General features: G+C 44.8%; 1 protein-coding gene across 1 annotated transcript; it reads left to right on the plus strand.

Annotated features, from left to right (window-relative positions):
- The first annotated feature begins 79,489 nt into the window (after positions 1 to 79,489).
- ZNRF1 (zinc and ring finger 1) lies at positions 79,490 to 359,303 on the plus strand. The gene is made up of 5 exons (XM_069217645.1): positions 79,490 to 80,671; positions 307,275 to 307,370; positions 324,388 to 324,493; positions 337,469 to 337,559; positions 357,194 to 359,303. The coding sequence occupies exons 1-4, from the start codon at positions 80,326 to 80,328 to the stop codon at positions 337,524 to 337,526; spliced, it is 606 nt and encodes a 201-aa protein (XP_069073746.1). The 5' UTR covers positions 79,490 to 80,325; the 3' UTR covers positions 337,527 to 337,559; positions 357,194 to 359,303.
- The last annotated feature ends 217,413 nt before the right edge of the window (positions 359,304 to 576,716 follow it).

Here is a 576,716-nt window from a genome sequence, read left to right on the forward strand (position 1 = left end):
TCCCGCGGTCCTCCGCCCTGGCGGTCAAAGACCGCCAGGGTCAGAATGAGGGCCTAAGTGCCGGCCCTCAAAAATAAGTGCCGGTGCTCAGCACAGGAGACAACCAGCACAAATTAAGCACTGCTGGGGGTCCATGGTAGAGCCCCCAGGATGCATGGGATTGCCCCCCCATACCAGTTTTGGAATGGGGGGACAATTCCATGGTCTTAGACACCTTACATGGCCATATTTGGAGTTACCGTTGTGAAGCTACATATAGGTATTGACCTATATGTAGTGCACGCGTGTAATAGTGTCCCCACACTCACGAAGTCCGGGGAATTGGCCCTGGACAGCGTGGGGGCACCTTTGCTAGTGCAAGGGTGCCCTCACACTTAGTAACTTTGCACCTAGCCTTCAGTAAATGAAGGTTAGACATATAGGTGACTTATAAGTTACTTAAGTGCAGTGAAAATGGCTGTGAAATAGTGTGTGCACTATTTCACGCAGGCTGCAGTGCCAGTCCTGTAAAAGGGTTTGTCTGAGCTCCTTATGGGTGGCAAAAGAAATGCTGCAGCCCATAAGGATCTCCTTGAACCCCAGTGCCCTGGGTACCTAGGTACCATATACTAGGAACTTATAAGGGGGGTCCAGTGTGCCAATTGGAATTGGTAAATGAAGTCACTAAACTACAGTGACTAATTTGGAAGCAGAGAGAGCATAAGCACTGAAGTTCTGGTTAGCAGAACTTCAGTGACACAGTTAAGCACTACTGGCAACACACATGTTATGCCACAAACTATGAGCACTGGGGTCCTGGCTAGCAGGATCCCAGTGAAACAGTACAAACACACTGACACACACTCATAAACAGGCCAAAAGTGGGGGTAACCATGGTAGAAAGAGGCTATTTTCTCACAACATGTGTTTCTGTCTCACAAGCGCAATAAAGGTCGCACACTGGCTGTGTTTGGGAGCTGCCTGTACTGGTGCTGTTTCTGCTGGGAGAGCTTGGCACATGTTATCCCACAATCGCCCAGGCTGTCCACTGTGCATTCCCACTGGCAAGCATTGAACATGTGGGCTTTAGGGGCAGGCTGGATGCCACCGCTGCTGCAGTCTGGGGCACACGGTGCTATATATGCATGAAAGCCAGTTTCACATTCGTGAAGCACATGCTTTCACAAGCACTTTTCACACGCACTAAATTAAGCGCTGTGCAAGAGAAACCTAAAAAGAAGTGCAGCGGCTATGTGCATTTCTATTATCAACATGGTGCCTGTGAAAGAAGTGTGGCAGCCGTGCGCCTTCCTAATATCAACACAGCGCCCGCCTCACGGCCACCGCGCATCATTTTCCATCGGGGCACAGTCAGTGACACAGTGTTCATAAAGTGTAAAAGACAATTTATTTAGAACAGGTTTGTCTCATATATATAACATTGTACATACTAAACTTTGAACCTACTTAAAAAAAAAAATCCCGCCCCTTTGAAACCTCTCCCCAGTCCTCCTTTCACTGACCCCCTCCATTTGCCTCCGCTCACTCATCTTCCATTTCAATTCACCCACAGATCCCCCTTTTCTTTTCATCCCCTCCCTGCCTCGGGCATCCCCCACGCACCTTTTCCGGAGACAAAGGAACCCCCATCTCCCTGGCCAGTCCTTCAAACCCCACCAAGGCCATGCTAGAAAACTGTGACCCAGCGGGTCCCACAAAAAGGAAATCTGTCGCGCCGCGCCACGCGGCGCAAGCCGAGCATTCGGCTCGCGCCGCACAGCGCGTTCTCAGGACGCGGCGCGCCCCGAGCCTTCTCTGCACAGCGCGAGGCCCCAGATTTTACTTGGGGCCTCGCTCTGCCTTTTGTTGCGTCCCCGTTTTTCCTTGACCTCTCCTTACCTGTTTCTTTTTCTTCTTCTTTTCTTCTTTCCTTCCTGAGGCATTTTCTGTCCTTTCTTTATGTCTTTCCCCCTTCCCATGTTACCTTTTTTCTTCCCAGCATTCCTTGTTCCCTATTTTCTATGGTTCCTGTTCTATTCTATCCTATGTACTTTTTCCCTATCTAAGATGGTGTCTTTTTACTTCCTGTTGGTCACTTCCTGTTTCTTGGTATATAAGGGCTCTGTTTTCTCTCCTTCCTTGCGCTGCAACACTGTCTGCTCTGATTGTGTCTTCGCTCCTGATTCTAGCCTTCGGTTCTGGATCTTGTCAATTTGTTTCTACCAGCATTTTTGTATCTTTTTTATTCCTGTTTTTGTTCTTGTTTCAGGAATCCACTGTTTGGAGGTTTTTTCCCCTTTTGGTTTTTTTTCCCTCTGGCACTATTTCTAAAGGGCACGGTCTGTTCTTGGCGGTTCCATTGCCGACAGCACCGTGGCTACTAGAAAGAGTCGCCCCTTTCTGGGCCAAAGCCGAACCTTCAAGACCCACGCCACTAGATCTGCGGTTTCCTGGCGCAAGCAACACGTAAGTCGTGACAAAATCATCTATGTAATATGTCACCTCTCTATGCCCGCACACTTTTACAAAAACCCACTGAAGGAATGTACTGAAAGCCTCAAAAAGTGCACAGGAAATGGCACAGCCCATTGGAAGAACCCTGTCCGCATAATTGCCCCATCAAGCTGCATTCCTAGTAACGAAAAATCCTCAGGATGGATGGGCAATAGCCGAAAGGCTGCCTTAATGTCACATTTTGCCAGCTCAGCTCTCCTGCTGCACCCACGAACAAGCCAAATGGCATCGTCCACAGAAGCGTACACCACCTTTGTGTCTTTATGCGCAATTAAATCATTCACCGACTCCCGCTCCAGCCAGGATATATGATGGATAAGGTGAAACTCACCCTTATTTTTCTTAGGCACCACACCGAGAGGTGAAATCATCAATGTGTCAAGAGGCCAGTCAAAGAATGGATTCGCAATTCTGCCCTCTGCGACTTCTTTCACCAATTAGTCCGCTACCACCCGTGGCATTTCCTTAGCAGACTGCAAGTTATCTGCCCACCTCATCTGTCTCGGCCCTTGATAACCTATCCGAAACCCTTCTTTGAAACCCCACTTCAATTTGCATGCTATGTCACTGTCCGGGTACATAAGCAACCATGGCAACAAGAACTCAAGCTTAATTGTCGTAGGTGCCCTTTGGTGCACGAGCGCCCTGCATCCCTCTACCCCTGGCTGACCTCCACTGTTTTGCTGGACTGGTGAGGGAAAAACACTGCATGACCGGGTGCAGTCCCCCACATTTGGAACACTCAAGTTAGAACTTACAATGATGTCTCGAGCAGAACCCCTTGTTAAGGTTCCAGCATGCCCCAGAAGTATAGAACTGTGATCGCTGTAGAGTGCCTGCCCCCCCATGGGCGGGACGAGCCTGAAAGAGCTTGTACACCACTGGTAGGCCACTGGCGGTATGTGTGAATGAGGCAGAATGTGATGAAGCCATCCACTGCATCCACAATTGTGAATCTACATCCCCCCAGGGTTTCTACGGATTCACGCTGACGCATGCACGAAATTCTTCATCATAGTTCAACCATGCGAGACCCACAAAATGCATTTGTGCCTTGCATATAATATCCATGTATTTAAAAAGCGCAATGGCCCTGTCAGGAAATTTTTCACAATAGATACTGGCATATATCAAAAAGGGAGACGTTCAATTGTCCATTGTAATTGGCACCTTGGGCATACGTGCTAGCTCCCATTCCTCTTCCTTGGAGCCCTCCTTAGCCTCTATGTTCCTGTGGAGCAATTTAATCACATCTACGTATTTGTGTCACCAAATCCTGGATTTCGTCTTTTCTGCCACATGAGAACCCAAAGGCATTGCGAAACCCATATATGGGAGCCACTTCCTAAGCCCCTCTCCGACCTTGTCATCACCATCCTTTCCTTCACCCTTCAAGGTGTCCTATTTTTCACTCACAGGAGGCGTAACCTGTACTGCCTGCTTACCGTCCCCTACCTGGCCCGCGCTAACTCCAGGTATGTCATGTATAGAATGATCGCCCACACCTACAGACTTGTATGTTTTGGTCACAACCTTCCCCTGACCTTCACCCCAAACTGACCATTCTGCCTTACCTTGAACCCAGGGAACCTTCTCGTTGGCCATTGTCAAAACTTGGCGAGCCGAGCCAGTTCCTCCTCACGTATTGTCGTCTTCTGCCTTCCTCTGACCGCCTACTCATGTAATACAGAAATCGAAGAGGGGGTTAAGCCGCTCTTGCACCCGTCCCCCCTCCCACCTTCGCTTCTCACCTCGCTCTCACGTATCTCCCCCCTTCCTCCGACTCATCCTCATAATCCAGATCCACCTCCACCTTGTCGTCCATCTCACACTCGTCGTCCACCCCCTCCAAGCCATCGTCTCACTCCACTCATCACGAGCATGTCCCTCATGGCGTCTGCCATACTTGCGCCCCGTATGTTTTTGAGGTGTAAAGAAGGCCGCCGAAGACCCCTCTAGCACTTCAGACCAACGTCCTGGGCCGTGTTGCGCCCCGTTGGCACCACCTTCTTTCCGCCAGTCTCTTCCACTGACATTCACTCTTTGCGCCATCCATGGCCATATGCGCCACTCATGCCTGTCGCACAGCCGGACCCCTCGGCCGCACAAGCCTCCTGACTAGTTTCCCGTGGACCCCACACCCAACTGCCCAAACTAGACCCAGGGCCCTTCGATCCCCCCACCTCCTCCTTGCCAGCCTTCCTTTTTGGGCATTGTTCTCTTTCTAGGGCCTCCTTCCTGTCCCTACATAGCTGGGCCCATCTCTTCTCCATCTCCATGTCCACCTTCCTCTGTTCCCTGATCCTGGCCTCAATGTCCACCGTGGACCAGTCCTCTGCCGCAGGCTGCCCGGTTGGGCTGCCAAAAAATGTCTCCCTGTATTGGCTTGAGGGCCCTCAAAGTCACCAGCAGCTCCTCACAAGCTCCCCTTACCCCAGGCTCCTGGGTGCTGTCCCTTGGCCCCCCGTGCCCAGCCTGCCTGCACTCTTGGCCCTTTGCTTAGCAGGGGCCCCTTTGGTCCCAACCTTCTTGGCCTCCACCTTGCCTGCCTGCACCACTGGGGGTGGACTGGCCTGGCTACAGTGCCCAGCCACCTGGCCTGCCATACTGACTGTGGGGCCTTCCTCCCTTGGCATCCTGCCTCCTTTTGTGGGGCATATCCCTGGCGCCTCTCCAGAGGGGCCCAAACCCCTCCCCAACGAAGAAGCATCACTGGGGAGCCCCGCCCTCCCCACCCCCCACCGAAAAAGCATCACTGGGTAGCCCAGCCCCCCCTGCCCCCACCACCTGTTGCGCTTGCCCTGACTCCCGGGGGCCCCTTTTGAGACCGGGGGAGAGGACGCGCTGCGTCCCCGCCCCTCCAGACTTCCTCCTTTTTGGCCTTTCCGGCAAACTGCACACAGCCACCGCGCCTGCTACGCTGCTGGAGGCCACGTGCGCTGGTCGCATCTTTCCAACCCAGGCCTGGTCCAATACGTCAGGCCTGAGGAGGTCGGATCAGCCAGCTTGGCCGAGAAGGCGAAGCGCAGCCCTGACAGCAGCAGCGTTGTGGCTCTGAGCCATGGTGCTGCCTAAATATAGCTACAAGAACCCGTCCTACCTACCTCTTGGGACCGGCCAAACTTCCAACTGCGCAATGGGCTGGCGCAGAAGAGGCCGGTCCCACCCCCTTTACCCTTATATATTCCCCTCCCATATCCCACCCCCACGCACTCTCCCACCAATCCTGCCCTCCCTACATCACTTCCCTCCCGAAAACTCCAATGGAGAGACTAGAGTATGTCTGCTCTCCACGGGCCCTCCATGAAGCTCAGGGGCTGTAAATAGGGCACTGTGTTGATAAAAGGCACGTACCTAAAGTGGGAGCCACATTGAAATAAACAGAGCCAATGCAGCAAGCAGAAGGGCACCATGATGATAAAAGAAATGTGCACGGCTGCCATGCTGAAAGAAGAAGTGCGGCGGCCATGTGCCTTTCTCTTATCAACACGGCGCAGTGAAAGAACAAGCATTTGTAATGCAATGGGTCTCGCGTTTGCTCGAGTTAGAGCTATTAGCGTTGTAAATTCCTAACTGGATTTTTCTTGCCACATAAATTGAAAATGAAAAGTAAAACAGTTGCCATAAGCAAGGCGATTCAAAGCACAATGGCTGCCATGAGCAGGCAGGTGCCATGCTGATAAAAGAAAGGCGCACGGCCTGAAGCTGGCGCCTCATTGTAAAGAATGGAGCCGCTGCACCAACAAAGAACAGACGGAGGCTTGGTGAAACAAACAGGGATGCGAGGATAGGAGAATGAAATAAAGACAATAGTTTCAAAAACATACACTTAAACAGAATGGTGTTAACTTACCAGTAGTTAGGCCCTACTCTCTGCGCGTTACCAACCAACAAAAAGGAGGGACTAAAAATACAGATTATCCACCAGAAAGGAAGCCTTTTTTGGATGACAATCCAAGTTACCAATAAAAAGCCACAGTGAATACAGCATGGCGAGGGACAGCGCATGCACGCTGCCTATCCTTGACCTAAAAACAGAATGTGGAACCACAAGCTAGCACACTCACCCAGCCTGGTATTAAGCCATATTTAGATCTGGTTTACAACACACACCATTGTTTTTTGTTGACAACATTTCATTTGAATACTGTCCACTTGCTCTTTTCTTTAACGTATCATGCCAATGACCTTTTCCATTTCCCAAATGTTCATGTGGTGATTTTTCCAAACAATAAACTTTACATTTGGTATTCTAGAGTACTTAGTCCCCAGTGTCCAAACCTTAATGCCCATGCACAGATTTCGAGGATCTGCGAATTCGCAGAGTTGTGCTGGCAGAGGAGGTGTGATTATTAACCGGGTTGTGGATTGCAGCAGTTTGTATTTAGTTTGCTGTGATTGTGAGATTGGGTGGTGTCTTGCGAAGATTTTTCGTACGTTCTGTGAGTGTGGTCATTTATTAAAAAAAAGTTGAAGTGGTTATCGGGTCCGACGTGACCTAAGATCCCGGGATAGCATTCAAAGGTGCAGAAGACACCATATTAAATTGTCTGCTGGTTGTTTTTCATTGTGAGATGTTGTCAATGTCACAGTAAAGATAGAGACTTACTTTGTATGAATGTGAGGTGGTTGGTATAGTGTATCATAAAGCGCAGAGTACAGCTGTACTGATCTGGATGACACCCCGGATGTTTAGGTTTCATTTGAGGCGTTTGAAAACTTTGTTGTGTGTTTGACAACTATTCATTCTTTAGTGGAGCAGACAAAAGTTATTATATTGCATTTTTTATACGTATGTGATATTGCAGAGAGAGTGTGTGTGCACAGTGTACAGGAGGGGAGATGCTGCGAGGAGTAAGATCTACACCACGTGTGCCGCGCTGGCATAGGTTGGCTGGTGCTGCACTGTTATTGGTTGACAATGTCATAAGGAGTCACGCTGAAATTGGTGGTTGTTTTGGAAAAAGGAATTGTGGAGGCAGCATTGCTTTGAACTAAAACAAAGCTTTCTGATAATTGTTGATATTGATTGAGAAAAATGAAATTTTTAAAGTTACGTAAGATTTGTATAGAGATGATGTTCATTTTCCCTGCAGGGAGGGCAAAGAAGTGCCTCTCGAAGATGCCCCAAGTCATTATATGGTGATTAATGTAGGGCTCCACACATGTTTTGCTTGGTCAGTGGCACAAGATCACAGAAAAGGAAAGTCCATTGAGATTCCCACGATATGGCACATTTAATTAGTGGATTATTGAAAATTTGAGGAGGGTGCTGTACGAGATGAAGCCACCTTCTAGACCTGCACAATATGAAGCACTCAGTGTCTGGGAATGTGCTGCTCATGCAAGAGAAAACAGAAATACCAGGGTAGGGCAAGGAAAGCTATATGTACCTATACACATGCTAGGTGGGACGCTGAACAGAAAAGATGGCGACTGGATATGATAGAGGGAGTTCGGCTGTATCCAACCTTAACCACAGAAAATGTTGAGGCAGAAGAGGACCAGAGGAAGACTACGAAATCGAAATTGAACAAATCAAAAGAAATGGACGATAAAGGTGAGGCTAGAGACAGTGAGTTGGGGATAGTTTTCTGGATGGATTATCAGAATGTCGTCCCCTATATAATGAAGCCAGAAATGAGTGGAAACAATTGTACTGGTGGCAACGGCCTGATTACCTTTGCCACTGCCCCAGCCAAGATTACTTCTAGTCCTGTGGGAGCCATACCAGCTAGCGTACCGGAAGAATCAAGAATTGAGGGCTTGAGAGAATGTGTCCCAGTTGACCCTACCGTGACCACTGTTGATGCTCTTACAGTCCCAGTTACTATTGGCCCAGTAGTTCCTATGTATAAATCAGAAGGTTCCAGGAAAAATACGTACAATCTGACTGTACCAAATACTGCTGTTCCAGATATTAAGGAGTTTGTCCCTTTGATTCCAACACATGCTGGCACCCCATGTGGAGCAAGTGCAGATACAACTTTGAATATGTTGCGATGTACATCAATATGTACTTATCAGAAAGTGCCTACCCATGCTACTCCTGTGTGAGAACCACCTTTAAATTATGGCAATCGTGTTCAAGGAAGTGGCACTATACCTAAAGTTCCTGTTATGAATCAACCCCTTAGTGCAAAGAAAATAGATGATTGGGTGAAAGCTTTTAATTAAAGTACCTCACCTAGAGAAAGCGTGAGTACAAAGGTGAGTGAAGAAATAATTCAATCATCTCTGAAGGAAAGAATTGTGGAAGTGATGAAGACTAAAATAGATTTGGATGAAACGATTGTTGGACATCTTGGATTGGAACAACTAGAGACCTATCATAAGGATGAACTCACATTTATGTGTAAGGATATCACCAAATAAGCTGGGCAAGTTCACAATAAATTAGCAGAATTGGCTCAAAAATAAGAAGTAGATTTAAAGAAAATTACAGCTTCATGGAGGAACTATCAATTGTGTGTTCAGTGAAAGGATTATTAATAACGTTTGTATGATGGACCAACAAATGCAATTACCACAATTGCCTTTACAATGTGGCAATTACAGTGCGTCGGTCATTACAATGAATGCACTTACAACTAAAGATTTTTACTACAAAAATGACTTTACCACACATACCTTTACCACGAAAATGTTGTTGTAAAGGCATGGTTGGTAAAGGTGAAAAAATATAACCCCTATATGAAAAAGAAATAAGTATAACCCCTACACATACATATATATATATATATATATATATATATATATATGTATATATATATACATATATATATATATATTTACTGAAAAAATGACAGTGGCAATAGTTCTGTTAATTGGATGTAAGGTTTTTTAGAGATTGAAGATTCAAAAGGAAAGAAAGGGGAAGAGAGCAGAGTTTGAGATGGAAGACAATTAGTATGAATATTACGATGATATGAAATGTCTGGAGGAGTCCAAACGAAAGCTGATGAAGACGACAGAGTTTTAGAGTCTCATTTGTGAAGGAAGTACATATGTGATGATTTAATACATCATCAGCATAAAGATGGTGCAATGAAATGCATACTAGTAAAGTGCAAGCATGAGTAAAATCCAGTGAATGTTTTTGTGAACAGCATTAATCAATCATTTTGGAAGTATGTTTATGCTATAGTATTCTAGAAATGTTACTTTCATGACCATTTTATATTCATTGTGTTTATGAGAAATGTACTGAAAGTCATTTAAATCAAGTATGCTTTTATGTCTAAGCTAGCTTGGCCCGAGTGAAGGCCCGAATTTCTTTCTATGTTTTAATCTTCAGCATGAAGCTTGTTTTATTGCATAGTTTCCTAAGCTGCAAGTGCGATGGTACCAATGAAGAAGTCCAGTGTCGGTGTTAGAAAAGGGGGCCTGAGAAGATGTATTACCAAGGTCCGAAGGAGTAACATGAAGCTGATAGCTGATTCCCCTCCACATTACTAAGCATGTGAGTGATCCAAGGTCTAACTGATGCAGCTTGAAAGGATTAAATTATCAATTAGATGTGTGATTTATAACATTGTTGTTTCAACAGAGAGTTTTGGCTGTGATGTCAGCCGCTGGAAGATTCAAGATTTAAGTGTTGTTTAGTCAGTTGCAGATTCAGATTCACTTTGCCCCCTGATTAGAGCGAACCTCAGAGAGGTAAAGACCTCTCCTCCTTTACTAGACTTAGGTGGTCATTATGTAAGTCGGGCAGTTACCTGCGTGACAGGGCACTGCACGGGAGCCACTGCACTGCCCATGCCAAGTTCATGGGCAGTGCAGGAGCACCCCTTCCGCCAGCTTTTCCATTGCAGGGGAACCCGCCAGGGAAAGGCTGGGGGAAACAGGGTACATTATCGGGAGGGCAGCACTGCTTGCAGCGCTGCCCCGTCGGATAATGTAATCCGCCATCGTCAGGCTGCCTGTTGGGGGCGGAGGACCTATTTATTTATACAATAAAATAATAATTATTATAGTACTACTTGTCAGATTACTCAATTTCAACTCACATTTAAAGTACCTGTTTTTAAATGTACATTGTGCAACATCTGAAAGTATTTCACCTTCCATTTTTGAAGGACAAGCTTTCCATTATTTTTAATCCACACTTTGAGAGTTCAAGAGATTAACTACAGCTGAAACTTGTTTTCACTTTAAGTCACTGTTTTCCCAGGGTAGAAAACGATAAATGAATCTGTAACCACAAGATATTTGTTTATTTTATATATTTATTTGCGGATTGTGTATAGCACTGAAAGTAGAGGAAGCCTCAGAGTGCAATATATCAGATAACATTGGTGCAGGCATACATTGTAATTGTATTTATATAGCACTGACATGGCGTTGAAGCGCTTTGTGGCGAGTAGCACACTTCTCCGGAACCCAAAACGATTTGTGATGAATTAGTAAAGGGAGATATGGATGCAGTATTAGTATAGGGAAACATGAGTTAATTTGAGCGGTGGACATGTGAGTCTGTTAGTTGGATTAAATAGAATAATGGTGGGATAGAAGAGGGAAGAATCCAGAAGTGTTAAATGGGAGATCATAGTACCAAGATGATGTTTGGGGTGAGTAAAAGAGAGATGGAAGAGTCTGTAGATAGGTATTAGGGAGATCATAGTAGTAAAATGAGGTTTGGGATGAATCAAAGGAGGGATACATGAGGGAGAATTTAGTAGGGTTGTTTGGGAGATCAAAGTAGTAAACGGAGGTTTGGGGTGCACCAGGAAGGGTTGAGAAAGAAAGCGTGTAGGAAGGGTTATTTTGGAGTTCACAGTAGTAGAATGAGTTAGGGATGAGTCAGAGAGTGGGACAGAGGATAGATTGATAGAGGTACAGGGTGAGACAGAGTAATGTCTTTGAGAGAGTGATTTTTGCACCTCTTTTTTTATTTTCTTGTATAGTGGGATTAAAGTAATACATATGTAGACACATTATTACAAAGGAAGACAAAATATGTGTAAGGAAAGATGATGTATTGAGATTTCATGGTGTATTGTATAAACACAGACTTTCAATTACTGCAGTATTTAAAGTTAACTTATTTGTATACTTTTTATAATATTTGTATTTTTTCCTCAATAGCTCAATAGTGAAATGCCTGTAGATAGTTAACATAGTATTTACCTATTGTAATAGATAAAAACAGACACTCATAAGCAGCTAATCAGACAACTTATATAGAAACTTTACAATGAACTAGGAACATGTTAAGCGTAAAATAATGTAAAGAGTATGTATATATTTGAAGAGGAAAAACATAGGCCCTCATTATGACATTGGCGCTAAGTACTGCTTATCGCCATGCTGGCTGCTGCCAACATACCACCACTGCGGCAGATCACCGCTACCCATATTATGACACACACATAGAAATCTGTCACTATACAGCCACACACACTAGTCCACCAGCCCACAGGTCAGTGATAAACTGGAGGTAGCAAAACCCACACCATTACGCCAACAGAACTACGCCCACAACATTATGACCCACGAATCACCACAGTGGACATTGAATGGCGGTAAACCATTTGCGGCACATACTGCTGCGCTCAAAATACACACACACATACAAACCAACACCACATTGGACAATTCAAACTACACACACATGACACCCATTCACACACCAAACCCACACCACTATAAAACACACACACACATTACCCACAACCCTTTATGAATACAAACAAGTGTCACAAGAGAGATAGCAAGACCACAGACAAGACCACAGCCACACTCCACCATCACCTATACACCATCCACGCACCTTACATCACACACCCCAACACATCACCCTATACACCCTCACACACACCACTCACACTACACCCATGGCACCACAACAACACCCCAGTTTCTCAGAGGAGGAGCTAAGGGTCACGGTGGAGGAAATCATCTGGGTGGAGTCACAGCTATTCGGATCACAGGTGTAGCAGACATCCATAGCAAGGAAGATGGAGCTATGGCGGAGAATCGTGGACAGGGTCAACGCCGTGGGACAGCACCCCAGAACAAGGGATGACATCAGGACGAGGTGGAACAACCTATGGGGGAAGGTACGTTCCGTGGCAGCAAGACACCATCTAGCTGTACAGAGGACTGACTGTGGACCCCCACCTCCTCCCCCACAACTAACAACATCAGAGGAGCAAGTCTTGGCAATCATGCATCCTGAGGGCCTGGCAGGAGTAGGAGGAGGACTGGACTCTGGTAAGTCAAATCTCTATTACTATTACCCCCCTAACTGCACGCCATCACATACCCCTACCCTTACACTCACTCCCATCACTCCACAACCTCCCACACAACCCACCATCACAACCCACCCATCCCAATACCAAGCCCTGCATACAACACTAATGCATGGACACCCAACACAGACCTGCATGGACACCTATCACTAAAGCATGCACACTAGAGGGAAACAACTAGCCCACCAAATAACAACTCTCACAAGGCAAAGCTGCCAGGGCAAAAACAACCTTAGAGGGCAACACACCCATGCACAAGATGTCACAGGCAGAAACAATAACACTGCATTTACATCCCCATAGGTCCCCCAGCCAACATTTCCGGAGAGGAGGTGCCAGCAACATCCCCCCACTGAAGAGGCCCACAGTGATGACAGCAGCTCTAGATGTCTGGATCTGGATGACCAACCTGGCCCATCGGGGATCTCCGGACAGTCAATTACCCAGGCACAGTCCCATACCACCACAGAGCCTCCCTCCTCAGGAAACACCAGCACAGTACCTACCCAGCGGGCCCATACCTTTGTCCCCAGGACACGTCAATCAGCAGTGTGTCCACCACTACAGGGACCCCAGGCCACCCCACAAACACAGGACGATCAGGGACCTGGGGTCAGTGGCAGTGGGCAAATGGTTCAGGGGACAGAGGCACAGGACAACAGGGAAGCTGGGAGGATGCTGTGCAACAGGGGGAGGACAGGCCCAGTGAACCGACTCGCCAGGAGGCACTCACCAAGATCCTGGGAGCATACCACTATTCCCAGGAGACGATGGGCCAGATACTGGACAAAATGCAGGAGAACCAGAGGCTGCAGGAGGGACAGTACCTGGGGATCAGGGAGGACTTGAAGGACATAAACACCACCCTGGTCACCATTGCAGGGGTGCTGGCAGACATGGCCAACACTATGAGGGAGGTAGTGGCACACCACCGGGCCCCTACCACTAGCTAAACCGATGGACAGCTCTGCACCTCCGCTGCCGCTAGTGGACAGGAGGCCCCGCCACAGGACCAACAGGCCACAAGCACCCCTCCCCATGCAGAAGGAGAACCACCCCACAAACGTTCCCTATGAACCAGGCAGAAGCCAGAGACTATTGCCAAGCCCCCGCCAGCAAATAAGGCTCTCCTGAATGTCACTCTTGTATCCCACCCTGTCCACCTTGAACTGCCATTGCTCCTCTTCCTATGCCCCCTTGGACAATGCACCTGTGATCCACATAGACTGGACTCTATCCTGGACTTTCCTCCACCATCAACCCAGCCCATTGTACATCCCCCTCTACTTATTAGCACTTAAATAAACACCCTTTGAATAAAATACAAGTATGGAGTATGTCAAACGATTTAACTATGTATTAGTTTAACAAGGTATAAACACTGCAATACAACTGTACAGTAATGTATACATAGGAATGACCTGTAGTTGGCTGCAGTCAACACCAGGAGCGATAGTGGGGCAGAAATATCTGCATATAGAGATGCCAAAGGGTACAGTGAGTGGCCATAGAAGTGGGAAAATCAGCCTGCCAGTGACAGGGTCAAACACAAAACTGTCAATCAAAAGTGAAGTTACACTGTCTTACCTGTGTGTCATTGGAAGTGTTGACAAATTATTGCACTTCTGTTGTCCTCATCCTCATCCTCCTCATCTTCACTGTCCACAGGGTCCACTGCTTCCACATGCCCATCTCCAGCCTCATCCTCCTGCAGAAAAGGCACCTGGAGACGTAAGGCAAGGTTGTGCAACATCCAGCATGCCACGATGATCTGGCAGACCTTCTTGGGTGAGCAGCAACTTGTGAGATGGAGGCAACGAAACCTGGCCTTCAGGAGGCCGAATGTCCTCTCTATAATTCTTCTTGTTCGCCCATGTGCATCATTGGAACAATGTTCCTCTGCCCCTGCCCTGCCATTCCTCACTGGGGTCAGTAGCCATAGGAGGTTGGGGTAACCAGAGTCACCTGCAAATATCGAGGGACACCTGTTAGACACACACTAACCCTTAGGGCCCACACCATACCCATACATCAACAACCACTGGCTGGGAACCAGGGCTCACCTATTAGCCACACCCAGTGCCTCTGGAGTTGAGCCATCACATATGGAATGCTGCTATTCCTCAGGATAAAGGCATCATGCACAGACCCAGGATATTTTGCATTGACATGGAAGATGTACTGGTAGGCCAGGCACACTATCTGCACATTCATTGAGGGAAAGCACTTTTGATTTCTGAACACCTGTTCATATCTCCGGTGGGGTGGGGGGGGCGGACAAATGCAATATGTGTACCATCAATTGCCCCAATAATGTTGGTGATATGTCCTATTGCATAGAAATCAGCTTTCACTGTGGTCAAATCCTCCACCTGGGGTAAAATGATATAGCTGTGCATGTGTTTAGCGCAGACAACACTCTGGTCAGCACTATTGAGAACATTGGCTGTGACATTCCTGCTTCCAAGCCCACTGTCACTTGGAAGGAGCAAGTTGCCAGGAAATGGAGCACCTGATAGGATTTGCACAAGAGGGACGATCCCGGTGGGATGACGGATAGCAGATATCAGGTCAGGCTCCAATTGGGCACACAGCTCTGTGATTATGGCCCTGTCCAGTCTATAGGTGAGGATAATGTGCCTGTCCTCCATTGCTGCCAAGTCCACCAGGGGTCTGTACACGGGGATGTCTCCATCTCCTACTCATCTGCAGCGGTTGCAATCTATGGGGCAAAATGGTAAGCAGCTGCTCAGTATCTCATATTTCCAAACACTACACTTCATTGCATGTTGTGATTGTAACAGTATATTGTTGGATAGGTCCAAATGGTGCTCATGTGTACTGTGACTCAGTTAGCTGCCATGGCCTGCCTCCCCCCCCGCAAAATGGCATCCACCTGTCCTGTATGGAAGGACATGTGGAAATGAGGTAATTCCGCTGACGTTATGAACCGTTGCAGGAGGCGGTCGAGAACCGCTGTGCAACTCCTTATTGGTTATCATTGGTCCCTATGGGTTACAGTGGCCAATAGTGATGTACGCCGGCAGTGACGTTATGCACCACTGCGGACGTGATCCCCATTTTCTATCTGTTCACTCACTTGCTACCTGACCTTCAACAGGGGAGGACCTACACTGCATGTGCTGCTGTGAACTGTGTCTAGAATCGACCATGGCTCATGTCACTGGGGAAAGGGCCCTTGCCTTCACCGCGGCGGAGTTGGAGAGACTGGTGGATGGGGTCCTACCCCAATACCGAATGCTGTGCACTGTGAGCACGATGCATGGGACATGAATGCATGGAGTGCTGTGTGTGAGGGCCTCATGTTAGGGGTGGGGGTTGGTGAAAGGGCCCTGGGCAGCGTGCTGCATGTATGTGTAGCCATTTCTTTGTGTAAGGGGATGTGAAGGGCTATGGTGGGCCTTAAGTGTAACAGGCAGGACGGTCGGACTAATATCTTTCTCTGTTTCCATTTCCCTGCAGGTCAGCACCCATCAGAAAAAGGACCCTGGGGGTCTACGGCAGGCAGAGCTCCCACTGTCGGAAACGGTGGGAAGACCTGAGACGCTGGGCACGGAAGACAGCGGAGGCCCAGCTGGGGATGGCCTCCCAACGAGGAAGGGGTGCCTGTCGAACCCTGATCCCCCTGATGGCCTGCATACTGGCGGTGGCCAATCCGGAGCTGGATGGGTGCTTGGGGGCATCACAGCAGCCACAAGGGGGCAAGTACAGTGCCCCAATATAATACTTGTGCATGGTGGGGTGGTATCCGGGTGGGGGATGTAGGCCTGTGGGTGCCCCTAGGCCAGGCTGGACATTGCAGGGTAGGTCCCATGTTGGGCAGGGTCTGATGTAAACTTCCTCCAACCGAGTTAGTAGGCATCCACTACTGGGCAGGGGTCTGTGGGTTTCAGGTATGCTGCAATTGATGTTAGGTGTCCATGGGCTGGTGACTAGCATTGTGACTGGTAGTGCATTGCATGGTGCATAGGGCTGGTCCCTGTGTGTGTGTAGTGTACGCCAACGGTGGTGTTGTTGGTTCCATAGACCAAGGTTACCCTATGTCTCTTCCCCCTCTTTTTGTTTTGTCACCCTGTCCTTATGCTGCATCCCACAGGGCCCAGGAGGCCAAATCCGCTGACAGTGAGGGCACCAGTGTGATGGAGGGCGAGGGGAGCACCATGGCGGAGACTGGAGTTGACAGTTCGGCCAGTGATACCTCCTCCAATGGAAGCTCCCTGGTTGTGGCAGACACCTCTGTGCCCACCCCAACTACAGGTACAGCCGCCACCCCCGTACCAGCACCGCCCTCCCAGCAGCCCCTCAGCGAGTTTCCCGTGCCTGCTCACCCAGGAGGGTGGGCATCTCCTTCACCCCAGGCACCTCAGGCCCTGCCCCAGTTAGCCCTGCTGGCCTTAGTGAGGAGGCTATTGACCTCCTGCGATCCATCTCTGTTGGGCAGTCAACCATTGCGAATGTCATCCAGGGGCTGGTAGCCCAAATGCAACAGACCAATGCATTCCTGGAGGGCATTCACACTGGCATGGTGGCCCAACAGAGATCAATACAGGCTCTGGCCTCCCGTCTGATGGCAGCCATTGTCCCTGTTTCTAGCCTTCCCCTCCAATTTCCTCTACCCAATCCCATTCCCCTAATCCCCAACCTACCCCAAGCACACAGGCAGACCAGCATGCCCACAAGACAACACACAGGAGTGGTAAGGAGCAATCCCTGGCTGCTGACAGGAAGGGCAAGGGGCCTGCACCAGCAGGCAGGAAGGACAGGAGTCCTGGTGCTGGGACTCATTCTTAACCCCCACCACCAACCATAGTGGTTCAGCCGTCCAAGGCTGCTGGGGAAGGGCTAGATTCTCCCCCCACCACCAGCAGCACCGCCACAAGCACCACTGCCAGCAGCAGCAGCCCCAGTGGGCAGACGTCCGAAGCTGCTGGGGAAGGCCTGGAGCCTCCCCCCACCACTGCCAGCGCTGCCACCAGCACCACTGCCAGCAGCATCAGCCCCAGTGGGCAGCTGTCCGAGGCTGCAGGGGAAGGGCTGGAAACCTCCCCTCTCCACTGCCAGCACCGCCACCAGCACCACTGCCACCACTGAGCAGCCGTCACCGCCGGTGGACAGTGTGTAGTCCTGCATCCATGGGCTGTTGTGCGGCCTGGCCCCTGCAAATCCTGCGGGTCTGACACCCAGGCGAGAGACTGTGACCTTGCACTCCCCAAGATCTGCATCATAGGGCACAGTGCCCCATCCAGAACCAGTGGAAGAAGCCATCCACTCACCCATCCTCCACAGGATGTAGCTCACTGGGCACAATGCCCCTGCCAGAACCAGTGGAGAAGCCATCCACTCACCCCATCCTCCACAGGATGAAGCTCACTGGGCCAGTGGAAGTAGCCATCCACTAGAGAGACTGTGGCCTTGCACTCCCCAGGACCAAGCAGTGGGCAAACCACCCATTTGAGAGACTGTGGCCTTGCACTACCCAGGACAGCGCACAGGGCAAGTTGCCCCCTCCAGGACCAGTGGTATTGTACCATCTTCCGGCTGAGGTGCCCCCACATTCCCTGTCCCCCTGTGGTGCCAGTGTATTTTCGACCCGATGCCCCTGAAGTGTTCTCTCTGTGTTGTTGCAGGAGTGAGGTGGGGCCTTGGCCTATGTGTTGTGGTCTTGTGGCCCACAGACATTGAGGACTGGGCAGTGTCCCTACATTTGTAATAATGTATATACGTTTGGATTTTGATGCACTTATTCATAGTATTTTACCGTATTACACTCACTTTCTTCAAATCATTTTGTCCTTGCATTATTCCTGAGGGGTATGAGGTAGATATGTTATGTTGCTGCTTCTGGTTGTGTGTATGGTGTTGGGGGTGGGGTGTGTGTGTGTGTCACTCTCTTTTTCCTCCCCCCTCCTTTGTGTGCTAGGCGGAAGTACTCACCGTGTTCGTCTTCGCCCACGTTGGTGTTCATAATGTAGCAGAAGGTAGACGAGAATGGGGAAAATTTGAAACTTGAGCTCCATGGCGTCGTGGTTGTTCCCTTAGTCTCCACAGGTGAGTCCTTTGACTTCTGAGTTCTGTTTCCGCCAGGCTTTTGATGTTGTTACTACCGCCCCAGAAAAGGTGGCGGATAGACCGGTCACAATAGAGTGGGTGGTACATTGTCTTCTGCCTGGCTGTTGGCGGTTACTGCCATGGTGCTTGTTGATTCCGTCCTGGCGGTCGGTGTGTTAAAGTGGCTGTCTGTCTGAGCGGTTTCCGCCGTGGTCATGATTCCATTTTTGTTACCGCCCACCTGTTGGCGGTATTACCACTGCTTTATCACCGACCACAAGGGTTGTAATGAGGGCCATAGTTATTATACATATTTTTTCTAAGAAATACATATAATCAAATTATAATTTTTTACATACACAAGAAAATGCAGTCCATTGCTGTTTGAGTATGATGGTTATGTAGGAAAGAGCTAAATCTTTTGTAGTCTTATCTGTGGATCTTATATTTGGGGGTGAAGTTTTCCGTAGTTTGCCCGCTTGAACCTACTGTGTTTTTCTTGTATAGTGGGGTTTTGAGGCAAGGTGCCAATCTTGAGCAGAGGTTCCTTTGTTGAATGTTTCTGGTGATTTTATTTGTGATGAAAAATAGTCCTGTTTCGAGTATTGCTTTGTGGGTAGTATGAAGCAGCTTGAAGGTGGATCTTCTAGTAACTGGTAATCAATGCAGGGTCCTCAAGGCAAGAGAGATGTGGGCTTGTGGCTTTACATGTAGGAGTAGTCTGTTGCAGTCTTTCCATAGTTGATAGATGTTCACTTAGGCATTCATTGTTAACTTGGAGTCCATAGTAATTCCAATGTTTCTTTCTTCGTTAGATACTTTACGAAGTGGTCCCAGATCGTTAGGACAGGCGCAGAGTGTGTCTTTTGGGTTTGTGTTTTTCTTGTCACAATTGATGTAAGTTCAATTATAGAGGTCTTTGTTAGGCAAAGTCCTCTGACAGATTGCTGCTTTCTTAATATATAGAGATTGGTGTTTCCTTTTCCTTTCACTGATTGAAAAGTAACGTAATTTCTAATGTGAACCAACTCACAATTTGCTGGGGTACAGTGTGAAAGGAATGGCTGTTGCTTGAATGCGGATTTACCTTAAAGGAATGAAAGACAAGAGGCGTTTGGCAAAACGGAAACAGTAGGTTTGATTAAATGCAGCGGCCAGGAGAGCAGTACAGAGTTGGGGTCTGATGGCTGACCCTCAAAATTACAGAGTTCTGAGCGCCATTGTATACAATTCTCAAAAAGGTCATAGAACAATTCTATGTATTCTTAGGAGAATGGATTCCGGGCCTATTCACGGTCATAAATCCAACCATCTGATAAAGTGCACAGGTAGGTCTCGACCTTGCATGAACATATTTTGGGCCAGTAGGTAACATGTCCAGATGTCAAGGATGGTGAGTGCGTGAGCACTGTGTGTTGTGTGTGTTGTGTTCTGATTGACTGAGTGTTCCTAACTTCAGGTGACATCTAAATTTATGGTGTTTTGGGAACATGGACCCCTCCAGCCAAATGTGGTGGTTTGGGGGCCAATCTCCTTCTGATGCCTATCTGAGGGATAAATCTGGGTTTTTCCTGTTCACATGTTAGTCTGCGGGCTAAGTGTCACCCCACATGTGATCTGTCAATCAATTGCTTCAGGCCTAGGTTGCAGGACTTGCCTGACCACGTATTTCTGACTCAGGGTTGATGAGGTCCCATTGGGTGAAATCGACAACAGTTTGTTGTTATACGCACACATATCATGGCATTCATTTACATTGTTTTAGCAATAGCAACAAGGCTATAGCATATCAAATATTTTCTAACATGCAAAATTTTAAATACTTGTATGTGAACGTTACAACTATTTCACAATGTATCACAAGCAAAGGAAAGTACAAATAAGGCACAATGTTTCTTTGTAATTTTGAAGTGTAAAGGAACCAAAGATGAAATCAAAGACGCTTTTAGCCTTGCACCAATGATAGCTATGCACCGAAATATGACATCCATATATCAACTTTTCTGCACCATACAGGAAAACTGCATGTGTGATGTAAATTTAGTAGCCATTTCATGAAGCCATTTCCTTGGGAAACTGTGCTTTCGGTAAACAGCAGTTTGCCATTGCTTTCGTCATATATTTGGGTCAATGTGGTACAACATGTACCACTAGACACACACTGCTTTTCCACTATTTTCCTGCTGAATGTGGATGTTTCATTTGCTACACTTGCTGTTTATGTAATGCTTAGATTTTTCACAGACTCAATTACTTCAATGATGTAACATTGATGGCAGCACCCTCACCCTGAAAGCTGTTCCAGCACCACTTGCACTGAGATCAGTGCCTAAACTACATCTAGCACCCTCTTTATTTCTCACCCCTACACCGACCATGGCGGTCTTGCTGTTAACATCTACTTCAGCAAATGGTACTTCCTATTGTCTCCACTGCGGCCAGACCTGTACCATTGGAACAAGGCAAACTTTCCTCAAGTCTAAGATACCTCCTCTCAACCACAGTCCTATGAGAACCTGTATCTCTCTGGGCAGGAACCTTCCTCAAATTGAGACCCGCTTCCAACACAAACCCATGATATTTGGATAGTTGTGCTTCAGGGCATCTTGGTCCCTTTCCCAGATGTCCACATCAACTAGGTTAAGTGCAACAGGATACATCGGGTCCCTTTACCTACAGTAAACATACTGCCTGCCTATGGCGGGTGTGGCAACAACAGGATCTTTATTCCGAAAATACTTTTGCAATGTCCTTCACTGTGGCATTTATAGCAAGTCACCACTTTAGGCATGCAGAAAACGTCCTTCCCTTTCCTGTACTTTTGCTCCTGACTAGGAACCCAATTTAAGTTCTGGACCCTTGAGATGTCTGAACATAACCTAGAAATATTTCCCTATGTGTGTTCCTAGAAGTCTTCCACTCTCCAAACACATATCCTTTAAGTGGCCTAAAGATATGGTGTCAAGGTCTAATGCTACCACCATTATATCTATCATTTCTGGTTGCAGGTAATGATGTATTCAGGCTAAACTAATTTGTCTGTTCAAAACAGGTGCAACATATTGTATCTGTGCAAAATGAGTCAAGTACACCCTTTCTGCTGTTGTCTCACAGGGTAGCAAGGGCGAGAAGTCAATGAGTTATCTGGGAGGTAAGTGGGAGTGAAAACTGGAAGCTCAAGCAGTTAAACAACATACACAGCAATTAATTGTTCAGCCCACAGTTTTTCGTTTAGTAAAAAGAGAAGCACTTCTATCACATCAAAACAAGATAGTACACAAATACAATGTTATTCACCACACATTTGTGTACTACAGAGGCTTCTAGTTGGGGATCAATAGTCTAGTTTCAAGGCCAGGAGTAGACTCCCTTGTGTAGCTTCTTCCCCAGCCTGGTACCCACTGAATAACTAGGCCACAAATGGAACTGTAAATAACACGTCCTTATTCTTCTGCGTGTATCTGTGAATTCCAACATTCTAAGCCAAGTTCATACATTCTATTCTAACGATTCAATCACACACTGATACAGAGTCCTTGGGAAGCCGGAAAGGTTCAGTTTTAAATCATGCAAGATACTACATCTACCACTCTGTTAAATGAAAAATTGAACATTTTTAGAAAATCAGGCATAAATATCTACTTATATAGAGAAACATGTACAACAATATGTCTTTAATTAATCTTCTTGCCGCTTTGATCTGTCGAACCGATCTAGTTATTGGAAGCTGTAAACGACAGTCTTCTGTGTTGGAGACTGCCAATGATGGTAAAGAATCAGAGTGATTGAGTTTTCAGAACCAGCCTTTCTTTCACCAGTCTTTCTTTCATCATCTCTTGAAGACCAATGAAACACAAGCCTGAAGTAAGAAGAGTCTCGGGTAAGTCACCATGCGTCCTTTGGTAGACACTACTTGAACAGGTTCAGCATTGTATGGAGCATCAGATTTTCTTTTCCCCAACTGTTCAGCGATCACCAGGTCTTCTTTTCAGAATGAGAGGTCTTTTGCATGGTGTAGGAGGCTGGCCTGGCTTGTAGTGGGTACCAGAGGTACTTACACCTTGTGCCAGGTCCAGTTATCCCTTATTAGCATAGAAGAGGTGTTTCTAGCAGCTTAGGCTGATAGAAGGTAGCTATGGCAAAGCAGCTTAGGCTGAACTAGGAGACATGTAAAGCTCCTACTATACCACTGGTGTCATATGCACAATATCATAAAAAAACACAATACACAGAATTACTCAAAATAAAGGTACTTTATTTCTATGACAATATGGCAAAAGTATATCAGTGAGTACCCTCAGTATGAGGATAAGTTATATACACAAGATATATGTACACAAACCAAACTTAGGTAAGTAATAGCAAGAAAAGTAATGCAAACAGTGTAGAATTACAGTAGATTGCAATAGGAGCACATAGGTATAGGGGCAACACAAACCATATACTCCAAAAGTGGAATGCGAACCACGAATGGACCCCAAACCTATGTGAGCTTGTAGAGGGTCGCTGGGACTGTAAGAAAACAGTGAGGGTTAGAACAATAGCCCACCCCAAGACCCTGAAAGGTAGGTGTAAAGTGCACCTACTACCCCCAGAGAGCACAGAAGTCGTGATAGGGGGATTCTGCAGGAAGAACAAACACCAGCAATGCAACAACAGTGGATTTCCGGACCTGAGTACCTGTAAGACAAGGGGACCAAGTCCAATAGTCGCCACAGTGTCGAGAGTGGGCAGGAGCCCAGGAAATGCCAGCTGAGGGTGCAAGGAAGCTGCCACTGGATGGAAGAAGCTTGAAGTTCTGCAAGAAAGAAGAGAGCTAGGGACTTCTCCTTTGGAAGACGGATGTCCCACGTCACGATGAAGCTTGCAGAGGTATTCCAACTCAGAAAGACCACAAACAAGCCTTGCTAGCTGCAAGGGTCGTGGTAGAGGTTTTTGGGTGCTGCTGTGGCCCAGGAGGGACCAGGATGTCGCCACTTGGAGGAGGAGACAGAGGGGGTGCCCAGCAACTCAGGGAGCCCTCACAGAAGCAGGCAGCACCCGCAAAAGTACCTGAACAGGCACTTGGAAGGAGAGTAAACCGGAGTCCACACGAAGTCACAAAAGGGAGTCCCACGACACCGGAGGACAACTCATAAGGTTGTGCACTGCAGGTTAGAGTGTCGGGGACCAAGGCTTGGCTGTGCACGAAGGAAATCCTGGAAGAGTGCACAGGAGCCAGAGCAGCTGCAAATCACGCGGTACCCAGCAATGCAGTCTAGCGTGGGGAGGCAAGGACTTACCTCCACCAAACTTGGACTGAAGAGTCACTGGACTGTGGGAGTCACTTGGACAGAGTTGTTGAGTTCCAGGGACCACGCTCGTCAGGATGAGAGGGGACCCAGAGGACCAGTGTTGCAGTCTTTTGCTGCCTGCGTTAGCAGGGGGAAGATTCTGTTGAGCCACTGGAGATTTCTTCAGAGTTCCTGGTGCAGGGAGGAGGCAGGCTACCCCCAGAGCATGCACCACCTGGAAACAGTTGAGAAAGCCGGCAGGATGAGGCGATACAAGGTTGCTAGTAGTCGTCTTGCTACTTTGTTGCGGTTTTGCAGGCGTCCTGAGCAGTCAGCAGTCGATCCTTTGGTAGAAGGTGAAGAGGGAGATGCAGAGGAACTCTGGTGAGCTCTTGCATTCTTTATCTAAAGAATTCCCCAAAGCACAGAACCTAAATAGCCAGAAAAGGAGGTTTGGCTACCAACAAAGGAGGATTGGCTACCAAGACAGGTAAGAGCCTATCAGAAGGAGTCTCTGATGTCACCTGCTGGCACTGGCCACTCAGAGCCGTCCAGTGTGCCCCCATCACCTCTAAATCCAAGATGGCAGAGGTCTGGGACACACTGGAGGAGCTCCGGGCACCTCCACTGGGAGGTGCAGGTCAGGGGAGAGGTCACTCCCCTTTCCTTTGTCCAGTTTCGCGCCAGAGCAGGGCTGGGGGATCCCTGAACCGGTGTAGACTGGCTTATGCAGAGATGGGCACCATCTGTGCCCATCAAAGCATTTCCAGAGGCTGGGGGGGGCTACTCCTCCCCAGCCTTCACACCTATTTCCAAAGGGAGACGGTGTTACACCCTCTTTCAGAGGAAATCCTTTGTTCTGCCTTCCTGGGCCAGGGCTGCCTGGACCCCAGGAGGGCAGAAACCTGTCTGAGGGGTTGGCAGCAGCTGCAGTGGAGACCCCAGAAAGGCAGTTTGGCAGTACCCGGGTACTACGCTAGAGACCCGGGGGATCATGGCATTGTCCCCCCAATGCCAGAATGGCATTGGGGGGACAATTTCATGATCTTAGACATGTTACATGGCCATGTTTGGAGTTACCATTGTGACGCTATAAATTGGTAGTGACCTATGTATAGTGCACGCGTGTAATGGTGTCCCCGCACTTACAAAGTCCGGGGAATTTGCCTTGAACGATGTGGAGACACCTTGGCTAGTGCCAGGGTGCCCACACACTAAGTAGCTTTGCACCCAACCTTCCCCAGGTGAAGGTTAGACATATAGGTGACTTATAAGTTACTTAAGTGTAGTGGTAAATGGCTGTGAAATAACGTGGTCGTTATTTCACTCAGGCTGCAGTGGCAGGCCTGTGTAAGAATTGTCAGAGCTCCCTATGGGTGGCAAAATAAATGCTGCAGCCCATAGGGATCTCCTGGAACCCCAATACCCTGGGTACCTCAGTACCATATACTAGGGAATTATATGGGTGTACCAGTATGCCAATGTGAATTGGTAAATTTAGTCACTAGCCTGTTAGTGACAAATTTGGAAAGCAGAGAGAGCATAACCACTGAGGTTCTGGTTAGCAGAGCCTCAGTGAGACAGTTAGGCATCAGACAGGGAACCCTGGCAGGGTCCCAGTGACACATAGACTAAAACAACATATATACAGTGAAATATGGGGGGTAACATGCCAGGCAAGACGGTACTTTCCTACACATGGCATCTCTGGTCTGCATATACTTTAATTTTCTATTTTTGAACCAAGTTCCTCGTACGAATTGGGTTTTCATTACTATTTCTTTCTGTGATCCATATCTTGGTTGTCATTGATCTCCCAAACTTCAAAGTTGCAGGACTTCCACCTGTGGTCGAGTGGTGTGTTGAATGCTAAGCTCTTAGAGTTCAGTACAGTTTTTAGACAGAGCTTCTCAAGAGTTGCATGCAGCACTGCTTTCTTTTGCGTACTCATAACCCACTCAACAAACCCAAGTGGCCTGTGGTCATAAAGGTGTGATCTTTTGATGTTTTATGTTTAGATGCTACACAATTCTTTAAATTATTTGCTTTTAAAGGGGGGGGGCATTGTCAGACTTCACAATGGCTAGTAACCCCCTTGTTGCAAAGATGCAATCACTGACTTATGTTTTATGGATGAGAGATCTTCTACTATAGGAAAATGTGAATATTCTTCTATGATCACCATTAATTGATATCCATTGTCAAGGAACCAAAGAAAGTGGTGGGGATTCTCTCCCAGGCAGGTTTAGGGAGTTCCGACATGTTCAGAGTATCTTGAGAGGCAGTTGCATGAGTGGCAAGCTTTTCAACTCTTTCATCTGGGTATGGAAATCAAACTTGATCTCTGAGAGTGCTCTTTATAGCAACAATATCACAATGTCCTTTGTGAGCTACTTCTATCACCTTTTGTCGTAGACTCTCCGGAATCAGGATCTTCGTAATATAACTCCCTCCTGAGTTATGGACAATTCATCTTTGACATTCTTGTACTTTTGATATTCACCATCATTATTGAGAGGTTGAATGTGTTTGTTCAACGTCTTATATGTAATTATGGTGGTCATTACAACATTGGCGGTAAAAGCCGCATACCGCCGTGCAGAAGACCACCAACACACCACCGCGGCCACGGAATTCCACCACAGCTATTATGACCCACAGCTCAGAATCCGCCAAAATTCAGACACCCACACAAGTCTGCCACACCAAAGGTCAGTGATAAACTGGCAAAAACAAATCCTCCACCGCCACGCCAACAGAAATACGCCCACACTATCACGACCCACGAATCCACACAGCGGTCTTTCAACCGCGGTATTCCATTGGTGGTACACACCGCTGCGCTCAAAATACACACACATATACAAAACACCACCACATTAGACAAATCGAAATACACACACCTGATACACATACACACACCACTCCCACACACTCAATACAATATAAAACACACACCCACATCACCCACAAACCCTTACGACCACAAATCACGAACGAAAGCCAGAGAGATACACCACCATCAACAACACTACCATCCACAGGCACACAACACCATCACCCACATAACTTCCACGCACTGCACACTACACACCACTACATATCAGCACACTTATCACCACACACACCACCCCACACATCACTTAACCCACCCCATGGCACCGCAAAGACACCCCAGGTTCTCGGAGGAGGAGCTCAGGGTCATGGTGGAGGAAATCGTCTGGGTAGAGCCACAGCTATTCGGAGCACAGGTGCAGCACACCTCAATTGCAAGGAAGATGGAGCTATGGAGAAGAATAGTGGACAGGGTCAACGCAGTGGGACAGCACCCAAGAAATCAGGAGGACATCAGGAAGAGGTGGAACGACCTACGGGGGAAAGTGCGTTCCGTGGTCTCCAGACACCACCTGGCGGTTCAGCCCCACCTCCTCCCCCACAACTAACAACATGGGAGGAGCAGGTCTTGGCGATTCTTCATCCTGAGGGCCTTGCAGGAGTAGGTGGAGGAATGGACTCTGGTAAATCAAATCTTAACTATTACATCCCCCACCCTACCTGCATGCCACCACATACCCCCACCCTCACCCTCACCCCCATCACTCTAACTCCTCACAAATGTCCCAACATCACAAACCACACATCCTAACACCAAGCCCTGCATGCAACAACAAAGCATGGACACCCATCACCAATGCATGGCCACTGCACATACCCATACACCCCCCTAAACCATCATCACACAAGGTCCCACACAGGAATGTTAGCACTGGGGTATACGTTCACCCACCCATTGCACACAATGACACACACAGATGTAATAAACATCCTTTTATACCCCTACAGGACCCCTACCCAACGTCACCGGACAGGAGGGTCCACACATGTCCACATCACCAAAAAAAGAGGCCCACAGTGATGACAGCACCTCTGTCCAACTGGATCTAGATGATCAGCCCGGCCCATCGGGGACCTCGGGACAGGCGGTTCCCCACACCTAGTCACAGGCCACTACAGAGCTTCCCCCCTCTGGAAACACCAGCACAGCACCCACCCAGCGGGCCCATACCTCCGTCCCCAGGACACGTCAATCAGCTGTGTGTCCACCACTACAGGGAACCCAGGCTAACCCACCACCTCCACAACAACAGGGACCTGTGGGCACACGGTCCAGGGGACGGAGGCCCAGGAACACAGGGGAACTGGGAGGGCTGCTGTGCGACAGGGGGTGGACAGGCCCAGGGAACCCACTCCCCACGAGGCCCTCTCCTCCATCATGGGAGCCTACCACCACTCCCAGGAGACAATGGCAAGTTTCAGGAGACCCAGCGCCTGCAGGAGGAACAGTATATGGGCTTCAGGGAGGAACTCAGAACCATCAATTCCACCCTGGGCACCATCGTAGAGGGTGCTGAAGGAAGTACTCAACACCAGGAGGGACACTGTGGCACTACAAGGAGCCCCTGACACTAGCCTGGACGATGAACTGCCCACCACCTCCGCCGGCGCTAGTGGACAGGAGGCACCGCCACAGGACCACCACACCAGCACCCCACCCCCTGCAGAGGGAGAATCACCTCGCAAACGGTCCCTGAGATCCAGGACAAAGACAGAGAACGATGCCAAGACCCCCGCCAAGAAATGAGACCACCCTGATTGTCATCCTACTGTCCCACTTTGTCACCCTGTCCATCCTTAAACTGCCCCAGCTCCACTTCCTATGCCCATTTGGGCAATGCACCTGTGAGACTAATAGACTGGACTCTGCCATGGACATTCCTCCACCATCACCCCTCACCATTTTACAACCCACTCCAATATTGAGCACTGAAATAAACACCCTTAAAGCACAAAACAATCTGGAGTCTGTCTGTGATTTCGGAATACTGTATTAGCAATAACTGTGGCAAAAAGCTTTTTCATTGGTAATGTCAACATACCTATGTCACACAGCTCTAGTCCATGAGGAATCAAAGCAGATGTCACACAGTGGGGCCCACACCTGTGAAATCGTAAGGGAAAGTGACAACTCAGTGACCATACACTGGGTGAAAACGACAGACAGTAGTAGTGTTAAAGTACATGTAGTAGGCAGGTTTGTATTCTTACCTGTGTCTCACTGGAAATATTGCTGGATCACTGAGTCCCTGTTGTCCATGTCTTCTTCCTCTTCTTCCTCGTCTTCACTGTCCACAGGATCCACAGCTGCAACAACACCGCCATCTGGACCATCCTCCTGCAGAAAAGGCACCTGTCGTCGCAAAGCCAAGTTGTGAAGCATACAGCAGGCCGCGATGATCTGGCACACCTACTTTGGTGAGTAGAATAGGGATCCACCTGTCATATGGAGGCACCTGAACCTGGCCTTCAGGAGGCCAGATGTCGCTCGATCACCCTCCTAGTTCACCCATGGGCCTCATTGTAGCGTTCCTCTGCCCTTGTCCTGGGATTCCTCACTGGGATCAGTAGCCATGACAAGTTGGGGTAACCAGAGTCACCTGCAAATGGCGAGGGACAACTGTGAGACACACACTAACCTGGAGGGATATCCTCAGACCCAGACAACCATTCCCACTGACTAGCTTCCAGGTGCTCACCTAATAGCCACACACGGTGCCTCTGGAGTTGACCCATCACATAAGGGATGCTGCTATTCCGCAGGATGTAGGCGTCATGCACTGAGCCAGGGAACATGGCATTCACATGGGAGATGTACTGGTCGGCCAAACATACCATCTGTACATTCATCGAATGATAACTCTTCTGGTTTCTGTCCACCTGTTCACTTCTGTGGGGGGGTTCCAAAACCACATGTGTCCCATCAATGGCACCTATGATGTTGGGGATATGTCTCAGGGCATAGAAATCACCTTTCACTGTAGGCAAATCCTCCACCTGAGGGAAAACGATGTAGCTCTGCATGTGTTTCAGCAGGGCAGACAACACTCTGGACAACACGTTGGAGAACATAGGCTGGGACATCCCTGATGCTATGGCCACTGTTGTTTGAAAATGACCCACTTGCAAGGAAATGGAGCACTGACAGGACCTGCACTTGAGGGGGGATTCCTGTGGGATGGCAGATAGCTGACATCAGGTCTGGCTCCAACTGGGTACACAGTTCCTGGATTGTGGCACGGTCAAGCCTGTATGTGATTATCACATGTCTTTCCTCCATTGTCGACAGGTCCACCAACGGTCGGTACACCGGAGGATACCGCCATCTCCTCACATGGACGATGCCTATGAAGGACAACAGTGAGCACAGAGTCAAACAACTCAGAGGTACGTACCCACAGCTTACACAGAACACCATTCATAATCAAAAAAGTGGCCTGTATGTGTGTTGAGTCTAGGCCTAGGTATGTGTGACGCAGTTGAAAATGAAGCCATGTGGGCCCCTGAAATGGCAGCTGCCTGACCTCTAAAGTGGGACAATGGGTTGTGAGGTAACTGCGCTGGCGTTGTACACCGTCGTGGTAGGCGGTCGAAGACCGCAGCGCAATGCTGCATTGGTTAACATTGGACCCTATGGGTCCCCTGAGCCAATGACGATTTACGCTGGTGGTGACGGTACGCACCGCTGCGGACGTGACCGCCATTTTCTATCTGTACAATCACTCGATACCTGATCTTCGACAAGAGAGGACCTACACTGCAAGTGCTGCTGTGACCTCGGTCTGGAAGAGACAATGGCTCGAGTGTCTGGGGAAAGGGCCCCTGCCTTCACATCGGAGGAGTTGGAGAAACTCGCGGACGGGGTCCTCCCCCAGTACACGCTACTCTACGGTCCTCCAGACAAACAGGTAAGTAGACCGGGAGCATGCTGTATGGGCTATGCCTGTGTGGAGAGGGGTGGATGTAAGAAGGAAGGGGGGAGAGTGCGGCGCACATGAAACGACGGTGAGCGCATGTGCCACATGGCAAGGGTAGGGATGGGGGCCAATCACTTTGACGGTGCAGTTGGTAATAACTTTCTCTTCCCCCTGTACAAATCATGTAGGTCAGCGCCCACCATAAAAAACACATTTGGCGTGCCATCGCCAAGGACATCCGGACCCTGGGGGTCTACCACAGACGGAGCACCAACTGCCGGAAAAGATGGGAGGACATTCGCCGCTGGAGCAAGAAAGACAGCGGAGGCTCAGCTGGGGATGGCCTCCCAACGTGGGAGGGGTGCCCGTCGCACCATGACCCCCCTGATGTTCAGGATCCTGGCGGTGGCGTACCCGGAGTTGGATGGGTGCTTGAGGGCATCACAGCAGCCACAAGGGGGTGAGTAGACTCTCATCCTGCTGATTTTGCGTGCAGTGGAGGGGTCTGGGTGGGGGAGTGGGCTGTGGGTTTCCCTAGGCCAGGGCGAGTTCCGTAGGCAAGGTCCCTCCGTAAGGCTGGCCATGTGGCACCCCAGCGCACCTCTGTAGAGTGACAAGTACACCTAGTCATGCCCTGTGTCATCCATGTGTTGAGATGTCGTCCATAGCCTAGTAGGCCATTTCCCAGGAATTGAACAGTGGAGCCAAAGAGCGCGGCGTAGTGCAGGGGGCTTCTGTGCCTGTCGTGTCCGCCAACGGTAGCGGTAATGCATGCACTCAACATGTCTTTCTTCTGTCGCCCCCCCCCCCTTTTTGTGATCTCCCTGTTCTTGTGTGCATTAGCATCTTCAGGCGGAGGAGCAGAGGCACCGAAGCACGAGGGGCTGCATCACAAATGGCCTTGGAGGACCACACTACGGAATCAGACTTCACCAGTGGGACGGAGGGCGAGGGGAGCTCCACGGCGGGGACAGGAGCTGAGACCAGTGACACAGACTCGTCCTCTGATGGGAGCTCCCTTGTGTTGGCGGAAAAATCTGTGCCCCCCCATCTACAGGTACAGCTGCCACCCCCCTTCCAGCACCGCCCTCCCAGCAGCCCCTCAGCCTTCACCCCGTGCCCGCTCACCCGGGAGGGTGGGCATCACCTTTGCCCCAGGCACCTCAGCCCCTGCCCCAGTCACCCCTGTTGCCCTCAGTGAGGAGGCCATTAACCTCCTCAGGTCCCTCACTGTTGGGCAGTCTACCATTTTGAATGCCATCCAGGGTGTAGAAAGGCAGTTGCAACAAACAAATGCATTCCTGGAGGGTATTCATTCTGGTCAGGCGGCCCTTCAGCGAGCTTTTCAGACTCTGGCCTCAGCACTGATGGCAGCCATTGTCCCTGTGTCTAGCCTCCCCCTCCAACTTCCTCCACCCCGACCCAATCCCCAGTACCTCAGCCTATCCCAAGCACACCTACAGACCAGCATGGACACACGTCAACACACAAGGGAAGCTCAGGCAAACAGAAGCACCACACATCCCACAGGCACTCACACAAGCATCACACACATGCAGACATAGCAACATCCACTGCCTCCACTGTGTCCCCCTCCTCCTCGTCCCCCTCCTCCCTCCCTGTCTCGTCTACACTCACACCTGCATGCACTACCTCTACAGCCACTACGTCCCTCTCCAGCACACCCACCACAACACCCCGCTCACGTGCAGTCACCACCCCACTACCATTGACATATCCCCTATGTCCTCTCCCAGTGTGTCTGTGACACCCCCTCCCAAGATACACAAATGCAGGCACACACCCACCCAACAGCCATCCACCTCACGACAGCCTCCAGCGCAAGCACCTTCACCCAAAGTCAGCAAACTAACACTTCCTACAACCACAACCTCTTCCTCCACTCCCAAACCCCCTCCAGCTACCTGTCCCAGTGTGTCCAAAAAACATTTCCTGTCCAACCTTGACCTCTTTCCCACACCTCCCCCACCTGGTCCTTCTCATAGGTCCCGAACTAGCACCTCAGCAATAACATCTCCGGGACCAGTGGTACCTGTAGTCACCGGAATCTGGAGTGCACCGACCACCAGGGCAGCCAGTGTGGCACGGAGCCACAGCACAGACAGTCCCCCACCTGTGAAGCATCAGAAGTTGGCCAGTGCCCGGCAGGAGAGGGGGAAGACTCCAGCCACCAAAGCCACTCCCAGGGGTACAGGTGGGAGTGTGGAGTCAGCTGCGACACCTTCCATAGGTGAGGAAGGGGCACAAGAAAGTCAGCAAGTCCCTGTGTGATGACTAACTGTCTCACTGAGGCTCTGCTAACCAGAACCTCAGTGGTTATGCTCTCTCTGCTTTCCAAATTGTCACTAACAGGCTAGTGACTAATTCCACCAATTCACATTGGCATACTGGAACACCCATATAATTCCCTAGTATATGGTACTGAGGTACCCAGGGTATTGGGGTTCCAGGAGATCCCTATGGGCTGCAGCATTTCTTTTGCCAACCATAGGGAGATCTGACAATTCTTACACAGGCCTGCCAGTGCAGCCTGAGTGAAATAACGTCCACGTTATTTCACAGCCATTTGCCACTACACTTAAGTAACTTATAAGTCACCTATATGTCTAACCTTCACCTGGTGAAGGTTGGGTGCAAAGTTACTTAGTGTGTGGGCACCTTGGCACTAGCTAAGGTGCCCCCACATCGTTCAGGGCAAATTCCCCGGACTTTGTGAGTGCGGGGACACCATTACACGTGTGCACTATACATAGGTCACTACCTATGTATAGCGTCACAATGGTAACTCCGAACATGGCCAAGTAACATGTCTAAGACCATGGAATTGTCACCCCAATGCCATTCTGGCATTGGGGAGACAATTCCATGATCCCCAGGGTCTCTAGCACAGAACCCGGGTACTGCCAAACTACCTTTCCGGGGTCTCCACTGCAGCTGCTGCTGCTGCCAACCCCTCAGACAGGTTTCTGCCCTCCTGGGGTCCAGGCAGCCCTGGCCCAGGACAAAGGATTTCCTCTGAGAGAGGGTGTGACACCCTCTCCCTTTGGAAATAGGTGTAATGGCTGGGGAGGAGTAGCCTCCCCCAGCCTCTGGAAATGCTTTGATGGGCACAGATGCTGCCCATCTCTGCATAAGCCAGTCTACACCGGTTTAGGGATCCCCCAGCCCTGCTCTGGCGCGAAACTGGACAAAGAAAAGGGGAGTGACCACTCCCCTCACCTGCACCTCCCAGGGAAGGTGCCCAGAGCTCCTCCAGTGTGCCCCAGACCTCTGCCATCTTGAAAAAAGAGGTGTTGCTGGCACACTGGACTGCCATGAGTGGCCAGTGCCAGCAGAGACTCCTTCTGATAGGCTCTTACCTCTCTTAGTAGCCAATCCTCCTTCCTAGGTAGCCAAACCTCCTTTTCTGGCTATTTAGGGTCTCTGCTTTGGGGAATTCTTCAGATACGGAATGCAAGAGCTCACCAGAGTTCCTCTGCATCTCCCTCTTCACCTTCTGCCAAAGGATCGGCCGCTGACTGCTCAGGACGCCTGCAAAACCGCAACATAGTAGCAAAGACGACTACTGGCAACCTTGTATCGCTCATCCTGCCGGCTTTCTCGACTGTTTCCAGGTGGTGCATGCTCTGGAGTAGACTGCCTCCTTTCTGCACCAGGAGCTCTGAAGAAATCTCCCGTGGGTTGACGGAATCTTCCCCCTGCAACCGCAGGCAACAAAAGACTGCATCACCGGTCCTCTGGGTCCCCTCTCAGCACGACGAGCATGGTCCCTGGAACTCAGCAACTCTGTCCAAGTGACTCCCACAGTCCAGTGACTCTTCAGTCCAGGTTTGGTGGAGGTAAGTCCTTGCCTCCCCACGCTAGACTGCATTGCTGGGTACCACATGATTTGCAGCTGCTCCGGCTCCTGTGCACTCTTCCAGGATTTCCTTTGTGCACAGCCAAGCCTGGGTCCCCGACACTCTAACCTGCAGTGCACAACCTTCTGAGTTGTCCTCCGGCGTCGTGGGACTCCCTTTTGTGACTTCGCATGGACTCTGGTTCACTCCTCTTCTAAGTGCCTGTTCCGGTACTTCTGCGGGTGCTGCCTGCTTCTGTGAGGGCTCCCTGACTTGCTGGGCACCCCCTCTGTCTCCTCATCCAAGTGGCGACATCCTGGTCCCTCCTGGGCTACAGCAGCATCCAAAAACCCTAACCGCGACCCTTGCAGCTAGCAAGGCTTGTTTGCGGTCTTTCTGCGTGGGAACACCTCTGCAAGCTTCTTCATGACGTGGGACATCCATCCTCCAAAGGGGAAGTTCCTAGTCCTCTTCGTTCTTGCAAAGCACCAAGCTTCTTCCATCCGGTGACAGCTTCCTTGCACCCTCAGCTGGCATTTCCTGGGCTCCTGCCCACTCTCGACACTGTCCCGACTCTTGGACTTGGTCCCCTTGTCTTACAGGTACTCAGGTCCGGAAATCCACTGTTGTTGCATTGCTGGTGTTGGTTTTCCTTGCAGAATCCCCCTATCACGACTTCTGTCCTCTCTGGGGGTTGTAGGTGCACTTTACACCTACCTTACAGGGTCTTGGGGTGGGCTATTTTTCTAACCCTCACTGTTTTCTTACAGTCCCAGCGACCCTCTACAAGCTCACATAGGTTTGGGGTCCATTCGTGGTTCGCATTCCACTTTTGGAGTATATGGTTTGTGTTGCCCCTATACCTAAGTGCTCCTATTGCAATCTACTGTAACTTTACAGTGCTTGCATTACTTCCTTTTGCTATTACTGCATAATTTTGGTATTGTGTACATATATCTTGTGTATATTTGGCATTCTCATACTGAGGGTACTCACTGAGATACTTTTGGCATATTGTCATAAAAATAAAGTACCTTTATTTTTAGTATATCTGTGTATTGTGTTTTCTTATGATATTGTGCATATGACACCAGTGGTATAGTAGGAGCTTTACATGTCTCCTAGTTCAGCCTAAGCTGCTTTGCCATAGCTACCTTCTAGCTGCTAGAAACACCTCTTCTACACTAATCAACTGGACCTGGCACAAGGTGTAAGTACCTCTGATAGCCACTACAAGCCAGGCCAGCCTCCTACAGGTATATATTTTGTAAATAGTGTATATATATATATATATATATATATATATATTTGCCTACTTGATTTTAATATATTACAATGGTTACACTCATTTTCTATTGTCTTTGCATTCTTCCGGGGGGTTTGGGGGTGTAACTGTGATGTATCAATATGCATTAGTGTGTGTGTTGTAGTGGGTGAGGGTGGGGGTGTTGCATGTGTGTGTCCCTGTTTTTTCCCTCCCCCCTCCCCAGTGTCGTAGGTGCAGGACTCATCGTGGTCTTCTCCGCCGGCGTTCGTGCTCCTGGTAGAGAAGCAGGAAGACTATCACAGGTAGAATTTGGAGTTCAGGGTCCATGGTGCCTTCGTTCCTTGTTGGGTGTGTAGAGGTGAGCGTTTCCCTTCGGAATTCCTGTTTCCGCCGTGTTTTTATCCGCAGTGTATCCGTCCCGGAAAAGGTGGCAGATTGGTGGGTTGTAATAGTGTGGGCGGTACATTCTCTCCCGCCTCTCTGTTGGCGGTGACCGCTGCGCTGTTTGTTTGTACCGCCGTGGCGGTCGGAGTGTTAAAGTGGCTGTCTTTGTTGGCGGTTTCCGCCACGGTCGTAATTGCAAAATTTTTACTGCCGGCCTGTTGGCGGTCTTACCGCTGCTTTAACACCGACCGCCAGAGTTGTAATGACCACCTATGTCTTTTACCTTTAGTAGGTTATTATCATGATTCGTAGCAATGGCCGTCTAGGCTAACGATACAGCAACTGGTGTACTTGACTCAACAATGAAACTGATGTAGGCTTCAGTGGTTTTGGATGGAGTACCATGACCTTGAATAGGAACTCTTGAAAAGTAGTCCGCAGGATTTCAATCCTTTCCTGGTTGATGCACAATTGTATAATTGTGTCCTTGCAATTGTAGTCCCAATCATTCAATTCAAGGAGGCATATTGGCTTTTGGATTGCCAAAGATGGTCAGCAAAGCTATATGATCAATCACCAGTGTAAAAGGCTTTCTGTACATGAATACATGAAAATGTTCACAAGCCCATTCTACAGCCAAACTTTCCTTTTCAGTCTGTGAGTAAACACGATCTGTTTGAGATAAACTTCTACTAGCAAAGGTCACAATATATCATCTTGCATTTAGGCGTTGCATTGCTCTCACTTAAACTATGAAGACACAATGCCAAAAGAATGCAGCACTCTTATTCTAAATAATGTATTTATTAAGGCACTTCCCAAATACCAAACAAAAGTCAAATAAATATATGAGAATAAGCATATAACTCAAATGCAGCAAAACATGTCTATACAAAGATAAATGCATATATCAAGTGGTCAAGACTTAAAAAGAGATGTGCAATGCATCAATGGAGCTAAATAATAAAGATTTAGAATACTTCACCAATTGGGTTGACAACATCCACGCCAGCACGACTGGAGAACCCATTATTCAGTCAGAGAGGAGACCCAATTGGGATCACAAATCAGGTCCTGGGCAGCGCGCCTACTCCACAAACAAGCTCGAACCCCAGCACCAAGTCTCCCTGTCTTTTCTACTTTAAAACACTCAAGAAGGAGGTTCTAGCAACCCCATCCCCTATGTTATGAAATTAAACGCTGGCTGTACTATATTGGTGTCAAAAACACCCAGAGAAGCTGGCAAGGCTCCCAATGTTTGTTCTGAGACCGATTCAGACATTCCTCTTGTAAAAACTGTCTCAGCCTTGTGAACTCTTATCAAGTCCGCATCCAACATAATATGTTCCAGCATTGTCCGACTCTTCGCTGGCGAAGAGAAAAACAAGTTTTGTACGGAAAAATACCTGCGCTGCCCTGCAGCTGCAAAATGGCACACAGTGGCATCACGCGCTCAAAATGGAGTGAATGGTCAAATGATAGTCAAATCTAAATAGCATCACAGGCTTCCACTGTGCTGTGCAAGTATAGTGCCTAACCCAAAGGGGCTAGCGTAAACAACAACCTCTCTGTGCAGCTTTGCTTTGAAGTACGCCATTTCTGTAGCATTTTTGTTGGCATGTATGATGCTTTGGAAACTCTTTTCACATTCTCTTGATCATTTAAAAGAAACTTTTCTTTGGTAATTCTCATAAAGAAGCACTGATAGTGGCAAAGTTCTTTATGTATCATGAGATGGAGCTGGCCAGTCCAAGAAAAGAACATACTGTTGAAATATCTTGTTGGGGTTCAGCATTAGTGACGGCTTGGACGTTTGCAGGATCAAGTGTCATGCCCCTCTTAGAAGAGATATGGCCAAAGAATTTCAGTTTTGTCTTATGGAACTCACACTTGTCTGCCTTTAAAGTCGAACCTGCATCATTGAGCAATTGACAAACCTATGTGAAGGCTCTATTGTGCTCCTTCTGTGTAGTTCCAAAAAACAGTATATCATAGCTATAGTTAAATATATTCACAATAGGTTGTATGATGCATCATATAACGTCTTGGAAAAGTTCTGCGGTTGATGACACACCAAAATTAAGTCTCTCGTATCTAAACTAACCAACATCCGTAGCTAAGGTTGTAATATATCTGCAGCTTTCTTCTAGTTCTAACTGATGATAAACTTTATTCAAATCAAGCCGTGAGAAGATTTTGGCACCATTCAATTGCATGATCATGTCAGCAATGTGTCGCTCTCGTTCAATCAATTTGTTCACCTGGCGCATGCCAACGCATATGCACACACCTCCTTCATGGTCCTTTTTAGTCACTACTACTATGGGAGAAACCCATGGCGTTGGACAAGAGCAATGTTCAATAATGGCATGCTTAAGTTCCCTAAAGGGGGTTAGACAGGTATGTGTGCTGGCCCCTTTTTTTCCCTCTTCTATATAAACGGTCTGGAAGTCTTATGTAAGATGGGGAAGGATTTGCTTCTTAGTAACTCTCAGCCAATCCCAGTAATACTTTATGCAGACGATGCTGTCCCGACGTCAGGGACAGCAAACAGCCTTCAATCTTTACTGGACGCTTTTAATACTTTTATGGAAAACCTTAGTCTTAAAATTAAGAGAACAAAATTCTTTGTGATGAGATTGGCCCAAAGTTATCAAAAAGTAAAAGATTTGTTCTGGAAGGAGCGGAAATTCTTAAAGTTCCTAACTTCACCTATTTGGGGGTTCCAATTGATGTTGATTTTAATTTGAAATTTAAAATTTGTGTTCACATTCTGCAGTTTCAAAGAACCATTGAAGCAGTTTTTAGATTTTCAAAGAAACTGGGTGTAGGAGGCTGGACTGGCTTGTAGTGAGTACCAAGGGGTACTTGCACCTTGCACCAGGCCCAGTTATCCCTTATTAGTGTATAGGGTGTCTAGCAGCTTAGGCTGATAGATAATGGTAGCTTAGCAGAGCAGCTTAGGCTGAACTAGGAGACGTGTGAAGCTACTACAGTACCACTTAGTGTCATATGCACAATATCACAAGAAAACACAATACACAGTTATACTAAAAATAAAGGTACTTTATTTTTTATGACAATATGCCAAAGTATCTTAGAGTGTACCCTCAGTGAGAGGATAGAAAATATACACAAGATATATATACACAATAGCAAAAATATGCAGTATAGTCTTAGAAAACAGTGCAAACAATGTATAGTTACAATAGGATGCAATGGGGAAACATAGGGATAGGGGCAACACAAACCATACACTCCAAAAGTGGAATGCGAACCACGAATGGACCCCAAACCTATGTGACCTTGTAGAGGGTCGCTGGGACTATTAGAAAATAGTGAGAGTTAGAAAAATAACCCTCCCCAAGACCCTGAAAAGTGAGTGCAAAGTGCACTAAAGTTCCCCTAAGGACAAAGAAGTCGTGTTAGAGGAATAATGCAGGAAAGACACAAACCAACAATGCAACAACTGTGGATTTCCAATCTAGGGTACCTGTGGAACAAGGGGACCAAGTCCAAAAGTCACAAGCAAGTCGGAGATGGGCAAATGCCCAGGAAATGCCAGCTGCGGGTGCAAAGAAGCTTCTACTGGACAGAAGAAGCTGAGGTTTCTGCAGGAACGAAAAGGGCTAGAGACTTCCCCTTTGGTGGACGGATCCCTCTCGCCGTGGAGAGTTGTGCAGAATTGTTTTTCCGACGAAAGAACGCCAACAAGCCTTGCTAGCTGCAAATCGTGCGGTTAGTGTTTTTGGACGCTGCTGTGGCCCTGGAGGGACCAGGAGGTCGCAAATTGGACCAGGAGAGAGAGGGGACGTCGAGCAAGACAAGGAGCCCTCTCAGCAGCAGGTAGCACCCGGAGAAGTGCCAGAAACAGACACTACGAGGATGCGTGAAATGGTGCTCACCCGAAGTCGCACAAAGGAGTCCCACGTCGCCGGAGACCAACTTAGAAAGTCGTGCAATGCAGGTTAGAGTGCCGTGGACCCAGGCTTGGCTGTGCACAAAGGATTTCCGCTGGAAGTGCACAGGGGCCGGAGTAGCTGCAAAAGTCGCGGTTCCCAGCAATGCAGCCCAGCGAGGTGAGGCAAGGACTTACCTCCACCAAACTTGGACTGAAGAGTCACTGGACTGTGGGGGTCACTTGGACAGAGTCGCTGGATTCGAGGGACCTCGCTCGTCGTGCTGAGAGGAGACCCAAGGGACCGGTAATGCAGCTTTTTGGTGCCTGCGGTTGCAGGGGGAAGATTCCGTCGACCCACGGGAGATTTCTTCGGAGCTTCTGGTGCAGAGAGGAGGCAGACTACCCCCACAGCATGCACAAGCAGGAAAACAGCCGAGAAGGCGGCAGGATCAGCATTACAGAGTTGCAGTAGTCGTCTTTGCTACTATGTTGCAGGTTTGCAGGCTTCCAGCGCGGTCAGCAGTCGATTCCTTGGCAGAAGGTGAAGAGAGAGATGCAGAGGAACTCGGATGAGCTCTTGCATTCGTTATCTAAAGTTTCCCCAGAGACAGAGACCCTAAATAGCCAGAAAAGAGGGTTTGGCTACCTAGGAGAGAGGATAGGCTAGCAACACCTGAAGGAGCCTATCACAAGGAGTCTCTGACATCACCTGGTGGCACTGGCCACTCAGAGCAGTCCAGTGTGCCAGCAGCACCTCTGTTTCCAAGATGGCAGAGGTCTGGAGCACACTGGAGGAGCTCTGGACACCTCCCAGGGGAGGTGCAGGTCAGGGGAGTGGTCACTCCCCTTTCCTTTGTCCAGTTTCGCGCCAGAGCAGGGCTAAGGGGTCCCATGAACCGGTGTAGACTGGCTTATGCAGAATTGGGCACATCTGTGCCCAACAAAGCATTTCCAGAGGCTGGGGGAGGCTACTCCTCCCCTGCCTTCACACCATTTTCCAAAGGGAGAGGGTGTCACACCCTCTCTCAGAGGAAGTTCTTTGTTCTGCCATCCTGGGCCAGGCCTGGCTGGACCCCAGGAGGGCAGATGCCTGTCTGAGGGGTTGGCAGCAGCAGCAGCTGCAGTGAAACCCCAGGAAGGGCAGTTTGGCAGTACCAGGGTCTGTGCTACAGACCACTGGGATCATGGGATTGTGCCAACTATGCCAGGATGGCATAGAGGGGGCAATTCCATGATCATAGACATGTTACATGGCCATATTCGGAGTTACCATTGTGAAGCTACATATAGGTAGTGACCTATATGTAGTGCACGCGTGTAATGGTGTCCCCGCACTCACAAAGTTCAGGGAATTGGCTCTGAACAATGTGGGGGCACCTTGGCTAGTGCCAGGGTGCCCTCACACTAAGTAACTTTGCACCTAACCTTTACCAGGTAAAGGTTAGACATATAGGTGACTTATAAGTTACTTAAGTGCAGTGTAAAATGGCTGTGAAATAACGTGGACGTTATTTCACTCAGGCTGCAGTGGCAGGCCTGTGTAAGAATTGTCAGAGCTCCCTATGGGTGGCAAAAGAAATGCTGCAGCCCATAGGGATCTCCTGGAACCCCAATACCCTGGGTACCTCAGTACCATATACTAGGGAATTATAAGGGTGTTCCAGTAAGCCAATGTAAATTGGTAAAAATGGTCACTAGCCTGTTAGTGACAATTTGGAAAGAAATGAGAGAGCATAACCACTGAGGTTCTGATTAGCAGAGCCTCAGTGAGACAGTTAGTCACTACACAGGTAACACATTCAGGCACACTTATGAGCACTGGGGCCCTGGGTTACCAGGGTCCCAGTGACACATACAACTAAAACAACATATATACAGTGAAAAATGGGGGTAACATGCCAGGCAAGATGGTACTTTCCTACACTGGGACATAAACCATTGAAGGAAATGCTGATTGTCTTTAAAAGTAAATGCCTTTTAATTGCTTCATTTGGAGCTGGGGTGTGGAGTTATACTGAATGCACGAGCCTACAGGTTGTGGAAAACAAGGTTCTGAGAAGGCTGTTAGCAGTCCCCTAATCTACTCTGGCTGCCTTTTTGCCACGACAAAGTAGGTTTGAGAGGTATAGCCAACCTTATCAGATTGCAACCTTTATTGCTCTGATTAAGAGTCTGGCTAAATCCCAAAGCAGCGATTATGGATTGTTTGTCACTGACTCCATCTATGGACATTTCCTGTCTCAGATATGTTAACTTTATGCTCTCATGTCTTGGGGTAGGGGATTACTTCCAGGCCCCCAATTCTTTAATAGGGGGGAGGGCTAAAGAGTGGATTGAGGACCTATATTGGCATTCTATTTTTGACTTGAATTTAACCAGTGACACACTTGGGGACCTGGAGAGTCCGCTGCCACAGCCACTACATCCCAAGCTATATCTTAATATTATCACTTCTGAGCGGCATATGTTCTTACTTACTAGACTTTGTTTGACGTTCACACATTATTTATTAGCATTTCCCATTCAAGGCACTTGGTTCAAGAAACTTCCGCCATGCGGTTGTGATGGAAGATCGCGCCAAAGCACTTTTCACTTTATTCTTTTCTGCAATTTATATACTGTACCTAGGAGAAGGTTTTTACGCCCTGTTCCCCTCCCTACGGGTATTAGGTCCAGTCACCTTGGCTTTTCTTATTTACAGGACCTGGGAAGCGAGGGGACAATACAGGCGGTGCTAAATTTGATAAATGCTGCTATTCAAATTCATAAATGTTATTAATCTTTTTATTATGTTTTTATATTGATATTGTTATTTATTTTTATCTTTGATCATGATGTATGCAATTGATTTTGTCTTTTACAGCTCTTTTGAGCCGAATACAGTATTTGAAACAAAGCATGCTTAAGTTATGGTTTAATGGTTCAAATTCATTTTCAACAGCATCTTGTAAATGAAAACAACTTGTCTATGCCTCTGCGCAACAGGATGCACATCCTCTTTAATATGCAGTTTTCCTTTCCTAGTCTTTAACTTTCCTGAACCATGAAACAATTAAATGAATTGACTTACTATCTTGTGATGAGCATTCATGTTATAATTCACTGAAATCAGACCCATGACAGCAGCCATGCTGAAACTGAGCAAGCAGGCAGTTTCCACTGTACCTTGAAGCACATGGATCGGTGCTTGTATCTTTGTTTTATTATGTTTCATTGTCGCCATAAACAAACCTTTACTTTTTATGGGTATTGATGCAGCCCATGTGTACATTTTGTTCTTTGACAGCATACGCTGCAGTAATGAAGACAGTTCATTGTACTACTCTTCAGGCATTATATTTAATGAAGCACCACTATCAATAATCAAAGGTATTGAACAACCTTTTATTTTCAATGTAATCTTTAGACAGTGGTTGTATGATTTTGTTATTTTGACACGTTGACTTTTCTTTTCACAACCAATCAGTCTAACAGGTGCACTTTTTCTGAGGTAAGCATTGGCATGGCACAATCACTATCTTCACTTTCACTTTTTATTAATGCTGAAGAACTGTTTGACAATGATTTAGATGACAATCAACTTTGTTTAACATCTATTTGCCTCAATTGATGTTGCCGCTTAGCCTTGTGGGCGTGTCGAACATTGCTTCTGGAATGTTCTGATGGCCATTTTGTTTGCTTACCATGACGTATTTACTTTTTCCTTCGCTCTGCACATCGTCGCAAAAACATTCTCTTTACCACAGCCTTTGCATAGCTGACCAATGGCAGGACACTTTCCTTTGTTTGGAAGCACAAATCCATACCTGAAGCACAACTTCTTTTTTTTGTGTAGACATCACTTTGTGGCTTTCAGTATTTTGTTTTAAATTACTTTTCACATGCATGACTGACTCGCTTTTGTCTCCTCTGGCCTTCATGACTGTAGCTTGTTTCTCAGCATGTTCCTAAGCTCTGGCAGCCATCAACACTCACAAAGACAAAGGAACTCATTTACAGGCTCCTTGCTTCACCGCTGCATCATTTTCTTTTTGATGCAGCGGAGGAGGTAGCAGTGCACTATACTGCTCCATATTTACAAACTGGTGTATTGGGCCCAATGTATCAGTTTGTAAAGTCCTGCATCATATTATACCTGTACCAGATATACTTTATGCAGGGTAGGCACTCCACGGAAAAAGCCATGTAGAACTGACGCAGTGAAATTTACAACTTTTCACTGCGTCACTCTACGACTTCACTGTGCTAAAACTTTACCACCTGCTCAGACCAGGTGTAAAATTGACACAGGAATTTTTCCAACTGAACTCTTCTCACATTTCTGGAGTTGCAACAGTTTAAGAATGCAACTCCAGCAACGTATCACTTTTTCACCAGCAGATGCAGCAGAATTTCTGACGCATCTGTGAAAACATGCGTCATGGAGCTTTGCATTGTAAATACAGACCATCCATGCTGTCGTTAGGGGATGTGCAGCAGGTGCAAGAAATCTGACGCATCGATGATGATGTATCAATTTCTTGTAAATTAGGCCAAAAGATTTTCTCTCAGCATTCGTCATCTGAATGAATCAGATAAGCATCCATCGATCACTCTAAGCCTCATGGCATCTTCATCAATAAATTCAATGACAGTGTTGGATGAGTGTGTCGAGTCTTTCCACAAATTAATTGATTGTTTCGCCAACTCTTTGATGTTCTTGACTGAAAACATATTGTTCATAGTAGATGTTTGGTACTGTATTAAACTTCAAATTCAACACCTTCTTAATCTGATAGTATGTGACTTCTTTATCAGTTCTTGCCATTGTCTTTACATCTTTTTTCACACCGTCATGAACAAGATTTTAGAGAGTCTACATACTCTTCCTGTTATCAGTCTCTTTAAATGCATCCATGAAAACTTCAAATGCCTCTATCCGTGCAATCCATCTGTCACTAATATTTTGCTTTTTGGCAGAGTTGAATAGCAGTCAGTAGTTTGAGGAAGGCAGCAGCATTGTAACTGTTCATGGGAGTGGCTGAGGTTAAGGGTGGAGCTCTGTCAAATGCTGTTGACTGTCCCTGGGAATCTGCATCATCATTGAGGCCTGATGATGTTTCAGCCTCTGGGTTATCCAAAAGTCTTTTAAGTTTTTTCTTCTTCTGGGTCTCCATCAGAGCCCCATCAGTCAATGAGATGTGTGAAATTCTTCTGAGCTGCCACCTTGCAGCATTGATGGTAAGCTGCTTCAGGTATAGGACAGCTTCGTAAGCAAACCCCAGTGCCTCTTCTTGGGTCTCCCTTCCCGGTGCTGCAGTCATAATGCTCCACTTATCAAAACTCAAGTAAGAGTAATAACAGTATGATTCTAATTTACTCTTTCTGTTACCCAGCACTATTTGGTATCTAATAATTGTCTTTAACTGCTCTTTGTAAACCTGGTTGACTCCTCCGTTAGCGTTAACACTTCCTATTTTGTATAACTTTATTTTGCATGGTCAGCGCAGTACCTTTTTGTAAGATCTTGACTATAGTTTTTTGACCAACGAAGCATAGAACTTTCTGTGATGCTCTCTTTCCATTCACATGCTTTATACTCGCTGGAGTTGTGCTTTGACTCCACGTACGCCAGCTGTCGACTCAGCACTTTGACGAAGCCACATGTGGCATGCATGAGGTGTTTGCTTGGACCAAGGCAAACTTTCCAGGAGAGCACTTTCTTCTTAGGGTTACTTATCCTCTATCTTGTGGCCGTTGTAGCTTCTTCCCCAGCCTGGTACCCGCTGAATAACTAGGCCCCATACAGAGGTGTAAATCACGTCTTTTTTCCTCTGTGCGTGTCTGTGAAATCCAACATTCGAAACCAAGTACTCATATATTCTATTTTAACGATTACGTCACACACTGATGTGGAGCCCTTGGGGTGCCAGAGAGGTTCCATTTTAAATCATGCAAGACACTACAACTTGGGGTGCAGATGAGCAGCTTCTATGGTTTCTGTGTCAGTATTTGCTTTGATTTACCTCAGAGTTTCATGACCTCTGGCCTTGTGTCCCTATATCACCACAGAACTCCTCAATGATTTGCAATATCATTATAATGAACAGCAGGGATACTTTATCCCATATACAGTGTTAAGAAAATAAACATATGGCCCTTTTTCTTTTTAGAAATATAGATCAGAAGAAGGAAAAGCCACTTTCCATGTCCCTTGTTTAAACAAGAACTGTAATTACAATCTGTAACATATCTTTGAACCTTGGTTGCTGGCTTTAGCAACAGACAATTTGACAACAGAAGCAATTTGTAATAAGTTATTACAGTTGAGCAGCTATGTCATTTCTTTATTACAAGTGACATGAGATGTCACAAGTTGGCGGTAATAAGGAAATTAGAGAAGGGTTTTTATACAGAGAATACAGTCTCTAATGTACTGCATATAAGTATATATGTAAGTATAAAAGAAACAAAGATAGTGGATCAAAGAGCCAAAAGGGAATTCCTCATGTCACTTGGAATCACTATGTTGGGGCCCGAGATGATGCAATGTGATTCCTTAATCCCTCAAAGGACAGGTGGAATCCTGAGAAACTCTAGGGAGTGGCTTTGGTCTCACTCTAACTTGTCAGGAGCGTGATTCTAAAATGAAAAGGGTGGCCACCAACTTAATGGTAATGAACTGTAAACAGCTTTAGTACATTGGTAATAATTCCACTAATAAAACATCTTTAGTTTTCACAGGATGGGAGTCAACTGTGTGAAAGCTGAAATTAATTACTAATGATTTTCATTAGTTATGGGTTGAGAAGCTGCATAGAATTAAGCTAATATAGGAAATAATGTGCAACCTGGAAAATGTGCCCACTTGAGTGGCCTCCATTAATATGTAATGTTTTTAGTAAATGCATATCGTTATTAGTGGAGTGCAGGTGTGGACAAATTTGTAGTAGTATGTCATATTAATGATTTCATGCTATATATTTGTTTTATTTACTACAGGCCTTAAGTTAGCGAGGTTTGGGCCTAGTCTGCACAGCCTCATATTAAGCTGCCATGTCTAATAAAATAGTGGGAAATGTATGACATGAAAATTAATGCCTTTTTGTTTACACTGTGCTGACCAAACATTTAGCAAATGTTTTAGACGTTCTCATGAGAACTGCTGCTAGAATGTCTTGTATTAGAAATTGCAACTTTGTAAAGTTTGGTGCTCCGAGGAACCAACAATGGATGCACTGACTGGAGTATGGATTGCAATAAGAGGGTTACCTGACGAGTCTGACAATGGGAACAGGAAAAGAAAAGCCAATCATCGACATGTGAAAGACAGTTTAGTTATACATTAGATATTTGTTTCTATTGGACCAACTGTAAACGTACGATTTTCTGACCAATGACGAATGAGAAGTTTCTATAGGAAATTCAAACTTAGCACGACTGCACTGAAGAGACGGAGCTTTCTTCTACTCTGACTTTCCCCTTTAGGGTTTCGTTTGAGGAGCTGAATAAGTTCCTGATGTCTTTATTTCTAACTTTGACTCTATTGCTCAAGTGTCTGGTGCTGAATGCCGATCCCTTAGAGATTGCTTCTTAAATGGTTCACATAGCTTAGAGGCCCTGTGTCTGAGCCATTCCCTTTCACTGCCCGTTGCTGAAGCTAACCAGACGGATGTCCAACTTATGAAGAGAATTGCAGCTTGCTGATCCATATTGAGGAGAGGTATAACAAAATGCTATTGTCCTTGTTTTAGATTGTTTCTAGGCGCCAACCGCTAATTTGATAGAGCCATAGTTAGATGTTTTTCTAAATTACCTTTAACTAAGTTGTTTTTCATGAAACCCAAACATGCTATTCTAATCAGGAGATTAGTTAGGGAGCGCTGGAAATGTTAAGAAATTGCAATTAACCAAGAATTGTTGTTGTTCACCTGTTGAATCAAGATGTATGTTATTTCTATTGTGCTGTTAATTTGTACTGTGACTTTGGAATGCTTAATTGTTAATGCTTTGGTTAAATTGAGATTCTTTAGAAGATTCGGTCAGTTGGTGTTATTCATGTAGGTTTATCATTTGGTATTGAGACTAATTTACGTGACTTCAGCATTGTTAATATAGGGAAATAAACTGTCTAATTTTCATTTAAAGGTGTGGTTATTCATGGCCAAATGGGTCATGGTGCATGAAGATTATTGACTTCAGAAGAAATGTTTCTTTATTGATTATGTTGAAAGGATTGATGTTTAAAGGTGAAGCTCTTAGTGGAATCACTCCAAGCGTAGTCAAAAGATCAGTCGAACCTCTAACGCATCCCCTTATAAATTAAATTATAAAAGACCAAATAAGGTCGGATGCGCTCACAGTTCATGGCAGCAGAGTTGGATGGTTAGTCTCCTCGTGAGGCCACGAGAGATAGTTGGTTAGTCCCACTAGAGTTGGATGGTTAGTCTCCTTAAGAAACCACTATAATTCACACATTTGGTAGAAAAGTTGGATGGTGTATCTCCTTAAGAAACCACTATGATCACCCAAATATAAAGGCTATAATTTTGCAGAGTTGGTAGTGCAAACGAAAGATTGTCTCCCTAAGAACCGACCATGACTTTCCCAAAACCCTGGAGTTTGCCAATGCTTGTTTGAGGATGTTCTCAGCATTTCTAGTGACAATGTGAATGAAATAGGTTTTGCGCTTGCACAGCTTAAGCAAATCGCAGGTGAATTGTGAGGTTTGAGAGAGTTTAATACTCCAGATGAAGTTGTTTAGGGAGTTTGCGAACTCCAAAGCGTGAGAGTAGGGAAGTCGTCGAACTTCACATGTGTGTGGAACTTTGTGCTCAAAAATTGTCTACGTGGTTGTTGGTATACGGACCCTGCGTAGACTCCGGAGAATTGAGTAAGTGTATGAGACACTTGTTTTATGTTGTAATTTGTCTGTTTACTAGGTCAATCGGGTGTGGTTGACAAACTCAAGAGTGCGTGTTGAAGGAGCAATAGTTTTTCAACTGACATTTGGTGAATCCTATGTGCACCAGGAAGACCCAATGAACACTTGAGAGTAAAATTTGCTGGCCGAATTTTGCTTGCGAATCAGGGTAACTGAGATAGAAGGAGTATCTGTTGCAGCGAAATGCCACAGTGAAAAATGAGTAAGGTTTCTTGGGAGAGGCAAGATGGTGCTCATGTAGACGACGGCCATCAGGCCCCACCCACCACAGACGCCAGCAGTTACGGAGCAGCAGCAGCCGGGGGTAGACGTGGAGGAAGCCTCATGCGCGTCTGAATTTCTTTTTTTGGGGGGGTCTTTTTCCCTTCCTGATGTAGCGGAAGGCCCCTGGATCAGTGCCCCCCCTCTGTTCCACTTCCCGAGGATTGTGTCACTACTGCCCGCAAGGATTACAGAGGGCAGGGAAGTAGCGCGAGAGAGTGCAGACTGGCCGGAGCGTTTTGTTTCATCGGGACGAGGTATGGATTTCGGTCAGCAGTGGAGGCTTCGGAGGCGCGCTGTGAGAGACGCTGAAAACAATGGAGTTGCAGCGCGCGACGCAGCCCCCTCTCTTCTGCTTTAATGTGCAGCGCCCTGACCTGGCTATTAAAAGGACACAGGAAGTGAGGAGAAGGTGAGGTGGCGTATCTGCCAAATGTGATATTTTAGTTAACAGTAAGGTGTTTTTCTAACGGATGGTGAATACTTCATGAGTACATACAGGATTTGAACCAGGATAAGTTTAACTGGACATGTATGGCCAGGCCTTCCTGAAGCTAGTGAACTTTCATCTCACAAGTACTTTTCGATTGTTCGCATGGAGTGCAGAATTTTGGTTAACGAGATTTGGTGAATTCTGTGACGTATTTCCCAGCAATTTTAGCACAATTATGGCACCAAAAATAGCCGAAACCTTGGCGAGAAAGGGGAGGGTGCCCGAGCGGCGCGAATTAAGAAACTTAACGGGGAAATGATCCCCAGAAGTAGACATCCAACCTCAACATTAGGGAAATTGAGTGGGAAATTTTCAGCAGGAGCAATTAAGCATGCTAAGAGCAGCATTCCCCCATCATCTTCCCCAGTGGAAGATAGGACACAACCTAGGATTACGGGCTTTTGGAAGGGGGGCCCGCAAGAAAATAATCCCGAGCATATCGTGCCCCATCAAGTCGACACTCAACTGACACTAAACGGGAAACTTGGGGCGGACAGTGGGGAGAAGATGCATTCTGATGGTGCAAGCAAGGGAAAGGACTCTCTCCTAACTTGGTTGCAAGCTCCTGAAGTTCCTGAGGTCGAGCTGCTCGAGGGCGGTAAGGATCATCCGGCACCATTAAAGCATAAGGAAATACATACACCCCTTGGTGAAAATGTGCAACCAGGCTTTGTTGAGCAAGAAACTTATGATCCCCTTCAAGCCAGCCAAGGGAAAGCCACTAGCCCGCTGGCGGGTGATGCGGGAATTCAAGTCATATGGCCAAAACACTTGTGGCAGGAGCCGAAGTAATTGGGACAAAGAAAAAAGGGCCTGATTGGCCTAAAGATGGAGGCAATAAATTGTATTCTTTGACGGAAGATTCAGACTCCACCGACAGTGACCAAAACTCGAGTGAAACTGGAGCTAGCATATCCTCCGAATCAGTGAGTTTTTCATCACTAGCAGAGTCCACAGTGCGACAGCGACGACGAGAAAGCAAGGGAAGGGCTCCCATTAGAGATGGCGTGGAGCTCTCCGTCCAGAGCAGAGAAACACTTAAATGGGACTACTCAAGAACTAATCTGATGAGTACAGCGGAGGCGCATATCCCTGAGGTTCAGGCCAAGGCTGAGAAGAGGGCTGATGCACCAGTTCGTAGCTCGGTTCTTAGTATCGGCACCAGGAGTACAGACTCAGAAATGCTACCATCTATATACGACTCGATTAAGGAGCTGCAAACTGAGACAAGGGCAGAAAGCTGACGGGCAAGGATGGCCACAAAACATCTGCAAGGAACCGTTCGCAAGGTGGCAAAATCATGTATAGAAATTGAAGGGAAATTAAGCACAATGGAGGAGAGGACGATGGCAGTAGAGGCAGATGTTCTGGCTCTAAGAGAACAAACTACAGCACATGATGGACAACTAACTGATATTATGTGGAAACTAGAAGATCAGGAGAATAGGCAGAGGAAGAATAACCTACGTTTTTTAGGCATTGGAGAAGGGGCAATGGCATCAGGGCATACATGATTAAAATGCTGCAAGATGCATTCCCAGAGCTCACCAACTGGGACTGGGAGTCTGAGGTCCAAAGGGTGCATAGATTCCCAGCAGTACGACAAGAGGGTCGCGTAGGGGAGGTTAAACTCCCTAGAGCTATATTGGTTTACTTTGGGAATTACCTCTTGAGACAGGCTATATTTGAAAAAGCCCGCCCGATGCCCCACGTAGTGGGGAGGGTATAACCTTTTTCAGTCAACCGACTATTGCCATGTCACTGTAGAGCGAAGATGGAGGCTGCGACAGCTGATCAAACCTTTTCAGGACAAAGGTGGAGAGGCGTATTTGCTCACACCCGCTTGTTTAAAGACTGTGGTCCATGGGAAAGTTAGACTGTTTAATTCAGAGGTTCAGGCTAAAATATATTTATTGGGGCTCAAAGCAACACAATGTGGGGAGGGGAGGGAAAGGGGTGGAAAAGGAAAAAGTGAAAAAATGTGAGGACTTTGAAGGGAATATTGTCTAACAAAGTTTGGGGCTTCTTGAGGGAGTAAAGTCGGGCAGTCTGGGGTGGGGTGGGGTGGGGTGGCGGTCTGCACCTGGGTGACACCAACATTCAGGCCAATGTTGGTCTGATTGCCTCTAAGGGGGGGATGGAGGGGAGGGTCCATCAAGGTGAGGTAGTGGGGGGTAGGAGGTAGGCTAAGTGGGGGGGAGGGGCGGCAGAGGATCGGAGGGGTAGATGTGGGTCGGGTGGTTGTGGGCAAGGGGAAGGGGGCAAGTCGCCACTGGGGGGAGTAAATAGAAAAACTTTGTACCCAAAGAAACGCAATCCAAAATATGATCAGCAGGCACAAACCGCTTTGTTGTTAGGAGCATGTGCTATGAAAATGGAAACAAAGGGGCGGAGATGTGGAACCCAGTATCTTTGTATAAATTGTAAGCTGAATATTGATAATGGTCATTTAGTCATGCAAAAATCAACTGGAGTTATCTGTATGTCGGCAATTCGGATAGCATCTATAAATATATGTGGACTAAATAATCCCCGCAAGAGGAAGAAAACTGTAGGTGATCTGAGGATGTTAAAAGCGGACATTTATTGTTTGCAAGAAACACACATAGAAAAGACAGATAGAAATTTGTTGGAGACCGTGGGCTTGCGTCTGTTAGGGTGCACTGAGCAAATGTCTAAAACAAAGGGGGTTGCTATCCTGACAAATAATACTAAGGCGGTGATTCTAACCGCGGCGGGAGGCGGTCGCCGCCCGCCATGCGGTTACCACCAAATGACCGCACCGGCCATTCTGGCTTTCCCGCTGTGCTGGCGGGCGACCGCCAAAAGGCCGCCCGCCAGCACAGCGGGAAAGACCCAGCAACGATGAAGCCGGCTCCGAATGGAGCCGGCGGAGTTGCTGGAGGGCGACGGGTGCAGTAGCACCCGTCGCGAATTTCAGTGTCTGCTAGGCAGACACTGAAATTCTTTTTGGGGCCCTCTTACGGGGGCCCCTGCAGTGCCCATGCCATTGGCATGGGCACTGCATGGGCCCCCAGGGGCCCCGCGGCACCCCCTACCGCCATCCTGTTCCTGGCGGGAGACCCGCCAGGAACAGGATGGCGGTAGGGGGTGTCAGAATCCCCATGGCGGCGGAGCGCGCTCCGCCGCCATGGAGGATTCTCAAGGGCAGCGGAAAGTCGGCGGTACACCGCCGACTTTCCGTTTCTGGCCGCGGCTGAACCCCCGCGGTCAGAATGCCCAGCGGTGCACCGCCAGCCTGTTGGTGGTGCTACCGCGGTCATTCGCCCTGGCGGTTTTTACCGCCAGGGTTAGAATGACCACCTAAGTGTGTTGTTACTCGGAAGAAAGCGGATCCGATCAGGAGATGGGTACTGATTGAGTGTCTATTGGGTAAGGTTAGATTCACGTTATGTTCATTATATGGTTCAGTGGATGATGACCCCTCCTTATTTGATTTAATATCTGCAGAATTAGCAGTATGGCCCGCTCCGTACATCGTATGTGGCGATTTGAATATTAATGGGTCATGGGATGGAGTACAGAACTTAAGAGATGTTAGGAAGGATAGATACCTGGGGCGGAAGCCTAGAGTCTTTCAGGCCATCAAGAATATGCAAAGGGAAATCGGATTGGTAGATGTATGGCCAACTTTGGAGAGGTCAAACCCGGGCTATACCTATTTCTCTGCCCCCATAGGAAATTTGCACAACCAAATTATTTTCTTGTTTCACCTATATTTTTAGATGAATTGGAGATTAAGCTATACCCTGGTTTTATGGCAGATCACAATCCATTAGTACTGGAGGTTATGATAAAAGACTGGCAGAGATTTAGGAAGGGCTGGACATTTGGGAGAGCTTTTTTGAATGACCCCCTGTATATACAATATATAAGCTTGCGTTGAAGGAATTTCTGGATTTTAATATGGGAACCACCCGAATAGAGTTAGTGTGGGATACATTAAAGGCAGTTATAAGGGGGGAAACTCTCGGATTCACCGTAAGGCGACAAAAACAAGCACCAGTCAAGTTTCAGGCACTCATGGGAAAATTACAGGTAGCAGAAGAGCAATTGATCAGGCCGATCAAGAATGATGTAGGGGTCGAGGACGCTTTGCATCAGGTATCAATAGCCAAAATGTTACTAGGAAAATATTCAACAGAAAGGACAGCTGAAAAATTTCTAACAAGGCGAATGGAATGCTATGAATTTTGTGAGAAAGCAGGGTATATTTTAGCAATGAGGTCTCACCAAAGGGTTTCCTTAGGCTCAGTCTTAAAAGTACAGAACAAGGCAGGGTTGATAGTTACTGGACCCAATGCCATCAGGGAAGCCTTCCGGGAGCATTACATAGAATTATATAGGGCTGCTAATATTGGTCAGGAGCACATTGATAGTAGCTGGTCGAGGGTGACTCTGGGTGGTCGGATTACAACAGAGGGTCAAATAACATAAGGGCAAGAGGTAGCATCGGAAGAATTGGCAGATGCGCTTGAAGCGCTTCCGAATGGGAAGGCTGTAGGGCCGGATGGTATTCCATTAGAGTTATACAAATGTTTTAAGACTATGCTCTTACCAGTGCTGATGAAACTGGTGATTCATGTACAGCAAGGGGGCAACCCCCCGCCGTCCTGGGGTTCTGCTAATATTGTATTGTTTCTAAAGAAAGGCAGGGACCCGCTTAGGTTAAGCTCGTACCGCCCAATCACCCTTATAAATAGTGATGCAAAAGTCTATTCTAAAATATTTGCGACCCGGTTGTCTGTTTGTATTTGTAAGCTGGTCAGTCATAATCAACATAGGTTTGTCCCCAGTAGAGACCATGGCGATGATTCTGCTGGATGCTGAGAAAGCATTCCACAGAGTCAATTAGGGAGTATTTGTGGGACATTCTGCAGTTATATGGCCTAGGGGGAAGATTCATTACAGCTGTCAAAGCCCTATATAAGAAACCAAGTGCTAGAATACAGATTGGTGGAGACTATTCAGATGCCTTTAGGATTGAGCGGGGTATACGGCAAGGATGTCCATGTTCACCCTATTATTTGCAGTATATTTAGATCCCTTTCTGCGATTCTTGGAAATAAATGTTAATGTTCAGCCAGTTGTCCGCTATGGATGGGGAACAAACATTTTGGCTTACGCTGACGATGTTGCAGTTATTACCGCCAACCCGGATTTAGCCCTCAAGGAAATTGAGGGGACTGCAGAAAGTTTTGGGGCTGTTTCTGGTTATTTTTTTAATAAAGATAAGACTCTGATAGTTTTGAATAAACACTGCTGCTCGTCGGATGCACAGAAGGTAGAACACGCGGTTTATCTAGGGATCGATATCCGGCCTCAGGTGGAGCAGATTGTCCAGATTAACCTTCAGCCTATTATAGATAATGCTAGGTATAATTTTGGTAGATGGAATATCTTACATTTGACAATTATGGGGCGGTGCAATATGAGTTCTTCCCCAAGGTGTTATATTTATTTTGGGCTATTCCATTAGAATTTGAGAAATCTTGGTTTAGAAGGCTGGATCAACTTATAATGTGGTTCGTTTGGTCGTATGGTAAGATACGTAGAGCTAGTAAATATATGACATTATCAAGGGAAAAGGGCAGATGGTCTCTTGCTAATTTTAAATTGTACCAGACGGCTGCTACAATGCAGTATATGCAACCTTTGTTTAAAAACAGATGGTTGGTAAATGACGGGGAGTACGTTCCGAATATTTATGAGGTATTAATCGTCCCTGCCGCAAATGGAGCATTGCTCACACTCCTGGAGCCCAGCTACTTTAAGAAGGTTCGGTTTAAAGTTCTAAATGCTGCTTTTAAAGACTGGGGTACTTGGCGGAAGAAATTCGGGATCGGTAGATATAACTACTATACTTTGATTAAGAATAATACTTTTCTCCCTGGGATTTTTAGAGATAATATCATGGCAAGGTGGAATCAACAGGGGATACAAAGATTAGGTGACTTTATCGAGGGTTCTACAATTACCACATTTGAGAGTCTTCATGGGAAATTTGGTCTAGCCCAAAGGGGCTTTTTTAAATATCTACATTAAGGAACTTTATCTTTCAGAAAACTGGTGGGGCAGCAGGGTTTGTAAAGAACCCTTTGCTAGAGATGATGATCTCCTGTGATAAGATTACGATACGGTCAATATATGCTAGATTGACTGACGATTTACCTGAGGAATTGGCTATGCATAGTAAAAAATGGCGTGATAAATTGAATGTGGAAGAGGAGGATTTTTATGAGTCTCTTGAGTTAGGATGGACCTCCCTGATTTCAGCATCCCTTCAGGCACAACATTATAAAACAATTTTCGATTTGTATATTATGCCTGGGAAATTAGTGCAATGGGGCCAGGTAGAGGGGGTGCACTGCCCAAGATGTCAGTTATATGATGTGGATGTAATCCATATGTTTGCCACCTGTACAAAGCTGGCAAATCTGCGTGATAAAGTTGGGCAGTTTTGTAAGAGGTTGCCAAATTAGAAATTGAATTAACACCTGGGGTTGTGATACTCGGGGTCTCGGAGTTAAGCGAGCCATCTGTTTCTAAGTTTATCTTCGTAGTTATGTCAGTGTATCGATTGTGCATTTCCTCCGCGTGGCTGAATCAACAACCCCCTATATATCAAAATTGGCTAAATCGCCTCCTGGAATATACCAGTTGGAACAAGCACTGTATGATCGAAAAGGGAAGAGAGGGAGACATAGAGGGCAAGACATATGGGGGGCATTGGGTGAATGGTTAGCTAATAGGAAATTATTGTATAGCAGTATTGCAAAGTAAGGTAAATACATTTTTGCATATTGTGAAATATTATGATTGTCCATACTGATGAAATATATTTGTATATTTTTTTTGGGGGGTACTGAGAATGAAATAAATAAAAAAAAATAAAAAAAATCAGTAAGGTTTTGGAAGCAATTGTGTTACTTACCTGTAGTAAACAGACAAGTTTGTGTATTGATTTTACTTGCAATCTTTGCATTTATTTTTGCGCGGATCTGAGTTTAGGAGGGAAACCTAAAGGCTTTGCCAGCCGCTGTACGTGTGAGTGTGACATCACTGGTGCCGTGCTGGGCTAGGTAGGCTAGTGTGGAAAGCCACAAACCGATTTGTGCCCAACCGTGAAGCATAATTGGTTGAGAAGGTAAGCGAAAAAGATTTTGGAATTGACATTCACTTCTTGATTTGATTGAAAGTAGCGTACATTACAGAAATTAAATTATTCAAAGCTTTAAAGAGTGCCCTAAAGAGAGATACGTTCATTCCAACTAGAATAGGAGAAATTACACTGCCAGAAGATACACTCACCAATATTGTATTTGAAGAACAAGGTTCTGCGCCATTTCTTTGGCTGAAATAATGGTGCAAAGAAAGAGAGAGAGAGATCGGAGCTTAGCATTCCCTGCCCAGGGAACATTTAATTTGAGGATTTTAGAGAACTTGAGGTGAGTACTGTATGATATGAAACCTCCTCCAAGACCTGCACAGTTTGGCTATTTGGGAATTAGTAGCTAGACAGCAACAGCAACTGAAATTTGAGAGAAGAATGAGGAAGGCTGAGAAGACTATACCTAAGGCAAGATGGGATAGTGAGCAGAAATTTTGGAGAACTGAGACTTTACAGGGAATTAAGTTGTTTCTGGCAATTACACAAGAGAACGGGAACAAGGCTGCCAAGAGTACCAAGAAGAGGGATTCCTATCCTTCAGATGACAGAGAGCAGAGATCCACAGAGTCTAGGAAGTCTTTGACTTGAGAGGAAGAGTCAGACGATGATGAGTTCATTTTGCAGTTACTGAGAAATCATCCCCCACCATATCCAGCACATGAGAGAGGTTCAAGTACTAGTGTAGACCCTACAGCTCAGATACCAATTGAATCCACGCAGAGCCAAATACAGATTAGCCAAAGTGTTCCAACTACTTCTGCGATTCAAAGGCCTATGCCACTGTTTGATATACCTAGAACAGATGTACCTATTATAGATACTGCAACAAACTTAGTAGTGCCGATAGGACAGGCTGCCCACATGAGACAGGTTTATCAGAAGCTGACACCCATCCAGATAGAGTCTACCCCGAATTCAATGTCCCCAATACATACACAGATGGTCCTGAGAAATACCCCCATAACAGGATCACAGACAGAGATGTCTTGCATTGACCAGTAAGAATACAGGAATAATGTACCCTAGAGATCCAAATGTCCGATCAAGTCCAGATGCTGTGTCAGTACTGATTACTAGAGGTCCAGTTATACCATTGTTTGCCCAGGGAAATAATAAGAACAGTGAACTGAAAATCCTGAACCCAAGCATAGAGAGAGAGGGAGGTTCAATGAAAGTGCAAGAATGATGACTCTCATGGGACCAACATTTGATGGAACAGGTCCGTTAATTGATTTGAGCTACTGTAGGACCCCACTGAATGATTTGGGACAACAGGAATTAGGTCCTAACACATTTACAAGGACACCAGAGATCCTAAGCCTAACATTACAGCAAGTGCCTGTTGTGAGTAATAACATTTAATTGCCAGCTTTGACAGCTCAGCAGTTAAATGAATGGTTGGAGAAGTAAAATAGCACCCAAGGAGATTCCAGTGGAGGATGTGCACTGATTTTGACCAGGCTTAGACTAGACGCAGAAGACCTAATTGAGGGAACGATGGGGTTGGACAGAATTGACTCATACCATGAAGAAGAGTTACATTATTTGCGCAAACTGATTACCAACAAAGCAGGAATAGTACATCAGAAATTAGCAGATCTGAGAGGAAAATGTGATGTAGAAATTGAGAAAACAAAACATTTAAAGAGTAGTTACAGATCAGAGTTCGACTCTAAGCACTTTCAGAACATGAGAATATTGGGAATGAAAATTCATGTTCATGTTCATGTTAGGTAATTAGTTCAGAACATTCAAACATGGAGAGCATGGGTGAAGAAAAAAGAGAAGAAGAAAAGGGATTCTGGTAATCTTACTGCAAATGTGCAGCAGGTTGAGGATCCAGTGAAAATCTTGCCAATAAGAGAGATTCCCTGAGGGAATTTTCTTCATGTCCTTTGGAGCAGAACTGACATTTTGTCATTTACAAATGATTATCCCCCAGTTGAGGGAAAAGCCAGTAGAATGGTACCTGCAAACAGATAGGTTTATGAAGCTTGCAAAATGCCTGTGGGAGGATGTGAACACCCTATTGGAAATAGTAGTTCCAGCAGATTTGTGGGTTGAGTGCAAAATAAGTATAAATTGGCCGACAAGAGAACCTCAGAGAGATCCAGCAACAGGTGCACCATCTCCTGATGTAATGAAATATTACTATAAAGTGGTGAAATATTTTAAAACGAGAATTTCTCCCAAAAATATTTATTGGCAGATAACAGACAGGTCAGCTCAAGAAGGGAAAGAGTCCATACATGCAAACTATGAAAGATTATTGCAGGCATTTAAGCATTACAGTGGGACAGAAACAATTGAGCCAAAAGACAAGATTCATTTTGGGTTCAGATTTGTTGGAGGATTGAGACCTGAAATTAGTCATTTGATTTGTTGGAAAGCAAAGCCGATTGATGAAGTATTGCAGGGTGCAAAGTACTGTAGTGATAAGATTAAGTTGAAACAGAGAACGTTGAACGAAAAGGTAATGGTGATGCAGATTAAAGCGGCACAATCAGGAATGCAGTGAAGTATTCCACAGCAGCAGCAGGGAAACATGTGGTTGCAAGACCAGGCGAAAGGTAGAGGTCGTGGTGAAATTTGAAAAATGAATCGTAGTCCTGATTTGAATCCTGTGGTTATTCAAAATGATGTGCAAGGGATGAAAAGAATGTTACCATGTCATGCTTGGGGAGGCCTCGGATATTGGAAACAGGAGTGTCCGATGTTAGTGCAGGAAGGTGTTGTTCAGCAGACAAACAAAATCAATTCTTTCCCAATTATGAGAGGACTGAGAATGAGAGGACAAAATTCAAATTTTCAGGATAGTGTAAATCACGTGCAAGGTTTCCAGCCTATGCAACAATTGCAAATGCCACATTTGCAGATGCCCCAGTCGCAGCAAATGCAACCCCAAATTCATATGGTACCTAGGCAGCAAATCCAAATACCTCAAGCCCCAATGGAGTAGCAGCAGATGATGCTTCCTCAGCAGGTCACAGGTCAAAGGCTTAACCAGAGTAATAACACAATACACCAATACCCATTACACCGTTAGGATGGAATAAAGGATGATTGGGTGAGTGAGAGTTCAGATGAAGAGGAATATGTGTTAGCAGCTTTATTAGAAGTAGATCAGAAAGGTCCATACATGTAGGGAAAAGTGATGGATCACAAACTCTCATTTTTAGTTGACACAAGAGCTACACGCTCTACAGTGAGAACTGAGAAGTTCCAAACCTCCCCCTGTCAGGGGAAAAAGTACAGATTGTGGGTGTTTCAAATCAGTATTTGCAAACCCCATTACAGAACAAGTTCAGGTTAAAATTGGCAGCTTTAAAGGATTACACAAATTCATAGTTTGTGACTCGAGTCCGGTATCCTTACTGGGAAGGGACTTGCTATGCAAAACAAAAGCCCTCATTACCCTGGCGGTCGGTGTTAAAGCGGCGGTAATACCGCAAACAGGCCAGCGGAAAAAAAAATGGAATCATGACCATGGCAGAAACCGCCAACATAGACAGACACTTTAACACTCCGACCGCCACAGCGGTAGAAACAAACAGTGCGGTGGTAACCGCCAACAGACAGGTGGAAGACAATGTACCGCCCACCCTATCACAAGATGCCTATCTGCCACCTTTTCCGGGGCGGAACCAACGCAAACAAAAACAAGACGGAAACAGTACACAGAAGGGAAAACACCCACCTCTCCACACCCCACGGGGAACCAGGACACCATGGAGCCCGAATTGCAGATACTGCCGATGCTGGTCTTCCTTCTCTTCTATCAGGAGCACCAATGACGGCGGCGACGACCACCGTGAGTACTGCACCTACAACACAGGGGAGGGAAAAGAGAGTGACACACACGTGCAACACCCCCACCCCCACCCCCAACACCATACACACAAATACATGCAGCGACAGTACACATACACCCCCCCCCCCCACCCCCTGGAAGAACGCAAGGACAAAAGGAATTGATTTGAACGAATGTAATCATATGAAATCTCATTATCAAAGTTCAAAATCCATTAAAAGCAATTATGTACACCAACTACACAAGTCCAGATAGCACACCAATCATTGTCCGTGGACCACTGGGCCCAAAATGCATGGGCGAAGCCCACACATGATACCTGACTGGAAACGGAGAGAACACTGGAGGGGCATCAGATCGAAATGAAACAAGCACCTCAGGGGGAGGGGGAGCTCCTCAGTCAGATGAAGGCACGACACCATTGCTGCACGAGGGGGCTCCATGCCCACTGCTTTACCCTGGGGAGTGCAACGCCACAGTCTCTCAAGTCTCTCCAGTGGGTGGTTTGCCCACTGCTTTATCCTGGGGAGTGCAAACCCATAGTCTCTCAAGTCTCTCCAGTGGGTGGTTTGCCCACTGCTTTATCCTGGGGAGTGCAAAGCCACAGTCTCTCAAGTCTCTCCAGTGGGTGGTTTGCCCACTGCATTATCCTGGGGAGTGCAAAGCCAAAGTCTCTCAGGTCTCTCCAGTGGGTGGTTTGCCCACTGCATTATCCTAGGGAGTGAAAAGCTACAGTCTCTCAAGTCTCTCCAGTGGGTGGGCTGCCCACTGCTCTATCCCAGGGAGTGCAAAGCCACAGTCTCTCAAGTCTCTCCAGTGGGTGGTTTGCCCACTGCTCAGTCCTGGGGAGTGCAAAGCCACAGTCTCTCAAGTGGATGTCAATCTCCACTGGTTCTGGAGGGGGCCTGGTGCCCAGAGTGCTCCACGTGCAGTGTGGCCGGTACAATTCTCTCACCTGGGTGTGTGTGCCATGAGATTGCCGAGGTACAGGTAGCATGATACGCCATGGAGTCAGCGACATACCCCACACTGCTACGGCTTCGCATTCCACCTGCAGGTGAAAACAGTGATGACAGTAATGCTTCCTGGAAGCTGCCCAGGGTCCTGGAACTCACCACCAGCCTCGGACGACTGACCACTGGAGATGGTAGGCATGTCAGCAGTGGTGCCTCTACCCGAGGACGTCGCGGGGCCGCTTCCGGTGCTTGAGGCGGTGTCTGTCGTGGCGGTGCTGGTGGAGGGGTCTGTGGCGGCAGGGCACGTGTCAGCACCTGCTGAGGGAGAAAGCAGGATGTCTCCTGCAGCCTCGGACGGCTGTCCACCGGGGAAGGGGCTGGGGACTGTCGCAGCGGCTGAAGACGTGCCGGAGGCGGTGCAGGTGGCGGTTTTCGCCGCCGTACAGGTTGGCGTGGACGTGGACAGAAGGTGTGACACTGGTCTCCCAGTCTGTGCCACCATTCCCTCTCCTGACCTGACCTTCTGTTTCTGGCCCTTCCCCACCTTTGATGGTGGCGCAGTTGTCTTGCCACTATCCCCTTTCGTTTTTGCTGACCCCTTGGTGGATGGTGTTTTCGGCTTCTCCCTCTGGGATGTGGGCACCTTTTTCACCTTGGCAGGTGGTGGAATGTCCTTGCCTTCACTACGTGGCACACTGGCAGCTCTGATGGTTGGTGCACTCCATGACCCTGCAGTTACTGGCACCACTGTGCCTGGGTATGTGGTGGCTGAGGTGCTGGGCTGGGACCTGGAAAGCCTGGCCCTAGGGGAAGGACGGGGGGAGAGGTGTAGGGAAGAGGTCAATGTTAGCCAGGAAAAGTTTTTTTAGACACACTGGGATGGGTAGATGGAGGGGGTTTGGGAGTGGAGGAAGAGGTAGTGATTGTAGGAGGTGTACATCTGCTGAATTTGGGTGAAGGTGCATGGGCTGGAGGCTGTTGTGAGGTGGATGGCTGTTGGGTGGGTGTGTGCCTGCGTTTGTGTACTTTGGGAGGAGGGCTCACAGACACACTGGTAGAGGACACTGGGGATGTGTGAATGGTAGTGGGGGTGGTGAGTGCACGTGAACGGTGTGTGGTGATGGGCGTGCTGGTGATGGAGGTAGTGGCTGAGGATGTAGTGCATGCAGGTGTGAGTGGAGACGAGACTGGGAGGTAGGAGGGAGGCGTGGAGGAGGGGGACACAGTGGAGGAAGTGGATGTTGGTATGTGTGCATGGATATATGGGTATGTTGCTGGTGTGAGTGCCTGTGGGATGTGTGGTGCTTATGTTTGCCTGAGCCACTCATGCTGGTCTGATGGTGTGCTTGGGATAGGCTGAGGTACAGGGGATTGGATAAGGGTGGAGGAGGTTGGAGGGGGAGGCTGGACACAGGGACAATGGCTGCCATCAGTGCAGAGGCCAGAGCCTGAAATGCTCTGTTGGGCTGCCTGGCCAGAATGAATGCCCTCCAGGTATGCATTTGTTTGTTGCAAATGCCTCTCAACACCCTGGATGGCATTCAGAATGGTAGGCTGCCCAACAGTGAAGGATCTCAGGAGGTCAATAGCCTCCTCACTGAGGGCAGCAGGGCTGACTGAGGCATGGCCTGAGATGCCTGGAGCGAAGGAGATGCCCAACCTCCTGGGTGAGCGGGCACGGGACACACGCTGAGGGGCTGCTCGGAGGGCGGTGCTGGTAGGGGGGGTGGCGACTGTACCTGTTGATGCGGTGGGCACAGAGGGGCCCGCCACCGCAAGGGAACTCCCATCAGAGGAGGCGTCTCTGTAGCTGGTCTCTGCTCCTGTCCCCGCCGTGGAGCTCCCCTCTCCCTCCGTCCCACTGGTGGATTCAGACTCCGTAGCTTCACCCTCCAGGGCCAAGTGGGATGCAGCTCCCTCTTGCTCCGGTGCCAATGCTCCTCCACCTGATGATGCTATGGCACACAAGAACAGGGAGACCACAAAACTGGGGGGGGGGGAAGACAGAAGAAAGACATGTTCAGTGCATGCAACACCACTACCGTTGGCGGACACAACAGACACTGAGCAGCCCTCTGCAATACGCCATGCACTTATAGTTCCTAGATTTATCACATGCCCATGGGGTACGAGGCCTAAGCCCAATTGCTGCACACTTGGAAGTCACAGGAGCCTGACTAGGTGTGGATGGCTTTAACCACTAGTGGGGTTGGGGTGCCACATAGCCTGCCTCACAAGGGACCTTGCCTACCAAGATCGCCCTGGCCTAGGGGAACCCACTGCCCACCTCCCCCACCCAGACACCTCAAAATGCGCGCACAGTCAGCTGAATGAGAGTGTACTCACCCCCTTGTGGCTGCTGTGATGCCCTCAAGCGCCCATCCAACTCCAGATACACAACCGCCAGGATCCGGAGCATCAGGGGGGTCATGGTGCGATGGGCACCCCTCCTACGTTGGGAAACCATCCCCAGCTGGGCCTCCACCGTCTTCTTTCTCCAGCGGCGCAGGTCCTCCCATCTTTTACGGCAGTGGGTGCTCCGTCTGTGGTAGACCCCAGGGTCCGGACATCCTTGGCGATGGCACGCCAAATACCCTTCTTCTGGTGGGCGCTGACCTAGAGGAATGGTACAGGGGGAAAGGACATTACTCCCCTGTCTGGACCGTCATACTCATTGCCCACCAGTTCCCACCAATGCCAGGACGCACACAAACTCCCCATCCACACATGTATGCCTCAGCCCCCCCATGTATCTTCCAGCCACACCACTCAAAGCAGGCATTGCCCATTCAGCATGCTTACAGTGTACTCACCTGTTTGTCCGGAGGACCGTACAGTTGTGTGTACTGGGGGAGGACCCCATCCACTAGTTTCTCCAACTCCTCCGAAGTGAAGGCAGGGGCCCTTTCCCCAGACACATGAGCCACTGTCGATTCCAGACACAGGTCACAGCAGCACTTGCAGTGTAGGTCCTCTCCTGTTGAAGGTCAGGTATCAAGTGAGTGAACAGACAGAAAATGGCGGTCACTTCCGCAGCGGTGCGTACCGTCACCACCGTCATACATCGCCATTGGCTCCTCGGACCCATAGGGCCCAATGTTAACCAATGCAGAATTGTGCTGCGGTCTTCGAACACCCACCACGACAGTGTACAACGCCAGCGCAGTTACCTCATATCCCCTTGTCCCACCTTACAGGTCAGGAAGCCACCATTTCAGGGGGCCACATGGCATTAATAATAACTACGTCACATCTATGAAGGCCTGGAATACACACAGTTACAGGCACATTGCGGATTAATAAAATTGTGCAAATGACATTTTGGGATAAGTCAGTGTTGGCTGACTCTCTGCTCGCTGGTCTCCTCCATAGGGCACGTCTGCTGGGGCAGGTGATGAGATGGCGTCATCCTTCGGTGTACATACCGCTGGTGGACAATGGAAGAGAGACACATAATAGTCACATACAGACTTGATCGTGCAACAATCCACGAACTGTGTGCCCAGTTGGAGCCAGACCTGATGTCAGCTATCCGCCATCCCACAGGGATACCCCATCTAGTGGAGGTCCTGTCAGTACTTAATTTCCTGGCAAGTGGTTACTTTCAAACAACAGTGGCCATTGAATCAGAGATGTCCCAGCCAATGTTCTTTAACGTGTTGTCCAGAGTGTTGTCTGCCCTGCTGAAACACATGCGCAGCTACATTGTGTTCCCTCAGGTGGAGGATTTGCCCACAGTGAAAGGTGACTTCTATGCCCTGGGACATATCCCCAATATCATTGGTGCCATTGATGGGACACATGTGGCATTAGTACCTCCACGCAGGAGTGAACAGGTGTACAGAAACCGGAAGAGCTACCATTCGATGAATGTACAGATGGTGTGTTTGGCAGACCAGTACATCTCCCATGTGCATGCCATGTTTTCAGGCTCAGTGCATGACGCTTACATTTTGAGGAATAGCAGCATCCCTTATGTGATGGGGCACCTCCAGAGGCACCTTGTGTGGCTAATAGGTGAGGCCAAGGACCCAATACAGTGTGAATAGGTGTCTGGATATAGGGTTGTCCCTAAGCGTTAGTGTGTGTTTAGCAGTTGTCCCTCGATATTTGCAGGTGACTCTGGTTACTCAAACCTGTCAAGGCTACTGATCCCAGTGAGGAATCCCAGGACAAGGGCAGAGGAACGCTACAAGGAGGCACATGGGCAAACTAGGAGGGTGATTGAACGCACCTTCAGCCTCCTGAAGGCCAGATTCCGGTGCCTCCATATGACAGGTGGTTCACTCTACTACTCACCAAAGAAGGTGTGCCAGATAATCGTGGCCTGCTGTATGCTGCACAAACTGGCTTTGCGATGCCAGGTGCCTTTTCTGCAGGAGGATGGGCCAGCTGGTGGTGTTGTGGCAGCTGTGGAGCCTGTGGACAGTGAAGAAGAGGAGGCAGAAGTAGAGGATATCGACAACTGAAACAACATAATCATACAATACTTCCAGTGAGACACAGGTAAGAAGTCTCCCACATCTCATACAATTTTTGGAGCTAGCATAAGTCTGTCATTTTCACTCAGTGTATGGACCCTGACTTGTCACTTTGACTTTACATTTCACAGATGTGGGTCCCACTTTGTGCCTTCTGCTATATTTCCTCCAGGCCTACAGCTGTGTTACATCGGTATGTGCACAAGTAAATTGACATTGCTATATTCCATGGTTATTGCAATTACACATTTGTGAAAGCATTGACTGACTCCAGATTGTTTTGTGATTGAAGTGTGTATATTTCTGTGCTAATAAGTGGAGGTGTGTGTGAAAGGGGCTGGGGGGATGGTGAAGGAATGTCCATGGCAGAGTCCAGTCTATTTGTTTACAGGTGCATTGTCCAAAGGGGCATAGGAAGTGGAGCAATGGCAGTTGAAGGATGGACAGGGTGAGAAAGTGGGACAGAAGGGTGAAATTCAGGGGCGTCTTATTTCCTGGCAGGGGTCTTGGCAATGTTCTCTGTCTTGTTCCTGGATCTCAGGGACCGTTTGCGGGGTGGTTCTCCATCTGCAGGGGGTGGGGTGCTGGTGTTGTGTTCCTGTGGTGGTGCCTCGTGTCCACTAGCGCCGGCGGAGGTGGAGGGCTGTTCATCGTCCAGGGTAGTGTCAGGGGCCCCTTGTTGTGCCACTGTGTCCCTCCTGGTGTTGACAAGGTCTTGCAGCACCCCTGCAATGGTGACCAGGGTGGTGTTAATGGACTTCAAGTCTTCCCTGATCCCAAGGTAGTGTTCCTCCTGCAGCCGCTGAGTCTCCTTAAACTTGGCCAGTACCGTTGCCATCTTCTCCTGGGAATGATGGTAAGCTCCCATGATGTTGGAGAGTGCCTCTTGGAGAGTGGGTTCCCTGGGCCTGTCCTCCCCCTGTCGCACAGCAGTCCTCCCAGCTTCCCTGTTGTCCTGTGCTTCTGTCCCTTGAACTGTGTGCCCACTGCCACTGCCCCCAGGTCCCTGATCGTCCTGTGTTAGTGGGGTTGCCAGGGTTCCCTGTAGTGGAGGACACACTGCTGATTGATGTGTCCTGGGGACAGAGGGATGGCCCGCTGGGTGGGTGCTGTGGTGGTGTTTCCTGAGGGGGAGGCTCTGTGGTGGCTTGTGACTGTGTCATGGGAACCGACTGTCCTGAGGTCCCCGATGGGCCGGGCTGGTCATCTTGATCCAGTTGTGCAGAGCTGCTGTCATCACTGTGGGTCTCTTCTGTGGGGGGACTGGATATGTCTGGCACCTCCTGTCCGGTGACGTTGGGTAGGGGTCCTGTAGGGGTGTAAAGGCATGATTATTGCATCTGTGTGTGCCATTGTGTGCAATGGGTGAGTGACCCTGTACTCCAGTGCTTGCATTCTTGGCTTGGTCCTTGTGTGATAGTTGGTTTGGGGTCTGTGTGGGTATCTGTAGTGGAAATGCTTTGGTGATAGGTATCCCTGCATTGGTGTTACATGCAGGGCTTGTTTTTGGGATGTGTGGGTTGTGTTGGTGGGGTATCTGTGGGTTGTTGGGGTGATGGGTGTGAGGGTAAGGGTAGGGTATGTGATGGCTTGCAGGTAGGGTGGGGGATAAAGTATTAAAGATTTGCCTTACCAGAGTCCAGTCCTCCTGCTACTCCTGCAAGGCCCTCAGGATGCAGTATTGCCAAGACTTGCTCCTCCCATGTTGTTAGTTGTGGGGGAGGAGGTGGGGGTCCACCGCCAGTCCTCTGTACAGCAATCTGGTGTCTGGAGACCAGGGAACGCACCTTCCCCGGTAGGTCGTTCCACCTCTTCCTGATGTCATCCCGTGTTCTTGGATGCTGTCCCACTGAGTTGACCCTGTCGACAATTCTGCGCCATAGCTCCATCTTCCTTGCAATGGATGTCTGCTGCTCTTGTGATCTGAATAGCTGTGGCTCTACCCGGACGATTTCCTCCACCAAACCCTGAGCTCCTCCTCAGAGAACCTGGGGTGTCGTTGAGGTGCCATGATGTGGTGTGGGTGATGTGTGAGATGGTGTGTATTGTGAGGTGTGAGGGGATGTGTTGTGTGTCGTTTGAGGTGCATGGATGTTGTGTCTGTGGATGCTGGTGTTGTTTTAGGTAGTGTCTCTCTCTAGCGTGCTTTCAAAATTCTGGTAGTAAGGGTTTGTGGGTGATGTGGGTGTGTGCTTTATATTGGATTGGGTGTGTGTATGTGTTTCAGGTGTGTGTATTTTGATTTGTCCAATGTGGTTGTGTTTTGTATATGTGTTTGTATTTTGAGTACAGCGGTGTGTACCGCCAATGGATTACCGCGGTTGAAAGATCGCTGCGCTGATTCGTGGGTCGTATTAGTGTGGGCGTATTCTTGTTGGCGTGACGGTGTCGGTTTTGTTATCGTCAGTTTATCACTGACCTTTGGTGTGGTGGACTTGTGTGGGTGTCTGTATTGTGGCGGATTCCGAGCTGTGGGTCGTAATACCTGTAGCGGAATTCCGCGTCTGCAGCTGTATGTTGGCGGTCTTCTGCACGGCAGTAAACAGGATTTACCGCCAGGGTTGTAATGAGGGCCATAATGTTTGATTGCTTGCTCCAGTGATGAAATTGCCATTCAGACTAACAGTGATGATGAAGATGACTTGTCCACAGGGCCAGATTGTGACACAGTGAATGAGAAGTACCCTTTGATCAGTTTCTTTCCAGTTTTCACAATGAGAGATCTCCCTTCTGACTTACAGGGAACAGTTAAAATAAAAGTGTGAGATTTTGCAGGAAGAAACATTGGTCTAATCAAAGGAGTTGAGCCAGTTAAGGAACCAGTCAAACCAAATGTGATTTTCCCCAGATTCCCTAATATCACATGGCCCAGGAAACAATTAAAGGGATTCCACCTATAATTGCTGAATTTGTAAACCAAGGCATTTAAAAAAAAATATTGAGTAGCCCTTGTACCTCACCAATAATGGGATTTAGGAAGCCATGTGGGAAATTTTGAATTGTTCACGATTTGAGGAAAATAAATGATATTGTGATTAAATGTTGTCCCGTGGTGCCAAATCCAGCAGTGATATTGTTTCAGATCCCATGCGATGCTGAATGGTTCACCGTAGTGGACCTGTCACAAGCATTCTTTTCGGTGCCTCTGCATGAGGATAGGCAATTTATATTCTGTTTTTAATCGAGTTTACTGTTGGTGCAGAATTCCTCAAGGGTTTTCAGAGTCACCGTCCATTTTCAACTAGATCCTGAAAAAGAACCTGGACTCATTGGAAATGCCATTCCAGTCGATGTTTGTCCAGTACATTGATAATTTGTTGGTTGCTTTAAAGACAAGGGAAGCATGCAAGTATGATTCTATTGCCTTGTTGAATCACTTGGGAAAGAATGGACATAAAGTGACCCCAGCAAAATTGCAGTACTGTCAAAAAGAAGGAAAGTATTTCGGACACCTAATTGAGAAGGGAACTAGAAAAATTTCTAGAGAAAGGGTCACAGCCATACTGCAGCCGAGTCCCCCAGCAACACAGAGAGATGTCAGGATGTTTGTGGGAATGGTGAGCTATTGTCGTCAGTGAATTCCCAACTTTTCAATCACTTCAAAGCCATTGCAGAAGCTGACTCACAAAGACATTACCGATCCCATAGTGTTAGACCAAGCCTATATGAAAGCTTTTACTGGACTGAGAGAGAGTTTGTGCATTGCCCCGGCTTTGGGAATGCCTGATTACACAAAACCCTTCATGTTGTTTTGTCATGACCGTGATGTATGTTCTTTGTCTGTTCTGACTCAAGTCCATGGTGGTGTAAACCGCCCAGTAGCATATTTTTCAGCTACTTCTGTACCAGTTGTAGCAGCTTTACCTGGCTGTTTACGCACAGTAGCCACAGGTAGACTTAGCCTCACTTATAGTAAGAGCATTGTGATGGGACATCCTTTAATTGTTTTGGTCCCTCACTCCATTGAAGTTTTACGTACCAGAACCAAGACCCAACATTTGACTAATGCTAGGTTGACCTGCTATGAAACTGTAATTCTGGGGTCGCCCAAATTATTGCTGAAAAGGTGTACAGTGCTTAACCCAGCAACTTTGCTTCCAAAAGAGAATATTGAGATTGACTAATTGAAGGAAGTTGAACATGGCTGTCTAGAGGTTACTGATCTGTGCACAAAACCAAGACCTGATTTCCGAGATACTCGATTGAAGAAAATGACCAAATTACTTTTGTTGATGGTTCCTGTCTAAGAGATAACATGGGAACATTGAGAGCAGGATATGCTGTGTGCACAATTTCTGGTATACTTGAAGTGTCCTGACTTCGAGAAGTGTACTCTGCACAGGTGGCTGAGTTGGTAGCCTTTACTAGAGCATGCCATGTCTCTGCACAGCTTAAAGTTACCATATATACAGACAGCCAAAACGGATTTAGAATAGTTCACAACTTTGGCCAGTTATGGTCACAGAGAGGTTTCCTGACCTCTTCTGGTTCACCAGTTAGAAACGGTGACAGAATTCATGATTTGTTAAACACTTTACAAATGCCCAAAAAGATTGCTGTGGTGGAACGCAGTGCACACCTGAAATCACAAGATTTTGTGTCAATGGGAAATGGATATGCAGATCAAGTTGCAAGGTTTTGCACATTGAACTGTATATCGTTCAAAGACAAATGGGAACTGTTACCTGAAGAAGAAGTGTGCCCAAATTATGCACTACATGTCATAAACACTTGGGAGGAATTGAACGCACTCCAGGAGAATGCTGACAAGGAAGAAAAGAAAACTTGGCTAAAACTGAAATGTGTACGGCGGGAAGACGATATTTGGGTGTCCGGGGATGGACAGATGGTTTTACCAAACAATTTGTTGACTCAAATGGCTAGATATCACCATGGTCAAGCACATGATTCGAACATTTAAGCAGTTTTGGTTCAATCTAAAGTTTAGACAGGTTGCTGAAGCAATTTGCCATTGTTGCATCATCTGTCAGCAGATGAACTTGGGTAAAGGGACTGTGGTCAACATGAGCCACAATGGAAGAGCAGGAGGTCCATTTAGCAGAATGCATATGGATTTCATTGAGATGTCTGTGTGTTGAGGATTGAGATATGTGCTGGTGATTGTATCTTTAGTCACTGGATTGAAGCTTACCCCACACGAAGAAATGACAGCCTTACAGTAGCAAAGTGACTGCTTAGAGAACTGATACCTCGTTTTGGATTTCATATCTCTTTAGAATCAGACAGAGGAAGTCACTTCAACAATGAAGTAATGAAATTGCTATGTTCAGCTTTAAACATTGAGCAGAAATTACATTGTAGCTACCGCCCTGAAGCCTCAGGACTTGTTGAGCGAATTAATGGTATCCCTATCTATAAAAAAGGAGATGTGGGACTGCCCGCTAATTACCGCCCAATTAGTCTTATTGATAACTTACAAAAGATTTTTTCTAAGCAAGTCCTAGATAGGCTTATGGATTGGGTTCAAGCTAACCAGGTTTTGTCCCCCTTCCAGGCCGGTTTTCGCTTAAGAATTAGTACTATGGACCAAGTTTTCAGGCTTTTCCTGTTACTTTGGAAATACGTTACTCTGGCCAAACAAAACTTGTATGTTGCTTTTGTGGACCTAAAGTCTGCCTTTGATCTCGTCCCAAGAGAGAAACTATGGGAAGTTCTAAACAAAATTGGTGTCCCGGGGAATTTGGTGTACCTAATTCAAAGGTTGCATGAGAACACCTATGCACGAGTAAGATGGGGCAGCCAGGGGGAACTCACTGGCCGCATAGACATCAGGTGGGGGTACGCCAGGGCTGTGTCCTTGCACCCACTCTCTTTTCCTTGTTCATTAATGAGGTGGTGCAAGTTGTAACCAACTGCCAAAATGATGCCCCTTCCCTGAACAATTTAAAAATTCCAATTCTTTTATTTGCTGATGACTCCCTTTTGATCTCCAAAACACCCATGGGCCTCCAGGTCCTCTTGAATAGGTTCAGTGTGTTTTGTGCAGATCATGGATTGGAGCTTAACTCTAGCAAAACCAAACTTATGATCTTTGGTCGTGGCCGCACCAAACGGTGCACCATCTTACACAATGAGGTTCCTCTGAGCAAGGTATGCTCCATCGATTACCTAGGGGTGAGAATTAGCGACAACATGAATTGGCTGGCCCAGGTGGAAAAAAGCTCAGCTCTCCTAGCACATAGATCAGGGGCAATTCTGCGCTTTCAAAAGTCTACTACTGTGAAAGTTGTTTCCCCAGCCATTAAAATGTATTTAGCGAAGGCTCCGAGCGCAGCGGTCTATGGCGCAGAGGTTTGGGGCTGTATTAAAACTAGCAAACTATCTGTGGGGGAAAATAACTTTGTAAGATCTCTTTTGACATGCCCTTGCAGTATCCCTTTGGTTCCAGTGTTTCTGGACCTAGGGTTCTCCCATATTTCTGACGTAATAGCTCTAAGGCCTTTAACTTTTTGGGTACGTATCTGGACCACCCTCGAATTAGTTGTATACAAGGAGTCTCTACAAGATCTACTGGATAGACCGAATGCACTTTCTATCCCTTGGCTCAAGTATATTTTGGATTGGTTCCATACTTTGGGACTTAGTGACTTTTGGAGCCAGCCCCACAATTTAAGGAGGGCACATAAGGAACACTTAAAATCAGTTTACTGGTCCCATGTTAGGAACAATTATCTGTTATGTACTTCATATGGTAGGTTGACATCCCAATTTCTGGATTTCAAGTGATACCCTCACTTTGAACCTTTTCTAGACTTAATTTCTGACCAACTAAGCAAAGGTTTGTATGTCCGGTTCAGGTATGGATGCCTACCTCTGAAGTCTCTTACTAGCCCATGGTGTTCTACCTCGCCAACTGGTCAATGCCCAAGCTGTAATGGCCCTGCAGAAACTGTAGTGCACTTTATGTTTATCTGCCCCGCTTCTTTGTTTGCTTGGCGGAAATGGCTCCGCCCCGCCTGCAGGAATATGGGGTTGAGAATTTGTAAAGATGCCCTAAGGCTGATGATGAGAGATTGTTCCTCCTTTTTAACCTGTGCGGTCAGCATGTTCCTTGCGTCCGCATGGCACATACTCACACACCTTTTAAAAAATCATAGTGATTTGCCTTCAATCGAACATTGTTCTTAACTTATTTAACTTAACTATTGTTTTATATAATAGTTTTAAGTTTATTGAGATTATTACCTAATCAATAATGAGGAAGCCAAGATCGATGGCTCTTCCTCACATATAGGAGGGGAGAAACATGTGAGATTTTACATCAATATTTTATTGTACAACTGTTTTTTTTTTATTTTATCGTTGATATTGTATTTATTATGCACAGATCGTGGTTTTATTTGATGGAAAGTTATTGCTTTGATGGTTAAATTCGACCGAATAAAGCTTGTGTGAACTGAACTGAATGGTACTTTGAAGTCAAGAATTACAAAGGTGTGTGCGTCCACGAATCTGAAATGGCCAGACGCACTGCTGTTAGTTCTGATAAGTATGAGAAACACTCCAGACAAAACAACTGGACAGTCGCCTCATAAAATCCTCATGGGCAGAGCAATGAGATTGCCAGCGGTTCCTGCCAATGCTCTTGTGAACATAACAGATGATATGGTGTTTGATAACTGCAAGGATCTGGCTGCTGTGGTTCGCTCTCTCTATCTCATCAGGTGGAAGCCACCACACTGCAACCGCCTCAAGGAAATCAAGATCAAAGCCACAACCTGAGAGCAGGAGATTGGGTTGTGATCAGAAAGCAAGTAAGGAAGACTTGCTTGGAACCCAGGTGGAAAGGGCCGTCCCAAACAGTACTGATTACTACTAAAGCTGTGAAGTGTGCTGGAGTTCCGAAATGGATTCATGCCAGCCATATTCGGAAAGTACCCTGTCCTTTGGACAATGAAGAAGAGCTGTTGAGGGTACCAACAACTTCCGGTCAAACCCCAGGAACAGAGAAGGAAACGGGAGAATCAGAGACTGAATCTGAGCAGACTGAAAACAGTGTAAACACTCCTGTGAGAGACAAGGTGGCAGACATACAGGAAAGTGACAGTGAACCAAACTCAACTGAGGTAGCAGGACAGTCTAATCAGAGGAGGGCTCTCTCAGAAGCAGACGGTCTTGAAGGTCAAACAGAGCAAACTGCAGACCTCGAGGTGGAAGGAGTTGAGGCGGATCAAAGCCAAAACAATCTGACTCCTCCTGAACCGGTCGCAGGTACCTCAAGTGAAAATCCTGCAGAACAAAGAGAAGTTACAAGTCCAGCACTAAAAGAGCATTGGCAAACGGTCCACTGAAAAGAGATAAGTGGCCGAAATCACAAGCCAAGAGGAAAGAGGCCCTTACAGGGACAACAATTAAAAGAAGAACTAGACACAACAAAAAGAGAAGACTTGAGCGATAGAGAGTTAAATGGAGATCGAAGATTGAAAAAAAAGCAAATTGCAAATCGAAGATACGCAGGTTCTGAATGGCAGAGTGAATTTTTGTCTTTTTGTTCTGATTGAGAAATTCCAGGTCAATACTTTGGCATGTGAAGAAGATCAATGAACTGAACTTTGTAAATTGTAAAACTAAGAAAAGTTCAAAAGAGACTACTGAAAGTAACCAGAAGAGACCTTTAAATAATCTGATTTGACAAGCTGCTAAACTGATTTTGACAAATTGACAATTTTTGACAAGCTACCTATTTTTGACAAGGTCCTGGAAGAAAGACTGAAAGGTGTAAATAACTGTTAAAGAAGATTGAAGATGTTTGTTTTGTTCTTGCTGCATAGTTATAAATTTTTCTCATCTACTTTCTGATTCTCTATAGATCATGAGTAACCTCACCAGCAGGTTAGGAACAATAGGTGCTGTAAACACATAGGTATTGGTTTGGCGATTGTGTGCATGAGATTGTGTTTGGTGTTGATTGCGAGTATGACTCTTCATGACAAGATTGTAGCCAACCATACCTCTGCTTTAGAGACAACTACCACACTCACAGAATTACACAAGTTCAGAATAGATGGAAAGTATTTGCACGTAGACCGCTCCCAATGAGAACTTTCTTCCAATGTTTTCTATTGCTTATTGCGTGAGTATGTTGAGACGATGAATGCAAGAGATTGTTATGTTTGTACACTGATTCCCTCATCAGTGGAAAAAGGAATTACTTATCATAGTCTTTCCCTTACTTATGGAATAAGATGTAGTCTTTTACTAACAAGATTCTATAACCAGGAATACATTCAGTATTTCTACTCAGATCACGATGTAGTTTTTTGTTTGTTCCTGAAATGAAGTACCTCAGTAGAGTAGCTAAGGAAAATACCATAGAATTAGTGAGAGGATTCTTTAAACCTACATGAACCGTTGGCACAGCTTACTCTCACAGAAACAATCTCACATGTTTGCTTACACCTATAGAAAAGAGTTTCTTAGATCAGACTGATGGCAGGAGAAAGGCATTAAAGGAGAAATTAGAGAAGGGCTTAGAGAAAAAGATTTTTAGAAATGATCATGCGTTTAGCAAAATAAAGACATAAGGGAAATTAGCTTTAGATGCACAACACGTAGGGAAGCTTTGTGTATATAGGCCTACATCTAGGATTGACGTGTTATTTGTGAGAATGAGTGAATGTAGACGTGTTTTTGTTTCAAAGTAAATTGACGTTCATGTTAAATGGACAAGACCCAGCAATTTCAGGAGTTTATTACATCTGTGGACCAAATGTGTATTACCGTCTTCCAAGAGGATGGTATGGCACTTGTTACTTGAGGATAGACATAAAACCCTATTCTGGCATAGTTGGAGACATATTTGGAGCAATAATTACTTCAGTGGGAGTTATTCTGAATTATTTTACTATTATGGATAACATGCTGACTAATTTTTCAGTAGCCATGATCCTAATGGATACAGAAATTGCTGCGGTAATATCTCTGACTCTTTAGAACCACCTTGCATTAGACATCCTTTCAGCAAAAGAGGGCAGAGATTGTAAAATGCTGAACTCAAAACTTTGTTGCACTTTTATACCTAACAATAGTAAAGAAATTAGAGACCTTATTAACAATTTGATTAATGATAGTGCTGATTTGAAAGAGTTGACCGAACCAGGAGTTTGGGAAAAGGTTGGCAAAGTTTTTGCTTCTATGGGGAATTGGCAGGGCAACCTAGGGAATGGGATAGTTTTGAAATTGATACAGATGATATTGATTACTGTGCCTTGTATAATTGGAGCATGGGGAATTTATAAATTGTATCATGTGATCAAAATGAAGAAGTTGAAAAATGACCAGAGGAGGGAAGAAATTAAAATGGAAAAGTTCTTTAGAGAAAATTCTGAAAGGGAAAGGAGAAATAAAAATTACAGAGAATGCAGATTTTAGGTCAACAAAAATGTGTATGGAATGATGTAAGGTATGATGACATATTTAGTCATCAAAGGAGGGATTGTGAAAGCTGAAATTAATTACTAATGATTTTCATTTGTTATGGGTTAAGAATTTGGATAGAATTAAGCTAATATAGAAAATAATTTGTGACTTGGAAAATGTGCCCACTTGAGTGGATGTCATGAAATATGTAATGCTTTTAGTAAATAAGTAACATTATTAGTGAAGTGCCGGTGTAGAGAAATTTGTAGTAGTATGTAATATTAATGATTCCGTGCTATGTATTTGCTTTATTTACCATAGGCCTCAAATTAGCGAGGTTTAGGCCTAGTCTGCACAGCCTCATATTAAGCTGCAATGTCTAATAAAATAGTGGGAAATGTATGACCTGAGAACTAATGCCTTTTTGTTCACACTGTGCTAACCAAACGTTTAGCAAATGTATTAGACTTTCTCATGAGAACCGCTGCTAGAATATCTTGTATTAGAAACTGTAACTTTGTAAAGTTTGATGTGTGAGACAGCGATGTTCCCAGGAACCAACAATGGATGCACAGAATGGAGAATGGATTGCAACAAAAAGGTTACCTGACGAGTATGACGATGGGGAACAGGAAAGAAGAAGAGGCAATCATTGACAAGTGAAAGACAGTTTAGTTATATCTTAGATTTGGATATTAGGTTCTATTGGACTAACTGTTTTTCCAAATTAACTTTAACTAAATTGTTTTGCATGAAGCCCAAACATGCTATTCTAATCAGAAGGTTAGTTAGGGAGCCCTAGAAACGTTACCACATTGCAATTAACCAAGAATTGTTGTTGTTCACCTGTTGAATCTAGATGTATGTCATTTCTATTGCACAGTTATTTTTGTTGTTAATTTGTACTGAGACTCTGGAATACTTAATTGTTAATGTTTTGGTTAAATTGAGATTCTTTAGAAGATTCGGTCAGCCAGCGTTATTCATGTATGTTTATCATTTGGTATTGAGACTAATTTACGTGACTTTAGCATTGTTAGTATAAGGAAGTAACTTTCTAATTTTCATTTAAAGGTGTGGTTATTCGTGGCAGAATGGGTCATGATGAGTGAAGATTACTGACTTCAAAAGAAATGTTTGTTTATTGATTATGTTGAAACGATTGATGTTTAAAAGTGAAGCTCTTGGTGGAATCACTCCAAGTGTTGCCAAAAGGTCAGTTGAACCTCTAACGCGTCCCCTTATAAATTAAATTATAAAAGTCCAAATAAGTGCACTAACCGCTGACACCTGGATTGCCCGTAAACTAACACAACCTGTGTAATCAATAAATTTGTGGCTTCATTTAGGACAAAATAGTTGTCAGTGTAATTTATGTTGCAGACATGATGTTATGTTTGCTTTTTTCCTCCCACTGTCCAGGGGCTAGGGCTAACAATGCTATGGAATGGAGGCAGCAAAGCACAATTTCAGGAGGTCGCCCAAAAGACAAGAAGAAGTGGGGGCAAATTGTCCTTATACTATCAAATATTTTCCCATTGCCAGTGCAATAGGGAGGTGTGAAGTAGCAGAGGCAACTTGACAAACACCAGATATTCTGGATAATGAGAGAGACAGAGCGAACTACTCTGAAGGTAGAAATGATAGCAAAGACATGCAGGTCAGGAAATGAGAAATGTGTCAGATGGGCTGTTCTGGGAAGATCTGTTCTAGCGTGGAGTCACCTTGGAGCAAACAAAGGAGGAAAAAGAAACAGGGATGGCACCCAGCCATCTGACAGAGAGCAGCTTAGCAGAAAGCTATATACATACCTCGCACTCAGACACTTGAGAGGAGGAAGAGGGTAATAAGCTGGTCATCCGCCACTTCAAACAGAGAGAGGGAATGAAGGGGAGAGAGAAATAGAAGGCACTGGGCACCCGGGATCACGCCTCCCGGGCGCTCACCATAACTGAGAGAGGGCAACTAGAAGTCTGCATTCAGCCGTCTGTGGAAACCTAGAGTCTATAACCTCTGCACTTGGCCCACTCCAATTAATGTTATTTCCACAATACATTTTATGAATAAATTCACAATAGCTGAGTGTGTTTGCATTCTATTGGAGATACTGGGCCACAGTTTTATTAAATTCATAGATTCTTGCGACACAACCTTTGACCTCACCACTTCCTTTGTTCAGTCATAAATCAAAATGCCAAAGTCATGAATCATTACATGTCATAAATCATTTTGAGTGCCACACATTGTTTTCGTTATGATTGCAAATCTAATTTGGAACCAGGTCATAAATCACAGTTGATAGGTCATACATAAATCTTTACTCCCGAATCATAACTTTGCATGACATCACTTCTGCTATAAATCAATCAAGTCTTTGTCATAATTCTGGCATCTACCTGTGGTCCATGGACCCCTGGGGGTCGGCGAAGCCTCCTCAGGGGGTCCAGGACTGCTTAGAAAAGTAAATAATATTAAAATTAGGGCCCCGGCTTTTAGTAATGACTCAGTGGAGGGGGTCCACGGATTCCAATAATGATTCAGTGGGGGGTCCCCGGGTTCCAGTAATGTCCACAGAAGTCAAAAGGTTGGGAACCACTGGTCTAGCGATACCATCCTAGGTCCCTGCCTTGAGGCAGAGAGAGAGGGAGTAGACGTTAGAGACATCTGGACTCCAGCCATCCGAGATGATACTGACAGGCTGAAACAAGCCCGGCACTCAGCCGTCAGACAGAGGGAGTGGAGAGCGAGCGGCCAGAGACAGGGCTGGCCACCAGATATCTGACATATAGTGGCTAGCCGTGGGTTGCCTGTAACAACCTATTGCCCTGTCATGGGGAAAACGCAACGGAGACGCGGAGAGGGAGCTTGACGGAAAAGGTCAGCCCCCAGCCATCCGCACACACACAACTGTTGAGAGACAGCACTCACAGCAGACAGAGGCGGGTCTGGCACCAATTCATTGGAGACGGCAGCTGAGAGACGGCAGCCGGAGAAAGGCCTGGCAGGCAGCCAGAGAGCCGGGCTGTTACCAGGGCAAGCACGGAGGGGATAAACCGAGGTCTAACGTGCAAGGGGGAAGGGAAGTGGGCCAGCGGGCCCAGCGGAGAGGCCACCACCTCGCTTGGCCCGGCGAAGAGCCAGACCAGCCGCAGCTGCTGAGACGCTGCCGCAGGAGGAGCGTATCCACTGCGTGCCCAGGGATTGCCTGGGCGCACGGCACAGCCGGGAATTCCGGCGAGCGGCGCCCCATGTCCGAGGGTGCGGGGAGGCTGGATGGGGACACCCACATGCCCGGAGGGTTGATGACTGTCACCCACGCGCCCTGGGGGCCCGTGCCGGGGCGGCGCCGCTTTGTTCCCGGCTCTTTGTGTCTGCTGAGCCGCTGACGGCAGGGATGCCCGTCCTCCTGCTCGTTTTTGACTCCTAGTCCCCCGCCCCTCGCTGGATTACTTTCATTTCGGGCTCCGCTGCCCGACGAGGCCGGATCTCGGGATCCCCGTCTCCCTGCTGGAGATGGGGGCCAAGCAGAGCTCGGGGGCCCGGCCGCGGGGCCCCTTTCCGGGAGTGTCTTCGGATGATAGCGCTGTGACCCCGGGTCCAGCCCTGGGACAGTACCGGCCGGCGGGGGCCGCCATGGGACTGCGCAGCCGCTCGGCCAGCTCCGTGGCCGGTCTGGGCGTGGAACCTACCGGGCCCTTCGGACTGTACGGCGGGCGAGTGACGGGGGAGCGGTCTGGAGGCGGCCCGGGCGCTCCTGATGGACCTCGCCGGGACGGGCTACTTTACCTGGGGCCCCGAGCTTCGCTGGCCGACGCGTTGCCCTTGCACATCGTGCCACGATGGTTTGGCGCCCACAACGGTAAGTGCTCTTCTGCCTATTATTGAGAGGCCATGCGGCCGAAAGGGTGGGGTGGGCGGTTACCTTGTGTGAGGGTGCCATGATCGGAGCTTATGATTTTCCTTTTCTTTCACAGTAATGTGTCATGGTGTGGATCAGTTTTCTCTCTTCCTCCTTCAGCCTGGCAGTGAGAGGCCTATGGAGTTGTGGCGTTCAAACCTGCCCCAATGCTATGTGCTGGAAGTGATTGTGCCAAGCACAGTGCGACTTGGGTGACTTGAGTCACAGTGAGCAGTGTCAGTGAGGGATAACCTGGGTATCTGCCGCCTTCTTTCATTCGCGACCCGGTGCCTTGGTTATTTGCCTCACCTAGCAGTGCTTTTTGATTGGCATGGAACATGGCGTGGCACAATGTGAGCTGGATATTTTTACCACCCAAGTGACTATATGAAGAGTAACTAGACTCTGGCTGGCTGGTTAGGATGGCTGGCCAGAGCCCACCATGACAGTTGAAGGTTAAGAACAAGGTAACTCCACCTACCCCACTAATTGGGGATGGATCGGGAGGACAAAGTGGCTTTCGTTTAGTCTACCTGTTTGCGAGGTAGAGATTCAATGTAGTGAACACTGACAGTTCTGGCCTTTGGTTTTGTATTGCTGTACACACCGCTCATTAGACTGTGGATGAGTCTTGTCATTTTGTCTGGCAGTCCTCGCAGTGCCTTTATAACTGGCTGAGGCCTGTTTGCTGGTGAGATTCCTAGGACAGCTATGGTGCAGAGGATCAGCATAAACTCTTCCCACATAGGATCAAAACAAATACAACATCCTCTCAACCACACACCCTACACTGTGTAGTGCTACCCATATGGGCAATTACTTCAGCGCCCCACGTAGGAGTAGCACTATATAAATGATACAATACAATCCATATAGAATTACAGATGGGTAATGGTGAATTACGGGGATGTTTTTAACTGGGGGCCAGTGTGTGACAGCAAACAGAACAAAGCTTGAGTTGGCTATGTCACTCGGAAATCTGGGGTGAAAAACATCCCGTAATTTAGTCTTTACCCATCTATAACTTTATGTTATCTGTGGCCTCCCTGAAATCATCCCCCCATGCTTTCAACTACTACACAGCGGCAGAGGAATAATGGGGGAACCATACACATGATGGCCTGTCCTCCCTATCCCAGATTAAAAAAACAAACATAGGGCCAGATGTAGCAAACTGCACTTGGCAATGCACAAAACCCGTTTTGCGATTCGGTAACCTGGTTACCGAATCGCAAAACGGGTTTGCGATCACAATTAGGAAGGGGAGTCCTTTTCCTAATTGCGAGCTGCAGTGCAATGCCAGATTGCTTTGTGACCCCGAACGCGGTCGCAAAGCAATCGCAGTTTGCACCCATTTGAAATTGGTTGTAACCCATTCGCAAAAGGGTTGGGGTCCCCAGCTCCTATGGACCACTACCTGCTCTGAAAAAATGAAACAAAAACGTTTCATTTTTTAGTTTTGTAATGCATCTCGCTTTCCTTTAAGGACAACAGGCTGCATTACAACAAAAAAAACAGCTTTATTTAAAAGCAGTCACAGACATGGTGGTCTGCTGTCTCCAGCAGGCCACCATCCCTGTGATTGCCACGAGTCTCAAGGGGGTCGCAAATTGCGACACCACATTAATATTAATTGCGAGCACAGTAGGCAATTACAAGTAAATAAAAAGGAATAGAAATACCATTTTAATTTAGGGTCAGCGCGATTGTGAGAGCAGAGGGTGGGGCTGAATCCTGCAATTGCAGGATGACTGCTGGGTCTACAGTGCACATGTCAAATTGGCTATCTGTCTTGTAACAGCCAGCTGACATGCGGACTGTAGACCCAGCAATCCCAGAGCTGTGAAACAGCTGGGGGATTGCTGGCACAGGCCCCCAGCCTCAAAATGAGCACTGGGATAGCCTTCTCCAACCAATCATGGAGCTGCTCTCATGCTGAAAAGAGCATGAGAGCAGCTCCAGGATTGGGTAGATTTGCTTTCCAGTGGGCAGGAAGGAAGTCCTTCCCTCTCCTGCTCGTGGACACCAGTATCAGAGGAGAGAAGTGCTTTACCGGGTGGGAGCAGCATTAATTGTGAGTTGTGCGCCATTGCACCCCACCATATCTTTGCATTGCTAGCCTCCACTGTGTGGCCCTTATTTATTTAGGATATAGATGTTTACACTCTTATTATGAATTATTGGGAAATGAAGTGGGCAAAGTGCCCTGAAAAAAACAAAAACCTCACAGAGAAAGACCTAAATCTTGATATACTTTTATTGAGAGAAAAGTAGTGTGAGGCACTGTCAAAGGCAGCCAGACACTGCAAACCTGTTACATAGGAAGTAATGTTGCTGGCGTTAGTCAAGGCCTTTTGCTTTCACTTAACTTATATCAATATGTTTACTTTTAGGGGCTTTTCGTCAGGCCTCTTTATCCATTGTTCTGTTGTCCTGTCATTCACGTTTTTCTTCCAATCTCTACAGCATACAGCTTAGGGCAGCGAGTTTGCAAACTTTGGCCATTGGCTACCTTCACTGTTAGAAACAGCATTCAGCTCTTTCACAATGAAAAACATCCCCACACAAGTTAGTTCTCTTCAGTGTCAAGCACTACTGTGGCAATGGTGCTTTTTCTGAAGTCACCAATGTTTTTCCTTTTAGCAATGTTCTTTTTTTTATTTTTATTGGAGAGGGTAGGTATCTCCTTCGAAAATAAAGTGTTACAAAAACCATGCCAAAACAAAACATGCATTGGTAAAGGCGGCATCCAATCCAAGACCTATTGGCTTTGCCAATGATTGTATGCAGAAAGACTCTTTGTTGGATACACCAACTGAAATTCTTGCATGTTCACCCATTTACATCAGTATGTTGTCTTGTAAGAAGGTGGCTTTCTTCTAGCATGGTTACCCCATTTTTGCTCTGTTTGTCAGTGGGTTCATTACTGTCTTAAAGGGATCCTGCTAGTCAGGACCCTAGTGCTCATAGTTCGTGGCCTTTTGTGTTGTCAGTATGCTTGACTGTGTCACTGGAGTTCTGCTAACCAGAACTCCAGTGCTTATTCTCTCTCTGTTTACCAAATTTGTCACTATAGTTTAGTGACTCCATATTCCAAATCAAAATTGGCACACTGGAACTCCCTTATAAGTCCCTAGTATATGGTACCTAGGTACCCAGGGCATTGGGGTTCCAGGAGATCTTTATGGGCTTCAGCATTTCTTTTGCCATCCATAAGGAGCTCATACAAACACTCCTTCAGGACTGCCACTGCAGCCTGAGTGAAATAGTGACACACTATTTCACAGCCATTTTCACTGCACTGGGTCACTTATAAGTCACCTATATGTCTAATCTTCAGTTACTGAAGGCCAGGTGCAAAGTTACTGTGTGTTTGAGCACCCTTGCTCTAGCAAAGCTGCCCCCACATTGTCCATGACCAATTTCCTGGACTTGATGAGTGCGGGGACACCATTATAAGCATGCACTATATATATGTCAATACATATATGGAGCTTCACAATGGTAACTTAGAATATAGCCATGTGAGGTGTCTAAGATTGTGAAATTGAACCCCCAATCCAAATCTGGTATTGGAGGGCCAATTCCATCCACCATGGGGGCCCCACCATGAACCCCCAGTACTGCCAAACCAGCTCTCTGATGTTTCCACTGCAGCCTTAGCTGTTGCCACCTCACAGACAGGTTTTTGCCCTCCTGGGGATTGAGTAACTCAATCCCAGGAAGGCAGAACAATGCATTTCCTTTAGGAGAGGAGTGTAACAGGCATGGGAGGGGTATCCTCCCAGAGCCTCTGGGAATGCTTTGAAGGGCACAAATGGTGCCCTCCTTGCATAATCCAGTCTACACCGGTTCAGGGGCCCCAGTCCCTGTTCTGGCACAAAACTGGACAAAGGAAATTGGAGTGACCACTCTCCTGTCCATCACCACCCGCCCAGAGCTCCTCCGGGGTGACCCTGGCGTTAGCTATGTTAGATTCCAAGGTGTGGGGACCCTCTGGGAGCATCAGAGTGGCCAGTGCCAGCAGGTGACATCAGAGACTCCTCCTGATAGGTGCATACCTGGGTAGGTAGCCAACCCCCCCCCCTCTCAGGGCTATTTAGGGTCTCTACTCTGGGTGTTTCCTTATATTCGGTTTGCAAGAGTCCACCAGGACTCCTTTGCATCCTCTGCTTCAGCTTCTGACTGTCGGATCAACTGCAGACTGCTCCAGGAACCTCTGTAACTGCAACAAAGTATCCAGGAAGGCTACTTTGACCTGCAACTTCAGCTCCAGCCAGCAACTGCAACAGTTTCCGGTTGTGCATTCTCTGCAGACTGCCTGTCTTCATTCAGCACCAGAAGAACCAAAGGAATCTCTAGTGGAGTGACAGTCACTTCCCTGCTTCAGGTGGCACCTCTCTGCAACGACGACCGGTACTCTGGAACTCCTCTCCTGTCGACAAGCGTGATCCATGGAACACAGCTGGTGGACCGAAGTGATCCTGACTGTCCAAAGGTCCAGCTCTCCAAATTTGGTGGAGGTAAGGGCTTGCCTCCCTTTGCCAGACAGTACCCCTGTGCATTGCGTCGTTTGCGGCTCCTTGGGCTTCTGTGCACTTCTTCCAAAAGTTCTTTGTGCACAGCGTAGCTCAGGTCCCCAGCCCCCTATCCTGTGACGCTCAGCTCTGTGAGTTGTTCTCCAGCGGCGTGGGATCCCTTTGTTTAGTGCTGCAACAACACACTTTGCAACTCCTTTGTCCCCGTGTTCTGGGATTCCTGTGGGTGCTGCCTGGTCTTCCGAGGGCTCTCTGAAGTGCTGAGAGCCCCCTCTGTCTTCTCAGTCCGAGTTGAGACCCCCAGGTCCCTCCTGGGTCTGGGCAGCACCTCTTTGATGCAAAACTCGTTTTTGCGTGAACCAAGGCTTGTTGGCGTAATCCAGCGACGCAAATAGCCTACATCCAAAGACTCGACGTGTGACATCTCTTGCACCAAACAGAAACCCACAGATATCTTCTTTGGTGCATTTCTGTACTTTTCTTCCAACCGGAGAATCCACTTTTGCACCTTTATCCAGGTTGGTAGGGTCTCCTGTTCTTCCTGGGCTCTTCAGTGACTTCTGGACTTGGTCTCCCCTCTCCACACGTCCAGGAATTCATTGTTGGTTTCTTGCAGTCTTGCTTGGTTCTTGCATAATCCTTCACCATGACTTCTACTATGTTCTGAGGAAGCTTGCAGTACCTTACTCCTGTTTTTCCGGGCTCTGGGGTGGGGTACTTTTACTTAGCTTTGGTGTTTTCTTACATTCCCAGTACCCGTCTACACACTACACTTGCCTAGGGGAGAATCCGACTTTCGCATTCCACTATTTTACTATATGGTTTGTGCTGCCCCTAGGCCAATTGCAATCTGTTGTGGTGTTCACTGTTTGCACTATTCTATGACTGTTTACTTACCTGTTTTTGGTTACTAGTGTATATATTGTGTATAATACTTACCTCCAGTAGGAGTATTGCTTCTAAGATATTTTCGGCCTTGTGTCACTAAAATAAAGTACCTTTATTTTTGGTAACACTGAGTATTGACTTTTATTGTGTGTTAGTACTGTGTGACTATAGTGGTATTGCAGGAGCTTTGCATGTCTCCTGGTTCAGCCTTGGCTGCTCTGCTACAGCTACCCCTAGACAGCCTGAGCTGCTGGACACTGCCTACGTTTCACTAAGGTGGTTTACTGGACCTGGTATAGGTGTAAGTACCTCTGGTACCCACTACAAACAAGGCCAGCTTCTCACATGTCTAGGGCCCATGATGCTTATCACAATGTCAGCTTGAGAGTAGCCTACATGTTAAGGGTTAAAAAACATCCCCTGAGTGGTGTTAGGTGTGGTATTAAGAAGTATATGAGTTCTGTAATTTCTAGAAAGTTGCATAACATTCATGCCAAAGGGCCAGTCAGAGAATTAAAAAAAAACATTCCTGTTTTACTGGCCATACGCCAGATCTGCTTCAGACACATTAGATGGAGGACAGAAATGCAGGACCAAACATATGTTTCTGGGTATAGTTGGACAGTAAAAGTGAATGCCCCTGTGCTGTCGTTTCTGCAAAATAACTTGCTTCTGTTGAGTGAGTGGGGGCAGTCCAGAACTGAGTAAAACAGAGTCTGTAGTTTTGACACAACTAATGCTCCTGAGTGTAAGGTGGCAGCATCCCTTTTCAGTGACTGCACAAAGCTTGTGCACATTGTTCACATCCACCTTAATAGTTCCTTTCTCTTCTGTTGCAAACTTCGTTCAAAGTGTGATTTCTTATTTTTATTTTTTTATATTAACATTAGATTCCGGCTATTTTGTTCGATCTCTGTTTTAACATTTATGTTATAAAGTGTATCAGTGACATTGTAACATTGCCACTGTCTGCGATTTGGGTTCTTGATTAGGTGGTAATTTATTCTTATCTTCCCCACAAATAATAATAATAAAATGCAAGGCACAACTAAAGGCCTTGTTGTTAAACAATGTCTAGTAAAACAGTTTCAATGGTGAATGTTTTTTTAAATGTAAGTTTTTGAATTCAAGCATAAAGTGTCCATGTTTCCGTAACAGCGTATTGTCAGTTTTTCATCTTTTTTTTTTTTTTTAGACATATGTTTGCAGTATATAAAAATATATCAATCACACCAACTTGCCAATGCGAGATCTATTGGCTTTACCAATGCCTTTTTAGGTCTAGACTACAGATATCTGTAACTGTCTGCCATATATTTTATGTTGACAAGACACATGGATTCTAAATACATACATTATGGAAGAGTGGCCTATTAGCAGGCCCCTTTCATCCACTGGCTGTTTTCAATATTAATTAAACCAAAAAATGGTAGTTGGACCCTGCAAGCCACTATTCTTATTAACAGCAGAACATAATTGGTACACATTTTTTGACTACTTTGAAATTATTCTAGCTAAAAATCTTTAGTGCACAAGTTTGTATGGTAAGCTCACAATAGGGGATAACTGTTATGTCCTTTCGTGGCGATACTCTAAGCAATTCATACATAGTGTGAAAGCAGTGGTGGCCACACTGTATTAGGCATGAATGAGGACAGTCTTCTGTTTTCCCTTTTTTGGTGGAGAACTAATGCCTAGAGCTTTTCGGGTCCCCTATCTTTTTCCATCAGTGTAATCTTTGGGACAGCTCTGTTGCAGGATGGTGAGTGCCATCCCTGCTCTCTGAGGTTCAGGTCTGTAGCACCTGTGCATCTCAAGGGTCAGCTCTGCTGTGTGAAACATTCTACTTTGCCACATGTGTAACTTGGGGGAATGCTGTGCTGTGTGAGGTATAAAGTTTAACATTGCTGTAACAAAAGGCAGATCTAACCTTTTGCAATGTGAGGCATAGTATTGGTGTCTGAGTCGTACTCTTGTAATGTCGGTGTAATCTATGTGAGCAATGTCTTTACTTTCTAATCTGGTGGCTTCTATCTTTTGTGCACCTTGAGCAATAGCCCTGCTGTCACAAATGCCCTTTGTACCATCTGTGAAATGTGAGGAATAAACTGATGGAATAGCTCTTCTGCCTCAGATCCATGTTTGTGGCCTCAAGGACAGTGCTGCCACCAGAGGTATCTTCCTGTAGCATCTGTGTAACAAGAGGGGCAGCACAAGTATCTGAGGTACATTCCTGTAAATCTAGGTGATGTGAGGGATGGCTCTATTGTCTGAGATGCTGGCCTGTGACATCTTTGTAACAATATGGATAGCTTTGCTATTTCTGCTTCATGTCTGTAAAATCAGTCTAACCCAATAGATAGTTCTGATGTCTTGGTTCAGTTGTGCAACCTTGGTTGCCTGAAGAGCACATCTGTAACATCTGTTTAACCCCTTGGAATCAGACTCCTGTTTGTGGTGTATGTGTGTGGCTTAAAGGAGGTGCATGTTTGCAGCATCTGTGTATCTCAGGTGATAACTGCACCCCTCTGTTTCACTGAGCTAGTTCTAATGTTTGCCAAACACACCTACAACATCTTTTGAAGTCAAGAGTCACTCTGCTGGTCAATGGATGTGCACTATCTCTGTAACACATGGGAGCTCCAGGGGTGCGGAATTCCTATCCCCAGACGCTGGGACATATTGTTTGGGGTGAAGGACAACAAGTTTTCATGTTTATTTTGTCCTTGGGACAAGTAGGCACAACCCCCTGCAGCACTAACCTTTTCGCTGTCAGTTTACAGAAAAGGGAATTGTCTGCACTTTAGGTAATATGTGTGTCCATAAGTTAATGCTGTTCGAACTTGTATTTATGGTTCATTAATGCGATGCCTTCATTATTAGTGTGAGCACTGTGAATAAACGTTTTAAGGTCACACTACACTACCAACAGTGGTTCCAGTAAAAAAAAAAAAGGGTAGACACGTTTTAACAATAGGAGTCTAAGTATAAGGCTCCCAGAATGCTCTTTGATTAAATGCACGTGTTTGCAGAAGCTTGTAAGCAAGAGTGATGATTCTTTGCTTTCAAAATAAAATGTTCAGAAAAAAAATGCAAGTAGGAAAAAAAGTTTCATGACTATGACATTTTAGGTGCTCTTTCTTGTAAGCGTCATTTAGTAGGATGTGTTGATGCCTGCTATTCTGTCCAAAAAATATTCCTAATGGAAAATCAGTGTAACCATTTTCAACATGATTATGGGAAGCATGAAAATAAACACGCACTGGCAAGGCAAACCATCTAACATTTTTTGTGAGTCTTTTGGTATCGTTAATGCGTGTCTTGTTTTGACATGGCGTTTGTAACACTTTATTGTTGTAGAAGATGCCAGGGCCTCACCATTGTAAGTAACACTGGCAAAAGGAAAAAAAACACGTTTTTGGTCTCAAAAAGCACACATTGCCACTAGTGGTGTAACAAAGGCCCAGCAGCCCCCCTCCAGGGGGCCCTCTCACACAGCACCTGCCCTGAGTGAGACTGGAGGGGGCCCCCTCCATGCTCTTTGCGGGGGGGGCTCCAGTTTTGTTACGCCACTGATTGCCGCAGTAGTTCCTGGCACTGAACAAAACTACTTTGTGTGTGAATATGCTCCTTGTGGAAGAGCAGGATGAGATCACTCACAGTAAAGCCAGCCGATAGAGAGAGAAATAGAATTTTAATAAAAACAAAATGTCATTGTTAACGCCAGGCCTAATTTGGGACCCATTTCTTAAAGAAAGTCCCAAAAGTGCTCCCATGGGATATGTCTTCTAATTAGTGGCTTTCATGAATTCACAAGAACTTACAGAAGTAGACCTGGAAATCATAACTCCTAGAAAATATTTGTGAACTGTATTTTAGCACGAGCAAATATGCATGTGTAGATTTGCTCATGTGAAAACGTATTGAGCGGCTACAAGTTCACTTTACCTCCAACCGCTGTTTTCTCAACCATGGAAGAACTTTTTCTTCTGCCATTGTAAGGAGTAAATCTCTGACCTTTCTCATTATGGGAAAAGATTAGAGGAGAGCTGGTGAAACTCCTTAAAACATGCAAGTTAGTTGGTTTGGACATAAAGGCATTCCAGATCTGGAACTATTGCTTATTGCTTCCTACAGCCCCAGTATGTAGATCTGCGGAATGGTGGCAAAATAAGGAAATTGCCATAGTAGGCATTCAAGTTGCAAGTATTTAATCCCTACTATAGTAGTAATCCTGGCATAATCAGAGAGGCTATTATCAGAGCTTTTACAAAATGAGATTACTGCTAAAATTTGTCTTCACACTACATGCAACCAAAGGGACAAGTAGATTTTTTTTTTACAGGGCAAGTAGATTTAAGAAGCAACCTGTCCAATGGACAAGTAGATATTTTATTAAATTCCACACCCCTGTGAGCTTGCTATCCTTTTTATAAAAGCCTAGCTCTGATTTCCTTAATACAGGCAAATTCTGATGTCCCTTATCACTTGTAAGAACTAAATAATATAGCTGCTAAACTGTAATATTTTATTACAGTCAAGCTGTGATGTCGTAAGGCCTACTGATAGTGCCATCAGCCAAGGTGAAAGCCATGTCACACAGCATCATTACAGCTGCAGTTTAAACAAAGCAGTGAAAATGAAAACTGGCTTTTAGTTATTTTGATGTTTTTTTTCTCAAAGGACGAGGAGGAGCAGAAAGGAGATATTTGTGGTAACATTTTTATTTTTTGCACACCAAAGGTCATTGTATGAAAAAGAGAATATCTTTGCATTTATGGACACTTTGTGAGTCAATCCACAAACTGATTCTAACATCTTTTTTTCCAGGAAATTTCTAACTGCTTTTTGATGCATTTAATTTTTCATACTGAGGTTTAAAGCGGTTTGGGGGAAAGGTGATAATATGACCATTTATTAAAAGAAACATAATTCTCTCTTTCATACATTAAAAGAACATTGCAAGTCAGCTGGGAGTTCCATGACCTTATAAATGAACTTGACTTTCGGCCTTGTTCCTCTACATTGTCAGGAAATCATCAGTGCATTGCAGTATCCTTTATCCATTTTTATGTAGGGCATTCTGTATGTAATACGAGAGTTAAATCTACAGTCAAGAGCATGGGTGTCCCATCTATAATCTCTGCCAGCTGATGTTGGCTCTGCTGTTTGAGTGAGAACTAACGAGGACTGATCACGGCTCAGGTGCCTGAGACTTGTGTGAATGTTGGCGTTCTCGCCAACATCCCTTTGATTGTAAAATAAAGTGTACTAAAATGTGCACTTCTAAGGCAGCCAATGCTTGGCCTTTTGTGCTCTGGCAAATGCAAGTCCGAGCCCACAAACGTAATTCCTTGCCGTGGGACCTGAGTTGCTTCCTACGAACCCGAGGGAAGACGGTAGCCGTCCTTGGCCCTCTGTTCTCAACTCTCTGAACCCACCTTTCTTCCACCCGTGAGGAGACCGCCCCAAGGCCATACGTCTGGCCCTCGTAGCGCTCTCAGCACCAGAGCCTTTCGGACTTTACAATGTTTGCATCAGTACAGCAGGCTTAAAGCCCGGACCTCACACTTCCCTCACTGCTCTAGTAATTCCAGCTCCCGAACCTCACACTGCATGTACCTCAGTAGCCCTTCCAGTCCCTGGATCTAATCATTTATACTCACTAGGACCCCTTCCAGTCACCAGACTCAAAGCGCCTTTGTAGTACTTTCAGACCATGGACTTTACAATCTGTATACCTATCTAGTGCTCCTAGTCCCTGGGCCACAAGCGTACTTTGTGCACCTCTGCAGCACTTCCAGCCTCTGGACCTCACACTACATGCACCCATGTAGCGCTGCCAGCCACCGGGCCTCACACTTTATGTCCCTCACACTTTGTCCCTCTTTGTGGCTTCCACCCCTGCACCTCAAACATATTTACACATTTCTGTGGCACTTCTGCTGCTGGACTTCACATGTCATGCGCTCATCTAACGCTTTGCAGCCTTGTGTCTAATCTAGCGCTTATGTTTCTTCTTAGCACTTCGAGTCCCTTATCCTCAAACTTAATGGACTTCTCTAGCGATTCCAGCTCCTGCAGCTCACACTTGTTCAACTTCTCTAGTGCGTTTCGCTGCTGGGCCTCACCATTTGCAAGGTCAGCTGTGCGTTATTTTGAGCTTTAGAGCCCACTCCAAAGAGGTGGCACATCATGCGTGTTCACAAACGCGAAGTCCTCTTTGACAAATTCAACTAGCGGGCCTCCCACAGAAATGCATCTTTTATCATATTTTGTACCCTCAGTTTACTGGTACTCACTATGTTTCTTCAACTAGGCGTGCTATATCGTAGTCCATATACTCTTGGCTTTGCCAGCGCTTGTTTTGTGTGATAATCCACATTTCCAGTGATCGGGGGTACGCAGAAGCGAGGCGCAAACGATGAAGAGGCGCAGGAGTCAGAGGGTGAGTATAAGACCGGGAAAAGAGTGAAGGCTGATTAAGAGATGCAGTAAGGGAAGGCGAGTTACGGGTGGGTGACAGAGGCTGTGGGACAAAGGCACGGCCAGACACGGCACATGACGTGAAAGGAAGACGGAGTGGGAATAATATTGTGAGGGCTGAAAGGGTGATGACGAGGTGCTTCCTGTTGCTGACTAAAACTGAAAGTTAGGCTGGTTGGGGGTCGAGCTGAGAGTAGCACTGCTCACGAGGACTTTCAGAGAACAGCAGGAGGGAACTGACTCACGCTGCTGTGTCTAATTTGGAGACCTTTGCGTGGGGCCTGGCGGGGGCTGTCAGTTATGTGAAGCTTAAAGTTTGTCAGAGGTTATCTGTATAGCGATTCTGCACCCCTGGGCTGCTTCAAAGCACTGGTAGTTACTTTTTAATAGCGAAGGAGCCCTATTGTTAAGCATGGGGCGGTGTGGATGGAATTTCCCACACACCCCTGCTATGGTCACTCGGACAGGGAGAACATACATTCACTCTGTACAACTAAGGTTGTCCGGGTTGCGTACACATCTAGCACTCTTTGTATTTTAATTCAAAAGGACTGTGTATTGGGACAGGGCTGCTCGAGACGAAACCCAATTCCCGGGAGGTATTGTAAGACACATGTATGAGAAATCAATATTGGGAGGTCCCAGGGCAATCGGAACTTACTGACCCTCAACTGGGACCTTTCATCTCTGGTGACCTGGAGCCTCCTCACTGTTGACCCTCAAACTGGGAACCAAGTAACCCTTTAATAGTTGACTCAGGGTTGTGAAGTAGAGCAGTGCAGTACTAACTCAGAGGTGCTGTAGGCTAGAAACTAAATATGGCACTCAATGACTCATTGTCAACTCAGTGTTTTTTTTCTTTAATGGTGAAAAGTATCTCAATACACACACAACTAATACTACACACAATTACAACTATTTACAAAATGGCAGATGGCAATACAAATTGGTACCCCTTCTAAATAGGCCTCACAACATAAACAGGATGCAAATCGCGTACCCCCAAAAAATCACAGTGTACAGGGAATCACTAACTCGGGGTTCGCAGCTCCTTTTGCCTTAGCAGTGGAGCCATTGGCTTTATTTTACGGGGAGCTGGTTCCCTGGGGCATACGGGTGGGCCTTTCTGCTCACATCATCTCTCTTTACCAGGATGATGCGCTCGTGTATCTTCGGTCACTGGGTGAGTTGGTTCCTCTATTATTATGGCTGTTGACAGTGTTCGGGGGTATCTCAGGCTTACGAATACATTTGCATAAGTTGCTTCTGATCCCTCTGGGTACGCTCCGTGGTATACATCTCAATGACTTGCCTGTGGTAGGTCTTCGTTAGGAATTGGAGAGCTTTTGGTACTTGGGCATTTGAGTCACTTACGGCAACAGCACATGAGACTTTTAATGTGGAAAGAGTTGTGTCGGGTCTGGAACACTTGGTTTTGTTTTGGAACAGGTTGCCACTCTCTGTAATGGGTAGGGCGGATGGTGGTCCTCCTGCACTGTCTTTACCTGGTACAAACTCATTGTTCCTGCTGGCCCCTCTGTTATTTGCTATACTGGATAGTTAGCTGATTTCTTTGGTTTGGGCCGGGCGCCGCAGCAGAGTTGCTCTGTCCATACTGCAGAGAGATCTGGAGGATAGACGGTTGACTATCCCCAATATTTGGCAATATTATTATGCTACACACCTGCAGCATGCTGTGAAGTTGTTAGTTGAGTCAGACACATGGAAGATGCAACTTTTTGAGAGTATGCTGGGCACAGATACACCAGGGCGGATTCTGATGGGGGTGATCGCTCCGAGGGAGCAGTCCCTCACCTGGTTTATAATACTACAAGGATCTGGGAACAGGTTGTCAGAAAGTTGCTTCGTCGTGCCCCGTTTGATAGGGAATTTAGGGTATGGGACCTGGTTCCCTTTTCGTGATATTGAAAACCACATGTCTATGGACCACTGGTGAATGGGTGGATGTCTAGTGGCGGGGATTTGTTTTATCATTGGATTGTTTTATAATGAGAGGTTCTTCTCCTTTCATAAGCACAGGATACGTTTGTTCTGGATACTGCAAATTCCTGCAGTGCGCAAAGCTTGAAAGTGTTTTGCGGGAGGTCTGGATTGATTTCCCAGTGGCTCCACTATCATCAAAGGTGTTGGGGGGACTGATAAACTGTGAGGAAGTGAGACATTTAATCACCGTGTTCTGTGGGGCTCTCCAAGAGGATTTGCCTAGTACAGCCGATGCAGCACGCCGGGTGTGAGAGTGGGAGTTGGGGGAACCGATGAGAGACTCCGATTGGGCTTGGGCATTGTCATTAGTGCACACTGTCTCGTGCAATAATAGATTTAAGCTTCTACACTTTCATTTTGTAAATCATACCTATGTGACACCCTATCATTTTAACAAGCTAGGGGAGCCGGGTGTACTCGCTGTGGTGAAAGAGATGTCTCCTTTTTGCATCTGCAGGGGTGTACAGCAATTCTGGAGAAGGTTGTTGCCAAGACTGTGGAAATTAGCACAGCTGGCTCTTATGTTGGTGAAGCGCAGGGTGGCCACAGGCTGGATGAGCACTAGGAGCCCTTTGGATGACTACTGGCTACAGGATCTTCTGGAGTGGGGTGTGGCAGAGCATATGAGGCTGGCATGCACGGTTGATGGTGCATCTGCCGATCTGATGGCGTGGGGACAATTATTGGAGTGGTTCACTGATGTTGGGTAATCAAGTTCTGAGACAAGTATAGACTCTGAAGATTGGTGGATGGGGTCGGCTTATGAGTCAAATTTGTGTGGCGACCAACTGTGTTTATTTTGACATTCTGGTGTGGATGCCGTTTTTGTGACTTGGTTACATTATAGCACTATCAAGCACTGAGAATAATTATGATGCTCCTCATTGACAAGCCAAGGTTGATATGTATTTCAGACTGTGTGGATACCCTTCTTAGAAGGCCACTGTACAGGAGGTCTCACATGTTTTGCACTGGATTGTTTTTCTAGTTTTATTTGAAATAAAAAAATCAATAAAATGAGGGTTTAAAAAAAAAAAGAATCACTAAATCTAGAATAAACTTGTTGCCCATGAGGTACCATAAAGACTTTCTGTGCTTTCAGGCCTTGTCCCTCAAAACAGCAATACTTTTATATGTATTCCTATAACAAAACATACATTTATAAAAGCCATTAAAAAGTCAGGCCTAGTGGGTTTGTCAGGACATTTACAATCACAACAGAATGCTTATAACATTGCCTGATGCATGTTAAATCATTAGGAGAAACATGTTGGCTTGATCAAGTCTGATACACAATTTGTCTTGTACCTTAGCCAAGCCAAACCTATTGGCTCTGATACCTCACTTCACTTATACAACCTTTGACATTATTTTTTTTTGTGCACCAAGCTGCCTAGCAGCTACTTACTACCTCGCAGAAAGGGTTTAGTACCCTTATCATCTTCGTAAGGGATGGGCCAATGAATGTTTTAAGCAGATGCCTTTTTCCTCCTAGTCCTACGCATTCTCCATCCTATGAGATTTAGCGCTGGACACATTTCTCCTTGCTCAAAGGGACTTATGTAGAGTTGCTAAAGCTTCAGACACCTTCTAAAATAATTTCCAGCTCTTTGTAGGTGCTCCTCTCCCTCCCTCTGGTGTCTGTTGTCTCTTTCCGCATTATATTGCCTTAGTTGCTTCACAACTAGAACGCCTTCAGCAGTAGGGTAAAGAAGTGTAACAATTGTGTTCCCTGCAGCCTGGGGCAGCCCTCTTTGACCGGGAAAATTTGTGTAAGCCTGGCAGCACCCCTTGAACAGGGGGTTGTATAAGTTGTGATGTTTCCAGGGTGTAGAGGCAATGGCTTTCCCCACTTCTTGTACAGGGGGAAGTGATGAAAGTGGAGGAATGTGTGATGGTCTTGGCATCAAGACAAACTTGTACTCAGGCTCTCGGATGTTGGCTGGTCCCCCCTCCCCCCAGCTCCTTCTCCTTAGGCAGAGCATCAGCAGCATACAAATAAAGATATCTCAGACCCTACTGCACTTTTTCTTGTTGATCGAAGCATTTTGCTTTTGTGTGCAGGCTTCAGCCACCAGAACTAGGCTTTAGAGACCTTCTGATCCCCATATTAGCTCAAGAATTTCAACAAGGATTTTCCTTTGCCTGCCAGCCTGTGACACTATTGCTTCCTCTGCCTTAGCAGCAGCTCATCCGTAGAGGACTGGGCTTACTTTTTGGTCCAGCTGTGGTGTTCTCTGGAGCGGAAGTCATTTTTTTTAAGCTTTCAAGTAACTCCACAACAGACCAGTCTCCTTGAATGCACTTCGCAGCCGCTCAGGTCTTCTACTACTTGCAGAGTTACTTTGTGCCCATTTCTGGGCCTCCACCACATGACCAACAGAAGTGCAGGGGCCATCTCCTCAGAGGTTTCAAGTAAGCCCACTGCCTACAGGGCCCTCAAAAGTAAGATTGGTATTGCACTCAGCCCTTGGGAAAGTCCAAAGTACCAGAGTATAGCCTGGTCTCCAGACTACTAAAAGGAGTTAATCAACTCAGTCTAGTCCTTCCTCTGCCTTGCAGCCCTCCTTTTTTACTCTCGTGAGATTGTGCAGGGACTTAAAAATGGCATTGGAGTGTCCTATGATTAGTGATAAAATCGCCCAACCTGGTAGTGCCACATTATCTCCTCATCCCCTAGTGTCACAGATAAAAGTCCACTTGTTCCTCTCCAGTACCCTCTTGGAAGGTTTTAGGATGTGTACTCTGTACAAAATGGTGGAACATCTCCCTCTCTGAGCCATGTTGCAGCCACTCTGGTTTAGTCTATCCTCCCAAACTTCAAAGAAACCTTCTATGTTGACTGACCCCAGGATCCTTCCTGCCCTCCCTTTGTCCCATATGGGTACATCCTCCAAGTTAATTGACGGGGAGTTACAGATAATGGGTTTGAAGATTCCAGCCCTCATTGTTCCAGGAGGAGGTGTCTTAATCTCCCTGGAATGGTCCTGTGTGTTCATTGGTATTTGATCTGCCAGTGGGCCAGCAGAGAAATTCACTCTCCAAAACGAGGCAGCTCAAACACAAATCTTATTTTTGCCTGCGTCAGAGTAACAGGCACAGTTAATAAATACGCGAAGGAATCCAGAAAAGTCCAATCACACCTCATATTTGGATTCTAGTCACAATAATGTATATATACACCAGCACCATAACCCTTGTATCATAAGCCAATCTGAGATACATCAGAACACAATTTATACACTAGGACCTCATATACGAAGTCCTTTTACGAATGCAAATGTTGCAGTTGGCAAAATCACAGGTTTTTGATTTTGTGAGAAGGCTTTTCTTTATGGACAAAATCTCTTTTATGAGTTGGATTTCTTTTACTATTGTGATCCTTTCCAAATCACATATAGAAGGGTTAAAGGGAACGGAATGCATAAATGGTTTACTATTGTAGTTGCAGTAGCAAACCATTGAACATTGATGAGTTGCTGACCATTGAGTTGAGGTGGTAACTGATTCTCAAAAGCGTTGGTGTCTTCTTTGCGAATCATGTTGGCAACCTCTGAGGGAGAAGGTCATTGTTCTCGGGGCCACTTCTTCCTGAAGTTTTTCAAAATGGAAAACATTTTTTTAAAGCAGCCCTGGTTCCTTTAAGGAACATAGGCTGCTTTAAAAAAAAAAAAGTTTTTCATTTTGTAATGTAAACACAGTAATGGTGGCCTGTTGTCCCTTGCAGGCCACGATCCCAGTTATTGCAGCCAATAACACTGGGTTGCGAAGGTGTCCTGCTTAATGAATTTTAATTAGGCAGGTCATTGTGCGACCCCCTGTGATTTGGTGTTTTGTGTATGGGCCTATTAGTACATAGGTCAGTTTGCAAAATACTATTACATTTGCAAAATATCAGTGCTTATTTTGAGACCACTTTTTTGAATGGAATAATACTATATAAGGTCCATAGTTTACTGTCAAAAACATTAAGGGCCTCATTACGAGTGTGGTAGTTTTCAGACCACCACATTCGCGGTTGCGGTCAGGACCACAGATGTTGCTGCTGTCCGACCGCCACAATAAAACCCTGGCAGTCAGACCACCAGGGAACCACCAGCAGCGCCAGGATACATGATCCCAGTGGCCTGGTGGTGGCGGAGATCATAATCCGCCAGGGCAGCGCTGCATGCATTACAACCTTGTTCTCCGCCAGCCTTTTCATGGCGGTAATATCTATCTAAAAATATGTACTTTACTTTATATTAAATTTTTTGGATCATGTTTTTAAATTCACTACTATAAAGAGCAAAAATATATATAAATGAAATATAAAAATAAAAAATAAAAAAAAAACAACTACAAAACATTAAATTACCAAATTAATGAAGTATATAAAAATCTATAAAATCCCCCAGTATTCACACTCCAATCTGTGCACCAGTAGGGAAACCGTTAGACATTGAAATCAAATTTACTGTTCCTACTCCAGTCTGCTCTACAGTAGAAAAAGTGTTGGACTTCGGAGGGGTGAAATGTACTATTTCCACTCCAGTGTGTGCAAAAGTAGGGAAAGCAATAGATGTCAGAGGAGTTATATTTATTATGACCACTCTAGTCTGCTCTACAGTAGGGAAAGCGTTGGACTTCGGAGGGATTCAACTTACTGTACCTACTCCAGTCTTTGCAACAATAGGGAAAGCTTTGGAGTTCAGAGGGGTTACGTTTACTAGCTCCATTCTAGTCTGTGTAACATTTACTATTCGCACTCCAGCATGTGACGCAGTAGGGAAAGTACTTCACTTCAAGCACATAACATATTTTAATAACCCTAACAGTTGACCAGAAATATACAACTCTTATTAGGAAAATGTTATATATTTAACAATAAAAGACAGTTAAACAATTTCATGATTATTAAAAAATGTAATAATTATCGGTCAAAAATGTTATTAATTTATTATTTAATTAAGTTCCTACTCTATACTCCCACAAACCTAGCAGCTAATGAAAATACATAAGTATAACACAGTTAACATATTTAATAATCAATTAATTAAATGGATAATTGTTAATTACTTGAATAGTTTGCCACCCTTTGCATCTACAAACACAACAGCCTGCAGCTAATATGTAACTTAAACATATAATTGTAACACCATTTACATAATTAATAATTAACTAAAGAAATATTAAATACTTTTAAATAATTACTTCATTAACTTCCCACCCTATACCCCTCCAGACCAAACATCCCACGCCTAATATTTAACTTAAAAAATATAATAATTACACAATTTACTTAATAAACAATTAAGTAAATAATACATGAATAATTAATCAATTGCTTAATTAACTTCCCACCCTATACCCCTACAAACCTAAAAACTGCACCTCATATATAACTTAAAAATATAATATTTACACAATTGCGTCATCAATTAAATAATGAAGTAATTATTACTTAATTAACTTTCTACGCTATACCTCTACAAACCCATCAACCCACAATTAACATATAACAAAAAATATAAGTGTACAATATACATAATTAATAATCATATAAAAAATAAATTAATAATTAATTGGTGATTAATTATATTTAATTAACTTCCCACCCTGTACCCTTCCAAAACTCACAACCCGCTACATCACTAAAAATTACTATTAGCCATCAACTTAAAAATTTCAGATCACTTAAAGTTACAAACTGTATTTAAAAATATTGTTTACAATTATAAAACGCTGTTTAACATAGAAAATTAATATATAAACTAAAACATATAAGGATAATTTAAAAAAACAATATTCTTTACAGCTATATTATTGAATACGGTATTACCTACACAGATACAGCAGCTGTACCTCAATAGAGGTAGAGGAGTATCACCAACTTCCCCACCACACAGCTGCAGAAAGAGTGACAAATAAAATGGTAATAAAATGTCTTTATTACCATTTTATTTTTTAGTCTCTGCCGAAAAGAGTGTGGGGGCAGGGCCAGTGCATCATTGCTGCTGATTGGCAGGAGTGAGGTATGGTCACTTCAGTTTGAAATGCGTATGTAGGTTTGGCCGGCTATCTTACTACGGCCAGCCTGACATGCGCAATTCAAACCTCTCCAACCCAGCTGTCTTAGATGAGTTGGAAAGCAGGCACAGGCCTTCAGTGCCTTTTGGAGCTCTGAGGCAGCCTGCTCCAGCCAGTCAAAACGCTTAACTCATACTGCTTAACATTGTGAACAGCATGAGAGGAACGTCTGGATTGAATAAGATAGGTGACTGTGTGATGTCACCTCGTGCTCTGAGGAGTCTGGAGCGCATCGAGGGCGTGCTGCAGGATAAGGTAAGTAAAACTTTTATTTTTTCTTTCTCAGGTGTTTATTTTAATGTAATTTTTAATGAATGTATTTTTAATGTATTTAGTGCCCTGCCGTTTATTTTTTATGCCACCAACTGCCACTGCACAAATATTCTTGAAAACAATATTGTTTACCTAAAGAAATCGATATTCTTGTCAGGAGTATTTCTGCATCAGAGTACTTTTGTATAACAATATTTTTTCCCAATATTTCTGTATCCTGATATTTAAAATTCAATATTTTGTCCTAATACCTCAGAACCATTATAAAAAGAGCAATGCAGTGGGTAAGACTCTATTATTTAGTTCAACACCACAGCTAAAAGATCCAAAAACAGAGGTTTAAAAGCAGAAAAACAAGTGTTATTCGCAGGTTAGAAGCCAACTTCCTCCAGAATATTTTGGGAAAACATGGAATACGAAACAGTAACTCTAACCACATAAACTTAGGACCAGTTCTTGAAGTGAAAAATGTAAGTCTTTTTACTAAGCTCCTTTACTACTGCATGTAGCGTTCATTGGTGGAGCAGAATGTGACACATATGGTTATGATAGCAGAGTTCCACTGTTTTTCGGTAATTGAGGTGCCAGCTTCTTTAAAAGGGTTACAGTTAAAGTTTTATTGAGAAGGAGACCAAGTTATGGAAGCATGTTTAAATTTGGACAGCCAAAGAACTTGTTACCAAAAAAGGTGTTGCTTCTGTGAAGTTCACCATAGCCTGTTAAGAGGCAATCCGAGTGTGATGGCAGGAATGTGGCAGGGGTTGCACTGGAGAAACCTAAAAATCCCTTAGTGAACAGCACTCTATCTTAGCTGTCAAGCATACCAGAGGGAAGGTCTTGCCTTTATTATTATTATAGCATTAGCTGTTCATATTGTGGGTACATCCTCTGTTTCTTTTAGGCTTCAACCCCAGTGTGTCTCTCTCCTTATGTGCAGCAGAATAGCAATCTTGGAGAATCTCTTGAAGCTATGTTGAATGAAGATGTCTGTGCCCAGTACACAGTGTCCCAAGTCTTTGTAAAAGTGACAAGAGTCTTCAGTGAAAGGGCTAAGAGATCTGGAAAGGCTGATTGAGAACGGGGGCAAATCAATTTAACTGCCAGGAAAACAGTGGCTTCGTTTTGATACATCATCCCACTGATTCTACTTCATTACCGCCTTTACCCATTGCTCATTCTTTTCCACCAACTCATTCTGTACCTAAAGTCTGTGATCTCCACTTCCCCGCAGCTGACTGTGCCCTTACTTGAGCATACTACTTCTTGTATACTTTACAAATGATATCTTAGAACTCTTTTAGTTGGGTAGGTTCAGTGTGCCAATTTCAGTTTTCTGCTTCCTTACTGGCCATAGAGGAATACGTTCACCTGCTTTATCTCCTTTCAGGAGGGCCATCTAGAGGAAGCCTACTTTACTGGTCCAGAGATGGCATGTTATCATGTCTTCATCCCAAGGCCTGCACACAACCCCTCAAGCTTTCCGCACCCTTCCAGGGGAAAGGCTGTCTAGAGTTCCGTTTTATATAACGGATGCACAATATTGTGAAACCCATTCACGGAGGCCTATGGCGTAGTACTTGAGGTACAAGAATGAGAGCGAAGTCATCCCCGTGTAGGGACCACTTGCATCTGACTGAGCAATTCCTTAATGTTCTTAGTTTAAGTTTCAGCTTCACTCACACAGGCTGTAGTCCAGGTGACCTCTAACACGCTTGTTCTCAGACTGCTGGGCAAATGGGCGTTTTATTTTATTATGTACAAATTAGTGTTATTTTGTAAATGTGTAAATAAATATGAACTATAAATTACAGAACATAAAACAAAAATTGAAATCTCCTTTGCCTTATTTAACTTCGTTTAGCTTTTTAAGAGCTAAATTGAATGGCTCAAACTTGCATCTCCGTTTCACATTGCACCGCTTTCCTTCTGATTTAGAATTTTGCTCTATTAGCACAGGATAACGGGCACAATTAAATTTGTACCTACCTTTTTGTGCCTCATATCTTTTGCAGTGTACTTTTCAAGCCTAGTACATTCTAGTGAGTTTCTCCACACTAAAATTGTCACGCATTTATAGCTCCTCAGCCTTAGTTTAGGTGCTTTACACTTGAGTGCAGCATGTGCACTGCCAGCGCTAATCAGTCCACAATCTTTGAGCCTTCCGGCACTGTAAAGTGTAACTACGGTCGGCATGGAAACTGCCTCTGGACCTGGTTTGTTACAAGTTGCGCATTTCTTACTTTGGATCCTGCTTTGATTGCGGTGTAAGGTATATACAGTGGTCATCAGCATTTGACTCTTTTCTGTCCAAATGGCCTGTCCATGTGTCATATGACCCCGGAAACATGATCATCCCAGTGGTTCACGAGTAGGTTTATGACCAGTATGCAGCACCACTCGAAGAACCCGCTTTGGAGAAGCACCCTGCAAGATCCAGGTTGGCCGGAGCTCAGCTGGGAACCCAGCACCACCAGGCCTGAGAAATTGGAGGTGCTCAGTGATAACTCAGCCTTCTTTCCTCCAAGGTCCTAAAATTGCCCCAGTGCAATACCAATGCAGCCCCCAGAGGTAATCCATGTCAGCAACAGCCCCATTTACTTTTCACGTTTAGCTTCATTTTGCATTCTCCAGTATTTACTTTTTCCAAACCTTGTGAATTTCTGTTGTTTTTTTTATTCTTTGCAGCACATGCTCTTATGTACTGCTTACCTAGGTGTCTCTGTAAGTTCAGGTTGCCATGCAGTGACCTTTAAAATGTGCGCTGAAACCCGGACTGGCGCCCAGCCAAGTAACCCACATCAGTAGTACCTGCTTCATCCTGTTTCATGATTATTTTGATGAGTTCCCTTTTTAAAACTCAGACTTCTCTCACTGTGTATTTTGTATGTCCAAAGTTATAAAACCCAATATTCTGTGCAGTTCTCTTACAAGATAGAGTTTGGCAGTCTGTTGGAAATGGCCCTTTTTGTAGGGTTATCCCCAAACTCTTTCCCTCTTACCTCCTGTTTTTTTTTACTGTGTGCTGAGTTTCATTTTTGATGGCTTTAGGACTCTGAGCCATTTACCACTGCTGACCAGTGCTAAAGTGCAAGTGCTTTCTGTCTAAGTGGTGTTGGTGATTGGTTTATCCATGACTGCCATATTTGATTTACTAGTATGTTCTTAGTATAGTGCACCCTGTGTGCCCAGGGTCTGTAAATCAAATGCTACTAGTAGGCCTGCAGCACTGATTGTGCCACCCATCTTAGTAGCCCTGTAAACATGTCTCAGACCTGCCACTGCTGTGTATGTGTGTGCAGTTTTAAACTGCCATTTCGACCTGGCAAGTGCACCCACTTGTCAGGCCGAAACCTTCCCTTTTACTATGTAAGTCACACTTACAGTAGGCCCAAGGCAGCCGCATGGACAGGGTGCAGTGTACTTAAGAGGTAGGACATGTACTGGTGTGTTGTGCACGTCCTGGTAGTGAAATACTGCAAAATGTGTTATTTCACTCTTGCAAGGTCTATCTCTCCCATAGGGTAACATGGGCATTATCTTGAAATATCTTTTAGGTGTAATTTCCCATGGGTAGCAGATATAGATTTGGAGTTTGGGGGTCCCTGAACTCACAATTTAAAAATACATCTTTTGGTGAAGTTGGTTTTTAAATTGTAAGTTTGAAAATGGCACTTTTAGAAAGTGGGAATTTTTCTACTTAATCATTCTGTGCCTCTGTCTGTCTGTGGAATACACGTCTGGCTCAGGATGACAGTTGGGCTGTTTGTGAATTCACACCAGACAGTCCCACAAAAGGAGCTGAGGTGTGCCCTGCATATCCTGATGGGTCTTCCTGAGCTAGGGTGATGGGAGGAGCTGACACTTGCACCTGAACAGGACTGTGCCTGTTCTCATACAAAGCAGTCTCCAACCCCCTGCAGTGTGTCTGGGGCCAGGGCAGGGAAAGGCAGGTTCTTGTGCACTACAAAGACTTCTCTTTGAAGTTTCTCTACTTCAAAGACAGAAATGGGTATATTTACTGGACCTCTGAAAAATTAGAATCCTTCTGGACTGAGGACATTCTGCCAGGAAGAGCTGGATGCTGTAGGAGGGACTGCCACTCTTCCTGTTGCTTTGCTGTGCTGGCCTGCTGCTTGCTGCCTCTGTCCTGGGAATGAAAGGACTGGATTTCCACATTTTCCCATGAGATGGGAGGTGCCTGTATGACAATAGATGCTGGAGCGCTGTTCCATTGGCATTGTTCACTCCAGGCCGTCCTGCGGTACACACATTTCTCTGTTCAGACTGAGGTATGTGTACCAAGACGCACTAGATGTACAGCACTCTTGCCTACGCAGAACTGTCAAAGGTGGTCGAGCAGTGATCTGTAGGCAAGGTAGAACTCTGCAGCCTATAGGTCACTGCATCCGACAGCCCAGTATCAGTAGTAGTGCTACATAGGGAGGAGCATAGATGATGTGTTGTTCTGCAGTTTGGAGGGAAGCACTGTTCCCTAGGTAGATCAGTGGAGATTTGGCCCCTGTCCTTATCTGTCCCTGCAGAAATTATTATAGAATGATTAAGTTCAAAGGGGGGGGGGGAAGGATTGTGACATGAATAAGAACTTCTGGCGTTTTACTTGACTCGTGATAAAGCGTCACTCAACGTGTCACACATAAGGGAATGACATGTCACATACACACATTGAATACATGGAAAAGACACTCCTAGGCAAACTGAAAGCTTGGAGATTTTACTAAGAATGTAAAGAACTGAGTTTGAGTGCGAGACTTAATAATTCTGCACAGCGCTAGCTTTGCCCCCTTGGAGAAATTAAAACTCAGCCTTGAGCTGTTTTCCGCAAGTATTTCGGGGCTAGTCGTGCTCTAAAGATGTACTTTTCGCTTCCCGCTGCGTTGTAAGTGCTCTGCTAGCGCATTCTGTTGGGTTGCCCGACACCTTGGTTGCCGCTTTCTTCGGTGCCCGTCCCCTTGGGCTACCTGCACTCTGGAATCGCTCGCCCCTCGGGTCTCCTGTCCCCTTGAAAGTTACTCCCTCCTTTGGGTCTTCCGTGCTCTCAGCTGCGCTTGCCTTCAGGCTGCGCTCTTTAAGTGGGCGCGCTTTCGAGCAGGCATTCCGTCATACTGCAGCAGTACTGCTTCGAGTACCCCGTCCATGTGGCTGTGCTAGGCCTCTGGGCACTGGTCTGACCTAGATATGTCGGTAAATCCGTGCTGCTTTGGGTGTGAATGACAGTGGATTGGGGGGTAGAGGGGGATGAGGTAAGGTTGATTCTGCTTACAAGTTGCACCGGTGCTCAGAAAAACAAAACCAGGATACGAGATTCTGAGGAGACAGCACGCCTTGCAAGCCGTCATTTGTTCTTTTTAACTTAGCCTATGTTTTATTTAAAGTATCCATAGGATAGGCGACAAGTAGGAAAACAGAAAATGAACAGGAGCACAGGACGACACATAAAATGACCAGGAAACAAAACCTCCCCGAACAAATGATTAGTACAGATCAGCACTCATACTAGAGGTGACTAAAGGGAACACTGCACTTACTGAAGATCGGATGGAGGTGACCCCCGTGAAATGCCTTACGTTGTTTGTCAGCAGTGGTGCCAAGACACCTGCCTCAGGTACAGCCTGCAGGGTCTGTCACAGTGGAACGTTCCACACTGACCTGCAAGCAAGACTGTCGCAGCCAAGACCAGGGCCTTGCATCAGATGGGTGCATGGAGCTTACCTACTAAATTACTGTTAATCACAATTGCAGACCAATAGCGCCTGTTCGTTGTCTTCTGACCTCTCTATAAATCCTTTTGCTCTCGTACTCTAGTACCTTATTTTCTTCTCTGTTTTCCTCCCCCCCCACCCTTTTTTCTTTCTCATCAACAGCCCCTCACCTCCAGTTTGGTGCAGATGATCAGGAAAGGCGCAAATGTGTTTTTCCCCCGGGCTTCTATTTAAGGAAAGACCGGCCCTGGCTAAGACTTCCTCTCTAAAATTCAAGCATGGCTGTGAGCGCTAAGCTTTCCACCCCAGGGATCATGCACTAGTCTCACCTCCTTTCTTCTTTCACCAATCACAAGGATGACTGTTGAGTCTTCCTCACCAGTGTGCAATGACTGACAGCTGAGCTTTCCTCACCACGGTGCGAGCAGTACTGTGACTGTCTGGCCTCCTGCTGCAGAGCTGAAGCATGCCTGTCAATCCTAGCCATCACCAAAGTGGACTCATGGCTTCCTGCTGAACCTTCCTTACCAATTTTAAACAGCTGAGACTGCCACACAAATGGGCAATCATGGTGGTCAGAATCGACCCTCACTCGCCAACAAGCAGGCATTACTCTTGAACTGCTCCTCCGCTATCTGAATCCACAACTATGGCAGCTGAGAATGCCTCTGGGATCTGCAAGCCTGGTAGTCAGAGGAGAGCCTCTCTTACCAAGGTGAAACTATGCATGCCACACTGAAGCTTTACCACCAATGTGCAGGCATTAGTGTTACAACCAGGACTTCCTCATTCATTTCAAGGACAGTGAAAGACGAACTCTGCTCACCAACATGTAAATAAGATGGCCACATGCTAGCCAGCTTCATCATGGTGCTGGCAAAATAGTTGCAGTCGAACTCTCCTTACCGATGTGCCTGCAGGGCTACCGCTGGAAAGCTCTACTTGTGTAGGAGGCTGGACTGGTTTGTAGTGGGTACCAAAGGTACTTACACCTTATACCAGGTCCAGTTATCCCTTATTAGGGAAATGTAGTCATTGTCCAGAAGCTAGGCTGTCTAGATGTAGCTGTAGGCAGAGTAGCCAAGGCTGAACTAGGAGACATGCAAAGCTCTTGCAATACCACTGTAGTCACACAGTACTTACACACAAGAAAGACAATACTCAGTGTAGAGGGGACCAAGTCCAAGAAGCACTGAAAAGTCCAGGGAGAACAGGAGCCCCGGCTAACCCGGATGAAGGTTCAAAAGAGAAACCACTGGTGAGAAGACAAAGTCAGTATTGCACCAAAGTAGACATATGTGGCTTCCTGGTTGGTGCAGAAGATGTCCCACACCGGATAGATGAATGCAGTCTGGTTTGCTTCACTATATTCTGCCAACAAGCCTTGGCACATGCAAAGCTCGCGGTTAGCGGAAAATGGTGCTGCCTGGGACCAAGAGGGACCTGGTGGCCTCTCTTCAGAAGCGGGAGACAGAGGGGGGCTCTCAGCAACTCAGAGAGCCATCAGAAGACCAGGCAGCGCGCACAGGAGTCCCACAGCATGGGGACAAAGGAGGTGCAAATGGAGGCCCACGAAGCACAACACAAAGGATTCCCACGCTGCAGTAGAACCACTCAGGAAGCTGGATGGAGTGCTGGAGGCCTAAGCTGTGCTGTGCACGAAGAACTTCTTGGAAGGTCAAACAGAAGCCTTGGCAACTGCAAGTCATGCTGTGCACGGGGTACTGTCTTGCATGGGGAGGCAAGCTCTTACCTCCACCAAAGTTGGACAGCTGGACGGTGTGACTGCCAGAGTCACTTTAGTTCACCACCCATGTTGCTGGATCCATGCCTGTTGTCTGAAGAGGGGGTCCAAGCCACTGGTTGTCACTGCAATGAGGTGCCTGCTGAAGCAGGGAAGTGACTGTCACTCCACAGGAGATTCCTTTGATTCTTCCGGTGCAGGCTGAAGACAGGCAGTCCTCGGAGGATGCACGACCTGGAAACTGTTGCAGTTGCTGGCAGGAGCTGAAGTTACAAGGTTGCAGGAGTTGTCTTTGCTTCTGTGTTGCAGTTTTGTAGAGTTCCTGGAGCAGTCAGCGATTGATCCGTCGTTAGAAGATGAAGTAAAGGATGCAGAGAATTCCTGCTGGAGTCTTGCAATCTGAATCTGAAACAACACCCAGAGGAGAGACCCTAAATAGCCCTGAGAGGGAGATTGGTCACCTAACCCGATAAGCAACTATTAGGGAGGGGTCTCTGACGTCACCTGCCGGCACTGGCCACTCAGATGCTCCCAGAGTGCCCTACCACCTTGGAATCCAAGATGGCCAAACTCAGGGACACTCTGGAGGAGCTCCGGGCACCACCCCGAGGGTGGTGATGTACAGGGGAGTGGTCACTCCCCTTTCCTTTGTCCAGTTTCACACCAGAGCAGGGACTGGGGGTCCCGGGACCAGTGTAGACTGGATTATGCAAGGAGGGCACCATCTGGGCCCTTCCAACCATTTCCAGAGGCTCTGAGAGGATAAACGCTCCCATGCCTGTAACACCTATTTCCAAAGGGAGAGGGTGTAATACCCCTCTCCTAAAGGAAATGCATTTGTCTGCCTTCCTGGGATTGAGCTGCTCAAGCCCTAGGAGGGCAGAAGCCTGTCTGTGAGGTGGCAGCAGCTGGGGCTGCAGTGAAAACCTCAGAAGGCTGGTTTGGCAGTACTGGGGGTCCATGGTGAGCCCCCAGAGTGCATGGGATTGTAAAACCAACACTGGAATCAGCATTGGGGTACAATTCTGAGTTGTTAGACACCTTACATGGCCATATTTGGAGTTACCATTGTGAAACTACATATAAGTATTGACCTATATGTACTGGACGTGTAAAACGGTGCCCCGCACTTACGAAGTCCAGGAAAATGGGTCTGGACGATGTGGGGGCACCTCTGCTAGTGCAGAGGTGCCCTCACACACAAGTACTATTGCACCTAGCCTTCAGGGTTTGAAGGTTAGACATATAGGTGACTTATAAGTAACTTGGTTCAGTGAAAATGGCTGTGAAATAGTGCTTACACTATTTCACTCAGGCTGCAATGGCAGTCCTAAAGAAGTGTTTGTATGAGCTCCTTATGGGTGGTAAAAGAAATGCTGCAGCCCATAAGGATCTCCTGGAACCCCAATGCCCTGGGTACCTAGGTACAATTTAATAGGGACTTCTAAGGAGGGTCCAGTATACCAATTTGGAGTGGAATACTGGGTTACCAGTATGTAAGTCCAAATTTGGAACAAGAGAGAGTATAATCGCTGGAGTTCTGATTAGCAGGTCTCCAGTGACAATTTAGAAAACAGTGAAGCATACTGACAAGTAGGCCACAAACTATGAGCACTGGGGTCCTGACTAGCAGGATCCAGTGACACAGTAAAAACACACTGACAAACGGGCACAAATTGGGGGTGACCATGCTAGAAAGAGGGTAATTTCTCACAACTCGTTATTGTGCCAGCTCGAGGGCTGCAGCCCAGTCTGCTACCAATGAGGCAGTAGCCCCACTGCAGCCTAGCACTGCTCACCAGAGACCTTTTAAGGCATGGGCAAAGTGGGCACTTGGCCATGGTCCCCAACTTTTAAGGCCCCCAAGTAAAGGGAACTTTCCCTCGTTCTCTCTCTAGCTCACCTTTGTCTATTTCTATATCCTACTGTCTCTCCTTTCTACCTACCTCTTTTTGTCCAGTGTCATCTTAAGGATTTGGGGTATCCAGAAATATCTACTTCCACTCTTTTTGTATGACCCAGCTCTGAAAGTTTGTTTTAATCATTCTGTCTTCAATTAGCAGAAAAAAGAGAAAATACATCAGACTTGTTACAAACCCATGTATTGTTAGGGTCTTCAGTTGTGCTAAGGCTCTGCAGCAAGCCGAATATATCAAGTTGTTTCTAGTTGTGTCAAGCAGTTAGATGATTTAGTTGTGCTGCCTCTATTTGAAGTACAGGGGATGGGCTGGACCATGACTTGTCTTTTGGGCAGGCCCAGTAGCAATAAGGCTGGTTCAATAGTGGGGTGCTGCCTGACTTGTGAAAGCATGTTCCATGTTGGACATGCTGTCATAGGACACCAATCTGAGTACATTCTAGGAGTTAGGTAGTTTGAGAGTTTTTTCAGCCTGAATGAGGCGGTCATCCCCCAGTATAAAACGCTGGTTTCATTGGCAGCTTTTCATCAGAGGGTAGATCGTCAGGGAATAAGATTTTAATTGGATACTGTGTGATGCTGTTGGTGTTTTTGTGACTTCTGTCTTTGCCAGGATTTTTGTTGTTCATATAATCACACTTTTGACTGGTGATTTTCTAAAGGTGTAGGATTCAGACACTACCTTTTCAGGAATTCTGTGTGAATTATTTTATGTGAGCATGGCAGTGCTCAATTTGTGAAATAAATAATTGCTGGAACCCAGTGTTTTGCTCAGAACCCCACAACTGGTGCTACTGAATGTCAGGGATGCTATATATCAAGGGAGTCTAGTCTTTTTCCTACGCCTTGCCTCTTTTGTCCACCACCATACTTACACCCTCTTCACCCTTATCTCACACTTGCATGTTCCTTTTATCGTTGATTTTTCCCTTTTTTCATTGTTTTTTCATCTTTCTCTTCCTCCTCCTTCTCCCTCTTGTATCTTTCTCGCTGTTATTCTGTGTTAAAGTGTGATGGTGAAAAATAAGTCCTGGTCCCCAGAAATGAGTGCTGATGGGCCACACCTTCTCAAATGAAGCACTGGGGCATGATATCTGATGCTGGCCACTGGTGCTGATCCCCTGGCGTACTTGTTTAGGGAGGCAGGAATTTGGAAAGGTTGAAGATGATAGATCCGGTTCTGTTTTGGGATGCATTCAATTACTATGTGGATAGTGATGTGTGTGAAGAAGGGGGATGGCAACAGTAATTGTTTTTGCACAGAAAAGAAAGGATAGGCCTTTGAGTGGTGTTAAGAGCCACCAGAGTACTCTGCTTGTGTGCCTGGAGGTTAAGCGTGGCTTCCTACTACTTTACTGAGGCTCTAAATCCCCCTGAGAAGTAGCAAGACTTTGCTGTGAACATTACTGGGTACTTACCGTGATTTATTTTCATTGCCAAGTTAGACCTTTTATTGGCGATACTCTAAAATATCTTATATTTTCACTCTGCTAAAATTTGAAATGTGTTACATCTGTGTGAAGCGCTAAAGACTTGTAGCAGAGGAGATACTGCCATCCAGCTTCTTACACCGGAGCTTCTGTCTGGATATTGTTACCCCTTTGGTAGGGCAAATGTTCGATTTATTCAGGTATGTTACCAAAAACCCTGGTTCATGTGTATCGAGGTTTTGCAGGTCTGGGTGTTATTTTACGGGTCCATAGACTACCTAGTACAGTGGCCGTGGTACTCAAGGCCGGCCTTGCTAGTGTTTTTGTGTGCCTCTTGATGTAAGGGTCTAGGTGTTGCAGAGGGATATTAACTTTCACGCTTTCTTAAACAGTAAGGCTAGGGCAGGGGCACAGAAGACCATATTTTGTACTTTGAGGTGCATTATGGCACCCCTTGTCCTTGGTGCCTCAGGAGGGTGCTGTAGTGTCGCACCAGTGATGTAACTGGTTGCTCTGCACTACTATTACAGATACAGTACAAGTGAGGGGGAGCCTGATCATAAACCCCTCATTCCCTTGTTCAAAGGGACTGCGTTGAAGCCCTCGCCGCAAATAGAAAAATTGCCACTTCAGTTACAAGACTATAGATGTCGTTTGGAATACTAGCCGGGGTCTGATAACCCAGCTGACTACTTGTCTCACCATCCACAAGCTGCTACAGAGAGCGAGATCCATGAAGCTCACGAAATAGAGGAATATGTGAGGTACATGTATGACAGGTCCAGACCTCTGCCTGTCTCAACTGAAATCATAACTCAGGCCACGGCACAAGATCACTGCTTTCAGAAGGTTTTGCAAGCTATCTGTTCAAACCAGTGGCATGCTGTGAAGAAGCAACTATCCTCGCTCACACCTGCCTCCACATGTGTAATGGAGAGTATGTATCATGTTCGTGATGAGCTGTCAGTTGATCCCGATGGGTGCCTGCCGAGAGGTTCCAAGCTGGTCATTCCGTCCTCTCTCACTGAACGTGTAGTGCAGCTGGCCCATAATGGACACCAACGTATGGTGAAAACCAAGAGTTGACTACGCACAAAAGTGTGGTTTCCTCTGATGGACGAGAAGGTTGAAAATCTGGTACGGTAAATGGGGAGGTTGAGAGATTCATACGAACCCTAAACAAGGTTGTCCGGATTGCCGCAGCTAGTGGGCAGTCCAGTGAATATGCTATATATTCCTTCCTACTGAATTATCGAGGAACTCCCCACTCCACCACCATCCATGCTCCTGGAAATATCTCTCTGGGGAGACCAGTTGTGGATTCCATCCTGCATCACTGGTGGTGGAAGCCTGGAACCATAGATGTCTCCCAAGCCATCAGCAGCGGGCTAGCGTGAATCAAAAAGCCAGCCGCCGACATCGTGCAAGAGCATCTGACTTGTGTGTAGGAGATGCGGTATCGATCAGAGTCCTCCTCCGTAAGTAGGTTTTGCCTGCCCTTCAACTTGAACCCTTGGACGATCGTGCGCCGGTGTGGGTCCTTGGTTGTGGCCCAGCAAGGGGTTCCCACTGTCTTAAGAAACATTTCTAAGTTCAAGAAGTTTCATCCCTCCCAGCTGCCTGGAGGGGATGAGTCTGACCTGCCTGTGCCTGACATTGACCGGTTGTTACTGACTGACTCCGATGGCTGTATGCCACATTCGCAATCAGCTTCCAGTCCGAACCCTGAACCCGTGGTAACTGGTATGTCACATGTGGATGTTCCAGCGTCTGATCCCGTTACGGACAGATCCATTCGTACCAAGTATATCTTAAGAGGCAATCCTGCCCCATCTAAGCGACTGCAAGATCATCTAGTGTGAACTGATGTCTGACCTAGTTTCTGGCTCCGTCACTGTTGGGTTATGTATTTTTGGGAGGAATGTAGTGTTGCGCCAGTGATGTAACTGGCCACTACTATTACAGATACAGTACAAGCGAGGGGGAGCCTCCCCGACTCCCCTATGTTGATGTCTTAAGTGATCTCTTCCTATTGGTCACGTGTGGGAAGCTAGAAATAAAAAGGGAGCCAGCAGGCGGGGCAGTTACAGTACGGATGGAGCCGTGCCGAGCTGCTGCTAGCAAACCCTTAAAATTAATACCGCGTCCGAGTATTATTTGCATGCGCACTGAGTGGCGCTAGTGTGTAATTAGGTCGTCGACACTACAGGTGCCAGGCCTCATCTTGTGGTTGTACACATCCTGATTTTAACCAATGGCAAAATGCTCGAGCTTCGCAGATCTGCTACTGGCCATAACACACTTAATTGCCCCACTGGAAGCTTAAGCAGATTGTCCCCCACCACAGAACAGTTTTAGGTGCTATTGAAAGAAAACAAGAATATGGCACAGAAAGTGGTCGGGTGGACAGGAGTGACCCAGAACATGGATAATCCCTTACGATTTCCGCAAATTTCTTTTTGTGTCCCTGTTTTCCACCCTCCCCTTTCTTGGAGCGCCAGTGGGGGGCTACGTGACCCCAGAGAGGAGAAAAGAGGCGCGGGAGTCATTCTGTAGGGGTGATCGTCACGTATCCCCTCTCAGAACAACTGTGCAACTCCATTTTGCTCTCACCGCGCCCATACTTCGGCGTGCGTGCAAGTATGACTGTGTGAAACTGCGTGTGTGCATATGTGTGTGCATGAGTGCATATATGTGTTTGTGCTCATGTGAATACCCGTGTGTGCGTGTAAGGAGCCAGCCCATGCGACTGTGGACCTCGCATAGTGATGATTCTTAGCAGTCAACTGGTCTAGGCACAGTGGTGGTATTCTGTGGCAATATTCCAGCCCCTGCACAATGTGATTAATCCCTGGCAGCATGCGGACTCTGACACAGTGGTGGCGGTCCCTGGCAGCATGCGGACTCTGACACAGTGGTGGCAATCCCTGGCAGCATGCGGACTCTGACACAGTGGTGGCAATCCCTGGCAGCATGCGGACTCTGACACAGTGGTGGCAATCCCTGGCAGCATGCGGACTCTGACACAGTGGTGGCAAACCCTGGCAACGTGCAGGCTCTGGCACAATGAACTTGATCGCTGGTAAAGTGCTGGCCCTGGTATGACAGTAACACCCTAGCAATACGGTAGCGCAAGCACAGTGGAGAAAATGTCTGGCAACCCACTTGTCCTGGTGCAATGGTAGTAATCTGTGGCAACATGCGGACGCTGGGAGAAGGGCAGTCGTTCCTTCCCAGCAGCATACTTCCCATGGCACAGTGGTGGTCATCCCTGACTTGTTGTGGGCAGCCATGGTATGACGTTGCTAGTGCTCAAATGTAAATCATTTTGAATACACGAATGTTCGGGCACGCTCAAAGAAGAGAAGAACTAGTGCAAATGAACCTATGTCATGACTATGTTATGGCCCCTGCTAAGCTAACTTCTTCGTATCTCAAGACAAATGTGTTGCAGTTGCCTGGGTTTTAGGGAGAGGGATGGACAAAGCGAAAGCCTAGTGCATTTGTAAATACTTGCTAACGTTCCTGTCGATTTGCAGAAGCAAGCACTATTTCATCATATTACTGAAATACTGTGAATGGTTTCTACTAGCAAAAGACTGGCTTTAAGAAAACGCCCAATACAAATAGAAAAAATGTGTCATATCTTTGCTATAGCTCATTCATGATGATATCTTTGTTATAGCTAATTTCTTCTCATTTCCACTAATACTTCATGGGAATGTGATGACAGCATTACAGTGTTGCTCTAAGTTGAGTGGGACTTTAATGGTCTATCAAGTAGGCAAAGAAGATGGCCACCTAGAAAGAGCAAAGACTAAGCTACCTCCTGGATGTCAGAAACCACTGTTGTGCTGATTTTAATACTTGATCAGAGTCCAGATGAAAGTCTTGCATGCTTCATGAAATGCAGAGTTGTATGAAATTGATTACACAAGTAAGAGAAAAACGCTAAGGGCAGGATTCACGGTTCTGTGATAAACCAGAAATATATATTAGCTCAGTCAGTATGTCTGTCAGGAAACTAGCGGTAACGTCGTTTAGCATTTATATACAGTGCATTTACCACCAGCTTTTTGCTAGGAGTGACGTAAATTATTTCTGTGATTACTTTAGTATTGTCTTACTTCATTACTGTGGTGATAACGCTTTATCGTTGATGTGCTTCATGGCTGGTAATTTGATTTCTGCACATTGTATTGGTGTATTGAGCAAGATGCTGGTGTGACTTTTATAGTAAAGGGAGAGTGCCATATATGAGACGTTGCTGTAAGTTGTGCTGCTTCCTCCTCTTGTAAGTTGGTCCTATACTCTGATTCCCTTGATTAGATATTGACAAAGTTTGCTGGTCAAATTTGTAACTCTTCGAAGCCTGACCCTCGTCAACACATACAGGATCCATCTAGCCAGCATCATCTGTTCTCATGATATCAACGTCCTCTCGTACGCCACCCAACTCATTCTGTTCCATACATGCAAGATGCCCAGTATCTGGATCAAGTTCAATACCTGCATGACTGAAATCGCCCACTGGATGAAGACCAACTGTCTGAAGCTGAACGCCGACAAGACCTAAGTCGTGATCTTCGAGAAGAGCACTTAATCCTGGGACTCCACCTGGTGACCAACAGACCTAGGACCAACATCCACCTCCAACACCCACGCCAAGAACCTTAGGATTGTCATTGACGTCAAACTCAACATGACTGCCCAAGTCAATACAATCACTGCTTCATACTTCCATACTTTGAAGATGCTGAGGCAGATTTTCAAATGGATCCCAATCACCATCTGGAAAACCGTCAGGCACTCCCTTGTCACAAACAAGCTGGACTACCGGAGCACCCTCTGTGCCAGGATCAAGGAAAAACTCACCAGAAGGCTGTAGACAATTCAGAACTCGGCAGACAGATTCACTCTCAACCTTCCAAACTGCACTCGCATCACGTTGAACCAGTAGGCACTCCACTGTTTCCCTATACACAAATGGGCACAATTCAAACTCCTCGCACACACTTTCAAGGCATCAGATAACTTTGGCCAAGCAAACCTCAACAGTCTTGTCTACTTTCACAAGCCTTTTAGGCACTTCCACTTATCAGGACTCCTATTTGTCACATCCCATGCATGCAGAAAACCAGATTGGCTGGTTGAGCCTTCTTTCTATATTGCTCCTAAAGTGTGGCACGGCCTGCTGCTGTTCGTAAGAGCCTTCTTCCCTCTCTCTGAATTCCGCAAGTACCTGAAACTTGGCTATTAAGTAGTCTCGCTAGGCGATACATTTGGCTAGAGTCACTTGTGCTCGGTGCCAGGATACCCTCCCTGGTGATAATGCGCTCTACAAATCTGCATAATGTAACGTAACATAACTTAACATTTTCTGTTAGTTTTTGTAATACAAAAACTATCTGTGGGGTTTGGCCGTGTTCCTAATTGGGCATATTTCAGAGAGAAAGACAAAAAATTTGATATTTTTGAGTGTGTATTTTCGCTGCAAGTGAGGTGTTGATTCATTGCATAACCCACTAAGCAGGGATATTGCTACATTTTGCCAAGGTGACCAGTTGAGTTTTTGTATGCGTGCTCTTGTGTTGATCTAGCTGTCTTGACTTTTGAGTTGTTTATTTGTGGGAGGGCTGGAACATTACTTGTCAACATAGTGTAGTATATTTGGTTTGAAATGCAATGCGTAAAGCACTTAACTAGAGGCCACTGGGCTTGGCATCTTGGCAGACAGCGCAGTCATGTCCGAATTGGATACCAGTCATGTGAGCAACACAATGTAAAAATAGATCCTACATGCCAAATGAGTGACCGTGTGTGTATCCTTGTCTGTGTATCTCTGCTTAAAAGACCAATAGGCAATATATGACAGAAAATTGGTCTGAGGGAGGGACACAGTTGTAAAACTTTGTTTGTGCTAATGTTGTCCCCCAGTTAACATAACAACAAACATGTTTGCTTCAAGCAGTAACGGAATATGAACGTTTCCAAGGAGGCAATAATGTATTGACCTGTGGCAATAAGTGGTGCCTCAAATCTACCAAACACTTTTCAAATAAATTAACTACTTTTTAGCCTGCTAGACAGCGCAATCTAGTCTGTTGAAAAAAATATCTATTGTCAGTTTACAGTGGGCTTAGAACAGCCCTTTGCTTACCATTGGTTGGCTTTGCTGCCACTGTCATTTGCTTGCTTTTTAATAGTCAGCTTGTGTGCTTTACTTCCCCTTCATGTGTTTGTCCATCCTCTTTAGCATTGATGTATTACTTGTGTCCTTTCACTGCTCACCTTTAAAGTGCTACTTTTTTGGTTAAGCACTTTATGAGTGTGTGTGTGTTTTCCCAGCTGTCGCCCTGTGTACTGCTGTTCTCCCCGTCATCACGATCCGTGTTACTGTCACTTGTCATTGTGCTTCTCGCCCACACCCCTCAGTGTTGTGCTTTCCCTCAAATGCCTTCTCACCTTTGTACTTCCCCTTCAACAGCACCACCTTCCTTTCTGTAGACCACATGCTTGTCATTGTTCCACCCTCTCACCCAGGTTGCATCCCTGTTCTCTGTGTTACTTCTGCTCCCTACATTACTTACCCTACACCCACACTGCTTCCTCCTCCCACCTGTGCCCTCCATGTTGCTTCCTCCCAGTGGCCCCCTAGTTGCTTTTATGCTGCTTTTTTGTTTGATATTTACCGCTCCAACTCTTATTGGTAAATAAGAAGAAAAAAAACACCTACATCATGTTGTAGGGTTGCGTGTGTGTTGCACATGCCTGCAAAATGAGTTGAAAATACATCCATGTTCCAAAGCATTCAGTACATTGGCAGAGATTATCAGATTCAAAACCTGCTATGACAACAAATGATTTTAAAGGATTCTTCAATGTAGTCGTTCCACACATTGCACGAATAAGATGACAATTCCAATACATTGAGAGGTGCTACATGTGACAGCGCAGTGCAAGTGAAAATAAGTGAAGAATGTATGAAAAAACATCCAGTGCGCGTTACAAAAAAGTATTGTTACAGGTTGAACAATCGACTTTTACATCTTAATCAAATTTACATTAATTGCCGTACTTTGAGAAATTAATTCAATCTATTTATTTCTCTAAATGGTTTTACCCTAACAAGGACGTTATGCTAGTTACGATACTCCTTTGTTATGCACACTAGATTTTTGTTGCACACTCTTCACTTATTTACACTTACACTGGGCCGTCACATGTAACACATTTCCACGTACTGGAATTGTCACTTGATGCATGCAATGTATGGAATAATTAAATTTAAGAATTCTTTAAAATCATTTATCATTGCAGGCTTTGAATGTGGTAATCCCTGACAGTGTGTTGAATGTTTCTAAATTATTACCTTTTCGAACATTGTTGTATTTTCTGCCTTCATTACCCTAGTTCTACTGAAATAGTGGGTGCCCCCTTTTTTCTGCAAAATGTTTTGAGCTGGACACATTATAGAACCTTTTTTTTGGTTCACTGTTTAGCTGTGCTGCACAGCATCGGGGATGATGTACAACATTACTAAAAACCATTGGCAATGTCAGTAGGTCCCTCAGGTGAGACTAGTTGGTTTTGCCAATGCTTGTTAAAAACTGTGCCCACACCTTGTTGAGTTGACATCTGTTTCCATAATACCCATTCACAGGAAGATGACTGTGGTCAGATAAGCCTCCAAGGATACCTCGTGTGGGTGCAGAGTAGGCACCTCTGAATATCAATGACTCTATATTTTCTTCAAGAGACATATTGGGGGTTGTCTAAGAATTTTGAAACGTATTTATTCCCACTGGTTTTAGTGAACTCGAAGTGCTTGCATTTGTGGTTACATTTATGGAGGGGTTTTCACGAGGACTGGATCTTTGCTATACTTTCTGGTTATTCACTTGGGGTACATTTATTTATGTAACATAATCTAAACAGAATGATAGTCGACGGTTACCATGAAAAGAATGGATCTGGCCATCATGCCCCAGGGTTGCACACCACTTGCTATTCTTTCTGTCTCGGTCCTTTTTTTTTTTGCTTCCAGTGCGTCTATTTTGAGTCTGCTTCCTGTTTTTGCCGTAATCCCCTTCTAATGTCGTGTGTTGGGACATATTAGTTCAAAGAATGATGTCCCAGTGAAAATAGGTTTGCCTGTTGTACTCTTTCTGCATTTCCCTCTAACACTTCGACTATGTTGCTGTTATGTACAGGGAGTGCAGAATTATTAGGCAAATGAGTATTTTGACCACATCATCCTCTTTATGCATGTTGTCTTACTCCAAGCTGTATAGGCTCGAAAGCCTACTACCAATTAAGCATATTAGGTGATGTGCATCTCTGTAATGAGAAGGGGTGTGGTCTAATGACATCAACACCCTATATCAGGTGTGCATAATTATTAGGCAACTTCCTTTCCTTTGGCAAAATGGGTCAAAAGAAGGACTTGACAGGCTCAGAAAAGTCAAAAATAGTGAGATATCTTGCAGAGGGATGCAGCACTCTTAAAATTGCAAAGCTTCTGAAGTGTGATCATCGAACAATCAAGCGTTTCATTCAAAATAGTCAACAGGGTCGCAAGAAGCGTGTGGAAAAACCAAGGCGCAAAATAACTGCCCATGAACTGAGAAAAGTCAAGCGTGCAGCTGCCACGATGCCACTTGCCACCAGTTTGGCCATATTTCAGAGCTGCAACATCACTGGAGTGCCCAAAAGCACAAGGTGTGCAATACTCAGAGACATGGCCAAGGTAAGAAAGGCTGAAAGACGACCACCACTGAACAAGACACACAAGCAGAAACGTCAAGACTGGGCCAAGAAATATCTCAAGACTGATTTTTCTAAGGTTTTATGGACTGATGAAATGAGAGTGAGTCTTGATGGGCCAGATGGATGGGCCCGTGGCTGGATTGGTAAAGGGCAGAGAGCTCCAGTCCGACTCAGACGCCAGCAAGGTGGAGGTGGAGTACTGGTTTGGGCTGGTATCATCAAAGATGAGCTTGTGGGGCCTTTTCGGGTTGAGGATGGAGTCAAGCTCAACTCCCAGTCCTACTGCCAGTTCCTGGAAGACACCTTCTTCAAGCAGTGGTACAGGAAGAAGTCTGCATCCTTCAAGAAAAACATGATTTTCATGCAGGACAATGCTCCGTCACACGCGTCCAAGTACTCCACAGCGTGGCTGGCAAGAAAGGGTATAAAAGAAGGAAATCTAATGACATGGCCTCCTTGTTCACCTGATCTGAACCCCATTGAGAACCTGTGGTCCATCATCAAATGTGAGATTTACAAGGAGGGAAAACAGTACACCTCTCTGAACAGTGTCTGGGAGGCTGTGGTTGCTGCTGCACGCAATGTTGATGGTGAAAAGATCAAAACACTGACAGAATCCATGGATGGCAGGCTTTTGAGTGTCCTTGCAAAGAAAGGTGGCTATATTTGTCACTGATTTGTTTTTGTTTTGTTTTTGAATGTCAGAAATGTATATTTGTGAATGTTGAGATGTTATATTGGTTTCACTGGTAATAATAAATAATTGAAATGGGTATATATATTTTTTTTGTTAAGTTGCCTAATAATTATGCACAGTAATAGTCACCTGCACACACAGATATCCCCCTAACATAGCTAAAACTAAAAACAAACTAAAAACTACTTCCATAAATATTCAGCTTTGATATTAATGAGTTTTTTGGGTTCATTGAGAACATGGTTGTTGTTCAATAATAAAATTAATCCTCAAAAATACAACTTGCCTAATAATTCTGCACTCCCTGTATATCTTCCACCTCTCCTTCCCAGTTGTCTGCATAGATTTGTGTCCGTTTCTTCATATTACTTGTGGTTTATTTTATGGATTGTTTCAGTTGTTCATTTCTGGATTGCCACCAACATGTCTTTATCTTCCTGGGGATGTGGACTCGAGACCTGGCAAAATCAGGCCTCAATAGTAATGCCTTATTTTCATAACAATGCATATCACAATGGTGTGATGCTATGTCCACACAGTTATATGACGGAACAACGAATGCAATTACCACGATTGCCTTTACAACGTGGTAATTACAACGCATCCGTCATTACAACAAATGCTTTTACAACAAAAGTTTTTTACCACGAAAATGTAATTGTAGATGCATGGTTGGTAAATACATATCCGTGGTAGAAAATAAAATGGTAAGTATAAAATATATATATATATTTTTTTTGTGTGGATATGTTTAAAAAAAATAATATATATATATATATATATGAGATATATACATACACACACACACACACACATTGCCACCCACAAACCTCACTCACCCTAAACCCCAATTATTCCCTTTCCACCCCAAAACCAATAGCCACCCTAAAACCTAAAAAATGCCCTTACCACCCCAAAACCCATACCAACCCTATACCCAGAAAAAATCCTTACCACCCCAAACACAAAAGACACCCTAAAACCTAAAAATGCCCTTACCACCCCAAAACCCATACCAACCCTAAACCCAGAAAAAATCCTTACCACCCCAAAACCCAATACCCACCCTAAAACCTAAAATGCCCTTACCACCCCAAAACCCATACCCACCCTAAACCGTAAAAATACCCTTACCACCCTAAATCCCATACCCACCATAAAACGTAAAAATGCCCTTACCACCCCAAAACTCATACCCACCCTAAAACCTAAAAATGCCCTTTCCTTCCCAAAACCCATACCCACCCTAAAACCTAAAAATGCCCTTACCACCCCAAAACCCATACCCACCATTAACCAAGAAATGCCCTTACCACCTCAAAACTGATACCCACCCTAAAACCTAAAAATGCCCTTACCACCCCAAACCCATACCCACACTAAACCAAAATTCCCTTACCGCCCCCAAAACCCACACCCACCCTAAAACCTAAAAATGCCCTTTCCACCTCAAAGCCCATATCCACCCTAAAACCTAAAAATTCCCTTACCACCCCAAAACCCATACCCACCCTAAACATACTCTTACCACCCTATATCCCATATCCACCCTAAAGCAAAAATGACCATACCACCCAAAACCCGTACCCAACCTAAACCCTAAAAATACTCTTACCACCCTAAATCCCATACCCACCCCAAAATCATAAAAATGCCCTTACCACTCCAAAACCCATACTCTCCCAAAAAGCTAAAAATGCCCTTACCACCCCAAAATGTATACCCACCTTAAAACCTAAAAATGCCCTTACCACCCCAAAACCCATATCCACACTAAACCAAGAAATGCACTTGCCACCCCAAAACTGATACCCACCCTAAAACCTAAAAATGCCCTTACCATCCCAAAACCCATACCCAACCTAAACCCTAAAGATACTTTTACCACCCTAAATCCCATACCCATCCTAAACCAAAAATGCCCTTACTACCCCAAAAGCCATATCCAATCTAAACCCTAAAAATACTCTTACCCCCCTAAATCCCATACCCACCCCAAAATCTAAAAATGCCCTTATCACTCCAAAACCCATACCCTCCCTACAAGCTAAAAATGCCCTTACCACCCCAAAACTCACAAATGCCCTTACCACCCTAAACCCCATACCCACCCTAAACCAAAAATGCCCTTACTACCCCAAAACCCATACCCAACCTAAACCCTAAAAATACTTTTACCACCCTAAATCCCATACCCATCCTAAACAAAAAATGCCCTTACTACCCCAAAAGCCATATCCAATCTAAACCCTAAAAATACTCTTACCCCCCTAAATCCCATACCCACCCCAAAATCTAAAAATGCCCTTATCACTCCAAAACCCATACCCTCCCTACAAGCTAAAAATGCCCTTACCACCCTAAATCCCATGTCGACCCTAAAAAATCTCTCTCTCTCTCTCTCTCTCTCTCTCTCTCTCTCTCTCTCTCTCTCTCTCCCCCCTTACCTGCAAAACCTTTACCATTCATGCTTTTACAACGAAATTCGTTGTAAAGGCATGCATGGTTAAGGCATATTCATAGTAATGGCATTGTTTTAAATGCATTTAGAAGTAAATGCATCGTTGTAGATGATGTTTCCGGACTTTACCTAGTTTTTGGCATACTGGCATTGAGAACCACTAGCAAGCCATTAGAAATACTGGCCTGAATGCGAGTAGGCATGCTCTTCGAAACCAATATCATGTCAAATGTTTAACCACGGAACTACCACCAGTAGAAAACAGAACATTGACTCAAACTCGGAAGCCTAACAAGAACGTCTTTTATCTTCCCTTTCTCAACATTCCAGGCATAGTGCTGCGAAGTCAAACCTTTACTTCATTGATGATGAGTCTCAGAGAGCTGAACACTGAACATTTTATAGTGTACGTGTGTGTGCAATTGTTGTCAAACGGGGATTACGGCTGGATGGACTACAAAGCCAACAGCCGCCTTTAACACAGGCATCGCCATATAACAATTCTACAACACGAAAACAAACCACTGACGCATAAACCCTGGACTTGGAACCTTTACCTATAATTTCGCACTACCATATCACCCTTAAAATATGTCCCCAACAGAAGAGAGCAATGCTAGAGTAGAGCTCATGAAATAACAATTTCACCATTAGAGCATAGTAATATTTGCTTTAGAATCATAAAAGTAGGAGCCGTTTGGGGGGAGATCGTGGTTGAGGTGGGCATCAAGAGCAAGAGAACAAGTCCATGGCAACTGCCATCTGATATGCAGTTGACTGTACTTCATTCCTGGGGTGTCAACCTGGAGAAAGCCACCAAAGAAGCAGGCCTGTGCCCTGGCTGGGCGAGAAGCAGAAAAAGTGATAAAGTGACCAACATATTAACAATACGGTTGCTTTCTCCCCCCCTCAAGGCAGGACTCGTCCTCGTTGGAGACTAAGACCTGGGTCCTCTCACCTGCAGAGCTATGGGTCGGTCAGGGCTTGTCAGAAAGAAAACACTCAAAAAGTGCCCTTTAACATCTGAATATAAATCGTCAATCATGAAAAATCACTGCTTCCAAACTGCAATAAGACTTAAGGGGATGATGAAAGCAAATTGCATGGAACTTACTTTTGCATTTGGCAGCGGAGCAATTTAATTGCAACCTCTCCACAGTAATTATATAAACTATGCGTTTCTCACGGGGAACCAGCGTTTCTCACCGCTATTGCTCGGAAACAGCTTCGGGTGACATGTAGTATGTAAAAAAGGCAAGAAGAGCCATCTGTATGATCTCTGAATGATGAGTATTGATGTGTCCTGAAGGGCTAGTCTTTGACGGGTACCCTATAATTCATATGCAAATTCTGTCCTCCAGAAGCACTCTGCTTTAGTGTACCTTTAAGGATGGTTGCTTGGCATGTACAGAGATGTCGCCCACACAGTCTCTATAAACAGCTGCTTGCGCGTGTTGGATCTAAGTGGGGGTACTGCTTCTGAAACATCTTGGAAACCTCCCGTTCTTCTCTTTGGCTCATTTCCTCCTCTATTTTATGTGAGAAGGGGTGAAACTGTTGGAGGATGAGAAGGGTAATTATTCCCATAGATTAACCATTTAATCCCTGTTGCAGTTGGCATAGGCACCTTGCGTGAGGAGCCCGTCTGTGAATGTGTAAAGAAGTATATGACATGGTGTACCTTGGGTCTACTGCTCAACAAAAGAAGACATCCAACCAAATGCCAAAGAGGCTGCTTTTCACCAGTGGCTCTTTGATTTCAAAATTAAGGCAACCAAATGAATGCCCCAGATAATGATACTTGCTTGCGCTTTTTGGGGGAGGGAAAGTCCCCTACAGGGCCCTGGAGAGCAGTTTGCCCTGTCCTGTGTCTCTTTTTTCAGTTGACTCTGTGGTTTTCCCTCATGGAGTCCGACACTCGTGCAAGTTCTCTGAGAGCTCTCGTGTTAACTGACCTGAGATCCCTGAACTGTGCTCCAAGGTCAACAGGGGTCCCAAAGTCTATCCCAGGTTTAGAGAGTGGCTGCTGCTCTCACAATCCAAACCAAGAGATTGACAGTCATGGCAACATAACGGAGGGGAGTGAGAAGTCTGTGTTATCTGTACCCTGCAGAGGGAGATGCCAGCTGTCTCCCCCTAAGTGGGCTATTATACCTCTGTCACGTGGGGCATCATAGAGGATGAACGTACCTACCTGTGTATAGTTGTGGTTAAGTGAGGGACATGTATGTGCATGTCTCACTGAATGCTTAGTAGAGTTAAGTAGGTGTTTTACAGTACATGGTTATAGGATTTTCTCAACATCAAATGCAGCTCCCTAATAGCCGAAGCATTGAAGTTAGTCAAAGAAGAGGATGCTTGTCAGTGAGGCAGTGTGGCCTAGTATTCAGACACTGAATTTATATTGGATAGTAAAATCAGTGATTTTCAGCAGATCATTTTTTTGCAGGATGTTTATTATTCAGCAAGGAATTTATGGTGTTTGAAAGGACATTCTTTGGGAACCTTCGGGGTTAATATCAAGCAAGATGTATTTGATTTACCTTTTCTGCAGACTGTCTTTTTGTCTAACATAAATAATGTACAGATTAGCTTGCAGTGGTTAGCAAGTTAAAGGCAGAAAAGGCTAAAAGAAGGAATAAGATTCCAAAAGAAAATATTAAATGAAGAAAAAGCACCTGAAGGAGTGAGATAAAGAGACAATAATAGTAGGGGTGTGAAAGAATTAGATGCGTTTAACATAATGCATCCTTGGTCTACTGCTCAAGGAAAAAAAGACACCCAACCAAATGCCGTGGAAGCTTCTTCTCACCAGTGGCTCTTCTCATCAAGCTGCTAGATATTACGACTGCGACAAATAAATGAGCTTCCCGGGTAATGGTTTTGGTTTGAGCTTTTGTTCCTGCGGAATTTCCCTGCATGACAGTGGAGAACCTTGTTTCCTTCCTCATTCCAGTTTTTCCATTACTTTGTTTTTCCCTCATAGAGGTGGTGAAAGAAGCAAGAGTGCGTTGCTTCCATTGGACAAGGTTGTAGAATCCAGTGGAATCTGTTCATCAGGGACAGTCTAACAATGAAACACAAATTGTGAAGTAGTTACACTCCTTGCTGAAGTTGTGATACAAGTGAGAATCCCTAATAACAGCACACCTCCCAGTTACTCACATTTTTCAGACACTGCATCAGATAATGTACTAAACTAATGTACTAGCTCAAGCTGCACACATGAAAGTTCAAGTTCAGAACTAAAAATTTTTATCAAAATGAAAACGGTCAGATGTAAAAAGTAATTTCCCTCTTGCGGTTCCACAAGTTAATTAAATACCATTTCAATGGATGTTTCATCCCTCAGATTCTCAGTCTTATGAATGTCCTCCAGACTGGATCGCAAAAACATTTTCCTCAGCAGTAACTCTTCATCACCACCAGTTAGTGGCTAACAACTCCAGTCACAGCTCTGTCTGCCAAAGATGTGTTGACATTGTTCTTGTAGAAGGCATTTTCTTTGCGCCAGTCGCAACTTTTTCCACGCCTTACAGCTGTATGTACGGAGCTCTTCTTTGATGATATAATGAAATTCCTCACAAACTTTTTTTTCTACAGCAGTTGGAACAAGTGTCAACCCCCTAGGTTTCTGATTTTGAACCCAGTCGATGATGCAGTTGACAGATTCCTTTTTCAGATCTTAGCAGCATTTACTGTATATGTGGTGCCTGGGGGGTTTACCATAGTCCTTCAGCCTGTACCGAAAGGTTATCTGGGAGCAGTAAGCCAACCTGTTTTGGCTCAAGGACGTAAGCTCCTTCAGGCTGGGGAGCTATTGGTAGGTAGAAGGTGTTTTGGATCCAGCCTGGCGCCTGTGGATATTCATCAAGTGAGGAAGAGAGAATATGTATGCGCGTTACTAATTCGTTATAAAGCCTGAACAGTTCTTTGATGGAGTTCTCCTTCCACTTTATTGTTGAGACCATTTGTCTTGATTGTTGTGGGTTGCACCAAATTATTCACCAGATTTTTATAATTCCTGACTTCCATATGTTGTTTGTCTGGCGGGCACAGATTAAGTTGAAGACTGCCTTAAATTATTCATCAAATTTTCAAAATTCCGAACTCGCAGAGAGTGGGTGACTAGCAGCCACAGTGATGGGAGGTGTGGTGCTGCACTGCAGTCTTGGGGGTTTCTATGCGGTATATAAGCACTACATTCCCAGAATCAGGACTGTATATGAAGAGAGTCGAACTGCTCTTTTCAGGTTGGCAGGGTCGAAATATGTTGAGAGAAGACGGCAGCAGACCACCTGCCTAATGAGAGGAAATACAGTTTGCCTAAAGTCTAATGTAAAACTCAAATTTAGTTTAATTGCTGTAGAGATTGCAGTCACAAAGGCTTGTGTTTTCAGTTTGTTTAAAAGTGATCAGCGGAATTTATCTGTATTTCTATGCATCCTCGTCTGTAACAATAAGTAGTTTAGGTTTTTGTAGATTAAGCATTAGAAAATGTAAAGACATCCTGTTGGTGAGATTTTGAAGCAAGTGCAATTCGATAAAATGACCTTGGTCAGTGACGGCCTTAGCTGGTGTGACTGGTGCTGCCGCACCGCCCGCCGCATCTTGAAATGTCTTATGGGTTGAAGAGCACCTGCTTCAGACCTTTGGGTGCCCAGCAATTTTTACGCAGTGATAAAACTGACAGGATGACTCTGTTGATTAGTGTACCTGCTAGAGAGATCCGAGTTTTATTTAATAGCAGTTTTGACTCGTGATAAAGTAGTGCAGAGGGGTAAAGTACCTGCTGCAAAGCACGTGCATCATGGAGATCCCATAATTATAATATATGTAGATAGCACAGTGGGCACAGATGGCACAGAGATCCTTTTGTTATTTGCAGTTCTTATATTTACAATCCTTTTAATACGGCATAGCGAACTGTGAACTGACATCAAAGTGCTGCATGCAAACTGCACGGCATAGGTTTAGAACATTGTTTTTCCCCAGTCTTTCGTTATCACAAGATTGCTAAAAAGCATTTGTTAGGGTAGAAATAAACTCTTATTAATAAAGGCAACAACAACCTCTCTGTTGCGTTTTAAATACTGAGTTTGTGTTTCTCCAGACCAAGCACTCTTAAAATATACTGCTCACAAGTATGGATTCTATGTGACTCCTTACTTTTCAGTTCTCATTGTCTTGTCCCCATGCAATGATTTACATACTTGTATGATTCCTTGTCTCTTTATAATGTGTGTGGTGTAAAGTGCTCTGACACTGTACATTCGTATGAGTTGCTCTATAAAAGGAATTTTGTACATGTGAAGGGGGGGGCTATGGAAAGATGAGGGGCACCCTTGGAGTGTGGTACTGAAGCAATTTGTGGAGAAGGGGATCATGGGGGGGCGTCAATAAACATCATCGCACCAGGCGGCACCACCACTGAAGCCAGACCTGTCCTTGATAGTAAAGGTTTCCAAGGAGACTTTGCATGTAATCTGCATATTGAGTTACGGATACGTCTGTCTCTTTTAGGATCGGGCTCAGCGACTTCAAGTGCACATTGTATATGGAGGGGTATCACCGCAAGCCATTTCAACTGTTCCTCAAACAAACGTCCTCAGGTTTATCACTTGATTTTGGATTTTAAGAGCACAGAACCAGTTCAGGACCTGATTGTGGAGGTCTATACAGGTTTCCAGGGTGAGACTAATCCTACCATGACCCACTTTCTTAGGTGACATCACTTTGTTTTGTTTCCTTATTTTAAAGTAAATAAAAGGAACACGTGTCTCTCGTATGCATAAAATGTTCTTTCTTTTAAGTACTAAACCACTTATCTGGATGATTCCAGTTTGTTCACATGCCCATTACTTTGGGTGGGGCCCTCGGTTTTCTTATTTAAATTTAGAGGGCTGATTCACAAAGCACGGGTGTAAAAAGTCAAAAATGTGCCCACTCCCCAGATTTCCTCAAATGTTTGGACTCCATGTTTGCACAAAGAAACTCAGAAGTATTTCTGGAAATTAACAACAGTCACAAATTGACAATATTATTAATTTCAGATGTAACTTACTCATGCATAGTTTCCACTGCTTTAAAAATCTAAAAGAGTAAATGAAGCACTTATACCTTGGAACATTTACGGTTTTTTTCTCCACGTGGTAAATATTTTTTATCTCCTGCTTTCACCAAGAGTATGTGCGTTGTGTCCTTACCATGGAGGTGAAGTACCTGCAAATTCTGTGTGAACACCTATATGTGTATAGGATGCTGAGAACACTGCATTTTGAATGGCTACGCCACACACCCTCTGAAAGATTTATTCACCACGCCTAAAACTAAACCATACAGGTGGATTTCCTGCTTTTGTAAGAGCATTTAGCCCGTCAACAATTTCACTAACATAAGGATGTGAAACTTCGAATCAGAAATTCAAAAGTAGTAGCAAGCTAGCAATGGAGGCAGCCAGAACACTTTTTGGAATGTGGAATGACCTAGCTGCAAATGGCATCTTCCTTGCCCTCTTAAAAAGTAAAATGAATACATTTATTCAAATGATTGCACGGGGTAGGGGAGCTCCAGAGAAATGGGAGAGGGGCATGAAGGGAAAGCAGTGGGGGTGGAGGGGGTATTTGAATGGCCGTAGGCAGCACAAGAGAGTGAGCAAGAAATACATGCACTTTCATAGAGTGCTTGATGAAAAAGAAAAAAGTAGCTGCCTAAATGTGATCAGAGAGAGGATTTGTCAGACAGTCAAATAGATTGTGAAAAGGCAATGGACCAGGAGAAAGACAAACAAAACAAGTGGCAGGCAAGTAAGAATAGTGCTATCTTCTGGGAAACAGTAATTCGTCCTTTTTTGCCCCTGATGATAGAGGTGCCATCAGTTGCCATATTTCCCCTGACAATTGGGTGAAACACTCTGATAAAAATATAATAAGTCCCCTGGGTAGACCACAATAGGTTCTTGAAGGATGTGAATGAAGCAATTGCTCATTTATCTGCGAACAAGGCCCTTGCCCCGGAGAGGATCCCTGCTGAGCTATACAAGTCTGATCCCTCAACATTGGCTAGAAAAGTAATTAATGTTTTAAAAGCTGTGTGTAATGTGAGTACCTCCCCACCCCTCATGGTCTAGATCCATAATTATCCTGATTTTCAAGGGGCAGAAGGAAGATTCGCAATGCTATAGGTCATATCCCACATCGGTTTAGTGGTTAAGTTTATGGGACAGGTCATTCTCTCCAGGCTAGCAACCTGGATTGAAGAAAATTAAATATTATGGGAACTGCAGCATGGATTTAGGCTAGTGCGTGGCACCCTACGTCAGTGCCTGACTCTGCAGATGTTGATAGGGAAATACACAGTAGCTGAGGGCTGTTTTCTTCTTATGCCCGTTATAGACGTTATGCTGGCTTTCAATAGTCCACAGGAGCAAATTATGGATCATCTTGTTTAATTTGGGAGTCAAAAAGTTCACACAAAGTGCAATTATGATCGTAACCGGCAAAAGTGCAATTAACGAAGCGCTCAACTTCTGCCAAGCGAGATCGCGCTCCAAAAACAGAGAAAAAGTAGTCCACAACCCCAGCGAGCCTCGCATGTTTTTTCGTACTTGGTCGCTGTGCTCGAGGAGGGCTAACCACGGAAAAGGCATGACGTATGCGCGCCTTCCACTAATCAAAAGCCATATTGAGAACCGCCGCTAGGCTGACCTGACCAGAGTTAGGTTCATGTTAGACCTAATAAGGTTGACTTTAGACCTATTTCTCTCCCTCTTAGCCAAACCAAAGGGCTGGAACCGAGTTGAATATTTCTGGCCATGTATCTGTGACTCCTTCTCAGACCAGGACATGATGCACTTTGTTATGTTCTGTGAGCGTTACCGGGCTCTCTTACAAATGTATATTTTACCCCTTCTGTGAGGGAATCACTTTACACAGGCCAGCTCAGACTTTTTTTTTTTTTTTTTTACAAATATCACAGAATGAATTTGTATGTTTTAATGTGGCCCGTTTTTTAACTGGTGCTATGAGACTGGGATCCATTGCGCTTCTTCGACACAAATATTTGCCAAACTATGTTTTATTAAAAGTTAATTATTCCGCGTGATTTTAGTAACAGTGATGAAATTACTCTTTTAAACTGTTATTTTTTTATATTTATCAGTTTTATTGTGACTTGATTTTGTTTGTGATTATTTTTGGGTGCCTATTATATTGAATCACGTTGCACAGTATTTTAATCTAGTAGTGATCAAATTAGAGTGACAATAAAGCCAACCATTGGTAAGTTATGGATGGGCCCTAAGCTTACACTCTTAGGGCCAGATGTAGGTAAGTTGGGTTTTACGACTCGCAATTTGTGAGTCGCAAAACCTTATGCACAACTGTGTCCCTGACACTGTTTGTGACTCGCAAGGGGGTCGCAAATGCCCACCTCATGAATATTCATGAGGTGGGTTTCGATTTGCGACCTCCTTGAGACTGGCGGCACTCATAGGGATGGTGGCCTGCTGGAGACAGCAGACCACCATGCCTGTGACTGCTTTTATATAAAGCAGTTTTGTTTTTGTTTTTTTGTAATGCAGTCCGTTTTCCTTAAAGGAAAACGAGATGCGTTACAAAACTAAAAAATGAAACGTTTTTGTTTCATTTTTTCAGAGCAGGCAGTGGTCCACAGGACCACTGCCTGCTCTGGAAAAATGTTTTTAATGACATTCACAAAAGGGAACGGGTCCCATGCGGACCCCTTCCCTTTTGCGAATGGGTTAGCACTCATTTGAAATGGGTGCTAACTGCATCGCGGTAACAAAGCACTCTTGCATTGCACTGCGACTCGCTATTAGGAAGGGGACACCCCTTCCTAATTGCGACTCGCAAACCAGTTTGGGGATTCGGTAACCAGGTTACCGAATTGCAAAACGGGTTTTGTGCATTGCAAAGTGCAGTTTGCACGTCGTAAACAGCGAAATTCGCAATTTGCAATGTGCAAACTGCTTCCTACATCTGGCCCTTAATACGGTCCACAAGTGGTCTTTCGCAAATAGACTGCTAAAAGCTGTCTGTAGGCGAGACCTAGAGGTAGCGCTAGGTATACATTTCTGGTATTCTTCTGTGCACCAAATGCATCCTGGAATTAGAAGGATTCTTCCTTTGCATGGCAAATAGCGTGGGTCTCGCAAAATTGTCATGGGAATAATAGCCTGACTGATTCAAACTAAGCCAATCCATTATTTTGTGAGTGGAACTAGTATTTGAGTTGAGCACGCCAGCAAACGCGCTGTTCAGCTGTTTCGTGGCGTCTTTCCTGTCAGTGTGCTGCTTCGTATGTGCATAGACGACTGACCTCGAACACTTCTCTTCAAGGAGCACTACAAATGACCTGAATTGTACTCCCTTGCCTGCACCTAATGTCCAGCTATTCCGTGCTCAATTGCTTGTCTTCGAGGTTTGCTCTATTTAGGTACCAGCACATGCATAAGTACTTTGAAGCAGTTTGATTTCTCAGTTTACCGTCAAGGCAGATTTAAAAGCAAACCGTTTAAAACTGCCCTCCACAGGACCACATTCTAGTTATGCTAGTACATAGTACAAAATGCTAGTACATTTTAAGCATTTGCAGTAGAGGTCACCAGATGCTAAACACATGTTGAATTCCCTTTCTATAAAAAAACACTATTGAGTTTGCAGTTCCCCGCTTTACAGCCAAATGCATACTGCAGTGCTCAATGAAATTCAAAACTTAATCACCTCCAGTCCCAGCCAAATTGACCCCACCCACTCATCAAAATGAGCAGATGCTGTCTGATCAGCCGTGCAACAGGTTGTGTTTATAGTTACACAATCCCAAGCCCCAGGGGTTAACACAGTAAAACTTCACCGCTGAAGCTAGCAGAGAAATTTAATGAATGGTACAACTCTGCAAAACACAATATATTCCTCATGTCTAAACCTCAAGCACCTAAACCATGAATCACTTGGAAAGCCTGGTGATGTGAGTTTGTGAACGATCGGTTCACACGGGGCTGTTAATTGGCATTGAAGTCCTGTTGTTCATTCTGGGTTCTGAGTGGCTGAATTTTTTGAGGTGGTCTTCTTTTTAAAAAAAATTTTTTTTTAAGAGAGATGTGGTTCTCTTGCGCGTAGCATATGATATTATTGAAATTAGAGGTCTCCTCTAGCGTCTCTCTGCTGATGGAGCTTTGTGATTCTCGTGGGTTTAAACTTTTGTGGCTGAATATATAGGTCTCCCTAATTGTTGGCTTTCCGTTAATTCGGAGAAGGGGCTGGAGTGCCGCCTGTTTCATTTTTCTATTGTTATTGATTGTACGCTTTCTTGTGGCCTTTGCATTATTGTAGTTATGTAGGGTTTGTGGATGAGATTTGGTGCTGTTGTAGTTTTAATTAAACGTTTTGCGTTGGGAGTTAAGTCATTCGGATTTGTGTTCGAAAATCATGGATTTTTGTGTGTACAGGTTCTTATTTGATTTGGTACAACGTCTTTTAAAACTGTACTTTTTATCTTGTATTCAATTTATTATATTCATGTTAACTAGGAATTTATCTTGTTAAATTTCAGTTTGCGTTTACGCACGCAAATTGGAACTGCCTCATATATATATGTTCTCAATGCTGCTGGGTTGATATTCTGTTTTGCTTGAGTCATCTTGTACTGGATGTACAGTTTGACGTTTCTTGTGGTTTAGTTATGTGTTTTTTAGCCTTGGTGGGGACCTGCTGTGTCCAAGATTAGAGGACTCGCGGTTTGAGGTTTCTGGCGATAGAATTTGTTTTTTTTTTTTTAGTTTTCTATTAGTTTCCTTGTGGATTGAGTTTTTATTTGAGCGTTAAATTCTCTTTTGTTGGACTCATGTTATCTCTTCATGGCAAACAGGATTTTGTAATGTAGTGGGTTGGTGTTCTGGACTTGAGTGTGTTTTTTTGTGCATATTTTGGGGTCTGTAAAGGTGTTTGCTTGGGTTTTCATAGGGTCGTTTGTCATTTGGTTTGCATCTCCTTATGCTTGAGTAAACCTATAGATTCGGTTTGGCGTGTTTGGGTTTTCTTAGATGGGGTTTGGATATCTCATGTTAGGTGGGTCCTTATTTCATAGGGTTCACTTATGTCTTTTACAGCACTCTTAACATTATGCATGGAGCAACTTCTTGTTGGGCATTGTTTCACTCATGCTTAGTGTTGTGTTCATTATAATAATTAGCAATAACATTAGTAAATAGCAATAACTTTATAAGACAAACCACAAATTGATGTCCCCTAGATTCTTGACTGCTAAGTGTTAATATCTATGCTACGAGTTCTCACCTCTAAACTATGATCTCATTGTTCGATGACGGTCTCTTACGGTTGGTTTTGGACTCTTTCCTGGCTGGCAACGGGATAGTTGTGGTAGTATTTGAATTACTTAAATCATTGAGTTTGCCATTGCAGTCAAGGTTGCAACTAGATCTATTAGAGTTCTAGCTTCTCCTGACAGGTATTGTGTCTCTGAGAAGTCCATGGACCACTGACAGACAGAAATTATTCAAAAGTTATAATCCTGAACATTGACCCAAATAAAGTCCCAGCCGTCCCAGGCTGCCTGTCCTAAAAGCACGAGGTTACACAAGAAACGAACAACCCTTCCCTGAAGCATTGTGCATTGTGTGTTTTTCACACTCAGCTGAATCATTCAGTGGGTCAGCGTGTACGAAGCTCAGCCATTGTGTGCGAAATACATTGATCCAACCAGCAACAGAAAAAAAAGAGAGAAATGCATGCAGTGTAACATGACGATGTGGGGCAAGTCAGGCTCTTGGCATAGTGAAACAAAAGAGAAGCACCTTCGCTCAATACAGGTTGACCTGCTCAAGAGAATGCTTAATCCATAAAATGGATTACTCGAGTGCATTAAATTAATGGCTGTTGCATGTTCTGTTTGTATCAAATGTGTATTTGCCTATATTTCTTGAAAACACCAATCTGTTTCAAGTAAGTTCTGATTACTTATCACACTCCTAAATCCTGGCTGCTGTTAGCTACGGAGCCATAACCCTCTCCATTCTACTGCGCATGACCTCTACTGAGATGACATCAACAACATGACACCGCTTATCAAACAATTGTTGGCACTGAGTGTGCACTTCCCACATTGAACTGCCTGGAGCTGTTCCTTGAGCACAGTACGCACAGACCATGGCCTGCCACCATATTTAGTATTTACGGCGCAGAGACCATGATGTTAGCAAGACATTTCCAACATAGGTTCTGGAGGCCTGGACCCAGGCCAGATTTTCTGGATAATTACAGACTAAGTGAGTTCCCTTTAGATTTGTTATATGTAAACTTGTTTTATGTGGCTATTCAGAAAACCAGGCTTAAAACAGTCCCTATTGGACCTATGTTAGACACCCTGGTGTAGGCTGCAACATGTGTGGAGTACACTCAGGTCACGGTCTACAGCAAAAACCTGTGCCAAATACACACAATTCCTACTCCATCTCATGCTCATTATGTTCATGGAATGTCTCAACAAGCTGAATGGAATTTCACTATTTCAGAAAAATGCACATCCTGGAACAGCAAAGAATGTATATTTTGAGCCAGGACTAGGTTTCACCTTTCATGCCAAATCCTTTTGCCGACCTAAGTATAAGCACTGTTACCTGTGGCAGGTCGAAGTTTGAGCTTTCCAGTGGGCTTAACAAGAGAGGTTTGCAAGCCTCATATTTCACAAACCTAATTATGTCTGTCTGACAGTCTAATGCAGAATCTGCTATTTGCATTTTTGATGCTGGTAGAAGACCTGTTTACAGCAGGAACCTCTTCTAGCACATCTTTTAGATTCCCACGATCTACATTGTTCTGCCATCTCATCTAGTGAATGGGTCAAGAAGTGTTTTTCTACGTTTATAAAGTTTTTACTTTTAGGCGTTAACATAGCTGGAGTCGTGCTCACTGTGATATTGACTGTAAGCCCACAGTGCCCCAATACATGACCTCCATTTTATATTTTTTTGTTTACTCCTTGTTTCCCGAAGAAGCACCAACTCCTTGTTCACTGGGGAATTGGAATATAGTTCATATGTGAATCTAGTAAAGTTTCAAGTCACAAAAGCTTTGTTACAGGCATTAGAACTCACGTTTCTATATTCCAAACACAACAGTGTAACCAACCCCTAGACCTCATCTGCCACACTGTCAGTATGGTCACACAGACTACAAAACAAAATGGTGGGCAGTGCTTCTTCTTGGCCCACAGAAACGCTTGCACAATGGAGATTTTCTAAACAACATAAAAAGAAGCCTTGAGTTCTATTACAAAGGGCGAGGATTATGCTTCTCTCGACTTTCCTACTCATTAGCAGCAAAGAAAACACTTATGTGCCATTACTGGAACATAACACTATAGCTTTCATGAACGCTGCAATAAACACAAACTGGAAAGGTCCTTTAGTCCTTAATACCCTTGCCAGCGCGCCTGGTCCTTAGTAAGTAAACTTACAAGGGGACGCGTATAGGTCGATGAACCTTTTGATTCGCACGGAGTATCCTAGCAAAGCTAATGGCAGACACACTAATGATTAACATGCAATTCACTATACATTAATCATCAACATTAATGAAACAGAAACTTAACACCCCATGACCCTGCAGTCATGAATAACCACAACTCACTATATGTTTTAGTTGTTTTATTTCCTATTAGTTACAATACGAAAGTCATGAAGTTAATTCAAGCTTTATTCAATCAAAACAAAATTAATTCATTAGTACTAACCAATAGCATAATCTAATCAGAACTTGAGAAAGAATACATTCTAACGCATCAGCATAAGCCAGTATATGAATCAAAGGTGAATACGTCAGCATGAGTAGCAGAGTTTAGCAAATCAGTCCGTCAAACATTTGTCACTGTATATGTCAATGTCCTAGAATAGGAACCTCATCTAACCCAGATTAGCAGTAGCATGTGGGACTTCATGCGAAAAACAATTTATAACATGAATTTGGGAAACATCTAGCTAAGAGGAAAACTATAAAAACAGCGCAGTTGGTACCTACAAAGAAAAAGCACAAATTAATTCATTCACACTGTCAAAGCTACCTATCCACGATATGGATCAGCAACAAAGTCAGTCTTCGTCTTCAGGTCATTAATTGATCAGCATCGCATCAGGCTCTCAAGAGCATGAGCCCAATGATAGAATCTCGAATCTCTTCAATCTCATAGTCTCTCTCTCTGTCTCTGGACATCCGCCTAACATCTGAACTCTCCCTTTCTGTCGTATAATTATATCAAAGTCGCCCAGACTATCCCCCAATTCCTAATTGGTCAATTAATCACACAATTTTTGCATTATCCAATAGTCCTTATTTTTCCAAGGTACAAATTCTAACATTACATAGTTCCTATGTAGTTGATTGGTTCACTTTACGATGTCTTCATCATCCGGCTCATCTGGTATCAAAATTGTTGCATCTTCTTCTTCAGTCAGTGTCTCCATTGTTCAAGCCCTAGGAAAGTACACTCTAAATGCTTTACACAGTCCTTGATACAAAGTTTGATTCCCTCATCTCCTGTCTGTCAGTTCACGCATAGGATTTTAGCTGAGCAGATTTTATTAAACAATGAGCAGTCCATGGTCAGTTCAGCACATAAGCATTTCTACATTGAGCGTTAATATTCGGCTTCTTCACGAGGCCTGGCAAAACTAGACCACAACTTCGGCTAAGTTAAGCTCTACAATATAATGCAAAACATACATTATATATCTCAATATGACATATTACTGCATTATTTCAAACATGTTATTCATGTGAATCTTTTGTGATCGCTGTCCGAGGGCACATTTTCAAACGTGCACATTATTTTATATGTTAATCGATTTCTACAATTTTTCTTTATTCAGAATACATAAACGTTCATTAATGCTTATTAGTCAATATATTTGCTCTAGAACCCTTGAAGAATATTTCCTCTTCTCGTCCTCTTTGTTTGGAGACAGATTCCATCATGGTTATTATTGCTTTATTCTCCATGCCCCTAACTCCTTTTTCTGAACTTTTTCTTGACAGTGTTAATTAGAATTAATCACATTTATCAAATCCAGGAGGGATCGAAAAAACGCGATCGCACAGGTTACCAAAAATGACTAACAAACCTTCAAAGATACTCGTGTTACAAAACATTTATTTCCCAGTATTAACTTTCTCTTATTTCTCCCTCCTTTTTCTGAAGTATGGTATGATATTTGCATCCATGTCTTTAATATAACCCAGGCTTTGTTTTACGTAGTTTAGAAAGTCTCCATTGTATGTCAAGAGAAGGAGGGTCCTATTATTGTATTTTAAACCTTGCTTAAAATATTTGAAGGCATTCCCTCAATAAGTTTGAAATAAAACTCTTTAAATACTTAATCAGTGGACCAGTCTGCTGCTTTTATTATGCCTTTTAGGCGTGTACTGGAAAGCCCTTAAGGCAGTTGCGCCACTAACAGAATATGCTCCAAACAGTGCATTACCCAAACCAGTCTGTTGTATCACTCATTTGACCTATCTTGCCAACGTGGGAAAAGGTACTGCCTGGTGGGGTGGTTTCAGTGTAATCAACAGTTATCTACCTCCCTTAGGTCTCAAGGTCCTCGGGCCTTTGCGCCTTCTGAGGCCAGATGTATGACCTTTTGTTTTGCCACTTGCAATTTATTTGGGAATTGCAAATTGGGAGTCGCAAAACAAAATGTATAAAGTGTTAAGTACACTGCGATTCCCAATGGGGTCGTAAATGACCTACCTCGTCAATATTCATGAGGTAGGTCGCTATTTGCGACCCTATTGGCAAGGGCCACACTCGCAAGGATGGTGGCGTGCTGGGGACAGCAGACCACCATGTCCGTGACTGCTTTTTAAATAAAGCAGCTTTTTTTTAAATGCAGCCCGTTTTCCTTTAAGGAAAACAGGATGAATTTCAAACAAAATAATGAAAAGTGTTCTTTTCTTTTTTTTCTCAGAAGGCAGTGGTCTATGGGACCACTACCTGCTCTGAAAAAAATATTTGCACTTCCATTCACAAAGGGGAAGGTGTCCCTTGGGACTCATTCCTGTTTGTGAATGGGTTAACACCAATTTGAAATTGGTATTAACTGCAATTGTTTTGCAGCTGAATTTATGGTCTCAAAATAATCATGCATACCATTCAGATTCAGTACTAGGCAAGGTTGCCCTGAACATGCCCCGTCCTAATACCGAATCGCAAAACCCATATTGAGGTTCAGTAACAAGTTACAGAATTTCAATTTGGGCTTTGTACATCCCCCCAAAAAAAAATTCTAGTCACAAATGGGCCAGTTCTGCGAATCGGCCCGTTTGTGACTAGAAAAATGCTTTGTTCATGTGGCCTCTAGTTCTTTCTTCATATTCTTTCAGGTATCTCACTACAAAGTTCCTCATTTGCTAAGAACACTTGGAAAAAAAATAATCAACAAATTTGCTTTTAATTCTTCTAGAAATTATAAATTTTACCCCATCTGGGGAAAAAGTCACATTACATCCAATATCCTAGCATCAGACACTCCAAAAAGATTTCTGGCAGAACATTGTCACCAGTTTGCCTTCTGATTCTTTAACCCCTTCGCTGCCAGGCCTTTTCCCCCCTCAGGTGCCAGGCCTTTTTTTGGCTATTTGGGGCCATTCGAGCTTAGACCCTCATAACTTTTTGTCCACATCAGCTACCCATGCCACATTTATATCCTTTTTTTCCAACATCCTAGGGATTCTAGAGGTACCCAGACTTTGTGGGTTCCCCTGAAGGATGCCAAGAAATGAGCCAAATGGGAAAAAAGGGCTGCAGAAGAAAGCTTATGGTTTTTTCCCTGAAAATGGCATCAACAAAGGGTTTGCGGTGCTAAAATCACCATCTTCCCAGCTTTCAGGAACAGGCAGACTTGAATCAGAAACCCTATTTTCCAACACAATTTTGGCATTTTACTGGGACATACCCCATTTTACTATTTTTTGTGCTTTCAGCCTCCTTCCAGTTAGTGCCAGAAATAGGTGTGAAACCAATACTGGATCCCAGAAAGCTAAACATTTCTGAAAAGTAGACAAAATTCTGAATTCAGCAAGGGGTAATTTGTGTAGATACTAAAAGGGTTTCCTACAGAAAATAACAGCTGAAATAAAATAACATTTTGAAATTGAGGTAAAAAAAAAAAACAGCCATTTTTCTCCACGTTTTACTCTGTAACTTTTTCCTGTGATGTTATATTTTTTAAAGCAATATACCATTATGTCTGCTGGACTCTTCTGGTTGCAGGTATATATCAGGCTTGTAGGTTCATCAAGAACCCTAGGTACCCAGAGCCAATAAATGAGCTGCACCTTGCAATGGGTTTTCATTCTATACCGGATATACAACCATTAATTTGCTGAATATAAAGAGTGAAAAATAGGTATCAAGAAAACCTTTGTACTTCCAAAATGGGCACAAGATAAGGTGTTGAGAAGTAGTGGTTATTTGCACATATCTGAATTCCGGGGTGCCCATACTAGCATGTGAATTACAGGGCATTTCTCAAATAGACGTCTTTTTTACACACTGACTTACATTTGGAAGGAAAATATGTAGAGAAAGACAAGGGCCAATATTACTTGTTTTGCTATTCTGTGTTCCCCCAAGTCTCCCGATACAAATGGTACCTCACTTGCATGGGTGGGCCTAATGCTCACAACAGGAAACGCAACATGGACACATCACATTTTTACATTGAAATCTGACGTGTTTTTTGCAAAGTACCTAGCTGTAGATTTTGGCCTCTAGCTCAGCCTGCACCTAGGGAAACCTACTAAATGTACGCATTTTCAAAAACTGGACACCTAGGGGAATCTAAGATGGGGTTACTTGTGGGGCTCTCACCAGGTTCTGTTACCCAGAATCCTTTGCAAACCACAAAATTTGGCCAAAAAAAACACTTTTTCCTCACATTTCGGTGACAGAAAGTTCTGGAATCTGAAAGGAGCCACAAATTTCCTACCACCCAGCACTCTCCCAAGTCTCCCGATAAAAATGGTACCTCACTTGTGTGGGTAGGCCTAGCACCCGTGACAGGAAATGCCCCAAAACACAACGTGGACACACCACCTGCGTTTTTGGTCCTGGGCTCAGCAGCCATCTGTGGAAACCTACCAAACCCAGACATTTCTGAAAAGTAGACTCCCGAGGGAGTCCAGAGAGGTGTGACTTGCGTTGATTTCCCCCAATGTTTTATTACCCAGAATCCTCAGCAAACCTCAAATTTTGCTAAAAAACCACATTTTTCCCACATTTCTGTGTGGGATCACCACACCAGGACAAATTTCCTACCACCCAACATACCCCTCAGTCTCCCGGTAAAAATGATACTTCACTTGTATAGGTGGGCCAATTGCCTATGACAGGGAAGAGCCAAAAACAAATCGAAATTGAGGGGGAACCAAAGCGGGTCCAAAAGGGCAGTTTGATAAAAAAACATTTTTAGGCTGACAAGTGCAGCAGAATTGTTATTGGTATAGATGAGACAATGTTGGGTGGTAGGAATGTTGTGGATTCCTGCAGATTCTGGAAGGTTCCATCACAAAAATTTGGGAAAAATGTGTGATTTCCAGCAAAGTTGGCGGTTTGCAGGGCATTGTGGGTAAGAAAATGGTGTGTGGTGCATGTGAAGCACACCACCCTGGAATCAACCAGATGTTTAGTTTTCAGATGTGTCTAGGTCTTGTGGATTTTTCTACATGGCAGCGTCCCAAAGTCAAAAAAGTTAGCCCTCACCATTCTGAGTGGGATGATTTTGAGAGTTACCAAGCTCTAATGGCCCAAATGTAAAACAAAACCCAAAATAATCAAATGTCCTCTTGCTTGCCATGGGATAAGATGTTTTAGTGTGCGAGGGAAGAGCTGAAAGACTGTTACCCCTTTCAGTTGGGGTGGGGGCTACTGGCATCTAGTAGACTTTCTGCCCCCCCCCCCGGGTGTGGATCGGGGGTAATTGCCCAATCTGCCCACTGGTGGGAGGAAAAACTTTGGCCCCATTATTTTGGGGTTGGAGTATGGCCATACCCCCACTCTCTTATTTTGAAAAAAAAATCTTCCCTGGCCTCTGGTGGGCTTTCTGCCCCCCTTGGGGGCAGATGGGCCGTGCAAAAATAGGCCGCTCCGCCCCCAAGGGGGGCAGATGTGGCCAACAGTAATGTGCCCCCATGGGGAGCGACCCTTGCCCAAGGGGCTGCCCCCCCAAAAAAAAACATACACACACACCAATCCCTGGTGTCCAGTGGCTTCTGCCCCCCTAGGGGCAGATTGGCCTAACAAAAATAGGCTGAAATGGGCTAAATACAATTTGTCCCCCAGGAAAGCGACTATTCCCTAAGGGGTCGCTCCCCATACATAAAAGCATAAAGTAAATAAAAAAAATATATATATCCCTCGTGTCTAGAGGTTTCTTCCACTCCTGGGTGCAGATTGGCCTAATTATATTAGGCTGATCTTCCTCTGGGGGGCAGAGAAGGCCTACAAATAATTTGCCCCCCCAGGGGAGCAACCCTTGCAGAAGGGGTCGCTCCCCACATATAAAAAAATATATATATTCCTGGTATCTAGGGGTTTTGTCTCTCCTGGGGGCAGATCAGCCTAATTATATTAGGCTGATCTGCCCGCCCCGGCAGGGTGCGGGGGGGCAGAAATGGCCTAAAAATTATTCGGCCACTTGGGCAGTGACCCTTGCCTAAGGGGTCGCTCCCCACATATAAAAAAAAAATATATATATATATATATCCCTGGTGTCTAGGGGTTTTCAAATGGCCTAAAAATATTTCTCCCCCCCCCCCAGGGAGCGGCCCTTGCCCAAGGGGCCACTCCCCTTATGCGTAAGTATAAAAAAAATACAAATTCCCTAGTGTCTAGTGGTTCCCCCCCCCGGGGACTGATCGGCCTAATTATATTAGGCTGATCTTCCTCTGGGGGACAGAGAAGGCCTAAAAATAGGTTGGTCCCCCGGGGGAACAACCCACATATTAAAAAAAAAGTATATATCCCTGATATCTAGGGGTTTTCTGTCTCCCCTGGGGGCAGATCAGCCTAATTATATTAGGCTGATCTGCCTGCCCCAGTGGGGTGCTGGGGGGGGTAGAAATGGCTTTAAAATTATTTGGCCACCTGGACAGTGACCCTTGCCTAATGGGTCGCTCCCCACATATAAAAAAAAAATATATATATATCCCTGGTGTCTAGGGGTTTTCAAATGGCCTAAAAATATTTTGCGGCCCTTGCCCAAGGGGCCCCTCCCCTTATGCATAAGTATAAAAAAAAAAAAAAAATCCTTGGTGTCTAGTTATATCAGGCTGATCTGCCCCTAGGGGGGGCAGAAATGGCCTAAAAATAATTTGCCCCCCCACCCACCTGGGAGCGACCCTTGCCTACGGGGTCCCCACATATATACAAAAATGAACAAAAACAAATATATCCCTGGTGTCTAGGGGTTTTCTGCCCCTGGGTGGGGGGCAGAAATGGCCTAAAAATATTGGGAGCGGCCCTTGCCCAAGGGGCCGCTACCCTAATGCATAAGTATGATATGGTGTCTAGTGGTTTCTGCCCCCTGGGGAGCGGCCCTTGCCCAAGGGGCCGCTCACCTTATTGAAATATTTAAAAAAATATTTATATATCTCTGGTGTGTAGTGGACATTTCTGCTGATGCGATAGGCAGGAGAAATGCTGAGAGAGACATGAAAGGAAAGGTCTTTCCTTTCATGCCTCTCCTGCCCCACCTCCAGATCAGAAGGGTAGGGTAATGCTTTTACATTTCCCTTCTGGGATCGCGCTGGAAGCATGGTTTCCAGCGTGTTCAGAGGTGTCCTCTGATGAGGTCAGCGCGCGATTTGCGTGCTGCGTCATCAGACGTCACTGGGGGTTCGGGTGGAAGGGGAAGCGATTCCCCTTCCATCCCCGACTGGGGGTGTGGGCCGGGTGCAGGACGAGCTGGTCTCGTCCCAGGCACACGGGAACCGTGTGCCAAGAGGAGACCAGCTCGCCCCAGGCACCCTGAGGGTTAAAAGATGAGTAGACATTATGCTCCCAAGGTAGAAATAGGTGAAAACCCTTGTCTACCTCCAACAGATACCCCTTGTAACAAACTACACACTAAGGGTCAGATGTAGCAAAGGGTTTTACCCATTCTGTGTCTATGGGAAAATGTGTTCGTACATATGGCCCTAAATCATGTTCACCCTTTGGTACACTGTCCACATAGACATGCCACACAGAAATTGTAGACCTATGTGTTCACTTCCTATATGACTTACCCTAATGTACTTGTTCTAACAAGAGATTCAAAACAAACGACAGGTGGCGAAGCAAGGTATAAACATAATTCCATATACCAGCTAAGCCATTTAGCCCAGGATGTCCTATAGCATTGGTTCTTACCCTCTTGATGTCTGTGGACCCCCTCTTAATCATTACAAAAACCCGGGGGACCCCACGGAGTCATACTGAAAGTCAAGGACCCAGGCTTTAGCATTTTCAATGGTTTTAACTAACAAACAATACAAAACAAAACACACATTCATCAAAAAAATACACAAATGATGACATATTTTATTTAATTCACAAACAAATATAAAAAACACTCATTTTTAATTTATATGGGAAGGTCAGAGGTTTTCTAAACTCAGTTAAGGCCGCTCATCATGCATACCATATTCTGTTTGATACACGTGCACTGCTCCCATGAATCAATCTGAGGATACTAACAATTTTAGTTTCCAATTTCAAATTTACATAAGTTTTAGAATTTTCAATTTTTCTTCTTTATCTACATACGCTTTATTAACCTGTTAATATGATTTAATTGTCTAAACATTCACAAACGCCCCTGGGTCTGCATATCTCCACTGAACCCTGGTTAAGAACCACTATCCTATAGCTTCTGAGTGTATGTGGCGCCCTAGATTATGTAATGAACCTTTCAGCTTACTCCAAAAAGCCAGTTGGTGCCCCATCTTTCCCTGAAACCCTCCAAACCATTAGGATCCGAATGTTCTCTTCTATCAAGGAGTGCGCTTCCCCTTGTAGATTCTTCATTGTGTAACAATCCCATGGCAGAATCACTGATACTTAGACCGACAGCTTCCATGGTGTGCTCGATATTGAGTTTGCTGCTTATTTCTTGACCTACAGCACCATCCTCTGTGTCATCAAGAACGGGGAAATGCATAGTTCACCTTTAAAGGAAATCATCCCTCGCTAAAGCTTCCAGGTCAGGTCTCCAGCCTAAAAAACATTCCCACTGACAGTTCATTGTGGATGCCAACTAGTATGGTATTGAAGAGTTGTCTTTGCTGCTGCTAAGTAGTAAAGTTGAGAGAACCATAATGGGAACATTCATGTTTTGAAACAGAATCCAGTTTTTTTCCTGGAGAGTGATTCGTCACACGGTGCTTGTTGACAAAGGAAGTGGTTAATGTTGGAAAGAGTGGACCGTAGACACCCAACAGGTTCTAGGTAGCACTTAAATCGTGCCTGGGCCTGATTAGGTGCTCCCTCAATTTAGCAGCTGGAATCTCGGACTTGTAGTTTTATTTGCATTGCTTCCACCTTTAAGATATTTGAACTTTTGGTAGTTCTACTTTCTGCCTTCATAGCTTTCACGATTTAACATTAGGAATTTTGTAACTGTACATTTTGACTTCATTGCTGCTTGTGGTGTCACAGTATCAACAGTCTTAAGAAATGCAGTTCTTGTATCTTATGCTTGCCATATGACACCAGCTTCAGATATTAAGTGGTGGAAAGTAATACAATTAACTTTCATGTCTCTTACTGAAAATAACGATGCGTTCTGCGGGCAAAGCAATAGACCCTGACAAGTTGCCAACTTGATAACTGCACAAAAAATTCCCACCCTGCAGTCCTGCCTGAGCCAACCAAGTGGCCCACTTGAATTTAGTGAATCATTATATGCACTCAGTTAGAATTTAAGTAATGTGTACCCGCATAAAACTGTGATTCCATTTACATTTAATCCAGTTTTTCTTTTTTTAAACTTCTTTTATTGGTATTTGTGATATTCGTTTCAATTTTAAATGATAGTTTCACAAACCGAATATGCTGAATAAACTGAGTATGAAGTATGACAGAGGTGTAATGACTCCATTTGTTTGTAGATCAATATCTGACTTACATCCGTACATACATGTATAAATATGTTCTTCCTGTTGATGACTGAAAGTGACCTTAGACCCCCTTCCATCACTGTTCAGGTTTATGGCAGCTCCACACCATGTAATAAAACTCTGTACGGGTTTGTCCAAATCTGGGGCTTAATTAATATATTCTTTAGAAAATTCTGTTGAACCTTCTTTGAGTAAGGATAGATCTAGGGAAGAAATTAATCTGTGTGTATTTTAAGCAAGACATTTCTTGAGACTTTGTGTGTATATCTTAAAACATGTCCACATTCTGTATCGTCAAACTCTTTGCCCTGGTCAGCTTCCCATTTCAAGTCATTAAACTGGGTTTTGTGGTATTTGTAAGAGATCACTTAAACCGTGTCACTGACCGTTTCCCACAACCCATAGTATACAGTAGTTGTACTTAATGAGTAGGCAGTCCTAGGTCAAGTGCCCCCCCCCCCCATTCTTTTTAGAATGTATTTCTCTAAATATTCTAGTGTAAAAACTGTTCATTTGGGGCTATCATTCTCCATTAAATCCTTTAGTGTTCTACAGTTGCCAGGATGGTGGTAATCCTCTGAAGGCTCTAATTTGGCATTTGCTCAAGCAGAGATTTGCACATATTGGCATAGCTGTGAAGTAGACCCTGGCTTTGGAATAACTGATGGGGGAAGAGTAGGGGCTTATACTCGCACTTTGGCTTGGTTAGAAGTCATTTCCAGGACTGCAGGGCAGTTACCAGTAAGATAGGCCAGAGTTTGTCAGGTGGGAGTCTCCCTATGAGCAGGGTCACTGGAATTATGCAATACTGTGGCCGCTGCCTTTTTCACATAGTTATAGGTTTGTAGCATTTGTCATATAATCCATAATCTGCTGCATATTCGGCAGTTTTTTAACAGAAAACCTTATTTTCTAACTCAAATTGATCAAAAGTTACTAAAACTGTGGCAGCTTGTTCATGTGCTTTGAAAAGACCTTCGCAAAGGTTGGTACCTTTTGAAATCCGGTACCCCAGACCACACACTTCTCCCAACTCTCTTAGTACATGGAATGGCACTTGATGTCTGTTCGATCTCAAAAGCAAATCAGACAGTACCACCTCTATGTCCCAGAATTAGGGTTTGGGACCCAAATCGGCAGTGGGCAGAAATGATGTAATAATCGGGGAAGCATGCCCACTTTGACTAGTGCTATGCAGCCCATTACAGAGAATTGTAATGCAGTGGCATGACGACACTTGAGGGCCCCCCCTGCACAGTACATGGAGACCTCTCCTCCGGACTCACACAGGAGCTCTCAGGCTAGAGTACTGTGCTGAAGGAACCCATCTGGAGCTCGCCCCCTCCCCCCACACCGCAGGGGCTGCAGGGACTGCAGGGACCTTTGTTACGCCACTGTTGTAATGTTTTCCAAAAGTCTATGAATTTCTTCAGAGCTGGTAATATTTGCCCCAGATCGCATGCCAGCATCTGCAGTGAAAATTTGCATTCCCAGATACTGAAGTGTATGAGTTTCCCAGGCAATTTCCTTCTCAGTCAGTGACGCATGTTCTGCTTTGTCACTTGACTTGAGCAAAAACATGAGAGTCCTAGCCCCACTTTCCCTGCAGTCCCGATATTCTACCGGATTCTAACTCTGTTTTACACTTTTGGAGCACCAGTAGTAGATCATCCTGTACAAAGATGATATGCATATTCCATCTCTTAAAACAGAATGCTTTCTGTGTGTTACTTCGTTCTCATCACTGCAGCTAGTGTTTCCATCGGTAGAGCAAATAGCATTTGTGGGAAAGGGAATCCTTTATGGGTGCACCTGAACACTTTAAATGCTTTCACTATCAATTGCACCTCCCTCAGTCTAGTTGAATGGGGCAAATATAATAATTTCACTCAGGAGATCATCTGGTTGCCTAGTTCCATTCGTTGTAGTACTGTCAACAGTCATCACCAATTGAATCTGTAAAAATTCTCAATATCAGTTGAAAGCGCTATTGGATGTATTAAGTTGGTGGGAGCCTTGTTCATTGCCCTAACTAACCGCCTGGCAGTTAATGCAGTATTTTGGCCCAGGATAAAACCATCTTGGTAAGGTGTAGTCGATGAAGTGTGTAGGGCCTTACATAGAGTTTGACGGCAGAGATACTCCTTAAAAACATGATAGATTTCCCGTTTGCTGCATTACAAGTGCCGAAGGCTATAATGCTCTTGTAGTTCGACGGACGAGACATGTGCCACGTCTATGACAGAGTATTCTCTGTCAATACCCTACATTAGGCCCCTAGGGCCTCATTTAGAAGGAACTGGCGCATTGGTTCCGATGTGCCAATTTCTTTGCGTCGCCCTGCGCCCCCCCCCCCCCCAGCGACACTATGGCAGCTCTGCTTTTATAATACAGTGCACCATGGCGCTCGTTAGCACAACTGCGTCAATGTTTGATGCAGTTGTGGCCCTTTGGTCGACTATAGTCAAAAAAGTTTACATTAATCCAGCAAAAGCTGAAATCGGGAAGGAACAACCTGTGTTCCTGAAATCGAGGAGGGTACGAGTGGTCCAAGCCCACGTTTAATGCATAGTTAAAGTTCCCACCCAAGAGGATTGGTGTTTGTTGCAATTCAGATGACAATTCTGTGGTAAATTCAGGTTGGCCTTTGTAAGAAGTGTATATATTCCCCAACATCATATCACAACTATCTAGTTGTCTTTTTTGCCATTTGTCTGTGTATGTGTTTCAAAGTTTGAAAGGTATACCATGTTAAACCCAGATTAAAGCCCCACTGGCATATGCTGACAATCACTTTGCGACCATTTGTTTCTCGCCCCCTAAGCTGCAGCTTAATAGCCTCCTGTTTTGTTAGATGAATTTCCCAAAGAAATGCTATTTTTGTCCCTCTGCACTAAAGATTGAATTCCATACATTCTTGCCCATTTCCCTAATATTCCATGTTGATAGCGTGTATTTAGTGGATTGTGCCATGGCTGCAATGTGTCTTAAGAATGTCACCCACTCCACAAACGCCCTCTCCTCTACATTCTGTATGTGTCCCTCTAGTTCCATACCTTTTCAAGGTCTGAAGAACAGTGCTTTAATGGCTATTACATGCTATTATTTCCAGCTAAATTAAAAATTATATTTTATTTTGAACTCTCTTAGATATCCTTTCACTACTACAAAGGATGCTCGATTATGCCATACTGTCACTGCATAATACAGAAATATGTGCATACAGATGTTTTTTGTACCTAGTTCTCAGGCTGTCGGGTGGATGATGTCTCTGTAATGCAAAAAGTGAGCAATTACTGGGTTGGGGCAAGCTGGGTAAGGGTGGGGAGGAATTATGTTTTTGCTGGTGTTTCATATGCGTACTCCAGCGCATAACATTTGGTGAGCATCTGTGGTGCCACCTCTTTTTCAAGCCACTTTTCCATATAACCCAACATGTCTCGATCCACATCCCCCCCCCTTTGGAGGCCCCCCGTCTGGATGTTGTTGCATCAGAAGCAACCCTTAGCACCTTCTGCCCAGGAAGTACATTCCATCCATGAGGTCGTGCACTTTGTTGTTAAGCTGGGCTGTTGTCATCTGGAGCTACAGTAAATTTGAGTTTGCTTGACTCTTTGAAATAATTTTTGAATTATCTCATGCAAAATCGTGTATAACTTGTGTTTATTTTAGTTTCACATGCTTCTGTTGTCTTCGCAATTGTGTCTAGACTGCTGTCTAGTTTATCTACCTTTAGGCTTTTCTGGGTTAGCCCCACAGCAGCTTCTCGAGTGGGGCCTTTGTCTCCAACTCATTCCCTTGCCTAATTTTGGGACTCGCATTTTTGTCCTGTAGGTCTTTTTTATTTATTTGTTTTCCCATCACATACATGGCTAGGGCTTTACACTTGAGTATGCAGGAAGGGTTAGGGCGTCACCACCCACCACCCTCAATGTTAATACCCTTTAGTTCAATTAACAGGGTCGCCTTCTGCTCCCAGCTGTTGTTGTGTCTCCTATCGCCTATTTGTGTATTTTATGTATGCAGTTTCAGTTTTACTGATGGATTCTTGTAAACACTGATTCCTCACCTTAGAAAACTCTGCAGGCTTCAGACGGGATTCGGAAACATTTTCTAGGAATGCTCCTGCGCAGCTCTAGGTGGTGTGTCTGGCTCACTTGCTCCCTCTGGCCCAATACCTTTTCAGAACTGAAAAAGTGAAGTCCCATATAAGCCTCACCACTGTGCGCTGATGTCAGCATCTTTCTTTCTGCGCCTTCCGATCCGGATGTGGAGCTTTGCTCCCAAATTTGTTGGACTGTGATGATCCAATAAAACAGAATTCAGTGTGATAGAGAACAATGTCCACTCTTAAAACTTAAGGTTTCAAACCTTGCTATGACTGTAGAAAACAGATGTCAGTCACAGACCTGCATGAGGAGTGTCTCTGGTGGTTGGGCTCAGGACATGACTTGAAGTTGTGTGATAAGTATCCTTAGACACCTTTGGGGTTGGTGAGGGCAAAGTCGTTGCTATACAAATTCAGGGATTGAATCCCTGCTGTCTTGTCCTCTTACCACTCATCTGTTTCTTCTTTTGTGCCCTATATTGGATCTTTGTTCGGGGGCTGTTAGGTATATTAATTGCTGTAATATAAACCACACTCAATTGTTTTCTAAATGCTAATGGATTCAATAATGAGAGTTGGAATAGTTTTAAAAATGTATTCAGAGGTTTAAGTAATAAGTGTATAAATTGAATGTAATATACAGCACAATTGCATGAAGCATGTCCCGAATCTGTCCTTACACTTAGTCTATTTAGCAGTAATTCGATCACAGCAAGTAATACAGTAGCAGTTTAGTCTTGTTGTATTATTGCAGTCTGAGAACATTTAGTTAAAACATTCAAAAAGTATTCAATTCTCTATCACTAACACAGTTCCCACGGCTGTCGGCACAGGGTGCTTCAGCTATCATCCTACACTGTAACAGTCTCTCCACCTCTCTTTCCCTCTAACAAAAGTCAGTGAAACTCTTCTGCAGCAGAGTAAACAGCAAATATAATGTGCACCGATTGCAGGGAATCTAAGCAGCACCCTCTCATATCTACCCTATACTGCCCTGGGAACCCACACCACCACTGATGCTGACATCCCTCTCTCTTTCCCCAGGACACCTCTTATATAGTAACGAAGTTTTCTTCTTCTATGCATTTTGAAACTTACAAAATAACTGACTATTCATTTCTCAGTGGTTAATGAATACATTACTCCAGCTTCCCATGCATAATTTATTTTGTAAAAGAATAAGGAACATGCATGAATGCAATTGTCATCTCCCTCTCATCACTTTCATACTCCAGATCCATTCATTAGAAAAGCAAATGTGTCATATATATTATGCACGTCAGCACCTTAGAAAGCAGATTAGCAACCAAAAGGATAGAATGAATACTGCTTCTATTTTTGAAGGCGAGAACGTTTTGAAACATGTATAAGTCATGCAGAGGTTATAAGTGAAACATTGGTTAAAGAACTGTGTTAATGTCAGCAAGTTGCAAGTCAGGCAACAGAGGTTATGCAGAGTTCACAATGCATTTTATGACTACAGGAAAAAACAACTGCAGCTATGCCTAGTTTCATTCTCTCAAATTAATAATTGCAGTATCATTTATATTTGTATTGGATGCCTTTGCAGTTCCCCCCCTTTGATGGTTTGGAACCATCACAAACCAACTTCAACAAATTAATTTGTTGCAAAACATCTTTAATCATCATTATTATCAGACTCATGTCTTCTCTTCAAATTTTCTCTTTCTTTTATTTTTTCATGTTCTTCATTCACTCTGTCTCTCAATTCCAAATCTCTTTCCATTCTTCTATTGAGTTCTCTTTCTTATTGATTGCATCTTAATAGTTCTACTTGTGCCTAGTGTGGTTAGAAGACAAACTATCACTATTATGACAGGTAATGATATGGTCTTAAGTATATCTTCCCCTAATCACCTTAGCAAGCTCGCAACTGTTGCAAATCCTTTGAGCTATACTAGGAGATTCCAAAGGTTTAAAATCAATCTCTAAGTCAGTTATTAGCATATGCTGTTATTTTCTTGTTATCAGGAATGTAAGTGCAGCAATTTTCAGTTCTCAGTGACTTGCGAACTCCACCATTGTCAGCTAAAAGAATGTAAAATGCATAACGATTATGTCTAGCCATAGACCTAATAGCTACAGGCTCTGTGTTTTCTAATAATATAGCTCCAGATGAACTTCTTGCCAGTTTATTATCCACTGTTGATAGTCGTCAGATTTGCTCATCATTCAAGATCACTCTCACTGCTGGTATAATAGCTTCAAATATATATCCCACTAATGGCGTTCCCTCACTCACACTTCTTGTATACCTTCTGTGTGCTGGTATCATTGCTAGTCCTGCTAAAGTCTGTATATGATACATTTTAGGAGATAACAATCCCAAATAACATATCTCTTCCCAAGATGCAGGCAACCTAAAATATGCATATCCCCTACATATAAAGCACACTCCTGGTATTGTTGGAACTTCCTCTTGTAAACTCTGCCATTCTCCACCAGATAATTCAAATGTGCGCTCGCAATAACTACTTGCTACTGGCACTTTCTTTCACGTGTTCTTCTCTTGAGCACACATGTTTTTATTCTCATCCTTTCTTCTAATTTTAATTTAGGCATAGTAATATTTTTTCTAAATGTATCTTCTCTCTTACACACATTCTTCTGCCCATCTTCCATTTGATATTCACCCTTTGTAAGTTTCTCATTTCTTTTTTCCAACATTTGAATATTACTAAGACTATTGCTATCCCTCCCAAAACTACTAGTGTGAGTAGAACGCCTAAATTACTTTGTCTCTGCTTCTGTTTACAGTACACGTTTCCTCTGTAACGAAATCTGCTACCAATAGTTCATTAGTACAGCAATATAACTTATTCAGTTGAACAACTTCCCCCAAATTTTTTTTTCATGATTAGTTAATTATCAATGCTTAGTAATACAGTCTTTGTTAGAAAATCCTTAACCCAACTCCGTGTTCTTCTAAAATATCCCTAATTTTTATTCTTCTTAATCTTGGCACTAGGTAATCTGAAGCAAATCTTTGGCTTACACAGTTCATTCAATGTCACAGTTTGTTCTGTGCTTTTTCATGGTCTTTATAAGATTCTTCTGTATGTCTCTTTTGATTCTCTTTTCTTTCAGGGTGGTTCTGGCAATTCTTTATTCCAGTCAAATATGTCAGAGACAGGAACTTTCAGGATCTGGTAAAGATAGTATGTACATTCAGGTGACGAATACCTTCAACAAGACACTTGGGCTTGGGAGTGTATTCAAGTCTCCTTCTGCATCACTGGCACCACTTGATTCTTCTTCCTTGATTGCTTTTAGTAGTCCGAATTCAGGAGTTGTACTCCATATTTGTTTCTTTCTGACGCTTTTCGGCCATTTTTCACCATGTAGATTTCTCCTTGTACTTGTTGCAGAATTTGTACGCTCTCCGAGGCCTTGGATTTGCTGCTCTTGTCCTGTGACTGTTTCAGGGTATTTGTCCGCTATAACTATAGTTAATATGTCTCCATCAACACTCTGCAACATTTCTGGCAATTGGACTACTTAACCTGTTTGAGCGTCTTCACCCCCAACTCCTTCTTGCTGTCCTTGATCATAGTCTTGCGTTTCTTCTCGTACAACGGATGGTGGTACATACACCAGGGCTCTTGACTCTACTGAATCAGGTAGCTCTATTTCTACATGTGGATTCCTTGCTCTTTGGGTGTGTGATGCATGCGTCCAGTTTGGAATCCCCGCACACTTGACTGAAGTGACTTTCTCGCATGTTTCTTAATTAGAATGCAGTTACCATGACTTAGGTTGTGACAGTGGCCCTGATTTGGAATTTCAGTAGTAGCTTCGCCCTTTCGAGACACAGAATCTACCACATCAGACAGTCCTTTGCAATAATCGAGTACCATGTCATCTGTAATATTGACAAATGTATTTGCTGGAGCTGCAGTTAATCTCATTGCTCTCCCCAACAAAACTTCATGTGGAGACAAACCAGTTCTTTGATCAGGGGTATTTCACAAACCCATCAGTACCAGAGGTAAAGCAATAGGCAATTTTAATGACGTCGATGCACAAACGTTTGCCAATCTAGACTTAATAGCATCATTCAATTGCTCCACAATTTCAGAAGCCTCTGGACGATAACTGCAGTGGAGTTTCCAATCAATTTGCAGTGCTGCACATAACATTTCAATAATCGCACTGTTGAAGTGAATATCTCGATCTAATTCTAGAGAGACGGGCATCCTGTACCTAGGGATCAACTCCCTCAAAAGCAATTTTGCCACAGTCAGCCTATCATTTTTTCCTATAGGATATGCCTCCACACATTGGGAAAAGATGCAAACAATCACTAAGATGTATCTCAATCCATTGTAAACAGGCATCTTCACAAAATCCATCTGCATCCTGTTAAAGCGCCCCCCTGATCTTACTACGTGACTCAGTGTGATGTGTTCTTTTACAACGTTCATTTGTTGCCTTGTTAAACACCGACTGCATACTTCTTCTGCTTGTGCTCTGAATTTAGGATTATACCGGTACTGCCTATAGGTTCTGACCATAGCATTCCTGCCTAAGTGTGCCTGACCATGTAGATAATGTGTCACTGGGACAAGTAAACTGTCTGGTAGTATTGATCTCCCATCCAGTGACACCCATATATTGTTTTAATCAAATTCCACAATCTGTTGTGATCCAGCCTGGTTTCTCCTTATCAGGCACATCCTCTTGCATTTATCTCAGTTCATCCCATTTGTCAGTTGTTCTCAAAATCATAGCAAGAAGACTCCCCTTCTTAGCTATTTATCATATATGATCCATTGTAAGTGCATGATATAGTTGCACAGCAGTGTGCCACTTAATCAGCATACCTGTTTACGATTTTGATCTAGCTACAATCGCTCCTATGCAACACACATTTCACAACAACAATTTCTGTTGGTTCCTGCAAGGCTTTCAATAAATCTTTTACCTGATGCCCACTTCTAATGGGTGTACCAGCTAAGGCCATAAACCCTCACTGGGACCACAATTGCCCTTAGTCCTAGACAACACCAAACTCATACTGGCTTTCAGTGAAAATTGTCACTCTCATTTTGATTGTCAGACTGCAAGCTCTAGTAAGGGCAATTAATTCTGCAACCTGTGCTGAGGAAATACCTTGCAGTCATGAAGCTTCTACTGTTTCCTGGATGGTGCATATGGCATATGCTGCTCTTAAACATCCCTCATTTGTTCTTAAACATGAGCCATGCACAAAAAGAACATAATCCGGCTTATTCAAAGGCTCATCTTTTATATCCAGTCAGGGTTTGGTGCATAGGTGTTTGACATCAAGGCAGCCCTGTTCAGATTGATTGTTTTCAGTTTCTCCACGTATGGCCAACAACGTCCTAGGTTTCAGAGCGTGACATTTCCTTAGCACTACATTACTTCCAGCCAAAATGTGTTGCTTATACTTTGTAAGTCTCTAATTTGTGAGGTTCTGGGTTTAGTTCTTGTTACTAACACCTTGACTGAATAAGGGATCATGACAAAAGAAATTCCATCACAATGTTTTCACACTTCTCAGGACTCACACTTACTGCGCTTTCAGACCGCCAGGCAAAGTGGCCGACACATGGGCAAGATTCACAATGAAGTATGCAGTTGGTCTTTTGTAACCTCTATGAATTTAGTTAGCACTGAGAGAGCACAGCCCTGCCTCTTACTGCACAAAAAGATACATTATTTTGTATAATCTGGCATTCCCAATGCTGGGGCTCAACAGAGACTTTCTCTCAGCTCCAGAAAAGACTTCATACATTTGTTGTCACATGGAATCGGATTATTTACATCCTTGTGAGTCATTCTCAGTAGTGGCTTTGCCAGCAGGGAAAAGTTGGGTATCCACTGTTTACAGTAGCCAACCATCCCAAGAAATATCCTGACTGCCTTCTGTGTTTTTGGAGGACTCATTTTCAAAATAATCTCAACTCTTTCTGTGAACACTTTCCTCAAACATTTCTGAATGATATGTCCTAGGTACTACAGTTTGTTGGGTGACACATTGTTTCCATTTTCAGCCAAAGGATATAACAAAGCTATGGAATCCAGTTGACAATTTTCTTTAGTACTCAATGAAATCACTAGATTGTTAATGCACTGAATTAGAACTGAACTTCCAGGTAGTTCTAAAGACTCTAGATTTTTTTCAATATCTAATTACAAAGAGACAGCCTCTCCATGTACCCTTGTTTGACATGACACCACGTTAATACCTTCTCTTTGAGCCAAAGGAAAATAAGAATTAACTGTCCCCATGCAAAGGTTTTGATAGAAAGGCCTGATACAAATTAATCACTGTGAATCAGTCAGCTGTGCAAGGTATCTGAGAAAATATGGTGGCTGGATTCAGTGCCACGGGACAACATGGGATTACGATTTCATTTATTTTCTGGAAATCATGTACGATTCTAAACTTGCCAGTGGACTTGAGTAATTTCCTGATTGGTGAGTTGCATGGACTCCTAATCAACTCTATCAATAAGGCTTTATCTAGCATTTCGTTAATCAAAGGTGTAATCCCTCCAATTTCTTATGGAGTAATTGGGTAAGGAGATGTTCTTGGGAAAACAGATTTTGGTTTTATGTTTATTTGAACTGGCTGTCCTCCCTTGATCAAACCAATGTCCATTCCAGTCACGTCCCATACTTCAGGTTTAGACCTTTCAATCAACTCACTGGTTAAGTTGTTTAGAACTAACATGGGATAGAACTCTGCTGTTTCCTCCAGGTCATATTTCAATTCAACATCATTATCATGTATTTGAAACTCAATTAAATTTGAAACGCAATTGATGGTGCAATTTAACTTGCACAACAAATCTCTCCCTGTCAGTTTATAAGACTCGAATCACATACTACAAGTTGATGTTTTTCTTTAAAAGAGCCTATCTTTACAAGTACCTCTTCTGAAATCAGATTGATAACTTGCTTATTCGCAAATCCCACAACCTGTATTTATTTTCCGAGAGGGGTAGGTCTGGCACTTCCTCTGATCACACAGTGGAACGGGTAGCTCCTGTGTCAATAAGAAATGTCACTTGGTGGTCATTCACGTTTCCATCTAGATATGATCCACTCTGGTCTACTGCTAAGATTGCACTAAGCATGCAATCTGCTTCCCCCTCAGGCACTGCCATTGTGACGTACCAGAGTTCAGCATCTCCCTGTTATCAATCATTGGGAATTGTTGAATTATATTGGGATTTAGATGCTGCACCACATTTTCTATGGCAACTGATTCTCATTGAAGCGCACTTCATTCACACAAGGCTGACCTACAGGAGCTTGTGGCATGTGTATCATCTGGGATTGATTTTGTACTGAGATTTGCCCTGTCCGCATTAGAACATTTGACAATTGCACTTGATTCTCATCTTGCATCTGAATACTTTGAATCCAGACAGAAATCAATCAATCAATCAGAAATTATAAAGTGTGGCTAATTAGCCGATAGAGTATCCAGGCACTTGCAGGTCCTGCAAGCTTATTCAACTAGCCACATACCTACATTCACATTTCCAATGCCCTACCCTATTGCACACCTGACAAGCAGTCACTTTCTTCAACGTCAGAACATCAACACCCGTACCTGAGTCAATAGGAACAACCCTTCCTCCTTCTGGCAAGATCTGTACTCCTGTCTGATTTCTTCACCCAATGAATTTTGGAAACCCTGTTGAGCAAACTTAGTCTGAGCGAACTTGAATTTCTCCTCAATTTTTCACTGTTTCAGTATTGTGCATACTTCAGGATTTCATCTAAAGATTTTGTCTGCCAACAAATCACATTCTGCTGTATATTGTGACAAATCTCAGGCCTCAAAGCAAGCGCACATGTTTTAATGAAAAAACACCATGTCTCCTGGATCCAAATGCATCTGCCCTATATACTGCTGAAAAGCCTTCATCAATTGTTCATAAAATTCATGCACTGTTTCTTTAACTTCCTATTGTATTCTATTCAGCTTCACATAATCCAAATCTTTAGGTGGAGTTCTTCCCTTCAAAAACATTATCGCTTCATTAAATTTGGTTATCACAACAGATGATGGTGTATTAGTACCAGGCTCACCTGGAGGCTCTAAGTTTGGCCATTGAACAGCAACTCACATTCCGACCACAGATCATTTGGAACCACAATATCAAAGAAAGTATCCAAATCAACCCACAATACCTTGGACAATTTTAAAAATCTCTCAACTTGCTTATACAACTGCATTGGACTGTCTCTTAATTTGTGAGGTTGTTCGTAAGTGACAAAAGGTCTCCTCTGCTCCAAGGACCATGTATATACGTTCCACCTGGTGTTTCTCCCAAAGGGTATGCTGTCACAGTATCTTTCTTTCTTGACTTCTTTTTCTGTTTTCTTTTCTCCTCAGCCTCTTCAGCTGATTTCTTTCTCTTGTCTTGTTTTTGTTCCCCTTTAGTTTTATATTTTAACATCTCACTCCATTTGCATACACATTCCACTAATTCAATGAGATGAATTTGCAACCCTGAAGAACACATGTTTTTAATTGACTTGTCATCTAGTTGCACTCCGAAGCTCCTTTGCAATGGCACACTTTTAGAAATGTCCACATTATATTTTGTTTGCCAGTTCTGTTAATTGTCATGTACCCTGGCTGCTTTTCTTTTAGTTTCCCTTCTCAAATAAACCAATTCTTTTTCCTGATATTGTTCAATGGGCTCAAGATTTAGACAGTCTCTCAAGATTTCCTGTAATTCAACCTTTAATTGTGGCACATTTATAGGCCGTTCTACCTGTGTAACCGGGGTAGTTTCTATACCTGTACTAGTACCTGGCCTTTCTGCCTCCTCAACTTTTGCACAATTCCAAATTACCTCTTCAGTTCATTAGGGAACTCATCCTTCTCTTCCATCCCCTCAAGCTGGTGTAGTCTGTGTCGTAAAGTCAAACCAACTACCTTCCCCTAAAGCAGGAAGGATTTGTGGTGGAGTCCATACAACAATTTGTGACATCTGTGAAGTTGGGGCAAATCTAGCTATGGGTGTTTTCCCCTGTTGTTTGCTGAATCACTGCTGTTGATTTAATATGAGCAGGTGCTGTTTGCTGAGTAGCTAATCCTGTCGATCGAGGTACTGTGACCAGGTTAACTGCTACATTAGCTGGGGCTATTGTCTGAGGGGTTCTGATTTGTGCAGGGGCACTATCAACTGCTTGTTGAATTACAGGCTGTGCAACAACAGGCTGTGAAGCAATCGGCTGAGCTGTGACTGACTGTGGTAGAATCACTTGGGTTATTACAGATGGTACATTTACAGGTATTATTAATTGCATTTGGCTAATAATTTGTTAAATCTTGGGATCTTCAGGAGCTGTGGCAGTGGCCACTCTGCCCCGGTACCAACTGTTATAGGTTCTGTATATGGTGATTGACATGTGGACAACATCTCTTCTAAAATATATAATCTCCAGAATCAGAATCTGATTTTTTTTTTGGATCACCCTTTACCTCACTCTCGCCCTTAAACTTCTTTCTAGGTGTCCTTTCACAATCTTTTGCCCTGTTCAGTTCTTTTTTGGTACATAGGGGAAACAACCTAGAACCTTCAGCTATAACTTTCCTCTATACCTGTGCTCTGTTATCTCAAATTGCACCTGCATAGTTCTGTATAGCTCGTTTAGTCCTTCTCTCATATGTCTCCTTGTCATGTTTCAATACCATTCTTTCCCATTCACATAGAAAATTGCGTAGGTCTAGCAGGTGACTTAATTACACATAAAACATCTCTATTTTCTAAGAATCCCTAGATTAAATGATCCCCACGTTGGGAATCTCAATGCGTCCTACTTCTCAGTCACTCTATTCCATTCTTAAAGCCAGTCATATTGTAGACCCCGCTCCATCGTCTTATGATATGCTTGTGCTCCCTGAGTAGGAGTCTCCTCACCTTCTCTAACTGGAATCACTATATCACCTTTCACCGGTCTTTTGATCGCTTTTTAGAATTTTTTGATTTTAGGTATGTTGGACTTTTTGCTTATGCAGGATCATCCTGAATCTTTTTGCCTCCTGCCTCCTATTTTTTTCTGACCTGTCGCTGTTGGCTTTTGAACTCTGAGCACTTTCCCACTGCTAACCAGTGCTAAAGTGCATATGCTCTCCGTGTAAATTGTATGTAATTGGTTTATCCATGATTGGCCTATTTGATTTACTAGTAAGTCCCTAGTAAGGTGCACTAGAGGGGCCAGGGCCTGTAAATCAAATGCTACTAGTGGGCCTGCAGCACTGGTTGTGCCACCCACATAAGTAGCTCTGTAATCATGTCTCAGACCTGCCACTGCAGTATCTGTGTGTGTATTTGTACACTGTAAATACGACTTAGCAAGTGTACCCACTTGCCAGACCTAAACCTTCCCTTTTCTTACATGTAAGGCACCCCTAAGGTAGGCCCTAGGTAGCCCAAGGGCAGGGTGCAGTGTATGGATAAGGTAGGACATATAGTAATGTGATTTATATGTCCTGACAGTGAAATACTGCCAACTTCGTTTTTCACTGTTGCAAGGCCTGTCTCTCTCATAGGATAATATGGGGGCTACCTTTAAATATGATTAAAGTGTAGATTCCCCTAGAGAGTAGATGGACATGTGGAGTTTGGGGTCCCTGAACTCACAATTTAAAAATACATCTTTTAGTAAAGTTGATTTTAAGATTGTGCGTTTGAAAATGCCACTTTTAGAAAGTGAGCATTTTCTTGCTTAAACCATTCTGTGACTCTGCCTTGTTTGTGGATTCCCTGTCTGGGTCAGTTTGACAATTGGGTTGTTTTTCACCTCGCACTAGACAGTGACACAAAGGGAGCTGGGGTGTAACCTGCATTTCCTGATTAGCCATCTCTGCTAGGAGGGAGGGGTGGAGTGGTCACTCTCATCTGAAAGGACTGTGCCTGCCTCTGACAATGCCGGCTCCAACCCCCTGGTGTGTGTCTGAGGCTTTGCCTGGGCAAGACAGGATTTCACAAGTAGGTGTGAGTCCCCTTTGAAGAAAGGTGACTTCAAAGACTAAAATGGGTATAAGAAGGGCACCCAAATCTACAGACTTTAGAAACACTTCTGGAACCAAGAGGAACCTCTGCCTGGAGAAGAGCTGATAGCTGAGGAAGAAGTGCTGCCCTGCCTGTGACTGTGCTTTGTGGAGCTTTCCTGCAGTGCTGCTTCTGCCAGAGTAAGAGGGCAAAGACTGGACTTTGTGTGCCTTCCATCTTGTGAAGAAATCTCCAAGGGCTTGAGTTAGAGCTTGCCTCCTGTTGTTTGAAGTCTCAGGGACAGCAAAGACTTCTCTCTGCCAGCACCTGGAGTCTCTGGAGAGACTCCTACCCCGACATGTGGTGCCCTATCCAGTCCCTGGGCCCTTGAAAGGAAAGCTGGTGGAAATCCAAAGAAATCGACTTCGGACGACTCCGGACCGACGCCGCTGCTGTATCCGGTAATGCCGCCTGCACCTGACGCCGTGACCTTCGCTGGAACGCGACGCTCTTCGCAGGCCCGACGCCGCAGCAGCCCCGCTGAAGTCCGCGACTCTGTGGAAGTCGCCGCACCACGTCGTGACCGACGCCGCTCGAAGTGCGCGGATTCAACGTTTCGCACAGACGCCGCGATCCCCGACTTTGCGCATCGTCTTGTTTTCACTCTTCACCAAAGGTACTGTACTTGGGGGTCTACACGACTCCGTGTTCGGCGCCACTGGTGTCGGCTTGTTGGGAACGACTCCGTCACGGCGCCGTGTTAACATCTCATTGAAGCATTTTTGTTTCTATGCGCTATTTTTGGAGTTTAATCTTTAAAAATTCATAACTTGACTTGTGTATGTTGGATTTTTGTCGTTTTGGTCTTGTTTTGTTTAGATAAATATTTCCTATTTTTCTAAACTGGTGTTGTCATTTTGTAGTGTTTTCATTAAGTTACTGTGTGTGTTGGTACAAATACTTTACACCTAGCGCTCTGAAGTTAAGCCTACTGCTCTGCCAAGCTACCAAGGGGGTAAGCATGGGTTAGCTGAGGGTGATTCTCTTTTACCCTGACTAGAGTGAGGGTCCTTGCTTGAACAGGGGGTAACCTGACTGTCAACCAAAGACCCCATTTCTAACATTGGTGATCAGCGTTTGGGATTTGGACTTGTATTTGTACTTGACATACAGTGATTAAGTGTACACTGCTGTTTTGATCTCAGACCACTACGTGAGCACATACTACTTGTTTGGTGATCTTTTGCTTTTTCTCTTAAGGACTCCTTTTTGTTCTACTTCCATGATTTTGCTGATCCCTTGACGGATTCTTTTTACTTCATTGGGAACTTATTTTCTGCCTTTGGAACTTTGCACTTGTGACCATCATGTCTCAATCTGGAGATGCAACAGCTGGAGCTGTGTTTGAAATAGTGAAACTGAAGGAGTACTCAGTTGCTCAATTGAAACAGTTCCTTAAAGATCTTGACTGTCCCACTGAGAGCTCCACCAGGGAGGGGGAGCTGCAAAAGGCACAGAGGGCCTGGGTGACAATCAAGAAGGCTGGAGGGCACACAGAGGAGGAGAATGTGGGTGGGGAAGTGCAGAGGATACACTGTGGTGTAGTGGAGGTACCTGTTACGCCTGGGGGGAGGGTCCCCAGGAGGGGTAGCAGGGTGCCACCCAAGTGTCTGACTCCTGAAGAGTTACAGGACAGACAGGCAGAGAGGGCTCGCCGGCTCAAGGAGTTGAGGATGCAAAGGGAGAAGGAGTTGGAAGAAAGGAGGAGGGACTTAGAAATCAAAAAGAGGATTTGGGCTTATGAGCTCAAAATGAAGGAGCTGGAAGTCATAAGGGCCGAGTCCAGCTGGAATGGTGGCAGCAACAATTTTATATCCAGTGCTGCTGAAGAAGTGCACATGCCCAGAGATGTGGTGCCCTACTTGAAGGAGGGAGATAACACAGGCCAGGAGGTTCAGGGGTATGAGGTAGCTCCAGTGATGCACAGGGTCCTTGAGGTGGATTGGGGAACTGGCATGGGGAGTCATATTCCTACTGGTGGGAGGGACACTCTACTGACTCTAGGTGAGAGTGACAGGGAGAGGGGTTCCCCCCAGGTAGAAGTCCTGGTTATGGAGTGTGAAGACATCCCAGAAGAGTGTGGGTTGAGTGTCGGGGACAGTCGGGTACTGTCTCACCAGTCTCAGGAGGGTGATGTGGGGTGCTTTTTCAAAGCAGAGTCACTGGATGGTTGGGTGAAGGGTACTTTGGTTAATTCATGTAAGGGGCTGAGTGATGTAATTGCTGGAGAGCATATGTCTAGTCCTTATTTTCCAGAGCTACGCCAACACCAGGTGGAGTGTGAGTTCTCTGACACCAGGGAGCTTACAGACCTCTTGGTGATTACCAGAGAGTCTGAAGAAGCATTTGGGGGGGCTCCTGAGAGGAGTGGTCTAGGTATTTCCCAACCAGGTGAGGTAGGGAAGGATTGTAGTGTCCCAGGTAGGTCCCAGTGTAGTGGGATGGGTGAGGGACCCCATGTCCAGTCTCTGAGGAGAGGGAATGGGGATGGGCTGAGGTCCAAGGTGCCCTAGATCCGGTCCCAGGTCCTGGAGGGTTCCATGAGGGAACACCAGGAGGGGAGCCTAGCCTGTACCATAGGGCCATCTATTGAGGGAGATCCGAGAGTGTCAGGAGAACTTGGGGGGGGGTGGCTGTAGCCAGCGTCCCACCAGTTCTGGTGTCTGGCAGTACCACTCCTAGTGAGGGGGTCAGAAGTCCAGACAGAGGGTTGAGAGGGGGTTGCGGACCCCAGTGGAGAACTTGGAGGGTCAGGGGTCAGCTCTGAGAGCAGAGCCCCCCATGAATGACCTTGGTGAGAACATTTCTGGGTTGGAGGGAATCCACACTCTGTCAGATGGGCAGAGGTCAGGAGACCTGCGCCAGCCAGACTCTTGTGTGGCCCTTCGGGACAGTGTGTCCCTTGAGGGGGGTAAGTGTGCCCCCCTGGAAGTCCTGGTGTGCCAGGCAATGGTTCAACCGCAGGGTGGTGACTCTGGGTTGAATGATCAGGTTCAGGGGGTAAACTCTGACCTGATGGGGGGGTAAGTGTGCTCCCAAGGAAGTCCTGGTGTGCCAGGCAGTGGTTCAACCGCAGGGTGGTGACCCTGGGTTGGATGACCAGGTTCAGAGGGTAAACTCTGACCTGGTGGGGGGTAGGTATGCCCCCCAGGAATTCCTGGGTTGCCAGGCAGTGGTCCAGTCTGTGGGTACAGACCCTGGACTGGAGGATCAGGTGCAGGGGATAAACCCTGACCTGAAGGGGAGCGGTTTGCCCAATCACCCCCCCTGGTGTGATTTCAAGGGGTACTCTCCCGAGGGGTGGGTGCAGAACCCTGAGAGTAGGGGAAGGGGAGAGAAAGACTCACCCCTGACCCCAGGGCAATCTAAGGGTACAGATCCTGGATTGGAAGGCCAGGTTCAGGGTGTCCCCCCTGACCTGGAGGAAGGGGCTACTGCTAACAGTGCCCCTACCATGTTGTCTTCTGGGGGGGGCACTCCTAGTTGGGTGGTTCAGGACCCCAGAAGAGAGGGCAGGGGGAGGGAAACCTCACCCCTGGCCCTGGTCCAACCTGAAGGTACAGACCCCAGGTTGGAGAATCAGTTGCAGGTTAACATCCCTGCACTGGTGGAAGAATTGTGCAGGACTGCTTCTACAAGCACCCTGACAATTTTTTACTCGGGGGTGCCGCTCCTGGAGGGAGGGTACAGAGCCCCAGAGGGGAGGACCAGGGTCAGGTTATCTTCTCTGACCTGGTGGAAGGTAGAGTGGTCAAAGGGTGTCAGGCACCTGGGGCTACCGCCCCCCACTCTCCACAGTCACAGTGGTTGGAGAGGCCTGAGGTCAGGCTCTCATCCCTGACAGTTGTCAGGGGTCACCGTGGCTTGCTGTCCTGGTGGACAGAGCTGCCCCTGGGGGGGGAACGAGAGTCACACCCCAGGGGTGGAGTGGGCAACACCACTGTGTTGGCCCTGGTGGTACTATCTGCCCATTGCAATACATCTGTGAGCAAAGTAAAGTTAGGCGCTGCACAGATGGTGTCTGCAGATGTGGAGAAGGGTTCCCCATGGGTTAGCTTAGTGGGCCCTGAGAGTATGGACAGAGGGATCCAACTGGAGTCAGGAAGGCGTAGAACTGGAACATGCCCCTGCTGTTGTGGGCCTGGGTCCTTGTTCTATCGCCCCAATCAGGGAAGTACATCAAGGTATTGATTGTTCTCCCCTGGCTTTAGGCTGGTAGGGGGTCGTGTTGGACTTTTGCTTATGCAGGGTCATCCTGAATCTTTTTGCCTCCTGCCTCCTATTTTTTTCTGACCTGTCGCTGTTGGCTTTTGAACTCTGTGCCAGGGCCTGTAAATCAAATGCTACTAGTGTGCCTGCAGCACAGGTTGTGCCACCCACATAAGTAGCTCTGTAATCATGTCTCAGACCTGCCACTGCAGTATCTGTGTGTGTATTTTTACACTGTAAATTCGACTTGGCAAGTGTACCCACTTGCCAGGCCTAAACCTTCCCTTTTCTTACATGTAAGGCACCCCTAAGGTAGGCCCTAGGTAGCCCCAAGGGCAGGGTGCAGTGTATGGATAAGGTAGGACATATAGTAATGTGATTTATATGTCCTGACAGTGAAATACTGCCAACTTTGTTTTTCACGGTTGCAAGGCCTGTCTCTCTCATAGGATAATATGGGGGCTACCTTTAAATATGATTAAAGTGTAGATTCCCCTAGAGAGTAGATGGACATGTGGAGTTTGGGGTCCCTGAACTCACAATTTAAAAATACATCTTTTAGTAAAGTTGATTTTAAGATTGTGCGTTTGAAAATGCCACTTTTAGAAAGTGAGCATTTTCTTGCTTAAACCATTCTGTGACTCTGCCTTGTTTGTGGATTCCCTGTCTGGGTCAGTTTGACAGTTGGGTTGTTTTTCACCTCGCACTAGACAGTGACACAAAGGGAGCTGGGGTGTAACCTGCATTTCCTGATTAGCCATCTCTGCTAGGAGGGAGGGGTGGAGTGGTCACTCTCATCTGAAAGGACTGTGCCTGCCTCTGACAATGCTGGCTCCAACCCCCTGGTGTGTGTCTGAGGCCTTGCCTGGCAAGGCAGGATTTCACAAGTAGGTGTGAGTCCCCTTTGAAGAAAGGTGACTTCAGAGACTAAAATGGGTATAAGAAGGGCACCCAAATCTACAGACTTTAGAAACACTTCTGGAACCAAGAGGAACCTCTGCCTGGAGAAGAGCTGATAGCTGAGGAAGAAGTGCTGCCCTGCCTGTGACTGTGCTTTGTAGAGCTTTCCTGTAGTGCTGCTTCTGCCAGAGTAAGAGGGCAAAGACTGGACTTTGTGTGCCTTCCATCTTGTGAAGAAATCTCCAAGGGCTTGAGTTAGAGCTTGCCTCCTGTTGTTTGAAGTTTCAGGGACAGCAAAGACTTTTCTCTGCCAGCACCTGGAGTCTCTGGAGAGACTCCTGCTCTGACAAGTGGTGACTTATCCAGTTCCTGGGCCCTTGAAAGGAAAGCTGGTGGAAATCCAAAGAAATCGACTTCGGGCGACTACGGACCGACGCCGCTGCTGAATCCGGTAACGCCGCCTGCACCCGACGCCGTGACCTTCGCTGGAACGCGACGCACTTCGCAGGCCCGACGCCGCTGCAGCCCCGTTGAAGTCCGCGACTCCGTGGAAGTCGCCGCACCACGTCGTGACCGACGCCGCTCGAAGTGCGCGGATTCAACGTTTCGCACATATGCCGCGATCCCCGACTTCGCGCATCGGCTTGTTTTCACTCTTCACCAAAGGTACTGTACTTGGGGGTCTACACGACTCCGTGTTCGGTGCCGCTGGTGTCGGCTTGTTGGGAACGACTCCGTCACGGCGCTGTGTTAACATCTCATCGAAGCATTTTTGTTTCTAAGCGCTATTTTTGGAGTTTAATCTTTAAAAATTCATAACTTGACTTGTGTATGTTGGATTTTTGTCGTTTTGGTCTTGTTTTGTTTAGATAAATATTTCCTATTTTTCTAAACTGGTGAACAGGGGGTAACCTGACTGTCAACCAAAGACCCCATTTCTAACAAGGTATATATACTCAAATCCTGCCAAATACTCAAATCTCATCAAACTCACAGCGTTTAAGTGTTTAAAATGAGTTCTGTGTGCACTGAAGCCCAGTTCTTCCTTGTCAGATCACAATGCGGCTCAAGAAGTGCAACCAACCAATAACTGCAACTTTTCTGCTGAATTCCAACCAATCACAGTGCGGCCTTGCACTGTCCAACCAATACCAGCTCAACATACACTATTATGTCATAAGTCACGCCTTAGAGCAGTTCCCCCTCCTTTACAATTTCTCTCTGTTTCAATAATAAACTAAGCCACTTTATTTTGCCCTGCACGCGCACATCCTTCCTGGGGAGGCAGGGATCAGTATTTTCTCCTATCCATCAGAATGCTCATTCAAATGTTTTAGCATAGCTATGCTCTATCCTTTGCTTTTACTGTGCCAACATTTCTCCCCACATCGGACCAACTTTCAGAGGAGGACCTCTCCATTCTGTTACTAGAGGTGTGAGTGTTGCTCTCCAGCGGTGCTATCAAGAGGGTTCCAGACTTGGAAAGAGCTGTTACACTCGCTATTTTATTGTGCTCATAAAGGCCGGGTGCCTGTATTGGACCTTCCCCCACTGAATGGCTCCCTGCAGATGGACAAATACAAAATGCTGACACTAGCTCAGATCATGGCTGTTTGGAGTTTGGGGACTGTATGGTGTCCTTGGACCTATTGGACATGTTTTTTCATACCCCCGTCCTGCAGTCCCATAGATAATATCTGCAGTTCATGGTTGGCCAGGAGCATTTGCAGTTTGCAGTGCTCCACTTCAGCCTCACCAGTTCCCCTCAGGTGTTCATAAAGGTGATAATGGTGGTTGTGGCACACCTTCTGCAGTTGGGATATTGTTTTTTCCCCCTGTACTTTAACGGCTGGCTAAAGACCAACTCATCACAGTCAGTTGTAGACATCACCAAACAACAGCAAACCTCTTCACATCACTGGGGCTCACAACAAATGAGCCAAAGTCACACCTGACTCCTGCACAGAAACTGTCATTCATTGGCACTATCCTGGATAGAGTGTAATTCAAAGCATTCCCTTGGCCACACCATGTCCACGACATTCAGGTGGTGATCCTGATGTTTGAGCCTTGGTCCTGAATTTTGGTGGGAGCAGCTCTGAGGTATCTTGACCTCTTAGCCTCTTACATCTTCCTAGTCAACTATGCCAGGTGGCACATGTGGGCTCTGCAATGGAATTTCAAATTACAGTGGGCCTAGCACTGAGGAAATCTATCGTATGACACAGATTTCGGAAGAGACTGCTCAGGATCTGCAGTGGTGGCTACCCAAACTCATCTGCTTCTGTTGCATTCCTCCCTCTCTGTCCCACCCACAGCTGCTGATGGTGATGGATGCATCACAACTGGGTTGAGGAGGTCCTCCTATAGGAGGTGGAGATTAGAAGACGGTTGTTTCTGGTGGAAATCCGGATCCATATCAGTCTGTTCCAGGCCATTCGTCTGGCACAGAAGGCCTTCTGCCATCCTTAAAGGGGGGAGTGGTACAGGTTACCATCGGACAACAACACTGTCATATGGTATTACAACACGCAAGGCAGAATGGGATCCTATACCAGGAGGTTCTGTGCATCTAGAGTTGATTGGAGTGTCGGGCATTTTCCAAATCACAAACCAACGGGGGGATCCTTGAATGCCAAAGCAGAGGATGAGGTGACATCTGGCAGATCATGAATTGCATTTATATCCCAAGGTGGGGCAGGGGATCTTCCAGCAGTGCGAGAACCCTGGATAGATCTGTTTACCAACCTTGAGAACGAGTGGTGACAAAGGCTTTAAATATTGGAGTTTCACAAGAATACTGCTAGGAGATGCATTCCAACTGGAATGAAACATAGGACTCCCGTATACCTTTCCGTCCCTGCCTCCCTTAACTGAGTATGGAAAAAGATCAGGAACAACCAGGCTCAAGTCATCCTAGTTGCTCCAGATTGGTCCAGGAGGGTGTGGCACTTAAAACTGCTGAGCATGAGCAGCTGTCCTCTGATCGAGCTCCCACTTCAAAAGGATCTTCTTTTCCAGCAGCCCTTAAACTCCCAAATGCACCTGGGACTATAACTCACTGTATATGCCTGTAAGTGTGTGTGAACCATTTAATGAAACCACAACGCAAGACATGGAATAAACTAAGATGCAACCATTATCTATTTTTTACAAGTATTTAATAAGAGATCAAATGTATTAATACTAATAGTTCTGCAGTTGTTACTGTACATAACATTTTATTACAAGTGGGCAGCACTCCCTTGAAAGGACTGACCACATCAAGGCCATAGGCCATTTAATGATTTAGGGGCTGATTTATAATTTGGCCGATGGAGGTATGGCAGTAAGGACGACAGAATAATTTACCCCGTTGCCTTGACTGTACCTCCTCTTGCAAAATTATGAAAGGACTGCCAAGCCGACAGTCCTTTCTTAGAGCTTTGTCGGGAACAGTCGTCACAACAGTTCCTATTAATACTTTTTGCAGTTTGACGCACGGCTCCGTCACGCATGATGAAGCAGTCGGCAAGCTGTTTTATTTTTTAATTTCAAAAAGAAAAAACGGAAGTTTGATTTTCTTTTTGAAAATAAAAAAGACAATGTTCACCCTCGCCATGGCGAGCTGCACATTTTGTAATTTTCACTGCTGCTTACCCCCAGGCTTTTCCAGGGGTTGACGTGCAGTGAAAACTGAGCGCTAATTCCACTCATCTAAATTAGGTGGGCCGAATTAGAAGCTAACCTCTGAATGCCCTGTCAGGCAGTCGGAGAGGTTTATTCACCTTTAGAGGCGGAGTAGACTCCGCTATAATTAAAACAAAGGTCCACCCATATTTAAATCGGGTGGGATGGCCACAGTAAAGGCGGTATGGATACTCCATCGACATTGCTGTGGAGTATCCATACCTCCAACATAATAAATCACACCCTTAGTGAGAACTATAGCAGGGCGGGCTTGTTCATATGTTGGTATACTTCAATTCTGTAGTATCTGGATGGACTCTTTCCCCAAACCGTGAATTGGTGTAGTGTCCACTAAGAAACTTATTATCCTTCGCTCCCCACAACTTCGATTAAGCTTAATGTATGCTGTGGAACCACCTTGTCTGAGCCTTCTTCATAAGCCACCCTAGCTGTAGCTAGTGACGACCAGTAAAGTAGTACTGAGCCTTGGTTCCTAAAGGATAGGGTGGGTTATGATTTCAGCCCTCAGCGCAACTGAAAGTGGAATGCCAGCACATGTTTATGATGTATTTGTGAAAGAATAACTGTCTTGTTCAATGCTCTGCTTAGAAACCTGTGGCTGATGATATTAAGTATCGGATACCAAGGCGGCGTTATCTTGAATCCACCTAACGCCTCTTTATTTCATTATTCGACACTTCCTGCTCCTTTGTTTCACTCCTGCGTTCTCCCTTTGGGACGTTTTTTCCATCTTTCTCTTCCTACTTCTTTCCTTGTGCATGTTTTTCCCCTCTATTGCTCTCGATCTATGTCTAGTGAGGGAAAATAAGTGCTGAGGGCCCCACCGGCAACCACCAGCTCAAATTAAGCACTACGCATAGTGTTATCGCACTGATAGAACAACGGCCAGTTGTTCTGTCCTCCCTCCCATTCATCCAGCCCGCAGCCCCCAGGCAAGCGCAGTACTTGTGGGGTACGCCAGTAGTGGCTGGTGGAACTTGAAAGGGGTGGGGTACCTCTTGTATGCTTTTAACATGTGAGAGCCACTATAGTACATCAGTTTATATCTCTATAGTGAGAGACATTTATTAAAACGTTTAATAAATGCCTCTCACTATAGTGATATTAACCTATGTACTGAAGTGCAACGTTCCTGCATGTTAAAAACTTACAAGAGATTAGAGCACCCTTGTGAGGATGCGTGCATCCTGAACTCACATATTTAAAAGTGCTGTCTTGTATGTTTTTAACATGCAGGAGCGTTTCACTTTAGTACTCAGGCTATGCCACTATATTAAGAGCTTTTATTATAACTGTTAATAAATGACTTTCTATATAGTGATATTAATTGATTTACTAAAGTGAAACACTCCTCCATGTTAAAAGCATTCAAGAGACTAGGGCCCTTTTAAATATGTCTCTTCAGGTTGCATGCATCCTAGGCTCACGTATTTAAAAGTGCTCTTCCAACATGCATGTGCGTTTCTCTTTTGTACATCAGTTTATATCACTATATTGAGAAGCATTTAACAGTTTTAATAAATGCCTCTCAATATAGTGATATAAAATAATGTATTAAAGTAAAAAGGCCAGCGTGATACAAGCACACAAAAGGAACACTTTTTAATAAGAGTTCCAGATGTGTGCTATGCTGTGCCAATCTGTGGTTTGTTTTTATTGTTTCTAAAACAGTAAAAACGAAGCACAGACTGGCTAACATGTAGAAGGCCTTCATCCCTCCACCCCTCTTGCCTGGCAAATCCTGCTCTGGAACATGCACAACGGCCCACAACAGGGTTTGATGCTGCTGTTTCAGTCCAGGATGGGAGGCTTGAGGGTGCCAAGCGTGCCCTCTTGGCCTCCGATGCAAAAGCATGCATGTGGCTCTCAGGACTCTGTGACCTCGAGTCACATGCCTGTAGTCTTTCAGAGGCTGCAAGCAACACCCTTTCCCAGCACATCACAGGTTAAGAGTTTGGAAAGGGTGTTTCTTACAGCCTGTGAACGTGATTGTAGGCAGTCTGGGGAATACAGGGCTTATACCCTAGACGCCCAGGGCTGCCTGTAAATATGACGCTGCTGGTGTCATGAATGGAAGGTATCTTCAGACCCCCCAAACATTACAGGCCAGGGCTGGCGCTAGGTCAGCCCTTAGCCTACATAGGCTTTTTTCAAAGGAAAATGCTGAGCTCACTGGAGCATGTGTCCCACTCAAAAGTGCTTGGTTGCCTGACTCTCATGCAGCACGTGTGAGAGGCAGCCATGCACTTAAGCAGCACCCCACCGCCTTAAAGCCCTTATTTAATTAAAAAAATAACTTATGTGGATGGAAATTGCTCTCAGCAATTACTATCCATATAACTTGGAAAAAAGCTAGATCAGAGGAGCCCTGGTGCCCTCTAGTGGCAGCTGTTGCTGGGGTATGCGGGAGGGGGTGGGTGGGTGTCTTATGTTTAGGAATTTTTTACATTTATTTATTTGAAGCCAGAAATGTGTTGAATGGAGAACTCTACAGCTGGGGAATTTGAAATGATTGATTAATTAAAAGTTCAAGAGTGAATCTACGCGAAGGTGTAAAAAAAAAAAAAAAAGAAGTACTGTGAAGTTCCTGTCCATTTAAAAGAGGAAGTGATAAACAGTTTCTTTCCACATGCTGAGGCCAAAACTAGTGCAGTGAGACCTGCTAGCCATATGACCTTCTCGGATGCCCACCACTTAGTTTTGTATTGAGAGAGTCTACTGGAAAAACTGCCCATTCGGCTGCAGTTCCACTCTGAGCCTTTCCCGGAATAGCATTTTCTTTGTCGAGCGCCACAAATACAACGTCGCAGCTCTTTCATTACAGTCCCTCATCAGTAGAACTTGGCTGTCCCATTATTAGTTTAGCGGACTCCTGTGTAGTCTAGGTGTCGTTAGGTATCCTAATGCAAGCAAGGCTCTTGCACCATCCCTTGTTTTTGAGTTAAAGAGGAGCTGTGTTTGGAATCAAGCAGGCCTCTGGACCACAATGCCACAGCTCCTGCAGCATGGGCATAGGAACAGTGGGGGACACGGGGGATATGTCCCCCCAGATTTTGGAGTGGAGGGGACATGCAGGACAAGGTGGGGGACGGGTGGGTGGATGGGTGGGGGAGAGGGAATAAAACAAAATCCAGGGAACCTCCGCCGTTAGCAGAGACTCTCCCTTAATCTTCTCCTATCACCACAAGGACACATGGTGATTGTTTTAAAGTAGTTTTAGAGACTCCACTGCTGTGCTGCAGTGTCTCAGTAAAGCAGTGCAGCAAGACGTAAAGAGGAGCAAATCAGCATCTGACAAGACCGTCAGCTAATGCCCCAGTTCCGAAGATTTCCTTTTAGGTTCAAAACAAACTTCTGAAAAGGAGAGAGGCTATATAATGAAAAACCGATTGCACTGTTTTCATTTAAATTGTAACAACATTGAAAACCTTTGATGCTATATCAAGTTTAAAAAAAAAGGCCATGTATGTTTTCAATTTTGGTTCATGATTGTAAAAAAGGCAGTTTGTTTTATAGATCATTATGCCCCTCTTCACTACTTTCCCATCTGTCTAGTAGGCACATATTTTGCGTATTAAGTCTTGGTTTTATATTTCTCTATCAGGACTTTGCAGCTCTATTTTTACTTTTCTTGAGGCAAAACTACAGGTACCAGAATGCAACCAAATTGAATGTCAAGCTGGGCAAGCTTGAGCCACGCTTGAGCCAGATGCTTGGCTGTGAATCAGCTCGAGGTCCTCTTGGAACCTCAAGCCCAAAATAAGCCGAGCTTTCACATGAGATGATATGACCTCACAGCTACAGCTGACGACCATATAACATGGGAATCCCTTTTTGAATTTTGGCTGCACATCCTGTGAACCCTGGCAAATATCGCTGTGCGGAAAAATAAATGAAACATGTTTCACAGTCTTTCTCTTGTGAAGACATTTTCTGTCCTTGGGCAAGATTTGCACTTTCTAAAACTGACCATAATAAAATATTGAGTCTGTCTTCCACCTGTGCTTTAATCTCATCCTCTAAGAATTACGGACAAAGCATTACCCTTTGAAGTCAGAAAGAGCTATACATCTAGTTTCTGAATTGCTCAATGTAAAACTAGAAAATCTGAGGTCAAACCCAGCTTCACGATCTTAGGCAACTACTTTAGTTCATCAAATCTCCTTTTTGTTCATTGTGCACATTAGTCGATACAAAACTGTAGTACTACTTCTATGTTTGTCAAAGTCCCAGTTTTTGATTTTTAAAATGTGGTCACTTTAACCTATTAGGGCCCTGCTTTTGATTGTCTGACAGGCTCTAGTAATGTGACCAACTGTCATGAAGTTCATTCTAGCCTTTGCCCATTCTTTGTGTGTCTGGTCGCCCACAAATTCAAAATGTCCTGTCCCATTGAGGACAAAAGAGGAGGAAGCTATTTGCTGTCTAGTCTTCACTGCCTGCATCCTGCCAAGGACAAAAACTAGGACCTCCACATACCACCCACTGGCTGGCAGAACCAGACTCTGGCCAGTCGCAGTGGCGGTCGGACCGCCGCCAATGTGGCAGTCTGACCACCACATTACGACCACAGCAGTAACTCCGCGATCGGACCGACAGCACCGCCAGTTTTTCTCCACAGGATGGACTGGCGGTGCTCCCCTGAGGATTATGACTCCTTTCTTCACGGGGTGCCTGCACTGCCCTTGCACAGCAGTGCAGGGGCCACCTGGCCAGCCCCATCCCAATGTTCACTGTCTGCAAGGCAGACAGCTAGTACCCCCTACACACTACAGCATTGCTGTCAGCTCTATAATGAGCCTGAGACAATGCTGTAGGCCGTTTCCCGCTGGGCCAGCTGGTGGAAACTCTGTTTCCGTCCACTGACCCAACGGAACACTTGTAATGGGGCCCGCGGGGAGGTGGTCGCACTGGCAGCTACCTGCCTGTCGGGACTACGGTGGACAGGCTTTTCCGTCTGCTGAAGTAATAATCAACCCCTCTGTGTCATCCAGTGCCGCAGGCCCTCCTCAGAAACAGCCCTACCACGTTTCCTACATGCATGTATTATAAGCTGCTTCAGCCTAGATTTTTTCTTTGAATTCTGGGACTTGTATTCTTGTTTCTTGAATTATACAAGCACACTTCAGGTCCCAGAATTCAAAGAAAAAATGCGTGAATTGAGTAGTCATGCATGCACCTTGGAAACTTGTTAGCTATGCATCACTAACCTGCTTGATGCTTTGACGTCAAGTTTCATGCTGAAAAAGAGGACGATCAGTTTGCCGCCCAGCCCAATGCCTGCATACTATCACTGCCAGGTAAGAGAGTGCTTGAGTGTAACCATGCCCACTCCAACAACTTGTAAGAGACAGCAGTGCAGTCTTGTTTAAACTTCATTTTTCAATGCATAAAAGTATGGGACCTGTGATCCTGACTACGGAGATGGAGGCTTGAGATGTGGAAAAAATAATATCATATTATTTAATCATTTTGCTGGCATTTGACTTAGGATAACTTGTGAATAGTGTTATTTATAAACCGAACTGACTTTTGACCCCATTGTCAAGGTTCTGTTGTTTTCAATTGTATTAAGTACTTACTATATATATATATATATATATATATATATATATATATATATATATATATATATATATATATTGATTTAAAAATGGAGGAATCTAAGCCAGAGAAAACGTTTTCAATCCTTGAATTAATAATTTTTAGTCACGATTTAAATTCACCTTTTCTGTTTTTTAAGGAGCGGCCACCTAAGCCAGATACTTGATATCTGTACTTCTCAACCGCAAGACAATACCACAGCCAGAGGTTGAGTTGCTTCTGTTAATTCATTTGCTCCTTGTAACACAACATGTTTCAGTGACTGGTGATAGATTCTTCAAGGTTTCTGTGTTGAAGCATTACCAATTTGTTACCTTTCATCAATTGTTTTTCCTGTTCTCCATTTTCTTACATTCTCTGTGACTGCATATCACATCAAACTGAGCACAGCCAGTCTTGACAAGTAGTATCATACTGTGCTGAGCTAATCTTTTGTAATGTGTATGAACAAGCTTCTGACTTTTACTAATACCATGTCGAGCAGTGCACAAAGAGCGGGCCATGGGGATAATGCAATTCTGCAGCTGCTGCATTCTCTGCATATTTATGCATTTGCTGCATTTGTAACCATATCTGTCTTCTGCTGCATAACCTTCAGAGTTTAAAAAAAAAAAAAGTTTCTTGCTCAAACGGATTAAAAACTACTAAAATTGCAGCCACACAAATTACACAAATCACTGCGCAGTGGAGCGCCATTGGCAAGGTGATCTGTCTACCTTTCAGTTGCTTATTCCTGTATTTGGCTGTTAAACTGGCACTAAGGATGTGAAACCTTTGTTAAGATTTGTAAAAATGTCAAGATAATGAAGTAATACCATCACCACTTGTGCTGCATTATGCCTCATGATCTGCCATTTATTGCTGCATATTTGAGTCAACCACTCCACAAAATGTGGTCCTCTCCACTACATAATACCAGTGGCTCTGTCCATGGCTGATGGCTGTATCTAAAATATAATGCAAACACCTGGAGTGAAAATTAAATGTAAGACAAATTAATATTTGGGAAATGGAATTGTAGGAAAGCTTAGTTGTATAAAATAAAGACTTCAGATATCTCTGTGTATAACTGGTTGGTGCACTTGGGATTAGTGACGTGTGTACATAGACCTATGAGGTCACAGCCTGGGAGTGAAAGCACTTTGAATATGGAGGTCAGTTAAAAAAACGTATATTACACACGGTGTATAATAGGCTCTACATATTGCCACAAAATGTGCTAAAAGACTTAAGGTAAAATATACTAACACTTTTCACTAGGTTTTCACTAGGTTTGCATCACAAAATATTGCAAATGCAGGCAAAGTGTTGTGTTGTGATTTACTTTCCAATGCAAATTATGATTTGCATGTGAAAATTGCCTATCATAACGCAAAGTGCTACTTTGCGACGGGGGCGTTCCATGGTTGGTAAATTGACTTTTCCATTCGACCACCCAGGTTTTTGATGCAAGGCTGTATTTATTTAAAACAAAGTGGACAGGACTTTGTGCTAAAATTCCCACTCCCTGGAGGGAGTCATATAGCTTGAGAAAAGTGTTTTCTTTTCTTTCATCTTTTAGAACTTTGCGAATATACTGCACTTTACAGCTTACAACCAAAATGTGGTAAAAGTGCTAAAGGGTACCCTTCCACTCCAATACCTATGACGGACATCACATAACCACACTTGCATTATTGCAGAATGTATATTACAACAAAGCATACTTGCAAACTATGACTACATGCCTGCCTTTCAGTTTCACTTCAGAACTTTGTGATTGTATATGTTCATCGGTGCCTGTGGCACCACAGGCACTTTGTTATGGAATGTCCCCAGGCCTGTGCCTGTCCCCCCAGAAATGTAGTGTCTCCTACACCCTTGTCCTGTAGCACCATTCCTAGCTACGGCCCTGCACACTTGTGCCAGTCGGACACTGTGAGAGTGGTGATTCAGAGCTGGCCATTGTGACGAATTCCAGCGTCCCCTGTGCACTAGGCATAGTGATGCTGCACACCCCTCTCTTCAGAGCTGCAGCACGTCATGACTAGAGGTGGGCCTGCCAACAAATTAACAAGGAGAGCTGATCCAGAGCTGAGCCAAGGGTCGGGTTTGGCTCTTAGAGCCCATGCACACGCTGAGTCTTGATACTATTTGGCATCTAGTTCATGCAACAAATGCCATGTAAATAATATGATAAAGTCCCCTCAGAATTCAAAAGGTGTATTTAACAAGCAGAAGCTTTCACTTTAGTACATCAGAGTAGATGTGTGCTTTGAGAAGCATTTATTAAAAGTGAGACTTTTTAAACATGCACTGAGAAACATTCCTGACCGCCCGATGACAATGCTTTTAGTGACAGTTGTTGTGTACCTTAAATGCTTCTTAGATTCTTGCTATAAATGGAGCAACATTATATGATATTAAATCAATTGTAATAGAGGTTTTTGTAAAGTGTACATCCCGAAATCACATATTTGAAGTTGCTCTTACATCTAATAATGAACAAAAAGGAGGCTCTGTGAAATGAAATGGCCTAGCCTCACACAGTGTGGTTAAGGATGGAAGCTGGGATTGAATATAGGTTTTCCAGTTTTACGCTGTGCAATTGAGCCTCTACATGGGTATTTCTTTCTGACATCGAAGGTTAATGCTTTGTCTTTCATTCTTGGAAGATGAGATTAGAGCATGAGTTACAGATAGAATCCACATCTTATTTTTGGCAGCTTTACATAGTGCAAACCTTACCCAAAGGCATTAAAACGCTTGACAACTGACACTATTATGTTACACTTTTTTTATTTTTTATTAGTTGGCCATATGCTGAGAATCACAGGATGCCGAGTCAAGGCTGGGATTCGATCCTGGTTCCCTATGTTCCATGGTTGGCTGCTGTAGCCACTAGTCCACCTCAACTTCTATGAAATCTCAGCTTGTTTTCGGCTCAAGGTTTCAAGCGGACCTCGAGCTGAGCTAGGCCCAGGCTTCTGGCTCAGTCTTCCAGTGGCTCGCTCACTGCTAGTCATGACGTGAGACCCCAAACTCCATCAACTATTCCCAAGTAAGCCTTAAGCTGAGAAAATGATTTCGTTTTCCTACTAAGAGCTTGGGGTGTTACCAGCATGCACCAAGCAGTAGCCAAGCCATCAGACTGATATATAAATGACACAACAAAATAATGCAAGTCACAAACCTTCCTCCTGTGACAATGGGAGGTGACGTCTGAGCTGCACAAATTTGACTTCTGGAAAAATTCAAATTGGTTCCCACTGCATACTGACTGTGCATATTGATATATTTCACCTAAGTTCTTTCGTTAAGGTCGCCTTACAGTGCCTGAACCCACAGAAGTGTATGTGTTACAGCAAACAACCATGGAGAGAAAAGAACCGAGGTACTTTAGCCTATGTGTCACTCCTCTTCTAGGTGAGAGACGGGTTACCCTCTGCCTACTCCCAGGCTTCGGCCATGCTGTAGAGCTTCACCAAGCTCTGATGCTTCCCCTCTTCTACGAAGAGAGCGCAGAGAGAAGGCACAACTCTTTGGACAAAGTACTTTGCCTTCTTTACTGCAGAGATACTGACTGCCTCCGCGAGTGTCGCAGACAAGTTGTCACCGATTTTTTTTTGCATTTCCTGTACTTCAAAGAGCACGTCATTTACGTCCGTCCTGAAAAAAAACCCTTTGTTGTGAGAAAACCCGGTGCGTTGAAAGATTCTTTCCGATGTGGCTTCACTAGCATGAGCTTGTGCAAAGCAGAAATGCTTTTCTGGCCGGATATATGGTGTGAGCGCACAAAATAGCTTCCAGTCTGAGTTCTGTTTGTGGCATCTTGTCAAATGCTCCCAAATACAGCACGTTTGCTTCAAATGCGGTGGCACAGGATGCATGTGGTAGAAGACCTTCGGAGTACCTTTTGAGAACCTTCTTTCATTTAGGCCTCATAGGTACATTTTATGGTTTTGCATACTTTGTTTCTTGGGGCTGTAAAGACCAGTACAATTCTACTACAAGATAGGAGGCTTAATTATGAGCAGACTTGTTTACTGAAAAACCCTTGCAACAAAGATGGAAAACAGTGATGAAAGAAAAACAAAATAGTCACTGAAAGTCTCCAGAGTCCACACACCCCTCCTCTTCTGTTCAGCTTTAGCAGAAGTTAAGTATGGCTTTTTGTCTGTGGTTAATGTTATTACAAATACTTTATGCTGATTTAGGCTCTCTTAAAGCCTTATTTTAATTTCTGTCACAAATTTTATGACTGTGCATGAGCTTCCACTCACTACCGCTTTTCTGACACGTTGTCTTCATTTTTTTCATAAACCTTTTTTTATTCAATTTTCAAGTATTAGACAGTTTCACGCCAGACATTTTAGACATAACAAGTGACAGTCAGGGATACAACCCTGATTACTTTTAACCCTACTAACCCATGTGTGAGCGTCCAGTACATATATGTCCCCAGTAACAGCATATATAAAGTACACGGATGGGAGGGGAGTACGGCTGCGGTAGTGAGGGTCCCTTACGGCTCCAGTCATCAGAACGCGTGCTAGTGTGGAGTGGCAGTCATGTCTTGGTAGTCCCATGATGGATAACCATACATAACAGAGCAGTTGCAGCAAAAGAGAAAAAGATCTATCTTTTGTATAACTTGGAATAGCCGTTGATAAGAAAAACAGTGTTGACAATTATACCCAGAGCACATAACTATAGCTTTACACTAGTCCCCTGCGCCCTATCCCGCACATCCCATTCATACACTCCAGCACCCTAGCAACAGAGCCGGGACAGGTCTGGGCCTGCTAGGACCCTGCAACACGTCACAGGGGGCGTCATGAGTTGCACATCCAGAACTGTGTAATGTTTCCTGCTAGGTCGAGGGCTCGCCTTCAGTCTCATCCAGCAGCACCCTAAGTTCAGTCAGCATGGCACTTGTTATCTTCATGTTTCAGTGTGGCGTGTTCAGGGGTGTGGCAGGTTCAGGCTGAAAGCAGTCAGAAACTCCAGGTAAAAGACCAGCCCAAAGTGAGGCTTTACCAGAAGAATCGAAGTCCAGGTTCTGAATTTCCCCTATAATTCCTAATATTGTCGTACAGCTTCAGGTCCCAACTTGTAATGGGCCAGAAGTTCCCCATCCCTAGTCTACCCCTAGTTTCTGTAACTTGTATGCTGGAGAAAATATTTCCTGTTTGCCAATCCACTCGTAATGTGGCTCTAAGTCGCCTAAAGCATCACACTCCAGTGTGCAAAAATTTTAAAACTAAAACAGTAGCACACTGAAGCCTTCTGTTGTGCTGCAGTAACACTTTGGATTTTGTTTCTTTCTGAAGTCTGACAAACGAATGTCTTAATTACCTTTTGAAAAAACTAAAACTGTTTTTGTTTGATGTACATCTAAACAACTCACTCTGAATCTCTTCTTACTTTATTTTTGCCAATCTATTCGTCCTCCAGTTATGTTAATCTTTCTCCTTGTCTAATCTCTTCCTGGCCACCCTTTCTTCACCCTTCTCCTTTTTAGGCCAGGCGTGCAAGCGCCCTGACGTTTTGTAATCTATCTGTGGGCTTTTAATCACGCCCATCACTATCACTGGTTCATGGGCTTGCCCTTCAAACATCCTTTGTTATCATTGGTAAATGTTTTAAACTTGCCCCTCCTTTGGACAGCTTTGTTACCACCTTGGCCATCGACCCTGTTACATGGATAATTGCAGGTTTGCCGATACGTTTGACTGCAAGTGAACTTCTTTTTCATTTTGTGCCTCTCCTTTGCGGTCATGGCGGCCGTGGCACTTTGAATCAGCTTGCTTATGTCAACTGTTTTACTTTTGATTTTCAATTTATGTGGCAAGAAAAGTCCAGTTAGGAACTTACAACGCTAACTCGAGCAAATGCAAGACCCATTGCATTGCAAATGCTTGTTATCCTTTACAGTTTTTCTCACCTAATACAATTTTCTTTACTTCTTCCCTTTATTCCAATTCTCTCAAGCTTCCCTTCCTTGTACATGACAGTTCTAATGTTTTAACTTCATCTTACTCTTCTCTGTGTTCAACAACCCCTTATGCATACTGCACCAAGGTTTTCCGTTAGATTGAATTTTGTTCAGATTTAAGGTTGCATAAAGGGAGACTGTTTTATTTTTTAAACGACTACAGCATTGATGGACTAATTAGTTAAGGGAGCAGGTCTCCCATCAACAACTAGATACCTTACTGCCCACAAGATCATGCTTTAGCTCTTTGTCTTTCTACACCTGACCATTCTTGATCTCTCCTTGCAGGGCGTCCAGCCTAGCTGTCCAGGCAAAGGGCAGAAAGGTGAGGAGCATCCTGTCTAAAACATTTGTTACTGGGATTGCCTATAGTGTGCCCTTCCCCTCATCCCTCCTTGGACCTGTCCCCTCCCTCTCCTTTTATTTTATCTACCTACATTTCAGAGGTTGATAGATTGATACCTACTCACTCTTAAATTTCACCCTCACTGGATTGCTGCTGCTTCAGTGCGTCAGGGTGGACCCCATAGACCATTTACAGAGGTGTCTCAATTTCCTTGCATTGCGTCCTTCGTGCTTGTGGCTGGACCCCATACACACACTGTTGCGGTAACTTGTTGCTCTGGGACTGAACCACCTTCAAGGCTTTTGAAAGGTCCACATTTCAATAAACTATACACTGAGATTCATGTTATTTATTTGTATAACTGGTTAATGGAAACCTTTGTGACTTCCAAAGAATTTAGCAATTCCCGAGTGATAGATAAGATTTCTCAGTCAATTAAATATGGCTTCAGAAAATCTCTGGATGTTTTGAGTGCCATCTAGATCGTTGCAGCCCAATTATTATTGTGAATTATTGTGAAAAGCATATGTTAAAAAAGCCAGTTTGCCTTTATGGTTAGGTTGCTTTTACTTCTTGTTAAGGCCTTTAGACAAGTATGTTCTAATGCAAACCCCAGATCAAATACAATAGGATCTGGTTTGTGTGGTGTAACCCAGTGACTAATACATGAGGAAGTGGACTCTATGACAAGTATTATAGGAAGGAGTTTTATATTGACCTGCTTGCCAAAATCATATGAAGTGGCTTTACTTCGTGGACTCTGTTCCAAACACAATATGAATGGTTGCTATATTGGGAAATCCTTGCCAAACACCATAGGCTGGGTCTTAACATTGTGAACACTAACCAACTAAAGGTTTTCCATTGTGATTTCTGACAAATAAAACAGTAAGAGGGTTTACAGTGTGAACTTCTACATGTGTAATTGAAAGGGGTTTTAGATTGTGAATGACAAACACCATAAGAACAGGATTTACATTGTGAACTATTTGACAAATATAGAAATAGGTTTTACAGTGTGAACTCTGTGACAAATGCAATAGCAAGGGATTTTACATTGTAAACTCTGTCAGATATAATATGAAGGAGATGTACACTGTTAATAACATGATAAACATAATAGGAAAGGGCTGTATATTTTAAATTATTTGACAATAGTAATATGGAATTAATATTTATTTCAAATTCTGACAAATGCATTACAAAGGGTTTTAGTACAGAGGTTCCTTTTTTTGCCAGACCATAGTTCATGATTCAGGTTTCAAAAATAATATTGTTTGTTCATGGCAGTGTGTTATTTTGGTCTGCCTAAAACATTTGTCACATCTCACTAGTCAGAGACCACATTGTCAAGCTTATGTTTATTTATTGATTTCTTAATAAGGTGACAAAGGCAGTAGGATTCTCATTTTGCGTTGTAAATTACCTGACAAAGCTTTTACCAGTAATGGTTTTGATTGTGAAAACCCTTGTGTTTTTCAATAGGCCCATATAGAGCCCTTACCACTTTTAAAAATTAGAGGCTGCTGGCACACAAATTGAATTGTCTATTCATACCTAGGAGATAATGGGAGCATACTAGATTTACAGCCATATTTGCCCCTGTGATGTTCCAATTTGTAATTTTACCTGAAATCCTGGAAACAATTGTCATTTTGATTATAGAATTTAGTTGTGTGTGCATTAAACAACTTGTAAAGAAAAAGTGGCTGGACAGATTTATGTGTTAATGTTGTGCTTTGCTATGTTCTACGTTTCTTCCTGAGTCACAGTGGGGCTGTTCTGCAATGTTATTATAGAGACATGTTAAAAGGGGTACTTTGTCCCCAATTTGAAGGTGTTTGGTAGGGAGGACAAAAGGCCAGAGTTGAAAGACCCTTCAATGAAACAGTTGTTGCTAGTAGCTTCTGACTTCCCTGGGACCTCTTGTACCATTTTTGTCAACTCCATCAGGATGGTGGGAGGGCTTTACATTGGGAACTCTCTACCAGATATAATTGCAAGGGATTACACATTGTGAATTCCTTGCCAAACACCTTAGAAAGGGACTTTACATTGGGAACCCCCTGACAGTTACAATAGCAAGGGGTTTTACATTTTGAATTATCTGACAAACACAACTGCAAAGGATTTCACATTGTTAACCCTCTCAAAAACAATAGCAAGGTGTTTCATATTGTGAGCTCCACGAGAAAGAAAGGGGCTTTGCATTTTGAACGCTGTAATAGGTACAACAGGAAGGGGTTTCACATTGTGAGTATTGGCAAATGCAATAGCAAGGAGTTTAGTACAAAGGTCTAATTCTAGGTCGGTCCACAGTCAATGTTTGGTGTTTTAGAGGGAAGTTCTATATTCACCATATCTACAGAGTCTTCAGGACACCAAAGGAAGAACACCATCATTGACTCAGTCGAGGACAAGTAACTACTGAATGCCCCAGGGACACCCCAAACCAAACTAATCAAACATAATAAGGAGATGTTTTGCATTCTGAGCTCTCGTTTTAATATGATAGGAAGAGGTGTTACATTGTGAACTTCATACCAAACACCATAGAAATAAGTTTTATTTTGCTAACTCTGTTACAAATTCAGTAGCACTGGGTTTTGCGTTATGTACTCTAAAAAAAAATGCAGTAAGGATGGAGTTGTAAACTCTGCCAAATACAATAAGAAGGAGTTATACAATGTGACCTTGCTGATAACTTCATTGCAAGGAATTTTACATGTGTGGACTATATACCAAATATGACAGGAATGGTTCTTACATTGTGAACTCTATGTCAAACACTATAGAAAGGGGCTTTACATTGTGAATTGAATTTTAACTTGAGCCCCAGTTGTCTCCTTGACTATCATCTGCACCCCTGACTGCTTCACAGGGCACACACATAACACCCCATGTGAACAGGCCATGTCCTCCTTTCTTAGAGAGGTTTTCATAGCCAGCCTGTCTGCTGGGAAAGCATTAAACAAGGGGGATCCCATTGGTTCCCCGTTCTGGCAGCTATTTCAGAGCTGGGTCTGGGATCTGGCCGACCTAGTGAAGAATGCTGAATTTGTCATGGTGTCATTTTCCAACACCAGGACGTTTCAGCAGCACCTACACGTTGTCTGCTTTCTGTTCGGACTAACTTCCATTTTTCTTTGAAACAATGGTATGATTTGAAGGGCCATCAGCCAAGCCTTTGTTAAAGTATCATCCTGGCTGGCAGATTTCTGAGATCTAACACCTAAATACCAATGCAGTGGAAGGAAACAGAAGCACACCGCTCACTTCACAAGTGCTTTAGAGAAACTTTCATTTGGACAGAGGTTTTTGACTGTGTTCAAACCTCCCCCTCTTGCCCCCCTCCCGATATAGTAGATGTGCATGCACAGTAAAAATGCCAGATGTAGAAGTGTGTATCAGCAATTAGACAACAAATTAAAAGGCACTTACTAATTTATTTTTTATTTTATTATTTTATAGTGCTACTCATCCCATTGTAGGGTGTTCCAGATCTTTACGTCACACACAAAGAGACAATACATCATATTAATGTATAACTCAATGTACAAAAAATGTTGCAAAAGACAAGGGTTAGATAGCATAGGTGTCACATATCGTCCATACTTGTATCCATTATGGGGCTAATTTACAAACCCCATGCGCCGCCATAGCATAATTATTTTGACAATGTGGCAGCGTAGAACAGTCCCCCACCCTGTACAATATTTACAAACTGGCTCAATGGTACCATTGCGCCAGTTTGTAAACCCATGCGCCACATTACACCTGTACCAGGTATAATGTATGTAGGGGGGAGGGGGCGTTCCTCTGCTAACAGGCTCGCAGAAATGGTGCTTCACTGTGTCATTCCAGCATAATTTTTTTACATCTGCTCAGCAGGCATTAAAATGATGCTAGGCTGTTTTCAATGGGCCTTCCCGAGCTTTGCTGGACTAGCATCAACATTGTTTATGCTAGTCTAGCAAAGCACCACAACTACGTCAGAAATTCTGATGCAGCTGTGCTAACGAGCACCATGGCGCACTGTATTGTAAATACAGCGTTACAATGGTGTTATTAGGAGGGGCGCAGAGTGGTGCAAGCAAACTGGTTCATTGTGTGTTTGTTCTAAATTAGGCCATAAATGTTAAGAGTGCGTTGTGTAGAGAAACACAAAGTTAGGATTTAAAACCTAACACAGTGGTTGGTTGTTAATATTAACAAGAGTATATTATTATTCAAAGGAATCGTTCTTTGCAAACTTAGAATAACATCAGAGAGGAAAAAAACAATAAGGGTTTAAACCTATGACTTGCAGTTTTCATGTAGCTCCTTGATGCAGTTTCATAGCTCAGTATGCTATATTGGGATCACAATGTATGAACTGGAAGTAACAAAAGGATCTCTATCAAAAGTAGTAACCCACTTACCCATCTACATAAAGTACACATCTGTTATCTGCATGTTACACAGTGTGCTTTGCAGCAGGCACATTACTCCTCTATGCTGTACTATACTGTTTGAGCCAGACTGTGACTGAGGAAAACACAGAACTCTCCTTGAGTGGTATTAACCACCAGAGTTACTTTACCATTGCTATAATCCCTTCAAAAGTTGTTGGGCATGCAGAGATCTTTGCAGAAGGTGCTTTAACCATATATTTTAAATAAATGCAGCCTCTGTGTGTCCAGGTAAGTCTAGAACAGATTTTACTGTCACATTTGTCCTTATTGGCAATTTTTGTGCGGCATATTTATTTATTTTCTTTTTTACAAAAAATTATAAGTTGATTGGCAGGTTCTGTTTTTCATACCCCCCTCCCAACCGGGACTGTTTTCTTCTCGCACTTCTTGACCCTCAGTTTATGGGTTTCCGGAGTATACTCCTTCCAGCACTGTTCTATCATCCATCGAATTGAAAGTGTGACGCATTGTACCATAATAGGGAACGTCTCTAGAACCTGACCGACCCTCCCACGACATAGCACTAGGGGAGAAAGACTGGGTGAAGGAGCACTGTGTTTTTTGCATACTACACATTAAGCTAGTTAACTGTTCGAAAGGACAGAGCAAGAGGGGCCAGAACACCAGCAGCACAGTGAAAAAAATGAAAAGTTGACGGAGCCACTGAAAAGAAATTGATGAATTAATCATGTACTGTGCAGAGTGAGGTTGCAGTTGTGTTCAGTGAAGTGTCGGGGCACATGGACCCAACAATAAAAAATAATGTTATTATTCGTCCCTAATAATGAATTCGTGGGCACTGGGTATCCGCGAAGAAAACCAAGGAATCCCAAGACTCCTGGGGACGTCAGCTGTGCGCGTGACACACACCACGCGCAGTCTTGTAGACGTGGTTTTAAATTGGCTCGACCTCCCTTGTTCACGATGTAGCTGTAGTTTGTGCACGGTTCCTTGTGTGATCGGAAAATCTGTGCTCTTCGGGGAATGCTTCCCTTGTCACAGGAACGAAGTGTTTTATTTTTTGTCCTGCCTGGGAGGTGGGATTGACTTTTACTGAGCTGAAAGAGCCTGCGCTATTCTTATGCAGAGCAGGCTGCGCGTTGTGCACGAACGGGGCTCCAAGAGAACCTGGTAAAACATTTATATAGTTAAAGTAACTGTGGCCACCTTCTCCTTTTTTCAAGGTGTTGGGGGCGCAGTGGCTGATGGATCTCATAGTCAAATAGACTGTGAACGCAAGCGAAATTGCAGCGATTTAAGTATAACCTTTAGGGCTTTTGAACTGGCAATCAGGGCTGGGTGCAGGGTCGGACTGAAACATAAAAGCCTCCATTAGCGAATAAGTTAGATACAAAACAGGACTACATTTGTAAATAAGGGCAGTTTTGAAACGATAAAGACACTCTATTGGTGTTTTGCAAGGTAAGGGAGACTACATACATGTGTGCATGCTGCGGGCAATGTTTGAGGTATTATCGGAGAAATCAACAGTAAAAACCGGTCCACCGGACCATAAAACAGGCCCACAAACAGCCCAAAAATCGACCCACACACTGACTAATCAGACCAGCCCTTCTGTTAGTGTCAGGTTGCCCTGTAGGCCAGGCTGACCCCGCCTGTGTGTCATGCTATATTTCCAACTACAGGAACAAGCATTTGCAATGCAACGGGTCTCGCATTTGCTCAAGTTAGAGCTATTAGCGTTGCAAACTCCTAACCGGACTTTTCCTTGCCACATAAACTAATAATGAAAAATAAAACAGTGCAATTATCCATGTAACAGGGTCGATGTCATGCAAAGCGATCGACTTCTGCCCAGCGAGATTGCGCTGCGCAGCAAATGAAAAGATAAAGTAGTTCAGAAACTCGCTGAAAACACGGAGCCTCGTATGTTTTCAGTAGTTTACTGGTGCGTTTGAGGAGGGATAAACACTGGAAAAGGAATGACGTATGCATGACTTTCACAAATTGAATCAATCAATTTTCAAAAGGCAAGCCCACGAACTAATAAAAGTGACTGGCTTGACGTGGGTATGGTTAGAAGCCCACATAGAGATTAGAACATGGTCCAGAGCGCTTGTGACCGCTCAACCCTAGCAATGGATTGATAAGGAACCTGTGATTTTTAAATCTGAGGCTGTGTAATCAAAGAGACAGCAGTAAGGTAAAGCCATGCTTGTATAACAGCTACAAGAGGTGTCAGAAACTGTAACCGAATCCGTCAGAAAGGAAGGAAGTGGGAAAGCGGTGAGGGAAAAACACAATTTCAAACTAAATCTAAAGGGGAGCCAAGGGTTTGAATAATAAGTGATCCAACCAACAGGAATAAGGAGCTTCCTGGTGGGGCAGTTTCCTGAAGCAGTAAGCCCCACTGAGAAGCAAGTTGAGACATAGAAAGCCAAGCACAAAGAGGACTCCAAAATATACAGGAAGGCCCCCCAACAAACCAAATAGACGGTTGTAAAGGCAGGGAGTCCAGCACTTGCCCACTTTATAACTGCCTTAAGCACTGAACTGACACATGCAGCAGCCTTGGGACGTGGGCATGCAGGTTGTGCCTTGTGTAAGCATGAAGAGGCTTGAAATAGTTTGTTCAGTGGCATGTGTGCCTGAAGATACACATGCTGTGCATACATCTGCCCTCTAGTGTTGGGTCTGGAGTGGTGCAAGTTATTTTTCTTCAAAGATGTGCTCTGAGTCCCGGGACTGAGTAACTCCTCTCGGTGATAGTGCTCATGGGCATCAACTCCTCTGTTAAGGATATTAAATAATAAGAATATAATACATGGGATTCTACAATCCCTGTATAAAAGGCCATCTCTAAGTTATTTTTATTCAGTGCCTAGTGACACACTCAGCCGCCATTTATAAAGAAAAGACATCAGAACTCGACTGTAAAAAGTTATTACAGGTGAGTTTTGAAGTCGCGCTGCCAGCAGCCAGAGGTGAAAGGCAGGACAGGTCACGGAGCAGCTGTTCAAAATAACAAAAATGAAATGTTGCTTTTCTTTCGTCTGCTCCATTTTTCTGGCTTACAGAGAATAACAGAAAGAACATAAATATTTTGTGTATTCCTTAGATAATTATAGAAAAGTTAGAATATTTCTGCATATTTCTACACATTCTGAGTTACTGCAGCTTTTATAAACAAATTACTTGTATTGAACGGTTTCTAATATCTTTTTGCAACAAATATCTTACACGTTTTTGATGTGTTCCATTTTGCACTAGAGGCTCTATTTTAATTATTCATGTTTGCAAACATGCTTGCTCTTTTATACGAAAGAGGTATGCAACAGGGTTTTAAGTGGTTTGTTGGAGAGGTGATGGTGTGACCATGTATTATACTGGATAAAGCACCACCAGTCATACATTATAAGGATACTGCAAGCCACCTCTATGTTCCATAATCTTTTAAAGGAATTGGGCCTTCAGCCTCATTTTTCTACATGGTTATGGAACTCCTTTCTGACTTGCAATATCTTTATAATATACGACAAGGGGTACTTTATCCCTTATGTAAAACTACTAGCATGCAGTCTGCACCATTCTGTGGTAGCTTAAGCCCTCCTGGCCAGTTCGGAGCTTCTCATGTTGATGAACAGTGGCTGTGACTAAGACATCCCAACCTCACTGTAAATCTGATAATTTCTGCCATTAGAGGTGCTAAAATCAGTGTAATGTTAAAATGCTTCATTACTGGTGTGAGGCGGATCTGATAGTGAAGAACAGAGCTCCGGCACCCCCAATGGAACTGGAAAAGACCATTCAAGGGACACAGGCACCAAATTAACAAAACAAAATAACATAAGTTATGAAAATGTTGGCCTTTAAGTATCCAATACTCTGTAAGAAATAAAATATTAACTACTGAAAGTAAAGCAGACAGGATGCTTCACTATTTATTCTTCATCAGTGCATGGGCCTCAGAGGCTGGTCAAAATTATGTAGTGCCCTGGATTTGGCACTCTGGACATGATTTAGATGCTGGCAGTAACAGTCCCACCGTTGACTTTTCGACAGGAAACCCGCCTTCTGCCGTGACAGTCTGCCCACTGTATTTAAATGTCAGCTGGAGCATAGGTGAAAGACTGCTGACAGTCTGTCGTCACAGCAAAGAATCTTCACCCTCTTTGACAGTACTGTAGGCTAAAGTGGCTTGTGGCAGGATTCCAGCCCCTGTTACTGCCGAGCCAGTCAGGATTTTCAGTCCCGCCGATGCAACTGTGGCAGCTAAACCTCCACACCGGAGTTGGCTGATTGGCAGCTATATAAACACAAAACTCGACCTGTGAAAGCTTTCCATGTATCCTGTTGCCATGAACTCGTTGCTACCAGTTCTCCTGCTGCTCCTGGGCCAGGTCCAAGATGGAAATCAACCCCGTCATCGTCGGAACAGAAGGTAAGTCACAGGCATTCCTGTTACCCTTGGAGTTGTAGCTTCATAGCAAAACTGGACTTGTTCAACGCTCAATAATTTGTGTACACTCCACCATACTGTGGCGCAGAACTGAAGTGTGTAATGTAGAAGCCTACAGATGTATCAGAACAGACCTTGAGATCTCGGTAGCACCCATCTATTTTGTATGCACTTCCTATACAAAAAGTCTCAACAATCACAAATAGAAATATGTCCGTAAGGGTATGTGCAAAAATGTACCCAAAAGATCTTAAGTATCAACTGTAACAATACCCCCAATTTAAACCAGACACTCCCATGCTAATATAGCAGTTACACCACAACATGTTACAGGTGGGTGTACACAGAATGTAACACAGTATTCACTGGTGACCAGAAAACATGTCAGAGATGTATGAAGGTCTTATATCCCCTTGGTGTACAATATTACACAAACATAAGATCATATTCAACTGTAAAGTGCCAGGTCATCTGTGTAATGTATATGTGCATATTATTGACACATCATCTCAAAATAAAGACACGTGTTCTCTAGTCATAAAAAGAGAAACAAATATAATTTTGGTGTAAGTGGCCAGTAACAATGTGAATGCCAGCACCAAAGTGGATATGTCCAATCACTATTGTGTGCATTTTAATTAAATAACTAAAACATTCAACCTGTGTTTGTCACTGTCACAAATGAGAGTAAGTGCATGGCTCACACATACACAGAAATAACATCATCATCATTAAGCAATTACTAACAACTGAATAATACGGCCAGGGCAAAGGTATACTCAAAATGAAATACTTTATACAATGATGAGTTTAGTCACTCAGTGAAATGTCATGACTCCATATTGTAACAGCCTATGTGGGCCAAAATGGGTTTCAGGACCATTACTTGCCTCCTAAATTCACTGCCAGAATAAACCTCCTCTGGAAGGGGCATCTATGGGGCAGAGGGCAGGCACCTCAATGATCTTAGTGAGGGGGTGGGTCCTTGGGTTTGGGAGAGGTGGGTTTGGGTTTGGGAGGGTGGTGTGGGATTTGGAAGGGGTTGTTTGGAATGTGTAAGGGTTCAGGACTAGGGCAAAAAGCAGGTCTTCTTTGGGAAATTGGGTAGGGTGGTTGAGAGTGAGTCCAGGTTGGGAGGTAAAGGGAGTGGCTGTGTTTGTTGTGTATGTGTCTGTTGAAGGTGTTGGGTACTTGAGGGTCTGGTATATGTGCTGTATCTTTTGATTTGTGTTTTTTACTGATTGTTGGGTGGGTGAGTGTTTCTGTCAAGCTTGTGTTTGTGGATGTGTCTGTTGTGTTTGTTGCTGTGGTGTCTGTGGGTGTGCGTGTGCGGTGATGGTGTGTAGACTGGGGGTGTGGTTGTGGTGTCTGTGGGTGTTACTGTAGTGGTGGGTATTGTGTATGTGGGTGTGCTGGTGCGGGTTGTGTGTCTGTGTAGTGGTGGGTGTACTGACTAGGCGTTTGACTGTGGTGGTGGTGTGTGTGTGGTGTCTGCATGTGTGCCTCTTTGCTTATGTTTTTTGATGTGTCTGTTGGGATGTGCTGTGTGTATATGTTTGTGTGTGCTTTGGACAGGGCTGGTTTGAGGGATTTGGGATTGGGAAGGGGTGGAAGTCTGTGCATGAGGTTGGGGTGAGTGGGAGGCTGTGATCAATGAGGAGGCTGGTCCCGGGAATGACCACTGTAGGCCAGACAGGGCACCATGAATGCCATCCAGTTAAGCCAGCATCTGGTTGTTCTGGCCAGCCAGCTCCTGGATGGCATTCATTAGTGTGGTCTGGCCTACAGCGATCGCCCTTAAAAGATCAACAGCCTCTGCAGTGAGTGCAACCTGGGACACCTGGGCAGGAGCAAAGGTGATGCTGCCCCTTTTAGGAGGTGGCTGTGGCCATGTGGGGAAGGGGGGCAGGCATGAGTGAGTTTGGAGATTGGAATGGGGGGGCGAAAGAAGACGCAGGTGAGACGGTCTCTCCAGAGTCCACCTCCACTAGGGACTGGACTTCATTGGAGGCCTCCGAGGAAGATGTTGAATCACTCGGGACCTCCTGGCCAGTCCCCTCATCCTCCATGCCACTGAGGCCCTCAGTGTCTGTGGTGTCCACACCTGCTACCTAGTGACCAGCTTCATCCCCGCCGATGTGGCCGCTGTCACCTTCGCCTTACCCAGTTGATGCTGAAACAAAAGATGCAACAACTATAGTGTATCTGTGAGAATACAATTGGACATCAATGTGCATCACACAACATTTGCAACAACTTCAGTAATCACCCTCTCTGCTCCCATATCATGTATGCCTTTGTTACTTATGCACTTATAGTTCACTCCATAACAATGGGTTCCAAGAGCATGGGTGAACACATAGGCCTGGCTACATCTCTGAACCACTGCAGTACAGAGCTATAATTGTTTGCATTCTCCCAAAGGATAAGGTTTTTGGATGGGAATTGTCTGCCCAAAATAAGACACCACAGCTTCTATGTGTAATTACCTTCCACATGCAAATGTCTCTTTCAGTATCACATTGCTCTCCGCCATCATTTTCTCCTCTGGGCAGGACCAAGGACACAAAAATGAAGTCTGTGGGATGCACAACTCCCTCACCAATGTGGGCACATTCCTCTCTGTCGCTTAAAATACAGTTTGGCATAGAAATTCACATTGGCAATCATAGACTGGCTTACATGCACATTTGTGAAGGACTAAGCACTTAGGTCCACCAGCTACTGTCTACATAAAGTATCATAAGTTTGCTGGAGAAACTGCTTTCAAATATGTGTCAGATAAGGAATTATGCCACTGAACAAAGAATATCAAAAGGCGTGGTGCAGATGCAGATGCTCACATTGTCATATCACCAACCTAGCAAAGTCAAGTCTGTTATATCACCTTCTTCATAATTGTGTTGTTTGCCACAGTCACCAGTATTGAAGCCTGCATTCACAATACACATTTGTGACGTACCATCACACTTCACCCAATGATGAAATGGTGTATGTTTTGTGAAACTGTCTCTCTTGTCATTGTGAAAATGCTGGCAATCCCTCTATTTGCATTTAGCCATGTGTCTGCCCACAGCAGTCCTTGCCTTGTGAGGAGAAATCTAGTGGCGTGCTACAGCACAAAACAATACGCCACACACAACATTAGACAGTGTCTGACCAACGTACACCTCCAGAAATCATCATGGCCTTTGGATGTGTGTCTTCCTCAAAGTTGAAGGCATATAACATAGCTGGAAAGTAAAGAGGTGAAACCACAACAATATCTACAGACAATAACTTACCTCCTTGTTGCTGCTGTTGGGCCCTCAACTGCCTATCAAGCTCCGGGTGAGCAACTGCAAGGATGCGGGCCATTAGGGGCATCAGGGTGCAGCACATCCGCCTGGATCGCTGGGAGGACTGCCTGACTTGACTCTCAGCTGATTTGCTGCTCGCCCGATGCAGGTCCTCTAACCTCTTCCTAAAAAAAAACTGCAATCTTCGTACTTGTATAGCGCACTACTCACCTGTTAGGGTCTCAAGGCGCTGTACGCATCCCACTGTGGAACCCCTCCTGGCTTTTTCCTGTGAGGCGCCCACTCCTGGACAGCCCCAGGGTGAAGCCAGGCATCCAAGGGCTGTGAGGGCCGTGGTGGAGACTAAGCAAGCTATTGCCCAGAGTTACAGTGTGGGACCCATTAATTAGATTAGGCACTGAGGCGAGAATTATCTGGTCCAAGGGAGTTGAGCCCAAGACCCACCGAGGCGGGAATTGAACCCTGGTCCCGGGCCAGATCTCTGCATCAGGGTCTGCCGCTCTAACCATTGTGCCACACTTCTACAGCGCAGGCTATGCCACTTGTGGACCCCCCTGCTCCACACCTTCTTGGCGATGGCCTTCCAAACATCCCTCTTCTGATGGGCGTTGAGCTGTATAGATGACGTAAAAGAATAGGAAAAGACAAATCAGTGTCACTGTTGAGCAGTACTTCTGTGACATCACTGTTCAAATATTCATGCGTTCATTTATAAAACAGTTACTAGAATTTTGTGCCATAAAACTGCCATAGGTGAAGAGAAAATACTGATTTGCAGTGATCTCATGTGCACCGTCAATACTTGATAGCTTTTATTGTTACCTGATCAGACCTGCAATATTATCGTGGCCAGAACTATGCAACCAATCCTGTTGTGAGAGCCACCTGTGATCACTCGCTATCATTGTGAGCTACTGAATGCCAGTCTACCTGTACAATCCTTGCACATAAACATACTCACAGCTAAAGGCATGGTTTGCTTCACATACAGTGACTGAGGGCTTCTATGTGTCAGTGAGAACAGGGATTTGTGGGTTGTTTAAACAAGTGTGATTTCTAATGGAACAGAATGGGATGGATGATGGTGAGTCAGTGTTATCTGAACTTGCTGCTCCTAAAATACGTCTACCTATATGTGGCTCAATGACCGGTTTAAACCATACAGAGCAAACAAACACAATATGTGTTTGGAATCCAACATGACAGTACAGCATCGGACAACTCCAGGCCCTCCAAATGTTTCACTCAACATCACTGTCATGTCAACATTGGCTGTATGTTGTCAAGCATTCTACTGGTACACTGTCTACTGGCCACTGGGAGTCAGTGGCATGCAGTTTGTGTGATGAAATACAAATTGTGTTTTACATCAACACACATTATAGATTTTACTGTCAGATGACTTAACATTGCCATGCACAGACATTTCAGACATTGGTCACAAAAATCTGCCCCAGCTACATCATTCTGTCAACTCCAAGCACACCAGCCCCACATTACCAAAAAGGAACCACATACCCCTGTGAATCAGAAAGAAAGAGGTTACTGAGTCAGACATTCACCAATTAGACATGTACTTGTTCCTCTGTTGTACCATACAGTTGGTTATACAGGGATAGAACCTCCCTGCCAAGAAGCTCCAGCTCCTTGGGAGAAGGCAGGGGCCCTGTCATCTTCTTTGCCTGGCATCCTGGCTCCCGGAGGTTGGTAACAGCAGATAAAAATGAGGAGGGCTTGATGGCTGCAGTGTTAGGAGGCAAGTGAGTGATTTTTTCACAACGCGGCATACAAGTACATGGTGGACGCGATCTGTGATGGAGGCGGACTCAGCCATTGGCATTCCTGCGTAGCTATCATACCCTCTAGCCTATGGCAGGACCCGTCATGGAGGTTAACACCTGCTACATGTTCAACTTCTGCGGATGGCCGTCAGGTAGCCAATGTCCCAATAGCAAGTTCAAGGAGCCGCCATTTTATGGTGTGAAGCTGCGCATTTTACAAATGGTTTTTGTGCCACCATTACTCAGAATGGAGGATAGTGCATTTCTTGGGATGGTATGGCATGATAAAATGTGAACCGTGACTGTCTTTGACAACGATAGTGCCGTGGGGGAAGTACTATCTCTGTTGATGATATTTAAAAAATAGGTGCAAATAATAACGTTCAAAGGTAATATTTGCACATGATGACCGAAAAATCCTAAAAATGTATTTTGTAAGATCTTAGTGGTCCAAATATTTGATGTCAATGTGTGTGCGTGTATCACCCAATGACATTTCTACTGTTTCCCAGCATTCTGATGTGTATTGACATTAAAAGGATGGCGTGACCATTTCACCTGCTCTTTTCTTAAAAGGATGGCGTGACCATTTCACCTGCTCTTTTCTATTCCATTCATACAGACGTCTGAACCTAGCCATGGGTAGGAGGCGACAATCTCAGGTGTTTCTGCTCTTTACAGGCCTTGCCACCATGGAGGAAAGGGACGTCATCAAGCAATATCGTCTAAATAGGCAAACTATTCTGGATTTGTGTCAGCAGTTGGAGCCTGATCTCCTGCCTCACAATAGAAATCCAATAGCCAAAACCCAACAGTAAAACTCATGGCAGTACTGCATTTTGTAGCCATTGGCACCTCTCAATGCCATTACTAATAAGTCCTTACTTCCCTGATGAAAAACATCAACAGCTACATCCAGTTCCCACGTCTACAGGATGTGGCCGTCGTGAAGGGAGAATTTTATGCTTTGGGTGGAATACCACATGTGGTTGGAGCAGTAGATGGCACGCATATTGCGTTGGTGCCACCACACAACACAAAACAGGTCTACCGCAATTAGGAGAACTTCCATTCCATCAATGTGCAAGTTGTCTGCTCACTAGACTTAAACATCTCAAGTGTGTGTTCCCTCTTCCCTGGATCAACTCATGATTAATTCATACTGTGGAACAACAGTACACCCATGCAGATGTAACAGCTTGGACCAGAGGGGGTGTGGCTTGTTGGTAAGTACAACATGACTTATTGATCTTTTGCCTGAATCCTAGCTTAGGAAGGGACAATGGTTTGATATGTGACTGATCTGTTGCTTCTGTGTAGAAGATGCAGCGCATCCTAACCGACTGTGGTTATTGGCACCACTGAGGAATCCAATAACGCCGGGGGAAGTCTGCTTCAGTGAGGTCCATGTAAGAACATGGAGGCCACTGGAGTAGGCTTTCCTGCTCCCAAAGGCTTGGTTTAAGTGCCTAGACAAGACTCGGGGAGCCTTCCTCTATTCACTCGATAAGGTTAGCCAAATCACGGTTGCCTGACGCATTCTCCATAATATCGCCCGGAGGAGAGACATCCCTATAATTGCATAGGAGGGAGAGCATGATGAGCCGCCGGGTGAGGATGTTGAAATTCCCTATGAAGATGATAGTGGTGAAGAAGGAGTTGACTTACGTCAAAATGTGATTGCCACTTCTTCATCTGAGTGTAAGTATCCCTTTACAAATATTAAGCTCCAATGTTAGTACAACTTATCCGCTGGTGTACATATCTGTCTGCTATAGTAATTTGTTAGGAATGATCGGTGCAGAAAAGTTCAAGGTAAAGATGTTAGGGGACTAAAGTTTCCATCCTACATTGGGTTATATCATCATTGACATAGAATAACTGTGCTTGTGCTATGTATGTGTGTCCTCATGACTTGTCAAGAGATTTAAATTTAATATGTGATAAAATTAATCATGCCTTGCTATTTTGTTTTAGGGTCCTCTACTATGGCATCTTCATTTGGACATTTCAAAGTTGTGACATTTGCTGTTATATGCTGCTTTATTGAAGTACAACATGCCCATGTGTTGATGCTGGGACAGACACCCACTTGAAATAGACAAATCTTTTCCAAGGACCACTTGCACTCTGGTAGCATGAAAGTTCTGAAGATGGTCTCTGACCTGTTTCCTGTGTGATGGTGCCATCAAGGCAATGTGTGCCACTCGAGTTGCTCAAACCATGTGTGTATGTATGTCAGGCCCTAGCATACTGTTCTCCCTTCACAGTGGCTAAATCTTCAGTTTGTGGACTGCAGAGGTAGCTGTTGATGTGTTTCATCATAGGTGATAGGACTTTTTGTTAGCACACCACTGAATTGTGAATGCGTCATTGTGCCAGATATTGCCACATTGTCGTGTACTGGTCATGTGGCCTCAAATGTTGTCACTGCCATGATGTGGGCTATTGGTGTTATTGATCTAGGATTCCTTTTGTGAACGCATAAAGTATGACCCCAACTGAGGTCTTGCATCAGTGATAGTTTGCCTATTTAATTTGCTGTCATTGCATGCTCCCTTTCCTCCATGATATCAAGGCAGTGGAGCATAGAACTCTGAATGTCACAGATATTGGGTTTAAAGTGTTTTTGTAACCCAGACTCTATTTCTACAATGACCTGTTTGTAACATTAGTACATTCCACATACTATTTCCCTCTTAAAAGCTAAATGCATCCATGAAACAGTCCACAGAATGAATGGTAGGCACAAACGGAGGAAATTAGGTTTGTCATCTCTTGAAGGTGGTGGTGTTAGTCCTGCTGTCCTCTGCTGCTGGTCCAGATGACCCTCCCTCAAGGAAGAAGGGGCACACAGAGACATAGATGCTGGTACTGGGGTGGTAGGGGCAGGCTCATCCTGTGGCAGGGTATCCCTCTCTGTGGCTGGCAGTGGTGTACTTTGCCCAGATGTGGAGGGGCCACAGACAGGGCCAGATGGAATGGGAAAAGCCCTGAGCATGATTTGATAAGTCATACATCATCCCAGTCAAGGAGCATAAATTGGAATTTATGTTCTGTATCTCCGCATTGTTCTCCCTCTACACCTGTTTAATGTCCTGGATCTTGTTCAGGACCTGGCCCATCATGTCTTGGGATTGTTGGACTGATCCCAAGACTTGGTCAAGGGTGGTCTGGCTAACTAATACCCCAGTAGCCTCCCTTGGCTGGCCCACAGATTCCCTCCCATGACCCCCTACTCCAAGTAGCCTGTGCCCTTGAAGTGTGCCCCAAACAACTGCTTCCTGGCAGAACTGGAGGCTAAGTTGTTGGTGGCTTAATAGTAGTCTGGACAGGGGGCGCACAGGATTGAGGTGCTATTTCTTGCTGCAGAGGAAGCACAGGGGTCCTCCCGCTGTGGTCTTTTTGTAGCTGTGTTGGGAGGTGTAGCTCTGGCCTGGGTGTGACGCACTGGATCTGTGTGGCCAGACAGACCAGATACAGCAGCTAGCTCCTCATCATCTGGATTTTTCAGCATTGGAGCCCTCACTTTAAGGTTTGCTCCTGGGCTGAAGTGGTGGTGTCTTGGCTGGCAGATGATGTTGCTCTGGGCCAGGTGGTTGGACCTATGAAAAACACAGAGGATATGTGTTTAAAATATTGTTTGTGCATTTCACATGTCTGTGTCTACAAAAGGTCTGACCTAAAACCTAGAAAGAGTGAGATTGTGTGATTGAGCCTTTGTGTTATTTTCATTGTTTTACCCATGCAGCCTGATTTACATAGATTTCAACTCCAGTGCTGACCTTGCAGATATGTCCTGAAATGGCAACGTGTTGTTTCAGATTTGTAGGTTACATGTGACAGACATTTTATCTAACACAGTGGTGAGTAGATTGGAGTGCTGGCCCATTCCATGGTCTAGCAGACCTCAAAACATACAAAGTGGTTCACAATGGCAATGGTCCATTTTTTGAGATCATAGATTCAACAGACAATGAATGATATGAGCAATTTCATCATTCCAATGTAGCTATGCACAGGTGTCAACATGGTTGAGATACACAAGAAGTGATATTTTTATCCATGGCATGACATGGTGACTGACAAATGCGATAGATTGTGATATGGGAGTGCATATATGGAAGTAAAGAACAGGGTAACAACATTGCATTCCACTATTGTTTTTCAGACCCAATAACAGACCATCATGGTAGTTGTAGTTATCTGTTGACACCATGGACAATACATGTTTGAAAAATAAATTACACATTTCAATTTCAAAGACTATCTCAGAGATGACAACACGTTTGCAACTAGTACACACATATGGATATATTGTGACTATGAGAAAATACAACTTAGGAACACAATACTCTCCTGTGAAAATGGATGTAGTTTTGGACCAGTTTTTGTAAGCACAAATAAACTGATGAATAGTAATGGACAGAGCCCATGCAAGGGATGATCCACGGGGAACTGCGCACAGTCTATCTATCCATATTGCATTATGTTAGAAGGAGAGCTACATCCAGGCGCTAGTAATTTGTATGACACAACATATTTTAACTCATTCAAAATTTGCTATATCTCTGTTGCTAAGGTTGTTGAAGCATTCTAAAAGACTACCTTAATGGCAGGACTCCATTGGTGATTAGGGAGACATACATAGGTCTGACTTACCAGTCTACACTCCACCAGGGATTCCAGTCAAGCCTTCAGGATGGAGGATTTGCAGTACCTTCTGCTCCCAGGAAAGAGTTGTAATTGGGGAGAGGAGAACCACTCCCAGTCTTCTAGGCCTCCAGGTGGTGCTTGGAGGCCAGTGAATGAACCTTCCCCTACAGGTCGTTCCACCTCTTCCTAATCTCCTTCTGTGTGCGCAGGTTGTTGGCTACTGCATTCACCCTGTCCACTATTCTGGTCCACATTTGTCTTTTCTGAGAAATGGTAGTATTTTGAACTTGTCCTCCAATCAATTGTGGCTGTAATCTGATTTCATCTACCATGATGGTGATTTCTTCTCCCTGCCATTAAGAAATACATCTAAACAAAACTAGTGCTAAAAACAGGAGGGTACTGAAAACAAACTAGATTTAACAAAAAAGACATTGAGGGAGAGGTAAACTGAATCACAAAAAAACAGTCTCCTGTGTTGTGGATTTGGCTGGCCTTCTGCAAAGGATCCTGGTCTGAAATGGAGTGTGTTTTTATAGTGTGTTTTTCAGATGTTCACAATTGTCTAATTTGCAACAGGTGTGGGCTACTGGCATCCAACTAATGACCACAGCCCTGGTACTATACTGAATGGGTCCTACAATGGACTCCCACCATCATGGGCCCTCCACTGTCACACCGCCAGGACAACTGTTTGATCTAGATAGGCTTGGCGGGATGCCGCTGTCAGGACAGTGGTGGAGTGCTAATCGTTGGCACTGGAGTCCGCCGCATCAGCTGCGGGATGCAGATGGCGCGACGAAATACACTCCGTTGTGGTAGTGTTTGGCTTAGCCGCAATGCATCTAAATACAGCGTGCGTGAAACCGCAGACGTTACGGTCTTTTCAGGTCCGCCACCAATGCAGCTTTGCGGTGATACAGCCAACAACTAAATCAGGCCCGGAGCAAAGGCACCAGATGTTCTACCTGCCTATGGTGTAGCCTGTAGCACTGAGATAGTAAGGCCACCTAGAAGACATGCAGATAGCGAGGCTGCATCCTGGCACCATGCATGGTTGGCATCCTTCTACTCAGCAGGCCTCTAACCTGTTCTATCGAGCTCTCAGTGGTTTGCTGGCTACTATGACAGCCAGATTGCAAGGGTGACAAAGGATGTAGAGGAAACCATGAGAGAACATGAAGCTATAAAGTGAAAGAGCAACAGCCTTGCAGAGGAAATATGGACGGTAATAAGGCCATTGTGATTCTGCTAAGCAACCCGTCATGCTCTTCCAGTTTTTGCCTGGATACATGACATTCTAGAGGTGGACCAGTCCTTAAAAGACTTGAGCTTGGTTCGAGCTAGATGCCTGGGTGTGGCTCAGCACTGGGCTATATTGGACTCTGGAGCCCAAAATAAGCTGAGCCTAAGCCCTTACTGATGCCTTCCCAATGTGAGACGTGTGGGGCGTTTTACATTATATGCTATTGTTTTAAAGTTACGATTGTGGTTCTTGGAATCCATAAGCAGGTGATCACAGGAAAGGGGATGTGATCTTGCAGCTAAAGCTGCCGACTTTGGAAGTGGGGAACCATGTCAGATGCCAGCCTGGGCTCAACATCCTGTGATTGTGGGAATATTACTTAATATCTTAACAGGATGTGTAACATATTCTGGTGCTCATGTAAAGCTCTCTTATGCTCTCAGGTCAGGTTTGTGCTGTTTAATAGTGCAAAAGAAAAATTAAGAAACAATAGTGAACCAAGGTCTAATATGCCGTAGAATACAGAAATTCAGCAGTTCTAGTTATCTCAAGTAACTATAATTCGGGGCCTAAGGTAACTATAACTCATGCCCCCACCATGCACAGGTTTCCCATCAATACTTTCATTACAAATGTTGCAGTGATATTATCAATTATGTCATAGGAGATGTCGTGAATGATGTAATATGAATGGTAATTAGTGCATGCCAAGAGTGTGAGTTATAGTTATCTTAGGCACAAGCTTTAGTTACTTGAGATAACTATAACTGGTGAATTCCTACAGGTTTTGTGTGTAAAATCTGAGCCTATCTATAACATCCCTGTAAACTTTGTTTTTTTCCAGTTAATATCTAAAGGTTTTTTATATTTTATTTCCTAACTATAAAGTCCCAGTAGTCTTTGTTTTTTCAGTGAATTAAAAGTTTTTTAAATACTATTTCTTAACTATCACGTCCCTGTAACCCGAGTGTGTGTGTGGGCATTTGAGCAGTTGTGTGGGTCTGTGAGTGGTGTGTGTGTTTTTTTAGGGTCAAGCCTCCAAAAGCATGCACTTAAGATACACTTATGTTAAGAAAAAAGGGCTTGCAGCCTGCCTGTTCGTTACCATTTGTTGGCTTGCCTGGCAGTCTTCTTTACAGCCTCATGACTCTTCACTGCAGGCCAAGCATTTCCATTCCTCTCTGTGGAGCAGGGAGGAAGCACTGATTGATTCAACTTAATCAGCGCCCTTCCTCTGCTCCTGACATAAATGAGGTACTGTTTTATTATTTTTAACTTCTAGTGCCCTGCAAACATAAGGCGTGTGACTGGCAAAAATGTGAGCGGCAGGACAAACAAAATTGCAAAACTTTCTTTTCTTATTTGCCAAGTCTTCTTTTCTCACTTTGCACTCATATTTTGTTTTGTTTTAGTGGGCACTGTTCTCAAACTGTGATTATATTTTACTAAATATTTCAAAGCAACATTATTTCTTTCTTATGTGTAATATCTGAAACTTTGTTTTAACATATAATTGGGCACAACACCGCAATCCACCCTACTCCAGTCAACGCCAGTCCATCCCACATCAATCCACCCAAGACTAATCCAATCCACACCAGACCACCCCACTCCAACCCAACCTATCCCACTCCAGTCCAAACCATTCACCCCAATCCAGTTCATTCCAGTCCTCCCAAACCACCCACTTCAATCTGCCCCACTCCAGTTAAAAACAATCTGACCCACTCCAAACCAAAACAATCTATCCTAATCCAAAACAATCTGCCCCACCCCAATCCAAAATAATATGCCCTACTCCAGTACAAAACAATATGCCTCTCTCCAAATCAAATCAATCTTGTTGGAGGCTGGCCCTCTATGCAGTTTACAAAAACCAAGCACACTATGCAGAGGGTCCGGACAACCACATGTTAGTTTTCAGGGGTAAAACTCACACCACCTAATACTCTAATTTTAAGGTATTTGGTCGAGCAGTTAGGCTGATCCAGGAGATGTGTTAAGTATATGTTGTACTCACAAATCCAATCATGCACCACTCACATTCAATGAATGATGGGCCATTTGGAAAAGTGAGCTGGATTGCAAATTCAAAGGGGTGCCTGGGGGCCCCCTTGGGCTGTCGAGGTCACAAGGGGTTGGGGACCCGGGGCACACAGCAGATCCCACAATGCAACGCCCAGGGTGGCCAGGTGCAGGGTGTTTTGGAGGTCTTGGATGCTGTGCGCAACAAAGTCCACTGGAGCTGGGGGTAAGTCTCTTTGAGGGCCGCTTACAGGACAACAGGGCACTCTGGTCGGAGGTCCGGGTTGTTCCTGAAGTCCCTCAACTGTGGTTTCCTCCTGATCCTTTGTCAGATCGGGGGGAGCTGGTTTTTCTCCTGGTCTGACGTCAGCTGACCAAGACCCAGGGCATTGCTCTATCTCGGCAACCAGGGGTCGCAACACCACCAAACTTGGTACAGGTGGGGAGTACTTCCGGGCTGTTATCTGTGTGTCGTTTGGTCTTGCTGTGACTTCCGATCGCAGAGATATTGGCGATTAAGTGAAGTGTCCCTCACTGGTTTCTTGTTCCTTTGCAGTTTTCTTTCTTTTCTGGAGTGGTGCCTCCTCTCAGGAGGGAGATCCTTGAAGCCTGGAGGTCCCCTGGGTTTCTTGGGGGCAGTCAAGTGTTCAGCTCCTCCGCTGTTGTGATTGTCAGGACTCTGGTGCAACAAGCAGGGGTCTTGGTGCCTCTTGTGGTACAGCAGGTCCTCAGTTCTCGTCCTGGCTTCTTTGGTGCTGGTCTTTTTTTCTTCTTGGGATCCTTTTCAACATCTAAAATCTTGGTCTAGGGGATTCCACTAAATATTGAATTTAGTGGGCGTTTTAGGGGGAACCTGGTAGTGTCCAATGGGACACTTACCTTTGGGTGGCTACACCCCCTATAGTGATCACTTCCTGTGAGAAGGGTCACTTCCCTAAACCTCATTGGCTGTTTTTCTCCATTCCAAGATGGAGAAAACTGAATCAGAGTGTCCACTTCGCATGCAAGCCCTTAGGGGTGGTGCAGGCCCAGTGAGGCCACTCCTTCTACCCTTTGTCTGTTTTCCCACCTTTGACCCGCCAAAAGTGGGAGTATGCAAAGGGGGAAGCCCTCTGCTGCTAGCAACAGTCCTGGAGGCTCGAGTTTCAGGGCAGTAGCCCTTTGAAGCTCACCCCAAGGGTGTTGCACATTCCTGAGGGACAGGGTGTTAGCTCCTCCATACAGGAAGGGCATTGTCTTAGAAACCAGAGAGCCAAGGCTATCCCCCAGGTTTGTATATTGGCTGTCTGGAGTGGCAGCTGGATGGAACCAGCCAGCAACTCTGTCAGTTAGGGTTAGCTTTTGCAGGGGGCACCTCTAAGATGGCCACTGAGTACATTTAGGGTTAAATCCAATACTGGTATCAGTTTGGATTTAACATTCTGAATTGTTTGATACCAAGCAACCCAGGGTGCAGAGTGGCCATTATGGAGCTTGGGAACTCGTGTTTGACCAGTGCCCAGTTCACACATTAAAATGGCTGCTCTGTTAACTCACTATGTCCTGGGTTTAGCAAGGACACAGTGGGGGCATATTGCTCATGCAGCTATGGTCTCACAAATACTATGGTGTGTCCTGCCTTAGGACTGGAAGGCCTGCTAGAGTGGTGACTTATCCATAACATGTGCAGTGTAAGGGGTACAGGGCACACAGAGGGTGTGTTATGTTGAGTTTGCCCTTTTAGGGTTGCCCCAGTACACCCAGCCTGCAATGGCAGTACTGGGTGCATCTGAGTGTAGGGTCCTTGAGAGTGGCACAATCAGTGGTTCTGCCCCCAGGGGCCTACTCTTAATATCTCCTGCCCTTGGTACTGGGGTACCCATTTACTAAGGACTTACAGGGGTATTTAAGAGTGTAACCAATTGTGCCAAGCATCACAACAGTTCTAGGGAAAGAGCTCTGGCCCAGGCAACCTGTTTAGCTGGGGCCCTGGGCACTACCAACTTCTAGAACACATCAACATCAGGCAACAAGTGGGGGCTAACCATGCAAAAAGAGGTCTCCTCTCACAAGTCTGCCCCACTCCGATCCAAAACATTATGCACCACTCCAAATCCAAAACATTATGCCCCACTCCAATCCAAATCAATCTACCCCACTCCAGTCCAAAATAGTCTGCCCCAATCCAATCTAAAACAGCCTGCACCACTCAAATATACCTCACTCCAGTCTGTCTCACTTCAATCCAAAACAATCTGTCCCACCCCAATCTGCCCCACTCATTCCAGAATAATCCACCTCACTCCAGTCTGTCCCACTCCAATCCAAAACAATCCACCCAACTCCAACCTTCCCCACTCAAATCCATAACAATCCACCCCACTCCAATCCGCCCCTCTCCAGTCCATTCCACTAATCCAGTTAACTCCAATCCAGTCACTCAAATCTATTCTACCCCACTCCAATAGAATCCACTGCAATCCAGCCCACTCCATTCCAATCCATCAACCCCACTCCAATCCATCCAATCCCTTAATCCATCACAATTCAGTCCATTTAATCCACCTTAATCCACCCAGTCAATCCACTTCACTCTAAATCACCTTAATCCACCCCACCCCACTCCACTCCAGTCCAACATAATCCACTCACTCAAATCCAGTCCACGCCACTCAAATCTAGTCCACCCCAGTCCAATCTATGCCAATCAGATCCACCCCAAACCAGTAGAATCCACCCCACTCCAAACCCCCACCCCAATTCAAATCCATCTCAATCCAGTCCTCACCACCCCATTCCAGTCCACCCCACCCCAATCTAATGCACCCCACCGGCACCCTAATTCAGTCAACCCCTTCCGATCAACTTCAATCCACCATACTCAATCCTATCCACCTCACTCCAATCCAGTCCACCCCGCTGCAATCCAATCCTCTCCAGCCACCCAACCCCATGTCAGTCAAATCCAACCCACTTCTTTCCATTCCACCCTACTGAAATCCACACCACTAAATCAATTTCACCCCATCCAATCCACCCCACCCTACTCCAATCCAATTCACCCCAATCCAACCCACCACACCCTAGTCCAACCTCCACCCCAGTTCAGTCCACCTCAGTTCAATCAACCTCACTCCAATCCATTCAACCCCATCCAGTCCACCCCACTCCAGTCTAATCCACCGCACTGCACAACCACCCACCCCACCCCAGTTCAGTCCACTCCACTTAGTCCAATCCTTCCAGCCCACCCACTCCAATCCCCCCCACACCCTACATCAATTCACACAACACAAAACCATTTCCCTTCACTCCAGGCAATTCCATCCACTCCAGTCCAGTGCACCGCACTCCAGCCCAGTCAACTTCATTCCAGTCCAGTCCACCCACTCTAATCCAGTCCACCTCACCCACTCCAATCCACCCACTCCTGTCCAGTCCACCACAGTACAGTCCAATCCACCCCATTCCACTCCATTTCAATCCACCCTACTACAATCCTCCCTCTCCAGTCAAATCAGTCCACCCCACTCCAATCCAGTCCACCCCACCACAGTCACATCAATCCAATCCACCCACCCCAGTCTAATCCATCCCACTCCAGTTCACTCCACTCAAGTCCACCCAATCCAATCCACCCCACCCCACTGTACCCCAATCCACCTCACTAACTCAATCCACTCCAACCCACTCCACCCTATTCCATCCCACTCCACTATATGCCACTCTACTCTACGACACTTCAGGCTATGATACTCTGCCACTGGACCCTACTCCCCTCTACTCAACTGTACGACACTGTGCTCCTATACAGCAACCACACTGTTGTACACCATGGCAAAAACACATTGCCAAAGCCAACAGCTCCTGTATGGGCAAGACCTATTGGCTTTGCAATGGTTGATTTTAATTGGGGTCTGCATTTGCAGATCCACCTACATCTGTGAGGATCCGGGTGGATCTGCGGATCCTCACGCTCTAAAAAAACATTTTGGGACAATTTCGTGCCCACGAGGGGTCCCTTAGAGAACCCTCCGTTAGTCCCATGGGTTCAAGGTACTTCTACCCTTAACCCTGCTATCACTTTTAAATTGTATTTTCCCCGCTAGAAACATAGTCCGGATGAACAAAATGGCAGCCACATCTTTCCTCCCAGGTTGCTGCCAGCCAATCACAATATTGCTGTTGGCACGTGGATCCGCGAATCCACCTGGATCTGCAGAGAACCCACTGCAGATCATCTATTCTAGATATACATAAATCTTTTTTTTAATGACTCCAAAACTACTGAACAGATTTATCTAGGGTGATCTGTCAAGCAGGGACTGAGGAAAACAGGGGGGCCCAAACGCATTTTCCCCATGCAATTTCCCATAGGGATTTTAGACACGACTACAGCCTGAACCGCTGAACAACATTACACCAAATTTGGCAGAAAGCTAGATCTTGGTTTAGAAAGAGTGTTTTTTGTAATTTGATGTAAATCTGCACAATAGTTGTGGACTCATTAAAAAAGATGTATGTATATCTAGAATAGCGGATCTATATATATATATATATATATATATATATATATATATATATGTTTTTCTTTCAATCAAATTTATATCTGTCCAGGATCACACTCTATATCAGAGTTGAACAAAACCATTTGCTACAGTTGTAATGCATATTGTTGATAACTGATATGGTTGATAACTTTACGTGATCTCTTGGCAGAGCAGGGTCACAACACTTGTCTTAAGGAGATTGAGACATAACACTTGGACTTCTCTAAATGGCTAAGTTTGAGCTGAAAAGCCTGCACTTGGCCTTCCTTTGCATAGCATTTTTCGCTTTTTTCTTACAGACTCGTTTTCATTCTTCACAAGTAATTCAGGTTCCCCTTGGTCTCATAGCCACGAGCGAATGGGCAGAGAGCCCAACAGGTGACAATGGTTACCTGTGAGTGTATCATTAAGTGCCTTTGCTTTCAAGATAACAATCACAGTAGTGATAATGCCAAGTCACACACATGATTACAGGAAGGAGGTGTGGAAGAGATGTGGCCTACTGGCTAAAGCTGCTGACATTGGAAATGGGGAACAAAGTTCTAATCCCAGCCTCAGCTCAATCTGAGCAAATCATTTAATCTCCCTGTTCCTAAAATAAAATGTGTGACATGTTCTGGTGCTCATGTAGAGTGTTCCTAAGCCCTAAAGCCAGGTTTGCTCTATATCTGGAAACGCCAAAAAAAAAAAAACGCTGAAAAACCAGAAAGGAATTGTAAGCAAGGTCTAATGTCTCTTAGAACCTCAATTATTGATTAACTGGGAAATTAATTGTTGCTATGCTCTGGGACCTTGAGTGAAGGTGCGGCTAACCGCCATCACCACTAATAGTGTTTCCAGATGGGGCTTCATTATGATATATGCTGTTACAGGATATTGCAAAGAGTTTCTAGTGGCAGCTTGCAGATTGCTCGGTGTGCCAGGTATCAATCCCATCTCTCTGACAATTAGCTATTACGTAGCTAAAAAAGATAAAACAAAGAATTTCAAAACTGCAACACTCCTGGCTCAAAATTAATAATTATCAAGGCAAACTTCACCGAATATACAAGTCAACAATTTAAAAATTAAAAAAGGGACTGTTCAGACAGAATTTAAAATGCTAGATGTGCAAATAAAGAATTTAATAAAATTATCACTGAGTTTCGTAAACCTAAATGCACAGACAGAACTCATCCCATGACTCGAGAATTTATTAACAAACTGGCAAATCATTACACAATCAAAGCAGACATGTTGGACCTTTATTTAAAACAAAGGAAAACTACCAGCACCAACTAATTTCCAACAAACCCCTCCAAGAGTAGGCTAAACCAGCCTCTGCATTCCTTCAACAACTATCATAAAGTGACTTTATGGATGTGGTCAAAGCAAGAAGGTCACCTCCTATAGTATTTGAGGAAGTAAGAAATACTAGAATTACTATGGACGCCAAATTATGAATAAATGCCCAAGTGGACAAGTTAGCAAGATCAAGCTTTATTACTACGAAACGTCTGTGACGCAACTTCCCCCACCTTGGATTTCCACACAAAGTCAAAGTTACTATCTCTCTTGTACACTCTAAACGTGATTACTCGAGTGGCCTCTACCACAGATCATCTTTATCAGCTATCAAAAAAACTACAACAAATTCAGAACTCTGCTGTCAGACTACTCCTACATGTAAACCCACAAGCCCGCATCTCCCTTGCCTTGAAGGCCCTACATTGGTTACCAGTTGCCACAAGATCTTATTTAAGCTGCTTTGTATCACCCACAAAGCAATACATAGAACAGGGCCACTTTTCATTAGAAGTAAAATCACCAAATACATACAAAAACAAACCTTTGCTCACAATTGGCACCTCGCCTCAAACTCCACCATACAAGAAAACATCATGGGGAGTACATCTTTCTGTGTTCAAGCAGCCAAACTACAGAATTCATTGCCTCCAAACATAAGAGCCATTGATAACTGTCTTATTTTCAGAAGACTACTCAAGAATTGGCTCATTCCTACATGACTACCACACTCAAATACAAATGTACAGTGTTTGCCGCTGTACAAGGCAGCTTGTTTCTGAATCGAAAATGATATACATTGAGGAAAATAAAAAAAGGTTTCACAAACTATTTTTTCAATATTCACAAAGGTGAAAGCATCCATCCTTTGGGGGCCCCTTCCTGTCTGCAATTGGGCTACCACCTCCTTTGAGGTGTCACTAAAGTATAAATGTTTTGCGACCAGATTTTGGTCACAAAACAGTAATACATACCATTAGGAATCAGTATTTGGAAGAGACAACCTAAACATGGCTCTTTCAAATACTGATTCTCTATGGTTTCCGAAACCCATTTAGCAATTTGGTAACCTGTTACTGAATCTTTATATGGGTTTAGTACATTTATAAAACACAGTTACTGGCTGCACACCCTAGAATTTACTGAATCACATGTTACTTTGACCAGGAAATGCATTTGTACATATGGCCCTTACTTCTTGTTTAAACTCAGAAAGGGTGGAAAGGTTCTGAATTGGGCGAAGAGGATGTTCCAAACGACAGGTTAAAGCAGCTTAAATGAACTGAATCTATAGTCAATGAAGGGGGGTTTGAATATTCTAAAGAGACGCTGGTTTGCTGAGTATAGTGCGTGGTATGGAATGTGGATTGTGACCGGATCTGAGAGCTAAGGTGCAGTTGAGGTATCTGTGGCTTTGGACACAAGTGTCAGCACCATCCTGCTGCAGTCAAAATCCTCATTTCATTGCTAAGATTGGCAACAAACTAAGGACTATATCTCTGCCCTAGGAGAACCCTCTGACCTGTGAAGTCCAGGGTGGTCTTCATCCTGCACACTCCACGGACCCTCCTCTAAACATCAAGAACATTTGGTGTAATAATTATTGTCTCTCATAGACCCTACTTCATCCTCTTAACTCTTATGAGATCCCCCATGTCTTCCACCATGTAGAAAATGCACTGTATCTTGAAATCTCGATTTCACACATTTTTCTGATCATTACTAAGATGTAGTTATACATTTTCAATAAAATATGTTTTGTCGTGAGAGCATTGTTGAGGAGATTGTGTCTGACAGTGGGGTACAGGTCACTTCACGTCTGATGTAGGAGTTTTTAAGGACTACTGGTACTAAACATTCTTGCACTGCTTAGTGCAGTTACGAGGACAATGATTAACAGTGTAATAAAAGACAAAATCCAGATGTCTGTAAAGTTGTCAAGGGGTTGGAGAAAGATTTCTTTCTATCATATAGCACCAAACATAATGTTGCCACTGACAAGTCTCATTAACCAACAAGGAAACTTGTTCCTTGGTCGTTGATTAACATGCCTGGTGGATTGAATGATGGGCAGGAAAATGTGAAGATGTATCCTAGAGTAGGGGTACTCCAAGGAAGAATAAGGAAGCATGTTATCAACCCGACTTGTAATGTGATATCAAGTTGGTCTGTGATGAGGATGTGGCAGAAGTCGAAGATTAAGGGACCAACGCCAGTTCATAAGGGGGGAGCATATTAGATAGATCCTTGAAGGTGACATAGGAAGGGAAGGATTTAGTTAATTTCACGTGGGGGTTTATCCTTTACTTCTGCAAGAGTACGAGGCTGCATCTTCTACGAGCTACACTGGCCTTTAAATTAAAGCTTTTTGTTCTCTCAGCACAGTCATGCCCCAGTGTTGAGTAAACTCAGCATCCTTACTTCTTTTATCGCTGTTCTTGCTTAGTTCATCTCTGCCTTTTTCCAAGCTAATATCGCTTACCTGTTTTTCAGAGCATCAGCCATGATTTGGTTTTGTTCACTTTTCTCTACAGTTTCATGTACAGATTCTTTAAATCTGATATTATCGCTTTGTATGCAAACGGATGTAATGCTTTGTATTTGAGATGAAATGCGAATACTGTACATTTTCAAAAGTTCTTTCCATATATGTTCAGTGGATTTTGAATGACTTTAAACACCAAGGTTTTGTTGGGTGGACCTTCATTATGAGTGGCCTTGTCATTCTGATAGGGCCCTTAACGAATTAGACGCCAAATCAGAATGGCGTGATGCGCAGGAACTCCTCAGGTCCACTTGTTTCACCCAGAGATTTCAGCTGCTGCAAGTTATTGGAGCTGTTAGGGAAACCTTAGAGTGAAAATGAAGAACTACCTGGAATCTGACTCAAAATGACCAATGCCCGTGGCCATCCCTCGCGTTTTAGGTGAGCATCAAGATTCTTCTACCTGTAAGGCTCTGCGATGCCGCACCCTCGGAGCTACCGGTATCCCAGCATTGGTAACTCCAGGGAATGTGGAGTTACCATCACGAAATCTAGGGGTCTCGTAATGCGACCCAACTGTAATCACCAGGTACATTCAGACTTGGTTACTGGATCGTCAAAATATTGTAAACAGAAAACATTTATATTTGCCCCCGTTGTTCAAGCAGTAGCTTTTAGCGTCGAACAAGGGAGGCAAATTAAATACTGATCTACTTGCTACGCCTTTGTATAGGTATGTCACGTGCATAGGGGAGGTGGAACCCCTCTCAGTGACGAAAGCGCCGGGGTCGAGGAAAGGTAATCAGAGGAATGGAGATGAAGTAATCAGTGCAGTAAATCTTGACACAGTCATTGCTCCCCATAGAAGTGTGTACTGCATGAGGCCTGCCTGTAGCTTGCACTTTGCATGCAGCGTTAGCAGTTAGTTCTCTACTGCTGCGTCATCATTGGCTCTTTGTGCAGATGGTTCACTGGAACCAAAACAAGACTGCTACTCCCTGAACCCATTTATTTTAGGTGATACAGAGAAAGACCAGAAGTGAAAACTTGGCCTCATGCTGACATGGAGTGGTATAGCTCTGTTTTGGCCTTGTTCTTGCCTTACCTGTTGCAAATTCAGGACCCGTGTCTATTGGGCTGCCCTTGGCTTTTTTTCAGTTCACCCTGGTGCCTGTTGTTGCCTTGTGTGAGGGCAGTACATGCCAGAGGCATGCGCTCATCTATAGTGAGTGCCATGGGAGTACAGGTCCAGTGCCTGCCAGTCCTCCTCTTCACTGCTGTGAGTACAGATGTCAGTCTGCCCTTGCCTCCTGATGGTTTGAGGTTCGCTCTTCTGTTCTGAGTAGAGGTATGAGAAGGCAGGCTGCCACGAGCCTGCTTTCACAGGTGGGTAAGGAGGATAAACTGAGTCAGGTGTAGTTCAAGTGGGAAGTGCATAATTCCCCATTATGCATTATAAAAGCTATCAAAACTAAACTTGTTTATAAAATGAAATGTCAACCTTAAGGGAGGATAGTTTATCATGAACGAGAAGCTACCCCAGCTGCGAAAAAAGTCTGCCACTGATCACAGACATCTTAAAGTTTGGTTCCCCAACATGTCACAAAATATCTTGGAGGACCAGATGGCATATGGCCTTAACTGATTTGCTGACGAAGGCAGTAAAAACTGGAGAAATGTGCTTTGTTTTCCAACCCTTAGTGCCTCCAGTTTTTTTAAATGTTTGCGATGACAGCAGTGCTCCTTATTTGTGAGTTGTGGCATATTAGGATATTGCTTGGATTACTCAAACGTAACCGCATTTTCCCAGTTCTGCTTCCGCAATGTTGTCCTTATAACATGAGCTGTGTTCACATCATGGAGAAAGGCACCCTGCTGACTACCTAGAAGAAAAAAATGAAACTTGTTCACCTCCAGTTATGCTTTTACTCGACCAAGCCACACCTACCCCAAAACCTTCTGAGTTGAATACCAAAGCACCTCATTAGATGCCCAGTAAAGTTGGCACACAGCGAGGAGGACAGAAGGGTCATTAGGGACTGGGAAGGGAAAGTAGATTCGGAGTAGTGGGGTTACAGGTAAATAATCAAAGCATTACCCGCCTATTTCTTCGTCCCAGCCCTTAAATCTTTCAAGGCAGGCACAGCTGACATCAAATGACCACCAGGGTAACCAGCCAGACAGTGCAAAGCTCAGACACAAAAGAAGGAGAAATGAACCCAGAATGTCAATAAAACTCCAATTGCCAGTGTCAAAGCAAACCAACAAGCAAAATAATCCCAAAAGACCGAAGGCACAACCTGTGTTCCCTAAGGAGCAAATCCTCAAAAGAGGAGTTGGGAGAATAGCAACCCACGAGGAAATGAGAGGCAGCTGTCAGGCAAATAACCCACAGCTAGTGATGCTGAGAAAGAGTGCCAGAAGCAACCAAAATAGCATACATACCAGGGGGTAGGAGGTGGGGGGAACACGTATGCCAAAGTGGAAGGCCCAGATCTGTGATAAGAGGTCAAGGCTACAACATGCACCAAGCTGTTAGGAGTGCAAGGAGAGGCCCACAAATAGGCACCACACAATACCCAAAAAAGGAACTCCCATGCCACCCCAGGGTAAAAAGATCACGAGTAGGCCCCATGGAAGCTTCACAAAACAAGCTAAGTGGGCCACAGAAACACTAGAGAATCTGAATCAAGAAACCATACACCCCAAGCCACAAACATGTTGTACTCTGCCCTGTGCCCAACTAGGAGCTTAGACCAGAGTGTCTGGTCCCAAAGCCCCAACAAAAAAGCACACAACAGTAGGCCAAGAAAGGGTAGGCTAAGCTCCCACACCAAGAAGGAGCATATGGGGAGAATGCCACCACTATCCAGAACCAACAGGCCCGCCAAGAAAGGGAGCAGTAGCTAGAAGATGCATGCCCAGGACTTCCCACGCACTACGATCCAGCCGGAAGCTAGGATCACACACACCCAGAGTAGCAAAACAGAATTTCAAGATGATATGATACAAATACAGAAAATAAAACAATATACTTACCCAAATTATGATGTCATAGTTGATACAAGTACTACAAATCTGCCACAATAAAAGTCTTTCTTTAAAACAGAATCCCCCCCCCAAAAAAACACCTCGTCTAACATTGGGTAATTGTTTATGAACAGCAACAACTAGGTACATTAGCCTAACCCACTTTGAATTTGAGTGCTGCTCTTATAAATTTTGTTACACCAAATCTAATTCACGGAGAGCGCAACTTAAAAATGTGTTCCTAAGAGTTCATATAATACAGAGCAGAATTAAAAATACCTAAAAGCCAGACTAGAAAGTCCATCACACGGACTTGGAGGGCAATTTTTCTTGGAAATCTATCCTTTGGGTAACAATCTAATTCTAAAACATAACAGTAGGTTTCTACACAGTGAACTGTACACCAGCCGTAAATAACGTTCCATCCAGACTGACCTCAACCCCCTTCTTTGTTAGGAAGTCCTGCAGGACCAAAGATGACCTACGGGTCTATAAGTATCAAATGTACCTTTTGTTTTTTTATCATTGCATATTTACCACTGAGATATACCTTCAGACACTGTTACTTAATCTCCCATCCCCCTCGGGTGCCTAACTGTACATTCGAGAGTATGTTTTTTTTAGGTAGGCAGCAAGGAGTCAGTTTACAGCGTGTCGACACACCTCATGATGTAAGGACTGTGCCGAGAAAGTGATGCAGATGTAATATTTTACATTGTTAATTTTCAAGTTTATCATAGCTTTGAGCATGGACGTCATTTAGGGATCGCAGCTGCGACTCCTGGCTTGCTCGTTGCGACCCCTGGCCTCAGAAGTAGCAAAACCAATGCCAGGAACACAGGGGCAGCTCGTTCTTATGGACATTGCTTGGGGCTCCACTTTCCTTGTTTTCTGTCAGTTTCTATTACACTAATAGTGAGTAATACATTATTCACTATTAGTATAATAAAAATGGAGTACAGTTAGCTGGAATATGATTCGTATTGGTTGCTGAGGTAAGTAAAATCACTTTTAAATGTATGTTGTGTGCATGCTTGCGGGTGAGAGTGTGTTCATGTAAAAGTGTGTGTATAAGTTAAAGTATGTGTTTGTAAGCATGCATGTGTGAGTGAAAGTAAAGATCAAACGGTGTGTGACGTCACTTCCGCTACCCCAGGCATTTTGGTGAATTGACGTCCATGGCATTGAGATGATTGTGGTTTCATGCATTTGATCTAAATATACGTGCAACCTGCAGGTCCAATGCCGGGGTGCCCAACACTTTATTTCACCCTTTTGAATTCGATAAAATGTGGACCCGTGAGTTTTGTTAAAATATCTCCTTGTTATTTACGTCACTTCTACCCGAAAGATTGATTGAGCCAGTTAGCGCTAATTAAAAGCAAACAGTTATTTTTATGACCCTCTTATTACTGCAGTGTTCCTAAGGTAGATGACTCAAATGCCTGTCCTATATTATAGCCCCCCCGATGAGAGTATCAGGCCTTTTTGAATTATTAACATGTTTATATAGAGCGACCTCTCCATCTAACCACTGCCCTTTGCGGGAAGAGATATATCACTCCTGAGCATCCACCACTTCGACCCTCGCATCCATTTTCTGGTTTTAGTATGCACATTAGCCCTAAAACGTTGCAGCTTCTTGTGCTGTTTTATTCCCTATATTGATTGAAATGTCTCTTACAACCTTCATAGTTCCTTTTCTGTAAGATGCAATTATGAACATTTTGTTTGTGCCCCTTATATGACATGACCTGTGCATATATGTAGTGGGATCTCAGTGTACAGTCATATTGATAAACCCCTGTTATATAAGAATCCCTGTGCCACTGAGTAGATGAGGTGGAGTAGGAGTGCTCATGGGCGGGATGCTTGGTGTGACTCGGAGTCAGCTTGCTAGCCTGGGTGGTAAGTGGGTTGACTGGGATTAAGTAGTTAGAGGGCTTACTTACCATTTATTGTGGCCTCTGAGACATTGTGTATTATTTCACAACTGTAAGTCCCTCTGGTCATACTTTATTTTACAGAGTGTTTTGTGTAGGGCAATACTTACTGTTTCCAACAACCTCTTAGTGTTGCTTGATAGTACTACTGTAGTGGAGGGTCACTGTCAGAATGGTGGTATTCAGTACACAAAAATCATCAGAGGTATGGTAGTTATTGCTTTTATAATGATTCGTTCCTTATATTCCAGTTCATATTACTTTATGGACCACTGTAGCTTTTAGTCGTTGATCGGTATATGCACAGTTTTTGTACACAACTGTCTTACTCCTGATTCCTGCATGATAGTCTCTGATTTCTCATGGAGATGGAGGGTATAGTGTCCTTTCCAGCCTAGGTAACCACCAATGACTACACCACGCATAAAGCTGTAAATTACACACCTTTATTCTTCTGCATGTACCTGTGAACTCCAACACTCAAAACCAAGCTTTCATTCCATTCCATTCTAGCGATTACATCACACAGCTACGGAGTCTGTTCAGAGCCAAAAAGGTTCTGTCATAAAACTTGCAAGACACTACAGAGGGTAAAGGGTATCACACTTGAAAGTGCTAGGTGTGGAATCCCATGCACCCTGCAAACCCAAAGTGCCCAGCGAGAAGGCGTCTTACTGGGTCACCGGCATGTCATGCACTGCCATGTTTTCATTCTTTAAATAGGGAGGATTCCCACTGGTGCCCCAGTTCAGTTTCCACCCTATGCCCTAATTGGGTTCAATCTGTGCTTGTTTGGGTGTGGCCTTGTATAACTAGATGCCCCTCACCCTTCTCTAATACTAGACTTGAAAGAAGCAGATAGTAGGGAACATGGCGACCCATGCATCTCCTTTCCTATATCTGAGCATGCCCCTATATCCTTAGGAGGGAAGTGCATGTGTTGTATCTTTGCCGACTAGGGCCTGCTCTCTGATCAACCAGCCATTTTTTCCACCCCTACCACTGACGCTACCGGTGTGGAGACTTCCACTTTTGTGCTTTGTCTAGCAGCAGAGAGATGTAAAGCACCTCAGTTTCCTGTCATCAAGGGCCTGTGGGGTGACTTCTACTCGGAGACATCGCTACCTCTGTTGTGGGAGGTGGCATGGCCCGGTTGGGGGTTTGCCGGGGACGGGCACTCGGAAAGGAGGCAAGGAGGGGTGCAGAGGCTCGCCTCAAGTCTTTGCTGCTTCAGTCCCACCCTGAGCTGTGGAGTGCAGATGCTGCTTGTACTTTTTCAGTCCTTTTCTCTAGGCAGTTTCTCCACCAGGAAGCTGATGCTAGGCTGTCCTTTGGGCAACCACCTACTTCTGAAATACCTCTGCTACTATTCTGTTAACAGTCAGACAGACTTCTCATTTAAGGCAGGTTTTCGGCATTTCAGCCAAAATCCTTGGACTCCCAGGTGATGATCCCTCACCTGTCTTGGAGGTTGTCTGTCAGATTTACTAGCTCTGGATCATAGAAGTTTCAACACCTAATACTTGTCTTCGGAACACAGGTCGTGAGAGTTGCTGGAATACTGACTTGGAGCCTAAGTCCTATTCTTAAACCATAGTTACAGACACAGTTTGTAAATTCTCTGTGGAGAGGTCTTAGACTGGCTGTACGTGGTGTTAATTTGTGTAACTCATTCCTGACAGGCAAGCCAGAGTTTTTGTCATTGAATGTTATCAGGAAGGAGTGACAGGAGAAGCTTCACACTCTGCACCTAGTATCCTTAAATGTAGTATCCTGTCCTAGGGAACTAAAGGGCAGTGTATGGGCAAAGGCTAGCTGCACCTCTTTAGGAACCGCTGTCTCCTGTTATCCCACAGCCTAGTGTTTGCCTACTAACAAAGGCTTCAGGAATGGATTGAAAGAGCCTTGCAATATAAATTGCTCATCTGTCAGTGAACCACCACCTTTCTGCATATAAAACATCATAGTGCTGATCCAAAATGGATTCTGCTGTGTCCACAGTCAATATGACATACATACTCCTAGTTCATTCTGTGATGCACACAACACCTCTTGCTCCCCGCCCCTCTCTTTACACACTAGTGGAGTGCGGGGCTGCAGAGGACTGAGTGATAGACAAGTTGAAAGGGAGAGGTGAATAGATGACTCTCCCTACATAGGCAAAAGGGAAATAGGCCTGTCCTGTTAAACACACAATGGGCAGAGGGTACATGCTCACAGCGCTATGCAGCAGACATTCCTGTCCCAACACAAACAGCTATATTCAAACCTTTAGACAAGCGCAGTAGGATTAGAGAGAAAAGACACATGCACCAAAGTCACACATGTACACAGATATAACAGATCTAGAGGCGTATAGAGGAGTGAGTGAGAGCTGGGCATATACTTGCCCCTTCCATCCTTAAGTGGGAGATTGTTAGGTAGCTATGATCTTGAATCGTCTGTTTGGGATGACCCCGTTATTTAGCCTACTTTCTGAATTCCATGTAGTCTGTGTTCTTTATTTTCCCTGGACCGCGTTTCGTTGTTTTGCTGCCTGTCTGGAGAAGGAGATTCCAGTGATGCTTGACTTATTATAAGTCAGGACACTCAGCAGGGTGCCAGTTGAGGGCGAAGGGCTCTGTCATGTGAGTACTTTTGATGTTCTACTTGAATGAAAGAAGGTCCAAAGCTGTAAAAGGTGCCATGGACAATGAAGAGTGCCTTGAAGAAAGATAATCCTAAGGGCACAAAGTGCTGGCATAATGTCATCATGTAGGCATAGGAGTAGTACGTTTCTGGCTTGTACCTGTGGGATTCTTTTAAGTCTTTGCAGAATTGGGAACCTTTGAAGACTGAACCTTCAAGTCTGTTGGCTTGGTATTGTGGATCAAGGGGCCAGATGTTCAAAGAATCAGTGAACAAAAAGTGGCTGCAAATTGCAAAATTGACTTAGGTAATAATAAGCCAGTTTCACAAAATCAGCATTCAGAGTGGGTTGCAATTTGACCCTCCTTGTCAATATTCATGAGAGAGGTCGCAAATTGTGACTCACTTCAATTAAATGCTATTTCCTTAAGGGAAGTGGGCTTGTGTGTAAGGAAAAAATTTACTTTAAAAAAAACTTTATTTAAGAATTTGCAGTGGTCCCTTGGACCGCTCCCCACTCCCACACTTTTGTTTTCATTCACAAAGGGGAAGGGATTGTACAGGAGACTTCTTCTCCTTTGCAATTGTGATCATGTGGATCCCCACAAAGGGGATCCTTGTAAGTTCTTGGCTGGGGTGAGGATGGACAGAAAAGTGTAGTAAGTAACCCACATTGGGTGGCGGGATAGGGTGAGGGTATGGGTACAGGTAGGGCCTTTCTTAATGCGTGCATTTGGCATGAAGAAGTGTGGGAAACAGCTCCTGGATCCAGCAAGGGGAGTAGGGTAGCTTAAAGTATTCATCAAAACCGAAAGGGGAACAATTGCGACTAGAATACTGATTTGCATTTCCTTTACCATACAAGGCTGGATGCATGCAGTATAAGATTAATGGTGCTTCATGCCCTTATAAAGTGAGGATAAGTCACACAGGAATCACACCTTTTTGATAAAGACATGGAGGAGGATTTAGTTTCAAGCTTTTCCCCTATAAATCTTTGTATCCCCTTAAAACCAAAACTGGAGGAGTGAGGATACTGATAGTGCCACCCATAGGATATAAAATGAAAGCCTGCTTCAGGAGCGGATAACCGTAAACACAATACACACCCAAATAACAGAGTACTCAACCTTTAACCCATGCCTTTTCCCCCTCAGGTGCTATGCCTGTTTTTTGGCTATTTGGGGCAGTTCGCACTTAGGCCGTCATAACTTTCAGTCCACATAAGCTACACATGCCAAATTTACGTCCCTTTTTCCAACATCATAGGAATTCTAGAGGTACCCAGAGTTTGTGGGTTCCTCTGGAGGAGACCAAGAAATTAGCCAAAATACAGCGCCATTTATTTTTTTTAAATGGGAAAAAGGGCTGCAGAAGAAGGCTTGTGGTTTTTCCCCTGAAAATGACATCAACAAAGGGTTTGCGGTGCAAAAATCACCATCTTCCCAGCTCTTAGGAACAGGCCAACTTGAATCAGAAAAACTCAATTCTCAACACGATTTTGGCATTTTACTGGGACATACCCCTTTTTTACTATTTTTGTGCTTTTAGTCTCCTTCCAATTAGTGACAGAAATGGGTGTGAAACCAATGCTGGATCTCGGAAACCTAAACATTTCTGAAAAGTAGACAAAATTCTGAATTCAGCAAGGGGTCATTTGTGTAGATCCTACAAGGTTTTCCTACAGAAAATAACAACTAAAATAAAAAAATATTGAAATTGTGGTGAAAAAAACTGCCATTTCTCTCCACGTTTTACTCTGTAAGTTTTTCCTGCCATTTCAGATTTTCAAAAGCAATATACCGTTACGTCTGCTGGACTCTTCTGGTTGCGGGGATATATAGGGGATATATAGGGCTTGTAGGTTCATCAAGAACCCTAGGTACCCAGAACCAATAAAGGAGCTGCATCTTGCAATGGGTTTTCATTGTATACAGCAATTAATTTGGTGAAATATAGAGTGAAAAATAGGTATCAAGGAAAACTTTGAATTTCCAAAATGGGCACAAGATAAGGTGTTGAGAAACAGTGAATGTTTGCACATCTCTGAATTCCGGGCATTTCTCAAATAGACATCTTTTTTACACACTGTCTTACATTTGGAAGGAAAAAATGTAGAGAAAGACAAGGGGTAATAACACTTGTTCTTCTATTCTGTGTTCCCCCAAGTCTCCCGATAAAAATGGTACCTCACTTGTGTGGGTAGGCTTAATGCCTGCGACAGGTAACGCAGTATGGACACATCACATTTTTACCTTGAAATCTGTTATGATTTTTGCAAAGTGCCTAACTGTGATTTTGACCTCTAGCTCAGCTGGCACCTAGGGAAACCTACCAAACCTGTGCATTTTTTAAAACTAGACACCTAGGGGAATTCAGAATGGGGTGACTTGTGGGGCTCTCACCAGGTTCTGTTACCCAAAATCTTTTGCAACCTCAAAATGTGGCAAAATCCCACTTTTTCCTCACATTTTGGTGATAAATAATTGTGGAATCTAAGAGGAGCCACAAATGTCCTTCTACCCACCATTCCCCCAAGTCTCCCGATAAAAATGGTACCTCACGTGTGGGTAGGCCTAGTGCCCGCATCATCGAATGCCCCAAAACACAATGTGGACACATCACAGTTTCCTAAAGAAAACTTACCTGTTTTTTGCAACATGCCTAGCTGTGGATTTTGGCCTCTAGCTCATCCAGCACCTAGGAAAACCTAGCAAACCTGGTCATTTCTGAAAACTAGACACCTAGGGGAACCCAGGATGGGGTAACTTGTGGTGCTCTCACTAGGTTATGTTACCCAGAATCATTTGCAAACCTCAAAATTTGGCAAAAAAACACTTTTTCCTCACATTTCGGTGCTGCAGAGTTCTGGAATCTGAGGGGAGCTACATACTTCCTTCAACCCAGCGTTCCCCCAGTTCTTCTGAATAAAATGGTACCTCACTTGTGTGGGTAGGTCTAGGGCCTGCCAAAGGAAATGCCCCAAAACACTATGTGGACACATAAAAATGATCAAATACAAAACTACCTGTTTTTGTAAGGGGGGGGGGGGGCAACTGCGTTTTTGGTCCTGAGCTCAGCAGCCATCTAGGGAAACCTACCAAACCCAAACATTTCTGAAAACTAGACACCTGAGGGAGTCCAGGGAGGTGTGACTTGTGTGGATCCCCAATTGTTTTCTCACCCAGAATCCTCAGCAAACCTCAAATTTAGCTAAAAAATCACATTTTCCCCACATTTCTGTGTGGGATCACCGCGCCCGCACAAATTTCCTACCATCCAACATTCTCCTCAGTCTCCCGGTACAAATGATACCTCACTTGTGTTGGTGGGCCAAGTGCCCGTGACAGGGAAGAGCCAAAAACATGTTGAAAATGAGGGGGAACCAAAGCGGGTCCAAAACGGCAGTTTGAAAAAAAACATTTTTAGGCTGACAAGTAGGGCAGGATTTTTATTGTTATAGATGCAACAATGTTGAGTGATAGGAATTTTGTGGATTCCTGCAGATTCCGGAAGGTTCCATCACAAAAATGGGGGAAAATGTGTGCTTTCAAGCAAAGTTGGAGGTTTGCAGGGCATTGTGGGTAAGAAAATGGTGCGGGGTGCATGTGAAGCACACCACCCTGGACTCACCCAGATGTTTAGTTCTCAGATGTGTCTAGGTCTAGTGGATTTTTCTACATGGCAGCGTCCCAAAGTCCAAAAAGTGCAGCCTTCACCATTCCAAGTGGGACGATTTTGAGAATTAGACAAGCTCTCATGGCCCAAATGTAAAACTAAAACCCTAAACATAATCAAATGTCATCTTGCTTGCCGTGGGATAAGATGTTTTAGTGTGTCAGGGGAGAGCTGAAAGACTTACCTCCTTCAGTTTGGGTGGGGGTATAACCATGCCCATACTGGTTGGTAGCCACCACCCCACTATTTTTAATTTTTTTAAATTCCCTGGCATCTAGTAGGCTTTCTGCCCCCCGTGAGTGGATTGGGGGTAATTGCCCCATCTGCCCACCGGTGGGCAGAACAACTTTGTCCCCATTTATTTGGGGTGGGAGTATGGCCATACCCCCACCCTCTTTTTTTGAAAAAATCTTCCCTGGTCTCTGGTGGGCTTTCTGCCCCCCCTTGGGAGCAGATGGGCCTTACAAAAATAGGCCGATCTGCCCTCAAGTGGGGCAGAAATGGCCAACAGTAATGTGCCCCCATGGGGAGCAAACCTTGCCCAAGGGGCTGCCCCCCCCCAAACAAAACATACACACCAATCCCAGGTGCCTAAGTGTTTTTTGCTCCCGCCCCCGGCGCATATGGGCCTAATAGAAATAGGCTGATCTGCCCCCAAGGGGGGCAGAAATGGCCTAAAATAAATTTGCCCCTTAGGGGAGCGACCCTTGCCTAAGGGATCGGTCCTCTTGCGTGAAATTGGCGCAAAAAAAATATCCCTGGTGTCTAGTGATTTCTGCCTCCCTTGCGGGCAGATTGGCCTAAGAAAAATAGGCCGATCTGAAATGGTACAGAATAATATTGCTCCTCATCTGTAAAAAATGAAAATTATAAAAATCTCTGGCGCCTAGTGGTTTCTGCCCCCCTTGGGGGCCGATCAGCCTAATAAAAATAGGCTGATCTGCCCCCCAAGGGGGGCAGAAATTACCTAAAATAAATTTGCCCCCCCACCCAGGGGAGCAACCCTTGCCTTAGGGGTCGCTCCCCTTACGTGAAACTGATGTAAAAAAAAAAAAAGGAAAATCCCTGGTGTCTAGTGGTTTCTGCCCCCCTTGGGGGCAGATTGGCCTTCCAAAATAGGCCGATCTGCCCCCAAGGTGGGCAGAAATGGCCTAAAATAAAATTGCCCCCCAGGGGAGTGACCCTTGCCTAAAGGGTCTCTCCCCATCTGTAAAAAAAAATGTTTAAAAAATCCCTAGTGGTTTCTGCCCCCCCCGTGGGCAGATCTGAAATGGCCATAAAATAAAATTGCCCCACAGGTGGAGCAACCCATGCTTAAGGGGCCGCTCCTCATCTGTAAAAAATACAAATTATAAAAATCCCTGGTGCCTAGTGGTTTTTGCTAGCCTTGGGGGCAGATCAGCCTAATAAACGTGGGGCAGAAATGGCCTAAAATAAAATTGCCCCCCCCCCCCCCCGAGTGGCGACCCTTGCCTAAGGGGTCATTCCCCTTGAATGAAATTGACATTGAAATGAAAAATCCCTGGTGTCTAGTGGTTTCTGGCCTAAACAAAAATAGGCCAATCTGCCCCCAAGGGGGGCAGAAATGGCCTATATACAATTTGCCCCCAGGGGAGCGACCCTTGCCTAAGGGGTCGCTTCCCACATCTAAAAATAAATAAATAAATAATTATCCCTGGTGTCTGTTAAATAGGCCGATTTGCCCCTGGGGAAGACAAAAGGCCTAATAATGAAATGCCCCCCCAGGGTAGCGACCCTTGCCCAAGGGGTCACTTTTCTTCATTGTAAACATTAAAAAAAATTAACTCCTTGGTGTCTAGTGGGCATTTCTGCAGCCCGATCGCTTTACGATCGGGCTGCAGGAATGCTTACAGAGACAAAAGGAAAGGAAAAGCCTTTCCTTTCCTTGTATGCCTCTGCCTGCCCCCACCTCCCGGTCGGAAAAGAAATTCAAAGCATTTCTCTTCCGGATCTGCTGGGAGCTCAGCTTCCTTCTCAATGGGAGTTGACCTCTAATGAGGTCAGCACGCAATTGCTGCTGACGTCATTAGACGTCACTGGGGGGGGTGAGTAGGGGTCGGGGTGGAATGAGAACCGATTCCCCTTCCATCTATCACCAGAGGAGGGGGATGGGAAGCCTGCGGGGGAGCACTAGTGCTCCCCCCTTGGTCTGGGTGCGGGATGAGCTGGTCTCTTCCCCAGCACACGGCAACTATGGCCGAGGGCGAGACCAGCTCGTCCAGGGCACCCAGGGGGTTAATGACAGAGAAGGGCAGTCTCCCTACAGTTTGGAGCCAACAGAAGGCAGTACTGAGGGGGGCTAGATTGCCAGAATGTCACAGTTAAAGAAAATTAAAGATGGAGTTGAGCAAGAGCTTCAAGCCAATCTGTATCAATTAGAATTTCAACATAAAAAGACTATTACAGAAGGTGTGGAGCAAAATTCTAGCACTCTGAGGGCAGGGTAACTAAATTATAAAAACAAAAACAGCAGGCACAGTTGTTTCTTGTCACAGTCAAAAGACAGAATGGTAAAAAACAGTTGAGGAGAAGGGAGACACGTTTTGGCAGGCCCACCAACAGCAATACTCGAGTGAACCTGTATCACAAGAAAAAGTAACTGATTATGTAAAATGTGCAGGATTTGATGAATTTACAAGTCCCCAAAAAGAGGAGCTAGACAGCCCATTCACTCTTAAAGAATAGTAAATGTCATCAAAAGCTTAAAAACCTCCAATACCTCTAATCATATTTTTAGACTGTATGGCTGCGTCCGATAAGGTCTTACAACAAAAACAGGAAGACAGTGGGGACAGTACAAAAAAGTGGTGGATATAGCTTCTAAACAATGTAACAGCATGATGCTTCTTTCCCTTTGTGGAAAAACCATTCAAACTGATTTTCCTTAGGGAAGCTCGGAAGGCAAAAGGTACCCTAGATCGCTTATACATGCCCACGGTGTGATGTGAGAGTCCCTATGCCTGGATTCAGATGAATGGAGGCAGTTCTTTGAGCATCATGATAGAGCGGGCACAAGATAGGAGTATCCCTTGTCACTCCTGCTCCTTGCGCTGCATTTAGAACTGTCAGGAACACAACAGACGTAAGCGAAGTCACACTAGGCATGAGCAAATTCAAATGTACCTCATTTTTGGACAACATCCTCATATCACAAGTGTACCCACTAAACCCTCTCTGGCCACTTCTTGCAGAGCTGCAAAAGCTTAATGAGGCACTGGGCTTCAAACTTAATGTGCACAAATCTGAGGTGTTAAGAAATACTGTTCCTCAGAGAAATGACCTAGTTAAGGTCAACTCCCTGTTCAAATGGAAGGCCTCCCTGGCCGATAATTAGTTACCCATAATGGCTACCACTCTCATCCTTTAAAAAACAAATTATCCTTTGTTGTAGAGGGACTTGCACAGTGAAACCTGAGATGGCATAATCATTTAAAGCTATGGTATTAGCAAGAATGCTGTTTGTTTTTCAGGTCTTGGCAAGAAAACAGCTGAATGAAAGCAATACATCCAAATAAAGACATAACCTGGTTCTTTCCTTGCCCCCTTCCTCCTCCACTTCCCATAACATCATGTGATACATTTAAGCTTTTCTAGAATCCATCTAAACTGGTAAAATGTTCTGGAAAACAAAATAAAAATAATAAATAAGGAAGCACTATCTACTTTGGTCTACTACACTGCTAAAATCTTTGCAAAATTATCAGGAGAAGGCATCTGCCACTGTGGAGAAAAGTTGTCAAAACCTAGCAAGGTTACCTCTCCCCCTCCTGTTTCCATAACATGTTTAGATTCCACTTTCTGTGCTTACCTCTATCCACAGGTTTTACCCTCACTTGGACAACATTACATGAGCAAGAGCCAGGTGGCCAGAAATATCCCTGCTAACCACGTGTTTCCTAGAGCGTGAGTGGCTCCAATAACAACAGCAGCTGAGCTTTCACCTCTGACTCCCAGCGAAGTTTCAGAGGAGACGTGTGGGGTCACATGAAGCTCTATTGTGCACTCCCAGTGCACAAACAGTACAACTCTGAGTATAGTTCTGCTGCACACATTGTGTGCCATTGTGATTTAGGTAAACCAACCTGATATTTCTGCCATCTATATTCTCACACGGTTTTGATGAAAGAAAGCAACAAGCATTAGCAAAGTCATTCGGTCTTGCCTTCGAGACCTATTGGGTCTGCCAATGTCTTTTCTTCATTGTGTACGGCATCTAGTATGATGACATGACCGATGGCTGCAGTGTAATTTTGCATGTGTCCATGCGTGATGTATAGCTATGCCTCCACAATTAAGTGAAAGCATCATTTTTTGGAATTCATAAAGTACCACCATGAAAGCATCTTTTTGAAAGTATAAATTTAAAAAAAATGTAATTACATAGTTCGGACTATGGGGTGGGAGTCCAACATAGGTAGGGTGTGAAGTAACTGGAAGTGTGCAGGGGAGGAGAAAAGCAGCATACAAGAGAGCCCAACACAGAGATGTGGGAGAAGCAAACAAGTGGGAGACAGCAACACAGAGTGCATGGGAGAGAGAGAAGCACATGGGTGGGAGAAAGAGTACCATCGAGCACAGCAGAAGCACATGGATGAGAATGGGGGAAGCTTATGGATGAGAGGGGACAACATGCTGCACAGGGGTAGAGAAGCACACAAGGGTGAAAGCATGTGCACTGTCATGGAGTGCTAAAGCAAAAAAGTAAGCAGTGAAAAGCGAGCAGTGGAAGGACAGAAGTAAGAGGATATGCTCCAGAGGAGGGATTAACTCAAGATGGACAAGGCAAGCCAACTAATAAGAAGCAAGCAAATGAATGTCAACAAAGTCAACCAATGGTAGGTAGTGGGTGGGCTTTAAGCTCTCTGTAAGTTCTTGGTGAGCTGACAGGAGGTCCTTTTTGGCCAGACAGCTTCACATTCTGGTAAGTTTGACCAAATAAAACACCTTCAGGATCAATTTTATCCCAGTTGTTAATATAGAATAAGTGAGAGTTGGTCCAGTGAGCTAAACTTTAAGAGTAAATATCAGAAGAAATCTGCTCCAGCATTTGCAAAATCTCCTTTTCATAGTTATATTTTTTATCCCATATATTATCTCATATTGCTATGATCATGAGGTTACTACTTCCTTTGAGCGCAGCCTAATAGTCTCAATGTTTCACTACATATGTGTCCAGCCATTACTTTACATTTCCAACCCCTAAGCTGATCAGATGTCCTTGTTGAAGCAGTTTTCTAGAGTTAGCCTACCAGACTATTTGCCTAATTCTACTGAGATACTGCAGCCAGGCTGGGAAAGCAGTGGGGTTAAGGCCCAAAAAATACCCTCTACCAAAATAAAGGTGATGAGCTCTCACACAGGTCATTGGCACGTTCACAGGGGTCTTTTATGAGGACTAGAGATGGTTCAAGAAGCCCACACTGAGGTCCCTGTCACACAATACTAAGGGTTGAAGGTCATAGAGGGCATCTTCTAGAGCCAAAAGGTTGCAGAGTTTACTGCTGACAGCAGTTGTAATTCTTCTAGGTGCTACATATGCACAGTACTTCTTGAGTTGCCCGCAGGAGTGAGTCATGCATTCTTCTTCCTGCAGTGCACTTCAGGGATAAATACTAAGCCTCTTAGTGTTCAGGGTAAGGTCATGCAACATCCCACCTTTGGCCCCTTACCAGCCACCACTCCAGTAACTGAGGCAAAGGAAGTGAGCAATGTCCATGAGGGTACAGTAGGCATGCACCTTGGTGGCAGGGCCCTTCCTTAGAACTGGGCAGTGCAGATGACATAGGTGCTGGTTAGATGCCTTGTTTAAGCTTCAGTCCACTTCTTCATGCAGGAGCCTTCACGAGGCCCCCCCATACCTGGGCTTCTCTGGATAAACTACCTCCTGCAAGAATGCCTTCAGCACCCCATGCTCATTAGGCCAAGCAGACTCCTTCCCAATGTAGTCCACAGCTCATCTCCAGCTGATAGTTTCAGACTTCTTAAGATGATGGCCCTTCATCTCTGGGAGACTGGCTGTCAGCGACACCATCTCAGATGCTCCAGTGGCACTGTGCAGAATGTTACCTACAATGGTCAATTAGAAAAACTTGAGCCATTTGTGTATGGTTAAGTCTTGCTCTTCTACTACTTTTCCAGATAAGTATTGTTCATTCCCTATGTTTTTTTCTGGGACTGTTTTGAGGCACTTGCCCTACTTTGTGTTTCCCTTCTCTCCCGAATAGACAGTCTTTGTCTTCCAGTGAAGTTTCGGGGTGTGGGTTGAGGGGGGCATTGGCACAAGTATAATCTCTAAGAGCATCCACATAGGACAAAAAGGACTGAAGTCCTCACATCTGACAGCTGTCAGCCTTTTGAGAGAAGCATCTATGGAGTAATTAAAGGCATGGACTGACCAGAAAGGCTCTTCTTGTCCCACAAGTGACTGCTGTACGCATCTCCCAACATCCTCCATCTAAACTAATGAAATATCTCCAGAAAGGAACAAGAAAAGTACCCCACCAAATGGTCACTTCTGAACTGCTCTTCTCTAGGGAACCCTGTCTCCTTCCTCCCACACTCCATAGTCAATTTCTTCACAAAATCCTTAGGAATGCTAGCAATACACAATGCTAGTCTAGCACTCTACCTCCTACCTTCTTTATTTGCAGCATTCAGTCAGTGGCAATACAAAATGGATTTCTCTGACAAATACTCGTACAGTCAATATGTTCCATTCACAGCACCTTCCTCCTCTTATCATACACATGTACCCGCAATTCAGACGTTATGTAGCAATAGGACCCGGCTACATAACTTGGGTAGATATTTAGTAGTGAGGCCAGTAGGCCACTCGTCAGCACACAAAACAGGGGGGAAAGCCTGTCCTGCATCTGTGATACAACCATGTTTCCACTGCTTCAAGCTATGTCAGTCGTCACAAGAACAGTAGCCACACGCCCAAGGAACTGTGTTTTTCCACTGCTTCAAGCTATGTCAGTCGTCACAAGAACAGTAGCCACACGCCCAAGGAAGGTAAACTTAGCGTGCCCCTCCAGACACAGAGCCCAGCTCTGGCTCCTTCATTTCCTAAACCTGGGTCTCACTGCACATGCATGATGGTTGTATGTGCAGGCCAGAAAAATGTTAACATATAGTTGACACTTGCAATACGGTAATGCGGGTAGGGGTGCATGGTAACAAAACTATGGAGGCGACTTCAAACGTTTTATAAATGCTCCATTGACCACCAGAAAAATCACTGTAATTTACAAAGCATTGAAGTTACTCCCTTTTAGAAAAATCATAGAGCAGTTTACCTAGTACCATCTCATCTTTGATTTACCACACCCAGGGAAGTTACTGTAGAGAGTTGTTCATACTCACCTGTGGAAACAAGAGAGTCAAAACATCCACTTCATTGATAGGTCATTTTCAGGTTTATCTAAGTCACTGAATCTGACCTTACCAAGATGCTGAAAGACCTGAGGCGTACTGCAGATGCTAATCATGTCAGAGCACTGATCCATTTAGGCTTGACAGATGGCTTCAACACCATTGGCCATTACATCTTTCTGCATCATGAATCTTAGATGGGAATCTAGGGAACAGCTTTGACAATTAGGTCTTTTCCTAACGGAAAGGCAAGGTATATTTTGAAAGGACAACTCTGATACTGTCACTTCACCTCTCATCCTTTCAGTTCAACATGTGATGCTCCAGGAGCTGTGTTTTTCTCTTCTCTTTAACATGTTTCTCTGCTCTCTGACAACTGTGATTAGATCATAGAATTTACTTTCTTTAACAAAGAGGATCATACACAAACCAGTATCAGGTTGCATCAGTTCACAGACAATAACTTTTGCAAATGCTCTAGTACACCTTTATCCATTCAGGGCTGAATGAACCTAATTCTTTTGAGGTCGCAGCCTACCAGACTGTTTAGCTGCCCGGTTTGCTAAATACATCCTGGTACTTTCAGAAACTTGACCTAGGAATGCATTCTGCTCATTGATAGCCATTGGCTTTGTGGTTTGTAACTCACACTTTCGGGCTTCAGATTTGCTGGCTTTATTTGCTTTAGACTTTCTAGGTCCAGTTTGTCCCTCCCGTTGCCTAAACAGTGTTTTCGGGATCCTTCCTCAAACTCGCTTTCTGTTAACAGACCTTATCTCGTCACATTTGCTGGGTATTCAAAGACTGAGGTCAAATGTCAGGTGTTGTCTTCCAAGAGCGTGTTTTTATTTTTATTTCTCTGACTTCAAAGTGAGAGGATTTATGTGACAATCGTGCTGAATACTGGGGGTAGGAAAGAGTTTTTTGTAGCACACAACATTTAAATGAACTGTGAAAGTAATTCAGAATATATCAGAATTATGAACAGATAAGTGAAGATTTTTTTTTTTTTGCTATTTCTGAGAAGTGTGTGGGGAAAAAATACTTTAATATGATCAAAACTAATCATTAAACTAGGTGATGCAATTTCCACACATTTTTGTCTGTGCACTGTAAAGTTTTATTTGCAGAACTGTATGTCTGTGCTAATGTAATGGTAATTTCAATTGAAAATGTGTTGTCTGTAATGGCAGTGTGCTACGACACCATCAATACTTCACTCTAGGCCACTCCACTCTACTGTGTATCACACCACACCACTGCACTCTACTCTGTACCACTCCACTTTACACCAATCCATGCCACTGCACTCTGTACCACTCCACTCTACGCTACTTCGTGCTAGGCCTCTCTACTCTATCTTGTACCAGTCTACTCTGTGCCAATGTACTCCTCGCCACTCTACTCTACACCACTGCACTCTACACCACTCCAGTCTAGGCCACGCCAATCTACTCTGCACAACCTCATTCTATGCCACTGCAACACTGCATTCTGCGCCTCTCCACTCTACCAATACACACAACACTAATGCACTTAACTATGTAACTTTCATCTCTATGCCCCTGCTCCCTACACCAATTCACTGTATGCCTCTCTAATCTACTCTGCACCACTGCACTCTATGCCACTGCACTCTGACACTACTCTGCAACACTGCAGTCTCTGCCACTGAATTCTACGCCACTCTACTCTGCATTACTCCACTCTACACCACTGCACTCAAACTGCAATTTCCTCTGCACCACTCTATACTACCCTGCTCTGCACCACTCTTTGCCACTCAACTCTACTCTGCAGTGTACGCCACTGCACTCTATGCCAGTGGTTCCCAACTTTTTGACTTCTATGTACCCCCACTATATCATTACTGGAATCCGGGGACCCCCACTGAATCATTATTGGAATCCACGGTCCGCCCACAGAGTCATTACTGAAAGTTGGGGACCTAACCTGTTAATGTTATTTAAGTTTCTAAGCAGCTGCGGACCCCGTGAAGAGGCTTTGTGGACCCCCATGGGCCCCCGGAACACATGTTCGGAACCACTGCTCTATGCCACTCAATACTATGCCATTGCCATCTGCATCACTAAACTTTACACCACTCCTCTCTGCACCGCTCTGCGCCACTCTGCTCTGCGCCACTTCACTCTACTATGCACCACTAATCTACACCACTGCATTCTACTATGCTGCATTGTATGCCGCTGATTTCAGTGCCATTGCACTCTACGCCACTGTACTCTGCAACACTCTACACCAATGCAATCTACATCAGTCCACTCTACTCTGTGCCACTCCAGGGTATGCCACTCTATGCGATTCCCACTATGCCACTCCCATGCACAACACTCTCTGCCACTCCATTTGACAACACTCTACTCCACTCTTTGGCATTTCACTCTACAACACTCCAAGACACTCTACTCTATGTCACTAACTTTTAAGCCATGCTGAACGGCATCCACGCTGGTGAACAACATGGCAAAAACACATTGGCAAAGAAAATAGCTCTTGCATAGGCAAGTCCTACTGGCTTTGCCAAAGCTTGTTTTAAATGGAAGCATTCTACAGCAGAGATTCTGCTTTTAGTAACCAACAGTCAGCCGATCTAGGGTTTGGCCCTGGGTCCCTGAGCCAGATTCTCTAGAGTTGTCAAATGGATTGGTGTGTCCTCTGATTATGAGTTTACGTTCTTAATATCTGAAATGTTTCAGAAGGGTTTGCAGGTCTATGCTACCCCCACCTAGTCCAAGTTGTTAAAGGCTTGGTTCATGCTAGGTGGGGACGTACCCTATTGCAGCGTGAGCTTTTTCTAGATTTATGGAATTATGGAGGAACAATGTTCTACGTGTGTTAAAGTTATGAGTGTGGATTGTCCGCATAGCACACTGCAGAGACGGCGGTCCTGAGTGCGGAGAATCCGCCAGCACTTATAACTTTACTACAGCTAAGTAAGCCCCTTTGTGAATCGGGTCCCATGTGAATATTGAAGAGTTTCACAGTGAAATGGACGTGCATGATAGAATTGTTTATTAAAATGTAATATGTGTAAATGATAAGGGGTAATGTAAGACATTAGTGACGAGCTAAATGTGTTTTTAAAAATATGGAGGGTAGATCAGTAGTGCCGGACTCTTGTGTGAGCTGGGCTTGCCCCACTGGCTGAGACCAGAACCGTTACTCATTCGAATGAGAGTACGGCTTCACCTGGTAGAGTGCCAGGAAGCGTCCCTACCCCATGTCTTAGCAGCACATAGACAGCAGACGAGCGCCCCTCACGCGCTTCTCTGAGGCCAAGCTGTGATCTTTTTTGAAAATAATGAGGCCTTGATATTGTCAGCTGCTTCCCGCACTGTGCCTTGTGTTTGGAAGGGTTCCGCAGCACAGAGCATAAGTACTTTGTTAATGGTGATTCTTTTTTCTAAACTTATTTCGCTGCCTCTGACAAAAGTAGCCTTGTCTGCAAGAGAAGGAAATTAAGAGAGCAGTCGATCATTCATAACGATTGTAATTGTTAGTTTAGTTTTATAACGCAGTGCGTACGTTTCAGTGATGTTTATGGAGCAACATTCGTATCAGAAACTAGGGAGAGTTACTTTTGATGTATTTGAAACAAAGATTGGGCACAATACACCATTTGATTTAGTTATTAGTTGGCTTACAATGAATCTCATATCCGCTCTTAATTCATTATATATATATTTCATTTTGATAAACCATTCTCTTCTTGGTAAATTCTTTACTCGTATACAATCAATAACAGTAGGTTTCAACCCCATACAAGCATTGGTGTATGGGGAGCTATAGGCTCTGGCCGTTCGGGTTTCTCAGTGGCCTCTACTGAAGCCTAGCAAACCCAACATTTTCACACCTGAGGTTGTACGAGAGAGCACTGAGCCATGTAGACCCAGAGTAGTTTTCTGCCTCAGTACATTTTTATACAGGCCACATGGAATATGTCTTACAGTAGGAAATCTCCGTAATAAGGTGCAACAATATGCACTTTCCTGGTAATTCACAACTCTGCCAATGTTAGCGTATGTTGACTACTTATAACTCCCATCTGCACGGCATGGTGAGCTCTGGTTCTTCAATAGGTCCTAAATGAAGGGGCTGGAGATAAAATAGGACGGAAACGAACATTTGCACTACCTTAGGGATCTTTAGCCTCTTGATCATGCCCGTGGGACTTCAAAAAGCTGCAGCCTGCCTCAGGCTGAATACAGATAATACTCTTTCTCCTTCAGGCAATCTCTCAATCTTGCCACCCTCCCTTTGGATCATCCTGCTCAGATCCAGAAACATATACATCCTCATAATGGACAAAAAGAATCAGGCTTTTTCAACAATCCCAGGTCACTGCTGCTCTCTGCACAACTTTTGCAAGTTCTAAATCATACTCAGACTTTGAACGAAAGGGGGTCCTTGTTAAGTAATCAGTAATCGGGTGACACTTGTTAAGTAATCTGGTGACTCTAACGACTTTCCGCATATTAAATGAAAGGACCCAATTTCACAAAAATCTGTCACCAGCATGTTCCGGGTCTCCTTCCTCAGGTCTCTGCCCCTTGCAGGTGGGCATGTGTAGTAATATGCTTCTGCTTTGAGGTATAGTGGAATGTGATTGCATTACATTCCACTGGAACTCAGTGGAGTGAGGTTTCTATGGAACATTGGGACTTGTGAACTGGACCTAGGCTGAAGCAGATGTCTGGGATGGTTTTCCTATATTGAAAATCTTAATTCAAATAAACCCTTTCCTATAATTTGGATCTCAGAGACTTATTTATGAAGAAAAACACTTTGTTACACTGGTGACGAGGCAGAACTCAGCAGAAAAGGAAAGAGGAACCATTTTCAAGGAAAATCGCTTGAAGTAACAGCCAGAAAACATCATCCCTACATCTTTAGAAGTACAAGACTTCAAAAAATGCTGCTTGTGTCAGAGACTTCAATAAAGGAGGTCCTGTTTACGCCATGTGCAAGAGGCTATTACTTTGTAATGGTAAGCGTTAAATATTTCCTATTGCGCATCTCAAGGATTGGCGCATAGCAACATTATTCAAATGTGTCAAGGCAGTAGAGTGAGCCCAGCGAAGCGAGTTCTGACTCTTGCACCTGTTACCCTACTTTCACATCAGGACAGCGAACAGCATGAGGTCAGTTAGCGGCGACTCCAGCAACCATCACACTGTGCGGATTCCTGTGAAGTGTGTCAGCGCCTCATGACTCAAGAACATTAGACTTCTTCATGTCATTAAGTCATCACAAAGAAGTGCCTAATATGCCTTAGAAACCCACGTAAAGTCCCTTTGAAGCTGTCATATTTGGGTGCTGAGATGTTTACAGCAATTGGACTGCCTCAGAATTTTGTCATTGTTGTGATCAGTTTTGGAGATAAGCAAGCTATGCCTCATGTTTTTCGCACAGAGAGAGCATACAACGAACATGCTCTGATCAGGGCGACATAAACACTTTGCCTGTTTGCTTCCGCGGCGATCCTTTCTGCTTCTCTTGTTCATGGATAAATGACGATAGACACGCTTTAGAGAAGCTGCCTGTTTGCTCCCACTGCGACAGGTACACATTGCCTGTTTGCTGCCGCGGGCGATCCTTTCTGCTTCTCTTGTTCACGTATAAACAGCAATAGGTATGCCTTGTACTAATGGCGTGTACTATTGCCAGTTCAGATCAGTACTTCCGTCTTGTCTTTGTTCAGTTGCAGGCAGTTGTTCTTCATCCAATCAGCAACACTTGTCATGCATCTGTGGATCTGTGGAACAAGATTTTCAAACACTATGCTAAAGTTTGTGGGGCTTCAGTGAGTTCTGAATGAAAATCTGCTTTCTAATTACATTGTTTGGGGCTGAAGGGCAGGGAGTGTTTGACCATGTTCCTGCAATATCTGAAAGTGAAGCTGAGTGTATGAATGAATATGATGTTTGCATAAAGAAATTAAATAATCATCCGGCTCCACAGCAGGTGACATCCGGGCCGAGCGTAGTGGACTGTCAGTGGGGTCATCTGGTCTGGGGGGGCCTCGTCGTCAAGCCGCATGATGCCCTATTTTTTGAGGTTTCTCTTGGCATATTTGCCAGTGCATACTATTCTTAGCCTGCGCTCTTCTGCCACTCCCCATTCCACATGTCTGCTAGCCGCCACCTGTGTGTCCCTGGTAGGCCAAGAGGAGTCCAGTGGATGGCAATTTGGCATTTGGCCAGCACTAGTCCCAGCAGGGTCAATCTATGATTCCTCTTGGTTCCCCGTTAAGGGGGCGGGAGGACTCACAATAGGCAGTGTTTAATTGATGGGTGAAGACAGATTCGAGAGGCCCTTTGGAGCAACCACAGCGTTCCGCCCCAGAATTCCTGCAATTTTCAACTCTCCCAGGTCAGGAGTAGGAATGTCGCCGTTCCGCTCTGCATCTGGGGCACACCACCGGCCACACCGCATTAATCCTAGCCTTTATGACATTGTGTGTGCGATGTAATTAGTGGAATTGAGTCAACTTAAAGTGTGCATTGCTAGCCACCTCCTTTCCCTGTGAGCAGGCTCATTTCCACTCGCTCTCCGTGAGTGGCTCAGATAGGTCACCTGTCCACGTGTCTGGGACTCCCAACATGTCTACCCTACTATCGGCTTTATACAATTAGGAAATCAGGCCCCTTGAGGTGCCTGGGTCCAGTAGAAGTTGGAGCGTGCGAGACTCCTCAGGCTCTGTTGGGAAACCAATCCAGACCTCGCTGGCAGTGTGGAAGATCTTGGCTCAGCTGGAAGAGGTCCTGTGCCTCTGCGTAAATGTACATGAGAAAGGTACTATTAAGGTAGAAGTTTGCTGTAGTGACACAGCCCCCCCTTGTACCACCTGGTCAGATCCATCACTGATAGGATCGGTCAGATGCATGGCAGCCACGCAAGAGACAGCAGCCTAGCTTACAGGGCCTTTCAAAGTACACAGGCGACTGCCTGCTCCCAAACCACTGTCACCTGGCGAACAATGAACGAGCATCCCTCTGGCACTCCAGCCCTGTGCATTAGGTATACAGTAAGATCTGCATCAATTCCCCAGTCAGCCAGTAAAGCTTTCTCCTTGTTTAAAACATCTGTGCACCACTGTGTTGCGTATTGTAGCAGACCAGCAAAGTAGTACATCAGAAAGGGAGGACGCCACTGATTGGCGTGCACCAGATGAGTCACCACTCTGCTCAATCTCAGCACCAATGCTTTGGCCAAAATGTTGATGTCAGCGTCCTGCATAGAGAGGGGCCTATAGAAACTCTAGTCTGTTATATCTTTGCCCGGTTTGGGCACCATAATAATTTAGAACTCCCACATAGATGAGGGAAGCATACCTGGGCCTCTGAGAAAGTGGGGCCTCAAAAGGTCTACTGATATTCCACCGGGAAGCCATTGGGTCCCGGGGCCTTACATCTAGCCATGGACTGGACTGCCTCTCGCAGCTCCTCTAGTTGGAGTTCCTCATTTAGTCCCTGCCTCTGGGCTTCTGTAAAGCGGGGAGTTTCAAGTTGTCTAGGAACTGGCAGGGGTCTACCCAGTTGTCCAGATCCCCGTCGCAATAAACTGTCATCAGGTAATCACGTAGGAGCATGTTAATGCACACCTGAGTGTTAACCAGTTTGCCATCATTGCGCTGCAGTGAGAGGATCAGCAGTAGCAGGTGCTCTAGTTTGAGTAGCCAAGCCAGCAAGTGCTCTAATTTGTCACCCTCACAATGTAGGTGCTTGCAGTAATCTCGTCGGGTCAGATAGACTGATCTGTCCCAAATTTCTCCTCTGCTTCTCTGTGTCTGCAGGAGGGTCTCTCAGATCTCTCTGACTACGTGTGCCTCCCTCTGAATATTTGCTAGGTTCTTTTCCTCATTGGCCAGCTCCACCTCGAGGTGGCGTCATGCACCACTAATCTGAGACATACATTCACCCCTTGTCTCCACTTTCAGGGTCTCCCATTCCACCTCCCTCCACGTCGCCGTCAACCAATTCATCTAAAAAAAAGTTGGCTATCACCGCTCGAAGCTTTACGCAAAAACGTCATGTCTCCCAGAGCCTCAGGGTAGAGGTGCCATAGAGCGGTCTGCGGGCGAGCCTCACTGGCCCCCCAGTATAGCTGTAGTGGCCCTTGGTCTGAGAGGAACCATCCTACTATATTAGCAGATCGCACAGTGTTCACCAGAGACTCCATTATCAAAAACCCTGTCTAGGCGACTATGAGTGTCATGGGTGAGGGCGTAGCAGGTGTTTTTCCGTGGGGCAGGGTGAGTGACAGGTCTGACATCCATGCACTGCAGGTGTTCCTTCACTTCATGCAGTGCGGCCAACATGTGTGACTTAGTATGAAGACGAGGCCGGTGCCAGTTCAGGCAGCCATCCAAGACGCGGTTGAAGTCCCTGGTACAGAGAAGAGGGATCCCAACATACAGCAGCAATTCCCTTTCTAACTCTAGATAAAAAGCTCTATTGTCAACATTTGGAGCATAGACGTTCAGAAAACACATCTCCTCCCCATCTAGTTGGCCACGCAGCAGGATATACCGCTCCTCAATATCAGCTTTAAAGTCCTGTATCTGAAAGGGAACACGTGGCGTCCCCCATATCTCGATCCCATGAGCAGTATTGGAATACGTGGCAGAGTAAAGATGTCTCCTCCAGTTCCCATGAAGCCTGCAAGCCTCCTCCTCAGTCATGTGTGTCTCTTGTAGCAGCACGAAGTGTATGCCCTGCCCGTGCAAATATGATTGTACTCTGTAACGTTTTACATATGAATTGAGGCTGTGGACAGTCCATGACAAGAATTTAAAGTGGGTCATCATTCCAGCTGCATGCTACCTCTCCCCCAGCACACAGACAGCACTGCAAACCTTCCTCCTGCAACACCGCCATTGAATCAGCATAACAGTCATACCATATCCCCACCCACTCCCGGGTAAACACTGACAAACAACTTGCGTCTTTCCATCTAGATCAAGCACCCCCTTCATATCTCACCTCATCACGCCACTCAAAAAGTACCAGTGTGGGAGGGAGCATCTGGCGACCACTGTGTGTAGTGGATTCCATTCGTGCACCCCCCACTCCACGTCAGGTTGTCCACTGACATGCTTTCTCACACACATACTGATCTCTCTGCAGTGTATATGTCACCCAAATCAACTGCAGTCACTCGCAATTGCAGCACCCACCGTCAAGTATCAAGGCCATGGTGTGTAGTGAGGGGTCGTCGACCCATAAACTCTGTCACCATCTCCCCTGTACAACCCGCAATACAGTAATTAAGCAGTACATATGGCCCATCATGTAAGCCACAACTCCCCGGCAGACCGGATCAGTTAATCCACCAGGCCTTGAAGGGGAAAGGGGAGGTGGTGCAGTCCAAAACCACACAAAGCGAGAGGCAAGTCATCAGGTTACACCTGTCTTTGGTACATCTTCTACAGTGTCCATAATACAGTCATCTGAATTGGCCCTCTCCTCTTTGTGCTCTGAATACTGTCTCTCGAGAGCCAGAGTGCCATTGCCTCGGAGGACCACACGCTGGAAGGACCAGAAGGCCGCTCCTCCACGCTTTTGAGCTAGGTAAGACTGATAGGTCCCTGAAGATCTGCTCTTGGTGCCTTCAAGGGTCTGCGTAGTTATTCAGTCAGCCCCGTACACCTCCATCCAGTCCCGGACTCTCAGGGGTAGTGAAGAAGTGGGTGCAGTCTGCATGGAGCACTTTCAGTTTGGTGGAGTAAAGAAGTATGTATCTGAGTCCCATTGCTCTGAGCTTCTGTTTTGCTACCACGAAGGTCATCCTCATTTGTTGTACTTGTGTAGTGTAGTCAGGCAATATGCAAGTCACAAGATTTTCTTATGTAGGATCTCCAGCTTGACAGGGACAGTGTATCTGTCCCTGTACTTGAGCATTTTGGTGATCACGGTGCGCAGTGGCTCCCCCGTGGGGGACTCCGGGGCAAGCGTGCAGTGGGCTCCCTCGACAAATACAGAGGACAAGGCTACTGCCAGAAGAGTCTCTCTGAGCCAGCGTTCTAAGAAACTTTCAGGCTTCCGGCCCTCTACCCCCTCCAGGAAGCCAACAAAGTGCAGATTACACATCTGGGAGCAGCCCTATGCACCCTCAGCACGATGCTCCAGTTCTGTCATTTTGGTGGTTAGGATACAGAGTGCTTTGTTTAATGTGAAGACTTTCCCCTGTAATTCGATCACATGTTGTTCAGTGGCCAGTGATCTCTTCAACACCTTCTGAAGGTCTGTCCTCAGGAGGCACACGACCAGCAAAATAGTGTTCATCTTGGCCTGGACTGCCGTGCTGGGCACCTTGATCTCAGCCAGGATTTGTGCCCAGATGGGTTCTGCAGCTCCCCCAGGCATCCGCTGCACCACTTTCCGGGGACCTGCTCTGTGCAGTCGGCCTGGGGGCTGTGAAATGGTCCATCTTTGTCTGCTAGGCCCCCTTCTGCAGCCTGTCCTTGCCCATTGTAGATATGTGCTCAGCAAGGGTAGGGAGTCGGTAGCGAGCAATGTATCTGTGGCTACAAAGGCCCGGCCCCCATTGGGTGCTAATTAGTGGAGGACAAGGAGGCCGTTCCACCTGTGGGGGCCCCCGGTCTGGGAACCATCCTCTATCAGTGGCAAGGAGTCCACAAGCAACGTGTGCGGCAAGCACCTTCAGTTACCAAGTATCTCCAATCTGAGCCCTGTACTGGACACCTATAGGGAGGGGGACAACAAGCAGTGTACGCTGCTCTGGGGATTCAGGCCACCCAGCTTTCCCCCGCAGCGCCAAGTGTAATTGGCTCCCCAATCTGGGGGAGGGGAGGGCTCCAATCAGAGCAGGTCAGATCCTTCGAGCAGACCTCTCCCACATTACAGGCGGAGGGGTGCCCACTTGATCAGCTGGGACAGGGTGCACCCCACTACAGCTGTTAAGAGTGGCATCAGGTAGCAGAGAGCGCCACAGTCCAATATTCATAGTAATGGCCCTGGGCATTGAGCGGTACATAGGGTCAGTCTCAGTGCCTCGGCGTGCCCCGCGGCTGTAGTGTCCACATGGGCGCTGTCTCACGTGGAGTAACACATACCTCAGCAGGAGGGACGAAACCTTGCCCCCAGTGCAACACCAGCCTGGTCGCCTCCAGCAGGTCTGAGCAGTTTGGCCCCTCCATCCGAGAGCAGCAGGTGCGGAGACTCCACGTCCAGTGACTCCCCTGCAGGCGGCAGTACTCCCCCTGCACAGTAGCATCTCTGAGCCCGTGGGCTGCCAAGGGAGCCAGTTTGCAGCATCCGCTTCCATGACGAATCAGCCGCTGGAATCACCATCACCTGCAGCTCACGCGGATCCACTTTAGGGGGACACCTGTCTTCTGCTTGCGGCTCACAGCTATGGTAGGGCCGCTGTAGCAGTGTTCACCCCTGCCGCTATATCCTGTCATTTGACCCTCAGTCTCCGATCTGCAGGAGGGGCCCCCACACTCCACAGCAGTGACAGTCCAGTCCCCCAACTAGGGCAGCAGGCAATGTATGGGGCTATGCGGGCTTCAGTAGGAGATGGGCAGGATTGTGAACGGATTATAGCTGGTCAGCCACAGAGCTCTTTAACTCTCAACCGTTGCAGCCGCCATCTTGGCCACTCCCCCTACTACTTAAAGTCAGTACAATCCTTGAAATATATCATTTCGGCAGGAGGACACAAAGAAGCAGTGAATCTGTAGAGAATTATGTTACAGATTTGAGGAAGCTTGTGTATGCTGGGGTGCAACATAGAGAAAATTGGAGATGAACTTTGGCAAAAGGATTAACCTACTTTAGATGGGGGGGTAAATTTAATGATAAAAATGTAACAATCATAAAATGTGTGGACATAATTAGGAAAGAGTCACCTCAGCATGTTGGTGTAATGAAAGTAAAGCAAAGATTTGCTGACAAGAAAACAGGTAAAGATAGAAGCAAAGATAAAAGGAAGTGTTTTAGATGTGGGAGCAAGAGTAATTTGGCTGTTTATAAAGACTGCCATTCAATGAAGGCTATGTGTAGAGGATGTGAAAAGAAATGTCATTATCTGTGAATGCAAGTATAAAAAAGATAGAGGAAAGGAACAAATTAAAGAGATGGATGTTGAAGGAGACAATTTGGATTACGAGTATGGCCAAATTGTTCTGCAAGTAGAATGTGAAAAAAGAAAATTTACTGTTGATGGGATCTTTGTTGAAGGAGAAAAAAACTAAGGTTTTATATAACTCTGGTGCGAAAATAACTTGTTTTGAATAGATTTTTTAATGAGCATCTTAATAGTTGAGGTAAGTTATTGAAACCTGATATAAAATCTTTTCCATATGGTGGGGAGCCTACCAAGCTTAAAGGTTATGTTATTGGCATGATTGAATATAGGGGAAGGTTTGACTCTAGGAAAATCTATGTCTCTACAAAAGGAGACGGCATACTTATTCGGTTTCACCAACGAGATCTAGGAGTGATGTTAGACCTTAACAGTAATTCATCGATTATAATGAAAGACATTGTCCAAGTAATAGGACAGGAAGAAATGAACGATGGAACAAATGAGTTTGCAGCACATTTGATGAAGGAATTTCCTTTGGTGTTTAGAGCAGATCTTGAATGCCTCAAAGGATATACCACACAGTTAAATTAAGGGATGATGTGTGACCTGTGTGCAGAAAAGTGCTTAACGGACCGTTCGCAGTGAGATCAGACATGAAAGCTGAGGTAGAGAAGTTGGTGAGTGAAGGGGTAATTGAAGAAGCTGAAGGAACTGATTGGTTAGCTCCTGTTGTGGTAGCCAGGAAGAGTAGTGGACAGGTGGGATTATGCGTAGATTTGAGGGAGTTAAATAAAGGGGTTGTTGTAGATAAGTATCCCATTCCCAATACTGCTGACTTATTAACATTATTGAAGGGTGTCAAAGTTTTTACTTCCATTGATTTGAAGTCAGCAAATCATCAGGTAGAGTTAGATGACAACTCCAAAGATGTGATTACATTCATCTAACCTTGAGAAAGACCGGTTTGGTCGAAGCGCATTGTTGCAGTTGCAATGTGTTTTAGTAATAAAGAATTAAAGAGTTCACAGAGAGTGGTGCAAATTTCTTTGTATTGTACATTGAAGCCAGCACTGCTGTATAACTGCACTGTAACGTCCCTGTAGATTTAAAGTCTGAGGGTTGCAAGCACACTCCTGACCTTTGCATGCGGCCCCCTGTTTAAAGCTGGCAAGCATTTATTTACACGTTAATTATTGTGAAAGTAAAGCAAGTAACTAGTGTGTCCTGCACAGTTAACTTTTTGGACACCTTCATTTTTTAAGACACTCTGCAACAAGCTTGCAAAATATTAAAACGTCCCTTCAGTCCCTTAAAAAATACTAAAAATGTATTTTATTCTCATGAACAACTATTTCACCTTAGTAGTAGTACCACCGACTAAATCAGTATATATTTTTTTAAGGAATAATTTTCAAACCTGGATTTTGAAACTTTTATGCTGCCACCCACCCTGACAATGCCAATAAACAGTTTTGTGCACCCTTTGGATGGCCTGGGTTGCTATTGTACATGGAGAACATTTTAGTGAAATCAAATGGTGGAGAGGTTTTTGTACAGCGCACATCCAGAAGGTATGTATTTCAAGACTATTTTACGTAATAATAAAGAACAAGCATTGGCAAAGCCAATAGGTTTCACCTATGCAAAATCTATTGTCTTTATGAATGTTTTTTGTACATATTGCAGACGACTATGATAAAGGTGTGAAATAACGGAAAGAGCTGCCGGCTTAGGGAATTTTGTTCGAGTCTCGGCTCAACTTCCTGTCATCCTGGCCAAATCATGTAATCCCCCATGGTGCCATAAAAAAGTGTCTTTCTGCAATATAACTGGTGCTCTTATAAAGCGCTGAAATACTTTGAAGTGTTTTTTTTTTTTTTACTAAAGGTGCACAGCTGTGCAAAAAAGGTGATCGTACACTTCTATGGTGTGCCAGTGTCCTGGAAGAGGAAGACTGTGGGGGAGAAGGCCTGTGAGGGGAGAGAGGAAGGGTCAGGAAGCGTACCAGTGGAGGAGGCGGCACTTGCACTGCACCACAAGGACCACTGGGACGGCAGACAGTTGCTAGGGAGCAGGGAGACATCGGCCAAAGCTGGTTCTAAGTTGGGGTAGTAGTAAAATATCACAATAATTGGTGTTCAGTCGGTTTCCTAGAGCTTTTGGCCCCTGTGCCACTTCAGCTCCTGCACCATTCAAATCATGGCCCTAGTGCCTGCAAGACATCTGCACTTGTAACTGCTTGTTTAGTAGTAAAATATAGCACTAATCAGTGTTCGGTAGGTTTCCTACAGCTTTTTGGCCCCAGTGCCACTGCACCTGCTGCACCATTCAAATCCATGGCCCTAGTGCCTGGACGGTAAGTGCACTTGTGACTGCTTGTTTAGTAGTAAAATATCTCAATTATCGGTGTTCAGTGGGTTTCTAAGAATTTTTTGGCCCCTGTGCCACTGCACCTGACACACCATTCAAATTATGGCCCTCGTGCCCACGACGCAACCACACTTGTGACTGCTTGTTTAGTAGTAAAATATATCAATAATCTCTTTTCTAGAGCTTTTGGCCCCTGTGCCACTGCACCATTCAAATCATGGCCCTAGTGCCTGCAAAGCAAGCACACTTGTGACTGCTTGTTTAGTAGTAAAATATAGCAATAATCGATATTCTGTGGGTTTCCTGGAGCTTTTTGGCCCCTGTGCCACTGCACCTACCACACTGTTTAAATCATGGCCCTCGTGCCCAGAAGGCAACCACACTTGGGACTGCTTGTTTAGTAGTAAAATATAGCAATAATGGGTGTTCAGTGGATTTCCTTGAGCTTTTGGCCCTCGTGTCACTGCACTTAATGCACCATTCAAATCATGGCCCTAATGCCTGCAAGGACAAATGAGGAAATCATTTATATCCAGTAATATATATGTGTTCTGAAGAAGGCACAGTTACAGACGGAATACATACTTATTTTGTAGCTAAAGATAAACAGAAAAGCTTTTATAAGAAATGCCTTTAAACTAATCCAACTCACCAAAACGGGTTTACACATCAAAGTGAAATCGAAGCATTGTTAAATTGTGTTACAATGTAGCTAGCAATTTCCTGTGAAAATATTGTATCCTGTGCTTCACCATGAATGGGCCATAAACAGTGTAAATTGCCCAAGATCTCCATATGTTAGACTGAAACTAAGACTGAAATTCTGTTTTATACTTTGTTCCTAAAAGGTCAGTTTGACAAATTAAATGAACTCACCATAGGAGAAGAATTTTGCAACAAATGTGTTAAATATGGAAAAAGTCTCAGCACAAATTCCCAAAATGGTATTTCATTCTAATGGAGAACTGTCTCATTTTAGTAGTACTAGTACATCTGACTAAATCAATGCAGTCCACACGTGCCCTCCTGAACATTGAGGCCCGTATTTATACTTTTTGACGCTAAACTGCGCTAACGCAGTTTAGCGTCAAAAATTTTTGCGCCGGCTAACGCCATTCTGAAGCACCATGCGGGCGCCGTATTTATTGAATGGCGTTAGCCGGCGCTAGCAGACCGGCGCTGCCTGGTGTGCGTGGAAAAAAACCACGTACACCAGGCAGCGCCGGCGTAGGGAAAAATGGCGTTAGGGCGTCTTAAAAATGGTGCAAGTCAGGTTGACGCAAAAAAATCGCCTCCACCCGATTTGCGCCATTTTTAACGACGCCCAGACGCCATTTACATGACTCCTGTCTTAGTAAAGACAGGAGTCATGCCCCCTTGCCCAATGGCCATGCCCAGGGGACTTATGTCCCCTGGGCATGGTCATTGGGCATTGAGGCATGTAGGGGGGCACAAATCAGGCCCCCCTATGCCAAAAAAAAATAATAATAAAAAAAAAATTATACTTACCTGAACTTACCTGAATGTCCCTGGGGTGGGTCCCTCCATCCTTGGGTGTCCTCCTGGGGTGGGCAAGGGTGGCAGGGGGGTCCCTGGGGGCATGGGAGGGCAGCTGTGGGCTCATTTTGAGCCCACAGGTCCCTTAACGCCTGCCCTGACCCAGGCGTTAAAAAGAGGCGCAAATGCAGGGTTTTTTGCCCCGCCCACTCCCGGGCGTGATTTTTGCCCGGGAGTATAAATACGACGCATTTGCGTCGCAGTCATTTTTTGGGACGGGAACGCCTACCTTGCATCTCATTAACGCAAGGAAGGCGTTCACGCAAAAAAATGACGCTCTTTACTCATACTTTGGCGCTAGACGCGTCTAACGCCAAAGTATAAATATGGCGTTAGTTTTGCGCCGAATTTGCGTCGAAAAAAACGACGCAAATTTGGCGCAAACGGAGTATAAATATGCCCCTGAATGTGGCCCTTCGTTGAAAACGGGCAAGCATTTATTTACAAGTTAATCAGTGTGAAAGATTGCAAGTAACAAGGGTGTCTTGCACACCTAACTTTCAGGCCACCTTCATTTGTAAAGACATAATGCAAAAAATGTGTTAAACTTGAAAAAGTTTCTGCAAAAATGTATTTCATTCACATGCAGAACTGTTTCATCTTAGTAATACTAGTACATCAGACTAAATCAGTGCAAGTTTTTTGTAATAGTTTTCAATTGTGATTTTAAAAACGTTCATGCATCTACCCACCCTGGCAATGCCAATAGAGAACTTCATGCCCCAAGAATGAAAGGCAAATGTTTTGTGCAGCTGAAGAACATAATACATTTTGAGATGTCTAAGTCTAAAGTAAAATAAAAGGGCACAAGAAGGAAAGTATGCTGTACTTCTCTTTCCTGTAAATGCTCTCACTTTGAAGTCAGCCAAAAGCAAAATAAACACCAGGCTCCCTTGAAGACACAGCTTGACATTTGACCTTGTCTTTGTGACTAGTTAAGAACAAGATGTACATGCCTGTTTATTACAGAAAACAGGTTTGTGGCAGAATACTATAAACACAGCTTTGTCATAGGAAGGTATGAACTCGAGCTGGGAGCCCTAAAGCAAATAAAGCAAGCAAATGGAAAAGCCAGAAAATGTGAGTTACAAAGCCCATGGCAAGCAATGGGCAGAATGGATTCCCAGGTAAATTTTCTGAAACTCCCCAAAATATTGTTTGCATCCCACACAGCTGCGCTAACTTGTAGGCTACGACCTAAACAAATCAAGAGATATCTTAGGCGCAGACTACGAGGGTGCAGGAAATTCCCAAAACCCCGTTTGCTCAGGGACCAAAATTTATCGCAACTCGTAATTACCAGCTGTGATAAAGTCTGCATTTCCCCAAGATAACTTTTGGTCTGTCAAGCTTGCTGGTGTTTACCTGGGGGAAAAAAGGTACAGTTGTTTCTAGGACATGCACGTTTTACTGCAGTATGTACTAAACTACCTATGTTATGCCCACCTTTTAAGGCAAAACTGGTAATATGTGTTATTTATCGCACCCAGTAAATACCGATCCGGCAGCAGCAGATGTTATTATGTTTTTAAATACTACTTTCCCGCTCGGGCACTCTTTCACTTTGAGGCCGGCGGGAATAATACCTGGTGCTTATCTAGCCATTTTACATTTACTAATATAATCAGCAAACGTCTGTTGTGAGCTGTTAGCCGAACTCGCTGCTGGGATTCTTTGTTGACCTTCCCACCTCCTAACTTGGGCGGACTGGAAGCTGGAGAATGTCGTAAAGGAGCTTCCCAAGTAGGTAGCGTTGGCAGGCACGGGTGGAATTCTGCTGGGTGTCTGAAATCCCAGTCAGCAGTCTAGTTCAACATCCTTTCTCGATTCCTCCATAGCGGCGCCTTTAGGGATTGCGGCGGACTGGCAGAATGGGGCCAGCGCTTCCGGGACACCTGCCCCCATGTGCGCGAGGGAGCGCCGTGGAAGCAGCTGGAGGCCCTGCCTGGAACCACTGTACTCTAACAAATCGACATTGCGCCCTAAATAGCTGCCTCACACTGGTTTTCACGGACAGTAATATCAGTTTGCAATAGCAAGGTTTTTTTTTAAAGGAAAAGATGTTACTACGTGTTCATTTAAACATAACTGTCGAGTACACGCCTGCTTCTGAGGGTCGAAAACACAAAAACATAGGGCTGCCCTGCTTGTATGTGTGTGTCATTACTGGGAGTGAAGCAGCTAGTGTGCCCAGAGTTCTTCCCATGTGTTTTCATTCTCAACTGCTCCTATTTAAAAAAAGCGAATTTAACTGAAACCCCTTGTTGTGTATGTATAATTATTCTTGAAAAAAACATTCTGACAAATATTTGAAGGCTGATTTCTATTACTGTAGTGTGGAGCTGGCACAAGGAACAGGTGTAGTTATTAGGATTTTACAAGCAGACCTGTGACGCAGTCACATTAACTTCTCTTTCTAAAATACAGCTATTGGACATATGATTTGAATGGTAAACTAGCTCTTGCAACTGGTGCATTAACCACCTGAGACAGTTTACTGTGACGGGGACATGTAAGTTGCAGATAAAGTACGTTTTCTGCATGTGGCAAAAAAAACAGACGGAATAGCCAAAAGGGAGGGCTACAGATCATGAAATGATATACTACATATTAAGATAAAACCTCAACAGAGCAGAAGTAGAGGATGGGGTATAAATCACGAAATATAATATTTTCAAGGGAGGAAGAGCTAGTGAGACCCAAATGTAGAACTAGTAGCAGGGAATGTTTACAGCACGTGCCACAGTAGGTCCCAGACGTATGCAAACAACGGAATGGCACAACACGGAGCACATTAACGGCAGAATGAAAATGCACAGGAGGGGACACCTCTATAGGGCTTATGCAGATATTTTTAGTAGGTCTGTTAACCTGACATACTGGGATTGGAACATTAGCCCTTTAGGTTACAAAGACATCTCCATAGAAGGTGGGTTAAGTCGCTAAGCATGTTTACAAAAATTGGAACCTTTTGCATTCAGATAACGTGCAGATCTTTACAAAGAAAAACTGAGTGACTTGGAGTATCTAATTGTAGTTGTAACCACTGTATTCATGTTGTCCACCTTGAAGAATGAACAGCTGAGAAGCCCCTAAGGGGTTTGAAACTTTAAACATGAATTTCCATGTAAGACAACCCAGAGGCATTTCCCGTATGTGTAAACATATATTGTGAACATTTCCACAAAGGAAAATGTCTTAGTTGAATGCAATTGCTCTTGTTAACTTTTTTCATGGAAAACTATTTTTCCCTACGGAGAAACCCCTTGCCCCACATGCCTGCAAATTTTGAGGGGCACCCTTGTCTTTCACACCTTGAAAATGGATCTACTCCCCCCCACATTTTAGCCTCCAACCTTTTCTGGAGGACATTGGAAAGAACCCCAGAAAGGTTTGTGAATTGTCAAAAATAAGTATGGTTTGGGGCGTCTCCAAACTTTCCAGAATATTCCCTTCCTAGAACAACCACTCCCTGCTCATAGGAGAACATTAACTTACACAAAATGTATTGTGGGTAAATCCTTTCTCAAGTGTAAAACCATGTTTTGTGAAACTCAAACATGGCTGTAGGCTCCCGAAAAAGGCAATTTATTTACTTAAGTTTACGTCTGTGAATACGTTTTGTGAAAGGCACTGAATCTTTTACACTTCTACCTTTGGGTTGGAGAAAAAAGCTGGTTTTGTTTGCTCAATTGGAGTCTGTAAATCAGTGCGAAATGTGTTAAAATATAAAAAGAATGTGAACATTGTATTGTATATTAATTCGAGAAATAGTCTTAGAAAGGTTTTGCCTACTCTGTTCTGCAGAGGACGTGGGATCAGAGTGCACCCTTACATTGCACACACAGATACGGAGATTTAAGCACCTCAAAGCCTGAAGGAGCTTCTTCACGCAAGTGCACCGGAGGCTGCCCCTGTAGTCTGGCAGTGACTGAAGACAGAGCGAGGCCAGGCACGTCCGTGCAGCACGAGCCCATGCAGCAGGTTCACTTGTAAAGACTGGATCAACACGCCCTTTTGCTAGCAGTTAGCAGCTTCTGACCAGGCGACTCTCTGGTCCCCACATTTACTTCGGGCGGGAAGACTCAATGCCAGACATGTTTGTAGAGAGAAAAAGGACGCATTAATAGGACAGGTAAGCAGACTGTAACTCAACTTTACGTAACATGTATACAAAAACCCCGCCTCACTAATACAAAACACAATACTCAACACCCCTCACCCCCAAAAAATCCCCACCCCAAAACCTGAAAACTGCTGCCCCATCTGCCATTCAAACCATCATTCCTCATAATCCCCTCTCTTTCCATTCACCATTTTCAGTCAAGCCCACCATCTTTTCCCCTGCCTTTCCTATGCCCTGCCTACCCTGTGAGGCCCCCAACCCTTCCGACCAGTGTAACTGTCTTTCCTTTCTGCCACCAAAAAAACCTAACTAGGAGTTCCTCCTGTTTCTCCCCACACAGGCAAGTTCACCTTACTGTTCCTGAAGCAAACAATGAAAACCCAACTAACCTACTTGAAAACTCCCAGTAACGTGGCACATAGACAAAAACACAAAAGAAGGCTGTCGCCAAAACAGCCTCATGAGGTAAATGAAAAAAAGGGGCGGGGGAGGGCTGCCGCCTCAACAGCCACTAGCACCAAGTGCTATAAGCTAATCATCTTTGTAAGCATTCTTTTATTTCTAAGAAATATAGTTCATTCCCCAACTAAGATAAAAGAACCCCATCATGTCAGAAACATTCAAAATCCTCCTTTTTTATGTCCTAATTTTCAATGAATGTAATGCCCCGTGCCCCACAGAATCTACGCATATCTCTGTTTACTTTCTTACTTGATTTCTGCACAGCTGTGTATTTCTTTGTGGCCCTCCAAACCCTTTGCGGTGTAAGCGTAGTCCACACCACCTTCGTGCCCACCCAAGCTTTACTTATGACAGCCATATCATGTTTCATTGATTTCTGCAAACCCAAACCCGATTCTCGCACTAAATCATCCTTCCCCAGTTGTAAATGTAGGACATCCGGGCACTGCCGTACTAGAATAAGATCAGATAACCAAGGGAACAATTGATCCTATTTCAAACCCCCTTTTCCCCACCAAGACATAATAATGTCCTGAAAACGAAAAACCAGGTTCCTCCCATGTGGCCTCTGATCTGCATGCTTCGCCGCCCATTTGATAAAGGAGTGCCCGACGATCCATATAGACAACGCCATCACCACTGGTCCTGCTACACAATCCAGAATGAAAAAGAAATGTTACTACCTAATCATGACCTTTCATTTACCTGCTATATCTCATACAGCAATCAGATGCCCATCTACCCAATAGTCACACCTGCCTTAATGAGAAACCCAACCTGGCAGGTTCTGAAGCTACCCCTATACTGAATGAATGCGTCCCAAAACACTTAGCATCATGGCCCATCGCTACCAACATTTTCCACATTACCGATAATACTTGACCTGCTGTGAGCTTTGATCCATCCAGGTGTCTGAAAATATAACACCCTTGTGCCCCTCCTTCCTTAAACAAAATTGTCCCAAGCAGAAACCGGACAAATAAACCCCGTTCCTGTGAAAAAGAATCCTTGCTCTCTTATCTACCTGGTTCATTGTAGACCATTCGAGAAATATGGATACTTTCTGATCCATGTGCTGCACGTGCTCCACCTTCGGACCCCCACTACCCAAAACACCCAAGAGCTGAGAAATCTTAAAAGACTCAAAAAAGGCCCATACCATGCACAATTGCAACAAGCAAGCTTCATAGAATAGCAAACTTGCTGTAGTCCTTTGATTAAACACACCAGATTCCTCATTGTAATCTGATCTTTCTGACACCCTCTCTTCTTACCTTCTCTGAACCATCAGGCTAAAATCCTTTTATCCAAGTCACCTGCTGAAGGTTCATAGCCCAAGAAAAGCCTACCATAAAAACTGATCCCCGCTAACTTACCTGCAATGGTCGCTGGAGAAACGTGTTTATTTATATTTGCCATAATGAAGCAAACTACGTCCACCATCCTTCTCGCAATGCCTACAGCATCTTGTGCCCTCCTTTTCCCCCACTCCTCCCATTCTCTTCTGTACATGGTCCTCATGCTCAGAGAAGTTCAATTTTCCACCAACTCCATTAGTCTCATTCTTCGAACTCCCACACCTCTGGCGGCACTTGAGTCTTGAAAACATCTGCCGCTGGCGCCAAACCACAGAATCTCTGCCACTGCGAACGAGACAAAGCATCCACAATGTTATTGTCAATCCCTGGAACATGTCTAGCCTTAAAGCTGATGTTGAACATCAAGCAACCCAACATGAAACACTGCAACAACTTTAACAATCTCTTATCTTTTTGCTTTTTGAACATTAGTCAAATCCACAACCGTCTTGTTGTGGATGTTGAAATTTAGGCTTGTTTTCCAATTGTTTAACCCACACTTATAAGGCAACCAACAAAGAAAAAAACTCAAAAAAGGCAATGCTCCCCTTTGCTGTTTCCAGTGCACTGGCCAGGGCTCAGCACACCACTTACGATCCCAAAACAAACCAAAGCCCTCTGAGCTAGCAGCATCTGGATAAATGTGTACCGTCCATTGAAAATCTTCATTCAGTGACCACAGGGAAACTCCATTAAAAGCTTTAAGAAACATTAACCAAACTTTAAAATCTGCCCTCAAATCCCTCGTAATCCTTATCCTATGTTGTGGCAATTGCGCCCCAGCCATTGGAAAACCCAACCGCCTGCAAAAGGACCTGCCAGCGCTCTCCACTCTGCATGCAAAATTAAGGTGACCTAACAACTGCTGCATTTGTCTCAACTGACATTTTGTGGGCAGACACTGCACCCTCCAAGAGTTGCACTAGCTCTTCCACTTTGTGCCTAGGTAATCTTGCTTCCATCTTGATTGTATCCCACTCAATCCACAGTGAAATCAAGCATGTACTAAGCTTCTCCGTTTTTTCAGGTGCCAATGGGACGCCTAGTTCTCACGCCAAAAATGTTAAATTAGTCAATGCCTTCTGCCAATCTCCAGATTCCGTAGCTCCTATGAATTCAAAAAATCATCCAAGTAGCTTGTGATTAGCTCATGCCCTGTCTGAAAAGTGAAACACCATTGTAAAAAGGAACTAAACATCTCAAATAACTTGCAAGATATGGTGCACCCCTTAGGAAGCCATTTACCCGCAAACAAACTACTTTGAAACTGAATTCCCAGCAACAAAAGATCCATAGGATGCACTGGCAAAAGTCTAAACACAGACGTAACATCACATTTTACCAATTCAGCCCCCACACCTACCTGCCTCACCAAATGAATAGCTACATCTAAAGATGCAAACTGAACAGCTGAATCTTCCTTAGAAATAAACTCATTAATAGATCCACCTTCAGGTCATGAAAGTTGGTGAATCGGTGTGAATTCACTGCATTCTTTTTGGGAACTACGCCTAACGGCGAAACCATTAAGTCTTGAAGGACCAGTATGAGAAAGGACATGCCATTCTGCCTTCGTTCACCTCTTTAAACAATTTCTCTGCAACAACGCCTGAGTGTTCTCTGGCCAATTTAAGATTTTCAGCACATCTCCTAACCCTAGGACCTTGGTAGCCCAGCCTGGAATCTATCTGAAACCCCCAATTCAGTTTCATAGCTTGCTCCCTGTTCAGGTAAAAACCCAGCCAATAATCCAGTATATCCAACTTAATTGTCCTAAAACCCTTTATGTCAGACGTAAATGTTCCCCTTCCCCTGCCCTAACCACTGTTGTTAAAAAGATGCCTGTTCCCCAAAGCATTGAAGCACAGCATGCCTCCCTCCACACGTGGCGCACTCATGCTTGTATTTGCATCGATTTCTGGGGCAGAAACTCCTGTTGGAACTCCAGCATGCTCCCTGTGACGGTGTAGAACCTCTTCCCCCAAGAGCCCACCCCACCAGAGGTGGGACAGGCCTGGAAGGGCCAGTGTTGTACTGCTAGCTCGCTAGCCATGTGCAATGATGGAGGGGGACCCAGAACTTATTATCTACTTTCCCCCATGGTTTACCCGGACGCAGAACAATCTGGGCTTTAACCACCTTGTCGTAGTGGAGCCGACCAAAGCCACCCAATTCTGAGTATGCCTTTCTTATGGTGTCCATGTATTTAAAAAATCGACACCGATTTCTTGGGATATTTTTCGCAATTTATGCTGGCGTAAATAAAAAATGCTGATGTCCATGAATCTATATTGATAGGTACCCTGGCCTTTTTTGCTAATTCCCTAGCCTCATCCCTAGAGCCTTCATTTGCCTGAAGTACCCAGTGTAGAAGTTTAAAAACATCAACAAACTCCCCTTTCCATATCTTCTCTTTAGTGGCCATAGACAAATGAGCCCCTAAAGGCATCGATAAAACCCTAGTAAAGCAATTTAAAAAAAACCTCTTGCTTGGTTGTGTGGGAAGCATCCTTGCTGTCATCTGAGCCACTCTCTATTGAGGCCTTACCTTCTGTTGCCTCGCATTTACTTACTTGACTTTTTTTATTGGTCTCTTTTGAGCTAAAGGACACACTGTCACTTACCAATGACCAAGAAGTTTCGGTCCCTACTCCTATATCCACCATAGCCGTCCTGAACCCCACACCAACCCTGACCTTGTCAGGAATCCGTTTAAAATTCCAACAATTCCACCATTGTTATTCATCTTGCCGTAAGCATGAACCCTCCAGAGAAGTCCTTTTCTTTCCGATTTTTCCCTCCTGCTGCTTCACATGCTGGTTCAAAAACCCCTTCGCTTCTGCTCTTAACTTATCCTGTAAAATATTCCTTATCTGGACATCATTAGATTTTCCGTTCCCACCCCCCATTTCCCCCTGCCCCCTGTCCTTCAGTCCTGAGTACCTTTTCATTTGACTCTTTCTAATGTGGTATTTCGTCTTCCTCCGGTTCACGTACATTATCATCGTAATCCAATTCACTATCCCCCACCATGCCAACATCCATACCATTACCACTCAGGCATTCTCTGTCCCCCACGCCCCATCAAACTTCCTCCATTGAGCAACCACAGATGCGTCGTCCTTAGGTCCTTCAAATGAATGCTCCCGCTCTGTCGGGATGGTTGCCAGTGAACCTTCCCGCTCTTTGTGCCGGCTGCACCAGGACGCTTGAAACCTGGCTTGGACGTCTTTCACGGCAGCTGTCTGATATCTGCAGTATTTGCCCTTCAGTGCCCTGCAGGTTGCCCCAACCTGCGGGATCTGTAGTCTTGCCCACTGAGCTATGCCATAGAATCTGCTGCTGACTCTCCTGTTGCTCAGGTAACCATACCCATCTTCCTTTTTTAAGCATATATTGGGGATCCTCCAACTGTGCCCAAACCTCGGTGTCTGGTTGTCCCCAGTCACCTAATTTTTCCCCTCTCTGCCCTTCAAATACATATGAAATGACTGTGGCTGCCCCCCACTGGCTTTCATAACAAGGCTTTCTGGTGCCAGGTCTCCTACCATCATAAGAGGCTGTGTATTTTCCATTTGAAAGGCCCAATGCCAAGCCTTCCTGTCCTCCTGCAATAATTTATACTCCACCGACTCTCTCCACATGAAAGCAAGTCTTCTTCGCTTTTGATCACCTGCCCAGGCGAGCTCTCAGGAACCCTCTTTCCAGCCTTAGATGTCACTGCACTCTGCTGGGGAGGGGCTAAGGCTGCTCGGGGATGCTTGCCTGCCGGCTTGGTCTTTTCCGACCGCCCCACATGCTCGCTGATCGTGTTGCAGAGGCAGCGCACATCATTGCCCTTCCACGACCTGCTTAGACAGGCGAAAACTCGTGAGGCGTGGTAAGTGCTGGCACAGCTTTAATTTTCATCAGCTCCCTGCCACCGCTCAACAATGCCTCACTTTCCCCCTCATCCTTTAACCGACATTTGGCCTTAAGCAGTGAACATGCTAACAACGCTGTGGCTACGCCACTTGTCGTCGACCTCCTAGGCCTGTCCATACCCTGCCTGCTCTAGCACTCCGGGCCGAATTAAATCATCCGGCCCTGTTGCGCACAATACTTGAGGTGCTTCCCTAACCGCCTTAGCTTGATCTGCCATCTCCGCTTCTGTCACAGATTGCTCTATTAACCACTGCCCAATAACGTCACGCTATAGCTACCAGGCACAAACTATGCTGGCCTAATATGACAAACCTTACTGACCTGCCTACCAAGATCGTATCGCATGAAGTGACACCGCCTAACTGTGACACTGCCTTAACTGTAACTTGGAACCCCGCCCCTGCCTTGAATTAGCTAATGGGGGACCCCCCTGGCTGGACTGATCCGCCTGCCCAAAGTACCCAGGGGGTGGACATCTTTGATGCCACCACCGGTACCCCCATAGTACAGCACATGACACACTCAAACAGTGCTGTATGCTGAGGGTCGCAGCCTGCAGACCTTATGAGTTTTTCCATTCCTATTTAAATTGTCTACGTTGGCTGCAGAAACTGTTATAGAACTATTGACTCGTGCTAAATAAGTATTGGATCGTATGTAGTTTTTCATTTACGCCTGCATATATTATATCTCAGAAAGTGATCCAAAATATGCAAAAGCTCGAACCCTTTAAAGCCCACATACAAATATCTCGGAAAAGCCTGAAAAGATTTATACTAAACAAAGAAAAGTACTCTTTCTGGATAAAGTTCTGTTTTCTATCCAGGTTTGGCTGCTTTTTTCTGTAGCTGATTGTTAAATTTACTAAGGGAGCTAAAATGAGAAAACAGAACCCACCCCTCCTTTACCTTTTTGTGCCCTGCACAAAACTGCATGAAATTTGGTAGTGCAGGCCTTAGTTGACTTCACTGAGCGAATGCCAAATTTAAGGCTGTTCCACCCAAAGGGTCCAAAGTTACAACTAAATCTAAAAATCCTTTTCAGAACACAGTGGGGTTGAACAATAATTACGCAGTGGTGACTATATTGAATAACATGTATGCATTTTTACAAAAAAACAGTTAAAATAAAGTTATGTTTACAAATAGAACCTAAAAAAATACTGACATTTTCCATGTTGGTTAGGTAAACTAAAAACATAATAAGTGCCTCTATCCTTATGACATCACAAACCTGTATATCCACCTAAGTATAAAAGTAGACACATTTCAACATTTAGCTACAAAACCAATATACAGATGCCTCATCACTGCTATAGAAAAGGATGCCTATCATTGCACTGCAAATTAACATATGTAACCAATAACATTCTGTTCACTACTTTTTTTAAAACACTGTAACCAAAACAGTAGATCGAATACATTTTGTTATCAGACAGGAGTTTAGTTGTATTAAAGATAATGTACATATTTCCATTCTCATCACATCATTAGAACACTCAGAAGTAATATCTTCAGCAGTATCAATGATGATGTAATCAGTGATGTCAGCAATTATGTAATCCTAGAAGTAATTTTATTGTCTCAGGAGTGATGACATATGTGAGGTCATAAGAAGGGCATTATATGTGTACAGTGTATGGTTGGCTTACCTCACAGTAACAGGCAAATTTCAGTGTTTTTATGTTCTGTTTAGTAATTATTACTTTCGTTGATTGCAGTTTTTTCATAGAATTTCATTGGTACCTTTAAAGGTACCTTTTGAAGGTATGTTAGGGTGTTATAAACAAAGCTGTTATTTCATTTTAACTTTGTTTCTCATCAGTGATTTTTTTATTATTATCACAATAGACATACAAATCTGCCATGGCAGGCAGCCTTGGAGGGGGCTGGCCACAGCTTTTGGCTTGCACCCTACGCTCTGTAGGCAGTCAAAACACAGTGAGGCCCCGGTCCTGACGACCGCATGCAACTAAGTCCTTATCAGCATTTGTTTTGCAATTTATCAAAAGGTCACTGAGCCTTTATCAGATCTGTGAACTCTTTTGCCAGTTCTAACAAAGACCCAAGACTTCTTGTCATGATTTATTGGATGTTTAGAATATACCACTTCCAAGTTAGATTGGGTTTTTCTGCCATCAGGTTTGGATGTGCACTGAGTTTGCTTTGATCTTAACATGCCCATGAGGCCCCGACATACCTCTTGTGTCAATTTTGTTGGAAACACTTTGGGGGGCCCTGCACATGTTCAGACTCTCCATCGCCCAAGAATGTACCACTAGTGATGGAACATAATCCGTTCCATTACTGTCCCCAAAGCCTTACAAACTATTCATGGATTGACCAGTATGCGGTTTGCAATCATTGTCTCTACTGACTACGACACCACCACCTTTTGTATTGTAATAGTATTTTTATAGCGCTTACTACCCCTGACGAGGCGTTGAAGCGCTTTTCGGCGAGTAGCACGATACTCCGGAACCTAAAAAGAATTAGTGGTGGATTAGTATAGGGAAATATGACTACAGTTTTAGCATTCTTATGAGTTAATTTGAGCCGCGGATATGTGAGTTTGTTAGTTGGAGTGACTGGAGTAATGGAGGGGTATATCAAGAAGTTTGTTTTTAAAAACTTACCAACTTCACAAAGCTTTCACTAAATCAAAGAGCAGTGGAACACTTCAGTTAGCATGGCATCTGTAAAGTGCACGTTCACTAAATGCCATTGAATAATTAATGTCGTCATCATTTGATTGTCCTCATGAGGGTGACAAGTTGAGTGAACTTGCCAGGATTCAAAAGTGTGACAATTTGTTAAAATAACACCTACATGAAATGAATTAGCCACCAAATCCCGCTAAATACATTTTACAGAAGAAAAATTCAGAAAAATCCAATTTTTAGTGGGAGAGTGATATTGCAAAAAAGTTTTGCTGGAAGATATTCCAGCTAAAAAAAATTCTATCAATACTTTTGCTGCAAGCGAAACTGGGTGAAGTTGGGAAACTTGAACACTAGACAACAGGGATACATTAAACAAAAATAATCCGTGGGGCTGTGCCCATCCTGATAGCTGCCCGCAAACCCACGACTTAGGTCCCAACAGAATTTCTACCCTGGCTTGTGACAGCAGATTGGGGAATATACCCCAGTCTGAACTCCCACAGGGAAGGGATATAAACGCTCTAGGCGCAATGCTGTATATTGTGGGCCATAATAAAGAAAGTCACCGAGTGCCTATCAGGTGTTTGTGCCCACTCCTTATAGCCACCTCCATTCCCCCCCCCCCCACCGGCATTTGGAATTGTGGAAGTAACCGCAAATGCTTGTGTGCCCCCTTCTGCAATATGGATGAGGCCGGTGTGATCATGAGGGGACACTCCCTCAGTAGAATGTGGTTGTGGTTCCATGCAAATGAGGGAACACTTTGCCTTTGCAATTTGCACCATATTACAAACATGGGCACAAATACAAAATATCCTCTGACTGTGCAGGACATAAAGGAGGTGCAAAGTCCTAGGTTACACCTTGAGCAGGAGACACATTGCCCCAGGGGCCCCTCAGACATCATCCTATTTAACAAGAGGCTTTTGCACTTCCTGTAAACGTGCTGTGGTTTCAACTGTGGTCAGGAGTTTCACTAATGCCTTCTCCTCAGTGATGGCACCACATGTCAGATCATTTTTTGTAAACTGGTACATTGTAGGCTCACCGAATTAAGGGTGCACCAATGCTGTTTTTCACTTGTTTTCATTATGATCTGGTGGGATTTCTGACTCCCAACCACAAGGATTGGCAGATAGGGGACAAACACCCTAATTTGCCCACCCAGGGAGGTCTATAGCCCTGCCATGGGAAAAAATGATAAAAGTATTGGGATGGGCACTGGACTGTTATGGCATTAGGCACCACCCATAGGCAGCAGTCAGTATCTCTGTGCCACAGGTGAGGCAGAATGTGGGATTTACTCAGCCCATATATCAAAACTGTGATCAAAATAATCCCAATTTGTCTCTTGCCGGTGAATGGCTGCAGTACTCAGGCACTGGTTCAGGTGAAGCCCAGGGAATCCTGCTAACCCTAGGCATTTCTAAAACATGAGACTCAAAGGAATCAAGTGTAGCATGGCTTGATTCAAACCCACTCCATCTCCTTACCCAGTGTACTCTGCAAACATCAACAACACACAATCTCCTTTGATCTTCCATAGGGAATGGCTGCACTATTTTGTCCCAGAGTCACCTGGCACGGAGGCAACCCACCAACCCTGGGAATTTCTGGAAAGTAGGGACCTAACAACATCCAGGGCAAGGTGGCTGGCATAAATTCCTGCAGGTTTTCTCACCCAGAATGCCCTGAAAAATGTTGAAATATGGGTCAAAAATCCCACATGTGTCAAATCTCAGGCACTCTCAGGCAGTGGTTAAAGTTGTAACACCAGGCATTCCTACACTTTTCCTGATAAAAAAAAAAAATGCCCCCATGTGTGAGTGGATCTAATGCTTCCAAATTTACAGCCATGTGAAGACCGCATTACCACTATATTGACTTCACATATTTCAAGTTTTGAACAATTGTCGTCAGTACAGTTGGCCCATCCGCACATGTATGGTACTGTTTTTACTGGGAGGAATGGGGTAACGCTAGGGGGTAGGACTTTTCTCAGTTTGCACACATTCTGGAACATTCTCTGACAGAAATGTGAGAACATTCTGGATTTTAGTCAATGTTTGCGGTTTCCAGGGCATTCTAAGTAAGAAAAAGTATTGGGATTCCTGCAATCCACACTCCCATGGACTACCCTGGGTGTCTAGTTTTCAGAAATGTTTGGGTTTCGTAGCTTTCCATCACTGCCAGCCTGTCCTCAACTACCCAGATCTCCAGTGGGGGAAAAAAGGAAAAGTCTTGATGTATCCACCCTACATTTTTGGGCCTCCTTATAGGATCCTCAACATTTGGAAGAGGGCTTGAACATGTGGCTTACATACAAAAGTGCTGAAGGATTAAGTGCAAAGTCAAATAAACATTCTGGCCGGCATGCAGTTAATTCTTGTTAAAAAACATGCATTGGCAAAGCTGAGAAATCTGGGTATTTCGACTAAATATTATGTCAAAAATATCTTAAGGCACAAATATCATGTCATATTGTGATGTCAAGAATATAGTGGGACAGAATATAGAAGGTAAGACTATTGCTGTTTTTGGTCTTTCATATCTTTTAAAATGTAGTTGTACATAATATTGTTTTTTAAATTAATTAGTAGAGTTTTAACATTTTTGTTTTGTTATTTCAATGTTATGTATATTTAATAATTTTAGTGTTTTATTTTTGTGATTTGGTAATACATTTTAATTTGTTTTTAACTTTGTCTGGTTTTAGTGGGCTCTTGGGTTTGCAGCTGAATTGGGTGGGAAATATTTTAAATATTTATTTTTTTAATTGGTTATATTTTTAAGTTTGAATTTATTAATTAGATAATTTTGTAATTTTTAGTTAGTTAATAGATAATTTTAACAATATGGTAATATTTTTCTTGTTTAATGGATGGGTGTGTTAATCATGTGACAGTTTTTCATAATTTGGATATTAATGATATTATATTTAAGTTTTATTGTTTGATTGGTTTTATAGTTGTATTATGCGTATTGTTATTTTTTATTTTTATTTTTTGTGTTAGTTGTATTTATAAGGTTGTAAGAGGGAAGTATTTTAAATATATTAAAAGATCTTGGTTATAATACTGACGAGTAACCATTGGACAGGAATAATTCTGGCTCAAAAGTGACCAGTAGTCAATAAGCATGGCTGCAGCTGTGACCAGTGGGCAGACAGACTCCATGCCGCAGTTGTGACCAGTAATCATTGGGAAGAGAAGATCCAGGTTGCAGTAGTAACCGATAATCGAATGGGCAGGCAATAGTCTGACTGTAGTAGTGACAAACGTCAGGAGTGACCAATAAACAAAGGAAAGATAAGAGGCCAGCTACAGGAGTGACCTCGATCCAGGGAAAGGAAGACTTCATCATGGCTACAGAGGATCTGTAACGTGTTATTCAGACTCCAGAAATGACCTTGAGTCTAGTGTTAAATTCTATTCTGGCTTTAGCAGTAACTAGTAACCCTTAGCTAGACTTGGCTGCAGCATCTCACAGGTGACCAGTGGGTAAACTCCATCATGGCTGCAGAAAAGGCTTGTGACTCATGCACATAAATCACCCTAGCTTCAGCTGTGGCCCTTGACCCCCTTATTAAACTCCACCCAACTGCAGAAGAAAGTTGTGCACCATGGTTGGACCTGACTGTAGCCATGACATGTGACCTGCTCCTAATGCTTCTCGTCTAATAGTATGGGGTCACTGTAATGATAAGATTTTTGAGGTTGTGGCGTTTTCCACTTAACTATGGATTTGTCGCATTTGCCACATAATCTGTCATCAGATGCATAATCTGCAGGTTTAAACAAAAATGTTTCTACCTCAAACGGATCAGCAGCTACTAAAAACATGGCAACACATGTCACTGCACAGTGAAAGGCCCTTTACAAAGGCTGACTGGTTGCTTATGGCTGTAATTGGGTATTGAACTGGCACTAATGAGATACATGCCATCAGACCCAATTAAGGTGGGAGACTCCCGATTGTTTTTTTAGCTATCTATGTTGTTATTTTGCCTGTCTCCTGTCTGACTTCGCCTCTGCTTAGATAGCAGTCAATGGAGGAAATACATTTTCCTGATTAGTTTTAAAATACCTCCCACTTTCATCTTCTAAAATGTTGGCATGTCTGTAATGAGGTGAAACCTTTGCCCTGATAGTGTTAACCCATTAAACTTACAAAATAATAAGGTAAGTCTACAACAAACCTGTTCCTCGCCTCTTGCCGCCTGGTCAGATAAGGCAGTAGGGCATCAGGCCCTAGCCACTGCCGCCTTCAGTCTCCATTTAGTACCGACAGAAGCCTTCAGAAGGCAGCAAGCTCCCAACCAGGGCTGTCGATACCAACACTGAAGCCTACCTCAGCTCTGAGGTCCTCCAAGGTCAGAGTAGTCACACCCAGGGTGGAAAAGAAATTCAAACCCTTCTCCAGTGATCCTGTGTATATTAGGGGATGGGTCCCATCAGACTGTCTAGTGTTCCACTCTACCCGCTAGCGCCAAGCCATTGCTAGTGCTTCTCTTTCAACAGATAAGGAGAGTGAAAAGATAGATGCTGCGGCCAAGAGGGTGCCGTCGGGAGCAACTTCTTACTGGGAATCCAGTCACACTTATGTTGAGATACAATAGGGCACGGTGGAAGGAGATTGAGGTCCTCTTTAAACCCCTCTGATATTTCCGAAAGAGAGGGGAAAAGAATGTCTGTCACAGGAAATTTAGAATATATATGCACAAATATAATGCCACAGAAGACATTGGCATAAAGCGCTACACAGGTTATGAAATAAAAAAAAACACTGCAGGCCCAAATCCAATGCAGACCAGAATAAAGTAAAGAGTTCACTTGAGGACATTGAAATGAGTAACTTGAAAGGGTCACAGTTAAAAGCTAACTCATGTTTAAGATTTTAGGAATACCGTCTCACTGTCACTTACTTTGTGTTTCCAAATAGATTGTTAACTTGATTAGATGACGAGTGCTGGAAATCTAATCAGCTCAGACTACACAGAAGTCTTAGGGTTATAATGATGAGGCACACAAGGTGTAAAAATTGCATTTGCTGCAGAAATGTATGTATTCAAGAATGAAGAATGGTTAGTTTTGTGAGCATTGTTAAAGCCACAAGTGAAGAATGTGTAGAAGATTAGTTTGGAGTTAAAGGGTTATGGGGTCACATGTGTTAAAATGTTTGTTTCAATCTATGACTGGCTAGTCAATCATTATTTACTGTCTTGTAATAATGAATTGTGTGATTTTGTATATGAGACTGTCTGTGCCACAGCAACTTGAGACAGGCTGCCTGCCTGTGTGAGGAGGGTCAATCTCCCTGCCATGGAATTAAAGGGCTGTCTTTTCATTACCAAATAACTGTCTTTTTTTCCACTTCTGAGTTTTTATTTACCCTGCACCATGTTGTTGAGTAAAATCATCTTTAGTGCCAGCATCCATTGTGTGTTGCATTGGTGCTTTCAGGGAGCCAAAACCAGAGTCATGCTTTGACACTGCGCCTGGCTCATACCTCTATGTTTAAACCTGAGGTGCAGTAGCATCTTACCAACCTGACATTTGACAGTGAGCACCTTTTTAGGCTACAGGTTGATGAGATTCTCAAAAATATATGGAGACAGACAAATCCATTGAGCTCTTCAGAATACTTCATTTACTGGGTTCCTTTTGGAGACACCAAGCAAGAGGCAGGGACTTAGGCTGTCTCTCCCAGACAAACCTCATTAGTACCAGGAGCAACAGCAGGTTAAGTACCATCAACCCAGCAGAGGATATAATAGGGGATCCAACAGGCAGAACATCAGGGGTGGAGGCAAAAGAGGCTCCAACAAGGGGCCCAGGTCTGCCAAGCAGTGAAGTTCTCAGCATCCTCCTGATCACACATCACTTGCCAGGGGGAGATTACTCGTTTTTCTCCAGCGTTGGCAGGTAACTACATTGGACTGATGCATACTAGCCATCATCTGTGTACAGCTACTGCCTCAAACTGAGGCTGCAGGTCGAAGCATAAGTTTTGTTAGCTCATTGGTACTATGGCATTTCAATAGAGGTTTTGTATATTTAGGTTTGTGATCATTGATCCTGGTGCTGAGGAAAGACACTGGTTTCTCATTTATATATTGTTTCTATTCAGTGCACCTAGACACTTTACATCCTATGCCCCTAGGTACTTTACATCTAATACAGCCAGAGATTCTAGGAGCCCCCCATCTGTTGTATGAGAAGCCAAAGAGGAAGCATTAGGTACGCATTTGGATCTTTTTTTTAATGTTGTATAAGGACCTTTCTTCGTGGGCTGGTGGGTTGTATATTTAATTTTATCACTTTTTGTATGATTTTAACTGTAAAGCGATATTGTTTAATGTGCATGGCTTGTGGTGGGTTGTAAACTTGATTTTATCATTGCTGTAAATTGATAATGTGTTAGTTTTATGGTTTTAATTGACTAATAAACAAATAAACTACTTGTCTACTGCATTCCACTACAACCAACATCTCACCAAGATCAGATAGATTCAGCAACAAGCATCTCCCTTTTCTCCGGGAAGAGGTGTATGCACTTCTTCAAATTGGACAATAAAGGCCATACCCCTGCAACAGTAGAAGACAGGTGTATAACTCTTATTCCCTAATTCCCAAGAAGGACAGCACACTCATGCCTATCCTCAACTTTACGCTCCTAAACTATTACATCATATCAGAACATTTCCAAATGACAACACTGCAGAAGGTCATTTCCCTTCTTTGGCACTAGGATTTCATGATGGCACTCTAAAGGACACCTGTTTCCATATTCTTATCCATCCCGGTCTCTGGAGGTACCTTTGCGTTGTGGTCAGTGGATATCATTTCAAAGTACTGCCCTGTGGGATCACCAAGGTAAAAGAGTGTTTATGAAGTATCTAGCAGCGGAGTGGCACATGTCCGCAGGGAGGTAATCCATGTCTTTGCCCACCTTGGCGATTGGCTGATTGAGAGCAGCAGCACGTTGCAATGTCTTGCACACACACTGGTGGCCGTGTCCTTGCTTCATGAATTTGGGCTTCAGTATAAGTACCACCAAGTCCCACTTGCCACCCCTTCAGATACAGCTTTTCCTGTGCTCCATCCTAAATGTAGTCACAGGCAAAGCATACCCCTACCAACAAAGAGTCTAAGCTTTTCAGCTCCTGCTGCCTCTTTTTCAGCCCAGCCATTAGATCGTAGCTCACATAGTCATTTGTCTTTTGAGAACAATGGCATCTTCCATTGCAACTGTCTCCCATGCACGGTTGTAAGTGCCCCCTCCTTCAAGAGTGTCTGGCAGTACTTTTTTTTTTTAATAAACTTTTATTGTTTTATGTTCGAACAAACAGTACACCTTTCGCTCAGTCCGAGCGGAACAGTGAGGGATAATATCGTACACTTTGGATTTCAACTCACCATCAATGGCAGTCGGCATAGTACATAGAATCAGTACAACATTTTGTATATGGGTTCCGCTGCCGAACTGTAAATTCATTCCAACCCATCCAGCCCAACTCCTCTGCCCCCCGGCCCGCAGCATGTGCCCCCACATATGGGTAGGAGCCTGTGTGTTGGGTGTTCCTGCGACTCAGTAGTAGGTGGAGTCTCATGATATGGCGATTTCCATTGCCCCACCTGTGTATGATAGCTGTGGATATTCAGGTACCATCATCCACTGGTTCAACCGCTTGCCTAAGGGAATGTCCAGGGGTATCTAGTTCCAGATTTCTGAGACAGTCCTCTTGGTGGTCCCATGCTTTGGCTTTGTCTAGTGATCCCCTCCTGCTCTTTGCTTCCTTTAATAGTATCATGCTTTTGTACCCAGCCCATCTGAGAAGGGCTTCTCTCCATCTGTTCCCACTCAATCCCCTCTTTCTAGTGCATAGTGATCTCTCATTTCACCAAAACTAGAGCAAGGTCTACAAACCTAGTAGTCGTTTTGCGGTTATGCGGTCTTGGGAACACCCCCCAGTAGACAAGCCAACGGAGTGTGCGGGATGGGACTCTGAGTTTTTTTGTTAATGCAGACCATTACTTCTTCCCAGTAGACTGTTATTTCAGGGCAAGACCACACCATATGGATAATTTCTGCCTCCCTTGCCCCGCATCTGTGGTAGGCCTCTGTGGCTGCCCGAAAGAAACAATCAATCTTACCAGGAGTGGAGTACGCCCTATGCAAAAAAAAAAAAAATGTGCTCAACTTGAAACAAGTGTTCCTCGACACCATGTAGATATTTGTAAGTATCTTGGTCAAGTCTGTGTCCAATATCGGCAGTGCCAAGTCCCCCTCCCATGATGCCCGCAAGTCATTCTGTAGGGGCACCATATTGTATGGTAATGTTTGATATAAGCATGTCACCGCTTTAACACGGCCCCCTGTGGTGCACAGGATTTGGCACCCTCAGTGGAGTGTGGGCTCCACCATACCACCATGTCAGTGGGCATGCAGGGTCGCCATCACACATCAGATGGTGTTGGAGGATCTGGCCCCCCCGGTATCTCAAACAAAGCGGAATAATCTGCAAACACCATAAGCTCCCCATCATGGTAGAGCTCTCCCACGTGAGTGACCATGTAGCGGGACCATTCTGCAAGCCCCCCAAAGCCATGCCCAGAGCCACCTGCACCAGTCCCCGCAAAGGAACTTCCGGCAAATAAGGCTTCCCAGTTCAAGTGCGCTGCAGAGAGCGCCTCCAGAAGTGGCAGACAACCTGCAGGGTCCTAACTCCGTCATATAACATTCATCTCGGAGTCAGCAGGATCTGTAACAATGTGGTCAAACTCTGGATGGTTCCCTTGATTCATCCGTCCGGCAGCAGTTAACTGGTTAAGCCACTTGAACTGCACCACCAGATAATATACTTCGAATATCCCGGTGCAGCTAGACCTCCATCAGCTGTCAGGTGCTGCAGTTTGGCCAGTGCCACCCTATGCCTGCCTGATCCCCATACCAGCTTATTCAGCAAGGAATTTATCTCTCGAAAGATCCAACAGGGCACAATAATGGGTAGAGTAGCAAAAAAATGCAACAGTCTAGAGAGTGCCGCCATTTTTCCTACCGCTATCTTTACAGCGACAGACAGTGGCAGGGTTTTCCAGAATCCACTGAGGTGTGGAATCCTCTAAGGGCCACTCTAATATTGCCTTCCAAGAGATCAAAGGAGTCATGATAGATTTTAACTCGCAGGTATTTTAAATTGGAGCTCTCCCTATTAAGACCATGAAAATCTTGGGCGTAGGTACGTCCCAACAGAGCGGGAAAAGGTTGGATTTTTGCCAGTTTTTACTAAGCCTAGAGTGCCCCCATATCATTCCAGAAGGTCCACCACCTTCAGTAGATATTTGTCCACCTGCCTCAGAAACAATAACATATCATCTGCTTAGAGGGCAGCGTAGTGTAACCCACTGTCAACCGCCAATCCCTGAAACAAAGATCCAGATCATGCCTGACTTGCAAAGGGCAGAACAGCAATAGCAATTAATAAAGTGGAAAGTGGGCACCCCTGAGTCCGATATGGATTGATCGGTCTGGACTCGGGCAGTGGGTGCTGAGTAGAGCAACTTGGTCCATTGCACAAAGCCTTGCCCCAGGCCCATCTTCAGCTTTGCCTGGTAAAGAAAATCCCACTGGAGGTTATCAAACGCCTTTTCAATGTCGATCGCTACAATCGGGCCCTATGTTTGTGGGGGAACTCGGCATCAATCACCGATAGTAGTCCGCGAATATTGATGGCAGTGTTGTGGCCTGGGATAAATCCTGCTTGATCTACATGTATCAGTGAAGGCGAGTTGAGAATTTTATAATCCATGTTTAGCATGGATAGGGGGCGGAATGCCCTCACATCGTGTGAGGGGCATCCCGGTTTCAGTAAGGGGATGATTAGAGCCTTGCTGGTAGACACAGGGAGACATCCCCGTTCTGGCAGTGGCATAGAGGGTGACTAATTGAGCCACTCGGTCATCAGCAAAAGCAGCGTAGAATTCCACTAGTAGTCCATCTGTACAGGGGACCATCCCGCACGCCACAGCCTTAATGGCTCGGCACCTTCTGGATCGTAATCTCTCCTTCTAAAGCCCCTGCTTCTTCCCATGTCAACTGTGGGAGCACCTTAGGGTCCAGGAAGTTACCCACCCGTGAAGGGGGCAGCAGCGGTGGGGGAGCGTACAAAGTGGTATAATAACCAGCAAATCTATTAATAATCCCTTCCTGGGAATGAACATGATTCCTAGAGTCTGTTTCAACTTCAAGAATGATGGAGCTGCGAGTTTTAGGATTTTTTGGCCAAGCCAGCAGTGTGCCAGCTTTGTCTCGTTTAGCATGAGCCCAGGCATACACTCAGGATGATCAAAGCATCAAACGTTTTTTCGTGGGAACAGCCAGCTGCTCTTTAGCCTCTAGAAGTTGGTGCTTCAAGGCTGGGTTGCGAGGCCGTTCTAGTTCTAGGTCCCGTAAAGCTCTTTGTTGAGTTTCAAGTTCATCCACCGTTGTATACTGGACCCCCACTACCTCTGCAAAGCAGCGCCCACTAATGACTGTCTTAAACGCATCACATTCCACTAAGGGGAGTGTGGCCTTGGCCTCATTATCAGCGAAATAGGTGTGGATCTCTTCCCTTATGATATGCAGAAACACTGGGTCTTCCAGTGCCTCCACCCGCAGCCGCCAGTGAGGTATCTTGGGTTGCTCCCTATGCAAATCCTGGGTTAACAGGATCGGACGGTGATCTGAAATTGTGCGGTACAGGTACTTAACATTCTGGGTTACCCGTTGGAACCCCAGGGAGCACAAGAAGGTATCCAGACGCACATGCAGTTTGTGCATACGTGAATAAAATTAATAATCCCGAGCCGCTGGGTGCAGGCCTCTCAAGGAATCCAACAGTTCCCAACTCCGTTGCCAGGCAGAGGATGTCCAGGCCAGCTGGTACACTGGGGAATCCCCCAGTGGCGGGTGAGGAATGTCTTGTGTCTGGTCTGCTATGCAATTCAAGTCCCCCCACCTGTGTGTCGTGGACAACGTACGGAGCCGGGGATCCCAAAAGTGCAGCCAAAAATACCCCTTATTCAGTGTTGGATGCATAGACTCCCACTGTGGTCAAGTTGCGGCTGGCTAAGCGGCCTGTTCCTACAACATACCTCCCCTCAAAGTCAATTGGTACTTTAGGTCTGATCCATATTAGGGCTCCCCAGCAAAAAGCGGAGCATGAGGTTGCATTTAATAGACCCCCCACGCAGTGCTTCCCTTTCAGTGGCTGTAAGGTGAGTTTCCTGCAAAAGGGCAATATGTATCCCCCTTCTCTTTAAGTATGTGTGCACCTTGTACCTTGGCCATACTATTAATGCCCCTGGCATTCCAACTGAGGAAGTTGTACGATTAGGGCAGACGCCATAAAGAGATAACACGTTCATACAATATTCCAGCAGGCTGGGAGCCGCAGAGAGGCAGAGGCATACCAACCAAAAATAACGGAACATCCCTAACAAGAAAACCAAACTTCCTACCCCGGGAGAAGAGAATGCTTCCCCATCCAAACAGCAAAACAAGCATTCAACGTGTGTGCAAACGTTGGCTGCACACTTCAAAGCAGTGGGGTGGGGTGCACTAGCCACCTCGGCTCCTGACCGCACATCACACTCCTTGGGTTATCAAGCATGGCACTCTCAACCTCATTCAGCCCTGTGGACAATTAGATAAAGAGCAGATTGGGCACAGGGGCCACACGGCAGGCACCGAGGTTCAAGCACAATGACCACATGATTAATGTTATATAATGTCATCAGAGGTGCCTGGGGTAACCAGCAGCTGTAAAAGATTAAAGCTACAGGTAGAGCCTAATGCGTGATCGGAATCAGAGTCTTGCATGTCCTCATTTCTTAACAGCGAGGGGGGAGCCAAGCCTACTCCATTCATGGCTGTTCTAATTTCACTGCTCTCTGCTGCTTTTGTAAAACCTCAGATCTGGACAGAGCAACACCAGCTCTTACTTTCTTCTTAGGGGGTCTACCGGGCAATCCCTTCCTATCAGCTGGCAGCTCCCCACTTACAGCAGGAAGACGGTCAATCCAGTCCCAAAGTATTTGAGTGGAGGTGAAGAAGTGCACTATTTGTTCATGTGTTACCAGTAGCCGTGCTGGGAACAACATCGCATATGTTATACCTAGTTCTCAAAGGTGTTTTTTGCAATCTTGGATTGATGCCCACTGATTTTGCCCCCCCCCCCATAGTGAAGTCCAGGAATAGCATTACCCTATGGTTTTCCACCATTATATCTCCTCCTTGTTTGGCCTGTCCCAGCATGTGGTCCCGATCTCTGTAGTGTAGAAGCTTAGCCACAATCGGTCTGGGGCCTCAGCCGAACTCTGCGAGCCCATTCAAGAGCATACAATTGGGACAAGCTCTATGGCGCCACTGTGTCGCAAATCGACTTCTCCAGGAACTAAATCATGTTCCCCGGCAAGCCCTCAATTCGTTCAGGTAATTCTAGTATATGGAGGGTGTTTCTTCTGACCCTGTTTTCAGTGTCCTCTGCTCTAGTCTCAAGCACTTTGACCTTATATTCCACTTGAATCATTCCTTCTTTCTTGGACACCATTTCAAGGGAGCCCTCCTTCAAGGTGCGTTCTGCGGCCTTGACCCTCTCGGTTAGGCGGCAATGGTCGTCGTGCAAGAGCCCGATATCTTTGGGCATTGTGTCAATTTTGAGCTCAGGAGCCAGCAATGGCCTGCAGGCCATTGTGGTCCGCTGTGGGTCCCCAGTCGGGGGCGCTAGTCTCAAAGCGGATTCCACCATTGTAAGGGGGATCAGTTCCTGGGGGGGACGCCTTTTCTCAAAAATATTTGCCCATTTTAATTTCCTAGTGTCATCTAAGGGGCAATGGGACAAATAAGGGATTGGGGAGACAACCCACAGTTCTTGATGAGCCAGCCCCCCACCCCCCAGACACGCCGTTTTTGGTACCCGGATTCTGTGTGTGCTAGGTTAGGATTAGAGATGCTTGATTCCTTAGGCTGCTTTCTTTAGAGCAGCACTCATGCAAGGTTCACTTTCTCCTCCAGGCACTCCTGAGGTCTCCTACAGCAATGTCTCAAGCAGCCCCCACATTCTGCTTTTAGGGTAGACACTCCTTTTGGGTATGTTGGGGATTAACGCTGAGGTGTAGGTATGAGCGTCAGGGTGTCACCCGCTCATGTGTGCTCAGGGCTACTGTGTGTCTGTCCAGCAACTTTGGGCGACTATGTAGTACCTTAAGGGCTCAGTCTTGCATGCATTGTGCACAGCCCAGATTGGACACCCTAGCCACACAACTATAATATGCAGTGTCACCCAATCTGGCCCTTTCAGTATCATTAATTAATGATCCCTTCTTATGTGGGTCTCCCCTGTGGTGACATCACAGTTCTGACACGCTGTTGTTTTTGTAACACGCCGCTCTGAGATCAGAAGAAATTGGAAGATATAAGTCGGGATTGATTGCACCAAGGACATACTCGTCAGCTAAAAGATATTAGTTTTGTATTGATTAGATATATATTAATGATTAGAAGTTGTAAATATTGTTGTTTGCAGGTTCTGTATATATATAATAGTTTGTGATATCCTTAGTTTTGTTTTGAGTGACATACACATTTAATAAATATCCTTTTTGAATGTATAATATTGGTTGTTGTTTATATATATCATTCCCTTGTTCGTGTATTGGCTAGTAGCCCAATATTTGTTCTTGTACTTCAAGGACATCACAGATCTGTACCATCGTGGCCCCAGTGGGGTATTTCATAGGGTCCTACGCTGAGTGGTTTGTAAGGACTCTTGAGAGGTCAGTTTAAAGGATCTCCTTCACTGTGTCCCAGAGCGTAGGTATATGCCAGGTTGGGCTGGGCATAGGCCATTAGGGCACCCTAGCTCTTCTCCCAATGCACTTCAAGTCGGGCTCCACTGGTTGCTGTGCACTCCAGTGCACCAGCATCTGAGGAGAGGAAGAGGGTAGGGGCTCTCACCTGCACAATCACAGGTGGCAATGTAAGTTTGGATGAGAGAGTCCCCTTAGCAAAAGAATCAGGATGGGGGTAGTTAGGGTGACCTTCAGGCCTATCTCATGGATTTGTTCAGCATTCACCCAAGCAAGATAACCAACAACCTGGGCTGCAGGTCCCTGCTGGCTTTCTTCACGCCTCTAACCTCCACTTACAGGTCGTGGCGGGCTGGGGGGGGGGGGTGCTCTCCTAGTTCCTGCACATGGTGCCCCTCTTAGCGTCTGTCAGATTCCGCATCCACTGGCATTGGGGCCCCTGGCACGCCGCGCCAGCGTCTCTCGGCCACGCTCTCCAAGCCTTGTTCAGCCTCATGGCCCACCTTGCAAGCTCCAGTCTGTTAATTCTTCATGCATCAACATCCCATTCACAGCTACAGTGTCATTTTTTCACCACTGCTGGGGTCTACCTTGTTTCCCATTGCTGATAGGGTGTGCCGCTGTCAATCAAGAAATCGATCTTTTTTCATTCCTGTCATTTCTCTCACTTCTGTTATTTCCCCATCATTCTTTCCCATTATCTCTCCTCCTATAAATTCGGTCCCAGTGACTGTAACTCTGGCAAACATAACACAGATCCCTACTCCTGTCTCTTCCCTGGTACCCCTGTCCTTCATCCTGTTTATGCTGCGCCCCTGTTAGAACATGCACTGTGGGCTCTCTTCTCTTGTACTTGCTGCAGCATCATCCCTTTGTCTGTTTTAGCTGTGTCTTTCTTTACTTTGAAAATATCATCCCTTTCCATATTTATCAAAGGGTGCACAACACATAATATCCTTTAGTGGACCAATCAGAGTGGCGCAATTTAGAGCTATGGGCCACAGATGCTAACAGCCCCTTCATAAGGCTCTGCATGGCTGATACCTTATAGGCCTCTGTTGTCCACTGTACCCCTGCACTATTGTATCATGCTTCATTGTATCTTAAAATGTAATCAGCCACTGATTCACCTGTCTTTTGTAATGTGGCAGTAACTTGAGAAAAGTCACCATGTTTCACTGCTAAGCCATTAATTGTGTCCCTTATAGACTCTAACCAAGTAATCAACCTATGTTCTGTGAGATCCATATCATTAGTTAGTGCAGTCCAGTCTCTTTCCAGTGGAATTTGGAACATGCTTTTGACTACAGACCGCCTACTACTGTATACTATTTTTAGTAGCATTTCTGTGTCTAGAGGAAGTGGGGTATAGGCAATGCATATTTTATGAAGCCACTCACAGTACTTCGCACTGGCTGTGAACGGGCCGGGCACGTCTTTCGTCATCTGAGCCACCTCTACGGGAGTCCACAGCTTTACCATTGCTGTCCCACCCAAAACTATTTTTGGCACACTTATTTTGGTGTTTAATTGTATTTCATCCAAAAATGTGGTTTCAACCTTTCCTTTTAGGGCCTGTGGGCGGGACCGTGTATCAGTATCAGTCATTCCTTGTTATCTATCTCATCCTGAAGTTTATTAATGGAGTGTTGAATGTCTTCCCTTTCAGTGTTTACCTCCTCCTAGAACTCATCTGCCTCCTTCCTCAGCTGAGCTAATCTCTCATGTTCCTTCTCATTTTCTTTGTCTTCTGCACTCAACCCTATATTCTTCCCCAGGTGAAAAGTCGAAGTTCAAGCTGAGGTTTAAAAAACACAGGGTATGTCCCCTCCAAATGACAAGTGTCCATTCAGGACTCGGGTTCTGAAACCACTTTCTTTGGAGTCAGTTGGCATGTCAGATACCCTGGTTAAATACTCTTCCAGGGATATATGAAAATAAGGGACACATCCCCCTGGGTAAGCGCATGTCTGTGCAGGTGTGTTGTTCCTCTCACATTGTAAGTAGTGGCCTGAAAGCGATGGATAAATAGAAGTTGCTTGAGGAGAGGCTGAAAAATGGGATGCAGGCGGACCAGTCCTTGCAGAATGAATGCTCTGTCCTTGTGTCCGTTGACTGCTCTCATTGTTGGCTCTACCTGAGAACCAGGGATTCAATTTGCCATTTGCATTCAATCTGTCTTTTCCTTTCTGTCTCAGCTAAAATCAAAATCTATGCCTCAGTCGATGCATTCCCAGCTACTTGCTCACCATCTGTTCCTTCTCCTAGTTTGACATAAAGGCCTTAAGGCTTAGATGCGATATACAGCTTATTCAATTTATGTCAATGTGCACTTGTCTATGCGTCCAAATGAATAAGAGAGCGACAGCCATTCTAGAAGTAGTGACATTAGGTATTGCTTTACCCCTGTTTACCTCAGCTGTTGTAAAGTTACAGTGTTTACACAGTGACAGAAAATGCGGCTTAGTTTGCACACAGCTGCTTCTTTCTAATAAACATTGGCTATATGTTTTGGGCGAATTCTTGCCTAGCTGTAGTTCCTTTTTATTGGGTATTGTGCACTGACTGTTAGCCACTGCTACTGCAGAAGAGTCCCTGGACTAGGAGTGGGCATTTCCCTGGCATTCTTCTTTGAAGGGAGAGCTCTCCTTTTAGCAGTTGAAAGCCACTGCTGCAAACAATCACTCCTAATGTGAGTCCCATGATGGGCCACCCTGTAATTCTATAGTCTCTGCCAAATTCTTATTATCATCTATGTCAAGAGAGCCAAATCTAAGCCATTTCTCATTCCTTGTCCATGTCTATACCAGTAAGATAAAACGGGCTTACATATTCTAGACAATTTGTCTCCTCAACAGCCTGAGCTGCAGGGCTAGTTGGTGGTAATTTAAAACCTTTCTCTCCTGCCAGCTGTGTTTAAACAAATTTTAGTGGTTTTCTGCATACATGGGCTAACTACTTTCTGGTTTTCCTTAGAATTGCCATTGCCCACTGTTTCCTTCACTCACAAATTACACCCTGAAAGAAAAACACAACAAATTGTATCCTGCAAGAAAATGTTGTCAGGGAGTTGAGATAGAGAGAGCGAGATAACTCGACAGCTATTGACAACTCAGAAACAACACATAAAACAATTCACTTATCCCATTTAGTAGTACACTACTTCACATATGATTTAAAAAACATTGAAAGGAAAGCTGCACATTACAACATGTAATTCAAATACAGTTATTGATCAATAACACATTTCCTTTGTGCAAATTACAAAACCATTTCCCTGTGCCCCAATGCACCCCGCCAATAAGATGCTCCTCTCACCCTACTCAGGGTGGATGCTTTGCTAACGTTCCCAAATCTCCTCTGGCACTGGCTCTCCTGCTTAGGTTACGATTTTCCCAAAGAATCAGCCACTGCCAATCAAATTATTGGCACGGAACAAACTCGTAGTTTGCTCCTCAGTCTCCTGGATCACTGCCAGACAGGAGGACATTAAAAATCCTGTTTTACTTTATGTGTTGGAGGGCCACAGCGGCAGGGTACTCACCTCACACTGGTGCGATGCACCACGCATCCGAGTCACGGCACCATCTGTTGGGGAAAACATTTACAACCCTCCACAGACAGATGAATGAACAGCTCCAGACATACCAGCTGACACCTAGGGTGGCCTCATGGGATCCCAGGAGGGCACGAGGCTCTGCCCAAAAGACCCATGGTTGTGCTAATAACAGGGGTTTGTTTTAATCTGAAAAAATGAGCAGCAGTAAACCACTCTGTAATGGGCCATCACTTACATGTTTTGTCATCTATATCCAAGATGGGATTATGAGTCAAACGGGAAGGATCTCCAAATACTCTTCAAAACCCCACACACCCACTTCTAATAATTACACTGTGGATACTTTTACATGTTAGCAAGGTCTGCCTGACCAGAATAGTATTTTGGCCTCACTTAAACTGCAATTTTTAAATAAGTGTGAAAATTGCCAATTTAATAGAATAATTGTGAATAATTCGGAGGGGGTCCCAATGTTTTATTTTCACTTGGCGGGATGCATTAAATAGTTTAGAAGACCACTGCCTTAAGGTACTAGAATTTGGGTACCTCAGCCCCCACGCCCTTCCTCAAGAATGCATGACCATCTTGGAGGAGGCCCAGTAGACCATAACAACCACCTGCTATGCAGCCAAGTGGAAGCGCTTTTTCCATTACAGCATTTTTAAAAGGTCCAGTCCTTTAAACCCTACAGTACAGGAGATTGTCACCTACACTTTTCACCTGCAAAAGGCAGGCCTGGCCTACACATCTCTTCGTCCCAACAACAGTTGCCACCTTCATGCAGGACAGACGACACACATCTTTGTTCAGAATACCAGTGGTTAGAGCATTTATGGACAGACTCAAAGTGGTTGTATATCCTCCAGAGTACCTCCTGCTCCAGTCTGGAAACTCAACATAGTCCACATTAGACTTATGGGGCCACCATTTGAGCCTATGAACTCATGTCCTCTGCATTGTTTTTCCTGGAAGGTGGCCTTCCTTGTTGCCATCACCTCAGTTTGGCATATCAGCGATATCCAGGCACTAACCACTCAGGAGCCTTTTATACAGGTTCACAGGGATAGGGTTGTTCTAGGAACCAGCCCTAAATCCTCCCTAAGAGAGTGTCACCCTTCCAGCTTAACCAAACCATAGAGCTTCCAGTCTTCTCCTGACAGCCACATTTTTGTGGCAGAAATGACACTGCATACATTAGATTTTAAGGGGTGCCTCATGTACTACATTGATAGTACAAAATCATTCCTCAACTCAAACTGGGTCTTTATCTCCTTTGTTAAACCTGACAAGGGGCAGTCAAAGTCCAAGGCTGGTGCAGTCAGATCGATTGTCAAATGAATTCATACTTTCTACCTGAAGCTGACAAATCTTCCACGCCCCTTAAATGGTGCACTCTACACTCAAGAATGGGTTATTATAGCTTTCCTAGGCAACTTCCACATTGCCAATATTTGTAAAGCAGCCACCTGGTCATCCCCACTTACTTGTACTAAGAACATAATTGCTTGGGCAGCTGACCTGTCAGCAAGCTCTGGTTGGCCAAGCCATTTCACTGATATTATTTCACACATCTGTATCCTCCACAGGCTAGGCACCACAGCTGAGAGGGAACTGCTAAAAGTCTGTGCTAAGCTTGTGTATCTGCAGCCACACATGCTATGAATGGAAAAATGCGACTTACCCAGGAAACATCTGTTTGCGGTGCTTTAGATTCACATGCACCCACCCTCCTCTCTAAATGTGTGTGCGTCTTGCAGATCTTACCATAATCTCTACTATATTGTGCTGCTGCACTATAGTTGTAGATTACACACCATACATCTTATCACCTGCTGTGCGGAAAACAATTTAACATGGAGTCGGTGGCAGTGCGCAAAGTACACTGAGAGGAGTCACACCACATATTGTGATTCAAGAGATACATTAGAAGAATGACAAGTTACAGACTTCCAAGCCAACAGTAGATAAAAGGCAGGAGTATGCTACGTTTTTGAACTTTTGAATCTACAGCACTACACACTACAAACAGATGCTTGTAGGCATTATATATATACAATATCCCATGGCGCGAAAAATCTACTCAACCACTCGCTATGGCGAGTCATTTTTTATCAGGTTGAGCTGTTTTTAGGACTTACCCGCCCCTTCTGGCGAGTTGACAAAGAACAGGTGTTCTTTTCAGTCAGAAAGTGGAGGAGCAATAAAAGATGCCATTAAATCTGGTTCTTGTATGTCCCATTTGCTCTATGTTCACAGACAGAGGTCAAAAGTCAGTTTGTCTTACAATTGTCCTTCTGACTGCAGAGTTCCAGGATTCTGTAAGGTGAACTGTCTGACCTGCTGTTTAGAGTGTGAAATATAAGGCTATAGGGTGTCAGGTTTTTCCTAGCACACAGCATTTAAATGACAAAGTGAACTGTACAAACATTTCAAAATGTATTTCAGTAGCTGTGAAAGCCCATTTTTTGTACTTGTGTGATGAAAAAATATTTTAATGGTATGAAAACAAATCAGAATACTTTACGTGTTGATGTGCAAAGGATATGTTTTCTGTAACCCAATTTTCACAAATTGTTAATACACTATATAGCTTTATCAGTAAAGCTGCAAGTTAGTGGAAAGGTTTTTGGACATTTCTCAGAAATTGTGTCTAGATTACGGTATGCTACCACATCATGGTTTAGTAATATAGTTATTAAAAGTGAGTGTTTAAACAAACTGAGAAACACTCCTTCCCTGATGGTAATTCTATTAGTAAACTAAAAGCAAGTCATGGGACATGTGTCCCCTATAAGTGGGCTAGAATGTTCTGATACATGGAGCAAACTTTAGTCTATTTATTCAAACAAAAGAGGTTTTTTTGTACAGCAGAAATGCTGAGCTTATATATTTAAAGGTGCAATCATATGTGAGAATAAAGAAAAAGGGGACTCTAAACTATTTGCCAAGGATCACACAATTTGAGACCTGTTTGCGGGTCAATTACATTACAGTTAGGTTGAGTAGATTATTCAAGTTACTTGACCTGCAGGTCTAGTAACATTTTTATGATTTTTTGGGCCCTGATATATATAATCTGCTGGATGTCGCCAGTAGGTAGTTATAGTTAAAATCATGCTTCCATAGAAAAAGCATGTTATGACTTACCTATATGTTTGGCGCAGTTTGACGAATCTTCACAAAAGTTTCCAAAAATGTTCTAGAGAATCTTGTTGTACATGGGAAGTTTCAAGGTGATCTGTCAAGCGGGAGCCAAGAAAAAGGGTGTGGGAGGTGTCAAAAAATATGTGTTTCCCATTATAATTCCTATAGGGATTTTGAACACAACTACATCCTGAACTGCTGGACAAAATGACACCAAATTTGGAAAGAAAGATAGCTGTTGGTCCAGAAAGAAACCTTTTTTTGTTTGGTGTAAATCTGTTCAATAGTTTTTGAGATATTAAAAGAAAACTAAATATAGATATCTGAAGGCGCGAAGACTTCGCGAATACTCCTGATCACATGCAGAGATCTGATTGGTTGTCAACTTTTCAACCAGGAAGTGTTGGCAGCCATCTTGGAACTCGGCTTCAGCCGAGTCACTGAAAAAAAGATTACCCCAGATATTACAGCACTGAAGACAAGTTCTATAATGTCATTATTAAAAATATAAATGACACATTAGCAGTCAAATTATTAAAGAAAACACTGTGCATGGTGGGGGTGCGAGTTATTGTTACATTAGGGTGCGAGTTATAGTTACTTGAAATAACTTTAACTGCTGAATTTCTATGGTTTTGTGTGTGTAAATTCAAAACCTAACTATAATGGCCCAGGGGACGACTACCTCGCTAGGGCAAAACAGTTATATTAAGGGGGTAAGCCTGTACACCTCCCCGCAGCCCCGGGACTGCCACCTCCCCAGTGCTGAATATTAAATTTATGCATGGGGGTCCCATGCATCCCCCCCCCCGAACCCCCCTAGGCGCCCTGGGGATTGCCACCTTCCCCATTATTGAAGAAAAAACTGCGCATGGCAGGGGCACGAGTTATAGTTACTTAAAATAACTCTAACTATAACTGCTGTATTTCTGTGTTTTTGTGCGAGTAAATTCAAAACCTAACTATAACGTCCCTGCAACCTTTGTTTTTTTTAAAGTGAATATATATATATCTATATATATACACACACACACACACACACACACACACACACACACACACACAGAGCGATGGAGGGAGAGAGAGTGATTATCTAACACAAACCTAGCTGTGGCGTAGTGGATGAGAGAAGAGAGGAGGGGTGGTAAGTGGTGCCTGGTTACTGAAGGGCGGGGAAACGGAATACATGGGTAGGTTGGGTGACATAAGTATAGTGTAGCCATGACAAAGGGAGATCTGGGCTAGTGTATGGAAAACCAGGTTACAACAGATGGTTTAACAAGAGTGGTGCATATTGTTTTGAGTAGAGGGGATTAACGGTAGATGGTGATGTGTGCATGTATTTTCCCCTTCCAAATACAAAGGGAACTCTCCTACCAGAGAGATCCCTTCTACCATAAGTCACTGCTTCATATACTAAAGTGTACTTGGAAGTTACCTTCCCTTTGAGAGTTTCCTGTCATAGCAAACCTCCCAACTCAGAGAGCCATCCATGCCACAGACAACCACTGTGTAACACAGTAAATGGTAGTTAAATGTGATGTCAGCATCTCTGATAAGAGAAACATGTGCCAGAACATTTATGCATGAAACCCACAAAGGCGTGAAAATACATCCCTCAATCAGGATACAGAAAAAGGTGATATCTTCATCCCTATGGGCAAATACATGGTGTGATGTTGATCAGAAGATGCATGGTGTTACACATATATTAAGCATGTAACCAATCACAGTAAAACATTTTGTGATGGCTGAAATCCTATCTGTATTTAATCACCAATTCCATCTTGACCACTGACTCCATTTTGTGCTTAGCCTAGCTTCAATTGCGGTCACATGGGTGGCGCAGGTATTTTTCCGCGCACAGCTTGTTAACATGTTTTTGCTTTTCTCACCAAGGAAGGGAACATAATGTGGGGGATGAAACATTGATAAGATTGTACAAGGCTGAGAATGTTTATGGTAGAGAAGGGTACAGCTCGGTCTTGGAAATACACCATGGGATCTGGCCAGTCTCTGGCAGGTTTTTTCAACACTGACCTAGTACAGCCACTGTTTAAATTTCACAGCTTACTTGACGAGAGTGGGGTTTCTAGAACCTTCTCTTAAGTTTGTTTAAGGTATATAGGATGGGGAAGCTTGACACTGAGGGAGAAGGAACTCATCTCTGAGAGTGGACGATTGCTTAAAGTAATCCTGTTGGGGTGGGCTCAGCTGTCATGGGTTCCACAGCTTGACGTTGGCAGACAAAGGATGATGTTGGATTCGAGCCCCATGGTGATGCATTTTTAATTCTTAATATCTAGCTTTATTGTGCGCATGCATAAATAAACCTAAATCACTATATATACATTCATTGTTGAAATATTGCATTTTCTGTGATTATTATTCTTCTACTGCTGTGATTTTTTTTAAAGAGTTGCACGAGTGTTGCTGCATTCACATTAAGTGCTCAAGTTCTTCTCTTCATGTAATGAGACCTGGGAAGTGCCTTAATAAATGTATTACTCAGACTAACAGTGCTGCATTCTTTGCATTCCTTTAGCTTGGTTCCCTCTCAGTCTGATGCAAAGAGGGACAATGGCAGAGTGATACAAGATGACCACAAATGTAAACTTCACATTACTCACATGGTTGGAACTTTCCAAGGCGTCAACAAAACAATTTCTTCACAACCCCTATCCAAATGCAAGCTTTTGACCTCAGACCTATGTGGACATCCAGATGCCTGTCTTTTGGTGGGCAAATGAAGCAGTGCATGTCGCATGAGGTGTCTAATTTAAGCTAGCCTTGCATTGCAAGCTATTTGTCTGGGTACGTTAGTTTATCTGTGGTAATCCCAATTCTGAACACACTTTGCAGGCCTTTGTCATAATTCAATATCATAAAACGTGAACAGACAAGATGGATTTTACATAAAATAAAATATGCTTCTACATCCCCTCCTCTGGTCATCAATGATAAGATGGTATTTTTAATCCTCCTAGTACTGTCCCGCAACCATCAGTGTTTAGGTGTAAATATTGTGTCTGGCGTGCGCGCTGCTGCTACCTTGGGTAATAATTACTATTGCTATCTTGTATCAACATCAGTACCTCTTGCACAGTCTTCGGTGGGTACATGATGTATCACTATCTGTGGAATTTTGTGTCCACAATGCTGCACATCAGACATTAAAAAACCCAGATAGTTGTTAGCTACCTGTTGTGTGTGTGTGTACTAAGAACACAAAATGTTTCTCTTTCACCAGGAATCTGGGATGTATAGTTGGACCACTACCTACTAATGTATTCTTAACCTAGCAACAACCCACTCCTCTTATTATTAGCCCCATCATAGGCCTTTCTGCAACTCATTGTTATTAGTGCTCTGAATAGACAGGTAATGGAACCTTCAGGTTTGAGTATTTCTTTCACGGCTATAGTTAATAAAGGTGATGTGTCATGCTACTCTGTAATTTATTATTCACTAGGCACTGTTGGAGCAGGTGTGTACAAACATCAAATGATATTATACATTTAACTTTGTATCATACTTCACTTTCAATTCAACACAGTTCTTTTTCCCTCCAAGAATGTTTGCTCATCCCCTTGATGGTTAGTTGTATTGTCAATCTGGGAAAGAAGTTCAACGTCTCAAAGTTCAAAAGTCTCAGGGGGTCATTCTGACCTTGGCGGTCCATGACCACCATGGCGGAGTGCGGCGGAAGCACCGCCAACAGGCTGGCGGTGCTTCCTGGGCGATTCTGACTGCGGCGGTAAAGCCGCGGTCGGAAAAGGGGAGCCGGCGGTTTCCCGCCGGTTTCCCGCTGGCCCAGGGAACCCGCCATGGCGGCGCTGCTTGCAGCACCGCCATGGGGATTCCGACCCCCTTACCGCCAGCCTGTTTCTGGCGGTGTCCACCGCCGGAACCAGGATGGCGGGAACGGGTGCCGTGGGGCCCCTGGGGGCCCCTGCACTGCCCATGCCACTGGCATGGGCAGTGCAGGGGCCTCCTAATAGGGCTCCACAAAGATTTTTACTGTCTGCTTAGCAGACAGTGAAAATCGCGACGGGTGCCACTGCACCCGTCGCACCCCTTCAACTCCGCCGGCTCCATTCCGAGCCGGCTTCATTGTTGAAGGGGCTGTCCCGCTGGGCCGGCGGCCGCCCGCCGGCCCAGCTGGAAAGCCGGAATGACCGCCGCGGTCTTTTGACCGCGGTGCGGTCTTTCGGCGGGAACCGCTTGGCGGGCGCCGACCGCCGCGGTCAGAATGACCGCCTCAGTGTCATTCAATGTTCCTATCTTGAAGTAAGAGGCATCCATGTGAAATCAACAGACACCATGAGCAGTAGTAGCACAAAGAAAGCCGCTGTTACCCACAGCCATTTCTTGGTAGGCCTTGAAGAGGTGTCGGACATCGTTGTCTCAATAAATTCCAGAAGAAACCTTCAAAATGATCAGTTTGCTGTACCTTATTTGTTGCCTCAGAGGCCACCAGTACTTGAGGCAAAAGATACTCTAGAATGGAGGCCAGTTACTCTAGAACTGAGGCCGGGTACTCTAGAACTGAGGTTCTAGTGAGTTTTTTCAGCAAGGACTACAGGCAATAAAGTTTGTGAAGTTGACTGTGCCCTTAGTTTTCTTTGTTGCTCCAGTGGTGGGGACACACCTTCTTGGTGTGAGAGCTGTATGTCCAGGAGGTCAGCCCCTCACTCTTCACAGCTGACCCAGGCCCATTCTCCCGTTTGGAGTTCATGTCCAGCAGGGCTTGTTAAGTCAGGAAAGGCCTGAAGCACCTAATAATGAAGGTAACTTAATGTGAGTGTCAAAACAACTCATCAGATACGGACAGAGGAACAATGGACATGTGCATAGGCCAGCCAAACAGTATTTCAGTTGGTGCTCAGTTTGACCACTCTGTCAGGTTTCTTATCCTGAACAATGATGCAAGTAGTGGTGCATCAATCCAGTAGATGCACTAATCTCTCCGATTTCAGTTTTGGTACACCATTCCTGCCATCTACTGCACCCTCTAGCCAGGCTACTGACCCACCATGGGACCCAGAGACATTCTTATTAGGAATGGGGACCACTAGTTAAGACTAATAAAAGTATGCTGACATGGGTCAGAGGGCAGGGCTGCTGGAAATGGATTCTAGGACAATGTAACCCTTCCAGCTTACCAGCAATGAGGGGATTATGCAGAATACAAAAACAGTGATGAATGGAATGCTTGAATTAATCTTAGCTACGCCTAATTACTTGGGGTGCATCCCAGTCCATACTTTTTCTTCCCATCATGCCACCCCAGATTAGACACAGCCATATGCAAATCAACATTGACCAGGCTTCAATAGGAGCAGTCATATTCGAACTGCCAAGCCAGTCCTCCCTGAACCAGAACACAAGCAATCCAAGGCTGACCGGTTTGGGCCTACCTAGCTCTCTTTAGTTGAGTGAAGCTTGGTTCCATCTATGTCGCTGTATTAGACTAGTGTTGAACATTATGTCACTGTTTGCTTATAACCTATGTATTCAAACTTAAGTCCACTTCAAAACATTAATGGAATGGAATAGCCTTGAAGGTTGAGAATAAAGATAGACTAGAGATATGTTAATCTAAAAAATGGATGAGGGCAGATTTGTGCTTTAGAAAAAATATTGTGAAATAATGTTTTTGTTTGACACCCATTTCAAACCTGCATGAACATATCAGTGTTTCTAGCTTGCATGCCTGCAGTATCAAAAATGGACATCGTGTGGCAGCAGAATGTTATTAATGTGATGATATGAAGCTGAAAATGATCGAGCCCTATCACTGTTGAGATAAAGACAAGTGAATAGCAGCATGTATTTATGCAACGTGCCCCAGGGCATGTGCTAAGTCATTAGCATGGCTACAGACACCTGAGGCTGTCGGTAGCTAGACACAAACATTAGCAAAGCCAACAGGTCTTGCCTTTTGAATTTACCAGTGCTTTTGTTCAATGTAGTTTAGTATCAGCAAAATAAATAATAAAATTATTTTTGCTGGTATTGAACAGCAGCAAACAAAAACCCCCAAAACATTATAATAATGTATACAGGCGCATGCATGATCACATTTGCACTCATGTGGGTCATGATGCTGCAGCGGACATATTTTTCTGTTTGATTTATTGCCCATCTTGGAGCACCCTATTTAGGAAGGAGCAGACTGGTAATAATTTGCAGCTGCTGGGCCCTTAAAAAAAAGAAAAACACGTGATGAGAAAAGGCAGTGTGGTAATGGGGGAGCTGCTGATGAATGGGTGTTTAAAAAGCTGATGAATGGGTGTTTAAAAGACAGGTCATGGAGGGATACAGAAAGCACTGGAAATGGGGGTGGGAAAAGAAGCAGCAGACGGGGCAAGAAAACATATCCTCCCACAAAGTGCATAAAGAATAGGTACAAAAAGTAGTTTACTGATATGGAGCCTGGTAAGGATACAAGTCATTCAATTAAAGATGTTGAAAGAGATATGTTCCACAATAGGAAAAACACCAGAAGATGAAAGAATGCCATTGAATAACCAACAAGCAAATGAGATCGACAAGAATGGGGACCAACGGGCTGACCCAAAGCCCACTGTGAGTATTAGTAGAAACAGGCCTTTGACAACACAAAAGGTAATAAATAAGAATTGGTGAAGCCAGTAGGTTTCATGTTTGTACTGCATGCTTAGCTTTGCCCATGCTGGTTTCTATACTGAGAAGAGAGCACTGACAAAAGCCTCCGAAAAATGGATTCTACTGACATAATTTGTTGCTTTTTGTTCTTCAGCATCTATTTTCAGACACATTTTGCAGTGTATTGCCCAGTGCTACCAGCCACTCAAATAGTCCCTCATGCATTACAATAGAGCTGGGAGGGCACACCAAGTCAACCAATAGAAATATAGTGAGACTGAAATGATCGTGTCGGGTGAGCCAAGATGATGTTGACTATTTCACAGACCAGTCGCTCGGGAGGATACCCAACGAGACCTAATGCAGTCAGTACCTGTATCCAATCAATACAAATGTAGACGGTTATCGGTCATGATTTCATGCCTCTCTACTGCACCACGACGGTTCAGTGCTAAAGCCACGTTCAACTCAGTGTAAACTTGCACAGAATCTCACGGAATGTGTGGACATGTGCAGATGATTGGAACAGAAGTGCAAGGGTCAGAAGGTAGTCTGGCCAGGACAGGACATTGCACTGCTTAATAAACAATTAGCACATTTCTGTATACTGTGCTAAATTCTTGCCAGCTGAGCCATGCACCATACATGAGCGTCTCGGGTGCAAGGTCACACACTAAGGCAGTTGCTTAGAATGGCCTCAGTGTTCCCTTGGTCAGAGCCTAGATAATGCAAATCTGAATGTGATGAATGTGACGTGTTTTCTGTATAGTAAAACACACCGTGGTGCCATAAGAATTTGTACTGGTACTAAAATTTTCAAAATCACAGAATTTAGCAAAGGAAGTACTGCATCTAGTTTTCACATAAAATGTCCCACTCTATCCTCATATCTAATACTTCTAGTACCAGTGGTCACTTGTCTGCTACTAGCCATTCAGAGGTACAAGCAATCTCTTCCAAACAAGTGCATTTTTGTCCACGGTGTCCAACATAAGTGTTATTCTCCACTAGTAATCAGCCGTATTTCTCCCAAAGCACAGGACATGTTAAAAAGATTGCAGCGTTTCTATGTACTCGTTTGTATCTGATTTCCCTGAATGCTCCTTTAGGATGCACACTCCTCCTACCTAAATTCTAGTCTGTCTGCCCGCAGTCCACATGGATGTGTACATTGCAGTCACATTGGTTGTGCTTACAGTTATGCATGTAGGTGTACCTCAGCAAATAGGAAACTGCTCATGCTTGGGCTACAAAGTTCACCTTTCACAAGTCTCTCCTGTACCCCCCAAAAGCCTTGTGAATTGACCATTCGTATTTTGTTTGAAGCCAAGTTAGGATTCCTTTATTGAAGTGGATAAGTGCATGCATTGATATAGAGTTTACTCGGGTGGTACTAACAGTTGCTCGTTTTTCAGTCTTTGTAATGTAATATAAAACTGTTATAATAGTTCTGTGGCCTAATCCATGCTTTCTAGTCATCCGAAGGTAAGCTGAAGATCCAAATCCTGGCTGGCCCACTCAACCTTTAACCTCCTCAACCACTCACTGAACGCAATAAAATAAGTACTATATAGCTGGGTAAGACTAGCCCATGTTATAACTACTTTCAGGTGAGGCAATAGACAAGGGTTGCAATATTACATCACTTATTAGATGTGCCCTCCCAATCCTGTACCTCACATCACGCCATCAACTGGCTTCCCCATAGCATGAGAAGGGTATTTCTGTGCAGCTCCAGTCATATTTAATTATGACCCTCCTTTTTATGATCTGGCTTGACAGTTCAGCTGTTGCCATACAATGGTGTAAACATCACTAGACAGGGACTTTGCGGCCACCCACATGTTGGGACTCAGGATTACATGTCTTCATTGAGCAGGTGTGTACTTCCACAAAAGAAGTGCTTGACCCCCAGGTCCAGGCCGAGGTGATCATTTTATTTATACAGCTGCCTAAGCTTCATCTCTCGGGGGCAAATACATGCCATTAGAATGCCATTAAACTATCTTGGATAACTAGGACATTTATGTTGTTCTTCACTGGGAGCAGCAGATGGAATGAGTACACCCATTAACCTACATGGATATTGAGGTCTCGCTTGACAGTATAAATGTCACCAGACCTTTTCACCTACACCAGTATTATTCTACAATTCTTTGCTTCCACACATACATATTTATTGCCATGCTATTTACTTGTGATGCTTCACATTACCATACAACATGCATTTAAAGCCATGCCTTTTGGCATTGCAGATTCTTGTTCTGATTAAAAGCAGCAGCAGGATCTATTCTAAAGCACCCTTTCTTTACAGTTGTCAGCACAGTACTACATTAATTACAGGCATCTTTAAAATGCTCAGCAATCAGTTCCTGAAACGTGACCTTGTCACCAACCTAAAAAGAATGATTACAAGGCCAGCGATGGCGAGGTTCTGCTTACAGTTTTGTAATCAAACAGCCTGTAATTATAGCAGGCACAACTGTCTGTTATACTGTCTGTTATACATTTTGCATTGTTAGCCTCACAAACGTCATTGTCTGTGCGGGTCATTAACTTCAACTCCCTGTTTCTTGCTTTTGGAATCCAATATATTTCTAACACATTTTAGGGGGTCTGTGTATGTAATCAGTGCCTATGAGTTAGAAGCAGCATTTAGACGCGGTTTGAGTAAATTATCGAGAAGCTGCCTCTCCTTGGCCGGGACAGCCCGCTGTCCAGGTGTCTTGAGCAGCCAGAGAAGCACTGTCAACGCTCTTCCGCTTAGCTTCCTTACTCCTCGGAAGAAATGGTAGCCAGGCACCAGAGAGCATAGTACGACAAAGATGTTCACGTGCGCATCCAAAAAGGCAGCGTCCAGTGCTCTCAATGGGAGAGTGAGAGCTTCACGACCCCGTAGAAACGCTACTGCTCAGGTGCGTAGATGCAGTGTGAGGGCCCTCAGCACTGCCTTCCGGTACAGATATGGCAATTTTGCAAACGCTGGCCTAATGTCGAGGTCCGCAGAACACGATGACAGAAGGGTATGATTTATTGGATCGTTTGAAGGAGCAATATAAAAATTGTGCAAGATCACCTTAAATAGAATTTAGTGGCCGACAGTTGGTGGGCACTTCACAGAAAGCAGTAGGGAAGCGCGTAGAAAGATAAACAGGGGTGAGGTGAGAAGCATACAAGGGCGAGCGCATTACACGGAGCGTTGTAGAGGCATACGGACGAGATAGAGGGGAGCAGAGAGAGGGAAGAGAATGCCATGTGTGGGACAGCTGAAAACATGCACACTCACGGAGTGCCTATCTGAGAAGAGATACGTACTGCTTGAATAGCAGGCAGTGGAAACAAAGATGCCAGCTAATAAAAGTTTGTAAGTGTTTCGTGGGAGGGAGCAAAAACATAAGATTGACAAATTTTGACATGAATAAGAAGCAACTAAATGATTGGGACAAGAAAAGCCAACCAAGGGTAATCAGTGGGTGGGCTCTAAGCCCCTCTATGTTTGGGTAAGAGTTTATGCGCGTGCACTATCCAGTATGCTCGATCTAAAAAGGGACGGATGAAAAATAAGATGTATTTCCTTAAACTGTGTATTGCAGTGACTTCTATCATTATGATTATCTTTCACATTACCCTGATTTTTGTAGAAGCAGTTACACTGACAACTTGAAAATTAAAGAAATGGTTGAAATTTGTTTCACAGGACAGTGCAGATCTTTAATTTTAGCTCGCAGTATTAGTGTATTCAGTGGCAAGGAAATGTTAAAATGAGCTATGCTTTTATTTTGAAAACAGTCCTGCCTCCGGCCAGTTGTATTTAGGGGGCAATTAGGTATATGGGGCTGCAGGTTCCAGCCACGCTTTGCATAAAATGGTTTGCAGCTTTTTTCATGTGAGTTTTCAAATCTAGCCGGTGGCATTTTAGTAAAATTACATTCTCTGTGGTGACAAACTTTGATAAATTCAACAGACATACGTGGTAATGAAGTAGCAAATTATGTAGCAAGGTTGGCTAAATTATTTGGTAGGGTAATGCAAATTATGCTGAAAGGAAAGGCCTATTATACAGCATATTATGCAAATGACAGCAAATTCTGTTCTTCTTGTTTTGACATTATAACTCACAGTTACAAAAGGGATCAAATGCTAAAATAATAAGTTTTTTTTAGAAAACTACTGGAGGTGTTCATCAGACCCTATTCAAAATATTATTCATCAGCAATTAAACATTTTGCCACAAGAATATATTTTTATTAGCACTTCTTCGTAGCTTCCAGAGTTAAATACATATGCATTTTGCGCCCAAAAGCTTGGCCCAATCCAGTTATGTTATAATTGGTTCAGGATTTTAGTTGTGTTCACATTACAATAACCGTGAAAGCAAAAACGAGTCAATCAGATGCATAGTTCACTTGATATTTACTATACATGTCCCACACTAGAAAACTGTACTAATAAAATAATTGCTGTTTGGATAACAATGTCTATGATGTAAACATGGATTTGTGTGGTATTAGCTTAACCAAACATTTCAGCAATTACATTTAAGTACTTTAGATTTATTTTTAGACCCTGGTACAGACAAAAGTCTTTCCCCCTAGTTTATCTATTGGAGATGTTTGCACGGTTTTAGGAAAAATGTCCCACCTACAAAAGACTAAATATAACAGCTAACAGCTGAAGCTTGCCAGTTAGGTTTTGCAAAGCACCAGGCATAGTATTGTATCCCGTGTACAGTCACTATTATACATTTCTTATTTATTTTAAACATCTCTCAGTAGGACACAGGTCAGGGAGTCAAGCTGTTGGACCGTAAAAACATTTGCAACGTGTTAGGATTCTAAACTGAGTACATATAAATCAAAAAGGTATAACCAGTTCCACTAGAAAAAACGAATTCCTATAGTTCAAAGGTTCCCGGAAATCCAAATCTTTTGGAACAAGAGCCCTCACTCACCATTTGGTGACATGCTTCATCATTGGGCTATGCTCCTCGTCAGGCCGGCACTGCAATGCCTGACGGGCCCCACACGGGGGCTCTTTGACGGAGATCTTTTTGAAAATAGATAATAGCCGGTTGGTGTGTGAACTGAAGTAGGATTGGTATGCAAACAGAAGGAAAGTGGTGTTAAAAATGACTAGAGGTAAAACGTATTTTGTTAGGATATCTAACCTCTGTCATGATTTGAAACAGAAATACGGTGAGAGAGTAAGATAAGGTCTAATCTCCCCAAAACAGGAAAAAAGTATTGGTAATTATCACTAAACCTCTCAATTTAGAGTGTAGTGAATGTAGATACAGGATCCCCTGTACTACTATTAAATCAAGGTCGACATGTTTCTCGCTTTTTAGTCTACAAGATCTAGTTCTTCAGGGCCAACAAACCTACCTAATCCTAAAGTTATAAGTAAACCCATAATTGGGAATGTCGCATTAGGCAGGAACCTAGAGTAAAGAAACCTGCAGACAAAGGGGACACAATAGTAGTGCTCGACACTATGTTCTATAGACAAGAGTGCCCGAAACTACTTAGTGACAGTACGTACTATGAACGCATTTCGACTAACCCCACTTCACGTTTGCAATGCATTATTCGTGGGATGATAACTGAAGCAGAATCAGCCGGTTGGATTACACAACAAGAAGCTGAGTTTTTGGATACAAAAGACCCAAAAGTGCCTTATTTTTATTGTCTCCCAAAAATTCATAAGGGCACCCCTCCACCCAGTCGTCCTATTGTATCAGGGATAGGATCCCTGTTGGAGCCCCTTTCTACGTTTTGTGACTTCTTTTTTCAGCCAATTGTCCAAAAGATTTCAACCTTTTTGAAAGACACCAAAGACATCAACTAGATGAGAGACAACTGCCTTAAACGCAGCTCTGATAACATAGAAGTTCTTATCTTCGGGAAGAACATCTCCATTTGGGACCACAGCTGGTGGCCAGGCAAATTCAGACAAACATCCACAGACTCTGAATGGTATCATCCTCGACAGTGAGCTGACCATGAAGCAACAAATCAATGCAGTTGCCTCCTCCTGCTTCCACACCCTTCACATGCTCCGCAGAATCTTCAGATGGATCCACTTAACTCCAGAAAAAACGTCAGTCAGGCCCTTGTCACCAGCCGCCTAGACTACAGCAACTCTCTCTATGCCGGCATCTACACCCAGCTTCTCAAAAGATTCCAGACCATACAGAATGCTGCAGCCAGACTCTTCCTAGAACTCCTCAAATGGACCCACATCACACCCCACCTCAGAATCTTCCTCTTGCTCCCCATCCAGAAAAGATGCCAGTTCAAGATCCTTACGCATGCCTACAAAGCTCTGCATGATCAAGAACCACCCTACATAAATCATCGCTGAACTTCCACTGACCTGCACAACACCTTCTCTTTGCCTCACTAGCTTGTGCTCACACCCCCTGCATCCATCACACTGCAGTGGGGGAATTGCTCCTTCTCCTACATTGCTGCCAAGATCTGGAATGACCTACCCCTCCATTTTCGTACAGCAACCTCCCTGGCAGGCTTCAGAGAGGATACTCAAGACCTGTCTTTTCAACAGATGTTGCACCCACAGTGCCCAGATACCCCTAGAAGTGACAGTGCAGCACTATACAAATGCTCTTTGATTGATTGAGTGACATAATTTATTTGTAGACGAGGTCAACTTGAAGGCAGTGAATGTTTTTAGACCCTTTTCTGTATGCTGTTTCTAGTAAGCGGGATGTTGAGTGTTTGATAGTTTGTTCCTCTCTCTCAGGATCCATTCTCCAGTCCGTGACTTTGTTCTGCAGAGAGAGCAGAGACTCTCTCCTAGGCCCGGGAGGACGTCTAGAGGCGCCATTTTAGTTTCTGTGCGGTCTAGTTGCCCATTGCAGCCCAGTGCACGGCCTACTTAAAGAGATCCGTGGCGCCTGTGCGCCACTGGCCCCCCTGCGGCAAGCCCATGTGCTCTCTTCCGCAAGCACCCTGCAACTAGCGCCAGCCTTTATGTTCCAACTCTGATTTTCTGTTGCAGGTATACAAGGGTTGAGCTACTGGTGCTTAATCCGTCCTGCAATGGATGTCAAAAGCAACTGGCAGAGGGTGCCAGGGGTTTATCTTTTTGTGAATCATTTAAGTCTGTGCTACCCTTTGTTTCTTTGTACTGCGCTACATCTTTATCACAATTGGTTCCCAGCCAGCAAAACGTAGGACATGTTGTACATTAATACATCAAAGAATTCCGTTTTTAAAACTGGCCTATTGAATGCACACTCCTTAAGCAAGCACACCCTATCTATTGCACAAGTGCTTTTGGACTTTAGTATAGATGGCCTATTTTTAACAGAAACTTATACAGAGTCAGCCCAAGACATTTTGCCAATCTACCCCTTTGGGAATTGTCATATACAGAAGAGATCAGTTAGGAAAACAAGCATTAGCAAAGCCAGTAGGTCTTGCCTATACAAGAGTTACTGGCTTGGCAATGTGTTTTTGCCATGTTGTACACGTGTGGCTACTGTTCAGCATGGCTGAAAGTTAGTAGTGTGCAGTGTCATATAGTGGAGTGGGGGAGTAGTGTCGTAGAGTGGATTAGTTATAGTAGAGTGTCGTAGAGTGGAGTAAGGGGAGTAGATCGTCATAGACGAGAGTAGAGTTCAGTGGCAGAGTGTCTTAGAATGCAGAGTGGAGTTGAGATTAGTGTTGAGGGGTGGAATAGGGTGGAGTGGATTGAGGCAGTAGGCTGGATTGGATTGTAGTAGTGTAGGATGGATTGGATTGGGTTTGAGTGGGGTGGATTGAGTGGAGTGGAGTGGGGTGGATTGACTGGGTGAGGTGGATTGGATTGGGGTGGGATGGAGTGGGGTGGATTAGATTGGGGTGGGTGAATTGAATTGGAGTGATCAAGCTAGGGTGGATTGGATTGGATTGGAGTGGGGTGGGCTGGATTTGAGTGAGGGTGGGTTGGACCAGAGTGGGGTGGACTGGAGTGAGGTGAATTGGATTGTCGTGGGGTAGACTGGATTGGAGTAGGGTGGATTAAAATAGAGTTGGTTGGATGTTTTGGAGTGCAGTGAATTAGATTGGTGTGCAGTGGATTGGACTGGAGTGGGTTGGATTAAGGTAGTTTGGCGTGGGGTGGATTGGAGTGGGATGGATTAAGGTGGACTGGAGTGGGTGGATTAAGGTGAATTGGATTGAAGTGAGGTGGGTAGATTGGAGTTGGTGGATTGGGTTGCAGTGGATTGGACTGAAGTGGGATGGATTAGATTGGAATGGGGTAAAATGGATTTGAGTGGGTGGGTTGGATTAGACTGGAGTGGGGTGGGTTGATTTGGAAGGGTGTGTAGTGACTGGAGTGGTTTGGATCGGACTGGAGTGGGGTGGATTTGATTGGAGTGGGGTGAGTTGGAATGGTGTGGGGTGGATTGGATTAGAGGGCAAGGTTGGACTGGAGTGGGGTGGATTGTGCTGGATTGAAGTGGGGTGAGTGTACTGGACTGGTGTGAGTTGGATTGGACTGGGTGGATTGGATTGAAGTGGGGTGAATTGAGATGTAGTGGGGTGCACTGGATTGAGGTGAGGTAGATTTGATTGAAGTAGTGCAGACTGGAGGGGCAAATTGGAGTGGGGCAGATTGTTTTGGATTGGAGTGGGGCAGATTGTTTTGGATTGGAGTGGGGCAGAGTGTTTTGGATTAGAGTGGGCAGATTGTTTTGGACTGAAGTGGGGCAGATCAGGCCACCACAAAAAAACAGAAATAGCAGACAAATAGCCCTTAAGAGTGCCCAAAGCAGAGCCCTTCTTAACAAGAAAAAGAATAAACAGTAGGGCCTCAGAAAGAGGGTCTGAAAGGGGATCAACAGACTTGTCTGTGCACCATACCAAAAATGTCTTCCAGTGATAGGCAAAAACCATTTTGGTGGAGGGTCAAGATGATGTTACAGATTTGGGGAGGAAGGTCAAAAGCTGCAGCTCAATCTCCACGCAAGGAGGCGTAGAGTGGACAGGTTTGGGTAAAGTACTCTTCCCTGCTGCAGCGACAGAAGATTCTCCCGAAAGGGCAGTCTGATCGGAGGATCGATTGTCATGGTCAGCAGCTTCGAATACCAGACTTCTGTGCCCAGTCCGGAGCCGCAAGTATTACTTGGGCTCGGTCATTCCTGATCTTTTTGAGAACTCTGGGCAGGAGTGGTATGGGCGGAAAGGCATACAGGAGTCCTGAATTTCACTTGAGATTAAAAGCGTCCCCAAGCACTTGTCGCCTTGGAAACTCCAGTATGCAAAACTGCTGACATTGCACGTTCTCTGCAAAGGCGAACAGATCTAACCAAGGCTCTCCCCACTGTTGAAAAAGACCTTGCCCTACCTCTGGATAGAGACTCCATTCGTTCCCCGCTAGGCATTTTCAGCTGAATTTGCCCGCTCTGGCGTTCGGAGAGCCTGCCAGATTTTGAACCACTAGGGGTATGCCCTGCTGTTCCAGCCATGTCAAGAGACGCCAAATTTCCTGACAAATGGTCCACGACCCACCCTGCCATGATTGTTTCAGTACCACATGGCAGCAGTGTTAGCCGTGAACACCTACACTGACTTTCCGTTGATAGAGGGAAGAAAGCCTTTCAATGCCTGTCGGTTTTCATTGAGCTCCGGCATGTTGATGTGTAGTTCTGCTTCCGCCAAATACAAGATTCCTCTGATCTCTACCTCTCCCACGTGGCTGCCCCATCCCAGGAGTGACACATCTGTCATTACTGTCAGGTCTGGTTGGGGAAGAGCGAGGGATCTGCTTCTGACCTAATTGCAGTCCATTAACTACCACTGCAGATCTTTCGCAGTACCCTACGAGATCTGGACCATATCAGAGAGATTCTCCTGATGCTGCGCTCACTGGAACTTCAGATTCCACTGCAAAGCCAGCATATGCCTAGTGGCACCAGCAGGATGCAGGAGGCCATGAGGCCCAGCAGCCTCAGAGTCATTTTCACCGAAACCCAGGATAGAGGCTGAAACATTGGTACCATAGCCTGAATATCCTGCACTCACCACACAGGAGGATAAGCCTGAAACTGCACTGTGTCCAGAATAGATCCGATGAAAGGGAGTGACTGAGAGAGAGTAAGGTGTGACTTCAAACATTTATGGTGAACCCCAGCAAATGCAGGAGGTCTGCCTTAGTGTGGAGGTGGGAGACGGCAGCCTGGGACGAGCCCGCCTTCAACAGCCAGTCATCGAGATAGTGGAAGTCTGATATCCCTGATCTCTGCAGATGACCTGAAACCACCCTCATAACCTTGGTGAACACCGAGGTGCGCTGGTAAGGACAAAGGGGAGCAGGGTGAACTGAAAGTGCTTGTGGCCTACCGTAAACCAAAGTGGGCAGGCTGGACGGGGGTGTGGAAGTAAGCATCCTGCAAGTGCAAAACTACCATCTGATCTCCTGGGTCCAGGGCAGACGAGACCTGAGCCAATGTGAGCATCTTGAACTTCTCCTTCTTGAGAAAGAGAGTGAGGGCTCATAAGTGTAGGACAGGGCAAAGACTTGTCCTTTTTGGGGGTTTCTGGCATGGGAACCCTCTCTTGGCTCTCTTGACCAAGAGAGCCAGAACTTCCTTGCAGAGAAGGACTAAATGATCCTTCGTCATCTGAAAGATAGTGGGATGGATTGGGGGTAGTCTTGAAGAGGAGGAAGTAGCTCCTTCGGACTATCTGCAAAACCCACCTGCCTGATGTAATGGATTGCCAGTGGGGCAGGTGATAGTGAATCCTGCCTCCAATGGAGTGATCCTGATGGGGGAAAAGCAGACTAGGAAGGTTTAGAGGCCGTTTTGGAGGCAGTGCAGACTGACTCCACCATTGGCCACCTGACCCACGAGCTTGGTGGGTTCCACATCCTCAGCCACATACGACAGGAATTGGTACAGTTGGTAGCTCCTTCCCTAGCCACGAAAGAAGAAAAAATGCTGACTTGGGGGTGGTGAGGGCGAGGGGCTACCCTGAGGCCCACGGACCTGGTCAAATCTCCCCTGTCTCCGAAGATACCGGTGCCATCTAAGGACATGACCATGAGGGAAGTTTGGACATCCCCCCAAAACCCAGACGTCCTTAGCCAGGCATGGCTCCTCAGGGCCACTGTTGTAGAAACTGCTCTACCTAGCTAGTCGGTCATGTCCATTCGGCAACTGATTGTGAACTTCGTTGCTTCTCTCCCACCAGCAATAGCCTGAGAGAGTACAACCCGGGCCTCTTCTGGGACCCGTGGCAGCACTTGCGCAACCGTATCCCACAGTGTGTAGAAATAACAGCCCAAGAGGCATGCAGTGTTCACAGACCACAATGTAGGGCAGGTGAAGAAAACATCTTCTTCCCTAATGAATCCAAACTTTTGGATTCCCTAGCCAGAGGTACAGTAGCGAATGTGCCATTGGAAGTAGAGGCGGGTGATGGCAGAGGGCAGACGTCCTAATCACAGGAGGCTTTGTGCTGGATTTTTACCTGGTACCCAGAAGGAGGTCAATGAGGGCATCATTTAACAGGAGCAGGGGTTTGGAGGTGGAAGCTCCTGGTTATAGTACCTCTGTCAAGAGATTATTCTTAACAGCCACCAAGGGAAGCTGAAGGTCCAGGTCCTCAGCTGCCCTTCTCACCACCAGAAGGAGAAGAGGTTCACTCCTCTGTAGGGGGAGAAAGCATACCACTATCTGGAGGTGTATAAACTCCACTGGCATCAACCAAGTGCTCACTTCAGTCCATTTCTTCTCCGTAAGGCTAGTATTCTAAAGGGTCCAGCCTCCCCTCCATTCGTCCCCGAGGCCTACCCAACAGAATAGGGCACTGGATCCGAACAAGGAGGAAAAGCTGCTGTTGTAGTCGGCGTCGGGTGACAGTCATCCAGCTCTGTGTCAGGGATAACAATGGCAATGGGTGCGTCGGCATTGGGACTGGTGGTGGGAAAGGTCAGGGTGGTACGACTGGCACTGGTCCGGATCCAGGACTGGATCCGTGAGAGCCCATCAGCGCTGAAGCCATCGGCACAGACAGTGCTCCAGCTAGGTCAAACTGCCCAAAAATAAGACGCATGGTCTTATAAAATCTTTAAGTAGGGCAGGGGTCGCTCCAGCTCCTGGCCGTAATAGCATTTGACAAAATATTAATATATGAGGCCCAAATCTCGACCTCCGAAACAGTACAGATCACCGGTAATACAGTCTAGTCATGGAGCTTTCTTGGGCTTCAAGGACTAGATTGCTTCCTTGGTGCTGCCTGGTGAGAAGATATCGAACCCTAGGTTTGCTGTATCACCATTATTCTTCGGGGTAGGGTAGATGTTACGAGTAGGCTGTTCTCAATGTGATGTTCAAGATTTGCAAAGTGTTGTACCCATCTCTGCTGGTGTATATGATGGACAGTTGGAGTATGGGCTTTCAGGCTACCCAAATCCTGCCAATTCTGCTCATCCTATACCTTTTTACTCATCTCTAATACCTCTTTATAAAGGCATCTGGTTTCACGGATTTGTTGGGAGTTTTAAAGTTCCAATGGCTAAACACAAACTGGTTTTTGTCCACCTACAATCCTTTGTGAATCATGGGGCTGCCTTGGTGGTAGCTCGTCTTGTACCATCAGGGCCTGCCTCAGCCTGAAAGAGTCCTCCTATGGAACTGAATAGATGATTATGGATTTTAAGGATAGGTATAGAACGCAAATCATAGTCCATCTGGGTGAGAGAACTGATTCAAAATGCTCATAGATTAGGCAAGATGGCTGGGCATGAAATAAGTTTGAACCACTTAAGAACCCTTTTGTAATTCCCAACTGTAACGTCCCCAGGAATTTTGTCCCATAAGAGACAGCTAGCAGCCCCTCTTTTAGTGTTATGTGTAATGGATTATGATCACTCTCAACTCTATGTACAACGCGAAAGTCTACCAGCCAGGACCAGAGGTTGAGAGAAAGGAATATATAATCTACTATACTCTTGGCAGCCTTTCTGTGAAATCTGTATGGCCTGCCCACATCAGAAGCTGATTTGCTGTTGGATGCCCGAACCCTCGGAGTGATCGTAAACAGAGCTAACTGGGTAGCAACACCAGAGCAAGATTTTAATGGAGGGGCATTAAGTTCCAGAATGGCCCGGCCTGCGTCTTCAATTTCAGTTACCCATGGTATATATAATCCAGTGACTCAAAGGCTGTATTAAAACCACCCCCAATAATAACACTTTGTTGATAAGGTAATGACATTAAATGACGGTCAAGGGTGCTTTGACTCAAAAGGACACATTTTCTAAGGCAAACTGAGAACATAGATGTTGTAGAGGGTTGTGATGGAACTGTTACTAGCCCTTAGTTAGTCCTAAGATATCTGGCGACTCGATTGTCAGTCGCTCAGTGATCCATCCAAGAGATACTTTTACTCATATGAGTAGGCCCCCAGTGGGGAGACCAGACAGGAAAGAAAGTGCATCCACAGCATATGTTACAAACCCTGATCTATATGGTGGTTGTAAAGTCCAAGGGCCAGATGTACGACCATTTCATTTTGTGAGTCTCCAATTGCGATTTGTTTTGCGACTCGCAATTTGAGACTTGCAAAATTAAATGTACTAATGTGTCTCAGACACATTTAGCGATTCCCAATGGGGTCACAAATGATCTACCTCAATATTCATGAGGGAGGTCACAATTTGCCACCCCATTGGGGATGACCACACTCACAGAAGTGGTGACTGTTTCTTAAATAAAGCAGTTTTTTTTATATTTTTTTAATTGCAGCCCGTTTTCCTTAAAGGAAAACGGGATGCGTTTCAATCAAAAAAATTAAAAGTTTTCTTTTCATTTTTGCAAAATATTTTTGCTTCCATTCACAAAGGGGAAGGGGTCCTGTTTGTGAATGGGTGACCACCAGTTTGAAGTTGGTGGTAACTGTGGTTGTTTTGTGTCTGCATTCACTGTCGCAAAACAATCTTACATACCACTATGACTTTTTATTTGGAAGAGACGCCTTCAGCATGCACCTTCCAAAGAGCGACTTGCAAACCTATTTTGCGATTCGGTAAATAGATTACTGAATCACAAAATAGCTTTGGTACCTGCCAAAATGCTATTTTCATGTTGCAAACAGCTTGATTTTGCAAATCAGGCAGTTTGCGGCATGAAATAGCTACGTACACCTGTCCCCAAGTCTCTTGGAACAGGGATATATGAAAAGGGTCAATGTAGGCTCCCCGTAATTGGTCATCCAACTTGCTACGTATTCCTATGATATTCCATGAAAGAATCTGCAACCGCCCATCGATGTTCCAATGTTCCAGTGGAGTATCTAATATAGGAGCCCTGCCCCCCAAGGTGCTGTCTAGCAATATCACTGTCTGGGATGGCAGTCCCCTGGCATTTACCACAATGGATTTGTGAGTAAGAAACTTTTGGGTGGTATCAGAAGACAGTCAATCAACCCCAGACAGGGGTTGCTTTCTCCTAGAATGATCCCTTGCTGCTCCTGTGGGACAGCTACGGTCAAAATTACTGGAAAAGACAAACTGAATAGCTGTTCCTGGGGTATATCACAGTCTTCTATTGCCAAGAGGCCATCAAAGATTTCCCTAGAAACCACCTCAATCTCAATTGTATCGTACAACTCTAAATCTAGTGATTTCCTTCGTACATTCAGGATGTCTGGCATGATGATCGACGTGCATTTGTAATTACTCCTTAACCAGTATAGGACTTTATTAAATAATGACTTTCTACTATCAAAGCAAACCTTGTCCGACATAGGGTCGTTAATCAATTTAAAGTTGTAGTTACTCATACAGAGCCCAGCAAGGGCGGATCTCATTCAGGTAAGACCGCACAAGTCCCTATCCAACTGACCATGCCTTATTTGCCTTCTATGTAATGCTCTGGTGTATGCTGGAACAATAGTTTCACTGGGGAGCCCTACAGTGTGGATGCCTAAATGATTAGGCGTATGCCTGGAATTCTGTCTACAGCCTATGCAACGTTTCTCATCCTGGTAGCTACTACAAAGTGAAGGATAAGCAACCTGCCATGGCCTTCTGATTGCAAAAGATTTCCTTTGACTACTCAGTGGTAGAGCTTCCGTGGTGCATTGAGCAAGTGGCAAAGAGGGACAAGGAGGCAGAGGCAGGTTAGCAACACAAGTCTGGGATTTAGTGATCTGAGTAATCATGTCACTTGCAGTATTTAATTTGCTTTCTAGAGACTTTACCAATTTCTTTAGACCCACCACTTCATTACGCTGGGCAAGCACTGTTTCAAAAAGGTTCAGTGTAGAGTCATGTGATTAAGTAATGATGCTGACCTCCTCTCCCCCCCACCCCCTCCCCCCCCCCACTCCAATCCTGGTGGACCTTCTAAATCATTTCCAGTCAAGGGTGCAAACCTATTATAACAAATCGCCACTGGTTCAAGGGGTGATTGTGGGCAAACTGGCGAGCATTTGTAATTAACCCTACTGCATCTGGTGTTAAGAACGGGGGAACCGGGCTTGTGAGTGACTTACTAGTGCTTCTCCATATCCTAGCAGTTTTTTTGACCAAAAATGCTTGGCCATGTTGATTTTGCACTTTTCTTGGAACCACTAGTCCAAGTTGGTAAGGACAGGTTCAAGATTTCCTCGACCTCTTCTAGTAAATCAATCATTTTATTAAGGGTGTTTTCATCTTTGGATGTCCTAGCACATTTGTTGGGTTTATTAGGGATGGCAGTAACATCAGCAGCCTTCCTCTTCCACATAACATAGAATAAGTGGGAGTGAAAAAAGGGATTACCAACAAGTCTGTTCTCACCAAATGACCCAATGGGAGATAAAACATACACGTAGAACCAACTGGACACATCACCCGAACTGATTTAAAAAAAACAAGGATTTCTCCACAAAACAAAATGATGCATATAATTACAAATAACCGAGGTTAATAAGGCACCATCACACCACTAAAGGTGCTAAATCATTCTATCGTAACATTTGGGAGGTTATCTTAGGCCAGTTGGAGAACGCAAATCTTTGCCCTTCCCAGTGGGGGGCCTCAAGGTTTACAAGCCCAGCCCCCGTTTAATTAGTATAGAAATGCTTCTAGCACTGGCTGCAGTCAGGAAGCAGTGCTAAAGAAAATGGCCAGAGGAAAGGCATGGCAGAAGCAGGCTGCCTAGGTAAGAAAGATGGTGTAAACAATACTTTTGGGAAACAGGTTTATAAAATATTCTGCCACAGTCTGGACTCTCTCAGTTAAGATAATAGCGAGACCACCACAAACGACCGCAAACTTCTTCCCACGTAAAGCTTAGCAGAACTCTCAAGCTCTCCTTGCAAATAAAAGTGGGGTGACATGCTTGAAGATTACCTCCAGCAACCTGCCAAACAAATATCCTGGGGTAATCCTGATGGTACTGCAAGGTCCCCGCCTTCAAAAATGTATTTTTATAAAATGGGCAAATGATCAGGGAGGTGGCACACCCCAGCCTCCTCCAGGCTCTGATGGGTGTGGACAGGCCTGCCCTTCCTTGGGCGTGGCCTGCCAACTTCCCATGCCACGGGAGAAGTTCAGGCACTTTGTAGCGCTATGTGCGGTGTGGGCGGGGTCAGCCCCTCCTTTTCAGGCCTTCGGTGATGTCTGTGACGAGTCCCCTTACGATGTCAAAAGCGTACATCAGTACGTCCCGCGCCACGGGAGACGTTTAGGTGCTTTGCACCACTAGGCGTGGTGTGGGCAGGGTCAGCCCCTCATCCTCAGGCCTCTGATGTTGTCTGGGAAAACAAATCCCCTCATGGTATCAAAAGCGCACACCAGTATTCCTCTTCTCCCACCCCCTACAGCGATAGCAAAGAATTTTGGAGTAAAATATAGACGATAAGTTATCTGTGGATACCCAGATTAGGTCAGTAGCAGGAACCTGTTTTGGTCTGCTTCAATCAATAAGGACATTTCAAGACTTCTTAACAGTAGTTGTCGGACAAGGTAGTCCATGCATTGATAACCTCTATGCTGGATTACTCTTACTGTCCCTATAATAAGGGTTTCAGAATACTGAATCCGGAAACACCAGACTGTAGAAAATGCAGCAGCACACCTCAATCTGCTTTTATCAAGTAGTGATTCTGTCTCTGTCCACCTGAGGGAGCTGTGTTAGCTCCACATTAGGAAGAGACTATTGTTCAAAGCTCTGACTATTATCCACTGCCCATTCAATAACCAGGGCCCCTGGTACTTTATCAGGAAAACCCTCCACTGCAGTCCTAATATAATTATTTGCTCTGCCACAGCACTGCGTGTTAAGATCCTGAAGTTTTGTATGGTCAGTTCTGAAGGGTGGTCTTTTTCTGTACTGATGAGTAAAGCTTTAAACGGACTTCCACTGTCTCATCGCTCTGTCCATGTAGAGGCCTGTCTCAGGAAAGAGTTAAAAACATATCTCTTCTTCTTGGGCTGATTGACAATTGCAATTGGGCATTTTGCAGGATAGCGGCGGAACACTCCATGGAGTGGCTCCTTCATTTATTAATACAAATAATAACAATAATGATAAATATAGTATTTTGTTTGATAGAACACTTGTAATGCACTTTAACGGTATGTAATCCCTATAAATAACAAAAGGTATTATTACCTAATATAGTGGTACTTAGTTAATTAACCTATGATTGGTGGAAAGCTGATCTACCTTAAAAAGTGTTGTGTTTTTAATACTCCACTGCAATAAATATTTCTATTTACAACGCAAAACTCTTCCTTGGGGATAGGTTTTCACTAAAGTAAATAAATAAACGGGATGCGCCCCATTGAGCATGAGATAACACAAGTGCCGGATTACCAAACAGGCAAAGTAGGCACCAGCCTATGGGCCCCACGACAAAGGTTTAAAATAATATCGATTCGATCTTGAAAGAAAATTGTAATCAAGCTTTCTTCAATTGTTTCCAAAAGACAGAAAAAAATGAATCAACTCAAAGAAACAAAAACTTTACATTAAAGACTCAATAGAGAAAATACTGTATTAATGTAATGTACCCATTAACAACGTAAAGTACATAAACCATAAAATCAGATTCACGTAACAGTTTGTCTCTTAAAAGCTCATTTTATGTAAGCTATCAGTTTGTAAAAACATTCAGCGCAAACTACGTACGTGTAATGTTTAGTTTTGTGCAATAAAATTGTGGGCAAATGTAAGAAAAGTGGTGCTGCACCCAGTGCAGCACCACTTTTCTTGCACCCCTTAGCGTCCCCCTAACATCACCATGGCGGTAGTTAGGGAACTAGCGTCAAAATATTTGATGCCAGATTGGTGCTTTGCAGGATTAGCGTAAAAAATGTTGACGCTAATCCTGCAAAGCACCCTGATGCCCGTTGAAAACAACGGGAGCCTCTTTTTAACGCCTGCTCTGAGCAGAAGTTAAAAATGCTGATAAAAGTGACACAAAGAAATCTCTTAGATTTCATTGCACTGTTTTTTCAGCCTAATAATGGGGGATTGTCCCTCTTGCATACAGTATGCCTGGCGCAGGCACACTGTGGCGCAATCGGTTATAAAGTGGCGCAATGCATGCACTGAACCACTTTGTAAATATGGAGCTGCAACTTTGGCCTCGTTGGGCCACATTAGCGTAAAACAAAATGACACTAATGTGGCGCAAGGAGGTGCTAGGGTCTCTTAAATATAACCCATGGTTTATTAACATTTTTGGTTGGTAAAATTAAAAACGTATTAGAAGATAATTTGTGAGGGGGAGCCCGAAATTCCGACTGCCTAGGGGCCTCCACAGAGTTTAATCCGGCACTGGATAAGACCAGTAGCAAAGGCCTTTTGATCGAAAATTATTTTTGTTGAATGAACATTTTAATTTCAGATTTTTTTGCCTTAAAGCAGAGAAGTTCTTGTCAGAAGGATTAATTTTCACCTCAAAAGGTGTAAGTGCTAGCTGATCTCATAAGGAAACAAACCTTGCGCTTCTTCTGTAACTGAGATGTAGGCAACTTTAAGCAAATTAGGGACACATTGGCCTCTTTCTCTGGGAGTGTTTTGCAGTGTACTAGATGGCCATGTGGCCATCTGCTCAAGACTTGTCTGGTAGTCCATTAAAGTACTCGGATACTTTCTTCAAGGACTACATCAGCCCCTAAGGAAATCTGGTAGCTTGCTCTGCTCAGATACTCTGACATAGTGATCAGTTCAGTGAAAATTGGGCAGTCAGCAGAGCTTGGGCTTCTGGAAAGGCCAGTCAGTCCAGGGACATTCTGCTAGCCTTCGCAGGGCCATTCTGGTAGTCATGTAATAGACTTTCACCTACCTTTAGGATATCCATGTGATTTCCGAGGGATTCTGTCTGTCTGCTTAGGGTCTAGTAGGATGCATTCTCATGGACTATTGACAGTATTCAGAGGGACTCTGTCATTCTGCGAAACTAAAAGTGTGCACAGTTGATGGGGTGCATGGAGGAATGTTTTCAGTGAGCAGTGGCATTTTTCTTAAAATAATCTTGGGTAGAAACCTCCTTAATATGCTTTATTTGTATTTAAAAATTGAATAACACCATTTATTGCTCTCTTTCATTGCGTCTAGTGACTTTTATACACTTGTCTTACTTCTTGGTATTTCGGTATGTTTAAGGATATGTAAAAATTGCTGTTTGTAAGTAGGGTCTTGTCAAATATGATCGTCAGCAGCATTACATGATTTCCACAGTGTTTGAACGGGGAGTCCTTTGGTTGGGTGCAGTCAGCTCTGTGGTATTGAATAATGCAGACTTACTAAGTCTTGGACAGGTCTAAAAGGAAATTCTCAAGCTGATGTCTCTAAAAGGCAGGACACCCACCTCTGCTTGAGACATCTATATGTGTATACCTGTAAATGTCAACTTGTGGACAAAGTCTGAAAATCATCTTTTCTTGTAGGTTTCCGGTGTCCTATTTGTTCCAAATCTGTTGCTTCAGATGAAATGGAAATGCACTTTATCATGTGCCTGAGCAAACCTCGCCTCTCCTATAACGGTAAGCACATTCAGATTCTCATGTTTTTTTTAATATTTATTTTACTAAGTATGGGCAGTGTGGGTATTCCTGTCCAGCTAGCAGGACCTCCAGAAATGGTATCAGGTCAGGTGTGAGAGTGGAGGGGTTCATGTTACATTGGAACCAAAAAACAGTGGACGACAAAGGTGGTGAGTGGAGCACACAAAAATAGTCAATATTCATGTACAATGATTGAGCCACGTTGTTTAATTCCACAATCAGAAATTCTTCATGGTTAACATTAGTTTGATTATTCCTCCAAACCGATCTACGGGTCAGAATGGATGCTGTATTAGATAGGTCTCCCATCACTCTGCAAAGTATGGCACACAATAATGCTATCAACAAGTCAAAGGACGAGTTTGTACCCTCCCTATTGTCTTGAGCTGAAGTCGAGCCACCACATGGAGGACTCACCTCTTAGTGGATTGAGACAACATGGATGATGCAAACTTGCCTTTGACCACTCTGGGAGTAGTAGGGAAATATGAGAAGACTGTGTGCAACATTACCAACACCCCCAAATTTAACTTGTTACTCTTTACCTGAAGAAGGACAAATATCCAGAAACACATGTCTGTAGAGACTCGGCTCTGACTGCACCAACAATGGTGAAACTAAAGACTTTAAACTAAAGTAAATGTTATTATGCACTGAATTTACCACAATGAATCTTGGAGAATTATGTGCTGGTATGTCAGGCAGTGTGCTCCATCCCCCTTTTGTGTTGGACTCTGTCGGGTTGTTGTGCTGACAAGTTCTGGGATGCGCCTGCGCTCTGAGAGTGTTACAGAAACCTGAGAAGATTTTGAGCAGCATTGCTAGCTCCCCCAAATGTAAGTTGCTACTGTCTACTAAAGGACAAATATCCTAAAACATGTGTCTAGCTATACACCGCACTGGCTGCACTGCCAATAGTGAATACTAAAGACTTTCAAATAAAGCAACTGTTTTTATGCACTGCATTTACCACAGTGCATCTGAGAGAATTGTATGCTGCTTTGCCAGGCAGTGTACTCCTTCCCCTTTTTTTTATATATTCAAGTAGTTCAAAGTTAATTTCCTCACAAAACAAGTTGCCTTTCAAGATACATCTCTGTATTTCCAATATCCTTCAAACAATACCAAGGGAAGCAACAGTTCTTGTGTATGGAAACCCTAGATCTGTGTAGCGCAGTTCTGGCTACAGCAACATAGTATCACAAATGACTAGTAAAGATACTGTGGGCCATGAGGCAAGTTATACCCAAAAATCCAAGGTGATCAGCGTATCACCAAACTGCCTGGGAGTTCATGACATGTTGGGAAGTGTAGTTCGTCTTCAGTGCTCTATCATATAGTGCATTCTCCATGCATGCAACACCTCTCTTCGGACAACACAGCACTCTGCAAGGGCTGTAATCCTTTTTTGCCTGAGATGAACTCTGCGTAAGCGGGCCTGGAGTATCACTCCCAGCACTTGCTGAGTCTTCAGCCTTAAGCCATGTCACCAGCCATGTGACAGTGTCCTTCCAGCCTTCTGAAAGTGTCCTTCTCAAAGGCTGATATCCTGGTGACAGGGAATGTTGTTTGTCAGGATGTGGCATGAAATTCTTGCAACACATGTGGGTCATGAATATTAGTGGTGGATTCACATGGTCCCTCCTCTGGGCAGACCCCTTCTAATCCACCAAACATGGCTACTTTGTTCTGACAAATCTTGCATCTAAAATGTATGTACCTCGTACTATTTTTAGAATTAATTTCAACTGTCATGGGTTGTGAATCAAGTTGTGTTTTTGCAGAACAGGGTTAAAACAAAGATGCATGAAATATTGGATGGATTTGTATAAACTGAGTCAATTTACAATAAATAGATTCACTGTTTCTTCAGTCATAAATGCTCCCACAAACTTAAGTTGCGATTTAGAAGATTCTTTCTGATGCAGTTTTTTGTGAGTAATCATGATTTCTTACCTACAACATATTGAGGTGAAAGAATTATCTTTGATCAGCATAGAATGTATAAGTATTCTCAGCTTTTCCAGTGCTTTCTGTGCTGATGTCTGAAAGTATATCAACTCAGTTAAGGGAGTTATCAGTGACTGCAGTATGATTCAGCTGGTGATTTTTTTTTAGAAAAGTAACCTACTTGACGAACCTGTCCAGCCTTTCGATTTCACTGAGATAAAACACCTCCCATAGCACCATAGGACACATTCATCTCAACAATACATTGACAATCTATATTTGGGTGGTGCAAAACAGGTGGACAATAAAAACACTCTTTCAATAACGAAAAGCCTGACCTTCCTATTCTAAGCAAATAAAAGCTGTTCCCTTTTGTAGTAACTTGGTGATAGGTCTTATAATTGCAGGAAACTGATAAATTAACTACTAATACAAACTTTGACTAGTCTTGATTGAAGTTAATGTGGAACACTGAACAATTACTGACAGTTTTGTTTCATCAATCGTAATGCCCTTAAGTGTAATTATGTACCCCAAACATTCTACAGTAGTAGTGTGATCAATATTTGTGTACACTTTTCCCAGATTTCAAGGTGGCTATCCAGTTCCAAAGAGCATCTCTTAAAGAAGTAAAGAAAACACTTTGTTTTTGGGGATCAAGTTAGCTGCACTCTTCCCGGCCAGCTTGAGGTCATGCCTGATGAATAGTCCCAGTTCCTCATGTCTCTTCAGGAAGAGTAGGAGCGGATCAACAGATATAGGTTTGAGTGCTGATCCCCCTGTCGGTGGCAAAATTAGTCTAAAAGATAAAGGGGAGAGGAGCTGAGAATAGCCACCTGACTCAGCAACAAGCTAGACTGGAAGGAGGCAAAGCAGTTGCAACAGTAGCAAGCCTTAAATGTGATTATCTTTCAATCATTGTTGGAGGACTGTTGGAGGAGGAGGCTGATGCTGACACAGATTCTACCAATGACACAGAGACACAAGATAGCAGAAAGATGCCCTAGATAACCCAGAGAGCAGCCCAGAAATGCAGATTTACAACCAGAATCTGAAAACTGTATGGCCTCAAGCCAGGTGCCTTGACTGTGGGTGCAATTAGGATGCAGGGGTGGCAGACAGGAAGCTGGCACTTTAGTTGCCAGTTCCCCCTCAACAACACTGCCTGGCCGGTAAACAAATGAGCATTTCATTAATATGTTTGATTTGGACAGAGGGTGCTAGCCTGTCAGTACAGAGAGGGGGACATTTGTGGTTCAGTTCTAATGTTTATTGTTATGTTTTAATTGTGAACTCACTTGTTAGAACTGCCCATATTGGCACAATATCTATGCTAGAGGAGTGTGGTGGGGCTCTGGTAAAGCAGATACTAATATGAACATACATGAATGAACCACCCAAGGATCACTGAATGGTAAGGTTGCTACAATGGAACATGAGGTGATTTTGCCTCAATAGCAAAATGTTATAATGGCCAGCCGTACTTAAAAATAAGGGGAGCTCAAAAAGGGTTCCTCCAGGAGACACAACTCACAAAGTCAGAATGAGTACCATTGCAAAAATGATGGAGGTGACATGTCTTTTCTAAACATTACTCCACTCACCTACAAACATAACAGCACCCCTTGGGCTTTGAGGCCAATATTTAATAAATGATTAGTGGGGGGGGGGTGCTCATGTTTACTGCAATTACCACTTGTTTTGGGTTCGCCTTGTTGAATGTATTTGCTCAGAGAATGAGGACACCAATTGGGGATTAATCCTTTAAAGGTTCGAGCTTGAACAACCTACAGCCATAACTAGGTGCTCCCTATCTAGCTGACGAGGAAATCCTCAATACAACGGATGTCTCCGTTTATAGTATTGTGGTGCCTGTATAATGTAGTGAGACAGAGTTACTCCGAGAGATCTATAATTCAGTGCCTGACCAAACGTTAGCGCCATGTCGTGTTGGCTCTCATCATAACAATGAGACTATTGGATTTGGGCGGCAGCAGCGCACGATTGTGGGGAACTGGGTCCAGTTCCACACCGCATGACAACTGTCAGCATAACCCTTCTGGCCAGCCAGCAGTACCTCACCATTACTCTAGAGTAGAAGTGATTTGTGGCAGCCCTGTGCGTGGAATTCTGATTTTTCAGGGAAATCTTGGTGGAACAGATCTTGCCTTTTTCCCTCAGTTACATTCGTCTCACACATGCAAAGACAAACAGAAGCAGGAATTGGTTAATTGAAATGTATTGAATCAGCTGCACTCTAGATAAAAAGGCATGTACTGCAATGATAAGGATAATGAAACATGATAAAAACAGAGTGGTGACAAAAAAAGTAAAACATAAGAAAGGTCCCACCATAGTGTCACAATGCTATGATTTAGAATTCCTTTCTACATCACTAAAGGTCTATACTAGAGCACAGCAGTGTTAGTCCTAATCCGCCCTTCAGGACCCCTAGGAAGACATCATCTCCCCTACTTGAATATGGTAGTAGCAAAGAGTGCTATTGGTCTACCAAGAGTCTTCTCCCATGTAGGTGGAAAAGATGTCTAGTCTCAGCATACAGCTGCAATGAAACGAACAGCATGCAATGGCAACTTTGAATTTCCCTCCAATGTATATGGGGCAGAGAGGTGTTTTATAATAAAACATCTAGGATTTTAAGGAAACTGCCCTAATGTAAAAACACATATGCTTCCATGCAGTGACAAAGAATATGATGTTTTTACTTTGTACCAACAACATTATCATGTATAGCCCTGAGCAACGCAGAGTGAAAATGTTTTGCTAAAAAATGAAACTATTTTGAAGCAGAGCAAACAACAGAATAACAACATCACCACAAAATTAAGCTTCTGCTAAAATATTAAAGTGAATTGTTTCTAGGCTAAAGGGCACAAGCTGCAGGACTATCACTAAAATAATGTGCCCATAAAATGCTGCTAAAATAACCTCACAACAACTGTGTTTATTTGGTTAGGCTTGTGGTCTCTTTCAACTGACAATCGAGTTCGCTTACTAGGAGAGTAGGTAGCTGCTCTTTGAGGGTAGGTTAGAGTGAAAGGATGTTGCATTAGTGAGTATGAACGAAGTATCAGTGCAGTTAGCTAATGTAATACACTACTCATTGCTGCACAGGTTATTCTACCGGTATTTCTTTCATGGACTTTGATTTCACCCACCAAAGCCAACCTCAGAGACATGAGCAACGGCATTGTTATTGTGAGCAACACATTGGTCACGACACTTGAAGGGTGCATTATCTATACTTAAGGGGGCACTCCTTGTTTTTGAGCATGCACTACCTGAAATTCATGTTGATATGGGAGGTACAGAATACTTGGCCAGAACTTACTCTGACCATAATCTTTTGTTACTGTCACTGAAATAGGTGCAGCGAGAACAGCTTTAGCTCGCTGGAGATTAAGGGTGGAAGCACTGGAAGATCCAGCATTTAGGTACACTATTGGGGAAATAAGATGCATTTACTTTACAGATGGTAAGGCCTCATCTAAACTGGTAGAGTGTGTGAAGGAGGAGTTGTGTGGTTATGTTGTTTAAAGTTGTGAGGGGGCACTACATAGTTACTTCAGTGGTGAAATGGCCAATCCAGACGTGCAGTAGCTTAACAGGAACAAGTGTTGAAAGATATTGAGAAAAGACAATCAGCCTTTTTCAAGCTTCAAGCTGAACTGAGGAGAGGGAGAAGTTAGCAAACCTGTTAAAGAGACAGAAGGTGTATGATTGGGGAAAGCATCTGGTTAATACCCAGGATAAGAGAGAGAAAGCCAGAAGTGTACTCGCTTGGTTGGCAAACCCAAATTTGGGATTAATGCAGTGTTTGCTGAATACTATGAGGCATTGTACCCTGCCCTGATGGTGCGTCCAGCACACACAATGCTAGATTTTATACAGTCAGAGGAAAGGCGCAGGCTTTCCTCAAAAGTAGCTGTAATGTGGGCAGACAGAGTAGGAAGCTTTGGCTGCAGTTAAGATAATGGTGAGGGCAAAGTGCTGGGCTTGGATGGTTTACCTATTGTGTCCTATGCAACGTACTTAGACCAATTAGTGCCAAAATTGGCTACAGTTTTTAATAGTGCAAGAAGCACACAGGAACTCTCCCACAGTACGAAATACTTATAGCACTACCAACGCAAGGAGGGGATGAGCTACAAATGACTTCATACAACCCTCTCCCAATGCTTAACACTGATTATCAAGTACAGAACACAATATTAGCTATCATGCTCCTCCCAAGCATACATGAACTGATTCACCCTGACCAGAGCGGATTTATCTCAAAACATAATACAATGTTAGGAGGCTGATCCAGATATTAGATGATCCAACCTGTGACCACCAGGAGGCACTGGTATTAGCTATTGATTGTGGAAAAACGTTTAGTACTCTGCATTGTGAGTATTTGTACCAAGGTTTGGATAGAATGGGCCTGGGTATTGGATTCAGAAGCTGAACTGAGCTGCTATACATGCGCACCTGCCCCGAGTTGGACAGAACGGATGATATCTACATCTTACCCACTAGACAGAGCCATGCAACAACACCCTCTTTGTGATATCTGTTGAGGCTTTAGCAAACACAATAATACAAGAGAGATATTATATTGGATTCTAAGCTAACAATATGCTGTTGTTTTTACAGGGGGAGCAGGCAGATACTGTAGGCTCTATGGAAGCTCTGGTGTGCTTCAGGGAAATCTCAAAAGTAGGCTGGGGCAAGTGCTGTCTGTACGCTATATGCCAACCTGAGAGAGATATTAGGTTATCCACGCTGTAAAACAGACTTAAATGGGAGCATAGGATAGAAGTGGACTTCTTGGGTGGGGACATAAATCCAGCAATAGCCACCATGAAAAGTTGTATGAAATTTGGCACACACTGCCAATATCTGTCACAGGGTCCATTGCCATTACGAAATTTGTGGCACTACTGTAGGAGGCTGGACTGGCTTGTAGTGAGTACCAAGGGGTACTTGCACCAGGCCCAGTTATCCCTTATTAGTGTATAGGGTGTCTAGCAGCTTAGGCTGATAGATAATGGTAGCTTAGCAGAGCAGCTTAGGCTGAACTAGGAGACGGGTGAAGCTACTACAGTACCACCTAGTGTCATATGCACAATATCATAAGAAAACACAATACACAGTTATACTAAAAATAAAGGTACTTTATTTTTATGACAATATGCCAAAGTATCTTAGAGTGTACCCTCAGTGAGAGGATAGGAAATATACACAAGATATATATACACAATAGCAAAAATATGCAGTATAGTCTTAGAAAACAGTGCAAACAATGTATAGTTACAATAGGATGCAATGGGGAAACATAGGGATAGGGGCAACACAAACCATATACTCCAAAAGTGGAATGCGAACCACGAATGGACCCCAAACCTATGTGACCTTGTAGAGGGTCGCTGGGACTATTAGAAAATAGTGAGAGTTAGAAAAATAACCCTCCCCAAGACCCTGAAAAGTGAGTGCAAAGTGCACTAAAGTTCCCCTAAGGACAAAGAAGTTGTGTTAGAGGAATAATGCAGGAAAGACACAAACCAACAATGCAACAACGCTGGATTTCCAATCTGGGGTACCTGTGGAACAAGGGGACCAAGTCCAAAAGTCACAAGCAAGTCGGAGATGGGCAGATGCCCAGGAAATGCCAGCTGCGGGTGCAAAGAAGCTTCTACTGGACAGAAGAAGCTGCGGTTTCTGCAGGAACGCAAAGGGCTAGAGACTTCCCCTTTGGAGGACGGATCCCTCTCGCCTTGTAGAGTCGTGCAGAGTGTTTTCCCGCCGAAAGAACGCCAACAAGCCTTGCTAGCTGCAAATCGTGCGGTTAGCGTTTTTGGATGCTGCTGTGGCCCAGGAGGGACCAGGAGGTCGCAAATTGGACCAGGAGGTAGAGGGGACGTCGAGCAAGACAAGGAGCCCTCTTAGCAGCAGGTAGCACCCGGAGAAGTGCCAGACACAGGCACTACGAGGATGCGTGAAACGGTGCTCACCCGAAGTTACACAAAGGAGTCCCACGTCGCCGGAGACCAACTTAGAAAGTCGTGCAATGCAGGTTAGAGTGCCGTGGACCCAGGCTTGGCTGTGCACAAAGGATTTCCGCCGGAAGTGCACAGGGGCCGGAGTAGCTGCAAAAGTCGCGGTTCCCAGCAATGCAGTCTAGCGAGGTGAGGCAAGGACTTACCTCCACCAAACTTGGACTGAAGAGTCACTGGACTGTGGGGGTCACTTGGACAGAGTTGCTGGATTCGAGGGACCTCGCTCGTCGTGCTGAGAGGAGACCCAAGGGACCGGTAATGCAGCTTTTTGGTGCCTGCGGTTGCAGGGGGAAGATTCCGTCGACCCACGGGAGATTTCTTCGGAGCTTCTAGTGCAGAGAGGAGGCAGACTACCCCCACAGCATGCACCACCAGGAAAACAGTCGAGAAGGCGGCAGGATCAGCGTTACAGAGTTGCAGTAGTCGTCTTTGCTACTATGTTGCAGTTTTGCAGGCTTCCAGCGCGGTCAGCAGTCGATTCCTTGGCAGAAGGTGAAGAGAGAGATGCAGAGGAACTCGGATGAGCTCTTGCATTCGTTATCTAAAGTTTCCCCAGAGACAGAGACCCTAAATAGCCAGAAAAGAGGGTTTGGCTACCTAGGAGAGAGGATAGGCTAGCAACACCTGAAGGAGCCTATCAGAAGGAGTCTCTGACGTCACCTGGTGGCACTGGCCACTCAGAGCAGTCCAGTGTGCCAGCAGCACCTCTGTTTCCAAGATGGCAGAGGTCTGGAGCACACTGGAGGAGCTCTGGACACCTCCCAGGGGAGGTGCAGGTCAGGGGAGTGGTCACTCCCCTTTCCTTTGTCCAGTTTCGCGCCAGAGCAGGGCTAAGGGGTCCCCTGAACCAGTGTAGACTGGCTTATGCAGAATTAGGCACATCTGTGCCCAAGAAAGCATTTCCAGAGGCTGGGGGAGGCTACTCCTCCCCTGCCTTCACACCATTTTCCAAAGGGAGAGGGTGTAACACCCTCTCTCAGAGGAAGTCCTTTGTTCTTCCATCCTGGGCCAGGCCTGGCTGGACCCCAGGAGGGCAGCTGCCTGTCTGAGGGGTTGGCAGCAGCAGCAGCTGCAGTGAAACCCCAGGAAGGGCAGTTTGGCAGTACCAGGGTCTGTGCTACAGACCACTGGGATCATGGGATAGTGCCAACTATGCCAGGATGGTATAGAGGGGGCAATTCCATGATCATAGACATGTTACATGGCCATATTCGGAGTTACCATTGTGAAGCTACATATAGGTAGTGACCTATATGTAGTGCACGCGTGTAATGGTGTCCCCGCACTCACAAAGTCCGGGGAATTGGCCCTGAACAATGTGGGGGCACCTTGGCTAGTGCCAGGGTGCCCACACACTAAGTAACTTAGCACCCAACCTTTACCAGGTAAAGGTTAGACATATAGGTGACTTATAAGTTACTTAAGTGCAGTGTAAAATGGCTGTGAAATAACGTGGATGTTATTTCACTCAGGCTGCAGTGGCAGGCCTGTGTAAGAATTGTCAGAGCTCCCTATGGGTGGCAAAAGAAATGCTGCAGCCCATAGGGATCTCCTGGAACCCCAATACCCTGGGTACCTCAGTACCATATACTAGGGAATTATAAGGGTGTTCCAGTAAGCCAATGTAAATTGGTAAAATTGGTCACTAGCCTGTTAGTGACAATTTGTAAAGAGAGAGCATAACCACTGAGGTTCTGGTTAGCAGAGCCTCAGTGAGACAGTTAGGCATCACACAGGGAACACATACCTTTAGGTCACAAACTTATGAGCACTGGGGTCCTGACTAGCAGGGTCCCAGTGACACATAACAAACATACTGAAAACATAGGGTTTTCACTATGAGCACTGGGCCCTGGCAAGCAGGATACCAGTGAGACAGTGAAAACACCCTGACATACACTCACAAACAGGCCCAAAGTGGGGGCAACAAGGCTAGAAAGAGGCTACTTTCTCACAACTACCTAGGCTTTTATATTACTTCACAACTCTATCAATAATAATTCCAAATAAATATTTTCTGGAAATGTAGACTTTCCTCCTAGATTTAAATTGAGGAACCAAAAGCTGCAGAGGTGCACTATCTTGGTATCTGAAGGGGTATTAGCCACCCCAGATTTTAAGATATATTATGGAGCAGCCCAGTTACAATGAGCTGCTAGATGGAGGGAGGGGAACTTTCTAAACTGGGCCAGGTGAACTGTAAATACTCCTACAACCACAGCACTGATGTGAATTCTACTGATAAAGACAGTGACAAAGAATATGATGTTTTTACTTTGTACTAACAACATTATCATGTACAGCCTTGGGCAACGCAGAGTGAAAATGTTATGCTAAAAAATGAAACAATTTCGAAGCAGAGCAAACAACAGAATAACAACATCACCACAAAGTGAAGCTTCTGCTAAAATATTAAAATGAATTGTTTCTAGGCTAAAGGGCACAAGCTGCAGGACTATCACTAAAATTATGTGACCTTAAAATGCTGCTAAAATAACCTCACAACAACTGTGTTAATTTGGTTTGGCTTGTGGTCTCTTTCAATCTGACAATCGAGGTCGCTTACTAGGATGGTAGGTAGCTGCTCTTTGAGGGTAGGTTAGATTGAAAGGATGTTGCATTAGTGAATATGAACGAAGTATCAATGCAGTTAGCTAATGTAATACACTACTCATTGCTGCACAGGTTATTTTACCGGTATTTCTTTCATGGACTTTGATTTCACCCACCACAGCCAACCTCAGAGACATGAGCAACGGCTCTATGAAAGCTCTGGAGTACTTCAGGGAAATCTCAAAAGTTGGCTGGGGCAAATGCTGTCTGTACGCTATACGCCAACCTGAGAGAGATGTTAGGTTATCCACTCTGGAAAACAGACTTAAATGGGAGCATAGGATAGAAGTGGACTTCTTGGGTGGGGACATAAATCCAGCAATAGCCACCATGAAAAGTTGTGTGAAATTTGGCACACTCTGCCAATATCTGTCACAGGGTCCATTGTAATTACGAAATGTGTGGCACTACCTAGGCTTTTATATTACTTCACAACTCTATCAATAATAATTCCAAATAATTCTTTTCTGGAAATGTAGACTTTCCTCCTAGATTTAAATTGAGGAACCAAAAGCTGCAGAGGTGCACTATCTTGGTATCTGAAGGGGTATTAGCCACCCCAGATTTTAAGATATATTATGGAGCAGCCTAGTTACAATGAGCTGCTAGATGGAGGGAGGGGAACTTTCTAAACTGGGCCAGGTGAACTGTAAATACTCCTACAACCACAGCACTGATGTGAATTCTACTGATAACCAAATAGAGGACTGCAAAAGATTACATTGTATAAGGGCGCTCCGATATATTGGATAAGAATATTATAGCAGGCACAAATGCAAGCTCCATACGCACTAGAACTCCACTGATTGGCCCACCAACATTACCAATTCAAGGGAGGTGGAATGGTCTTCATAGCAGGAAAGAACAGGGACGGGAGGGAATCAAGTACCTATTACCTCGGCAGTGATGTGAAAAAATGAACTACCATGTACACCACAGTTTGAGTGATTTGCACTACTGATGGCAAACATAGGCATATCACGTTAATGTACAGAGCACTCATTGAACAGACTAAGGCCCTCATTCCAACCCTGGCGGTCTATGACCGCCAGGGCGGAGGGCAACGGAAGCACCGCCAACAGGCTGGCGGTGCTTCCAGGGCTATTCTGACGCCGCGGTCAGAAAAGGGGATCCGGCGGATTACCCCTGGCTCAGAGAAACCTCCATGGCGGCGCTGCTTGCAGCGCCGCCATGGGGATTCCGACCCCCTTCCCGCCAGCCTGTTTCTGGCGGTTTACACCGCCAGAACTAGGATGGCGGGAACGGGTGTCGTGGGGCCCCTGGGGGCCCCTGCACTGCCCATGCCACTGGCATGGGCAGTGCAGGGGCCCCCTAACAGGGCCCCATTAGGATTTTCACTGTCTGCTTTGCAGACAGTGAAAATCGCGACGGGTGCTACTGCACCCGTCGCACCCCTGCAACTCCGCCGGCTCCATTCGGAGCCGGCTTCATTGTTGCAGGGTCTTTCCCGCTGGGCCGGCGGGTGCCCTTTTTGGCGGTTGCCTGCCGGCCCAGCGGGAAAGTCGAAATGACCCCCGCGGTCTTTCGACGGGGGAACTTTGGCAGGCGGCCTCCGCCGCCCGCCAAAGTTGGAATGACCCCCTAAATGCTCATTGGACCCATTGAAAAATGAATGGGCAGCAGACATGAATAAACCCCTTAACGAGGTTGAGTGGGAAAGTACACTGAAAAGGGCTCTGAAGATAACTAGGGAAGCCAAATTTAAATTAATTGCCTCTTGTCACAGCCATTGTAATAGTTGCTTAAGTTGTAGGTAACACATCAGATAGAGGCAAGGTGATCTGTGGTTGACACTGCTGTTACTTACAGCAATAATGATGGTGGTTGTTGTGTTGATACTCATATGGGTGGAATTGCCACAAAACCTTTCGAGCTCACAGCAGTATGAGGTGAGTGTAGGATTATTGTTTTTTTTAATCCCCTAATCATTGAAGCTTGTTTTGCTGAAGGTGCTTTAAGGCATCTTGCTGGTTGTTATGGTGCTGACACATAGCTGTTAGAAGACTGATCCTATTCCTCTAGGACTGTCTTGCCTTTGTATTTTCTAATTTTGAAATTCAATTGAGATATATATATATATATGTGTGTGTGTGTGTGTGTGTGTGTGTCTAATATTTTTTTTTCTTATAGTCCATGTGATCTTACAAGAAGAAGAGTTTGTAAAATAATAAATAGTGGAACAATTTTAATGTCCTGTGTTAATTGGATAATTGTAACCTATTGTTTATTCTACTACATGCATAATTATGATGTAGCTGTAACTGTTAATGGGTGCCTCTGCTCTTCCATCTTCGCTACACCCTCAGTACATTCAGTGCTGGCCAGGTTGATTATTTACTAGACTTCTGGTGTAAGCTTCAGCTCTTTGAGTGGTCCTCTTCTGGTTGCCAGGATCTAAGAGAACGTCCCGAACAATACACATCAAATCTTGGAAGCGTTTTGTGCAGCCTTCCACGCTTCCTCTGTGTGATGAGAGTGAATTTAATTTTCCAGTAATTTTCTTTCAGATATCCACTTTTGTATTTGCACTGGGTTTGTGGAAAAAATGTCTCATCAGCCAGGACTTTTCGTTTACCACCTCCTCTGCCAGAACCTGCAATCCAAACTCACAGAATTTTTTTTTCTAAAACGTTCAGGAACCATGGTATCGCTTCGGAAACTGGATATGTATGGTTGGATAATTATCCCAGATTAAAGTAGATTGACAATTCACAAAATGGCTGCCAAATGCTCTTTGTTTGGCAGATGTAGCCCAAAAAGCAGAAGATGTCGCAAGCAATGAGAGTGATCGCCAATGCTTTTCCAATCATTTTGGTGATGTTAAAATGACACATTTCCTGTTTGGTGATGTCATTTCCTATCTATGCAGGGTTTCAAATGCTCTGCTGTAAAGATGGGTGCGATACAGTCTCACTGTGGGACCTGAAAAATACTTGTAATTGTACGATTTATCTGGATTAGTGGATGATTTTTACAGCCAGTGTCGGGAAAATATGGTGTGTTTTTACCACACCGATTTACCGCCCAACTCATAATCAGGGACCTAATGGGAGGATAACCACCTGTGCCAAAACATCCCTCAATTCACTTCAAACACCTCTATAAATGGAGGCCTTTCTCTACTCTGACCAACCACAATTACCAAGTAATTAATTGTGATAATATAACTTAATACATCTTGATGGTCCTGTTTCACCATCTAAAGGAAAGTGTGTGTTTTGCTGTCATACAATTTCCATATCTGATCTGAGGCATAGAAAATATAAACGAAAGGATATTTTTTCCTTTGATCCAGTTGGCTACATTCTTACTTTACTACACAAAACAAAAGCCACCTTAGCTTAATCATATGGAAAAATTATTACGTTCAACTCGCACAAAAAGTGTAACTGACACTGGTTTGGGACTAAAGAAAACTTCTGTGGATCACCAGAAAACTTTTCTGGAAGTGCTGATATTATGATTGGAATCACCGCCAGAGATGTGTAGAAAACTTGGGGCCTGATTTATGAAACGTTTGCCCCACCTTTGCGTCATTTTTTGATGCAAAAGCAGTGCAGATTTACAAAATATAATTGTATTTTGTAAGTTTGTGCCGCTTTTGCGTCAAAAAATTATGCAAAGGCGGGGCAAACTTTTCATAAATAAGGCCTGGGTGTCCTTTGAAGGAGGCTGTAACACCAGTGAATCAACGTTGTTGGAGTCAGTAGGCAGAAGCAATTGACTAGCTTCTTTCTACTCTCTTTTTAACATACCACCTATCTCTTGTTTCACTAAAGTTAATCCTTAATGTAACTCATTTTCCTCCGGCTTAACTAAACTGATGCCAGTTGTAGTTTTGTTATAAACTCTAAAATCTGAGATAGAGTCCATTACTTGGGTTGGATAATAACATGGGATAGGCAATCTGTCAAAAAGCACTAGCCTTGTACTATACATCCAAAAGGAGCTATGCACTTTTCTCCCTCTGACCACCTCTGTGACCACACACACGAGAATATGAAGGCCAGTACTCGAATAGAGGAAATGGAAATGGGATAAGAGAAAACAGAGACACTATCCACCACTTGTACTCAATAAATCTGCTGGACACAAAGGTCTGCAAGATGTAGAGGGTTGTCTCAAGCAAATTAGAAGTATCTTTAGTAACCGGCAATAGCAGTTCTTCATTTAATTGTAAAAGTAAATTGGTTATATATCTGTGTAATCATCTCTCTGTACTTTGATGTTGAACTTGATATTCCTGAAACTAAAGATGCAAGAAAAGAGTACCTTAAATACCAGTGCTTCCCTCCATGGAGAGGATAACTACCTCATGCTTGGACACTATGCATTCTCTGTGCCATATGAGTTGTTCTATCTACTTGGCTTGTGTGCAACTTTAAGTAATTAGCAAACATTAATATCACATCATTGCTAACTTGGCAATTGATATGAATGTTATTGGAATTCTGAATAACTTACTCATAATCAAAAATACATGGCATATGCAACATAGTCCTGACAAGAATCCTTCCTGTTCCGCCACAGAATAACCTTAAGTGATAAGCAACAATCCTACATTCTCCTAAAAGTTCAAATGGAATGTTCAAATGGTACAAGGTTTGTTTTCACATCACTAATCAACTTTCAGTATACTCTTTATTTTCAATGTCCTTCAGACAACTCCAAAGGTAGCAACAGTTCTTTGAAAAGGGAATCTAGATCCGAGTGGCAAGGTCCTACCTGCAACAATATTTTGCAATTTGCTAGCACAAATGCCGTGGGCCACAAGGTAAGTTCTATTCAGAACTCAAAGATGGCTACTGCATCTACAAACTATGTGGGAGTTCATGGCCTGCTGGAAAAAGTAGTCTGCTGTTGGGTGGTGTTTCATGGGGTGTTCTCCAGGCATGCAAAGTCTATCTCCAGGCAGTGCTGACACTCTACAAGGGCCACTAGCCTTTCTTTTCCTGAAATGGACTTTGCAAAGGCGGTTTTAGACTATCGCTCCCCCATGCTCATCAAGTCTTAAGCTGTAAGTCAGGCTTCGAGCCATGCTTCCTGACACCACCTTCCCACCTCTTCCAGTGCTGGGTTACAGCACATAGTATGCTAACTTTTCACCCCTAACCTGCTCAGCATTAGCGGGCAAACCAAGCAGCATGATTGGCACAGGTTTGAGACAAGGGGTGCAGCCATGGGAACGAGGGAGAGCAGGCACAAGTACATATTCTGCAACCTACTAAATATTAATGCACCTTTCTTCTTCCTTCCACCCAATGCAAAGCATCCAGATTTTATTTTTGAAAAAAGTTTCCTTGTAATGAGCTCTATGTGTGCATTACTTCTACCTACCCAACACAAAAAGCTATGGGCCTCATTTACAAAAAACTGGTGCATTGTAATTGATGTACCAGTTTTCTTGCGCCAGCACTTTACCCCTTACAACACCATGGTAGCGATGTATTTATGATACAGCGCTCCATGGTGCATGTTTCCACAGCTGCGTCAGAAACTCTGACGCATCTGTGGCACTGAACTGACGCATTGCTGGACTAGCGTCAACAAAAAGATGCTACTCCAACAATGCTTGGAAGGTTCCCATGTTAAAAAGCCTTGTGTCATTTTAACGCCTGCTCTGAGCAGGTGTTAAATGTTTGAAGCAGTGAAGTCGCAGAACGACGCAGTGAAATGCAGTAAATTGTACTGCACTAGTTCTGCATGGCTTTTAACGAGGGAACACCCACCCAGCATACATTATACCTGGTGCAGGTATAATGTGGCGCAGGGCTTTACAAATTGGTCCCATTGCACCAGTTTGTAAATGTGGCATAGTATAGGGGACTGTTTGTGCCACCGCAGCGTCAAAAAAAGTGACGCTACGGCAGCACAAGGGGCTTGTAAATGAGCCCTAATGTTGTTTGTTAACTTCTCTCATTAGCTCTAATTTACAGCCTTCTCTGCAAGGGCTTTTTCTAGTTCACATTTATCTTGAGCTGTTCTCTGTAAAACAAACTGACACTGTTTGTGTAAAAACTCTTAAGTATATCAAATAAAAATGACAGCGCGATAGACAATATAACAGAGCGAAATAGTGAGAGTTCTAGAGCATTAGAAGAAAGAAATCTAGAGTACCTGGTAGAGTGAAAGAACAAGCAATGGAATGTTATTACAGTAGATGGCGAAATAATGTGAGGTAGAACCTCAAGATACAATGATAGAGGAAGTTACGGACTGAGCGAAGAATGCAGCATTAAAGAGGGGGAAATTGGCAAGGTATGAGGAAAAGAAGGAAGACTGCATTCATGACCAACATGCTTGACAATGCAGATGCCAAAGCACTCATTGCTGTGCTCTCTCTCCCACAGATGATGTGTTGACGAAGGATGCAGGCGAGTGCGTCATCTGCCTCGAGGAGCTAATACAGGGGGACACAATAGCTCGGCTCCCCTGTTTGTGCATTTATCATAAAAGGTAGGTCACTTCCAAATGGCCCAGTCACTGGACGCTAAGCTACCTTCTGTTTTTTTGTTGGCGGAGTTTGAACACCGCCTCATCTGTGACCCTGCTAACCAACAGCGTTTTCCATGGAGGCAAGCTTTGTCTGAAGTGGAGCTTGACTTTATAAAAAGAAAAGTGAAAAGGGTTTCCATGCCCGACACGTTTTCATGCATATGGCTAAGCAATTGCTAACGATATGCCCCACTTTAACCTTATAAACCACTTGGGGTACAGTTTAGTTCTACTGTACGATTACGATAGTGCCAACCATATGCACAACAGTCTGTCCCTACCCTTGGAAGGATAATCCCAGTCCAAACTGCCAAGTTTACCATTCACAGTTTAACACCCACCCTCGGATGCATCATCAGCAGAGTGGCAGTGTCTTATAAAGTCAAGCATCCAGGATATTCTGTTTTTAAATGTTGTTTATTTTTCTAGGGGTTTCTCTCTTTGCTTCCCACCAAAACTAAAGCTATACGTTTACCATTAATATTCTAACTTTCCTCCAAAGCCATGAGGATATTTTCGGATGCAGCTGTCGGCATGTGATATATCACACTGCATTTATGCACCAAAGGAATCACTGCAATCTGCGGGTCACAGTTTCCAAAGTAGAATCTCCCACACTGTTGTGCTACGTGTTTTAGATTCTATTGAAGACAGACAGGTGAAGATTATGACTAAACTTGGGGGCGCTAGAGTGCCCACGGCAAGATGGCTGCTTCTTAGTGCAGCTCCGCCGGTCATGAGCCATAATCCTGACTTTATCCTGTAATCCAGCTAGTATATATTTTTTAAAACAACCACATAAAGTGTGGAGAGTGCACTGCCCAACTGTATGAACCAAAATGAAGCTGTAAACTTATGCTGCGTGCGAGATCGGTGGTGCCAAGGTGAGGCAGCGAGGAGTGCTATGGTCCGTAACATAGCAGACTTGTGAAATGCTTCAGCGGCCTCTGGAGATTACTGATCAAACAGAGCGACTACCCACCCTGTATGCAGACTAGTAGCTGCTCCACTGCCGGGAACTTGAACAACCTCCCCCAGAGGACTGCGTGGAACGTGGGCTCCCGTTGGGGCAACCAAGTGACGGACACGGAAGAAGTAACCACAGCCTCCCACGCCAGGTTGGAGCCAAGCATGCCATAACAATGACTCCGCTGCACAACATAACCGCTCCGGCTGGGTGAATCGTGCTCTGTGGGGCACGGGTAGCACAGTAACATTGCTTCAGACCCTGCTGGTGGCAGGAGAAGAGCCCTCCGATGCGCGTCTGCTGAGGCCTCCTCGGTGGGCGAGCGGTGCCTCAGGTGCATCCGACAGGCGAGCCGTGTAGCCGTGAAGAGTCAGGTGAGCGGGGATAATTGTGAAATCGGGACTGCTGCTCATGTGTGCTTTGTGAGCGAAGTAGGGCGCAGGCCTGTGATGGACAGGCTGCTGCGAACTAAGCGCCTCACCCCTGCACCCAAATTAAAAATAGTGACCCCAACTGATGCATGGTGACCTAAAAGTATAGCAAGCATATCCCTAGAGCAGGAGAAGCCCTAAGGAAGAAATTATATAGTGCAGAAGATATTGCTACTACACTGTACATATGAATCACAACTAAAATAAACCACATCCGACAATAGAGCTCCTCCCTCACTATTGATGCGCGTTTATTCCCTCCTCTTACCAACCCCCTTCCTCTGAGAGCAGCAGATCTTGTATATTGGGAACATTGTAATTAACTATACTACTCAACTTTAAAGCTTATAGCACCATCTAATTCACAAATCTGCTCAACGCCAACAAAGGGGAGGCCTTTCTGTTGTGTCCCTCAGCAGTTGTTCATTAATATGGGATAAACAGATAAAATGCAGGCATGTTTGCCTTTTGAGGTGCAGAAAAACACCAAGAACCCATCAGTCCTGACTGTAGGACAGGACCCAACTAACTCTGGCGCTACCGCCTTGGAAAGTTTATTACTGGCAGTGCAGCAGAGTCTGCAATCAATAGATGAGGAAAGTGACACTTTAAATATAGGAAAAGACCATTTGACAGCCAAACTTGATAAGCAGACAGTGCGACTGTCGACAGCAGAACAACGCATCTCCACAATAGAGGATAATGTAACCTTCCTGACCACAAAATGTTACAATATAGAGGAGGTGCTGGTGGTCATACAGGCCAAAATGAGGATTTAGAGCCCAGCTCGCGCTGAACCAAACTAAGAATAATAGGAGTGCCAGAGTCTGTGAATACTAGCAAGATGGAAATCTTAGTAGGAACAATGCTAAAAAACATCCTTGAAACTGAGCACCTTTCCTGTATGCTGGTGGTAGAGTGAACGCACAGATCATTGACAACTCCCCGGGGCCCCCCCAAGGCCGATTATTGCTGAACTGCTAAATTACCATGACTAGGACGCGGTGCTCCAGCTGACACGGGGAAAAAAGGAACATTCAATACCAACATAACAGCATAGTGTTTTTCACGGATTTTACTGCAACCATACTGGCTGCCCGAAAATAATTTTTACCCATTAAAAAAAAGAAAAAGACTACAAAAAGCGGAGTTATCACATGCAATGCTTTATTCAGCCAGGCTGAAAATCGATCATCGAGGAACCACAAAGGTTTTTGCAACTCCCAAGGCGACGGCAGACTCCCTAAATAAATTCTCTCTACACAAATAGAAACACCCTGACTCTGAAAGAGATGACAAGATCCATTGACAGGGCACCAACTTTGAAATTAGCTAAGCTACTAGCTTAATATTCTCTTGATGGCATATGGAACTATGGGAGACTAAAATACTATATATATATATATATATATATACGAAGGCTTGTGGGTATCAGGTGGTGTGAGGTATCATGAACAAATGTGTAACAATGTTTTAAATCAGCCTAGAGAAAAAATCTGTGTACTGCTGCCACTCCAGTTTGTCATGAACTGCCTTGACGTAACACCCCTGAACCCCCATCCCCTTCCCCCGAACCTGCCCTTGCTTTTATATGGAAAAAAAAATCTGTGTTTTGTGAACCGGCACTTAATGTGTCTCATGACCACCCCTATCCACCGGGTGGGTTGATGGACCTCTAGCTGCCCCATAAAGGTACCCCCCAAGATCATTCTAGATATGATCCGCCTGATAGCACAGGTGTATGTAGCTTTTTGTTCCTACAAAAACATGACTGGGATGACAACGTGGGAGGGGGTTGGGGATTGTTTTGCATTGTTAATGTCATCAAACAGAACTGCTGCATATTTACACATGCTGCAATTTACTATCTACCATGCTGCACAATCTGTGCTACATTTACATCACACTAATATGACCCATCCGGCTGGATGTATTTCCCTTGTCACTTGGAATGTGCAGGGACTTAATAAATCGCACAAGATATGCCAGTTACCTTCAGGAAACAGATTTAACAACCCAAACAGACAACTTTGTCAGCACCCGCTGGGCCTCATCTTCCTCCTCATACTCTAGGAGCATCTTGAAACTCATCAAAAAGGGATTCTTCCTCACTATTACCCACGATATGATAGATGACCAAGGCAGGTATGCTATTATGCAGGGCATTCTCTGTGGCACACAAATCACGCTAGTCAACACATTTGGGCCTAATATAGACGATCAAGATTTTTACACACAAATCTAGAATAAACTACAATCCGTGCCACAGACAGCAATCCTTTGGGGTGGAGACTTCAACACGTATCTTGACCTGATGCTCGGTTACTCGCCACGAGCGGCACATCACAGGAGACAATCTGCTAAGGTACTGAGGAAGAGCATGGAAAGCCTTGGACTGGTCGGTCTGTGGAGATTACGTAACCCTGAGACAGGAGGGTACTTTCATCTCTTCAGTGCACAACTTATGGTCCCAACTTGATTATTAGTTGACAACTAGGGAAGTATGATGTACAGAATCTCGCCAAAACACTATCCGACCATTAACCAGTCAGGTTGGATATATAAATCCCTACGCACCCCCCATCATAATATGCATGGAGTTTTAATGCAACCGCAGGTGTACAGGGAGGGGACTAAGGACGGCCATTATTGAATATTTCGGAAAAAAAAGCACAGGCTCAGTGAGTGGTTTGGACACTCTCTGGGAAGCTTTCAAAGTCACAATTTGAGGGATCTGCATAAGCACACAGGCTGGGGTATTGAAAGACATATGCACACAACTACACAACGTAGTGATACTAGTGAAATCACTGGAATACGACTGTGAACACACACTGGGGACCCACAACACCGGCCAACATTAGAGAACAAGTTACAAACTATAACGACATGGTGAGAAAGGGAGCTGCGCTACTTGCCTCGATGACACGTGGCAAGAGCATATGTGGGGGCCCACCGAAGCCGCAGCCTGGCCAACAAACTAAAAACCACCTGGGCACAGGGCCATGTGCTTACAATCACCGACCTGACTGAGGTCATCAGATATGACAGACCAACAATCTTTTCGACTCACTCTGCTTTTTTTCACATGCCTCGAAGAATACCTGACCGAGCCAGCGACAGTGGAAGAAGTCTGTGAGGCCATTTGTACTCTCCCCAGTGGCAAGGCACCAGGTCAAGATGGTCTAAGAGGAGAATTTTATAAAGAGTTTGCAGATCTGTTCACACCTTTTCTTCATGCGCTGTGTGAAGAGGCCTATAATAAACAGGTACTTCCCCTACACTTCGCAAGGCCTTAATTAATGCGTTCCTCAAATCCGACAAACAGCCTGAATATTGCGACTCCTGGTGCCCACTATTGTTAATAAACACAGACGCCAAAACATTAGTGAAAATCATAGCTCTTTGATTACAAATGCTGATAACAAACCTGATTGTCCCAGACCAATTGGGATTAATCCCAACTCGCTCCACTGCATACAATATATGCACATTATTCTTGACCCCAACACAGAGGTGGTGGCGGTGTTGCCTGCGGCTGCAAAAACCTTTAACTCCATCGATTGGGCATATACGTGGTTGGCATGCGTGATCTGCCAGTGGCATGCAAACTCAGCACTGCAATTTCGATTGCGCCCAATCGGTATATCTCTTTATACAGACGACATGGTCATATGTGTCCATAACCCCGCAACTCACTTAGCATCCTTGCTTCGGGAATATATCTGCTTCGAACGTCACTCAGGGTTACACATGAATTGCGCAAAATCAGTTGTGCTCCCCCTAACCTCCATCCTGGCAGCTGTAGTGTAAACGGCACACCCACTCCCACTCATCCTACTGCACAGGGAGACGTACCTCAAAGAGATATTGACACCACATGCTGCACTACAACAGCCTGGAACGAACTAGGGCTCACAAACTGCCGTCTGTATGCCCCTGCACCCCCCTCGCCCCCGTGCTGTGGTTAGGGAATTACACAACACATTCCCGGAGAAACTCCCTACACTCAGTGGTCTTCAAATTCTTCTCGCAAGTACCATACGCAGAGAATGAATCGTTACATTATATAATGTGAGTGAAGGAGACCGAGCACCACCTGCAGACCCAACGCTGGACGCTGGCCCGTCAGAACAAAGGGCCATATGTACAAACACTTTTTCCCATAGACACAGAATGTGGAAAAACCTTTGCTACATCTGGCCCAAAGCTCTTGATGAACCAATAGCACCAACAGACTGGCGATTGTTGTACCCTGACCGGGATGCTTACACCTAACTGCAATTTATGAATAATTCACTTCAAATACCCACAGCAGATGTATTACACTCCCGCAAGATTGCACCGATATGGGCTGAGAGATGATGCACGCTGTGGGGCACTAGATGCAAACTTTCTGCATTTAGCTTGGAAGTGTGTCCCTGTCCAACAATTCTGGGCAAATGTGACTAAAGCCCTATCCTCTATGATACTGGAGCCCGGGGACTGCACTCCCCATATGTGCTTACTGGGCCTGGTCAAGTAACTAGAGTCCTCCCACTGAAGGTTCGTGGTGTGGCACTATTACTAGAGAAACGACAGGTAGCCATTTACTGGGGCAAACATCCCACGCCCAGGCATAAACAATGGCTGACTCATATGACCTATTGTAGAGATCGATTAGAGACTTGCACAGAGGAGTTACCAGTATCATCACGACCCAGGGAGATATGGGGCCGATTCACAGCTTGTCTACTCACAGATCCCAATCTGGACTAGTCTCTTGAATGACAGGGAAGTGAGGTTGGACGGGATGGGACCCACACAAACAGAAATGTTGGCATTATTCTCAAGGTATTACAATTGCGCAGTGTATTCTATATGTGACGAGTGATGACTCAATGTTTTTTACTTTGTTTTATATATTCAGAACCTAACAAATATATATTTTTTTAAAGATTGACTAAACTTTCTTACTGGCAACCTCAAGTGGCAAATAAAACACCACATATTCATCCAATATTGATGCCCACGTAAATATGAAAAAATAGTCACAGTAACAATTCACTTTCTCATTGTATAAAATGTCATTGCCAATCATCAGTCCACATGCAGGCTATCTCATAAGTACTTGGAGATTATACATTCTCTTATAGGAGCAGAGCAGGCTCAGTTTTGATGGTTTAAAATGTGTCTTTCACAGCAATTGCAAAATGCCTCACCAACATCAAATGAAATGTTCTTAAAGTGGATTCAAAGACCTGTCTGCTGCTTTCAAAATGCTTGGGATGCTATAGCTGCACTTGTGGAATGAGCTTCAAACTTAGATACGTCAATATCAGCCTCTGCCATCAGCCATTTAATTCATCTTGACAAAGTTCTAGACGAGGCTATATGTAAAGTGTTTTTAAAAGGAATTAGCTGAGTGATGCTGAAGAGGGTCTGAAAAACTTCACATGCGTTTCCTCAATCATTGAAACTAGGATAAAAATAGAAGAGAAAATACTGTTTGCATCTAAAGAAAATGTAAGGCCTTCTGGAGAAAACACCCACATCTAATAATGATAAGTAGCTAATGTTTTTAGGATAACTGACAAAGAAGGGAATGCAGGCCAGCAAAGGGGACAGACACCAGGGCTGAATGAAGACATCCACTGCTTTCACTTTCTCATCTGGCCTCCTACAGAAGAAACTCTGTAGTTTTCCATTGAGCCAGGAAACAAAAAGACTGATGTCTAACAGACCCCAAAGACATGTGATCTGATGAAAGATTTCTCAGTCCATAGCCCAATCTCGCCTGTGCTCAAATAATCCAGACCCCCAACCTGCCACTGCATTGGCCAGTCTCGGAAGCTATTCTGCCTAATCCATTATGCCATTGTCCTGGAAAAAAGTGCCAAAAATCCCAGGCCAGGTCTGCCAGGCCTTTTGAGCAAGCCTAACATAGCTTGTTTATGTATGTACGTTACCGTTGATACATCTCCATCCTGAGAAGGATACAACAGTCTGTCCTGCCTTGAACCGAACTTTTGAAGGCAAAAGAACCAATAAGTAGCTTTAAGTAATTTAGATGGTACATACTTTCTTCTAATGTCTATTTGCTCCCTGTGATAATGTTTTTGTGTCTTACCTCCCAGCCCAGCTTTCTGACTTCTTACTCTAACATATCTGGTGCGTAGCCAAAAACAACTCTTCTGCTTCAGGCTTGCCTGTGGGAAAGGCACCAGTCCACTCCTCCCTTCAATCCGTAGACAGGAAGACTAAAATTAGTGAGGGAGTTTCCTTTGTGAGTGAAGAGCGTACAAATGCTGAAATTCCTTGTACTGAACCGGAACCAGGAACATTTCCTGAATAGATGGTGAAATCAACCCCATTATGTTGGCCAACATGTTCTGATTTAGAACCACTTGAATTTCTTGTGTATCCCTTTGATCATAGAATTTAGTAGAAACATTCTTGCCTTCAGCTAATCTACATACAAATTAGGAACTGAATCTTCTGGAATGGAATGAGCTCCGATTTCTTTTGCCTGATGACAAATTCTAATTGTTATAAATCTGTCACAGCCACCTGAATGCAATTCCTTGTCTCTGACCTGTCGTGTGATAGCAAAAGCATGTCAAGATGCAGACCCAGCTACACTTCTCTCGACCTCAGTAGAGATACTACCAACTTCAGAAGCTTCATAATATTCCCGAATGCTGATGACTGGCCGAATGGAAGCAAAATTAACCAGCATGTCCTGTTGATCAGGAGAATGTAAGGAATTTTTGAAAGAGTGACCAGATTAGGAAAGAGAAGCATTTTTCAGATCCAAATTGACCATTCAAGCGTGACTCTGATGGAAATCCCTTAGAGAATGAATACTATGCACCTTGAGATGCTTATAAAGAATGAAGCGTGTCTCTGGACATTACTCTTTAGCCCCTTTCAGTACCATAAAAAGATTCTCACACTCTGTAGAGAATGATTTGAATTCAAATCTTGTGTCATTTTTAAGAGCAATTGCCCCACGTTTTCTTGAATCAAACTCTTTTCTTGCTCTGAAAAAAGCTTATGGTCAGATATGAGCTTGCTGAATGAGACAGGAATAGAATTCCGATTTGAAAACCCGAACCGTCTGATGGACCCAAGGATCTTATGTTATTCACTTCTGCTTCTGGAGAAAAAAGGCTAGGCTGCCGCCCAGTCCTCTCGAGGACAAATAGCTTTTGATGACTCACCAACTGAGGGACAAGAAATCTGGATGTTCCCACTCTGGAGATAAAAAAGGCTTCTGTACACCTCTATAATTTCTTGAAAAAATATATACCCCCCTGGGAGTTGAGAACAGTAGCTTTAAGGAGCTTTGGTTGGATATGCAGGCCAGCTTTAAAAACGAAAATGTTAAAGACCTTCCGCTCATTCTATTGTGCTTTATCAAGAGAAATAAAGGTCTGGCTATAGTTAAAATTTCCTTTATACATTTTTCCACACACAAGTACCCCTTGGCCTCTGCATGGAACTCATACTCTGCCATTTCCATTAACATTGGGTCAGTTCACATAAGAGATCTCTTACTCCTTTCAGCTCCATCCAAATGCAGATTAAAGTGTTACTTTCGAATTTCCCAGTAGGCAAATGGCAACTTGGCTCCAGCCTCTGAGAATAAGTAGATTAATCAGCTGTCAGGAAGCTTCCTTTGTCAACTCAATGATCTGAGTGAATATGCCAAGTATATCAAGTAACATATTATAACACTTTATATTATCATTTTTTCTGGGTCCTTACCATTCCTAAATAACAAAACTGACATGGGAGGATCAGTATCGGGCACATCCATGAACATAGGTGGAATAATGGGCCTTTGAAAGTTTGCTCTTGTCACATTTATCTAAGGACGTCTTCACCCACTAACCTACAGCCTAAGAAATAAAGAGTGAAGGGGTCCACTCCCCCGATCTTAGATTTTTGAATACATTTGGTCAAAATAATATGCCTCCAAAGAGTCCATAAAAGGATTATCCAGGACAGTCAATGTAACAGCATCCTTAAAACCCTGATTCCCACCAGAGATGTCACCATCATCGTGCTGTCCAGAAGGAGAATTAGAGTAATCAGATTATGGAGCATCTTAAAAAGGAATTCTCAACAAATGGTATAATTCTCCTTTTTGGAAATTGACAAACCCATTGCCCTCGGAGGCATAAGTAAAATTTCCGTTGCCAGTGACATTGACATCCACGCAAGACATTTCATTTAGAATGCACACTGGCCAAAATTGCTGCAACACACAGGGTTATCTCCACCATCATAGCTGACACCAAAAGAACTAAATGACGGGTATTGCACCAAGCTTCCATGGAGCACCTGACTAACATCAACTCTAACTCATTGAAAAGAATAATTGACTACATAAATCATACGGGTCAGCTCATTAATGAATAACAATACATTCAGAAATATCTAAATACGTTTAAAGCATTCAAAATACATAAATGCTTCCCCTAGAGCAGCAAAGAACGGGATGTCCTAGGGCAAGCTCCAGGATTTAAAGGTTAGCCTGCACGTGGATTAGTGATTGAGGATGATATCCTAGGGAGTGAGAGCCTGACTTGTTTTTTTTCCTGTGCATCTTCGCATCCATGGTGGATAGATTTATTGTGTTACTTTGCAGTTAGAGGTTGTTAGTAAAAAGTTTCATTATAATTGAATCCCCCTATTCTTGTAATAGTGTCCTGACGGAGCAAACTCAAACCTCTTCAGTCTGAATGAAGTTGATAATATAAGAAATGCCCTGTCATTTAAGTGAATCGATATCCCAAAGTAGTTTGACATTTTGAAAAATAAAGTATGCCTTTCTTATTCAAAGATTAAAATGAGGAAATAAGCAGTTTTGTGGGTTTTCATGACACATATGGCCTTGACCCGGGCGTTCAAAGAACTCATAAAGATCAAGAAACACTGACTTCAGAGACCCAGGTACCTGATAAGGTACAAGGCAACAATACCTTGTTTTAGGACATGTGAGCCAGACCAGACCCTTCACATGTTGCATGGTGATCAGGCAGTCAACAACATTTCAGTCTTTCACAGTGATCAGACAACAGCCTTTTACAGTGATTAGGCGTGATGCTTAATTGGGAACATAGTACCCAAGTAGTTTCACAGAGCATATAGTTACCATGAACTCCACTTAGTAACCAGTGCCAATTAGTGGACTTCATAAGGTACATGGTCTCCATACCTAGTCCATGAATCCCACATGGCTGATGGTAAATAGGCACACGATAATCGGATGCTTTACAGTGTGCAAGGTGACTAATCCAATGATGAGACTCAAGGTGGCAGCACAAGGAATTTATGGGCTAAGTACTTCAAAGGGTGAGGTGTATCCAGGCTCCAAAGACTTTAAACGGTGCACGGTGACCAGTCTCAGGTCACAGATTGACAATGCATATGGACTTCATAGGGCACAACATGATAAGGCTGAGAAACGTTCCAGGCACATCGTTCTCAGATCCTGTGACTTGAAGAGACACCTGATGACAGGCCTATGAACTTTACAGGGCACATGGTGACCAGACACAAGAATTTGGAAAAGTGCAGGGTTATTTGGTGATTGACTTTAAAATGTACATGGTAACCAGGCCCAGGGACTCACATTAAGCATGGTCATAATGCAAAGAGATTTTACAAAAGATAAAGTGACAAGGGAATTTAATGGGTGAACAGGGACCAGCCACAGGGGCTTCAAGTGGCACATGGTGACCCGACAAAGGGACTCCTTGGGACAGACACGTGATGATTAGACCAGAACACTCGGGGACACTTAGTGGTCCCTCTTACCTCAACAACCGCATCCATTTCTGCAGGAACCTTAATTTGGGCAGCCTTCTCCTCGTACATATCCCTCTGCATCCAGAGAGCTACAGCCAGTGGTCATACTTTTCATACCTTGCACCTAAAGCCTAAAACGACCTCCTTCTGCACATCTGATCCACCTTCTCAGTTCTTGAGTTAGGCAAGAAACTGAAGACTTGCCTCTTCACCTAGACAACTGACTTAGCCTACATAGTCACCACCTATCTAGCACCTGAATACTTACCTAGGTGAGACACGTGCTCTACAAGTTGTCACAACATAAAATAGTGACCAGACCAAGAGAGTTCAAGGGGCACATGGCGACCAAGCGAAAGGACATCTAAGGACACATGGTGATCAGACCCAGAGATATCAAGAATCTCATTTAGGCTACACCCCAGGACTTAAAGAGGCACACAGTAATCAAATCTTGGGACTAGCACCATGGTGATCAGGGCGAGGGACTTCACTGGGTGCTTGCTGGCCAATTAATCCATAGCTCACAAATTGACCATTACTTCCTTCAGGTGTGGTGGAATTCTGAAGTACCCTCCTTGGATACTAGACCTAGAGTATCCTGGAGCACCATAGCAGATTGCATGCATGTAAATGTTTATTCCATACAATGAACAACTACAGGGCACATTATAAATTGTTCACTGTTGCTTCTCTCTTTCTTCACCATCCTCGCTCTCTCTCCCTCGATCTCATGTTTCCCTTTCTCATGTCTCCCATCTCTCTCTTTCTCATATCCATTCTCCTCATTTATATTCTCCCCCCTCTTCTGTTCCTTATTTCCCATTCCTTCCCGTGATATCTGCATGTCTCCTCATTTGCTGCTTTTCCTTTTGCTTCTTTCCTGTCTGTGTTCTGTTACGTTGTGAGCGTCTCTACCCCACCTCCTTTTCCTACTCCTTCTCGACCTGCATTTTTCTTCCTTTTCTCTTTACTTCCGTCCCTTCTTCCATGCTTCCCTTCCACTTCCTCCACTATGCTCTTCCCCTTCCTCTTCTCAACACTTTATGTCCTCCACTCTTCTTTCACCTCCTTCTTCAATACTGTTCTGCTCGCTCTGCACTTCACTTTTATTACTTTTGTTCTTGTCTTTCCATACTTTTGCACTAATCATCGAATCCTTTTGCATTTGTTTTTCCCCACTCTTCATTGTCCACTATTGATGCTTTTCTTTCACTGGACGTCTTCTCCTTCCACCACTCTTCTTGCCTTTCCCCTGTGCTGCTCTCCTCCTTCCTCTGCACGTTTCTCCTCCTTCTCTGCCCTTTCCTATGCACTCCTGTTCCCTTTCCTCACAATTATAAAACTCTTCCTTCAACTTTTCTTCCTCTACCCTCTGGTCTACTCTAACATTTATCCACATTTTTCACCTCCTTCTGCACTTACCTTACCCCTCTACGCTTCTCTTTCCCTTCATCTATGTTTCTCTTCCCCCTCCTTTCTGCATTACGTTTTCTCTCTGTGATGCTGTAACCCTTCCTTTTTGTTACGCTACTCCTTCCTCATTGCTGCTCTTTCTTCCTCATTCTCCCTTGGTTTGTTCTTGTTAATTTCTCTTGCTCATTTTCCCTTGTTTCTGTCCCCCTTACATACTTGTCCTCTCTCTTCATAACTATTGCTTCACTCCTCCATTGCCTGTTCTTCCCCCACTTTTTGTCTTTTGTCATGATCTCTCTTCTCACCATTCTCTCCCTTCCACAGCTGTATAGATTCCTGGTTTGAGGTGAACCGATCCTGCCCTGAACACCCTTCGGATTGACCTGTAAGACATGCTCACCGACTTCTTTCAAAGGTTAGAACACCTGGGGAATTTGTGGATGAAAGATGTGGGGACAGATTATGGTTGGAGGGAGGAGAATTTATTGGAAGAAACAGAGGCAGTTTCTTCATCCATGTCCAACCCCACCTCTAATTTCCCATAAATTTCATGTAAAAGTCGACTCCTATCTTCATGCTTTCTTTGTCTAGTGCAAATAGATTTTCTATTGAGGCCTCCCCATTGACGTAAGTGGTGATGTTCTAACACCTCTTGGCCACTCAGCGTGGGGCTATGTCAGGTTGATTTGCCCTAAATATTATCAGAAAAACAATGCAACCACAAGTTTACCTGATTTGAGATTAGGAGGTAGGTCACAGGGTGAAAAGCCGGGTAGAGAGAACCTGCAACTAAGTAAGAAGTGAGCAGAGTTAAAAAATTAGAAAGCACTGTTCTTGAGGAAGAACCTAATTGAATGAATAATAAATACAACTTGTAGAGCGTACGACTAATTCATGGAGTGTCCCAGTGCTGTGCCTTTCAGTTACCTACAGAGTGCCATCAGATCATCTACGCTTTTTCAAAAAGCCAGGTCTTCAGCCTTTTCTTGAACAACGAGATGTCATCCACTGAGTGTAGCTCATGAGGAAGTTTGTTCCATGTAATTGGTCCGAGATACGAGAAGGACCAGCCACCAGTTCTCATGCTGCGAATCTTTGGAATCCTCGCCAGCAGGCTGTTGGCTGATCGCAGGTTTCTAGAGGGGGTATAGAAATTGATTCTAGCCCTAAGGTAGCCTGCACCTGTAAGGTGTAATGCTTTATGGACTAGAACTAATGTTTTGAAGAGAATTATTTTCTTTATTGGAAGCCAGTGAAGGGCATGCAGGTGCAGGGACATGTGTTCTTGGAGGCAGGCCAAGGAGAATGCGGGCTGCCATACTCTGGACCACCTGAAGCTTGTTGAGCACATAGTCCGGGAGTCCCAGATATATGGCATTTCCATAATCCAATTTGGAAGTTATGAGTGCCTGGATGACAGTCTTTCTTGCAGAGAAAGAGAGAAAATATAAGAACTTTTTTTAAATACGAAGAAGTCCAAAACATGCCAACGACGTACTTAATTTGTGGTTGAAAAGAGAGGGAGTTATCGAATTTGACTTCCAAGTTCTTGACTATTCCCACCTGAGGGTCTGGAGGTGTGGGAATTTTAGGCTACAGGGTCTGCTATGTATCCGGGGCATTGGAACCAAAGAATAATAATTTGGTCTTACATTTTAGTTGATGGTGGTCATCCGGTAAAAAAACAGATGAAAGGCCTGTTTTAATGGACTCTCCCACAATCTTTTCTCCCCTTCAACAGCTGAGCAGCAGCTGAGTGTCATTGGTGTATGCCCAGCAAGCCTCTGCCAGCTGGGCTAAGGGAATGAGGTACACATTGAATAATGTGGGACTCAGAACAGAGCCCTGTGGTGCTCCCACTGTCAGCTCATGTGCTTTTTAGGAGAAAGGAGGGACTCAAACATCTTGTCCTCTATCCTCCAAAAATGAGGCTACCTAGTTCAGGGCCAGTCGATTTATCCCGATGGGTTGGAGGTGAGCTAGAAGCCTAAAGTGAGGGACCGTATCAAAGGCCACTGACAGGTCTAATATAATCAGAACAACCTTCCCCTCATTACGGAGGAGCTTCTGATATGTTCAGTGACTTCCATCAGCGCTGTCTCCGTACTGAAGTTAGGTTTAAAGCCGGACGGACTAGGATGGAGCAGATCATTAGAGATTAAATGATTCCAATCCAGCAGGAGGGATATTGGCCTATAATTTTATTGCTTATTAGGGTCCCCAGAGAGTGTTTTTTTTAGCAAAGGCAGAATTTTTACCTGCTTCCATGACATAGGGACTATTCCTGTAGACAACGAGGCATTACGCACACTGTTTACCAGTCGGTGAATGGCAGTTGCCTCCCAGTGCTAGCAGGTTTGGAGGACAAGGACCTGATGGAGATTCTGATTCGATGCCTCGTATAGCTGTCAATCATCCCTCCAAGGGCATAGGCTGAAAGTTTGAGAGTGTAGCCATAGTGGCAGGAATTGTGCTATCCATCAGACTCTCCTCATCAGAGTGGTAGTAATCGTGCTATCCATCAGACTCTCCTCAACCTGTGTGTCTGATGAAAGGCTAGCTTGAATAGGTATGATCTTATTTTGGAAATATGAAGCCAGCTGGTCACACCATTCTGCTTAAGGTTGATGGACTCTGGTCCAAGCCGCCAGGGTACAAAGTTTTTAACAGTTCTGAAGATTTCCTTTGATTTATTGCTTGCCTCCTCTATCCACTCCTCAAAATATGCTTTTTAGCTGTTCTTAATTCTGCATAGTATTTTTAGAGGTGCCTTGTAAATGGCTTTGTCATTAGCATTATAATTTTTCCGTCATTGTCTCTCTAAAATTTTGCAGTGTTTCTTCACATTCCTGAGATTGTCTTTAAATCAGGGGCCAGATGGCTAAGTGCTGCACGGTGTGCGTGAAAAGACTGGTGCAAACTCATTGGATGTGTTACATATTCATCTGTCAAGCTGGTTGGCATCTTCTTTCACTTAACAGGAAAGAGGGGGGTGTTCTCTTCCAAAGAGCAAATTAATTCCATTGGCTAAATTTTGTGAAATGCTCTTGAAACAGATAAAACTTTACTTGTCTTGGGTTGCGCTTTTGCTAATTAAGGCCTGCCAAACTTGATCAAATAGTGACCCGTCCAGACTAGCAGCATAGTATCATCGAAGTGCAGCCTGATGTTGGAGAAAATTTGCTCTAGCACATGAACTGCTTGATGTGTACGGTTGAACACTTGCTAGGTAAGCTCTAAGGATGACATAGTATCTAGCAGTGCAGCCACCTCACTGTCATTTCCTTTGTCCATTTGTAAGTTAAGAAATCCCAACACTATAAAATGTGCATATCTTAGGGCCGAGTGAGCATGGGCATTGCTCAAAGATTTAAGGAAGGGTTCTGCATGGCCCAGGGGTCTATAAATTAGTACCCCTACTACCGATTGGTGGGGTGAGAGAGAGGCGGAAACCCAATCCTTCCACACCTTCAAGTTCCTCAGTAGGGACAGGCATACATTCATAAACTTCCTTATATACCGTGGCTACTTTCCCTTCTCTTCCTCTAAGATGGGACTTCCTGAGGATTTTATAACCTTTGAAAATGGCCATACTTATAGTAGGGTTGGATAATTCAGGTAGCAATGTTTCGGTTACAAACAAAATATCAGACTTTAAAAAAATTTAAACATCATGTTTTTGCAATGCACGAACATTAATCAAATCTGCCAAGAACTGCATATTTCTTGACCTGCTTACATATGTGGCGGTAGTTACATTTACCCCTAGTGGAGATTTTAGTTGCCAGTCACTTTAACAGTAGGAATAGCCATCACTTAATAAACGTGGAGGACAGTGAGCAGTGCATTTTAGCATAGGGGCTAGACTAAGCATCACGTCCCTATTGTAACAAATGCGTGACATAACCACATGGGGGGGCCATAGGCAGAATGGCTGATGCTGGCTGGTGCTGGGACAGTGACAGGCGTAGGCGGGCTTGCCCTAGGTACGCCCACTGCGCACTTCAATGCTGTGTCTCTCCTTAAATGCATGTGGTAAAAAGAAAAGCTAGAGTATACATTGCCAAAAAAAGTACTTCTCACTTTCCCGAGTGGAAAAAATGGATGACTTAGAGAATAAAGTTTTTAGCTGCTCCGTACCTCCCTGTTAACGTGCAATACTAGTGGATTCAGTTACAACATAGCAACACAGAAGATTTTATAAAAACTGGCTTAAAGTAAAATCGGTCTTGAGCAAATGGCACATAACCTTAATGCTGTCGCGTCCACGCAGCGTCTCTCCTTAAATGCGTGTGGCCAAAAGAAAAGCTAGAACGTGCACTGCCAAACATGGTGCCTCTCGCTGGAAAAATGACGACTTAGAGAATAACGTTTTTAGCTGCTCCCTACTTAACTATTAATGTGAAAAACTTGCAGATTCCGACCTCAAAGCCAACTCCAAGATTAGTGCTTCAGTGCTAGAAACTGAAAGAAATGTATTAGAGGATCTCGCATTTTGTGGGGGCTGCAAGTGGAGTGAGAGATGACCATAAAAATGGTTAAGTCATGGAAAGTATTGGGACCAGAATGCCTCCTGCATCGTAAACGGATGTGTACCCCTGCCCTTATTGCTTGATAATATGTGAAGTTGTAATCCTGACTTTGATTGGTCCTGTAACCACACTAATCTAGTGTGTGTGCAGAGGCCTAGGGCTGTTCACGCTACTGTGAGGTGTTGAACCTAGTCTGTTATTTGAAGGGGCACACCAAGCCTACCCTCGTGAACTACATGGGATTGTCTTAGCAGTTGAAGCGCTTTTGGCAGCATGCTACATTTTCGTGACCTTTTGTAGTATGACCAGACCTTTCTTCTGTCTGAAATGAACGCATGGTCTACTGACTGCTCTCATGTAAAGTTCCTCTTTAACACAAACCCCAGACGAGAGAGAGATAGAGAGCGAGAGAGAAACACACACACTCTGACTGACCGACCACTGGTTTAGTGGCCCGCTATGTACTGTTCAGGGTTAGCGCCAGAATTTTTCCGCTAACCCTGAACAGTGCATCAATAGCGTCCTAAATTTTTACTCTGTTGCCCCCTACGTAGGTGGCGGTAGGGGGGGGCACTATGGGGCGCAAGAAAAGTGTCCCTGCACTGTGTGCAGCACCACTTTTCTTAAATCTGCCCCATTGCGCCCATGTTGTGGGTACTCCCCCTAGTAGCGAGCCCAGTTGCTATCTGCTGTTAGAGCCATCTCTTTGCACAAAGGCTGTATCTCAGGAACAGCGAGAAAATTATTTGAAAGAGAACCAACCCACACAGTAGGAAGCCTCACAGAGTAGATCCATATCCCTTGTCTGGAAAATTGGTCAACCTAGTATGTAGACCACCCGATTTGTTCCAGTCTCAAGATCATCTTGACCACGGAAGGGAATGCTGTGCAAAGTACTTTAAGAACTGATATGTAACCAGGTCTAGTGACAGCCTGATAGCTTATTTCCCGGAAGTGATGGGATATCACATGAAATGTGCACTGTCAGTTAGTGAGGGTCTGCCTAAAGTGATAGAAGCCTGCCTACCTGCTAAGCAAGGGGAGAAGTGTGCCTGGCCCCATACTTTGTAGTATTTACTTTTACTGTGAGATGAAATTACTCTCTTTTACCTAAACAGTAAACACTAGGCTGTATAACATTTTATATTGTTTGTTAGTTGACTGTTGGGTTCTGAGTTCTTGTCTTCCACCCTGAGAAGCCTTTGACTTGCTCACTGTTAGACTTGACAGCCTTAGGGTGGTCACCCCTAACTTTTTGCCTGCCTCCCTCCACTTTTTGGACACTGTCTTTGCTGGTTTTTAGACTCTGCGCACTTTATCACTGCTAACCAGTGCTAAAGTGCATATGCTCTCTATCTTTAAACATGGTAACCTTGGATCATACCTGATTGGACTATTTAATTTACTTATAAGTCCCTAGTAATGTGCACTAGATGTGCCTAGCGCCTGTAGATTAAATGCTACTAGGGGTACTGCAGCACTGGTTGTGCCACCCACTTAAGTAGCCCCTTTACCTTGTCTCAGGCCTGCCATTGCAAGGACTGTGGGTGCAGTTTCACTGTCACCTCGACTTGGCATTTAAAAGTACTTGCCAAGCCTAAACCTCCCCTTTCTCCACATATAAGTCACCTCTAATGTGTGCCCTAGGTAACCCCTAGAGCAGGGTGCTGTGTGGGTGAAAGGCAGGACATGTACCTGTGTAGTTTACATGTCCTGGTAGTGTAAAACTCCTCAATTCGTTTTTGCACTACTGTGAGGCCTGCTCCCTTCATAGGCTAACATTGGGGCTGCCCTCATACAGTATTGGAGTGGTAGCTGCTGATCTGAAAGGAGTAGGAAGGTCATATTTAGTATGGCCAGAATGGTAATACCAAATCCTGCTGACTGGTGAAGTTGGATTTAATATTACTATTCTAGAAATGCCACTTTTAGAAAGTGAGCATTTCTTTGCACTTAAATCTTTCTGTGCCTTACAATCCACGTCTGGCTGGGCTTGGTTGACAGCTCCTTGTGCATTCACTCAGACACACCCCAAACACAGGGTACACAGCCTCACTTGTATACATCTGCATTTTGAATGGGTCTTCCTGAGCTGGGAGGGTGGAGGGCCTGCTCTCACACAAAGGACTGCCACACCCCCTACTGGCACCCTGGCAGACAGAATTGAACTGAAAGGGGACCTGGTGCACTTCTTAGCCACTCTTTGAAGTCTCCCCCACTTCAAAGGCACATTTGGGTATAAAACAGGGTCTCTGCCCTACCTCATCACACACTTGCTGGAGAAGAAACCTGAACCAGAAACTACATCCTGCCAAGAAGAACTGCCTGGCTGCTCAAAGGACTCACCTGTCTGCTTTCTACAAAGGACTGCTGCCTTGCTGTAGGCCTGCTGCCTTGCTGAACTCTTGTCTGGCTGTGAAAGTGCTCTCCAAGGGCTTGGATAGAGCTTGCCTCCTGTTCCCTGAAGTCTCAGGACCAAAAAGACTTCTCTTTTTCACTTGGACGCTCCGTGCGCCGAAATTTTCGACGCACAGCTTGTTCCGCGGCGAGAAAAACGCCGCACACCGACGCTGATCGACGCGACGCCTTCGGGACGACCGGAACTTCGACGCACGGCCTCGCAAGGACAACGCCGCCCGAGCTCCAGAGGAGAAATCGATGCGACGCCTGCTATGGGAGCGAAACTTCGACGCGCAGCCCCGCAGAACGACGCGCAGCCGGAAAACAAGCAGGAAAATCCATGCACAGACCCGGGACATCTGCTAATCCCCGCGATCCACAGAAAGACTGTCCGTGCGCCGGAAAACGACGCACGACTTCCCCGCGTGGAAAATAACGACGCAAGTTTGTGTGTGCTGGGGAGAAATCGAAGCACATACCATTTTTCCACGTATCTCTTCTTCTGTGGCCCTCTGAGGAGATTTTCCACTCCAAACCAGGTACTTTGTGCTTGAAAGAGACTTTGTTTGCTTTTTAAAGACTTAAGACACTTTATATCACTTTTCAGTGATATCTCTACAAATTCACATTGCAACTTTATTCGTTTTGACCTACAATTATCCTGATAAATATTATGTATTTTTCTAAACACTGTGTCGTGTATTTTTGTGGTGCTATATGGTGGTATTGTATGATTTATTGCACAAGTACTTTACACATTGCCTTCTAAGTTAAGCCTGACTGCTCGTGCCAAGCTACCAGAGGGTGGGCACAGGATAATCTTGGATTGTGTGTGACTTACCCTGACTAGAGTGAGGGTTTTTGCTTGGACAGGGGGTAACCTGACTGCCAACCAAAAACCCCATTTCTAACATTGGTAATCAGCGGTGAGGGTAGGACTTGTATTTGTGCAGTGACATACAGTAGCTAAGTATTTCACTACCTACCCACAGTTGAAGGTCAACTTGATTTTTATCTCTTTTTGCAAATTCATTTTTCCTGACAATTTTCAAAAACTAAATCCTCACTCAACATGTGTCTGCCTGGGTCTCAGATAGGAGACTTTGACCTAGTCTTGTTGGATACATATACGGTCAAACAACTAAAAGGATTCTGCAGGGCTATGAGGGTACCCACCCAAGGGGCCTCCAAAAAGGAGGACTTTCAAGTGGCACTGAGGGCCTGGGCAGAAGCCCATTTAGAAGAGGATGATGAGGAAGAGGAGCCAGAAAATGGCCCCTCAGAGGATTTGTTGCTATCTGTGGATGGTGTTACCACTGCAATTGTGCACCCTTCCAGACCAGGGAGCAGTGTCTCTGTGCAAAGCCTGACCGCAGAGGAAAGGAGAGAAGAAAGGGAGTTCCAATTGCAAATGGCAAAACTGAAAATTGAGGCTCAACAGGAGGAAAGAAGGGCAGAGAGAGAAGCCAAGCAAGCTGAGGCTGAAAGAGCAGCCAAAAAGATTGAAGCTGAAAGAGCTGAAGCTGCAGCTGAGAGAGCCTTGGCTGAAAATAAACTTTTATTGGCTCATGAACTGAGTCTCAAGGAGCTGGATCTCAAGGCAAAGCAGTCTGAATCCAGCAATAATGGTGGCAGCATACTGACAGGACCTGCTGGAGAAAAGCAGGTTCGTATACCCAAAAATGTGGTGCCCAGTTTTGTGGTGGGAGATTACATAGATAAATGGTTAGCTGCTTATGAAGTTGCACTAAGGGCTCATGAGGTTCCTGAAGGACAATGGGGGGTAGCTATGTGGGGTTATGTGCCGCCATTGGGGAGGGACACACTTCTCACATTGGATCAACCTGATCAAAACACATACACACTTCAGAAAGCCACTTTACTTGCCAAGTTTGGGCTGACCCCTGAGGGATACCGTCAGAGGTTCAGGTACAGCACCAAACAAACCACACAAACATGGGTAGATTTCTTTGATTTTTCCAGTAAGGCACTGAATGGATGGGTGCTGGGTAACAAAGTAGATAATTATAAAGGGTTATATGACTTGATTCTGAGAGAGCATATGCTTAATAGTACTTTTACAGAGTTGCGCCAGCACTTAGTGGATAGTAAGCTGACTGATCCCAGGAAGCTTGCTGAGGAGGCGGACCTCTGGGTTAGCACCAGAGTGTTCAAGAAGGTACCTGGGGGGGGGCACCCACAAAGGTGGTCAGGGTTCCCAACAGAAGAAAGAGGGGGGAGATAAACTTACAGATAAGGAACTCTCCAAAGGCCCCCAAAAGAATTCCCAGGGAGGGGGTGGCAACCATTCCTTTTCCAGATTTGGGAAAAAGCCAGGGACATATGATAGGACAGGGAAATCCAACCCCAATTCATGGAGTGTTACCAGTATGGTCACTATAAAGGCAACCCCCAGTGCTCCAAGAGAGCACCGTCCACTACCGGACAGACACCTGGGTTGACTAGTGTAGCGCTTGGGGGGGGAGATGGACCCAGATAGTTTTGGGGAACAGGTAGAGATTTCCCTAGTGTCTCTGGGAGAAGGAGAGATGGTTCCCAAAGCCCACATGCCCCAAAATACTTCCAAGTACAGGCAGTGGGTCACCATTGATGGGCAGAAGGTGGAGGCTCTGCGTGACACAGGAGCCAGTATGACTACTATCAAGAGTCAGCTGGTGTCAACAGAGCAGATAGTCCCTAATACATTCCACCAGGTCATAGTCGCTGACAATCGTGAGAGTCACCTACCGGTGGCTCTGGTTCCCTTTGAGTTGGGGGGGGGGGGGGTCTCTGGTACTCTGAAAGTAGCTGTGAGTCCTGCCATGCCTGTAGATTGTCTGTTAGGCAATGATCTTGAGCATACTGCTTGGAAAGAAGTAGAGCTCAGATCTCACCTGGAGATGTTAGGGTTACCTGAGTGGGTCTGCATGACCACACGGTCCATGGCTGACCGAGAGGGAAGTCAAGGGCGCCTGGAGCCTGTAACAATGGCCCAGAGAACTGCCAAGAGGAGGGGCAAGGGGCGCGGGAAACCGGTCCCAGAAGTTCCCTCAGTGGTTGACGGGGCTCCTGAGGAGGAGGCTCCTGAGCCAACTGGGGAAGACATTGCCACCCTAGGTGACCTACCTGAGCTTGCTGGCTGGCAAGTTGAGGGTGGACCTACCAGGGAGGAATTCTGCAAGGCGTAGAAAGAATGTCCCACTCTAGAGGGTCTGAGGAAGCAAGCCTCAGACCAGGCGGGAGGTGAAGCCTCTGGCGATCACCACATATATTGGGAGAATGATCTCCTCTACAGTGAGCCTAAGGTTCCGGCCTTTGGGGCAGCGCGTGCGCTGGTGGTCCCCCAGTGTTACTGAACCTTCCTACTGGGTCTGGCTCACGACATTCCCCTGGCAGGACATTTGGGGCAAGGCAAGACCTTTGACAGGCTTGTCACCCACTTCTATTGGCCCAAAATGAGGACAAACTCAGATAAGTTCTGTAGATCTTGTCCTACCTGCCAGGCCAGTGGTAAAGCAGGAAAAAGGGTTAAAATCCCCCTGATTCCACTTCCTGTCGTTGGCACCCCCTTTGAAAGGGTGGGCATCGACATTGTTGGTCCATTGGACCCCAAAACTGCCCTAGGCAACAGGTTCATCCTGGTTTTGGTGGACCATGCCACCCGTTGCCCAGAGGCAATCCCTCTGAGGAACGTAACTGCACCGGTGGTGACCAGAACTCTGATGGGGATATTTACCCGTGTGGGATTCCCAAAGGAGATAGTGTCTGACAGAGGCACTAACTTCATGTCTGCATACATGAAGTCTCTGTGCGATGCGTGTGGTGTAACCTACAAGTTCACCACACCCTATCACCCCCAATCTAATGGTCTTGTGGAGAGATTCAAAGACCTTGAAAGGCATGATTGGTGGCCTCCCTGAGGCCATGAGGCGCAAGTGGGACGTCCTCTTACCATGCCTTCTCTTTGCTTACAGAGAGGTCCCCCAGAGGGGGGTGGGGTTCAGTCCCTTTGAGCTTCTCTATGGGTACCCTGTCAGGGGACCCTTAAGCATTGTCAAGGAGGGGTTGGAGAAAGCTCCAAAGGCGCCCCCTCAGGATGTGGTCAGCTACATGTTGGCCCTCTGCAACCAGATGACCCGCTTCTGGAAAGAGGCCCAAAGTAACCTTGAGGCCAGTCAAGAGGTAATGAAACGCTGGTATGACCAGAAGGCCACCCTGGTAGAGTTTCAACCTGGAGACAAAGTGTGGGTAATGGAGCCAGTAGAGCCTAGAGCTCTCCAGGACCGCTGGTCTGGCCCATTTGAAGTAAAGGAGCAGAAAGGGGAGGCCACTTACCTAGTGGACCTCCAAACCCCTAGGAACCCCCTAAGGGTGCTCCATGTTAACTGACTAAAGGCTCATTTTGAGAGTTCTGAGGTCAACATGCTTCTGGTCACAGATGAAGGAATGGAAGAGGAGAGTGAACCTCTTCCCGACCTCCTCTCTGCCCAAGAAGGTGATGGGTCAGTGAAAGGGGTCATTCTTTCTGACTCCCTGACTCTAAACCAGAAAGGAGACTGCTATGAGCTGTTGGAGCAGTTCTCCCCCCTGTTCTCCCTTACTCCTGGACTGACCCACCTCTGTGTTCATGACATTGACACCGGTGACAGTCTCCCTGTGAAGAACAAAATTTACAGGTTATCGGATAAGGTGAAGGCCAGCATCAAGGAGGAGGTCTCCAAGATGTTAGCTCTAAGGGTTATCGAGAAATCCAGTAGTCCCTGGGCCAGCCCAGTGGTGTTGGTCCCTAAGGCTACTGCCCCAGGTGCGAAGCCAGAACTCCGGTTCTGTGTGGACTACCGGGGTCTCAACTCAGTCACACGGACTGATGCTCACCCCATCCCCCGAGCTGATGAGCTTGTTGACAGGCTGGGCGCTGCCAAGTTCCTGAGTACGTTTGATCTTACTTCAGGGTACTGGCAGATCGCCCTGACTGAGGGGGCTAAAGAAAGATCTGCATTTTCAACCCCTGATGGCCATTACCAGTACAGGGTGATGCCATTTGGATTGAAAAATGCCCCGCTACCTTCCAACGGTTGGTTAACGGGGTCCTAGCTGGCAAGGATGCCTTCTGTGCAGCCTACCTGGATGACATAGCTGTCAACAGTTCCAGCTGGGAGGAACACCTGCTCCACCTCAAGGAGGTGCTTCAGGCCCTGCAACAGGCAGGCCTGACCATCAAGGCTAGTAAGTGCCAGATTGGGCAGGGTTCACCCACTAGGTGTACTTGGGCACCTAGTGGGTGGTGGCAAGGTGCAGACACTCCAGGCCAAGTTTGAAACTATCAAGGCCTGGCAACCACCTAGAACTCAGACTGAGGTGAGAGCCTTTTTAGGCCTCACAGGATACTACCGCAGATTTGTCAAGGGCTATGATGCCATTGTGTCACCCTTGACAGAACTCACTTCCAAGAAACAACCTAGGTTGGTGAATTGGAGAGAGGCTTGTCAGAAAGCCTTTGACTCCCTGAAGGAAGCCATGTGCACGGCCCTGTGCTCAAGGCCCCTGACTACTTCCAGGAATTTATTGTGCAGACAGACGCTTCAGAGCATGGCATAGGGGCGGTCCTAGCACAGCTAAATGAGGAGGGCCTAGACCAACCAGTAGTCTTTATTAGCAGAAGGCTATTACCACGGGAACAGAGGTGGAGTGCTATTGAGAGAGAAGCTTTTGCTGTGGTCTGGGCACTGAAGAAGCTAAGACCCTACCTGTTTGGGACTCACTTCCGGGTTCAGACAGACCACAGGCCCCTCAGATGGCTCATGCAGATGAGGGGTGAGAATCCAAAACTCTTGAGGTGGTCCATTTCACTACAGGGGATGGACTTTACGGTGGAGCATCACCCAGGGGTTGACCACGCCAATGCTGATGGTCTCTCCAGATACTTCCGCCTTAGCGATGAGAGCTCCCAGGAGGTCGGGTAGCTCTCCCCACTTTCAGCTGGGGGGGACACGTTAGACCTGACAGCCTTAGGGTGGTCACCACTAACTTTTTGCCTGCCTCCCTCCCCTTTTTGGACACTGTCTTTGCTGGTTTTTAGACTCTGCGCACTTTATCACTGCTAACCAGTGCTAAAGTGCATATGCTCTCTATCTTTAAACATGGTAACCTTGGATCATACCTGATTGGACTATTTAATTTACTTATAAGTCCCTAGTAATGTGCACTAGATGTGCCTAGGGCCTGTAGATTAAATGCTACTAGTGGGCCTGCAGCACTGGTTGTGCGACCCACTTAAGTAGCCCCTTTACCTTGTCTCAGGCCTGCCATTTAAAGGCCTGTGGGCGCAGTTTCACTGTCACCTCAACTTGGCATTTAAAAGTACTTGCCAAGCCTAAACCTCCCCTTTCTCCACATATAAGTCACCTCTAATATGTGCCCTAGGTAACCCCTAGAGCAGGGTGCTGTGTGGGTGAAAGGCAGGACATGTACCTGTGTAGTTTACATGTCCTGGTAGTGTAAAACTCCTCAATTCGTTTTTGCACTACTGTGAGGCCTGCTCCCTTCATAGGCTAACATTGGGGCTGCCCTCATACAGTATTGGAGTGGTAGCTGCTGATCTGAAAGGAGTAGGAAGGTCATATTTAGTATGGCCAGAATGGTAATACCAAATCCTGCTGACTGGTAAAGTTGGATTTAATATTACTATTCTAGAAATGCCACTTTTAGAAAGTGAGCATTTCTTTGCACTTAAATCTTTCTGTGCCTTACAATCCACGTCTGGCTGGGCTTGGTTGGCAGCTCCTTGTGCATTCACTCAGACACACCCCAAACACAGGGTACTCAGCCTCACTTGCATACATCTGCATTTTGAATGGGTCTTCCTGAGCTGGGAGGGTGGAGGGCCTGCTCTCACACAAAGGACTGCCACACCCCCTACTGGGACCCTGGCAGACAGAATTGAACTGAAAGGGGACCTGGTGCACTTCTTAGCCACTCTTTGAAGTCTCCCCCACTTCAAAGGCAAATTTGGGTATAAAACAGGGCCTCTGCCCTACCTCATCAGACACTTGCTGAAGAAGAAACCTGAACCAGAAACTACATCCTGCCAAGAACTGCCTGGCTGCTCAAAGGACTCACCTGTCTGCTTTCTACAAAGGACTGCTGCCTTGCTGTTGGCCTGCTGCCTTGCTGAACTCTTGTCTGGCTGTGAAAGTGCTCTCCATGGGCTTGGATAGAGCTTGCCTCCTGTTCCGTGAAGTCTCAGGACTAAAAAGACTTCTCTTTTTCACTTGGACACTCCGTGCGCCGAAATTTTCGACGCACAGCTTGTTCCGCGGCGAGAAAAATGCTACACACCAGCGCTGATCGACGCGACGCCTTCGGAACGACCGGAACTTCGACGCACGGCCTCGCGAGGACAACGCCGGCCGAGCTCCAGAGGAGAAATCGATGCAACGCCTGCCGTGGGAGCGAAACTTCGACACGCAGCCCCGCAGAACGACGCGCAGCCGGAAAACAAGCAGGAAAATCCACGCACAGACCCAGGACATACTGGACTTTTCAGTGATATCTCTACAAATTCACATTGCAACTTTATTCGTTTTGACCTACAATTATCCTGATAAATATTATATATTTTTCTAAACACTGTGTGGTGTATTTTTGTGGTGCTATATGGTGGTATTGTATGATTTATTGCACAAATACTTTACACATTGCCTTCTAAGTTAAGCCTGACTGCTCGTGCCAAGCTACCAGAGGGTGGGCACAGGATAATCTTGGATTGTGTGTGACTTACCCTGACTAGAGTGAGGGTTTTTGCTTGGACAGGGGGTAACCTGACTGCCAACCAAAAACCCAATTTCTAACACTCACCCTTTCTACTTTTATAGTTAAGTGTTAAAAGGGTTGTACTTGTTCCAGTTTTAAGAGTCATAGTAGGACAGACACCATTGGCAAACTACCTCAATCCCCACGGTTGGGGCCAGTGCCCCTGTCTGCATTGTGCCAACCCTCCACACTGGATCTGACAGGTGAATGCTCAAATCCATTGCTTTGTGTGGGTTTCACTACCAGCCTGTGGACTGGCAAGGAGTTCTTTATAAGTTCCGGGCCCTTTCAGGGCCCCTTCCAGGCCAATTTAGCACATCACTGGGGGAATGACACATCCCAGTGCCAAGCCTTCCAGGGCACACACAGCCTAGGGCCACTGACTGTCTTCTCGGCTGCCACCACCAGGCCCACACTAAAGTTTCGTTTAAAAAAAAAAACATTTGATGGGTTCTCTTATTTCAAACACAAATGACAGAGCTTGTGTTGCAATTGGACACTAATTCAGCAGACTATGGGTGTAGTGTAGTATGTATCGCAAGAGTGCTCTTGTCAGAGCTAGGTTATAAAGTAAAATATACTCCACAACAGACAAGGCCTATGCACCATGAAATATCAACTCACTATGCATATATTTTTGTCCTGACTCATCCCCTCCACTCACACCCTGCAGTGTTAAAAAGTATGCATTTTGTGTCTTATTCAGTATAGCATATCCATTAGTGGCTTCCCTTGTGGGTTTTCCATCTACCCCATATATTTTTATAGCTTTAGCGGTATCCCCATACCTCACAGATGCCCTTCCTTCTCGGCATGCACCAATCCATGTTAGTCTTCCACTTTACCATAGCTGGGAGTTCCCTGCTACGCCAGTCTGGCAATGTCCCTATGGGTTAACATAAGTATCACTTAATGTTTCTAATGTATGTGGATGGTACAACCTTGGACTACATGTCTAGTTGTGAATATTTCATATCTTCGCTCACCAGTATCTCTGCTACCTGAGGCAGACTCGTTGTAACTCCTGCACAGAATGTCCCCTGGCTGGGACTTGTTGAGATGCTGCAAAAGAATGGTCTCCCTGGTCCACACCAGGCTTCTCCAACACACAGATCGCGAGTTCCCAGTAGTTAGCAGGCTGTGTTTGAGTAGCTCACTGCCTGGAGAATTATTCAATAGCCTGCTTAGCTGATAACGCTGCCCTTTTGGTCATGCTTTCTTTCATTTTACCCATTCTCTTTCTTGCTTTCTTTCTTTCTTTCTTTCTTTCTCTATATCTTTTCTTTTGTCAGTCTTTCATTCTTTCTTTCCTTCACTTTCTTTCTCTATCTCCTTTTCTTTCCTTCCTATCTTATATTCTCCTTTCCCTCTGTTTTCCCATCTTTTTTCTTGCTCATTTCTTGCTTTTCTTCATACTGTCCTTGTCTCTCCTCTTCTGTCCTTGTTTTCATTCTCTTGTCTGTACCTTTCTTGCTTTCTTTCATTATTTCTCCTGCATGCCTTCATCCCTTTCCTTAAACCTTTCTTTCCTGTTCTTGTGTCCTTCTTTCTGTCGTCTCTTTGTTGGCTTCTTTCATTATCTCCTTCCTTCCCTTGTCTCGTTGCTTCTACTCCCTTTATGTACATCTGTGTAGCCGATGTATTAGACAGTAGCTTAGGATAGGATGCTTTTTATTTATTAGACGTAGCTCACACAGTTGAAAAGTATGGAAACAACTGGTCCACGCTCACTCAAGCAATATCTATTATCAAGCCTGCCACAGCATACTAGTTGGACCCTGCTGCAGTAGACCTTGTGAAGGATCTTTTAAAATCTGAAACAGTTGAAATCCTGCCCCACCTTCTACGATCGTGAGGCACTGCAACACTTCCTCTCACTCCCAGTCCCTCATTTTCCCCGAGCCTGCCAGCGGGTACAAGTAGTATTATTTATCAGTGTTTTACAAATAAATGAATTGGCTTTTTTAGTCAGACCTTCCGATAAAACTCTCAATAGTGAGCATTCCTGAATATTCGTGCACTGGACCCCATGCACCACAAGCACACGCAAGGGTTTGTGTGACTTTCCTGGTAGGCTATAGAGGCAACATTTTATCCCTGAGCCAAACTCTCCTATTTCTAAACCACTGGCCAAGAAACCTATCTGAGGCACTGTTATAGTAACAGGGGTAGCATCCTGTGGTTGACCCTTCATATCAGGGTCTTTACCCTTAGGCTGAACACTTGCCGGACAGTAGAGTACTTTCATCAGGGGCACAAAGCCCACTCGAAGGGTAGTCCATGTGCTCTGTTCCTTGTAGGGGCCTGTCTGGTCCAGGTTTCCTGTCACCCTTGACAGGGTATGCAACACTACCAGCACAGAAGTGGCCTCACCAGTGCAAGTATTATGGTCATCAACTGTCATGGCAGATACCTGGTGGCCCACTGGGCTTCCCATCCGCCCCTTAACTTTGCTTTGGGTGTCTGTACCTACACCGTAGGATCAATAAAATGAGAGACCTTTGGTGGGGTGACCATGATGCTCTTAGTCAAAGATTCCCATCTTTCCTGTGATAACTCACTACAAAGGAAGCAATCTCCTGTTGAGCGTGGACATACAGTTCGCTACCTTTGGGCAACCATCCCTTCCTCACCCTCCGCCCCACTCTTAGTAGACCATGGCCATTGTGCACTCATTCTCCCCTGCTTGGAAATTCCTCACCCTACAGAGATCACCTTGCAAGTACTGTTTTGGAAATACCAGCAATTTCAGCACCAGGGTCCAGCAAGCACAAGTATCCCACAGAGCAGTGACAGGGTCCCTGATTAATGTGACCCTGTAAAAGTACTTTCCAGAGCTATCCAGGATCACCTGCTTACCTTCTGAGGCTACCTCCTAAATAAGTGATGCTAGAGCAGTTGCCCCCTTTTTACCTCCAAACTACTTCTCCCAGGGCTACATTCGCTATCCCAGCAGAATGCTTATTAGTGAGTGCCTTCCTTGGGCCCTGAGGAGCCTCCCCTCTTGTGCCTTCATGTGCTCATACTTATCAATTTCTTTAATGTCTTGATTCAGTATGGCATCCCTTCACTGAATATGTACATGCTTTCAAAAGCCCCACTTCAACCCCAAGACTCATTATTTATTGTATGCACCCCCAAGGAAGTCTTATAAGTGTGAGACTACTTATCTATATCATTCCCAAGCACATATCTAGGCACAGCCGCGTTCAGAAGGTAACTGAGGAAATGGCCACTCCAGGATATCTCATTGTTGCTGGCACCATCCTCACTAGACTTAGATGCCTTTGTGAACTTCAACCATCCTTACAGAAGGCCATCATGATTAGATTGCAGTTGTTGAGAAATAATTAAATATACTCACCTTTTGTTTGAAACCAATTAGCGCAACACTTAATATAAAGAAGACATTCACTATTCTGAGAAGGAACTCACCATTTTGCATACAACAGCCCAGCTGGAGCAAGTATTCCCCGTAATAGCAATAGGATGATGTGTGTTCTGACAGTGTGCACTCTGGGTTCGTCTCTGTACAGTCCTCGATGATTTTCATTCGCCTTCTTTACATTAAGCATCCAAACCGCCACACACATGGCTGTATTATGCAGTAATTAGCAGCCTTTACATTTCTTGGTAATTAGTCATTCACAATCGTCATGGTTGTACAGGTAGCAATTCTTTTCCTTAGGACATTGGAATGTTGATAGCTCCATTGAAGACAATGAAGTGGCTCAGAGCTAATAATGGCTAGTATAAACCTTCTGCTCCAACATTTCAATGCTTGGCCTTTTGGTCCTCCCTTTTTCATTTAGGACATTCTGCTCTCAGTGGGTGGAACGTTCTAGCAGCCCTATATCCCTTCTGCCTTGGGCTTTACCCATTGTTAAAGGCCATCTCTCCCTCGTGATAAGCCTGAGCCGCAACTCAGGTTTGGGGCCATTACCAACTGGTATAGCCCTCAGCAGCGGGCCCTAAGTCTCTATTATATTTCTGATGTGTTCCCTGTGTGGCCATACCCGGCTGACACCTCACAAATACGGCTATGGAAATTAAGAGAACCATCTGCTGAATGTCACCATGCATTTAAAATCCAAGCTGATTGCATTACACAAAAAAACATTCTAGGTTTGTTTTTCTGCATATATACCGGGTTGCCAACCACTAACTAAAACATGTTCTACAGTATTACAGATCTCTTTATATTTACAAAAATAAGTAACAAATCATTCTACTGATTCGAAATTAATAAAAGACAGCTGTAAAAAAGTCACTCCTAAACAAGGTTACATCAACATTTCCCAATATGTCCACCGCGTGCACACCTGATGACTGCTAAGCAACATGATCCACAAAAGTGCAAAACTAAAAAGAGCTCCCTAACATTAGCAGTGCAACAATACGACTCAGCCACTCACAACAATGCAAGGACAAATGCTCCTGGGTGGGACCATCACAAGAATAGGGAGGAAGGCCACAGAATTAAGAGCAGACACCAGAGACAGACATCAACACACTTATTTAGTGCAGGAATGACCCAAAGCTCTTAGTATACATTAGGTATAGATAAAGGTGTCTGTAGACAAGGCCTAAAAACAACGTACATTTTAATTGACAGACTCCTCAAACGGTTCAATTTGAAAGAAATGTTGTTGGGCACCAGTTACCTGCGTGTTTGCAAACACAGATATTTCATGATTACAACATTACTACAAAACGATACACACATTAAATGGCCCTTGTTGCTCCCACTGTCTTACACTGCAACCACAGAACGGCTGGCTGTGGTCTGACCCAAAATGTTTATAACGCTTGTGACAAACCAATAGCGGAAAAGGGATCACCCATTGTCCAATCTGTATGCTGTCCCCTGGAGCCAACAGTAGTTGAACATAGTTGTACACAGTAGTTGTACACATATAATATGTGCGTAGTGTATTATATATATTTTTATTGCATCAAGTCAAGACAGCTAACGTTGTGTCTAGCCCAGACCTAAAACACTCACCTCTAAGTAGTCTTGATGGCTGTCCCAAGATGCACGTGCTGGCAGGTACAGTGCAGCCTCTTATTGGTATCCACAGAGTAGCCATTCCAAGCAGTGACGTAACAATCACATGCAAGTTGCCATAAGGTCTGCTGCAAAACAAGAACTGACAAAATCAATCCAGTTTCAGAGTTGACACACGTGTTCATCTTTGTCACAGAGAGGAGGTGACTTTTATCATCATTATTTGGCATTGTCAGATTTACAGGTTCCTGTAATTTTTCATTTTACGTATGACATGTTTTCTTTCTTCCCATACAGGGCATATTGCTATACCTGCGTACCAACGAACCCCTGCCCTCTAGGAAGAGATGTGGAGTGATGTTTCTTTAACGTCTGCCAAAACGTGAATCCACTCCGACCTCTAATGGCATTGAGATGTTACATGGTTTCTTCTTAGAAAGCTTATGAAGGTGAATTTGGATATCAGAACCAAAAATGATGCCTGCTACCTGTCAGGTCAAGCCCTCGGCGATTTCGTTTGCAAAACATGAGAGGAAAGTAGTAACAGATAGTATACCATGGGCCATAGAACCAAGCTGGATTATTTACCAATTCTAAAATTGTAATGATGGTTTTCTTTATAAGACATAGAGTGAACAAAAAAGGAAGTCTGTCCTCCATCCAAACACTGGTCGACCAGATGAAGCGAGTTACGTTTTCCATACATTTAAAACATAATCTGTGATACACGGAATACAAGAAGATATTTTAGATCCCTGTAAGAGGATTAAACTTGTTGTTCTACAACCCCAAAAGCATCTTCAATTTTGCACTGCTAAAAACATTTCAATTATTTGTTTGGGGAGGGCACAGCCCACTCCTTTTACCTGCAAGGACGTCAAACTGTTTAAAAACATATGTAAAAAGAAGGAAAAAATTATCACTGGCATACATGAGTGGACAAATTAGCAGCAGAGATGAAAGATCCCTAGGATATGTGAATGGACATCAGAAAGAAAAGACTTCTGAGATGGATGATGTGACAGCAGGAAGAAGGTATCCTTGGCCTAGGGGAACTCTTGACACAAGATTTTTGAGATAAATGTATGAAATGCAGAAAAAGAAAAATCCCACAGACAAATGAGCTAGCTGTGGAAAATAAAGTTCCGAAGATAGGTACATTAATGACATGTATACATAAATATGTGTGGGACAGATATATTGATAAACCGTGGAAACAAAACATGTCTAGCTTAATTGTATGAATTGTCGAAAAGATCATTGGGAAAAATTTGTGAAGTGTACAAAACAGTCTCTGGGATAAATGTGTAAATTGTGGACAAGATCCCTGGGATAAATGTGTGAGCTGTGCAAAGGATCCTTGGGATAACTTTGTGAAATGTGAATAGAGAAGATTGATGGAATAAATGATAAAGCTGTAGAAGGTAAAAGACTGCAACTTTGAAAGGCCTTGCCAAGCTGTCGGAAGTGTTTTTACAGTTTTGTGCTGGTGGTGTCTTGTACTGCACTGATGTTTACAAAAGAGAACTCTACATTGGCCGGAACCAAGGCCTGTTCAGTAGTGGCCAAATCAAAAGTACATTAACTCTCAGTTGATTTTTTTTCTTTCATTCTTAATCATCTTCTCCCTCTTCAAATAACGTTCTTTCATTCTTACTATATCAACCTCATTTCCTCCCTTTCTCCAAGGCTTTCTCCTTCCCTGGCTACTTCTTTCTTTCTTTAGATCTTTGGTTTGATCTCTTTTTAGTCCTTCAAGGATATCCATTTACTTGTTGCTCTTTCAATGATTTCCCATAATTCTCTTACACACACACGCAAGTTCCCCCCACGCGTCTAAGCTTCTAAGTTCAATGTTTTTACTATTTTATGTGACTGATATTCACCATGTTATAACCACTAGTTGCCAAAGTAGTTAATCGACCCGAGCTACCTTCTTGAACTTTCTTTTCTTCTGTGATATCCCCCAGCTTCTCCTTATTTATGCCACAACCCTCTGCACCACACAACACTGCTCGCTCCCACTCTGTACTTACCTCTGACAAGGGACGCTCTGGCGCAGAATGGGGCAGGAAAGTGCCACATATTTCTGGAATTCATTAGTAGTAGTCCTAAAATCCACTCAAGAATCGAGTTTTCCATCAACTCCCCCGACCACCCCCTCCTCCGGGGGAAGGATTTCGAAATGTGATTCCAAGAGACAGTGGTTTCATTCTTGAGGAACTGCAGTGAATGGAGCCGGGAGCAAGCATTCCTCATTTATATTTTAAAAAATAAAACGGGAAAAAATAGATTTATCTTTTTCTTTTTTCAGAAATACATAAGATAGAGCGGGTTTGCTCCATGAATTGTAAGGTTTTTGATATGCTAAAAAGGTAATGTCAAATAAAATATTTACTGCACAACATATCATGTTTATGTTTCTCTGTATTAATTTGATTAAAAACCAGAACACCATCCACTAAAATTGTTAAGTTCACAATACCTGATAAAAAAATTTATTTATTATTTTCAGTTAATGTAATGCAGTGGTCTACTTCTCTGTGTACCTAATCGACTTCCCATTAAAACGTATGACTGCCAAGAATACATCCTATGTACGGACCATGCATATTTTCTATGAAATGAATCATTAAACATCTGAGATTTTGCCAGACAGGCGTTTATTACAGACACAAGGAACACTCATAGAATAGGCGTCTTTAGGTTGAGTGCAAGCGCTTTGACATTTTGTAAGTATTGTGGGCTTTTAACCACGCCCACCTCACGCCCATCATTTTCACTTGTTTTTGAGCTTGCCTTTCAAAAATCACTTAATGTGATTGGTAATAGCTTTACATTTGTCCCGCCTTGAGGCTGTTTTTGTCACATCTTGCAGACAGCCCCTGTAACCAGGATTATTGCACGATTGCCGATATACTTCAGCGTGGGCGAACTATATGTTTTGGTCTCTCCCCTTCATTCTGCATGGCGGCCATGGCGCTCACAGGCATAACAGCGAGAACTTGACCGGCGGTATTGGATTGCTGGTTACATTCTTCACAATTACTTGAGTCATTTCTTGTAGCTCTCCCCTTAAAACACTTGATATTGGTAAATGCTTTACAGTAAAACAGAAATCCTCAAAGCGAAAGTACAGCGGGAGAGCCGATACTACAATATTCACTGCACTCAGGGAACACAACATTTTTGCCCATAACTCAGCCTGTGGTGGCCCTAGGACAATGGGACCACCACCAAAACGTTCAGCATGATGCCCTCTTTCTGTTTAGGCCATCTTTGGGTCCCCACACTAGTTTAGTGGGGACTCTAAAATAATAACCCCTCCCACCATTCAATGTTTCTTTAAGCATTCTTATGGCTGAAAACTTTGTTTTCCAGGTGGGAATAGTTTGCGTTTTAAGGGCCTTGTTTGTAATATCATTGCTATAGCCCTGCTGTTCCTGAAAATATATAATGCACTATGCCATTGGTTCTGTGGACACCCACTTTAACATTACTGGAATCTGGGAACCCCCACTGAGTCATTACTGAAAGCTGGGGATCTGATATGTTAATATTATTTAATTTTCTAGGCAGTCCCGGACCCCCTGAGGAGGCTTTGTGGGCACCCATGGGTCCCCGCACCACAGGTTGGGAACCACTGCACTACGCTCGCTAGAGGTTATATATATGGTTGCTCTGCATTATTTATTGCCATTTTCTTTTTGTGTGGTAATGCCCTCTAGGGGCTCACTGTTTAGTTACATAACCATGTTTCTTACAAATGCTATGTTCATTGTGGTGTCCTCTAGGGGCTGCTCTAAGCATTATCGTCATATCAACATATTAAAATATTTGTGGCAATTATTTTTACAAAACAATACTCATAACTCAGCCTGTGGTGGTCCTAGGGCAATGTCTTAACAAAGACCATGAGTGGCACTATTGGCTTATGTGAAGTGCCGGTCATATATTGTTCTCGTCCACCTTTTCATTGTATAAGGGGAACTTATGTCTCATTTTTAGTCACCTGTTTGTGTTAGATATAGACCTGTGATGCATGTTCCAACAAATGCTTTTCCTACCAAGTGGCCATTATCATAGATAACCTACACTAACGAGGTAGGACCAACTGTCTGAGTATATACGTCCTTTGCGAAACTCGGCGTCCCCCCCGAAAAAAAGGGGACAGACGTTGAATGCAGCTCAACCTTACTCACTCTCGTACCTTAGGTGAGAACCTATCCAGTCCTTGATTACGGTCAATAATGAGTGCACTCAGAGAATTGTTCTGCTTACTAGCACGACAATAGAACGGGCCTCTTTGACTACTATTTGTTTTGTGTTGCCGAGGCTAACTTTTATTATCACTTTGCCTAGACTCTACCGTAGGGGTTTTTACTTCCTTAATCATCTTCTTTATGGCATTCTCCTAAGACAACTCTATAATAATGCTATATATCTGTGCAGGAATATATACTATGTTTATTTACCATTAATTTGGATATGTACCATCTGTTTGAAACGGTACTAATTTGTTGTACACATAATGTATTATCCCTATTCTATATACAGATTTTCAGCTCAAATCATGGCAATTTGCCTCAAGAAGTTTACCTGAAAGAACATGGTATGTAGTACTAATCTGCCACGACTGTGACCTATCTCTTCACATACAGTTACCTAACTTCCAGCACAACTCTAATTAACATACCTTATATACCTCGCACGAAAAGTCTGTCATCCAGCGCCGGCACCGCTAACCTTACAACTTATGCATTTTACTCATAATTTCTTTCTTTCTCCTTCTTTTTGAATACACCATTAGGAAGAGAGCGGTGGGAGCCTCGGACAGCGAGCGAGCCTCAGGCAGTGGGAGCCTCGAGCTGCTATTGGAGCCTCGGACAGCGAGCGAGCCTCAGGCAGTGGGAGCCCCCAGCTGCGGATGGATCCTCGGACAGATTGAAAAAGGCCGATGCACCGAAACGCGTCTTCTGGATATAATAAAATTACAATTGGAACCTACGAGTGCTCCTTGTTCATTGTGGATGTTTGCAATTAATTGACATGAGGCCATGCTTACGGAAGGAGGAACCCATCGCTCAAGTGTTCAACTGCATTGTGTGGCTTCGTTCTTTGGTGCTTGAATCAACCTTCAAAACCGCCGCAAATGATAAACATTATGCCCGAATGCCGAGGAGGTGCATACGGTTCTGCTGTGCGGAATCAGGATGCAGAACGTGATTAATACAGTGAAGGCCAGAGCTCTGGATGTAGCAGAATACCTTACACCCGTGCTAAAGTGAAATAGCTCAAGACTCAAGAGGGACTACATATCCCAAGCTGCTTTGAGGCCCCAGGAGGCGGCCATTTTCACCTGCACCTGCACCCACTTAACACCAACGAGCGCTATAAAGCGCTTGGGGGCACTTCGCTGTGCGGGACGCGCTAAAGACTCAAGAGGGACTACATATCCCAAGCTGCTTTGAGGCCCCAGGAGGCGGCCATTTTCACCTGCACCCACTTGACACCAACGAGCACTATAAAGCACGTGGGGGCACTTCGCTACGCAGGACGCGCCTAAAACTCGAGAGGGACTACATATCCCAAGCTGCTTTGAGGCCCCAGGAGGCGGCCATTTTCACCTGCACCCACTTGACACCAACGAGAGCTATAAAGCGCGTGGGGGCACTTCGCTGCGCGGGACTCGCGCGGGCCGCGCTCGGGCGAAGCCCGGGCCAAGGGCAGGCCGTCCACGCCCATCGGAGCCCAGAAGAGGCTGGGCTGGGTCACCCCCCTAACATTTGACCATTCAAGTAGGCATCATTGATCTTAGCTCTATGCGCTATTGCCAACACTGTGCCATCCCGTAGGTTGCTTCATTATACTGATACTCTGTAGAACATTTTATCACCAATAACCGTCCCAGATGGGTAAAAGGAAAGCAATAGAGGCTGGGGCAGGGGCTGTGCTAAAAGCTAAGTGAAAAATACACAAGCATGCAGCTAGTAACTGCGTTATGGACAGAATTGACTCTCTTTTGGGTGAATGCAAGGGAATTTTAACTACTCCTCAGGGAAATAATTCTAACAGCACTGTGGGGGAGCACTCCCCAAGCAATAGGAGGGCTGTCCGAAAGAAAATTGCTGAGATTTTTGTGAAATGTGCGTAACAAGACAAAGCCACTACAGGGCAGGGAGAGGGCAGGAATTTTATCACCCACACTGCTCCATCTCTAGTGCAGGAGCCACACCTGGGCTCTAACGATTTTATCCAGTGCAGCAACCGCTTTAATCCGTTAATTAACGCCCTAGAATCACATGATGACATCGACCCAGGTATCAGGGTGGATGGGCTAGCAGCCGCAAGCACACACTCAACGCACATAAACCCACAGCACTCTCAATGCATACAAGATTTAAAAAAATGGAAGTACTAGAACTTAAGCTCACGGTTAACTCCTTAATTGCAATAGTAAAACAGTTAACTCTTGCAGATGGCACAGCCACTATGAACCTTACCCAAAGCCCAACCCTACCAGGCACCATGACGAATCTGCCCATTCTTTCAGCACCCAGCTGTGATGGCCTCCTCCCAGTCGGTGCTAAGACCAAGAACTTACTCCACCCTCCTTCGCACACAGTTTAGGCGCAGGGAAAACACTAGATAACCATCAATCCCCAAACTCATGAGCAATAACTGCCCCAAGATACTCTGCACAGCCAGCCATTGATTGGTCTCAATCAGGTAATGTAGTTCTGATGGTCAAAGTTCCCAAGTTAAACACATCAACACATAAGGAAGGGGCAGACTCTATTAAAAACAAGGCAATCCATTGGATTCGCCATGTAAGAGGCTGTCACTCTGTAATACGCGAGGACATAATCAATGTAGCAAGATGGCCAGACCCGGGAACACACTTTGACATTTTAAAACTGACACTCAAGGACAGGACCATGGTGGACAATTTGGAGGCCCTAGATGCTAGAACAAGCCCACCAGCACATTTGCAGATCCAGTTCAGATACCCTAGGCCACCTACGCACTACGGGGATTGCCCGAGCTACTGCCCAGCAAAAAATGTATCTACCCTTGGCGAGAACGATTGACTTAAAGCTTCATCTAAAATCTACGCTGATAAACCACGCAACCAACTAATATCAATCACCCCCAGGCCTGCTGCAATCCCTAACACTGCCAGTGCAAGTATTCTCTCTCCCATTCATGACATATTCCCCAAGACCTTTGACAGTTTACTGTGCAAATATGACAATACTGCACCTTTCATCTTGCAGGAATATTGCCCACCAAATCAAGAACCGATAGCCAAGCCTGCAAGCACTTCCCTCACCAGGGCCAGGTCAGTTCCACTAGAGGAACATCACCACTCACCCCAGGTCTCACTGACCAACATTGGCATTGATCTACTTCTTCCCACTCAACCATACCTGCCAAATCAATCTCTGGCAGCTAATCATGTAAATACCAGGCAACTAGACAGGATAGTTCAACCACTCACTGGGGTATGACTTGTCTCATGGAACGTGGCAGGTTTGAAATCCATTCTCCCTCTTCCATCCTTCACCTCTTTTATTGATGAACATGACATATGCCTTCTTCAAGAGACATGGTCAACCAATCCACTTTTTCAAACAGGCTATTCAAACTTCTACATCCCTGCCGTGCCCAGTACTAGAGGCAGGCCATCAGGGGGCTTGACTATTTGGATCAGAACATCACTTAACTGTCGTATATTACAGCTACCCACCGATTCTCCCGACCTGTTAGGTCTTCGTCTATCATTCGGGCCTGACACTGTTGTGAACATTTTCAATATCTACACCTGAGGGGTCATGGTCAAGTCTCCAAAACCCTTTGTGTCCTGGCAGCCCTTTTGCAAAACTGTCCCCGCCATCATAAAACCATTGTGGCAGGTGACCTCAATGTCACATTCAAACCTCTAGACTGGGATGATCTCAGGTCCACAGACGAGGAGGATCGAGCTTGGTCTATCCCTGCCCTGTGCATTCCACCCATTAAAAGATGGACGCAGGTCGCAGTCCAAGTTAAGTCACTGACCATGGAATTCGGGCTCAGGGCGTTAAATGGCAGAACCAAATCAGACGCCAAAGGCCATCACACATTCAACAAAACCAACCACACCAGCAGAATCGACTACTATCTATTTGACATAAGATTATGGCCCCTAGTCATCGATATGACGATCGTTGAAAGAACTGAAAGTGATCATAATCCTCTCTCTGTTCACACGTTAGCCTTGGGCAACCTCTCGCCCACGATTAACTCCTCAGTAGCAGCACCAGAGGGTATTAGCCTGGTTAACGACAAACAACACTTAAAGTGGGATAAGGTTGCGGCTCGGCCCGCACTCATCAACGCAGCCAATAACACCCTAAAGACTACATTAATGAACCTAGAGGTGGGTCCCGCAATCCCCTATAAGGAAATAAGCTTAATCCACACCTCATGCTTCAGGGATATCGCAGCCCACTTCTCAGTATCCACAGCCCATGATGGCAAGAGACCCATAGGTAGGCACCGCTGGTTCAATAAAATGTGTCGGTCCCTAAATAAGCGCTTAATCCAAGCTATTAAATCTAAGGATGCCGCCACCATCCGCCTAGCTAGAAAGTCCTACAAGTCAGCCATACGTAAAGCCAAGCGTGACCAAGACGATAAGTGGTGGACAGCACTTAGTGACGCTGTGCGCAAGAGGAACTGTAGTCTGTTCTGGTCCCTGGCAGCGCGAGGCCCAGAAAGCAGTGGATTGGACATTACAACCAACATCGCCCGAAAGACTGGGTAGATCATTTTAGCAGGCTGTACTCCCATGACCATGATAGCCCCACTCCTGTCTGCATGGACCCCTGCCTAAACACTTCTTTAGCACCCACAACTGAAGTACCCCAGCTGTTCTCTCAAAGTGACATAACTTATTCCCTAGGCACCATAAAACGCGGCAGGGCCCCTGGCTCGGATGGTGTCCCAGCAGACCTGTTCTCAACCGACTTAGCATCCTGGTCAAGATACCTCACCATCATAGCAAACGCAATAGCATCTGGGGCGCCTATCCCTGAGTCCTGGAAACGGGCTATTGTTATCCCAATCTTTAAAAAGGGCGACAGATCACTCCCCTGCAACTACAGACCAATTAGTCTAATTGACTGTGTGCAAAAAGTCTTCTGCCACTGCCTCTTGGGAAAGATCGAAGACTGGATGACTGAACATGATATCCTTAGTCCCCTCCAAGCCGGTTTCCGGAAGAAAATATCTACCACTGATCAAGCCCTCAGGTTCTTATTTTTATACTGGAAAACAGTGCTCATTGGTAAAGGGAGCCTTTACGTTGCTTTTGTGGATCTAAAGTCTGCTTTTGACCTAGTACCTCACAACAAACTATGGGACACTCTCTCCCGAATGGGAATCCCGGAGCATATCCTAGCAATATTGATACGGCTCCACGAGGACAACTACGCACGAGTTAGGTGGGACAACAAGGGGCAACGAACTGATAGAATCCATGTATCAAGGGGTGTGCGGCAAGGGTGTGTCCTTGCCCCGACCCTCTTCTCTCTGTATATCAATGAAATCGTCCCTTCCCTGCTTAGAGTGGAGGCTGACGCACCATCACTTGGCACACAAAAAATCCCTGTCTTGCTCTTTGCAGATGATACTCTCCTGATATCCAAGACCCCTAGTGGACTAAGGAAACTCCTCGCGTGCTTTGAGAAATTGTGCTCAATGCGGGGACTTGAAATTAATGCCTCTAAAACAAAACTAATGACCCTTAATCCCCATAGATCCTTTAGAGGGAAGTTTACACTGGAGGGCACCACACTTGAGAAGGTGGGCATTTTCCGCTACCTGGGTATAACATTGACTGACAACATGTCTTGGAAATCACACATAGGAAATCAAGCCTTAAAACTAAAGCAAACAACAGGGGCACTATCAAAAAACTTCCACCTCTCATACACAAAACCAATTCGCCCAGCAATACAGATATACGAAGACCAGGCTGTGACCTCAGCACTTTATGGGGCTGAACTATGGGGTTATGCCAAAATCCAAGACATAACCATCGCTGAGAACAACTTCCTGAGAAACCTTGTGTCCCTTCCGCCAAGCACTCCACTGTTCCCCCTTTTTAATGATCTTGGCATAAAACGCATCGGTCATAATGCCCGCCTACGCCCTCTGCTGTACTGGCGGCGTCTCTGGACTACCCCAGAGCTTGAAACCTTTACTGAAGCCCTGCAGGTTATTTTAAAAGCTGATCATCTTCACAGAATCCCCTGGCTACGATACATCAAGGGGTCACTTTACTCACTCGGGCTCAGTGAACTCTGGAATTCACCAACCACCGCCGTCTTTCCCTCGAAAAGCGAACTAAAGAAACTATATTGGCAAATGGCAGATCACGAAGATATAGGGGCCGCACTTCACCCTACATTATCTTGTGATTTTGTTAACCTAAAAGGGACAGGCAAGTATGAGGCTTTTTGGGACATAATCACGGTCCCAATGGAAAGGAAACTGTACTTTCAGCTCCGCATTGGAACGCTACCATTAAGACTTTTCACCAGCCGCTGGTCACACAAAGAATTAACCGCCTGTCCAGCCTGCAAAGCCCCTGTAGAGAATCTCCCTCATGTCCTTTTTGCCTGCCCCACGTACACCGCCTCACGTAGGAAATGGCTGGCCCCGGCATGCAGACTGCTGGGAGTCCGCAGCTCTGAAATCGCCCTTCGAATCCTCATATCAGACACTAGGCCAACGCTAGTGATCGCCGTTGCCAAGTTCCTCAGAGCTAGCTGGTTTGTCAGAAGGAAATTCTTATCTGTCTAATGATTCCAACAAGACTGTCCCATTGCACTGTGTGAGTGTATTTTATCTTTATTCCATGTTGTTATCATTATATGTATCGTTATATTTATTACCTTGTGTATTTATTTGTATTTATTGCTGCTATGCGCTTTTATGGCTCTTGTAGCCGAAATAAAGTTTCTTTGACTTTGAATACACCATTACTTACTTTCTCGACTTAATAGTAACCTCATACAACGGTGGGTCTATCTTTTCCTTAGCATGGAGTAAATTGTCTATAATTTACTCATAGTGCATTTCATTTTTTTAAATTTCTTAAATACGAAGTACTTAAATTGTACGGATTTTTCTGCACCTTGGATACTACTAATATCACCATTTATCTGATATTATGCCTCCTTTGGCAACTAAGCCAATTACATATGGTGCTTTGTTCTCTCCCACTTTTTTGAGGTCTTCACTTTTTCGGTGATCCTATTCTCCTTATCTTGCCAATGAGCTCAATATTTAGCCCTCTCTCGATTCTTCTTTACAGCCTTGAAAAAGCCCTGGCATACACGCCATGAAGGGCGAAACACGTGTTGGCTGAGCTTCTGCTTTATGTTGTGATCCAGTGCTGTGGACCTTCACTTGAAACTTTTGAGCACTCCTCAATAAACCTTTAATGAAAAACGTCAATATTTCTTTCCGCTGTCTCCTTCTATGAACACTTTTACAACCAGCAATTAGATGCTTGAAATGATTTACTTTTAAAGTGGGACCTTACCACCACCCAGTAATGTCCTAGGACAATGGGACCACCGTCAAAACATTGAACACAATGTGTTCTTTCTGTCTACATCTCTGGGTCCCCACACTATGTTGGCATAATAACCCCTTCCACCATTCAATGTCGTTTAAGCTTTCTCATGGCTAAAACCTTTGTTTAATAGCTAGGAAAAGTCTTGTTTAAAAGACCTTGTTAGTAATATCATTACAGTAGGCCTTCCAGCTTTAAAACATCCTCTAGGGGCTAAGTATATGGATAAACTGCATTGCTTTCTCCAGTTTTGTTTTTCCTGGGGTTAATGATATGGTTACATGACCATGTTTCTTACAAATGATATTTTCGTTATGGTGCCCTCTAGGGGCAGATGGCCATTTTATATGTTTTACAAATCTCTCCTTATTACAATTATGACCATAATTCAGGTCAACTTAACATCTTTATTACACTATGACTGTTTGAACACTCTTGATATGTTTGGGTGACTTTTCTAGTTTATTTCTCCTCTGTGGCTGTGCTGTGTCTTTTTTGGGGGGAATTGTGTGAGCCATCCAGCAACTCTGATGGTGGGGTGGTGAAAGTGGTATTCTATTCGAATTAGCATGCCAAACGGCAGTATATTTATTTTTTGCTGCAGATAGAGGAAGAAGGTAAATGGAAGTGCTTTAGTTATATGCAGGGCCACTGGAATTATATGGCAGGAAAAGACGCAATTAAAAGGCAGGATTGACCAATTTATGTGGCAAGAAAAGTCCAGTTATGAATTTACAATGCCAATAGTTTTAACTCGAGCAAATGCAAGACCTATTGCATTGCAAATGCTTTTAACTGTTTTGGAATGGGAGAGACGCAGTAGTGACTGTGACCAAAGATTATTATAAATTTTTTTTTTTAAAGAACTATACTTTATTGATTTATTTTTTCCTTTGCGTGTGCCAATTAGCTCCTGAGTCATTGCTACCGATCCCTCATTGCCAGTTGGGGTGTGCTGCAACCTGTGAAGGCACTGCTTGCGGTTCCCAATTTAAAATGGTCTTTAAAATAATTCCACGATTGCCACTTATGCTTGTGCAGGTCTACACATGGAAGGCCATCTTCAAGTGATTTTTATTATACTTTAACCGCCTGGGTGCCCGGTACGAGCTGGTCTCATCCTCAGCCACGGTTTCCATGTGCCTAGGACAAGACCAGCTCGTCCTGCAACCGGTCCACATCGCCCGTCAGGGATGGAAGGGGGATCGTGTCCCCTTCCACCCCCGAGCCAGACGCCCCCCCAGGGCAATTACTTATTAGGCCTTTTCTGCCCCCCCGCCCCCCGGGACAGATCGACCTATTTTAATTAGGCCGATTAACCCACCAGATACCAGGGATCTTTTCTTTTTTTTTACATGTGGGGAGTGACCCCTTAGGCAAGGGTCGCTCCCCTGGGGGGAAATTATTTTTTGGCCATTTCTTCCTCCCTTGGGGCAGTTCGGCCTATTTTTTTTTTAGGGGTGCAGAAACCACTAGACACCAGGATTTTTTTTTTTTTTAGGCAAGGGTTGCTCCCCAAGGGGGGCAAATGTATTTTAGGCCAATTCTGCCCACCTTGGGGGCAGATCAGCCTATTTTTCTTGCGCCAATCCGCCCCCAATGGGGGCAGAAACCAACAGACACCACGGATTTTTTTTTTACGTCAGTTTCACGCAAATGGAGCGACCCCTTAGACAAGGGTCGCTCCCCTGGGGGGAAAATGTATTTTAGGGCATTTCTGCCCCCTTTGGGGGTAGATGGGCCTATTTCTATTAGGCCCATCTGCCCCCAGGGGGAGCAGAAAACGGGCACCAGGGATTGCTGTGTGTGTTTTGTTTGGGGGGAGCCCCTTGGGCAAGGGTTGCTACCCATGGGGGCACATTACTGTTGGCCATTTCTGCCCCCCTTGGTGCAGATTGGCCTATTTTTGCAAGGCCCATCTGCCCCCAAAGGGGGTGGGGGGGGCAGAAAGCTCACCAGAGACGAGGGAAGATTTGGTTTTGGAAAAAAAAAGATGGTGAGGGTATGGCCATACACCCACCCCAAATAAATGGGGACAAAGTTGTTCTGCCCACCAGTGGGCCGATGAGGCAATTACCTGCGATCCACTCCTGGGGGAGGGGGGGGGGTAGAAAGCCTACTAGATACCAGGGAATTAAAAAATAATAAAAAATAGTGGGGTGGTGGCTACCAACCAGTATGGGCATGGTTATACCCCCACCCCAACTGAAGGGGGTAACAGTCTTTCAGCTCTCCCTTCGCACACTAAAACATTTTATCCCACGGCAAGCAAGAGGTCATTTGAGTATTTTGGCTTTTGGTTTTACATTTGGGCTATGAGAGCTTGTCTAACTCTCAAAATCGTCCCACTTGGAAGGGTGAGGGCTGCAATTTTTGGACTTTGGGACGCTACCATGTAGAAAAATCTACAAGACCTAGACACATCTGAAAACTAAACATCTGGGTGAGTCCAGGGTGGTGTACTTCACATGCACCACGCACCATTTTCTTACCCACAATGCCCTGCAAACCTTCAACTTTGCTTGAAATCACACATATTCCCCACATCTTTGAGATGGAACCTTCTGTAATCTGGAATCCACAAAATTCCTACCACCCAGCATTCCTGCATCTATACCAATAAAAATTCTGCCCCACTTGTCAGCCTAAAAATATTTTTTTCAAACTGCCCTTTTGGACCTGCTTTGGTTCCCCCTCATTTTCAACATGTTTTTGGGATCCCAGTGCAGTGATCCCACACAGAAATGTTTTTTTAGCTAAATTTGAGGTTTGCTGAGGATTCTGGGTAAAGAAAACACTTGGGGATCCACGCAAGTCACACCTTCCTGGACTCCCTCGGGTGTCTAGTTTTCAGAAATGTTTGGGTTTGGTATGTTTCCCTAGATGGCTGCTGAGCCCAAGACCAACAACACAGGTGCCCCTGCAAAAACAGGCAGTTTTTTTATTTGCTAATTTTGATGTGTCCACATAGTGTTTTGGGGCATTTCCTGTCATGGGCTCTTGGCCTATCCACACAAGTGAGGCACCATTTTTATCGGGAGACCTGGCAAAATGCTGGGTAGATGGAAGTTTGTGGGTTTGCAGCACCGAAATGTGAGGAAAAAGTGTTTTTTGTTTTTTTTGCCAAATTTTGAGGTTTGCTAAATATTCTGGGTAACAGAACCTGGTGAGAGCACCACAAGTTACCCCATCCTGGGTTCCTCTAGGTGTCTAGTTTCAGAAATGTCCAGGTTTGCCATGTTTTCCTAGGTGCCGGTTGAGCTAGAGGCCAAAATCCACAGCTAGGCACTTTGCAAAAAACAGGTGTTTTCTTTGGGAAAATATGATGTGTCCACGTTGTGTTTTGCAGCATTTCCTGTTGCGGGCACTAGGCCTACCCACATAAGTGAGGTACCATTTTTATCGGAAGACTTGGGGGAATGCTGGGTGGAAGGAAATTTGAGGCTCTTCTAAGATTCCAGAACTTTCTATCACAGAAATGTGAGGAAAAGTGTTTTTTTTTGTGCCAAATTTTGAGGTTTGCACAGGATTCTGGGTAACAGAACCTGGTGAGAGGGCCACAAATCACCCCATCCTGGGTCCCCTAGATGTTGAGGTTTCAAAAATGCACAAGTTTTGTAGGTTTTCCTAGGTGCCGGCTGAGCTACAGACCAAAATCCACAGCTAGGCACTTTCCAAAAAACGCATCAGTTGTCAATGTAAAAATGTGATGTGTCCATGTTGCGTTTTGGGGTGCTGGCAGCAGGCCTACCCACACATGTGAGGTACCATTTCTATTGGGAGACTTGGGGGAATGCTGGGTAGAAGGAAATATGTGGTTCCTCTCAGATTCCAGAAATTTCTATAACTGAAATGTGAGGAAAAAGTGGGGGGTTTTTGCCAAATTTTGAGGTTTGCAAAGGATTCTGGGTAACAGAACCTAGTGAGAGCCCCACAAGTCACCCCATCCTGGAATCCCCTAGGAGTCTAGTTTTAAAAAATGCACAGGGTTGGTAGGTTTCCCTAGGTGCCAGCTGAGCTAGAGGCCAAAATCCACAGCTAGGCACTTTGCAAAAAATCACGTCAGATTTCAATGTAAAACTGTGATCTGTCCATGTTGCGTTTCCTGTTGCGAGCACTAGGCCTATCCACACAAGTGAGGTACCATTTGTATCGGGAGACTTGGGGAAACACAGAATAACAGAACAAGTGTTATTGCCCCTTGTCTTTCTCTACATTTTGTTCCTTTCAAATGTAAGACGGTGTGTAAAAAAGACATCTATTTGAGAAATGCCCTGTAATTCACATGCTGTTATGGGGACCCCTGAATTCAGAGATGTGTAAATAACCACTGCTTCTCAACACCTTATCTTGTGCCCATTTTGGAAATGCAAAGATTTCCTTGCTACCTATTTTTCACTCTTTATATTTCACCAAATGAATTGCTGTATACCCGGTATAAAATGAAAACCCATTGCAAGGTGCAGTTCCTTCATTGGCTCTGGGTACCTAGGGTTCTTGATGATCCAGAAGAGTCCAGCAGACGTAACGGTATATTGCTTTTGAAAATCTGCCATCGCAGGAAAAAGTTACAGAGTAAAACGAGGAGAAGCATTGCTTTTTTTCACCTCAATTTCAATATTTTTTTATTTCAGCTGTTATTTCCTGTAGGAAAACCTTGTAGGATCTACACAAATGACCCCTTGCTGAATTCAGAATTTTTTCTACGTTTCAGAAATGTTTAGGTGTCCGCAATCCAGCATTGGTTTCACACCCATTTCTATCACTAACTGGAATACGCAATCCAGCATTGGTTTCACACCCATTTCTATCACTAACTGGAAGGACGCTAAAAGCACAAGAAGGAAAATGGGGTATGTCCCAGTAAAATGCCAAAGTTGTGCTGAAAAATGTGGGTTTTCCACCTGTTTCTGAAAGCTGAGAAGATGGTGAGTTTAGTACTGCAAACCCTTTGTTGATGCCATTTTCAGATAAAAAAAAACACAAGCTTTCTCCTGCAGCCCTTTTTTCCCCATTTAAAAAAATAAAATTATTTCATTGTATTTTGGCTAATTTCTTGGTCTCCTCCATGGGAACCCATAAACACTGGGTACTTCTAGAATCCCTAGGATGTTGTAAAAAAAGGACACAAATTTGGCGTGGGTAGTTTATGTGGACAAAAGGTTATGAGGGCCTAAGTGCGAACTGCCCCAAATAGCCATAAAAAGGGCAACATAGGGGTTAATAAAACAACACTTTAAGAACGCGGCCCATGCATGTCTGTTCTTTATAACATAAAACATTCCAAGATGGTCACCCATGTGCGCACCACAGGTGACTATTGTGAATGTTTTTTTCATAAATTGATGCAAAAACCATTGCACATGGGCGGCCATCTAAATATACATTTTGTTACACTTAATGATTAGTTTACTCTTCCAGGATGCCCAATGTGTTGCTTTCGTGGAACTGTAAGCTGATCATAAACTACAGAAAAGGAAACAACAAAGCTTATAAATCTGCAGCGAAGGCCAGTCCTGTTGGCGTTGTGTATGCTTGCTTATAGTGCAGACTGCGAGGAAGAGAGTTTTAACATTATTAATTTAGGGTTTATTTTAACTGCAACAGTGTTCCAGTAGCAGTTTTGTAGCAAACCAGTTGTACAAAGAAAAGATAACACGCCTTTCGTTTTGAAAGCATTTTAGAGCAATAGTTTCATACAAAATGGAAGTCAAAGTATTTTAGGTTGCATTTTGAATGTTCATGCCTCCTATAGGAAGAATAAATCTTGCAGTGAATCTTCATGGGTACTTCCCCTGATATGGACCTATGACATCACTGGTTACAAGACAATACCAGGCCTAGTGGTAATAGGCAGGGATGGACATTTGACATGGAGGACAGTAACTTAAGTAGTGTTGTAATGAACCTATTTTTATTATTGTGGAATTTTATGCAGTTGCAGCCTCTTACGGCATAAACGTGCAGATAGGGCTTTGTGTTTCTAGACTACAGTGGTAATGACTGTATTATTCGCCATAAGAAAAATTTGCAGACCTTCTATTTTCAGAAGAATGGCATGGCAAACCCGCCTTGGATGACTTTCTTACTTGAAGACCTTTGATTAATAATTTGTAGACACCAAATAACACGAGTACTGTAAAAATAGAACCACAAAAACTGCTAAAAATCAAATATATTAGAAATTTTGATCACAATTTACCAGGTAATATTTGTGTGCGGAAAAACAAAACAAAATGGCATATGGGTATAGTGAATGCAAAGACTCAAACACATAGAGAGGGCATGGATTGTGGGTATACTACTTGTTGTTCCTTGTGCAAGTTGTGAGGCAGATAGAAAAATCACAGTATTAAAGTTTGTAGAATAATTAAACACTTAAAAAGCATTTAGTCGTGTTCCAACGGGATATTTCTTTTTGCAAAGACCCAAGTGTCCATTGGCAGCCATAACCTGATGCAATCATGACTCTGTAGCTTGAATGATACCGTTTTTGACATAGGTTAAATAAGCCCTCCATTAGTCTGATGAAATTAATAAACCTTGTTTCCAATTGGAAAACATGCACTTCATCACTACAGAGATCTTATTTTTATTTGAAATCAAGCTATGTCAGAGTGACTTCTAATTTTCAGCTGTACAGATTTTTAGGGTGAACGATTCTGTTCTCAAGAGAGGTTCTCTCGGAAATTGTGTGGAAAAAGCAAATACTTAGGTAGGTGAACCGGGTAAGATTGTCAATTTCACAATGCTTCAAACACAATTTTTGCCCTGCAAAGTTCTTCATTGTTTTTACATTAAGAATTAATCTGTTTTCTATACAGTATTCCCCAAATACGAGTAATAGTTTGCAGAAATTATTTCCAGTTCCCATGATAAGGGCGCTTCCATCCACAAAAAATTGGAGGAGTACCTTGACATTGTTAATGCTTAATGCTTAGGTGTCAGGTTCATCAGTGAAGATTTCAAATACGACAGCGGCAAGGATACATCCTTGACAAAGCTTTTTTTGTCAGTCCTGGGGTAGACTGTTGTCACAGAACTGTTCTGAATGTTTTTTTAGTCCTCATCGCCTACACATGCACTTACATCTACCTCTCTCTCTCAGTGTACCACTCCCTGATAGACTTTCATACATACATTATATAGTGTAGATATTTGGGGCAACCACGCCTACAAAATCCAACATCAGCTTAAGTGTAATCATTGGACTACCCTTGGAGCATTCACTTTTTTTGTCCAGATCTAATAATGCCTTAATTATATGTAGAAGCACCCCTCTCAACCAATCGGTCAATAGAGTTCAGTTTATTAAAATCCATTCCTTTCATATATCATGTTAGGATTGGGTTTACCATCATTGTTTTTGTAAAGATATTTGAGTACCGCACTTAACTTCATCACAATAGAGCTTCAGTTCAGGACTGTTTACCAACCAAACATGTATATATTGTTTGCAGCATGAGTTCTATATTCTACAGGCAGCTTCCTGATGCTTTTGCAGGATTAGTCAGCTTTTGTGGTGTCCAGTATATCCTGTGAAGTGTTAAAAAAAGATCCTTTCAGTGCAGCTCAATTCACAATTTCTTGAAGTGTGCTCAAAGACACTTGCCATAAGTTTTCTAGCTCCTGACCCAGCAAGCATCCTTCCCAAGTAACATACAGCAGTTTCATTTTGATTTCATTTGCTGAGCACAGCACCTCATGCTATTTTCTTCTTACATATATTGATGTCTTGAACTTCTGTTCATATATTCCTGATTATGTTGACTCCAGTTTTGAGTGGCACACCCAGATTGTAGTTGCACGTACTTCTATCTGAATTTATTGCCTGCTATATCTTCTATCAAGGCATTCCATGATGTTAGTCTTCTAATCTCCAATAAGTCATTCCAGCATAAAGTTCCTGCTGTTTCCGGTGATGCACTCATATGCGCTTTCATAAACACTGGTGTGCTGGGAGTTTTCAAAATCTGCACCATTTCACAGCAGTATATATTACCAGATGTTGCCACTTGTTTGGAGTACCTTTAGATACACTGTCTTAAAATATGCGGGTGATATGTTGGCTCCTTCCTGACATTCATCTTTTAACATTGATTGGAACATCAACCCTCAGTTAGATTGGTCTGGGAAGGCTATTACAATTTTAAAAATGAAAAGCTCAACAATATAATAAAAGGTTTGGCACTTTGTAATCTGCCATTTTCTAAATTTCTTCTCAGGTTGTTCGAAGGTAACATAATTCTCTTGGAGCCCCAGATCAAGCCTGAGGGTTTCACCACCTAGAACTGTGTCAACAGCAACATTGTTGACTACCACCATGACCACCAACCTCCTCTTCCTCAACAAATACAGACAATGGCATTGTTGACAAGACCGTCTCTGACAACGTATGTATCACCGTCCACAACATCAGCAACTCCATTGCCTGAAGTCCTTTCATCGTCGAAGATTGCTACCTCGGCTACGTCCTCAACTGCCACAAAAGAAACATTGTTTATTTCAACAAAGGGTGTATCATCATCTTTGCCTCAGGACCTACTCAACATATCTCCTTCGCCACCAGCACACCTGCTGGAAATGCAAGAGTCAGGATATGAAAGTCTATTTGACCCTGTTTACAGCCCCCCCAACTCAATGTGATGTGCTAGGAGTCAGAGGACGAAGGGCCAGAGCAGGAACATACTGCCTATCTGGAGGGTGACTTTTCTTTCACGGACAGGGCGCATCAACCAGCTGAGGAATATGACAATATCCATATGAGGAATCGGAGGATGACCATCAAGAGGTTCAGGATCCTTCTGTCACAGTCTCAGTATCCTTGGTTACTGACCTCGACATAATGAATAAAGACTACTACAAAATATTTCCAGATGCTAATGCCCTGGAACAACAAATGTCAATTAAACAACCTACACAGGTGGCTGCCTCAACTCCTAAGAGTCCGTCCTCCTTGCAGCCAAGAGATAGACTAGTGTTACCATTGATCACTATCACAGACAACCTTGCTGACAATGAAGGCATTCAACAACCTGAAGAAGGCAAAGTTCAGGAGGGGATTTGTGGCCCTTATTAATCACAGCAGCCCTACAAACCAATGGCAGCAGCAGCAGCCTATGGGACAACCAGTGTGTAGATTTGTTTTGGCTGGTGGAAAGACCCAGGATGGTTCCAGAAGGCAATGATGCGATGCAAGCACTTGTCGCCTCTGTCCCACTTCAATTCGGCTACCCTTTGTCCAAATTTTTCAATCATTGTAAGCTAATCTCCTCAAACAAATGGGTGTTAGACATAATCCAGTATGGTCACACCCTGGAATTTGTTCTAAAGCCTTCCAAACTCCCTCCGCGCAGATCCCCCCCATCACCATCTTTCCATACTCAAGGAGGAGATTCAGTTGTTTCTGGTCAAGAATGTGATAGAGGAAGTACTGCCAAGCCAGTGCAATATGGGATTTTATTTCAACTTCTTCCTCAATAAAAAGGTCTGGAAAGTGGAGGCAGGTAATGGAGCTCAAGCTATTAAACAAATTGATCAAGAAGCAGTCCTTCTGAAAATTATCACTGCAGGAGACCATACAGATGATGGAAACATGGGAGTATATGACTTCACTGAACCTGTTGGGCACATATTTCCATCTCCTTATCCACCCAAAGCACAGAAGAGTTCTAAGATTCAAGGTGGCAAGGTGCCATTATCAGTTCAAGATGTTCCCTTTTGGCCTAAAGTCAACCTTCATGGTATTTACCAAATGCATGGCACCAGTGGTGGTCATTCTCAGATGTTCAGGAATCCAGGTGTTCCCGTTCATAGACTACTGGTTAATAAAGGGCTCCACACTTCAAATAGCAAAACAGTCAACTCAAGCTTGCCCACTGCTCTTCCAGTCTCTGGGTCTCAAGCTAAACAAAGAAAAATCCTCTCTATTCCATCCAGATTGGCAGTGTTTTAGGGGCAATTCTAGACTCTGAGGTATCCAAGGCTTATCCCACTCAAGAACAGATTCTACGTCTAAAAGCAATCACAGAGTCGCTATCGGCATGGAAGTGCACTTCTGTCAGGTAGTGCAGGTCCATGTTGGGGATGATGTCGTCCTGCATTCCATTAATCCTAAACTGTCCACTCCACATGCGGCCTCTACAGGAGCAGCTAGTTGCTCAGTGGCTCAAGACTCCTTAAAAGACAACATTGTCATCACATCAAAAATGAAGGCTGCAATGTCCTGGTGGACATGCACAACAATTTATCACGGGGGCTTTTGTTCCTACCAGTGACACCACAGGTGGTAATGATGACAGACACCTCCCTAGATGGATAGGGTGCTTATCTCCAGGACTTGAAGGTGCATGAGAAATGGTCCAGTCAAGAAGCTCAGCTACACTTAAACCTCCTCGAGCTCAAGGTGGTGTTCCTGGGCCTTCAGGGGTTTCTTCCCAGACTTCGCAATTCAACAGTATTGTTGAGAACCGACAGCACTACAGCCATGTTTTATCTCACAAAGCAAGGAGGGACAAGGTCGCAAGTGCTTTCAACACAAGCACAGCTCATTTAGAAATAGTTGTTGGGCAACAACATCTCTTTAAAAATAGAGCACGTTCTCGGGGAACAGAATGATTGGGGGGGATACTCTCAGCAGAACCGACAATCAATGTCATGAGTGAGAACTCAGTCCACAGCAATTACTTCAAATTTTTCAGCACTGGAGTTCTCAGAACCTGGATCTTTTTGCCACACATCACAACAAGAAGTGCAATCTGTACACCAGCAGATACACTCAGCCGGACTCATTGAAATGGCATTCCATTTCGTATGGACAGGCATATTCACTTATGCATTCCCTCCATTTCCACTCATTCCCAGGGTAATTCGCAAGATGAAGGGGGAGCCTTGCCTATTTCATGCTCATTGCCCCAGCGTGGCCAAGACAGTATTGGTTCACCGAGCTACTTCGCCTGTCATGACAATTCCAACCAGCAGCGAATCTATTGTTGATGAACGAGGGGCAAGTGCTGCATCCACAAATTCGCTCTCAATTTGTCAGCTTGGCTCCTCATGACATTGAATTCGGTGCCTAGGTTTCTTGAATGAATGCTCTTCTATTTTACAAAAAGCTCAAGCTGCATCTGCAAACAAATGCTACTCCACTAAGTGGAAGAGATTGTGTTCATGGTGTGCTACTCATTCTTGTCATCCCATTTCATCTACACCAGAGCAGATCCCCCATATCTGTTGCAGCTTGCAAAATCAGTGCTCACTCTTTCATCTGTTAAAGTCCATCTAGCAGCCATTTCTAGATTCAGGAGACGTTCTTGGCGACTCTATCCTCCAATTAGGCCTCCTCCGGTGCAGTGGCATCTTAACACAGTCTTATCTCAGCGTTTCAGATCTTCTTTCGAACCTATCCACAAGGTGGAGTTGAAATTTCTCTCTTGGAAAGTGGCCTTTCTGTTGGCTATCACACCAGCAAGAAGAACAAGTGAGATCCAAGTGTTTTCAATCCAAGAACCTTATCTACATTTTCATGTAGATAAAGTCATCCTTCGCACTAATCCAAAGTTTACCCAGAAGGTGCTAAACTCTTTTCACTTAAATGAACCAGTTATTTTGCCAACTTTCTTTGCTAACCTTTCGTCACCTGAAGAGAGGGCTTTGCATTCTCTGGACATTCACTGTTGTTTATATTCCATCTGGAAAGAACAAAAACTTTCAGGAAGTCCAATCAACATTTGTTTTCTTTCTCACCACCAAGAAAAAGGAAAGTTTTGTTTCGGGCAATCATTGCTTGCTAGGTGTCGGCGACTATAGCTTTCTGCCGTGAGGTTACAAGACCTCTATCTGGGAAGGTGAAGGCACATTCTACCTGAAAGGTCGCAACTTCTTCAGCCTTGTTCGCAAGTGCATCACTGCCTGAGATATGCACGGCGGTAATGTGGGTTAATGCCCGCACTTTCACGAAAGCATTGCTGCCTGGATGCATGGAGAAAGGCAGATGTGGCATTTGGACAAGCTGTGCTTAGACATCCGTTTTCAAAAGGTACGTAATAGTATTTGGATTTTGTTGAATCATTTACGTTTTGATGTCAAATTGCTTTTCTCTCTAATTCTCTCTGTTTTAGCTTTATAATGAGCCTGTCACGTACCTGTCATCATATCATGGTTTGGTGTTACATGTTTTGCTTTTAAAATTACTTTTTATATCAGTTTATCATGGTGGGGTGGTTTGCCTTGCCTGCCTCCACTTTTCATGTGGTACTGCTTGCTAGTTGGGGGTCAAGCATGTGAATCTATGAAAGATACAATACTGGAGGAAAAAACAAGTTACTTACCTGTACATTGTTGTTCTCCAATATTGATATCTCTTGTAGATTCACGGCTGACCCTACCTCCTCCATGTTAAGCCTCACTAGTTTAATACCTTTTATTTTTTATTTTTGTACTCTTGTGCTCGAAATCTGAGGTATGGTGACTGCAGGGGATGAATGTTTCAGGGTATCTGCTCTCACTGGTTGAAGTTTGGAGGCTTTAAAACAGTCAATTAGCTATCAATGTCTATTGTTTTCTATGGGGTCTTAATATTAATGCTTGAACACTGTTTATATTACTGTTACCCTGGGACTCCCATCATGACAAAGGGGAAGATTCAAGCATGTGAATCTATGAAAGATATAGATATTGGAGAACTACAGTGTACAGGTAACTTGTTTTGTGTGTCCCAGACGCTATTGAGGTTACAGCTGTCTCGAAAAAACGCTGTCCTCTAACACCTGTGACATTCCTTCAGCTAATAATAGCTGTTGATCAAGTGTCCTTGTGAAACACACCTTGAGACACAAATGCCAGCTCCATTTAAACTGCCTGCGGCATGGTCATCTAGTAGTCAATTCTCGAGAAGTGCCCATACTTTTTACAATGGAATTTATAGCTCTTCTTTTCCCTGCCTTTCCACGTAAGCCACTGTAAAAGCCCAAACCTTGCAGTATGCTCTTTAAGAACCTTGATACTTTGGGTGAGTACATATGGGGTCATCTAATAGATCTGTCCCGTTCATTAATGAGCAACGTACTGAACTTCTTCACCCCCCAGTTCCCTAATACAACTTTTTACAGTGCAATCCCTGAGCTTTATGCCAAGCTTCCCATCAGCCTAGCTCTGTTGGCATTGCTACTGGTAGCCTGTTTCTCCAGCAGCCTGCCAGCCAACTCTCCTTGCTTCCTGCCAGGGTGCACTCCGCGTAGCCCACCAGCTGCTCTCCTTGCTACTGTTGGCACGTCCATCCTTAGTAAGTAAACTTACAAGGGGGGCGCGTATAGGTCAATGTACCTTTTTGATTCGTATAGGGTATTCTTACCATAGCTTCGACTCAGAATCAGTAATCAACACACAATAATCAATAACCATTAGTCAAATCAACAATTAATGGAGTCAGTAATTTTCACACACCATGACTCTTCAGCCATGAATAACCACACTGTGATTATAAGTTTATTTCCCTATTCGTTAACAATACTAAGTCAGGAATCTTAATTAATCTCAACTCAAATTGGCTTTTTTTTTTAATACACTCGTTAATCAGCAAGTTGCAAAAGACGTGATCTGATCAAAGCTTGAATCAAAGAGACATTCCAAGGCATCAACACATAACATTAGTAAAACCCAATTCAACAAAACTATGACATCCATCAAGTTCAGCAAGATAGTCCGTCAACCATTTGTCTCTGTAATTTGTCAGTTGTCATGGGAGTAACCTCAACTAACATAGATTAGCATCAGCATGTGGGGCTTCATGCAAAACAATTTAGAACACAAATTTGGAAAGCATATACCTAAAGAAAGTACTAAGTCAGCACAGTTGGTACCTAGAAAGAAAAGAAATAAAAATGCAATTCAGTCATTGTCATATCTACCTATCCACTGTATGGGTCAGCAAGCAGAATCCGTCTTCGTCCTCAGGTCATTAGTCGATCAGCAAAACATCAGGCTCTCAAAGAGTATGAGCCCAATTCCAGAATCTCAAATCTCTTCTTCTCAATATCACAGTAAATCTGAATAAATCTGAATTAGGTCTAATCTCTTAATCTGGTCTCCTCTGTCCCTTTGTTATATCAAAGATCCCCAAACCAGACCCCAATTTCCAATTGGTCAATTAATTGTATGTTATTACTCTACCCAATAATATCCCTTTACCAAATCTATGAATTCTAATATTTCACAGTCCACATGTCGTTGTAGAGTCTTCTTTACAATGTTCTCATCATCCGGCTCGTCAGGTATCAATTTTGTTGCATCTTCGTCTCCAGTCAGTGTCTTCATTGTTCGCGTCCTGGGAAAGAACCCTTTGCACATTTTACACACATTTAGGCCCATATTTATACTTTTTTAGCACCACATTTGCGCTGCTTTTTGACGCAAAAACGGTGCAAACTTACAAAATACAATTGTATTTTGCAGGTTTGTGCCGCTTTCGCGCCAAACAATGACGCAAATGCGGCGCTAAAAAAGTATAAATATGGGCCTTAGTTACTTTATGAGAGACCTCATCTCCTGTCCGTCAGTTCCCATCTGCTAAGCATTTTTATTTTTCATTAAACGCTAAGGAATACAGCTTTTACATGTGGCCTGGCAAAACTAGGCCAAGACACTTGCTAAGTTAAGGCCTACAATTAATAAGCAAGGACATATTTCATAACCATTAATATTACATATTACTACAGTAACCTAAGACATATTCAATATTTCATGCAGATTAATAATTATTTAGTACATTTCATGAACAGTGGTGGCGATTCTTCGAGGTCACAATTTCAAACGTGTACATTATTTTTCTACGTCATTCATTTTTCTACATAAGTCATTATTCAAAATACATAAACATTCATTAATAATTTCTAATGAAGACATCTGCGTTAGCAATCCCTCCTCTGATGACTAAATATGTCATCACACCAAATTTACCACCTACAATTTTACAATTATATCTCTTCAACATTTTGGCCCTCCTTACAACCCTGGCGGTCGGTGTTAAAGCGACGGTAATACCGTCAACAGGCCAGCGGTAAAAAAAATTGAATCACGACCATGGGGGAAACCGGCAACACAGACAGCCACTTTAACACTCCGACCGCCATGGCAGTAGAAACAAACACGAGGCGGTAACTGCCAACAGACAGGCGGAAGACAATGTACCGCCCACTGTATTACAAGACACCAATCCGCCACCTTTTCCGGGGCGGTACCAACGCCTTCAAAAGCACGGCAGAAACAGTACTTGGAACGGAAACCACTCACCTCTCGATACCCAACGAGGACCCAGGATGCCATGAAGCCCAAGTTACAGGTGCTACCAATGTTGGTTTATCTCCTCTTCTACCAGGAGCAGCAAAGGCGGCGGCGACGACCCCCACCCCCACCCTCACCCACAACACCATACACACAAATACATGCTGCAACATTACATATACACCCCGTAACCCTCAGGAAGAACGCAAGGACAAAAGGAAATTATTGTAACAAGTGTAATCATCTAAAATTCAGATATGGAAACAGGTCTGTAACAGATCAGTATATACAAATATGTACAGCAACTAAAGAAGTCTGGATAGTGTTCCATTCATTGTCTGTGGACCAGTAGTCCCAAAATGCATGGGCGAAGCCCACACATGATACTTGCCTCTAAACGGAGAGAACACTGCTGGGGCATCAGCTCAAAAAAAGCCAGGCACCTCAGGGGGAAGGGGTGGGGGGGGGGGGCACCTCAGCCGGATGACGGAACAACACCACTGCTCCACGAAGGGGCTCCATGCCCACTGTTTGGTCCTGGGGAGTGAAAAGCCACAGTCTCACGAGTCTCTCAAGTGGGTGGTGTGCCCACTGTTTGGTCCTGTGGAGTGCAAAGCCACAGTCTCACAAGTCTCTCAAGTGGGTGGTTTGCCTACTGTTTGGTCCTGGGGAGTGCAAAGCCACAGTCTCACAAGTCTCTCAAGTGGGTGGTTTGCCCACTGTTTGGTCCTGGGGAGTGCAAAGCCACAGTCTCACAAGTCTCTCAAGTGGGTGGTTTGCCCACTGCTTGGTCCTGGGGAGTGCAAAGCCACAGTCTCTGTAGTGGATGCTTTTCTCCACTGGCTCTGGAGGGGGCTTAGTGCCCAGAGTGCTTCATCCTGCCAAGGACTGGGGTAGTGTTTGCTGTTCTCCACTGGTTCTGGAGGGAGCTTAGTGCCCAGAGTGCTTCATCCTGCCAAGGACTGGGGTAGTGGATGCTTTTCTCCACTGGTTCTGGAGGGGCCATGGTGCCCAGAGTGCTGCACATGGTGTGTGGCAGTTCCCATTCCCTCACCTGGGTGTCAGAGCCACGAGATTTCCTGGGAACAGGTAGCATGATACTCCATGGACGCAGAGACCCACTCCACTCTGCGGTGACTCAGCCTGCCAACTGCTGGTCCTGGTGCCTCATGTACGCTGTGCAGGGTCACGGACGTCTCCTGCAGCCTCGGACGACTGCCCACTGGGCATGATGTCCATGTCGGTTGTGGTGGCACAGTCTGAGTACGTCGCAGGGCAGGTGGCGGTGGTTGCGGCGGTGTCAGCGGCGGACATGCTGGCGTTGGTGCATGTGTCAGCACCTGTGGAGGGAGACACCAGGACGTCTCCTGCAGCCTCGGACGGCTGCCCACTGGGGATGATGCCGGGGACTGGAGCAGAGGCAGCAGACGTGCAGGTGGGCGTGCAGGAGGCGGTGCAGGTAGCGGTGGTTACGGCGGTGTCCATCGTAGTACAGGTTGCTGTTCTGACCTGCAGAAGGGGTGTCACCAGTCCCTCACCCTGAGGCTCCTTGCCCTGAGCTGACTTCCCTTTAGCCTTGTGTCCCTTCCCCACCTTGGAAGTCGCTGCTGGGACCTTGCCACTGTCCTCTTTTGTCTTGGAGGAGGCCTTGCTGCTTGGTTGATGTGGCTTGTCCTTATGGCATGTTGTCCCCTTCTTCACCTTGGCAGGTGGCGGAATAGGGTGATCCTTGGCCTCCTTAGGTGGAACACTGGCAGCCCTAATGGGTGCGGCCCGTGATGTTACAGGACTTGCAGGGACCACAGTGCTGGATGATTTCGTGGCTGAGGTGCTGGGCTGGGATCTGGACATCCTGGCCCTAGGGGAAGGACGGGGGGGAGGTGTAGGGAAGAGGTCAAAGTTAGCGAGGAAACGTTTTTTAGACACACTGGGACGGGAAGATGGAGGGGGTTTGGGAGTGGAGGAAGAGGAAGTGGTTGTAGGAGGTGTACGTCTGCTGAATTTGGGTGAGGGTGCATGGGCTGGAGGCTGTTGTGAGGTGGATGGCTGTTGAGTGAGTGTGTGCCGACGTTTGTGTACTTTGGGAGGAGGGCTCACAGACACACTGGGAGAGGACACAGGGGACGTGGGAATGGTAGTTGGGGTGGTGATTGCACGTGAGCGGTGTGTGGTGATGGGCGTGCTGGTGATGGAGGTAGTGGCTGAGGATGTAGTGCATGCAGGTTTGAGTGGAGACGAGACTGGGAGGGAGGAGGAGGACGTGGAGGAGGGAGACACAGTGGAGGCAGTGGATGTTGGCGTGTCTGCATGGGGATGGTCCTTGTGTGAGTGCCTGTGGGAAGTTTGGTGCTTATGTTTGCCATGTCCACTCTTGTGTGTTGATGAGTGCGCATGCTGGTCTGATGGTGTGCTTGGGATAGGCTGAGGTAGAGGGGATTGGGTCTGGGTAGTGGAAGTTGGATGGGGGAGGCTGGACACAGGGACAATGGCTGCCATCAGTGCTGAGGCCAAAGCCTGCAATGCTCTCTGTTGAGCTGCCACGCCAGAATGAATGCCCTCCAGGTATGCCTTTGTTTGCTGCAAATGCCTCTCGACACCCTGGATGGCATTCAAAATGGTTGATTGCCCAACAGTGAGGGATCTCAGGAGGTCAATAGCCTCCTCACTGAGTGCAGCAGGGCTGACTGGGGCAGGGCCTGAGGTGCCTGGGGCGAAGGAGATGCCCACCCTCCTGGGTCAGCGGGCACAGGAAACTCGATGAGGGGCTGCTGGGAGGGCGGTGCTGGTAGGGGGGGTGGCGGCTGTCCATGTTGTTGGGGTGAGCACAGAGGTGACCGCCACCGCAAGGGAGCTCCCATCAGAGGAGGAGTTGCTATCGCTGGTTTCTCCTCCTGTCCCTGTCGTGGAGCTCCCCTCGCCCTCCGTCCCACTGGTGCCTTCAGACTCCGTACATTCACCCTCCAGGGCCATGTGGGTTGCAGCTCCCTCCTGCTCCGGTGCCACTGCTCCTCCGCCAGATGATGCTAATGCATACAAGTACAGGGTGACAAAACAAAAACGGGGGGAAAGACAGAGGAGAAACATGGTCAATGCCTGCAACAACACCACCGTTGGCGGACACAACACACAAGGAACAGCCCTATGCACTAGGCCATGCACTAACAGTTCAGGGGAAAATCACATGCCCATGGTGGACTGTGCCTATACCCATTTGATGCACACCTGGAACCAACAGGAGCCTGGCTAGGTGTAGAGGGCCGCTACGACTTTTGGGGTTGGACTGGCACTGAGCCTGCCTAACTATGGATCTACCCTGGCACGCTTGCCCTGCCCTAGGAGAACCCACAGTCCTCTTCCCACACCCAGAAACCTCAAAAAGCACGCAGAGTCAGCTGCATGGGACAGTACTTACCCCCTTGTGGCTGCTGTGATGCTCTCAAGCGCCCATCCAACTCCGGATATGCCACCGCCAGGATCCAGTACATCAAGGTGGTCATGGTGCAACAGGCACCCCTTCCACGTTGCGAGGCCATGCCCAGCTGGGTCTCCACCGTCTTCTTGGTCCAGCGGCACAGGTCCTCCCATCTTTTGAGGCAGTGGGTGCTCCGTCTGTGGTGGACCCCCAGGGTCCGCACTTCCTTGGCGATGGCATGCCAAATACCCTTCTTCTGGTAGGCGCTGACCTAGAGGAAATGTAAAGTAGGAATGGATTTTACACCCCCGTCCGGTTATTCTTACTCATTGGCACAACCACCCACCCTGGCCCACAAACACATACACTGACCATCCTCACATTCTGGCCTCTGCCCAACCCCCACCTGTACCTTCCATCGACGCCACTCCATACATTCATGTCCCATCCGTCATGCTCACAGTGTACTCACCTGTTTGTCTGGTGGACCGTAGAGTTGCGTGTACTGGGGGAGGACCCCATCCACCAGTTTGTCGAACTCCTCCACAGTAAAGGCAGGGGCCCCTTCCCCAGACACCGTAGCCATTGTCGCTTCCAGACTCAGGTCACAGCACCACTGTTGGAGGTCAGGTATCAAGTGAGTGAACAGATAGAAAATGGCGGTCATGTCCGCGGCGGTGCGTACCGTCACTGCCGGTGTACATCGTCATTGGCTCCTGGAACCCATAGGGCCCAATGATAACCAATGCTGAATTGCGCCGCGGTCTTTGTCCGCCTACCGCGACGGTGTACAACGCCAGCGCAGTTACCTCATTTCCCATTGTCCCTCCTTACAGGTCAGGCAGCCGCCATTTCAGGTGGCCACATGGCAGGCCAACTAACTGCGTCACAGCAGTTTTGTGCAGTTTTGTGCAGGAATACGGACATACAGCGCTAAACACAGATTACATCACATTTGTTCTAAACAGGCTTGTGCAAGCTATGTGGTATATGACCCTCTGCTCATCCTTCTCCTCCATAGGCCACGTCCGCTGGGGCAGATGATGAGATGGCGTCATCCTCCGGTATACAGACCTCTGGTGGACCTCTCGACAATGGAAGACAGACCACCACCAGTTGGAGCCAGACCTGATGTCAGCTATCCGCCATCCCACAGGAATCCCCCCTCTAGTGCAGGTCCTGTCAGTACTCCATTTCCTGGCCAGTGGGTCCTTTCAAACAGTGGCCATGGCATCAGGGATATCACAGCCAATGTTCTCGAACGTGTTGTCCAGAGTGTTGTCTGCCCTGCTGAAACACATTGGCAGCTACATCGTATTCCCCCAGGTGGAGGATTTGCCCACAGTGAAAGGTGACTTCTATGCCCTGGTACATGTCCCCAACATCATTGGTGCCATTGATAGTACACATGTGGCATTTGTCCCCCCCCCCAGCAGGAATGAACAGGTATACAGAAACCGCAAAAGCTACCATTCTATGAATGTGCAGATGGTGTGTTTGGCAGACCAGTACATCTCCCAAGTATCCTGGCTCAGTACATGACCTTACATTTTGAGGAATAGCAGCATAGGTGTCTGGCTATGGGAGAGTCTCTAATGGTTGCTGTATGTCTCACATTTGTCCCTCTATATTTGCAGGTGACTCTGGTTACCCCAACCTGTCATGGCTACTTACCCCAGTTAGGAATCCCAGGACAAGGGCAGAGGAACGCTACAATGAGGCACATGGGCGGACTAGGAGGATAATTGAGCGTACTTTCGGCCTCCTGAAGGCCAGATTCCGGTGCCTCCATCTGACAGGTGGCTCCCTATACTACTCACTGAAGAAGGTGTGCCAGATCATCGTGGCATGCTGTATGTTGCACAACCTGGCTCTGCGACGCCAGGTGCCTTTGCTGCAGGAGGATGGGCCTGATGTTGGTCTTGTGGCAGCTGTGGAGCCTGTGGACAGTGAAGAAGAGGAGGCAGAAGAAGAAGATATAGACAACCGAAACAACATCATCATGCAATACTTCCAGTGAGACACCGGTAAGTGACTGGCACTGCTCTTCTCATATCAGACTACTGTAGGACATTGCATGATTCTGCCTTTTTGCCTCTGTGTATGGACCCTGACAGTTCACATTGGCTTTCCATTTTACAGATCTATGTACCACTTTCTGCCTTCTGCTATGTTTACTGCTGCCCAACAACTGTCTAACATTGGTATGTGAAAATGAACATTGTCATTTGTTATTTTTCTGAAAGTTTGCAATAACACATTTGTGAAAGTACAGACTGACTCCAGATTGATTTGTGATTCAAGGGTGTTTATTTCAGAGCTAATAAGTGGAGGGGGCTGTGCAATGGGCTGGGGGTGATGGTGGAGGATTATCCATGGTAGAGTCCAGTCTATTGGCATCACAGGTGCATTGTCCAAGGGGGCATAAGAAGTGGAGTAATGGCAGTTGAAAGTGCACAGCAACTGAGTGGGACAGAAGGGTAACTATCAGGAGAGTCCTATTTCCTGGCGGGGCCCTTGGCAATGTTCTCTGTCTTGTGCCTGGATTGCAGGGACTGTTTGCGGGGTGGTTCTCCTTCTGCAGGGGGGGGGTGCTGGCGGCCTGTTGGTCCTGTGGCGGGACCTCCTGTCCACTAGCGGAGGTGGAGGGCTGTTCATCGTTCAGGCTAGTGTCAGGGGCCCGTTGGTGTGCCACGGTGTCCCTCTTGGTGTTGGCCATGTCTGCCAGCACCCCTGCAATGGTGATCAGGGTGTTGTTAATGGACTTCAAGTCCTCCCTGATCCCCAGGTAGTGTTCCTCCTGCAGCTGCTGGGTCTCCTGAAACTTGGCCAGTACCGTGCCCATGGTTTCCTGGGAATGATGGTATGCTCCCATGATGTTGGAGAGTGCCTTGTGGAGAGTTGGTTCCCTGGGCCTGGCCTGTCCTCCCCCTGTCACACAGCAGTCCTCCCAGCTTCCCTGTTATCCTGTGCCTCTATCCCCGGAAACCATGTGCCCACTGCCACTGACCCCAGGTCCCTGATTGTCTTGGGTTAGTGGAGTTGCCTGGGGTCCCTGTACTGGTGGACACACTGCTGATTGACGTGTCCTGGGGACAGTGGCATGGGCCTGCTGGGTGGGTGCTGTAGGGGTGTTTCCTGAGGGGGGAGGTTCTGTGGTTGTTTGTGACAGTGGCAGGGGAACCCACTGTCCCGAGGTCCCAGATGGGCCGGGCTGGTCATCCTGATCCAGGCGTGCAGAGCTGCTGTTGTCACTGTGGGCCTCTTCTGTGGGGGGACTGGATATGTCTGGCACCTCCTGTCTGGTGACGTTGAGTAGGGGGTCCAGTTGGGGGGTAAATGCATAGTTATTGTATCTGTGTGTTCCCTCTTGTCCAAAGTGTGAGTTACCCTCTACTCCTGTGGTTGGCTTATTGTCTTTGGCCTTGTGTGATTGTTATTTTTGGGGCCTGGGTGAGTATCTGTACTGGACATGCTTTGGTGATGGGTGTCCATGCATTGGTGTGACATGCAGGCCTTGGAATTGGGATGTGTGGGTTATGATAGTGGGGTATCTGTGGGGTGTTGGGGTGATGGGTGTGAGGGTAGGGGTAGGAGTTTGTGATGGCATGCAGGTAGGGTGGGGGGATATAGTAGTAAAACAGGTCATTGTAAGGGGTTGTGGGTGTGTGTTTTACAGTGGTGTGAGTGTGTGGGTGTGGTGTGTGTATGTGTGTCAGGTGTGTGTATTTTGAATTGTCCAATGTGGTTGTGTTTTGTAAATGGGTGGGTATTTGGAGCGCGGCAGTGTGTACCGCCAATGGATTACCGCGGTTGAATGACCGCTGCGTTAATTCGTGGGTCGTGATACTGTGGGCGTAGTTCTGTTGGGGTGACGGTGTAGGTTTTGGTATCGCCAGTTTATCACTGACCTTTGGTGTGGCGGACTTGTGTGGGTGTCTGTATTGTGGTGGATTACAAGATGTCGCTGACTGCCTCGTTGCAGATGCTGAACCAAGATCACAGGTCTTTGCTCAGGTATGAGGGCTGATATCCCCATAGTGATTCTAATAGGCAAGCTAGAAGCTTAACATGCTGTGCTCTAGATAGAACAAGCAGAGGGAGAGTAGAAACTGTTTGACAATATGATAGCTTTGTTTTTATGTTTTACTCTCCTGGTAACTATTACAATCCTACTGTGTTGTATCATTCTGGTTATTGCGGCTCACGCCTTAATATCTAAAATACAGTCGTTTTATTAAAACATTATATAAAACTTATACTGTCTTTGTCATTTGTATATGAGATCATATTGGAAATAAGAGAGTTGGTTTGGATCTGAGTAACCACGACTTCCCTGAGAAGTTCCAAAGATGTCATGCGCTCGGCTGCCAAATCATTCCTTCCACATGGGAGAAATGAGGCACTGCTAGTTAGCCGGAGCAAAAACCGGATTTAGGGTGACAGAGTTCTTTACACGTGGGTTAGACTCAGTCCCCCACACAGTTATCGATCCTGCTACCTAGAAATCCAGTAGTCTCATTTAGAATAATGAGAGCCCACGCGACATGGCGCCGCCAACGTTTGGTCTGGCTCTAATGATTAGGTCCGACTGACTCTCTTGGTCTCATATATATTTTGACTCCTCGGTTCCGTATACGGAGACATCCGTGGGGCTGAGGGTTTCCGCCGCCACGGCATAGGTATCCTATTGCTTAGTGGTTGGTTGTTCAAGCTTGAACTTTGAAAGGAAAAAAACCCCGATATTGGTGTGCCTTCTCTGACCTGCAGCTGTTTTTTAATAAAATGGCGAATCCTAATGTAGTGAACATAGCAATTAATATGCGACATCCGCTCACTGGACATCTATTGACACATGGACTGACAGTCCAGGGGGGTCCGGTCACTTTTGTGGTGGACGCCCATGCAGCCTATAGAACGGAACTTTTTTATTCTTGGGTCGCTTTTCCAGCAGTGGATGGGGGAACAAATACTTTTCACGAATACACAGTTGCGAATGTCCCTGGACAATACAGGGCTTACGCATATTTAGAAATACCTCTATCTTATCAAGAACACCATAATTGGCTTGATGGCGCCCTCCCACACACAATAGCACAAGTGAGGTTAGGGCCACTGAGTAATGATGGTCCTACCTGGCCTTTATTGGCTACATATACACCACATCCTGCGGTTGCTCAATTGGCAGTGGTTGAAGTTCGTCGTTTATATACGGAATTAACGGCTACATATAGACGATTAGTTCAGTTTGTGATGCAGACATTAAACACGAATGCAGCGCGTGCTGCTCCAGCGCACCCACAGGCGGTGGTTCCGGGTCTTAATCCGGCCACTGTACACTCAGTTATGGGTAAAGTACCAGCTAAACGAGAGGAGACTCCGTTTTGGCTGGCACAAAATATTTATACGCTGGAAGCAGTATTTCCCCATACGGGACCTCAGGATAAACATAGAATTTTGACGATGTGTTTGCCGTACGGGATGGTTCCTCCGGTGGACCTTTGTAATACCTGGGGCACGGTGTTTGCAGCGCTCTACACTATGGCACACGGTACACCGACATTAGCTAATTTACCGGATGTACTTAAACAGATTCAGGATGAATATGGGGCTGCCCCTGCCTTGGATTTGGGCATGCAGTTGCTGGGCAATTTTGCCACGGTTTCTTCTATTATTTTGAGTAATCTCAAAGGAGAGGCAGTAGCACTAGCAGTGCGTATGCGTCTTCGGGATGTTCCGCTGCTTCAACAGGAGCGGGAGCTTCCGAGAATAATAGCGGAAACATATTCTAGTATTGGTCGTGATAGCCTAGGGGCTAGACCACAAAAACCCCAGTTACAGGGTAAAAATAATAAAGATAATGCTAAACAGCAACAACCTGAGGGTTCGAAAAAGCGCTGGGAAAAGAAACAGCAAACACCTAAGAAGGATGATGGGCAGTCTCCGCAACCGGAGACCCCACAGAATAAGTATAATCTCAGGAATAGGGATACTTTGAAGACGCCTGATAGATATCAATACACTGATACACGCCAATCTCGTTCCTTTCAGGACTCCTCGGAAAAGAGAAGTGAGAGAGGTGGGCGGTCAGAGCGGAGGACGGAGTACGTGAAACCGAGACAGGATTCACAACGCTCAGCGGAGGTTTCTATTAAACAAGAAGAGAAACCGCTGCAACAAAAACAGCAATTTAAGAAGAAGAAAGTGGCAGCTGTCTCAGTTAGACATGCCGCTCAAGAAGAGAGTTCTTTTGACGATCAAGACATGGGCGTTAGCACTATTAGACAGCGCGGCAGAGGTCACAATAGTTCGCCGGAGTCTTCTAGAGCATCTGGAGGTGAAAGCAACTGATGACTTCATACAAGTCGAGACGGCGGATATGCGTGTCTCTGATCCTGATAGAGTATTTGAAGTGACTCTGGGATTGGAAGGGGACATTGACCGTGTTATAAACGCCATTTTTTGGGACCATGTGGTAAAATCATATGATGTTCTGTTGGCCGAACAAGATTGGCCACCTGACTTTGTTCGCGACTGTCCAGTTGGGGAGGAGGTTATTACACCTTCCTTCTCACCACTTGTTCCGAGAGAACTCGCGGAGTCCTATAGTAAATCATGGGCTCTAGCACAGGCTCCCGCCTTGTATAGAAATAACGTGGGGTGGGACAGACAATCACCTTATCATGTAATACCGATAAAGGGCGAACCTCAGCCACAACCGCAATATCCTATAAAATTTGAAGCTAGGGCATCGGTTAGACAAATTCTTACAGAATTGGAGTATCAGGGTGTAATTGAGCCCTGTGTCTCGCCGATGAATAATCCCTTGTTTCCGGTTGCTAAACCGGACCATTCATATAGGATAGTGGTGGATTACAGACATTTAAATAGTCATACACGCACATATGCAATACAGAATTCACACAGCGCAGCGCTTATGAATAATATAGTGCATAAAAAATACAAGACAACATTAGATATCTCGAAAGGATTTTTCTGCCAGAATATAGCGCCCGAGAGTCGGGACTATACCTGTTTCAGTGCGTTTGGCTCTCAGAAAAAAAATTGTTGTTTGCCTCAGGGGTATAAGAATAGCCCAGGACTGTTTTCGGCTCGTGTAACTGAACTGCTGCATGAGTTCGACCCTGAAGCATTATCATATGTTGATGACATATATCTGACAGATGATGAGATTCTGCAACATCTAAGGCGCGTATCGCGCATTGTTGTGGGGTTTGCTAATATAGGCTATAAGTTTAATTTTAAGAAATCAAAGATTGCCTTCCTCAGCGTCATTTTCCTGGGATATGAGTTGTCCAGTGAGGGCAAGAGCTTAGCGTCACATTTTTTGGAGAAATGTGCTTTATTGCAGACTCCTAATACGGTTCGGAAGCTCCAGTCATTGTTGGGGTTTCTGAATTTTGGCAGAACTTACATTCCTGATTATGCAACGCGTATAAAACCCTTATACGAGTTGATTCGCCCGAATTTTTCGAGTAAACTTTGGACGATTGAACATACAGACATACTGCGAGAATTGCAGAGTGATCTCTTAGCAGTTAAACACTTACACACACAGGACAATAAGACACATTTAGTGATCAGGGTTATACCTGGGGCTGTTGGGTTTACTTATGTCACCTTTAATGAAGGGGAGACTGTCCCGATTGCATACAAGTCTCACTTGTATTCAGCTGCAGAGCAACGTTTTGCACAAACTGAGAAAATTCTCACTGCAGTACAGATGGCTGTTATTAAAGAAAGACCGCTGGCCCAGGGTCAACGCATAGTTGTCGTTTCCCCGGTTCCGGCCTTAGAGGCTGTTACAAAAGCGAGTGTTCCTAATTCGAAAGCTTTACACCCGCGATGGATACAATGGGCTACGTCTTTGACAGCCACTGATTTAGATTATGTATTTGACCCTAAACTGCAGACTCAAGAATTTCTTCAATACGAAATAGAATACCCTGTTCCTGCTGGTACATTGCCTATTGACCAATATGAAGTGGTCATGTATACAGATGGCTCTGCGCAACCAGCGGTTGGGACTAAACAACAGTATTCTGCTGCATGTGCGGTGGTGAGCGGCACTATGGAGGGGGAAGTGTTCTGCCCCCGACATACTTATACTAAAACCTTGGGAGATTGCACGGCACAGCTGGCTGAGCTCAAAGCTCTATTGTTAGCGTTGGAGCACGCGGATCCGGCACTTTTAACCTTGCTGGTCTGTGACTCCTACTACTGTGTGCAGTCTTTCAACGAATATTTACACTATTGGAAGATGAATGGGTTCAGAGATTCTAAAGGCAACACCATTATGCATAAAATGTTGTGGGGTAAGGTTGCGGATCTGAAGGAAACGCTTCCTAAAGTCCATGTTGTGCATACACTTGGACACCAGCGCGTTGGAATACACGTTGCTGGGAATACTTTGGCTGATGAAGCCGCGAAATCGGCAGTGGCTGTCGCCACTGTGGCCGCAGTGACTCGTTCGAGTTCCAAACCAGACACAGAAATATCGGCTGCCATAAAAGCTACTGCTGATGGCACGCCCTTTCGTAAAGGATTTCCTTCAAAATATAGTTACTGCTTGAATGGTGCGCTAAATGCTACTGTTACAATTCCAGGCATTGGTGTACGTGAAATTCCGAATAAAATAGAGAGACCTCGATTGATTTCTGCAGCCCATGAGGGGGTGGATTCTGCACATGCTGGGGTGGCTGCCACAATTTCACTTTTACAGGCTCGTTACTGGTGGCCTGGTCTCTATAAAGAGACGAAGCAGTATGTCCTTTGTTGTGACATTTGTCAACAAATTAAGGCATCGTCGGCCAGACGCCCGCAGCAGACGCCCCTTCTGATTTCAAACAAACCATTACAGTGTGTGTACTTGGATCATTGTGGTCCGCTGACGCCAGATAGTGCATACAAGTATATATTGGTTGCTGTAGATTCGTGCTCCAGATTTGTATGGGTATGGCCACAACGCTCGGCTGACGCTCGCACTGTTATTAAAGATTTGCGCATCTTTGTCGATATATTTGCAGTTGCGGCTTTTCATTCGGACCAGGGCCCTGCTTTTGCCTCTAAGGCATTCAGGGACACCATGGCTTCGTTGGGGGTCCAGCTCCAATTCTCGTCTCCATTTCATCCCGAGGGAAATTCTGTCGTGGAGCGTTTAAATCGTGATTTAAAGCAGTCCTTAACGGCCAGAGTTATAGGTACGGGTCGTGGTTGGCTAGCCCACCTATATGGAGTACAGAGAGCACTTAATAACTTGCCTAGAAGGTCACTGGGGGGTCGTACTTCATATGAGTGCCTGTTTGGAACACGAATGTATGTTCCTGATCTAGATGGTCCTGGTGTGGAGGCGGCAGATACGCCCTTTGACATAAATGATCGTGTCACTGTTTTGCAGGATTTACAACAATTCCGTGAAGTTAACTCTTCTGCCAGTGCTGCCTCCTCAGGAATTAAGGATGAGCCAGTAACACCTACTGGTTGGATACCCAGGATTGGGGATCTGGTGCGTGAAAAGGTCGCAGTTAAAAAAGAATTTGGTCCTTCTTATCGAGAACCTGTCCCTGTGTTGGGGGTGAGCGGCACGAGAACTGTGATTTTACTGCCGCTGCTAGGGGCCAAAGGAAATCGCTTTGTTTCCATTGATAATGTCAAGTTACAACATGTGGCCGATTCTGCACAGCAGACCAAGAGGGACACCCAGTAGTTCCGGAATCCCTCTCACTACTGGGGAAGAAGTCCCGCTGCAGGTGATTTTCACCGACACTGTTTCCTCTCCGAGCTTGGGGAGGGTGGATGATGATCTTGCGATTGTTCCACCGACGGCGATTATTATGGAATCTTGTGATCAACTTGCTGTACGTTCTACTGACGTTTCTGAACATGTGGTTTATAGCGTGCCACGGCGAGAGCCTCTGTCTGCATCTTCGTTCACAGTTGCACCTTTTGCTAGAACTGCTTCTGGCTGCTTTAACGACGCTGATAATGATGGGTCCGGCTCCTCGTCTTCGATGTCTTCTGTCCACGGTCCACGACGGCTGCAGGGATGGCTTAAACAAACATATTTTGTTTTTCCTTGGAACTATTTTTGGCTGTTTTTGGCCGTGATGACTATTTTATTATGGTTGGGATTTGTGGTTACTTTTTTTCTGCTAATACATGGTCATTTTCTTCCTGATCGATCTGACATTGAGCACGTGGAGACTGTGTTAAAACCACATTTTTCGTCTCATATGGTTCGAAGAGACTTGTCCACAGTGAACATTTCTGCTATACCAGTTCCGGATGGAATTGTGTGGGATAAAGTAATGTTTGATATATATGGTCCCACTGAATTGATTCAAATACCGTATGTCCTCAAATTATCAATGAATGATATTGTTATACCTGGCATTGTTTCTGATGATTGGGATGTGAAGACAGTAGATTCTATGCTAACGGATTTGCAATATTATACTGTCTACGACGATGAAGATGCTTACCAGTTTAGAGATAATCATGGTGACATGTTTTGTTACAACTATTATGGACACCACTCTATTCATAAAGCTAGTAGCCCTAAGTCAATGTTTAATTATGTGCAATGGAGACGGATTGCTCGACTCCTCCACAAGGGAGTTCAAAAACGTATTATGACAAATTCGCATATTTTGCTGGGCATGATCCACGTAATGCTAGGTCCTACTATTTTAAAGTTACACCGTATTCTAATAAGCAAATGTTATTGACCGATACTAAATTACTATATTCCAATTTGTTTGTATCTAAACTGTCGGTCGAGGGATATGAATACTGGTTTAAAACTGTTGACTTGAAAAGTGTTTGGGGTACGAAAAATTGGCAAATGCAAGGCAGGGACATGTTATTTAGAGCATGTATTATCCCTGTGCAGATGATTTTCCTCAATGACACAGTACAACAGACTAGCTGTTTGGGTTTAGCGACGATTAGGGAGTTAACTTTGCCTAGTATACCTGTCCCTTCTAAATTAAAAAATTGGCAGCACTATGTGAATGCTACTTTCAGTGACTTTACACATTGGGTCCAGAATGGTACACTTAACACTTCATCGTTACATCCAGGCGGGTGGTTATTATGGCCTGTAGACACTAATAAGTGTCATCAACGTTTTGTCACCTCTTCAGGGGGGTTCAGGACTAGTAGGGCAGACCCTCGTTATGTTTCACCAGAACATGCTGATATAATAACTACATACAGTGTGGGGAAGCTTTGTCAGCAATGGTTGAAGTCATCCACGCTGGATGCAGTTAAGTCACATCTCATGTTACTGTCTAATAATACTGATTTACAAGATTTTTTGTCAGGTCCCAGAGTACCACGGAAGAAAAGGTTCTTATACGAGGTTTATAATGAGATTTGGAAGCTTTCACAACAAGAAGCTGCAGCCCGGTTGAGGCAGATTGATCAAAAAAATCTGATGCAGACTTTGTCTGTTGTAGATAATGGCATGCATACCCTTTCTGAATGTGTTTACACGATTGACAGCATTGTTTCCTCTGCCATTGACATTATTAAATCGGACATGTCTTCTTTATATCATGGGCAGAGTCAGACGTGGTACATCATGCAGCTGGGTTGGACTCTTCAGACCTTGAAGGCGGGTCGCGTTCCATGGCAGCACGTTCGTGCCAGAGAGATCTTTATCTCTTTTAATTTAACTCGTCAACAACAACTGATGGCTAAAAAGGAAGCGACATATGTTATGTTGAATATTGAGAAATTAGAGAAACTGCCTTTCACAGTAGCTGAGATTCCGTCAGCTGAATGGTTGATCCATGGGGTTATTAATTTGCCTATCTCTACTTTGCAATTTACTTCGTGTTTGAAGCACATTCCGGTGGGTAGATATGAACTATTGGGTGACAGTTACATACACGAGGTGTGGGACCTTCCCTTTCAGTACAGATGTGTTAATGGTTTGAAGGAGGTTTTTCTTAGCGGCAGCGAATGCGAAGCTTCTGTCAGCCATTCAATGGTTTGTAAACAGCTGTCCTTGCACGGGGCGTGTAACGCTTCGATTGCTAACTTAGCTTGTTATCTGAAGGGAGTTCCAGTCCCGGTTATTAAAAACACTTTCCAGGTGCTTTCTAACGGCAGTTCCATTGTTCTTAACAGCGAACGCTGCTGTGGCATGCGTGCCGGAATAGTTTACATCGTCGTTGTCGACAAGGCCGTTACGTGCTGCGGGAATGTGTTGTTTCCCCCCACTCAATTTAGGGAGGTAGCAGACATCTGGCCTCATATTGCTACTTCCAAGGTTGATTTCGACAAGTTGAGTCGGCTAAAAGCTTTATTGTTTCAAAAGCATGTGGCCCTTACATCTGCTAGAGAGACCTACGCACTTCAGGTGGCAAGGTCATCGGCGGAGATACAGTCCCTTTTGAATACTAACTTTCCGAATCACTTCGGTGAACTTGTGGGACGTATATTTAATGCATCCAGCACCGCTGGTATTGCACATTTTTTCAAAGTCGTTGGTATTGGTTTTGCTCATACCTTCTCTTCCATATTCGGTTTGATACCTTCGGCTATACATTCTATTTTCGGAAGCATTTTTGGGGGTTTCCCGATTACTTTGGCTTTATTGGCTGGAGTGTTGCTGTTGTTGCTATTTTTTCGCAATGGCTGTCCCGTCACGACGAGATCCTGTACTGCTGCTCCCATCAGCGCAGCTGTGTCGTGAACGCATGATGCAGCATTTTGGAGCGACACTCCTGGGACATTTGGAGTGCGACTGGTCTCTGTCATTCAGACCGGTTTTGGATTGTGTGCAACCCGTGTTTCGATGCCTTTGGTGCTCGTTTGAACATGCACTGGCTCTCTGTCTCTCATTGCAGCGCCCTCCAATGGTCGATACTGATCTGTTGATGTTCCCGATTAGGGCTCATTCCCAGACTTGTGCACTACGGATGCGCTTGCTTCGTGAGGCAGTTTATGAGATTCCCTTCCTGGAGGAAGATGGTATTGTCTCTTTCATAGGCCCTGCACGGGGTGCTGCCCTGAATGGTTTTGGGGCTTTGGATCACACCTGCTCCATGGTACTTTGTGGCGTGGATCTTCCGATATTGACATATGGACGCGCACAACTTCTTTCCTGGGCGGGAGCCCTTTAAACTTTGCCGGAGGCAGCCTCAGCTGCTGATAGGGCGGGAAGCCCTTCTTTAATACACAGCGCGCCCGCAACCGCGGGACGCGCACAACTTCTTTCCTGGGCGGGAGCCCTTTAAACTTTGCCGGAGGCAGCCTCAGCTGCTGATAGGGCGGGAAGCCCTTCTTTAATACACAGCGCGCCCGCAACCGCGGGACGCGCACAACTTCTTTCCTGGGCGGGAGCCCTTTAAACTTTGCCGGAGGCAGCCTCAGCTGCTGATAGGGCGGGAAGCCCTTCTTTAATACACAGCGCGCCCGCAACCGCGGGACGCGCACAACTTCTTTCCTGGGCGGGAGCCCTTTAAACTTTGCCGGAGGCAGCCTCAGCTGCTGATAGGGCGGGAAGCCCTTCTTTAATACACAGCGCGCCCGCAACCGCGGGACGCGCACAACTTCTTTCCTGGGCGGGAGCCCTTTAAACTTTGCCGGAGGCAGCCTCAGCTGCTGATAGGGCGGGAAGCCCTTCTTTAATACACAGCGCGCCCGCAACCGCGGGACGCGCACAACTTCTTTCCTGGGCGGGAGCCCTTTAAACTTTGCCGGAGGCAGCCTCAGCTGCTGATAGGGCGGGAAGCCCTTCTTTAATACACAGCGCGCCCGCAACCGCGGGACGCGCACAACTTCTTTCCTGGGCGGGAGCCCTTTAAACTTTGCCGGAGGCAGCCTCAGCTGCTGATAGGGCGGGAAGCCCTTCTTTAATACACAGCGCGCCCGCAACCGCGGGACGCGCACAACTTCTTTCCTGGGCGGGAGCCCTTTAAACTTTGCCGGAGGCAGCCTCAGCTGCTGATAGGGCGGGAAGCCCTTCTTTAATACACAGCGCGCCCGCAACCGCGGGACGCGCACGGGCGGCGCCCGGGCGAAGCCCGGGCAAAGGGCGGGCCCGTCCTTCGCCCGTCATCGACCGGAAGAGGCCGGGCTGGGCCCCCCCTCTAACGCCTTCTCCTCTCTACAGTGTCATTTATACTTGTGTGCTGCGCCAGGTACAGTGCGATCTCTTATTAAATATGGGGAAAAGGAAAATTAATGTTCAAAAGGGGATAGATGGGTCCAGCTCCCTCCAGTCCTCCATTACCAGTTATTTATCCTCTGTAATGGGGGCCATTGAGTCTGAACTAGAACATGTAGAAGAAAGGATTGGGGCTGTCCAAAGTACTGTCCAATATCCTCCGCTGGAACCTTCTCTGGAACTTATCAGCCACGCTCCTACCTCCTTAAGTACTGGTCTTTCACCACTGTCCTTAACAACAAACTCCATCCAGTCGAAAGAAGACAAAATTCCTACTTTTGATCGTACTACTTCTTCTCCCCTTTTAGTTACTCCTCCTTCTGAGGGTTCTCAGACTGTTTCTCCACCTACGAAGAAGAGGCGAGCCGGGAAAAAGCCAAAAAATGTAAAAAAGGTCACAGGTCTTAAAAAGAACTTACCTACCCATTTGACCCAAAGTAACAAACCTTCAGCCCCCTTGGTTTTTACCTCTGAATGTCTTCCAAGTACGATCATTTCTGAAGATGGCTCTAATAGATTTGACTCGACACTTAAATTATTTTGTGCAACTTTAGAGGCTAAAATTACAACTTTGATTACCGAGAAGCTTGATTGTTTTTTTAATGATGTAACTAGGCTTTTATCTAGTTTCTCTAAACCTGGCCCACTTAGCTCGGGAATTCTCCCTGGCCCCGAATCAGTTCATTTACCTACTCCTCCCCCTACATTGGCACCCCAAGGAGCCGGTAACTATTTGTCTGATCTACAAGTTGTCCCTGGCCAAGGAACCCTTGTGGATAACCCTGTATTATGTCCAGCAAGGAAGGCTCACTCCTCTAGGTTGCAAGACAATGGCTCCAACTCATTCACTAATCATGCAGACTTTTTACATTTACCTCCGGACTGTAATCCGTACGTTTTGGTTCTTTCTAACGTTCCTCCTTTGGAGTGCCGCAAACTAGAAGATACCCACTCTTTAATTAGGAAAGCCGGCCATTGGTTGAATTCTAAATTTAAACCAAATTCTTCAGGCTTCCGTAATGATAAGATTCTTATGGCCCGAAGGGTGAAGAGGGTTGGCTTCTCAAAAGAATTGAAGGAGGGCGATTATGTTATTTTAAACTTTGCCAATCCTCAGTCAGTAGATTATTTTTTGACTAAATCGGCCTATTGTAATATGTTAAATAACAAGATTCAAATCCATTCCCTGCACCATTTTTATGACCCTGTGCTTTTACCAAATCGTCCTATTACTAATTTAAGCATGCACAGCCAAGAGCCAGATAGGTCTCTCTTACAGGTCAACGTTCCAACTAGCAATAGATTCTCAACCCTTAGTCACTTTGATGAGAATGATTGACTATCGGTGACCCACCACTGTTCTTCTAATTTAGAGAGACGGATGGTTGGGACCGTCCAATCCAAGCGTATCAGGGGCACAGGAATGTGTACTACAGATTTACAAACTCATCTAAATACCAAAGTCTCATCATTATGTTCTGCATTTAGACCACTAACCCTGCTTAGTTGGAATGTAGCAGGGTTGCGATCTAAAACTAACAATTCGGACTGGAAGAGTTTCATTTCTTCTTATGATATAATTTGTCTACAGGAAACTTGGTCTAAAGATATGTTTTTCTTGAATGGCTTTACTTCTTTTTGCCAGCCGGCACGGAGTTCTCACATGGGGAGAGCTAGTGGTGGCCTTTTAGTACTTGTTTCTGTAAATCTTCCGCTTTTAAATGTGTCCCTAATTTGGTCTTCCCCTTATTTTATGGTTGTTCTCGTCTCTATAAGCGGGCAAAAGGATATTCTAATTTTAAACTTTTATAATAATATCCCTCGGGGCTTCCTTATGACCCATCTGGAAGAGGTAATGGATTTTATAGATTCCTCACATGCTTTACAGTTTAGTGATTTAACTATTTTCTGGGTGGGTGATTTTAACATTCCCTTATGCTGTAAAGAACACACGGACTTGTGTGCCTTCCCTGTTGAGGGTAGAGAGTCACCAATTCATTTTAATCATACCTCTGAAGGAGATGCCTTAAATTCTTTTATTTGTAAATTTGATCTGGTTCACGTTACAGAGAAATTGGCCCCTGATGCCCGTAATACGCCCACTTACACCGGGAATTTGAAGGGGAGTACCATTGATTTTATACTTATCAGCTCTTCTGATTTTTATCTAATTAGAAATTTTAAGATTACGCCTCATTGTGCAAGTGATCACAACCCTCTTAGTATTACACTGGACCTAAAAGTAAATCAGGCACCCTTGAACAAAAATTTGTGTGCTGCTACAGTTTATAATTTAAATAGTGGCATTCGTTTAAAATGGGATAAAATTGACCCTAAAAAGTTTAACCAAGAAATTGTAAGAAGTAGGTCTGATACGATTTATACGTGTTTGTCTCAGCAATCAGACTCTGACTGTATTGTGCGAGAATTCGAATCCTTAAGTAGTGATATTTCACGCGCCCTGGTGATGGACAGGCCCGGGAAGGGGCCGGTGGTCCATAGATGGTTTGATTCTGCGTGTTCTTTAGCCCATAAAAAACTTAAAGAAGCTCTTAAAGCAGTTCCTCCCGCACGTCAATTAGTAAAATCAGCGAGGACTGACTATAAGGTTGCCCTTGATAAACGGAAATCCGAAATTAGGTCCAGGGCTTGGAGCGATCTTTTGGCCGCATCTGAATTTAAGGACACTTCCAAATTCTGGAAAGTGATAAATCACCCTTACTTTTCTGATAAGAACTCTTTGGCCAATGAATGTTTTATTACTGAGGATGTCTGGATAAATCATTTTAGGAAAGTTTTCTGCTCTGAAACTTATGAGAATTCGCATGTGGCAGTTACTCCTGCTACACATTTTACTCCAGATTTTAACTTTAAGGCCCTAAATATTATTTTTGATCTCCATGAGGTCAAAGATGCCATTGATAGATCAAGGCAGGGAAAGGCCCCTGGACCCGATGGGGTTCCTGTCGACCTTTTTAAATCAGAAATTGAGCTCTGGGGCCCTTTGGTTACAAATGTGTTGAACAACGTGGTAACTAGTAATGTGCCCTCTTCATGGAAATCGGCTATTATTGTTCCCATCTTTAAAAAAGGTAATAGACAAGACCCCTCTTGTTACAGACCAATCTCCCTTATTGATTCAACGGCAAAGATTTTAGGTAGTGTGATCTTGTCCCGTTTAGAAGATTGGGTAACAGATGCCCAGATTTTATCTCCCATCCAATTTGGTTTTAGACCCGGTGTGGGCACAGTTGAGCAAGTTTTAAACTTACAATTGATACTTAATAAATATGTGTCTGTTAAGAAAGAGTCCATCCACATGGCTTTTATCGATCTAACCAGTGCCTTTGATTTGGTTAACAGATCCAAGTTATGGCAAATCCTAGAAGTTCTAGGGTGTGACCCGGCTCTATTGGAGCTTATTAAACGTCTACATACAGACCTAACGGTCTCTGTTCAGGTCGGCTCATCTGGGCAGAGAACCCCTCCTATTCCGTCAACCAGGGGCGTAAGGCAAGGATGTATTTTAGCCCCTTTTCTTTTCTTGATTTATATAAATGGGCTCTATGATTTTTTGGTTAAACAAGCAAAGGATGTACCGAAGATGGGCCAAAGATTACTTCCAGTTTTATTATATGCGGATGATGCAGTTTTAATTGCTCGTACTGCAAATGGCTTACAGGGCTTATTGGACATGTTTTATGAGTTTATGTCGAGCCTCGATTTGAAGGTCAATTACCCCAAGACTTTTGTCATGACCTGTGGCCCACGTAACACAAAATCCAAACAATTTACTATGGGAGGGCATTCTCTTATTAAGGTCAAAGATTTTTGTTACCTAGGCATGCATTTGAGTTCCTCTCTGTCCTGGAAGACTCATATTAATTTTAAGCTCCAACAGCTGATAAGGAACACCGAAGCGATCTTTCGCTTCTCTAATAAACTAGGCCATAGACCCCCCGCACATATGAAAACTCTGTATAATTCTAAGTGTACCGCAGCTGTGCTCTACGGAGCAGGCGTCTGGGGCTGTGTAAAGGTACCATCTCTCCAGAGGGTCGAAAATAAATTTTTGCGAAGATTACTGTTGGTTCCAAAATGTACTGCAAATATCATCTGCCACGAAGAACTTGGTCAGTGTTTTTTGGAGGATAGGGTTTTTTTGGCGCCATTATTGCTTTGGATTAGATGTTGGCTAAACCCAATGGCAAAATTGGTCCAAGATTGTATTTCCGAATGCTTACAATTGGAAAATTCAAATAGGATCCCCTGGCTTATGTTTCTACGAAACTCTTTTGAGAATTTAGGTCTTAGATATATGTTTGATGAACCTCACCTATTAACTATAAATTCTAGGTCCGTTCTGAAGGCTACTTACTCCGAGTACATATCAGACCTGAGATTTTACAGTTCTCTGAAATTAAAATCCTTTGATTCCTATTCTCAGGTTGTGACAGCCCCATGCCTTGAACCTTATCTGACCTGGTTTTCCAGTTTTAAGATACTTTCTTTTTTAACACTTTTTAGACTTAATTTAATTCATTTTAAAGTAGCGTTTCCTGAACCATGTTTTTGGAAAAGGGATTTACCTCTTTGTCCCTGTGATTCTAGATCAACCCAGAGTACTTTGCACTTTTTTCTCTTTTGCCCTTTTTATGCTGCTCCTAGAGGGGTTTGCATTTTACCCACTTTACGTTCTGTTAGACCCATCCATTACAAGGAAGCTTTAACATATTTTCAGAGATTGCCAGATAGACAAATTTGTCATTTTGTATTAGATTTTGTTACAGCTTCTTTAAGCATTAGGAAAAGGCTCATTTCATTTTAAATGTATATGTATGTATAGTTTAATATTGTAAGTTAATCTTTGTATTCTGTTATTGTGATTTTTCTTATGTTATGAGTTTTATTTGTTTCTTTTATGAGATTTTAGACCGGATGTTTACGTAATGTTTTAGATATGGTACTATTTTATTCTTCTATCTATTTACTGTAACGTAATTATTGTGTGGTATTTGTGTTTTTGTCTGTACTTTTATGGCATTTGCCGAATAAAGTTTTGTGACTGACTGACTGACATATATCGAAGTGGAGGAGCTCCTGCGTTCTATTGCTTCTATCTGACGATTGGATTTTTACAAAATTGACACTATATTGAATTTGGTTTTATGACCACATGTTACCTAAATTTATGACTTTGTTGTCTTCTCACCTTGTCGAAATACTTGTTTTAGGTATTGTTTATATTTAGGGCATCCTTTTATATTATTGGAACTACTTGCTACCGACAAGGGGAGGGTGTAGTGTGGTTAGTTTTACGTATTCATTGCGCTTTAGCTTCAGGCTTTAGGCCTTTGTGCATTTTGCCCTGAATATATTTTATTCATTTGCTGACAGCTTAGAGCCTCTGTGCACTCTGCTCTACATGCTTTTTATTAGGCTTCGTACTGTTATTTTTCAAATAGCCAGTTCTACGGTGTTGTTTTTTATTCATATCACACTGTTTTGCCTACTTCAGCACTGGAGTTCTCCATAACATATTTACTCTGTGCTTCAGTCAAGGATACAGTCTGGTACATTGCCGATAGACGTGGTAAGAGTTTAGACTTGGCATTCCTGCGTAGGGACATTTTGTGATCACGATGACATGTTAGTTATAAACTCACTTCCTTGTCCCAATACACGCAAGAGGGAGATTCCGACCAGGGAACCACAACTTGACGCTGACTGCCTCGTTGCAGATGTTGAACCAAGATCACAGGTCTTTGCTCAGGTATGAGGGCTGATATCCCCATAGTGATTCTAATAGGCAAGCTAGAAGCTTAACATGCTGTGCTCTAGATAGAACAAGCAGAGGGAGAGTAGAAACTGTTTGACAATATGATAGCTTTGTTTTTATGTTTTACTCTCCTGGTAACTATTACAATCCTACTGTGTTGTATCATTCTGGTTATTGCGGCTCACGCCTTAATATCTAAAATACAGTCGTTTTATTAAAACATTATATAAAACTTATACTGTCTTTGTCATTTGTATATGAGATCATATTGGAAATAAGAGAGTTGGTTTGGATCTGAGTAACCACGACTTCCCTGAGAAGTTCCAAAGATGTCATGCGCTCGGCTGCCAAATCATTCCTTCCACATGGAAGAAATGAGGCACTGCTAGTTAGCCGGAGCAAAAACCGGATTTAGGGTGACAGAGTTCTTTACACGTGGGTTAGACTCAGTCCCCCACACCGTTATCGATCCTGCTACCTAGAAATCCAGTAGTCTCATTTAGAATAATGAGAGCCCACGCGACACCTCGACTGATGAAGGAATCTGCGTGCACACAAGACAATCCTTTGCATCCATCGTCTCAACATACTCACTCAATAGGTGACAGAAAACATTAGAAGGAAGCTCTACTTGAACATTAGTAAAGTCATGCAAATACCTGTTGTGTAGCTTAAATCTTTCTAAAGCTGTTAATGTAGTAATCTCAAAAGCAGAAGTATGGTTGGCTCCTTTTTCAAGAACAGACATACCCACAATCAACACTATGAACAATACCCCACACATAATTGCCAAACCAATGCTCATATATTTACAGCGCTAAATATCCCTAATCTACTTATCTATATCAGCCATGATCTGTAAAGAATCGGAAAGCAGAAGTAACTTAGAGAAGTGCAGCAAAATAAAAAAAATAGACAATTCTTCTTTCAGCAGTTCAGTTTCAGTTTCAGGAACCCTTTTCTTTGTCAAAATCGGCTAGCAGCTTTGTCAAAATCAGTTTCGAAAGTCAAATCAGGTTATCAAGTCTTTTCCGGTTACTTTCATCAGTCTCTTTCTGACTTGTTTCAATAATTCAGTTCATCAATTTTCTTCAGGTCACTTCAAAATACTGACTCTGAACTTCCCTATCAAAGCAAAAAGACAAACTCATGTTGCCATTCGTTTGTAGTTGCATATGCCCATTCAGGACCTGCGTATCTTTGACTTGCTATTCTTTTCCTTTTAAACTTTCGATCACCATTCAACTCTCCTTCACTTAATTCTTCTTTTCTCGTAGTGTCTACTTCTTCCTTTATTGTTTGATCGTCAGTCACCGCTTTATGTTTCTCCACTTGCGAATTCGGCCACTTATCTCCTTTTCGTGTACCTTCTGTTAGTATTCTCTTCAGGATTGGATTTGCACCCTTTTCCTTCTCTGTGGTGTTTTCTCTTGATGGACCTGAAACAGGTTCAGGAAGTGTCATATCACTTTGACTTTGATCCCGCTCAACTCCCTCCCCTTCTTGGTCTGGCACTTGCTCTATTCGTCCCTCAGAATCATCTGCCTCTGGGAGAGACCTCTCAGTACTTTACTCTTCAACTGGTTCAGTTGCGATAGGTTCCTCAGCACCCTCCTGAAGGTCTTCACTTTCGTCTCTCATAGGGGTGACAGAACCGTCATCAACGAGCTCAGGTTCAGCTTCAGTTCTTCCTTGCTCCTTTTCCGGTTCCGGTGCTGTAATTTGGCTGATAGCTGTTGGTACTCTCAACAACGCTTCTTCATGATCCAGTGGACAGGCCACTTTCTTAGTGTGACTCACGTGAATCCAGTTCGGGATCCCTACACACTTCACAGATGTCGTAGTCGTTAAGATCACCTGGTATGGTCCCTGCCAGCGAGACTCCAAACACGTCTTGCGCACGTGCTTGCAGACAACAACCAAGTCACCGGCCCTCAGGTTGTGCCCTGGAGCGTGGATTGGCGGCAATGTGGTGGCCTCCACCTGCTGAGAGAAAGAGCAAATCACATCAGCCAGACCTTTGCAGTAGTCCAACACCATATCATCTGTTATGTTGACAAATGCATTGGCTGGAACTGCTGGCAACCTCATTGCTCTGCCCATGAGAATTTCGTGGGGCGACAATCCTGTCTTCCTGTCAGGTGTGTTTCGCATTGACATCAATACCAAAGGTAATGCATCTGGCCATTTCAGATTTGTGACTGCACACATCTTTGCAATTCGTGACTTCAAGGTACCATTCATCTGCTCCACTAGTCCTGATGCTTCAGGGCGGTAACTACAATGCAACTTCTGTTCAATATTCAATGCTGCACACAGTAGTTTAATCACTTCATTATTGAAGTGCGTTCCCCTATCCGATTCTACAGAGATCGGAAATCTGAAACACGGTATCAGTTCCCTAAACAACAATTTTGCTACTGTGAGACTACCATTTCTCCTTGTAGGATACGCTTCAATCCAATGACTAAAAATGCACACAATCGCCAACACATATCTCAAACCTCCACATGTAGGCATTTCAATGAAATCCAATTGCATTCTGCTGAATGGACCTCCTGCTCTTCCAATGTAGCTCAAATTCACCACTGTCCCTTTCCCCGCATTTAATTGCTGACAAATGACACATCAATGGCATACTGCTTCAGCTGCCTGTCTAAACTTAGGATTAAACCAATCGATTTTGAAAAGAAGTATCATGGCGTCCCTCCCCATTTGTGCCTGACCATGATAGTACCTCGCCATCTGGGACAACAAGCTATTTGGCAAAACCTTCTGACCCTCCTCAGATACCCACAGCTCATCCTGTCTTTGAACACATTTCATTTTGCTCCATGACCTTTTCTCTTCTTTGTCGACATTACTCTGTAAGGTTCTTAATTCCTCTAATGTGTCGATCACTTTTAATGCAAAGCTCGTGCATGTAGTGTCTTCTCCAGACATTAATTCCCACTTGTCTTTGAACGATATACAGTTCAATGCGCAAAACCTTGCGACTTGATCCACATATCCATTTCCCAAGGACACGTAGTTCCTGTGACTTTAGATGTGCACTGCATTTCACCATGGCAATCTCTTCAGGCAGTTGAATTGCATATAACAACTACTTTATTCTTTCACCATTTCTCACTGGTGATCCAGTAGCGGTCAGGAAACCTCTCTGCGACCACAATTGACCAAAATCATGAACTATTCCAAATCTGTATTGGCTATCTGTATAGATAGTAACTCTCAATCGAACAGAAACATGGCATGCCCTAGTAAGAGCAACTAATTCCGCTACCTGAGCAGAATACACTCCTTGAAGCCAGGAAGCTTCTAAGGTACCTGTAATTGTGCACATGGCATATCCTGCTTTCAGTGACCTTGTGCTTTCTCTCAGACAAGAACACTCAACAAAAAAAATTGGTCATTTTCTTCCAATCGGGTATCTCTAATGTCAGGTCTCGGTTTTGTGCACAACTCAGTTACTTCGAGACAATCATGTTCAACATCTTCCTCTTTCTCAATTTCAGTAATACCACTTGGAAGTAAAGTTGCCGGGTTCAGCACTGTGCATCTTTTCAGTGTCACGTTTGGAGCACCCAAAATGCTCGTCTCATATCTTGTCAGTCTAGCACCAGTCAAGTATTGGGTTTTCTTCCTTGTCAGTAAAATCTCAATTGTGTTAGGGACTATTCCAGTCAGGGGAAATCCCATCACTACTCCTTCACATTGTGAAAGGCTCTGACCAACTGCAGCAACTGCACGTAAACAACCCGGTAAAGCTGCTGCAACTGGGTCCAAGGTAGCTGAAAAATATGCTAATGGGCGATGAGCACCCCCATGGACCTGAGTCAAGACAGACAATGAACATGCATCACGCTCATGACAAAACAATGTGAATGGCTTTGTGTAGTCAGGCATACCCAACGCTTGAGCTTTGCACAAACTCTCTCTTATTTCAGTGAACGCTTTCATCTGATCTTTATCTAATGTTATGGGATCTGTAACATCCTTATGGGTCAGCTTCTGCAATGGTTTTGAGATTTCCACAAAATTCGGGATCCACTGGCGACAATAACCCACCATTCCCAGGAACATCCTAGCATCTCTCTGTGAAGTCGGGGGGTTCACCTGCAGTATCACTGTGATCCTTTTTCTGGATATTTCCCTCGACCCTTTCTCAATCTGGTGACGCAAATACTTCATTACCTTCTGGCAGTACTGCAACTTCAGTGGTGACACTTTATGACCAAACTTTCCCAAATGATTCAATAGGGCAATTGAGTCATACTTACACTCGTCCCTTGTCCTTGATGCAATCAATAATTCATCAATATACTGCACCAGAGTCGATTGGAAAGGTAACTCTAATGATTCCAAATTATTTTTCAAGATCTGATTAAACAAGGATGGTGACTCTGTGTACCCTTAAGGAAGTCTATACCAGCAGTAGACTGGATCTAGGAATTTGAAACTAAAGAGAAATTGACTATCCTCATGAAGAGGCACAGAAAAGAACACTTGTGACAAATCAACCACCGTGAACCACTGCATCACATGGAATTTGGAACATCATTACAGCTGGGTTGGGCACTACTGGACAACATTTGACCACTATGTCATTTATTTTCCTCATATCCTGAACAATTCGAACTTTTCCACATGGCTTCTTCAACCCCATTATCAGTGAATTACATGAGCTGCTTAACACTTCTTTCAAAACTCCTTTCTTTACAAAATCTGCAATTATCTGAGCCACTTTCATCAGAACATCTTGTGTCATATTATACTAGGGAAACTGCGGAAACTCTGCACTCGGCTTTAAGGTGACCTTAATCGGCTCCACTCCTTTGATTAAACCCACTTCTTTCCCTGTCAAATCCCAAACATTTTCTTGAACTGTTTCCTGCAAATCAGAATGCAACTCCCTCACTGTGAACATTGGGAAAAACTCAATCAAAGGATACTCTTCATTTGTAGTTTTGCACTCGGTCTTCAGAGCTGGATCTTCCTCATCATCGCTATTTGTCTGGATCTCCATTCCATCAGTTGAACAAGTAATCAGACACCTGTTTTTACACAACAAGTCCCTTCCCAGTAGGGATACTGGACTCAAGACACAAACTACGAACTTAAGCAGTCCCTGAAAATTGCCAATCTCAACTTGCACTGATTCTGTAATTGGGTTTGTCAAATACTGATTCGCTACCCCTACAACCTGAACTGTCTTTCATGAAAGGGGCAAATTTAGAACTTCTGCACTTCTCACCGTAGAATGTGTAGCTCTTGTGTCTACCAAAAATTAGACTTTGTGACCCATCACCTTCCCTCTCACATAGCGTCCTCTCTGATCCACTTCTAAGGAAGCTGCAAGCACACATGGCTCCTTATCTGAACTATCATTCACCCAGGCACCAATTATTTCATTCTCACTGTGTGAAGGGAATTGGTGTACTGCATTACTACTTTTGTCTTGTCTCTGACCTGTTGAGAAAGCATAATCTGTTGCTGCTCCATCGGGGCTTGAGGTATTTGCATTTGCTGTCTAGGTACCATGATAACATGCTGCTGCATCGGCTGCAACTGCGACGCTTGTGCACAGGGCATTTGCACCTGTTGCATAGGCTGAAAATTCTGCATTTGATTCACATTATTCTGGAAATTTGGATTAGGAACCCTCAGTCTCGGCCCTCTCATAGTGTGAAATGCATTGACATCATTACTTTGCTGAACAACACCCTCCTGCACCATCGTCGGACACTCCCGCTTCCAGTGTCCCACGGCCCGCAGATCTGACACGGCAATAACTTCTTCATTCCGTGCACATTGCTCTGAACCACTACAGTGTTCAAACCGGACCACAAATCTTATTGCCTCTGCGACCTCTACCTCTCATTTGAGGCTGGAACATGACATTTCCCTGCTGCAGTGGCATCTGTTGCACAAAAGTCCCCTGCACTCCTGTTTGAGCTACCTTAATCTGCATTATCATTGCCTTCTCTTTTAACTGTTTCTGCTTCATCTCAATCTCGTCACTACAGTATTTTGCATACTGCAACACCTCATCAATCGGCTTCGCCTGCCAGCAAATCAAGTGACTCTTAATCATCTGACCTATCTCAGGTCTCAGTCCCTCCACAAACCTAATCACAAAATGACGCATGTCTTTCGCCTCAATCGCTTCCTTGCCACTGTACTCCTTGAACGCTTTCAAAACCTCTCATAGTACGTATGTATCGATTTCTTCACCTCCTGCACTGTCCTGTCAGTTCTCTGCCAATCAATGTTTTTAGGTGAAACCCTCGTCTTCAGAAACTCAGTCACTTTATAATAATGTTTCATTACCTCAGGAGATGGTGCACCTGTATTCTTATCCCTCTCTGGCTCACTTGTCAGCCAATCTACAGCTCTCTTACACTCGACCCACAAGTCTGCCAGAACCACTATCTCCAGTTATGTATTCAAATCTTCCCACAGATATTCCAAGAGCTTCACAAATCTGTCTGTCTGCTGATACCACTCAACCGGCTTTGTGAATGATAGAATATCACTCCTACTCCAAGGGACATGAATAAACTGTCCGCCTGGAATCTATCTCTCTCATTGGTCAAATCTTTACTGGGTCCTTGCCCTGTTGTACATTCTCAGTCATCTCTACAGAGTCTTGTTTCTTTTTATCTTTCTTCTTTGCCCATCTGCCTTCCTACTTTTCTAATGCTCCCAAACCTGAGCACTCCGCAGTAATTCCTTAAGTTGTGCCTTTATTCCGGCTGACCTCATATGTTCAAAATCCTTTGCCTCAAAATCTAACCTGTAACTTCTCTTCAGATGCTTTGTTTTCTCGATTTTTATGTCATGTTTCTCTGCCAAGTCTGCTAATTTCTGATGTACCTTGCTCACTTCTCATGTAATTCTCAGGCATAAGTATCTCAATTCTGCCTCTGTGTATGACTCCAATCTATTCACCCCTGTTGTTCCCTCTACCAGTTCATTCGCCTCCATGCTTAGTCCGACACAATTGATCTGCTCTTCACCCTTGGAAGCATTCTGCGGAGTATTCAGCTTGTCCAACCATTCGGTTAGCTGCTGAGCTGCCAGTCCTTGTAAAGAAATGTTACTTTGTTTATTGGTGGCACCTGCTGTACCACTGCACTTAATGCCTGTCAATAATTTCAAACTCTGACCTGCACTAGGTCCATTTACAGTATCTAGAAGTGCAACGAGTAGACTGAGATCTAACAAGGCTCTTGACCTATCAAAAGTCTGGCCCGTAGAAGTGACTACCTGCACTTGTTCATTTGGTCCCCTCCTCACTAGACTCTGAGACATCTCCCCTTGCTTACTCACATCTGGTTTCTTCTGCGCAAATAATGGTACTGCTAGACCAACAGTAATTGGCAGCGATATTGCATCTAGGGCTGCTCTAGCCCCCGAACATTGTGGGAGAGTAACTCCCATGCTCTGATTCATAATTGGTGTCAAGTCCAACTGCGTTCCTGTCATTGACGTAAACCTCGGCATCCCCAGGGGCTGTACCTGGGGTAACAAAATCAAAGTCAGCTCAGTCTGAACCAACAGTGGCCTTGGAACCACTTGTTCCATAGATACCACCAAGTTCGAAGTCGTCTCTAATACAGGCACCTCAGGGTAGATTCTCTGTATAGGTGGTGGACGCATCTATGCCTGAACTACTGGAGTAGTCAATATATTAGGTCCTTGCATTACACCCTGTATCTGGCCAGTATTAACCTGTATTGGACTCCCTGACCCCATTGCCTGTGCCGGGGCTGTTGGATCAGCAATAGTACTCGGACCATGAACATGCACCGCATTCAGTGGTGGTCGATCTCTCAGTATCTGTGTAACAAGGTCCTCAGTAACAGAGTTGTCCTCTACTACAGAATGCTTTCTTGCTTCCTTACTCTCAGACAAACTCTTATTAGACTTTCTTGCTGTGTTCTTTCCTTCCGTCTCATATTCCTGCGTAATTGCTGGAAACAACTTAACATCCTGCAATGTCACTGCTCTCCATTTATTTTGCTCCTAATCCCACCTGGTCTCTGCTAGTGACTTCTTTACCTTTGTCACTTTCTGCTCAAATTTCATTTGCTGTTGTTGTCTAACTACCAGCTCCCAAACTGCTAATTCCTCAAACTGTGCTGGTCTCGGAAGGGGCTTCGATTCATATAGTACCATCCGCAATTGCTCCAAAATTCTCAAATTAAACGTCCCATTCTCAGGAAACACTAAGCTTCCATTTTTTTCTATCAACTTGCACCACTGCTTCAACCGAAGACAGGGTGCAACACTACGCTCCTCTATTACAATGTAAGCCGGAGTATTCTCTGGTGGTGTAGGCTCTCCTACGCTCATTTTAATATAAGTATCTCCCTTTAGGGCACTCTTTAACGCCTTGAGAAACTTAACCTTTTCTACTTTTTGTTTATTCAATTCAGATCAGGAAATTACTTTTACTCCCAAGATGCCTTTCACCCACGTTCTCAACCAATTGCCTCTCACGGCGGCTGCCAATTTGTACGCGACCCTTCTCACTAACCGACCTGTCCCAGCGCGGCTTCAATGACGTCACACTCACACACACTGCGGCTGACAAAGTCTTGCGACTTGTCCTCCTAAACTGCACTAACCAAAATCCAATAACCAAAAATAAATCTGCTGGTTTACTACAGGAAAGTAACACAATCGCTTCAGAAACCTTACGGATTTTCACTGATGGCACTTTCGCTCATACAGCTATTCCTCTTTCTCAGTCTCCCAGATTCGCAAGCAAAATTCGACCCGCAAATTTTACTCTCCACTGATCAATGGGTCTGTCCTGGTGCACATAGGACTCACCAAATCTCAGTCGAAATTTTTCTCTTGCCCACTTTACTCACACACTGACTTGTTGACCACGCCCGATCAACCTACTAAACCAGACAGATTACAACATATAACCAAGTGTCTCATACACTTTTCAATATACTTCGGAGTCTTAGACCACGCAGGGCCCGTCCATCAACAACGACGTGGACAATTTTTGAGCACAAAGCGCCACACACATATGAAGTTTGACGACTTCCCTACTCTCACACTGCGGAGTACACACACTCCTACTCAAAACTTCATCTGGAGTAAGCAGACTCCCTAAATTCCCTCACATACATCACAATTCAACTGTGATTTGCATAAGCCGTGCAAGCACAACCTATCTCTCTCACTCTGTCACTGGAACGCCGGGAACATACCCAACACTACTAGCAGGATCCAGGATCTGGGAAAGTCATTTCTGGGCTTAAGGGAACATCATTCTCTCTACAAATGCCATTTTAAAAAACAAAATCCAAATTTCAATGAAACTAAATTCTTGAACCGCTCAATCTTCAAACTATTACCATAACTAGGAATGCCTGTCCATCAGTCTGCTAGCACAACTGTCAACACCTGTCACTCTGTATCGAACACCTATGGTAAAGCCCCTATGGAAACTAACCAGCAGTCTGCTAGCTACCATAACTGTTGGCGCATCGATCCTTAGTAAGTAAACTTACAAGGGGGCGCGTATAGGTCGATGAACCTTTTGATTCGTATAGGGTGTTCTTACCATAGCTTTGACTCAGAATCAGTAATCAACACACAATAATCAATAACCATTAGTCAAATCAACAATCAGTGGAGTCAGTAATTTTCACACACCATGACTCTTCAGCCATGAATAACCACACCGTGATTATAAGTTTAGTAAGTTTATTTCCCTATTCGTTAACAATACTAAGTCAGGTATCTTAATTCATCTCAACTCAAATTAGAAACAAATTTTAATACACTCATTAATCAGCAAGTTGCAAAAGATGTGATGTGATCAAAGCTTAAATCAAAAAGACATTCTAAGGCATCAACACATAATATTAATAAAACCGAATTCAGCAAAACTATGACATCCATCAAGTTCAGCAAGACAGTCTGTCAACCACTTGTCTCTGTAATTTGTCAGTTGTCATGAGAGTAACCTCAACTAACACAGATTAGCATCAGCATGTGGGGCTTCATGCAAAACAATTAAGAACACAAATTTGGAAAACATCTACCTAAAGAAAGTACTAAGTCAGCGCAGTTGGTATCTAGAAAGAAAAGGCATAAAAATGCAATTCAGTCATTGTCATATCTACCTATCCACAGTATGGGTCAGCAAGCAGAATCAGCCTTCGTCCTCAGGTCATCAGTCGATCATCAAAACTTCAGACTCTCAAAGAGTATGAGCCCAATGACAGAATCTCAAATCTCTTCTTTTCAATATCGCAGTAAATCTGAATAAATCTGAATAAGGTCTAATCTCTCAATCTGGCTCCTCTGTCACGTTGTTATATCAAAGTTCCCCTAACCATCCCCCAATTTACAATTGGTCAATTAATTGTACGTTATTACTCTACCCAATAATGTCCCTTTACCAAATCTATGAATTCTAATATTTCACAGTTCACATGTCATTGATTGGTCTGCTTTACGATGTTCTCATCATCCGGCTCGTCAGGTATCAATTTTGTTGCATCTTCGTCTCCAGTCAGTGTCTTCATTGTTCGCGTGCTGGGAAAGAACCCTTTGCACATTTTACACAATCAATCAAAAAAACGTATAGAGCGCGCTACTCACCCGTGAGGGTCTCAAGGCGCTAGTGTGTGGGGGGGTTACTGTTCGAACAGCCATGTCTTGAGGATTTTTCTGAAGAGTAGGAGGTCTTTGGTTTTGCGGAGGTAGGTAGGAGAAGGCCCTGCCTCCTGTGGTGGTTCGATGGATGCGGGGGACTGTGGCTAGTGCGAGGTCGGCTGATCGGAGGTTGCGGGTGGGAGTGTGAAAGTTCACTCTTTCGTTGAGGTAGGTCGGGCCGGTGTTGTGGAGGGATTTGTGTGCGTGGAAGAGGATCTTGAAAGTGATTCTCTTGTCTATGGGGAGGTTAGTGCATTGATTTGTTGTGTCATGGAGAGGGAGGGGTCCAGGATGATGCTGAGGTAGCGTGCGTGGTTTGCGGGGGTGGATGCGGGGCCTAGGGCGGTGGGCCACCAGGAGTCGTCCCATATGGTTTGATTGGGGCCGAAGATGATGATCTCGGTTTTGTTGGAGTTAAGCTTGAGGTGGTTAGTTGTCATCCAGTTGGCGGTGTCGAGGAGAGCAGCGTGTAGGTTGGTTTTGGTGGTGGTGGGGTTGCGGGTGAGGGAGAGGATGAGTTGGGTGTCATCTGCGTAGGAGAGGATGGTGATTCTGTGTGGTCGGGGGATGTTGGCTAGGGGGAGTTACTTTACGAGAGACCTCATCTCCTGTCCGTCGGTTCCCATAGAAAGCCTATGCTAAGCATTTTATTAAAACAAGGAGCATTTCACAGTTAGTTCACTCTGTCAGCATTTTTCATTAAACGCTACGAAATACAGCTTTTACATGAGGCCTGGCAAAACTAGGCCGACACTCACTAAGTTAAAGCCTACAATTACTAAACAAGGACATATTTCATAACCCTTAATTTAACATATTACTACATTAACCTAATACATTTTCAATATTCCATAAGGATTAATAATTATTTAGTACATTTCGTGAACACTGGTGGCCATTCTTCGAGGTCACAATTTCAAACCTGTACATTATTTTTCTACGTTATTCATTTTTCTACATGTCATTATTCAAAATACATAAACATTCATTAATAATTTCTAATTAAGACATCTGAGTTAGCACTACCTATTAGCCTGCAGTCCTTGATGCATGCCAGCCTGCTCTTCTCGCTGCCTTGAGTCAGCCAGCAGGACTTCACAATCTGCAGATGTCCTCCCATTGGATAGGGAGTAATTGACTAAATTCAAAGTAGTCACATTATATATATATATTATTTTGACCGAAATGACTAGTATTTGTATGTCCTGGCCGGTACAAAAAATAGAACAAAATCACGTAAAGTCAGTATTTTTTCCCCTTATTGATACACACATTAAACATGAAATATAAGAAGGCAAGCATGTTGAAATCTGTTTCAGAAATACCCTAATGGTCCCTGAAAATAGGCAAGAATGAAAGGCGGTGTTACAAAATGATTACAGACTATTTTATATTAAATTCTGTTTAATAACATTGCCCAGGCCTCTGAGGAACCTACCTTAAAACGTGAAGAAATTGTTGAGTTGCCGGACCGGCGAGGTGCACGACAACTCACAGCAATAATTACAGGACACCGGCTTAGTTAATAACTGCTTTGGCTCCAGAACCGCAGCACTTTTATTTCCTCGCACCTTACTCAGGGGCGTTCCATCTTCACTGCTAGAGGCAGGGGGAAACACAACATGGAGTGGGGCGGCATACCCTCTCGTTGAACCATTCATGTCAACAATATAACACAAATGGCCTGTATTTTTCTGGGAGAAAGGTGGCAAACCTACCTTTGTAACATTTAAAAATCGAAAATGCTTGCCTCGTCATGAAATATACTACAGTCCTATATTCGTTTGTATTGGTTTGTTTTGCTGACATTATTTTCTTTGAAAGTTTATTTTCATTTCAAGACCTTCCTTTTTCATGGTGACGTTTACATTGGAAATAACCTTTAAAAGCCGTGAATATCCCCATGGATCGCCTTTGCTCGTGTTGGTTTCTGCAATCCGTTCTGCTAAGGCGTGAGAACTGTGCTCCACCAAATAGCATTGTTCGTCATGCACCCTAATGTTGCCTGACAGGAAATTCTATTCATGTTTACTCTCTGTGCCCATAGTGTCCCCCATGTCTAGTGCAGACCCGTGCTTTTCCTGAGCCAAGTATCAGCAATTTAGCGACGCACATTGTTTTCTTTGTTTTACTTTCTTTTTCTCTGAAAACCTGTTAGTGCCTATTTATGGGCTCCTTGGACCATGTCAGAGAACACTGGGATTAAGTTCATCTGATGATAGCCCAGGCTGGTGAAGGATAAAGCTGTAGGAGGTGAGGATAACTGACCCTCCACTTTCAGCAGTCCCTGCTTGTTTGAAGTCCAGGACCATGAAGCCTGGACGGCACTATGCTCGCTTTTTCATTTTTCAAATACATGAGCTAGTTCAGTCAAAGGGTTTTCTATTTCTGAACAGGTGATTCTCTTTGTCTCCCCCATACAGTCTCCCTCAGCCCTTTTCGGACAAGGTGACCCAGAAATCCTTGGCTACTGCCTGCTGCAGTGGTTATGTGGAGTCTGTTTCGGACCCTGCTGTCGTCTAGCCTTTGGTAAAGCAAAGTATCTCTTTTGGTGGCTGCTTGACCGAAAATTGGGTTTCAGGGGCTCATGTACAGCCTTTCACCTGACATTTTTTTAAACTATTGTTTTATTGAGTTTCATAACAACGTAACACCAGACAGCATTAACAATACAGCTTCGGCACACTCCCGCTATCTGGCAGATCCCGCAACCCTTCGGGCACCACCCCCACATTGCAATGGTCTGCTTCAATTTCTGGTCGCTTTCTATCAGTCTCTGTTCAAGGCTGCCCCCCCCCCCCCCCCCCAACCAAAGTTTATAGAGATTTTACTGTTGACCTCTTATGCCTCCTCTCTGCCCAAGACCTCTTCGGGCCCCTTCCATGGGGACATTTTTTCTCAAACTTGTGTGGGCACCCCCTGGCGCAGTACCTCTGCCCTCATGCACCAGTCCAAATTCGATGACCATTCTGCCACTGTGGGGACTTTTGCCCATTCACAGTACCGGACAATGTCTCTCCTGGCTGCCATTAATGCCACAGAACAGGAGCTGGTATCTGGTCAATGTCTGCTCCCCCTGGTACCCAATATCACCAGTTGTGGGGTGAGAGTAAGGTGGCAGTCCAAAACTGAAGAGATCTTACCGTTCACCTGCTCCCAGTAACCCCGTAGTTTCAGGCACTTTCTCAGGGTGTGGATGAAGGTTCCTTTCTGCCCACATCACCTTTGACAGTTATCATTATCCACCTGTCCCATCTGGTAGATACATGGCCTCGTGTAGTATGGCCTATTGAGCAGTTTTAGCTGCACCAGCCGAAAGCCCGGCCAGATGGCTACCTTTTGGGGACACTTGCAGGCTTTCCCCCATCCCCCGACCACCCCAAATCAATGTCCTATTTACTTTGTAGAGCATTCAGAGGGGCAGGCTGTGCACTAGGAGGGAGACCTATATTTGTGATACAGCTTTGTGTGTGTGTGTGTGGGGGGGGGGGTGCTCAGCACCATTAAAGGGGTGTTTCCTCCTCAATAACCTCAAGGAGGTTCCCTAGTCAGTTCAGATTATGCTTGGAGTTAGAGAATGGAATCATCTCTCCCTCCTCCAGACGTCCCCCACTTTTGATATTCGCAGGTGCGTTAGCAATGCAGAGTCCAAAAGCGGGGTCTGCATTGTCACATGGTCCCTCCAGCCCAGTGCTCTTGTTTCTTCCCGCCCTATCCTCACCACCTGTGCGGTCGGACCTGGCAAAGAGTTCCACCTTGGTGCTTTGTAGAGCCAGCCAAGGTAGACCCCTGGATCCATTGCCCTGTTGTCTGCATATGTTGATGATTCTTGGGCCCATATTTATACTTTTTGACGCTAAACTGCGCTAACGCAGTTTAGCGTCAAAAAGTTTTGCGCCGTCTAACGCCATTCTGAAGCGCCATGCGGGCGCCGTATTTATGGAATGGCGTTAGACGGCGCAATCAGACCGGCGCTGCCTGGTTTGCGTGGGAAAAAACCACGTAGACCAGACAGCGCCGGCGTAGGGGGAAAATGGCGCATGGGCGTCTTAAAATGGGGCAAGTCAGGTTACGTCGAAAAAATCGTCTTAACCCGACTTGCGCCATTTATTTTCGACGCCCATCCCCCATCAACATGACTCCTATCATTGTAAAGATAGGAGTCATGCCCCCTTGCCCAATGGCCATGCCCAGGGGACTTCTGTCCCCTGGGCATGGTCATTGGGCATAGTGGCATGTAGGGGGGCACAAATCAGGCCCCCCTATGCCACCAAAAAAATATATATAAAAAAAAAAATTATACTTACCTGAACTTACCTGAATGTCCCTGGGGTGGGTCCCTCCATCCTTGGGGGTCCTCCTGGGGTGGGCAAGGGTGGCAGGGGGGGTCCCTGGGGGCATGGGAGGGCACCTGTGGGCTCATTTTGAGCCCACAGGCCCCTTAACGCCTGCCCTGAGCAGGCGTTAAAAAGTGGCGCAAATGCGCCGTTTTTAGCCACGCCAACTCCCGGGCGTCTCTTTTGCCCGGGAGTATAAATACCACGTAAAGGCCTGGGAGTCATTTTTTAGACGGGAACGCCTCCCTTGCATATCATTAACGCAAGGAAGGGGTTCACGCTAAAAAATGACGCACATTCCGGGAACTTTGGCGCTATTCGCCTCTAACGCCATAGTATAAATATGGCGTTAGTTGGCGTTAGTTTTGCGTCGAAATTGCGTCAAAAAAAACGACGCAATTTCGGCGCAAACGGAGTATAAATATGGCCCTTGATGCGTTGTAAATATCTAGTCAAGTTCAAAGATCTGTATTCGATTTTAGAAATAAAATTATAAAAAAACACATATGACAACATAACACAGCAGCTTATCTTAAAAAATTGCAGCCATCGAGCTGATAGATAAAATAGATTAAAACACACAGATGCAAATTACGTCCAAGGGAATCCGACCTCTTAAAGTACAGAGTATAAAAATAGAATAAAGTGCAGCTACACAGAACAACAGAAATGCGCAACAGATATCACGATTGGTTGACATATTAAAACAGCCCTCACTCTTCCTCTCCTACTCCTGACCGCCATTTTAAGGAAGCAGCCTACATTATAATAGACATTCAGTCTGCCTAACATCTCTGTAAATACAATAGGGCGTCATTAAATTTTCTGAACGCAAAAGCTTTCAGAGTGTTTTTTAGACAAATTAAAAAGAAAGGTTTGTAACATTTACAGAAAAACATAAAATGTAATAATTGTTTTGCAGCCCCGTCGCATGGACATGCTGGTAATTGGCTCCCCCAGGCCGTGGCATCGTCAGGGAAACACAAAAGATGCCTCTACTACCCACTAAAAATCTAAGAAGTAACAAACTTTCCCACTGCAAGAGCTCCAGCTGCAAGTAAAATGCCATCTCTCATGAAGCTAAAAATATATAGTAGTCACGTGATGGCACTTGCTAAAAACCTCCTCAAGTCTTTGTGAAACACAAAATTCTGCATTGTAAGATTTCATTAGCCCCTTGTCCGATCTAATTATATTCTCCGGAGCAGTAAACATTTCAGGGAGCCCAGTATTGCTAAAAGACTTTTTGACATAACTCCAGGCAAGGAATTGAAAGTTCCTTATCAAGACTGAGGCAGTCCAAATTGAACTTCTTATTGTAACCTTGAGGTATGCTGGACCATATCTTAACCCACAACAAGAGTGGAGACAATTTAACGGAGTCGGAAACACATTGCAGATTAAGCTCCGACTGAAGGAAAAAAGTAATGCTAGTTGGAGGGAGATTTAGCAACCGCCTGCATATCTGATTTTCCTCCACCTGGATGGAGGAAACATTGTGAACCCCCATGCCCCTGCTCTGTATGTAAGTGTAGGGACACACTGTAGTTATAGAACTTAGGCCCATATTTATACTTTTTGACGCTAAACTGCGCTAACGCAGTTTAGCGTCAAAAAATTTTGCGCCGTCTAACGCCATTCTGAAGCGCCATGCGGGCGCCGTATTTATGGAATGGCGTTAGACGGCGCAATCAGACCGGCGCTGCCTGGTTTGCGTGGGAAAAAACCACGTAGACCAGACAGCGCCGGCGTAGGGGGAAAATGGCGTATGGGCGTCTTAAAATGGGGCAAGTCAGGTTACGTCGAAAAAATCGTCGTAACCCGACTTGCGCCATTTTTTTTCGACGCCCATCCCCCATCAACATGACTCCTATCATTGTAAAGATAGGAGTCATGCCCCCTTGCCCAATGGCCATGCCCAGGGGACTTCTGTCCCCTGGGCATGGTCATTGGGCATAGTGGCATGTAGGGGGGCACAAATCAGGCCCCCCTATGCCACAAAAAATTAAAAAAAAAATACTTACCTGAACTTACCTTAATGTCCATGGGATGGGTCCCTCCGTCCTTGGGTGTCCTCCTGGGGTGGGCAAGGGTGGCAGGGGGGGTCCCTGGGGGCAGGGGAGGGCACTCTGGGCTCATTTTGAGCCCACTTGTCCCTTAACGCCATGCCTGACCCAGGCGTTAAAAAGCGGCGCAAATGCGCCGTTTTTAGCCACGCCCACTCCCGGGCGTCTCTTTTGCCCGGGAGTATAAATACCACGTAAAGGCCTGGGAGTCATTTTTTAAGACGGGAACGCCTCCCTTGCATATCATTAACGCAAGGAAGGGGTTCACGCTAAAAAATGACGCACATTCCGGGAACTTTGGCGCTAGACGCCTCTAACGCCATAGTATAAATATGGCGTTAGTTGGCGTTAGTTTAGCGTCGAATTTGCGTCGAAAAAAACGACGCTAATTCGGCGCAAACGGAGTATAAATACGGGCCCTAATATGGGCGACTATGGTCTCGGCCAACCTCGGACGAGGTTGAATAAAGAACCTGCTGCCCTACTCAGTTTCACATGGGAGGTATTTAACTGGGGCTGCCAGAAACCTGATTAAGTAAATGTGACCCTGAGGTAGCTAAAATTGTGTACAGAGCTCAAAGACTGGTCTAAAAGCTGAAGGGATCTTAAGTTCTTTTTCCCAGGGCCAATCATTAATTACCTGTGAGTGGGCCACCTAGTGATATAACTTCAAATTTGGAAGGACCAACCCCGGCCTGCAACCCCCCCATCCTCTGGCATCCGTGCCAATGCAGACAGGGCTGTCAACGGCAAGCCTCCATCCAAAAGAAGCTGTCTGGTCGTTGCCTCAACGTCCCTAAAGAATTAGTCCACAACTCTAAATGGTGTATTCTGCATTATATATAGTAACTTAGGGAGAAATATCATTTTGGAGTGGGCTGCTCGGCGTAGTTCAGAAATCGGAAGTCTTCTCCAGTGGGATGCTGCCATTTATAGGCATGCAAAATATGCTCCAGGTTTTCTCAGAAAAAGATTTCAGGCCACGTGGTGACATAGATGCCCAGGTACCTGAACCATGTCCATTCCCATCACAAGGGACAGCCTCCCTTGCCAGGTGTGGTCCATTCCGTCAGGGCAAAAGCTCTGAATTTGTTACAATTAATGTGGATCCCAGCTTATGCACCAAACACCATCAAATACAGGGCATCGAGCTAAGTACAATAGGATATCATTTGGTAGAGTGATATCACATCTTCCAAATCTGGGTTCCGTTTTAAGGCCCTGAGTTGGGCGTTACCGTGGGTCCAAGCCGCCAGAGGCTTGATTGCAGTTGTGAACCAAAGCAGTGACTGGGACATGCCTGTCTGGTACCCCTAGCAAGCTTAAGTTTCCTCAACTGTGCCCCATTTACGTGGACCCGAGCCAGAGGTTCCAGATATAACTGCCCAAAACATTAAAAAAAATTGGTACAAAGCCCATTTTCTACAAAACTGCTGTAAGGTAGGCCTTTTCACTGAATCAAATGCCTTTTTGGCGTCTAGTGATAGCAGTATCATAGCCTAACTAATCTGTTCCCTCGAGCCAGACAGCCGAACTATCGACAAAGATTATGGCCTTCATTATGACCCTGGCAGTCTTCTGACCGCCAGGGTTAATATGGCGGTATTAACGCCAACAGGCTGGCGGTGCGAACCACCACATTATGAGTGTGGTGGTTTCGCCGCAGCCAACCCAACACATTTCCATTCATACCACCATGGTGGTATGAGCCGCCGGGCCGGAGATGTGTCTCTCCGACCCGACGGGCCAAGTATTACTGCTGGCGGTATTATGAGCCGGCCTACTGCCATGGAAAACCATGGCGGTAGCCCTACCGGTGACGGTATTCCTTCCCTGTCACCGGTAGGTGTCTCCCTCACCTCACCCAACAATCACCTGACCCCCCCTCTGATTCAACCCCCCCACACCTCTGATACACACAAACACCCCTCCACCCCCGATTCACCCCATAAACGCACACAACGGCAGACAGGCTCACTCACATCACCGCCACCCCCACTACAGTCACATCGCTCCTCACCACACCCCCCTCCATGCATACACGCACACAGACACCCACACGCATTACACCCATTACACCCATTCACGTACACTGGCAGACATACATTGACTCATACACTGGCAGACACGCATTCATCCATACACTGGCAGACACGCTTTCATACATGCATACTTACAGACATACTCACACACATTCTTACACACAAACACACTGACATGCAGACACACACTCACTTCACCATTCTTTCATGCATTCACTCATATGCATATAACCACGCATACACAATGCACACAGACGCATTCACACATGCACTCACACATTCATGCACATACTCAGACACACAACAACACCCCCACCCTTCCACCCCCCTCTCCTGTCGGACTCCTGACTTACCTTGTCCGTCGAGGTGGTCATCCGGAAGGGAATGGGAAGGGGCACTGCTACCGCCAGCAGCGCCCTACCAGCAGAACACTGCCAGCAGAACACTGCCAGTCTGTATTTCAGGTCATAATACGTCTGGCGGCATTCTACTGGCGGGGCGGTGCTGGTGTTAGCAACGCCAGGTCACCACAGTTCACCAGCATGAACACTGCTGGATTTCCGCCCTTATTGTGGTGAAAGTCAGGCAGTGCTCATAATCTGGCTGATGAATGGTAGCCTACGCTGTGGTATGCAGGCAGCAGTCACCTTAGCGGTAAGCGGATTTTACCACCAGGGTCATAATGAGCACCTATGTCTGGTCACTCTGCATGGCATAAAGCCTGATTAATCAGAGGCTATTGTTATGTCTCCCACCTTCATGAACCTGGATGCTAGCACTTTGGCCAGGATTTTGGTTTCTATGTTCGTTAGGGAGGTCGGACTATAAGAGAGACAGCCTTCCCTATGCTTCCCTTCCTTGTGAATGAGGACTATGTCTGCCTGTCTCAAATCCATGGGAAGGATTCCTTACCGCAATGTTTCCTCAACCATCACTTTCATGTGGGCCACTATGTGGAATTTCACACCCTTGAAGAACTCTGATGGGAACCCATTCGGGCCTAGGGCCTTTCCGCTTCTAAGCTGGGTCACTGCCTCAGATTTCTTAATCAGTTATTTCCACCTCTAGGGCCCTACTCTCCTCCTCGTGGAGGTGGGGAACTGGAATGTCCCTAACGAATTTCACCATGTTGGACAGGTTCTTCTCCAGTTTGGACAGTATATTCCACTCAGGTGCTCTGCTGTCATAGGACTCTTATATTGAAGGTAAAACTGCTTAGTTTAGGGCAGCACCACCACAGAGTGTGTGTGACTGAGTCAATCCCACACAACTGGAAGCTGCTGGTCTGACACTGTCAACTAGCTAACAGCACCTCACCCAAACCTAGAAAGTAAAAGTGATTTGTGGCAACCTAGAAACTTGACACATTGACTCTTCAGGGAGTTGTGGCGGAACAGATCATACCCATTTCACTCAGTTACACACAGTCTCTCACATGTTAAGGCAGACAAAGAGATGCAGGATAAGTTTCAATGTATTTATCGAAGCAATTGCACCCAATGATAAAAGGCATGAGTTGCAGTTATTAGACAGATGAAACATAATACAGTGATGATTGTGACCATTCGAGTAAAAAATATAAACAGTCCCACCATCCGGATCAAATCATAAGATCTAGGGATTCCTACCTACACCATAATGTCTAAAACTCAGAGCAAAATAGCCCTTCTGCCTATCCCGGTCTACGGGAAGAGCCCTGACCCCATACCTGAAAAAGTGGGCAAGGGTCTGCCTGTTATTGGCTGGCTGTCCTCCTGGTTGGCTGGAAAGACAAGGCCACAATCAGCAAAGCTGTCACAAAATGGTGTACACCCTCAAACGGCCATGGCTGGAATGCCCCCTAACCTTCTTAGGCCTATGTGGTGTTTACAAACCAACACATGTTGTGTTCTGAGAACAGGCCTGACGTGATAATATTGTTCATAGTTGAGGGCTGCTTTCATAACTCTTGGAGCGACAATACCAAGCAAACTATCATGTACAAACATGACAGCCTTGAAGTAGCAGAGTGAAATGTGTGCAAAGGGCAGCTAAATGTATGACACAAACAACCATGCCTTCACAGAAACGCAGCTGACTACAAGTATAAAAACAAGCTGAAAAGCAAGCTGTGCTTAAAATATAATAAAAAGGAATTAAAAGTGTATGTGTGTGAAAGGGCACAATTCACAAGTAAAAATATAGGTGCCCAACCTGGGTGCTAAAAGATAATAGAGGAACACACAACATCCCGAAGGCCTGTACTATTCCGTCTTGAGTCTCAGCTCTGGATCCCCCCGGAGTGATCACCCAATGTGCCCATCTTTGGCTCTCCTCCGTTTGGCCAACCAGGCCAGCAGCTTCCCAGCTTTATTTCTCATTTCATACACCGACCCTATTTGTTTCTAAAGTTCTACCTCACCTCCTGTTGGGACAGACTCTGGCATTCCTCCCTCAGTACCTGTACTCCCTGTGCACTTGTAGGGTTAGTTACATATTCAGCCTCCCCACGTACCAGCTCATCCTCCAGTTCTCTGCATGATTTGTCCCTTTCCAGCTTTTTTCCCATGACCTGGGCTATCGGGTCTCCCCGCAATACTGTTTTGTACACCTCCCAAACTATTGCACTGGAGGTCACCATCACCACATTGTCTTTAAGTAAGGTGCGTGGCTTGCCTAATCATATCCTGCGTTTTCAGAACTGTCAAGTTCCCAGGGGTCTAGTCTCTACCCCCTCTCAGTTCTAGGAAGTCCCGTCCAGAGTAAAATCACCACTGTGGCATGGTCTTCTATCCCCTTGGGCAAATATTCTGTGTTCCCAAAGGCTTTTAGAAGGTGGTGCGGCACCAACAGATAGTCCAACCTAGACATTGACCGCATGGAATTTGAGACATAGTACTGTTGTCTTAGGGGATTTTGGGACCTCCATAAATCAGCAGTTCTGGTAACATCCAAGAACACCCTTGCAATCTCAGTGGTAGGTAAAAGGAGGCCACCACCAATTGCAAGCCATTCCAACTGCCAGAAACTACCACGTATCATCCCTGGGGGTTCACCCATGTATTAGTCACCCGTAAGGGCAGCGACTTCCACACCAATACACCCACTCCCTTCGACCCCCTAGAGAAATCAGCGTGGGCCAGGAGTCGATAGCGCTCCCGGGTGAGAAGTCTGTAGTTATGTCCCACCAAATGCATCTCCTGCACCAAAATCATATTTGGTCACTATACCCTGTTTGAACTTGCTCGCTAGAGCACCAGCATTCCATGAGAGTATTTTTAGGGGGAGCTCCTCTCCATTTTGATGTGTCTTGGGATCAGCCATAACCTGTATTTGGGAATTGCCCTTCTCTATCAGTTTCCTGGATGTGGTGGCCCTCCCAGTGGGTGTCTTGTTGCCTCCCTCCTAATCTCCTGTACCAACTCTCCGCTCCATTCTTCTGCTGCAGGCTTAAAACTACCTGCTTACTCAACTGCTGAGGAGTCAGTCACCCCAACCATGTTAATATTTAACACAAATAACTCACGCAACAGTAATAAGAGGCAAGGTAAGGTTTGGGTTGACCTGCAGAACTGCATGGGAGCCTCCACAAACCACCCTGGGGGCCTATAGAAGGTCAAACACATTCTCCATCTTTCAGCTTACATCCCAGTTCCTCTATCAAATTATCTCATCAGCTGTCATTGCTGAGGAGTGGCGGCAAGCCATCAGAACCACTCCAGAATGGTGAACCATTTTCTGAGTCCCCTACAAGGCCTCCCAAAGTTGACCTCCCCCAGAGTCTGTCTCTGCTGTAGAGCGGCCATCACCCCAGCCCTTTCCATTTTTGCGTGGTCCTTTGTAGGGGCAGACAAGGGGCTTTGCTGTGCTTTACTGTGCCAAGGAGGACTCTGCCAACCCTTTTCTTGGGCCCCTTCTCCCCTGTCTGGCATCAGGTATCCCCTGGCATCCAGTCAGGACCAGACCTCGACTGCCATCTTGAATAAGTGTGAGCTTCTCTGCTTGATAATCCAGAGCTTTTCGGGAAAGAGGGCATATTGATTGCTCAGTTGCTGGAAGTGCTTTTTCACTCCTAAGAAGGACTCCTGTGTCTCTGCACTACAGTTGTCTAACTGGAGTATATGTTCACACTCCCTCCCTCTAGCAGTCAGGGCCTGTTCGTTCATGCCATTTGCAAGATAATGTCCTTGTCTCGGAAATTCAGCAGCTGGGCCACTATCTTCCTCAGCGGCACCTCTGGTGCTGGAGGGTGGCCAGGGACCCTGTACACTATCTCCACTGTAAACCACTTGGACATTTTCCCCTTCAGTATTACCAAAGACAGCCACTCATCAAGGAACGGTTCCATGCAGGGACCCTCTGCTTTCTCTGGCACTCTAACTAATTGCATGTTGTTGCAGCGGGAGTGCCACTCTGCATCGTCCAGTTGGTTTTTAAAGGCTGCCGCCATCTTTTCCAGGATCTCAATATGTGTTCCCTTCGCTGTTATTGCTGGTTTCAAGTGGGAGAGCGTTGATTCAGTCTCTGTCACCCTATCTGTCAATTTATGGTGGTCCGCCCTCAGCACTTTCAAGTCCTGGGCCACTGCATCAATCTTTAGCTCCAGGGCAGTCTTTGCTCTTGTATTGCTCTAGTATCATTGCTGTATGTGCTCTCAAGTCCAACTCAGCATCACTTCCATTGGGGCTTTTATCCCCCTTTTTGCTCCACCCCAATTTACCCGGGAATTGCTGTGTTGCCACCTCCGACCTCACCATCTCGAGGCCTTCCCACACTGGGCCACTGGCTATGGGTTCTCAGGTCTGTCTGCTCACTGGCCCTCTTATGGCTGTTGAGGGATCAAGGGGGCTGCCACATAGGGTGCAGCCGCCTCACCGTTTCCGCACTACTATGGCTCCCAGCAGCCACACCTCATGACACAAGCAGCCCACGTCTTCCAAGCTGCCCTGACCTTACCTGGTATCTCCTTGTTGCCTTTAGCATGAAACAAGGTGGGGAGGCAGGGTCATCTGTCAACCCTGGCTCTTTGCCATCAACTTTCCCCTAGTGCTAGCCACTTCTGAATGTGCCCCAGGCCACTCACCAAGCCTCCAGTGTTACCCTTGGCTTCTCTGGACCTGTAGCGAGTGTGTCTGTGGTATGCAGACAGAGGCCCGTATTTATACTTTTTTAGCGCCGCATTTGCGTCATTTTTTTACACAAAATCGGTGCAAGCTTACAAAATACAATTGTATTTTGTATGTTTGCGCCGATTTTGCATCAAAAACTACGCAAATGCGGCGCTAAAAAAGTATAAACATGGGCCAGAGTGTCCTAAGGCCTAGGCATTCACTTTCACTGGGACTGCCCACCTCCTCCGGGCAAGACTGCTCCTCACTGCTATTTCACCCTTATCATCAATAAGAGAGGGGGGCGTTTGTCATCTTGGCAACACTCCTGTTAAGGGTGACTCCCTGCAATCCATCGCCACTCCGCGCCTCTCCTGCCGTGGGCCATTCTAGTCACTGCCAGCTCAGCTGTGCATCTGGCAGCTTGGATTACTCCCTATCAGGCCTCGCTGCTCCCCGCTGTCCAATCCTGCTGGTGGGGAGGACCCTTTAACCTCCAGCTAGGCCATATGTCACCCCCCAATGCAACCGGGGCCTTCTGCGAGGGCGACTCCCAACAATGTCGCACTGTGTTGCTCTGTTCCTGCACCAGGTCGAGCAAGCCACTGCCGGCTCTGAGTTGCACCTGCCATCTTGGATTTCCCCAGGGGCCACCTTCGCATTTCGTCACTGTCCAGTCCCCCAGGAGCGGTGCGGCGAGGCTTTCCACCATCCAGATAAGCCAGACGTCATCCCCTCCCACTGAGCGGCCAGAGGGGTATGTGTACCAGCAGGGAGGTAAGGATAAATGTTCCCACATGTTGGACGGCGCTGTATGCTCGTCTCCTGTGCTACCTCTGCCATGCGCATGCAAGCCATGTCCCCTCATCTGACATTCATTCTACAAAGAAGCAACATTTCAAAGGCAACGACCTGGAAGGTGAAACAGAATTTATGTGAAAATGCTCGGTATTTGTTGTGACTAGGGTAGCCAGCTTTTCTTTATCACTTTGCAGGCTGCTCTTAATGTGCAGATTCATTACAAGCAAGGATACTTTTTGTGCACACATCAGAAGATGTTTGTTTGGGAGCGTGGGGACCATGAGTCCCATAGCCCATCTTTGGGTTTCATTCTAACCCTTCATGTCTACATGAATTATAACTCAGCTGGAGATTGACCTACTGTGTACCACGTACTGAAGTTAGCCTTGTCTGCTCACTACTAAAACTAGTTAAAAAAAAATATACAACTCTGGTGTATAAATGGAATTAAATGGTCTTAAGGTCTGTAACAAAAATGGTAAATGCCATATCCATGTATACTGCTCATGAACCACCTTTTTCTAAAGGACCCAAACCAAAGGTAGTGTGTCCTGAAAAAAAATTCATACAACACCTAATAAAGTGGGCAACAAAACTAGATATGGTCAACTGGGTACCTTTTACCCAAAGAACAAGGATACCTTTATTCTAATCCCATCTTAACCTCTTTAACCTAAATATCTTGGAAATATACACTGAGACATATTTATGAGAGGCTTGCGCTGCCATTGCGTTAAATGTTGTGACAATGGTGGTGCAGGTACTACCCCATATCTATGAGCTGACGCTTTGTCCGAATGTGTCATTTTAAGGCTTGCATCAGGCAAAAGCTGCACTTACACCAACTAAGCCATGCAGAAATTAAAATATGCAAAGTACATGTTCCCCTGTAAGATATCACACAAAACAAAAGCACTGATAGTTATGGGTTTGGCCATGCGTGATGCATAATGTGGATGCGGCACGCAAAACCTGAAATCCAATAAAACTTCTGTGCATCGGTAACCCAGTGGGAAATGACGCAGTGGCAGTGGTATAAAAACTTGAACATCCAAAAACACTTTGACAAGCTCAACTACGCCATGGAGGTTGTGATCCTGCAGCTTGGCATCACAAAGAGACCACCACCATATAGGCAGTAAAGGAAGAAGGATTGTGTGTACCAGCAGCACATCTCCCTCATCAACCTCAGGGAGGATGAGGTGATACAATTCTATAGTCTCAGGAAAGAGTCCATAATAGAATTGCTCCAGAAAATTGGGCCAAATCTGCTGCCACCAAATGTCAGGCCCACCAGCATTCTTCCCCAGGTGAAACTGATGTCTGTGCTTCACGTTAGCCTCTGGGTCATTCTAAGTCACAACAGCAAGAGTGGAAAAAATATCACAGGCATCATTTTCTGCCTTCTTACCCACTGTCCTGGATGCCATCATTGGCCTCACACCCCAGTATCTCCACTACCAAACTACAAAAGATGAAGACCAAACAAGGCTTTTATGCCTTTGGAGGGTTTCCAAATGTCTTGGTTGCTATGGATTGCACATGTGTGCAATTGGTTCCCCCAGCAGAAACAGCACACCTGTTCTGGAATAGAAGACATATGTACTCAATCAACATACAGGCCATTGTGGATCACCTAGGGATGTTCATCAATGTGCTGGCCAAGTACCCTGGAAGTGCTCATGATGCCTACATCTTCGGGCACAGTTTAATCAATGAGCTCTTCCAGAATGGACGATATGGGAATGGCCTACTTGTTGGTAAGTCTGAAGTATGCAACATACCAACAAACATGTTGAAACATATGACATAATAGCCATCTCTGTGTCTGTTGATGGAGCTTGGGGCATATGTAAGACTGGTGTGCCTCATACTTGCACCATGCATTGTGGTGAATGTGTGATGCAAACTCATAAGTCATATATTTTAAGACATGCCAAGCCACTTTGTGTGGTTTGGAATTTTGTACTAAATCTGGAGTCATGCAACATAGCAATAAATGCTGTGTTGCATTACTGTGCGTAAGGGAGGAGTTCCATGTGCGTTTTGTGGGTGTATTCATGCTACTCCCGTGTTTGATGATGCATGTCATGTATACCAAACAAGGTAAACCTGAGAATGCGTCAATTAAATATGCCTTCCCAGTTGATGCATAACATGGATAAATGACCTACGTTCTCCAAGTCACTTCCGCTTCCTATGTGTGCTCAAACCTATGTCATACATAAATCGAGGAACATGCCTCTAAGAATTATATATGTGCCAGAAGATGCCCCTTCTTGCAGTAAAACAATCATGCATGCAACACAGGCATACTTGCACCATGGTGCAAGGGTACCTGTGTTTCTGGTAGGCAGACCATTGTGTGCTGCTGCATTGCTAAAAAACAGGAATGTACCATACGGCTTAAATACTGTGCATTCCTGCCCTTTCCCAGTGACACAGTGCAGCACAGCAAGGTCATTTGCTGTGGTGCACTGTGCCACTTTGTCAAATATCTGGCCCTAGTATCATGTGCAAGTAGTGGGAACAACTTACAGCAATGTATAAACAATGATTTCCCATTCTGTCATACCCTCACTAATCCGGTAATGGCAGTAACAAAAGAACATCTGTGTGTAGTATTGTCTTAACTCACACAGTCTGAATGGACTGCGACAACATCTGCAGTGGTTAACAAATCAGGGTAATACCCATGTTGTACACAAGACAACTTAGTAGAACTACAAACTGCAGATGATGTGATAATTATTGAATGAGAGATTGTTCAGAGTTGTCTCAGTATCAGTTAAACTTCCAAAAAATTACTGGTGTGTGAACTAATCCTGTGTTTATATGTAAGTGTGTTACACATGTCTGAAGGCTTGTATGTTGACCATAGTTCCTGCAGCAACTCTGGAAGAACTAGTTGTAAATTAGATTTGTGTCATGCAATGAAAGTGTAGGCCATAGTCGTGTAAAAGTCAATCTAGTGTACCAGTGTGGAATTCAGCATGACAAAACACACATATGTCTCTGCCATACTAACAGTCTAAATCACAGATCTCCAAACTTTTCAGTACGAGGGCCACATCGTATACTTTACAAATATTTGTGGGCTGAAAAAAATCTGTTTTATAAATGGATGAATAGCATGTAAATGAATGAAAAGGTTTTACTTGAATCTTTTTTTGTAATCAGTATGATATGATTCAGAGCAAGAGACACACAGATTAATACGGAGGCACCAGAAGAGAGAGACATCCTGTACCTCCATGGTATGATGTGTGTTGTTTGTGTCAGGTGGGGTCTTAGGACCATGGTCACCTTCGTCCAGAGCTACCTCCCTTTGTGCATCCACATGAATGGGACCCAACGCAGCACAAGGCTGAATCCCAAGATGAGAAATATTCTGAATGTTTGCAGAGGAGCACACAATAAATGTTGTAATACACTGTGAAGATAATAGTGAAATAAACCACCTTGTGCAGTGGGAAGGGGTCTGGCATCATATAAATCAAGTCTATCTTCTATTAACATCCAGCCTGACCTGAAGCCAGGGCAGTGTAATGCTCTGACCAAAACTGTGTCTTTCTGCGCAGTAGGAGCTGCAAATAGTCTTGCTAGACTAACAGGGCGGAGGCAGGCCATTTTTCTCTCTTTTTTTCTTGTGTTCACGGGACGAAATGAGCCACTTGCAGAGTTAGCGGCCGGTGTTTGGAATGGAGAGATGCCCGGAGTACATACAGGGCGTTGTAAGTGTAAAGGTAGGAGCGCATGAGTGTTGTAAGTGTAGGGGAGCTGTGAATACTGTGGTGGGGGCTGTAAGGGCAGGGTGTTCATAGTGCAAGACTGTTTTTGGCACAAGTGTGCTGCCAAAGTAGTTTTACCCTGAAGGTGCAGCTCTTTGCTCCCTCACCTGATTAATGTCCTTTTCAGAGGATGCTGGGGCTCCAAAGCAGTGCCAGACTGGGTGGAGAGAGCACAGAATCTCCTTACAGTGAGGAGAGAGTAGAGTACCTCCACCATTCACCCAACATCATTGTTACGCCTATCTTCGTCCCCCTCCTCTACACACATACACACCAAGCTCACACAAGAAGAATGGTGCTTTCCTTCCCCAGGTGGATAGATTGCTTCAGATTTTGAGGGTAATAGGCAAGGATCCTGAATCTCGGACCCTACCACTATCAGGACAAGAGGTGGAGAACGGCTGGCATCTTCTTTCCCCTTACATTTTAGAGATGTGCTGTATATTTACAGATAAAAATGCAAGCCACTATAGATAGATATTTGGAGTGGAACAAAGACTATAAATAAAAAAATAAATAGCAATTTTAAATTCTCTAAGAAGGCAATGTGATCTGGACATTGAAGGCTCTCAAAAGAGTGCGAGTAAAAAGCATGGACAGGACTTTACATGCTCCGAAACATGGTAGGAAAACTTTGTGAGATGCATAAATCAGTTGTACCTCCTTTAACTTCAAACTCTTCCAGGCTGTGTGTAGCTGGATTTGCATAAAAGCTGTTTCTGTTCTTCTGCCCTTACTGCACCACACACACCACTTGCCTGGTCATGCTCGTTTACTCTACTAACGAAAACAGCACCTTTAGAACCTGTGAGAGGCTTAAAATTCCTAACTTTTTAGTCGCTTTGAATGCATGTCAAGTCTAAACCTCCTGGCCACAAGGGGACACTTTGGTATGAAAATCTTAACTGTACCCCTTTATGAAAGAGTGTAGCAGAAAGGCAACACATAGTAAGAAACCCTAGAAAGCCGACTCGCAACACCTTCTTCACCTATTATGCCACCTCTGCAACTTTTACAGCATAGCAACGGATCCTGTTGTGTCGCGTGCAGCAACAATGAAAACTCAAGACAGCAGAAGCAGACTACGATGCAGTGCACTTGAATTTTCTTTTGCCTGCTTGCCATTGGCTATGGACAATTACTAGATTCCACCTCCACCATAGGGTAAGATGCAACCGGTAGAAAGGAGACACCTTCAATATGCCCAGCGCTCGCCCTCTCCTCAGATAGGATAGCTTGGATTTGAGACAACTAGTATGCGCAGCGTTCATTAGCCTATTTGATGTTTTATAGGGATTTTTTTTAATTAATTTACCGCTGCAGATTGGAAGAGCAGAAGGCCAGCAAGAGTTGCTGCAGGCTGGATAATATCTTGTAGCAGGCTGGATGTGGCCCACTGGCCATAGTTTGGAGACCCCTGGTCTAGGTACACACAAATACAAATGTATCAAACCGCATTGACATATCTTACCAATGTGATACACCACTAGTGTTTTTTGTATCTGATAGAGACTTCTGATACAGATACCTTAACTTTGAATTCACCCCAGGTGTCAGACTGAATCTGAAAGACTTTCCTGAGTGTGAGAAGGTAGCCTCTTTCTAGCCTTGTTACCCCCACTTTTGGCCTGTTTGTGAGTGTATGTCAGGGTGTTTGTCACTGTTTTCACTGTCTCTCTGGGATCCTGATAGCCAGGCCTCAGTGCTCATAGTGAAAACACCATGTTTTCAGTATGGTTGTTATGTGTCACTGGGATCCTGCTGGTCAGGACCCCAGTGCTCATAGGTTTGGGGCCTATATGTATGTGTCACTGGGACCCTGTCACACAGGGCCCCAGTGCTCATAGGTGTGCATGTGTATGTTCCCTGTGTGGTGCCTAACTGTCTCACTGAGGCTCTGCTAACCAGAACCTCAGTGGTTATGCTCTCTCATTACTTTCAAATTGTCACTAACAGGCTAGTGACCATTTTTACCAATTTACATTGGCTTACTGGAACACCCTTATAATTCCCTAGTATATGGTACTAAGGTACCCAGGGTATTGGGGTTCCAGGAGATCCCTATGGGCTGCAGCATTTCTTTTGCCACCCATAGGGAGCTCTGACAATTCTTACACAGGCCTGCCACTGCAGCCTGAGTGAAATAACGTCCACGTTATTTCACAGCCATTTTACACTGCACTTAAGTAACTTATAAGTCACCTATATGTCTAACCTTTACCTGGTAAAGGTTAGGTGCAAAGTTACTTAGTGTGAGGGCACCCTGGCACTAGCCAAGGTGCCCCCACATTGTTCAGAGCCAATTCCCTGAACTTTGTGAGTGCGGGGACACCATTACACGTGTGCACTACATATAGGTCACTACCTATATGTAGCTTCACCATGGTAACTCCGAATATGGCCATGTAACATGTCTATGATCATGGAATTGCCCCCTCTATGCCATCCTGGCATAGTTGGCACAATCCCATGATCCCAGTGGTCTGTAGCACAGACCCTGGTACTGCCAAACTGCCCTTCCTGGGGTTTCACTGCAGCTGCTGCTGCTGCCAACCCCTCAGACAGGCATCTGCCCTCCTGGGGTCCAGCCAGGCCTGGCCCAGGATGGCAGAACAAAGAACTTCCTCTGAGAGAGGGTGTGACACCCTCTCCCTTTGGAAAATGGTGTGAAGGCAGGGGAGGAGTAGCCTCCCCCAGCCTCTGGAAATGCTTTCTTGGGCACAGATGTGCCCAATTCTGCATAAGCCAGTCTACACTGGTTCAGGGACCCCTTAGCCCCTGCTCTGGCGCGAAACTGGACAAAGGAAAGGGGAGTGACCACTCCCCTGACCTGCACCTCCCCTGGGAGGTGTCCAGAGCTCCTCCAGTGTGCTCCAGACCTCTGCCATCTTGGAAACAGAGGTGCTGCTGGCACACTGGACTGCTCTGAGTGGCCAGTGCCACCAGGTGACGTCAGAGACTCCTGCTGATAGGCTCCTTCAGGTGTTAGTAGCCTATCCTCTCTCCTAGGTAGCCAAACCCTCTTCTCTGGCTATTTAGGGTCTCTGTCTCTGGGGAAACTTTAGATAACGAATGCATGAGCTCAGCCGAGTTCCTCTGCATCTCTCTCTTCACCTTCTGATAAGGAAACGACCGCTGACCGCGCTGGAAGCCTGCAAACCTGCAACATAGTAGCAAAGACGACTACTGCAACTCTGTAACGCTGATCCTGCCGCCTTCTCGACTGTTTTCCTGCTTGTGCATGCTGTGGGGGTAGCCTGCCTCCTCTCTGCACCAGAAACTCCGAAGAAATCTCCCGTGGGTCGACGGAATCTTCCCCCTGCAACCGCAGGCACCAAAAAGCTGCATTACCGGTCCCTTGGGTCTCCTCTCAGCACGACGAGCGAGGTCCCTCGAATCCAGCGACGCTGTCCAAGTGACCCCCACAGTCCAGTGACTCTTCAGCCCAAGTTTGGTGGAGGTAAGTCCTTGCCTCACCTCGCTGGGCTGCATTGCTGGGAACCGCAACTTTGCAGCTACTCCGGCCCCTGTGCACTTCCGGCGGAAATCCTTTGTGCACAGCCAAGCCTGGGTCCACGGCACTCTAACCTGCATTGCACGACTTTCTAAGTTGGTCTCCGGCGACTCCTTTGTGCAACTTCGGCGAGCACCGTTTCACGCATCCTCGTAGTGCCTGTTTCTGGCACTTCTCCGGGTGCTACCTGCTTCAGTGAGGGCTCTTTGTCTTGCTCGACGTCCCCTCTCTCTTCAGGTCCAATTTGCGACCTCCTGGTCCCTCCTGGGCCCCAGCAGCGTCCAAAAACGCCAAACGCACAATTTGCGTGTAGCAAGGCTTGTTGGCGTCCTTTCGGCGGGAAAACACTTCTGCACGACTCTCCAAGGCGAGCGGGATCCGTCCACCAAAGGGGAAGTCTCTAGCCCTTTTCGTTCCTGCAGAAACCTCAGCTTCTTCTGTCCAATCGAAGCTTCTTTGCACCCGCAGCTGGCATTTCCTGGGCATCTGCCCATCTCCGACTTGCTTGTGACTTTTGGACTTGGTCCCCTTGTTCCACAGGTACCCTAGATTGGAAATCCACAGTTGTTGCATTGCTGGTTTGTGTCTTTCCTGCATTATTCCTCTAACACGACTACTTTGTCCTTAGGGGAACTTTAGTGCACTTTGCACTCACTTTTCAGGGTCTTGGGGAGGGTTATTTTGCTAACTCTCCCTATTTTCTAATAGTCCCAGCGACCCTCTACAAGGTCACATAGGTTTGGGGTCCATTCGTGGTTCGCATTCCACTTTTGGAGTATATGGTTTGTGTTGCCCCTATCCCTATGTTTCCCCATTGCATCCTATTGTAACTATACATTGTTTGCACTGTTTTCTAAGACTATACTGCATATTTTTGCTATTGTGTATATATATCTTGTGTATATTTCCTATCCTCTCACTGAGGGTACACTCTAAGATACTTTGGCATATTGTCATAAAAAATAAAGTACCTTTATTTTTAGTATAACTGTGTATTGTGTTTTCTTATGATATTGTGCATATGACACTAAGTGGTACTGTAGTAGCTTCACACGTCTCCTAGTTCAGCCTAAGCTGCTCTGCTAAGCTACCATTATCTATCAGCCTAAGCTGCTAGACACCCTATACACTAATAAGGGATAACTGGGCCTGGTGCAAGGTGCAAGTACCCCTTGGTACTCACTACAAGCCAGTCCAGCCTCCTACATTGGTTGTGCAGTGGTGGGATAAGTGCTTGAGACTACTTACCACTCTTGTCATTGTACTTTTCATAAGAGAAAAATATACAAAACAAGGTCAGTGTATATACACATAGCCAAAAAGTTTTGCATTTCCTCTTTTCACTCTTTTCTAAGTGCTGAAAAGTACTTCTAAACTTTCAAAAAGTTCTTAAAAGTTTAAAAAGTTTTTTCTGTCTTTCCAAAAAGCTCTGAAAACTTTTTTTCTCTTTTTCTATCACTTTAACTCTCTCTAAAAAATGTCTGGCACAGGCCAAAGTGTTGATCTGTCCAAACTTGCATATGACAACCTTAGCTGGAAAAGAGCAAGGAGTCTCTGTATAGAGAGAGGTTTGAGTGTAGGGAAGAATCCTTCCTTGGAACTGTTACTTAACATGCTTAGAGAACAGGATAAGGCCATAGGTGCCCCATCTGTTGAAAAAGTACCTAATAGTTCCCAATCTGATTCAGGGACTCCCCCAGGAAAAGATTCAGGAAAGAAACTTCCTAGCCTGCCCATTACTAGACAATCTAGCATAGATGGTAATGATGATGAGCCACACCAAATAAATAGTGTTGTCTCACATCATAGCAAAAGCATTTATTCTCACCATACTGGTAGTAATGTTTCTGTAAACCAAGCTGTTATGTTGGCTTCTGTAAGGGACAGGTCTCCTTCTGTTCATTCCCATCATAGCTCTGTTTCTAGAAATGTCCCTCCCACCAACCCTGATGACAGAATGTTAGAGAGGGAACTCAATAAGTTGAGGGTGGAACAAACCAGACTGAAGCTTAAAAAGCAACAGCTGGATTTGGATAGACAGTCTTTTGAATTAGAGAAGGAAAGACAGAAGTTGGGGTTAGATACCCATGGTGGAAGCAGCAGTATTCCCCATAGTCATCCTGCAAAAGAGCATGATTCCAGGAATCTGCACAAGATAGTTCCCCCTTATAAGGAGGGGGATGACATTAACAAGTGGTTTGCTGCACTTGAGAGGGCCTGTGTTGTACAGGATGTCCCTCAAAGGCAGTGGGCTGCTATCCTATGGCTATCATTTAGTGGAAAAGGTAGGGATAGGCTCCTTACTGTGAAAGAAAATGATGCCAATAATTTCCAAGTTCTTAAGAATGCACTCCTGGATGGTTATGGCTTAACCACTGAACAGTACAGGATAAAGTTCAGAGAGACCAAAAAGGAGTCTTCACAAGACTGGGTTGATTTCATTGACCAGGCAGTGAAGGCCTTGGAGGGGTGGTTACATGGCAGTAAAGTTACTGATTATGACAGCCTGTATAACACAATCCTGAGAGAGCATATACTTAATAATTGTGTGTCTGATTTGTTGCACCAGTACCTGGTAGACTCTGATCTGACCTCTCCCCAAGAATTGGGAAAGAAGGCAGACAAATGGGTCAGAACAAGGGTGAACAGAAAAGTTCATACAGGGGGTGACAAAGATGGCAATAAGAAGAAAGATGGTGAAAAATCTCAAGATAAGCATGGGGATAAGGGTAAAACCAAAGATCCCACTTCAAATCTTAAACACTCTTCAGAGGGTGGGGATAAAACAAATTCTTCCTCTTCTTCCCAACCTGCACACATTAAAAAGCCTTGGTGCTTTGTGTGTAAAAATAGAGGCCATAGGCCAGGGGATAAGTCCTGTCCAGGTAAACCCCCTGAGCCTACCACCACTAATACATCAAGCTCTAGTGCCCCTAGCAGTAGTGGTACTAGTGGTGGGACTGCTGGCAACAGTCAAGCAAAGGGTGTAGTTGGTTTCACTTATGGGTCCATAGTGGAAACTGATGTAATCAGTCCCAAGACAGTTTCTGTCACACCTAGTGGCACTGGCCTTGCCACACTGGCTGCTTGTCCCCTTACAATGGATAAGTACAGGCAGACAGTTTCAATAAATGGTGTTGAGGCCTTGGCCTACAGGGACACAGGTGCCAGTTTCACTTTGGTGACTGAAAACCTAGTGCCTCCTGAACAACACATCATTGGACAACAGTATAAAATTATTGATGTCCATAACTCCACTAAGTTTCTTCCCTTAGCTATAATTCAGTTTAGTTGGGGTGGAGTTACTGGCCCTAAGCAGGTGGTGGTATCACCTAGCTTACCTGTAGACTGTCTCTTAGGTAATGACCTAGAGGCCTCAGGTTGGGCTGATGTAGAGTTTTATGCCCATGCAGCCATTTTAGTTAACATGGAGCATCCCTCCAACCCTACCAGAGAAACTTTAGTGCAGAAACCCTGCACTACCTCACAACACTTAGGACAGCATCCCTGCCCTAGTGTGGAGCTCATAGGACAGCATCCCTGCCCTGCTCCAACTCAAGAGAAACAGCATCCCTGTTCTCTCTTCCAGCCAGATGGACAAAGTTTTTGCCCAGCTATGGCTTTTCTGAGACAGCATCCCTGTCTGGCATTTCCATCACTACAAATAGGTTCAGTGGACAATTCCCACTGCTCTAAACTAAAACTTACTGATAGAAACTCTGAAAATACATCTTCACATTGTTGCTTAGCTAAAAAACTTCAAACAGGGTGGTTTACATCCCCACAGGGAAGTAACCATATAGTGGATGATAAAGGGAGTAACCAGTCTATTGCAGAGCTACTCTCTACTTATCACCACTTAGACAATAAAGTCTCAACTGGCCAAGGTTAGCCTTATTGTCCTTCGTTTGGGGGGGGTTGTGTGAGAAGGTAGCCTCTTTCTAGCCTTGTTACCCCCACTTTTGGCCTGTTTGTGAGTGTATGTCAGGGTGTTTGTCACTGTTTTCACTGTCTCACTGGGATCCTGATAGCCAGGCCTCAGTGCTCATAGTGAAAACACCATGTTTTCAGTATGGTTGTTATGTGTCACTGGGATCCTGCTGGTCAGGACCCCAGTGCTCATAGGTTTGGGGCCTATATGTATGTGTCACTGGGACCCTGTCACACAGGGCCCCAGTGCTCATAGGTGTGCATGTGTATGTTCCCTGTGTGGTGCCTAACTGTCTCACTGAGGCTCTGCTAACCAGAACCTCAGTGGTTATGCTCTCTCATTACTTTCAAATTGTCACTAACAGGCTAGTGGCCATTTTTACCAATTTACATTGGCTTACTGGAACACCCTTATAATTCCCTAGTATATGGTACTAAGGTACCCAGGGTATTGGGGTTCCAGGAGATCCCTATGGGCTGCAGCATTTCTTTTGCCACCCATAGGGAGCTCTGACAATTCTTACACAGGCCTGCCACTGCAGCCTGAGTGAAATAACGTCCACGTTATTTCACAGCCATTTTACACTGCACTTAAGTAACTTATAAGTCACCTATATGTCTAACCTTTACCTGGTAAAGGTTAGGTGCAAAGTTACTTAGTGTGAGGGCACCCTGGCACTAGCCAAGGTGCCCCCACATTGTTCAGAGCCAATTCCCTGAACTTTGTGAGTGCGGGGACACCATTACACGCGTGCACTACATATAGGTCACTACCTATATGTAGCTTCACCATGGTAACTCCGAATATGGCCATGTAACATGTCTATGATCATGGAATTGCCCCCTCTATGCCATCCTGGCATAGTTGGCACAATCCCATGATCCCAGTGGTCTGTAGCACAGACCCTGGTACTGCCAAACTGCCCTTCCTGGGGTTTCACTGCAGCTGCTGCTGCTGCCAACCCCTCAGACAGGCATCTGCCCTCCTGGGGTCCAGCCAGGCCTGGCCCAGGATGGCAGAACAAAGAACTTCCTCTGAGAGAGGGTGTGACACCCTCTCCCTTTGGAAAATGGTGTGAAGGCAGGGGAGGAGTAGCCTCCCCCAGCCTCTGGAAATGCTTTCTTGGGCACAGATGTGCCCAATTCTGCATAAGCCAGTCTACACCGGTTCAGGGACCCCTTAGCCCCTGCTCTGGCGCGAAACTGGACAAAGGAAAGGGGAGTGACCACTCCCCTGACCTGCACCTCCCCTGGGAGGTGTCCAGAGCTCCTCCAGTGTGCTCCAGATCTCTGCCATCTTGGAAACAGAGGTGCTGCTGGCACACTGGACTGCTCTGAGTGGCCAGTGCCACCAGGTGACGTCAGAGACTCCTGCTGATAGGCTCCTTCAGGTGTTAGTAGCCTATCCTCTCTCCTAGGTAGCCAAACCCTCTTCTCTGGCTATTTAGGGTCTCTGTCTCTGGGGAAACTTTAGATAACGAATGCATGAGCTCAGCCGAGTTCCTCTGCATCTCTCTCTTTACCTTCTGATAAGGAAACGACCGCTGACCGCGCTGGAAGCCTGCAAACCTGCAACATAGTAGCAAAGACGACTACTGCAACTCTGTAACGCTGATCCTGCCGCCTTCTCGACTGTTTTCCTGGTGGTGCATGCTGTGGGGGTAGCCTGCCTCCTCTCTGCACCAGAAGCTCCGAAGAAATCTCCCGTGGGTCGACGGAATCTTCCCCCTGCAACCGCAGGCACCAAAAAGCTGCATTACTGGTCCCTTGGGTCTCCTCTCAGCACGACGAGCGAGGTCCCTCGAATCCAGCGACGCTGTCCAAGTGACCCCCACAGTCCAGTGACTCTTCAGCCCAAGTTTGGTGGAGGTAAGTCCTTGCCTCACCTCGCTGGGCTGCATTGCTGGGAACCGCGACTTTGCAGCTACTCCGGCCCCTGTGCACTTCTGGCGGAAATCCTTTGTGCACAGCCAAGCCTGGGTCCACGGCACTCTAACCTGCATTGCACGACTTTCTAAGTTGGTCTCCGGCGACGTGGGACTCCTTTGTGCAACTTCGGCGAGCACCGTTTCACACATCCTCGTAGTGCCTGTTTCTGGCACTTCTCCAGGTGCTACCTGCTTCAGTGAGGGCTCTTTGTCTTGCTCGACGTCCCCTCTCTCTTCAGGTCCAATTTGCGACCTCCTGGTCCCTCCTGGGCCCCAGCAGCGTCCAAAAACGCCAAACGCACGATTTGCGTGTAGCGTCCTTTTGGCGGGAAAACACTTCTGCACGACTCTCCAAGGCGAGCGGGATCCGTCCACCAAAGGGGAAGTCTCTAGCCCTTTTTGTTCCTGCAGAAACCTCAGCTTCTTCTGTCCAGTCGAAGCTTCTTTGCACCCGCAGCTGGCATTTCCTGGGCATCTGCCCATCTCCGACTTGCTTGTGACTTTTGGACTTGGTCCCCTTGTTCCACAGGTACCCTAGATTGGAAATCCACAGTTGTTGCATTGCTGGTTTGTGTCTTTCCTGCATTATTCCTCTAACACGACTACTTTGTCCTTAGGGGAACTTTAGTGCACTTTGCACTCACTTTTCAGGGTCTTGGGGAGGGTTATTTTGCTAACTCTCCCTATTTTCTAATAGTCCCAGCAACCCTCTACAAGGTCACATAGGTTTGGGGTCCATTCGTGGTTCGCATTCCACTTTTGGAGTATATGGTTTGTGTTGCCCCTATCCCTATGTTTCCCCATTGCATCCTATTGTAACTATACATTGTTTGCACTGTTTTCTAAGACTATACTGCATATTTTTGCTATTGTGTATATATATCTTGTGTATATTTCCTATCCTCTCACTGAGGGTACACTCTAAGATACTTTGGCATATTGTCATAAAAAATAAAGTACCTTTATTTTTAGTATAACTGTGTATTGTGTTTTCTTATGATATTGTGCATATGACACTAAGTGGTACTGTAGTAGCTTCACACGTCTCCTAGTTCAGCCTAAGCTGCTCTGCTAAGCTACCATTATCTATCAGCCTAAGCTGCTAGACACCCTATACACTAATAAGGGATAACTGGGCCTGGTGCAAGGTGCAAGTACCCCTTGGTACTCACTACAAGCCAGTCCAGCCTCCTACATTGCAGTCCCCAGTGCACCAGTGGGTGGCATCGATTGGCTTCACGTCCGTCATCATCATTGTCTGCACTAGAAATGACATTGCAGTTCTTTTATAGGCGCTACCAAGGCGTTCCATTGATTCTTTTCTTTCTGAGCCAGCCAGCGCTGATCGGAAGACAGCTACGCCTCAGTCAGTCAGGCAAGATTATTTATTCAGCAAATTACCATAAAAGCACATAATTCAATATACATAATATTATTTTATGACATAATTCTTAAAAAAATATAAAAACAACAATAATAAAATACCTCATCTATATTGGTTACAAACTTACTTCAATTCATAAATTCCATATTCTCATAAAATGCCGAAAGCCACAATATAATTCTCATCATAGTCAGATCCTGCATACTATCACTCTAAATTAAGGTACAGCTGCCTCCACTGATTCATAGTGTTTTCTAGTAGCAATAGCTACTCTTAAAAAGTTTAAGATAACATAACAGATAGCAATAGAATTCAGTTGTTGTACATACATCAAAGCATCATTATAGGATGTGAGTTGTCATTTATGTAAAAATGGTAGTAAAAATGAACATCTGGGAGCAGTATAGAGTGAACAGAATAAAAGAAAGTGACATGTGCTTTGTTTGGTAATAGTATCACAAGGGCAATTCGGAAGCGCTTTTTGCCAGCAACATTGTTTAGAAATAGCCACTCTAAAATGGATCAAATTTAATGTAAATAAAACAAGGAGGGATTATTCTGGGAAATTCGGGAACCAAGTTAAATAGGGTTCCATTCGAGACGTTGTTGAAATCTGGGCATAGGGGCCAAAGGTTTTCAATTGCAGAGCCCCATATAATCTCTTATTCGAAGTATACTCAGAATATCGAATTTTAACCAGGTTCTTGGCGTTCGGAGGCAACGATTCAGGGTGAGTAAACATATTCTCCAGACCTAAATTCCGGAAATTAGATTGTACGTAAGCAAGCCACGGAATCCTGCTAGAGTTGGTCAGATGGATACAATCAGATAAACAATCTTGTACCAAAACGGCCGCAGGATTCAACCAGGCTTTCAGCCATAATAGTGGGGCAACGCCAATCAAATCCCCAATGTAACTTAATCCCAATTCCTCATGACAGATAAAATTTGATACGTTCTTAGGCACCATCAATACCCTGTGTGCAAATTTGTTCTCAACACATTGGAAAGAATCAGCATTATTCAGGCCCCACAAACCTGCCCCATAAGTAGCTGCAGATACACATTTTTCTTTATAAAGCGTAATTATATGATGAACTGGCCTGTGACCTAGTTTGCGAGGAAAACGAAAAATTGCTTCGGGGGTTCTCACCATCTGTTGGGTCTAAAAAATAAGATGAGACTTCCATTGCAAGGAAGAATGAAGATGTAAACCCAGATAACAAAACTCCTTTACTTTATTTGTAGTGATCCCTCCCATAGTAAAACGTTTAGATCTTGTATTTTTAGGGCCACATGTCATCACATACGTCTTCGTATAATTTACTTTCAGATCTAAGTCTTGCATGAAGATTGAAAAATAATCCAACAGGCTTTGTAGACCATTAGCAGTGCGGGCAATCAAAACCGCATCATCTGCGTACAATAATACAGGGAGCTTGTTCGCACCGATTCTAGGGAAATATTTACCATTTGTTATTAAAAAACTATAAAGACCATTAATATATAACAAGAATAAAAACAGTGCTAAAATACAGCCCTTTCTGACTCCTCTCAAAGAAGAGAAGGGGCAGACCTTTCACCATGTGATCCATATTGCACTGAAACCCTCAAGTCCGCATATAAATGTTTGATTAGCTCCAAGATGTTCCGATCCACCCCCAGGGATTCCATAATTGACCAGGGTTTCTCTCTATTCACCAGGTCGAAAGCACTAGATAAATCTATAAGACCAGGTCTAAAACCATATTGGATTGGAGAAATAATCTTTGCCTCAGCAGCCCAATCCTGCAGTCGGGTCAAAATTACACTTCCCAATATCTTAGCTGTAGAATGTATAAGGGAAATTGGACTATAACAGGATGGATCTTTCCTGCAGCCCTTTTTAAAAATAGGGATAATGGTAGCCAATTTCCACGAAGTGGGGATTTTACTCATAACTACACACCTTAGTACATTAGTAACTAAAGGACCCTAAAGGTCCAGCATAGACTTAAAAAGGTCAATAGGAACCCCGTCCGGGCCAGCAGCTTTCCCCGATCTTGAGCCGGAGAGGGCATTATTAATCTCATGCAAGTTAAAAGACAAATCAATAGTAGTCAAATTGGAGTCTACAGAGCTCTGATTATCTCTTTCATCCCCTACAAACGATGTATTATCTGACTGAAAATGGGTTACCCATACTGTTTCTGGTATCAAGCAATCGTCCTCCTTATTATTCTGGTCCGTAAAATAAGAGTGATTAACCACCCTCCAAAATTGTGTGGTGTCCTTCAGTTCAGTAGTTGCCGTTAGTTCATCCCATGCACTAGACCTGATTTCATTTTTCCTTGCTGCCAGAGCTACCTTATATTGGGCCCTGGCTATTCGTACTAAGTCACGGGAAAAAGGGATTGATCTAAGAGCCCTTTTCAAATCTTTGTGGGCCTTTGTACAGGCAGAGTAGAACCAGTGGCACACTCTTGGGCCGCGAATAGGCCTATCAATTACCAAAGATTCTGAAATAGCAGAACATAATTTCACATATTCTAGTGCTAACTTATCAGGAGTGCTTTGTTGCGACAGACATAAATTAATAGAATCCAAATTTTGTTCAATAATTTCCTGATTTAATGTTTTGGGGTCTACTCTTTCCCACTTCATGCGTAAACCAAAGTTTTTATTAACAATGGTTGCCCTATTTAATTCCCTATTGCTTACAGCCGATTTACTATTATATGCAAGTTCAATGAATAAAGGGTTGTGATCACTGGCACAATATGATATTATCTTAAAATCAAGAATTAAAAGGAAATCGGCGGCACTAATAAGAATAAAATCAATAATGCTCCCTTTAGAGTTCCCCGTAAAAGTTGGTCATTTTTAGATAGTTACATTTGCCCTATCTCTAGCAAGATCAAGGGGCATATTTATACTCCGTTTGCGCCGAAATTGCGTCGTTTTTTTTTACGCAATTTCGACGCAAAACTAACTCCATATTTATACTTTGGCGTTAGACTCGTCTAGCGCCAAAGTCCATGGAGTTAGCGTCATTTTTTAGCGTGGACACCTACTTTGCGTTAATTATATGCAAGGTAGGCGTTCCCGTCTAAAAAATCGACTCCGAGGCATGTGCGTGGGATTTATACTCCCGGGCAAAAATCACGCCCGGGAGTGGGAGGGTAAAAAAAAATGACGTACGGCCGCTTTTGCGCCGTTTTTTAGCGCCTGCAAAAGGCAGGCGTTAAAGGACCTGTGGGCTCTGAAGGAGCCCACAGGTGCCCCTCCATGCCCCCAGGGACACCCCCTGTCACCCATGCCCACCCCAGGAGGACACCCAAGGCTGGAGGGACCCATCCCAGGGACATTAAGGTAAGTTCAGGTAAGTGTTTTTTTTTTTTTTTTTTTTGTGGCATAGGGGGGCCTGATTTGTGCCCCCCTACATGCCACTATGCCCAATGACCATGCCCAGGGGACAGAAGTCCCCTGGGCTTGGCCATTGGGCAAGGGGGCATGACTCCTGTCTTTGCTAAGACAGGAGTCATTTCTATGGGGGTTGGGAGTGAAAAAAAATGGTGCAAATCGGGTTGAGGCGAAAAAATTGCCTCATCCTGACTTGCCCCATTTCTTGACGCCCAAGCTCCATATCCCCCTACGCCGGCGCTGCCTGGTGTTCGTCGTTTTTTTTAACGCACACCAGACGGCGCCGGCGGCTAACGCCGGCTAACGTCATTCAATAAATATGACGCCCGCATGGCGCTTCAGAATGGCGTTAGCCGGCGCTAATTTTTTTGACGGAAAAAAGTATAAATATGGGCCCAAATTTGTAAATAAAAGTATTCAAAACTTCCCCTTGATTAGAATGGATAAAATAAGTTGAAGTCTCTCTATCCTCCATAGGGGTGCAATGAACATCTAAAACTTCTGAGTTGCATAGTGGAGTATTAAAGTCCCCGGCCCATATAATAGTATACTCCTTATCCTGGAGCTTATCGGAAAAATCCAGGAAATCTGTAACCTCTTCAAGACTTCCCTTCAAAAGGTCATTTGGAATGTTATTATAGAAATGTATTATCAGGAGGCTGTTACTCCCCTCAATCAGCAATAAAACAACCATAAAATTAGGTGAGGACCAAATTAAGGAAACCTTCAATTTTGGGAGATGCAAGGAAACAAGAACCATGAGGCCCCCGCTTGCCCTTCCCGCTGAGGAAGGGATTGCCGGTTGATGAACAGAATAATAACCATCCAAAAAAAGGGGATCCATAGACCAGGTCTCCTGTAAACAAATCACATCATAAGAGGATATAAATCCTAGCCTCTCTGTTTTTTTTTACCTTTGACCAAAGCCCTGCAATGTTCCAACAAAGTAGCGTTGGCGAATCTGATCCTGGGCCTGCCACCATATTCTCGTCACTCGCTGCTTCTTGCAACTTAAGTGAAGTGGTATCTATCTCATCGAGCCCCCCTTGTACTAAGCACTTATCCCAACCAATATCGTCAACAGAGCCCTCTCAAACACCTTCCAATGCCCTATCCTTGTTTAGGTGTCAATCGTTCTCATCAAGGGGAGTGAAGGCCTGTGGGTGGCCGAAAAAACATAAAGGTTGTACTTGAGTTGTGGGCAGGCCTAAATTATAAACACAGTGTGCTGCATTCGAAGGAACATATGCCAAATGAGAATCATAGAAATGGCTAAGTGGGAAGACTATAATTCCCTCTTCCTTCCCAGCACAATGAGACAAATCTGCCAACAAGCATTTTACTAAACAAGGATTATCAAAGTGAATCACAATACAATCACCTTCATAAGCCTTATTTGTTAGACCAACCCAATTTACTCTACGGGCCATTAGAATCCTATCATTTAGATCACCCTTATATCTAGACTTAGATCTTAACCAATGAGCACATTTTCTCATTAATGCCTTAGTATCTTCTTCATGACAAGAATCCAAGGGCGGTACTTTTGCAAGAACCAAGACATATGGCATACAAGCTGAAGGGAGTTGCAGTATCTGTTTGCTTTTGGAAATAGAATTAGCATAAGGAATGAGTGGGTGGTCTGGGTAAGTTCCAATTCTAATCTCTGCAGTGAGATTAGTCTCCAAAGATGATAAACCATTCCCATCCAATTGCCGTGCCGAAGGTAAAACTTGGGTGATCGGTGGTGTATTGTACAGTACTTCACCTTTATCGGCCACGGTCTCCTCCATAGGACGATTGCCCGAATTAACAGATCCTAAAGCTAATTGGGGATTTAGCTTAGACAAGGTTATATAAAATTGGTGCAATTTTCTATCTAGCAGGCTGAGCAGTTTCTCCTCCCAAACAGCACAGAATGATTTAAGTATAGAATCAACTGTATGTATAAGTTTATCTCGCCAAGATCCATTCCCACACTTTTATCAAATGTGAGATTAGCCAAGTTCATATCGGGAACCGACAAGTGGCAAGCAGAATGTTGCTGGGGTGGTGAAGATTTCCTCTTAGCCCCTGCATCGCGTTTGATGTTTTTAGAGCGGCCACCCGCTTTCCTCTTTTTCAGTGGTGGAGAGACCGCAGGGGAACGGACAATGTTCAGCTCATTGGGGACATTTGGGGCTTGCATGAGAGAAACTCCTATGCCAGACTGTAGTGCATTAATTGAAGGAGCTGTCAAAGGTACCTCATAAGTAGACTTAATTGAAATAATAGGCTCAAGCAGTAAGTTCTGAGTTGATTTATGAACAGCCCCAATTTGTTCCTCAACCTGCACCAATTTAGTTTCAATAGCCCCAATGAGCGATGACAAGTAACTGGAAATCACCGCCAACTGGATGACAACTAACCACCTCAAGCTTAACTCCAACAAAACCGAGATCATCATCTTCGGCCCCAACAAAACCATATGGGACGACTCCTGGTGGCCCTCCACCCTATGCCCTGCACCCACCCCCGCAAACCACACACGCAACCTCGGCATCATCCTGGACCCCTCCCTCTCCATGACACAGCAAATCAATGCACTAACCTCCTCCTGCTTCCACACACTCCGCACTCTAAAAAAAATCCTTCAAATGGATTCCCCCAGAGACCAGGAAGACAGTCACCCATGCACTCATCAGCAGCAGACTAGACTACGGTAACGCCCTCTATGCCGGCACCACACACAAACTCAAACGCAAACTCCAGAGAATCCAAAACTCAGCCGCACGCCTCGTCCTTGGCCTCCCCCGCCACGAACGAATCTCACCACACCTCAAATCCCTTCACTGGCTCCCCATAGACAAGAGAATCACTTTTAAGATCCTCATCCACGCACACAAATCCCTCCACAACACCGGCCCGACCAACCTCAACGAAAGAGTGAACTTCCACACTCCCACCCGCAACCTCCGATCAGCCGACCTCGCACTAGCTACAGTCCCCCGCATACAACGAACCACCACAGGAGGCAGGGCCTTCTCTTACCTCTCCCCCACAACCTGGAACTCCCTCCCCACCAACCTCTGCAAAACCAAAGACCTCCTACTCTTCAGAAAAAAACTCAAGACATGGTTGTTCGAACAGTAACCCTTCCCTCACCCCCCCCCCACAAGCGCCTTGAGACCCTCAAAGGTGAGTAGCGCGCTCTATACATTTTTTTGATTGATTGATTGATTGAAATCGATGGCTGTATCGACGGACCATGGGCACCCTCGTCCTTTTGTGTACTTATCTTCCTCTTGCCCATTGCAGTCAATAATTTACACCCCTAAGTGACCAGTGTAATATCGCTGTGCTGAAGCAGAAACTCCTATCCCTAAATAAAGGTGAAAAAGTGGTCGCCCAGAGCCTGACCGAGAGTACAGAGACCATCACTAGACAGTCTAAGACAGCTCTTAGCAATAAAGACTTCCTCCTGTCACGTTACCAAAGCTCACCTTTGCCCGGGCGTGGGAGTCCGGTAGCGCTAAGAGCGCTGAGAAGTTTCAGGCCCGTCCCCTGGGCGTGTTCGATGATTCTGGCACTCCGAGTCCCCTTCCGCAGTGGTGCTGCCGCCGCGCCGCTTGGCTCACTTTCACTTTTTGACTGGTCTTTTTTCAATTTCTATCAAGCTCTTTTTCGAGAATTTCTCCTGGTATGTCGAGGGATGCCTTCTACGAAGAGAGTTTTCAAGCCGCGCGGTTCCTGCTATTGGACGATGTACATGACGGATCCGCACCTTGGGTGCTTGTGGTGTCTGGAGTGGGACTATGACCCAAAGTAGTGCTCTGAGTGCCGGGCTATGCATCGAAAGGCTTTGAGGGACACTCCCTAAAGCTGATGGCAGCCTGGCACGTGACTCCATGCAGGTCGAGGTCTCATCTGTGACAGAGGAAGGTCTCGGGACTGGTCGCGGAGTCCGAAGTTGTCGTCCTCCCACTCTCAGGGCAATTGGGTAAGTCAAGGCATGGGAAAAAAAGAAAGGAGTTGAAGCGCTCACCGACTTCTCCTCATCCATTGTCCAATACGACAAAGGATTGTCGTCATTCTTGGCCTCATTCTTTGTAATCTGTGCCTGGACCTCCACACCTCCCTGAATTTCTGAGAGCCAGAGCAACAGCTTTCCAAATCAAAGAGTTTTATGAAACCCTGCACCTCATTTTTAGGCAGTCCGGCTTTCTTTGTATACCACTCCTGCCCAAAGTTCTCAAGAAGATCAGGAACTACTGGACCCTAGTAATCCTTGTGGCTCCGGACTGGGTGGGAGAATCTGGTATCCCGAGCTGCTGAGCATGTCTATCAATCCTCCAATCAGACTGCCTCTTCAGGAGGATCTTCTGATGCAGCAGCAGGGGAGGGTTCTTCACCTAAACCTATCTACTCTTTGCCTTCTTGCGTGGAGATTGAGGCCCATATTTATACTTTTTTAGCGCCGCATTTGCACTGCTTTTTGACGCAAAATTGGCACAAACTTACAAAATACAATTGTATTTTGTAACTTTGCGCCGATTTTGTGTCAAAAAATGACGCAAATGCAGCACAAAAAAAGTATAAATATGGGCCTGAGTGTCAGCCGTTGAAAGCTTTTGACCTTCCTCCTGAAGTCTGTAAAACTTGGCAGCCAGGTATTGTAGTGAAATATGTGTTTTTGACCACTGGCTTTGTGTTGCACCACTTTGCACCTGGATTAGCTGTTCAGTGTTCACCAATTGCAGATTACATTTTGTATTCAGTTTAGCTGCCTATTGACTTTATCGTAGCGTCAGACACTGCCATGTTAAATGTGTTAGTAATATTCCACATTGTAAACTGTGGATGTTTTTGTATTCTTTCTCACCGAAGAGCTAAGACATATTATTACCGAAACATGATATGAAGGACATAGGCAGTCAGCACCATAATAATGTAACAGACTTCTGTTTTTTAGTGCAAGTAGGGAACAGTTTGGCCTTGAGAGAGACAATTTGGGAAACTGGCCAGTTCCAACCTGTTTCTTTCAACTCTGACCTACATTGGCAAGCATGTTTGAATATTTCTTTTTTATGTGAGGGTTTTTTCCAGAAAGCCCTTTTACAGTTCTTTAAAATATAAAAAGGTGGCCCTGCTCAGTAGCGGTGACATTTCCAAGACCTCGGTCAGGATTAGACGTCAAATGCCTGACATTTGTCCCGTGAGAGTGGAGATCTCTTTCTCGCAGTTGAACGGGGTCATCTTCTTGCTGGATGAGAAAGATGAAGAGCTTGGCAGGCCCTACGGTGATGAATTGTTACCTTATTATTTGCTTTGCATAATATTATCATAACTACATATATTTGCTGTGTACATTGCAGTTGAGAATCATTTTGGTATATTTTCCTTTCATTGCTGTCTATCCTGACGAAGTGGTGCTTAGCACTATGCCTTATTTCTGCCAAAAGTGGTCATGCCTTTTCATGTAGGCTAATCCATCACCTTGCCTAACGTTTATGCAGCCCCTTGTCCTTCTAAAAAAGAGGAGAGACTCCACCACCTGGACCCAAAAAGAGCGTTGGCATTCTCCCTTGATCGTAAAAAAGAGTTCCGGGTGGATGACCACCTCTTTGTAGGGTATGTGGGTGAAAAGAAACGTTGGGCAGTGCAGAAGCGGATCATCTCCAGATGGTACATACTCTGCATTAAGATCTGCTTTGCAATGGCCAAAAAGCAACCCTGAGTATTTGTGCACTCTTTCTACCCAAAGTAAAGCTGCAACCACGTAGAGTTCCAGTCATGGACATCTGTTAGGCAGCACCATGGGCATCTCTGCACACATTTATTTACCATACACTAATGCTTGGAGAGTCAGATCCGTAGGGATGGGCACTGTGCCTGTTCAGTCATGCAGGACTTTCTGTAGGAGGCTGGCCCTCTATGTAGTGTACAAAGCTGGGGACACTGTGCAGTGCGTCCAGGCAACCACACGCTGGGTTACAGGGGTAAAAACTAGATCACCTAATGTTCTAATTTTTATGATAGCTTGGTCAAGCAGTTAGGCCAATCTTGGAAGTGCAAAGCATTTGTTGTACTCACAGTATCAATTAAGCAAGACACACACTCAAAAGAATAGCTAAAGACCAGTTTGCGAAAAAACTTCAGATTTTTATGACATTTTTAAGACCAAGATCATAAAAATTTGGTACGTACTTTTTAAGTTATGAATTTTTGAAGTTTAATAAAAACAGTTGTCTTGTGCGTAATTATGCACCGTAGGAATCAATGGAGGATAACCTTTAAAAATGCATATGAGTAGGTGTACAAAGTTTTTCTTTTACAGGTTGGTTGAAGTCGTCAGTGGGCACATTGTGCCAGCTGGAGAAGTTCAGGAGGTTCCAGCGGGAGCAGTCGGAAAAGGTCTCTGGAGCTGGTGCAGGGCCACTCCGGTGGACCACTTGGAAAAGCACTGCACAGGTAAGTTTAATGGTGAATCCTGGAGCTCCCCTTGGAGTGTGTAGGTCGCAAAGGGTGGGGGACCCTTAGAACACAGCTGGTTCTTTGGTGCAGAGCACACAGTGGCCGGGTGCAGGGCAAATCAGTGAGCCAGAAGCTGTGCGCAGAGCCCCTTAGAAGCAGGACGTAGGTTAGTTTGAGAGTCACTTACAGGACAATGGGGGCACTCTGGCAGGAGATCCAGGTTGGTTATGAAGTCGCTCAACTAGGGCTTTGTCCTGGTCCTTTTACAGTTCAGAGTCTACTGTCTTTCCTGGGGCCCGACGTGAAGTGACCACTACCTAAGGGCAATTGTACAGCTCAGCCGCTGTAGAGTGGAGTGCCACCAAACTCAGCACACTGACAGGGTTTGCCTTGCAGTTCATGATGGTCTGGCTGCAGCATCCAGTTCCGGAGTTAGCGACCAATCAGTGAAGTTGACCTCACTGACTTGTAGCATTCCTTGTGGATTTAGAGTCGCACCTCCACTCTGTAGGGAGTTCTCTGTCAATCTGCAAAGGCTGAAGGTCCCCTGGGGTTCTTGGGAGATTGTCCAGTTGTCCAGCAGCTCCTCAGCAGCGATTGTCGGGTCCTGGGTGTAGCAGGCAGGGTTTGAAGCCTTTTCTTTGTGCAGCAGGTCCACAGTTCTCAGGACTTGGGTCTTCTTGGTGCTAGTCTTATTCTGTCCGTCTAATCTGAGTTCTTGGTCTAGGGATGCCCACTAAATACTGTATTTTGTTGGTGTTTTATTCTTTTAGTTTACATATACTACAATGATTCCCAAGCAAATCAATATACACTGGTATCATATCAATCCATGCAAGCCGATGGCAAAAGCACACTGGCTGGCTGCACAAAATGGCTGCTAGCCACATGGTCAAAAAACAACAAGGAGCAAGGAGGCATGTGGAACAGAAAACACATGCAAGCCTATGGCAAAAAGACACTGGCTGAATGGACAGAATCGCCACCAGCCACATGATCAAACGACAACGAGGAGCAAGGAGGCATGGAGATTAAACTAAGAACACATGCAAGCCTATAGCAAAGGCACACTGGCTCGATGCACAAATAACTTCCAGCCACTTGGTTAAACAACAACAACAAGGATTAAGGAGGCATGGGGAGTAAATAAAGAACACATGCAAGCCTATAGCAAAGGCACACTGGCTGGATGCACAAAATGGCCACCAGCCACATGCTCAGACAACAATAACAAGGAGCAAGGAGGCATGGGGAACAAAGAACACATGCAAGCCTGTGGCAAAAAGACAATGGCTGAACGCACAAAACGGCTGCTAGCCACAAAGTCAAACAACAACAGCAAGGAGGCATGGGGAACAAAGATCACTTATGAGCCTATGGCAAAAAAGACACTGGCTGGATGCTGGATACACAAAATGGCCCCCAGCCACATGGTCAAACAACAAGGAGCAAGAAGGTATGGGGAATAAATAAAGAACACATGCAAGTCTATGGGAAAGACACACAGGCTGGGTGCACAAAATGGCCATCAGCCACATGGTCAAACAACAACAGCAAGGAGGCATGGGGAACAAAGATCCCATGGAAGCCTATGGCAAAAGAAACTGGCTGGATGTACAACATGACCGCCAGCCACATGGTCAAACAACAAAGAACTCATGCAAGCCTATAGCAAAGGCACACTGGCTGGATGGCCAAAATGGCTACCAGCCACATGGGCAAACAACAACAACGAGGAAAACAAAAACAAACAAACACACACACCTGAAGAAAATACTAGCAATTATTCAAAACACAAAAATTGACTGAGTCCAAAACGTTACACATCCTCCTATGCCATCAAATATTACCCCACAACATATACACTTTTTGCGAAAAACAAAAATGAAATTCAAACAATAGCCAACATTTTTAATTTCATCCAGTGCCATCCCTGCCCTAAATGACGTTTTAAAAACATATACCACTAAAACATTTATTTCATGCACTGATGACTAATAGTGCTGGGCCCACTGGCTAGACGGCCCTTTGGAAATCTAGGCCACACAGAAAATAATATTGGAAATGTTAAAAACACGTAGAAAAAGTACTGAGCTGTGCAACAATTTTACTTTACAACAGATAAAAAAATAATGAAATGCAAAATAAATAATAACTAGGCCTATACTTAAACTCCAGGCCAACCACCACTATAAAATTTAAAAATCAAATTAGAGTACAAAGAAATAATGGTGCATGACAAGCAAACAAACAACACCCTTATGGAATAGTTTTTGAACTTGTGTGATTTCACAAAATCAAAGTCCTTAAATCCAAAGGTGTAGTCAGGAGACAAAGAGAGTGATCCTTCTACCTCTAAATCCAAGTGAAAAGTGACCAGGAGTTGGACAAAGCACTGGAAGGAGACTGCTGGACAGGAACAGGAAGTTGGAGTCTCTGGGGCACTTCCTTCCTGCTTGAAAAAAAAGGCTTTTCACACTAAAAAAAAACTTGAAGGGTCCATTAGAGAAGAAAATCCACTCAAAATCCTCTTTTTGACTAGATTTAGAAGCATCTAGGGGCATATTTATACTCCGTTTGCGCCGAATTTGCGTCGTTTTTTTCGACGCAAATTCGACGCAAAACTAACTCCATATTTATACTTTGGCGTTAGACGCGTCTAGCGCCAAAGTTCATGGAGTTAGCGTCATTTTTTTGCGTGAACACCTTCCTTGCGTTAATGATATGCAAGGTAGGCGTTCCCGTCTTAAAAAATGACTCCGATGCTATTGCGTCGGATTTATACTCCCGGGCAAAAATGACGCCCGGGAGTGGGCGGGACTAAAAAACCTGCATTTGCGCCGGATTTTAGCGCCTGGGTCAGGGCAGGCGTTAAGGGACCTGTGGGCTCAGAATGAGCCCAGAGGTGCCCTCCCAAGCCCCCAGGGACACCCCCTGCCACCCTTGCCCACCCCAGGAGGACACCCAAGGATGGAGGGACCCACCCCAGGGAAGAAAAGGTAAGTTGTGGTAAGTATTTTTTGTTATTTTTTTTTTTGGCATAGGGGGGCCTGATTTGTGCCCCCCTACATCCCACTATGCCCAATGACCATGCCCAGGGGACAGGAGTCCCCTGGGTATGGCCATTGGGCAAGGGGGCATGACTCCTGTCTTTGCTAAGACAGGAGTCATGTTAATGGCGTCTGGGCGCCCAAAAAAAATGGCGCAAATCGGGTTAAGACGTTTTTTTTGCCTCAGCCTGACTTGCCCCATTTTTGGACGCCCAAACGCCATTTTTCCCTACGCCGGCGCTGCCTGGTGTACGTGGTTTTTTTTCACGCACACCAGGCAGCGCCGGTCGGCTAACGCCGGCTAACGCCATTCAATAAATACGGCGCCCGCAAGGCGCTTCAGAATGGCGTTAGCCGGTGCTAATATTTTTGGCGCAAAACTGCGTTAGCGCAGTTTTGCGTCAAAAAGTATAAATATGGCCCCTAGAGTAGAAAATTTACTCCATGTGCATTTGCGGCACTGTTTTGGCTGCCGTTCCAGACGGAAGCAGCACAAGAGAACCCAAAGTCTTGAGCATGTGGCCAGAAGCAGCACAATGAAATGCAAAGTCTCTCATGCACGCTAGTGGGCCAAGAGTATTGTGGTCCCCGCAAGTGTTTCGCTTTACTTTCGACCGAGCCAAGATACACACACTGAAAGGAGTCGAAAGGATTCTCTGGAATGCACTTCTTAATCTGAAGAAGACATTTATAATAGCTTTTTGCAGGGTTCGTAAAGGACGGTTAGAATAGTAAAAAGTGTACTTTTAAAATGTGCAACAACGTGAGACCATGAATAAAAAAGTCTTCAATCTATAAACAGCAAATATATACAGGCAAGGATACAAACACATATATTGATATACAGATATATATTCATATGCAATGCAAAGCAAATAATTAATAAAAATTCATCACCGTAGGGCCGCCAAATGCTTCATCTTTCTCATGCCAGCAAGAAGACGACCCCTGTTCAACTGCGAGAAAGAGATCCTCACCCTCCCAGGAAAATGTCAGGCATCTGACGTCCAATCCTGACCGAGGTCTTGGAATTCATCGCTGCTGAGCAGGGCCATCTTTTTTATATCTTAAACAACCACGAGAGAACCTTCTAGAAAGCCCTCCCTCTCAGATGGAAATATTAAAAAATGCTGCCTAGTTTAGGTAAACCTTGACAGGAATGTGTCGGTAGCTGGCCTTTGTCCCGAAACATGCCTTTCAAAGTCAAACTGTTCTCTTGCCTATAATAAATACTAGCTTGTTACGGCCTTCTCGTACTAACTGCTCACCTCCTATAAGTCGTGTAACAGCCCTGGCTCTTGGGTGAGAAGAAAAACGCAAAGAAGTAGAAAAACACATTGCATAACATGTTTGCACGGAAAATTACTTTAACGTGGAGGCAATGCTAAGTTAAACACAAAATGGAGTCTAGACTGAATACAAAATGGAGTCTGTAACCAGTGACCACTAAAGTGACAATAGGCAGCTAAACTAGGTGCAAAGTGGGGTGACACAACATCAGTGGGCAATACTCAAATAACATGACAGCGAGCACCAAAACCAAATCTTCTGCACGCGAACGAACTCCGCTCCTCACTGGAAGGAGGAATTAGAGAAATCCATGCTACTCTGCGTAGGGGAAGAAGAGTACTTTTTTATCAAGTTCTCCAAAAAGGATGACAAATGTTTGCTTTACAAAAACAAAGTTAATGTTTTTAGACAATATAATCTTCAGCAGCACTATAAAACGAGAATATACTGAGAATTTCCCATTAAAGTCAAAACTGCGCCCTGCAAAAGTGACGTTGTTAGAGCAATCTCTTCTTTCTGAACAGAAGCTCCTCCTTTGTAAGATGAAAGAATCTTAGGCTGTTGGAGAAGCATTCAAGATATACTTGCTGGCTAAACATAAAACAACATTTACAGAGACTAAGCTCCTAAAGAAATGCTTCTATTCTGCAGTGGAAATTTTGATATAAAACTATGTTAATAAAGCCAAAACTGCAAAGGAAATCAGTGCTTTGCATCTATCAGATTCCACTTGTGTGCGAAGAATTGAGGCAGAGGGTGAAAATATCCAGAGGCAGATGATCAAAGCAGTCAGTGTCAGCATTGCCATAGATGAGTCAACAGTTTTAGACTATGCTGCCCATTTATTAGTTTGGGTGAGGTATTTAGAGCAGTTAGAGCAATTAATCCTAAAGAAGAGTTCCTGTACCTTTTACCAATGCGAGGGAACACAAAAGGGGAAGATAAACAGAGCAGCATCTGTGACTTCTTTGAAACTCACACATAGCATTAAACAATCATGTTAGCATCACAACAAAGTAGGCCATGAGAAAGGCTTTGTATCTCTGTTTAAACAGAAGCTAACAGGACATACCTTCCTAGACTACCACTGCATCATCCATCAAGAAATTCTGTGGGCAAAACTAAAGCAATGAGAACTAAATAATATCTTAAACGTGCAGTGAAAAATGTTAATTTTATGCATGCCAAAGCCCTTAACCATCAAATTTGTATAGGACTGTTGTATGATTCTGAACCTTAATATAGAGAACTCTTGCTGTACATTGAAGTATGATGGCTAAGCAAACGAAAAGCTCAAGACTGGTTCATAGCTTTGCTTCCTAAATTCGAACACTTTGAAAACAGTTGCGGTCAATCCTTCCCAGAACAGAAGGATGTGAAATGGCTCACTGTGCTTTTTTCTTGTCTTATATTTGAGCATTTTAATGCACTCAATCTGGCACTTCATGGCAACAACAGCTTGTGTTCTCTACTATAAATGCTGTTAATTCATTTGAAAGTAAACTCGCCTTATTCAAAGAACACTTGGAAGTTGCGGATTTCACCCACTTTCCAAACTGTTGGCTTTAACTCAAAGATTTAAAAATGCGCAAGAAATGCTGTCAACACAAAACCTTGGTGCACATCTTGAGGAAATTTCTGGGGCGATCAAAAGACGATTTTCTCAATTCAGGGCCCTCACCCCCCTGTTCAGGCTAATTGAAAATCCATGCATCATGAATGCACGAATCTTCAAGCTGTGACCCTATTAGTTTGAAAGGGCACAAGCAGCAATGGATGTATTTGAGAGACAGCACAATTCAGTTTTTAAATTACCTTTTTTTGTGGTAAGAACTAGACGAATTCTAGAAAATTGTACCCTTAGAGAAATTTCCTCTCCCTTATACAGTTACCCAGAAAGTAATTTGTGTGCTTGTGTTATAGAATGTGAAAGATCTTTTTCAACATTAGGTGAAGTCAACACCCCTATCAGAGGGCCAAGGGGCACGCAGGGGCTACTGGACCCAACCGTGGTGTTTGAGGCCTTTTACTTCTCATGTCCTGGGGCCCGACAAACTATGGATCCTGCTCAGCTGGGCCAAATCCCCCTTCTGCACTTTACTCTCAGTGATAGCCGTGGTTGAGCAGTCAAATCTCCATTGGGGGGGATCTAAATACAGGTCAGTGAACACGACTCATAACTCAAAGTGCAAACAGTATGAACAATAAATCAAGGCCCGTATTTATACTGTTTGACGCTAAACTGCGCTAACGCAGTTTAGCGTAAAAAAGTTTTGCGCCGGCTAACGCCATTCTGAAGCGCCATGCGGGCGCCGTATTTATTGAATGGCGTTAGCCGGCGCAAGCAGACCGGCGCTGCCTGGTGTGCGTGGAAAAAAACCACGTACACCAGGCAGCGCCGGCGTTGGGAAAAATGGCGCTAGGGCGTCTTAAAAATGGTGCAAGTCAGGTTGACGCAAAAAATCGCCTCCACCCGATTTGCGCCATTTTTAACGACGCCCAGGCGCCATTTACATGACTCCTGTCTTAGTAAAGACAGGAGTCATGCCCCCTTGCCCAATGGCCATGCCCAGGGGACTTATGTCCCCTGGGCATGGTCATTGGGCATTGAGGCATGTAGGGGGGCACAAATCAGGCCCCCCTATGCCAAAAAAAAGTATTAAAAAAAAAAAGAAATTATACTTACCTGAACTTACCTGAATGTCCCTGGGATGGGTCCCTCCATCCTTGGGTGTCCTCCTGGGGTGGGCAAGGGTGCCAGGGGGGATCCCTGGGGGCATGGGAGGGCAGCTGTGGGCTCATTTTGAGCCCACAGGTCCCTTAACGCCTGCCCTGACCCAGGCGCTAAATTCCGGCGCAAATGTGGGGTTTTTTTGCCCCGCCCACTCCCGGGCGTAATTTTTGCCCGGGAGTATAAATACGACGCATTTGCGTCGCAGTCATTTTTTTAGACGGGAACGCCTACCTTGCATCTCATTAACGCAAGGAAGGCGTTCACGCAAAAAAATGACGCTCTTTCCTCATACTTTGGCGCTAGACGCGTCTAACGCCAAAGTATAAATATGGCGTTAGTTTTGCGCCGAATTTGCGTCGAAAAAAACGACACTAATTCGGCGCAAACGGAGTATAAATATGCCCCCAAATGTTCAGCCAAATACCTGCTTTTATTAAAAAAAGTCGTATTTTATTTGTAACTCTACACAGGCAAAGAGATGCAACATTCATATGTAACACAATCCCCCTTGAGGTCAGGGGTCTAGTGGGTGTAAGGCAAATCCCTGTCCCATCCTCCTTTGTGTAGCATGTTCAGGGTTATTCACCATTCACTGGTGGCCATATCAGGAAATGCAAACTACTAGGCCATACTCAAGAGTTCTCTTTTGGCTCCCTAGGATTTCAGTCAAAATCAAAAGGGTCTATGGTGCTGCAGCACTTTTAGCAGTGAATGCCTGGGGCCTAAAAGGCCTAGTTCAAGTCTTACCCGCTCCTGGAACATGGAAGCATTTGCCGTTACAGCGGGTGCCCTCAACACGGGCACTCAAGAGATCTGATCCTGAAGATACGCTGTGCGCGGTACCTGCTGTAGCGCCTGGAGAGTGCAGGTTCACTCTCCAGAGTTGCCCGGCCGCTCCCTCCAGAGATCGGAGCAGCTTTCAGCTCACAGCAATGCTGTAAGTCAAGTTCCCCCGGTGGGAGAATTCAGTCCTTTGGTTCCCAACAGAAGTCCTGTGAGGGCGTGTCGGCCTCCTCAGCATCCTCCTGGTCCATCGGGATCAGTCAGGGCAGATCCTTCAGTGCGGCTAGTTCCACAGGTCGCATCCTTACTTCAGTCCTGGCAGATGACCCTGAGGGGCATATTTATACTCTGTTTGCACTGAATTAGTGTCATTTTCTTTTTTACTCTAATTCAGTGCAAAACTAACTCCATATTTATACTTTGGCGCTAGACCCGTCTAGCACCAAATTTATGGAGCTAAAGTAATTTTTGAGATGTGGAAACCTACCTTGCCTTAATGAGATGCAAGGTAGGCGTTCCCGTGCAAAAAATGACTCTATGGCCTTAACGCCATATTTATACTCCTGTGCAAAAATGGTGCATGGGAGGGAGGAGGGGTCAAAACATGGTGCAAAGCTTGCTTTGCCCATTTTTTTACATCTGGGTCAGGGCAGACGTTAGGGGACCTGTGGGCTGATTTCCATGGTGGAACACCATGGAATAAGCCCACAGGTGCCCTCCCCAGGCCCCAGGGACACCCCCACCCACACCAGAGTGACAGAGGGGGATGGGGGACCCCATCCCAGGTAAGTACATGTAAGTATTTTTTTTTAAGTGCCATAGGGGGCCCTGAAATGGGCCCCCAGACATGGCACAGGGTGCAATGGCCATGCCAGTGGACCCTGGTCCCCTGTGCTGGCCATTGGGGTGGTGGGCATGACTCCTGTCTTTTCTAAGACAGGAGTCATGTGGTATGGATAGTTTTGTGTCAGAAAATGACTATAGGGAGGTTAGAGTCATTTATTTTTACTCTATCCTGCTTAACATCATTTTTTGGTGCAAAACCCCCTTGTCCCATACCACCAGCCCCACCCGACTAACGTCATTTGTTTTTTTACACTAGCCTACCATTTGCACCGGCTTGCACCATTCCATAAATATGGTGCCCGGCTGGTGCACAGAAATGGTGCAAGCGGTGTAAAACGGCGTTAGTGCAGTTTTGCAGCAAAAAGTATAAATCAGGGCCTACGCCTTTGATGATTTGGTCCCAGCAGCCACCCTCAGCATATGGAAGAGCCAAGGTACCTTCTGGATGCAATGGAGACTTCTCGGTGCCATTGCCTGCACCACAGCGGCTCCTCCTGGCATACAGAGTCACCGCTTAGGTGTTCATAAATCCTGAAATGCTGGTCAAACAGCTTCTTCACCTGTGGTCCCCTCTGGTATATGGGGTCACAACAATGGGGCAGTGAGGGCTTGGCACCCTCCACAAAGTGCTCAATACTTGGCCCAGGCATGCAGGGGTCACTGAAAACAGTCTTGCACATGGGCTGTAGCCCAATTGGTGCATAACCCAATCCTCACACAGGGAGTATTGATGGTAGGGCTCCCTGAGGGACCTTGCTCCCTCCAATGCTGTCCTTCCTCTTCTTCACATGGCACACTGGTTTTGGCAACAGGTAGGTGCTCCAGGCACCAAAGCAGGTGGTCTTTGCTTTCCTGATTGATGTTTCCTCACCCAGCAAGGAGACTAGCAGACCTTGGTCCCCTGGTCACAGACAGATGTCTTGCAGAGCTTCCCCTTTTCACACAACCCATCTGGCTGCTTGGCAGATGACAAATTTTGGGGGACTCAACCTCCCCTTCTTATAGTTCTTTTCCAGACACTAAGGCCCATATTTATACTTTTTGACGCTAAACTGCGCTAACGCAGTTTAGCGTCAAAAAGTTTTGCGCCGGCTAACGCCATTCTGAAGCGCCATGCGGGCGCCGTATTTATTGAATGGCGTTAGCCGGCGCAAGCAGACCGGCGCTGCCTGGTGTGCGCGAGAAAAACCACGTACACCAGACAGCGCCGGCGTAGGGGGAAAATGGCGCATGGGCGTCTTAAAATGGGGCAAGTCAGGTTACGTCGAAAAAATCGTCGTAACCCGACTTGCGCCATTTATTTTCGACGCCCATCCCCCATCAACATGACTCCTATCATTGTAAAGATAGGAGTCATGCCCCCTTGCCCAATGGCCATGCCCAGGGGACTTCTGTCCCCTGGGCATGGTCATTGGGCATAGTGGCATGTAGGGGGGCACAAATCAGGCCCCCCTATGCCAAAAAAAATCATTAAAAAAAATTAAAAAAATACTTACCTGAATGTCCCTGGGGTGGGTCCCTCCAGCCTTGGGTGTCCTCCTGGGGTGGGCAAGGGTGGCAGGGGGGGTCCCTGGGGGCAGGGGAGGGCACTCTGGGCTCATTTTGAGCCCACTTGTCCCTTAACGCCATGCCTGACCCAGGCGTTAAAAAGCGGCGCAAATGCGCCGTTTTTAGCAACGCCCACTCCCGGGCGTCTCTTTTGCCCGGGAGTATAAATACCACGTAAAGTCCTGGGAGTCATTTTTTAGACGGGAACGCCTCCCTTGCATATCATTAACGCAAGGAAGGGGTTCACGCTAAAAAATGACGCACATTCCGGGAACTTTGGCGCTATTCGCCTCTAACGCCATAGTATAAATATGGCGTTAGTTGGCGTTAGTTTTGCGTCGAAATTGCGTCAAAAAAAACGACGCAATTTCGGCGCAAACGGAGTATAAATATGCCCCTAAATGTAATTTAGGGTCTGGGTCTTTGAAATTTTATGCTGGGGTTCTGCTTCGTTTTGAGTGGTAATTTCTCATTTTCTTCTTCCTTCATGAAAGATGTCTGTCACAGCAGGCACGACTCCGAAGTTTATTGTTCACAACACAATTCATGGGAGTGGCGAGAGTTCACACCTGAAAGTCAGCCACAGTGATATGTGCACCAAAAAGTGTTTCCTTTTTATGATTCTCTTATCAGCCCCATCTCCTTTCCCGAGACCTGTCCAGGCCCCTCCCTTGTGATCTATTACTGAATCAAGAGCAGTCTTTTGAAATGTAAAGGGAAGCTCTTACTTTTCCATCCAGTGTGTCCCCACCTAGCTCACAGAAATGCAGCGACACACAAATCTGTCTGGGGGCATTTCTCTTCTCGTCATGTCTTTACCAGGGTGCCTGGGCTTCCCAAAATTAAACTCTGGGTCGTCCAAATAATGTACTAATGCAGGCACACTCAGTCAGTGTACTTACATAGCACACTTTTAGTCCAACACTGTTGCTCCATGCATTGTATCTTTACATGTACCCATGCATCCAGCATACACACTTAGGGCCATATTTATGACCCGGTTTGAGTTGTGTTTGCACCACGCAATGTGGGACATGTGCAACGCAAACCTTGAGTGAGATTTATGAAGCCGAGCAAGACCACCTTGCATGGCCCTGAGTGGTTCATAAATCTTGAGTAATGTAATCCAGCGCAAATTGCTGCATTGCATTTCTCTGCATCAGGGAGGCATTTCTATGGGTGCTGCTGGTTTTTGATGCATTCCCAGATTTACCAGAACTGGTAAACATGGGAATGGGTCAGAAATGTATGAGTGTAACAAGGAGAAATACCTTTATTTCTCTTAGTTGTTTCCTCTTTCTATGTGGGCTGCATTCAGCAGTGCACATAGAAAGAGGAAACAGCCTTTCAGGATTTTTTTGGTGCAGGAGGGTGCTCCTTCCTGCACAAAAACAATCCTGCATGCAACGCATGCAAACAAGGTGCAAGGGTGCCTCAGTTGGTGTCAGGCAGCCCATTGTACCCCAGTGCGGAAGGACAGGAATGTGCTGTATTGCCTTAAATACAGCTCACTCCTGCTCTTTCTCTGTAACGCAGTGCAGCTCAGAAAGGTGACTTGCTGTGCTGTGCCACACTTTTTACACACTGTCAGCACACCCACTCATTATGAGCGTGCTGCAGAGCACTTCACCCTTCATTTTGTACTCCATGCAAGGAGAGATACATTCAGCACATGCTTTATCCACACATGCACTGCACAGCACTACATCTCTCATATAATGTTTCCTCTTAGCATACATGCACCCAGTACATGTACTAACTACACCTGAATTTTACTGTACTGCTCCATTCTTGTACTGTACCCTTTCCAGGCACATACACAACTAATGCAGTCTCTATTCTTGCACTCCACAACTTACCTGATGTAAACCAAGGCCAAGTTAAACACACAGCAGCTGAACTTTTAGAAAGATGAGTGACTTGTAGGCCTCACTACAGTGACACAGGGCAAAAAGGTCCTCTTCAGTACTACTGATCAATACATGGTATGCTGTCACCACCACACTTGTGGTGCTTAACTTCTGGCCTTTCACCACTATGAGTGTAGTACTCTGACTCCCATCCCAGTCCAACAAGACCATGAAACAGGCCTATGTTATGGCAGACAGACATGATCTGTGTTCGCCTATGACACAAATATCACCATTAGGGATCCAAACAGTGTAGTTAGGCACTTAGGGCCAGGGTAACCATCTTTAACATGCAGAGGACGTTTCCATCCCAACAGGTGTGTTGAAAAGAAAACTCAGAAATAAATGTACTAACTTACATCCGGATTGACTCATAAAGCTCTCAGTCCCCAATATAGTTCCAGATTACCGGACATTAACAGGAGACATTAAATGCAAAATAGGTTCAGAATATCTCTATCTTGGTAAAGGTAGTGCCTGTGATGACTTTGTCCGTTCCCATCCGAAGAGATTTAATGGCAGGCGTCTTGTAATCCCACCACTCTCTCGCAATAGTTCTGCATTCCTGGATGTCACTTAGGAACCTGTTGGAACTCTGCTGAAATTTCGCCCTTGCTTTGATTTTGAATATCAGGTAAATAAACATTGCCATGCAACTCCTATCAAGATTTCTATTGTGTTTGACAGTAAAAATGTAGTATCACAATGTCAACAGAATGTGGTTTTTAAGGTACACATATTTCTGAGAGGTCAACCAAGTTTATTTACTTCTACCTCAGAATTTGTTTGAAAAGCGCTCCCTTGTTCCCGGATTTCCATTTAGATCTGCTTTTGAAATACAGCATTTTCCACTAATCATTTAGAAAGGCATGTTTTTTTCTGTCCACTTAAGCCATCGCTTCCCACCTGCATCTGTTACCCAGGGTTGCCCTGGCATCGATGCTGCACTCAGTCACAAAAGAGACCGTAAGTTAACCCCCAAGAAAATGTCTGCGAGTACCCATGCGCTATAGTTTCTAGCACTTCTATATTTATATCACTTCTTATTATAATAGCATCACCTTTGGTAGCACATACCTGGGCTATGCAGATCACCTGTTGTACTAATCTTACTTTGTTAAACAGAACTTTGAATTCTTAACTTATCAAGTGGGTCTCTTGTAGTATCATTATGTGTGCTTCGCAATGCTTTAAATACTCCATAAGCATCCTTTGCTTCCTTCTGAGACTGTTGATCTACTATACCACAAAGCTTATCTTATTGCTGTCGGCCATCTCAACTCATATATCATTCTCTTCTTAACTAGTTCAGGGACTGGTAAAAATTGAGAACTGAGAGCTATATTTATGAGAAATGATGCAACACTGCATTACAGCAGTGTTGCGTCAAAAACCTTGCGCTGTGGCACGAATGTATGTCGGAACAACGCATGCTGGAACCACGCATGCTTGAACAACGAGGTCGGAACAACGACCGCGTTGTTACCAATAATGCCTTTACTATGAATGCTTTAACAACGATTTTTCGTTGTAAAGGCATTCCTGTTAAAGGCATTAGTGATAGGCATGCATGGTTCCAGCATGCATCCCCCCTAACCCCCACCCCGACCCCTAAAAATTACCACAACTCCCCCACCCCCTCCCCTAAAACCATGCCAACCCCCAACCCTTGCCCCTAAAACTACCCCAACCCCCCACCCTGTCCCTAAAACCTAGAACAACACCAACCCCCACCCCATCCCTGAAACCTAAAGTACCCCAACCCCCAATCCCCACCCCTAAACCCACCCCGCCCCAAAAACGACCCCGAGCCACCCACCCCACCCGCCCCTAAAACCTAAACCCCCCAACCACCCCACCAGCCCCAAAATTACCCGACCCCCCAACCCACCCTTAAAACCTAAAACCCACCAACCCCCACCCCTAAAACAACCCCATCCCTAAAACCTAAACTACCCCAACCCCCACCACTAAAACCTAACCACCCCAACAAACCAGCCCCTAAAACTACCCCAAGCCCCCCACCTGCCCCTAAAATTACCCGACCCCCCAACCCACCTCTAAAACCACCCCAACCCCACCCCTAAAATTACCCCAACTGCTCACCCCGCCCCTAAAACCACCCCAACCTCCACCCCTAAAACCTAAACCACCCCAATCCCCCACCCCACCCCTAAAAACCTAATCCACCCGACCCCCACCCCCAAATACTAAAAATACCCGACCCCCCACCCCGCCCCTAAAACTAAAAATACCCCTCCCCCAAACCTAAACCGCCCGACCCCCCACCCCTAAAACCAAAAATACTCTGACCCCCAAACCTAAACCTCCCGACCCCCACCCTAAAACTAAAAATACCTCGACCCCCCCACCCGCCCCTAAAACTAAAAATACCCCTCTCCTCCCTCCCCTAAACCTAAACTGCCCGATGCCCCCTCTCCTAAAACTAAAAATACCTCGACCCCCCCCACCCCGCCCCTAAAACTAAAAATACCCTTCCCCTCCCTCCCAGCCCCTAAACCGCCCGACGCCCCTCCCCTAAAACAAAAAATACCTCAACCCCCCACCCTGCCCCTAAATCTAAAAATACCCTGACCCCCCGCTTCCCCGCCCCTAAATCTATACCACCCCTAAAACAAAAATAACCTGAACCCCCTCCCCTAAACCATCCTGACCCCCCCAAAACTAAAAATACCCCAACCCACCACCCCCGCCCCTAAAACTAAAACCCCAACCCCCCGGCCACCCCTAAAACTAAAAATACTCCGACCCCCCAGCCCCTAAAACAGCCCCACTTACCTGACTTATCGCGTCGTCCTCCTCAGCCGACTCCCTTCTTCTGTGACTTAACCACGCATGTGCGTGGTTCAGCACATGCGTGGTTAAGGCACAAAACAACAAAGTCGTGGTTCAGGGCGTTTCCCCTGTGGCACACCATTTCCTTGTGACATTGTTGCGTCAGATTTTTGTAACAGTGCACCATGTTGTAAGGTTTGAAGGTGCGTCAAAAATTTGGAGGCATTAAAGAAAATGACCCAATGTGGCATGCGGCAACTGGCCTCCACGTGATGCAAAGCTGATTTGCATGTTGTAAAGCACTTGCAAGTGCTGCAAATCAACATTCCATCACTCAGCAGTCTGTTGCATTGCGGGATGCGTAAAAAAACAACATATTAAAAAAATCTGAACAGCAGACCAAAGTAAATGCACAAAATTGGGGGCACAATCTATAAATCAGGAGGGTGAAAATCCCAAGCCCAGCCTATATGACCAGGCCGCAGGCAAGGGAGACAGGAAGAGCAAGTTCAGTAAGGAGGAAATCAAATTTGAATAGCTGAGGTGACAAAAAATGAACACCTTTTCTTTCTCACCTCCAAACTGCCTTTAGGAAGAAAGAAACCTTTTGGCTTCCATAGTGGAAAAGATAACAGTGTTGGTCAAACAAAAAGGACAGTGCTAGAGTTGAAGAAGAGGTACCATGACTACAACCACAGGACCAAAGAGAAACTGGCCAAGAACCTGAGGGCAGTCATATGGACCGGAGGATGATCTGAGGACCAGTAGGACTTGGACTCCTTGGAAGAGCAGGTGGTGTCAGTCATCCCAACAGAGTTGGTGGCAGGAGTGGAATGAAAGGACAATGTTAGTGTTGAGGGCCCGAAAGATCTAGATGGTAACTTTCAATACAGGACAATATGGTTAAAAATGTCATGCAGTGCAGTGCAGCAACACACTTTGCTGTCCTGCACTGCGCTATGTGTGAGGAAAAGAACAGGAATGTCTAACATGTAAACTCATGCATCACATAAATGTAGGTTTTTGCCCAGTGACAATTTGACCAGCCCAGTCCACCCCTGCCATTTTTCTCAGGACCATGCGTGATGTGCTGCCGCAGTCCAGGTTGCCTGCAGAGACGTTTTAAAGCATGGGCAAAGTGAGCTCTGGCTTAGGCCATCAGCCTTTCAGGAGGTCCCCTGATAGAGCCAGCTCTGTTCTGCAGATAGTCTTGTCCTGATAACCTTGAATAATTCTTAAACAGATTGTTTAAAATACCTTTTCCGTTCATTTATTTTTAATGTGGGTGATGTGTGTGTTTATTACAAACATTTTGCACAGAAACATTCTTTATATTTCAAGCAATGTCCACAAAAAAAGACTCTATGAGTTTAAAACAGGAGCTCACACATGAGAAATAGGAGGTTGTTAGACCTGGCATCCTTCGGGTGGTCTTACCCCAGACTTTTAGCCTTTCCCCTGCTATTTTCCTGACCATCTTTTTGTTGGCCTTAGGACTCTGAGCACTTTACCACTGCTAATCCAGTGCTAAAGCGCATGTGCTTCTCCCCTAAAACATGGCAACATTGGTGTATCCACAATTTGCATATTTAATTTACATGTAAGTTCTTTGTAAAGTGGTGTACCATATACGCAGGGCCTATAAATTGAATGCTACTAGTGGGCCTGCAGCGCTAATTGTGCCACCCACTTAAGTAGCCGTGTAAACAGGTCTCTGGCCTGCCACTGCAGAGCCTGTTTGTGCAGTCTCACTGTCACCCCGACTTGGCATTTAAAACGTCTTGCCAAACCTAAAACTCCCATTTCCTTACATATAACACCCTTGATTAGGGACTAGGTATCCAATAGGGCAGGGTGCCATATAAGCAAAAGACAGGGAATATACTTTTAAGACTTCATGTTCTGGTAATGAAAAACTCCCAGAGTCGTTTTTCATTACTGTGAGGCCTGCCCTTCTCATAGGCCAGCATTGAGAATTCCTTGTAATACATTTAAGCTGTAATTCCTGATCTGAGAGGAGTAGCTGCATCATGTTTAGTACCATTAGAATGGTAATAATAAATCCTCTTTAATGGTAAAGTCGTATTTATTATTACTATTTTAGACATGCCACCTTTAGAAAGTAAGCATTTCTCTGTATTCACTGCCCTGTGTGCCCACAACCTATCTCCAATGCACATCTGGCTTGGGCTAGGTGACAGCTACCCTTGTGCATTCCTTTCAGACACCCACAACACAGGATACTCAGCTACATCTGCATTCATCTGCATACTGATGGGTCTTCCTGGGGAGGAGGTTGCCAAGGGCTTCCACTTACATCCCAAAAGGTAGTGGCTGGAGCCCTCTCAAAGGGGCTGATTACCTCCCAGTATTAGTCTGGAACCAAGGCTGACCTGAAAGGGCATGTCACAATAACTCTTTGTAGTCAGACCTCTACGTCAGACACTTACTAATATAAATACTGGCCCCCTTACCCACTAAAATCAGTACAATTCTGGACTCAAGGAAAGACTGCTGGAGTAAAGACTGCTGTGTGCCAGGACTGCCACTCTGCCAGGATTGACTGCTCTCAGGAACTGGCCCCTGCTGATCTCTTCCTGGTAGCCTAAGACTTGTTCACCAAACCCAGAGTGACTCCAAGAAGCTTTTTGCTTTACTTTGCCACTCGTTACTTCAATCACCCCTGAGCGGCTTTGCCAAACTCTGTTGCTTGCAACTTTGATCAACCGCAGTGGCCCTGCTGAACCTTTGCCGCTCGTTGCTTCAGCCACCCCAAGCAGCTTTGCCAAACTCTGCTGCTTTCAATTTTGATCACTTAGAGTGGGCTCTGTTGTGCCTTTACTGCTTGTTGCTTCAATCACCCAGAGCGGCTTTGTAAAACTCTGCCGCTCGCATCTGTGAACATCCGGAGTGGCCCTGCTGAACCATAGTCGCTCATTGCTGAAATCAACCAGAGCGGCCTTGCCCAACTTGGCCGCGTGCACCTTCAATCGCCTCGAGCTGTCCTGCTCAACTCAGCCGCCGCACCGTTCTCCCGCGGCTCCCCATCTGCTTCTCTGGTAACCGCACCTGGGAATCACCCATCTGCTCCCAAAGAGAGGCACGGCCAGGACAGTCCCACAGTCTATAAAAACATCATGCACTTGTGCCTCGGAGTCCCCAGCACCACGTATATGATCTCACCGCTTGACATCAACCTTGTTTTATGTTGAGTTTGCTGAGTTTTATTTTGAGGGACGCACTTCAGACTTGGGGGAGGACTTGAATCCTTTCCACCCAGCAGCGATCGCAGCCAGGGTCACACCGCGTACATCCGGAAAGCGCAAGGAGGAGCTTAAAACTAGCACACTTTGCCCGCAGCGAGGGATGCGCCCGGGCGCTTGCCCGGGCAAACACCAGGCCAAGAGCGGGCCCGTCTACGCCCGTCCGCAGCTGGGTTGAACCATCCACCCTTAGCTTGATCCTATATTTTCTGAAAGATGATCTGATGTTTTAGCAGTGACTAAGGGGCATATTTATACTCTACGCTGAAATAGCGTCATGTCAGCGCAATCTTAACTCCATATTTATCTTTTGACGCTAGACCCGTCTAGTGTCAAAATATTGGGTTAAAGTCATTTTTTACCTGCAGAAAACTACCTTTTGTCAATGAGATGCAAGGTAGGCGTTCCCGGGCAAAAAATGACTCTAAGGCCCATGTGCTTTATTTATCCTCCAATGAAAAAATGGTGCACGGGAGGGCCTAAATAATGGCGCTAAGCTAGCTTGCTTGGGTCAGGGCAGGCGTTAGGGGACCTGTGGGCCTATTTCCATGGTGAAACAGCATGGAATAGGTCCACGGGTGTCCTCCCCAGACCCCAAGGACACTGTCAAAGTCAGATTCCTCGGGATTTGTGTCTTTGTTCTGTTATGATTTATTGTTGGAAATTATCACTTCAAATATCATACTCAAAAGGGAAAAAGAAGATCAGCATGAAAGGCAATCTAAAGAGAAAAGTTTCTTAGACATGCATAGAAGACAATTACAAGGATATTTAAACATTTATCCAATATTTATTATAAGGCAAGTAATACGCAAATATTTAATAATATATTCACAAAATCTGAGAAGAAATATTAATATCCTTCAAATATGTTTATCTAATAATTAAAATATAATAATATGAAATCTACAATGTCTTTTAGTTAATATATTTGTGTCCAAAATTGCACAATGAATTCTAAAACTGTAACTTTTCAACTTTGTAAAAATACCTATGAATCTTTCTTCCCAAGAAACACAGTGAATTCTAATGTTTAACCTTTCACAATAGAATGCGCTCTTATATTGATTCTTTCTTCAAATAAACAAAACATTTAAATAAGAAGTCTTTTTAAAACATGAGCGCGCAGGTGTAAATGTGTCATCTGTTTAAACATTTAAGAATAACATAATTCAATTCAGCTGGAACCATTTATAAAGTCTGCAAATGACTGTGCTTAGTTTTACTTAAAAGAATCCTTTTAAACAAAAATATGTTGCACTAGAATTGTAACTAATCCCCAGGGCATATTTAAACTAAAATAACACAAAGCTTCTGATATTCCTAAAGCAATGTTGTTAAAGGTCAAACACTTATGTTACTAAACATGACACTCTCAGCTTCGATTCTGTCTGCAAAATAAACAATGTTATTAAACATGAAACATTCGGCTTTGGTACAGTCTTTCCAAAAAGAAATGTTCCTGAAAAGTAAACACTCTTACAACAGCAAGTCCGTCCACTTGCTTCTTGGAACTCCAGAGACCATCCACTGCACGGCAGGGGACCAAAAGGGCAAATCCAGATGGGAATCACCAAACCAAATCCAATTCAGGCAAAGTCCAAAATAGTAAGCACAGGGAAATGGGAGTGGTCGGTTTTTATAGCAGAACCACGCCCTCAATCATGAAAATTCCAGAAAGAACTACATCCTTAATCATGTGTACTCCAGGATGCCGGGAATTGTAGTTCCATCAACATAGACATCGTGGATTTGAGCAGTTTAACCACCACCGAGCACTCTTATTACACAAATGCATTTTTCCACATGAATAAAGAGGAGAATGTTTTTTAATAGAACAAAGTGTGTGGCAAGAACGTTTGGTAGGAGAGATACTATGTTTAGAGGTATGATTACGCCAAAGTCTGACAGACACCCCACCCACACCAGAAGGACAATGACCATGCCAAGGGGACCCTTGTCCCCTGTGCTGGCCATTGGGGCGGTGGGCATGACTCTTGTCTTTTCTAAGACAGGAGTCATGTGGTATGGTAGGTTTAGCGTCAGGAAATGATGTTAGGCTGGTTAGGGTCATCTTTTTTTACTCTAACCAGCCTAACGTCATTTTTTGGTGCAAAATCCCTTCTCCCATACCGCCACCCCCACCAGGCTAACGTCATTCTCCATGACGTTAGCCCACCCTTTACGCCGTATTGGTCCATTCCATAATTCCAGCGTCTTGGAATGGTGCTAGCAGGCGGTATACGTTTTGATGCTAAACTGCGTTACTTTAAAAAGTATAAATCAGGGCCTAAGGTACAAGACACAGTGTTTTTTTAATTTATGCAGAATTAAGTTAAACCTCAGTGATTGTTTGGGGGTTCATTTGTCTGTGGGGTTTCCCGCCTTTAGATGACATTAGTAAACATGGGTAGTTGTAATACATCATTGGCTCCATCCACTTCCAATTCTACACTGGATGGTTTCTTGCAAAGAGCGGCGGGTGTTCTTAGTAAGGAGATAGAATTGGCTGAGCGAACACTGTCCTCATCACCATCACATAGCCCAAACTCAGCACAGACTCCTATTTTAGACTCAAGCTTACTGCAGGTGATGGGCGACCTGGAGGGAGACATCCAGCAATTCATGCAGGTTGCACCTTTGATTGCTCCACCCACTCCAGTTGTTAAATCTGGAAACCCGCTGAAGGATTTTGATTCCCAGGCTGTAGTAGGGGATCAATGTCCATAGTGAGTTCAAAATCTGCTATTGTGAAAAGGAAATGAATGGAAAGTACGACAAGATCTAAAAAGCAGAGTCCTTGTCCATAAGATCACTCCGAGGCCTAGTGGGGAGGAGACCTTGGGGTCTTGTCAGCCGGCCAGTGAAGACCAACAAGAGCTCATTGTTTTCACAGGAGGCACTCTTCTCGAACATTACGAAACTGATTAATGACGCCTTGCATCCGATTTTGGCACGCTTAGAACAGATCGAGAACTAAATGGATCGACTGATGATTGTATTAAAAAGAGATTCCCGGACTGAACCACCTGTGTTAGTCGGTCAGGCCTCCACAAGTGCTATTGTTGTTAACCAGGAGGTCCAGGTTAACGCAGGCCTTTTGCTATCCGCCAATACTACGTCCATTGCTACTCCTGTTAGCGCCACATTTGTTACATATAGTCTTGGTGATGGGGCTGGGACTTGTTCTATTCTGCAACTTGAACCATCAAATCAAGTCCCTGAGGTAAAATCTTCCTAGTAGAACCCACAGTTTGTCCCCCAAGCCAAAGGGGCTTCTGTTTGTTTGCATTTGCTCCCAGAGTGTACTCCAATGCATTGGTGCTAGCCAGGGTTCTCCCTCTGGCTGTTGATCTACCCTTAGATACTCAAAGCCTGATGAATAAAGCAGGGGATTGGTGTAAGAAAAATGCTAATTGCCATCAGAAAATAATTGACAACATATCCCACACTAAAGTCTATTGAAGGAGATTGTATTGTGCTAAACTTTAAGAATATCAAATGGGTTCACTTCTTGTTATCTTGGTTGAGCTATATAGATAGATCGCAAAGTAGGATAATGGCTAGACCATTGTTTTTATTTTATCCACCTCCATTGGACGTATCCTGGAAGGATGCGTATAATGGGCCGCGCACACACAACAGGCCATCTAGCCGGTTAGATTCTGTAGATCCATGCATTCATCCCAACCGTTATCAAGTTCTATCAGACCTGCTGGATATTGACTGACACTTGATCCCGTTAACATCAGTAGGTTCTGGGGCTGTGACCAAGTCATTAGAGACCACCACCAATGTCAGTGACCCTTGTCCTGCCCCTGGTGAGTTGCTTTTAGTGACTAACTTTCATATGAATAGTTTAGGAAATACTCAGGGTTTGCAGCTTTTATTCTGGAATGTGGCAGGGGTAAGAAATAAACTCCTTAATGAGGATTGGTTGAAATACGTTGCCAATTATGACATTTATATGCTGTCAGGAAACATGGGCTCCCAATCCTGTATCTTTAAATGGGTATATGTCTTATTGCTCACCCGCTGACCCTTCTGTGGCTTGAAGAGGGAAGGGGGTCTAGCAATATTTATTTTCTGTGCCTTAGACAATCTAAAGGTTACTGTGGTGGCGTCCACACATAATTTTCAAATCTTGTATTTGCAAAAAGCTAAAGCATCAAACTTGATCCTGAACAATTTTTATTATAACCAATTTTCATCCCAAACCACAGAGATTGCTGAGGATTTAGAGAAGAAGCTTGCAGTTCTCTGTAGTAGAAAAAGACATGTGTTCATTTCGATAATTTGGGCAGGCAATTTTAATATTGTAAAATGTCGATTTAGTGGGGAGCACAGTTGTGGGTTTATTAATCTACAAGAGAACATTATTGGCCATTTTCTACATTCTGCATAAAGTGAAGCTATAAATAAATTCATCTTGTCTTATAGCCTGGTAGACACCTTAGATGTGTTGGATACAAATGATGATAGCCATCCCCACATTTGCAGGGAGAGGTAGAGGCAGCACAATTGATTTTGTACTTATATCCTCTAATTTGGTGCACAATCTGAGGTATTTCAAAGTACATCGTCTACCATTTAGTGACCATAACCCAATCCATATGTGTTTGACTGACAATCATTTTGTAACACCAGCAAGGTCCATTTGTCTCCCTATTAACCACACAATAAATAAAGGGGCCCGTTTAAAGTGCAATAACCTTAACCTGGTTAATTTAATTATAAACATGGAGGCTGAGGTCTTCTGTTGTTTGTCACTTGATAGGCCCACAGAAGATATCCTCAAGAGTTTCAATAATATTAGTGGTGAGGAAGCAAGCCAATTAATCTCTAAAAAACAGTTAAGTGAGCACCCAATAAAATCCTGGTTTAACAATGAGTGCACCATGGCGCTTAAAGCGCTTAAAAAGACTACTGCTTACATGCCACGTAATCCAGAGGTCATAACTAGCTCCGGAAGGGCCTATAAACAGGCCTTATTAAAAAGGAAGCGTGAGCTGAGGATTAAGGCATGGGAGGATCTAGACAAAGAGGCTAAGCAAAAAGATGGTAAACTCTTTTGGGAGATTGTTAACCGTCCATTCTTTACTAATGATTTCTCCTCTGGAATTGAGTGTCACATCAGCAGTCAGGACTGGACTGACCACTTTTCTGATATTTTTAATTCTGGGGAGGTTTTTCCTACCCAACGGAAAGTTTCAGTCTTCCCGTCCACTCTAGCTGGGGAGGAATGGCTAGCTGACCTTATCAATCTAGCCTCTGTAATTGATGCAATCCAGAGTGCAGCTAATGGTAAGGCCCCTTGTCCAGATGGGATCCCAATTGATTTGTACAAACATAATATTGATTTCTGGGCCCCCTATTGACTAGCGTCCGTCAACGACAACTTGAGGGATTCATGGACAGAAGCCATCATTGTCCCAATTTTTAAAAAAGGAGATCAGAACTCGCCCTACATGTTATCGCCCAATCTCCCTACTAGATTCCACAGTAAAGGTGCTTAGTCGGGTAATTCTAGATAAACTAGAAACCTGGCAGAGGCCACTGCTTTTTTCTTGCTGCTACAATATGGCTTTAGACCCAGTCTAGAGACTTTAGAGTAGGCTTTAAATCCAACTCTTATTTGGGGTAAGTACATCAAAGCCAGGAGAAGTGCCCTCCATATGGCATTTCTGGACCTCTCCTGTGCCTCTGACTTAGTGGATCAGGCAATTTTATGGGACCTAACGGACCAGGCTGGTATTGACCACACATTGGTGGATTTGGTGCAAAGACTACATACAGATACAACCACAAAGGTGTGTTACACACTCTCCAGGGAATGCACAAACCCAATCAGAGTGTCCAGCATTGTGAGAGAAGGCTGTATTCTCGTGCCTTTTTTATTCTTATTGTACATCAATTCCTTGTGTATTTATCTAGAACCATACAGTCTGGACATCCCACGTCTTGGTCTACAAGCAGTCCTGGTCCTCCTCTACGCAGATGATGCAGTTCTCCTGGCACAAACTGCTAATGGCCTACAAAATTTGTTGAATGGATTCTATGATTTCATGTCTAAACTAAAGCTTATGGTCAACTTTAAATATCATTTATATTGGCATGTGGTCCCAAAACTACAAAAGAAAAGGTTTTTCAGATAGGGGGAACCCAGCTAATGAAAGTACCTTTCTTCAGCTATTTGGGTATCCTGTTTTGCGCACGAGGATCCTGGAAGAGACTGATTGCCCAAAGAGCACTTAAATTGGGGGCAGTATCAGTTATTCTATTTAGATTTGAGGTTGGTTGCAAACCCATTAGGGAATTGATTTAGCTGTACAGAAGCAAATGCCTCTCACTTGGAGTTTATGGTGCTGGCGTGTGGGGCTGTTCTCCTTCAGGACGACTACAAGTTGTAGAGAACAAATTCCTATCCTGCTTGCTGGCATTACCTCAAAGCACAGCAAGTTTGATTCTCCAACTGAAATCAGGAATAGATTATATTGAGGACTTTGTGAGTTTGGTCCCCCTATTTTTATGGATTAAAATTTGGGGCACACAAAAGGCTGCATTTTCTTGTTCAGTCTTAGCATATGTTAAAAGCAATTTTTATGAGCCTGACCTGAATACGCTTTTTGATCTTCTCGATGAGATTTGCCTTCAAACCAAAGAATGTGTTAAAAAAACGGTATTTGTCTCATAGGGAGGAAGGGGGCATCACAAAGGCTCTTAGCATGGTTTCTGTGATTAATTTTATGCACCTCGATAACATTTCAAGGGTGAATACGTACCTGTTATGGCTAACGTAGGTTCTATATAACAAGGTTGAAGCTCAATCTAATTCATCATTTGGTAGCCTTCCCAGTGGTTGGGACCTGAACAACTATTTATTCTTGCCACCCATGTGATAATATCTCAGTGCAATCAACGTTGCATTTCATGTTTTTTTTTTATTATATTCTTCATGTTGGGCTCGCTTCCTTTGCCCCATTCTTAAACATATGCATTTTTTATCACACAAAGATGGTCTGAGATATTTGCAATCTGTCGCCTCACTGGAAATCTGTTACGCTGTTGTAAGTTTTATTAGATCAGCCATAATGCTATGGAAGGCTTATGGTACTGGTACCTGAACTTTAAGATTGTTATATGTCAGTCATTGCCTAATTAAATACATAATTTACTTCATGCAGATGAAATTGTAACATATTTTATTGTGATTTGATTTTGTTAAAATTCTGTTTTTAAGGATGTTTAATTTTGTACATATTGACTCAGAAGCAATATATTTGGAGGGCCTTTGCCATTTTGCACAACTGGACTGAGGAGATGGTTGAAATAGTTTACATTATCTGCTATTTTGCACATTCTGTTTGCACTGTTTTTTAGCTTTTTTATAATCGATGTAAATGTTATAATTATTGATTTACTTATTTTTTTATGATTAATGATTGATGATTGTAACGTTGTTTTTACTGCACTTTTGTATTTAAATTTAGAGTGAATAAAAATATTTTGACTGAGTTTGCTAAGCAAATATTTCACCATTTATGAATTGGATGTGTATTGTGCTGATTGTACATTCACCAGATAAACAAGCTTTATTTGTCTACACCTGTGTTGGAGTCCTTTTGTGGTGTATTTCCTGTGGTTATTGTGTGTGTGCTGCACAAGTACTTTAGACATTGCTTTCTAAGTTAGGCCTGTCTGCTCTCCACCAAGCTACCAGAGGTTGAGCACAGGCTAATTTATGTCGCGTCATTGACTTGCCCTAACTAGGATTGTGTTCCCTACTTGGAAATGGTGCATACCCCTGGCAACTAGAAACCCAGTTTCTAACCGAGGTTATCCCAGAGATTATTTCCAGTAATGTTACTGAGCTGCTGCTGTGTTACATGTATTAAAAACACATGTCACTATTCCTGAATGTTAGATGCAAACATATTTATATTTTGGACAAGTGTGTCTGTGCACTGTCAATGACCTGGCCAAAGAGGGCATGAACAGCTGAAACTGAATCATAAAATCAAAGCTGTTCTGAATAGGCTCCCAAAATCCTCAAGATGTCACTTGTTGTCCTTTGAATACTGCAATTTGTGGTCTAATATTCAACATGAGTGACCAGGAATACAAGTCCCACAATACAAAGAAAAAAAACCTGGACTGGAGCAGCACAACATGCATGGACCTTAGAAACCTGCCCACCCTAACTGTGACAATACAGGCCCCCTTGCATGTTTGTTTTGGAGCTACACAGCAAAACATGGATTGTAAAGTAATGGAATAGAATGGGGTTGCCAGAGGCTTAACTTCTCACCTGAGAGGGGATCCAGGTGTTGAGTATGTGGAGATTCTCCAATTAGGATCATGTGAAGAGGCATGTGTACAGTCACTAGCAGGAAACCACACTGCACACAGCTGTCGTGATGTGCTGGGTCAGATCTCCCAGGTGCAAGGGCAAACACATGGGCGTTGTAGGAAGTTGGCTCGGTATGTACTATTTCAAAGTAAGGAATAGTATGCACAGAGTCCAAGGGTTCCCCTTAGAGGTAAGATAGTGGCAAAAAGAGATAATACTAATGCTCTATTTTGTGGTAGTGTGGTCGAGCAGTAGGCTTATCAAAGGAGTAGTGTTAAGCATTTGTTGTACATACACACAGGCAATAAATGAGGAACACACACTCAGAGACAAATCCAGCCAATAGGTTTTGTTATAGAAAAATATCTTTTCTTAGTTTATTTTAAGAACCACAGGTTCAAATTCTACATGTAATATCTCATTTGAAAGGTATTGCAGGTAAGTACTTTAGGAACTTTGAATAATTACAGTAGCATATATACTTTTCACATAAAACACAAATAGCTGTTTTAAAAGTGGACACTGCAATTTTCACAGTTCCTGGGGGAGGTAAGTTATTGTTAGTTTTAGCAGGTAAGTAAATCACTTACAAGTCTCAGGTTTGGGTCCAAGGTAGCCCACCGTTGGGGGTTCAGAGCAACCCCAAAGTTACCACACCAGCAGCTCAGGGCCGGTCAGGTGCAGAGGTCAAAGAGGTGCCCAAAACACATAGGCTTCAATGGAGAGAAGGGGGTGCCCCGGTTCCGGTCTGCCAGCAGGTAAGTACCCGCGTCTTCGGAGGGCAGACCAGGGGGGTTTGGTAGGGCACCGGGGGGGACACAAGTCAGCACAAAAAGTACACCCTCAGCAGCGCGGGGGCGGCCGGGTGCAGTGTGGAAACACGCGTCGGGTTTTCAATGGTTTTCAATGAGAGACCAAGGGATCTCTTCAGCGGTGCAGGCAGGCAAGGGGGGGGCTCCTCGGGGTAGCCACCACCTGGGCAAGGGAGAGGGCCTCCTGGGGGTCACTCCTGCACAGAAGTTCCGTTCCTTCAGGTGCTGGGGGCTGCGGGTGCAGGGTCTTTTCCAGCCGTCGGGACTTTAGGTTCAGGCAGTCGCGGTCAGGGGGAGCCTCGGGATTCCCTCTCCAGGCGTCGCTGTGGGGGATCAGGGGGGACAACTTTGGTTACTCACAGTCTCGGAGTCGCCGGAGGGTCCTCCCTGAGGTGTTGGTTCTCCACCAGTCGAGTCGGGGTCGCAGGGTGCAGTGTTGCAAGTCTCACGCTTCTTGCGGGGAGTTGCAGGGGTCTTTAAATCTGCTCCTTCGAAACAAAGTTGCAGTCTTTTTGGAGCAGGGCCGCTGTCCTCGGGAGTTTCTTGTCTTTCTTGAAGCAGGGCAGTCCTCTGAGGATTCAGAGGTCGCTGGTCCTTTGGAAAGCGTCGCTGGAGCAGGTTTCTTTGGAAGGCAGGAGACAGGCCGGTAGGACTGGGGCCAAAGCAGTTGGTGTCTTCTGTTCTTCTTCTGCAGGGGTTTTTCAGCTCAGCAGTACTCTTCTTCTTGTAGTTTCAGGAATCTAAATTCTTAGGTTCAGGGCAGCCCTTAAATACTAAATTTAAGGGCGTGTTTAGGCCTGGGGGGTTAGTAGCCAATGGCTACTAGCCCTGAGGGTGGGTACACCCTCTTTGTGCCTCCTCCCAAGGGGAGGGGGTCACATTCCTATCCCTATTGGGGGAATCCTCCTTCTACAAGATGGAGGATTTCTAAAAGTCAGAGTCACCTCAGCTCAGGACACCTTAGGGGCTGTCCTGACTGGCCAGTGACTCCTCCTTGTTTTTCTCATTATCTCTCCTGGACTTGCCGCCAAAAGTGGGGGCTGTGTCCAGGGGCGGGCATCTCCACTAGCTGGAGTGCCCTGGGGCATTGTAACACGAAGCTTGAGCCTTTGAAGCTCACTGCTAGGTGTTACAGTTCCTGCAGGGGGAGGTGTGAAGCACCTCCACCCAGAGCAGGCTTTGTTTCTGTCCTCAGAGGGCACAAAGGCTCTCACCGCATGAGGTCAGAAACTCGTCTCTCAGCAGCAGGCTGGCACAGACCAGTCAGTCCTGCACTGAACAATTGGGTAAAATACAGGGGGCATCTCTAAGATGCTCTCTGTGTGCATTTTTTTATAAATCCAACACTGGCATCAGTGTGGGTTTATTATTCTGAGAAGTTTGATACTAAACTTCCCAGTATTCAGTGTAGCCATTATGGAGCTGTGGAGTTCGTTTTTGACAGACTCCCAGACCATATACTCTTATGGCTACCCTGCACTTACAATGTCTAAGGTTTTGCTTAGACACTGTAGGGGCATAGTGCTCATGCACTGGTGCCCTCACTATGGTATAGTGCACCCTGCCTTAGGGCTGTAAGGCCTACTAGAGGGGTGACTTATCTATACTGCATAGGCAGTGTGAGGTTGGCATGGCACCCTGAGGGGAGTGCCATGTCGACTTACTCGTTTTGTTCTCATCAGCACACACAAGCTGGCAAGCAGTGTGTCTGTGCTGAGTGAGGGGTCCCCAGGGTGGCATAAGATATGCTGCAGCCCTTAGAGACCTTCCCTGGCATCAGGGCCCTTGGTACCAGGGGTACCAGTTACAAGGGACTTACCTGGATGCCAGGGTGTGCCAATTGTGGAATCAAAAGTACATTTTAGGTGAAAGAACACTGGTGCTGGGGCCTGGTTAGCAGGGTCCCAGCACACTTCTCAGTCAAGTCAGCATCAGTATCAAGTAAAAAGTGGGGGGTAACTGCAACAGGGAGCCATTTCTTTACAGGCGTCATTTAGGGGCAACTGCGAACCCTGGCCTGGCCTGCCCTTTGCAACCCCTGGCACTGCCTTTGCGACCCCTAGCTTCAGAGTTGGCAAATTCAGTGCCAGGAATTCAGTGGCCGCTCATCCTCATGGAGGTCAGTTGGGGCTCCACTCTGTTTTCTGTCAATTTTTATTACACTAATAGTGAATAATAATATATTATTCACTATTAGTGTAATAACAATGGAGTACAATTAGCTGGAATATACCCTTTCATGGCGGCTGCAGTGAGTAAAAATGATTTTAAATGTATGTTGTGTGCGTGCTCACGGGTGAGTGTGATTATGTGAGAGAGTATGTCAGTGGGAATTTGTGCTTATGTGTGTGAGTGAAAGTGGAGGTCAAAGAGAGTGTGATTTTACTTCCGCTACCCCTGACATTTCGGTGAATTGATGTCCATGGGCCAAATGAAGCGCTTTAGATAATTGAACTGGCTGTGACAGCACCTGCAGGCCGGATGTCCATTGTAGTTGTTAACGCAAATGTCTTAATTAGAAATTATTAATGAATGTTTATGTGTTCTGAATAATGAATTTAGTAGAAAATGAATAACGTAGGGAAAAAATAATGTGCATGTTTGAAATTGTGACCTTGGAGAATGGCCAACAGTATTTTTGAATTGTACCAAATAAGTAATTAACATACATGAAAGATTGAAAACGTATTTGATTAATGTAGTAATATGTCATATTGAGAGATATAATCTATGTTCTTCAATAATTGTAGGCCTTAACTTAGCGAGTGTCTTGGCCTAGACTTGTCAGGCCTCATGCAGAAAGCTGAATTTCCTAACATTCAATGGAAAAATGCTGACAAAATGAACTAACCGTGAACTGCTCATTGTTTAATAAAATGCTTAACTGGAGCTTCTATGGGAACCGACGCACATGAGATGATGTCCCCTGAATGTATTGAAAAATGTGTAATGTGCGCTAGATTTACTTTTCCAGGACTCAAACAATGAAGACACTCACTGGAGAAGATGCAACATTTTTGACACTTGACGAGCCAGATGATGAGAACATCATAAAGCAGACCAATCAACGACATATGAACTGTGAAATATTAGAATTCACAGATTTAGTGAATAGACATTATTGGTTAGAGTAATAACTTACGACTAATTGACCAATTGGGAACTGGGGGATAGTCTGGGTGACTTTGATATAACAACGTGACAGAGGGAAAAGACTTCAGAAGATGATGGTAGGGGAGCGAGACTGCGAGACCGCAGAGGTGATTTGAGATTTTGTCACTTGGCTCATACTCTCTGATTGAGAGCCTGATGTGATGCTGATCGACTGATGACCTGAGGACGAAGACTGACTCTGTTGCTGACCCATTCCGTGGATTGGTAGATATGACAATTTGATTGAAATGTATTTTTTCCCTATTCTTTCTAGGTACCAAATGCGCTGTCTAAATAGTGTTCTTAGCTAGATGCTTCTTCTTAATTCTTGCTCCTAAATTGTTTTGCATGACGCCCACATGCTGATGCTAATCTGGGTTAGTTGAGGGTTTCCTTACATGACATTGACAGATAGCAGAGATAAATGGTTGATGGACTGTTTTGCTGAACTTCATGTCCAGGAATGACTAAGGTCCACATTTATATTACCTTTGCGCAGGATTAGCGTCATTTGTTTTTTCACGCTAATCCGGCGCAAACTTAACACAATATTTATAGTTTGATGCTAAACCCATCTAGCGTCAACATTTCCGAGTTTGCGTCATTTTTTGGATGCTTGAAACCGCCTTGCGTCAATGAGATGCAAGGTAGGCGTTCCTGTCCAAAAAATGACTCAAACACTTGTGCGCCTTATTTATCCAACTGGGCAAAAATGATGCACGGCTGGGATATATTGTGTGTGTGGAAGTTCACCTCCAGTGAATGCACATGAAAACATCTTGCTCACTACATAACGCATGGGAGATACACTGAACTGCAAGTTTTAAAATATACCAGAGATATCAGGTCAATTAGCCAAACACAAGTTTTGCAAGTCAAACAACCCAATGCAGAAAGAACCTCACATAAGCCTAGGATCCCACACAATACCACAAACACATATGAGTCACAGACGACACAAGATAAGAACTGCCATGCAAAATGACATTCCTGGTGCAAGCAACAACAAAATACTTACCCCTATTTTCTCCTTCAGCTGATCAGGGTTACGGCATCCAGCCATGGATCATGACCCAATTTGCCAACCCAAGCACAGCAGCAGAGCGTGCCTATAATGAGGCACATCAGAGGACAAGCACCATAGTTAAACGGACTTTTGGCATCCTGAAGTCCAGATTCAGGTGCCTGGCCATCACCGGAGGCAGCCTCCTATATTCCCCAGAAATGGTCTGCAAGATAATTTTGACCTGTGCCATCCTGCACAACATTTGTGTTAGGAGGAACATTCCCCTATATGAACCTGAACAACAAAGGCCTGAAGAGGAGGAGGAGGAGGATGCTGTCCGGGAAAATGAGGGGGAACATCCTAACACAGCTGCAGGAATACGTTGCAGACAACATATAGTACAACATTTTTTCCAACAATAGTCACTATCACCACTTTGTAGCGATATGGAATTAAACAGCTCACTTTATCACTCAATCATGCTCTGTGTAATTATTTATGCATCACATGATCTCTAGGAATCATAATCAGAGTATTACCTCAGGGATCATTGCAGAAAGACAAATTTGCATAATTCAGATGCCACATCACATTTGATGGGTATGAATGTACAGCCAACATCACACACAGGGGCATATTTATACTCCGTTTGCGCCAGAGTTGCGTAGTTTTTTTTAACGCAAATTCGACGCAAAACTAACTCCATATTTATACTCTGGCGTTGGACGCGTCTAGCGCCAAAGTCCATGGAGTTTGCGTCACTTTTTAGCGTGGACACCTACTTTGCGTTAATGATATGCAAGGTAGGCGTTCCCGTCTAAAAAATTGACTCCGAGGCATGTGCGCCGTATTTACACTCCCGGGCAAAAATCACGCCCGGGAGTGGGCGGGTCAAAAAAAATGACGTCCAGCCGCTTTTGCGCCGTTTTTTAGTGCCTGGTCAGGGCAGGCGTTAAGGGACCTGTGGGCTTGGAAGGAGCCCAGAGGTGCCCTCCCATGCCCCCAGGGACCCCCCCTGTCACCCTTGCCCACCCCAGGAGGACGCCTAAGGATGGAGGGACCCATCCCAGGGAACATAAGGTAAGTTCAGGTAAGTAATTTTTTTTTTTTTGTGGCATGGGGGGCCTGATTTGTGCCCCCCTACATGCCACTATGCCCAATGACCATGCCCAGGGGACAGAAGTCCCCTGGGCATGGCCATTGGGCAAGGGGCATGACTCCTGTCTTTGCTAAGACAGGAGTCATTTCAATGGGGGTTGGGAGTTAAAAAAAATGGCGCAAATCGGGTTGAGGCGAAAAGTTTGCCTCAGCCTGACTTGCCCCATTTTTTGGCGCCTAAGCTCCATATTCCCCTACGCCGGCGCTGCCTGGTGTACGTCATTTTTTTTCACGCACACCAGGCAGCTCCGCCGGCTAACGTCATTGAATAAATACGGCGCCCGCATGGCGCTTCAGAATGGCGTTAGCCGGCGTTAGATTTTTTGACGCACAACTGCGTTGGCGCAGTTGTGCGTCGAAAAGTATAAATATGGCCCACAGTTTTTATGAAATACATCTTGTCTATTTTACTTTTGAAGAGCAAATTCATAGGACCACAGCTATGAGACACATCCATGTTGCCAACATGGTCCATTGCAGCATATGTCACCCAACTATGACACCATCAATCAAAAGGTAAAAAAGTGCATCATACATGAGGCAGTGGATGTGAAATTTGGTAACAGGAATGTATGACCAGACACCTGACAGCAGTAAGTGTGACATCAGATATCTCTTCAAGGAGCATGTGTGACAAGAAGTGCAGCAAACCTAGAAATGGATAGCATGTGTGGCCCAGGTATGACAAGCAATGCTCTCAAGACATGCCCTGCGCGGTCCATCCCAGGTAATAAGTCCTGCCACTGCCATGTTTTAAGTCTCTGCCCACCCTTCTCTAGGGGGCGCTTTAAATGGACTATCTGTACCCTGGAAATCATCATCTACACTCACCCAGACTCCCATTCTGACTCCTGTGTGCTTCCCTTTTCAGTATGGCATGCCATAGTTCTACTTCATTAGCCTGCATGGACTTCAGGTCCCATAATGCACTGCCTGGTAGTCGGTAAGACCTGTAATCTGCTGTCCATTGCTTCCCATGTGAAAAGCCCGGTTGGCCCCTTATACTGGATTCTCAACTCCAGGACTTGTGAGAGACTGAAGCTGCACACACCTGTGAGCACTCGCATGCAGCCCAGCCATTTGACTCTGCCCTGCCCTTGTTGCTGCCTGGAACTGCTTAGAAGCTGACATTTCTTGAAGCTCCTTGTTGTGCATTGGAGTACAATCTATTTGTGTTTCCGAGCCCTTGTTGGATTGTGTTACAGTGCTGAGTACACCTGAAACAGCTCTTTGTTTCCACAGTGTTGTTCCTGCTTGTTCCAGTCAGACTCTGCTCACTGTTTTTCTGCCTTGTTCGTGTTTGTTCCTGACAGAGCCTGCATCCTGTTAACCAGATACGTTCCCTGTGGCTACATTTGCCTTATAGTTGGTTTCCATGCCCGTCATTTCCTCTTGGGGTATTGTGTCTGGTAAGTCTACGATCAGTCCTCAACTGCATAGATTAGTTTCATTTGTTTTCTTATTTTTTTGTACCAGGACATGTTTTCCAGAGGGCGAATCCAGCCCCCATCCTTTGTCTGGTTTTGCATGTATTCATTAGTGCCAAACAGTGACCGTGTGCTATGGCTGTATTCCTGGATTTGGTACTGTGCCTCAAGCCCAACAAACAAGGGCTGCTAATGTGTATGCAAGGACAATACATGTTTGTGCCCTGATGGTCCAGAAACAGAGTCACTTCTGCCGCCACCTTTCGATGGGGTTTGCGTGGTGACTAGCTGTGAGAATAATCTAAACAGAGGCACTGATGTTCCTTGTTGCTGTGGGAAGTTCGGAGCCCTACCCTGTGTACAAATGTAGTGATGAAACCTGCCTGTTTGTCTATTACTGATCCATAACATATTTGACCACAACAAGGTTGCTCTGTCGTCACCCTTCTGTAATTTCTGCTGTACCATTGCTGCCCTATCCCCTTGTAGGCCGTTAGCTGATCTTTGGCTTTAGGTCAAATCTGCTTTGAAGGATACCCCGTTAATTCAAGGGTTCGCTCCACAAACTCCTTACTAGACCTGCACGTAACCGTTACACAATGGAGGGCAATACTGACAAAGGGTACACATGGCCACACACTTGAACTGGACACTTTTGTGCAATGAACCCCTGGAAATATGTGAACAGATGCAGCCAGGGCTGCTGGACCACCACAGACACAGGAGGAACATAGGTAATTTACATTAGTGAAAATGTGGTGTACATAACAATGTTATGATTGGATTTGAGGCTCTGTGTCACAAACACTGTACCTAACTAACATGTTCAAATGCCTGACTCATGGGTAGTATACACAAAAGTGACCATGAAGTGGTAGCCAACATTTCATGAGATGTGAGGGGTAACATATCTGACATAGCTCTCATCAGCCGTCCTCAATCTTTCCTGTGTATTGTTTGTCATGGGAAATGTATTGTCCCCAAAGTCAAGCAAGTACACACAGCATAAGAGACAACAGATATTACAAACACATATCATGACTGATGTACCTCATTGATTGGCATCTGATGGTGATACCCATTTGTAACACATTCATACATGAACATTACGCCAAATGTATTGCATGCCGTTCCAACAGAGGCACACAAATAGTTTTAACAGTCAATTCACACACAAAACACAGAGGCCATGAATCACATATTTGTAGCGTAGCCTTGCTGTCCTCTATTGATGCAACACCTGCGCAAGCTTTAAAATTCCATTTTAATTTCCAAGTTTGTGCTGCTGTTGTGTCAGTTAAGAGAGCTAATCCTGCACAACGAAATGAGTATGATGGGCCTCAGTAGCATGGTCTGCCACATGTGCCCAAACACTAGAACACACACTGCAGGTCATACCATCCCATCTTTGTCTAGTTATAGGCTGCATGCATGTTAAAATTTGAAAAATGACGCAAACACAGTTTGAGTCAGAAATATTGACGCAAACGCGTCAAAAAATGACGCAAACGCACAATATACATCAATGGGTCTGGTGGCGCAAATATGCTAATTAGAAAATTATTAATGAACGTTAATGTGCACGTTTGAAAATGTGCCCTCGGGGCATGTCAGCCACTTATACGAAACTGTACTAAATATAACTGAAATTGTGTGAAATAGTGAAAATGTAAAAGAATAATGTAGTAATATGTCATATTGAAATGTATAACCTATGTTTTGTAGGTTCTACAAGCCTTTGGGAGACGACATCTCCACAGTTGCCAGTAACTACTTTGTTACTTTTTTCATTAAAAGAAACTGAGCTTGCCATCATTGCCCAAAAATCAGGGAAGGCCGCAGGCCCAGATGACATTCCTTCGGACATGTATAAAACAGACTTGAATAACTGGAGCCCGTGTGTTAATAGGATCTCTAACGCTGTCTTGACAAACAGATCTTACCCCGGGTCATGGTACGAGGCAATTATCGTGCCTATACATAAGAAAGGGGAGAGGGGTATACCAGGGAACTATAGACCTATCAGCCTCTTAGATAACCTACAAAAAATATTTTGCTACCAGTTACTAAGTAGGCTGAAAAAATGGATAGCGGACAAGCAAGTACTTAGCCATCTCCAGGCAGGGTTTAGGGACAAGGTCAGCACAATTGACCAGGTTTTTCGTTTTATTTCCATTAAGTGGAAAACAGTTGACGTGGATTCAGGCCACCTTTTTGTGGCATTTGTAGATTTGAAATCTGCCTTCAACCTTGTTCCACGCCAAACGTTGTGGGAAGTTATGAGCAGTGTGGGGGTCCCATGCCCCATGTTAAATATAATTAGAGATCTTTATACTGGCATTTGTGCTAGAATTCGATGGGGCACGAAAGGTGAATACAATCAGAGTTTCCCACAAACCGTGGTGTGAGGCAGGGCTCCCCTATCTTTTGAAATGCTCCAGCCATGCCGCCAGATTGGGAGAGCAAAAGATTCCGTGTCTTTTATTTGCTGACGACACCTTGCTAATTTCACAAACGGCTATTGGCCTCTCTAACTTGCTTGTGAGTTTTATGGATTTTTGTAAAGATCATGGTTTAGAAACCAACTCAATGAAAAACAAATACATGGTGTTTGGGGACAAAAGGCAAAAGATGAGGAGACCCATTTGTCTAGAGGGTGTCATCATGGAAAGAGTGGGTGCTTTTGATTATTTAGGATTAAAACTGGAAGACACACAAATGGCATGCTCATCTCCAGAAATCAGCAATGTGTTTAAAACAAAGGGCAGGTGGCATTGTGAGATTTGCAGCGAGATCCCCCAGATTTGCCATGACTCCCGCTCTGGAAATATATAAATCTCAAGCAAGGGGGGGTCCCTTTACGGAGCCGAGTTGTGGGGCCATTGCAACCTGGAGGTTTGGCAAGGGTAGAAAATTATTTTTTAAAGATGTTGCTAAGAGTTCCCCCCAGCACTCCATCCTTGCCCATCCGAATGGATTGAAATCTTTTTTCAATTAGCCAGATTGCTGCCCTAAGACCTCTGTTGTTTTGGATCCAACTCTGGTCATTAGATTCTCTCATCCCATATAGACTCGGGCTGATTAATCTGGTGAGTACCAACTCTACTACAAAAATCAAATGGTGTACTTATGTAGAGCGGACCTTCTCTACGCTTGGTTTAGGGAATTTTTGGAAGGACCCTTCTTCTATTCCATTCAGACATTGAAGGATGCATTTTGGCTTAATAATGTTCAAACTTCGTACTTTGCAGAAGTTTCGTCCTCTTCCATGACTGGCAGCTTCTTACAAATTAAATGTCATTACGAGTTTGAGCAATTTATGGACATATTACTTTCTCCATTTGCATGCGCTCTGCACATTAGATTTAGAATAGGGTCTCTTCCTCTGCGTACCCTAACCTATAAATGGTCCAACACAACTAATAGGTCCAAGATATGCCCAATGGACTGCGAGAACGAAGAAACTATGATCCACGTCCTCTTTCAATGCCCTGCATACTCTAAACAGAGGGCTCTTTGGATCATTCCCTTATGCAAACGAATGGGCTTTAGGAATTGTTCATTGGCCTTGAGAATATTCAAATCAGATCCATCTGTGCCATTGGCGTGTTCTTTGGCAACATTTCTTGAATCTATTTGGCATCTTAGATTTGGAATTTTAAATGATTAAACCCAGCTATAGATATTAGTAGTAGGCAATGTAGTTTACAGTTGTGAAGTATAATGTATGGTTAGTACTACATTTTAGATAACGCATAACTAATTTTGCACGCCCTTACTATTTCTGTATATTTATGTAATTCTTTAGGTACTCCATCTTGATGTTTTAAGATTTTAGGATTTTAGAGGATTATTCCAAATTTTTATGATCTCTTGTTTTATTTCTATTTAAAAATAAAATAAAAATTGTGCTTTTATGGTATATTCTTACTGAAATAAAGTGGTGATGATGATGACCTATGTTTTGTATTAATTTGTAGAGTTAACTTCGCCGAAGATAAGCCCTAGCCTTTCCAGGCCTCAAATACTAACGTGCTGTAGAGAAGCTAATGCGTAGCCTGACCCTGAACCACCCGATGTTAAAGTTGCTCAATGTACCGGCGGACAGGAGATGATGAAGACAATTTGATACAATTATGTGTAGAGTAGGCTAAATGTACTTTCCCAGGACTTGAACAATGGAAGCACTGACTGTAAACTTCACACTTGTATAACACACTACTCACCCGTTAGGGTCTCTAGGCGCTGTACGCATACCGCTGTGGAACCTCTCCTGGCTTTTCCCTGTGAGGCGCCTACTCCTGGGCACCCCCAGGGTGAAGCCAGGCATCCAAGCGCTGTCAGGGCCGTTGCGGAGATTAAGTAAGCTATTGCCCAGAGTGGGACCCATTAATTAGATTAGTCACCGAGTCGAGAATTATCTGGTCCAAGGGAATTGAGCACAAGACCCGCCAAGGTGGGAATTGAACCCTGGTCCCGGGCCTGATCTCTGCCTCAGGGTCTGCCGCTCTAACCACTGTGCCACACTTCTCCACTGACTGAAGAGGAACATGCAACATTTTCTATACCTGAAGTGCCGCATGATGGGGCCATCGTATAGTGGACCAATCTGCGTCTTGCGAAAGGACTGATATTAAAATTTATAGATTTGGTAAATTAAACTTATAGGTTAAAGTCATATCTGCTGACTGACTGACCAATTGGGAATTAGGGGAACGGACTGGGAGACCCTAATAAAAAGTCATGACAAAGGGCTAAAACTTCAGATGCGAGGGGAGAATTGGTGACGTCAGGAGACGCTGTTCGAGATTCTGTTGTTGGGCTCATACTCTTGAGAGCTTGATGCGTTGCTGATCTATTGATGACCTGAAGATGATGACTGACTTTGTTGCTGATCCATTCTGTGGATAGGTAGCTATGACAATGTGACTGATTAACTTGTGCCTTTTCTTCCAGGTATCAATTGCGCTGTTTTTCTAGTTTTCTTGTAGAAATAGGTTTTCTAAATTCATGTTTTTTTAAATTGTTTTAATGCTAATGCTAATCTTGGTTAGGCAGGCTTCCTAGGGGTGACGTTGACAGTTGACAGATGACTGTCAAACTATTTGCTGAACTCTGCTATTGACGCTGTGTGTTCACTATTGGCTTATGTTGGAGCATTCGAGCATATGATTCTTCAAGATCTGATTAGATTACATTATTGATGTTCATTAATGAACTCATTGTGAGCTGATTGAATAAAGTTTGATGTAACTTGATGACATAGTATTGTAACCAATAGGGAAATAAAATTGTTAAACGCTTAACCGCGTTGTGGTTATTCAGGAATAGATGGATTTGAATTGTTCTCATTAAAATGTTATTGCTTGGTTATACTGATTATTGATGCCATTGATCACTATATAATCAGGATATTCCATGCGATCCAAAAGGTTCATCGACCTATACGCGTCCCCTTGTAAGTTTACTTACTAAGGACCAGGCGTGCTAGCAGGTCCCTAGTGTTAATTCCACCAGCGCCCCCCAGGCATGCGAATATCCATTGAAAATGTATTGATCCATGAATGCGTGGGATTTTGACACATATTTTTGACGCAAACTCCGTAAGCGTCAAAAATTTACATGCAAGACAAAAAACAGTCCACAAATGAGACAGGAAGAGATGTAATAGGATATCCTGTTTACAGAAATGGTACAGTGGGTGTACTTTCACTTTGCAGTCTGTGATTTTTCTAGACTGTGTGGCTGTGTTTTGGATTGTTTCTCTGTGGATTTTGTGATTTTGTTTCCTGTGTGGTCTATATTTTGTCTTTTGGTGTTTAGTAAGTATATTTTGTATCCTGTGTAAGTGTTTTTGAGTCTCTAATTGTAGATAGATTTGTATTTGTACAGTTGGGAGTCTGTTTGTGGGTAGGATTAGTTGGAGTAGTTTGGGTCTTTCGTTAGATTAGATAAGTTTCCTTTTTTTACCTCCTTTCCCTGTTTTACCTCTATACTTTTGAAATACTGTTTTGTATGATGAAGGCCACGGCTGGGGCGCATGGGTGAGGAGAGGCTAGTGGCATTTGTGTGGCTGGTGAGCCACTTCCTCCCCATGATGTTGGAGGCTGGGGGCCGTGTGATACAGGGGTATCACACAGAGGCAAGACGGCTGCGTTGGGCAAAGGTGCTGTTCCACCTGAGGTGGATTTTCAACACGCAATGGAATGAGCACCAGCTGAAGCAACGCTAGGCTGACCTGGTGGCCAGAGAGCAGGACCTGCTGGACCACCTTGGTGTGGTGATTAGTGGCCCTGTTGGTGAGTATCAATTTGACTAATGTGTACAGTACAATGCTCTGGAGTGACAGTGGCAGATGTTATGACATGCTGCATGCAATGTTTGTGAGCATTTGGAATGCAAGTTGAACAAGCTGTGTCACAGGAATGTGATGTATTACACGTGGTAAAACATGGTAACATGCAGTCCACAGTTTTGTTGAACCATGTCCGAACAGTATTCAGAGCCATACGTACCAAGCTCTTCATAACCTTCTCTATTATCTTAGGCCCATATTTCTACTTTTTTGCGCTGCATTTGCTAATTTCTGGACACAAAAGTAGCGCACACTTGCAACATACAAATTTATTTTGCAAATTTGCGTAGCTATTGCGTCAACAAATGAAGCAAACGTGACACAAAATAAAATAGACATCTGGGCCTAAGTTCGCTGTATCCATGTGTTTAAAATAATCATTCACATGGCCAAAGACAAATGGGCCATTAGGCTACCAGATTGCACTATCACAAAACAGGGTCTTTTAGAGGCATTTTGGATTAGCCTTTGCAATCCTATCATTGAGTAGCAGGCCCTACGACATTTTTTGCTTGGGCACAATTGCCGGAACTGAGCTATTGCAGTTACCATCTGTGTCACATTGTTGCCAACCCATTTTCGAAAGTGAAAGGGTCAGCATGGGATTCCTGATCTTTGTGAATGCATGGTCACAAACTTTTTCTGAGCATGATGTTGTGCAAGAGACCCCTGACTGCTTCCATAATACCATTTTAGTGAAGAAATAGGTTGCTAATTTACTCTCTGTACACCCCGGCTGAAATATTGCAGCATTTCTACAAATGTAAACATCTCAGTATAAAGGCAGTCACAGATATGGTGGTCTGCTGATCTCAGCAGGCCAACATTCCTGTGAGTGCCGCCATTACCAAGGGGTTTTTAAATAGAGACCTACCTCATCATAATTGAAGAAGCAGGACATTTGCCACAGCATTTATCATTTGCAAACAGTGTCATTTCGGGTGTACTACCTCTGATCACCCAACTTGCTAATTGCAAGTTGCTGAATCTTGCAATGTGTGATTTACAATACCTGATATCGGTACACATGGCCCTGAGTGACACATTTCATGTGCAATGACTACACCTGTGCCCATGCATTCTGTCAACGATGATCAACTAAGACACTGTCAGCATACATTCTTTTGCAGTTTTGGAACAGAAAAGTGGCCAATCCATGTTTAGCACTACATTGTCATAATTTCACACACAGGATCCCTGCCATCATGCTGTCATAGGGGGCATATACGGCTTAGGGGACACTGACAATGGGGCATATGTAACCTACATACAAACACTGGCACACCTATTATGGACCACTGACAGCACAATAATTCCTGAAAGCAAATCAACCCACATGTCCATCACACAGTTACTCATTGTCCCTTGATGCACAAGCCACAATACCCGAGTGACTGGTATTGAAGTGCACAAGGAAATGGCATTGCATTTCTCTCCCACTAACAAATGATGAAATGGAGTACCATCTGGAATGTATTATCCACAAAATTGTGTAGTCATGTTTGGCACCACATGATTGTTAGTGCCAGAGCATGTGTGCATATGTCTGTCTATCACTCACTGGAGTGACAGTGTCAATGCATGTTTGCAGTGGTATGTCTGTTGGAGTGTCTACATGCCTGATGTGCAGCTCTATCATATGAAATGTCACACACAGTGATTTGTTGTTCCCACGTTTGTACATTGATCAGACATTGAGCATATATCACCCTTCCATGTTTTACAGGTGGAACAGCCGCCTACACCATAGGTGAAGTGGCTCGATTCGAGGACCCAGGCATATCCGGTAAGTGTGAAAATGTTTGTCCTGTGTTTTGTTTGCAGCTGTTGTGTGATTGACTCCTGTGTGTTGGACTCACTGCAAAATATGATTAGCTGGCACGTGATCTGATATGTGACTTGACAGGAGGTTGACATAGTGTTCCATGTAAGAGTTAGACATTCATTGGCAGAAAGTCATATATTGGGAGTCTAGTGCTGCGCAATTAGCATGGGCAGGTGAACAAGGTGATTTGTAGTCACATGTAGGCCCACATTTGATGTGGATGTGGCCCAGTGTCATATTTTAGTCAGCAAGTCATACCCTAATTCACACAAAACAGTGATGCATCAGTTTTACACACAAACTTGCGAATCCCTGTAATGTAATGAACATGTAGGACTGTATGGGTGACTGTGCCCCAGCATCTAGACCCACATGTTGTACTCCATTTACGTGGCACTTAAGTGATATGTTATAGACGTGCATGCAGGTCAAGGCCAGATGTGTGCTTGCATCAATGTGGTTGATTTAGGAAATGTGTCAGTGAGATCTGATGTTGATTGTTGTCCACAAATAGAAACATGAATGTAGATGTGATTGACCAATGGTTGACTCACACCTAGTTGGCAGGCCTCCTTACCTGTGTCACACTGGCTAAATCCATGTACAGCTGGACAAAGCTTTGTGGTTGTCCTTGACATTTGAAAAATGTATTTCATGCCCATCCCCCCTGAGGCACAGAGTTAGGGGGAGAAAATATATGTAGCTAGGTGTGATGGTCACAGTGTAGATGACAGACATGCAATTAAAACATTCATGTGATCTAAACTGCAATGACCCCTTATGATTACCAACTGCATATCATCCTGCCAGTTCCATATACAATTCACAGGTCTTGTGTGCCTTGAAGTTGATCCAGAAGATAGGGATTAGTTGTCCTGGCACATGTTGAGTACTTGCAGCATTTGTAATGTGACCAATAGCACTACATATTCAGAGAACAGTTAATTTGGTACACACCTTGTTGTGCATTGCTTTGCAGTTAGATAGTTGATGGGTAGGCTGCGTTGGCATGTCATTCCTCAGGGACATTCTATAATCTGTACTGTGATTTGGACTGCATGTGCTATTTGTGAGTAAGTGTTAGATTATCATCTGTACACGTATCACACAATGACACTAATGTTTGCCTGTCTCTTTTTTTACAGCTGCCCACATGAATGCCCAGGAAATGCGTGAGTTTCAGAGGCGGGCAGTGCGGTACAGGCACATCCTCGATGTGGAGTCTGGGTACCCCATGATGGGAAGGCGATATCGGCAAGAAGGAGCCACAGGTGCATTGAGGGCTTTTAGCCAAGGGGGGCCAGCATTGGACACATCAGCCGCCACCACACCGACTGCAGTCACAGTGGACACTGGGATATCAGCCACTCCAGCTGAACCCTCAACATCATCAGTACAAGGCACAACTGCTGCACCATGTGTACCACCACCTCCCACCACGGCACCAGCACCTTCAACATCGAGTGCAACACAAACCACCACAGCAGGTGTTATGGGCATGGCAGCATTGCGCCACCTCCAACGGGACATGCAACGGATGATGAGGCGCATGGACAGTCTCCAGCAAGAGGTATCCCGCAACAGCAGGAGACTGAGGTCTATCAAAAAAATTCTGAGGAGGGCAAACCTTTGAGTACTTTGTTCCTCACCCCTAATTCCGTCCCCTCCCTCCTCTTTCCTCATACTGTTTTTTAGTGGGTTTAGTGATAGGTTAGAGTAGGCTATTAGTTTAGTTAGGATAAATGGGTTGGAGGGAGTTGTATTATTCCATGTTGGTTTGTGGGTTGGGGTTTGATGTTGAGGTTTATGTGTATTTAAAAAAAAACAAAAAATAAAAAAATATATATATATTTGTTCAGGATTAGTTATTATGTGTTTAGGTTAGTATATGTTGTCCTACACGTGTCCCGTCATAGAAGGGGGGTGGGGGGTTGATGTTTAGAGTGTTTAGTTACATGTGATAAGTAAGGTTAGCATAGGGTAGTTAGGGCCAGTTGTGGGTAATGTATAGTTAGGACAGGTTAGGTTAGTATAGGTGTTTGACATAGTTTAAGTTTCCTTTCATGCATATAAAATGAGGTTTTATGTACTCCTTTACGGTATGTGTCATATGCTTGGGGATCTAGGCCTTTGCATGAGTGTACAGTGTCAAATTTGAGTTTGCCTGTGTGTTCAATCCTGCATCCACATCCCATTCTTGACATGGTTATTCCCACTTCCAAATGAGCTGTCACATTGGCAGCTACAGCAAAGCTACATGTCTATGCATTTGCCATCCATTGAACCCAACACTCAAGGTAACTATGGTTCCCATGTTTTGTAGAGGTAGGTGTGATTTTAAAGCTGTCATTGTTTGAGTCCTGTGTTGGAATCTTGGGCACTGTGGGACGTCTGCCTGCAGCCTGATGTTCAAGTGAACCCTGATAAACTGAGTGGTGTCATAATCTTATGAAGTTCATTATACATAAATCACAGCTATGATTTTTTACATTGTACTCCCAGGTGACGTTATTGTCCAAACACTTGTACACATCCATTCCTACTATATGGCATGGGTGTGGGATTTAAGTGTAGAGTCATATGTCACATAGACAATGATTGTCTTGTAGGGGATGTGGCCAGCATTGAGTTTCATATTGTAGATACTTTGGGCCTGAAATATACATTTTTTACACAGCATTATACTGTTTGTGATGCTTTAACTTCAGAAATAAGCCACAAACAGCACAGATGATAATAAAATCCAGACCCTTGTGCATAGATATCAGCCCACATTCTTTCTACACTATTGTATTGACATTCTGTGGCCATTGACATGTTACATGCATCACAAAACGCCTGCACAGTTGATGTGTCACATTACACAGAGACAAAGTGGCTGTGTAGGTGCTGTTTATTTTAAAGGGCTGTAGTGCAATATTTACATAGTCCAGGATTGTAAGTCCATTAGTGTGACGCAGTCTATTGTGATGCAACACAAGTGCAATGGTGATGGACATGTTGTGATGGAGTGTCATTCAGTGCAGAGGAACATGAATTGGCAATTAGGTAGTGAGAGACAATTGCAGTCCACAGTGGTAAGGTAAACAGTGTGTTGGAGAACAGTGCATGTTACCAACTGTAGCAAGACTGGCATGTTATCAAGCACAGGACATAGGAAAATCACTACCCATGTGGCATGGACTGGTGCTACCGGGTACTCCTACGGGTGAAGGTGATCTGTTCCAAGTCTTCATCTTCTGATGTGTGTGTAGTCTCCTCTGCCCTTGGTGGTGGTGGGTTTGAGGGGGCAACACACTTCAGTGTTTGGAGAAGTGGACTCAATAGTTCCACAGTTGGCACCTACTGGGAATTCAAAGGGCATACCTGCAGCAAAGAGGAGATGCTGGTTATTGAATATAGCAGCAACATCGCTGTGGTAGACAGCCAGGTCGGTCCTGAGAGGGTCATGATTGTAGTCACGCATGCAGTGAAATGTTTGGGATGCCAGATGTTGTGGCAACTCCCTCACTGCGGTAGTGAAGTCCCTCACGCACTGTTGTAGTCCTTGCAGTAGTGATTGTTGGACTTGCATGGCTGCTGACTGTTCTGCGGATGTCATCATGCACATGCGCATCCCCTAAAGGCTGGCCGCCATATTTTGCATCCCCACCCGCACCTCCTTGGCCAGCTCCCGCTGTACTCCCACAACTGTCCTCTCAAAGGTGGTCCCAGTGTCACAGTCCTCAGCTGTGTTTGAGCTGGCAGGTCATCTATTGGGGTGGTGGGTGGGTCCTCTGTGATGGCTGCTACATCTGTGCTCCTCCTTGCGACTGAAGGTGGGGTCAGGAGGGTTCCCAGGACATCTTGGAGGGTTTCCTGGCTAACGGTTGTCAGCTCGTCCTCCATGTCATTAGGGTAGTCCAGGACAGGCATATCCACAGGAGAGCCATCATCCTCTGCAATGAGATATTGTACAATTAGTGTGTCTGTTGTGGCAGTTGTAATGTGACATCACTGACTTCCTAATAGTGGAACATTGTAATCTGGGTTCCTGTTCATTGTTCCTGTCATTGATATTAGCATTCTCACAGCCCTATGTCCCACCTGCATGTCACGTGTAGTGTGGGCAGTTTGGGGAATTGTCTCTGTCACATCCTCTAGGTGTAGGTTCTGTCTAAATTGTGTCTTGCCACCTTCTTGTCCTACTCAACCCTCCCTCTACTCCCATTAGCATGGTGAGCCCTTGCAATGCCGGTTGGTGTTCTGATGCCACTTGCACCACACATCTGCTACAGCATTTCCAGCAGCCTTGGCATGGCAGAGTGCCCCCATGCAAAGGTTGTTGGTGTTGTGTTGTGCTGTGCCCCTGGATGCCCCTGCACAGCCCATGCACCCATGCCATGCCCCTTTCCACTGCCTGATTTTCATGGTTGACATGCATTGTGTAGTAGGTATGTACCTCCCCCTGCTTGCAATTAACATTTAGGCAGATGGTCCCTCCTGCAACTTACCCTGCATATGTGTTGTTTCCTGGTAGTCTGCGCTATACTGTCCTGCGATTCCTGTGACAATCTCCTCCGGGATGACGGCTGCAACCATCTCCTCCATCTCATCCATGGCCTCCTGCGGTGCTGGACTCCCACCTCCAGTCTGCAGTGCTGCCTTCCTGTTCCTTGCCATTTTTTCCTTTGTCCTGCACTTGTAGTCATGCCAGCGTTTCTTGCACTCCATGACAGTTCTCCGGACCTCTGCCACACTGTTTATCTTGTCGACAATTTTTTGCCAAATTGCCTCTCTCCTCCCAATTGGCATTTTAGAGGTAATGAAAAGTTGATGCTAGTGCTCCGTCACTTCTCTGACCAGTATTTCATGCTCCTCTGCGCTGAAACAACACTTCCTTTTCTTCTTGTCTCACCCCTGGGTCTTGTCTGTGTCCTCCTGGCTGGTTCCTGGTAGACTGAGGTCTCCCTGTGGTCTCTCCTAGATTCTGGGATCCATTTTGGGGCTCCTTAGCACTGTTTGCGCTGCTTTTTGACGCTACTGTGGTGGGAAATGGCGCCTATCTTGTTTGCGTCGTTGCAAACCCGATTAGAGTCATTTTCCCTGCAATAACGCCATTTTGCTTTACGACGTGGCGCAATGGTTAGCGTAAAAAAAAAATACTCTAACCCGTGCTTAGCGCCACTGTGCGTCAAAGTATAAATTTGACGCACAGGTGACGCTAAGAAACGGTGTTAGCCCGCATTACATTTTTTGACGCAAAACTGTGTTAGTGCAGTTTTGCGTCAAAAAGTATAAATATAGCACTTATTGACTTTGATTCTTTTATTGACCAATGTTAATGCTTAGAATGTACTCTGATGCAAGCTTTGATTAGTTTATTAAATTGATGCTGGTTTTATTTGAATTGAATTGCATTGAATTAATCCCATGACTTAGTATTGTAATCAATAAGGGAAATAAAATTACTAAAACGTATATTGAGGTGTGGTTATTCATGGCTGAAAGGCCATGGTGTGATGCTTATTGTTTTTATTTACTATTGATTGATGATTTGTCTAATGGTTATTGAATTTTGTGCATTGCTTATTGAGAACATTGGTCACACCAGAGCTAGGATACTCCAGGCGAATCAAAGGATTCATCGACCTATACCCGTCACCTTGTAAGTTTACTTATTAAGGAACGACGCGCTAGCAGTTTTTGGTAGCAGCTTGATAGTTAGTTTCTCAGGAGAACTAGTTATGTGGTGACCGATGGTTATGGTAGTAGTTTAAGATTGGTCAGTTATTCATTATTGCGATTTAGATTTTGTTTTTCGAAATGGCAATTGTAGCAAAGATGATGTCCCCTTAAGCTCAGAAATGACTTTCCAAGATCCTGGATCCTGCTAGTAGTGTTGGGTATGTTCTTGGCGTTCTAGTGATAGTATGAGAGAGACAGGTTGCGCTTGCACAGCATATGCAAATCACAGGTGAATTGTGAGGTATGAGAGGAAAGTTAGGGAGTCTGTGTACTCCAAATGAAGTTTTAGTAGGAGTGTGCGTACTCTGCAGTATGAGAATAGGGAAGTCGTCGAACTTCATATGAGTGTGGCACTTTGTGCTCAAAATTGACCACGTGGTTGTTGATGTATGGACCCTGCGTGGCATAAAGACTCCAGAGTATAGTGACAAGTGTAGGAGACACTTGGTTGTATGTTGTAATCTGTCTGGTTTAGTAGGTTGATCGGGCGTGGTTAACAAGTCAGTGTGTGAGTTCAAGTGAGCGAGGGAAAATTTTGACTGAGATTTGGCGAGTCCTATGTGCACCAGGACAGACCCATTGATCAGCTGAGAGTAAAATTTGTGGGTTGAATTTTGCTTGCAAATCTGGGAGACCGAAAAATAGGAATAGCTGCATCAGCGAAGGGGCCATCAGTGAAAATCCGTAAGGTCTCTGAAGCGATTGTGTAACCTCCCTTTAATAGACTAGCAGATTTGTTTTTGGTTATTGGATTTTGGGTAGTGCTCACAATAATTTGCATTAGTTTTGTGTGAATTGGAGTTTAGAAGGACGAGCCACAGTGTGTGTGAGTGTGACATCACTGGAGCAGCGCTGGGATAGGTTGGTTAGCGAAAAGGGTTGCACACGGATTGGCAGTCGTCCGTGAGAGGCAATTGGTTGAGAACGTGAGTGTAAGGTATCTTGGGAGTAAAAGTCATTTCCTGATCTGAATTTTCATATACAAAAGTAGAAAAGATTACGTTTTTCAAGGCATTAAAGTGTCCTAAGGGGAGATACTTACATTAAAGCGAGCGTAGGTGAGTCTACACTGCTGGAGAATACTCCTGTATACATTGTAATGGAAAAGCGAGGTGTCGCGCCATGTCTTTGGTTGAAGCAGTGGTGCAAGTTGACAGTGAAAAATGGGAGCTTAGCATTTCCTGAGAATGGGACGTTCAATTTGAGAATTTTGGAGCAATTGTGGATGGCGCTGTGTGAAACTAAGCCCCTTCCGAGACCAGCACAGTTTGAGGCATTAGCAGATTGGGAAATGGTAGCCAGACAGCAACAGCAAATTAAATTTGAGCGGAGAATGAGAAAGGTAGAGAAGTCATCATCATCATTTAACTTTATTTCGGTGAGTAAAAACAAACCATTAAAGTACAATACACAACAAAGAACGAGAGGACTTCTAAAAACACGGAGGTAAAAAAAGTAAGGTAAAGATACAGTTAAAAGGGGCAAGACAGGTTTATGAAAAACAAACAAGAAATGAACAGTCAGATAAGTATCACTTAATGTAATGGAAGGCAACACACACATATTGAAAATAATTCCATGAATCAGCACTAGTTAAAAATATAATACACCAATATCTGAATACTGTGGAGCAATCACACATCCAATTTGATAAATATAAATAGATAAGTCTAAAAATTAGTTCCCCACTCTTGCTCCTTGGAATTGCTGAACTCGGATATCATAATAATACAAAAAATTTCCCCTTCCCCCCCCCCAAAAAAAAACGATCTGGGTAGGTGGTTTTCGCTTTAAAATTCTCACGACATAAAATAAGGAACAGATCCATAGATCTATAAATAATCCATAAGGAACCAAGCCAAGATCCATGTCCTGTAAAAAAAAAAAAGCTACAATCATACATCCAAGTCGGATAAATATACATAAATAGAACTAAACAATAACTACACCATTTTATCCCTTAAACTTGCTAATCTCAATCTCAGATAGACTCGAGGAAATTTGCCACTGGTAGAGCTATCTTGACGGACGGGTCGCTTTTTAAAATTCTCTCAGCATGGAGACAGGATCTAACTCCTAATTGTTTAAAAAGCGGGATGAGCCAATGTACTCTTTGTTTGTGATATGCTTGACAGTGGAAGAAATCGTGTGAAACAGTTTCTGCACTTTTACAACCCATCGGGCAATCTTTAGATCTATTAGTTGAACTGGACCATTTGTACGTAAGGCAGCACAGGGGGAGGGACCCAATCCTAAACCTGATAAAGAGGGCACGAGCAAATGGAGATAACTTTGCATTCAAAAAGGGCTCAAATTCGTAATGGCATTTAACAAGTAAAAAATTGTCAGACATGGACAATGGAATAGAACCAGCAAATTGTCCAACCTGAACATTATGCCAATAAGCATCCTTTAACAACTGTGCTGCATTTTTAGGAATAGAAATAGGATCATGCCAATAGGAACCTAACCCCAGATGGGAAAAAGATTGCTCAACGAATACACACCATTTAGATTTAATACTACAATCACGTCCCACCACATTTAGGAGGCCACACCGAAAAGGGGTTAGGGCATCAGTTGTCCACAGCCGAATCCAAAACAGCAGGGGCCTTAAGGCAGAAATCTGTGAGATTGAGAAAAGATTTAGGTCCAGGTGAATGGGCAAGGATGGGGTACTCGATGGAACCTTTAGCATCATTTTTAAATACTGGTTTCCCGCGCTAGCCAGATTCGCCAGATTACAATGGCCCCAAAGTTCGGCTCCATATAGGGCGGCCCCCCTGGCTTGAGCTTTGTAAATTTCCAGTGCAGGTGATATTGCAAATTTCGGGGAGCTAGAGGCAAATCTGACAATTCCACCCGCCCTCTGCTTCAGGCATAATAAAGATTTATGGCGCTGGGCATGCCAAAGATGTGAATCTTCCACTTTGATACCTAGATAATCAAAGGTACCCACCCTTTCCAAAGGAACATCATCTAAGTATACAGGCCTCTTCATTTTTTTCCTACTATCTCCGAAAACCATGTATTTTGTTTTTGCTGAGTTAATTGATAACCCATGATCAGTGCAAAACTCCAGAAATCTGGAGAGCAGCCTAGAAAGGCCCATAGCAGTACGTGATAGCAATAGGGTATCATCTGCAAACAGAAGACAGGGGATCTTCTGCCCGCCCAGGTTAGGGGCGTCACTTTGACAGTCTAAGAGATATGGCAAACAGGCATTAATAAACAAGAGAAATAAGGTGAGTGCCAAAACACAGCCTTGCCTCACGCCCTGTGTAGTTGGGAAAGCAGGGGTCAAATCGCCAATGGTACCCCAACGGACTTTACCACAATTATCAGAATAAAGATCCTTGATAATATTAATCATGGAACCCGGAACACCGGTGGTACTAAGGACCTCCCAAAGCTTGGCACGCGGGACCAGGTCAAATGCAGACTTCAGGTCAACAAAGGCCACAAATAAGTGGCCTTTGTCTACATCTACAGTCTTCCACTTGATGGTGGTGAATCGGAAGATCTGATCGATAGTGCTGATCTTGTCCCTAAATCCTGCCTGGAGATGGCTTAAGACCTGATTTTTCATTATCCATTGTTTTAATCTAGTTAGCAACTGGTACGAAAAGATTTTCTGCAAGTTGTCTAATAGACTGATAGGCCTATAGTTTCCAGGGGAGCTCTTGTCTCCTTTTTTATGAACGGGGACAATAATCGCCATCTTCCACGAGAGAGGATAGGATCGGGATGCCATGGCAGTGTTTGATACCCTGTTTATATAACGGGTCCACACAGATAGGTCTGATTTATACAGATCAGAGGGAATACCATCTTGGCCAGGGGCCCTACCAGATCTTTGAGCGCAAATTGCCATCTCTGTTTCTTTTAGGGTGAAGGGGCAGCATTTCAGGCTGGCACAGTGCGTAATCTATGGGAGTATCATAAAGCTCCGTCCGAGAGCCATACAGTTCACGAAAATAGGAGAGCCAGGTTCCTGGGTCGATATGACATTCAGTAGTGGATGACAGGCCTGGGTCGCTGCGCGCAACCAAAGTCCAAAAGAGCTTGGCGTTGCGAGAGCTAGCAGCCTCCGCCAGACACTCCCATAAATGCTCCTCATATTTGAGTTTTGATAGAGTGAGAGTAGACACATAGGGCCTGATTCTAACTTTGGAGGACGGTGTTAAACCGTCCCAAAAGTGGCGGATATACCACCTACCGTATTACGAGTTCCATAGGATATAATGGACTCGTAATACGGTAGGTGGTATATCCGCCACTTTTGGGACGGTTTAACACCGTCCTCCAAAGTTAGAATCAGGCCCATAGTTCTTTCTCGCATGTGCAATGTCGTCCCGATTCTTTGCCTTTAAGGCTTCAGATAGAAGATACTTGGCCACCCGACACTCTTTGTCCAACCATTTGCACCTAGGAGCAGAAGATTTTGTTTGGGATTTGGAAGGTTTAGTGAAAAGCTCCTTGAGTTCCGCAAAAAAACCCACATGGGCGGACAAAATTTCTGAAGGAGATAATGCAATAGAGTCCTCAAAAAGTTGGTGACGGGTCATCATAATGCCAAGCTTATGGTTCAGTAAGTCAGATTTAAAAAATGAGGGCCACTTTACCGCAAGCTTGTTAGTGGGAAGTTTTGACAGAACACTTCGGCCAGCCAAACCAGCGGGTAGATCAAACAGGGCTACGTTATATGCAATTTGCAGGGGGGCGTGGTCACTAGTGCGTGGAAGACCCACCTCTACATTAGTTATGAAATGCCAAACTCGTAAGTCCAAGATGACATAATCCAAGCAGCTACTATAATTACCTCTGAAAAAAGTGGGCCTAGCAGGGTTATCATTTGGAAATCGGCCATTTCCAAAACGGAGGCCGTAGGTAAGTGCAAGGTCTATTATCTGAGACACCCTAGGGGAAGGAGTGAGTGGCGTAGGATGAAGTTGGAGTGGGGGAATGTTCCACACTACGTCCTCATTCTGAGTGGACTCAGCAAAGGCTGAGCCAAACTCAATTTGGGCGTTAAGATCACCAGCAATAATGACTCGATATTTGGAATGGAATTCTAAAAGAACATTATGCAAGCGATAAATGGTATCAGACTGTTGGTTAAGGGAGCCTGGACGGTTATAGATATTAATACACAGCACAGGGGTACTAGACCTAGGCTGTATTACTATGGCTAAAATGTCACAAGACTCAACAGCAATTTCCTTGACGCTAACCATCTCAGACATCTTGACCCAGATACAAAGACCCCCAACCGCCCTTCCCCTGGGGGATTGAGTTGCCTTTTTTTTAAAAGAACGATAACCTTGCCTATACATACCACCCATTGCCCAAGTTTCCTGGAACATGCAGATAGAGTAAGATCCCACAAAAGCCCCCCACTCCGGATCAGGCAGTTTGCTCTTAATACCCGCCACATTCCAGGACAGCAAATGCCCTTCAGAAGTTGGAGTGTTACAAGTGAGCGCACCAAAATCAGTATCCGTAATTAGTTTAGGATTGACTATAGGAGTACAGAAAGAAGCATTTGGGTTAGGACCACCTGGGCTGATTAAAGGTCTTTGAGACAGTACAAGTGGACCACAAGGTGTGCAATGATTAGGGAAGAGTAGTCAGTCAAAATCAGATGTATCCCCTATAGTAACGGGGTCTTGAGTACCACTATGTTTAGGATTACGAACCAAAGCAGCCCCATCAACCGGGAAAGGCAACGAGCCAGACTTAGGAGCAGGAACTGGAACACTGCAGGGGCTTCCCTTGGGCCTAAAAGAATGTGCAGGCAAGATCTTGTGGCCAATAGCAGGCAGGCGTTTGGGGAAATGAATATTGAGATCAGTTCTTGGCGTAGTGCGGCCTTCCATCTGCAAAAGTCCCCTAACTAATTCAGGGTTAGTGAGGTTAATTTTGATGGTATCACGGCCACCGGGACAACCACGTACTCGAGAAGCAAAAACAATGTCAGAATGAATGATAGAAGCACAGCCCCTGGTATGACGAATCCAATATGCCACCTTGTTGACAAGTGAGGAGGTATCTTCTCTGATATGGGATGTAAGAGGAGGAACATTGCACAAATAAATACAATTTGAATTAGCCACGTGAGTAGAAGGGGCCACAACTTGACCAAAGTCAAAAGAGGAGGGTGCTGGACATACTGAGCGTACTGCCAAAGTGGCCGGTTGGATCCTATGGCCTGGCTTATTAGCGGGGCCCTTGTTGTGGTCCTCACTTGTTGAAGACGTAGCAGGCAGTGCAGCCGGGCCCAAAGGCCAAGAAGATTGTACCGGCACAGGAATCAAAGTACGGTGAGGAGGTGAATCAATTTTTTTTAAGAGATTGAGAACCTCAAACAATATGCCCTTTAGCTCCCCCACTTCACGTTTTAAGCTAGAGACTATTGTTAGTACATCTTCTCCTGGAGGGTCACAGGGAGTGATAACGTGTGAAGATGTCGGAGGATGGTTGGCCCCCACCGAGTCAACCTGGTCTAAAATAGAAAAGCGGTTAGCGCAAGGGATGCCCCTGAGAATGAGATTGTGAGAAGTGGCATCTAAGTTGTCCAATAAACCTGGGGGAGTCAAAGGTTTAGGCAAACCCAACTGACTAGGCGATACAGAAACTTGCACAGGGGAATTCAAGGGCTGGGGATCAATAGAAAGGTTAGGGCCTGCTGTAAGGAACAGGAGTAGAGTCCCAGATTTCAGTCTCTTGCAGGTCTTGCTCTCCTTTTCCTTAAGAATAGATTCCACCTCCTCAATTAAGTTATCAATTTCTCTTGAGACGAAGTTTGAGTGGACTTGCGCTACTCGATTAAGTTTTAGGTTTTTAGATTTAGCACCTGCAGCATCAGGACTGGTGCGCGCCTTACGCTTCCCCATGCTTGGCAGACGAAGCACTCACTACGCTCTTGTGAGGTACGTAAGCAAAGAGATTGGAAGAGAAAACCAAGGGGGGTGGCCCAGCCCAGCCTCTTCCGGGCACTGACGGGCAAAGGACGGGCCCGCCCTTGGCCCGGGCTTTGCCCGGGCGCGGCCCGTGCACCTCCCGCGAAGCGGGCGCACTTAGTTCAAATTTAAAGGGCTCACAGCCCCGCCCCCAGGCAAAAGGGACTCCGCAGGCTTCCTCTCTCCACGAAACGCACGACCCGCGAAGCGGGCGCACTTAGTTCAAATTTAAAGGCTCACAGCCCCGCAGGCACAAGGGACTCCGCAGGCTTCCTCTCTCCACGAAACGCGCGAGTAGAGAAGTCACTAGCAGAGGCAAGATGGGATTGGGAGCAGAAGAAATGGAGAGCAGTGGCATTACAGGATGTTAAGCTGTTTCCAGCAATTACGCAGGAAGATGAGACAGAAGGAAAGAAATCGACTAGAAAGTCAGATAAGGGTTCATCTGAAAGTAAGGAAACAACAAAGTCTTCCATAGTGGAGGAGGATTCTGATACTGAGGACCTTATCACGCATATACTGAGAGATCGACCACCACTGTATGTGGTGCATGATGATGATCCGAGTACGAGTGCTGATCCAACAGCCCGGCACAGGCAATGGGAACAATGAGTCCAGTACAGGTTAATAATGAACAAGTACAAAGTGTGGTGCAGAGTAATCCTAACGTGTTGACTGCTTCAGTAGTCCAGGCACAGTTGCATCCGCCACCGAAACTTAGTGCTGCCTACAGAACAAGTGGTTCCAAGACCATTACTGTTCCAGACTCAGCCGACTCTGATATTGATGCCCCAGGCACAGCATCAAGGTATGCCAGGGTTTACACCAATGACAGGAACACAGTCAGATTTGACACCAGTAATGAATTAGAATATGGGAGTTAATCTTCAATAGAATGCAGGTGCAAGAGCAGCGCCAGAAGCAATATCTCTGCGATTACTGTTGGTCCAGCGGTACCATTGTTTGTGCAGAAGAAATCAATCACAGGAGAACAGGGTGAGATGTCTCAGTGTCTTGTGAGGAGGGGAATAAGTGAGCAGGTTCAAGTAGTCTCTTCCATGGGTCAGACCTTTGATGGATCAAGGTCATTGTTGGATCTCAGTCCACTTGTCGCACTTCCTGATGTCGTAAATGACCCAAGTGCAGGTCTGAGCTTAAAGCTTATGACACCGCAACACCCAAATGTAGTGGTACAACAGGTGCCATCACCAAATGCGAGTAACATTACGTTACAGGGATTGACAGCACAGCAGTTGAACGAGTGGTTAGATAGTTTGAACACCCACACACACACACACAGAATGCGTCCAAAAGTGAAGAGCAGATCGATCGTGTTAGACTGAATATGAAAATAATTGAACTAGTCAAGGGAACAATGGGGGTGAACGGGTTAGAATCTTATATGGAAGCGGAACTAAGATACTTATGTCCAAGAATCATGAGAGAGGTGGGCAACATACATCAGAGATTGGCAGATCTGACAGAAAAACATGATATAGAAATTGGGAAAACAAAGCATTTGAAAAGGAGCTACAGGTTAGATTTTGAGGCGAAGAATTTTGAACACATGAGGTCAGGTGGAATGAAGGCACACCTTAAAGAACTATTGCAGAGTGCTCAAATTTGGGGATCATTAGAAAAGTGGGAAGGCAGATGGGCAAAGAAGAAGGATAAAAGGAAACAAGATTCACAAGAAGGGTCTGAAAGTGTACAAAAGGATAAGGATCCAGTAAATATTTTGCCAATGAGAGGGATCTCAGGAGGGCAGTTTGTTCATGTTCCTTGGCACAGGAGTGATATTTTGTCATTCACAAATGATTATCCAAAATTAAGGAAGAAACCGGTTGAATGGTATCAGCAGACAGACAGGTTTGTGAAGCTTTCGAAATACCTATGGGAAGACCTGAATACTTTACTGGAAATAGTGGTTCCAGCTGATTTGTGGGTTGTGTGTAAGAGAGCAGTAGATTGGCCGAAAGTGAACCAGAAAGGGATAGAACCACAGGTGCACCATCTCCTGAAGTAATGAAGCACTATTATAAGGTCATTGAGTTCCTGAAGATGAGAATTTAGCCTAAAAATATTTATTGGCAGAGGAATGACAGGGCAGTGCAGGAGTTAAAGGAGTTGATACATGCATATTATGAGAGATTGCTGAAAGCATTCAAGGAGTACAGTGGCAAGGAAGTGATTGAGCCTGGTGCATTTTGTGTTCAGGTTTGTGGAAGGACTGAGACCTGAAATAGGTCAAATGATTAAGAGTTATTTGATTTGCTGGCAAGCGAAGCCAATTGATGAGGTGTTGCAAGATGTGAAATACTGTAGTGATGAGATTGAGTTGAAGCAGAAAAAGTTGAAGGAGAAAGCGATGGTGATGCAGATTAAGGCAGGTCAAACAGGAGTGCAGGGAAATCTTGTTCAACAGATACCTCAGCAGCAGGGAACTGTCATGTTCCAACCTCAGATGAGAGGTAGGGGTTGTGGAGTTAATATGAATCGTGGTCCGGATTTGAGTACTGTAGTGGTTCAGAATGATGTGCAAGGGATGAAGAAGATGTTACTGTGTCACATTTGCGGGGCCATGGGACACTGGATGCGGGAGTGTCCGACAATGGTGCAGGAAGGTGTTGTTCAGCAAAATGGTGATGTCAATACATTTCAAAATGTAAGAATACCAAGAATGAGAGTTTCTAATCCAAATTTCCAAAATAACATGAATCAGATGCAAAATGTTCAACCCATGCAGCAGGTGCAAATGCCTTGTGTACAGTTACACACAGATGCAACCAATGAAGCAGCAGGTTCATATGGTACCTAGACAGCAAATGCAGATACCTCAAGCCCCCGATGGAACAGCAACAGGTGACGCTTACTCAACAGGTCACGGGTCAGGGACAAGACAGAAGTGGTAATACAGTGCACCAAATCCCATTACACAGTGAGAATGAAATAAATGGTGTTTGGATGTGTGACAGTTCAGATGAGGAGCTATGTGTGCTTGCAGCCTCCTTAGAAGTAGATCAGAGAGGACGCTATGTGGAAGGAATGGTGATGGGTCACAAGGTCTCATTTTTGGTAGATACAGGAGCTACGCACTCTACAGTAAGAAGTGCAGAAGTTCCGAATTTGCCCCTTTTTAGGAAGAATGGTTCGGGTTGTGGGGGTAGCAAATAAACATTTGCCGAATCCGATCACAGATCCAGTGCAAGTTGAGATTGGCAACTTCCAGGGGCTGCATAAGTTCGTAGTCTGTGATTCAAGTCCAGTATCCCTACTGGGAAGGGACTTATTGTGTAAAACAAGGTGTTCAATTACTTGTTCAGTTGATGGAATCGAGATTCAGACCAATAGTGATGATGAAGAAGACCCAGCTGTAGAAGTTAAGTGTGAAACTGCCAGTGAAGAGTATCCATTGATTGAGTTTTTCCCCATGTTCACACTGAAAGAGCTTCATTCTGATTTGCAGGGAACAGTACAGGAAAATGTGTGGGATCTGACAGGTAAAGAAGTGGGTTTGATTAAAGGAGTGGGACCAATTAAGGTTACTTTGAAGCCAAATGCAGTGTTTCTGCAGCTTCCACAGTACAATATGTCACAAGATGTCTTGATGAAGACTTCACAGAGAGATGTCTGAATGTTTCTGGGAATGGTAGGTTATTGTCGACAGTGGATTCCGAATTTTGCTGAGATTTCAAAGCCATTGCAAAAGTTGACACATAAGGACATTACTGATCCCATACCATTAGCCCAGGAACAGATGAAAGCATTCACTGAGTTGAGAGAGAGTTTGTGCAGGGCTCCAGCATTGGGTATGCCTGATTACACAAAACCCTTCATATTGTTTTGTCATGAGCGTGATGCATGTTCATTGTCTGTCTTGACTCAGGTCCATGGGGGTGCTCATCGCCCGTTAGTATTTTTTTCAGGTACCTTGGACACAGTTGCAGCAGCCTTACCAGGTTGTCTGCGTGCAGTTGTCGCAGTTGGTCAGAGCCTTTCACAGTGTGAAGGAGTAGTGATGGGATATCCCCTGATTGTAATGGTCATTCATGTGATTGCGATTTTACTGACAAGGACGAAAACACAATATTTGACTGGTGCCAGGCTGACATGGTATGAGACGAGCATTTTAGGTGCTCCTAATATGACACTGAAAAGATGTGCAGTGCTGAACCTGGCAACGTTACTTCTAAGCAACACTGCCGAAATTGAAAAAGAGGAAGACATTGAGCATGATTGTCTTGAGGTAACTGAGTTGTGCCCAAAACCAAGACCTGACATTAGAGATACACGATTGGAAGAGAATGACAAATTGTCTTTGTTGATAGTTCTTGTGTGCACAATTACAGGTACTTTAGAAGCTTCCTGGCTTCGAGGAGTATATTCTGCACAAGTAGCAGAATTGGTAGCTCTTACTAGGGCGTGCCATGTATCTGCTAGATTAAGAGCCCCTATCTATACAGATAGACAATACAGATTTGGAATAGTTCATGATTTTGGTCAATTGTGGTCATAAAGAGGTTTCCTGACTTCTACTGGCTCACCAGTGAGAAATGGTGAAAGAATAAGAGTTCATGAATGCAATACAATTGCCTGAAGAAATTGCGGTGGTGAAATGCAGTGCACATCTGAAATCGCAGGACTACGTGTCACTGGGGAATGGATATGCGGATCAAGTCGCAAGAGTTTGCACATTGAACTGTATATCGTTCAAAGACAAATGGGAATTGATTTCTGAAGAAGACACTACGGCCCGTATTTATACTTTTTTTAGCGCCGCATTTGCGCCGCTTTTTGACGCAAAACGGCGCAAACCTACAAAATACAATGGTATTTTGCAAGTTTGCGCCGTTTTTGCGTCAAAAAACGACGCAAATGCGGCGCTAAAAAAGTATAAATACGGGCCTACATGTACGAGTTTTGCATTAAGGGTGATCAACACTATAGAAAACTTAAAAACTTTGCAGAGTAATGTCGACAAAGAAAAGAAACGTACATGGCTTAAAATGAAATGTGTTCAGAGGAAGGATGAGTTATGGGTGTCCGAAGAGGGTCAAATGGTTTTGCCAAATAGTCTGCTGTCACAAATGGTGAGGTACTACCATGGTCAGGCACACATTAGGAGGGATGCCATGGTTCGTCTATTCAAAATTGATTGGATTAACTAAAAGTGTAGACAGGCAGTTGAAGCAGTATGCCATTGCTGTGTTATCTGTCAGCAATTAAATGCAGGAAAAGAGACCGGGGTAAATTTGAGCCACATTGGAAGAGCAGGAGGTTCATTCAGCAGAATGCAATTGGATTTCATTGAGATGCCTGCCTGTAGAAGTCTGAGATATGTGTTGGTGATTGTGTGCATTTTTAGTCACTGGATTCAAGTGTACCCTACAAGGAGAAATGATAGCCTCCCGGTAGCGAAGCTGTTGCTTTAAGAGTTGATACTACGTTTCGGATTTCCGATCTCTTTAGAATCAGATAGGGGAACGCACTTCAATAACGAGGTGATTAAACTTTTGTGTGCAGCATTGAACATTGAGCAGAAGTTGCATTGCAGCTACCGCCCTGAAGCATCAGGACTAGTGGAGCAGATGAATGGTACTTTAAAATCAAGAACTGCCAAAATGTGTGGCGCTACTGATTTGAAATGGCCAGATCCATAGCCCCTAGTGTTGATGTCAATGAGAAATACACCTGACAGGAAGACAGGACTGTCGCCCCGCGAGATCCTTATGGGCAGAGCAATGAGATTGCCAGCCGTTCCAGCCAATGCACTTGTCGATATTACAGATGATGTGGTGTTGGACTACTGCAAGGGTCTAGCTGATGTGGTTCACTCTTTCTCTCAGCAGGTGGAGGCCACCACTCTGCCACCAATTCACGATCCAGGGCACAACCTGAGAGCTGGTGACTGGGTTGTTGTCCGAAAACATGTTCGCAAGACGTGTTTGGAGCCACATTGGAGAGGGCCGTATCAGGTGATCTTGACAACTATGACAGCTATGCAGGGATCCCAAACTGGATTCACACAAGTCACATGAAGAAAGTGGCATGTCCACTGGATCATGAAGAAGCGTTGTTCAGAGCACCAACAACTGCGAAGCAAGTTGCAGCACTAGAACCAGAGAAGGAACAAGGAGAACCTTGAAGCCGAACCAGAACTTGTGGAAGATGGTTCTATCACTTCTGTAAGAGACGAAAGTGAAGAGCTACATGAGGGTGCTGGAGAATCTATCTCGACTGATGCAGCAGGAAGGCCTGGCACAGCAGGGGTTCTCCCAGAAGTAGACGATTCTGAGAAACAAACGGAGCAAGAATTAGACCCAGAAGGGGAGGGAGTTGAGCTGGATGAAAGCCAAAGAGATCTGACTCCTCCTGAATTTGTTGCAGGTCCATCATGAGAAAACACCACAGAGAAAGAAAAGGAGACAAATCCAATCCTGAGGAAAATATTGACAGAAGGTTCAAGGAAAGGAGATAATTGGCCTGAATCACAAGTAGAGAAAAGGAAAGAAGTGGTTATTGATCAAACAATAGAGGAAGAAGTAGATACCACAAGAAAAGAAGAATTAAGTGAAGGGGAGTTGAGTGGTGATCAAAAGTTGGAGAGAAAGAGAATAGCAAGTCGAAGATACACAGGTCCTGTATGGGCGTATACAGCTACAAACGAATGGCAACACAAGTTTATGTCTTTTTGTTTTGATAGGGAAGTTCCAAGTCAATATTTTGATGTAACCTCAAGATGAGCAAGGAGCTGAATTGTTGAAACTAATCTGAGAAATATTTTGAGAAAAGAGACTGTCGAAAGTAAACTGGAAGACATTGATAACTTGATTTGACATTTGAAAACCGGATGTGACAAGCTGCTAATTGATTTTGACAAGGAGAAGGGTTCCTGGATGTGAAACTGAAATGCTGAAAGAAGAATTGTCTATTTTTGATTTTTGATGCACTTTTTTGACTTCTGCTTTCTGATTCTTTACAGATCATGGCTGCAGGTCAGAGATGCTAGGCGTTTTAAATATTTAAATGTTGGGTTGGCAATTATGTGAAGAATTTTATTTATAGTGTTGATTGTGGGTATGTCTGTTCTTGATGCAAAAGGAGCCAACCATACTTCTACTTCTGAGACTACTACACTAACGGCCTTAGAAAAGTTTAAGTTAGATGAGAAATATTTGCATGATCATACTAATGCTCAAGGAGAACTTTCTTCTAATGTTTTCTATGGCTTATTGAGTGCATATGTTGAGACGATGGATGCAAGGGATTGTCTTGTGTGCACGCAAATTCCTTCATCAGACGAGAAAGAAGCTACTTACCACAGTTGTCCACTAACCTACAGGATAAGTTTTAGTCTGCTACTTACAAGGTTCTATGACCAGGAGTATATTCAATATTTGTATTCCAACCATGATGTAGTGTTTTCGTTTGTTCCTATCATTAGGTGTCTGAGTAGAGTAGTTAATGGTCATGACATAGTATTGGTTAGAGGATTCTTTGAGCCTACACTAACTTTTGGGACTTCTTACGCTCACAAGAATAACTTAACATGCTTGCTTACACCTTTGGAGAAGAGCATGTTAGGTCATACTGACGATAGGAGAAAAGTATTAAAAGAGAAATTAGAAAAATGCTTAGAGAAAAGGACTTACAATAATGATTATTCTTACACTGCTGCATTACACGTGGGGAAGCTTTGTACATATAGGCCAAAGGTGCGCGCACTGACACTTTATTTGTGGGTACAAGTCAATGTAGGCATGTGTTTCTGTTTCAGAGTAAATGGACATTTATGTTGAATGGTCGGGACCCAGTGATTCCAGGAATCTACTATATTTGTGGACTTAATGCTTATTACCGTCTCCCAAGAGGATGGTATGGGACATGTTATTTGGGGATAGTATTCCCAAAGATTTACCACATAGAGGATTTGAAAAAGTTTCCGAAATTGACTGAATTACACCATAAGAGACAGAGGAGGGAGTCCTCTTCTGCGATAGTGGGAGAAATATTTGGTGCGGTGATTCCTTCAATGGGAGTCATCCTGAATTTGATCAAGATTCAAAAGTTGTGTACTATAGTGGATAACATGCTGACAAATTTTACAGGGGCAATACTCCGGATAGATACTGAGGCCCGTATTTATACTCCGTTTGCGCCGAATTTGCGTCGTTTTTTTGACGCAAATTCGGCGCAAAACTAACGCCATATTTATACTTTGGCGTTAGGCGCGTCTAGCGCCAAAGTATGAAGAAAGAGCGTCATTTTTTTGCGTGAACGCCTTCCTTGCGTTAATGAGATGCAAGGAAGGCGTTCCCGTCTAAAAAAATTACGGCGACGCAAATGCGTCGTATTTATACTCCCGGGCAAAAATCACGCCCGGGAGGTGGCGGGTCAAAAAAAAACGCATTTGCGCCTGAATTTAACACCTGGGTCAGGGTAGGCGTTAAGGGACCTGTGGGCTCAGAATGAGCCCACAGGTGCCCTCCCCTGCCCCCAGGGACATCCCCTGCCACCCCTGCCCACCCCAGGAGGACACCCAAGGATGGAGGGACCCATCCCAGTGAAGTACAGGTAAGTTCAGGTAAGTATAATTTTTTTTATTTTTTTTGTGGCATTGGGGGGCCTTATTTGTGCCCCCCTACATGCCACTATGCCCAATGACCATGCCCAGGGGACACAAGTCCCCTGGGCATGGCCATTGGGCAAGGGGGCATGACTCCTGTCTTTACTAAGACAGGAGTCATGAAATGGCGTCTGGGCGTCGAAAAAATGGCGCAAATCGGGTTAAGACGATTTTTTAGCGTCAACCTGACTTGCGCCATTTTAAGACGCCCTAACGTCATTTTTTCCCAACGCCGGCGCTGCCTGGTCTACGTGGTTTTTTTCCACGCACACCAGGCAGCGCCGGTCTGATTGCGCCGTCTAACGCCATTCCATAAATACGGCGCCCGCATGGCGCTTCAGAATGGCGTTAGACGGCGCAAAATTTTTTGACGCTAAACTGCGTTAGCGCAGTTTAGCGTCAAAAAGTATAAATATGGGCCTGAATTGGCTGCGGATAGAGCTATGACTCTCCAAAATCATCTTGCTTTAGACATCCTTGTAGCTAAGGACGGAGGAGTCTGTAAAATTATTAACTCTAGGCATTGTTGTTCATATATTCCTAACAACAGTAAAGAGATAAGAGACTTGCTTACTAACCTGACTAACTCAAGTAGTGATTTGAAGGAACTGAAAGAACCAGATATTTGGGAAAAGGTTGGTAAAGTGTTTGCTTTACTGGGAAAATGGCTTAGTAATATCTGGAATGGGGTGCTGCAAAAAACTATACAGGGAATATTAATTGTAATAGCTTGCATATTAGGAATATGGGGATTATGTAAATTGTGTCAAAAGATTAAATTGAAAAGGTCTAAAAATAATCAGAGGAGGGAAGAACGAAACAGGGAAAGAATCTTTAGGGAAAATTCAAGATGAAGGCAAAATGTTGAATAAATCGAGCTATAGAATTTGTAGGTGGTAAAAGTAGTGTGATGACATATTTAGTCATCAGAGGAGGAATTGTTAACGCAAATGTCTTAATTAGAAATTATTAATGAATGTTTATGTTTTCTGAATAATGAATTTAGTATAAAATGAATAACGTAGGGAAAAAATAATGTGCCGTTTGAAATTGTGACCTTGGAGAATGGCCACCAGTATTTACGAATTGTACCAAATAAGTGATTAACATACATGAAAGATTGAAAACGTATTAGATTAATTTAGTAATATGTGATATTGAAAGTTATAACCTATGTTTTCCAATAATTGTAGGCCTTAATTTAGCGAGTGTCTTGGCCTAGTCTTGTCAGGCCTCATGCAGAAAGCTGAATTTCTTAACGTTCAATGGAAAAATGCTCACAAAATGAAGTAACTGTGAACTGCTCATTCTTTAACAAAATGCGTAACTGGAGCTTCTATGGGAACCGACGGATAGGAGATGATGTCTCCTGAATGTATTGAAAAATATGTAATGTTTACTTTCCCAGGACTCGAACAATGAAGACACTGACTGGAGAAGAAGATGCAACATTTTTGATACCTGACGAGCCAGATGATGAGACCATCATAAAGCGGACCAATCAACGACATGTGAACTGGGAAATATTAGATTCATAGATTTGGTACATAGACATTATTAGTTAGGGTAATAATGTATGACTAATTGACCAATTGGGAATTGGGGGATAGTCTGGGTGACTTTGATATAACGGCGTGACAGAGGGAAAAGACTTCAGAAGATGATGTTAGGGGAGCGAGACTGCGAGACCGCAGAGGTGATTCGAGATTCTGTCATTGGGCTCATACTCTCTGATTGAGAGCATGATGTGATGCTGATAGACTGATGACCTGAGGACGAAGACTGACTCTGTTGCTGACCCATTCCGTGGATAGGTAGATATGACAATCTGACTGAAATATATTTTTCTGCCTTTTCTTTCTAGGTACCAACTGCGCTGTCTAAATAGTGTTCTTAGATAGATGCTTCTTCTAAATACTTGTTCCTAAATGTTTTTTGAATTACGTCCCACATGCTGATGCTAATCTGGGTTAGATGAGGGTTTCCTTACATGGCGTTGACAGATTTCAGAGATAAATGGTTGATGGACTGTTTTGCTGAACTTCATGACCAGAAATGACTTATTGCCTTTGATTCTTTTATTGACCTGTGTTAATGCTTGGAATGTACTCTGATGCAAACTGTGAAAATGTTAATAAATTGATGCTGGTTTTATTTGAATTGAATTGCATTGAATTAATCCCATGACTTAGTATTGTAATCAATAAGGGAAATAAAATTACTAAAACGTATATTGAGGTGTGGTTATTCATGGCTGAAAGGCCATGGTGAGCTGCTTATTGCTTTTATTTACTATTGATTGATGATTTGTCTAATGGTTATTGAATTGTGTGCATTTATTATTGAGAACATCGGTCACATCAGGGCTAGGATACTCCAGGGGAATCAAAAGGTTCATCAACCTATATGCGTCACCTTGTAAGTTTACTTATTAAGGACCGACGCGCTAGCATAGTTATAGTGAACATATACATTCATCCTAATAAAGCAGCAAAAACAAAACTCTCCAATGCCTTGATAGGGGAACTTATGAATTGAAAAGTTGAGTGAGGGAACAGCTCTGTTATAATCTCAGGAGATTTTAACATGTGCCTGATGGAAGGACCAATATCTAATGAAATGCAAAAAGCACAAGACCAAGCCTGAGGGATACAGCATCAAGAAAAACCTAAATGGCATAGGAACAAAAAGCAAGGTAGACTGTTAATAGGTGATCTTGAACTCCTCTGGGTCAGGGTCTTAAATGGCCCCTTTTGAGGAGATCAATCCCCGGGGTTATCATTTAACTCTAAATCAGGAGCATTCCTGATTGACTACACCTTGATGGATGTATCTGTAATGCAACAGGTAACCTCCTATGCTCTGGGGAAAAGATCGATAGTGACTTAGTCCGCAGTAGATTGTCTTATCTCTCATTCCGTTAGAAAAGATTTAGCAATTGGCCAGGAGACAGTACTTTATATAATTAATAACAAGAGAATCAAATGGACTACCACTTCCTTGCCATCTCTGCTGCAAGGGACAAAGAAAACTCTCCACACCCTGGACTAAATGTATGAGCTAGTGAGAAGCTGGGAACACGTCACCAGTAAATATGCAGCCCTTTTTGCAACAACAGTAGCTATATGTCAAAAAAGCTTTGGACCCAAAGATCGCCCATATGGTAACCTGAGGAGAAACCATCACACCTGGGAAATAACAAGGCATGTAAATCAATTATGAAGACAATTGAGGAGAGTCCCAAGTAATCTAGCCTGTGGCGCGATTTCAGAAAAGCAAAAACAGATCTTAAAAAACAGAAATGGGAGATGTTAAAAATAAGTAATGAAACTTTCTGAGCAAAATTGCTCTGTGACGCAAAAAAAAGAAACTCAGCAATGTTTTGGCAAACAGTAAACAGTATTAGAAACCCTCTATCACGAGCGCCAAGTTCAAATATCTCAGAATCAGTTTGGGTTAGTTCCCTCACCTTGCATTTCAATGCAAAGGGTACAATCCATGCAAGCGGAATGGATCATGCAAACTATGGGTATAAGGAATCACCTCTAAACAAAGTGCCTCATTTCACATGTAATGAAAATGCAGCTGAAAGTGAAACTGAACAACAACTGGAAAGGCGAGATGACTCTGCCATATTAATCAGTGTATAGGGCATCCAGAAACAAATCTCCAAAGGGTGACAGGAAGGGGCTCTAGGCCCCAACGGGATTGTTCCAGGAATCTTTACAAAAGAACCATCTTATAGGGCAGATAAATTACAGCCTCTCTTAAAGTTTGTTCTATATAGTGGCAGAGTCCCTGTTTCATTGAAAGGGTCAGTGATCTTGCCAATATTTAAAGGTGGGGACAAAAGTAAGCCTGAGAATTATCACCTGGTGGCATTAATTGATAATGAAGCTAAATACTTTGCAGAAATTATCTTGGAGGAGTTGCAATCTTGGGCGGAACAACACATTATGTGATCCTTGCCCTGCCCCTGGTGAGCTGCTTTTAGTGACTAACTTTGATACAAATAGTTTAGGAAATACTCAGGGTTTGCAGCTTTTATCCTGGAATGTGGCTGGGGTAAGAGATAAACTCCTTAATGAGGATTGGTTGAAATACGTTGCCAATTATGTCATTATATGCTGTCAAGAAACATGAGCACCCAATCCTGTATCTTTAAATGGGTGTATGTCTTATTACTCACCCGCCTTCCCTTCGGTGGCTTGAAGAGGGAAGGGGGTCTAGCAATTTTTCTTTCCTGTGCCTTAGACAATCTAAAGGTTACTGTGGTGGCGTCCACACCTAATTTTCAAATGTTGTATTTGCAAAAAGCTAAAGCATCAAACTTGATCCTGATCAATTTTTATTATAACCAATTTTCATCCCAAACCACAGAGACTGTTGAGGATTTAGAGAAGAAGCTTGTAGTTTTCTGTAGTAGACAAAAACACGTGTCCATTTCAATAATTTGGGCAGGCAATTTTAATATTGTAAAATGTCGATTTAGTGGGGAGCACAGTTGTGGGTTTTTTAATCTACAAGAGAACATTGTTGGCCATTTTCTACATTCTGCATAAAGTGAAGCTATAAATAAATTAATCTTGTCTTATAGCTCGGTTGACACCTCAGATGTGTTGGATAGAAATTATGATAGCCCCCCCTACATTTACAGGGAGATGTAGAGGCATCACAATTGATTTTGTACTTATATCCTCTAATTTGGTGTACAATCTGAGGTATTTCAAAGTATATCATCTACCATTTAGTGATCATAACCCAATCCATATTTGTTTGACTGGCAATCATTTTGGAACACCAGCAAGGTGCATTTATCTTTCTTTTAACCACATAATAAATAAAGGGGCCCATTTAAAGTGGAATAACCTTAACCCGGTTAATTTTTTTACAATTTAATTATAAGCATGGAGACTGATTTTTTTCTGTTGTTTGTCACTTGAGAGGGCCCCAGAAGATATCCTCAAGAGTTTCAGTAATATTGGTGGTGAGGAAGCAAGCCAATTAATCTCTAAAAAAACAGTTAAGTGAGCACCAAATGAAATCCTGGTTTAACAACGAGTGCACCATGGCGCTTAAAGTGCTTAAAAAGACTACTGCTTACATGCCAAGTAATCCAGAGGTCATAACGAGCTCTGGAAGGGTCTATAAACAGGCCTTATTAAAAATGAAGCATGAGCTGAGGATTAAGGCATGGAAGGATCTAGACAAAGAGGCTAAGCGAAAAGATGGTAAACTCTTTTGGGAGATTTTGTACTAATGATTTCTCCTCTGGAATTGAGTGTCACATCAGCAGTCAGGAGTGGACTGACCACTTTTCAGATATTTTTAATTCCAGGGAGGTTTTTCCTACCCAACGGAAAGTTTCAGTCTTCCCATCCACTTTAGCTGGGGAGGAATGGTTAGCTGACCTTATTAATCTAGCCTCTGTAATTGATGCAATCCAGATTGCAGCTAATGGTAAGGCCCCTTGTCCAGATGGGATCCCAATTGATTTGTACAAACATAATATTGATTTCTGGGTCCCCCTATTGACTAACGTCCTAAGGGCGGCCATCAAAGGCAATTTGAGGGATTCATGGAAAGAGGCCATCATTGTCTCAATTTTAAAAAAAGGAGATCGGAGCTCGTCTACGTGTTATCGCCCGATCTCCCTACTAGATTTCACAGTAAAGATTCTTAGTCTGGTAATTCTAGATAAACTAGAAACCTGGCAGAGGCCAGTGCCTTTTTCTTGCCGCTACAATATGGCTTTAGACCCAGTCTAGGGACTGTAGAGCAGGCTTTAAATCCAACTCTCATTTGAGGTAAGTACATCAAAGCCATGAGAAGTGCCATCCATATGGCATTTCTGGACCTCTCCTGTGCCTTTGACTTAGTGGATCAGGCACTCTTATGGGTCCTAATGGACCAGGCTGGTATTGACCACACATTGGTGGATTTGGTGCAAAGACTACATACAGATACAACCACAAAGTTGTGTTACACACTCTCCGGGGAATGCACAAACCCAATCCGAGTGTTCAGAGTTGTGAGAGAAGGCTGTATTCTCTTGCTTTTTTATTCTTATTGTACTTCAATTCCTTATGTATTTATCTAGAACCATACAGTCTGGACATCCCACGTCTTGGTCTACAAGCAGTCCCGGTCTCCTCTATGCAGATGATGCAGTTCCCCTGGCACTAACTGCTAATGACCTACAAAATTTGTTGAATGGATTCCATGATTTCATGTCTAAACTAAAGCTTAAGGTCAACTTTAAAAAATCATTTATATTGGCATGTGGTCCAAAAACTACAAAAACAAAGGCTTTTCAGATAGGGGGTACCCAGCTAATGAAAATACCTTTCTTCAGCTATTTGGGTATCCTGTTTGACGCACGTGGATCCTGGGAGAGGCTGATTGCCCAAAGAGCACTTAAATTGGGGGCAGTATCAGTTATTCTATTTAGATTTGCTAGTCAGGTTGGTTGCAAACCCATTAGGGAATTGATTCAGCTGTACAGAAGCAAATGCCTCTCTCTTGGGGTTTATGGTGCTGGCGTCTGGGACTGTTCTCCTTCAGGACGGCTACAAGTTGTAGAGAACAAATTCCTATCCCGCTTGCTGGCATTACCTCACAGCACAGCAAGTTTGATCCTCCATCTTAAATCAGGAGCAGATTATATTGAGGACTTCGTGAGTTTGCCCCCCCCTATTATTATGGATTAAAATTTAGGGCACATGAAAGGCTGCATTTTCTTGTTCAGTTTTAGTAGATTGCCTAAAGTTGGACACCTGGCAAGCTATCCCATGGTTGGCATATGTTAAAAGCAATTTTTATGAGCTTGGCTTGAATACGTTTTTTGATTGCCTTGTTGGGATTTGCCTCCAAACCAAATAATGTGTTAAAAAAAATGGTATTTGTCTTATGGGGAGGAAGGGCGCATAGTAAGGGCTCTGAACATAGTTTGTGTAATTAATTTTATGCACCTCGATAACATTTCAATGTTGAATATGTAACTGTTATGGCTAACTAATCCACAGCATAGGATCTATGTAACAAGGTTGAGGCTCAATCTAATTCATCATTTGGTAGCCTTCCCAGTGGTTGGGACCAGAACAACCATTTATTCTCACCGCCCATGTGATAATATCTCAATCCAATCTACTTTGCATTTCATGTTTTTTGGTAAATTATATTCTGTATGTTGGGCTCGCTTTCTTTGCCCCATTCTTAAACATCTGCATTTGTTATCACACAAAGATGGTCTTAGATATGTGCAATCTGCCGCCTCACTGGAAATCTGTTATGAGTTTTATTAGGTCAGCCATAAAGCTACGGAAGGCTTATGGTACTGGTACCTGAACTTTAAGATTGTTTTATTGTTATATGTCTGTCATTGCCTAATTAAACGCATAATTTACTTCATGCAGATGAAATTGGAACATATTTTATTGTGATTTCATTTTGTTAAAATTGTGTTTTTAAGGATGTTTAATTTTGTACATATTAGCTCAGAGGCAAAATATTTGGAGGGCCTTTGCCATTTTGCACAACTAGACTGAGGGGATGGTTGAAATAGTTTACATTATCTGCTATTTTGCACATTCTGTTTGCACTGTTTTTTTAGCTTTTTTATAATCGATTTAAATGTTATGATTATGGATTTACTTCATTTTTAATGACTGAAACGTTGTTTTTGCTGCACTTTTTTTGTCTAAATTTAGAATGAATAAAGATATTTTGACTGACTGAGTTTGCTAAGCAAATATTTCACCATTTATGAATTGGATGTGTATTGTGCTGCTCGGACATTCACCAGATAAATACGCTTTATTTTTCTACACCTGTGTGGAGTCCTTTTGTGATGTACCACCTGTAGTTATTGTGTGTGTGCTGCACAAGTACTTTAGACATTGCTTTCTAAGTTAGGCCTGTCTGCTCTCCACCAAGCTCCCAGAGGGTGAGCACAGGCTAATTTATGTTGCGTCATTGACTTGCCCTGACTAGGATTGTGGTCCCTACTTGCATATGGTGCATAACTAGAGACCCAATTTCTAACAGAGGTTATCACAAAGATTATTTGCAGTACTGTTAGCGAGCTGCTGCTGTGTTACATGTATTGAAAACACATGAACTATCCCTGAATATTAGATGCAAACACATTTATACGTATTTTGGACTAGTGTGCCTGTGCACTGTCAGTGACCTTGCCAAAGAGGGCATGAACAGCTGAAACTGGATCATAAAATCAAAGCTGTTCTGAACAGGGGCCCACAAAATTTGTTTGGCCCAAGGCCCCCAAAATCCTTAAGATGTCCCTTGTTGTCCTTTGAATACTGCAATTTGTGGTCTAATATTTAACATGAGTGACCAGGACTACAAGTCCTACAATACAAAGCAAAGAAAACTAGACTGTAGCAGCACAACATGCATGGACCTTAGAAACATGCACAACCTTAGTGTGACAATATAGGCCCCCTTGCATCATAAGGCAAATGCGTTTGTTTTGGGGCTATACAGTCAAACATGGAGTGTAAAGTTATGGAATAGAATGGGGTTGCCAGAGGCTTAACTTCTCACCTGAGAGGGGATCTAGGTGTTGAGTATGTGGAGATTCTCCTAGTAGGATCATGTGAAGAGGCATGTGTACAGTCACTAGCATGAAACCACATTGCACACAGCTGTCCTGATGTGCTGGGTCAGATATCCCAGGTGCAAGGGCACACACATGGGCGTCATTTAAGGGTCGCAACTGTGACCCCTGGCCTGCTCTTTGCAACCCCTGGACTGCCTTTGCGACCCCTGGCTTCCGAGTTGGCAAATTCAGTACCAGGAATACAGTGGCCGCTCATCCTCATGGAGGTCAGTTGGGGCTCCACTCTGTTTTCTGTCAATTTGTATTACACTAATATTGAATAATAACATATTATTCACTATTAGTGTAATAACAATGGAGTACAATTAGCTGGAATATACCTTTCATGGCGGCTGAGGTGAGTAAAAATGATTTTAAATGTATGTTGTGTGCGTGCTCACGGGTGAGTGTGTTTATGTGAGAGAGTATGTCAGTGGGAATTTGTGTTTATGTGTGTGAGTGAGAGGTCAAAGAGTGTGTGATTTCACTTCCGCTACCCGTGGCATTTCGGTGAATTGATGTCCATGGGCAAACATGAAGGGCTTCCGGTATTGAACTGGCTGTGACAGCACCTGCAGGCCGGATGTCCATTGTAGTTATAGTGAACATATACATTCATCCTAATAAAGCAGCAAAAACAAAACTCTCCAGTGCCTTGATAGGGGAACTTATGAATTGAAAAGTTGAGCGAGGAAACAGCTCTGTTATAATTTCAGGAGATTTTAACATGTGCCTGAAGGAAGGACCAATATCTAACGAAGTCCTAAGAGCACAAGACCAAGCCTGAGGGATACAGCATCAAGAAAAACCTAAATGGCATAGGAACAACAAGCAAAGTAGACTGTTAATAGGTGATCTTGAACACCTTGGGGTCAGGGTCTTAAATGGCCGCTTTTGAGGAGATCAATCCCTGGGTTTATCATATAACTCTAAATCAGGAGCATTCCTGATTGACTACACCTTGATGGATGTATCTTTAATGCAATAGATAACCTCTTATGCTCTGGGGAGAAGATCGATAGTGACCATAGTCCGCAGTAGATTGTCTTATCTCTCATTCTGTTAGAAAAGATCTAGCAATTGGCCAGGAGACGCCACCTTATATAATTGATAACATGAGAATCGAATGGACTACCTTTTTCTTGCCATCTCTCCTGCAAGCGCCAAAGGAAACTCTCCACACCCTGGACTAAACGTATGAGCCAGTGAGAAGCTGGGAACACGTCACTGGTAAATATGCAGCCCATTTTGCAACAACAGCAGCTATTCGTCAAAAAGGCTTTGGAGACGAGAGAGCCCTGAGGAGAAACCATCACACCAGGGAAATAACGAGGCATGTAAATCAATTATGAAGACAATTGAGGAGAATCCCAAGTAATCTAGCCTCTGGCGCGATTTGAGGAAAGCAAAAGCAGATCTTAAAAAGCAGAAATGGGAGATGTTGAAAATAAGTAATTAAACTTTCTGGGCAAAATTGCTCTGTGACGCAAAAAGAAGAAACTCAGCAATGTTTTGGCAAACAGTAAACAGTATTAGAAACCCTCTATCACAGGTGCCAAGTTCAAATATCTCAGAATCAGTTTGGGTTAGTTCCCTCACCTTGCATTTCAACGCAAAGGGTACAATCAATGCAAGCGGAATGGATCATGCAAACCGTGGGTATAAGGAATCACTCCTAAACAAAGTGCCTCATTTCACATGTGATGAAAATACAGCTGAAAGTGTAACTGAACAACTAGAAAGGCGAGATGACTCTGCCATATTAATCAGCGTATAGGGCATCCAGAAACAAATCTCCAGGGTGACGGGAAGGGGCTCCAGGCCTCAACTGGATTTTTCCAGTAATCTTTAAAAAATAACCATCTTATAAGGCATATAAATTACAGCCTCTCTTAAAGTTTGTTCTATATAGTGGCAGAGTCCCTGTTTCATGGAAAGGGTCAGTGATCTTGCCAATATTTAAAGGCGGGGACAAAAGTAAGCCTGAGAATTATCGCCTGGTGGCATTAATTGATAATGAAGTTAAATATTTTGCAGGAATTATCTTGGAGGAGTTGCAATCTTTGGCGGAAGAACAACACATTGGGCCGTATTTATACTTTTTGGCGCACAACTGCGCCAACGCAGTTGTGCGTCAAATAATTTAACGCCGGCTAACGCCATTCCAAAGCGCCATGCGGGCGCCTTATTTATGGAATGACGTTAGCCGGCGGAGCTGCCTGGTGTGCGTAAAAAAAAATGACTTACACCAGGCAGCGCCGGCGTAGGGGAAAATGGAGCTTGGGCGTCAAAAAATGGGGCAAGTCAGGCTGAGGCAAAATTTTCGCCTCAACCCGATTTGCGCCATTTTTTTTAACTCCCAACCCCTATTTAAATGACTCCTGTCTTAGCAAAGACAGGAGTCATGCCCCCTTGCCCAATGGCCATGCCCAGGGGACTTATGTCCCCTGGGCATGGTCATTGGGCATAGTGGTATGTAGGGGGGCACAAATCAGGCCCCCCTATGCCACCCAAAAAAGAAAAAAAAGAAAATACTTACCTGAACTTACCTTACGTTCCCTGGGATGGGTCCCTCCATCCTTGGGTGTCCTCCTGGGGTGGGCCAGGGTGGCAGGGGGTGTCCCTGGGGGCATGGGAGGGCACCTCTGGGCTCCTTCCGAGCCCACAGGTCCCTTAACGCCTGCCCTGACCAGGCGTTAAAAAATGACGCTAAAACGGCTGGACGTCATTTTTTTTGACCCGCCCACTCCCGGGCGTCATTTTTGCCCGGGAGTGTAAATACGGCGCACATGCCTCGGAGTCATTTTTTAGACGGGAACGCCTACCTTGCATATCATTAACGCAAGGAAGGTGTCCACGCTAAAAAATTACGCAAACTCCAAGATCTTTGGCGCTAGACGGGTCTAACGCCAAAGTATAAATATGGAGTTAGTTTTGCGTCGGATTTGCATAAAAAAAACGACGCAAAGCCTATACCTCCAAGCCAATCTGGCTTCACCAAATAAACTGGAACCTTAAAAAACATCATGGCCTTTACCCTGTTAAGTGATTATGCAACGTCATACAAGCAGCCTATATACCTGTGTTTTACAGATTATAAGTCCGTCTTTGACAAGGTGAGCTGAAATAAACTGTGGCAAAAACTTGCAGGCTGTAATATTCCTGTTGGTCTTTTAAAAACATTAGAAACGCTGCATGCTGACACTTGGATTAGGAGAAAACTTGGTGATCGTTCTCGTCTGTCCAGATATATACCAACAACAGAAGGCCTAAAACAAGTTTGTATATTGGCCCTCACTCTTTTCAACCCGCTTCTTGCAGATCTTCCGCAACTATTACATTAGGTAAATAGTCATGCACCAAAACTGAGAGGATTTGTAATATCAAACCTTCTATATACGGATGACTTAGTTCTAATAAGTAGGACCAAAGTAGGACTGCAACGGCTTTTGGAAACAACTTTGGACTGCTCAAATAACAATGGGCTAGCTATTAATAAGTTAAAGACTAGAATACTTCTATTCCAAAGGAACAAGTGGGGAAAATATAATTGGCACATGGGCAGAGATAAAGTGGAAGAAGCAGATGTACATAAATATCTGAAAGTCCTATTCAGCTCCAATGGAAGATTCTGAGCCCAAATGGAAGAATGAAGAAGGGAAGGAAAAGTTATTGGAGCTTGCCTGGGACTGCATCAAAAGAAAATGAAAGGCTCCTCTTTTAATCCAATATCACAGGGGGCCCAAGCAAGAGTCCTACCTGCTATGGCCAAGGAAGTGAGGACTTGAGAGGCCGTGACAGTATAAGAATTTATAAAGCAATCTTCCATCTTCTGAAGCATGTGTCCCCAGCGCAAATTAGACTGGAGTTAGGCCTGTTCAAATAAACCTTGGGCAGACAGGCGTCTCTAGTAAACTACTGCCTAATTCTAAGACTTGCGAAAGAGGGCTCCTTGAGTCATCTTTGGACAGAAATACAGGAGAGGGACAGATTATCTAAGAGGATCTGCCTACATAGAGCACTTGTCACTTTAGACCTCTATCCATCTGGCCGTAGAAGCTGAGTTGAAATAAGCTAAAAAAACAATAAAAATAAATACTAAACCAAAGTTGCTATTGGAAGATAAACATGATGTGGCAAGATGGCGATAGGACTGGTTGATTCTCAGTAACTATAAGAAACTATCCTCTCAAAGCTACTTAACCACAACTTATAGCACTCAGACAAAGGAGCAATTAAAAAAAATTAGGCCCATATTTATACTTTTTTAAACCGTCATTACGTCATTTTTTGACGCAAAAGTGGCACAAAGTAACAAAATACAATTGTATAAAGCGGTGCAAATGTGGCGCTAAAAAAAAGTATAAATATGGGCCTTAGGTTTCCACCATGGTGAAGGAAGTGCATGGGGAACAATGCAGACTGTGTGGTGAAGCACCTGAAAGTTTCATTAATTTACTGTGCCTCTGCAAAGCCGTCCTAAATGAAAGTCGCAAAATTATTCGTAAGGAGTTTATTAAGAGAGGAATAAGAACTTGTAGAGAGGCCTTGGTTGCATGTTTCAACCCAGTCAACCTCACACTCAACTGTGCATTGGTAGAATCCTCAGGAGCGTGGAAAAGAAAATCCTGGTCATGGAACCAAGCAAGTAGCAGTAGGACCCAGTTTTATAACGATAGATCTTAATACCTGACAGTTCATGATTGTTATAACGACTTGAATTTTACTAGGGAACCTGTTTGTTTTATGATGGGTTTAAGAAAATGAAAGATGAATTTTAAATGAATGTTATTTAATGATTTTGTAGTGGAGAATTAATTACATTGCAATGGTTTTTATTATCTAAGCCAATAAACTCGAACTTCAAACTTCACAGGTGCTGCCAGCCATGTTAGAGAACACTCTACCTTCTGTCTTGTGCAAATGAATATTGGGGTGGAAGTAAATGCAAGTGATTAACACCAGAGGTCCATGAGTCTTTGTCGGAAGCATAGATGGTGCGTGAGCTTGATGGTTCCCTGGTAGTGTAGTGCCATGTAGGTGTGGCTGAGCACATTGAACTAGCAGTGTGTCTGAATGGGGAACCCGTTTGGATCTCAAGGAGGTGATGTGTTATGTTTGTGCCGCAACGTAGCCTGAGTGATAGTCATCCTGCACTGCTGAGTTTGATAGTGTCACACTTGTGTAGTAGCCGCGAAGAGATGGCATAGGAGAGGGCATTTTGCACTACACTTGACACCACACCTGACATGTGATATGGGCCTGGCAGAAGGTACAGCAGGTGTCACATGGGAGGCATAAGAAGAAAAGTGTGGCTATGCTACATATGTCAAAGCAGGAAGCTGTTAAACCGAGGATTGTGAAATGACAGGATAAGCCAGGTGCCCAGGATGAAAGTCATGTTTTGGGGATGGTTGGAGGGTGAGGTGCTTTGGCCTAGTCATGTGGGCAATCAGGGTATGTACATGTTACAGTATATCACCACTATTCTTTTGTGAGGTTCCCCATAAGCCATAGCTCTAACATACAGGTAGGCATGATGGTCAATTGCATATTGTAAAAAATGTCGGCTGGTGTAGGTGCCTCCTGAAAGTCAATGTCTGATCTGTGTGACATCAGTTTGTGAGAGTAAGTCCTGGCCCTGGGCCCAAATGACGATTGACAGAGGAGTCATGTACAGGTACAAGTGAGTGGGCTAACTGAAGAGATTTGTGGTATTCTGCAGAGGACCAACTTCGGTAATGACGAAATGCGATGCACTTCAGTGGTTGCATATGTCCAAGTGACGGTGCTTACCCCCTTTAGAGATGGTTCACAGTGCCTATTGATCTGGACTCTGGAGATGACTATGTGTGCTAGGAAACCACAGGAGTATACGCAAATAAGTAGGCCATGACCATTTCATGCCCTTACCCATTCCTGAAGTGTAGCAAGGCTGCTTGCTGTGTAGACTTGTGTAGATGTGTGTCAAATATGAGCCCTTGGACAGAATAATGCACACATTTCGTGCAATACAGCACTGCAAGGCAGATTAGTGGGATGAACATTCAAAATGGCAGAGTGATGGACCAAAACTAACAGATGACCAAACTGACATCACTTTGTCAGGAGCTGTGGGCTAAGTAAGTAGTGGCTACAGTGAATGCAGGCACCCTGGTAACACAGTGCAATGTACTCAGCAGTAGTGTTAATAAGTGAACCTAACATCAATATAGCCATGTTATGAAGATAAGCAGAGCAACATGGTAAATGGGGCCCTTACATTCACTCACCATTTCAGGCCAGGACAGGCTACAATGTGTGCTATTACACAAAAATGCCCCCCTTGTCACACAATGGTTGTGTAAACAATGTACTGATATTGCCATGTGCAAGGCAGAAACAGTGTAACCTGCCTTTATTTACTGTTGTTAACACATGTTCAACACATCTACATGCATCATTTAGTAAATGATATCCATTTGTCACCAGAATAAGTGTTGTCAACATATATCGTAGATCATCATTTACATATTATAATTTAATTGCAGAGGGAAAAACCATCCCTCCTGCCCAGCAGCCTGTCTTGGATGACCAACCTTTTTGTGATGACAATGACACCTTCCAGCAACTCCTGTCCTCCATAGAAACTCCCTCTCCAGTCATGCTAAGGGAAGACAGAGTTGCAGGGTCTCCAGAGGAACCGCCACCCGCAGGACATGCCCCATCTGCCAGCACAAGCCTTTCTGCGGACTCCAAGGTCCTCCAAGTTGTCTTTCAATGGTGAGTGGTAGGAGTCAAGGATAGGATGGTTGATGAGGTGCAGGTGGTGATGGGGGCTATAGCGGGCACCCTACAAGGAGTGCATAGGTGTCTGAACCCTAATAAGGGTATGGCTAAGGCTACTACAGACACCCACACTTGGCTCCTTTCGATTAATGAGCCTCTAGCTGACATTGCTGGTGTCATGAACCAGAGGCAAGAACAAGAAGCCTCAACATCTGACACTACTGAGGTTGCCACCAAGCTCGGGAGCATCATTAACATCATGAGATCTATGGATCACAAGTTGGACCCTACATAGCAACAAATGGTGCCCTCCAAAGAGACACTGTTGCATTGTACAGAAGCCATCAGACCCTTGTCAGTGATGTGCTGCCTTCCTTGATGGCACAGACAAAAGCTGGTGGGTCAGGGTAGGTACATCTTCGGTCCCTGATGTCTGTGTACCTCAGATGCCTCCCACACAAATACCACCAACTGCACTGGAGGACCAACACCCATCAGAGGAGGCAAATGTTGGCTTCCCCAGTTTCCCTAGGAAAACTGTAGGGTAACATACGACTGTGCCCCCTGGCCAGTTCTCCCGTGCTCTTGTATCTAACATCATACCACCTCTTTGTCACTCAGGACTACACCATTTATGTGTACCTGTAAACGTTATCCACTTGTGGACTGTTCGAGAGGCCTACCTTCCCTAATAACAATTTGTACCTCCTCACTGAAAATCTCCCCACCTCTACATGTTACATGACATGTCTCTCAAATAGAAAATGTCTGGACATCCTTTGTTGCTGCGCCAAACAAGCAAAAAATGCTCATGCTGACCATCCCACATTTGTAAATAAATTCACTCATATAAACTAGAGTGCCGATTGTCTGTTGAAGACAGGACCACTTATACCATGGTGGACTGGATATGCACCAACAACAAGTATATCCGCCACAATGGCATAATGTGGAATAGCTTGTCTCCCAGTTGTACCTCATGGTGTGACAATAAGCTTCAGTTACTTGACTGGCACACAGTAAAAAGACCTTACTAAACACATAAGTGCCTCCCTGCTAAAAATGGGACCCGTGAGGCATGCAAACCAATAACACTTTTTCACTCATCTGCATGTATCTAGCTCAGTGAACATGAAGACGTGACCAAGCACATATGATAGCTTCAATGCTTATGCTGAAGAGATCATAAAGTACATACATGATGACCCTTGCACTGATAATATTCATATATTCATAACCAGACTCTTTCAGAATTTGCATCATACCTGTAACTCACAGATGTACAAGGTCAGTTCAATGCCTTGGATGTCAGTATGTATGAAATGCAGCTTTTTATTTTGGGGTCCTGTGTCAATTGACAAATGTAAGCACATAATACTTCATAGCAGCCAAAGCACAGAACCAGCAACCAACCAAGAACCATCTTCCCAGGGTAAGAGGAAATGGAAGACATGGTTTTCTAACTTTGCAAGTACTTACACAAAGTTACATGCAAGTAGTGTCACACTTAGCAAGTACTCGCTGCCAAGGATGATTCAGCTTCTCCAGGCAGGTGGGGGGGCCACAATCATGAATTATAATTAGCTAAGAACAATGACCAACTTGCACAAGGGTGCAAGAGTGTGTGCATTAGTGACAGGCACCAGTGTGTGCCCCAGCACAGCCAGGAATCTGTAATCTGCAGTGACAAAACCATCCAAATTCTACATGTGGTATCTCTTTCATACACAGTGTTATAATAGGTGACTATCTGTCTTGGGCCGAGTGTCAAATCACACTATGATGACCACTTACAGTGCACTAAAATTTGAAAATAGTCCTTAAGTGGCTCAAATGTGAGGTACATCAACTCTTCACCTTAGGCATCTCACAAAATGACATATACCTTCAAAGACTGCAGGGCAATGGCTATAATATGTACTCAACTCAGCCTACTCAACGTTAAAAACTCTTAGGGCCTGATTACAACTTTGGAGGAGGTGTTAATCTGTCCCAAATGTGACGGATATACCACCAGCCGTATTACGAGTTCCATAGGATATAATGGACTCGTAATACGGCTGGTGGTATATCCGTCACTTTTGGGACGGATTAACACCTTCCTCCAAAGTTGTAATCAGGCCCTTAATGTTGCAATGATTACGACCTTCTGAATGTATAAAAAGTTTTAATATTATGATCTAATTAAACAAACTAAGTATTGGCCCCTTGATATACCTCCGTAAAATAAATAGTTGTCCAGAGATTTTCATTTTTGATTTGTGCTTTTGTATCATTACAGAAGTAATTTAGCTTGCTAATCCTGGACGATTTTTTTTTTTTTTTTAATAATTTTTTTTAAATGGCTGGAAGTGCTCCAGTGATGATGTAATATTTCAAGAGCCATCAGGCCTATACATTTCATTTTGGCGTCAAAACATAGGTTTTGGGGGGTCAATTAGTCTTATAGAGACAGAAAATAACTCTGCAGAGCAACCCTTTTGCAATTTTCCAAAATGGCGTCTCTATAATGATAACTTATAGCCATCATATTAGTAATTAATTTTAATATTGTTTTGTTTCATGTTTTCCATTGATTCAAATTCGTACACATGAGCGAAGCAGGTGGTAGCAGAGGAACCTTCCCTCATGACAGGGTGTTGCTAATTACAAAATCTGAGGACTCCTTCAACAAAGAAAAGTATGTCATATACCAAATTGATCCAAAAGAAAAGCTAACATCAACTGTGGCTGGGCAAAAAAGAATTTGGGATGCTGCATAAATACAGCCAGACAAAGTTCACAAAAGATTGAAACTGGTAGGATCAAATATGTTATCATTGTAACAAGTGCTACAAGTCATATGCAATGGAAAAAAACTAGAAAAAAAAGGTTAAAAAAATAACAGATACCAGTGAATCACAACAAAGATCTGAAACTGCTGAGAAAGTGATGATAACCAAGCCCAATGCCCATCCACTTAGAAGATCAAAGGGTACCCCTCGTCCACCTCCAACAAATTATCAGAAAGCAGGGGATCTTCAATGTGTTATCTGTGGTTTAGCTAGAACAGGGGCCAAACGGATTGAGGAAAGAACAAAGTACAGCGTATGTGAGTCTCAGAGGGCAAACGTTTTTATCTGCAGCTACTTTCTTTCAAGATGAAATTTTCAGATAAGTAACTGGTCTAAACAGAGAAGTAAATATTTTTGCATCGGATTTGTATGCCCACCTGACCTGTATTCGTGCATACATTTAAAAATATGAATGTACAATAAGCTACCAGCAGCAACGTAACCGCCAGCCTTAAGTTAGGTTTGCACTATTTGAAAAAGCAAATTAAGATTTAAAACTACACTTAAGGGCTGGCTACGGGTTCACACTCAGTGGTATCAGTAAAATAATGATCAACATTGATGAAACTATGTTGATCCATAATAATGAAATTGAGATTTTTTTGGGTGAGAATGTACAATGACGGAATTTGTTTTTTATCAGTCTAACAAAAAGAATGATCCACTTATGGTGTTCTCAGCTGATCTGACCCATGAAGTTCTTGCTGCCAAAATAAGATCACAGGATCCAGTAAAATCAGCAGGAACCAGTTTAAGAAACATCCTGAAAGATTTAGATTATGGATTTAATTACAAATTTTGGGATCCCCCAGAGCTCCACGAATCATGGGAGTCAACAAGAATGCCTGATATTGTCTTAACATTTTTCACATCATTGTTTAATATCAGCAAAGCAAAACTGTTTCAAACTAAAGTTCTTGAGTTCGGAACAGAAGCCGACAACATTGATGATTGCTTTGAAGATATAAGCGAAGAAGTGGAAGGCAATCCCATGAACCGACAGGCTTATGCTGTGCAAATCTATGTATTTTCCAAATCATGTTTTGTGAATTACATCACGGTATAATGAAAACTCTGCTACACATGATGACTGCCCACGCAATCTATGACAAGTGCAAATGTAGAGAGCTAATCACTTCCATAAATAGGATTGGTTTATCAACAAGTTATAATGCATAGTACGGAGCAGGAACTTGTTAGCAGCTCATGAAGTAAAATCGTGTGAAGCCAACAGCACACCACTTCCAAGGCACTTTACCAGGAAAGGATTTACAATTGCTGCTCTTGATAATTTTGATTTTGAAGACTGCTCTTCTTTGTTGGGAACATCTAGCACACATGATACTGCCTTGGTGCTTTTTCAAGACTGTACCTATGAAGTAGCTGCCGGAAAATAAGCTGTGTTAGCTGTAGGCATAAACAAACAAAGCTGCAAACTTATAACCCAACTGCCTTGCCAACGTGTGCAAAATCACTACAAGTCATCAACATGTCCCACTCTACCAGAAAGTTTTAAAGTGGCTGAGGACATGGATCTTCTTCTACCTGATGCTGCAATCCATAAAGCTGATTTAATTGAATTTATCATATTGCTTATTCAGTGTTGACTGAAGGATGAAGAAAAGCCAGTTCCTCTGTGGGCTTGAATTCATTCTCTGATCTCCCAGAACAGTGTCTCACTGAAGAAGGTTGGGTTTATACCAGTAATACTATCTCCAGCCACAAACTACAAAACAGTATACACAGCTCTAAATAATTTCCAAAATGCGTGTGCTCAGCTTGAAAACCAGCTTATCCTTCCAATTTTCTGCGATGAACGTATTTTCCATATTGTAGCTGACATTTTTATGCGCAATCCAGTGAATTTGATGATCTTTATTCGATGATGGCTGTTTTCCACATGACAAAAGTTGTGTTGCGGTGAGCAGGGAGTTATCTCAGTGGATGTGGCATAGACAATGCACTTATTGTGGCAGAAATCTTTGGAAGCAAAACTGTCTAGTCAGTATTGAGTGGAATTCATTATGTTCATTTGTTACAAGGTATGCTCTTCATTCCTGAGGCTATAGAAATATTACGTTGGAATGCTTTCTGGAATAAGAATGACAAATTAGGTAGTGTTCAATACACTCAGTTCAAAATCAGAAAACCTATAAACCAAGATCGTAGAATTTGTCAAAGAATGGGAAGAAAAATCAGAACTTTGCAAATACTGGAGAAATGTTTTACACCTAATAGTATTCGTGAAAAACGTAGTAAATGCTGATCTGGAAGGTAATTGGGAGCTGCACGTGAAGACTGAGAAGTCAATGACTACTCTTTCCAAATACCAGAACCCACATCTCAGGTAGTTTATGCAATCAAATCCGCGAAACAAAGTAAAGAAGCTAGAGGTTGAAAAACCATACCTGAACAGACAATTCATCCAAAGACATTTTGGGGTGAAAGACGGAAATGGAAGTTTCAATGCTGTGGCTCCAGATATGTAACTGTAACAGACGATCCAGTGATCACAGAAAAGCTCCAAGGGAAGTGTTGGTCAGACACGTAAAAGTGAATATGTTGCTGAATGGCAGCTAGTTTACCATGAAGTCCTTTCTATTTGCAATGTTTTCAGAGAGATGACAAGTTCAAAATTAATGGACCATTGTGAAACTGTTCCTCACCACGAAACGTGGAAAAAAGGGGAACGTTTTAATACACATGTTGACAGCTTTCTTCATTTCATGCTGCAGCAAGGAAGTCCCTTTGAAATTACTGAGCCTATGCAACTACACAACTTTGTGACTGAACAATATTTGGATAACGATATAAAGACGTGTCTACTAGATGTCCTGGAACACGTATTGAAACTATACACAGAACTGAAGTAAGAGAGATTTGTATTGAAAGAGATAAAGCTAACATAATCCTAAAGCTAAACTTCCACACTTTAATTGCATCCTAAGAGTTTTGTCCAACTAGCTACTACAAAACAGGTTACAAAAACACAAATTTCACAAGCATAGAGAGAGATGGATGTAGTAAAAGAAAGGAGTACATTTATCAAGGAAATTCTGTGGAATGAGCTTCTTCAAACAAACCCATTATTTGATGGAGAAGCTGCAACCAACCAGTGAAGCAAAAACTCGTACAAGAACTAAAAAAAAATTAACCCGAAGAATCTCAATTGGAAAAGGTGTCCTCATTGAAAACTGCTGTTTTTGTGGACTATGGGCCTTATTTATACTTTTTGGTGCAAAACTGCACTAAGGCAGTTTTGCCCCAGAAAGTTTTGCACCGGCTTGCACCATTTTTTAGCACCAGCTGGGCACCATATTTATGGAACGGTGCAAGCCGGTGCAAAGGGTAGGCTAGCTTAAAATAAAATGACGTTAGGCAGTTTTGAGTCAAAATAAATGATTCTGACCAGATTAGCATCATTTTTTGACGCTAAGGGGCATATTTATACTCTGTTTGCACTGAATTAGCGTCATTTTTTTTTTTACTCTAATTCAGTGCAAAACTAACCAAATTTATGGAGTTAAAGTCATTTTTTGGAAGTGGAAACCTACCTTGCCTTAATGAGATGCAAGGTAGGCGTTCCTGTGAAAAAAAATGACTCTATGGCCATAACACCATATTTATACTCCCATGTAAAAATGGTGCAAGGGAGGGAGGAGGGGTCAAAAAATGGGGCAAAGCTTGCTTTGCCCCATTTTTTAAGACCTGGGTCAGGGCAGGTGTTAGGGGACCTGTGGCCCTATTTCCATGGCGGCACACCATGGAATAAGCCCAGAGGTGCCCTCCCTAGGCCCTAGGGGGACCCCCACCCACACTAGAGGGACTGCGAGGATGGGGAACCCCATCCCAGGTAGGTACAGGTAAGTGCATTTTATTTTTGAAAGTGCCATAGGGGGCCCTGAAATGGGGCCCCATACATGGCACTGGGTGCAATGGCCATGCCCAGGGGACCCCTGTCCTCTGTGCTGGCCACTGGGGTGGTGGGCATGACTCCTGCCTTTTCTAAGGCAGGAGTCATGTGGCATGGTAGGTTTAGCACCATAAAATGACGCTAATCTGGTTAGAGTCATTTTATTTTACTCTAACCTGCCTAAAGTCATTTTTTGGTGTTAAACCCTCTTCTTCTATACTGCCAGCCCCACCCGACTAAAGCCATTTTTTAAAACTCTAGCCTACCCTTTGCACCGGCTTGCACCATTCCATTAATATGGTGCCCGGCTGGTGCACAGAAATGGTGCAAGCCGGTGCTAAACTTTTTGGTGCAAAACTGAGTTAGTGAAGTTTTGCAGCAAAAAGTATAAATAAGGGCCAATATTTTGTAAGTTTGCGCCACTTTTGTGTCATAAAATGATGTTAATGCGGTGCAAAAAAAGTTTAAATCAGGGCCTTGATGCTAGATGGGTCTAGCACCAAAGTATAAATATGGAGTTAGTTTTGCACCGAATTAGAGTTAAAAAAAATGACACTAATTCGGTGCAAACAGAGTATAAATATGCCGCAGAGTATAAATATGCCCCTAAATATGGCGTTAAGGCCATAGAGTCATTTTTTGCACGGAAACTCCTACCTTGCATCTCATTAAGGCAAAGTAGGTCTCCACTTTCAAAAAATGACTTTAACTCCATAAATTTGGTGCTAGAGGGGTCTAGCACCAAAGTATAAATATGGAGTTAGTTTTGCACCGAATTAGAGTAAAAAAAAATGACACTAATTCGGTGCAAACAGAGTATAAATATGCCCCTATAGGTCACAATTGCGAATAGTTAAGATATCATCCATGCAAAACTTCGGAGAGGACGTTCCAAACTGTTCTACAGATATCAAAGTCAGTGTGCATCTTGCAAGAACTAGACATTGGCTTTGACAATTATCTTGAGCTATCTGTCAAAGAATGGGAGAGAATCCGAATAAATGTCTACAAGTAGACTATTTGACCTTGTCTGCATCAAAAATTCAACACCTATACCTGTGCAACTGGATAAATCCTGGTCATCGATATCGAACAAGATGTACTTGAAGATGTTTAATCTGCAAAACATTGCTGATGCTTCAGTGAACACTGAATTTCCAATTATTGCAAGTGGAATGATTGTCAATGAGGAGTTGGTGCCTGCAGGGACGTATTCAAAAGATATGGGCCATATTGTTCAAGAACTTAATAACAAATTGGAGGATGCTGACCTTCGTATTGTGCCAAATGTTGAGTGGGCTGTTCGAAATGGTTCCAACTGAGTCATTGTACAGCCCAATAACATAGATGTCATTATTGTGCTACTTGGATTTGTTGCAATGTTCATAAGTCAAGGATTGTCAGAGTTATGGATACATTATGGAACAGGGGAGAAAAGATACTTAATTCAGCTTCATCTTCTCTACAAGAAAATACGCTCAGAGTTGCCAAGTCCCCTTTTCAAGGCACACATTAATATGTGTGATGACAGTATGAGCAAAATTGGAACAAAGCTTGGAGCTTTAACTGCTGAGCCTGTGAAGTTTCTAGAATGATCTTATGAGGCAGAAGAAGAATGTGACTTTAAAGACGTAGAACAATACCTTGTGCATGTGTGGGAAATGATCTCTAATTGTCACACATTTGACATTCGGGACAGCAAATTCAAGAGATCAGTCCCTCTAAGTGGCCTTCCACCAACGTCATATTCTGTGCGTGAACACTTAATACAATGTGTAAATGTTTTGGATCATGCATATGTAGAGAAGATCCATGTGAATTTGGGGAAGCGCAAGGAGGTCCCGGGAGGCGTGTCGAGGGCAGGAGCCCTTTAAATTTCTAATAGCGCTCCCGCCGTCGAGGGAAGCGCAAGGAGGTCCCGGGAGGCGTGTCGAGGGCAGGAGCCCTTTAAATTTCTAATAGCGCTCCCGCCGTCGCGGGAAGCGCAAGGAGGTCCCGGGAGGCGTGTCGAGGGCAGGAGCCCTTTAAATTTCTAATAGCGCTCCCGCCGCGCGCGGGTCAAGGGCGGGCCCGTCCTTGCCCGTCATTGCCAGGAAGAGGCAGGGCAGGGCCACCCCCCTGACATTCATCTAAAGTTGCATGGACATGCCAATCTACACGTATGGCTGCCTGAAGGTACTGTGTTGATATTTACTCCTAAATAGGTCCTTTTACAGAGGGCCTTTGGACCGTATTCTCCACTTATTGTTGCAACGCTTTTTCCATTACCCGATAAATATTGGAGTGGGGTCAGGCTGGGCCTCTGCCTTTTTATACTTGGCAAGAGGTCTGCTTATATTTATAGTGGAATACATATAGCTATCGTTCTCATATGTGAAGATAACTGTACTAAATAGGTCTATCCCTACCAGCCCTTCTCCTACTCTCCTTTATAATTACATATTGGGGACTGGTTCACAGAGCCGAAGCACTATTTAGGCAGTTTAATCTATGGGAAAACGCAAGGCATCAGAACCCCCAAGGGGAAAGGTGAATTCTGTAAAAAAACTTAGGAATGCGGGTGAGAACTGCACAATAGCTGAAATAGACGATCTTATCGAGGAGGTAGAGTCACTACTATGTAGTAGGACCACTATTCGGGAGGGTCCTGATAAAAAGATTACCTCCTATTACACGAAGAAAATCGAACCAGTGGAAGATAAAACGTTAGAGATCGTTTTTCAGCAAGAGGGGGAGGCACCATCCGATGTCAGGACTGACAGCCCTAGGGTTGCTGCAACTCGATCCATACACCTATGCACCATTGATAATATTAGGAAGAAGGGCCATATCCAGGAGTGCGAAGCTAGGTGCTCCAATAAATATGCAGTCCTGGCAGAATTCGATAGTAGTAACATACAGAATGCACAAGAGGGGGAATCCGTGGATGAGTTACACCCATTTATCCCAACTGTACAGCTAGATAGTGAAAGGACCACTCCTCTCAATTCAGAACCAGGGAACCCTCTAAAATATAAAACAAGATCTATAGCAGACCTTTATGATCTAATCACCGGATTAATCCAGGAAGTTAGGGACTTGAAACTTGAAGTAAGAACCTTAACAGATATTGTGGAAAAGGAGGGGGGTAGGGGTACCTATAGAGCCCAATGCGAAAGGGAGTCCCCACCCATATCACTCCATCTACAAGGTAGACCCACATATCCTCAAAATTTGATTACTAACCCTAATCTTACCCCAGCTATAGCTAAGATTGTACAACAGCCACAGGGATGCATGATAGGGGTCAATGTGGAACATATTGGTTCACGCAATTTCCAGAGAAGAAATGCTAGTAATTTATGCCAAGGAACAGGGAAACCACAAAGAGATCCCCGTTTGGTTAAAGGACCCCAAAAAGGAAATTTGGAACTTACTCTGAACCCCTATCCCCAAGTATCTAATGATTATAACAAAAACACTATAGGGAATCCATACTCTGAGGAGGATAGGTTTCCTACTAGGACCAATGTTGTTCATCTGTTAAATGTTCCAAAATTGCCCTTAAATAGCAGAGAAGATGAGGACTCCTTAAAAAACAAGCTTATACATTGGATTAGGGCCAAAAGACACTGTTTATCCATAATTCGATCAGATATTAGGGGGGCAGAAAGAATCCCTGGAGAGAAGGGGCAACTTGACGTTATTGCATTAACACTCAAGGATGGAAGATTAACCAGAGGTTTGATTGACATGGAACAGAGAACCCCCGCCCCTAACTTCAATGCCATGAGGTTTAGTTCGGATCCATTAATTACCAAACTTCGAGTTCAAAGGCATAAACTCAATCACAATGAGGGACTGCAAAAGAGAAATGATGATTCAAACCTTGAAAGAGTAGATTGACTAATCCAGATAGATCAGGCACAAGTGGAACCCAATGGGGACCCAATAGTAGGGGAGCCCCATGAAGGGAATGATCTTCATGCTATAGGGGCAGGGAGCGTAGCGGAGCTCTTGCATGGTAGGAAAGATCTAACAACCTATCCGAGCCATACTTTCAATGCCACAAGCCTAAACGGAAGGGGTCCTATCACCATGATCTCATGGAATGTAGCTGGCTTAAAAAATAAGCTTATAGACCCCGAATGGCAGGACTATATTGATCGACACCATGTCTGTCTCTTCCAAGAGACGTGGCTTAAAGATCCACCGTATAAAGTAGGATATAAAACCTACTTTATTAGTGCAACTTCAGCTGCCGGAGGGAGACCATCTGGGGGGTTGGTTGTATGGGCGAAAATCTCATTAAATGTTGAGATACGCATGCAAGCCACTGAGTCGGAGGACATCTTATTGTTGATAATGGGAAAAAAAATAATAAGATAATAACCCACTTGTTCAATGTATATATAAGACCTAGAAAGTCAAACGTGGAGTCTCCTGAAATAACTCTACTAGACGACCTGCTCAAAAAAATTCCAGTAGGTGAGACAATTATGATAGGGGGTGACCTTAATTGTAATTATGAACCTATAACTGGATTCGAACATTTAGCAGAAGAGGAAGATCGAATGAGAACAATTCCTTACCTAACAATAGAAAAAACTGTCCCAGGCACAGTGGCCGCATTGCAAATCATGGGCCTTACATTAAACCATGGACTGAGGGCATGCAATGGCAGAGTGGGTGAAGGCGGCCTTAATCTGGTTACTTTCCAGAGAGGCAACTCAACTTCAAAAATAGATTACATTCTGCATAGTATAAATACATGGGGAAGACTAGCGACCTTTAAAATTGATAAAAGAAGGGATAGCGATCACTTCCCGCTAATAATTGAATTCAGGGCCCACTTCTTAGATTTGGACTCGAAATATATAGAACATAAGGTGGAGTTACAACCCACCCTCAGTAACAACAGAAGGGTTGTAAAATGGCCAGCAATACTAGGCAATCAGGTCACTATGATAAATATTTACAACATATTTTCTGATCTCTTGGAGCCTTATGCAGAAAATAAACCTAGTGACATTCCTATTACGGCTATCCACCATTCATTGAGCACTACGTTAAGACCCGTCCTGACCAAACAGCCACAGAATAAGCATAAAAAGGAGAAGGTGCAAACCCCCCCTAACAGTCCATGGTATACTATCAAATGTAGAGAGAGGAAAAGAGTACTGGTAGAGGCACTAAAGCAAAAAAATCAATTAGCCGTACAGCAGGCAAGGGCCAGTTATAAGAAAACGCTGGCTACTGGCCAATGCAACTGGGAGGACCAAAAATGGCAAGACCTGCTGGTAGCAGCAAAAAGCAATGATGCAAGGACCTTCTGGAAAATAGTTACCCATGGTAGCAAAGAGGGGATATTTACTACAGACCATCACATAGACCCCAAAACATGGGTTAACTACTTTACATATCTTTACTCTGACCCCCCCACCCTCGATTTCTATCCCTCAAGACATAAAACCCCAGTTACTTGGGGTATTTTACCCGAGTTACAATTTAGTCTGGAGGAGACGGTGGCTGCCATTGAAGCAATCAAGCCAGGAAAAGCCCCCGGTTTGGATAAGATCCCGGGGGATATGTTCAAGCATAGCATAGAAATCTGGGCACCTTATCTAAACCTTCTAAGTAACGCTATAGCAAGGGGAGGCCTAATGCCCGAGACATGGACAGGGGCAGAAATAATCCCAATCTACAAAAAAGGATCCAGGGAAGACCCAGGGAACTATAGACCAATTAGCCTCATAGATGTCACACAAAAAATTTATGCTAGACAGATCCTGAATAGAATCAATATCTGGATAGAAGAGAACAGCATAATGACTATATACCAAGCAGGCTTTAGACAACAGACCAGTACAGTCGACCAGGCCTTTAGGCTATTGACAATAATATGGAAATACACTAGACTAAAGAAAGGCCACCTGTATATCGCGTTTGTGGATCTGCGCGCAGCCTTTGATCTGGTGCCGAGAGACTCCTTATGGGCAGCATTAGGAAAACAGGGCATGCCAGGGAACCTCCTGGGCCAGCTGGAGAGGCTACATGAAAATACATTCGCAAAGGTCCGGTGGGGGCCAAAGGGAGAGTTGACAGACCCAATACCTATCAAGAGGGGGGTGAGACAGGGCTGTGTGCTCGCCCCAACACTTTTCTCATTATACATCAATGATCTGGTTCATCATCTGAAACAAAGTAACCATGACTCACCAAGATTGAATGATGATCCAGTCCCGCCCTCCTTTTTGCAGATGATACCATCCTATTATCTCAAACTCCAATGGGCCTGCAAACTCTACTAGATAAATTCAGTGAGTATTGCAGCTTGAAGGGATTAGAAATAAATGCAAACAAGACTAAGGGCCATATTTATACTTTTTGACGCAAAACTGCGCTAACGCATTTTGCGCCCAAAAAATTAGCGCCGGCTAACGCCATTCTGAAGCGCCATGCGGGCGCCGTATTTATTGAATGCCGTTAGCCGGCGTTAGCCGGCGTTAGCCGACCGGCGCTGCCAGGTGTGCGTGAAAAAAAACGACGTACACCAGGCAGCGCCGGCGTAGGGAAAATGGCGTTTGGGCGTCCCAAAATGGGGCAAGTCAGGCTGAGGCAAAAAAATCGTCTTAACCTGATTTGCGCCATTTTTTTGGGGCGCCCAGACGCCATTAACATGACTCCTGTCTTAGCAAAGACAGGAGTCATGCCCCCTTGCCCAATGGCCATGCCCAGGTGACTTATGTCCCCTGGGCATGGTCATTGGGCATAGTGGCATGTAGGGGGGCACAAATCAGGCCCCCCTATGCCACAAAAAAATTTAAAAAAAATACTTACCACAACTTACCTTTTCTTCCCTGGGATGGGTCCCTCCATCCTTGGGTGTCCTCCTGGGGTGGGCAAGGGTGGCAGGGGGTGTCCCTGGGGGCAGGGGAGGGCACCTCTGGGCTCATTCTGAGCCCACAGGTCCCTTAACGCCTGCCCTGACCCAGGCGTTAAAAAGAGGCGCAAATGCGGGGTTTTTTGCCCTGCCCACTCCCGGGCGTCATTTTTGCCCGGGAGTATAAATACCACGCACATGCCTCGGAGTCATTTTTTAAGACGGGAACGCCTACCTTGCATCTCATTAACGCAAGGAAGGTGTTCACGCCAAAAAATGACGCTAACTCCATGAACTTTGGCGCTAGACGCGTCTAACGCCAAAGTATAAATATGGAGTTAGTTTTGCGTCGAATTTGCGTCGAAAAAAACGACGCAAATTCGGCGCAAACGGAGTATAAATATGCCCCTAAATACTTAACTGTTAACCCTCACAAAGCACTCAAGAGAAACATTCGGATTAGAGGGCAGGCATTGGAACGAGTTAAAAATTTCAACTACCTAGGGATACTGCTTGATGCCAAATTGTCATGGGCACCGCACATCAACAAAGCTGCTATCTCCTTAACTCATAGCTCCATGGCAATTAGTAAAAATTACAAATGTTCTAGGTCGAGCACTGTGTCACCAGTATTCGAGATCTATAGGTGCAAAGCACAGGCCGCTGCTCTGTATGGCGCAGAACTCTGGGGGTTCACAAAACTAACTCCATTGGCTACTCAGGAAAATAATTTCATGAGGGGGGTATTGGGCCTCCCTTCATCCACTCCGTTGATTCCCTTAGCCTATGACACTAATATGAAACAAATAGGCAAATTGGCAGCCCTGAGGCCCCTGCTCTACTGGTGTAGACTTTGGACAACCCCTGAACTGATCCAATACAGGCAAGCACTAATTGAGATCATGGGCTTGGACAAGACTATCTCCCTCCCGTGGCTCCACTATATCAGGCAATGCTTTTACAATTTAGGGCTGAAATTCTATTGGGATGAACCGCATACACTCACAACCCAATCAAAGATCCGACTAAAGCAAGTATTTTGGGACTTCATCTTTAATAGCCCTTTTCATAGCAAGGATTCAGGTAGACTAACCTTAAGTTTTCTGGATTTTAAACCATTACCGAGCGCTGAGGAATGGATCGATACTATCCAACCTAGACGAGCAAAAGTTTTATTTATGAAGTTTCGATATGGGATTCTCCAGGTCAAGGCTTTTACCTTTAAATGGGCCTCCTGAATGGGAGTAATCATGAGGCGACCTGCGAGCTGTGTAATATGGACACACCAGAAACGACGGATCATGTCCTTTTAAATTGCATTGCCTACGATAAACCAAGGAGGAAATGGATCTGACCCATCTGCAGGAACGCTGGAATCAGGAACTACAATGAAGCTGCCAGATTCTTGAGATACAGCTCGATACCATATGTTGTTCTTGGTCTAAGCCGGTTCTTAATAGCAATTTCATTCATCAGAGACAAGGCGGGCCTGAGGTTGTAGGCGCTTTAACTCAGGCAAAACTCCCAAAGTTAACCTATGGTCCTGAAATCGATAATTGGGAGTCACCCTCTGTAATTCAATGGCCTTGGGACCTACAATCAGCCAAGGATATATTTAGCCCAGGGGACATTGTCTATGCCCGGGAGGACCATAGTTACAGGGAGGTTGATTAAGTTACCTAGAATGGCCATTGACACTTATGAAACTTGTTCCTGGATTCTGATATTTACCTACTTTTATCCCAAAAAATCTCCTCTTAGCTAGGCAAATAAGTGCCTGATGGCACGGGAGGTAAATTTTATGGGTCTTGCAAATGAAATACTGTAATCGACTTTTATTTATTTATTGTTTTTAAGACCAACATCAGATAACTTGTTTCTAGTAGTTAAGTGACTATTAGCTGCTGCTAGAACAATGTGCCTTTTGCATTACTTGATCGTATATGGCTTCTAAGTAATATAGGCACGCAAGAAAGAAAGGAATCGTTGGGCCCTAGGGATTGTCAATCATCTCCTAAAAATTAGTCAAATAACCCCTCACGTGATGATGGTATCTATATTGCCAAGATTGTAGAGGCAATTTGACATGCTAGAGGCAAATAATCTTTCAAAAGCATATATCCTATTTTTATAATGGTCACTTTTTGAGCTAGTCCATAGTTAATGCTACTATTAGTGTGATAGCAATCTTAACTGTTTTTTTGTATAAAGATTTATATTTTAGGGGTATTTTATAAAATTTTATAATATTTATATGGTGATTTGCATGATGATGTGTACTGTATATTTTATAGTGTTTTACTGATTAATTGTTGACTTTTAATAACATTTATACCCATAACTTGCCTATTTGTAGTGTATGGCCCTGAGGGAGCTCTGGTCTCGATCTGTTTTTAGTGGGGGTTTTTTCCTTCTTAAAAAGTGTTTTTGTTCCTTTTAGAAATGTAAGAATTTTGCCAGTATGCTTTTATGGTATTGTTTTACCGAAATAAAGCTGAAACTGAACTAAAACCTTAAAAATTTCTAAAGCCTCTACCCACATAACTTATATGTACATGTACTTGGAAAACCTGGGCTACAAAAAGATGTCCCTGTCGATATGCTCTTCTAAAGTGTTCAACATCCTTCAAACGTACCACAAGCGATTGCTAAAACAAAAAAAGTGAATTATGAAAATGTGTCTAAAACAGGAGTGATGAATATTATTTTTTTCATATTCATATCATAAACATTGTTTGGTGTATACATAAAAGGATTCAAAATCATTATTTGTTCCAATTCTATATATGTCTCTTCTTCTTCTGTTATAGCTGCCATTTTGGAAAATAGGCGAAGGGTTGCTCTGAGGAGATATTTTCTGTCTCTATAAGGCTACTTAACTCACAAAACCTATGTTTGGCACCAGAATGAAGTATATAGGCCTCATATTACATCATCACTGCAACACATCTGCCATTTTTTAAAATGTTATCCAGGAAAATTCGGCCTGGATCAGCAATGTCTACCCAAGCTTAATTATTTCTCCAATGATCCAAATACACAAATCAAAAATGAAAATCTCTGGGCAACTTTTTTTTACAGAGGTATATCAGGGGGCTGAGATTAACTATAACTACCTATTCTACACTAACTAACATAAACACTACATTACACTCTCTAAGCTTATCCTAAACTACATATATCAACCTATCCTACACTAACTAACCTTCACACTACCGTACACTAACGTAACTGATCCTAACCGATCCTAAACACCAACCACAAATAACATGTTAAACATTAACCCCCACACCACTTATCATACATAGATTGGCATAAAACAAATAGCATCTACACTTAAACATATACTAACTACACATGTAAACCTAAACAAATACATATTTTTGATATTTTAATTTTTGAAATATTTTTAAACAAATACTACACCTCAACCCCCATCCACTTACAGACACTTAAAAACACAGGAAAAATATATCACAACAGTTATCTATAAAAATATCTAAAAGCTAAAACCGAACTACACTAAGCCTAGCCTAAATAAAAACACAAAATAAGAAAAGTAACAAAACAACAACCTTGTGCAAGGCAGAGTCTACGAGAGTTAGAACACCTGCATGAGGGCCTCCTCTATTGTTTCTACATGTTAAGCAAAGCTGTCCTGCTCCATCTCTGTATCCCATCAAGTCTCTGTGTAATTTTCTTCAACTCATGTAAAATACAGTACTTAAACACAGACTCTCCGTGTTTTCCAGGCCTCCTGGCCTGTGTGGTTGTGGTCTGTGGGGCTGCAGGTGTAGCCGCTGGTACTTGGGGTTGGGGTGGCTACTGCTGGCTTGGTCCACCCACAGTTGGGGTTCTGATGGATGTGGATGTGTCAGATGTTATACTTCGATTGACATTCCAGGAGCCTGCTGACCTAACATGCTCATATAGCTTGCCCATCTTCTGGTAGGCCTTGGAACCATTTCTTATGTATCGGTAACAGTCCTGCCTCATCTCATAGGTCTTGGCCTCTTCAGCTGTCATGTTGTCTAGGGTGGTAATGTAGAGCAGTTTTAGCACAAGTTGTACATGCACATCATGTGTGCGAAAATAGGCTTACATTGTAGCACAATCATATGTGCCTGACAAGACCAACTCCAGAAATAAAGATGGATCTATAGACAATATACTGCCACTACATAGACATCCCCTACATCAGAAAGGAAAACGGAGTCCTGTGCTATCTGTGTAGGTGCACAATATGGATATGTAGTCACAATGAGATTAAAAACCAAATCGTAAGGAACAATGATTCACACTGATGATGATGTCCAGATTATAAATAGGACACATGGTCCAGAAGTTTAAACATTGGGGTTAATGCATGACTGCATCATGCAAGTGGGCTGATTTTTGCTCATCAACATAAGTAAAAGTAGTTAAGGTGATACAGTCCAGGTAGTATGGCTTTGCGTTGCATATCCCATCTGGAGTGACACAAGGCAGCACACATTGCTGACTTCACTTACTCAGTGTCAGATAACTAATACATGGATAGGGGGCTGTCATTTAATTTCTGCAAACCATGACTGAGGTACATTACAATTATTTACCCTCGGGCAAATGTACTGAAATGTTACATGTAGCTTCTAGTTCACACCCTTAGCCAAAAACATGATGCGTCTTACTTAAACGTTTCTGCACACACAACATCCCAAGGCTGCATTTGGCTGAACATATTATAAATTAGCAACACAAAAGGATGATGGATGGAGTGCTGAACAATGCAAACACTCACCCCTAATCACAGATCTGGGTTGTAATCCATCGTTCTTTTGCTCACCATGCCACCCCAGTTTAGACCCAGCCATATGCCTATCAGTCTTGACCCTGTTCCTCATGAGAACAGTATAGCCCGAACTGCCAAGCCAGGCCCTCCCTGGACTGGAAACAAGTGTCCTGGGACCAGTTTCAGGGTATCACCCTTCATCAGTCAGGCTAGCTTAAGTCCAGTGGCACAGTGAGCATGGGACTCACGTCTGGGTGTACCCTTCCCACTTAGGACAACTTTAGCAACACAAAAGGATGATGGACGGAGTGCTGAACAATGCAAACACTCACCCCCAGTCACAGAGCTAGGTTTAATCCATCGTTCTTTTGCTCACTATGCCTCCCCACTTTGGACCCAGCCATATGCAAACCAGTCAACCCTGTTCCTCATGGGAACAGTCCAGCCCGAACAGACAAGCCAGGTCCTCCCTGGCCCGGAAACAAGCATCCTCTACCGGTTTCAGGGTATCACCCTTCATCAGCCAGGCTAGCTTAAATCCAGTGGCACAGTGAGCACAAGATCCACGTTTGGCCATACCCTTCCCACTTAGGGCAACTTTAGCAACACAAAAGGATGATGGATGGAGTGCTGAACAATGCAAATACTCCCTCCCCCAGTCACAGATCTGGGTTTAATCCATCATTCTTTTGCTCACCATGCCACCCCAGTTTGGACCCAGCTATATGCAAATCAGTCTTGACCTTGTTCCTCATGGGAACAGTCCAGCCCGAACTGCCAAGCCAGGTCCTCCCTGGACCGGAAACAAGCATCCTGGGACCGGTTTCAGGGTATCACCCTTCATCAGCCAGGCAGGCTTAAATCCAGTGGCACAGTGAGCACGGGACCCACGTCTGGGCATACCCTTCCCACCTGTGGCAACTTTAGCAATACAAAAGGATGATGGACAAAGTGCTGAACAATAGCATGGGTAGCAAAAAATTATGGATTTAGGCCAAGATCTCTGTACTGGGGGTGAATGTTTGACATTGTTCAGCATTCCATACATTACTTGTTCTTTTTGCATTTGTCACCCTAAGTGGGAAGGGTATGCCCAGACGTGGGTCCCTTGCTCCCCATGCCACTGGAATCAAGCTAGCCTTTTATGGTTTTCTAGACTTTCCAGAGAAACTGCAAAGAATTTATCTTGGGCTTTCAGTGTTGTAATCTGTTGTGGCGTTCTCTCCACCTCTTGGGTTACCTTAAGATTGCTATCCTCCAACCCTTTAGTTCTCAGTCTTAGGCAACCCAAATTTTTATCTAGCATTGATCAAGTCTCTTGGATTTCTTGCTGATGTTGGAATCTTGTTCCTGATCTCCAAAGATAGTTGTTTAATCATAGGTGCAACACCTTCCTCTGCTACATCAGATCATTGAGGGCTGTCAGGAAGCCAGCGTCCTCTTCTATGCATTGGACACATTCTGACTCTTTGGTCGCTAGTAGAATACTGCTTGGATTGTCCATTAAGGCCCTTTTCAACACTGAGGGCGATGAGGCCTGCCCCCCACACCCTGGACATCTGTGGCTTCCTACCAGAGGTCATGCTTCCTCTCCTTCTTCTCTCTGCCTCTTTTTCCTTTCTCACTGATGGTTGTGATTTTCTAATAGATTTATCTCCTGTAATAATTACAAAAATAGACCTTAGGGAGCCTGTTTGCTTGTGTTTGCATGTTTTTTTCAGCTCAAAACCCTGTTTGCACATTTTATTGGGAAAGCGTTCCTAATGATCTTATTACCAGTTTTACTTATCTTTATAGGGAGTTTGTATCAGTCATCTTTCTTTCTACCTATCTTCTCTTTTTCCTCAGGGGAAATCTTGGTTGATACTGCAAACTGGTTTTCCCTGACCGAAGTTCATATCCACTGATAGTGTTCTTGTACTATCCCAATAGATCTCTAGCTAAAGTTATTGTATTGCTTCTACCAGCAGCATGGTTGCACTTTCCCACATATTTTAGAAATGACCAATCATTTAATGTATGCTCCAGTGGCTTCCAGGCATCTTCCCCTTCCTGATTAATAAATAATCCACTTGTGCTAGAAAAATCACTCTGCACTGTCAACATTTTTTTTTCTGGATTGATAAGCACGACCTGCTCACTGCATCCTAGGTCTTGTAGTGTTTCTGTTGTGCACAGTCAGTGCTGGTCCTGCCAACGTCTCCCAGGAAAGCGATGTGGTGCGTCCTCTGTCCTGGTGCAGAAACTCTACAACTCTAGGCCAGTCACAGAGAGTCTCAGACTCTGTTGCACTAATTTACCAGTGAATTAAATTTGGAAGAAATATGTATCTTTTCAAGGTAGGTTCTTAGTCTTGCCTTTTCATACGGTGGAGCCAGGGAGCTCCGTCTCCTGACAAACTGCTCAGCCTGCTGTCATGTTCCTCTGTGGACAATTCTTCGGTGAGTAATGTTCATTTATCACTGGCATCCCAAGTCCTTGGGAACTACTGCGCTGCTCACAGGATACCAAATGTTCCTAATTAGGTTTTGGATCTCCAAATGGTAGTGTGGTCAATCAAGATAGCATGGCTGACTCCAGCAGGTGATGCTGGTTCAGACTCAGATTCTGAACTGACATAAAATATTGACTCTCAGCAAAGAAAGCAACCCAGGAACAGCTGTAGCTTTAAAAGCTCACGTGTATACATCTACAATAGTTGCATGTAGAACAGTAAAAATTAAGTTAAACAAATTGATGGTCCTAGTACCTCGGGGACTGATATATGACCTGAACAATATTTTTAGCACAAACCTTTAGTGCTTCAATTAGTTCTCATTGGAGTATAGGGTCTACACCCCCATAGTCTGAGGGCCAAAGATCGCAAGTCCTCAATATATTTCAGCAATGTTCACAGTTCCTGAATAAGAAACAACAATAGGGGAACGTGGTCGTTCTGTCCAATAGCCTTTCTCAGCTATGCTGCAAAGCTCCTTGGAAGTCCTAAGTATCTCTTAAGAACTGACTCTTCTGCTTCCAGCTACTATCCAGTTCGAGGGGGAAGGAGGGCACCAGTGACGAGAAAATGCCATTGGAGATGTGCAAATCACAGCCATCAAATTTCTGTCCAGTCAGTACATCTTCCCAGGCATTTCTACTAATAAAGGAATGACCAAAATCACATGGTCAAAGGGATGCAGAATCCAGAACTGACAGACCTGACTTTCAACGTGGTAAATATCTTTCCCCTTGTAGCAGGTCACAAGGATTTTGAATGCTTTATTTGCATAATTAATAAAAATCGGTTCCTCATCTTTCCCACCTAATATTGCAGTTGGGAGTACCTTTAGCTTCTGTGATTCTTTATGTACATCAGTCCTCTTTTCATCTGTCAGTTTTTCAACATATTGTTTACTCACGTTGCGTTAAAATCAAGGGACTTTTCCACGCTATTCCGTTTATTCATTTCCTTCCTAGGAGTAATGTTTCTGCTTTGTTTGCTGTTTCACTGACGCCCTGAGTCTATCATCCCACTAAAAGCTTTCTGGGAGCCTGTTTGTTTTTAGTTTTGCCCAGCCAGTTGAAGTTCTTGGTCTAATACTTCCTGGCCCTGTCGGTTTGTTTAAATGTGGTTTTATAGCCATAATGTATCCTTTAACTACCACCACCCATCCATGCCTCCGATACAAGTCTCGGTTTTTTAAGAGTGCTGATTTTGAGAAAGGTAATCGTCCAAGCACCACAGAAAGTACTTCTATTCTCTGTATTGATCAGTTGTAGAGTCTCCAGGCTCTTGTTTGGTGTTCTATAGGGACCACTACTTTGATGTAATTAGTGCTTGGCCTGATATTTCTACTGAAAGAACAATATTTTCTCTTCTGCGCACGTCCTTTTCAGTTTGTTTGATAGGAAAACGTGGGCTATCATGAAAAGTGATTTATGAAAATTTAAGCAAACTGTACAGTCGTCTTATCGGAGTTTTTTTGCACTGCAAATAGACACATGTCTCCTAAACTATCCATACACCTGTTAAAGGCCACTGGGATGGTCAGCCTTCCCACTTCCATCTGTAGAATTCCAAGCTATGAGGAGATTCTTGTCTCGCACTATTAGTTCTTGAAATGAGAATGCCAGAATTTTCATCATTTTATCCTGTCCCATATTCGGACAATGAATGCCTTATGTGTGCCTCATGAAACCTGACTGTAAGTTATCTTGCAATCCTCGAGGTATTTTAGTCTAGAATGTTCTCCTGAAAGACATTCCCACAGAGCTATTACCCCCCCGCGCTTTTCCTTAGCTACAAGCTCACTAGTATTACATCTAAAGCTTTGAAGGGTTTTTCCTATTTCTTCACAGGTTGGGTGTCACAGTCCAAAACCTTTTTCTTTGATGTCTTTTACGTCACAAGCATTGAGAAAGAGCAACATTCTGTGCTCTCTTGCCAAGCCTTTGGCAAGTCTTTCTATTGCCTAGAAGAACACTGGAATGTTGGGAGCACCACTGAAAACAGGTAGAAGCCGGGAGCTTCAACATTCCAATGTTGGCCACAGCTGTTGCTGTGAACAAAGGCTTTATGGAGCCTAGGCGATTTTAAACCCCTCAGGTTCAGTTAGGCCTTTCTTTTATTTATTAGAACATTCTGCCCTCTAGTGCTATACCAGCAATAAAATCCAGCTCCCTTGTTAAAGGCTCTCACCGAACGTTTGAGCGGGCCTTTAATGGCTGCTATAGGCTGCTTTCACAAAGACGAAGCACAGCTCAGTGTGTAATTTATTTAAAGTATTTCAATGGGGTGCACCTTTTCATAGGACAGCACTGCGCTTTATAGATAAGTGGTCTAAGACCGTTATAATAAAAAAGAAAGCAAATTTGTAGGAGCGTAATTCAGTGAAGAGCTCACTTAAAGGGGTAGAATCTAAAGATATGTGTGTTAAGAAAAAGATCTAGCATAGGCAGCCTTAGTAGAGGACAGAGTTCCACAACCTTGAAGTTGGGATGAAAATGCTTGTTTTGACTTTTCTGCTTTTAAGAATTGCTAGAATTAGAGCAAAGTGAGGTGGTCTTACTAATTAAATTAAAATTGTAGGAAGTGTCATGACTAGGATGTACTTTTATGACATCTGTGTGCCAATGTGCTCTATGACCTTAGAAACCTTAATAAAACTATGTAAAAAAGAATTGCTAGAATTAGGCAACTTCTGCCTCTGTTTTTGCAATGTCTGCCTGTGATGTGGAGTTTTCTCCTCAAATAGGGAGGTACAGCAGTGGGAATTGCTTTATGTGCAATGCATACTATAATGAAATCAACTCTTGCTTTTAATGGGAACCAGTGAAGTTGTTTTAGGATAAGGGTAGTATCATATTTCTTTACTCCTGCAACTGAGTGGCCTTTTGTAGTATAGCTCAAAGAGGTGTCACAGTCGATTTTGGAATAATAGAATGGTAAGAGTGAGCACAAGTGCCTGTACTACAGATATGTAGTTGATTGAATTCATGGCTGGTTTTATCTTACAGAGCAGGAGGCCCTGGTATGATGCTGATTTATTCAACACTGAAAATGTGTTTATTTAGCGTAAGGTTTTGGCCTAAGATGAAGTGTAGTAACTTTATATGTGGGGCCAGGGATAGGCAGGTACCTGGAGGATGTAGATCACTTAACCATTTTTGGGCTCTGGCTGGGTTGAGAGTAGAAAGTAGGAGAAGGAATTCAGGGGCATATTTATACTTGTTTTGTGGCAAATTTGCATAATTTGTTTACGCAAATTTGGTCCAAAACTATCTCCATATTTATACTTTGGTGCTAGACCCGTCTAGCGCCAAAGTTTTGGAGTTAAAATCATTTTTTGGACATGGAAACCTACCTTGCGTCAATGAGATGGAAGGTAGGTGTTCCCGTGCAAAAAATGACCCTATGGCCTTAGCACCATATTTATACCCCGTGCTAAAACAGGGGGGAGGAGGGTCAAATAATGGTGCAAAGCTTGCTTTGCACTATTATTTAACGCCTGTGTCAGGGCAGGCGTTAGGGGACCTGTGGGCATGTCTCCATGGTCAGAGACCATGGAAAGAGCCCACATGTGCCCTTCCCTGGCCCCAGGGACACCCCACCCACACCAGAGGGACACCACAGGATGGGGACCCATCCCAGGTAAGTCCCGGGAAGTATTACATTTATTTTTTTTTTATTCCCTTTCAGGGCTCTAACTTGGGCCCCGTGCATGGCACTGTGCCCCATGGAGGTTGTGCGTCTAACAATGGCGCTAGTCAGGTTAGAGTCATTATTTAGACTCTAACCTGACTAGCGGCATTCTTTCACGCACAACCTCCAGTTTTTCCTACGACTCCCCCACCTGGTTATCGTCATGCATTTTGATGCTAACCGGGCCATAGCGCCGGCTTGCGCCATTCCTTAAATATGGTGCCCGGCTGGCGCTCTGGAATGGCGCTAGCCTGCGCTATACTTTTTGACGCAAACACAGGTTTGCAACAAAAAGTATAAATCAGGGCTTTATTCTTTAAAAGCTTCTGTTTCAGAGACAGTGATTGCAGCCATTTATTAGGTTGGATGGATCCGACCCTCAAAGGTAGAGCAGGGTGTCAGCTGGGTATTGACGAATGGAGATAGTGTATTCTTGAACGATTGTCACTATAGGTTCCATATAGAAGATGAAGATGTGTGTTAAGCAGATGACTTCTAATTTACAAGATGGATCAAAGATCAAGTTTTTCAAATAAGGACCATGTGTGAGTGGCTCTTCTTGGAAACTCATATTTTAGAGTGCTGTGATGCCTAACCAAAGAAGAAACACTGCTCCATGCACTATCAGGCATATTTTCAGTAAGTGCTACTCCACGTCCTATCAGTGGGTACAAGGAGTATTATTATGTTAATCTACAGCCACAATAAGATGGAAGAACAAAGGATATGACACTTACCTGTATCCAAATATTATAGAGGTCCCTAGCTCTGCACTCCTGTCTTTGGGGCAGATGAATGAACTCAATCACATCACTTCCTTTTCTGGGTTCTTTGTTTGAAAGCTGATCACAAGCAGCAGGGGACTAAGGCCCTCATTATGACTTTGGCGGTCTAAGAGTGAGACCCCCAAAGCCACGGGTGCCAGAAGACTACCAGTGCTTGCAGTCTTCCTGCTGCCATTATATGGTTACTGCTGGATTTCCGCCACATTTAGGGTGGATATCCGGCAGTAGCCATGCTGGCTGTCGAGGCGCCTGGGCCATACTACCACCTACACCGCCCTGCCAGAAGGACGCCGCCAGCTGTATGATGACAATTAATATGGCCTGGCCATGTCCTGCTGGCAGGACGCTGCCGGCGGTAGCAGCGCCCATTCCCGTGCCCTGCCGGACGACCTCCTTGCCAAACAAAGTAAGTCGGGAGTCTGACAGGGGTGGGGGGTAGGGGTGTTGTGAGTGGTGTCTGCCTGAGTGCTTTAATGTGTGTGTGCATGTGTGAATCCATTTGTGAGTGTTGTGGTGTATGCATGGTTGTGTGCATTTGAATGAATGCATGTATGAATGTTGCAGTGAGCGCGTGTCTGCTTGTCAGTGTGTATGCATGTGAGCATGTTAGTGTGGATGCGTGCCTGAATATGTGTATGTGTGAGTGACTGCGTGTATGGGTGTGTGTGAGTGGATGTGTGTATAGGTGTGTGTGAGTGGATGCGTGTATGGGTGTGTGAGTGGATGCATGTATGCATGTGTGTGAGTGGATGCGTATCTGGACGTGGAGGTGAATAGCTGTATGCGTGGTGCGTGCATGTGTGTGTGTGCATGTATGCAGGGAGCCCTGTGATGATAGGAGGGGTGGGGGGGTAAGGTGATGAGTGAGGTGTGCTGTGACTGTAGGGGGTCGGGGTTCAGGTGATTGCAGGGGGGGAGCTGTCTACCGGTGACAGGGAAGGATTTTGCTGTCACCGGTAGTCCTACCACCATGGTTTTCATGGTGGTGCTACTGCTGCGGAATCCATGGCGGTAGGCCAGCTCATAATGCCACTTGCGGTCTTCTGTGGACCGCTGAGTCGGAGATGAACATGGCGGTATGAGTGGAGATGTAGCGGGTTGGCAGCGGCCAAAATGAGGGCCTAAGTTCTTACAGGTCTGTGAACATCAGCGAGACTTCAAACTCTCAAAGGGAGCGCCAGCTAGAGGCGGATTCTTGAGCTGCACAAGAAGCAGTCAACTTGGTGCCCAAAGGCATAGCACTCAGTTAATGCCATAATTCTGCAGTGGACTGCAAAGACCATAAGCTGGGTGTCTGTGGTGGCTGCATAGTCTGGTTATGGGATACACACAGAGCAGATCCTCCATTAGAGCAGAGGAGCGTCACCGCCACTGAAATGCCCCCAGAGAAGTCCCAAAGACAACAAATAAAATGGTAATGAAGTTAATTCATTACTATCCAACCCGCCCAGATCCGAGTGTCAGGACGGGCAGAGCAGCTGATTGGTAGCAGGGAGAAGTGGTGGGTTGCCTGTGCACTAGTCTTGCGACAGCCAGCCAGTCAAGCATATTTTAAACCTCTCTAACTCAGCTGTCTTAGACAGCTGGGTTAGAGAAATCACAGGCCTCCAGGGCTCTTGAGAGCATTGAGATGCTGCTCCCTCCAATCCTTGCGCTGTCCTGATGCTGGTTACCAGCATGAGAGTAGTGCCAGGATCGGTTAGGGGAATTAGCTGGAGCCAGCAGAGCCTGGAGGAGACAGAGCAGAACATGGACTGGAGTGAGGATGTCATGCAGCAAGCAAAGTAGGTGGCCATTTCTTTTTATTTGCAGTCACCACTCACCTTGCATGCATGCATGCATGCACCCACTCACCACCCATTTGCCTGCCCTCAACTTTAACTACTTGCCAGCTGCTGTTTGATAACACCCTGTTGAGTACTTCAGCAATGTAGCCTCTGCTGTCCACTACCTGCCTATTTGACATTAAGGCCCTCATTATGACATTGGCGGTACGTCCTGCTTACCGCCATGCTGATTGCTGCCAACATACTGCAACAGCGGCGGTATACCCATATTAACACCCACACATAGCAATCCATCACTATACAGACACACACACAAGTCTGCCAGCCCAAAGGTCAGTGGTAAACTGGTGGTACCAAAACCCACACCGTTACGCCAACAGAACTACGCCCACAATTTTATGACCCACGAATCACAGCGGTGGACATTCAATGGCGGTAAACCATTGGCGGTACATACCACCGGGCTCAAAACACAATAACACATACAAAACAACACCACATTGGACAATTCAAGCTACACACACCTGACACACATACACACACCACACCCACACCACTTTAAAACACACACCCACATTACCCACATCCCTTTACGACTAACAAAAATTGCCACTAGAGAGATATACAGCAAGAGCACCCACAGAACCAGAGCCACAGAACACCATCACCCATACACCATCCACGCACCTCACAGCACACACCCCAACACATCACCCCACACACACCACTCACACAACACCCATGGCACCACAAAGACACCCCAGGTTCTCAGAGGAGGAGCTAAGGGTCATGGTGGACGAAATCTTCCGGGTAGAGCCACAGCTATTCGGATCAAAGGTGCGGCAGACATCCATCGCTAGGAATATGGAGCTATAGCGGAGAATCGTGGACAGGGTCAACGTCGTGGGACATCACCCAAGAACAAGGGATGACATCAGGAAGAGGTGGAACGACCTACAGGGGAAGGTATGTTCCGTGGTAGCAAGATACCGGATAGCAGTAGCGGTGGACCCCCACCTCCTCCCCCACAACTAACAACATGGGAGGAGCAAGTCTTGGCAATCATGCATCCTGAGGGCCTGGCAGGAGTAGCAGGAGGACTAGACTCTAGTAAGTCAAATCTCTATTACTATCACCCCCCTACCTGCATGTCATCACAAACCACAACCCCTACACTCACCCCTATCACCGCACCACCTCACATACAACCCACCATCACAACCCACCCATCCCAGTACCCAGCACTGCATGCACCACCAATGCATGGACACCACTCACAGCACTGCATGCACACTAGAGAGAATCACCTAGCCCACAAAATAACTACTAACACAAGGCAAGGCTGACAGGGCACTCACAACCATAGAGGCCAACACACCCATGCACAAGATGTCACACACAGAAACAATAACACTGCATTTACATCCCCACAGGCCCCCCACCCAACGTCACCCGAGAGGAGGTGCCAGCAACATCCAGTCCCCTCCAGAAGAGGCCCACAGTGATGACAGCAGCTCTGCTCGCCTGGTTCAAGATGACCAACCTGGCCCATCAGGGACCCCCGGACAGTGGTTACCCACAGTCCCATACCACCACAGAGCCTCCCCCCTCAGGAAACACCACCACAGCAGCCACTCAGCGGGCCCATACCTCCTTCCCCAGGACACGTTAACCAGCAGTGTGTCCACCACTACAGGCACCCCAGGACACCCCACAAACACAGGACGATCAGGGACCCGGGGTCATTGGCAGTGGGCACACGGTTCAGGGGACAGAGGCACAGGACAACAGGGAAGCTGAGAGGACTGCTGTGCGACAGGGGGAGGACAGGCCCAGGGAACCGACTCTCCACGAGGCACTCAGCAACATCCTGGGAGCATACCACCATTATCAGGAGACAATGGGCTTGATACTGGCCAAGTTGCAGGAGACCCAGCGGCTGCAGGAGGGACAATACCTGGGGATCAGGGAGGACCTGAGGGACATCCACACCACCCTGTTCACCATTGCAGGGGTGCTGGCAGACATGGCCAATACCATGAGGGAGGCAGTGGCACACCAACGGGCCCCTGACACTAGCCAAACCGATGAGCAGCCCTCCACTGATTCTAGTGGACAGTAGGCCCCGCCACAGGAACAACAGGCCACCAGCACCCCACCCCCTGCAGAAGGAGAACCACCCCGCAAACGGTCCCTGCAATCCAGGCAGAAGCCAGAGAACATTGCCAAAACCCCTGCCAGGAAATAAGACTCTCATGATTGTCACACTTGTGTCCCATTCTGTTACCCTGTCCACCTTGAACTGCCATTGCTCCATGTCCTATGCACCCTTGGACAATGCACTTGTGATACAAATAGACCGGACTCTATCATGGACTCTCCTCCACCACCCCCCACAGCCTATAGCAATACCCCATCCACTTATTAGCACATGAATAAACATCCTTGTAAAAAATACAAGTACTGAGTCTGTCAAGTGATTGAACTATGTATTTGTTTCACAATCGGTAGACATTGCAATTCAACTATACAGTAATGTATACTTAGTTATGACCTGTAGTTTGCTGCAGTCAATACACCAGGAGCCAGAGTGGGGCACAGATATCTGTAAACAGACATGTCAAAGGGTACAGTAAGTGGCCATAGTAGTGGGAATATCAGCCTGCCAGTGACAATTTACAATACAAAACTGCAATGGAAGGTGAAGTTACAGTGTCTTACCTGTGTGTCACCGAAAGTACTGTCGAATGATTGCTGTTCTGTTGTCCACATCCTCATCCTCTGCCTCACCTTCGTCACTGTCCACAGGGTCCACTGCTGCCACACGCCCATCTCCAGCCTCATCCTCCTGCAGAAAAGGCAACTGCCGACGTAAGGCAAGGTTGTGCAACATGCAACATGCCACGATGATCTGGCACACCTTCTTGGGTGAGTAGCATAGGGAATCACCTGTTAGATGGAGTCACCGACACCTGGCCTTCAGGAGGCCAAAGGTTCGCTCTAGAATTCTTCTTGTTCGCCCATGTGCCTCATTGTAACGTTCCTCTGCCCTTGTACTGGGATTCCTCACTGGGGTCAGTAGCTATGAGAGGTTGGGGTAACCAGAGTCACCTGCAAATACCGAGGGATACCTGTTAGCCAGACACTAACCCTTAGGGCCAACCCCATACCCATACACCAACGTATACTGTGTGCGGACCATTGGCTCACCTATTAGCCACGCCCTGTGCCTCTGGAGTTGAGCAATCACATATGGGATGCTGCTATTCCTCAGGATAAAGGCACCATGCACAGACCCAGGATAATTTGCACTCACATGGGAGATGCACTGGTCCGCCAGGCACACTATCTGCACATTCATAGAGTGAAAACTCTTTCGATTTCTGAACACCTGTTCATTTCTCTGGGGGGGGGGGGAGAAGGCAATATGTGTACCATCTATTGCCCCAATAATGTTGGGGATATGTCCCATTGCATAGAAGTCAGCTTTCACTGTGGCCAAAATGTGTTTCATCAGGGCAGACAACACTCTTGTCAGCACTACTGAGAACATTGCCTGAGACATTCCTGCTGCCCAGCCCACTGCCACTTGGAAGGAGCCAGTTGCCAAGAAATGGAGCACAGATAGGACTTGCACAAGAGGGGGGAATCCCAGTGGGGTGACGGATAGCAGAGATCAGGTCTGGCTACAATTGGGCACACAGCTCTTTGATTGTGTCCCTGTCACGTCTGTAGGAGAGGATAGTGTGCCTGTCCTCCACTGTTGCCAAGTCCACCAGGGGCCTGTACACAGGGGGATGTCTCCATCTCTTATTCATCCTCAGCGGTTGTAATCTAAGGGGCAAAACGATGAGCATCTGGTCAGTATTAAATATTTCCTAAATGTACAGTACATTGCATGTTGTGTCAGAAACAGTATGTTGATGTATAGGCCCAAATGGTGCCTATGTGTGCTGTGACACAGTTAGGTGCCATGGTGGCCTTCCCCCCCCCCCATATGGCCGGCCACCTGTCCTGTGTAAATGGACAGGTGGAAATGAGGTAATGCCGCTGACGTTGTGCGCTGTTGTGGGAGGTGGTCGAGTACTGCCATGCAACTCCTCACTGGTTAACATTGGGCCCTATGGGTTATAGTAGCTAATGGTGATGTACGCCGGTGGTGACGGTATGCACCACCATGGACGTGACCGCCATTTTCTATCTGTTCACTCACTTGCTACCTGACCTTTAACAGGAGAGGACCTACACTGCAAGTGCTGCTGTGACCTGTGTCTGGAACTGACCATGGCTTGTGTCACTGGGGAAAGGGCCCCTGCCTTCACCGCTGCGGAGTTGGATAGACTGGTGGATGGGGTGGTACCCCAGTACCGAATGCTGTATGGGCCTCCAGACCAACAGGTGAGTACACTGTGAGCACGATGCATGGGGCATGAATGCATGGAGTGCTGTATGTGAGGGCCTCGTGTAAGGGGGGTTGGTTGAGGGGTGCTGGGCTGCGTGCTGCATGTATGGTGGGCAATGTATGTGTGTAAGGGGATGGGAGGGATATGGTGGGACATTAGTGTAACAGCCTGGACGGTATGACTGATACCCTTTTTCTATGTGTATTTCCTCTGCAGGTCAGCGCCCATCAGATAAAGGGTATATGGCGTGCCATCGCCAAGGATGTGCGAACTCTGGGTGTCTACAGCAGACGGAGCACCCACTGTCGCAAACGTGAGGAGAACTTGAGATGCTGGGTGCGGAAGGCGGCGGAGGACCAGCTGGGGATGGCCTCCCGACGAGGAAGGGGTGCCCGTCGAACCATGACCCCCCTGATGTTCCACATACTGACGGTGGCCTATCCGGAGCTGGATGAGCGCTTGAGGGCATCACAGCAGCCACAAAGGGGTGAGTACAGTTCCCAATATACTACTTGCGCGTGGTGGGGTGGTCTCTGGGTGGGGGATGTGCGCATGTTGGTGTCCCAAGGCCAGGACGGACATTGCAGGGTAGGTTCCATGTTGGGCAGGGGCTGATGAACTCCACCTCCAACCAAGCTAGTGGGCATCCACTACTGGGCAGGGCTCTGTGGGTCTTAGGTATGCTGCAACTGGCGATAGGTATTACTTTCCATGGCATGGTGACTAGTAGTGCATTGCCTAGTGCGTAGGGCTGTTCCATGAGTGTTGTGTACGCCAACGGTGGTGGTGTTGCTGCCACTGACCAAGTGTATCCTCTGTCTCTTCCCCCCCTTTTTGTTTTGTCCTCCTGTCCTTATGTGCATTAGCATTATCTGGCGGAGGAGCAGAGGCACCGGTGACGGAGGGAGCTGCATCCCACATGGCCCAGGAGGCCAAACCCACCGACGGTGAGGGCACCAGTGGGACGGAGGGCAAGGGGAGCACCACAGTGGAGACAGGAGGAGACAGTTCTGACAGTGATACCTCCTCCGATGGAAGCTCCCTGCTGGCGGCAGGCACCTTTGTGGCCTTCCCAACTACAGGTACAGCCGCCACCCCCATACCAGCACCGCCCTCCCAGCAGCCTCTCAGCGAGTTTCCCGTGCCCGCTCACCCATGAGGGTGGGCATCTCCTTCGCCCCAGGCACCTCAGGCCCTGCCCCAGTTGGCCCAACTACCCTGAGTGAGGAGCCTATTGACCTCCTGCGATCCATCTCTGTTGGGCAGTCAACCATAGTAAATGCAACATACAAATGCATTCCTGGAGGGCATTCACTCTGGTGTGACGGCCCAACAGACATCATTCCAGGCTCTGGCCTCCTCCCTGATGGCAGCCATTGTTCCTGTCTCAAGCCTCCCTCTCCAACTTCCTCTACCCAATCCCATGCCCCTGAACCCCATCCTATCCCAAGCACACATTCAGACCAGCAACCACCCAAGACAACACTCAGGAGTGGCTCAGGCAAACACAAGCACCACACATCATCCCACAGGCACTCACACAAACACCATCCAGATGCTGACAACAACATCCACTGCCACCACTGTGTCTCCCTCCACCTCATCGTCTACCTCCCTCCCAGTAGCGTCTCCACTCACACCTGCATGCACCACATCCACACCCACTGCCTCCATCACCATCACGCCTATCACTACACGCCCCTCACTGGCAGTCACCACCCCCACATCCATGCACATGTCCCCTGTGTCCTCTACCACTGTGTCTGTGCCCCCTCCTCCTAAAGTACACAAACGCAAGCACTCAGACAGCCATCCACCTCACAACAGCACCCAGGCCATGCACCTGCACCTAAACACAGCACACAGACACCTTCTACAACCACTCCATCTTCCTCCACTCCCAAACCTTCACCCTCTTCCCGCCCCAGTGTCCCTAAAAAGCTTTTCCAGCCCCAGTGGTCAGCCATCCGAGCCTGCAGTGGCAGGGCTGGAGCCTCACCCCACCACTGCCAGCACCGCCAATAGAACCACTGCCAGCAGCAGCAGCCCCAGTGGGCAGCCATCCGAGCCTGCAGTGGCAGGGCTAGAGCCTCCCCCCACCACTGGCAGCACCGCCACCAGGACCCCCATCAGCACCGCCACCTGCACTGCTACCAGCACTGCCACCAGCGCCACTCTCAGCAGCAGCAGCCCCAGCGGGCAGCCGTCCGAGGCTGCAGGGGATAGGCTGGAGCCTCCCCCCACCACTGCCAGCACCTCCACCAGCACCGCAATCAGCACCGCCACCAGCGCCACTGCCAGCAGCAGCAGCCCCAGTGGGCAGCTGTCCGAGGCTGCAAGGGGTGGGCTAGAGCCTCCCTCCACCACTGCCAGCACCACCACCAGCACCTGCACTGCCACCACTGAGCAGTCGTCACCGCCGGCGGGCAGTGTGTAGTCCTGCCTCCATGGATTGAAATGCATCCTGCCCACTGCAAATCGTGTGGGACTGACACCCAGGTGAGTGACTGTGACCTTGCACTCCCCAAGATCTGCATCACAGGGCACAAAGCCCCCTCCAGAACCAGTGGAAGAAGGCATCCACTCACCCCAACCTTGCCAGAATGAAGCACACTGGGCACAAAGCCCCCTCCAGAACAAGTGGAAGAAGGCATCCACTCACCCCATCCTTGCCAGGATGAAGCACACTGTGCACAAAGCCCCCTCCAGAACCAGTGGAAGAAAGCATCCACTCACCCCCGCCTTGCCAGGATGAAGCACACTGGGCACAAAGCCCCCTCCAGAACCAGTGGAAGAAGGCATCCACTCACCCCCTCTTTGCCTGGTTGAAGCACACTGGGCACAAGGCCCTCTCCAGAACCAGTGGACAAGCCATCCACTTGGGAGACCGTGGGCTTGCACTCCCCAGGACCAAGCAGTGGGCAACCAACCCACTAGAGGGACTGTGGCCTTGCACTCTCCAGGACCAAGCAGTGGGCAACCCACCCACTAGAGAGACTGTGGCCTTGCACTCCCCAGGACCAAGCAGTGGGCAACCCACCCACTTGAGATACTGTGGCTTTGCACTCCTCAGGACCAAGCAGTGGGCAAACCACTCACTAGAGAGACTGCGGCTGTGCACTCCCCAGGACCAAGCAGTGGGCAGACCACCCACTAGAGAGACTGTGGCTTTGCACTCCCCAGGACCAAGCAGTGGGCAGACCACCCACTTGAGATACTATGGCTTTGCACTCCCCAGGACCGAGCACAGGGCATGTTGCCTCCTCCAGGACAAATGGTGTTGTACCATCTTCCAGCTGATGTGCCCTCCATTCCCGATCCCCCTGATACCCCAGCAGTGTTCTCTCCGTGTTGATGTAGGAGTAAGGTGGGGCCTTGGCTTATGTGATGTGGCGGTGTGGCCCACGGACATTATGGACTGGGCAGTGTCCCTCCATTTGTATATATATAAATAGTGTTTTGAATTTTGAGGACGTATTTCTCGAATTTTATCTTATTACACTCACTTCAATCAATTCCTTTTGTCCTTACATTATTCCTGAGGGGTACGGGTGGATGTGTAATGTTGTTGCATCTGTTTGTGTGTATGTTGTCGAGGGTGGGGGTGTTGTGTGTATGTGTCACTCTCTTTTTCCTCCCCCCTCCCCTGTGTGCTAGGCGGCAGTACTCAGCGTGGTCGTCGTCGTCCGCGTTGGTATTCCTGGTGTAGGAGGAGGTAGACCAGCATGGGGGACACCTGCAGTTCGGGCTCCATGGCGGCGTGGTTCTTCCCTGAGTCTCCAGAGGTGAGTCCTTTGACTTCTGAGATCTGTTTCCGACGTGCTTTTGGTGTCATTGGTACCGTTCCGGAAAAGGTGGAGGATAGGCCTATTGTAATACAGTGGGCGGTACATGGTCTTCCGCCTGGCTGTTGGCGGTTACGGCTGCGGTGCTTGTTGCTACCACTGTGGCGGTCGGTGTGTTAAAGTGGCTGTCTGTGTTGGCAGTTTCCGCCGTGGTCATAATTCAATTTTTTTTAACCGCCGGCTTGTTGGCGGTATTACCGCCGCTTTATCACCGACCGCCAGGGTTGTAATGAGGGCCTAAGCCTTTTACTCTTGACAGTAAACCATTATATTTTTTGGAGCAACTGCATTTCCTCATATGGGGAATTTAGCTACATTTTTGGGCATGCACAGAGTGGACATTAAGGGACGTCTAGCCAGTGTCTGATTATAATGCTAGGTAATTTTAGTATCAATTTGAGTAATGGTTGGCTTTAATTTTTTTGATACAACTGACAGGTAACAGTAGATATCCCATGGGCAGTATTGTTAAATCTTAGAAAGTAAGGATAAGCAAAGGGATTTCCTGTTGGATTTTATGCTCTCATGTGGCTTGTATATATGTTCGGCCTATTCTGACTCAGACCAGCCAGGTCAGCTCCTCTTTCAATGAGTAAAAAGAGCCAATATTATTATCTAGAGTACGAATTTACATAAGTCTGCCTCAGATTATATCTAGATCTCAAAGGGATCATAATTTAATCTTTATCGTCTTTATTTCATTTCCTATTTAAAAGCACCCTGAGTTATGGGCATACAAAGAAGTGGAACAGACCCTGATGAGTCTTAGTTGTTTGTATTCACAGGAGGCCAATCGTAGTGAACTCACTGACTCACCATGTCTCAAAGGCGTGTTTGCATTGGCTCAACAGACTGCATTTGTGGATCAAGTTGCTAACTTTGCAGAGGAAATCATGTGGTGTCAAGACATTTAGGGCCATATGTACCAACGAATTTTCCCATAGACACAGAATGGGTAAAATCCTTTGCTACATCTGGCCCTTAGATTCTCGATTGGAAGGAAATTAGCTATGGTTCAACTTACCGGTTGAGGCCTGGACAACAAGGCTCTTTGGGAGTGTGCTTGGCAAGAACATCTGGATCACAAGGCACTGGTATATGACATCTAGCCACCTGCCAATTTACAGATGTGCAATGACAAGGTTTCAACCAAGTATCCATCAAGTTATTTCTGTGGGCATTATTAAATATGAGCAAGGGCTCAGATATTGCTGGATCAAGCACTGAAAATTTGCAGCATGGCTTATTTGAATGCCTCGAATTGCGCAAGGGTTGACAATGGCCCACAAGCCTTGAGTTGCATCAGGGCCACCTAAAGATTTAGCTCCTTGGCTGGTGACCCTGATAGCGTATGAATAACATCTTTACACCCTTGTGCGTTTGAGTCCCTTTTCCTTTTTAATGCTTACATTGGATTTGGACTTTTACTTATGGGACAACACAAATGTCGCAACTTCTTTTTGTGTTTGGTGACACAATTTTGCTGCCAACCTCAAAAAACCTTCAGGTGCATGAGAACAAACTTATCACATGACTGAGTCTTTTCCTGAGCCCAGGCACAAAAGCAAAATCTTGTGTAAGTACCTGACTGACATGTGCTTCACGTAGTTGTGGACTGGCTCAAATCCTGTCATTTTTGGCACGGTGGTAGCACACTGAGGAAGAACTTTAGTCATCAGAAAACAAAGACCAGTTCGGAGCTCTCAATCTCCATAAAGAAGTGAACTGACAGCAGCATGCAGGGGTAGATTTTATGTGCAACTCTCTTCCAACACTTCCAAGGTGGTATGGTGCCAACACGGAGCAGTATGACATCACCCAGTGATGCATGAGTTCTGCTACAAAAAAACCTGCAGATCCAGCTTGAATCTGCAGTAGGAAGTATTCATTAGAATCTTCATTACACCAAGCCCTGGCCTTACTGGTCACAGTCCAGTGTTCCCATGCCACACACCCATCAGAGATTATTTATTTAGCTTCAAATGGAGATGAGTGCTTGGAAACAACACGAAGTGGGGATGCTGTGCATGGTGTGAGGGCTCTTTCTGGTGTATACTTTTTCTTCCGGCAGATGTCACATCTGTGAATATAGCCAGGCACCAGACTGGATCTGAAACCTTTTCTTACAGAGCAAAACATGTCTAATTGCATCTCTATTATTAGCCAGGGTGTAGAGAGTCTTAGTTTAACCCCCTTTAATAAGGTAACTTGACAGTGGATTAGTTAAATAGTAGAGATTACTTACTATTTGGCCAGTGGTCTTGCAAGTAGCAAAGAAACTTCACTATGCAACAGAACACTAGTTAAATAGTACAGACTGTGCACTGTTTGGCCAGAGGCCATGCAAATTGCAAGCAAAATTCACTATTTGCTTGATCCCTAACTAAGTAGTAGAAACTGTGTACTGATTGAATAGTACCAGTGTAAATAAACTTACCCTGCATGTGGGTAAATATTAGACATTATGGCTACCACCCATGCAAACAGCAAGAAACTTCAATATTTACCTATTATGTGCTATTTGTTCAGCGACCATGCAATTTATTAATAAATGTCACTCTTTTCCCAACGGCTGGTTAAATAGAAGGTACTGTATACAATTTGGATAGCACCAAAGCAAATAAGCAATTTTTTCCTACCCAATGGTGAAATAGCAGAACTTCTGTACCATTTGGCTGGTGGCCCCACAAATAGCAAATAAACTTTACTACGTACTCAGCTGTTGGCTAAATAGCCAGTGGTGACTTCTCAACAAGATGTGATGAAACAGCCATAAAAGCCACAACTCTGTGTAATGAAATTGATCATTTTTCTTTTTTTGTGCTCTTCAAATGAAGATCCAGAGCTCCTTCTAGTCTTTAAAACAATGTGAACTTTTTTTTGCCCTGTGCACCAAGATTCTTCCTGGGATCCTCTTCTCTATGGTGAGGGATCATATCACTTTCAATAGATTCCAGTTTTTAGCAATGCCACTCATGCAGAGAGCAAATGTCTATTTCAGACCCCCTTTGTGAACGCATATGGTATTTTGGGTAGCATCAACAGTGCCAAGTGTGACTTTATGCACACCTAGGTGATTAGCAAGGAGGATAAACTACTTTCTGGAAAAAGCCTGCCAAGGTTGGCTTGCTTGTTCTCGGTCAGATATCAGGAACCGTCTAAAGAAAATACTTCCCTTCACAAGAAACATGGGCAGGGACTTTAAAAGAACAATCTTTCTCCTACTCCAGGAGAGGGTCCCCTTCTAGACAATCAGGGTACCTCTGACACCTTTTCCTGAAACCAAAATCAATCATGTCATCTTCTGAGTCTTGAGAAGAGCTTGAGTACCAAAGCAAAAGCCTGAACTTTCAGAGTGAGTCTTATGCTGATACCTCACAGATTGTGGCTGTTAAAAAGACCATGTTGGATTTGGGAGCCTGGCTCCTCTGTACACAAGTTAACTCCATCTACAGGCAATAGGCCCCAACGTCTGTGCCACTAAAGTTTTATACATTGTAGAAATAAATGAAAAAGCAAAGACACATTCCACAATGGCTGAACATCAGGTCCAGCAAATGGTTCTAAAGGGAGAAATCTGAAGGTGTAGTACACTTCTGTGGTTCACACACTTGCCACCAGATAGTACAATCCTAATAGCGCTCATATCACACTTTCAACAAAATCCCATGCTTTATGCATCATTTCAAGTATCCTCAATTCATCCATTAAAATGACGAAGAAATCAAAGAATGAATCGGCAAAAATGGGGGTAGAGATGAGGGAGGCCGACCAGAAGAGAATTGTATTGGGGAAAACAGTATGTCAGCTATCAGGTGAAATTCCTAATGTTGATAACAGTTGTTTTCTTTGGCTGAGAATCAGGATTCAAGATGAGTTAATGGGTTAACTTAATTCACATCTTTTCATTTTATATTATGACATTTCTGGTCAAGGCAAAAGCCTTTTTAAATAGTACCCAATGTTTCTAGGCAGCTCCAATTTCAAGACAAATAGCACACCATCAGTGCCAAAGTATTAGGCAATGCAAGCTATTCCCCATTTTATGCCACCACGTGTTAACCATTTGCCATGTTCTATGTGCTTATATTTCTCTGAACACTTCCCTGGAAGAACCACGTGGTTAGCGAGAGGTAGGCTTACTGAGTTTTATAGTTTGATGGTAGGGGAAGTACAATGTCTAGAGTTTTATTCATAAAAAAGATTGGCCCCAAGGGGGAAGTGTACACTTTGACTCCCACGGCAATAGTTCAAATAAGTATAAAGAAGCCTTTTGTATCTAAAAAGGTTTTCAATAATTTAATATATTTTATTCAATAAACAGTTTCTCATGATTACCAATTGAAAAATCGAAATTAAAAGCAGATGTAGGTGCTCCTAAAGTGACGGTGCAGTGAAAGTGAATGACGTGATATATAAAGTGGCAAAGTGTTATATACAATATATACAACAATGTTGTTAAAACGATAAATGATCTTCAAAAGCACCCCTTCAATTCAGGTTTCTAGAAGTCAGCATTAATCTCAACATTAATCCACATCAAATTATGTTGACGTTTCGACCCAACGCATAAGGACCAATCGATAATGGGTCATCATCAAGACTTATAGTCTTTTATAGGAAGCACCTAAAGTAAATAAAACTTTACTCTATTAGACATTTCTTTAGGATGGTCAGTTTATAATTAGAGATACTCTCTCACACCCACGAATGGCCAAACATAGAGAAATCTATTCAAGACCGTCAGAAATCAGACGCTTACAAAGCCCTTTAACCTGGATCCTCGTGTCGGAAGGATCATCTCGTCGTAACTCAAGGGATATGCTAAATCTGATGACACAAAGTGGTAAGCTATACAAAACTTTAAGATGACAACTATTACAGAACTGTAATGTTTGTACAAACTGTTGGGATGGAAAAGCCCCTCAACATGATGACAGAAGTGCATCCCTTCCCTGAGTGCCCCAGATGCAATTATAACTGAATCCTAGTACTGATTTTTTGTCACCGGAGAACAGGGATCATACATGTACACCATAAGCTAGACCTGTCTCATAGATTGCAGTCTTGTTAGATTGGGAGTGGCACCCAAAGCACTAACCTCGCAGTGGTGAAGAGCTGCTGCCCTTACCAAAGGATTAAGTTGCACAAACCCAGTGGTGGCAGCATATCATGTTTTTTTTACCTGTGCCGCTGTAGTGGGGCTTATCTGCCCATTCATGTTATGTGCCGCTGCTAACCACCTGCCCTGGGGCCGGTAGCACCTGCCTGCAGAGACCAGAGGACCTTGTGAGGAGGAAGAAGGTGTCTGAAAGGAGCAAGGTCCAGTGGGGGATGCTGGCGAGTGGATCTCTGATATGATGTGCAGACAACTGCACTGCACCGATTGGGCCATCAGCTTTGGTGCTGCCCAAAGTCAGTGAGCAGGCATGCCTGAGGGGGTTGCAGTGAAGGTAGTTGCCACCACACCAACTGGGTCATCAGTCCTTGAACTGCTGATTCAGCAATCGTGTATGTGAGAGGGAGCTACTGTGAAGAAAATTGCTACTGCATAGATAGGGCCACCCACCCATGTGTCGACAAAGTCAGCAACCCTACATGGCAGAGGGTGCAGTGGTGAATGTGCAAGGGCCATCACCCTGGAGTACCATTGCCAAGAGAGAGGGCCATCGCTGAATACGGCATGAGATTGCAGAGCACTGCAGTT

The sequence above is a fragment of the Pleurodeles waltl genome, chromosome 12 (genome assembly GCF_031143425.1).
Source record: "Pleurodeles waltl isolate 20211129_DDA chromosome 12, aPleWal1.hap1.20221129, whole genome shotgun sequence".
NCBI lineage: Eukaryota > Metazoa > Chordata > Amphibia > Caudata > Salamandridae > Pleurodeles > Pleurodeles waltl.

Excerpts from the sequence above, each read along its gene's own strand:
- ZNRF1 (XM_069217645.1), top strand. The coding sequence starts at position 80,326 with ATGGGGGCCAAGCAGAGCTCGGGGGCCCGGCCGCGGGGCCCCTTTCCG. Across the intron at positions 80,672-307,274 it reads ATGGTTTGGCGCCCACAACG|GTTTCCGGTGTCCTATTTGT; the intron begins GTAAGTGCTCTT and ends CTTTTCTTGTAG. Across the intron at positions 307,371-324,387 it reads ACCTCGCCTCTCCTATAACG|ATGATGTGTTGACGAAGGAT; the intron begins GTAAGCACATTC and ends TCTCTCCCACAG.